This window comes from Struthio camelus, chromosome 3, assembly GCF_040807025.1.
Source record: "Struthio camelus isolate bStrCam1 chromosome 3, bStrCam1.hap1, whole genome shotgun sequence".
NCBI lineage: Eukaryota > Metazoa > Chordata > Aves > Struthioniformes > Struthionidae > Struthio > Struthio camelus.
Genome location: NC_090944.1, coordinates 87,735,717 through 88,280,749, shown reverse-complemented (window position 1 = coordinate 88,280,749; position 545,033 = coordinate 87,735,717). Strand labels below are relative to the sequence as shown.

The window sequence follows — 545,033 nt, the reverse complement described above, 5'->3', positions numbered from 1 at the left end:
TCAATCCTACAGTAAAGAATTAATTTTTAGTTAACTATTAGCACAGAATAGGCAAGTATTACTCTGTTTTTGGTCTTTTAGATGCTCTTCTTCACAACTGCATATACATATATCAATTTCCCATGAATGTTTGGTATTTCTGCTTTCCACAAAGAAATGGTTTCTACAAAGATTCTTTACCTCAAACAAAGCAGTTACATATTCAAATGGTAAAAAACATTTGACGTTAAAAGTCAACTTCTTCCTGCTAAACCTCCTGTACCTCATGAGAACTGGAGCAGGAAACATCACAAAATTTAAGTTTTAGATGTATGGGAAACTTAAATTACTGTAGGTCAACTTAATTTTCTTTGCAGCAGTTAGCACTATCTAAGAGAAACCAATAGTTATGAGCTGCTAAAAATAAATGCATTTAGATCAACATGACAAGATCAACAGAAGTCAGTATCTGTAGCCTTACCACATCAGTTTGAGCTTTACATTTTCATATCTAATTGTTTTTGTCCAAAGTGAATTAGGTGCCATGAGAAAGAAAAAGAAAAAAAGTCAATTGACATAACCAGAACAAAAGAAACATGTTTCTTTACATATGCTAAACGTTTCCCTCTGTGTGTTTATGTGTTGTCCCTTTGCGGGTGCAGACTAAGAGTGGATATGAATACTGAATTTATTCTAACCTGAAAGCTATACTTCTTCCATCTTCTCTCCTTCCCTGTCCTCTTTGTTCTTTCCTCTAAACAAAGAAGTTTCTCCTACCAGGCTGCTCCTCAGTTTGCTCAAACTCCTCTCCTTTGGGCTTTCATTCCCTCCTCACTCCATGGCCCCTTCCCCCACCTTCTTGCCCTTCTCTCGTCTGTTCTCGCTGACTTTCCATCCTCCCTCGCCAGTGGTGCTGCCTCTTTGTTCCCACAGTACTCCTAAGTTGTGCAGCAGGAGCCAAGCTCTCTTTTTTTCTTTTTTCTTTCTTTTTTTGTGAGTGGGGGAACCTGGAAGACTTGAAGGCCCAACTGACAGCAGACAACAAGACCACAGAGAAAAAAAGGAGCCATAACATGCCTCAGCAAAACACTATCATAAAACACAGCCATATTTTCTTTCAGGTGATGCAGAAGTGCCAAGAAAGATTCCTGGGACACATGCAGCTCGCATGCAGTTATGACACATTGGTGTTTAAGCTGTTTGTATAGAATTAAGGACTTTCCTGTCATAACATGTTTAACACATTTTTAGAGGTAATAAGCATATTTATATCTGTGCAGCAAAGCAAGCGGAAGTTAAGGTAAGTCCTGCTATGAAACAAGCTCCCTTGGGTTTCCTGGCAATGCTGTGGAAACTGAAGATGCCTACAGCTGCCTCATCCTAATATCACGGATCAAAACAGTCAAGTGTTGCTCTGCAGCACATCACGTTATGTTGACTTTATACAAGAATTCTCATGCTTCTTTAGGTGTCTGTGAAAGCTGGCAAACACTAAGAGGCACTAAGAGAATTTCTCTAAAAGTTCCATTTCTGCTCATTGTTCCTGCACCGCTCCTTCGCACAGAACTGAAATTTGCTAGGAGTATTTCCACCTGAGCACCCTCCCACCCCCCTGATTTAAAACAGTGAAATTCTACTTGAAGAGGCAATTTAAAGAGGCCGTAAGGATTCTAAAGCTGGCCCAGTCTTTTAATCACAACTGTGACAAAACGCTGTCATCCTTTCCAGCAATTCCCCAGTAATGTACAGTATATCCATATAACAGAAGAAAAACTTTATGTTGCTGAGAAAACTGCCTAGATAATCAGGCCTTCATTTTCTGATTCCCCTGCCCTTTCAGTATTAAGCGATCACCAGTTGTGCTGAAGCATGCCATTATCCTGTCATCCAGAAGCCCTGACATCATATCTGAAGTCATTTGGAAACCAAAATCAGTGCACGTTTCAATAGGACTGCATGAATGCACCCCAGCAGCCCCATTAGTCTCCAATGAAAGTGTAAAAGCTTTTACTGAGAATTTAAGTTTGTTTTACAGAGCTGAGGGACCAAACTAAAACCATATTTTTATTATTTGGACCTCATCAAGTGTAATCTAAAACAGGGTACAAGGATGATAATATAAAAAGACAAATAACGTAAAGAACGAGGAGAATATACCTCAAGAATCAATCCTGTCTTCAAAAGGTTATGTTGTTTCTAACTTCCACTCTTGTGTATCGGTAAGTGCCAGAAACAAATCATTGTTGCAAAATATGTTTCAAAACAGAACATATTAGTAATTTGAAACTCTGATAAGCACCACAAAGAAAACAAACTGCATATATTTGGGACTGATTTTTGAAATCATGTAATTCTTATAGCTTTCATAAGTTCTATCTATTTCTTCTCAATCAATCGCTGTTTTTGTCTTTACCACTGTAGTCTTACAAAGTTTGGATATGTGAATCTTAGCTTTCTCCCTGAGACACTTGAATAACTGGAAATTCTACAAAGTTTTTTTTACACAGTAGTCATCTAACAATGCTGCTGACCAAAAAGGATCCTTACTGCAGTCATCCAGCAAACAAATTACCTATAGTCCTACTACTTCCGTAGATATACATACATACATACATATATATATATATATATATATATATGCAATTTACTTCATTACTGGAAGCAACCAGTTCATAGAGAAATTTCAGAGACAAATACTGCTGCTTGAAAAACTTTAATACCAGCTGCTAGTTTTAAAAAAAGGACATTAACAAAACAAGGGGAAACAGTACACTCTCTTTGCTAGACTTTTGGGGAGTACTTACCTTTTTCTCCTTTCTTAGTGGTGCTTCCATAACGAGGCAGGCACAAAAACAGTGTGCGTCCCTTCTGCTAGCAAATTGCAGAGATTTTGCAGAGCCTCAGAAGGCTCAGAACAACTCCCAAGCTCAAGTGGAGAGAAACAAGTCTCCAAGGAGGCAAGGGATTTAGATACAGCAAGTACAATTTAAGAACGCAAGTCCGTGACTGCAGTTGTCCCTCTCCAGCTTTTTCAACATTTGAAAGGCCACGGGCGGATACAGTCCAGCCAGAGGCAGGTAACTCCCTTAACTGTCAAAAGGTCAGCTTTACTTACGTTTACTGTCTTGGCAGAGCTGACTGCCTCAAAGCCTAACATTGCTTGTACTTAAGGCTTCTGAAAGCCCTGCTCCAGTAGGTGTATTTGAGCCTACCTAAGGCAGTAACTGCACTGAGCTTATCCACGAAAGCAGCAAAATGTGTTAGTGGTAAAGGCCACCAATAGGCCACTGTCTTTGGGCACAAGCAGCCTGCAGCCGCTGCAATCCTGCGAGGTGGCAGAGCGGCTTTGCCTCCTCTCCTCAGGCTGCAGAGGGCATGCAACACATTTCTGTGAAAAATTTCCTGAAAAATACTGTAGCCGCCAGCCCTTTTGTAAAAGGCGGGAGCGGCGCCATCATTACTTTTCAGAAGGAGGAGAGAGCCAGCCGGCTTTACGTCGCTCAGAAGTCGTTTTCCTTTCTTGGCGCCCTTCGACTATACACGGGGAGAGAGAGAGGGAGAGAGGCTTTTGCACCCCGCCGAGGCAGGCCTGGCCCATGCCCCAGCGCGGACAGGCGCGGCAGCCGGCCGCTCCGCGAGCCCTGACGAGGGAGGCCAGTGCCCAGCGTCCCTCAGCGCGGCCCTGCGCCTGCCGCCCTCGCCTCGCGGCAGCCGTTCGAACGCGGCGCGCAGGATGGGCCGTTAACGGCTACCCCTGCCCCGCGGCCGCTGACTTCCCGGGCCACGTGACCAACGGGCGGGGCAGGGCGGAGCAGAGGGGCGCGACGCCCGCCCCCCCGCCCTGCGGTGCCCGACGCCGTCCCGCCTCCCCTGTGGGAGCGGGTGGGTAAGCAGAGCAGCTGCCCGGGCCAAACAGCCCCTTCTGGCCCCTGGGACAGCCTGCGTTGCGGGGCTGAAGGTAAGTTACCCCGCCGCTGAGAAGAGGATGCCTTTGGGATGAGGTACTATCTGACAGGTAACTCAGCCCTCCAGGTTTCCAGTTCTGGTCAATGACCTTCAGGCTTTCTGGACTAATGTACACCTGGTGGCCGCCAAGACTACTGTTGAACCATCAGCACGGTCACCTGAAACTGCTGAGTTACTAGGTTTTGTGGTTTAAGGTGCACATCACTTTTGCGGGTGGTTTGAGATCCTTTCCTTTAAGGGACCTGTAGCGTCGCCCAGCCAAGGTGTTGCCTTACCTTATTGAGGTGTTCAGCATCTGGATTTGATTACGTAGGTTGTGAGATGTTGCAGAGTGCCTTTAGGCTTTTGGATGGGAAAATCTGATTAAAGAGCAAATAGCAGTATACTTACAAAAGGCTGAGTTGATCTACTGTACTGCAACTTGCTTAAAACAGAGTAATTGTGTTAATTAAGGACCCACGTTATAATGTGATAGTCCCTCATCTGAAGAGTGTATGAGTTGGTTTTGCGCAGGTGGATTTGAAATCTGGTTGTTGACTGCTGTAAGGGTAGCAATCATTAAATTTAACTTCTAGTGCTGTTGAAGCCAAAAACATATTCTCCTTACATTTGTAGGAGTAGATTCTGAACTTGCACATACATATACTGAGCTTCTCCATATCATTGTCTGGTCCACGAGAAACCCTGCCAAGCAACAAACCTTGTCCCTCCAAATTGAACTCTATTCAAGCTATTATTGAAAACTAAAGCATGGGACTCACAATAAACAGGCAAAAAATAAGCAGGCTGCTTAAAACTTTTTCGCATATTATTTCACTATTCTGACGTGTGTGAAAGTGAGGCAGACGTTTACCAAATGTAAGTCAATGATTAGAAATCAAGACTGGAAATTAGGAAACCAAATGCCGTAGTGCAAACCAAGACACAGTATGCTGATTTATCTATATTTGTCTTACTCACTCCTGTTACGCTCCTGAGGAAATGACTTGGAAATGATGAGTACTGTAGTAATCATTCACAGTGAGTTTTCAATGAGGAGAAGGATATTTTTATCTAATTAGCTAAGCTGAGTAAAAAAATCTTAGTGAAGTTGAGACAGTTTATAGGATTTTTTTAGGGAATTTGCAGTCAGGTGGAAAATTATAGGGAGTCTCTAATTTAAATAATAAAATTAATGTCTATTCTTAAGATTTTACTTGGTTTTAATTAAATTAAGTTTTGAATACAGCTTCTTTAATGAAAATGACATCTATATAGAAAAATAGAGCTTAATATTCATCTGCTTCCTTTGGTAAACTAACAGAGTATATATGCTCAAAGGAGTGAAGGGAACAATGAGAAGGGGAAAAAAAAACCCAGTATTTCATTATACTGTATAGTAATTCTTTGTCTGGCTACTGATGAATGGTGATGAGAATGGACTGAACCTCTAAGTTTTAACTTAAGCCACCTAATGGGCTTTAAGCCTGAAGTTAAATCTCCCAAAAAAACAAACCAAACCAAAACATTCAGTCATTTATTAAATAAATATTTATAGCAAAGATGATGGTTTTCTTTAATCTGGACACATTTGGCAAGAGAAATACCTTCAAATGACAATAATTGTTCATGAGGCAAAGCTGTTAAGCCGTATGCTCTCACAGTCCTTGGAAGTGAAGATATTTCCAGAAAATAATTTTATATCTTTTTCCCCCCCTGTTTATGGCAGGTTGGTGGGGAAAGGAGGAAGTACTTAGGAAAAAAAACCTCCTTGCTAAATATGGTTAGTGTTCTTTAAAGGAGACTAATTGCTAAGTCAGCATTCACTTTCCAGAATAAAGTGCTCTCGATGACTGCCTTTTTATGCAAGATCTTCAGACAGTTCTGCATGAGGAGTGCAGCTTCTGGCCACCTATTTAAAAAAAAGTCTCATTTTCATACATTATCTTTTAAAGCTGACGCTCTACTTAGATTGAAGAAAGTAGTTTCAAAACAAGTATGAAATGGGCAGTTGCCTTTCCTAACCAGAAGCTTCCATGGGCATGTTCTCTTGAAGGAGACTCTCATCAAGACTGTTTTTGGAAGAGAAGGGATTCCTCAGTGCTATGTGCAAAGCTCTTTAGGCACTCATGGAAGGGAGTGCATCCACTTCAAGAGTTCTACTCTGAAGCCTAGTAATAAAATATCGCAATAAAAATAATCAGAGGTACTGGGCCTTTAGTATCATAGCCTCTCAACTGAGGCATCTCAAGTGGATCCATTGAATATGTCCTTCTGCCCTTCTTTGGGATTATTGTTCTGTCTTTCTGTTCAAATGATGCAATAGTTGGTCTAAAGCTGTTAATATTTCACTTTCAGTAGTTCAATGCTAATTCAAGAAAACATCCATCCTGTCCTATAGATAACTAATTTGTGTTGAGTAGAAGTTTACAGCACTGAACTCTGAGACAATTCCTAGAAAGCTTTTTGGTTTTGAAATATGTTTCCATAACATGAATCTTCTTGTGAATAATGATTGAAGTTTAACCCAAACTTTAAAATGTACAAACAAAAAATCCTCTCTGAGATTATTTTAAATATTCTGGGCATTACTGTTTTCCTTTGATCTTTCTCTGAAGCAGGACACTGGCAATATTAGGAAATGGTAGTTTTGTTAATGTCTTTGTCATTAGCTACTCGGTTTAGACTTTTATCCTGCATGGCTCTTTGACTTTGGCTGTTGATGTGGATTTCACATACAGAATAAAGAGGAAGGAAGTAAAGAAGAGTCTGAAAAAGTGAAAATTGTGTCAATTTCCATGATCAAGAGGACTGAATATCATTTGACAGCTTATGGTGTACGTGACCCCCAATAGAATATGAAATTAAAGAGGAGGAAAGATAATGAAGTACTAAAATTAAGCTCATTCAATAGTGGAATATGAAAAACAAGGCATTATATTATGCGTAAAAACTTTGCATAGCCTTTTGCGTTAGTTCTAGTTGTATTCCAAACACATGCTGTAACTCTTTATTGAAATAGATATTCAAAAAAATAGAATAACAGTCACATTTTTAATAGTTTAATGATTAATTATTAAACATATCTTTAACAATGTTGATTAGAATATCAAGGGTGCTTAAATTTGCAGATGGCATGGTTATAGTATGATTGAACTCTCTTGTCTTTGTCCCTTTATGATGTTTCATAGCCTATAAATATTTCAGTGGTTGGTCTATTATAATCAAAAGAAAGCTGTGTAATTCCTCTTGGTATTAAATTGAAACTATGGGTGCGGAAAAAATTGCATTGTTGCATGAGTTCAACTTTACTGATTTTGAGATATAATTGAGAAGTGTCTTGGGACCGTGTAGCAACCCAAAACTACTCCTGTTAGTTATAAAGGCATCCTTGTTAGTCAGTTTTCAGTTATGTACTTGCCTGTACAGTCAAGAAATGTGTGCATAGTTAAGAGGAAGGAGAAGAGAATCTGTATTAATTTGAATTAGGTAAGGCAAAATCCTAGTAGAGATGGTAATTTGCTATTTTCACAAGAGTTAGAAGGTTAAACTAAAAACTTTCTCATCCCTAGTGTGACATGCTGTGTTGGAGGAAAGATTTTATTCTGGTTCCATCCTTCAGATGGCTTTTGTAAGGCTCTGTGAATCATAAAGCCTGGAGATGACAGGTATGCCATACCTCTGCCTCTGATGACAACTGGATAATCCTAGGGAGAAATACTCGTAATGCTTTTTGGGGCTGTGCTTCCTACTGGAAGAAAGAGTAGGATTCTAATGTCTATGTTAGCACTATCTGCTGCCATCTCTCACTACAAGCTACTACAACAGATTAACAGCAGTTAATTATTCCCAGTAGACTTCATGGGATTCCAAATTAGTGTAGTGTAGTTGATTTCAAGAATTTGCTCTGGAGTGTTTTTTTTAAAGTATGTCTATTGGGTGAAGGCATTGGTATAATTATAGTAGAATCTTTGTGCGTCTTTTCTTCTCATTTTAATTATTTAAAAATGTTTAAGACAAAAAATAGATCAAACTTGTCCGGTTAAATTTAGATATATGAATCTAATTTAAGAACTTTCTGCAAGTGCTTTGCTGAGATAAATAGACTCAGAGAGTCCAATACAATTACTTGGGTGACTAAAGTTAAGAATATATATACCTTTCTGCGTCTAGGGGCAGGGAAGAAATGGAGGCTGGGGGCTGGAAAGGGGCTAAATATCCTAGTTTTCCTAAGTTCTTGACTTGGGTAGAAATTCTGGGTATTTAGCACCACTGATTAACAGGTGCTTACCTTTAGGTTTTCTAGAGAGATATGTCTAGGAGGAATAGAGTGAAAGGTAAGCAGAATAAACCTTGTGCAGCATACTGGGGAAAAAGATGCCTTGCAAATGAGATATATTTGTCTGTGAGACTTGTTTCCTGAGACAAGCAAAGGAAACCTCAGCACACAGACCTATAAGAGGGATCTGGCAAAAAGGAGACCTTTGGACCTTGCAGAGAAATGTTTTTCATCTGTTTTCTATGATATGCTCTCTAGATGTTTGGCCTGGTGGTTTTGCTTGAGAATACATGGGCAGCCAAAAGCTTCAAGCCATCCGTGCCTCCTGCCAGAGATCGGCTTCCATAAAACTGAATTCCTTTAAAGAAGGTGCCATACTGTCAGCACATCTGTCTTGAGAAAGGGAAGGAAGCACTGAAGGTAGAGGATTGCTGTTCATTAATTGCATCATATTGAGCTTCCAAGCAGACAAGTACTTGAGACAGCCAAAAGGTGGAGATTTCTAGGTTCCTCCCCTCCTCTTCCTTCTCCTCCCCCCTCTTCCCAAAAGAAGTGCTTTGCCAAAACTTCCATGTGGCAACACATGGTGTTTTAAAGAGAAGTCAGAAAAAACAAAGAGAAAAATTATAGAGATTTTAATTTCAATCCTATGCTTTCTGGAAGAAAGCTTTGGAATATATTCACTCTGTCATGTTGCACATGTTGTTATCTTTACACTGACATTCATGATGCAAATCAGAACATTTATATTAAAATATTACAAAAAGAAAAGTGGGGTGCAAGCTCCCGTTGTTGTTCTGAGAACAAAAAAACATAAGAATTAGGGAGGTTTTCGTTCTTTATTCAGCTTTATCCTTATATATGTTACTCATGAAATACTTCCTTTGCCTTCAACAGAAGTTTTGCCTAAGTAGAAACTATAGGATCTAACTGATGTATAGGAATTGTTCTAGCCTAAGGCTTCATTAATAAGATGAGTTGGCAGATTTTCTAATTTCTTGATCAGAAAAGTATACCCTGACTTAACCCTGTGATGTTTCAGTTTTGCACACTATGTTATTGTATTTTAGATATAAAACAGGTAGAAAACTCTTCAAAGGCAAACCTGAGTAAATCATCACAACAGTTGGTATTTGAATAGAAATCGATGTACTTAGAAGTATAGGCAATGTAATGTGTGAGAGGAGACCTCTGCCAAAAGTCAAGTCTTAAATTAAACTCTATTTTCCTGAAAGCTGTTAACAAGTTGGATTTTTTTAAGTGATTTTTTTTTTTCTGAAGGGATATAGGTAAAGTAGCCTGAGCAGCAGAAAAGAACTAATCACATAGACTGCCCCTCTCCTTATAATCTGGAAAGGCAGAATCAAAATTGAATTCCTAGAGATACAGCACATCTTCTTTCATGAGATTTCGAAAGTGATCAACACACCTTAAATTACAGACTTGGACTGTACTGAAATTTCCCTCTGGTTTCCTATAGAAAATTTTCACAAAGCCAATGTTAAACACAAATAAGCTGCCTGTGGGATCAAATCTGAAAAGGCTTCAAGTAGTGGTGTATTTTTGTAGTACAGAACAACAATCCTGGTTGAGGTTTCTTTTAATTTAACCCAAGGTTAACAACTGTTTTAAAAACAGAAGATTATTAATTTGTTTATTACATCAACAGAGATGCAAGTGGAAAGTTCATGATTGAAATGAACCCACCAGCATAAACGAGCACAGCTGGTAGCATCAGCAGACTGCAGTTATGAGGAGTTCTCAGATATCGGAGAACCTCTAGAAGAACAGAAGTGTAATACAGATTAAAATGTTTAGGATCCCTTATATGATGGATATTTTTCTCACCCATGTATCTTCGAATCCTTCAGCCTTTTGGATGTTGATACTCTGGAACACCACTGCAATTATGTCAAAAGTTTCCAGTGTTTATTTGGAGAAAATTTGCAGTTTGCAACTGCATATGTAGGTCATTGAGTCGTGCACTAAGGCTGCTGGAAGTAACTTGCAAATGCCAAAATGCCTGTTAAATTAGGAGGTATCGAAAGTACTGGTACACTTAGACATGACTGGGATCAATGTCCTTTTCTGTTCCCGTGCAGAATTTAGGCACACATATTTGTAAAGAAAATGTCAGCACGAGGCTTGAGGATTCAGTGTTGTGTTCGCTGAGAGTACGGATCCAAGTACACTAGTCGGTTATCTTGGCATAAGAAATGTATAGCACAACATTGACTAGCTAGCCACCAAAAAGTGTAAGCTTGTGCTTTCTGAGGAGAGAACAACCGTGTTATTATTGAAAGATAATATACAATTAAATTCCAAACAATAATAAAGTTAGGTACACCTGTTTTTTTTTTTTTTTTAATCTTTTAGGGATCTGGGTGAATTAGCCTATTGTTCTATCACTAACTTTTAAATAAACGACTCACCTTCTTCAATTATCTCACATCTGTAGAGAAGTGTAAGAGCCCTCATGAGATAATGAGAGGAAGCTTGGGGAAGAAGGTTCCCTCAGAACCAAGGGAGTAAAAAAAAAATAGCTGTCTCCATTAGATCTGCTGCTGTCTAATTGTTCTTATCTAAGAATCTGTTGTTAGACTTTTGAAATCAGAGTTGGAAGTAAGAAGCTTAGTGTATTGCATAATTAAAATTGTGCCTCTGTAAAGTGTTTTGGACCAGTTAACAACTAACTGAATCCACTCTAGTTTAATACAGAGATTTAGCACGGATTGTGTAGGCAAGGGACCTACACGTTATACATACAATAACCCAGAATTATAGTGATCATCTACTGATTTGAGCTAGATATAAAATAGTAGTTTCACAGAAAAGAGAAATTTTAATTAGCGTAATGGTCAGATGCAAAGTGGGTAAGAGAAACTTTTAAAATTAAATTGGCTTTCAAAAAGTACAGCACCTATAAGTCTTCTTGTTTTGAGAAGTAAATGAATCACTGGAGCCACAAAGACCTGTCTCACTGAAACATTACAAAATAACCTGCATAATCAGGAGTGAAGAATCACATCTTCCTATGTAACAACTAGCCTGTGTTACACAGGACATCAAACTATAGGGATCCTAAGTTCTAGGTCACAGCTGACATTTTCTTAGCAAGAACAGGAAATATTTTGTGGGAAAGTGTCTAACATACCCAGATTTCAGAGAGGCTAGACTGTCTGTAGTGTCTGCTAGGCATTCTTAGCACTGCCTCTAGTGGCATATGCACTGCTGATTATTACATGATGCAATCATCGCACGTTCATATCTGCTGCACATTATCATCTGTGTTGTATCTGCATATGGTGCTGACAGCTTGGATGCTAGAGAAGAAGGTATGGCTTGAGTAGTCCCTTTTTACTATGCAGAGGTTTTTTCTTAACAAATTGGAAGCGTAAAGCAAACCAGTGTCTGTAGAATGCTGAAACTGAGTGGGAATAAAACAAACAGTTTGGTAAAAGCGCAGGTGTTCTAAAAGCATCCGACAGGCAAAATACGCCCTCATTAGAGAATCAGACCAAACTTGCATTACCTGAGAACAGAGATGATGAATTTTTATTTTGATATGTAATTATCTTTTACTGTCTGTGATTAGCTTCTCTGATACTTATTTCTGTTAAAAATGCTTCCAGATAAAATATTACTAATGAAAATTTCTATGGAAAATTTTTATTATGAAATAGAAAGGCTTACCAAGATGGAGATACCGAAGACTTGCCCAAGGTGAGACAGTGAGTCAGCTCTCCTGATTTCCAGTTTCTTGTGCTATATGTTAAATAAGCAATCTTCCCAGAGCTGAACTCATTAGGTGGCACAAGGCAGAAAAAAAATGGCCAAGATCCAACTAACCTTTGAGCTCAAAACAGAGAACTGCAGGAAGCATTTCTGTTTGTCAGAGCTTGATAGGTGCATTTAATGGGGAAAGGCTGAATTTTGCCCCAGTAGGACTGACAGGTCCATTTTATACACTACTGGTCATGAAGCAGAGAGACACAAGCATGTTTGCACATCCTGGAAGCTGCGCTCCAGGTCTTAGTTCTTTAGGGCAGTAAGAAGCTGACATTAGTTTGCACTTTGGCTCCCTGCAAAGACCAGCAGGGCTTTTTTCAGGAGCTGTTGCTTCAGTAGTTTCTCCTTTCTCTGCAATTGCTGCTTTCCAGTGAGTATTGCCTATTTATTTCTTGCGCAGATTTTAAGGCTGTTGGCACTGCAGTCCTATTCTTCTGCTATGCATAATCCTTCCACTGCAAAATCTCTTACCAGACATGCCCAGGACGGTGCCTAACATATATGCTGTATATATAATGGGAAAAAAAAAAGATTTGCAGGAAGATATGATGGTGGCTTGATGAATTTGGGAGTTTTTCATGTTCTTAATAATATGAAATTATTTTTGAGATGTGGAGAAGTTGTCCTCATTGGTGAATCAAGTGTAGGTGAGATTAAGGGCTGGATATACAGAGTGGAGCTAGCTAACGCAGAGCTTGGAAGAAAGTAGAAGTTAATTTGGTTCAGAGCAGTGGAAGAGAGGAGACAACGGATGGGCCTAAAAAGGGGGTCAGCTGGTATAAAAGTATGCTGCCTGGGAGTTCAAATAATACCGATATTGAGTTAAGTTCCCGTTCTTTCTTATGAGCCAGTTTCATCAAGAAGAAGAAGAACTACAGATAGGATCAGAGTTATGCCGAGCTGTTGATATCAGTCAGTGGGGATTAGCTCAAATGAGGAATAGAAGAAAACAGTTTTCTATCAGACAGCTTCTTTGCTGTCAACACAGCACACACACACACACGCACCCACGCGCATGTGCGCACACACACACACACACACACACATATCTATATGTATATATATGTATATCTATATATCTACTATCCTGATGAGACAGGCAGAGAATTTGATTTCAGCAGCCCCTCACTGGAAAAGCTGACCAAGTGCTTTTATCCTATATGATGAGGGGGTTACCTAGAGCAAAAAAAAATCAGAAAATAGTCTTAGCAGTAAAGGGCTCAAAAGTTGCTGTAAGTCCTGAAGTCACGTTCAAGGCAATTACTGTGCCAAACCATGCGATTATGAAGATTTAGGCAGAAGTTGCCTGTTGAATACTAGAAATACTATCTTAATATTCTGTAGCAGTGAAGCACCCAGTTTGTTTTAAGTACGCCTCAAAAGGAGGAAATAGGATTCCCTACTGCCTTCAATCTTTTATTGATATTAAAAGAACTGCAAAGGCAATACAAAGTATGGCCTGTTTGATTATTAGTACTGTGTATACTTTGATAAACAGATGTAATGTTCAAGACAAGATGAATATTCCCAACAAAAGTATGTTGTTTTGTTTATTAATGAAAATATCAGAAAATTTGAGAACTTTCGCACTTGAGACTTGAACATTAGCTTTTTAACTCACCTGAAGATATCTTAGCAGGAAAAAAAAAAAATCATGTGACTTTAATAGGTTTTGGGGACAGTGTGGGTTGAAGTTCATGTTAGGGGCTCTCAAAAGGACTCCAGTTAGGATGTTTATGATAAGGCAAATAGTCTCTGACATCACACTCTGAAGTAGTCTCTGAAGCAGAATAGGTGTTTGCTCTTCTTTCCTCTTATCCTTGAGGCTAGGATAAGGCAGTAAACAATATCTTACTCTATTACTTCTCTTTGCAACCCAGTGGACTCCATTGTGCCTGTTCCTCTTTGCAATTTTTAAAGAAATGGGCTGTTAAGAGTGGTGGATGGCTGTTACTTGTGTCATCTATTTGCTCCCAGTAGCTCACTCCAGATTATTTGTTTTAGGTAGCTCTAGTCTTCTAAGCAACATCATTAAAATATTGAAAAGGATATTGTAACTAGAAATTTGGAGGTTCAGTCAAAAATACTTTGCTCTCTGCTTTGCCGATTCAATCCATCTTTTGGCCAGACTCTCACTTCAGGGCTTTTATGTGAGTTTCGGTTTATTTTGTTGTTCTTCCCCGGTTGGTGCTGTCTAATGCAGCAGGCGCTGAAGTCATTGGAAGTTTGATCATTGACTTTCATGAGGGAAATCTCAGGATCTGAGCGTTTGAGATGGAGAGGGAGAGGGTACTTAGCAGTACTCAAGCAAAGATCTGACTAAGTCGACGGGAGTTTTGCCACCTTCAAAAATGCAAGATGGCACTCTGCCTTTGCCTTGTGCTCCCAAATGCTAAAGGATGAAAGCAAACCAAACCAAAATCAACATATTTTGCTCCATTCAGACTGCTTGAGAAGCTTTGTTTTTCAAAATACTTTTTTCAAAATACTTTTTTCAAAGAAAAACAAACCTATTTTGTAAAGATTGAAAAACACTTTTAAAAACGGAGGACCTGAAAAATAATTATTCTAGAATCTTGACAGTCATAATATATGAATTTTTAATGAATAAAAACATTGTATGTTTTTGTACGCTGTCATCTTCCTATGTGGGCTATATGTTAGTACCTTGGGATTCGAAATGGTAACTTTTCTGAAGTGCTCATTTAGAAAAATCTTTAGGTTTGCTCTTGTTTAAGCCTTGTATATAAGGGAAAAGTATACTAGAACAAAATGAAATCCAGACACTTATTATGAAAATGGCATTTACATTATTATTCAGTGTCTCAGCAGTGGTATCAATAGAATATTCCTCTCAGTGTCCGAGAAAAAGCAGCTGACAAGTAGAGATATATCGAGATATAAATATTTATTATATAGTAAATATATTCATTTTTCTGGAGAGAAGAAAAAAAATGAGGCTGGTCGTGGAGAAGTAGAAGTTTATTTTTCAGGAGTGCGGTGTTTTGGCCTGTTTAACCTATGTTTTAATTTCTGCGCTTGCTAAGTGCCCCGTGTTGCTGCCGACGCTGGTTTCGTGCGGCTCCCTGGGGCAGCCGCGGAGCCGTGGGAAGCAGCGCTGGAGCCGGGGAGGATGTGGGATGTGGGAGACGGGGGGGGGGGGGGGAAGAGGGGTAGGGGGCCTGATCCAGCACAAGGGACGCTGGTAATTGCGCATCCTCCTGAACTGCAAGTTGAAAGATAATTTAACAAATACCTCCAATACCTCATCCTGCTCTCAGTTTGCATGGCATTCCCCAGGCGGGTAAAGCCTTTGTTTGGCAACGCGTTTGTTAGCTGGTGCCCAAGAGTTACCAGAGCAGACACGGACTGCTTCCCAGGTTGTGAGGGTGTCTAGGGCTTCACGCTGTCTCGGGGGGGAACAAGGTAGGGAGTGATGGACAGGTCCTGTGAACCCGAGGTAACAGCTGGAGGCTACTACTCGCCCCATGTAAGAAGGAAAGTATTGCTATAAATCGGGAGTCTTTATAGCTGTTCGGCTGGAGGAAGTTTTTTGGCTGTAAACTGTCATGCACTGCAGCTCTCGGTGAAAAGGCTATGAGAGTGGGGAGTTTTCTCTCCTGAGAACCAAAGTGCAATTAAGATCAGAAAGAGGGAGAAGGAAATAAAATAAAAAAAGAGGACAGGAATCCAAGCCAAGGGAAAAATCTTAGTATTTTGTTTTCTATTCTAACGATTATGGATTATTTCTGGAAACATTTTTATTGTGATTTAAAAATGTAAAGCTAGATAGACTTACTTTTGAACGACAAATTAAACTTGAGTACATGCATGATTTCTCTGGGATGAATGGCTCGGTCGCTTGTTGAAGTGTTAAGGACAAAGTGAAATATATCTAATTAAATTCATCCTCAACTCCCCTCCGTTTGCCCAAAGAGACTGATCGGTGCAAAAAGTAGTAATCAGATAAATAATGTTTCTGTTACTGAAGGGGTTGAGGTCGTTTCCCCTATATCATTCCTTGTATATTTTGTGTAGTAGGAATTAGCTGTTCCTTGCAGAATTAATTCGGGAGAATTAGAATAATGTTTTTAAAACTCACATCGCCTAAATACACGTTCAGGTTAGCTTTACTCCTTTTTCATCTCCTGAATCATTCGTTTTCCACTAAAAAGGCCCCGTCGCTTTCAATTCCGGTTTTCTGCTACTTTCAGCGCTTAAATATATTCATTGCTAGGTGAAGTAGATTTGAGGAAGGATTGAGACTGGGGTTTGCCCTACACTGAATCCGTAACAACAACAACAACAACTACCACTTCCACCCCCTCCCCACCCCCCGACCGTATCCTGAAAGGGAAACGAGTTTTTGCAAGGGGGGAAAAGTCCCTTCTTTCCCCTTCACCTGCACAGAATCACTCTCAGTCCGAGCCCTCTTTGGGATTCAGTTCTCATGGTGCTGGGCTTTTTCAGTATTAAGATATTTGAAATGTCATCTTCGAACTGCAAACACAAAGCAACATAGTACTGCCAACCGATCGACGTATGCCATCGTTTTTCAAAGTTTGACTTGGTTTTTGTTAGGACGTTTGTGTGTTTGTTTTTAATGGAGCACCTTAAGAGAAGTACATACCTAATAAACCTCGCCTGTCATTTCTTCAAAGTGCTGCTTTGCCTATCTAACACAAAAAGTGTTCGGTAGATATTTAGGAAAAAAAAATAAAAAAGCTTTAGGAAACTTTAAGTCAGGAATTAAACTGCAAGGAGAATATTTTCCGTGTTTTTCTGGACTGTAGTTGAAGAGCTGAGATTTGGCATTTAAAACAACGCTTTAAAGGGGGGGGGGGGGGGGAAGCCGGCTACTATGGAATCGAGTAACGCTATATTAACCCGATGGTGCTGTGTAATGAAAACAGAGCAGGCTCCTAAACCAAATAGAAACTGAAAATAATGGCGGAAGTATTCGGTTTGTTTGAAGTTAGATTAAAATAGACACTTTCAGGTTGCTGCTCCGATGTGTACAGAGTAGGAACGCAGGGGTTTATAGACAAGCTCTACGTGCTCGCAGAAAGGGTAGATGCCTGGACTGACCAGCTATCTGCATCCCGCGAAGCGGACCCCTTTAGTGTACCTTTCCATACTAAGCCTTAGTTCCAACTTGTGCTTCCAGAGAGCCTGCCAGCATACCACAGACACTTTTAGTTAAAGATGAAATCTCAAAAAATTGCAGCAGCAATGAGGCACAGTGTTTGGAGAGTGGCAATGTGCGTATTTTTAAAGAAAACCTTATTTTTACACTGCGCCGCTTCTTTTTCCTCTCCTTTGCTCCCATTTAAAGAACTTGTTATTGTTTAAAGAGACCCCATTGAACTATTTCCTGCTCATTGTCACCTCTCTCCCCCTCGCCCTCTATCCAGAGATTCTCACAGAAAGGTAATAAACTGTTTCCCTCACACCACAGACCGCCGCAGCCCCTGAGAATTCAAACTATTAAAAACATCGGCGGGAGGGAATGTTTCAAAATATCCCTTCTCTCCCTCTCTGTATCTCTCGTTTTTACGCCAAACAACTTTCGAAGAGACTCATTACATTGCAAAGTTTCATCCATAAGGCAAACTCCAGCCTTTCCAGCAGAAACTTGTTCTCCTTGGTTATACGAGATGAAGCCTCCAGGTATCAATGCAATTTTTAGAAATACTTTTTATTTAGGTAGTATGGCTCGAAACTATCGTGGTTGTGCATATCGGCCGCTTTCATAGGTGAAGGCACTGCCTAGAGTAGCAACAAGAGGCAAACTTAAGCCTCTTCTAACGGATTGGGCTCCTGTGATTACTAAAAAAAAAAAAAAATTGGGAGACGACGGCAAAAGTTCAGTGAGAATGAGCAGGCTGAGACGGGAGATATTTTTATTACGCCAGTTTTCTGGTCAGCTGCTTTATCGAGAGGTTTTAGATTGTTGCTTTTAATTTCTTGCCGAGTAATCAGCAAGGCTTGTCCTTGTTAATTTCAACCTTCATTTAAGCAGAAGTGCCACGAGTTGCGACAATATGAATGCGAGAAATTGCGGAGCGGGGGGGAGAGGGGTTGTGAACTCTCTTGCAAGTGGCATGGAAACACGCAGCGACGTTTTTCAGCAGAAGAGTGGAGAGAAGGACTTTTCATTTTTCCTAAATATTACTCCGTGGCAGGGATGTCTCCTTTTCAGGACTGGCTGGTCTAGAAACGTGTGTAAAACAGTCTCCAGGGATTGCCGTCTTGGGCTCTGTAGCGAGTGTCAATGGACCCATTAATGAGTGCTGCCGGGGAGGCAGGAGGATGCTGCACACAGGTTATGAGGCTGTTGCTGAGATGGGCCATTTCCTCCGCGGCTGCCGAAGCCTCAGCTCCGGCGGCTTTGATAGAGGTGCAAACATTTGGGGCCAGATTTACATAAAATAGCCGCGTTTAATCCCACGGGCTGCAATTAACATCACAGGCTTCCCCGGGCAGCGTTCTGATATGGCCGCAGGGAGCCAATCGGAAGGGCCGGCCGGACACATCAAAGCGGCCGCGCTCCAATCAGGGGCGCCCCCCCGCAGGCATTGTGATGTCACCACGGGGGTGTTTATGGCCGGGTATAATTGCGGACCCTTCCCGGCCGCCGCTCGCCGCGGCCGCGGAGGTCAAGTGGAGCCGGGGCAGCGCCGGCCCCGCGCTGCGGCCGCTTCCCCGCGCCGGGCAGCCGCCGCTCGGGTCGGGGCTCAGCGGGGCCGGGCGGGCGGGCGCGGGCGACGATGAGCTCCCCCGGCACGGAGGGCGCGGGCAAGCCGCCGCAGTACCGCGTGGACCACCTGCTGAGCGCCGTGGAGAGCGAGCTGCAGGCGGGCAGCGAGAAGGGCGACCCCACGGAGCGGGAGCTGCGGGTCGCCCTGGAGGACAACGACCTGTGGCTGCGCTTCAAGGAGCTCACCAACGAGATGATCGTCACCAAAAACGGCAGGTAGGGGCGCCGCGGGCCCCGCACCCGCGGGCCCCTCCGGGGGCGGCCGCCGCCGGGCCCGGTCCGTGCGGCAGCCCCGGGGGCGGGGGGGCCGGGCGGCGGGGGGCGCCCGGCTGTGCCGGGCCCGGGGCCGCCCCCCGCGGGGCGCCGCCGTGCCTCGCGCCTCCGTGTCGCCCCGCAGGAGGATGTTCCCGGTGCTGAAGGTGAGCGTGTCGGGCCTGGACCCCAACGCCATGTACTCCTTCCTGCTGGACTTCGTGGCGGCCGACGGGCACCGCTGGAAGTACGTGAACGGCGAGTGGGTGCCGGGCGGGAAGCCGGAGCCGCAGGCGCCCAGCTGCGTCTACATCCACCCCGACTCGCCCAACTTCGGCGCGCACTGGATGAAGGCGCCCGTCTCCTTCAGCAAAGTCAAGCTCACCAACAAGCTCAACGGCGGCGGGCAGGTAAGCGGCGGGGCCCGGCCCGGCCCGGCCCGCCGCCCTCGGCCTCGCCCCGCACAGCCGGGCCGGGCCGGGCGCCGCCGCCGCCCCAGGGCTGAGCCGCCGCTCACGCTCTGCTTAATGCCCCTCTCGGTGTTGCCCTTACCCAGCGCCTCGGGGGAGGGAGCGCGGCCCTTGGTCCGCTTGTTTTTCCGAGCGCTGCTTTTCTTTCCCCCGCAGGACTGCGCTTTTGGCAAAGGGTGGGCTCCTCCATGTTTTAATTTTTTTAATGTCTTTCTGGCTTGAATATGTGAGGGTGCAAATGGTGTGGACGCGTCTTTCTGGCTATTTATCGCTGTGTTTGTGGCTGTATAGGTTGCCCTGTCAAATGTACAGGATGACGATAAGGAAGCCAAAAGTTAGGGTGTCTGACTGAAATATTCTTTCCTTTTCCTTATGGCTTCAGTCTGAGGATTTTTTGGGACCTGTTGCCTCTTCCTTCTTCACTGGAAAGACGGATCACGAGTTACTTCACAAGACTGCAGTGCTTTCTGTGCCTGTTGCGATCTGCTGCCACTGCTTACCTTCTCTATCCATTTCCTCACAGATCATGTTGAACTCCCTGCACAAGTATGAGCCTAGGATTCATATAGTGAGAGTTGGTGGCCCGCAGCGGATGATCACCAGCCATTCCTTCCCGGAGACCCAGTTTATAGCTGTGACAGCGTACCAGAACGAGGAGGTATGCACGGCGGGGAAGAAACCTCCCAGTACTTGCATCCTTTCAAGTGGTAAAGTGCAAGTTGCAAAGCAAAATAATGGATCTTTTATCACAATTTTTTTTACTTCTTTCTGTGCTTCATTTGAAGTTGAATGTAAAAGTGAATTTCGAATAAGTGAAGCCATATGAACAGGTAACAACACAAAGTTCTGATCACTGTCTCAGGGTATACTGCAAACTTACTGCAGAAGAATAATTCTTAAAAGACTTTTTGGGCCAGAGAAGTATGGTGAGAAATATGATTGTCATTTTTAAATACATGGTGAAGTAGCTCGGCATGCCGTTTTCAAAACTGACTCTTCTTTCTGTTAGCCAAAGTGCTCATGTCCATGTTTAATGCATCTGTAATGTTTATTGAATCTGCATTTATTGTTGCCTGTTCTGTTCTGTCCTGAAATTTGAAGCTTTTTATAACTGTCTTTAGTGTATTACCTTTCTGAACTGTTTTTTTAGGTGATTAATAAACCCAAGCAATTCAGTCAGCTAGTGACTTTGGTTTCCTTTAAAATTTGGCAAAGAGAATAATTGCTAGCTCACTGCTAATATTTAAGAGAGATAAATGCTGTTTAAGTGATGCATATAGGTTTGTACATGCTGTGTAAGTGATGTATAGAGGTTTGTATTATGGCCCTGATCTTTGGAAATCAGTGATTTCACTGACTTCAGTGGATAGTTCTAAGTTAAATCTTAATTTCTGTATGGTGATGAATAGTGATACTTGCAAATTAAGATATTTGTTGTTGTTTTTAGATTACAGCTTTAAAAATTAAATACAATCCCTTTGCAAAGGCATTTCTTGATGCAAAAGAAAGGTGAGAGCTCCTAAATAAACTCAATTCTGAAGTTTGTGGAATTTTTTTATAGATTTGTGAAAATATACTCTTAACTAATTCAGTGTGGTTTCTTTTACAGAAGTGATCACAAAGACATGATGGAGGAAGTGGGAGACAACCAGCAGTCTGGGTATTCGCAATGTATGCTTATTTTCACTCTATATCATGTTCTAACTTTGAATTCTTCTATCTCATCAGTTGCATTAAGCAAAATTTAGAGAGGAATGCTTGCTGGCTGGCATAGCTTATACTGTAAATTATGGGAGAATAGTATTACCAATCCTTACAACTTGTGTTTGTGCAGGTTTGTGATTTGATAATATGTATTTGATTTAAATATAATGTTTTGATTTTGATCAGTAATACCTTCAAAATTCTTCGATAGAATCTTGCAGTTACCTTCATTTCCAATAAGAAAACGATGTTGTATGTGAGGATAGCGATATTCAAATGCATTTAAAGAGAAAAAAGTTTATTTCAAAATACAGCAGAAAATTTTTTGAATTATGTTTTAAGTGTTTTTAGAAAATTGGAGGCATTTGCTTAAAAAGGTACTTTTTCAGATCTACCAAAAAGCATTAGAATTTTAAAATGATTTCTGTTTTGAAGGTTTATTGCCCAGCTGTATCTGCAACTAACTTATAAATTGGGTTATTATGAGTTGCAGTAGGAATTATTTTATATTTCAGTGAAAATATTTAATCTTTAAGGATTCTTCTTAGCAGTCTGAGAAACCTCGAAGCATAGCTCTAAATGGAGACCCCAAAAGAGCCACTTAAAACTAAAGATTTACTAACCACTATTAAGCACACAAAAGGAGTATGCATTACTTACATAAGGGATGATTTAACCATTTCACTGTTTGCTTACTGTGATTGTAATTAAATAGTAATTAAAAAAAAAAAAAGCGTTGACTTGACACAGGGCTTTTTCCAAGGCCTTTTAAAATAAAATTTTCCTTTGTAAGAGCATTTCAGAAAGTTGTATGAGATCTAGACTTTTTGGATGTATTGAAACTTGGTTTTCTTCTGCAAGTGTGCATTTCCTTGATGATCAATTATGTATCTTGGCACAGCATAATTCTTTCACTGTCTGGCTGCATTGTGTACCTATCTTACAAAACTCTTGCTCTCTCACAGTAGGTAGTTGGCTTATTCCTGGGACTGGGTCTCTGTGCCCGCCTGCCAATCCTCACCCTCAGTTTGGAGCACCCCTGTCACTCTCCCCTGCTCACAGCTGTGAAAGGTACTCATCGCTGAGGAATCACCGTTCTGCCCCTTACCCCAATCCCTACACCCATAGAAACAACTCACCAAGTAAGTCTTACTTTGCAGATATCTAAAGATGGGAAATTAGCCAAGGGATCTAAGCCCTGAGCAATTATACCAGTGTGAATCTAAAGTGATGCCACAGAAGCCAAGGTTGCTATCTAGTTCGGTTTCTGCAGAGGGCTTGGGGCCGCCATTGCAAAGAAGTAACTGGAATGAGTATGTTTCCCAGGGTCATTACAGTGGAAAAACTGAGGTTGTGTAGAACTCTGTCTCCTGTTAATGGATTAGATTATACTGTGCTAGCTTTGTTGTGTGCTTTTGAATTCTAGCAACCAATGAGATTAAACTTACCTTTACGTTTTTTTAATTCAAGTTTGATAATGAAGTTTTTAATCTTTAGTTGCAGGAAGGACAATGAAATGAATTTAAGTGTTTGTCCCATTCTGTTAATAGAGTCACTTGTTATTAACACATTTAAGCAAATAACTGAGGGCCTGATTCTGTTAGTTTTACCTGCATTGATGTAAATTATTGCAATCTGTACATACTAAGATTGGCCTCAATGAGTGTGTCAGAATTGGACGCAGTAATAATATAGAGCTGAGTAAATTGTGGATTTATTTAATGTTTGTGCTCAGAAACATGCACTGTACTTCAGGAGAGGAGAGCAGGGCTATTTTAGCAGTGATTTTTTTTTTTGCTTTCCTGGCAAAGGCCTGTTAACAATTTTTGCCTATCAACCTGTAATGGATATTGAAGGCTCTCCTTTAAAAACAACATTATTTTGAACTATGAATTAATACATACACTTCCAGACACGGCCTGGTCAGTCCTGTATGTAGCTTTGTAATTCATTTTAAAGAGGAAAACTTGCTCTCTGTAGGTTTTTTTTTTTTTTTTAAATCTTGAAATTCTATGTGCGTTTTGCAACCTGAAACAAAATAAAAGAACACAGCACTTCCTGTGTTCCTCCTCTTTCCCCCGTCCTCAGCAAATAAACTCTTCTCCTCTTAAAGCCAGCTACCACAGCCCCTCTCTTCTGGCTATGGATGGCTGAATAGGATTCTCTTTATAGTTTCCTAATGTTTTTTGCTGAATTGGCCAGCCAGTTTGATCACAATCTGAGTAGTCTGATCACTCTCGATGTGCCTATCGCAGACTTTAGAGCTTGTGCTGGCATTCTCAGTTCAAAACTGGCATGGGTGATTCAAACTGCCTATTATCTAGGACTGCCAGACTGTTACTGCCAATGTAGATGATGGTTACAAAAACAGTGCCTTGGAAGAGAGATTGGGATAGTGTAATCAAGGAGCCTACCTCTCTCCACTGACCGAATAAGGAGCCATGACCTGAATTAGTAGGTGGTTTGCAGATAGCTTTTTGTCTGTAGATCCTTTAGAGAATTAAGACTGCAGTTGTAATTGAGCAAAACAGTGCATCAGCCAGGCAATGCCAGTGAAATTGCAGGCTGACAAAACTGGAAGCTGAGTTCATTTTTCTGGGCTTTTTTTTTTGCCAGGCAGAAAAATTAGTGGGGGATGTTAGCTTAAAGTTATACGTTGCATTTGAATACAAGATTATTACTTGGTCTGATTTTAACACGCTGAAGTGCTTGCTTGTTTTTGCAGCAGCCTATGCCGATAATTCCTCTGCCTGCCTTTCCATGCTCCAGTCCCATGACAACTGGTCCAGTCTAGGAGTTCCCACGCATACGACTATGCTGCCCATGAGTCACAGCACTGGCACAGCCACCAGCTCCAGGTAGGACTCCATCCCTTAGCAGCTCCCAAATCAGTATATTAATAAAACTCACCATCAAATTACAAATCCTTATTACTATATGAAAATTACTGACCATTCAGGGAAGGTACTGAAAATGGACTATACACAGGGAAAACAGGCTGGAGAAACAAACAGTTACTTTTTGATATTTTGATTTTGAAAATATAGATACTTGTGACAATGCCATCTTATAGATTAAGGAAACACAGATCACTTAGACAAATGTCCATTGAATTTGAGGATGCTCTTTTAAGTTTCATCTCATTTTGCTTTTGAGCTAAGCTGTGTTCAAAAAGGTTATTTTTAATCTGTTTCATTTTAGCTAGCTTCCACTTTCCCATCCATCTCCACAAACCGTTGCTCTGCTACAAATGGAGGGGCAGTGTGGAGAAGGAACAAGTGGCTGGAGTAGGAATTTTTTACTTGAACATTGCCAACCAAACCAGCACAGCATGTAATTACACACTTAGTGAAACGCTTACTTATTTCGTGATCATGTGAATGTATCTTTTCTCTTTTCTGTACTTACCTTAATTAACCTTTTGGCCCTTTAGCAGAGATTTAGCTTACAGTCAGTCCCTTGGAGTTAAACTTGAAAATTTGAGGGAATTGAATTAAGGTGGTAAAATTTTTGGTATGAAACACAGAGGGGAGATTTGGGCATCTTGTTTGGTAATGCAGATGCACTCCTCAGATGACAGTCTGTGGAAAGCATTCTTATGTTAATCATGTAAACAAATACTTCTAGCACTCCTTTCCATGCCTGACCCCTGGCAAAGCTGCAAAGTCCACTGAGTTTCTGTTGCTGCTGCCCTAAGAGTTAACCGGTAGATAAAGCCGGGAGAACTGGAACTGTGGACCTTAAGGAAGGCATTTCTGCCATTCCTTTTATCTAGGCTCCTATATGTGAAGTAAGAATTAGTATCTTCTTGGCTCATGAATCAGCTCTTGAACCTCTGAACTTTTCAGCCTAGCCTGATAATTCCTCAGCTTGGCCTAAAAATCGGTACACGGAGTGCTGGAACTCCTGCAAAGTGGAGCTGTTTTAGATGTGTTGGTGGGGTGGCATGAACACAGCCCACCTGCCTCAGAGTCCTTCTGCTTTGCAGTGGCTGAAATTTCACTGTCTGCATCAAATGCATCTGGCGTTTGTGTTGTGATCTGAGCAACAGCCAGCAGAAACTTGAATCAGTAATAATCTATGTTATCTTTCATTCTCTCTCTCAGTCAATATCCTAACTTATGGTCTGTGAGTAACAGCACCATCACACCGGTGTCTCAGTCAAGTGGGATGTCCAATGGCCTGAGCTCCCAGTTTTTACGTGGCTCTCCAGCACACTACACTGCCCTTCCTCATCCGGTCACTGCTGCTTCCTCCGCATCCCCGCTGTATGACGGCGGTGCACCTACAGATCTTCCTGACAGCCAGTACGATGCCTCTGCACATGCTAGGCTAGCATCCACATGGACACCTGTCACCCCACCTTCCATGTAAACGCAGACCTTTTTCTTTAAGACAAAGACTTTCTAGCTACTGAATTACTTTAAATGCTTAATCCTCAAAGAAGAGAAAAAGGAGCCGTGAACTAAATTACAAACAAGGCATCTGCACTGCTTTGCATAGAGCAACTAAGTTATACCTCTGCTAGTAAACTGTGCATCACACAGAGTTTACAGACCTGGTGAACGTGCAATTCTCAGAGCAGATTCACTGCTTTTAATCTTTTTTAGTCTGATGGAGATAGGCCTAAGTTATAAAATTTTGACTTAGATTCCAAATTTCTCAGTGTTCTGATATATTTGGATCTGAAGTTTGGCATCATTCTTGTCTAGACAACTTTGGCAAGTAAGTTCCTCCGTATTGATTTTCAGTTAATTTTTTAATGGCAAACTTAGCTGTAGTCAAGAAAAGAATTTTATTAACTGTCTAGTTAGAAGCATTCTCAAATCTGCACAAATGTAGCTGAAGAGTGAAGTTTTGGAAAATCATGTGCACTAACACGTATTTGTCTCACAAATACGTTGTGTTCTTATACTTAACTGTATGCTTATTTCCTTGCTGCTGAATTAAATGATAAGACAATCTTCCTAATAAAGGCAGTATTAACAGTTTGTCTAAATTGTTTTACCGAAAAGGCTCCTTTCTGAGGTAAGTTTTTGCTGTTTGATCATATCGTTTGCAAACACCCGTCAGTCTAGCTAAACACCTTCATTTCAAACAGCCAGTGTTAATAAGGAGCCGTATCTAAAACCTTTTCAAGTTGGTGGGAAATGTTCACTTTTTTGTGGTCTCTGGCTTAGGCCTTAGGGGCCTTCAATACCTGGAGAATCATTCTAATTTATTTTAGTTCAATATTGTACTCTGATCTATATTTATTATTTGGTAAGTTGCAACTTTGTTTTCTTCATGTTGAAATGTAAATATAATCCATCAATATAATGTATTCTTTAAGACAATCATACATGGGATATGTCACCCAATGGCACATGGAACAGCATGGATGTAAGTAGTTAACTTATTGTAAGAGGGAATACTCTAGTTATGACTAATTTGGGATAAAGTGCAGATATACTAAGCTTTAAAGTATACTGACTGCTTGACTTGCTGGAAAGATCAGGTGTTGATAAAATAATTCCTTCAGGTCTGATATTAAGTGCTATTATCTAAATTTAAAGTGCAGACTAACTCAAAAAATGGGCTCAAAGCATGCCCTTGGACGTGTCCGTTTCTCCCATTGACTCCAGCAAGTATATATCCCAAGCAAAGTGAATTGTTTTGCATAAGCCATAATAAATAACTTTTATAATAAAGTGCCTAATACTGTGAAGCAGAATTCTGAATCAGGGAATTCATTACATATCTCATCAATGTATGCTCATGTGCTACATGTGTATGTATGCTCATGTGCTACAGTGGCAGCTTTGAGATGAAAAAGCAAATATTTGCCACCACTTTGGTCTCTTTGGAGAACCATATGGGCAGGTCCCTGTACCTCGAAAGACTTTGGTAGGGCTTTTTCCCTGCGGAAGGATTTATGTAGGCATGTGCAACTGCAGGATGTGGTCTCTCAGAGGTATTCCAGCAAGAGAGAGCACCAGAAACAGATGGCTGTTTGACCGTGTCCTCTGTCAATATTGTAAATATTGATCTAAACTCTCCTATTTTATTGTGAAAGAAAAATGTGTAAATGTTATAAGTGCATTATTGTTTAGATTACTTTGTAGAGGTTAGCAAAGGTTTGTTTTTTTTTACTTGTATTTTGAAAGTATAATTTAAAATTAGTAAAGGTTCTTAAATAAACTCGATGCCTAATTTTCAGTTTTTGGGGGGCGAGCGGGAAGGGTGAAATGAGTGCACATCAGACATATTGAGCTTAGAGTATGTTGAACTTCCACAGAGTGGTTTCGCAAATGGCTCCATCCTGTTACACCGTGTAGCATCCGGCCGTGGGCGAAGGGTCAGAGAGTTCTTCATACCCAAATTGATGATTATTTAGTCATGAAGAACTAAAAGAAACGTGGAAGCGAGCACTGTAATAGAAAGGTCTCTTGAGGTGCTACATCCCCTTCATCTACTTCTCTTTTCTTTTGTCATTTCTCCCTTGCTTTGGTAAATCCCTGACTGACTAATGGTCAGGGCTGGTAGCTGCAGCTGGGGTTGGTCGAGTCTGTGCTTTTTCCTTAGGGAAAAGGAGGAGCTGCTGGAGCTGGGTGTAAGACTGGCAGGTGCTGTGGTCTGCCTCGACAACCAGACTTGCAAGTGTGTTTTGAAAGCACTCCCCCCACCCCACAGTGATCATGCATTACTTAAGGTGTGTAAAAGCCTATTTTTGGCAGATGCATGAAATGAGCAACTCCATGCTGGCGTGCCAGCTGCTCTACTCACTAGTGAAGGAGTTTACAGTGAGGGCTTGTCTGGCTCTACAGTGACTGTGCATGTAGCTGAGCATGCAGATGTCACCTCTGAGAGCTGGCACGGTCAGTAGGGGAGCCCAGCTCATGCTCTGGAGTGAGCTAGTTTTAACCTTTGTCCTTCTGGCTGACTCACCCCCTGCAAACAGGGTCCATCTGTTGCCCCTGACCTATTCCTTCAATGCAGACAATTCAAGGGAAGAGGATGATCATTTCCCCAGGCATTGAAAGGGAAGGGGACCTGCAAGGTGCAAGAGAGGCGCCCCTTTGCAGGGCCCCTGACAGCAGCCCAACTCTGGGCCATCTTTTCTCCCAAGAGGCTGATGTGGAAGACAGCCCCGGGCTGGTGCCCTGCATGGAGGTCAGTGATTTCTCATTGGGTTCTTGCAGAGCTCACGCTGGAATAACAATTACCATCTACATGGGCATAAATAGCTTTTCTGCTGACTCTTCTGGAGCTTGCCAAACTAACCTACCTGCAGATAAGTGCTGTCCGCTGTGAAGCGGAGGAGCCATGTACCCATTTCCTAAATTGATGCATGGCTTTGGAAGCTTCTGTGACCTAGGTCTGATGAGTACGTAAGGCCAGCAGGAACTTGTAGTTGCCTGGTAGATGTGATACTAATTTGGTAGTTACTCCACCCCGCCTCCCCCAAATCCCCAAAGAGTTGCATTCCTAGATGTAAGAGAGACTTTCTGTGTGGTGAACAATGAAGATCAAGCCTTATTTATTTGGAGAGAAGTACCTGGATCTGTGTATTTTAGGAACGATGACAGTGAGTTAGTATCGATCTGATTGTCATTTTTTTGCTGGAGTGAGTTTCCACTGGAAAATTTTTCATTTCAGAAAACTGTATTTTTAGCGTTTTCAAAAATCACAATTTTGGCATTTCTATGCCTTTTTTCTCCCTTTTTTTTTGGTCCTGATTCTAGACCAGCTTAATTTTCTGATCAATTTTAGCTTACATTTGTATATAGTTGAAAGGGCTGATATTATTAGATGAGGGATAATATCCCTCATCTGTGGGATATTATTAGACGAGGAGGGGCAGAGCCTGTTCAAACTAGCACACTAACACTTCCCTGGCCTAGCTGTCTTATTTGCAGTAGTGCTGACTTTTCCTTAAAAGAAAGAAGCCCCTACCTGGTGTGATTGAGAACAACGCTTCCACAGTAGGATTTATTTGGGAATTTGCCTACATGAATCTGGAAATAAAGAAAATAACAGCTGTAGGAAGTGCTTCTTTCCTCTCAGAGTACATTACCCCAGATGCACAGCTATTCATTTAGAAAACAGCAGAATCGCTACGCGCTGGCTGCGTAGTGCAAGTGGGAGAGCGTGAAACTGGGGCGCGGGGTTTGGGAATCTCCTTGAAAAAGTCTTTGGCCAGATTGTTGTCACTTTTTTTTTTTGGGGGGGGGAGGGGGTTGTTCTTTCAATAAGTAATCCAAGGGGAAAGTAGATTTCTGCCCCCCAGGACGACAGCCAAACCCTTGAAGGGTTTCAAGGTTTTGGGGGGGGGGGGGTCAAAATTCAGTGCTGGCTGCCTGTGGGAGCGCTATCTGGGTTTTGGTTTTAAGGCAGAATTTCTCTCTGGGCATGAGGGGGAATTCTGTGCTAAGGAAAAACCGGAAAGTATGGGCTTTTCATGTCGGTAGCTTCGCCTGGGTAACATCTCTGCTGTTCAAGTATTCTGAATACTTCTCTTAGTCCTTTGGCCAGGCCCTGCAGGCCTCAAGCAGGTATGGTAAGTGGTGTTACCACTAAAAGCAAATTACTATTAAAATTAATTAATTACTGTTAAAGCCTACACATACCGTAGAAGAACAACGGTGGTTTCTGAGCCTGAAGATGATAGCCGCACACAACACGTACACACACACACGCGTGCGCGCGCACAAAGAAAAGTCAGGCAGCTTGCTTTATATCGAGTTGTTATGATGTAATCTGCTTTTTTGGCTGTGGTTTTTTTTTTTTTGTTTTCCCCCTTCCTTCCCCTACCTTCAAATTAAAGAAACCAAAACCTTTCACAGCACCGAACGAAGCTACGGACCGAGCGTTTACACGTCTCACTGGCCGGGCCACCAGCCTGCCCCTGCATCGCGCTGCTTTTCTCCTCCTGGCTCCCCGGGGGCTGTCTGCTCACCAACAGCCACCCGAGGCCAGCGGCAGGTTTCCCCGGGCGAGCCCACCGAGCGGCGCAGCGGCGGCGGCACGGAGGCGGCGAGCGCGCTCGGCTCGGTCTGACTCATCCGGCGAGGGGCTATTCTCACGCGTGGGCCGGCGCCAGCAGCGCTCTCCCACCCGGGGCCGGCGGGGTGGTTGGGGGGGGGGCGGCCTCTCGCGGACACGGCCTCCGCGGCTTTCGGCGGGAGAGAGACGCGGAGGCACGAACATACGCAACGTTTCCGCGTCGTGCGGGAGGCTCGTATGACGGGGCTCGCCTCGGCCTGCCCACGGCCCGGCGGGGGCTCCGCGGTTTCGCTGCGCCAGCTCAACCGCGCGGCTGCGCCGCGCCTGTCGCACCATGCCACCCGCCAGGCAGACCCTGGGGCTGGAGACAACCGGTAGCCGAGGGGGCCCTCTAAATGCTTTGGGGCTAATCTGGCTGGAAACGGTCAAGGCTCCTGGGAAATGCGTAGGGTTTAGTTTTGGCACATTAATACTTTTTTTTTTCTGGTAAGGGATAACTGCCAGTTCCCAAAAAATCTCTGTGGACCTCTCGGTCCTTTCGCGTGGAAATGTCTTGCTAGGTCTGCGAAGGCGATGCGGATGCTCAGTTTCACACAGCAGTAAAATGGGGGACTGGGTACTCCCACTCTTCTTTCTCTACAGACTCTTTCCCATGGTTGTCAACTAGATGTGTGAGATACGTGAGTGGTAATGAAGAGCTGCGTCACAGATGTCAATAGTCCAGTGGGGGGGGGGAGGTGGAAAGCAGTAAAAAGACACACGTTTTCTTAGGCAGGTGTAAGGAAGACAACGAGCAGGGAAAAAAAAATTTTTTTAAATCACATACAGGGCCTTTATCCAGGGGCTTAGATCACTGGAGAAAATAATTTCCTGGTAAAAAGTCTGCCTCCAACTGCTTGTAGGTTTCTGTGCATTTAGAAAGTGCCCTAGTTTTCCCACATGTGAAGGTTGGCTGGCTGCAGCCTTGAGTCTGTGCAGCCAAAACTACGGGCTGGCGCGGAGCCAACAGCAGCGCATTGGCACTTACCTGCACCGTGTATCACCTGGTGTGGTTACATAGCTCACTGCAGTTACAATTTCAAGCCAGTCAAGGCTTTATTCTTTTTTTTTTTACGGATGGCACAGTAATAATAATATTAATATACGTGTGGTGTCCCATCCTTTATGTGCCTCCGAGCCGCTTCTCTGCAGGTGCTGAGTGGCCCTGAGGAGCAGGTTGGGCAGCATCCGTACTAGTGAGCGGGAGGGAGGTGAGATGCTTGTAGGAGGCACTGGGAAAGTCCTGGGGACATTGGGGCCTGGTGGCGAGGGGGCTTCTGGAGGCCAGAGGTGGCTTACGGCAGAGGGGAGGTGCAGCTATGTATGCACAAGGCAGGCTGACACAGCATGTGGATGGTGAGCGCAGAAGAAAAACGTTTGGGCTGGAGGCTGAGGAAACACCTGCGCGGTGGCAGGGAGTGCCAGAGCTGGCTGCTCCTCTTAACGTCCTATGCTTCAAATCTTTTTTAAAGGTGGGCAGAGGGGATGTGACCAGAGGAGCAATCATCGTCCTTTAGAAAGCTGTCTATACCTGCTGGGCAAGCAACTTGCAGCTTGCTATGCCTCTCTCTCTCCTCTCCCAGTCTTGCTACATTACAAAAGTAGGTTACAGTTTCTTGAGGCTGATAAGCTAATTAACTACTTCAGTCAGTCCATCAATGCTAATATTTCATCCATGATATACAGAATTAACCAAGCTGCATTGCATACGAAAGGGCCTCCTGAGTCCATTTCTTTAATTACTGACAGTCCTCTCACTGAGACCTTTCACGAAGGCACTGAGATCTGTCTTAAAACCAGTGAGTGAGATTTTGAGGAGGGTTTTCTGTGTGTATGCATGGGTGAGTGTTGGGAGTTCTGCGTGCTTCTTCTATTGGGAGATGCTTCAGACCCCTCATTTCTCAGTGCTTAGGAACCATCTTTTAATTGCCAGCTAAAATTTATATATAATCATCTGATGTCTATCTGTTCTTGAGCCAAAATGTTTCAACTCAAATAGTTCTTCTCCCTTGGTGGCATTTAAGTTGAGAAATGTTTGTAGGCCATCATTTCTCTGTGTTTTGATAGCTAATGAAAGCCTGCTCTTCTCCTCGGGCAGGCTTTCCCTCTCCTGCCATCCCTCTGTGCACCTGTTGTCTGGTTCAATGACTGAATTAGCAGGACTGTACATGGTATAATGCATGAACTTTCAAAAAAATCCGTGCAGTAGTATGATGCTTCACCATCTGTACCGAAACTAGCCCTTTTGATACCTTTGAAAAATCACGTTTTCATTTTCTAGAGTTATATCATAGTGATTGATCATTTGGTGATGGTGATCCAAGTTTTTTTTTTTAAGCTATTTTTAGCTAATGAGCTCTCATCTTTTGGCATGAAGTCTTATTATTAGTCTCTTGACTGTAATTTTACTCTTGTACCATTCGGTTTTACTCTGCTTCCATTGCTCCCAGATTGTCTAGTTTGTCCTGTATGATATTCCAGTTTTGCTCTGCATTAATGATACCTCCTAACCTCAGATTTCCAGCAGATTTCGTCAGTGATCTCTTAATTTCTGGACCAAGTCATTAAAAAAAGCACTAAAACAAGACCTCTGCTAGCAAGTCCTCTGCTAGCAGCCTTTCTGTAACTTGGCACTTCCCTAGTAGCCATGCCCTTATCTAGTCTATAATTCACCTGCTAATCCCAGTTTTACCCATCTATCTGGTACTTTCTCATGGAACACTGTATCAAATTGCTTTTTGGCCTTTTGGCTAAGATCAAGTGTAGAATATATACTTATCAGTTTAAAATTTGATACATCCTTGATGAGAGGACTTTATTTGAAAGAGGCATTGCCCATGGAAGTTGGACATGGCACTTGCTCCCTCTGCTCCATAGTTTGTCCCAGTATTGCAGTGGCTCTGGGAAGAGTGCACAGGTTTTGTTCACCAAGTCAAGGAGCTGTGGGAAGAGGTCAGCAGACTGCACAGCATCAGGGAGGATGAGAAGGAGATCAACTGAATATTCTCCAAGACTCTGAAGCTTCAGGAGCCCGAACCTCCAACTGTAGTGGAGGCGCAGGCAGAACCTGTGCCTATCACGGCGGAAAGTGGAAACTCCCAGGATGGCAAAGGCTGGAAGCTGATGACTTCTGGCACCAGGACGTGGGCTTGGGCTCCTGCTGCACTGGAAGACTTGCAGCTCTGGAATAGGTTCCCAGCCCTCATACGTGTCAAGGAACAGGGAACAGTCTCAAATGGAGCACTAGCGCCAGCTGAGCCCCAGCTGCACAGGAGCACTGGGAGGAAAAGGCCAGGGCTAGTAGTGAGAGACTCCCTGCTGCAGGGGAAAGAGGCCCCCATCTGCTGACCTGCTGTCTGGGAATATTTGCTGCTTGCCGGGGGCTCACATCTGTGATGTTGTGGAGAAGCTGCCGAGGATTGGGTGGCCGTCAAACTTTAACTCCCCGCTGCTTTTCTATGTGGGCTCCAGCGATACTGCCGGGGAGACTTGGAAAGTACTGAACGTGACTACATGGCTCTGGGGGTGATGGACAATGGCGTGGGGGCCCAGGTGGGCTTCTTCTCTATCCTGCCAGTGAGGGGAAAGGGCCGAAGGAGGATCAAATGGATCCAGCAGGTCAACAATTGGTTGTGCAGCTGGTGTTGAAAATAGGGTTTCAGTTTCTGTGACCATGGGACCTTCTTCAAGGACCAACAACTGCTAGGTAGAGATGGGATCTACCTGACAAAATGGGTAATAGTATCTTTGCCAATAGGCTGGCCAGCCTGGTAAGGAGTGCTTTAAACGAGGAATGATGAGGCAGGGGGAGAGTGACCAACGGTCAAACAGGTAAGTGGTGGATGAGGTTGGCGACCAAAGAGTCTGGGGCGATGTAAACAGAGGGGACCTCTTGATCAACAAAACTGGGCTGAAGTGGAATCACCCCGAGTGCAGGCATGTAAATAAGGAAGTGCCTACAGGATCGCATTATGGATAAAGCTCTCATGCCCTTTCTAGGAAGACAGTATTCTGGAGTGACTTTCTGAAGTGCCTGTACACTAATGCACACAGCATGGGGAGCAAACAGGAGGAATTAGAAGTCTGTGTGCCCTCACAGGGCTAAGATATCATTGGGATCATAGAAACATGGTGGGATAGCTGACACAACTGATATGCTGGGATGGAGGGATACAGGCTCTTTAGTAAGAACCATCTGGGACGGCAAGGCGGAGGAGTTGCCCTTTATGTGAGAGTGACTAGAATGCGTGGAGCTCTGCCTGGGGACGGGTGAGGGGACAGCTGAGAGCTTATGGGTCAGGATTAGCAGACAGACCAACATGGGTGACATGGCAGTGGGTTTCGGCCACAGACCACCTGATCAGAAAGAAGTAGACAAGGCCTTCCTCAGACAACTGGAAAAAGTTTTATGATCTCAGGCCCTGGTCCTCGTGGGGGACTTTAACCATCCTGATATCTGCTAGAGGGAAAACCCAGCAGGGCACAAACAATCCAGAGATTTCTGGGGTGCACTGATGACAGCTTCCTTACACAGGTGATGGAGGACCCAACAAGGAGAGGTTCTTTGCTGAACCTCTTACTTACAAGCAAGGAAGAACTAGTCAGGGATGTGAAAGTCAGGAGCAGCTTTGGCTGCAGTGACCATGAGATGGTGGAGTTCATGATCCTGTGAGGAAGGAGCAGGGCAAAAAGCAGGATCACAACCCTGATCTTCAGGAGAGCAAACTTTGGCCTCTTCAGGGACCTTCTTGGAAGAATCGCATGGGATAGGGCCCTAGAAGGAAGAGGGGTCCAAGAGAGCTGGTTAATATTTAAAGATCACCTCCTCCAAGCTCAAGAATAGTGCATCCCAAGGAGCAGGAAATCAGGCAAAGGCAGCAGAAGGCCTGCATGGATGAGCAAGGACCTCATGACTGAACAGAAACATAGAAAGGAAGCATGCAAGAGGTGAGAGCAGGGCCGGGTGACCCAGGAGGAGAGAGATACCATCTAAGCACACAGGGATAGGGTTAGGAGAGCTAAAGCCCACCTGGATTTGATACAGGCAAGGGGTGTAAGGCTTTTGTAAGTACATAAGCAGCTAAAAGGAAGGCTAGGGAAAACATAGTGCTGAATGGGGAAGGGGACCTAGTGACAAAGGACATGGAAAAGGCAGAGGTACTCAATGCCTTCTGTACCTCAGTCTTATTTGGCAAGATCGGCCTTCAGGAATCCCAGGCCCCCAAGACCAGGCACAAAGTCTGAAGCAAGGAAGACTTACCCTTGGTGGTGGAAGAGCAGGTTAAGGAACACTTAAACAACCTGGACATAGAAAGTCCGTGGTACCTGATGGGATGCACCCACAAGTGCTTAGGGAGCTGGCCAATGTCAGTGCAAGGCCATTCCCATTCATCTTTGAAAGGTCACGGTGACTGGGGGAGGTTCCAGAGGACTGGAAGAAAGCAAGCGTTCCCCTATTTTCAAGGAGGATCCAGGAAACTACAGGCTGGGCATCCTCACCTCCATCCCTGGGAGGGTGATAGAGCAGCTGATCCTCCTGAAAACCATTTCCAGGCATGTGAAGGACAGGAAGGCAACTAGGAGTAGTCAGCATGGATTTACAAAGGGGAAATTGTGCTTAACTGATCTGATAACCTTCAATGATGACTGACTTGGTGGATGAAGGGAGAGCAGTGAATGTTCTTTACCTTGATTTTAGTAAGACGTTTGACACTGTCTCTCATAGCGTCCTCACAAACAAGCTGATGAAGTACAGGCTAGATAAATAGACAATGAAGTGGACTGAAAACTGGCAGAACTGCCAGGCTCAGGGGGTTGTGACCAGCAGCACAAAGTCCAGCTGGAGGCCAATCACTAGTGATGTCCTCCAGGGATTGATACTGGGGCCAGTCCTGTTTACCTCTCCATTAATGAGCTGGATGACAGGACAGGGTGCACCCTCAGCAAGTTTGCAGATCATACAAAACTGGGAGGAGTGGCTGATACACCAGATGGTTGCGCTGCCTTTCAGAAGGACCTCAACAGCCTGAAGAAATCAGCAGAGAGTAGCCTTATTGAATTCAAGGGGAAATGCAAAGTCCTGCACCTGGGGAGGAATAACCCCATGCACCAGTACATGCTGGGGGTTGACCTGCTGGAAAGCAGGTCTGCAGAGAAGGACCTGGAGATCCTGGTGGACAAGCTGAACATGGGGCAGCAATGCAACTTTGTGGCAAAGGTCCAACAGCCTCCTGAGTTGCCTTAGGCAAAGTGTTGCCAGCAGGTCAACGAAGGTGATCCTTCCCCTCCTGCATGGGTGAGGCCACTTCTGGAGCACTGGTCCCACTTCTGGGCTCCCCAGTACAAAAAAGGCATGGACATGCAAGTCCATATGAAGCAAGGAGCAAGGAGCAAAGGGCCACAAAGGTGATTAAGGGACTGGCACATCTCTTATACAAGGAGAGACTAAGAGAGCTGGGACTGTTCAGCCTGGAGAAGAGAAGGCTCGGGTTGATCTTATCAAATGTTTATAAATATCTGATGGGAGGCTGTCAAGAAGATGGAGCCAGACTCTTCTCACTGGGGCCTAGTGACAAACTGAAACATAGGAAAATCCATTTAAACATAAGAAAACACTTTTTCACTGTGAGGATGGTTGAGCACTGGAACTGGTGGTCCAGAGAAGTTGTGGAGTCTTCATCCTTGGAGATACTCACAACCTGACTGGACATGGGCCTGAGGAACCTGTTCTCCATGACCCTGCTTGCGCAGGGGTTTGGACTAGATGATCTCCAGAGGTCCCTTCCAACTCCAACTATTCTGTGATTCTGTGAAATGCATTAAATGACATCTAGATAGAGATTTACTGCAGCTCCTTTGACCTGAAAATCTTTTCTTGAAGAAAGCTATCAGTCGACACAAAGGACCTTTGGCATGCTCTTGCTCTGATTCAAAGGAACAGACTTGGCCCCCAGTGTGGATGGGGACAATGACTGTCCCACCTGAGGTGACATGTGAGGGCCAGGGTTAGCAGGGAGAACTGGCTCTGGGGAGAGGGAGGGACTTTTATAAGGTCCCTCTACAAAGCGCTGTAGATTGTCCCTGGCCCTGTCTGTGGTGTGGGGGTTCAGATGGCTGGAGGGGAGTTGAAATCTCCTAGGGCTAGTAAATCTATATCCTATTCCATTTTTCCATTTCCATCCCTATCTTTAACTAGCCTTTATTTCAAACTTTGTTGTAAAGCCAAAACTTCATTGTTCTGGGAGATGAAACTCCCAAAGTTTGTTACATAATATTGCAGCACTGCTAGGCTTGGCGTTGCTCCAGTTGCTTCTTTCCCCTTACTTTTAAAATACACCTACTACATCTGCTGTCCTCTAAATGCGCAACGCTAAGCCTGAGTTGAGAAATTTAATAAATGTTTGCTGCTGGGTTGCGATTTTAAGTTCCAAAATTCTGGAAGACAAACAATGTGTTTATTGCCCAAGCTGAAGTTCAGTAAACTACTTGAGTTCACATTTTAGAAGTGGCCATTTCCATTTCCAAGCCTCGGTTTCCATTCGGTTTTTCTGCCTTGGCCTCCACATTATGCATCCTCTTTCTTACTGAGCAAAGACACATAAGATGTGTCCAGCTCCCCCCCATAACATCCTTAATTTTTGTCCTGCCCTAACAGCAGCACAACCCCACTTCTTTCTCTGTTCTCTTTGTTTATAGGGGCTGTAGGCTTTCCTGCAAAGGCTAAAACAAGCTGAGATTTGTCAGTTTTCACATTAGCTATAGAGCTCCTCTAAATAACATTAAGTGAGTGTGCTTTGGAATGTTATTCAAGGTCTGAGTTATGTCTGTCAGTACGGGGAAAGTTAGGCAGTTTATACAGGTAATCTGAAAAAAAAGCTCACTGAAAGGAGCTAGAAAAGTCCAACAGGACGCTCAGAAAGGAAAGGAGAATATTTAGCAGCTCATAAACTGGGTCTGCCCATTTGTTCATATTTGTTATCTAGGACTGCTTACTGTTTATGCAGGGAATGACGTGTAAACTGTATGACTATCAATCCATTACAAAAGGTTTTACAGCCCTGGTATTAGGACTGCAGAGCTGCAGCGCAAATGGCCCAGACCCCCTCCACGAGCATCGGCCTCCTTGGGGAGGAGAGAGCAGCAACCCCCTGACGGGCAGGTGAAATTGGGCTGGCACAGGTGAGCCTCTGGCACAGGCTCAGCCAGCTGATGCTGCAGGAGGCTGGTTGGTTAATGGAGAAGAGAGGGAAATGTGGATATATTTGGCTAGGCAGGTTCATAGCAACTTTGCTCTTTAACTCTGGAGCAGCCAGCCTGGAGTTTGCAGGCAGGTCTGGTATAAATCCTGGGCTAGGGCTACACTGTGTGACCAATGGTGTAGGGAAGAGGGAGCTGCCATGGATGGGTGAGGCTTTTATCCCAAAGTCACTGTCAGGTAATGCTGCTGACTTGGTCTGGCTCCTGTAGCGGAGTGGCTATGGGGAGCCCAGCTCCACGTCTGCCTGTGGCTCAGCTCATGGCTTTGTTCCACGAGGGGCAGCTTGCCATGGTGGGGGCTCGGTGATGTGCTGAGCTATGGGGTTAATGATAGTTTCCATCAAAGAACTTGAGGTGTGGAAAGGTAAAGTCTTTGTGAGCCTTGCTACAGACATCTATTGCTTCTGAGGCAGAGAAAGTAATTATTCTTCTACCTTTCCTGTTCTGAATAGAGTTGCTGAGGCTGCCAGAGCAGGAGCCCTGACCTTCCCCAGGAGAGGCAGAAGCTGGTGGAGGGCTTGTGGGAGTGACCAATGAGGTTATCAGCTGTGCTGCCCAGCAGCAAAGAGAAAGGCCATCAGCAATGAAGGGTTACTGGCAGCAAAGGGGTACCTGGAGTCCCCCCTGCCTTGAGAAAGCCAAACTTGCTCCAGCATCAGAAAACTCAGATGCCTCTTGGAGGAGGAGGTTCGACAAAGAGAGGCTGAAATAGGCCAGTAACTTGTTTTAGGTTAGGCTTGACCTGATGAATTTCAATATCTTTTAGACCGAAGGTAGTTGCTACCAATTACTCCTCATAGACACTCATCCCATTTTGTAGGTGCCTCTCCTGCCTTATTTACCAGCGCTTCAGCGCTTTTTCATTTGCAAAGCTTCTGACTTGATAAATTGGGTTATTTGAACTGTGTTGAATATTTGTTACTTCATTCTCGATGTATTTTGCCATCCTTTGTTTTAATGCAACATTAGTAATTGTGAAACTTCAATCATTTCGAGAACTTCCCACATTAAAACTTCTATTTTAATACACCAGAGCCAGTATCATATCAACATGTTTCCCCCCCCCCCCAAATTCTCTGCCTAAATTTATGCCCAAAGCATATGGCCTGCGTGAGATGCAATTTAATACCTACAACCCAGAGCAGTTGTGTGTCCTGATTGCCCCTCTCTTACTAATATATGGACAGTTCATATGAATTTCCATTGTCTGCCACTTTTTTTGCACAGATATAAAATGACTATAGTAGGTGGGAGGGAAAAGACAGAAATTTCCACTCACCCCAGCAGTAGGATTTTGCATTTCTTATAGTCATTTTATGCCTCTACAAAATGAAGTCAAATCTCAACATTGAGATGAGCAGAAACTTGTGGCATCTTCCTGCTCTTTTGGTTTGGACACATGCAAAACCATGAAGAACAATGCAAAATAGTCATAGGCTGGATTCACCTTTTCCTCCTGATGCCTTCGCTGCGATGCTTCAGCTGTCCTCCCCTGTGTAGTCACTGATGGGATATGTGCATGGTCAAAGCACGGGGCTCTGCACTGGGGCACCACAGCCAAGGCAGAGGAAGGGGGAAATCCAGTCTTAGGTTGAGACATGTAGGTGGAAGGGGAGCACTGAGTTGGAAAACTTGAGAAACCGAGTCCTATAACTTTCTGAAATGTTTTATTCACAGGGAATTTATTTATATTTCTGAATGTGGTGTTTGTAGTGAATATAGTGATCTTTCCACATAGTGTGGAAAGGGCACTAAAACGGAATGTGATGGGGGTTTTCATGGTGCAGATGTTAATTTAAAATTAACAAGAATAAGTGACTGATCATCACATAAGCTAGGGGCTGCCTTAAGCTAGGGATATTTTTCAGCGTACTAAAAATACCCAGCAATTGGACCTTAACTTGAAGGTAAGATCTAGCGATACCTTCATTCCAGGATGAGGGGAAGGGGGAGAAAAAAGATGACCTTTGGCAGCTGGACGTGCAGCAGTCTTTCCTCTATATGTTTCTTCTTATGAGCGCATTTTTCTGTGTAGGTGAGGAATGGCATTCATCGTCAAAGCACGTACTTCTAAAAAAACCCCCAGAGCAGCCATCAGGGAATGCTAGTAGGAACCTGGTTCTGCAAACGTGCTGGTTGTCGAAAAATGGTAGAAATTGAGCAGCTCTTGAAAAAATGCCTCCTGGAAAATTAAACTAGTGTTTTAAACAGACCAGCGGCAGAAAACAAAATTAATCTTTAATTTTGTTTTGCCTCCTCTTGCTAGTGAACAGATGACAGCACATTCTCAGCCTGCTAAATCATTGGAATAAGCACCTTTTTCCTCTTTCATTGATTTCTGCTGTTTGAATTCTTGTTTTATACTGCTAAGGAAGTCAAGGGGAGCTCTTCCTGTTCTGCCATTGTTTGTTCTCAGGGAATTAAATAAGATGAACTTCACCTCCAGTTCATGGAAAGCTCCAGAGCTTGGTTTCAGCTGACAGTCAAGCTCTGGAGTGCAGCTTTCTCCTTTTTCTTATGGGCATTTGCACTGGTGCTGCTCAGCTGATGCCATGCATGAAGCCCAAGGGCAGGGAGGCTGCTGGTACCATCTAGTCCAGTTTGGTGGTGAATTAGACATAAAATAGTCATTATTCCTTCACAGTTTCATTTCAACTCTAAAGTCAACATAGTGGTTCCAGTGAACGTAGGGATCAAAATTTATCACCAAAACATACATTCTCTCTAGAACTTTGCATTTCTCAAATCAGTGCAAATATAATCACACACAGTTAACACTTTTTTCTTTTTTTCTTTCTCTCTCTCTTTTTTTTTTTTTTTAAGAGAACTGCAAAGATCTGATGACAAACACTTTCTTTTTTTCTGCTTTAGATCCTGCTCTACCATTTGGGCAGCAGTTGCAGCGGTACCGCTGCTACGGCCGGGCTCTTTGTGGGCGCCCAGGCACATGCTCCCCCCAGGTTTGCCCATCTGCATCCTGCCGAGCTCCCCCATGGGCTCTGGCCTCTGCTACAGGGCACCAGGGCTGTCCCACAGGGTGAGAAACCCTCGAAAATAAAGGCATATGTGTGATGTTTTTAGAACTTTCATATTCAACGCTCCCTTGATAAATGCCCAATAGCCCTGTTGCAGCATCAGGGCTCCTGCGGGGCCACTGCAACAGCTGAGTTTCGGCAGCCGCAGTCTTGAAAGCCTTGCTTTTCACTGTCTTTCAAAATAATCTCAATTGCTTTTTGTTAGGCAAAATATCTTTTAAAACATGTTTAACGCACAGCTGGAGGTTTTGGTCCGATTCTGTATCAGCCTGCTTAGCTGATGCATTTTTGCCCAATTTCAGAAGCTTGAAATAAGTGGTTATTTATGAAAGCGCACGGCATACTTCCCTAGTGTCTTAATATGCTCTTTTTCCCTCCCTGTAAGACTCTTCCAGGTTGCGTTGTGTATGTGTGTGGTCAGAAGAGCGCCTCTCTCGCCTGGGGCTGCACCAGCAGATGGGTTTACACCTGTAGGAGAGCAGAAGACTTTCTTGCTGGTCTACTAACTCCCTCTTGTGGACACAATTATCTTTTTCCTTTGTATGATAGCCTAAAACAATAGTGGTATTATGTGTGGGTTGGCAAAGCTCACAACGGATGCAAATTAATTGCTAGGCATGCATGTTGTGTGTACTGATTATTAAAACATAACGGGTTTGCTTTATCAGGGGTGTACCTCTATTGTGCAAGCCAACCTGGAATTGGCCCCATGAATAAATGCTGCTGCATAAGCAGCCAGTCATTATATTTGTTTGCCAGAGCTGAATTTGGCAGAACAGGATGAACATTTTAAAAGCTGCCTTTCATGTTATGGCCGTCACTTGCTGCTCTCTTCTGTTGCGAAATAAGTTGCTGTGCACATAAGCAACTGAAATATTATTGATTTCTATAGTGTTTTGCAAGTTTTCTGATGTTTTAAAGCAGAGAAGAACCAAAAGAAACTTAGTTAAAAATGTGCATACACAAACGCCCCAAGAACAGTAACTTCAAATCTGTCTGCGTTGTGCCCTTGCTGTTTTCTGTCTCTGCTGCCATATACATGATAAGCCGATACAACTCCATCCCTTGGGGTTATTTTTTGTACAGCAGCTCTGGCCATTAAGCAGTACTTCCAGGATTGCCTGTCAGAAATTCTTGTCCTTTCCAATTTTGCTTTACTAGCACTTGCATTTGTTTTTCTTGCCCATTTAAGTCTTTCTTGACTGGAGTTTGAAAGACCAGAACTGAACAGAGAGCAGACAGCAGCGCTCTGCTCCGTACGACCGCACAAACGCCGCAACGTGGGGTGCCTCTTGCACTGGCGAACTCTCAGGGTTGGGTCTCGTCATATCACTCTTCAAGTCTGCTATTGCATATTAACTGTCCTGCTTGAGGTTATTTCTTTTAAATGAAGTGCACCTCCAACGTGTCCTTTCTTTTTGTATCTCTTGGCTTGTCTGAACCGCAAAGAGCCATGAGAGAGGAGACCGCCTAGCGCTCCTTTGGGCCAGGACTCTGGCCCGGCAGTGACTGATTGGGGTAAAGGCTGGAGACGAGTTGCTGCAGCTGCCCCACTGCTTCAGCCTCCCTGCTGCAGGGAAGCTTTCCGACATTACCTATTGCTGGCTATATTGGGCTTCCTGCTACCCCTGACAATGTGTTACTTCTGACACCTGAGAGTAATTCAGGAAGACGGGAATGGCATTTGCTGCTAGCAAAGATTCTGTTCATACAGGGTTTGACCCCCTAAGGCCGCTTGCGACTGTCTTCATTATTCACTGCCTATTTCTGCAGGTTTTATCTCCGTATTGGTAGGGGAAAATACAACATGGAACAAACCACTTTCTTAGTGTAAAAACTGTTTAAAAACATATTCTGAGGTTAAGCATTTACTTCTATAAAGTATTGCTAATCAACTTAATAAGATAAGGCATGCACTAGTTAAAATAATTGGCTAATAACTGCTGCAGTTTTGTGTTGGGTATGTACATGGTTAGCTCAAAAAGCTGCTTGTCTCAAAAGTGGCTCAGGTTTTCCAAAGGACCACTTGGGCAGAGGGGCAAGTCCTTTGGGAAGCCTGGAACCTGATTATTTAATTGAATATTAATTTTGTGGTTTCTGCTATTTACTGTTCAGACAAAAGATAGCTGCTTTTGCTGAAGAAATGGACCTGGGTATAACTCTGTGACCTAGTTTAGAAGGAACATTGAACCAAATGGACCTACCAGCATTTAGCTGTCAGATAACAACTACACACAGAGAATAATAATCTGAATCAATATTATTCCTTTCTTTTGTGAAATTTCCTTAAACACTAAAGCATATTATCATCACACTTGGGAACTTGTCTTACCTATTCATGCTTTCATCCTAGTTTTTTTTCTGCTTTCATTCCAGTTGTTTTCCAACTTTCTGGACCTTACAAGAAATTTTGAGAGTTGGCAATACCCTAGACAGACCACCAACCCTTAACATTGCATTTTAAATGGAAAACAGTCAGAAGGGGGCGTACTGCTACAAAAGACTTATGTGGTCCTGCAGATTCGGGCCTAGGACCAAGTTCCTTGCAGAGCATGGTCATGTTGGGCTTCATGTATGATAAACTGCAGAAACCTGTCTTTCTGGGAGAAGATGGTCTGATGCATGCCATAAGCAGATTACATTGACACCTACTTTTAGAGCTGCTCGCTTCACCTCCTGGTTGGTTGGCTAGTTCATAGGGTAACACTGGTGGTCGCTGTAGCCAGCCCAGCCCCACACCCTCCTCGCAGTACCTCCTGGCTAGTCTGTGTGAAAGAGAAAAGAGGCACGAGGAGATGCTTTTCCCCTTAATATAGATGTCTGCAGCCTATGAGGTCCTCCCCCCCCCCCCCCCCCCACTTCTTCTCAGGCCTTCCACTTTGCAGGCTGGCCGCTGTCAATGCTGCTTGGACCACGCGACCCCCCCACCTGAGGGGCCAGTCCTGCCCTGCCCTGGTGAGGGGGTGGCTGCTGCCACCGCACGTGGAGGCTCCTGCCCTGCTGACTCCCAGGGCTGTGTGTCTGGGAGCCTCCCGTGTCCTTCTCCTGGGCGGGAAGGGTCCAGGGCCTCCCCAGGTCTCCAGGAATGTGACTGGTGGCTTTGCCACCAGAGCGCGCCTTGCGCCCACGTACAAACTGCTGCTGCACAGGCAGAGCCGGCCTCCACCAAAAACGCAGCTTAGCTTTCGTTTGAGGCTGTTTTGCAGCGGCTGCAACGAATACCGCCAGCCAAGGCAACTAAATCCTTCAGCATCAGCAAGCAAACAATGGTTGGAAGGCAAAAATGTAGAACAATGTGAAGCTTTAGTGTAATCGCCTTGCCAAAGTAAAGCAAAGATGCTATTTCATTTTCAGAGCACCCACAGCATGGTACATGAACGCAAGCAGATAACTAAATGGAGTGCATGGCTCCTGCTGGACCTTACTTTTTCAATCATAGGGCAGATACTGGGGCTTACTTTTGATCCAAAAAAAATCAAATTTAACAACATGAGTTTTACAAGATTGATAATTGTTTGAGGTAAGAATTGGGGACTCTAGTTCTATAAAAAGTATAGAAAAGCTGGATTACTTGTTCTTTGCTGCTTAAGTACCAACGATGTAACAGCTGATGAGCGTATAATTTCATTTTGATATCACTTGATCAACTGTGCCGTACTTACGTTGGGTAGGCCATATGCATGGAAACATGCTCAACATGTTTCCAACAGTACAGTTGTTTCCAACCTCTGGCGGGGCAGGGGAAGCAGAAACAAGTCTGTTTGTAGTTGGTTTTGCAAGTGTGTTGCTCTTTCTCCCCTCTATGAGTTGTTAAAGATATATATTCATGTTTTACCTACTTAACAAATAACTGTCATCCAAAAAAATCCCTTTTCTATATATAATGGTAAGTATGGCTCTTCCCTATCCCTGTTCTAAGTACAAGTATGAATTTTATTTCATACTTCTATTTTGAGCCAGTGCTTTTTATAGCTCCTGTATCTAATGTATGGCAAAAGGTGCAGCATGCTGTCTTTAATATTGCTTACAGGCCATGGGAATAAAACATCAGTATCTAGAATTAAAAAAGACTTTTGAGAAGCGATGCCTACTCATATTAATTTTAGCTGCTTTAAACTGTTACAAAGTTTCCCTGAATCTAGTAGCCATTCTTACTGTACTGTTTTATTTTTGTTTGCTTTTTAGCTGTTTAAGTGGAGACTTAAAAGTTAGCAACCAAGCAGCAAGTGTTTTGATATCACTTGACTCAGTTTTTATGATGTCTGACAGGACAGGTAGCTGCCTCCAATTGCAGTTTAGGTGCCCTGCAAACTCCATCTAGCAAATGCTTATAGTACTGCCCAGCCAGGCAAAACACTTGCAACTGAGCTGTTATATGCAGAAGCTTAAATGCAATCACCATTGTGTAGCCTGCAACTCAGCCTGTAATGGGAGTCTCTGATGTACGGCTGCACAGATGTTTTGCCTTTATTAAGGGAAACCCAGAAAGTAATGAAGTGTCAACGAAATGAAGCAGTCTGACTAATGAAGTCAAATTGCTCATTGGGGTGTGTGTGTGTTTTGTGTGTTTTGCACCTCTGCTTTCCTCCATGCTTGGGGGCTGAGTGAGGGGAAGGACAAGCAGCTGGCACCTGCCTTGCACCCACAGAGGGAGTTGTTAGTGTTGGGTCACATGGTGGAGGACAGCGGGAGATGGACAACTAAACCTCTCTTCCCTAGAAAACCAGGCTAACATCGGAAAACAAAAGCAATTTCTTCAGAACTCCTTTCATCATAATTCCCAGAGCAAGCTTCCCCTTTGGAGCTGGGGGAAGAGCAGGGCGCAGTCCAGCACAAGGTATGTTAGGTCAAAATATCTCTGGAGTGAGATTTGTTTAATTGTGCAGCAAGATGACATGCATGTGTGGTTTCTCATGTTTTTTTGTTTTTATTTTTTTTAGGGCAGGAAAAGGTTTTATATCCTCCTCCTGTGAAGAATAGCCTCTCTTTCTCCAGCTTCAACTCACAATGTTTGAGTTTCCTCCCTTGAGCTTCCTCCAGGAGCCGTTTTAGCCACAGATGCTTTGCATATGTGGGAAAGGCATGTGCTTAGTAAGGAATGGCGCACCTCGGCCTTCAAAAACTTTTCTATTGGCCATGCTGCTTACGAATTTATTGCTACTCACATGATAGGGTGAAAGATACAAAAAAAAAAACAACCCCCCCCTTAAAATTAGTAAAAGAATAACTGCAAGAAGCATCTGTGTTAAACATCAAGATCAAAGAACAAAAAACAGCCTTCAAGCACATTTTTCTGCCTTCTCTCCCCCTGATGAAACTTTGAGGTTCCAGCCATTTGGCACAACCCTTTACAGTTGTTCACTCTGCTTTTTTAGGGAAACAGCACTGGGTGCCTGTCAACCTGCCAATCGGTATGATCCTAAAAACTTTTGACCCCATTGCTCAATTGAGCCATACGTGAACAGAGTGACGGACGCCTCAGAGGTGCTGAATCAATGGTCGCTACATCCCTGTTCTGGCTTGGGAATTAGGGGGACTAAATAGGTGGCTGCTGCATGCCTGCAGTAGTTACTCTCCACCCGGCACACCTTGTTGTTTATGTGCTACGTTCTTCTTGGTGAGACAAGACCTCTTAATGAGCGCTTGGAAGTTATACAGTAGTTTAACTTGAAAGTTAGTGATGTTTTAAAGTCAAGCTAAATAGTTATTCATGGGGCGGTGTTGAGGGGATGGAAACGCAAGTCAATAACAGGGCTGGGCAGGAATTCACGGATAAAACAGCTTTTGTTTGCCGGCTTGCGGAATGCTGTTTTGTGGAAATTGCAGTGTGTGGACAAACAGCAGGCATGACCCTGGTGTTGGGGGAGGGAGGGTCCTGCCTGGTGCCCTGCTGGGTGCTCAGCTACGTAGGAGGATGGTCCCGGGATAACTGCCCAGGCAGATGTTCCCACACTGGAAATGCTGAGCTCCATCCGCAGCACTGCCAGGCCCTACTCTACGGCTCCTGGTTTAGTCATCGCTTTCTACATTTGGAACGCAAATGCTCAGAATGAATTATTTCATGGATTTTTTTTCTGCACCAGTTCTACTTGTTTTCAGTCCTCCCTTCTATCCTTTTAAATGCATTCTTCTCAATCCAAAATGGAACAAAACTGTTGATTTCCATATAATTTGGTGGCTCTGTTTGGCATGTTGGGCTTGTAATCTTCCTCCAGGAGAGCTAAAGGAGCAAGGCAGGTTCACAGACACAGCTCCCCAGATGAAGGACAAACCCTGGCTATCTAATACTTTGTGGCCTTTCTTTGAAGTAACCGCTAGAAAATAATACATGATAATGGCAGAAGAAATAACAGACTTCTTAGTTTTGTTAGTATAGTATTACTATAAAAGTTAATGAAGCAACTTTTTTAATTGAACAACATCTACTGTTTATCAGTAGAGATAACTTATCAGTAGCTAGATACGTTATTCTGATAACTAGTAGCTACAGCATTTAATCTAGTAGCTAGATTATGCCTCTATATGCAAGCCATATACATGAATTGCTAAGGCTACCTGTTTAATGCTACCATAGCCCTCCTAACTCAGATTATTCTTCAAACGTTTCTTGTGAAATTACATATGAAATCGCTAAACTAATTAAACGATGCCCAGCTAAAATGCTGAGCTTCAACATAAAACGTGAAGTGTTCAATACGTCACAAGGTACCAGTGTCGCTTGCACAAGTCAATGTCCTTGTGTTGTAGAAGCATTGATTTTACTGTATGCAGCCTGGGATGTTGCAGTGGTTGCACCAAGAGATCTGGAAATTAAAGTCTATAGAACAGCAACTCAAACAAAAAAAAAAAATTCTTTTTTTTGGTATTGAACTAGCTTGAAAACACCTAAATGCAGTAGTAACAGGTCACAAAATGTGTAAGGGTCAGCTTCTAGGAGCTAGAATGTTGTTTTCTTGTAAAAATAATATACGATTTATTGCTATTCATCTGGTCGTATGCAAGCTGTTACTTGTTTAAGCAAATCCACCAGAAAGTTCAAAGCTGGAGCTTAGCCAGCCTGAGCTTCCAAAGATGAGAAGTTAAATTAAAAACAATAACAACAACAAACAACAACAACAAAACTCAAAAGAAGGAAATGTGAACTGGCATATAGCAATAAAGTATTGGTTTTAAATACAACTTCTTCAAAGTAAATGGTTATGTAATGGCCAGTGTTCAATCAGGGTTGGAATAGAGCTTTTGCAAAATTACCGAGATTTGAAAATCTCAGCGAATCCACATGTAACGAAATGTAAGCATCAAGATGTGCTTGAGATGTGTGTTTGTGATTTCAGCCAAGATCAGCTGATTATTCAGCTTCATTTGTTGTAAGCTATTTGTCAGCTAATAAAAAGGCTGTTAAAGTGTGTTCAGAATTACCTTAGGTTGCTCTCCTGAGCCAAACGGCAGCTTTTTTTCCTTTTTTCCCTGAAGGGATGAAGAAAATAACAAATATTTTGGTGGCAATAGCAATCAGTACTGCAAATGAGCATTACTTTAATCCACAGTGAGGCAGTTATGGCTTAACTAGCACATGGCTTATTTTAACCTCTTTAACGTGTACCTGTGGATGAAATGGAAGTTTTGCAATGTGTATCATCGCTTCAGGGAGAATCATAGTTTGGAGTTTCTTTCATACTTGCAGGTTAAATATAATTAGTAGGACTGAATATAGCCTTCTGTCTGTTTTATTAGGGAAGTCTGTTAACTGCATATTTTTCCTCTATTAATTGTGGGGAAGTATTGATTCCCTCTGCCTTGTAAGGGAATTACTTATTCTAGGGTTTATTTTGAAAAGATACCTGAGCTGGGTTTACTTAATGGTTTGCTTAACCGTTGGACAGTGATGTGTTCTAGTTTCTGGAGGTGGATGCCTACAGGGCATGCTGCTGTGAAGTGACTGCTGGAAGGTGGGACTCCAGCAATGCCCATGTAGGAGAGAAAGCTCTCAGCACAGTTGAGGAGGAATGGCTGGCATGAAAATATGGCGTGGTTCCCTGCATCCCACAGCACAAGATGAGCTTTTTAGGAAAATAGCCTCAAGGCTCTTTACACCTCTTCTTTAAGCCCTCATTAGAGAGACAGGCACAAGGTTTGGAAGTGCAACATGCACCAGAGAAATGCAATTTTTCCTGACTGAGCAGAAAGAAAAGTCTTAGTTGTTCCAATGTAAGCTTCTCCCATGTCATCAAAGTGACGGTGAGCCTGCAGCCCAGTTTCCCTGGGTGGATTCTCTTCCTCTCCCTCGGATAAGCCAGGGCCTCCAGCCTTTTCAGTGCAGCCAACAGCTCACACTTAATGTTGCCAGCAGTGCCTTCCTGACTGCTCCCAACTGTCATTTTTGCCATGTGGATTAGTAAGATTGGGAACATTTTCAGAGCAGAACAGTTGCATGGGGAGAAGATGGGATGAATGGGACAAAAGTTGCTGAGAGGGAGAAGCAAGGAGGGGCAGAAAAATGGCTATCTCCATACCACTTACGATTTCTCAGCCTTTACCATTTTCACTTACTCATTTCTCTTCCAAGCTGAAGACTCCCAGTCTGTTTAGCATCCTCTTATTAGGAATCTATTTCATACCTCTTATCAGTCTTGTTTCTCTGCTCTGGACTCTTCCAGCTCTATTCCCTCCGACCTGAGATGGGAATGCGTGCAGTATTTATTCAACACGCAAGTGTGCTATGGATTATATAGTGGCATAAGGATGTTTTTTGGTGTGTTCTCTGTTGATGGTGATTAATAAAGCACTATTCTTTTTGTTTTGAAAGCTACTGAACGCTGAGCTGGTGTTGCAGAAAATTATTCACAGGGATTCTGAGATCTCTTTCCTGATCTCTTTCTTGCGTAGTAGCAGCTAAATTAGAGTCCATCATTTCATATGTCTAGTTGGAGTTGTTTCCTGCTTGTACAGTATTACACATTTATCAGTGCTGAATCTCATCCGTTAATTTATTGTCTCGTCACTCAAGATCAGGAGCTCTTTCTGCATCAGGTTCAGATTTGACTACTCTGATTTTTTTATTATTATTATTTTTTAAAGCAGCAGTGGTAAACTTCGTCACATCCTACTTACTCTCTTTTCCAGGTAGCTCCTATACAGAAGTCTACAGTTGTATCTTACTCTGTATAAGATGTGGTCCAATCGGTGGGAACAGTGAAGGAGAAGGAGACTTTGCTAAAGCCTCAGAGGAATATCAACATTGCTCTGTCTATTGTCCTTGAGTTCAGGTTTGAGCTTCAGAGATGTGCTCAGGCTAATCATGCCTGTTGTAGCTGGTGGGACAGAGCTTGAGTGGGACTGTGCCCTTCTCCCTTCCTCCCTGGCCTTGTCTTCTGCTTTACTGGCTTGCAGGCTGGTTTGCAAAATGAAGTGAAAGAGGGTGAAGGAAAGCTTATTAGTTTTGGGGAGGAGGAAGCAAGGCTTCTCTATGAGAGAAAAGGGTTTTATATAAATATAAACTATTACATACATGAAGCTTTCATTAGGAAAACTTCCTGCTTCCAGCATATAGGATTAAGGCTGGTTGTCACCCAAGGCAGGATTTCTCTTTGGTGCCTCTTCCCTCCCTCTCTATGTCTGAGCAGAAATGTTCTCCTAGGCTTAAGCATGGCACTCCCCAATCAGCGGCTGTGAATCTGGCTATATGTGAGCACAACATGTGTGATAGTTTTCTCAATGTACTGAATTCAAAGCTATGCCAGTATCTGTATCTTTGAGCAGCTCCTTTAAAAGGCAGTGGTGGCAAAAGATGAAGGTGGTAGTGCATCAAGACAAGCTGTGGCAATAGCTCTGGATGCAAGTGACTTGCAGAAGTTCATCCAGGAAATCTGTGGCGGAGCTTGACGCTGTGCCCAGGTTTTCCAAACTGACGTCTGTTCTGTTGCTAAGATGTTTAAACGTTAGTACTGCTTAAATGGCAACCCGCAAGGGAGATGTGCTGAAGCTGAAATACTTGAACACCCATAACCCAAGCTGTGTGAATAAAACACTCAAACCAAAGTGCGTTCTTGTTCAGAGCTGTCTAAACTTCATCCCGAAACACTAGACCCGTTCTGCTGTGCTACTCTGCTACTTGGAGATCCTGCAGAAGTCTGTGTTTGACCATCTGCTGGTGTTGACTAACACCACTGCAGCCTGTCACCTGAAATCCTCTCAGCAGAGAAGAACCTGATACGAGCCTCTCCTCACAGCCAAGCTAAGGTATGGCTTGTGACTCATGCTCAAGACGTCGTCTTAGGAAGTGATGTATGTCCTACTGCCACCCATTTGTGCTGTGGGAGCACAGTACAGTACTGCCAACTACATACTGCTCATCATTCCTGCTGTCCTGCAGTTTTATTTGTTTATTTTTTACCAGAAATCCAGAGAGGACAGAGGACTTGTCTCATCATCCACTGGAGAAGATCACGTGGGGGTGGGTCAAGTCTCTGCATGACTGAACAGCTGTTTAGTGAGCTAACACAGTGCTCAGGGTCCTCCTGCACTGATGCTGAGACTGGGGCTCACCTCCCTTAACGTCACCCACCTGCGTCCATGCACAGGAAGGTCATCTCGGTTGATGGAGAGACGCAGGCATGTCTGGGTTCTAGTTTTTAGGAGAAACAGTCCAAACATGCCTACTTCTCTCTGTTTACATTTAAGTGACTAGCTGAGAAGTAGACATCCATGTCTGGCTACATCATCCAGTGCTGTGATCAACCCAGCTGAGTACTTTATAGACTAGACGTTGTTATATAGGTGAGGCTGTCCCAAGAGCTTTCCTATGTAAAGTTATCCAAAGTCTCATACCATGAAAGTGTATGTAAACCTTGATCTTTTGGTAGTGAGTCAGTATTAACACCCTAGTTGGTGTGAAATATTAATGGGAAAACTGTACTTGTTTCCCAGAAGAACAGGAATCTTAGAAACTTTACTTTTAGATAAAAGCTATAGTCAGCGAGTGACAAGGCACCCTGACTCAGCTGCTTGCTTTAGTTTAGTTTTGGCAGAAAGCAGTGATCTTTCATCTGCTGCAAACTCACATGGTATCGTTTCATGCTGTGCCTTGTTCACATTAGTCTTTGCACTTGTTATTTACTCATGCCAGCACATATTAAAATTTGCCTGTTTTTACTGCTGCAAAGAGACTCTTCTGTTTGTTGTAAGCCCCTAGTCTGAGTGATTTGTTAGCGTTTGTGCTTGGGGTGCTGATATCTCTCATACTTCATAGTCAGTGGCAGAGCTTAGAGCTGTGGTTGGACTCTCTCCAGTAATTCAGCTACCCATGCTTGGGGCAGGGGGAGGGGACATTCAAATGTGTGCAAGCTGGAAATAATTGTTGAAATCTTTCTTCGATGAAAAAGAAATGGATGCAGCATAAGGTTATTTGCTTGCAAAAGAAAATTGCAGCATTCAAGTGTACTATTTCTAAAGCTACCAACTCATATTATGCATTAAATATGTTCATGCTGAATAGTTTTAACTGGTTTTGAGTTTGAATTATGTCAAAATGCTTCGTATTAAAAATATGCAGGAATCCATGGCATCAGACAGATATCTTTGCATGAGACCATATGTCTGACTGAGTGCCTGTTCCAAGTTTGTAGTCTGTTTATGCTCCAGCACCTCACTGAGAAGTGTGCAGTCACCCTCTGTGCCCATGTTGAGATTTCTTCAGATAATAAAGTTTCTGGGTGGGCAGAATATCTCTGGTGCCACACACAAAATGAGGCTGGGATCTTCAACTGCTAGCTTTTGTGGGGAGAGATTTCTTCCTCTTATTTATACTTAAGGCATCTGCCAACATAAAGCGCGCTTTAAATTAATGTTTTACAAAAAGGCCCAGGTACTCAAGTCAAGACCTGAGACCTTGCGGTGCTGGATGCTGCACAAACAGTAGGAACTGATTCCCGTCCCAAGCCTTTATAATCAAAAACTAAAATGATGGAGGGAGTAAGAGGGTGTCTGCTCACGTGTGTGTTTATTTTATTACTGAAATACTAGAATAAATGCCTTCAGGAAACTTTATGATTCAACACTATCTATCTGGCATAAAGAAGCATATTAGGGAATCTGTTTTTCTGGCTATACAAATCAGCTCTGTGATTCAAAGTACTGCAGTGCCATGTCTTGTGAAACATATCTGTTCTATTAATACCTCATTTTAATAAAGTAGAAAGCACTGAAAACTGTCTAAGGGTCAGATGGGCTGGATAGCTATCATATTGTTTATTGGTATTTACTCACTTGACTCTGACATAATATATTTCTAATTGGCAGGCAGGCAAATGAATTGGCTATAATTCTTCCTGCAATGTTCTCAGCAGGATGCAAGAGCATGGGAGAGGGAAGGAGAAGCTCTAATAGTATCATGCTTAGGGGAAAATAACAGGACAGAAAACTCAGAAACTGGAACTGAAAGAATAAAGGAAACCTCACAGGAGGGAGAACAGTATCTGTAGAAAGTTCCACAGCAATGCAAGTAATTTGAGAGAAGGAATGGGAAACAACCTTTCCCGTTCCCGAAGGGATGGATTTTTGTAATCTTTTCTGTGTGGGGAGCTCTCACTGAAAGCAGTGAGGGGCTCTGTGCACTAAAAATGCACAGAGCATTTTGTTGAACCTGGGGCTATGATGGGTCCAAATTGTGAAAGGCTGGATTACGTTCTTTTTTTAAGTTGTCTTCTGTATCGTGGCAGACCTGTGCCAGCTTTAGTTTATTAGTTTGTTTTTTGTTTTTACACCTGGATTAACAGGCAGAATTAAGCTTTCTCTGAACGGACATATGGCAGAGGATGAACAGTCAGATCTTCTCTTATAGCTGTATTATATACAGCCTCCATGCCTCTTGAATCAAAATCAAACTGCTTTTGAGTTTTGAGGTTTATTCTTTGGCAATTACATAAAACTGAAGTGGATAAATGGATCATACCAGAATGCTGTCGTAGAGCTAAGATATAAAATGTTTCTTAAATTTGAACACTGCAAAACAGCAGAATTTGACAGCTGGCTACGCTGTCTTACTGAGTCTGGGAATGGGGAGAAGTTTAATGAGAGTGTGCCGAGTGCCCACTGCCCAGTGGGAGTCCCGGTCGCTCCAAAGATCGTTTCTCAGCCCTGGAAAGGCTCGGTGGGACCCTGTGCCCCTTCCTGGAAGGAAAAGCAAGGAGACCAACTAACAACAGGTTCAGCTGGCGACACTGACTCTTTTAAGGCAGAAAAGAGCACGCCGAAAGAAGCTAGATCTGCCCTTTAGGTAAGGAGAACAAGGAGCGCAAGATTGATATTTAGAGGCTTTCCAGAAATTTGAGTTAAACAACCAGTAAACAACCAGAAATCCACATGCTTATCAGAAGTGGACCCATATGCTAAGGGAAATGCTTTTTAAAAAACAGGAGAGAGAAAATGGTCCTCAAAAATAGGCTCCTCAAGCGATATCAAATGCTCAGTTTTTGGTTCCAGTATTTGAAAACGCCTGCCAAAGCCTTGTCATGCTTGTCCATTGCGATAGTTTCCATCGCTGTTAACCATTCCCTTGCTCATAACCCTTTATCTCAGAGGAGAAGAGCTGTTTCATTAGCGGAGTTTGATGCTGTTTGCTTTGGGGAAGCAGCAAGCCACGCGTGGGGAAGGAGGATGCGCCTCTTGTATCTACTGCCTACCGCACTGCCGCTTGCTTATTTCATAACTAACAGACTTCCAGAAGGGAAGCAGGCCTTAAGGAAAGAAATAACTTTTCACAGACATAACAGACCTTGGAAGATTAGCCTGCGTTACTCTAAATTTGATTAAACTCATGCCAGGATATTGCTTTCAGATATTCTATTCAAGGGGAAAGTGGTTCAAAAAGTGCAAGGAATTTGGGTCACAAATTAATAATTTTTTCCATTGTTCTCCTTCCTCTCTGGTTAATAAATTGTAGCCTGATTTGGAGAACTCATCATGTACAACAATTGCAGGAATAGCCCATATTACAATATGTTGACTCTTCCATGCAAGCCTCATGTTGTTCGCAATGTGCTTTCTGCTTTATCTCAGACGGCAGCTGTGTAACCCTTATGGGAAAGAAACTCTTACCAAACTTAACTCTACAGGTGATGTGCTTGTTTCCACTTCCGCTCTTCCCCAATTTTTCCCCTTGTGAGCATCTCTAAAATATATAACTACGTAATGTCAGCCACCATGTAAAGTCTGTATCTGCTTTGTCGAAAGTTTATTTTATTGCCCTCCTCTATTATCTTGCTTGTAAAAATCTTGGAAATTGCTTCTCAAAAATATGCTAAGCTATAGTAAGAACGCCCTTGTGATATGACGCGGCTTCAAACGTAGCTGCTCCTCAGGTATTTTTTTCTCCTAGTACCTCTGCAGAAAAATTGGATGGGAACAGGCTACACGATCCAGCTGAGGTTACACTGAATGTTTGTGGCAGAGCAGGAACTAAATTCAGGTCTCTAATAACAGAAGGAAGGAATCCTTCCTTTTTTCTAAATTTTAACCAAAGTTACAGGATTGCTTTTTGTATTTTAAAGGTGCATCTTGGATGGTTTCGATTAGGCAAAAATATAAGCTAGCGTTTTAGGGTGGGAGGAGTGTAAGAAAAGGAAGAAACAAAAGACATTTTTCACAACTACTGGAAAGCTTTCAAAAAAAAAAAGCATTTATGCACTAGGGGGAAAAGCATGAAGAAAGTACGCACAGCTGCTATCAAGGAAATTATGCAGGGCTGATCAGATGACAGAAATATTTGTATATGCTTCACGGACTATAACTGCAACTCCAGAGAAAATCTGGTAGAAGTTCCATAAGGAAGCAAGAGTTTTTGTGGATGAAAAAATGTTCTGCTGAGGTACTTTAAGTCATAAAATGATGTTCAAGCTCTCCCTGCTGATGGGTGCTCAGTTAAGGAAGTTCTTAACTGTAACTTAGAAGGCTTTCTAACATTAAAGAAAATGATTGTAACTCTAATGTGAATATTCTGGCTCACAATTTTGGTACCTATTTATGTGCAGAATCTCCAAATAGTAGGAATGTTGGAAACAAAAGTTAGGACACACTTTTATGAAGTAAAGGACTTTGTCCTGCTCAGAAAGGGTCACTTCTATCCACCTGCTAAGCTAAGGAAAGGCTGAAGAAGGAGTGGCTTATGTTGGTACACGGACAACTGCTGCTCGGAAACAGGAAGAGCCTTTCAGAGGTGGGGCTGGAGGTAGCAGTTGTATGCAGGCAGTGATAGCTCTGCAGCTGTGCCATGGGAAGGAAGGCACACGCTTCTTAAGGGATCTTGTGTTTTCTGCCATGCTGACACACAGAGCTTCTGAATGCCCTTCCAGTAGTCCGTCTTTCCCAGGCTGAGGCCCATAGGGGCATAAATAGGATCTTTTTGTTACAGGTGCAAACTTTGACTTGTTGAATTTACTTAACTCAAAGAAAATCCAGGAGTCTAGTGGGTGTGGTCAGTTCTCGGGACCTCACAGTATAAGGCCCATCTTCTGTATCGAGTGAATATGCAGGCCTAGTTGTAGTTCAAGATGTCAGTAACTGGAAATAAATAAGAATAGCTATTGCCAAAATTCCAGATGACTATATGGTGAGTTAACAGAAATGTATCCTTGACTTGAAGTCTCTCTCTCTCTAGTGATAGATGCTATAAACTGACTTCATAGGAAATGGATAAGCCCCATTAATTCGAGATACTTGGAGCAATATCCTGAATGCTCGTTCTGACACCTCAAACAGGACTCCAGTGCTATTCAGGTGTCTAGATTAAAGATAGCAAGCTAGGCAGTCCACACTCAATGGACTAAAGCTAAGGAAGTCCCTCCCTGTTTGGCTATGAGGTTCCTTGTACACGTAAAGTGAGATGTGCAAGTGTGCGCTGAAGTATCTGACCAGGGAACTGGGTCCCTCACAATAGCCTTTGTGATCCAGAGGTAAGGACGTGTTTACGCGATTGAAAGCTCGCAAGGGGCCGGATGCCCTTGGCATGCTCTGGGCGCAGCTGACACGTGCAGCATCCACTGAGTTCAGTATACAACACAGCTGCCCGTGCTGTTCATCCAAAAAGGCAGAGATGGAAGTGATGCTCATCTCTTGCATAGTGGCTTGGTGGCTATTTGCACCTCCTTACCAGGAAATTATAGCTCTGGGTTCAGCTATTTCCCCAGTCCCCAGCCTCTCACTTTCCAGAAACAGCCTTAACACCCAAGCTGGGAAACTGTCCAGGCTGGATGTGGACTCTGTTTCTGGACTAGTTGTACAGGGTGGAGTAAAAGTCATAAGATCAGACAACGACCAAAGAAAAGCAAACCTTACTCTGTAGGCTTATGTCAGTGCTGTTTTTTGCTCATTTCCTGAATTATTTCTGCAGCTTAAAATGTGTAGGCATATCCCTGGAAACTCTCAGTCTAAGGCTTTAACTATCAGAGTGTCATGCTAAAGTCAGGTTTGACTGCTCTGTTTCAACAAGACCAAGGCTTGCTAACATGAATGCTGATTGCCAGAAGAACATTCGCTGCTCTGGATCTCAGACAAGTGGACATATCTATGACTTGAGTCAAATCCAGATGTTAGATCCAGAAAGACTATAGATATATACCCTTGCATTCACTAGGGGGGAGGTCGAGTAACTTACTATTTCACATATGGAGTTTCTGGGTCATCCTTCAGAGACTTGCTCCTCTGCTGTTTCCCCGAATTACTCTGCTATGTGTAGACATCCAGCTTTTAGGGATGCATGAGGAAGAGAGACACTGAATCAGATCTCAATCTATGCTGTTTCTGTGGCTAACAGCAAATGCCTAGGAAATAAGAACAGGGCCAAAATATAGAAATAGTGCTTCGGAGTGCTCTTCTAGAACAAGGCCTGGATGTGCTTGAGTGCGCTTGTCTCTTATTGAGATATGGGATTAAAAAGTTTGCAGAGATGTTTTAGCTGGATAACTCTCGATAGCAGAGACCTAAAGCCTTTGTTATCCTAGGAATCCTTGGAGGCAAAACCTATATTCTGTGCATCACCTAGAAGCTGAATTGTCTCTCTTCATCTGTGCAAGAAGTATTGCCTTCTGTGAGTCTGTTTAAATGAACTACATTACTTTTTAGCAATCTGTTTTCAATACGCTGTATGTTTTTTTGTTGCACTGAGGTACGCTGGAAAGATTTATGGGTTTTGACAACTGACAGGGAAAGCACTGCAGGTTTTGGCCAGGAAATCATGGGCTATGGTATTGGTAACCAGAAGCAGCTGAAGCTTTTGATAGCTTTGAGATAAAAGCTCCTCTCTCCCTTTCACTCTCTTGGCTGGGGGCAAATGCAACTTGTGTGGCAAGGAGCTATGAAATTTCCACTCACTATCCCAGAAATCTTGATGGTAAGTCATCCTGCTTCTTTGTGATATTCATCTATTGATCACTTCATTTGATTAGAACAAGCACACACTTGAGCTTGATGTTTCTACTGTCCACAACTACAATTAAATAATTAAGACTGTGACTTAATGTTAATGACTAACAACCTCATAGCCAAGTTAGGGCGTTAGGAAGCAGGTCACACCATGCTATGCCATAATCTGAACTGACTGACTGCACTTTTGGTCTGTCATTGACTTTCAGCTGTTGTTTTGTGGGTTATCTATCAAAGCAATAGCTGCTGTATGTTCTTCATAGGGGTTAATAGCATCAGAGTATCATTTAGAAGGATTAAACATCTTCAGTACTTGTAAATTGCTACTAGCCTTTGGTTTGTAGGGCACCTAGCTGCCCCACAGCTGAGGCACCCATCACCCATCTGATGGGTGCCTGATCAAGGACTTAAGTTCCAGGCAGGATTGCAATGAACTCAGCAGTTCTGTGCAACTTAAGGGAGAATTTAATCATACTGGGTGATGTGGAAGGGGGTTATCCTTCTCCACTTTCCCTTAGCACAGTGATTAGTAAGTCAGTTGATGACAGAACAATGATAATCCCATCAGCAGGTGGGTAGGTTGAATTCAGTATTTCTGTACCTCTCACCCCTTTTCATTTGTAATAAAAAAAATACAGAAAAAAAACCCTGAGAAACATTCTGAAGTGCTTTTTGTAATAGCTGACATTCTTGAAGGAAGATTGATAAAGTTGTTTCTAATGAAAGGATGCCTTTTCTAGGCACAGCTTAAGGCTGCTCTGTTTACCTCCATGAAAAGTATCTAACTCAAGGTGGTCTCTTATACCCACTCTTGCTGCATTTCAGGGCTGACTTGCAGGTTCAGCAATGTACACTTCTGGATATCAGATTTGACTGGGATTTTAGGCAGCAACACAAGTAGGTATCTGCTTGAAGGCAAGAAACTGCCAGAGACTTAAAGGGATCCTGTAGCATGATACAAAATGGCATAAAAACCAACCTGCCTTGCTAAAGGCAGGAAGTCAGATCTATGGGTCATGCACTAATATCGGAAGAGCTGTGTGCTGACTTGTGCAAGAATACAGATTATAAAGTACACTACAGTTTGGGTTTTATTTTCCTGCATTGATGCTTTTCACTTCTCCCTCTGCCCCCTAGTCAGTACAGGCTTGCACTGACTGTAAAATTAGGTCAGTTGCTTTGTGGTATCCCTGGTGGAATTCACTTCACCATGCATGTTCCTCTGATGACCATGATCTTGGTTACCCACAAGGAGTGAATATAGAACCACAGAGCGAAGCATGCTAGTTTTTGCATCTTGAAGTAAGATTTAACAGGCTCATTCTTCTGTGCCGTAGGCTAATTTTTCATTCCTAATTTGCCTTTAAAAAAAAACTTTAAAAATATAACTCTCTTTTTCCTGTTGGGTTTTACGAAGATGAGTGTTTGAAAGCCCTGAGAGTGATTTGGACAGGATGTAAACATTCATGCTGCATGACATAAACCAAACACTAATTGGGGTCAAGAAGAAATCATCCAGTTAAGAGGTTACTTCATAACTGCTTATTGAAGAGTTTTTCTTGCTTCCCTTCTGCAGCTGATTGGTCTGATACAGGGAAGCAATTCTTGCATGTTTAAATCATAAATGTACCTCTTTTTATTTTATATCCCAAATGGATACCACTGACTTTGTATAATACTTATTCTGAAGAGAGAGCTAGTCAGGTTTAATTTGATTCTTCTGGAAGAATCAAAAGAAAGTGGGGATTTACAGGAAGAGTATTCTATTGTAACATCTTTGTTTGATTTTTCCTGCACAAGCATAAAAATTCTGATAGTTTTAATACCCCAAATCCAGGCACTGCTTTTCAGCTTGGTGCCTCAGAGCCTGTAAGGACTGAAGCATCAGAGCTTGGCTTCAGTCTCTGTTTGCAAATACTAAAATTTTGTGCAGAAACAGCAGGTGCTCTCTTCCTGAGGCAGATTCATTGACAATATAATACAGAAAGAAAACTGAGCTGGATAACACTGCAATTGTAACACAATAGAGTAAATCTTGCATTTCCTGAGTGCCCTTTATGTAAAATATTGCAGGAGACTTTGAAGTTTCAAATTCACCTAGAGATGGGAAAACCAAAATAAAACCGTTATGTTTTATGTTACCTGTGCGTATGCAATTTCTTTAATGAGGACTCCATAAAATTTTTTTTGTTAACATGGACTATTCAGCGTATCATCTACGAAATGCAAACAGAAAATGACAAACTTCTGCGGACTGTTTTATACTTAGTGGCAGGTTTCAGCCTGAATGATAAACTGAGGATAAGGAAGAGAATAATGTTGTTATTCTTGCATCTAGCACTATTCTGAGCGTTTTTGTGTAAGGTGCTTTATAAAAACGAGTGAGACCCTCTTTTTAGAAACAGAGAAGCTGGGCATGAAAGCTACATAATGATATGCTGCATCAGGGACAGAGCAAGGGGTGGAACTTGCACCACAATTTCGGGACCAAAGCAAGTAAAGTTCACAGTTATATCTCTACATCTTCATTTAATTCAAGGGGGCTGAAGTGTTGTAACAGAAGCGAACTCTGATTTCTTGCCCATGTGATAAAGCAGATAACAAACTATATTAGTTTGGTTAGTTTCGTTGTTAGTGAAAATAATTCAATAATTTCAAAAGAAGTAAGTATTTGGAATGAGCAAGTATTCAGTTGTTCAGGAGATCTGGCCCCATTAACATTTTTGTTATGGTGGAGGGACATTTTCATGATCATGCAGGCTGGTCACAGAATTATCTTATGAATTCATGTTGAATTTCACGAATAGCTTCTACTCTCTCTCAAAAAAGTGAGAAGTAATTCTAGGAAGGACTCTTTAATTTTGAGTTGGGATTTTTGTTTTGTTTCACTAATATAATCTAAACTAATTGGGAAAACTAAGCTTCCCTAAATTAAGAAAAGAAATGCTGGATTCAGCCTCAAACTATTTTTTTTGTTCCGATTCCAATTTAGCAACAAATCCCAGACCCACTTATTTGCCTCCTACCTCTGGGTTAGAGATTTGATGAGCCAGTAATTTATCAAAAAAGCCAAGGGCCCCAGTAGTGAATGTTGTGACATTTACACCCTTCGTGAACCAAAGCCAGACTTTTCAAGGCTCAATGCTCCAGCTGTGTTGAAGTCCTGGAAAACATTTTTCTTTGGCATTTAGCACCAGTGAAACCCCTTACAGTAGAATCGCTCCGATTAATGGCCATCCTGGTGGATTTGGAAAGCCTCCATCTGAAGGGGTGGGGGGAACAAGGGACATTTTTTGAATTGTGAGCAATTTTCTGTCGTCTTTGCTGAGGAGATTGTTCTGATTCAGATTAGATTTTTTTTTTCTCGGCACGAGGGTCATGTCAGGAAGGAATGTAACATCTCTAGTTGAATTCAGTGGGTAATGTTATTGGGTTTGCAGAGTTACTTGGAGAACTGAGAGCTTCAGTTTGTAAGATGGACTAGTGCCCAGTGTGGCTAGTAAAAGTAAGAAGACTGTTAAAGTCATTACCAGGGAAGAAAAGGCACCAGCTAACTTCAAACAAGCTGTTGGTTTCTTGAGACAGGGCCAAACTTCTTTTGATACTGAGAATATTGCCAGTTACCCACCCTATATATATGTAAATATAGAATGTTCCTTTTTAGCCTGAATTGCTAAGAAAACAAGGCAGATGTGATCTCACTGTTTATCCATCCCCATTCCCTTCCCTCTCTCTGCTTTTAACCCACTGCTCAATTTCTGACAAATTTGAAGGAAGGTTTCAAAGATCATTAAACTCCCACAAGCTGTGGGAAATCAGGAGCTGAGTGGAGGAAAGAGCTCCCGTGGCCACCCTGCTGGCAGAAGAGTGGGGACAACCCAGCACCCTGTTCAGCGGCTTGGGGCTGCCAGCAGGTCTGCACGTACCACAGCTGACCAGTCAGCCTCCTGGTCTGCTAACAGGCAACTGGACACAGCATGGGTTGCATCTTGCCTTGCAGGGTGCTGGGTGGGTGCTCGGGGGATCCTGGGTTGTTGCCATGAAAAGTGCTCCCAGCACATCTGTAGGAAACTAGGCTATCTTTGTTCTACTGCTCCTTGAACGCTTTATGGGACTTTTTATGGAAACATGTTTGTTCCCTGATTTATTCTGCTGCTTGGTGCTTTGCTACACCTGCTTCCCTTGATTTAGCCGTGCGCTGAGCTGCACTTGTGTCGCTCTTCAAGTAAGTCTTCATACGTTCAGGAAAAAAAAACTAAAATTTTAATTTTGGCCCCACTGAAGCCAATATCAACAGTCTGGTGGCTTTCCCATTATGTTTGATTTCACCTGATGGCTTCTTGCTTACTCCTTTAGGACTGCAAGCCTTTGAAATCACAGCAGACAGTATCCATCTTCCTATGATAGGGGTGACTGGATCTGTGTTTAGGGGCCTCCCTTTTCTGGTGAAGAGGTTCTGGAAGGGAAGGTTTTAGGTGGTGACAAATTGGCCAAGAGAAGCTGTTTTGGGAAGAAGTCAGCGTTCTGTTCTGGTGTTGCTCCCTCCTATTCGCTGTACGTATCTTCTGTACCCGCTTCAGTGTGTAACTTTTGATGTGTAAAAATTACAGGCTACGGGGCTTTCCTTCAAAGGCATGTAACTAATATGTCTCCATGCTTTCTGGTTGTGGCCTATTCATATTAGAAACTCCATCTCAGCAACAGAGATGCAGCCTCCAGAAACTCTCTGGAGAACAACCATTTTCTGTGAAGGGTCCTGGTCTCTGGAAGGGGTTTCTACCGCTGGTCTAGCAAATTGATGTATGATATCCAGGGCAAATAGCTAGATGATAAGATTCTGAATTTTGCATGAGGTTCCTTATCTGACTCCTTGTCTATCAAGAAGGAGAACTCATTTGGATGATACTTCTTTTCCTCCAGTTTCTGGACATATAGTTGTATGGGCCTATATTTTCTATAAATCTTTGCTGTGTTTTTTAATATATACAAACATTCTTTCATGTTCCCTGAGTGGAAGTACAACAAACCAACAAGCAATAGTCTTTTTGTCATAGACAGATTTACATGGCTTGCAGACTTACTGCTGGGATGGAAATACACGTGTTGAAGTGATTATGTATAAAGAATCTGTTCCAGCAATGTAATTCCTACACTCCTTTCATAAACAAACACTAATTCATGTGTTCTGTCTTATGGAAAGCATTGGTTAGGTTTTAACAGCATTTTGGGGGGGAAAAAGAGTGAGTGGAAATCTAAGAAGAAAACAGTAAAGGAACTAGATCACTGATGAATTAACACAAGGAAAAACAGATGGATCATGAAATGTTTACTGGAGCAACTATCTTCCTAACTAAAATGACTTAATACTTCACCTTTGCAGTCTTCACAAGGGCCCCAAATGAACCACTTTGAATTCAAGATGCACATTTACACTTTCAAACTAAGAAATCTTATTTTTCTCTATCAAACCTGCAGCTACAATATCACAAAAATAGTCTGCTGTAACTGGTGGAAATGGCTGCAAAACAGTAATTCCGTTCAGAGTGAAAACTATGTTTCAGCACTTTTTTTTTTTTCCCTCAACGTTAGATACTGTGTCTGCAGGTTGTGATGTTTCTGATGCACCAGCCCAGCCCAAGTCAGGGTAGCTAATGGTGTGGTAACTGCGAATGATGCTGGCTCAGGTTTCTGACTCAGAGCGGGAACTGAGCCTGCTGAACCACACGTGACTGCATACACCCAGTTTGGGTGACAAACTGCTCCCTAGATTTTAGGGAACTCCCACAAATGGTTTATTTTGAAATATCAGTATTTCCCCTAACAAAATGGTGTCATGGACGGCATCCAGCAATTTTCTTTTGCTGATAGGCAAGCTGCTACTACAATTGACATGATAGACACATATATTTATATATAGCACATTTGGTAATCCAACTTAATTGTCACCTCCTGTCTCCAGCACATGTGTCTCTGCTTTGGCACAGGCTGACTATACACTCTTTCTCTGTGCACAGCATGTCATACCGCAATACTGGTCCCTCTGTGGTAGATACAGTAATGGACACATAATCTAAAATGTGCTTGGGACCCATTAATTTCCCTTTCAACAGAAAATTAAAAACCATCACATGAATTTAAATATGGGTAAATACTTTCTCCAACAATAAGAGGATATTCCTAGGATGGTTACTATCTTGTAATGCATTACATGAGACGTAGTGGGATGTTCCAATAAGGTTAATTATTTTTTAAAAGTCTTGAAAGAGTCTTTCTGAGGGTATGGAGAAACTGTGTGAGTACTGTGACTGTGTCAAAGGTGAGCTGTGGAAAAAATAAGAGATTCCAGGAGTAAGTAACATCCTGGCATTTAAATTTCCAGACAGCTGTGTGAGCTGCTGTTTCTTCCTAAATCAACAGCGTCTCATGGGAAATGGCTGGGACAAGCTGCTGGGTGTTTGTACGTCACTGTAGTGAATCTGCTCTTCCTGAAAAGCTGAAACTTATTTATTTTTAACAGCTCCACTTATTTCCCAAGGGTCGACATGTTTTCACATACTGCATTTTAAAAATTTCTGAAGCAGAAATGACAACTAGACCTGTCACTCCTTTCACAATGGAAGATTTTGTTAGTTGCTGGCTCCCTCCCCTCCTTTCAGGGTGGTAAGCCATAAGGTTTTGAAATAAGAATATACTAAGCAACATATTTCCACTTTTTGACGTTCCCTCTGCTCTGCAATAATAATAATGCAGGTCTAACACCCTGTTGTTCCCTCTACTCTGGTAGTAAGTTAGACACGGCCACATACAGGATGAGTACGTAGATAGAGAGGTCTTGCAGCAGGCTCTACTTGAGTATTGATTGAAGCCTTCTGGGCTTATAATTAATCTCTTGGGTGCTAATTGATTTCTCACACACTAGGGAGCTTCAGGCCTTCTTCCAGGGGCTCCACCTGCACGGGGCTTACTGGGTCCCCTTTTGCAGATGCAGGCTGCCACGGCACATGAGGAAGGATGTAGCAGGGCCATAGGTTCTGGAAGAAAATAGGGTCAAGGGTATCCAGATCATGTTCCCATGAAACCCAGTGACAGATCAAGAGCTCAGTATTAAAATGAACAGAACGTTCTGGTTTTCTGTTAACTGTTTATTTTCACAACAGCTCTGTGATAAAATCTGAAATTGCAGTTATTTGTCTCAATACGAGACAAAAATACATATCAGATTTTTCCGTAAGAGTAGTGTTCTAGTTTCTAATGAGCTCTAGTAGAAACTCTACCACTCTATCCGCTAGGTGTTCTTGACATGCTGAGCATGGTGCTCTTACTACAGAGATGCTTACCAGCAACAGGGCTTGTCTTCTGACATGCATAGGTACTTTTGTGAAAGCATGAGATACTCACTTTTTTCCTCTGCCCAAGTCCCATGGGAACAGAGCTTTAGCAAAGCTTTGAGAACTAGTACAGTGTTTCCTAATGTCATAATGAGGTACCTGTATAAGCCTGCTATACTTCCTGCCTATGGAAGGAAATAGTCTTCATATTAACAAATGCTAGCAGATAGCTTTGCTGACTACAAAAGTCATTATTTCTCTTCTGAGAAAATCTTAATTTCAATACTGTTAAGGTGGCTTTCAAGTCTTGAGTGTAGCCTTCGTTCCTGCCCACAGAAAGAGCTCTTATATTTGGAACTGTTCTAGTAAGATGCATATTTTTTCCCCTTTTAATTAATTATTCTTAGAACTATATTCAGGACATAATCCCTCACTGTAGATATGTTAGGACATTAGATGACTATTCCAGAAGCACAAATAAAAGTGATTCTAAAGATCTATTAGCTGTTTAAAATAATTTGTAGTTTAAGTTAATTAGGAGATTAGTAGTATTAGTAGAAGTGGGAAATGTTTATATATTTAAGAGTTTATCTACTCTAACTGTCAGGCTTTTGAAAGAAGAATGAGTTGCATTGCAACCTAGATAATGGGCTGCTTTTAATTTATCACTTCAGGTACAGAGCTAACCGAAGTACCTCACTGCAGCAAATAAGTTGCAGGTTTTTTATACCATACATACATCCTGGCCGGATGTCTACATGGAATTGACAAAACACCCAAAACCTCCCATTCCAGAAGGAGCAGAGTATTGAGTAAAACCTGGGATGGATTATTTAGGCTTTGTCTTTGGTTGTTCCAAAAGCCTTTCTGGAATACAGAATTTTTGAAGAACAAACTGTGGTGAAAACAAGGATAAATTGTCCTTTTGTGTTTCTGGCTTCACTAAAACACCAAAACTATTTTAAAGACTACATCAGTGATAAGAACAAACAGGAGCTGGAGTCAAGTTCCAGCCTTTCCTCTCAGTGGCTTTTTTCCCATTAGTCAAGAACCCAAATTAAATACCTCTCTAGAATATATTGCTGATTAGACTTCCAAAAAATGGAGCTAGGTCAGAGCTGGTTTATAAAGCAATTTCATATTTGAGGTGACCAAATTACTACCATGCCATCCCAGATCTGGGGGAATGAAAGCCTAAGACACAGTTGGGACAAATTATGAGACAGACTTGTAACTCTAGCTTTGAGCTTTGCTGCCATGAAAACAGTAAAAGTGATCTTTGGAAACCTAAGATACTACGACTATAGGAGTTTAATATACAAGGCTGCATGCTATTTTCATATACAGCATGAGACAACTTCTTTTATTTAATTTCATTTTTCAGAAATATTTTAAGTGGAATCTTTTACATGGAAGCAATGGCATTTGTAATAAGCCAAGTGTCCTGCAGTCGCAAGTACTGAGACAAAGTCAAAGCAGCAGAAGACCATTATTCCAATGTTCTCCTATTACTACCGTGGGCATTATCCCTGTTACAGTACTGTGTTACACTAGTCTAAGCTTAAGTACGCTTAATTGTCTCATTGCAGTACAACAATACAGTAAAAATAGAGCTACTGTAAATTCAGTCAGGTTGAGAGGGCTCATTTACAGCACAAAAGGCTCTGATGGACCTGCACATGGGTAAGTTGTGTGATGACTTTGAGACTCTAGCAGATCTTGACTCTTTAGATCAGAATTTATGACAAAGTTGCGCTTTTCACCTCAGGAAAATGAAAGAAAGGCTAGTGCTCTTGCATCAGAAACTACCTCGCCCCAGACAGAAGAAACCATCTACCCAGTTCTTTTAGTATCCTCACTTCTTAATGAGTGAATGGGCAAGATTGTTCCAGGTGTGACTCAATCCCAATTAACTTGAGTGATCAGAGATTGTGCTTGTCCACTCAGTTTCTCTCAGGTTTGGTGGGCTGCCAAAATGAATCATGGCAACAGGAGGACTTCTCAAGTAACGCTTGACCTCAAATTCATTCACTCATGTATCTATCTTTCATTGGCAAACCCCACAGTTGCTTACATTGGCACCTGTAAACAGAAAGGCAAGAATCCTCCACAAAATGTTTCACTCCATAGCTTTCTGAAAATGTATCCCCCAATTTCTTGTTGGCCTAATAGTTAGGAGAGATGTTGAGCTCAAATTTTTCATGTAAAATTTATCCCTGTGCTCTCATTTCCCTTCCAAAATAATGACCTTCACAGTTAGCTCACTTTGTGATTTCTTTTGATGAATTTAGCCCTGGTCAAGTGTTAGGCTCCACTCATATTATAATGAATATACTTGATCAAAAAAGCTAAGCAGTCTCAACCATTGCAAGGGAGACACTTGTAAATCCCAGGAACTGAAGGCACAAGCCGGAAAGTCCTGGCCAAGCACTGGACTAGAAAGACTGAACAAGCTGGTAGATCTCATTCGGCTCTACTGCTACTTTTGGACTGATAGGGAGCATAAGGGGAGAACAGCTGCTAAGTTGACATCCCAGGAGCCTGAAGTCATCTTTCTCCAGAAAAAGCAGTGGATGCCACAGCACAAGCTTCCTTGCTTAATATGATGCCACAAGGGCACCTCAAACCTGTTCTCAAGAGAGCTTTCTAGAGGACAGAAGTACTTGCTCCTGCAACCAGCACCTGTGATCCTGCTGCTGACACTGTTGGACACACTTGCAAATACAATGGATTTTGAGATAGAGAGGCCTTCCTTAGTCAAACTGTGGACCTGATCTTGCTCCTTGTGATACTTGCTCCTGATGTGGCTACAGGGCATGCCTTGGAGCACAAGCCATCTCCTCATCTACTGAAAAAAAATAATGCTGCAGATTTTGTTCTGCTAGTACTATCTCTTTCCTGGGAAAATCAGAAACAGTTTTCTGAAGCGGCTGTTGTTTGGTATGCATTACTGTTTGGTATGTGTTAGCGTTTGAGCCAGGGCCAGTGTTCTTATTATCCCTTTTTTGTCCTGCTGTCCCAAATCTCCCTATTTCATTCTAGTTACACACTGTCATCTGAATATTGGCCTCCCCTCCACAATCACAGGGATCATTTTGCTGTGATTAGATAGCTGTAACTACTATAATCCTTGTATTTTCTTATGTAAAACCTATTTGGTGTTTCCTGGTTCTTGCCTCTCTTTAATGTTTCTCTGCACAGTTACATGGCTCTTGTTTATTGGGCGATGGTGAGGAACAGCTGGGCTCCAACTGGATTTTTGGATAGTTCCCCATCTGCAAAGTCAGAATTCACCAGTGCAGAAAGTCTGGCTGCAGCCAGAGCTCGCACGTGTGTGTAATTATGTGCTCTTGCAGCAGGCGCTGGCTTAAACTGGAAGAAGTGCAGACAAGTTGCAGGATCAGGCTGCAGCCTTGCTGTGACACCCCGCAGCCCAGGAGCCTCCAACAGCTGGCAACAGGGGCCCAGGAGGGGTCACCCAAAAGGGAGGGCACTCATGACACTTCAGAGGCCTCATGTGCAAAAGCAGCAAGTCTTTTCAGTCCTCAGTCCTCCATCCCTCAGCTGCTGTTATGTTTAAACCAGGCCAAAGCCTGATGTAGTAATCCATCAGGCTTTGGCTCATAGAGAGAGCTGCAAAGGTATGTCTGTGTGGCACGGCACAGCACGGCTCGCTTGGTCCCTGCCTGTAGGGGCTGCCAAAGGGACAAGGTGTCAAGCACCGTCCTACCTCGCTGTGGAGGCTGCGCTTTTGCTGGGCCTCTGGAGGCTAGGAGACAGGTTGGAACTAGCTCTGTATACGACACAAGGGAGAGTATACAGCAATAATGACACACTGCCCCTTTTTTAGACTTTCTAATCAGGGAGAGGGTACGGCCCATGAACAATGGCCATTAGGCTTATTCACAACATCTCCATCAGCATGCTTCAGGCCTCTGCGGTTCTGGGTAAGGAGGTATTTCTGGCATTCTTTCCTATGGTAATTTGCACATTCAAAGTGGCTTTTTAAGACCACATAACCTAAACTGCCAAAATAAAAAGCTCTCCTAAGAAATCAAACTTGAGGAATTAAAGGAAATAGGCTTTTGTTCAGGAAGGCTCCAGAGAGAACAAGAGGAAACATAAACAGTACATATAATCTCCTCTCCATCCCTGTTTTCTGTTCCCTCCTGGGCAAGGAGGGGCTTGCTCGCATTCTCCTGAAGAAGCGGGTTTCTGCAGAGCCTCTCCAGAGCCAGGATTTCCTGATTTGGATGCTGTTGGTAGGCAAAAGGCAGCTAGATGTCTCCACTCCACTGCAGTTCTAACCAGATTTTGTATGGATATTTGTTTGTTAGGTTTTAATTCATCTCTTCCTAATCCAGGAGCTGTGAAGACTGCACTGAGCTGTAGTTAAGCCCCTCCGGAATTTACGTTCTTTTCTCTCTCTTCTGCTGTAAATTTGATCCTTTGTCCAACAGCCCACAGCCTCCATCTGATACAAGAACACTGCATGTTTTGTTAGTGTTATTTTTAAGATCTAAATGCAAATCATATAAAAGTTAATGTAGGCAAAAGAGGAAACCAAACTTCGCTCAAGTGAAGCTTCCCCTACAAGCTCTCAGAGTAGACTAATCTAGGTTCACTGTTCACCAGTTATCAAGGCCTCATTTGTCCAAAGTTAGAAGTACCATTATGACGATCATCTAATTTCCTCAACAGCGTGGCCCTGGCAATCTCACCCAGAAATTTCTGCAGCAAGATTATAACCTCTGGAAAGATATTCAGCCAGTCTGGAGTTAAAAGACTCTAGGCAGGGAGTCAATTGTGTCCCAGGGAAGCAGTTGCAGTGGTTAATTAGATACTCTAAAATACAGAAGATTTTGTTTCAGTTCATTTTTCAGACACTGGATCCCAGTAGGACTATTTAATATGTGCTATACTGCTTATTTTTTATAGTTAATTTTTAAATCGGTGTTGCACAGTACTGAATCAAAAAGGCTTACCTCAAGATAGTTCTCTTTCAACGTATGCATTCATAAACTAAACAAAATCAAAACAAAAAAACCACTCTTGTTTGAGGCCTATTTCTATAAAAGTATGGTAGCTAGTACTGATCCTATTACTCTCCTTTAATTTACACAGTTACATCACAGTGAGGGATCATATTACCATATCTTAAAACCCTACAGTTGTGTGAGCTGACTTACAGTAAAAATGTGTACATGCAGGCGATGAGAAAGAAATAAGCTAAATCCAATCACTTGGCATTTGCTGTAGTCTATACCCATTCACATGACAATTACCACAACTGAGGTGGCACATAATATTCAGTGATCCTGTGTCAGCTCCTTTGCTTTTCCACTATTGTGCCTAGGATCAACATCAAACCGAATGACCAATGGTTACATCCTGTTAATCTTTTTTTTTTTTAATATTGGCACTACAGTAGCTTTTTTTCCAGTAATCTGGAACTTCCAATTGACTTTCCATTGACTTCAGTGCATTTTGGATTAGGTCTTAAAATGAACATCTGGTTGCAAATTCATTAGCCAAAGCCTAAAAGTACAGCCTCCACAAACCAAATACCTTCAGACTTTTGACTGTAATAATCTTGTATGTCCTACTGCAAAAATTTGGTGGTCTCTGGAAATGTAACACAGTGGTTCCAATAGCAGTATTAGTGTGGTGCCGATGTTGTGCTCACCTGCTGTTCTCTGATCCTGTTATTTCCTCTTCAGAAGCATAGCTCAATGTATTTCTGGCTGTATGCTGCCCAATACACAGGATTTACAGCTCAGCTGAGCTAATGTTGCTATTGGAAGCCCACCTTTTCAATTTCCCCCACCCCTTTCCCATTTAGTCAATAATTTTTACTGCAATTTTGTATAATGATTCCAGGCTCTTCACAGGTGTTGGGACTAGAATTCCCCTGCTCTCCCCCACACAAAAAGTTAGCAGCAGGCATTAGCATCTTCATTTTTATATAACAATTGAGTCCCCTTTTAGAACCTGGAAGGGATTTAAGTGGTATTTTAAGCTTTGAGGGTTCATTTCATCCGCAAAGAAGATCAGCTGTTGGCTCGTCAAAGAGAAACGGTGCTTTCTAAAATTCCAAATAAATGGAATGGTTATATTTATTAGTGTAAATACACAGGCATATAAAACTAGGGAAAGCAAAACTTGACACACTTCATCTATACTGTTTTATTTTGCTTTCAGTAGTTTACACAAGCAAGACAATACATAAGGACACAAGGGAAAATAGGTTTCCAAACAGGTTGCATTAATCTGGAAAAAAATCCCAGGGCATGTTAAGAAAGGCAAATCTGATAGTTCGTTAGCAAAGACATCGGTGTCTGTAGACACAGGATTTTTATAGCTGTGCTAGATTCCACCCTTTAAAAGTTTTTCTTGTTGTTGTTGAAACCATGTATTTATAAATGTTATTCTTTACTTTTTTTTGGACTTTCTCTATTTAATCAGTTTTAAGGATATTCAGATGATCTAGAACCCTCCTAATGTGGATTTTTCTGACTAGCAGTGCATTTATGGTTAAATAAGTGAGGCATTTGGACTGTAGTCATTTTGATTTATAGCAGCAGGAACAAAGCGAGAGAGTACAGACGTCAGTGCTGCTGCTGCTGATCTGGCAACAGAGACTTCCTAATGTACAAATTACGTCTCTCACCGCACAATTCCCTCTCTACCCTAACTAGAGACAGGGAGGCATGGTTCTTTAATGCAATGCACGTAATCTATACAGAGGTGGAAGTACAGTACTGACTGGATATTACATAGACCATCTCAGGCACAGAGTTTATATTTTACTTTGCGTTTGCATTTTAAAATCAATTTAACGGAAAACTGACAAATATGTAAGTTCTGTTTTCTTGCCTCTTCCAGATAGACCAGTCAAATATCAGTTAAAGCCAGTTTGTGGAGATGGCTGTGGTGCTTTATGGATACAGACACCTGTCCACAGGAAACTGCAATGAAACTACTGGCTCATTGTATATGGACTACCAAACCACCACGATTTGTAGTCCGCACCTGGCTTTGGAGGCATTTGAATCACAGCCCTACAGGGTGAAAGGCCCTGGATTTCATGCTCATCTCCGAAAGGCAGCGAGTGGAAGGAGAATTGTTTTAGTGATGAATACAGCACATGGGTGTGGACCAAAACAAACCTGCGGACACGATCCCCTCTCACTGATGGGTTTTCAGATCCCAGGGCTGAACCTAACTGTCTATACCTACTTCTGTTCTTTATGTAAAGATCCTGCCAGTTTTTCTTTTCAAATGGCATGAAGTATTCCACTGACCAAAAACCAGACTCTGCTCAGCTGGATAAAACAAAATCTTCTGGCAGTCATCGTGCCCAGGGACCAGGCATTACACTGCTCTGGTTAATAGGTGGCTGCATTTCATTAGTGACTGAAGTGATTTCTGTGCATATAGCACCGTAGTCTGTATATCTGTTAAGCCTCTAAAGCACTTTGGGATGAAAATAGCTCAATGCAAAATAATGGGCTCAATTTAGCACTGCAATCTGCAGCCAAAGACTTGGAGCAACTCCCAAGGCAGAGCAAAGATTGACTTGTTTCAAGCCCGCTTCTCTGAAGACAGATACAATAAGTGCAGTTCCATATTCTGGGCAAAGATATGGAGCTACCCTGCATCCATTAGACAGGCACCACTCTCCTGTATTGCACTGACAGGAAAAAGCCTATTTCTGCATAGAGAGTAGGCCAGTTCCCGCTCCAACGGGCATCGTTCCACATTCGGTATCATATGGCATATACTGGCAATGGGTACCCTGACTCCTACAAGGTCAGCTTTTATTGTGGAGAAAGAAACAGTAAAGTCACTGGTATTAATATGTACCAGAGTCTGTGATTTGTCCAGTCTCCTATTTAGCGTGCTTGCATCATTCATGACATGAAAAACATGCACAAACAAATCCTGAGGTTGGTTTTGTCGTATAAAAATAATAATAAAAAAATTATAAAGACAGCACAATGGTAGAATCTAAATGGCAGCTGCTGACCGTGGGCCATTAATCATTCCTGGGAATCTGCAGGAGCCTTTCTGAACGTCTGCCTTTCCTTCCTCACGTGTTCCATGACTCGGGCAGATTGCGGAGCCACTCGCATGCTACCATCACATCTGGTACACGGAGCCTTGGCTCGGCTCAGTCCCTGGAAACCTCTGCCCTATGTGGCTTTGTGGCCTATCCGTTAACTGCGTATTTGTTAAGGAGAATCCCCGCTGATTGATAGACTTCAATAAAATATATCTTAACAAAGAGGTATTGTAAAGGTGGGTTTAATGCAAACCTTGGGTATTAAAACATGTAAGCACGTTCCTGTTGTCATGAGGATTCCTATTGCCACGCAGCATTGGTTTTAAGATGCTAGGTTTGTTTCCCTTTTTTTTGTGTAAAAATGCAAATAACAGTAAGTTTCAAATGCACAGAAAAGCCCTTGCTTTGCACAAGTCAGTCAGTCATTAGATTTCTTTTTCTCTTCAAAATTCTAGTTTATGGTCTAATTGCTTGCCCTTTAAAAAAATTTTTTTTTTTTGCATTTTAATGCAAAATTGTTATTCAAAGTAGTCGGTGCTACAGAATAAAACTGTTGCTTTTGCAGCTACAGAAGGTAAAAAAAAAAAACAAAAAAACGCCACAGCATGATTGCTAATACCCCTGGTCCAGAGGTGGAACAGAGCAGGGGTAAGCGCAGCTCTGAGGATGTATTAAAATGGCCGCATCTCATACCGCTGGGACTTCAGTGGCACCGGGCTCACTTGCAGTCTAAATTAATGTAGTCCTTAGGCTGCTCTAATTCATCCACCCAGCCCAGGACCTGGCAGGACCTTCCCCGGCTGTGTCGGAGCCGGGAGGCGCAGGCCCGGTGCCAGCTGCTCCTCGGGCGGGCGACGCGGGGCCAGCCGTGAAAGCCGGCGCTGAGCCCCTGGGCGCTCGCAGCCGCGAGCCGGATCCAGCGACGCTTGAATTCGCTGATCCCTGTGGACTGTGATAGGACCGGGGTAGCGTCCTCCCCGCCTGGCTAAGCACAGACACGTCCTGAGCGAGGGCAAGGCCTGACCTGAGAAAAATCCAGGGAGCTTTGCTATTGCCGTTCTCCGGAGGGAAGGACAAGGGGGGAAGGAGACAATCAGGCAGAAAATGCAAAGAAATATGTTTTGGGCTTAACTGTGCCCTCAAGACTTCCCTCTGACCTTGCCGAGCAGCAGAGGAGCACAGACGCGAGGCGAAGGTTTTATGCACTCCTGAGGACAGGCACAGAGCAACCATTTTATATAAACCGCTATTCTTCAGAGCCCAGGACTTGATGATTAATGGGGTGGGGGGGAGGAGAGGGAGGGAACAGTGCCAAGGGATGGGTAGAAATGGTGGATATTCAGATAACACAAAAAATACAAAAGTAGACTATTTAAAAAAAAAATTGCTTGCTTTCTTGAGAGAGGGGGAAATCCGTTAAAACCAGCTCAGCGCGTGGTGATTGGTTTTGGCTGGGGTACGGCCTCCTGCATCCAGTCTCCCTCGGCGCCGCAGCGACAGGGAGATGCTGGCAGGCAGGTACCTGAGAAAACCCACGTACGTGCGAGATCCAGAAGCCGCACGGCTCCGCCGGGGCTTGAACAAAATAAAAAGCCAGAGGAGAGAGAAATAATTACGATCCTCACAATTATTATTATTATTATTATTATTAAAAAAAAAAAAGAGGGAAGGGGGAGGACGAAGGAATCATTAACTGCAAACGTGCCAGCACCAGCGAGTCGCCCTGACGGGCCTGATTTATAAAGCGGGATCATAAAAATCCCATTAGGCGTCTCATTGAGAGAGAAAAAAAAAAAAGGGAAAAAAAAAAAGGGAGGAGGAGGCGGGTGGGGGCGGGGGAGCGCAGGGCCCCGGTGCGTGTCACTGAGGCAGCATTGACGCAGGCAGCTCTGACGTCAGCAACCGCCGCGGCGGGGACGGCGCGAGGGTGAATGGGAGCGGCGGGGCGCGCGCGCGCGCGGCCGTTGGGTTGGGGAGGGGGGAGGGGCCGCCGCGAGGCCGAGCGCGGGCGCCTCGCGGCGGCCCCTCCCCCCGCGGCCCCCCCTCACACCCCCACAGCGCGCGCGCCTCACCCCTTCCCCCACCGTTGGCGCGCGGACCGTTGGTAGCCGTTGGCTGCGGCGCTCATCGGTGTGCCGGGCACGGAGCGGCTCCTCCGTCTCTTTTTTTTTTTTTCCCCCTTTTTTTTTTTTTTTGCAGCTGGCCGGTTCTCACCTCACCCGGCCGTGTGGCTTTCAAGGGCAAGGGAGGGGGCTGCGTCCTGCCTGCCCAGGCTGGAAAAGGACAAAAAAACAGCCGGCTCCCTTTCCCTCCCCCCCCCACCCCCCCACCGTGGGCTCGTGCGTTACCTCAGCATCTCGGTTAATGGACCGAGACGATGAAGGCTGGCTGCTGTGGACAGCAAGGGCTGCTTTTGTGTTAGTTATCTCTTTACAACTTGGAAAGCAAAGTGGTGTATGCTTTTTCTGAGAACATGCTGTCCCCTTAAGTTTATTTCTTGTAGCTCATAACGAAGTTTGGGGACTGTGGCCTTTGGGGGAGAAAAATCACCTATCCTGTGAATTTCACAAGGCTTTTCCCGTACAGCCTCTCTCACATGCAAAAGAAAGCAATGATTGTGTTGGCGGAAATACAAACACTTTGGGTTTGCTTGTCTTTGCTGCTTTTTGAGCCTTAGAGGAGAGCTTGGATCCTATTTCCAAGCTTTTCTCTGCAACTACAATGTAATCATTTGTTTTCAGGGTTTCAAGACTTTTGATAAAACTCTAAAAGGTGGCAACACTTTGCTGTGCCTCCCTGCCACTGCTGTTAAGCCACTCTGAAAATATCTCCTTGTCTGCATGACTGATGTTGTGCTGTTCCTGAACAGTAGTTAGAAAGGGACCTCACATTCTGGGGTCATTGGTCTGGTAACTTCCAGCACTGTATTCGCTACAACCTTCTTATCACAAGGACAGTACAGGAAAGAGTTGTTCCCTTCTGTCAAACAGGATGATTCCTGAGGGAAAGCAAAAAAGCAATGCACAGGCCCTGACGTAAAAATCAGAAGCAAATAAAAGTGGCAGGATCTGTTGCAGTAGCTCACTGGAAAGACGACTGCCGGTGGTTGTGTTCTATTTAGCGTTAACCCATGCAGTGCGTTTTTTTTTTCAAACGTACAGGACAATCGTAGGAGTATAAACGGTGAATGTTTAGCTCTGGCATCTTACTGTCTGCTCATGTCCACCAGTACAATTCAGGGGCATTTCTGCTCAAATCAGTAGATTAACGCTGGTGAAAGAAGATAATCCTTTCCTTCTTTTTCTCTGCACTCCCCAGAGAGTGCTGCAGTCTAGGTCCTGGTTCCATCAAATTTGCAAAAGCAAAGCTTCAACAAGCCAAATCTTATGATTTACGATTTCTCCTCTTGAAAAAATGAGGTTTGCTGAAGGGTTGTATGGCGTTTCAAATCCAAAGTGCTATGTAGAACATCTGTGAGGCTTGTGACTGTGAGTGCTGGTGTTTGTTGCTGTTCTTGCCTTACATTTTCACTTTTCCACTGATTGAAGTAGTTAAGCAGTGCGAATTGCACTGATGTAACGGTTCCTTTGGCTAGATATACTTTATTTGGACGGTCATATAAAAAAGAAGTGAAGTCATAATATTTTGATTTAAAAAGGTCAATTAAAAAAGCCCAAATCTATTCCCATTAAATTCATGGGTACAGATGCAAGAACTTATAGAATAGAATCACGCCCTCGTTAGGTGGAAAGGGACCTCAGGAGGTCTCCAGGCCAACCTCCTGCTCAAGGCAGCGTCAGCTAAGAGATCAGACCAGGTGGCTTTTCTCATGTATATTAGTTTTGGAGCATGTCTAACAGAGCTGCCTATGGTAATAGGATTAGATGGTAGGAGCCAGATTCTTCCTTCTCTTGCTTATGCCAGCTTTATACTTTTTGGGTGTGGATGCAGTTCCTGTTCTATGCTAGTGTAAGGGAAAGGAGAAACCTGTGCTTGTGAATCAAAATATACCTTAAAGGAAAAACTGTTTTCTGTGTATGATTACTGTTTTGTGGTTTTGAATGTTATAAATACTTGAATCACTTTTTAAGTAACAGTGTATTTTGATAGTATCCTACATTTAGAGTGTGCTTAATTTTTTACTTTTTTCTTTCTCTTACCAAGTATGTTCAGATGGAAAACCAAGGATTATTCTCTAAGAGCCAAAACAGACATGGTAGATGGTTTGCGGTAGACTAGAAATCACAATAGGAGTTGCGTTTGTTTCTCACAGCACTTGAGGGTGAATGCCTGGGCTCTTCTCGCAGGTTGAACGACATGGCATATCCTAGGTCATGTTACCAGGATGATGAATCCAGCCCACAGAGGACAGTGGGGCAGGACAGGGTAAAATCATAACTCCTATGAGCCACTGGAAGGTTAAGGTGATATAGCTTTAAGGCTGAATGAAAAGTAAGTGAATTTGGGGAATACTGGAATTACTTATTTATATTAACATATCCAAGGTCACAGAATCACAGAATCACAGAATCACAGGTCCTCCCATTGTTACAGTCTCAAATGAAGGTTTTTGACTGAAAACCAAGGAGAACCTGATTTTCAGTTGCATATACCTTTTCCTACAAAAAACTATACTTAATCAAACACTCTTTTTATTCTGAGATGAATTTGAAAGGAAATGTTTTACCCTAGCTCAACTCACGGCTCTCAGAGCATTTGAATTCAAAAGACACCAAGGCAGGCTCTATGCCGCAAAACATGCGGGTTGGAGGAAGCGGGGAGACAGTGCAGATAAGCCACCTTGATACTTCCCAGGTGCAATAGTGCCTGAGGTAAAGAGTAGCCCCTCACAAAAGTGGGAGTAAAGGCAGGCAGCAGGTCTGGGCTGGCCTCCCTGGCGCACTCCTCAGCCTCACGCCACGAACACCGGGCAGCAGAGTGTTGCTGCAGTGGCGACACTCCTCGCGGGGCAGCTCCCTTCGCTGCCATGGGTTCTGGTAGGGTCCCCAGGGGCCTGGGATGGGCCTCTGAACCTTGCCACAAAACAGAGACCTAGGTCCTAAGTCCTCTGGCAAGGACTCAGGCAGGCCACAAATATAAAAATAAATAAGTAAATAAATAAATAATCAGGTCTTGGATCACTGGGAGAAAGCGTCATGGAAAATGGCAGGGACAAAGCGCAGATTGGCAGAGTCTTAGCACAAGGGATCTTTGCAGGCTCTTCTCTCCTATTCCAGCCCTTTTGGTTACCCAGTGTACCACAAATTCTTTTTTGAGCGTATAGTGTCTCACATACCCCTGTCATGGAAACTCTGAGTACTGACCTTATTGTAATGCTGGGCTAGTGTTTAAGTATCTAAAAGCTTGTGAGCAGAATGATCCACTGTGTCTTTTACAAAACACATCCTAGTTACAGTCTCATTTCACACTGACATCATGGCATGGACACTGACAGGGCAGGTTCATGCTTTCTCAGCTGGGTAGGTGACAGTGGATTCTACCTCCCCGGAGCAAGGGAGTTGTGAAGTTCCTGCCATGGGAAAAGAGCAGAACAGGAAAGAACTGGAGCAGAGACGGGGAATGGGGAAAAAGTCAGAGCTGCTGCCACTAGGAGATGGAAGAAGTTTCCATATGCTCCCCCCTCTCCACCTTGAGCAGTAACTGTTGCCCAGTAGAAGCTGAACACTTTCATCCCTCCCAACAGAGGTGTGTGAACTCCAGTCAACGAATTCACAGTGCTAAAAATTGATTAAGGCTCAAACTGTGCAAAATGAGCCACCACATTTTTGCAATTAAAAACGCTACTACGCAATGATAGCTAAGGTTTGTGATGAGACATGGATCGGGACTTGGTGGGCATATGTGTGTTCTCAGAAGGCAGAAGGAAAAGTAGAAAAAATAACTTTATTCTTGAAGGTGACAACACCCAATTCCCTTGAGGTTAAAGGAGCAAATTCAACAAGGCCTCTCCACATTAAGGTACTGATCTTCACCTGTTCTATGAAAAATGAATGTTATGAAATTAGACAACATGTTCCCTCCTGGAAGAGCAATATTTTAAAAAAAACACACAAAAAAACCCAGAGGCACGGCTTTGTTTCTTGAAGCTGGCCTTCCTGGTAGGGCTGAATCTCATACTAAACTTGTAAATGTATCTTTCCCCCCTCCTTTGAATTGTTAAACTATGAGATCAAAAAGGCGGTCATTTTCCTAGCATAAGAAATTGGGAACTGCGTCAGTCCTCTGAACGCTCTTTGTGTTATGTGTCAACTTGTATTGTATGCAATGTCAGTGCAGTGGGGCTACTTGATCATTATTGCAACTGCAAATTAGCTTGTAGGGTGGAAAAATGACAGGTATGGTGATAAGTTCTGGGTTTTGTTTTTGAATTGGGAAAGTGGGTGAAACAAAAGAGCGCGAGAGAGCGAGAGGCATTTAAGTTCTACACCTTCACGAAACTCTCTCTGAGGCGTTCCTCAAATCATTTGGTAGAAGACTGTGATTCTCGGTCATATCAAACAGTATCTTGCTGTGCAAGAATTCCCACTGAAAGCAGTGGAACTAGCCAGGGATTAAGGCAATAATCAATGTGAATAAAAATGATAGAACAGACTCTTCACCTCTCTGCTGCTGTTTCCCAATTTATAAAATGAGGATAATAAAATTTACCAACTGTTCTGGGTGTTGTAAGGATACATTAGCTCATGCTAGCAAATCACTTTGAAGACAAAACCAAATGCTATATAAATGCTAAGTATTCTGTCAAGATGTGCAGGAGTGTATTCACAGTTCAGGGACACATACCAAAATAACTGCTTTGAATTGGGAGAGGGCTTTTGCAAGAATTAGGCTTTAATGATACAGATGTCTACAGTATCTGGAACACCGTGTTATAAGTCACCTCATAAAGACATATGAAGAAAAAATTACTAACTCTTTGGGAAAAGTGATAGTGTAGCACTGCCTGAAAGAGAATTGATTCTTCTCATTGTGCTGTTTGTTAAGTATTGTTAAGTATTGCTGGGTCAAATAATTCTGGACTGAGTTAGCCATGTGAAAAAAAAGTAAGAGAAAGGAAACTTGCAACATAAGACCTCTCTTATGACTTACATGCTTGGTTATTTGCTACATCTGCACAGTGTGTATTGCACAGAGAGTGTGGATTTGCCTTACCAATGCTATTTCTATCTCCTCTGAACTTTTAATTTTGTATCCTTTTAAAATATGCCGCATTCAGACTGACTAGTCACTGAAAACCACCATGAATGGTCCTTTGTGAATATGATTGACATGCTAGGCTGGTAATGCTTTAAAAAATAAAGCAAAAGGTAAAGTGTTTGCAAACGGAGCTATATTTATTGAAGGTCTTTTGCCTGATGATTTCAGTTATTGACTCATGTGAGGCAAATACCCAGTCCAAATCCACGAGTCTGAAAGCAGTTCAGGTCTATCTCTGTGTACAACTGCGTTTAGTAGGGCCTTAACTCCAGGTCACAAGGCCTAATTCTGGACTCCCAAAGTGAGGGCTTCTTTGGAGCTCACTGAAGGTGATATAAAGACTCTTATTTACTTTAACAAGCTTTAGACCAGACCTTGTTCTATTCTAATGAAAACAGTTCGGACTTGAGACCACTGGATGCATTGCTTACAAGTTTGGTGACATAAGCAGTTCTTTGCACAGTCCATGAAAAGATAGAAACAGTCCATGTAATCCTGTCAAAAAGAAGTGATCAAAGTCACTGCAAGTGGCTAGCATTTAAATGAGTAACAGCATAGAAATGAGTTACTTTTCAGAGCATTAGAAAATGAACTAATAGCAGAGCTCTCATGTACCACGTATTTTATTCCTTAAGGCCTATCTGAGTGATAGCTAATCATACTGCCAGGCAGAAATGGAAGGCCGCATTCACTTGGAGGTCAGAATGAGAAGTACCAGAATTGTTACAGAGGAAAGATAGGTAAGTAATAGTAATATGCAAAAAAATACTAGTAAATCATTTCAGACTGAAATTACCAGCAGCCCAAAAGCAATCTCTTTGCTTTTTCTCCTCTGAACCCCATGCAGTCATCCAGACACAAGACATCTCCCCCCTGGTCTTCAACTGCCCCATGGGATTGTCCCAGAGAGTTTTAAAAGTGCAGCATCAGTTCCAGACTGTGAGTAAAGAAAAGCTAATGTTGGTACAGAACATGATAGCTGGCACTGCCTTCCCTTTTTTTCTTCCTACTTCTCTCCTATTGCACAAGTCAACAAGTTAAACTATGGAGAAGATAGCTGCTTAAAATGGTCCAAGTCTTGTTCTATGTAGTGGAAAGAAATTAAGGAAAAGAGCGCTTAGGAATAACTGGATGGAAAGCTTTCCTTTGGCAAGATCTGATAGGGTAGAATAAAATCCCAAAGGGAGGTAGACTTAAAGTTTGACTTGGTAAAGTCTCTGAGATTATTGTTTATGGAATTATCCCGTTCACCCCATATCCTTCTCACAGGAGATGATCTATTCCATATTTCCATCCCTAATTTCCATGATTCTGTAATAAAAACATGATCTGTCAGCATGATAATAGTTTAGTGGAAACACTTGTGTAAAGGCAGATTTTGATGGCGACTTTCTAAAACATGAGTGTGATAATGCAAAGTCTTACATTGTCATAGATAATGACTATCTATGTGCTAGGTGAAAAAAAATTAGAAATCTAGTTTCTAAAATGAAATATAAAATAGCATAGGATTGCCTGAGAAGCTTGAAAGGCTTGCAGTCTATATTCATTTCTATTTCCTGTAAATTTTCTAGGATATCTCTCTGAAGGAAAAGGCTGTGCTACTAGGTCCTGAAAAACTGAACAGATCATTCACAAAAATAAACATCTTGCTAAATCAGACTGTGCAAGGAAGAAAGTACCTCCTGCTGAAGATTTGAAAACCTCCTTTGCTTCGCAGCCAAATCCTACCAAGACCTTGTGTGGGAGATTATCACAGCAGATATGTCAAAGGCCATCATGAATGCCAAATTTAACATCCATGCTAACAAGAATGTCTTCATGCATCCTCTCCCTGCTTGGCACTCCTGTTTGCTGTCTTTTCTTTCTTAACGAGATGATAAACTTTGAAAAGAAAAAGAACTGGGCACCTTGTGAGTGTTTTCAGCTGATTGTGAACCTGATTCAGTTTTGCAGTGATACCACTTACATCACCAATATATAAAATTGCTGCAGCAGAGAACTTGCTTAATGATTTGGGCAACTAGCCACTTACTGCATGCAATCATCTGGAGGCCAAACAAGGCATGCTCCAGACTTGGGGGTATGCAGAAGGAAAAACTGCACACCGAGTGAGAAGCTGGGGATAAAGTGATAGAGCAGAAAGCAGTACTCATGAGGAACCTCAAAAAATGGGCCTGACCCCACAAGCTAGTGACAGCCTTCTCATCCAGTGTTCAATCACAGATGCTGGCAGGACGTGACACCAACACTGAAGCTCCCTGGGGCGCCCAGCTGCTGTTCCTGCATGCAGTGTTTGGATCCTCGGTGTTGTATGGTCCTTGCTAGGGCACCAGCTCCTATTTGCACCCTCCATGGAGAGACCACAGTTAGGGCAACGCAGCCCACCTGCGCCTTTCGGGGTGCAGCGCTGGTGATAGTGGGGTGCAGGTCCACAGCAGAGTGCGGTGCAGCGCCAAGGCCAGCCTGGGCTCCCTGGAGCCATTCCCTGCTGCAGCGCATGCCTGTCCTTCGCTAGGCTCCCCCACAGCCCTCCCTACCGACATAGACCAGGCACAGACAAGTGGCTGCAGGGCTTTCTCACCCGGCTGCAGCCCTGCTGGGGCACCACAGGCCAGCAGGGAGGCCCGGTCCTCTGGGCTGCCTTGGCCCACCGCGGGAGACTGGACACGCGTGGGCTGGGGTAGCAGCGAGGGCCGCTCCCCCTGGCCACGCTTTGAGGCTGGGCTGGGCTGGACTGGCTTGAGATGGGCTGGGCTGGGTTGGGCTGAACCGGGCTGAGCTGAGCTGAGCTGAGCTGAGCTGAGCCGGGCGCGGCGCCCGCAGCGGGAGCGCAGCTGCCGGCGTGCGCGCTGCTGCCCGGGAGCGGGGGCTGCTGGCAAGCGGCTCCGGGGTTATTTAATACCCGCGCTGTCATTTCTAGGACAGCGGCTCAGGCGAGGGGCGGGGAAGGCGCCCCCGCTCGCGGCGGCACCGGCGGCCCCGCGGCGCGGTGCGGTGCAGCGCGGCCGCCCCCGCGCCCGGTGCCCCCGCGCACCCGTATGCGGTCAGACCGTGGCAGTGTGAGTGACCCCGCATGGAAAGGAGCCGACTGCTTCGCATCGGCGTCTTTTTTTTTTTTTCTTTCTTTGTAAGCACCTTCCAGTGCTGCAAAAAAAAAAAAAAAAATCGTTGCAGCCTATACGGCAAAAAATTGCTACTTAAGAAGATTTAGCCATACACCAAACACTTCAGCATGTACTCGATCCTAAATATATTTGGAAACAAGGGAGAGGGGGAGGGCACTTTTACCCGGCTTTCATCAATGCCTGCTTGAAGAGAGACAGAAATAATTAAGAAAAAAAAAAAAATCCATCCCCTCCCCCCCGCCCGAGTAATCATAATACATTGAAATTTCCCAAAGTCTAGTCAGCTGCAAAAAATAAATGTTTCTGGAGCTAGAGGATCATGTTGCAGAAGCGTGTGACTGCAAGACCTAGATTCCTTTCCCTGCTCCCCCGTCTCTTTCCTTAGGTGATTTTTAGCATTATTATTTGTTTTGGGAGGGGAAAAATCATCTTCGCTTCAGTCTCTTGCTAGAGGTCCAGACTGCTTACGTCTGAGCGCCCCTTATCATTTCAGTGAATGGCAATTGCAGCCTTGGTGCTGTTATAGCAATGAAGCTACAGACGTCATTGCCTCCTGTTGGACGTGAGATGTGTCCAAGCATCAGCCCCTTTTGCTTAAGAAAAACTCTTTAACTTCCACGCAGCCGACAGGCAGGCTTTTCTAAGATCCTATGGACCCAACATTGTATTGATAAAATTATATATTTTTATTTTTATATATATACACATACACAGGTGTGCATGTGTATATGTGTATGTATGTATGTGTGTATATATATACATATATATATATATATATGGAGACAGAAATAGATAAATTAAAGCTGCTGCTATATTGCAAGCTCCTCTAAAATTTCCTGCTCATCAGAGTAGCTCTCTGCATCGTTTTGTTAAATACAGCCAGGCGGGAAAGCCACCATCAATCAATTTCGGGTAACAAGGAAGACTTGTTGAACACCTTGTTCTCCAAACCCCGGGAAGATGCTGGGCTGCCGGAGCGTGGAAGAGCCGGGATCGTGCCCTGAACTTCACCCACTTGGCAGCCGCTTTTCTTAAACCATTTCCCCTCTCCTCCCCTGCCTCTTTGCCTCCCGGACTGAGAATCTGCTCTTTAAAGTTGCTCTGAAGGGGAAAGCAGAGACGAGCTTGTGCATAGTTTGGAGGGTAAGTTGTGTCCTCCCCCCCCCCCCACCCCGCTCCCCCCTCCGCACCGCGCATAAATCCCCGCTACCGAGCCCCGACCCCGGCCGCACCGGGGCGGGGGGAGAGAGGAGAGGGGAAGGGGCTCGCTGGGGCAGCGGCGCATTTCGCAGCCAGGGCTGAAAGGGTTACAGAGGGAGCGAGAGAGACCGACCGGCTGCGGGGGTACTGACTTCACAGCGGAGTTTGCAAGGTGCGAGTTATTCGTGAATATTCCCAGCCGGCTGCGAAGCCCCGCAGCAGCCGCTGCCGCCGCAGGTGCCGGGCGGGGCGGCCCCGGCCCCGGCCCCGGCCGCCCTGCGGGAGCCCTGCGGGCAGCCCGGGGCCCCGGCGGAGCCCCGGCTCCCAGCGCACATGACCCCTGCAGGGAATTTAGCCTCCCTGCACCTGCAGGCTCTTGTCGTCCCTCCTCCTCTGCTCCTGCTTGTGTGTGTGTTTTTTAAATCCTCTCTTCCCCCCCCCCCCATTCAGGTTTTTTTTCCTCTCTTCCCCCCCCTCCATTCAGTTTTTTTTTTTCCTCTCTTCCCCCCACCTCCATTCAGTTTTTTTTTTTTCCTCTCTTCCCCCCACCTCCATTCAGGTTTTTTTTTTTTCCTCTCTTCCCCCCACCTCCATTCAGGTTTTTTTTTTTCCTCTCTTCCCCCCCCTCCATTCAGGTTTTTTTCCTCTCTTCCCCCCACCTCCATTCAGTTTTTTTCTTCTCCTCAGCAGAAGGAATCCCAACAGGGGAAAAATAATATCAATCAATTCCCTCCTTCTTTGCCCCCCCCCCCACCTCCATTAAAAAAAAGCGCCACCCGCTAACATTTGGAAAAACAGCAGAGGACTATTGCCTCCCTCTTTTAATTTTCACTCACACACTCAGTTGAATGAGCAAGGAAGGGGGGGACCTAAACAGCCCCTTTAGACGTGGGGCTGAATTGATGGGATTGTGATTTGTAGGATTTCTCCACTTAGTCCCTGCCTCCTACTTGCTCTCCAGCCACTCCAAAGTCTCTTCCCCTCTCTTTAAGCAGCGATTTCTTTCAATCTCTCTCTCTCCCTCCCTGTGTCTCTCTCTCTCACACTCTCCCTCTCTCTCCACATACACTCATCTCCCCGGAGAGAGAGAGAGGAGAAACTCAACTCCCAAACACCGACCAGATGTCGAAGAAACGCAAAGCTCTGGAGGGTGGCGGAGCCCGGCTCCCCCCCGAGGACCCCAGAGCCCGCTTTGGGGCCGGCGAGGAGCAAGGTAGGGCAGCGGAGGCCTGCAGTGGCCAGGCGGTCGGCGGCTGGGCGCCCACCGCGGCAGCCCGGCTGGCCTCCTGCAGCCTACTGGAACTGGGGTGGCTTTGGCACCTAGGCCAGGCTGCTCCCACCAAGGGCTGGAGAGAGCAGGGCTGATCCCATTGCACCAATGTTGGACCCCTGAGAGGAGACGGGTTGGGGGGGTGAGGGAAGGGGCGAGGGGTAGAGCGAAGGGGCTGTAGAACGGTAGCTGAGGAGGGCTGCAGCTTCGAGGTCGGTCTGGGCTCCCTTCCCCAGTGCTGTTTGTCCGTGGCGTTGGTGTCTCCCCACTGCCTCATTGATTTGTAGCTTGTGTAAATCTCGGTTTGCAGGGTGCTCTTAGCTTGGGCAGCAAATGATCTATAGGTACCTAATATATATGTTGTGGCTGTGCGTGGGTCTGATTTCCTTCAGCAAGTCCCCGTCCCTGGTATGATTTTGGTTGCGTCATCTGGAAGCTTCAAATGCTGCACTTGCAGCGCACTTTGCATCCAGCTAAAGTTGGGTTTTCCACAGCCTTGGTGCTTTGCTGAATTTTTCAAGCTCCAAGTATTTGTGGTGAAAGCTGCTCTGTACTTTTTGACAAGACAATATCAATGCAGAAGCTGAGTGGTGTAAAATCAGCTATGCACACAAGTGTGAGGGAGTTCTGCAGCCGAATTTCTGGTTGCTCTTCAGCCAGCCCGGTGGGTTCCCTTCCTTTGTGTTTATTCTGACTAGGCGGGCCCAGATGAACCAAGCGAAGCTACAGTGCTTTGGGGTTGTGGCTGTAATGCAGAGAGGAGAGGAAAATACCAGTTGGACTCAGAGCAGGGCTTCAGGCTGTTGCAAAGGGCTCTGGAGGCTACGACGTCTCTACAGTGTCTGTAGTGGGTGTGTGGTGGATTCAGATGGCAATGTAAATATGTTTCCTGCTATGCTAGCAGTCAGCACTACGGTGCTTTTGTCTTGGCAGGTGTAAACCTGAACACAGCAGATAGGGATGGACTGAGTGTGCTCTCCAATATGGAGTCAGTGGCCCTTTTTGTAAAGGCTGTGGAGGATCCTAATGTCACAAGTCACCCAAATCTCGTGAAATTCACTCCCCACCATGGATGTTTCTGCTTTTTCTGCAATGAAATGTCTCCAGTACAGTGGCTGGTGTGCTCTTCTGGTTTCCTTAGAAAGGAGAACTCATAGTGTTTCACCATTTCTCTCGAAAGAGATGGTTTAGGCTTTATCTGGTTGTTCGTTTTAAATTGCTTGGCTCTCCCACAACAAAATAAAAACCATGTTTGTATTTTCTTGTTATTTGTCTGTGTAAGGGCAATCTTGACACGGGAGGAACATTTTCAAGCACTGTGAATTACTTTATTTGCATGACAGCATTCAATGTTTTTGCAGGGTGGAATTTTGCTGTTACTAACCTGGAAAATTTTACCTCTTTGTCAGCAATAGATGAGGTTAAACACAGAAAGGGTATTCAGCACAGACCTGAAAGTTGGCTATGGATTACATGTAATTTTAATTTAAATGTAAGCCAGTAGTGGGTGTAGGAGCATCTTACACACTATTGTGATGCAGTGGTGTATGTCTGGTTTTCTTTTTTTTCTTTTTCTTTCTTTCTTTTTCTTTTCTCTTCTTTTTTTCTTTCTTTCTTTTCTTTTCTTTCTTTTTTTTTTTTTTGGTAACTCCACAGTAGTATTTCCTATAACATTTCTGGTTATGTAACAAGAATCTGAAAACAAAATGTAACTTTAAAACAGGATTTTTTTCTTGATTTCAACATGCACAGAACACATAAAATAAGTGGAAAAAATATTTAGTAAAGCACTGATGTGTATATAAAGAGAGTAAATAAAGCATCCTTTTCCTGGTAAGGAGACGCACAAGATAATTTGCAAATCAAACTGATTTTAAACCTGTGTTATACCTATGTATACCTATGTGGAATCTTTGGCACAGTAAATGATGAAATTTGATTTAAAATTTAGTTTTATTTCTGAGATCAAATGTATTTTTATGAACTTATATTGTGTTTGTTTTATTTTCTCCCTTCTGTTGTACAGGAAGGAATGTTGCTTGTTAATTACATTGTCTGTAGTGACTACGTAACTGTAGAAACCATTAAGAGTGTGCAATGTATCACAATGTTGGAGTGAGTGTAATTTTGTGTGAGATGGTGGGTGTGAAGCTTTCTTAAGGTTCTGATGGCCATCTTCACGTGTATGGGTTTTTTTTTTTTTTGATTAATCTGAAGTATTTTACTATAAACCACTGTGCTCTTACAGTGGGTTTACTACCTCTGTAGACAAGGCATACTTACTAGTTTGGAGGGAGAGTGTATAATATTTGCCCAGAAGTATGGAAAAGCCATGTAACTCTTGAGTTTTAGTATTAAAACGTGTGTGCGTTGGAAGTAGGGAGGCGGGGAAGGGGAAACGGGCATTCGTAAACGAAAGGAAGAAAAATAGAGAGCTCAGATTTCTGGAGACTGCCAAATCCTGCGCTCCTGCAGAACTCGAAGGCAGGAGCTCTGCTGTCCGCGGCTCGCGAGGTGACTTCTTCCTGCCGCAGCCGTGTGACTGCGGGAGGGCCTGCGTCGCAGGCTGCCATCTTAGGGCTGTGCCTCACCTGCTAAACTGAGGGCACGCTTTGCCGACAAACAAATCGCTGCTTCTTTTGAGGGCCTGCGCTTTTGCTTTTAAGTCTTGAGTGAGTGCAGACTAATTCTTAGCTGCTCCAGGACTGCACTGGGTATTTGGGCCAACTGACGTGTGTGCTTGCGGAGTTTCATTCAGCTCTTGTTTATCCTCAGTTGGCAAAGCTGTGGGTGGACAGACACTATGTAGGCCATGGTACATATTTTCTGAACTTCCCGGGTGTGGATTCGTTTTTACCCTCTCTCAAAATATTTCATGAAGGACTCACTAATCCATACTGTGGCTTCCCCTGTTACAACTGGGCCTGACCCTATGGGTCCTATACATCTCAAGCCTCGCTGGTGTGGAGAGAAAATAAGGGACGAATGTTCAACATCTCCCAGCTTCTCGGCAGCGAGGGGCTGAGCTTGTCCCTCTAACCTGAGGCACTTCACTGTGTCACCTTACTTCGAGGTGATTTCCTAGCGCTCGTTCCTGTAGTCTGTGGAGCAGCAGTGGTATTTCCAGAGAAAATTCACATTTTAGGCAGGCTGAATTGCTTGCTTTCCATTGACTGTGCAGGGAGCCTAGGGCAACTGCGCTGTGGACTGAGATGCTTTGAGCTGGATGACGGCAATGTGAATTCACTGTGGAGATGAAGTGGGCCTGATTTAGATCACGCTTGCACCAGTCTAAGTTGCAGAAACTCCAGCAAAGCTAATAGGATCTCACCAGAGAAATAGGTGTGATCAGTAAGTGTGTTTGTGTCATCTTGTTGATGATACCCAGGGTGGAGAGGGTTGGATTCATCTGCTGAGGTGCAGCCGGCTGGACTCCTGTTTATACTCAGGGAGCAGAAAAAGTATTTCTGGGGTGCAAGCATCTCTTCCTGAAGTAGAAATCTACATTTAGTCAGCAGAATAAAACCTGGGAAGTGCTGTTTCTGACACTTGACTCTAAAGGGAGTCCAGACATCTAGCACGGATGTAGATAATTGTATTTCAGGGGGTGACTCCTGACTTTTGGCTAGATTTTTACGGCTTTGATGCAAGTCAAACGGCAAATATACTTTCTGGCTGCAGTTGAAGCAGAGGGCTTCCTGTCTCGTGATAGCCTTCTTGTTCAAAACTGTAGCACAAAAATCCTGGAAGAATCCTGTTTTCTTGTGAATCCCTGTTTTCTGTGAATGCATTGGAAGTTAGCTAGCATGGAACATCCAAAAATGGAGACTGTTGGTTTAAAAACAAACAAACAAAAGACAAGCTAAGTAAATTCAGCACTTTCAAAATGTGGACATTTCTCAGGACCAAATGCAACGTGACATTGTGCCCAAATTATCCTGTAATGCTGCTCACCATTATCCAGCAATTCCTGGATAGCACACAGTACAGTATTTTGGACATTTCCTTGCAGAGATTGTTAGTGTGATGGATTTAGGGAAGGAGGAATCTCTAAATTCTTGTTGGTTTGCTCTTTCCTAATTTGGATCATGTAGTAAATAAATGTTTCTTCTTCCACCTCCCTTGTGGTCCAGTTGCTCACAGTGCTGAATGGCCTCCATTGTCATAAATGGAAGTGATAGTTGAGGGCTTTCAGCACGTTACAAAACTGGTCTCTAAAGGAAGAACTGTTGCAAAACTCTTCGAGTTGAACTGCAGTCATACAAACACCTCTTATGCCCAAGAGTAATTTTTCAGACATGATTAGTTTCATTGAATACAATGGGACCAGTCATGTGCATAAAAGTTAATCATGTGCATAAGGAAGGTTTGCAAGATTTTGAGGGTATTGGTAATTATTATGAACTAAAGCCCTCTTGAGGGTCACTTCTACACAAAGGATACTTCCCTAGTAATTACTAGGGCCTAGCAGTTAATCTATTCTTTGACTAATACTAAATGACTTGTGTGAGTGCCTAACATTCACCTTTGTCTTTAATTATGTCTGGTATTAAAAAATTACTGATTTTTATTAAATCTTAATTTGGGATCATCAGAAACAGGAGGTGATATTCTGCATTGTTACTCAAGTTACATTGATGACATGAAATCAGAAGTAATCCCAACTTCTGCGTTACAGTTTTTCCCTCCATACTGTGTCTTCATCAATGTAATTACAGTCTTTCGTCCATTTGATGTTTTGTTATGTGACTACTGGGATTCCTTTGAGCTCTGCACGCTCCTGTTGATCTTCATGTTTTTTCTGATACAGGTGGAAAAGTAAAATAGTTCTTCCCTACTGTGTGCAATCTGAGGCTTCAGTTTCTTCTGTACTTCGTCTTCTCCATCCTCTGTGCACTGGCCACTCTTCTCACTTAGCTTCTGATCCATGGAGTATGGAAGTCTACTGTGTCTCCAGATCACACTCTGCAAGAACTTGGAGTGTACTTGGAGTTAAGGTGTTTAGTGACAGAGGCTTATGTGCGTGTGAGGGTACGGGAAAGCGTAGGAAATTACTGCTATATGTATGGCAAGGTTTTTGTGCTGGTGTTGTAATAGCACGGAAAAAAGTGACCTTTTTCTCCAGATGGAGTCAAAAAAGTTTGCGTCACAAAAAAATGGAGGAGGAAAATGTAATCCGGCAACAGCTTTTTATGGGCTCTGCTAAGGGAAAAGAAACCATGCTTTCCAAAGCTGGTTAGCTCAATGGTTACTGATATTTCTTGTGTTAGATTTTGCTTTAGGTCTTTCTCCTGAAAAGTTAAAGATCTTCCTTCCAAATGCTATGGAAAGATAGACGGTGTCTAACTTTGGTTTCAGAGGATCAAATTCAACATGCTGAAAGGGAAGACAGTTTCACTGGCCTCCTTCAAGGCACGTGAAGCTGCAAAGCAACAAGGATGGAAAGATGTAAAGCTAAGCTGAATTCAAAATGTCTGTGAAGAGAGAGGGTGGACAAGGTATATATGCTGTGAAATAGTGTTGTAAGCACTTCCTGGAAAAAAGTAATCTGAGGAAGTTACTGCTGTCTTGCCCCCCTATCCCCAGCCTCATGATGACTGTTGAGGAGCTATTCTGCAGCTATTTGTTTCAGAAAGGTATGTTAGTATGTGCCTAACTACAAGTATATGAGCCCTATTTGAAGTCAAATACAAAGGCTTGTGCTTTAGTGTTTTGCTGAGTTGGCATTTCCATGCAGGAAGGAACATGTTCTCTCCAGCAATGAGTGGTGATTCCTGAAGTGTGTTCTAAAATACAGTGCTAAAGCTAACTTAGCATTGCTGAATATGTGTGTATATGCATACTTGTGTGTGTATGTGTATTTATATGAACAATACTGTCTTCAGTACTGCTTCATCTTGAGGGGCTGTAGGCAAGATGTGAGGTCGCTCTCTGTGTTCTAGGAGAAAAAAAACTCAACTGACATCAAAAGGTAGAGCCATTAGGAAAGTGGGGATGTTTTAAGTACTTGACATAGTTGCTTTGGTTGAAAAGTGTGACTTTGGATGAATTACTGACTTGCCCTATAAAATATAAATTATATAAAAATAAATTCATCCAAACACTTTAAAAATGGAGATGACTTTTTAATTATTTGTGGGCACTTAGATATTTCAGCTATGCTGGTCAGGCAGCATGTATGGTAATGTTATAATAAGGCCTAGTGGGTCGGGAATTGCAGTTTCGGTGAAAAGCAGTGGAGAAGTCTCCTGAGTGCTTCAGTCACTTTTGGCATTGGGACTTTGGTTAAATAACCAGATTTTCCTGGGGAAGTATCTCTTAAAGTTTTGTGGTAACTGTTTGAGACCATTTTTGGGTCTCAGTGAAGCTGTAGGATAGTTAATGTGATGATAGTGCTGTAGCCTCATTTCCATCTGATTGTAAGTGCCAGATCAACTTCTTTGGTATATTTGTCCTGCCCGGCCACCAGACAGCAATACCCCAGCGTACTAGTTATTATTAACCCAAGGCAGCAACTACTGCTGTTGTACGCTTAGCTGTGTCCATACCACCTGCATATTGCTCTCTACCTACCTGGAGGGTCCATGGAGAGAGAGTGGCTCCGACCAAGGCCTTCAAGGGAGACATCCTCCTGGCTGCATGGGGGACAGGGACTAGTCTGCCGAGAGCCAGGTGGAGGGGACCTACGTAGCTCCCTTGACTTGTAGTGGTGCTGCCTGGGCGGTGGGGACCCTAGGTGACAGACAGCCAAGGTCTAGATTTAGGATGCTTTCTAAAACTTGTAGAAAGAGCTAAATAGGGAGGATGGACATAGAGGTGAGAAGATTACTTGGAAGTGAAGTGAAAATAGGTGGTTAAACTTTTAGACAAAGCAATTAAAAAAATTAGAGTTTTGTTTTCCTTTAATTTCTGCTAGAAGTAAAACCAATATGAATCTCTTGGACTTGCTGTCCTTGTACTATATTGTTTCTGTTCATTTTCCTTTACCATTCTCCTCTTTGTTTAAATAAATGAAGCTGCTTCCCTATTCCCCATCAGCAAAGGAATACACACCTGCCTCTACTATTATATGTATACGAGAAAGTCCTTGCCTCCCTGTTAAAGTGCCCAGGTCCACCTGATCGCACAACTTTGTCACAAGGCTGCATTTTATGGCTTCGTCACCATCTTGCCATGTTTTTTGAACATATCAGAGTCCTGTGCTCCTATATTGGAAGGGAGGAGTTGCACCAGCCAAATGACATGAAAATGCAGGTTTCTTTATTTTTTTTAAAGGCGGTGTGTTAATGACTAATATGCAAAACCAGAGGCTATAAACATCTCTAATGAAGCACTAGTTTATTAATAAAGGTGCTTTGCATTGTCCCCCTGTGGCCTGAAAGTGTGTGGTTTTTTTTTTTTTTTTTTTTACCATTTGGATATAATCATGTTTTCAAGTTACTAGGGATAATGCAGAAACCTTGGCAACTTGGTGAGCGACAGTTGTGGCTTTATGCTGGAGGAGGAGAAGAGGGACACTGTCTGGGTTTGATGGGCTAGAATACATGAGGTTTGTGTGTTTATCACTTCTGTCACAGTGCGATGGCTAATAATGTTGACATTTAAGGTGTGCCCACACATTGGGCAATTGAGCTCATTCTTAGTATGTCTGCTAACATGTGGAAAGTGCAGCTGTACTTTGTGTGTCAAGGTGTATTAAAGCCATCTATGCTGTATTTTAGTGATGTACTGCCTCTCAGCTGAGGGGCAGTAGGTAATAGCTTGTTAAATTGTCTTTTGGTTAATGTTGGGCCCAGGCATAGGGGAGTTAAAAATGAAAAACAGTACAGTACACATCAGAGGTGGAAGAGTCATACCTGACAGCAGTGCGAAATGAGAATTATATGAATAATAAATGAGAGAGGAAACAAAGATAATCTTCAGATTATACTTGGAAATCACTAATGGATGACCATCCTTCAAGGGAAGGCTTATTGCAGCTTAGAGATTAAGCCTCAAAGTTGTCAGAGCAAAAATGTCAGAGCATCTGGAGATGGGAACCTCTTCATGAGTTTAGGCTTAGTGTTGGAGGAATACTGTCTTCCAGAGTAGCCTTTTTTTGTAATCATTTTTACAAAACAGTCTTAATCTGTACATAACTGTTGTATTACTAGTACTTTGTTATGCTAATCTATGTAAGGTAAGCAAATTGACTGTTCTGTTTGTGATCAAGTTGGTTTTCTAAACCTTGCCATCCTGACTTATTTCTTACTTTTTAATCTTTATTCATCTGCAATGTTTTTCCCTCATCATACTTCCATTAGCATGACTACAGGCAAGATGGGCTTATGCTGTCTATAATTATTACTCAGGCTTTGAAAATCTGCTGTGTATATTGTTAATCTCTTTCTAATGTTATGTTTAATAACTAAGGTTTGCAAATGAATAGGACTAGATAATAGGTCTCCATTGTAACTGCCCATGCAAGCTCTCCAGCTGTCTTTGGAAAGAAAACTGAAGTTACATGGCTTCATCTTTTTGTGACTTTGCCCTGAATGGGACTAGGAGCACTCATGCTTAGCAGCTGCCAACAGACAGTCGAGTCAGTGGCCTTCATCCTGTTTTTCAGGTATTATTTACCACCTCCAAGCCAATACTGACCAATAAGACCACGTGAGTGCTTGTAATCTCTTTCAAGGCCAGGCAAAAAGAGGGTTCACAGTTAGTCACATCTGGGCTTATCTGGGAAGCGTCAACCTGCAGTTACATACGTCCACAGAGCATGAAGTGCGTCTTCAGTTAGATAGATGAAGCTGTGATCTGATCTCTCTGCTCTGCTACTCTTCCTCAGCTTAAGGACGACTTAGCTGCTTAGAAACTTTAGTACCTTCTTGAAATTGCACTAAATGTTGCATGGGACTACCACTGCATTAGTTAACCCTCAAGGCCCTTGCCTTCAGTATTTAGGGGATGTCAGTGGTTTGTTTTTTTTTTTTTTTGAGCCTTTTTTCCTGTTATCTTTTCTTTACAGTTAGTGAAGAACAGCAGCGTGTTCTTGCAGTGGAGGTTTTGCTTCTGGAACAGAGTGCTGTGGACCACACAGTGTTTTGAGGCAAATCTTGTATATTGCATTGGCTTCTGGTGATGGTACCTATAACAGGCTAATTCTTAAGAATCAGATACCTTTCTTCAAAAGGTCCCAAATGAGCATTTCTTATTATTATACCATTTGATCTTTCACCTATATAGCCCATTAGTGCATGCTATGCTATTTTTTTTTTTTTTCAAATTGGGTACATGCTTACCGTAGCATAAGGAAGTTTGAAACTACCTGGGATTTCAATGCCATACATAAGAACTGCATGCTGAAACTTAAGTGGGGAGTTAAAGATGCACTTGGACACAGAACGCTTGCCTAGAAGGGGAAGCTGCAACTTGGCACATCAAGAGTAGCAGCATGCAGCTCCACAAGTATAAAACTATGCAGAAAGTCAACTTTGACCTAGCTGTACGCTTTTCTCTGTTGCATCTGGGGGAAGGAGAACACCCGTTGCTGTCAGTCTTCCTAGGCAGAGAGAAAACTAGAGGGGGTCATTTTCTCCTTCTCTCCACTCTGTGAACTACAAAGCCACAATCCCAGCCAATGGTAGCAAGTATTTACAAAGAAGGGCAAGTGCACACCGCTACTAATGCTGCACGTGTAGCCTTGGAAGGGTTTTCATGAAGGTGTGAAGCTGCTCAGTCCAAGGAAGGGGTGGACTAACGCCAGGAAGGGATTGATTTAGTTATCTGGGAAGAAGTATTTATAACTGTGTTGCTATAGTGCAAGCATATACTATAAGAGATGTAGATGTATCTGTAAATTATAAACATACAAATTGGGAAAAACTGCTTACTGGTACACCCTCTCCTTTTGCTTGGATGGAAGAACCTCTGCAGGCTTTTTTGCGTCTGTTTCTAGATAGCTGAGGGAAGAGAATAAATATTTTCCATGCTGCAGGAAGAAATCTGTTTTTTCCTTCCCAAGGCCCTGTAACTCTTCAGAATAATGGTAGCAATATCACAGACAATCCTGAATTTGAAGTTGATAAGCATTTGTCCATTTAGTGTATAGGAGTAGCTTAAATGCACACAATATCCATATTCCAGTAGTAGCATTGTATGCAACGTTTTTCTTGGGTTTTGACGATCTGAAGCATCTAGATGATCCTTTATCTAGGTCTTTGCAGCTAATGATGCAAGTGCCTTCTGGTATGCAGCTTTCTATAGATGCTTTTAAGACATTCCATTCATTCTGAAACAACAGCCCAGACCCCCGGGGTCCATGTTCTTGAGCTTTTCCTTGGTAGGACTCTGTGTTCTCATCTTCTCATTGTATTGCTCCTAGGTAGATACTAATTTTTAAAGGCAAAAGATACATGACACTTTCTCTCTCTCTAACTAATGATAGCAGTCGTTCTTGGCTGGGAAATTGCAGAATAAATACTGCTAATCTAAAGCATTATACATTTTTAATTCGGGAATATAATAGGCTATGAAGAAAGGAGGAAGAAAAATGTAAAGTTTAACATGAAGGAATATTTAATTTTATTCATGGAATATGTTGGCAAAATCCCCTGGATATGCACAGCACCTACAGATTTAAGATGTCTTTGCACAGCCAGAGGCTGAGATCATGGCTATCTAACTACAATTGGATATTTTCATATCTGCCAAGTTTAGCCTTAAATAAATAAATAAAAAGGTCATGCTTCATGCTTTGTTCAAACTCTTGAAATGGCTCTTGCTTAATATTCTAGGGGATAGTGACATCCCTTTGAAGAGCCTGTCCTGCTCAAAATTCTACACAGAACCAAGAAAGTAACTGTTTAAACGAAGCCATGAAATGTCTGAAGGTACTTTCTAGAATCCCTTAAAATGACCCTGGTTCAAGAAATATGCCCTACTCGCTGCCAGGCATACAGTAAAGTCAGTCACTGGAAATCTATTGGTTGTGGGCAATTGCAAACGCATTACCCAACATTAACCCACAAAAAGGAAAATTAACGCAGTTAAGAGTAGTTCTTGCCAGAGAAAGATGAACAAATAGGAGCAGAAGCTGAGTGGGAAGCTTCGAGCAGCAGGAGGAGGGAGGGACTGTAAAGATCATCTGTTCAGACGTGCTTTTTTCCTTCTCTTCCTGCAACTCCCCAGGTATCTCTCTCACTTCTTTTTAAAGTCACACATGCAAATAGACATAATAGCTACTGTGAAATCCGTAATAAGGATCATAATAAGCCAGGAGGCAGTTTTCAAGGGCCACTGTGATTATGGGGAATGTTTTTAGGATGAGGTCATGTCCAAAGGCAGCCTGAACTGATGGTGTGCTTGTGCTCAAGTGCTGAATAAGCACCCTGACTTCCATGGTCTCTGCTCCAAAACACCTGCAATCTAATAAATCTGACATGCATATATACGACTGTATTTTTAAAAATTCCTTGTGTGTGTTTCTGGGTGTTTTTTAAGTCACTGAATTCTTCCTCCTTTGTCTTCCTCTATTTACCTATCTACCCTGTCTCAATCCTCCAGCCACCCAGTTCTGTGCAAAATATTTTTCTTTACCGTGCTACCTCACAGAAATACTATCAAGTCCTGTTGAGACAACCAGAAGACAGATGGAAGGGAAGCAGCAACATGCCAGCAAGTGTTTTTTGGTAGGCCTGTAAAGAGGGCAGGAAGGATGGACAGGAAAGCTCAGGAGAGCTCTACCGTCTTCTTTACTTGCAGTTTTCTGTTACAATTTCCCTGTTCCTCGGAAATGCCTGTTTCCATGATAGTCTGCTGCATCTGTGCTTTGTGATAATGTTTCTGTTCAAACAGCAGTATGGAATGGAGCATGTAGGTGAGAGAAAAATACCCGGTCAAACTAACTCAAGTGGGATTCAGTTAGCATGTTTTTATTCAAGGCTTCTGAGCCAGAGAAGCTCAGAAAAAAAAACTCTCTCATCTTGTTGTGCCTTATTCATGGTCACGGCAAATGGTACGGTCTCTTACATGGCGGCTTGTGGTCTTCTGATGCAGCTGACCTCTGTTTCCAAATACATGTAAACAGTTCAAGTCTTTGCAGGCTTGTCATGATTCACCTTAAATGACACAAGTTAGTTTATACAATTTAAATCATGAATAGCTCATGGTTCATTCTGTTATGGTAAGGTGGTCATTTGCACTATGTTAGCATTTGAGGATGACTCTTTCACTGAGTTTAATATCCTGTTTCAGTTTACTGGAAACAAAAGTCAGAATTTTTGATTATTTTAAACATATACCACTTCCTAGTATTTTATTGTACTCTGAAAAGTCTCTTAAAAAGAGAAGGAGGTCATTCACTCATTCAAACACCTTGCTGGGGGTATTTAGAGAGATCTTTTGTCCACAGCAAGAGAGAATTGTTTTAGGATGGTTGATGGGTTTTTTTGTTTGGGTGGTTTTGCAGCCCAGTAAATTCAGCGGTGGGCAACAAAATCCAGCTGGTGATCAGGGACAGTGGTTTACTGTGCTCCTTTTTGAGCTTTGGTGCCACACCAGGGAATTCACCAAAGAGAGTGGGCTGGAGTAAGCGTTGCTGAGGAGGACTCTGAGAAGGCTTTAGAAGTGCAACTTTAATGTGGGTTTTGTTTGGCCAGTAGAGCTTTTTGCTCTGTTAATATCAGAACGGAACTTCTTCACCTGCTAGTAGAGATACTTCCAGTTGTAGGAATTAGTAGAGCTATATGTATACTTTTTTTTTCTTCTAGCTTAAGAACATGACTTCTGTCAACCTGCCAGAACTGATTTAAAATCGGTGATTGTAGATAATATCCATATATTATCTCCATATATGGATAATATCCATATATTTAGCCTCATTTTCCAAATCTACAGTTATCCAAATCTAAGAGTAATATTTTGAATTCAAGCATATATAGGAATAGAATTTTATTTCTAGAAGCACTATTTTTCATGGTGACATGGCATAGGATATGGTACATGACATTAGGCCACATCCTTAGATAGTCAAAATTGTTAAGTTGAATGTATTGCATTGGCCAGTAGAACTGGGCTCTGCTCAACTGCTCTACAGCACCACTTTGAAGCTGCCTGTGAAAATGAGATTGGAATGAACGTGCATCCACTGTTCTCGACCTTACTTTTGCTGGTGAGGGGCCTACGGTGAGTGTTTCTGAAGTGATAGTTAAGGTGATTGAACCAAATGTGTCATATTGGAAGAAATATTCCCTTTTGAATATACCGTTTAATATATTTACTTTTAAAATGTTTGCCAAACATATTTTTCTGTACTAAACCTCTAATGCATTTGAATGTCTGCTGTTATCTCTGCATGGAAGTTTCATATTTTAAATACTGTATAGGTGTTGTGAGAGTCCTTTCATTGTAGGAGGTAAGTTATCTGGATTATCTTTATTATGAGTGGGCTTCTTTCTTTAGTAGCAGTTGCAAGCAGCCATACTGCCTATTTTGGCAGTTCCACCTTCAGATTATTCTAGAGGTCAATCACTATTGGAAAGTTCGGCTTTTGAGTTGTCCCAGACACTTCCCTGCCCCCCATCTGAGTTTCTTTTGCCACCAATAGTGGATCATTTCTCTTGTGACAGTCTGAACAGATATTTTGTGTCAAGACTTCACTTCTCTTGCTTCTTGTCTAAGTGACAGACAGTTAGCATAAACAACGTCTTTCCCCTTGGAAAATACTTTTTTTTTTTTTTGTAGTGGGTCTTTCACGCAAATCTTGTGTTGCATTAACTGGAACTATCTCCCATTACTAGGATCTATGGGAGGGGAACTACCACTGATCAAAGCACTGAGTTGTGGTTGCTTTTACTTATGAAAGGATGGCCTGTTGGTATTGATTTTGTTCTTTTCATATTTTCATATCTATGTAGCATTTATAGAGTTAGGTTCTGTCAGCTGTTCACAGCAGGGCAATGTTGGAGAAGAGTAGATGCTTCTCAGCTTAGGCTATTTAGTATTTCTTACATCCTAGGACACTAAATACAGTCCAAGAAAGTTTACGCACATCTCCTGATTTGGGGGACCTGAGTGCTAAGTAGGCGGGCTAACTTCCATGATGTTCCAACAAAAGAAAGATGAGAGCAACATTTTATTGCTGATAATTTGCAAAAGGCAAATGTTTATCCTGCTTTTTGCTAATGGTATGGCCTGCTTACGTGTAACTTTTAACTCTCAAAGCCAAAGAGCACACTCTCTCAGTATCCTTCACAAATGGTCTCTCTACCTATATCAACCTGTTCCACTGCAAATAATTCAGTTTTGGCCTTCCGTGTTGGAAAAATTTTTATAATTTGTCAATGGGACATGCTAGTAATGAAATGGTGGGACAGGATTTGGAGGTTAACTACTGGCCAGTCATTTTTCATTTGCTGGTAGCTTTCTGTGATGAAACTCTTCTGGAAGATATCTTTCCCTTCACGCTTACCCACAATTCAAAATGAATGTTCATTACCATAGCTTGATAACAAGATCCAACTAGAAGGCCTGTTCCAGCTGTTTGCTGTATTAATCAATTCAGAATAACCCTGTGTGAAAGGGATGTTAGGTGATCAGCATGTGGGCCCTGTTACCAAAACTGGAATGATATTTCTTTCATTTGCTCCTTATGGTCCTGATACAGTTTATTCCACTGACAGTTTTAATAGTGTTTGTACTTGCACAGCTTTCTTAGTCAAGTGTCTGGGCCTTGCTAGAAACCTGCTACAGTTAGCTGGGAGGTGCTGTGTAATGTGAAATATGAAAGCAGCTTGACATCAAGGAAGAAATGGGATCCCCAGTTTCACTGAGGTCAGTCAGTCAGAGGACAGACAGGTTTCTCTTCTTTGTCCGGGGTCTCCTCATGCCACTTGCTGTACATGCTGAAGAGAGGGAGTCAGTTATAGGGGCTTGGCTTTCAGCGAAGGATGATGCGGAGCTCTCTTAGATGTTGAGTTTTTGTTTGCCTAAAAAGCTGGTTGCTTTGGGGTAACATCTAAAAGATGCTTGCTAGTGCTGCTAGAAATGTAGGGTTCTCAGGCTCTTCAATGACAGTTTCCCCAATGGGCTATTTTTCTTTCACTCAGGAATAAAATGAGTTGATTGCCCAAAGAGATCCCCAGCGCTGGCCCCGTTTTCTAATGGAACAAGGTGGACTCCTTTGCCAGATGTTCTTTACAAGTCACAGCCCTGGGAGGCACTGTTACCCAAATGCTGCACCAACAGAAGTCACCAAACAGTTCCTTCTTCAAAGAGTTTCCAGCTTGAAACAAAAAGCCTGATAATAAAATGAATACTGAGGTAAAAGTAGGTTCTGGATGTATCCAGGCCTCTCTTCTTGAAGTGGTCACGAACTTAATTTTCTTGAGAGCAAAGCAACAAAATATCCACTGTGAATCGGTTCCTTTTTAGGAGTGGATGTGGCTTTGACCCACTCCTAAGATAGGCAGAAACTCTGTGGCTTAATCCTGAATTTGGAGGCTTTTCAGTATTTGAGGTGCTGAGGTCTCTGTTCTGCTTCTGTCTCCAGGTACAAATTTGCTCCAGTTCTTCATGTTTGGCTTAAGTTCTTGTATGGCAGCAGCACTACCAGTGTGATGAGGGACCGAATAACATCTTTGACACAAAGCCTAAATATGGATTTCTGTTTTGCCTCTAGTGAGAGGAAGAGAAGTGGTTTAAAGTGACGTTTAAACTGGAGAGGTCCTTCCATAGAGTTTAAACATCTTTGGGAGTAATAGCAACCTTCCGCACTGTTTGGGGGTACAGTAACGCTCCCTGAAATGCCAAAAGTACTTAAGACTTGCTTTTTATCCTGTTCTCAAATCCAGCATGCTGTCTTCAGCAGCACTTGTAAAGACACTGACGACAAGGCAACCTCTCTTTCTGCTTCAGTGTTTTGGCTGGTCTGCCTTTTACAAGCTGGAACCCAAGCTTTTAGGGCTCTTTTAGACTGCTCTGCCCTGAGGTAGGTTTTGAGGATTTTGCCCTGGGTATAAAAATGTCCTTTCTTCCTTTATTAATCTATGAAACTAAATATATCTAGCCTGAGTTTTGAACTGTAGAGCTTTTTTTAGAGCTTCTCCCCATTACTTTTTTTTTCAAGATTCTTTCTTTCTGCCTGTTTACCCAAACATTCAACAGCTGAAGAATAGTGGACTGTGAAGTTATTAACAACGTGGGAAACTTGTGGTGCCCCCTGATTTTGGTGGCTAGCGTGTGGTATACTGCACATTGCAAAACACCTCTCAATCCTGGCTGTGCTGTATGCAGGGCTGGACGGCCTTGAGGCCTGACTGCTGGAAAGAGCAGCAATATAGATCCTGCTTCTACGGTGCATATGGTAGTGAAAGGAGAAGAGACTGGGATGGAAAATAGATTAATGTTCGGTTGGGAGCAGTGAAAAGAACAGTCTATTTGTGAGGAGTGTATTGCCGTAAAGGCTGACTGGGGTGTCTGAGGCTGAGATGGGGCATACTTGGCTGACTTGGGATGGGAGATTAAATAGTGACAGATGGTTCACATGGTTTTCTAATGCAAGGAAAGGTATGAAGCACGTCTGTGTTTGTGTGAGAGCGCCAGAGCCTGGAGGATTGATTACGTGCGAGAAGCTTAACGTGTGAGTGTAGTGTTTGTGTGCAAGCATGCACAGGCTAGAGTGTTTGTGTCCAGGGATGTGTGGGAGAGAACTTGTCCAGCCGCATCTACGTGTGTGCACTAGGAGGGATTCTTATGTTGGTACTGCAGTAAGAGAGGACCTGACCATGTTTGTGTAGGCTGGTAAGTTTTGTTGTGTTCCCTCCCCACCCCGGCTGATGTAACTTCCTCACCGTAAAAGTATAAATGCTGCAAAGCTGTTCTGAAATGTTCATTCCTGCAAATATTATTAGCTTTTTAAATCTCATTAGTTTTAATAAAGCATTCTGTCGTAAGTCGTTAATTTCTCTTCTGATATTTTAAAGTATGGTGAAGCCAAGTTTTATAGTACATACCTAAGTCATAACATATAGAAGGCACTTAATTTGTGGACCATTATAACATACTTTGGGTCATGTTATGGCCAAAGGCTGTGACTTAATTTACCCAAAAAGTACTGTAATCACATTGAAATGCACTTCCTAAACTTTCTTACAATTTTTATGGGCTAAATTCTTTGCACTAAGGAATATAGTCAAGCCTGCGCATTTACTGAGCACGATGATCAAGATTGATTTTGCTGATAATCAACTGGGAGATCTTGTTTATATCCAGAATTTTTCAGTCATATTATGAAGTACAGCAAAGTGTATAATAGTATTGCATTTAGCTAGATTACTTAGCAAATAAAAAAATAAAAATCAAGAATTGGACAATACAGCTATGACTTAAAAATCATTGTGGAAAATGGTCATGGCTGTACTGGAGCTTTATGACTGCTTCATGGCTGTCCCGTTCAAGCAGAATACTTTAGAAGCGCAAAAGCAATTAGATCAGATTTGAACAGACAAAGTGTATCCTATCAAAATCAGTTTGATGTCCTGTTTTGCTGTACTCTTTCTCTTGGATTTCACCATCCTCTTCAGCCTGCTGCGTTCTTTCTCTTCACTCATGGTCAGCACCTTGAACTCATTCTGAGAAAGCTTCTATGCAGTCCCTAAATTCTTTTAGGTATAAAGTAACCCATCTTTCAGAAACTGAAAGATTGAAAGAAAATTTTCTTTTTATCACAGGACAGCCTTTGAATTTGCTCCTCTACAATCCTGGTTGGCTGCAACAAACAAGAAATCTATGCAAAATTAAAACTCTATCCTATTGGTAAGAGTCTAGTTGCAGAGATTAGTCTGGGAGCAACTCGTTGGGAGTAGGAAACCAAACATTTTTTAAGGATGGCCTCACTTTGGCTCTCAGCTTACTGAACACATTGTAAACTTTTTTTATTCTAATATATATAAAAATAGTGTGCCAAGAACAGCCAGAGAAGTGTTGAGCGTGAAGTCAGGCTATTCTTTATTTAACTTATTAGATAGTCTGACACGTTGCTGCTTATGTGTTCTGCTGCAGTTGTACGGCACTCCCATCAGCTCTGTCCTGCTAAGCAGGGAAAACAGTTCAGTGGGAAACTGCCAAGGAAGAGTGGGGCACTGTGGGGAGTTGTGTGGGGGAGACCATAAATGGCACTTGTGTCCAAGCCGGTACTGCAGAAGTGCCCTTGCGTGCTGCCTGGGAAGGTGAGCTACTGAAAATATGGTCTTGTAGCTGAGAGGTGAGAAGAAAGGCCTTGAAAATGCATGGCCCAAAGAGTTGAAGTTGGACAGCTGACGTGACCCTGCGGTGCCTGGTAGTCTCAGATGCTCCCAAAGAACAGGTGGCAAATTCTTATGTGGGTAAATAGACTTATGGGGCAGTTCCTGACACCTCTCAGTGAAGGACTGCATTGTACTCTGAAGCAGAAAGGTTGCTCCTGTCTAGCTTGAAAACATATTCTCATTGTTTGCATTTAGTAATTGCGATTGATATTAAACTCTTGATGACCTCAGTGCAACTGTGTGGGAAATAAGCTTGTTGAGTTGGTTTGCACTGGTGGGGAGAGGAGATGGAAGGGGGGAAAGGAAAAGATTAATTTAAAAAAAATTGCTGCTTGTGGTGCTATCACATGACAATGAGTTCCTCAAGATGTATTTGTCCTAAATATCAAATCTGTATTAAAAAGTTACTACCTTTTGTTCTGTCTTGATCCATCACCCTTGTATTAGGAGCAAAATAGATCAGGTGCGAGCGCCTGCTATTGCCTGCTCTGCTGGAGCATTCATCATGGGCAGGGGCAGGGGCAGGGGCAATGTGCTGTTATCTTCCTTCTTTCCTCAAGTCTTACCCCACTGTCTTCTCCTTCTCCCTCTGGTAACTTGTGTGTCTTCATGTTGACACAGGCATAGCATCTGACCTCTTGCCAGAAGGTGCAGATGATGAGAACTGGCTATTCGAGTCAACAGTTTTGTGTGGTGGGAGTGGTGGTTTTTAATTTGTTATGGTTTGGGATGTTGTTGTTTTTTTAAGTCTTAGCTCAGTTATTGCCTTCCTTTCTATTTTAAGAGTCAAGCTGTACCTTATCTAAGTCAATCATAGGGGCCAACCAAAATTTAGAAGTGTATCTACCTGGCCTTGTGTTTTAAGTCACTACAGAAAGTAACGGCACGTGCACAAAAAACATTCATACTAGATGGGAGTGTGCGAGTTCAATGGCCAATCTCTGTTTTAATTGATGAAAACTTAAAGGAGTGTTCATTCTGAAACCATTCACTGTCTGATTTCTGGTCTTCCCATTCTAAACCAAGGAGTAAAAAGATTCTTTTGTTCATTGTTATGAAAAGTGATTTGCTGTTAGCAATCTTGCTTGTAGCAACTGTCGTCCTCCTGCCTCCCCAGGCTTAAAAGGTGCAATCTCCAAAGCACAGAGGAAGTGAGTGGTTTTTTTGTGTGTATGGTTTTTTTTGCTTTTTTTTTTTTTTGCCTTGGGTGGCTACTGAAACTCATCTCTGCAGGTATTAAAAGTAAGCTCGTCTGGGAGGCAGACTCAAATCATTCATTGTGAGAAGCAGTGGGGAAACTGCATGAGCTTAGCAAGGGTGAATTTTGAAAATGCTGATCAGCTACTGAACTCTAACAAGCCCACCAAATTTAGGGGAGAACTCCTGTTGACTTCATCAGTGGGTCTTGAGTCAGAACCTGCTTGCTTTTTTTGAAAAAAGTTGGAGTGGAATATTTATATTACAGAAACCGTTATTTAAATGTGGGAAAGGTGGGAGCAGTTGAAAGGCACACTGCAATTTTTGCCAATTGTCTTGAAAAAGCCCTGGAATAATTAATGAAATATTAAACTGTTCTACTGTACACATCCCATTCCTTTTACAGCTTGCTTATATTTAAATATAAACACTTCAGGGCTATTCCATATTGAGTTATCCTCCAAGAATTATTTATATCCACTGCTATAACCTTACTTTAGGGTTTTGGATCCTACTGGTGTCTGTTAATATGGAAAGCTGCTTTGTCAGGTGGTGTCTGGGAAACCGATGGCTGCTCAGCTGAGCCACTTGCTTGTTTTGCTACATGTTTTACACTAGACTTTAATTTGCCTGAAAGTTCAGCTGAAAGCCATAAATTGATCTGAGCAACCCCAGGCTCATATATAAAATTTCACATCAATCCTAAATGAAATTTTAACTGAGGGTTTTTAAGATCATTCAAATACCAAACTTTAAAGCAACTTAAAACCCACGTGAACCTGACACAAAGATGTTTTCATATACCTATGTGAATTTTTAGTGTGTACTTGTCGTATACTGCAGGCCCTCTTAAGACATGAGAGGTGTCAAAGAGCTGCTTTCATTTTAATTTTGCAGCGTAAAGTTACTTTGACCCTTAATTGCTAAATTATTCTGCATGTGTCCGTGCTATAGGAAAGTCAAACAAAGCTGACAAGGATAAACTGGTTTTCTGTCTTCTCCCTCCTTTTTTCTTTTCATTGTGTGTCATCACTGGTATGGAAAATTTTACATTGTTTTATACCTTTTCATTTTTTTTCTCTCTTTATTTAGTTGCCACACTGATTAGTGGTGTGTAGCCTAGGAGAGTTAAGTGATACCTCATTTGCGTAACATTTATGGTTTTTTCATTAGCAGGTTTGCAACGAATTTTAATCGCTCGTGGTGGTCTGACCAGTCTCCCTTCTTCCATTTAAAGTATGTAAGTTTCTGTTCTGTAAGTTTTTAGAAGTGACTTTTTAAAAAAGAGAAATCTCAAGATTTTATGCCTGTTACTCTGTGGGATGCTCTGCTATAGCGTTGTGCCCTGTCACATGTCTGAAGATATGTTAAAGTTCTGGTGTAGATCTGAATTTCTGCAAAGTTTGAGTGGAAGAGTGGGGCCTTGGTCTGAAAATCACTGAAGCTTTTACTGAATGGCTCTGTGTCTGCTTCATTCTGTTGAATCTGTGCCTTTTGGGTTCTTTCAGTATTTTATTACTTGTATGTCAGTAGTGCTTACAAGCTGCAGTCATGAATTGTGATATCAATATTCAGTTGTACTTCATGCAGGTTGAAAGCGAAAGTTTAGTTTTGACCCTGGTTTTGAAAGGTTGGTGGCTCTCTTTTCCCTTCTACCTGTAATTCTTATTTAGCAAAATACTTAAGAATGTACTGAAGCCCTCTTGACTCAGTGTTTTTAGTACATTCTTTAGATTACTAATTTAGTAAATAATTTAGATTACTATTTACTAACCTTCCCTAAATTGAAGCTACTCTTTCTGGCTTTGTGTGTTTTTGATAAATGGCAATTATATCTACTTAGCTATTACTAAATATTGTTACCTATTTTTGATACCTCTGATAAAAATGATGGAAGTCCTCATTTATGTTCCAACCTTGATAAAACAACGTTTTCACTTTTAAATTGGGCCATTTCTTTTTGTCACGATCAGATCTGCTACAATTTACTGGAGTAAAGCAACGATGGCTTCGATTTTAAGTTATATCACAAAGTTGGATCCACTGGGGAGCAGGTACTGGAATTTTGCTTGCGTTTAGGCTTTGGAAGCTGTAAGATGGTCCTCACCTGTATTTTCTCTTGATCTGTGAGGTTATGTTGGAACAAGTTTTAAATAGCCAAGCCAGAAAAAAGGCAGCTGCATATAGGCCCCTCTTCTTTTCTCAGTTATGTTAACTAGATATTTTTTTCTTCTCCTGGGAGGGTGTAAGGGGACGGGACATGGGGACTTCTTATAGTCATAGCATGACATAATACATGATGATTTAAATGAATCAGTTAGAGCTTTCAAAACTTCAGTCATGCAAAATAGGATGGCATTTCAGCGTAAGACAGAGAATATAATAAAGCATGAGAGCTGTCAGCACACAGTACTAGAGACAATACAGGGAAAAAAATTTCCTAGAATGCAGGATTAAAGCTGACTGCCTGAACATGCTTGAGGATATTTGTAAGACTATAACTCATTCACAAATCTAAGAGCCTGCCCCTGCAGTTTTTGATCTGGCTGTGTTATGGGAAAAGCATGGGCAAATGTCTTTCAAAACTAGATGTGTTATGCAAATTCTCATGTAAGAAACAAATATTTCATAGTTCCCATTTCAGAGGAAAAATAAAATCTGACAGTAATGGGTATGTGTCAGTACAGAAATGTTAATGCTGTAAAATAAAATGCAGATTCCTAAATACTTTTGTTCATGCTGAGTAACTTCCTATTTTACGATTAGCCAACAAACTTCTCTGGAGAAAACACTGGTTACTTACTGAAAGTAAACATGGGTGTAGTGATCTCTGCTAATTGTGAACGAATAGACTTCATAGTTGGACAGTTGAGCTATTAAGAGTTCCAGTGGTGGCTCTGAAACAAGTCAAGCATCAAATCTTCGGTTTAATGGTTTTGTGTTTGGCTTCTAGGAGATCAGCTTTTCTTCTTGATCAGTGCAGACTTTTGAACCTAATGAAAGTTAAGCTTTGTTTAAATCTTGACTCAGATCGTTGTTGTCCCAGAAGCTTACAAATAGAAGATAGTTGGGAGATGCTCTTTCTTAGTGATGGCCAAGTTGCAACAAGTCACGAGCATTTGTCTTTGCACACTTTCTACTGTTGTGGTAGGGAAGTAGTTACAGAAAGAAGAAGGTTTCTAAACTACCCAAAAGGCTGACTTGAGAGGTAGTGCTTGGCTGGGCACCATGTGGACCAAGCTTTCCTGTGAAAACCTGCCTGCTTATCAGTTGTTTCTGTGTACTGATTCATTCTTCTCTTGCTCAGGGATGTGTGGAGTGACTTCCCAGCAGGCAGGCTGGGAAGGAGGACCTGTGAACTAGTTTCATAGACTTTGTCACCTGTGTGGTGAAATCAGGATTGTCTTTTCAGAATGTAAAACATGTCTAGCAAAGTCCATCACTGTTTCTGCCGCCAAACAAAGCGTACGTAGCAGATGTTTCTTGCTTCATGGGCTCTTCCTATCCTCTCCAGCCACAGCTTTCTTCGCTTGTGCTCTAATTTTAGGTTGTTCTTCGTGGCCAGGGAACCTGCTCTTCTCTGTGGGATGTACCAAACTGTTGGACACTGGATGTCTAGTTAACAAAGGGGAAGCTGGCTTGAAGGAATCTCCTTTGGAACATGCAGAAGGGAACTTTTTAGTATAAGTAGGAAAAATGTCATTTCCGTTAGGAAAAAATTACACTGAATTTATAAGATGTGTAACCAAGTGAGTTCTATAGGCATTCCTTGACAACATTAATTGCTTAATTGGAAATGTTGTTCTTTTTATGGGTTTTCCTTTAAACAAACCTAAAAGATTTTACAGTGAGGATAAAAGCTTGCAGAAGCTCTCAGCACATGGGCCTTTTCCCTTAAGCACTGTCGTTGTTCTTTCAAAATATCCTTCAGCCTTTCCATTAGAAATACCTTCTCTTCCCCTCTGGGTTAGTTCTGGCAAAACGGAAGCCCATTTAACTTTTTACTTTTTTAATAAGGTTGATGGCTAATTCAGAAGTCCTGGCAGGTTGTCAGGTGGGGAGCATATGACGTTCCTTTGCATCTTGCGGTAAGTGCTTTGGGGAAGAGGAGTGCTGGACAAAGCTGAACGCGTATCTTGCAGAACCTTACTGCAGTGATCCATCTGAGCAGAAATCCTCGCCAGCTTGCAACTATGTTTCAATTTTGGCTGCTCTTAACTTTGTCACCTTGATCATTAATTCTGACCTGAATTTTTGTCCTGGGAGACAAAATACACACCCGCACACCTCCCTGTCCGCTAGGATTTTGCAGTTTCCCCATAGGCGTTCGCAGGAGGGTGTTTTGATTAAGAGGGGCAAAGCATCTTGTTTTGCTGTGGTGGATGTGAAAAGAAGGGACACTGAGATAATTTATTCTGCCCAAGGATGATTCATGTTTTAATAATGCTATGTGAAGGGCGCTTTTTCATGTTTAGGGTAAAAACTTGAGGTAAAAATCAGCTGTAAGTTGGAGCATCCATTGATGGGGAAGCCAAATATTAATTTAAACCTTTGAGATGCCAATGGGAAAGACATGATTAAAAATGTAGCTTTTTAAATGAATGCTTGGCCCTGCACATCGGTGTCCTTTTGTGTTTATTTGTTTGCTTCTATAGCATGTACACTGGCTTTTTGTAAATTCAAGAATATCTCTTTCCTGAGAATTTTGATGCAAAGGTAAGAACTTAAATAGGCATTTGAAAGGTTTATATCTGAAAGTTTGCTTGTGAGTATGTTACGTCTAGAAGTAAAATACGTTTTAAACCTCCTTTTCCTTAATGGAAGGTTTTACAGTGGCTTCTGGGATTTCAGCTGCCTGGTAGTAAGGTTAAAATCTTATTATAAATATAAATGTGTATCATACACATCTCTTTAACTGTACACTATGTGTGTCTACGCGTATATGGCTACAGGTAACCCACATGTATCACAAGAACTTTTTTCTGTCTTTTGAGAATTAATTCTGCAGTGCTTACATTGACATTTTTTATGCTTATTTTGCATTTTTCTATGTTATCTCGTGCTTTTGTTCTACCAGAAAGACCTTCAAACCTGAATAAGGACTGAGTATGTGAAAGCTCAGCCATTTTCTAGCTTTATCAGTTAGTCTGGTACCTGCTTTCCCCACAAGCCTTGCCCTGCTTATATCCTTAGGCTAGCACAGCTACAGTTCTTACTGTTCTTATCACAGTTCTTACAAAGACTGTGTAGATACTGTCAAAAATGTTAATCTAGAAGACAATTATTTCTTGCTGCATATGGTTCCCACAAATACGTCTGACTATATTTACTAGCCTCTTCTTTCTCACTGTATCCTCTTTTGTGAGAGAGCCAACTGAGACTTGAGCATAGTATGATGCTGTGTCAGTCTAAAGGTCTAGAAGAATTGCTTGTCTGTTGGAACAGGACGTTGCTTTAGGTGTTAGGAAGGTTGTTAGTTAGATGGTTATTTTTGCTTTTTTCCAAAACCAAGAATATTTGTTTATCCTGTACCTGTATACCTCTGTCTTAGGAAATACCTGCCTTCGTTGTCACAAAACCTGCGTTATTGTTACTGCCCCGATAAGTTTTGAGTATAAATGAGGAAAATTTTACTCTTGTTTATTTATTGATGTTTACATCTGTTGAAAAGCTTGACTTAAGAAAGCTTTTTTGGGGAACAAGTTCAGGTTCAGTATGAGACAGCCTAGAGCCTTCATATCTGAGTCACCTGATGGACTGTCTAAAGACAGATATTTTGCCACTGTCTTTAGAAAGCTATGGCCTCACGTACTCATCTTCCTTTCCTTTGCTTTCGATGGGCAGCATGTCTCACCCCAGGGCAGGGCTAGCAAGGGACTTTTGCCCAGCTGTTCCTCTCTATTTCTGCTGATGGAGCTGACAAAGGTGTGAGCTAATGTCGTCTCTCAGTTGACTCCGAGCTAGACAGAAATTGGATCCATAGATGGATCAGTTCAGTTGCACTTGAAAGTACTGTAAACTCCAGATGTCTAAGTAAGTTTTAAAGTGAAAGATGTAGGTTCTTCTGGCCTCTTAACCAACATAAAGCAAGTAAAGTTGGTTTTTTATATTTGCTCCTGGGTATGCAGTGCCCAAGTTACATTTTAAATGTGAGTCCTTTTAAAAATTTCAGGGGTTCTTAGAAAGCTTTGGCATTTCAAACTGTTTATATATAAACCCAGAGAGATTTTTTCAGGTGCATCTCTCAAAAATAAAAACCCTATTGAAGAAAACCCCAGGAAATTACAAGCTGAAGTTAATAAATAATGTTAATGTTAACCTTACTTTCCAATAAATGTATATATCTCACTCTATGCACTCTGTCACTTCCCTGTCCTTTGTAAGGGAAGGACACTTAAGTCTAAATAAACAGTGCCTGTTTTAAATATTGTGATTGAATTCATACGGATGGGACCAGGACTCTCATACAATCTTGTTGCAAGGCATGAGACAAAAGAGCTGGTAAAGACAGAAGGGGGAAGATATCAACAAACTTCAGCTGACTTTTTAAATCAGTTTAATACTTCACAATTCGTTTTTTCAGATAAGACACTGGAATTGTTCTGCTGATGTTGAGGGCTGAAAGAAGTCTCCCGTATTTTTCTTTTTTTCTACCTGCTTTTTTTCTTTTTTCCTTTTGGGGGAAAAGGAGGAGAAAAATATCTTCTAGCTGAAGACTGTTTCCAGGGACAAAGAAAACCCCAGAACTCCAACCATGTTTGTATAAATTCATGTCAAATACATGGTTTATTTATTTAAAAAAAAAAAAAAAAAGAGAGAGGGGAAAGAAAAAGAAAGAAAGAAAAAAAAAGAAAACCCCAGACAGCTCTAAACTAAGTGCTTAAATCATGTACAGTCCGTAAAATAAAAATACTGTAATTGTTCTAGATAACCTGAACATTAAACTCATTTCCTCCCTTTTGCACTATGACCTTAATATATAAACATGTTGAAATAGAAATATCTTCATGCTGAGGAAAAAAGTGCTATTTGTGCTATTCTAATTAGCCAGCTGTTGTTAAAGACCAAGCCACTGTATATTATAATCTATATATCTATTCCTAAAACTGTAGCCATTGCATTACAAAGAGAACTGTTTATGTTGCAGCAAACTATTAAAGTTAAATGTGAAGATCAAATTCTAACTTGCTTTCATCTTTAATTTTTTTTGTGGTATATGGACATCTCATCCACTTTCTCCTAAAGTTAAGAGATTGATTATTGAGCAAACTGGTCATATTCTAAAATGGTAAAATATAAATGAGGCAAGAACTGTGTCTTTTTGGGGCACTAGTCACCAGTGGTGTGTCTCCTGTCTTCCAATTTACAGACATCTCACTTAAAGACATCTAATTGTAGCTGGTCATCTTAGGTTGCTGTTGTATTCAATGGAGAATGTCCTTACTGAGACATAGGCACCACCAGATGGTGATTCATCTAATCATGTATTTCAGATACCTATTTTAAGATGAGATGAATCACTCACTGAAGGGGCCTTTCTCAAAGATTTGTAGAAAAATTTAGACTAGAAGGGCCCTCTGGAAGTCTCTAGTCGAACCACCTGCTTAGCACAAGGCAAACTACAACGTAAGGATTGCTCAGGACTGTCCAGTTGAGTTTTTAAGATCTCCAAGGAGGGAGAGTTCATAACCTTTCAGGGCACCTTCTTCAGTGCCAAACAACTCTCAATGTGAATAATACTTCTCTTGTGTCTGATCAGAATTTCCTGTGTCACAACTTGGGACCACTGTCTCTTACCCTTTTGCTGTGCAGCTTTGAGAGGATGCTGATGCCACCTTCTCTATAACTCACCTTTAGTTAGTTGGAAGCCAGCAAAGAGATTCCCCTTAGCCTTCTCTTTTCCAAGCTAACCTAACCCAGTTTCTTCAGCCTCTCCTTGTGTATCACCTTGTACCTCCAGCACTGTCAGCTGCAATCTTAGTGCTGTTCTGCTGGACTCTCTCCAGTTTGTTAGCTCTGTTGTACTGAGAGGCCCAAGACTGGACACAGTGTTCCTGGTGCAGCCAATGCAGAGTAGAGGATGATAAGCACTTTCTTCTGTCTGGTGGCTATACACCACTCTAAATCCTGATTTTAGAGTGAGAATCCCACTCTAAAAGCTGATTTTTATGACTAGATTAAATGTTAAATTTGGATATGCTGCTTTAATCTTAAGTCTCAGAATTGTGCCTGCTTATAATACGCTCAGAGTTTGGATGTTCCGGGTGGATATGTTCAGTAATATGTCTTTGCTTAAATTGTGTATAACAAGGGTCTATCCTGGAACTTGTGACATTTAATGTCTTTATCAATGGTCTGGGGGGTACAACAGAATGCTTAGTCTTAAAGTTTGCAGATGACACCAAAATGAGGAGACCAGTCAATATGCTCAAGAGCATATCGAGGGCAGAGCTGCCATCCAGAGGGACTTTGACAGTCTGGAGGGATGGACCAGCAGGAACTTCATGAAATTCAACAAAGAAAAATGGCAAAGTCCTTTATCTGGGAAGGAGAAACCCCTGGTAACAATACAGGCTGGGTGCAGACTGGCTGGGGAGTAGCTCTGCAGAAAAGGACCTGGGTGTCCTGGTAGGCAGCAAACTGAACGTGAACCAGCAGCGTGCCCTGGCAGCAAAGAAGGCCGATGGCATCCTCGGCTGCGTTATCAGAAGTATGGCATATAGATAGAGAGCGGTGATCATCCCCCTCTATTCAGCACTTGCTAGACTGCACTTGGAGTACTGTGTCCAGTTTGGGGCCCCCAAAATAGAAGAAAGGCATTAATAAACTGGAGTGAGCTCAGCAGAGGCTACCAGGATGATAGGGGCTGGAGCACTTGCCCAGGGAGCAGAGGCTGAAGGACCTGGGCTTGTTCAGCTGGGAGAAGAGGAGGCTTTGAGGGAACCTAACAGCAACCCCCCAATTTGTAGAGGAGGTTATTGAGATTACTTTTGTGAATTGGTGAAAACCTCATTTGGGCATATAAGTGTACTTCAATTTCTATGTTCCTTTTTTCTGTATAGCAATAGGGCCATTAAAAAAGTCTCTTTAGAAAATTATAGCTACTAAAGGAACCTTCAGATGAACTGGTTAAGATGCTATCCATGTATTTACTAGATATAGATAGAAATATGGCTTCTTACCCTAGTGAATTCGTCCTTCATGCGGTCCAAAACACTGAGTACAGTATTTTTCCATTCCGTACTTTTTCTTAACACAAAAATACCAGTGGGCTAAATTCAGCTCTCCAGTTAGTCTGAACTCAGCTTTAGTTGGATGTGAAAAGAGAAGCAGTTGAATAGGTTCTTCAGACATTAATGGCTAAGGCTTGCAGGTTATTTCCACAAGTAAGCATTAAATACTTGAGTGTGGAATTGGGCAAGTAGCATGCTTTAAAATGAAGGTCCCGATTAATGTATTCCCATGTCTAGTCCTGTTCCAAAGATGGGCCCTTGATATCTCTGAATCTTCACTGCAACACCATCCAGCAGTATCTTACAGTTGTCCAGGGTGGGATAGAAGGAGGGGAGTAAAAGGACTATTTCTGCTCTTTCAAGCAATCTGAATCTTTTGCCTCACTCAGTGGATTGGCAAAGCTGTCGTAAAGGGCTAAACTCAGTCCCAGCAAGAATGTTTTGCACCATCTGCTGTCTGGGGGTCTTGGCTGACCTTGGTAAGCTGTGATGGTGTTGAAAGGATGCTCATGTCCCAGGCAACAAATTGCAGATGGGAAAGGAGGAAATGAGACAGTTTCTCTGCTTAGGTTCTCTCTGATCACGGTTGGTCAGTGTTGCAAGTGTTTGACTCCTTCCAAATTGGCAACCCAATTCTGGAACCCAAAAAAGGTGGTTTCCCACGTTCCCCAAAGCTGCACAGTTGATGCCACGTGACTCAACTTCCTGAGCCTGTAAGCAAGCTGGCTGAAGATCCTTCATTCTGCAAAACTGTACCAGGATATAGCCTGCTCAGTAGCTAGCATGTGTAAAGGCTACCTGCATGAGTGGTATTTGTGTCCTTTATGCCCCTGCAATGCTGTATTTTCATCATCTTCAAACAAAGGGTGTTCACATGGTTGCATCGGGGCTATGGGTTAGTTTTGTGGGTCTTCTTATTGCCCACATTGAGGATGTATCCTCAATGCTCCTTAGTGCCTGTGTTCCTGCATTTGTATCCTAGGGAAACCAGTGTGTGTGTGGGGGGGGTTATATGCCCAGATCTCACCTTGAGGTGGGGGTTGGGAGCCAGCTGAGCTGTGTACTCAGCTCCAAGAGCTGGGAAGACACCCTGTAGAGAGAGTTTAGCTAAATTTTACTTTTCGAGGGCAATTACACTAGCATATTGCTGCCCATTTGGAGTAGAAATAACTTTACCAGAGTATAAGACAAGTTTATTGTAAGGTGTGTTAATTATAGCAAAAATACCTTTGAAAAGCATATGGTTCACTGGGGTTTTGAATAGGGAAAAATGATTCTTGCTGGACCCACAGACAGTATCTCTTGGGGATTCTTCTGGCACTGCAGGAGAATGACTTTACCACATTCAGTAATTCCTGTTCAGAAACATAACACAAAATAGCTTTTCTAGGTGGTGGCTTTGACTTTTTCACCTCTACAAATGAAAGTACTACACTTGCCATGCGAGACCCTATGTGACTCTCTGCATTCCTGATATAGAATCTCTTATGCAATATGAGTTTGATGGCTGCAGACTCCATCTGTTGACCACACCTGCCCTTACCACGTGTCTGTCAGATTTCCATATGGTCATATTTGAGCTTTGGCCTGTGTAATCTTACATGAGTAGCAATGCTTTTTGTTAAAACCTATATGCTTTGAAATTCCTCCTATAACTGTTGTTCCACAGCAGATTGTACCATAATTCCACATGCGTTTCATGGCACCTACCTGTTGCAACTCATGCTAGTTGGTATCTTCTGACGGGGTCTTGCATATCACAGAAGATGTAGTTGACTTGCTGGTTTTTTTGTCTTATTAATTTGCCAAAAGCTCTCTGAGGGAGGAGCTTCATCTGTTGTGCAGTGTTTTTACAGCATCTAAGAAAAAAGGTTCCTAACCCATGAGTGAAAGGTGCAGGTGCTTCTGTGGTATAGAAATACTAAAATGTTCGCTTTGGTTACTTTGAAGGGATTTCCTTGAGTCACGCTTGAAGAAGCCAAAACGTACAGAAACCCTCTGTATGTTGACAGATATGAATTGATTGAAGTTGGATGCTGATCATCTGCTGTTTCTAGATATATGCTTTCTAGATATATCTAGTCACTTTCATTTTTTTAGATTTACATCATCAGGAAAACAAAGTGACATTATTTCATTAAAATGGAGTGTTCTCCCCCTTCAAGAGGTAGACCAATGATTATACTTACGTAGTGTTCCAGTTTGGTGTCCAGTAGCTAAATCACATTAAGGTCTGTATCTTGTAAAAATTTTAATATTTCTGGCTGTAATGGTTTAATTTTTATATTTATGTGTGTGTGTACATATACATATATACAATAGTACAAAAGATACCAATTTTTTCCTTAAAAATAGATTGATTCAGTTAGCATCTAACTTATGACAAAACAGTATCACTATGTGGTCTTGTTTTTCCGAGAACATATGAAGCAAATCCTTTTGTGAGTTTGAATTCATTTACAATTAATATTCTGTGTACGTTGGGGGTTTTCTTTTATAAAGTTTTGACTTACATTATTCCTAAAGAGTAAAATAATTCTTCTGTCTTTCCATCTAGATAAATTTTGCTTGTGCTTTGTATGTAGACTATACGCAAGGCTTTAAAACAGTTGGTACGTGCAGATAGTCATATCTGTCTTTCTCTGAAGCTCTGATCAAGCTTCAGCATCTGTTTTGATTGAAAGCAAAACACCTTTGAGGTGTCTTCATGGTGAAGAAAACATAAAAAATGTGAAGAGAAGGTAACTAGAGCAGTGACGGGTCACCATAAATCTGCAACAATAAGTCTGCAAGGTGTGAATTAAAGCAGGTTGGGGATCTTCCAAAATGCCTCTTTTGCACAAGAAAATGTGAACCGCAGAAGTGTAAGGCTATCCTAGAAATCTTTCAGTTTTGATGAACTTTGACTGAAATGCAAGTTTTTTTGCTGGTTTGCAGTCTGCACTGCAGACCTGCTTCATGGACAGGGCAGCCATGCCAGGGATGTTTCTCCTGGCTGGGAACTCCCTCGCGCTTGCAGCAGCATCAGCCCTAGGAAACCAGGAGACCATGAGATCAGCGTCTTGATACCAGGAATCTGAGGCGTCTTGCCAGCTGCCTGGGAAGCTTGGCTGCAGCCAGTGCTCTCAGGCGTTGGAGAGGCTTGTTCCTCCCTCCAAGGAAGGAATATATTTCAGGCTTTCTTTTCAAGAAATTCTGAGTCCTGACCAGCTGTCCTGTCAACTACCACATTCATCCAAGTGAGTTGGATACCCTGGGTAAACTGTTCAGATGTCAACAAGAGCCATTCATTGCCCATATGGGGAGAAAAAATCAGAAAATGAGCCTTTTTGTGTGAGTGACTTCTCATTTTGGTGCCTGCACACGCGATCTATTTCATATTGTGGTCATCACATTTTCTACCACTTGTTTTCCCCAACGTGGCTCCGGCTGCCCTTGAAGCAAAAGGGCTGCGGCTGCAGCCTCATGGCTAGACAGGGGGGAGCTGCTGCCTGTGGTGCAGGGGGGCTTCAGCATGATGCCTGTGCCCCCAGTCAGAAAAAAGCTCCTGGCCACCAGGTGCCTGCCTGTTGGAAGTGTGGGCTGCAGGCTGCAGAAGAAATTTTGGGTTATTTGTAAGCATAGTTGAGAAAATGTGCGCAAATCTTCTCTGAGAATTGTAAAAGAAACAGTTGGATTGCGGCAGCAGCTTTCCGTGTAAACATGTGTCTGACTGACACACTGATTTAAGCATGATATCTTATTTAATGGCTATGAGCATTCTTTGCAGTAGATGGGTGTGTTGCAGGAAGAAAGTGCTTTAACAGTATCCATCTGGGCCAATTCTAAGCAGAACACTAAGGCTTTTTAGCGATAAAATCTGTGTTGCTTAAGGGACAAAAACACTTCTAATGTTCGTCCTTCAGTCACATGTGAAATAAAGATGCGTTCTAATTTTATGGGAGGTTGTCCTGTTGCTGTATAGATAGCGGTCAGTTTTGCAGAAACAACTGAAAGGATTTTACTATATAATTTTGAAGTCTTTTGGGGCAATTACAGTGGAGGCAGAGTTCTGTATGTCCCTGCAGATAAATATTTTGGATAAAACTAAGGCTTAGTTATTTTTGAAAATATTCTTATACCTATAAAACATTTCATGTTGTTGTTTTTTTTTTTTTTACAAACATATATTTCAAATTTAACCTTTCTCGGGGTCGGGGGGAGGGTGTGTGTGTGTGTGTGTGTGTGAGAGCGCGCACATGTATATGTATCTATATATGTCATTGCCCTCTACTGGATAGATTTAGAATCAGCTTTTGAGCAGCGCTGCCTGCTTGCTTGGGAGTCTGTAACTGTTACTTTGGAGTAATTGGAAGAGGGATACTTTCGCAGTCCAAGTGTTAAGCAAACATATGGAAATAGCTTGATGAGGTGGGTAGGTTTGTCTTAGTATTCTGTGTGTTTGGCCAGTTATTTTCTGTTTTTAATTTGTAACAAAAACATTTTGCAAAACTATCTTTTTTTTTTTTGAGACCTTTATTTATTTATTTTGTGGAAAGTTATGCAAGGTAAGACTGCTTATCCATATTATGAGAAATCATTTATATGGAATGGTTGTGGAAAATTCTCTTGTGGCTTGGTTAAAACCTCCCAAACATTTCATAAAATAAAATGGATTCTAAAAACGACATTGGCAGGGCAAATATAGCTGTAAAGGGCAATCTGCTTGTGTTGTAATTCATGTCTAGGTCGATGTCATATATTCTAATCTTTAAAATGTTTTTAATAAACACAGTTAGAATGGGTAAACAATTAAAAACAACTATCTCAATTTTTTTGCATTGCAGCTAGGGAGCTTGATCCTGCCTTGTGGCCATGGAGCTGAAAGCAAACCCCTGTTTACAGGCAGGGTGGGCTGCTTTTTTGGATACACTTTTTTCGTTTGTTTGTAGCTCGTTTTGTGTTGTTTATTAGCTGAACTGTCCGGGGAGTTGATGTCATTTCATACTAAGCAAGGACAAGACTTGACTCACTGCTGCTCTGCAGTTTTTGTTTTGTTTTTTGTTTGTGTAATCAAAAGTAGCATCTCTCATATGGGCTGGTGAGGGGGCTGTGCTGTGCTGTGCAGCAGGTTTCCCCGCGGGGGAGGAAGAGCAGGACTGGTAAGAGAGGGAGGAAGGTGGCCGTTGTCCCTAGTGAATGGAGATTATTGGGTGACTTGTTTGGGGATATTCCTGTCTATCAGCTCGTCCAGTCCAGGGCAGTCACCTTCTGCGGCCGCACAGAGCTACGGGTGAGCTCTCAGTTAAGGGGTCTTCACCAGAAGGGCTGTGCTTTTGCCGGCGGGCAAGCAACTGGGTCTTAGCCATCCGCCCACAGCACAATAGGCCATCTGAACACACTAAGTGGAGAGGTACGTATTGCTGCTGTCTCCAAAGGCAGCAAACTAAAACTTTTAGTACAGTACCACGTGGAGAAGTTTTGATTAAACAGAAGGACATGGGAAGAAATAGAGGCATTTTATGGTACACAAATATCCAAATAAAGTTGCAAGGGCAGCAGATGGTGATGGAGACGGAGTTGCTAGGCTTGCTGAAGATTTACTCGTGGAATTCCTCGAGGCTCGGTCTCGGGACCAGTGTGTGTGATGTTTTGATATCGACCTTAAGCACAAAAATTCGAAATACACTGATGAAACTGGATGATGGCACAAAGTTGAGAAGCACTGTAAATACAGAGGAGGGTTCGGATATCGTACAGGAAAACAGTGGCCTGCCTTGAGGGCTTCAAGAACAGTAAAAATGGGATAAAATTTAATAATGCATGGTCATATTTGGAGTTTCTTTCTGATCCCTTTTCTCATCAAGTAGATGTGTAACACATACAGGTCTGCAGGCCTAGCTGTCTGAGATATGATAGTCAATGCAGTTAATTTTAAAGTGGAAATTGATTTCAGTAAATTTAGTGGAATACTGCCGCCAAACTGCCAGAATGTGGTTTGTAGCAGATTTTAGGATTGACTTTGTTCAGTGATGGTGCATCAACTTCTCAGTTGTGTTGTTTTATGCATAACCTCCCTCTTAAATTACTCTTTTACAGTTATAAGCACCAAACACAAAAATAAAGGAAGACAGAGAAACAAATTTTGTTCTTGGGACAGTATGCGCAAGAAGCGTGGCATTACTTTTAGATGGCAGGAAGCATCTTGAATGACATATAAAATAATTTAACTCTTCAGCCAAAATCTGTCATTAGCTTATTTCTCCATATTTTATACGCTTTTTCTGAAGTTTGGATTGTGTAACAGCCGAGCTGTGGATAATGGTTCAGGCCTTCAGAAAATTTCCAATGTTCCCTTTCCTTTACCTCTTAGGAGCTTGTGAAAGAATTAGATCTCGGACATTAATGAGGCTACGCAGAACGTCCCAGTGAGTCTGTGTTTGAGCGTCTGAGTGATTTAAGAGGTTTCTGGGATTGTTTCCATTTGTGTGTTTTGGCATTCATTGAAGGCCAATACAAATTAAGATCAGGAGGCAAAGAAACACGAGTTCCATGTTTGTCATCTTTGGGATCAGCAGCAAAATAAAAAGGAGGCTAAACATCTCAACTGATAGAAGAAACATACAGTTAAACGATACGCAGAGTGAAAACTTTTCCTGGACTTTGGGCAGTCCTTGCAATTTCTCTCAATGACAAGTTTGGATATTCAGTAAAATAAATAAGCATAATGGTTTGCATACAGGATATGTGGCTTTTAGACAAGACATCAGGTTAAGAATCAAACTCATCTGCATCCAGCCAGGAAGCACTATGTTTGCATATATATAGTCTGACTCACTACCAGTGCTTTAGCCCTTAATATGCTATGCTATTGAGAAGGAGAATAACGTGAAACAGACCTGACCATTCCTAAACTGTTTTTAGCTTGCATTTAGCAAGAGTTAGGGTTGAAAGGAAAGAGAAGACTAAAAGCAAGACAAAAAAAAAAAAAAAAGAGAGAGAGACTGTCTGCTTGTCTTAAGTGTTTGAGTGCTATAACGTGGTTATTCCAGGCAGCAAGAGCTAATAGGAAGTCATTTTTGCTAGAAGTCCCAATGTTACGTATAAGACAGAGTTCAGTGCTGGATTAGTGCTGGAATGTGGAAGAGATTTACTGAGCAATTTTGATTTTTAAAACCAAACATATGTTATACAAGCACTGGATACCAAAGTGAATAGGGAACCTGCAGACTAGCAGGAAGGTGTGAGTACTCTACACTTTCCAGAGCACATCAGAGAGCAAACAGAAGTGCTTTATGTGCACGGAGGTTGGAAGATGTCTCGGTAACTGGAGTGATAGTGGAGACCAGGAGAGCAGGTAAGGGCTGAAACACAACAGAACAGTGGAAGTGGTATCAGTAGGCAGTGCTGTAAAATCACAACGAACTTCTGGGTATTGTCATACAAACACAAAGTACCTCTAAGGACCTCCTTTGTCACTGACTCCCGTTGCTGCCATGGAAAACTAAACTAAATAATCCTTATTTGTCATAAATGAGAGACTAAGTCTAAGGATGCTACCAGTAGGTCAGAGCTGAGTATGAGACAGGGAGGTGTTTGAACAAATAATTTACCACCTGCACGGCTGAAAGATTTCACTGAAGATCTGAAGAATGAACCTGTGATAAAGTCCAATGTTTGTTCACTCAGTCGATGCAGTAAGAAAAAAGGTGTCCAATTTGCTGATGAAACTGGAGAATAACTTAAGGGTAAAGCTGATATGACCTCTGAAGAAGAGATGGAAGGAAAAGAATAGAGGTGCAGCATTCCTGAGGGTGTAGGGATCAATGTTCCTACCACGTCAGAGAAGCAGTCAGGAACGGAGCTGTGTCTCAGGGATCTGAAAGTGATGGCGGCTGTCCACGTTAACAGTGTCCTCCACTCTGCGAGGCTGGGCAGGAGTCAAGACAGGAAGGGAGCTGGGGGTGCTGACTGTAGTCAAAGAGAGCTTTCAGCAGTGTGGTCCTAGCGATACGGAGACTGAAATATGTGCAGGATACCATTTATGAAGGATGACTAAAGACAGAGGGCAGCTGGTTATCAAAGCACTTTGCAATTCACTGAAGGGTAGTTGCACCTTGAAATGGCAAGGATTACAAATAAACCTAAACTTTTTCTCCTTCTCAGCCAACCTCATAAGTAGGGTTTAAAAATAGAATTCTTCCATCTAAACTGTTTCACAGGCTCCCTTGGCTGCAGCCTTATTTCTTCCAGTCTAGAAAATGTAGTACTCTGCCTGTGAGGATTTGGAGGAGGAACATATGGAGTCAGTGTTTTGGGTATAAAGGAGTATAAAGTCTTCCATTTAGTATAGTGGCTGTTGACTGTGAGAAACACTTTCATGCATGTAGTGGGTAAACGTTTTTCTGTCTGTCTCCTGTTTGTTAGTGAGGAATGCCATTAGCTGTTTTGAGCATGTGTCCCTGTCCTTGTAAAATGCAGGACTATTCTGACCAGTATTACCTTGCTAGCTTGTTGTCTTCTTTTTAAAACCACTCTAGGGAAACTCAACTTTATGGCCTGTGTAAAATCTTAATGATACAGAGAAAACGTGTTCAAGTGATATGCCTATATAATCTTCATATAATCTATGTTATAAATGTCAAGAAATCAGGGTTATCTCAAATAATTTAGACTAGGATCTCTTTGAACTATGTGGCTTGTTTCAGTGCCAATATCCTGCTTTTCCTACAAGCAAGGAAATCCTGCTGATGTCAGTACAATTCCAAGCGCGTATGCCAGGATATCGGAGCAAAGACTTGTCACGCTGACTTGAGCTGGGGAATGCTACTTACCTTGCATCTGCAATTCCAGGACTCTGGAGCTTGCTCTGTTGGTTGGTTCAAAATATCTGACGAACTTGCGGGCACTGTGGGAGAGAAACTTGTTCGACAAGCTTTTGGATGGGACTAAGGGTATATACGCCACGCAGCAACAAAAGGGTGGAGTGGCAGAAACAAGCTTTTATTTTGTTTCTCTTTCTACAGGCGGCAAGTTAGCAGAATTCTTTGCAGAGCCATTATTTTAGATGTTGCTGGAATTCTGTTCAAATGTTCAAAAAGTAAAAAGACTGCCCTGAAGATTTTGTTCTTATTCTAAACTGGGGAAAACTCCCCACTTAGCTAAAGAACTGGACCTGTGGGAAAAAAAGGAGGTGAGTGTTGTTATTCCTGTTTCACAGATCAAGAAACTGAAGTGTGGGGAAGTGAACTTGATTTTCCCGATATCAGTGCAGCAAGTAGAACTGAGCGGAATGGTAGAACCAAGAGCAGAATGGTGGCTTTTTTTTACCCCCAGAGAATATCCAGTCCACCAGAGAGTAAAGCCTCTTATCAGCCCTACTTTCACCAAGTCCATTTGAAAATATGAAAACTTCCAACCCTGAAGAGTTCCTCAAATTAAACTTATTCGAAATGAAAACTTTGTTTTTCAGTTAGAATAACCTGAGAGAGAGAAAATCCAGACTTGCTGCTGCTAAATAAATATATACTAGAGTATATTTTTATTTTTTTTGAAATTGAAATGCGCTGGAAAAGACTAAAGCCACTAACAAATTTACAGTCTGTTCTTCCAAAATATTTAATGTATCAAAAATCTGAGATTTCGAAAAGAAGAAAGGGTGATGGCTGTACGTGAGCTTATTCTTTTTGCTGTTGTAATTTCTGGAATTATTTTTGCATTCAGCTTGATTGTAAGTTCAAATTTAAAGTGAAGGTACTGCATCAGTGGCAGACATGATTATGGCCCCGGCACCCAATGATGTTCTTAGTGGTTTTTTTTTTTTTTTTTTTTTTTACCTGTTTAGATTTCTGTGGCTTTAGAATCCTTATGCTCTGGATCAACAGATTGCAGATGAGGAACTGGCTGTAGTCTTTTCCAGCAAAATTTGTAATGACTATTTCTCTTGTATGGTTTTTATTTTGATAGAATGCTTACATATTCAAAAGTTAAGGTTCCCATAGCAATGTTAACATGGCCACATTGCACATATGCAGTATTTTCAATAACTGTTAATTTATGCTGTGCTCTGTATCTTAAATGTGACTGAATTATTGTTGCTGTGGGAACCTAAACTTTTGAGCCTCTTGACTTCTTTGGCTAGTTTAATGCCCAACTATAAAATTTTGCAGTGTAAAAATGGCACTAACATTGAACTCGCTTCTTAGTCTCCTGAGGTTAGGATATGTTGGAAAAGAGTGGGCAGAGTCAAAAGAGATTATGTATTTTCAAGTGAAGGCTTTTAAACTGTACTGCTACCTAAGCTAATTTCCTTAGAGCGAGTAAAATAATTGCTACACAGGCCAGGGTATGCCCCCCGCCCTTCCTTCAGAAATCAAGGGCTTGTGCGTTGCTACTGTTTGCCTTTGCATGCAGGATTTTTTATGGGGTAGACCTAGACCAGAGCTACTTAGCTTTCATACCATCCTTGGTAGCAATTTCTGTCTGTGGCTGTGTACAGGAGGAGGTATTACACAGTGTGAGTAGTATTTTCATGTCCTGTGCTGAAGTATGTCCATCAGCAGTAATACTTGTGGCATGCTTCAGAAATCCCTTGATGTAGTTGTGGTTTCCTTTAGTGACTTATGTGTAGGTGATTTAGGAGAGCTATGAGCCATAGTTCTTGTATATGAATGCTGATTCTTCTTGAAATCGGATGGTGGGGGGGGGGGGGGGTCTCCAGTTTTGCAACAGATGATCTTCTGTTCTATTCCTTCTAGCTGTGCTACGGTTTAAGGATTTGTCTATATGAAGAAAATTGATTGGCAAGACTGTGCTATTCTAGCTATTAGGGTATAATTTAGCTGTTCCAGAATAACTCCCACATGTGGATGAAATATTCCAAAATAAAAATGATTTTATTCTGTAACAATTATTTCACTTTGGAAATGGAGTAATTATCCCAGAAAAAAAATAATTACTTCACTTCCAGAGCAGAATAATTACTGCAGAATCTGAGTTGCTTATTTTGGATTAGTGCATACGAACTGAGGAGCTGTTACGGAGAAGTTATTCTACTTTATTTGCCCTGCCTAGTTTCCATGGGCAAATGAATCCTGCTGGTTGTGCTGCGTGGCCGGTGGCCTTGAAGTCCTGTTGGAAGGAGCCTGTGTGCTACAAAGAGGTGTCTTCATCAGTCAGATAACCACAGGCTTCAGCTTAAGAACCATCTTAGTGTAAAAAATCTTTGAGGTCTACAGGTGTTATTAAAGGTTGATTTGTTGGTACAGGCGATGCGGAAAGAGTTGATTTAAATAGCGTGTCCATTAGTGCCTTGACCCGAGGCTTTTCAGGGTTTTTAATCAGAAGCCCTGCTGCTGGGGCTTATCAAGGGCCAAATGGCTGGAAATTAAAGCCGTGCTCCAATGAGGATGAAAACATACTTGCATAGGAGAGCAATGAGGCAATGGAGCACACCACCGAGGGGAGAGGTGGTCTTGCTACCTATCAGGCCCTGCAAGTCAGGATTTCCAGGTGCTTAAACCTGCTTTAGCCAAAACCAAGCGGTTCATCGCTAGAGAGGAATAGCTGCGTGCAGGCCAGTGGCCGGGGTTACGAGGAGGCCGTAGCAGACAGCGGAGCAGGAGGCGCCAGCGTGAGTTCGTCCGTGCGCGTGGCTGGGCGAGAGCAGGAAGTTGCAGGATGCCGACGTCTGAAGGGAACTTGACATATTTCCAGCGCTGGTGCAGTTCGTTGGTGACGACATACGATCACTGTCACCTAGGAAATGAAACACGTTCCCATGGCAACCTCAAGGCTGCATTATTACTCAGCTTCAAAATGTTGACAGTTGGAAAAAGGCCTCTTCAGATACCAAAAACTCCCTTCAAAGGTTCCCCCCCGCCTTAATAAATGTGCTTTGCTATTTAATCTGAAACAGCCAGGGGAAAGGTATATATTTAACTCAAGATGCTTAGTGGAAATAAACCTTTGGAAAAAATGCACAATGTTTTACTAACTAAAAGACTCCACTGCCTCTTAAAATAGTTCCAGATCCTGCAAAGGTAATTTTAATGAAGTGTATGGCACTTCAGTTGGCTTAAATCATCAGACAGCTCCTGAAATTATTTTGCTGGATCCTTTTACATAGTTTGAATCACTCTGAAAGTCTCCAGTTACTAAACTGTAGCTCTGTTTTGTAACCATATAAATAACTGGAAAACGAAACCTTCATTTTATAGTAGTATGAGCAGAGACATGTTTGCTATATGCTGTCTTCAGAATTTCTTCAGTATTTATTTTCCGTGGTGTTTTTCCTCCAGTTGTCTACTTAGATCTTCTGTTGAGCCCCACTGGCAGCATCCATACGTGCACAGATTCTTACACTAGTCAATGCAATGGGTATCGATTTGTAGTGAGTAAATGCTGAAACTAGATGTTTGCGGCCAAAAAGAATCCTTCTTGCTGAGAACCTCATTGGCAGCAATGAATGTTTATGTCCCACAACAGCTGCTACTGTTTTTGTGGGGTTATGTCCCATACCTGTGTAACTTTAGTGAGGTTGTTCGCAAGGAAGGGATTTAGTTACGTCAGTTCTCAACTTGTCCTTTTCTTACTAACTCAAGCCTTGTTGGTGTTGAGGGTGCGTCTGAAATTCATCTTTTCTGCGGGTTTTTGTCAGGACTCTCCTGCTTCTTTGTATAGAGGTCTTCAGTTAGGCTATTAGGACCAGTCTATGAGGAGCACAAGTAATTTCTCTTCTGTAGATCCTTTGCTTTTCAGCACTACCCGTTGCCAGCTATTTCTTCACCTTTGTAATACCTTCAGCAGTTATTTTCTTCCATTAATGATAATTTCCTATGTGGCACTGTATCAGATACCCCTCAAGTAGACAAGAAGTACCAATTCTGCTTTTTTTTTTTTTTTTTGCCTAGAGAATCATTTTAAAAAGGTCTGTGAAGTTTGACTAGCACATTTGATCCTTATCATATATTCTGTTCAGCTCCGTATCTTCAATTATCCTTTATTTCCAGATCTGTTCTATAGCCTTGCATGTGATCCCATGATTTCTTGGATCCTTTCCCCCACCCCCCCCTTCTGAAATAAAGGTCCTGTGTCTGCTGTTCTTCAGCTGATACATCCCCATGCTGACTCAGTGGTTTCATTAGAAAGATGTAGAATTGAACAAGGAATTCTAGGCTTTGGGTCTTTCAGGTAATAATTTATCCACTAGATCTGATGTCCCTTAATACAAGTTCTCCTAATTTCTGAAAATATAATTTCCGTATTTATAACCTGGATATTTCTGACTTAGAGAGATTCCAGACCTGCTTCATTGTCAGGTCTCTGACGTCCTCAATCCATCTGATTTTACTAATATGGTTTATCAAAGCTATCTGTTTTCCCTGCAGAAATCTCTGTGGCAGAGTTACTTTCTTTGTATTTCTGCTTACTTTAAGCATGATCCTCTTGTGATCCTTCTGTCCAAGGTCTTACTCGCATCTAGATTTTCTAAAATGTCCTTACTACTCACTAAAAGCAAATTTAAATTTGCTTTTGTTATTGCAGTGGCTAGCTGAGGAGGTCAGAATAGCTGATTGGATCTGTCATATTTAGCTCCTTAATTGTATGAGGAAAAGGTTTATTACTGTTAATGTTATTACTGCTTACTAATGCTGGTGGAATAAAACCTATCATTTTACTGTGAGACTTTGTACTTGTTTCACTGTAAAATGCTGAAATTAAACTTCTAATGTAGTATGGGAGAAAGCAATCGGGACTAGCTCATGATTTTGCTTTTGGTGAAATTTTCCTGTGCTGAAGTTTGTGTAGCATCAGTCTGAATCAACTAAGAGTCAGTAATATATGCAGAACAAAAATAAATGGTGATTTACACATATTCAGAAGCTGGTGCGGACTTGTTAGTGCTTCACACTCTGTGGTAAAACTATTGCTCTCTTAACTGGGCATCAGGATTTCTACCTTGATGTTTTACGTATGTTTTTCTGGGGAATCGTTCACCTGGAAATGCAAAGGTATTTTTATACCTACTTCACTGTTAACTCTGCTCGTAAAGGTTGATCTTGATAAGGCTCCCATTGGTTGCTAATTTGGAAGGTGCTGACTAACCTTACCATGTTGGGTAGTCTCTTGGCTGTAACCTCAAGTCAATGGGGATGTTGTGAGGTTTGTAAAGAGATGAAATGACAGATTAGTCACAAGGCTCACTCAAAAGAATTAAACCTTCATCATGAAGGTAGCAAATCTTTGTCCAGACTTCAGCTGTGTTTATATAGCCTAACACTCAAGAGATGATTGGAAGTAGATGTTTCTTAGGTTTCTAACTACCTCAGGGGACAGCAGGCACCAATAGATCAGGACAAGCTTTCTCTGTTGGATACTGATCAGAACTGCGTGGGAAGGTGGAGTCATGATATAGCAAAATAAGAACTGCACAGAAGCAGAGTGTCTTCCTCCTTTGTCAGGCACTTAAGTGCAGACATGTGAGGTGCTGTTAAACACCTATCCTCAGATGCTTTTTTTCCTCCCTTAGCTCCCATTAAAAACAATAAAGGTTGAAATAGTTGAATAGAAGTCAGAAGTCTGAGGGGTGATTCAGGGACCAAGGCACAGGCATGCGTGTAATGATGTTTTAGATGCCCTTTGGCCTCTGAAACATTGGCAAGGTGAAGACAGCTATGACACAGGGTTTACGGGAGACCCACCCTCTTTTGAGGCAGAGGCTGAAAGCCAGGCTGAATGCTTTATGACTTCTAAAATGCTCCTACATACCAAAGTTTAAGCACTTGAATCCCTCTCCAAATACCTTTATGGATCTAGGCTTTACCCTTTGGTGTCCATCCGTGTTCTGTTGGACGCTCATCTGCTGAGTCTGTTCATGAAAATGACTGTGTGTGCAAAAGCTGTGCTTGCAAGTTTTCCTTTCCTTGCCATTTCCTCTGAAATAATGAACTTCTCAGGGGCTGTGAGAGCTGTGAGTCCTTGCTGTTCTGCCTGACAGTCCTGATCCTTTTGTCAAAGGAACATCCTTCACCAGAACTCACCAGGGAAAAGGAGGGACCATGACAAGGTCATTGATTCCTCTTTGCTGACCTTGACTAAAGGGAAAGGGATTAGAGATCTAATTTTTATTTTAAGCTTCCTTAAGATAGAAGACATAAGACTTTTTTTTTTTTTTTTTCCTCCAGCTTCTCCCTCTGTCCCTCATGTTTTTCATTAGCCCTTTTTTCCCCCCTGGGTCAACATCCTGTCTCTGCTTACCCTATAAGGTATATCTCCCTAAGTCTATGTAATTGTAGGAGGGCAGAATGTCCTGCAAGCTTAGCAGACAGTGCTGTTTCTGAGTAGTGAGTCATAGTTTGCAGACTGATCACTGTGAAGACCAATAAGATATTAGAGAACAGAGAGATTAAGGGGGGAAAAAAAAGGTTGCTGAGCAACAACATGACATAAGCATGGCTACAATCTATTTTTACAGCAAGGTTGCAGAAGACTATAGAAAACGTTTATTTTTTAGATCCTTATTCATATCTGTGAGATGACAGTGGCCTAAAGGGAAGAAATACTGTACTGGCATGGCTAGTAGCTGCACCCTTACAATTGCCTCACCGTATGGTCAAGAGTTAGCAGCAGATTAGAAGAGAATAGTTGCATACATACAATGGTCATCCCATAGTTTTTGAGGGAAAAGTCCATGGCCGTAACACAAGTAGATACGGCAGAGAAGCACAACTGCCAGTAACCTCCAGAAGTCTCTTCTTCCACATATATCAGTTATATAAGTAGTTTTATTTTTAGAGCATTGAAAATCCTAAATATGTTAGCATAAATTTTCTTTGGCCATCCAAGATGTCTATCATGTGAACTCTTCTGTGCTTGAAAGAAGGGGAAGTGCATCTTTACTAGCTTTTCTTTTCACATACCTTCCTGATCCCCGAGGAACAATTGTGAACCCCCTGATTTTATGTCCAGAATGGGCTAATTGTGGTCATGCTGTTTGTCACCCTTTACTATGAGGATGCTCAACAGGAGTCGGGAAGTGAGGGTCAGGTCTGGCTGATGCAGTGCAAATACCACAAGTTTTTGATTAGCAGTCCAAAAGACTGGAGTCCTGAGAGGAAACAGAGCCATGCTGGTTATGGCATTTTCAAAGCTGAGGGGAGTTGGTTGATCTTTCTGGCAAGAGGTGCATTGCAAACAATTGATATAGCTTACCACTTCAAAATATTGATGATTTACCAGCTATGCTAGAATGTCTCTTGATTAGTTTGGCATTGGACAGAGAAGCAGATATGAGGTAGGAAGAAAGCAGAAAAATTTATGAGCAGAAGCAAATGTGGCATGAATTAAAAATAAATACTTCATCTCAATCTACCATAAAATTTTTAAACTGCTTGAAAGTGAAGGCTTAGAGAGAAAAACTTTGTACAGTAGCATCATCCCTTTATAAAGCCTTTCATCATTAGAAACTTTATGAACAAGTGCCTGTGAAACTTTTTGACAACTTTCTATTAAAGGCGGCTTTGCAAAAATTACGTAAAAAAGCTATCCAATGCCATTCTAAAATGTTCTCGTTGGCCTGTATGCTTCTTTGTTTCCTTCTCTTTAATTTAATAATAATAATGATAAATACAGACTTTCAAAGCTCAGCTTCTGAAGACTGTAGCTCACGTGAAAAATTGAAAAAGTCACCATCAGATTATTTGGTTCTTTTTCCATGTATTTTGTTCTATTTTCTCTTGTCTTCTATTTGAGCCACTCACTACTGAGATGACCTTAAAAAAAAAAAGGTAAGGCACCAACTGTGCATACTCCATGCAAAATATACGCACAATTTCCTATATTTTTAAATAAGCAATGTCTTTTAGTTTGCCTGTGGCAAATGCCCTCAGTCAAACGAACCCATCTACTTAAAATATTTTGCATGAATTTTTAATGTGCCTGAAATAGGAAGAGAATTTCTCTATCAAGATGAGTTTTGAATGTTAATTTTTCTCTGGTTTAATTTTTGTGGACATCTTTTCAATAGTAATATAGTTAAGGACTATATTCCTTCTCACCTACAATTTACTGGCATTTCACACAAATTTGGTCTTCATCTTGTTTTTGCTGAATATTATTAATTTTGGATCAAATTAAACATCCTGTAAATTCCAGAGTTACTTGCTGTGATGGCATCACATATTATTGCAGTTTCCCTTTAGCAATAATTTTTTAATGCCTTTGACATGCTATGGCCTGGACTCAAGTTGCCACATTTATGTGTCTAAGGATGCGTGTCTGTGCATATGTATTTGAGAAGTTGGATTACAGTTCACAGCCTACATTCAGGAGCTAGTCTTTTTAAGTTTCAACTAACAATATATAAGAAACAATTTTAATGCTATGTTTTCTCTCTTCTCAGCTGTTTTCTTCTTTTATTTGCTAGCGTTTGCTGCCATCCTGTGGTACACATGGAGAGAGGCACACATACATAAACGTCAGCCAAAATAAATGGACAATGTTTAAATGTACAGGATGAAGAAAGCAGTAGAGGTGCTGAGAAGGGAAAACACAGGCAAGCAGAGTTCACCCATTACTATTTTGGCCGGTAAAGTTGGTATCTGTTTCTCACAGGCACCAGAAAGCAGGGTTTATGTGCTTTATATGCCAGTGCAGCAATGGAGAGAAGTTTTATGTATCTGTGCTCAAGCTGCTAAGAATATCTGAGAGTTGGCTTTTTTTTTTTTTTTAAACTAGGAACTCTTCTTAAATCTGAATACCTTCCCTCCTTACTGCTTAGCTTTTACAGTAATAAATGCTTTAAGAGCTGTCAAGCCCCAGGTGCTTGGAAGAAGAATGTTCACCGCACTACAAAGAAATGAGCTTCATGCAAAAGCTGCTGAGCAGGAAAGCCAGCTTCTTATGCTGTTTTGATGTGCAACGATGAGACAAACCTGAGGCCAATATTTGTGAAAAATTGAGAAAGAGGGTAATAATGCGTTAGATCAGCTGATATCTTACTGGCTCGTGTGTTTGCATTTGATAGTATGAGATCTGACAGATAAGTTGGAGACTCTTTTCCGTTTTGCAAGACAGTTATCTCTGGGAAGAGGATAGGGACTCTAAGAAAGATACAGGACAGAAATGTCTCCATGTTGCTCTTAACAAGGAAGTTCATCCTGAATCTGAGAAACTTGCCTGATGAATGGTTTGTGTCTTTCCTGCAGAGGCCTTCGGTTTCAACAAATTGGCAAAGTCCGATGAAAGATTTAAAAAGAAAAAAAACCCTCAGATTGGTTATGAAAGTAGTATTTGCTTTCCTTTATAAAAATGTTTCACAGTTCTATGCAGCACTTGGCACCTAAAAGATAAGAAATGCTCTAGAGGGAGACAGTGGAGGATGGCTCTCCCATTCCACCTTTGCTCACTTGTTCCCTCTCTGCACCCTCTGAGGGTCCAACTTGCTGCCTGGGATCAGCCAGGAAGCACAGGGCATCAGAGTGGACGCTTGCACAGCAGAGAGGTCAAGGATCTCTCGGCTCCTGGGTCTTCCCTTGACCCAGTCAGAGTTTCCCAGCCTTGTAGAACGTTTCAGGATTAATAGATAGATTAATATGGGCTCACACTGCGTTGAGCTCCTAAATGAGGTTAAGCAGTTTGTGCCTCTTCCGAGGCAGCTGTGCATGTGGTAGTGTGCAGGAAAGTAGAAACTCATAGAATTGGATCAAAAATGAGGGGAAACTTTGGGACTGAGTATGAGTCTAAAACTATCTGGTCCTATCTCACATATCCCTCCCCCATCTCCCAGTTTCTGTTGTTTTTGCCATTGGTGTTTCTTGGTAAGATTTGTCCCCTTATTACTGTTGGCAAGGCAAGACTGTCTGACTCTCTTTCCTTGTTGCCTTCCCAAGGAATGGGAGACTGCCAGGTCTTTGGGCAAGGCAAGAGCCATTCAGACTTCACCTTTTGCTCAGGGGTGATTTTGGGCAGAATTGGGGCACGCATCTAGGGAAAGTGTGGAAAAGATAGAGGATCTTTGAGAGAGGGGTGATCACTATCAGGGTGCTGAGGGCCCTGCACCCCCTGGGTCTCTCCCCGCCCCAGCCCTGGCCCCATCTCGGCCCAGCCTGGGGGTCGTCAGCTGCTGCCCATAGACACCCACCCGTCCTGGCCTCGGCCAGTCCTGTCCCGGGGGCTGGGGTTGCCCTGGCTGCCCCCAGGGCCCCACTCCCTCGGAGCAGTGGGGACAGGCCCTGGCGGCGAGGCTTGGTCCTGCTAGACATCTTGCATGGCTGTTCATCAGTGTTATATTCATTTAAATTAATGCCTTCCATGGGTTTCTCTGGGATCAAGCTCATGGTGAGAACTCCTAAATACCTGCTAATACCAGCTTGCTTTATAGCAGCAGAGTCCTTGGGTAAAATTTTTGTAAAATTTTGTACTTATGTTTCATTGACTTTAAAAGAGATTTTTGCTTGAGTTAAATTTGAAAATGGGATGTAGGTATCTTGAGAACTTTATTCCTTTTATTTCTGTGACAGAGTATAGATCAGCCTCACTATTAAAATAGCATAATAGATATGCATTAGGTAGTGCATTAAAAGAGAAAACAATGGGAAACTAACTTCTGAAAGGCTATAGATAGTGCACTAAATGGTGACTTTTTTTCTTGCTAACTTTGGTATCTTGTCATATGTTAATTAAATGCCTGGAAAAATCTTTAGGAGATAATAAGAAGATAATAGTGCACAGATTTTAATGTAAATTGGAAACATTACATGGTATCTCTTCAGTCTTACTTTTAAAGCTCAGTAAGAATTCTTTGTTCCAACAATTGATCTTAATGTACTAAAAGTAAGACAATTTAAAAGTAAATTAGAGAGCTGAAAAATAAGCTTTCTGAATTCAAGTGATGTGGTCTGCCTTCTTCGTTTGTACTACCTGGTTCTCGCTTGTTTATGTATCCTTTCAGGATTTATACTAAGGCTATCCTTGACTTAGCTTATATTTGCCTACTGGGAAATATCTGATCTCTTATGTATTTCCTTATCCATCTTCCTCCTCCTCCTCCTTTTTTCCTTACTTTTGGAAGTCTGCTCCCTGTGTTTCTGACCATGAGTGCAAAGCTATAGTCTATGTGCATCCGTGCAAGAGCTGTGAGAAGTTGTCAGCCATGGCTATAATGAATTCAATTCTGTTATTCTTAGCACAGAGGCTCTGAGAGGGATGCAGCTTCTTATTGTCCTCATGATTGAAGTGACTGGAATTTGTCACTGTAAAGGCTGATACTTGCCTTGCACCAGGGCTTGATCCTGTGTCCTGCACAAAGGAATTCCAGCATATATCCTTGTCTTCCTCATTGCTAATTAAAGAGAGCTCTGGGCTCTGAGGATGAATCCTAGGCAAAGCTGTGCCATTCCAATGCTATCTTGTTGTTTTCTTGTAAGACAAAGTAATTATTTACATTCAATCCAGATCACAAAAAGATGTTCAGAGTGTATGTGCAATCTGGCTAATATATTCATCCTAAAAGCTCCTGAACACCCTGCCAATCTTGCTACCTTGACATCTTGTATGGTCCACTGAAATCTTGCAGCAAGGGAATAACTATCTCAAAACACAGCCAAAAAAGAAGTTTCTTTCAGTTGCTTTCTGGGGTCCCTTCATTTCTTTTCCTCTCCCTGCCTTCACTCTCTCCTGGGAAAGGGGACTTGACACTGATTTCTGTTTTTGAGATGATTTTTCACCTCTGTTCAAAGCATTAAGTTTGAAATGGTAATCCTGGCTTTCACCTCTAGCCATGGGTGTTCTCAGTTGGAACACCACTATTTACCTCCACGATGCTTGCTTCTATGTAGTGATTCATGCAGCCTATGGAAAATGTTCAGGATTTCAAGTAGACAATTTCCACCAGCAGTTCAAGCTGCTGTCATTTAGTGTATCAAAAGTAAAGAGGTTATTTGCATGAGGTCTAGTGAGAGTTGCAGCTTGGATCGAAAGACAGGGAGCTCTCTTTTCCTGTATTAGATGACACTTATTCTCTGACACAATTTCAGTCTAATAGGTTCTGCAGTTGATGCTCTCTTCAGTTTGGAGGGTAGTATTCACAGGAGCAGCTTTAGTCTGCACTATAGCAGTGGAGACTTTAGCCCAAGAAAGACTCCAAACCATTCTAGATTCTCTCATCCACCCGCAGGTCTGTCCACAGGCACTGGTAAGACTGTCTGAGCTTTTGGGATCAGGACTTCCAGGCATGTGCAGCTCAGCAAGGGAAGTTTCTTCACCTTCATGGCTTGCAAGAAAGCCAGACAAATAGACATTCCTTACTTTTGACCATGTATATTCCCTTACCAAGGTGTTATGTTGGCAGAAAGACCTTCAATTTCTGTAAGAGAGTGTCCTTCTCATCACTGCTGTCAGCAGCTTTGATGACATACTTCTCTACCAGGTGTTTAGGCAGTTTCCAAGCATAAGTCATGTCCATTTCTCTGGAAACTGAACTTTGGGAGTTAACAGCTCTTTGTTTGGCGTACAGAGATTTTTCTCTCATTTCTAACCATTCAAATGAGGAATTAATATTTTCTTAAGTTAATCGGGGCAACATTCATCCTTTCCTTTCGGCTCAGTCATTGGCCATACTAGCATATTCTAGGCAGTCTGAGCTCCCTCAGTGTGCACATGACTGCCAACTCAGCTTTCCAGTCTTCAGTTGAGGACATCTTTGCATGCAATAGTAACTGTTTGCCTAAAAATCACTGACAGCATATATTTCTCCTTCCTTTCCTGGCTTTTGAGTGATGCTATCATAAGATTAATGGGCTCATTTTTTGAACTGTGAGTTTGTGTTGTGACTTTTGTTGTTTTCAGCCAAACAGTCTTTATGTTAGAAAGTCTATGAGAGAGAAGGGTCGGTGAGAGAAGAGTGTTAGGGACGGCACTCCCATCTGAGGTATTTCATAAAGATGAATTGCTTGTTTGGATCCTCCTTGCTGCTTTTACCTCACAGATGGAAAAAGATTACAGCTGAGATGATGTAGCTGTGTAGCACTTTTCCCTAAAAAAAAGAAAAAAAAGTCAAGAAAAGGCTAAGCTAAATTTCACAATTTAAATATTCTTTAAGAAGCTCTGTTTCTACCTTGGTTATTAAAGCTATTTAAATCTATTTTCTCCATTGCTCTTAAGTTATGGTAACAAAGTGAAAGCTCAATCCCTGTCAACACAGGTCTTTAGTGTACTAAAGATCCTGTACTAATGATAGGTGGGAATCTGAAAACAAGTCACCCATCATTACTGAAGAGATGGAAAGGACTGTGTGATAATTGTGACTGGGCTACAACATGTTCAGATACTGCACATCTGCTGTGGCACAGTGAATCAGCAGCGGCGATGTTTACATGGGGAAGCGATCTCAGTAGCACCAGCAGAAGCAGTGACTTCTGTGCCAAGAACTGATTCTTGAAGAGGTGTTGTCCATCCAAATACTGTGACTACACAACCTATAGCTACATAGACAGTTAAAATCTGAATCCTGTATTTGGAGAGAGGAACAGTTAAGTTCTCCTTACCCTTGATATTTCTTTTGAAGGTATGGACACCTGGGAGGTAGACATGATTCCCAATGGTTTAAGCAATATGAACCTGCATACCACCAATGGAAAAAAACTAGGGGAAATTCACCTTAGGAACAGTAGCAGCTGTAAGAAAAGTGATGACTTCTCCCTGGTGCCAGTACATTTCTGTTTTGGCTAGCAGATTGATCCTGAGCAGTACTGGAAAGTGTTTTGCAACATGTTCTTTTTTGAAAATGTGTTTGATGGATGCAAAGAGTTTTATGAGCTGTTTTCTGCCACAGGGGACATGAGTTCTATATCTATTTTTAGAAGTGTACATATAGATCTAATTTGGAGTTATTGCTGAATTTGAGTTTTGTTTTATTTCTGTTAATAACAGATTCTTCTAAATCCATGGAAGGTCTTATTTTTAAACTTTTTTCCTTTTAATTTGTAGCCTCACACCAACAATCCTGCTTAAATATAGTCATGATGCATGTATTTATATCTGTAGCATTAAATGACAGAACCAGTGGAAAGAACTTTGGACTTATTAAATATTTGTGTGTATGCAAAGGTCAGATGAGACTTTATTTGTTTTTATGTTGATAGCCTTTAAAGGGTACCATATGGAATTGGACTGCTGTTGTGCTAGTGATTTTAGAGCCATGAAAGTCATCTATTCTGTGTCTGTATAATGTTTTTTCTTATGTAACTTGAAAAATATTAAGCTAAAAAAATGCAAGCCTCCCCAGTATATTCAAAGCATTCCCTTTCAAAGAAGAGATATTAAAATCTTTTTATTCTCATCCTTTTATTTTACTATGGTTTACCACTTTCCTAGAATGGAATCAATCTATCTATGGAGTTATATTAAATCAGCTTTTCATAAGTGACGTCCATTCAGAATTCATAGGTAAAAATGGCAGCAGAGTCTGAGTAGATGACGATCAATATCAGCTGACAGATTATCTTATAACTAGAGAAAGAAGGTGAAGCTAGCCAGCTGTAAAAAGAATTCTGTTTCCAAAGAGTTTGCTAGGGGTTTCCTCTCTTTCTCTCCTTCTTCTTCCCTCTTTGAAAGTAAGTTTTTCTTTTCTAGAATGAGAGAAAGGAATGGATCAGAAGCACTTTGCCTTCCTGTCTCTCACTTCTAATTCAGCAGGTGAGATAATAATTTACAGGTAGTGTATCCCACAAGTGTCATGTACAAATAACTCCGATAGCTATGTTTAGTAACTCTTTTCTAAATGAGGTGCACTAACTCATGTAACAGTGAATTCAGCGTAGGATTTTTCCTGCCAATTTTTAATTCTTCCCAAATGTATTATGAGTATGTATGAACCCCTTTATGTACTCTTGGGCTGAAAGGTGTAGCTGCTTCTTTAGTCAAGACTGCCATTTGCATCAGCATTGACAGTGGAGCCTAGGAATATTCATTTTGCTACTTCATGCTGTTTTTAACCATTCTATTTTCAGAGAATCCTTTCCAGACTAACAGTGCTGTGAATTTCTTCAGAGGGAATATAGCAATTATGTTGTGGTCACTTATTTAGCTGTTTGGTTGTTCTTGCTTCCTGGACTCTTCTCCTGTACATTACTTGGAAATTGGTAAAGGGTACATTTTCTCCTTAGACTAGATTAAGAAATGGCTTTTCTAAGAAACAGTCATTTAGAATATTAGAGGATTTATTCCTGCCAAACTATGCTTAGATATGCTGGTAAACCCAGTTTATTTTGAAGTTATTTTGCTGACACAATTTTTCTAGGGCTTTTGGTTGCTGTTCTGACATTTCTCAGCATTTAAACAAGTCTCTCAAAACGTCAGCTTATCTCAAAAGCAAAGATTTGCAAGTTAGAAATAGTCTTCCTGAAAAACCTTCTCTTTTGTCATGGCTCTCCTCACTGACTGACTGAGTGGAAGTTCTTGTACGTTCACCTAGTATCTGAGGAGAAAGGAGCACCAAGAGCTGCTGGACATAATAGACAACTAACCCCTTACTAGCAGAGCAGTCAATCCTCAAAGAGCTAGGGGCATGCTAGTGAAGCACTTCAAACCTTCAGCTTTTGACCCAAAATGGTAGACGGTCCCTGTTTTTTTCTACAGCTATCTAATTCTTTGTTCCTTTCCAGCTCATCTGGCTAAAATGGGGCTACGTATACCCGTTTTGCTTTTCATTCCTTCTAGGAAGATTGGTGTTTTGCTAGTCTGGGCTGAGTATGCAAGGCAGTCTTAACTTCCTGACATGACTGCTGTTCAGGAAATGCTCTGTTTCTCAGCTGTATTCCTTTTATTCTCCAAATGAAAACTTGTTGACTCCTTTCTTACTGTTACAGACTTCAAAAATGGAAGGAAGGAAAAGAGGAACTCCAGTGCTTTCCTCATCATCCCAGTCTAATCTTCTGTCTGCTGCCAGTTCTCCATCTTCTAAGAGATTGAAAATGGCCATTGCCGTCCCCCAACCATTCTTCTGGGAGTAGTACGATATTCAGGATTGAAACATTGCCTAATACTGGGCCTAGGGAAAAAAACCAAAACTTTTCTTGGTTTTCATATATAGTATGAGAGAAAGATTTGAGATTTTGGAAAAGATGAGTGAGACAGACCCCTACATCTAACAGCCAGGCAGATTTTGCTGCTCAGACTCTCATGTCAGGCAGTGCTCAGACATGGGCAGGCAATACTGCATCAGTTGCCAATCATGTCATATCAGGAAGTATTTCTGCTTCTTCCTCCACTCAAATCAAAAAGAAATAAATATAATGGGGAGTTACACTGCATAACCCCAGCTAAGATTCTAGTTTAATGGGTAATCAGTATAAGGCTCATATTTTAGTGTTATGTATAACAGATCCCTTGGTTATGGAAGAGTGAATTATGGATGGATCTGAGTATTGTACTTCTCCCTGGTCTTGTAGCCTGATCATCCTTTTTTTAATTTTTATTTAATTTTATTGTATTGTATAGCAACCACTACAGTGATGGCTGCATAAATATTTCTTATGCTTTATTTTCATTTATTCCAATGCATAAGGAGAGAATTTTACTGGAAAATCTGAAAAAAAAAATTTAGGCATCTATGTAATAAAAAAAAATGTGTGTACATGTGTGGCGGAGAAATAATTTACTAAATATGTATATGTGGTTCTTTTCTGAGCAGCTCAATAGCTGAAGGGATGAGGAAGAGACAGTCTGATGTTTTTGTGGAAACATGCCTTTTGGAGAAGCCTCCACAAGTGTTCTAGAGGTATCTACTTTTGATTTGACTGTGTTATTTCATATTTGAACAGGACAGCTATCTCATTTCTTTCTTTAGCTCTCTTTGGAATAAAGAGAGGTTTTACAGTTAGTGGCTATGTAGCTAGCTTAAATGAAAAAAGACTGGTTCTGAGGTGAAACCAAGACTGGTTCTGAGGTGAAACCAAATAAGGTCTGCAGGACTCTTTCTGTTTACTTCAATAACCTGTTGCCTGGAACCATAATAAAGATATACAACGAAATGAGGTAAGGCTTCATAATAGTCTTATGGTCTTCATGGGATGTCCTACTATGCGTGTGATAAAAGGCAAAGGCTTCCTATCTGCGTACACTAATTTGCTAGCAAAGTAAAAGTTCTACAGTTATATAGGCATATGAAGGAGGATCTGCTGGGAAATCTATAAAGGTGAGACAAGTGATGTCTCAGTTTTATTTAGGAAAATTCTCCTAGTTCTTAAAGGTCTCTATTAGTTAATATATCCTTTAGACTTATAGGTAATTCCAGTAGAGCATAGCTCTGTTGCCTTCTTGTCCACCAGCTGATAATATTACAGAGCCAAACCCTTGAGGGCCCTCCTGACTCGGAATTGGGAACCGTTTTGTGTATCAGGAGGTGCTGGAACAGAGCTTCCTCTTCCTGTGGGCCTGATCCATCTTTTAAAGTGCGGGACTCTGCTGCTGTTTCATAGTTTTAGTTTAAAATTTTAGTTTGTGATTTCAAAGGGTAGAAGAAGCATGGACAAGTCTCTTGGAGAGCTTGGAAATGATTATGTCAGAGTTTAAGTTTTTAGCACCTGGTAATAAAGTTCCTTGTGTGGTCAGAGGGATTATAGTCCCATATTAATGTCACAGTATGGGAGCTGCCTGCGTAAAACACAATAGTGGGAAAGAGAGGATGAGGCTTGGATCTCTGTTTACCTTGAAAGGGGGGAGCAGGGACAGAGAAGAATGAAGCAAGAGAACGTAGATCCCTCTCCTACTACATATAATACTGGTTTTATTGTAATGATTGAGAGATTTCTCTGGAAGGCTGCCGATGTAGGTGTAATCACTTTGTGCTCTGAGTTACAAATTAAGCTGCAGAGTTGACCTGATTGATTCTATTTTTTATTTTATTTTTGTATCTATAGTGACAGACTAATAAACAAAATGTAATTGGAGGGAAAAGCTAATATAAAATCACTGAACACCTTTTCCTTTATTGATGATTTCTTAGTCTTGCTTGCTAGTATAGCTAATTTTTCACCACACTTCTACTTGTTTCTTGTTTATTTATGGACTAAAGTGCCTCTCTTTCAGTCATTCTTTTGCTAACGGTCTCATTAGTTTTCAGCGTAGCTTGTGCATCATATCCTCAGTAATAAGCCAGCAAGAGGGCCCTAATGGGGTGCACCCATGAGTGCTGAGGGAGCTGGCGGATGTTACTGCTAGGCCACTCTCCACCATCTTTGAAAGGTTCTGGAGAACAGGAGAGGTGCCTAAGGACTGGAAGAAAGCCAGCCTCACTCCAATCTTCAAAAAGGGCAAGAAGGAGGAGCCAGGAAACTACAGGCCTCTCAGCCTCACCTCCATCCCTGGAAAGGTGATGGAACAGCTCCTCCTGGAGGTCCTCACTAAGCAGGTGGAGGACAAGAAGGTGATCAGGAGTAGTCAGCATGGATTCACCAAAGGGAAACCATGCTTGAGCAATCTGATGGCCTTCTCTGATGGAATGACTGGCTGGGTAGATGAGGGCGGAGCAGTGGATGTTGTCTCCCTGGACTTCAGCAAGGCTTTGGACACTGCCTCCCATCACATCCTCATAGGTACGCTCAGGAAGCGTGGGTTGGATGAGTGGACAGTGAGGTGGATTGAGAACTGGCTAGATGGCTGAGCTCAGAGGGTTGTGGTGAATGACGCAGAGTCTCGGTGGAGGCCTGTAGCTAGCGGTGTCCCCCAGGGGTCAGGACTGGGTCCAGTCTTGTTCAGCGTATTCATCAACGACCTGGAGGAAGGCACAGAGTGCACCCTCAGCAGGTCTGCTGATGATACTAAACTGGGGGGAGTGGCTGACCCACCAGAAGGCTGTGTTGCCATGCAGAGGGACCTGGACAGGCTGGAGAGCTGGGCGGAGAGGAACCTCCTGAAGTTCAACAAAGGCAAGTGCAGGGTCCTGCACCTGGGGAGGACTAACCCCATGCACCAGGACAGGCTGGGGGTTGACCTGCTGGAAGGCAGCTCTGCCGAGAAGGACCTGGGAGTCCTGCTGGACAACAAGTTAAGCAGGAGCCAGCAGTGTGGCCTTGTGACCAAGAAGGCCAATGGTCTCCTGGGGTGCATTAGGCAGAGTGTTGCCAGCAGGTGGAGGGAGGTGATGCTGGCCCTCTCCTCAGCCCTGGGGAGGCCTCACCTGGAGTCCTGTGTCCCATTCTGGGCTCCCAGTACAAGAGAGACATGGCACTCCTGGAGAAAGTCCAGCAGAGGGCTACAAAGATGGTGAGGGGACTGGAGCACCTCTCCTATGAGGAAAGACTAAGAGAGCTGGGTCTGTTCAGGCTGGAGAAGAGAAAAGACTGAGAGGGGATCTGACCAATGTGTACAAGTATCTGAACGGAGGGTGTCGAGAGAATACGGCCAGTCTCTTCTCCGTGGTGCCCAGCGACAGGACAAGAGGCAACGGGCACAAACTGAACCACAGGAAGTTCAGGCTGAACGTGAGAAAAAAACTTCTTTCCTGTGAGGGTGACTGAGCACTAGCACAGGTTGCCTAAAGAGGTAGTGGAGTCTCCTTCCCTGGAGATATTCAAAACTCGTCTGGATGTGATCCTGTGCAATGTGCTCTAGAGGACCCTGCTTGTGCAGGGTGGGGTTGGACTCGATGATCTCCAGAGGTCCCTTCCAACCTTGGCCATTCTGTGATTCTGTGAAGAGAAAGATGCTCGTGCTCAGTAGCCACTGTTATGTTTTTGTGTGTCTACTGTGTGCTCTCTTCTCAGTCTCCTTGTGGGGATGGTGCCAGAAAGCAAAACTTGCCAAGATGCTTAGTATCAACTCTTCATTCTTGTCTTCTACAAAAGGGTTTGAACTTAGGTTGGCTTTACTGCTAGGAGCTGTGTCCCTATTTTAGAGTTCAGTTTTTTGAGTGCTTACGTTTGCTGCTGGGAAATTGTTCAACAGGGGTAGTCCCATTGAAGTCATCCGAGAACACTTGGATCTCAGGGAGAGACCTGCATGTTAGCCTTAAGTTACAGTGACACACTCCAAATTTAAAAGGATCAAGTTATAGTTAAGAGTTAAGCTTAATTTCTTAAGGAAACCAGGCTATGTGGCTGCATTGTCTCTGTGTCCTCCCTTTGCTCTTCCCTCCTTCCCATAACTTTTGAACGCTAAGGCTAAATTTAAAAAAGGGATAGAAGTTTCAAAAGAATCAGTTTCATTAGTTTCTGTACAATGCTGATGGAAGAGAAGGGCCCAAATTAGTGCCCTGGCTGAGAAAAAGCTGCACAAAATTCAACCATATGCTGTACCCTATTTGATAGCAGCCAGATGGCTGGTCATCTCATGGTCTGGCTGGTCACTCAACCCACATCACCCCAGACTTGGTGTTATTGTGAGAGTAAGTAAGGCTTAAAGGATGAAAGACACAAATTGACAGAAAATTAATTTTCCTTAGTTCATGGGACAACTTCTTCAGTTAGATGTAACAGAAAGATGAAACAGAAAGGTTTCTTTTCTACACAAGAAACCTTGTGTAGGCAACTGCTGTATGTTAGTAAATACAGTTTACTCCCTGGAGTAATGCAGCTTGTCTGCTTTTCCCTGCATGGCGTGGACCCTCTGTAGATGTTACCCATTTTGTGTTGCTCTGCCAGCCCAGGAGCAGCCTTGCTTGCAGGTTTCTTGGCTCTGATAGTTTGCAGATGGAGTTCTGTGGGAAGCATTTTAAAAATTTCTTGTTTAAGAGTTGAGAGTAGATTGTGCAATTTTATACCTCAGTTCAAAGCCTGTACTACAGCTTTTCTGTGTTCTGACGCAATTAATAACAGACTGTCTTGTTTTCTTACATTTCTTAATTTTCATATTTTTTATAATAAATATGTGATTATGAAACTGTATTATATACTGCCTCTTCCAGAGTCTTCCTGGAACAGATTTAGTTTGGAGTGTAACAGAAACAACTTCTGTTCAAACATAGCCAGAATGTCTGTGGATATGGAAAATCTCTTGAGCTTTGGCAGTCAGGTGATGCAGCAGTCAGTCACAAATGTGATTTGCACACTAGACAATTTTATATTTTCAGTTGACAGCATTTTTAATCATTTTAGAAAAAATATGTAATGCTATTTTGTTCATTACAAACAATGAAAAAAGAATGTAATATAGATATATTTTGTCTATATGATAAATATAGATTAGAAAAAACTATCCTGAAGAGGCATCATCACTATTAGATGCCATGTTAACAGAAATCTTTGCTTTCGTCAGTAAATATCATTTAATTACATTATCCAGTTTAATCAGTTGCAGCATTTTACAAAAATTCTATAGCATTTATAATCTGTTTATTTTATACTATTTCTGAAATGCCTTATTACAGCTCATTATATTGTACTGAATTATATAAGGTAATAAGCATTACATGCTTCTCTTGACCAGTCACACGAGTATTTGCTGTGAATGTGCTCTTTGGGTATCTCTCTATTTTCCGTGTTTCTTACAGTCCTCATCAGGAGTGCCAGAAGCAGTTTTTAGACCGGGGAAGGTTCGTAGGAACAAGGATTAAATTACCTCTGAGTCACAGAAGGTGAAGTGAAGAGTTCCTGACCAGTGGTCAGCATCGTGCTGTGTACATGTCCTCACAGCGCGAGGACTTCAGAGAGGACACGTATTTAGTCACCGATACCCAGATTTGATGTTAAAGGTCAAATAAACCGTCTGTGTTATTAAAGGATGAGCTTAAGCTTTAATGTTTTGCCAAATCTATTGTTAAAGCCTTTAAGCAAGCAGAAATAGAGGAAGAATGACAGAAGTTGTTACATACCGTCTCTCTGTCTCTGTAAATTAATTTCAGCCCGCGGGTTGCTCTTGAACCGCGCGGGGCTTGTTTGGTGTTTCCAGTCGAGTGGCTGGTCAAGGGAAGTTCCCTGTCATGTCATATTCCTGATTTGGTTTTAAAATTTCCAGAAAGACTTCATATTCTTGTATGAACAAGCAGGATAGTTGTGAATGACAGCTGAAGGGCTGAGATGAATAACCTCTTCCTACTTTGGTAGCAAGCTAGGCATCGGAAGCTGCTCTTGTGTTAGAGCAGTTACCCAGTTGCCCTGTGGAAACAAATGGGCCTTCCTTTCCCTTCCTCACAAGAAGTGTTGGTAGCAGAAAACTGTGGGAGCTTATGGGGGAAAAGGCAACAACCAAAGGTAGGATGTCACAGCATTTGTACAAAAAATGCTTTAAAAATGCTTTAAAAACAGTTCAAATTCTAAACTTTTCATGCAGCCCTGTCCTGTACCTCAGGTCTGCCCTCCAAGCATTTGGGGCATGTATGTAACGCATATGGAATATATAAAAGCTGTTTTTTAAGCTTGGTGTTTGCACCGGCTCAGCTTTGGTTAAGCCCGGGAGCTACAACCCTGCCGTACTCGCTGCACCTGTGCTCCCGTTCTGCACCAGCACGGTGTAAAGCCACAAAGGGCTGTTTCACACCACTGTTAGTGCGGCTGCTGCCAGGTTTTTGCTCGACTCCCCTCCTGATTTGTTGCTAATAGGAAACTGAGGATACTTGCAGGCCACTGTGTTGAAAGGCAGTTACCAACAACTCTGCCCATGAACGCGAGAGGGTACTCCTAAAAGCGCTCCTGGAGCGGCAGCATCTCTGCTGCTCCGTGATCCCTGCAGGGAACGTGTGCTCCAGTTTACACAAGGCACTGTTAAACTAGTTCATCGCAAGGGTAAGGCTCCCACTTTTCACGTAGGCTGACTTTACAATCCCAGATATGTCCAGCTGGAGTGGAAAAGCTAGAAACCGCTTAGGAAAGTCCCGTGGTTGTCATAACAGCTCCCAAATTCTGATCTGACCCAGAATCTTTTGTTCATGGACTGTCCAAGAAATGATGACTAATAAGTGATTGATGCTTGTTCATCATTTCCTTTCAGATGTTTTGAGGTTAAACATAATGCTGTGATTTGAAATTCATACAGGAACCAGAAGCCTTGTTGCCATACAATCCTTCTGTTGGCGTCTTAACTGCAAACAGGCCCTGCTGCCAACGCTTTTTACCAGATCGAGCTTTCCCCAGTTTTCCTTTGAAGTGTAAATTGCAAACTGGTCAAATCGGGTGAAACATGCACTCCCTTTCTCTTTTTTCCTGTGTCCCAGACTTTCAGTTTAAATCATTCTTGCTTGGCAAGAAGTCTGGGCCACAGATTATTGCACTTGTTAGACTGCAGTGTTGGAATTGTGAAAATTACCATATGATTGACAGTCATGAAAATGAATCCCACAGCACTAAAGCAAAGTCTTTCCACTTTTCTTGGCAGACTATTGATTTCAGCTGTGCTTTGCTTAAGAGACACAGAATTTCTAAGGGGCTCTGAAGCTGGTGATGACTAGTCCTGAAAGCAGTGTCTGCGTGCGTATTGCCTTAAGTCTCAGGTACAACTTTCTTGTGGAGCCATAGGAAGGGCCAGTGTTGCTGCTCTCTTCAGGCTGTGTCTGCAGGGGGTGTGGCATTTTGGGGGAAATGTTATCCATACAGACTGTGACGTATATAGAGAATAATCCCCAGCATGCTGTAATAGTGATGTTTTCAGATTTGAAATACTAAGTGATCAGAGTTCACTGCTGTGAAATTCCTTAATTAAAAACAAATCTGCTGTGTTTATAAAATGTCTAAACGTGCTGTTATGGTTAAAAGAACATACAAGGGAAGGCTTTGTTGAAATGTAAACACTTGGTGAATTATTACTGCAGTGCAGTGTCTGAATGCACTAATCTAACGACACAGTCCCCAACATGCAAGTGAATGTAACGGTAACAACGGGCTATTAGGCTCAGATTCAGTATTTAGGCTTCGAACTTTCCACAGAAGCACTTTATTGAATTCAGATTCTTTGTTAACTCTTTTTATTTTTTTTCTCCCCTTGGCATTTCTGTGAGCTTTTCTCTTCTTAGAGTTGTTCCTTACAGTGATGGGGACTGGTAACCTATTCTGTGTTGAATGTCACTGTGAGCTATTCCTTTGCTGAGAGGTTGATGTTTGTAAATGGGTTCTTTAGAACAGTCTTTAACACCCTAAGAAGAAATGGCTTTGTCAGCACAGTGGGGGAGGGTGTGGGAATTGAAGGAAAATGGTTCCCCCAAAGGATAAGTAAAAGGACCTGCCTTATTTTAGGTCTGAACTAGCTTCATTACTCACCTGCAGCTGGTGTGATGCGTGAAAGAGCTCTTATTGCCATGGGTTCATTGGTGTAGGCAGTGCAGAAGAGACTGTCTGAGAGGTCACAGGTGCAAATTTCAACTTAATTCCTTTGGAAACCTCGTCTTCAGGTGTTGGCTCTTGGCTGCCCCAGATGATAGGGGGGAAGCTTCTCTGGTTTCCCTACTGGGGTGCTGAGGTGAACAGCTCTTCCAGAACTGGAGCTCCTGAGTGATGGGGACACACCAGGTGCATAGCTTAGCTGGTGCAGTAATGGCATCTGCAGACTGGAACAGTCTGATCAGTAAAATCCTTGCAAACTACCTTAAGCTTCACTACTGTAAACAACGCTGCATCAAATTGTCATCTTGGACTGACCCACTGAAAGTGTGGATGAATTTCAGAAGGAGAATAAACTCAACTTTCTGTTCTGAAGTTCTGTGCTGAAATTTGTAATTGAGTTGTCTCTGACGAGGATTTAGCACTCTTGGGCGTAACAGAGTTAATGTTATGCCCACAAACTTGATTTCAGTTAGGATTTTGAAGCATTTATTTACAGGCATGGTAACAGGAAATGTGAACTTGCCTTACTGAAAGCCAGGCTGCTGTAAAGGTCTATAAATGATTTGGCATAGACTGTAGAAATTATCCTGGACTTTGCGATTCAGGGGATTCAGTCGATAACTGTTTTAATTTTCTAACGTTATCCATTGTACTTTTTGCTGATTTGAGCTAATATGAAAACTTAAAGGTATGCCACCTCCAGAGCTCCCCGCAGTTCCGGAAACCGCAGAGTTGCTGGGGAATTCCTGCTGTAATCATATCCAAAGTTATGAACAAAATCTTGCATATAAAGCGTGCAGATGGGCCTCAAGGAGACAATGGTCTTTGCCCAGTATTTTGCTGATAATCCTTCTACAATTAGGCAGGCCAGAGCTAAATAATTTATCCTGTAAGTGAGCTGCATTACTGGAAGCCACAGCTTGGTGATGAGAAAATGCTGGGGTAGTACAGAGAAGTGGCAGTTTCAGGGAGCCGATATCTGCCACTGAACACCAGAGGGCACAAAGTCTCTAGCAGTCGTCTCGTCTTCTGGCTTTGTGAATGCCAGCAGCGTTTAAACAAACCTGTTACAGCGACGCTTTGAAAAGCAAACACAAAACTTCACTGGAATAGCAAAGGGAAAGTAAACGTGCTAACAGTTTTAAAATGGAGAGGAAAAGAGTATCACTTGCAGGACGTGTACATTTGTGATATGTCAGCTTGAACACTGAATACAATGAGTATCGTATGGATGTACATAGTTATGTTTTTATATTTAAGTATAGGGACACGTGTTAACAGTGTGTTTTCATATTTTTGGGAGGTGCTCTGCATATGAATGAGACCATATGTTGATTAAGCAGGTCATTCTGAATGAGCAACAGTCAAAATGACTTTATAAAATGTACTTATTTATTGTTGTGTTTTGTGGAAAGTTTTTTTTTTTAGAAATATGACAGGAAAATTTGGAACTCTTTACTTGCATGACTGTCTGATTCCCTTTACCTGTAAAACTCGAATCTTGATACTTGTCATGAGACTTAACTGTACAGAGTTGCAGGAAAAAATGGTACCAAATCTGAAATCTTTTCTGAGCCCTGCATAAAATTTTTACAATGTTAGCCTCTCACAGCTAAGAATATAAGTGAGGATTCGCAAGCGGATGCTTGTGAGTTTTCAACAGATTTTTAAAATGAATCAGTTGCCAGACTGGTCTTACAGTCACTATCTTGGGACCGTCCAGGCCTCAAAGCAAGGCCCGTTACATGTCCCTCTGTCAAGCTTCTGCTCTCTGAAAGTGTAATGCTCATCTTTTGAGCTATGTGAGGCTATCAGCTTGCAAATGTTAGAATTAAATCGGGAAGAAACAGATTTCAGAGCTGGCTGCAATTTATCATGTGATACAATCTCTGTGTATTTTAATTTAAATTTGAGTCTAAAACCAGTGACTAAAGCTGTAATCATGCTGTCAGCACATGTAACTACTTTCAAAATTAGAGAGTGATCAGTCTAACTGAATAAAATCTGGTTATAATTTCAGTAATACCATTAAAATTCCAATTTCTAGAAAGCAAGGCTGGTCCAGTTGTCACAAAGCGTATCTACGATCAGGGAGATCCAGGTTTAGTTCCTAGGTATGCCACCGGCTTCCGGTCTGCCTTTAGTCCCTCAGTGCTTCAGGGTCTAAGGCCTTCAGAGAGGATTAACTTTGTCAGGAACTTGGATACCCAACTGTCTCCTAAAAGGGTTATTGAGGGGGCTCATTCTCAGGCTGGCTCTCTAAAGAAGTGATGAAGCCCATCTGAGCGTTTTTTTTGTCAGGAGGGAAATCCTTTACTAGTATTTTGTGCAGTGTTGCCTGGGTGTATACAAGTTTGTGCTAATATGAAGACCCTAAGGCTGTTTTGGCCGCATAAGTACCCTTTTCTAGAGGCATTTAGTGAGACTGGTACGTAGGGCTGCATCCCCCTGCATCAGAGAGAGCTTTTGCTTATATATCATCCATAACTTATTGCTGGAGTTGATTTATTTCTGGCAGACGCTTGCATTTAGGATGCTAGAGGTCAGAGCCGGCATGTCAGCTTCTGGCGAGGATTTCATTAGCTCAGTGCAGGTTGTAGCAGGCTGCTGACATGCTCCTTCCTCTGAGAGACCGTGAGTTTAAAATGGAGGAGCCTGCGGCTGGTCACCTCCCGCGCAGAGCGACGAAAGGTGCGGGCTCCTCCACGGCAGGCGGTGGTCAGAGCGCGAGCACTTCTGGCTTGCACTCCTGGTCTTTTTGTCTGGGGCAGTCCGAATTGGCAACGGGGGGAGCGATATGCTAGGTTGGGAAAGCCCCTTCCCTCCCTCGTCTCCCCGTGGGCTGTAACGGTGCGATGACGGTGGCAGCAAGACTTCTGGCCTCTCCATGCTGGGCAGGGATGTGGCTGGGGCTCCCACCTGGCACGGCGTTAGACCGGCAGGAGAAGACGTTTGACCCAGGGTACAGTATGTGCTCCCGGAGGAGGCGTTCCCCCCCACAAGCGTCCCACAAGCTGGCTGTGCTCCATGCGCTGCCAGTCGGACCAAGCTGCTCCGAACCGAAATCGGCTGCCCCAGATGAAGAACTGGGGTGCGAGGAGTGGCAGGCGCGCACTGCAAGTGATGGGGGCGCTCAGAGGCCGGCAGGGCTCCCCTCGGCACTAGCACCAGCCTTGCGCTGATTGATACGCTTCCTTCAGGGCGTCAGAGCTCAGTCACACCTGTTGTTGCTGAGGCTTCTTCTAGCCCGTTTTGTGCTCCCAGTCCGGTCTTTCAAAATCTGTAGCAACACTGTTAGTAAAGCTGGTGGTGAGCCATGTCTCCCAGCTCTTTTTGAAGAGGTGCCTCGGAGCGGGATGATTTAGATGGTGCAAGTAGAAACTGAAGCGTGTTGGTACAGCTGCAAAGAGTTATTTGCACTATGCCTGCCTCTAGCCTATGCAAATAGCAGGAGAAGCGATTCCTTGCTTCCCTAAGACCTGGCTTCATTCATGTACAACTGTGTGTGCACCTGTGCATTTACGGAACGTAAACAGACTCCACAGTAAAATGGAAAATCTAGTAAGAAATACAAAAGTACCTGTTGTGTTTTGCAGACTGCAACGGCACCCAGGAGAACATAGCATCTGAATGAGCCAAAGAAATAGAACTTGGAGTGTGTTACTGGACATTTGCAGGCATATCTAAAAGCAAAAACACTCCCTTATAAATAATTGTGTTTGAGCCCTGCTGCTTTAAATAGCTTCTCTGCTTTTAAAGCTAACTTTCTTCGCGCATCAGATAGTTAATCTTGTGCAAGATCAGGAAAGTGACTGCAAGCAGTGTCTTTCCCTGAATTCAGTGGTTCTTTTACGAGTATAATTATCAGGGAAGTAATGGAGAGATGCATTTAATACTGATGTTATTCTTCAGCAGTACATTGAATTTTAGTGAGTGGTTCTTAAGCTTTAAAGACCCTCCTGTTTTGTTCCCATAAAGTGCCCTGGCCGTATTCCAGCTCTGTCCCAGCCATCCAGGAGGAGCTCTCCCTGCCGTCCCGAGTTACTGGAGAGGTGTTGAGCTCCCTCGCTGGCCTTGTGGAGCTGCCTCCGTACTGTTTCAGGTTAGCACAGTGAGGTTTGCAAATACTTCAGTTAGGTTTTCAAAGCTGCTCCTTTTTATCACTTTAAGAATCAGACTCCTGCTATTTCATATACTTGTTAGTTAAAAACACACACACACACAAACAAAAGATTCTTATTTCTCATAATCTTCCAGAACTGTGCTGCTCTGAGCTCTCTAACCTCCTTTCTTGTGGGCTGCTAGCCTTCATTAATCCAGCTAAAGCAGTGACGACAGAAATACTTGAGGCAGAGACTTAGTTTCTTATACGGGCTTCATAGATGCATATTTTTAGGAAAGTAATGGTGGTGCTCTGACAAATAGTAATTCCATTTGTCAGTAAACCTAAGCATTTACTGAAAGAAGGGACTTGCAGGTAGTAGTCTGTCAGAATTAAATATTGGTTTTCTGTAGCGTTTCTCTGTAATGTAGGAGAAAGTCAACTATGGTCCCTAAAGTCTAATTCAAAATAAAGATCTAGTCTTCCATACAGTATACAACACTCTGTTATTTTAGTGCAAATGAGGGTTTAAAATTCAGCTGCATTCATAAGGATGCTTCTAGGCTTGCCTGGAGATCATAGTTTCAGTTATTCTGTAAAAGTAATAAGTTTTCTGGTGGGGGGCTTTCAGTACTTTGTTATCTGGTTTTGGCTTCTTGCCAAGGAATAGTACCACTAGAGCACTCACTGCTGTTTATATGATTTTCATTGACTTCAGTGGGCATTGAATCAGGCCTTATAAGCACAATTTCCTCATTGTTAGCAGCTGTTCATTGCTTAGCATTACTTGAGCCGCTATTCAGCTGGCCATCTGTGATCTGGGACTTCTCAGACTGCAAGAAAATCATTAGCTGTTCCATTTTGGCAGGAGAATATTGTAACTTATCTCAGGGATGTATTTGTACAAGGAGTAATAATGTTTTTCCCCAATATCTATTGCTTGTCACTTGCCCATCTGTGGTTCTAACATACAAATGTTAAATAATAAATACTGAAATAGAATCAGTGCTTCATACATTCAAAAGCATGTTTTTCACCAGGATGCTGAGAGATTAAGTCTGCTAGCCAGAGAGAGCCCATATTATCAGTACACGTGCTTATCAGTCTCTGATGCTAGTCATTCTGCAGAGAAATTAGTTTACAGAATGACAAAAGTAGGTCCTGTAGAGTCTGGATGGTGAGTTATGACACCAAATCATGACTGAGAATTTTGGATGTAGCTTGATTAAAGGGTATAAGAGATGAATTGAATGTACATTGCATTAAATGTGCGTATGTCTGAGAGCACTATAAACTGAGAGTTTATAGATGGAGGCAGTGTCCTGCAATAATTGTTCTCCAGAAGGAAGCAACTGTGGAAGCGGAGGTCTGTGCCAATAAATTAGCATTTCAACTAGCCTGTTAACTTATCCTGTATTGCTAGATTCTTTTCCGAGACCATTCCTTCATTCTGGTTCCTGGAGGAGCGACCTGTGAATTCCTGATGACAGACAGTTCCCTTAAAATTCTACATGAATTTTTTACAAGGTTTAAAGGAATGTAGTGAGAGATGGACATAAGGAACAAAACATTGTTTAGGTAAGTCTACCCCTTTCAAGGAAAGGATGTATTATCCCAGCATGGAAATGTTAAGAGATATAGTACTCAGTCTTAGACAGAAGTCCTCTGGTTGGGAGTGCTTACTAGGAGGGAAATTATCATTTTTGTTTACCCATGTTTGTAATAATACCTCGGCTAAATGTGGCTCCTCCATTCGCTTATGCAGTGAATGACAGCAACCCCCAATTTGGCCCCAATTTACCCAATTTGGTAAGTCGTCCTTTGTCCTTTATGTGCTTTCATTCATGTTAGTAGGTGTTGCAGATGCACATCTCTGGTGCTGAATGGGAGAAATCTCAGCTTTCTTTGGTTTCTGAATTGAGCTTCTTTCACTTTTAGTTTTTCATTTAAAACTGGAGAAATCAAGTTCATTGCTGATGTCAAAGCCTGACTACTCGTTTATAAAAACAGAAATACAGAAATGAGGGTGGAGGGAAGGAGATAATGGGATTTCCCTGACGTCCTGAAAACAGGATTTGACTGTGCCCAAATTTTCCATTTTTATTTCCAGAACAGAGCTTTATTGCCTGGTGATCAGAAAAATTACAATATTTCATCAAAGATTCCCAGCATATGGGAACCTACCAAGTTTCATGCATTTTTCAAAAAGTTTTGTGGATGCCAAAAGAAATGCCTGACTTCATCCTCCTCGGGGAGGACAGCCCGCTGAGCCCTCGCGCAGGCGGAGGGAGGCTCGTTGCACAGTGCTGGAGTTGATGTTGACTCTGCGAGTCCGTCAGCAAAGTTTTGGAGAGAGAGAATACACAGCACTGTACCTTGCTCTGGAAACTGCCAAGAGAAGCACAAAGACTCCATCCTATAAACAAGATGTGAGACACAAGCTCGCTCTTTCTCAGCCAGCTCAACAGCTCAGAGACCGTTCCCTCCATTAGGCGACGGGGATGGCGGTGAGGCAATGTTCTTGCTTCCTCCACAGTGCATACTAAAAAAGTTTAAAATAACCAAGTATCAGTTTTCCCCATATTCAGCCTTTGTTTAACAAAACATGAAGTCTACGTGATAAGTAAACCTTGTGAAAATGTAATAAATCTTCTATATACATAGCAGATGTTGCTGGATTTATCCACTATAGGAAGTTATATATCAAAGTGTACAGTTTAGTGCCTGTTTTGTGTACTCAGTGAATCCCAGACATGTTTAATATTTCTCCCTCTGAGGTTTAACAGCGTATAAATAACATTCAATAAACACCTTTAACTTTAAACAAATGTATTCAGATATATGATGTCTGCCCAGATCTCATGTTTTAAGAATACTTATAAATACTCGACAGGACTGATTAAATCTAGCAATATGTCCTTAATTTACATCAATTCAGTCTCCTAGCAGCAGCATTTTCCATATCTCTGTTCAGGATGCGTTACTTGTGTTATGAACTGTTGTTTCAAAGGTGGACAATTTTGCAATTGTGATTTGCAGAGAACTTAAACTTGGCATGTGATGTTCCTGCCCAAGAGCCTTTTTTTTTCTCCCTAAACATATTTGGAGGAATAGTTTATTCTTAGTGTTGTTATGGTGGAAAAACAATACCTCAGTACTTTCATATCTCTGATTTTTAAAATGCAAACTTTTGAGATGTGAGCTAGAATCTTAAGTTAATTTCAACTAGAAAACTTAAAAAAAAAAAAAAAAAGGTGGGGGAGGGGAAAGAGAAAAAGTCCCAGAACAAAAAGAAAAATGCCCCTCTACCTCCTCCAGTGATTCTGTTATTTTTGGATTAGAAACTTAAAGGCACGCAGCAATTCTTACTTCCTTAACTTTCAGGATAATTTTTTTCTGGTGGTGGCAAATGGTGATCTGAGAACAAAAGGAGGAAGACATAAGAATTGAAAGGACAAGTATATGTGACATAAGAGAAGGAGGAAAACAGATTGGCAGGTATTAAAAAGGTCAACCAAGGAGCTGAAAACTGCAAATTGTTCTCATCAGCAGACTGCTTGACGGGCTTTGTATTCTTGGAGTATCTAGTGTTGTTGCCAGGTTTTCTCTGGCTTACCCTAATGCTCCTCATAATGCGACTTAGCTGAAAAGGTCCATAGGCTCAGGAAGCTACTAAGGGTAAGGCATTATAAATAGAAAAGGCAGCCTTGGTCTCCTTTAGGCTTTTTGGTTTGGGTTACTACCCCCTGGTATGTTTTCTACTGATCCATCATTTTCAATTTGTCCTAGAATGGAGCTCTCGCTATTGTCACTTAAGATTATTTGTCAATTTTCTGGGGGTTTCAAACTCCTGCAAGCCCAGTCCTGCTAGGTATTGATCATTCTCAGCTTTCACTGACTTTGAGAGATTTGGGGTTGCTCAACAGCTGTTAACATTTGTCTTGGCATAGCATTCCTTGGTGTAAAGTGCATGCTCTAAATAAGCAGGGATGAAGGAGGGGTTGATTGACAGCTCATCCAAAACACACTCAAGCTATTGGTGATGCCAACAGCAGCTTCAGTGAATGTCAGACTGTGATTTCTTGATTGTTGTCATGTCTGGGGATTTTGCTGTTGCTCACCTCAGAATACAGATATCTTCCCGAGCATTGCTCTAATGTGCATAAAAAAAATTGTTGAGTATCTGCTGCTTATCACTTGTGTCCCTTAATGTGCAGTGTTTTTTCAGTGATTGTATGAAAAGAGACTTGTTAGGATTCTGATTAGATTATCTACAGTAAGAATCCGTAATTAAAAGAGACAAAGACATACAGTAGCTCCCAAAAGCACAGATTTATGATCCTTTTCGTAATGCAAGAGACTGTGTTTCTGCTAGTGAGGTTCCTACTGGAAGTCTAAACTCGAATGCCCAGAGGGGCAGTCTTACTTTCTGTATTCTGCTTGTTAATGGTAAAGGCAAAATGTCTATTCCATGTTCAAAACTGCACTTTAGTTGTTCATGAGAACTGTTCTCAGTTTAATTTCGTATTATCCACTGCCTGCTTTGCCCCAGAGTTGCATAGGTGACGATGTAGGGAGAAGAGATTTTTCTAGCCCTTAAATTGCCTGTTCCTTCAGCAGAAAATTGAAGGTAATAATTCTTGCTGGATCCCAGCTGGTGAGGAGTCCTTTGCCCAGACATAGTAGTGAAGTGTTACTAAGTGTTGCACTTTGTCTCTTTTGGTTGAAAACCGCAGAGGAGCTTTCTCAGACCAGCTCTCTAGAGAGGTACTAAGCAAGCGGTGTCCTAAAACAGCTTATGCTTGGATTTGAGAGCGTTTTATTGTCAGCTGCAAACATTAACACCAATATGAGTGAAACGGGTGAGTTGGCTTTCACCTCAGCACACTACTTGTCGTTCTGCTAGTCTTGTTCAAGGTGAGGTGAAATTACCCGTGGGGGAGAAGTCAACAGACCCTTTCAGTCCAAGCTAAATTCCAGCAGATGGGGTGCATAAGTTACGACGTTTCCACAACCAGTGTTGCTGGAGTTAAAAAAGGGATTTCCTGGATTAGTCGTCAAATTGAAATAACGGTACAGCGGGAGTTGTAAATGTTTTGTATAACCATAAATGAAACATTCCGGTTTCAAGCTATTTAATTTTCTTAAACTTTTTTCCTTCTTTTTAGACTTGAGTCAATTAAAAAAATTCTGTTATAGCAAAACATTGACGTGTAATAATGTGGAAATGAAACATTTCAGCATTTCTGAAATGAATAATTATATTAGAAAATGTTGAAATAAAACCTTAAATTGTTTAAAATATTTTTCCTATTTTTTCTGGCCAAAAATTTTCATTAGATGTGACCTGAAACCGGAATGGTTTCCTATTTGCCCCCTCCCTCTTTTCCTGTGAAACCGTAGGTTTTGGCTAATTTTAGCTGTTTGTGAAAAGAAAAACAGCCAAGTCTGGCTGTACTCGCCACTTAATTTTATAAACTTTGTTAAATGAAGGCAGGCTTTATAGGCTTCTTGATGTTGTCTTCCACTCTTCAGATCTTTAGAGATGAAGGAGCAGTATATAGGCATGGGAAAGCAAAACTAGTTTAAAGGAGAAAAAGTAAATGTTAATGTAGACCATTCATGGGGGTTTCGTGCTTACTGTGAAAGGGCTGAAATATTTCACCCCAGTCCTGACTAGGTTCAGATGTATCACTGAGTTACCACAGCTGGAAGAGTTATTACTCATTAGCTGAGTTGCAAAGCAATGAACTGATCTGGTAGCTTGGGGCAAGCATGAGGTGAGACAAATTTGTCTCAACTTCTTTCACTGAGGTTTATGCTAATGTGAATATACCTCCTGTTTGTGGCAAGCTGAGAGCATACTCTCAACATGCTCTTCTGACATCATCACGTCCGAGTAATCAGAGGGATCTTCCTATCTGTAAAACAAATTGTGGCCCTTTGGGATGATGTAAATAAAGGCCACTGCTAGACCCAGTCAGAAGGTTTTGAAACAGACACAAAGGGCATGTTGTTCACTCATACTTTTTCATCCCAGGCTTAAGCTAGCTCCAAATACAATCAAACCCAATTGCAGCAGTGGTGAGTGGTGCAGATCAATAAAAATCAATTAATATAAATATTAGCTTATTTTATCGCACCAAGGATGCAATTAGCATTCTCAGCTCTTTTCAAGCAGCGATCACATGCCTTCTGTGTGTTGGGAGTCTGTGTTGCTTAGCTTGAGCCCTAACAGCTGTAAGAGGCAAAGGATTGTGCAGGAGGCATCTTGATCAGCTCCCAGCTGGCTGCTGCTGTTCTCCCCATCCCCTTCCAAATTACCAGGGTTACTGCCTGACTCGGATTTATTCTGGCTTACGTACGCACACGTCACCTCTGCCACTGTAATGCAGATAAGAATTTGCTAACAGTCTTGAGAGACATCCCTGGCCTCAAGTGCTCACGGGCACGTGCTAGCAGGGTCCAGCACTGCGCTACCAGTGAGACAAACGCTTTGATGTCCAAGGGGTTATGTTGCCTTGTCAGACCCGACAAGCTGATAACATCATTGAAATATGCTTGCTTTCTGGATTCTTCAGAAGAGCGGCTGGCTGGGAAGGGTTTTATGTACAGCAAAACCTTTTTAAATGTTTCTCTAACCTCTGTGGAGATTGTCCTTTGTAGATGCAAGGGAAGAAGGAAGCTCGTGGCTCCAAATGGCAGCTTGCTGGTCATGGGCAAAATGAAGGCTGCCAGTTGAAACTGTGAAAAAGCAAAATGAGGCCCAGCTTCAGATCTGCTACATTTCCCCTAGCAAACGTGAGTGTCCCATTTATAATTGGTTCATAGTTACCTTGAAGACTGTCTGGCCACTATTTAAATAAATTCCTGGCTGTGGATTGTCACTGGCCTGTACGTAGTGAGGTTCAAGTCCTGCCTCTTCAGGGATGGGCTCTTCTCCAAAGGGCTCTCCTTAGGTGACATTCTGTTTTCTCCTGCGGCCTTTGTCTACCACCGAAAGGGATGAGACTGAAGAAGGTTAAAAAGATGTCATCAAAAAGGTGATTCTGAAGGATAGCCTGAACAGAGTTATCAACTCTGGCAAAGTGCTTAGTTATTAGAGTGGATGAACAAGGGAAATGCATGGGACCTGTGGTTAGCATGGGAAAGGACACAGAAAGGGTAAAATCATGTATCCCTGGCTTTAATAATTCATGCTCAAATACTTGGCCATGTGAGTACAGGTAGAAGAGAGGATAGTGGAGAAAACTCTGAGAAAGGGGGTAAGTCTTGGGAGGCACTGGGGCATTGCTAGCTGCCTCCCGGCTGAGGCTCCCGCATCTCTCTGGCTAAAGGAACCCACAGGATCTAAAAGGGGTGAGATCCAAGGTCTTCTTTTAAGCCACGCTGTGGAGCCTTAATCCATTTTTGTGCAGGAATGTTTTGGTTCTCCTGGTTGGTGATGCTATTCCTAAAGTAATGCAAATAAATGAATACAATATGTTTGGTGAGTGTATTACTCTAATTAAGATTCCCAGCTGGGTTTCTCATTTAAGCAGCAGGATGGTCTAGAGAATTAAATTAAGAATCAGGAACTCCTCTGTCCTAACCTTGCTCTGCGGAGTGAATCATCCTGCGAGGAGGGGCTGTTCACTCACAGCAATATTTCCAGACTTGAGTGCCTAAAGATAGGCACTTGGATTTGTATTTAGGCTCTCACATAAATGTTGTTTACTTTGCAGAGGTGCAGATCCCTGAGAAGGGAATGGGTTTATAGGCAGTTCGTTTCTCTGGAAGATGTGCCAAGCTTTAGGCACCCAAACAGAGAACAGTAACTTCAGTCTTTCGGGGGCATAGTTCACTCATGTGAAAACAGTGATAAATGTTTTCCTATATCACAGGAGTAGAATGAGGCTGAGTTGCTGAAGTTAGCATTTGAATGGCATTTTGGAAATAGCAATGCTTTTGGTGCATTTATGCTTGATGACAGAGTTCATAGGAGAGAAGGTATAAATTTATGATGGAGAAATAAAGGAGAAGGGAATGAAAGCAGGGAAAACTTAATTCTGATTTTCCTGACTTAATTGTATGTTTAAATCTCAGTCTTAATAAGGGTCTAAATCTCCATCAATTAATAAAGCTTTTCCCTTTTTCTCTTCTTTTTCTCATGCAATATGGGGAATAATGAATAGGCAAGTGTGATTTATAAGGGGGGAAAATCCACCAACTGGGTTTGCTGAATTGAGCAATTGAGTGGCATTCCTGTGGAGTGGTTTTACAGTGTCACTTGAACCCCATGGTTAAGCAGTCTCTAGGTAACTGGAGGCAGGTCTGTTTTCCATAATATATTGACTCAGTCTGGAAGTAAAACACACACAGAGAAAAATCCTCAAACCTTGCTGTATCCTTTGCTGCAAAAATAATAGAATGTTTTAAATCTTGTCCTTTTTATCCAAGTCAAGTGGCTTTTAGAGGACTTCAGAGTCATTGCTTGCTGCAAGAAGAAAAGGGAGATTGGCTTGGCAAGTTGTCCCAAATCATAGTTGCTTCTTGATATAAGGCGTTTGCAAGAGAAAATGTATGCTCTGCTAGAAGTGGAGAATTCAGAACAAGATGCGAATTTTGTTTGGCTCTGGGACAGAGCTTTGGGGGAAGTGGGCAATGAGGGAAGTGCAGTACTAATGAACATAAAGCCTTTCATGTAGGGAGCAGAAATGAGCCTCATTGTGAGAGGACAGAAAGATGGTGGGAGGCTGATGAAAGTGGGTAGAACTTGGGAAATACGAGGGAGTCATCATGGGAAAGACTGAAGGAGCTGGTGGAGGGTGGGAGAGGTATTTATCAGGAAGCAGAATTTGGTGCACAATTTGGTGAAGCTGCTGCAAGGGGCTGGAAGGAAGTCAGAGATGGCAGTGAAGCCCAGCTAGAAACAGATAGAAAACTTTCCTGAAAACAGTGCCAAATGCTTCTGGCAGTCTTACTGGCTCGTGAGTGTTGTAGTTCAGGACACTATTTGCAGTGTCTATATTATTCCTTGGATGCAGCTTAGAGGGGCAGAGCTCTGCCAAGCTGAATGACTGTTTATCCTAGACTGGTTGTAGGAGGCCGCATAGCAGGAAAGTTTACCACCCTTTTTGCCACAAAAGCTGTGATGGAAAAGTTACAGAGAGAAGGCTCCCTTGAAAACTGAATTTTGGGTTCTGTTAGAGATGTAAAAGACAAAGGCTGTGTATGTGCAGTAGTTAAAAGCGAAAGGGAAATGCAAGCATGTTTTTACTTCTAATTCAGTCACTTCTCACTGTAGGCAGGTTGACTAAATGTTGGATAGCTGCATATCCAATAAGGAGGGAGTTGACACTGTATCTGTTGTACCATCTGTTTACCAGTTACCAGTGCACTGAGAGAAGCTTCAGGGAGGAGTAGGAAAAGTGCCAGAGTTCGCAGTTGTGTTTAACTGCTTAAATGCCAGCAGTGTGAAGTCAATGATTGGCAAGCCTCTGGTCTGCAGAGTTAAAACTACTGCAGGTAGAGACTCCTTTTCAGCTAGCAGAACTTTTCTGCTCAGGTTGGTTTCCTCTGCACGCCGTCGGTGGCAGCAGAAGAAACCTAAGCCTTCCTAGCCAGGCTCTGGTGGGGGCACGTTTCCTACCTGTCATTTGATTGTTCTGTGCAGAGACTCTGCTCCAGAAAAAAAAAAAGCCTGCTAACAGTGGTGCCAGAATAAAAGCTGCAGAAGAAAATCTTTTTGCTATAGCTGTGTTGGTTGTTTCCTTCACATAGACAAAGCTTCTTCCTGCACAATGCGATGCTGTAGTAGCAGTGCGGGAAAGTCTGTCCATTGGCGAACTAGTAGTGTGAAATTACCAAATACAACTAAAAAATCCTGAGGAGTGAATTGTGGCAGCACAGGTGATCATTCCATTCCCCTCTGATCTGCGGTTTCGCTATCGGGTTGCAACGAGCAAGCAAGCTCCTGTAAGGTCCTGAAGCCCTGTTTGGACAACTTCTCTTTGTTGTCCCAGCTGCTTCCCCTCTAAAGGTGACAAAATCTGACTCCTTCAAATAGGCTTCAATTGAAGCCGCAGGCCCTCCACAGCCCTAGCGGTGAGAAGTTTCCATTTCATGGTGCCAGTGCCGAGGTCAGGATAGAATGTGAACTTTCTAAGTAAAAATTCTGACTCCATAGAAAGAATACCAAAAGTCCCTTCAAGCTGATGAGGATTTTAAGCCCAGGCGCTTAAGATGGCATTGACTACCTTTGTTTTCCAAATACTTTTATTTCCCTATTAAGTCAGTGCAGATCAGTTGATGCCTCAGAGTGTCAAAACCTGGGCAAACTGTCACAGGTAAGCTGGTAGGAAACAGTTTTCATCTCTTGCAGAACTTTTTGGACATGGAAAATCCTTATCAATTTCAGTTGAAGTTAGGGGACTAGTTTTTCTCAAGGCTTGAGACTCTGTGCCTTTTGTTCTCCTTTAGTCCAGATTTCCCTGACTTATATTTACCTTGGCTTATAGACGTAGACCCAAGCTACAGATACTTATGGATCAACTCTCTTGATCCAGTAGGTCCAGCTAGTTTCAGACATCTGCAGTTCTTCTTCCTGTGCATACAGGACCAGCAGTGAACTGGACCCATCAGTGGTGTGGTATCTTTCAGGCAGATGTGAGCTTGTTCTGCTTGAAAGCTGAGTAGTGGCAGTTAGTGAACCACTGAGCCCCTGTTAATAAACCTGTCTGAGAGGCAGGATTTATAGTTTTTGCTTGACATTACAATAACAGAGCCAAACCTCTTCTGGCAAGCTGAAGACTGAGCAAAGTGAAGTGGTGTCTGTCTGCAGAATAAATTGAACTTCAAGTGATGGCTGCGTGGTATCATTTATTTTAATACTTGAAATAACACACTGAATGTTGGAGATTTTAAAGCAAAAAGTCCATGTGAATAGCTGTTCCTGAGGCTCTCCAGTCCCACGAAGATAACCTAAGCATGCTCAGGTGCCTTGGTGTCTTTGTTTCTTCCCCAAGCAGTTATAACTCCTTTCGCCTTAAGAGAGAAAGGCCCTTTCAAAATCACTGGTGGCCTTTGATCTCAGCTCCACATGGCTGTCTTCTGGCACTGTCTTAACAACTCTCAAGTGCTTGCAGAGAAGAGGCTTTGTTCATGCCAGTGTCTTGCCTTGTTGCTTGTCTCTCCTGAAAGTAAACTCATTGAAGTAAACTAATATCCATCAAGTGAACATCCTCAGGACAAGGTTTCTTGTACTTGCTGGTTGTCACAACAACCATTTGTCTTCCAGGTGAGCATTAAGCAAAGCCCCACATTCACCCAGAGCAGTTCCCCTTCCTTCCTGACCGTTCCTGGGGTGCGTCTTCCTCACAATGAAAGTAATATTTGCCAGGCTTTGAGGTCTGTGGCTAAAAGCATTACTCAAGAGCTGTTGGTGCTTTTCCTGCTCCCAAGGCACGTTCAGTTTGAATGCCGTTCTGTGCTTTGCTGTGGCGTTTGTACAACTAGCCCCTCTGTGACAGTCAGCAAGATGGCCTGGCTTTCTTTTGCCAAGAAAGAAATGAGAGAAGAACAAAAGAAAAACCTGACTGCAATCCTTACTGAGAGCCAATTTGCTCTGTTTTGTTTGCTAGTTCTGCAGGGCATATAGGCTTTGACTACATCACCTGTCAATTTAATCCGTTTTTCCCCCTCAAGGAGTAGCTCGACTGGTTTGATTCTGAGACAGAGGCCCTTGCTCCTGCCAGCTTGGAAAGGCTGCATTTTTTGTTGCAAACTCTTGGCTTTGATTCCTGGCCTGTCCTACAATAATCAAGAAATATCTTTGTGCGAAGAACTGCATAATTGCTCTAGCACATGGGGTTGCCACATAATACACCTCACTGCCTGGCCATTGGAGTGTGGGAGTAAAGAACTTGACCAAAAAGAAAAGTAGATTATAGTTGTAGCTGTAAAAAAAACTCTTGTTTCGTTTTGGTCATATGGGTTGCTGCTTGGTATAGATATTATAGAGGCAGATGGTTTTCTTTCTCTTTCACCAACAGCTACCTACACTTCAAAATCTAGACTTAAATCTGATTATCCAAAAGGACTTAAAGCAGGTCCTTGAAAGTAGCCCCCTATCCTGTTTGTGAGTCTTCTGTTAGCTGGAGGGGAAGGGAGTTTCTGCTCCCATGTGGGGGTACCACGGTGCATAGGTTAAGATGTGCATAGTCATGCCATTCAGCATTTTTAACATGGGAAAAGCTGCTGAAACTGTCTTTAGTTCTCACTTCTCATTGCGTATCACTTTTGCTCTGCTTTTATTTATATATGTGTGTGCGAATAAATGAAATGGTGAAAGAGCCTTGGCATCGATCTCAACCCCCTCTTTGGAGCCAGGCTGGTCCCCAAACGTTCACCTTTGCAGTTCCTCCAGCTGCCCCAAGCTGCACGCCGCTCCGGCTGCGTGGTGCCGGGCTTGGCGAGCGCCGGTGCCAGTGTAAACACGAGCTGCTGCACACTACCGTGGCAGGAGGGCTGTGCAGGGGCACGGCCCTCGCGAAGCCCGTTCCACCGCTATGACATGTTTTTTCCGCAGGGCCCCTGAGCTGCTAAAGGAGTGGTGGAGCTGCTATTTTGTATGCAGGTAAGCGAGGAGGGGTGTCCGGCGGCAGGGAGAGACAGAGGCAGCTGGAGGCATCGGCTGCCCGGCTGACGCAAGCCCCGTCTTGCTCTCCTCCCCGCCGGCTGCTCCGTTTCATTACAGTGATACAGTTTGATTCATGAGCTTTTTCTCAGCTCGCCGCTGAGCCGGGTGACTCAGAAGACAGGCTCTATAAAGGCTTCATTAAGGGAGATTAACGTCAGCACGTACCTTTTGTTTGTGCGTGGTTCTTCTTCCCCCGGCACCGGCACCGGTCACCTCCCCTCCCTAAACTCCCCACCCTGTGGCATTGGTGGAGAGAGGCTTCCTTGGGTCCTTGCCCTGTCTCCTGTTGCCACGAAAGTGGCCAGGTTTCCAGAGATGGAGTTCAAGTGCCACCAGCTACCTCCGATTAAATCTGCATTGCAGGCTAGACGTAAGCCGAAACCTCATCCATCTGGAGTGGGACCGTTGCTAGCGTCAGGCTCATGGTGTAGATCTGTGATAATGTTCAGTCTTTGAGGGTAAGAGAAAATGAGTGTGGCTTGGGAAAGGTGATTTGGGGGTTTGCCCAGTTTTCAGAAGGGTGGGAATAGGGTGGCAAAGATGTCGTGATCAGCTAAGGAAAAAGCTGCAAACAGTAGCACCTTGCAATTCCAACATGCCAGGCAGTGCAAGAAGAGATCCAAAGGGACCCAGCGTATTTTCCTAACTTAGTTGCCCTGGAACAGAGCACAGGTTTCCTCCATCTGCTTGAGAGGAGAACTTTAAAAAGCTTTTAATCGTTACCCAGTTCCCTACAGTTTGCTGGTGCTGGTTCCTAGAGCTGAGGAGATGCTTCTGTAGTGATTTCGGGGCCGGAGGGAGGGAGCGTGGTTCAACTTTTATCTGCTCGAAGAGGAGGGCTCAAGGAGGAAGAGTTGGATGGTTTCTGGAGCTGATGAGGCAAAGCGAGGAGTGATCTCCAGCTCCTGGTCATAGATGGCTTGATTTTCTGAATTTGGCCTAGCACAGCTGTCACTCAAAGCTGTTACCATGCTGAGGCTCTGGCATTTTGTAGCAAAGGTGTTTCTTGTCTTAATTCAGCTCTGAGGCCTTCCTCAGTGGTAGGCGTGCTGCTACTCTTTGAGGTCTCAGGGGTGATTTTGGCTGTCTGAGCACAGTGGAGGTCTGGGGAGGGAAACCGGAGCCGTGGACACTTCATCTTCCCCCAGAGACAGTCATTCCGGACCAGCGGTGAGGCTTTTTACAAGAGCAGCCGAAGGAAAATTGTACTTTTGCTTTCTCTGAACTTCCAGCCCAACACTTCCATTAGCACTGACATTCATGTAAGAAAAAGAAAAGAAAAAAATAATAGTGGAGAAATAGAAAAATATATGCCTCTACCAAGTAAAACAAGAAATGGAATACTGCAGGAAGTAGGTGAGACATGGTACATGCTGTGAAGCGCAGCCTGTTTTAACAACCAGACAAGTGAAGTATTGCTATGTAACAGTCCAAAAGAAGCAAGGCAAGAGTACTCTGATAGCAATACTGACTGTGATTCAGCACCCATTAAAAGAAAAAAATAGGGAGAGGATAGGTCGACGGGACTGTGCAGGACGTTCAGAGATGTAGAATAACCAGATCTGCTTACAGTGCAGCAGAGGGAAATTTGGGCAGAAATGCAAGAAATGAGTAACTGAGGCGGCATGTTACACATCAAAAACCGTTTGACAGGCGTGAGTTCAGCAAGCTGCTTGACCGCAAAGTAGTCAAAATAAGCAGATAAGTTATTGAAAAACACTGAATGGGAGATATGCGTCTATATCATAGAGGAGAGAAACACAGGCCCAAAAGCTGCCTCCAAATGAAATAGCTTTAAGTGCCCCTAAAAGGAGAAAGCAAATAAACCTTTTTTCGATAAGCAAGGAGAGCAAATTTAGATAGAGTTTGGAGCAGGCTTTGAAATCACTACTGGAATGTCACAAAGTGGATGGTCTTGCCTCATTCCACGGGGCTGCAGAGCTTGCAAGCCTACAAACTGGACAGCTGGCTTTCGTGCTACACGTGGATATTTAGCAAATCACAGACATCATGAGGAGGCTGTGTTCATTCATTAATGGATGGCAAACAAACAAAATAGCTTCTTGAATCTTTTGTCCCCTAAATGCAGGGTGAGGCAGTTAAAGTACAAGGATTTCTGATAAGTGTTTATGTAGTTGCTTGGTTCTGATGCTGTGTTTCAGTTGTGGCTGTTCCTTTCTTAGCAGTTTCAAATTCTGCAATAACTAAGAATTTGCCCTTTCAGTCTGAAAATTGAAAAGGCAGGAATATGCAGAAAGAATATATGCACAAATGCCTGCTATTCCATTTATGTTTCCACTGAACTTTTCAAATGAATTTGCAAACAAATTTCAGGGTAACTTGGTGGAAATTCTAGCCTATTCTTCTGAAAAGCAACTTGGATGTAATCATGGGGATGAGCCCCAACCTGCCTGTAAGATTTCTCTGCTCCAATATTTTGCCCTCTCCTGAGATTTTTTTCTGCAAGACTCTTGACAATTGACTTTTCTGAAGACCTCCTGGAATCAAGAATTTCTATGATGTTCTTTGTCCCATCCTTAAAAAAAAAAAAAGCCCTTATAATTTTGAAAGCCCTTATGATTGTATAGAAACACATGCAAATGTGATTGTGAATGTGCTTTAAAGCCACAGAAAACATTGTAAGTGAAAAAGTAAACAGCAAGATGTATTCTAGGGATACCTGAATGGAGTAAGAGGAGTGAAATGAAAGCTGGCCACGTCTCTTCAATGCCTTTTCATGAGATCACAGAAAAAGTCAGGCTGGAAGGGTCCTCAGGAGGTGTCTAGTACAACTTATTGCTCAAAGCAGGATCAGGTATGAAATCAGACCAGGTTGCTAGGGCTTTATCCAGTTGGTCTTGAAAATCTCTAAGGATGGAAGCATGCAACCCCTCTGGGTAACCTGTTCCAGTGCCAAGGCAATGTCTGCCAATTATCTTGTTCAAAGACATCTTTTTCTTTGAGGAATATGTGTATATTTATACATTCTAGTGAAAATGTGTCATTTGCACTGGTAAAACAGCAGAGCAACACAACATGGACAGATAGAGTAGCTTATTTTAGACAAATGAGTGGCAGTGGCAGTGGCAGAGCCTGGCAACAGACTTGTTGAAACTGGTGCTGGGTGTTGGATGCCAGATCTCCGAACTATAAAAACCTGAGTGTTAGTTAGTCTCGTGGAGAAATATGTTATCTGTTACTACAGTGATAATCCTAGCTCAGTGGTTTTCAAATATTTTTGATTTTGCACTCCTAAAGATATTCGAGTGGAGCTCTGGACCCCTTTATCATGGTGTTTGAATGAGCCCTATCAGGGCTTGCTGTTGTGGACCCCTTCAAATTGGCCTGTGGATCCACGGATTACATATACCACAAGTTAAAAACTACTACTAGGAGTTTTCAGCTATTTTTACATATTTCTTTTCCTCATGTGTGACTCATTTATCTGTAAATACAGGAAAATGTTTGTACTGTTATTCTTCAGTGTTAGGGCCAAATGATCTAGGTAATTTCTTAGTCCAATTTCTGGCTTGAAGCAAACAGAATTTTCTGATTCCTGTCTCAAGTCAGTAACTTCCACTAATGCTGCAGTGACTCTGTAGAAAGACGCCTAAAACTGACTTGGAGACATCAAACGGTAGAGAATCCTCCACGTTATTGGTAAAATTTGTAGTGGAAAACTGACTGTGCTGTGAAAACTTAACTCAAACTGAGTTTTCAGTTCTGTAATGCAGCTGGTCTTCCTGGGATATTTTGTTAGTTCCAGATAGCTATTTCCTATGGAAAATAGGATGATTTTGAGAATTCAGATGAAAATGTGTCCCATTTCATGTTGGCTTGTTTGCCTCTTCATTAGCTTGTTTTGATAAAATGCTGCATGAAAGAACTTAAATATTTCATAATATTAGAAACCAAAAAGAATCAGTAATAAATTCCAACTGTTGTGTTTATTAAAATGAAGCATTTAATTTTCACAAAAGGCAAACAAAATAACTCTAAAACGTTTCAATCTTTACGCAGACATTTCCTGGTAGGAAAAGCTGTTGCAGCAATAGAATGAAATGCTGCCAAATCTTACTGGGACGTGCACAGTGACAGAAGTCTGGTAGAAGAAGCAGAGGATCTACTGAAAGGAGTTAATGATTGTAGGTTCATAGTTTTTCTACTTCTAAGCTAAAAACCCTTTCTCTGGCTCCCTAAACTTTTTTTTTTTCTTTATAGCTTAGGTATTTTCTTTCTCTCAGATGCTTATTGTGTTTTTGGAAAGCAAGCAAGAGCAGAAAACAAATGCCTGAAAATTTCTGATTAAAAGTGGATGTTAGGCAAAGAAAAGGATTTGGATAATGTGGAATTCTTTAGGAATATCCTTCCGTAGCGATTATGAAAATCAGATGGTACAGCCAATCCTAGGGCTGGGAATATGCCTAATGGAAACTCTAGCAGTTCTGCATCAGTACTTGTACTTAACCCTCCTCCACGCTTCTTGCTCATTAGAAGCAATTTGATTTCAATAAGCTTCACAGCAAATCTGTTTAAGCTTTTTTTCTGGGTTTCATACCATGATTGCGAGGACATTGACGACAAAACGGATTTTTGATCTTTAAAGTTCAGGTATCTCTGATTTAAACTCAAATTCAAGCTCAAAGTCAAAGTCAAGCTAAGTTGTGACCACCTATGCATTGAAACTCAGGTCTGGAACAAGAATTCAAAAATTGAAAATTATTTAAATCTGAGAATTTGACACCATCTATTTAATACAAAGGGATGGAGTTCTGTAACTTGGATCAAGGCTTAGATCCTTTTCCAAATGCGTTAGCTCGAATTTTGTTCAGATCTAGGACTAGAGAGCGCAAAAATTCCCTTACAAGATCTGTTTGGATGCTATTCTATGAAATGAACAGCCTGCAGTCTAGTTCCTTGGGTGAATATATGCTCCATACTAAAACCTACTCACTATTTCTTTCTGCAGTACCATCAGTTAATATCTTTACTGGCAATTTCAGCAGAGAATTTGTAAACTCTCTCATCCCCATCATTGTGAGTGGGGCACCGTGTGTGGGCAAATGAGGGTAAGTTTTGAAAATGTTTTTTTTGTTCAGCTGTTACCCAGCTTCCACCCAAGGACTGCCGTCGCCAGGGCTGTCTCTTATAATCCTCTAGTTTTTAAATGACCGCCAAATTCTTCGGAAATGCCATTTGTGGTGTGACCTTCGGTGTCCTAACCGGATCTAAACCTGCGTAGGTTTACAGTCCCCTGGCTGTTGAGCAGCTCATGGCACTGGAGCTGGGAGATTGTTAACACTGAATAGGTGTCTCGTAATGGCTCTGGTCACATATCGCTGACGGGGAATCACTGTCATGCTCTGAAGGAAGGTCAGGTTCTCGTAGAATTTATGTAGAGTGGCAGATCTGCAAAATAACCGAACCACGTGCAACAATTTTCTCGGCCTGACTTGGCTGCTCCTTGATTAAATTCTCCTCTGTTGTTTAAGAGGAATTAGAAGGATGTTTTCAAGGGTATTTCATTAACTGTCTGTATCCTCACTGTTAATTCAAATAGCTTAATGTTTTAATCATACGTGCATAGAAAGTTCAAAATTATTTGGGAAATTTGTCAGTTAATTTCCCTGAACAGTAGATTTCTCTGGAATCTGAACACTTTATTTGAGAAATGAGAAAATATGAATATATATGGCAGTGTATTGCATGAGAGCATAAGGCAGGAAGGAAATGAAAGAAAGCTGGTGGGGTCATTTAAAAAAATCGAAACCATCTTGACTTGATTTTGACTCTGGAGCAGATGTAGGTTCAGAGTACACAGTACAGTGATCTGGAAAGGAAGTGGAAGTGGGACTTTGACTTTTGGGGATTAAGAACATCAGTGAGCTGCTTTATGATGTATAAAAGCCTAAAATGCATTTTTCTTTTTGTCTTTTATTTCTGTTTTCCTGTTTTCCCCGTTTATCTCAGAAATACTAAGTTCTGTCTTTTCTGTTTTTACTAGAGGTCTACTTGAAGGGCCTGGGCAGTAGAAATCTTCTTGGAAGGGCTGATTTGAAAGGTCTGCATTGTTGAAGAAAGATATATTCAAGTTTGTCAGAGGTATAAAGAGACTGATTAAAGCACTTTTCTTCTCTGAGTTTCTAAGGTATCAGTTTTATGTGATTTCATCATGAAAAGACTTCTCAACAGAAATTGAGAGAACTGATGCATGATAGTATTCCTTACTCTGTTTTGCTTTCTAGGCATCGAAGAATTCAGATAAACTCACTTAATAAAAGATTTTGGATTTTTTTTGCTTGTCATAAAGGTGCAAAAATGGATAGTTCAGAATTCCCCTCTCTTTGCAAATATGCTTAAAAGAATGACTTTTGGAGATTTTGTGGTATTATCTCGTCACAGCTTATGTGCCATTGCCTATGTTTTGCTCAGACTTTGTTTTATAATTGTTGTTGTTAGTAGAGGGGTTTTCTAGCACCAGACTTTTTTTTTTTTTTCCTCCAGGAAGAAAATATTACTCCTGGTTAAGTAAATGTTTTTTTTTTCTTTTATTTGTTATATTTATAGAAACAACACAAAATGTACATTTCTGGCATAAAAATGCCTATGTAATACAATCTCCTGCAAGCAGTAGGTATAACTGAATATCCCAAAGTTTATTATTAAATCCACATACAATTACTGTAATAGTATGCTGAAATATATTTGTTTTGGCCTAACAAAAGGGCCAAATGTGAATTCAGGAGTTTGAAATGCATTTTATTTCTTTTTTTTCATTTTGTAAGCCGTACAGAAAAGTTTGCCGATGGTTTTAGAGTGTTATTATAGTCTGAAAATATATCTTCTCTGTGGTTCTGTTTGAATGGTATTCACAGAATACAGGATTTGGCCAATTTAGATTTTTGTCTTCATAAATTATTTGTGAATTACTTCTGATGTTTGCAAATATGTTCTTTCAAAGCTCTAAACGAGCCTCAGTTATTTGAGACATTCAGCGTTAGATACTTGCTGCTTCCCTGGAGCTTAATGTTTACATGTGCACACACAAAAATATTTTTGATTTCCTGCCCACCTTCAGTAAAAATCTGCAAATTCATTGTGTTCTTTTTGTATGTTGTATAATTGTGTAATTAGCTGATAATATTTTCAGTACAGATAGGAGGATAAATATCCAATTTAAGGTCTGTAACAAGTAGAAATTTGTTTTCTGCCAGTAAAGCAGATTGGTACGACTTTGATTATGAAGGTATGAAAGGAGAAGATGTAATTTTACACAATATTTTTACACAGTCACTTTCTGGACCATTGAACAATAAAAGCTACAAAAACTATTTGACTACATAAGAGCAAGTGGATGGGGTTGACAGATGTGAGCAAAGATCATTTATATCCTCCATTGCAGTTGAATGTATGGAGTTTCAAAAATGTTACTTTCGGTGCAGAAACCAAATTCTTTCAGTTCGGTTAATATATTAGGAACAGATTTTAAACTAAATGTTCTAAGTACTTAAGAAACGTGTTAGTGTTCTAGTTGGTACAGTACAAGAAAATCTACTTTAAAACTTGATGCTTCCTTTCATTTGTAAATATTTTCTGCAACAGAAGCCTGGTGTCTTAAATCACTTTGATTCATTTTGATTTCTTCATTTCTAAACTAGGGAATAAAATCTAATCTCCTTCAATTTCTAGTCATTGCCCATCCAAGTTACTTTTTCCAGCTTTATCTATTTTCACACAGTTTTGGTATCCCTTCCCCCCTTCCCCCACTAACTAGTGCTTATAGCTTGGATATTGTTAATTTTAACTGTATCTAGACTATAAAAAGGGACTTATCCTTTTTTTGTGGGCAAGTTTTATCAGCATTGCTAGCATCCAGTGAAAGCGTGAGATCGTACTGCTTAGAGTTAACAATCTGTGCATATTTCTTTATCTTTTTTCCTCCAGCCTCTGTCTTTTATTACTAATTTAAATACTCTGAGATCTTTCAGAAAGCTTTACAGGAGATGGAGTAATCAGTCTTAGCCTTTGAAATTCTTTCCCTGTGGATAGTAGAGTAAGGACAACTAAACAAAAGACCTCAGACTGTGATGATAGATTTATGTGATGAGTAGTTTTATGGATATTGGGGAAACTGTGAGTAATTTATTTTGAAATGTACCTCTGTTTAGCCTCTTTCATACTATTTCATAATGGGGTTCATTGGCAGCTCTGCAGAACATTCTGTAGGGGCTGCTTTACTCTACAGTAAATTTACCATTGTTAGAGAGTTTTCAAATCTGGAATTTTTTTTTTTTTAATGAATTTGGCAGATGACATCCCTCACACAGGAAAATATCTTCACAGCAGGCCCTCTGGTCTTGAGAAGTAAGAATTAGAGTCTAAGTGGTGGTTTTGGGGGACGACCAATTCTCAGATGCCCTAAGGCACTATGGTCCATGTTGCAGCCCACTGGGATTGTGTTTTTATAGCCCAAAGCTGAGGGGGGGGCTGTTGTAAGGGGGTTGCAGTCCCTGGGCTCTTCAGTCAGTACAGATGTAGATGTAAGAGCCGAACCAACATGGTAATTTCCATAGGGGCTTTGCAAATGGTCTCTGGAATAGATACTCTCTTCCCAGCTGCATGTCACTTGCATCCCTGATAGCTGGGGGGGGGGGGGGGGTTCCAGCCCTCCAACACCTGCATTTTGTTGCTTCTCAACTTTGGAAACTGCCTGGTTTTAAGGGGGAACTTAGCAGCTAATACTGAAGAGTAGATGTTCCCAGGGGCTAGCTAGAAAGAGAACGTTTTTCCCTGAGGCAGTTGGTCGTGAAGAAGAGCTGCGAAGGGGTGGAGTTATTGTCTGTTCTCAGCCTATAATTGGACTGGCATGAGGTCTGTTCCAGATTAAGCCTAGAGAGTTTCAGATTTCCTCATCTCATTATGGATTTTCTCAGCTGATTCCTGCGATTGGGAGGTGTTCTTCACTGACAATATAATTGCCAAAAAGTTAGGAAATGACCAATTAATGAAACCATCAGTGCTCAGACTCCACCCTGACTTCCTATTTTAATGACTATCCAAAAAATATGCCCAAATTCTATTCTATACACTTCCATAACATACTGCTTTCTAAAGCAAACTTGTACTCACCTGAGTGGATATATGAAAAACATCAAAATGAAATGCTTAGAACTATTTCTCACCCTGAAATAATCAATATTGTAGAAACATATTTGAGAAACTGCTTTTTACCATGTAGGTAGCACATAAGGTGTGAGGAAAAGCTTTGTGTTTTGAGTAAAATATGAGTGCCTTCTGCCATGACTGAAATTTGCTTATAAAGGTTGTGTGCTTTAGAAGGAAATTCAGTGTACTACATAGAAAAATAAAGAAGATGGAAGTGTTTCAGAGCTGGAGAGATTGAAAATTTTGTATTTCCCATTCTTAAAGGAAAATTGTTTTTAGAGGAAAGTTTCTGTATGTGGCCCAGTATTATATAACACAGCTTTTTGTTACTAAGGAATGAGTGAGGGTGTAGAAATGTAGTACAAGGGCAGATGGGTTGATTAGATGCTAATGTATCTGTAATGGGTGACTGTGTTGATGGCACATGAGCTATTTTACTAATAACTGAATCTTAGGAAAAAGTAAGAGCTATTTCTTTCTAATACTGTTTCAGGTGATTAATTTATAGACCTTAAATAAGATGAAATGAGCTTTTTCCATTAGTATCAATTTTGGATTTTTAGTGTCTTTTTTCAACTTTGATTCTGAGAATTCAGAAAATTAAATTTCTCATTCTAGAGTTATCTTGAGTTCCTGAAACTGCAGGGGCATCTTCAATTTCTGTCTTTTTACTGGTTATTTTAAATCCATACTTTCTCATATACATTTCTTTTTTATTAGCTGTAAAAAAAGACCCCTTTTAATTGTACTGCTTCATTGTGCCTCTTGCACAGGGATGATTCCATTTCCTTTGCTTCCCACCCTGCAGAGCGCAAATTTAACCTTTTCAAAACGTCTGCCCGAAGGCACGGGGCAGCGAGGTGCCAAGTTTCATGAGTGGTGAGTGAGATGGCTGCGTGTGTCACAGCTCCCGTGCTGCACTGTGCCATCTGGCCCAAGCCATAATCCCACTTTGGACTCGCTGGTGCTGCGGTGTCCCTGTGACTGTGGGCACGTGGGGATGAGCAGCGGTGGGGAGAGGCCACATCCTAAGGAGTGCCCCTGTGCCAGAATCTGAGGTGCCTGGCTGGTGGCACTTTTCCCAGCACCGGGAAAACTTCCTTGTGCCCTCATGTTATGTGGACCCGCGACTGAGGACCGAGGAGGTCTGCCTGGTGGGAGCGGGGTGAATCTTGTGGCGCTGCAATCTGCAGAGAGGGGTTTCAAGGTAACTGGGACATTAGTAAAAGGAGTTGCGTATGGAGAGAGAATTAGAGGCAGTAGCCTCTCCTTCCTTCGGGTAATGCTGGGGGTGTCTTCCTAAAGTCCCTCTGAATCTCCTTAGCGCACATACCCATGAGGATGCTTTAGGAGTTACTCATTGGCAGTGCGGCCACACTGAGTCAAGACAAGGCTTCCTCTAAGCAACTCCACCTCTCTTGCACCGCATTTCCAAAGCTCCTTGGATGGTAACTCTATTTTGATTTCTAGAATTATAATTCTTCCTCAATATATTTCACTACAGTGTCTAGAAACTAGTGAATTTATTTCAATATCTTCACAGTTAGAGAAGGGCCACTGGCCTGGACATTTTAAACGAAAAAGTCTCCCTCCCCATTTTTTCAGAAAGAAAAAATAATACTGAGGAAAAACTGAAATATCTTCAATAATGCTTTGCTTATTCAAATGAAATTGTAACTGTCAAGTGTTGTTTCCTATCTAATTTCTCTATATCATAGAATAAATCAAGTTGGGAAGAATGTCTGAAGGTCAGTTGGTCCAACCTGCACTCAATACAGGCCAAACTTTGAAGTTACATTGTGTTGCTCAGGGTTTTGAGTAACTATATTTCCACATAGAAGGTACTGTTAGATTTACTTATGAAATAATCCACTATAAATGATTAACTTTTGAATAAGTACAGATTTTTCTAGTATTAAAGGTGGAGTTCTGCTGCATCTTGAAGTTCTTCCATGCTTTGTTGCCATTTGACATACTTTGAAAATTGGGGGACATGATAATGCTGAAAATAGAGAGAATCAAAGCTGTTGACTAGTAAACAGAAAGAAATGTTGTAGCTGTAGGGCTCAAGAGTAGTATTAAAAAACAAAAAAGTATTTAAAAAAATGCGTAAATTTAGATACTTCATTAAAATGTGGTTCACAGTGTATTATTTGCCTACAGGTCCAAAGTATGTAAGAAAAGTAACAGCACAGTATCAAAACTTTTGAAATGAAATGACTTCATTTGAAATAGATATCTATTATAGAAAAAATTTTGAAAGATTGACATGTAGAAGTAATATTTTTATCTCTAAAAATATATCGCTCTTAGTTATGAAAGAGAATATTTCATTCTCCTTGAAATGTCTTTTTTTTTTTTCTTTACCAGTCCTGAAGTAAATGTTGATAGGGGAAAAATGTTTTCCTCTTACAAGTTAGTATCCCTGTTGTTTTCATAGCGTTGGCCATAGTGGCAGTCCAGGGAGGTCACCACGATGAAAGATGCTTGGACCTTGTCATGGGTTGTCACGGGTTACGAAGGCAGAAGATTTTGGTTGACGCTGTGTGTCTGGTTCCTGGACTTCTGTGGTGGCTACTACATGATGCAGGCTCTGGCCAGTTCCTTTGTGGTCTTATTTGCTGCAGTGGTCCTGCAATGGTCTCTTTACTGCTTCTTAGGGAGCATGGGAAATTAAAGCTGCTTTTAGAACTGGAGGCTTCTACAGCTCAGGATTAAAATCTTAGGGAGGAGGAGGAGGCATGCAAAAGTGATGGGGAAAGTGGACAGGTTCCTTCTTGGATGTGCAGTGCTCCTGCTGGAATAGGAGCTGTTGTCATTACTATCTGGGTTTTCTAGCAGTGTGGGAATAGAGACGAGGGCGGGCTATGGAGCAGTAGAAGAGAAAGAAAGATGAGGTCTATTAAGAAAAAAAAGATTGCTAGCAAAAGGGAAAAGGTCATTTTATTAATATTTTAGAGGTGGTACATAAATATTCACAGGTTAAGAAGCATGATCTTGTCTGGGAAAAATACAAGATTGGACTTGAAAGTCAGATTTAGCACCACAACTGCAAATTTCATCTGTGATCTTCGGTAAATCACATAATCTTGGCTGTCTTGAAGCCCCATCATAAAATGTGACAAACAGTCCCCTGGAACATGGTGTGGGTAAAGTTCATTAATGTGATAGGTTCACATGTTGGTACAGCACTGATGAAGGTGATACAAACCCATGAAAAGAGAGTCCCATTGCCTTCCAGAGGGCTAAGCTCCATGTTCTAAGCCTTGGAAAAGGAGCCCAAAAACCGCTTGAAAGATTTGCCTTACTGTAAATGGAAAGTCATTTACTGGATGATGGGAGAAGGTTAAAGAGAGCTACTTTAACTTTGTGATATTTCCAGGCTTCTTAGTAGATGATTTTCTTTAAAGCCTTGCAAGTACACTCTTCCCTTATCCTTACAACTTCGAAATAGTGGACTACATGAGAAGATAAAACCATGTCTTCCCACAGCGAGGCTTCTGTAATTAGAGCATCTGGTTTTTCACTGTCTTTCATTTCTGGAAGGTGTTGCAAAACCACTGATGCTTTTTTTTTTCCCTTTAAATCCAAGGAATCAATTGTGTAGTAATTTGAACTTTCAGCAGAACACATATTCTTGTCCATTCCTTGGAAAAGTTTTAGTCAGTGCAAGGCTCAGCAGAAGCTTGAGTCCTCTGAGTCTTTCCGAAAGCAAGCAAGGTTTCCTTTAATAAATGCTGGAGCCGTGTACTATTCTGTCCTGCTATATGTGAAAGCTGACTGTGTGGCTGGTAATACGATACGCGTGTAAGGATATGCAGTTGCTGGTGTAAGGGAGAAAAACAAGGTCAGCAGTCTTTGCCACTACTCCAGAAGGTCAACTTTATTTACAGGAACAGCAGCAAGCTTCTTCAGCTGGCTTATGTTAACCACCTTTTGCAGTCCTTTGCTGAGAGAATAAACTATTTAAAACTTCAATAGAAATCTGCATTCAAAGAAGACAACTAACTTTTTATTGCGTAACTTAAAGATATCACTGATCTGTCTCCCTCCCCCACACCGACAGAACTGTCAAATTGAAAACATTTGCAGCGTGGAGCACAAGCCTACTCTTTTCAAACCTCGTCAAAATTAACTTGAGAACACTTTTGGAGAGAGAGAGAGAAATGCTGCAGAGAAACAGCTGCAGCAAGCTTGATCCTGCTTTCTTTTGGGAGACCTGAGAAGCTGTCAAACTTTAGATCTCTAAAAGGTGGTGATTATTATAAGGTAAAGTTGAACATAGCTGATTGTGGAATAACACCTTCTTGGTTGGGCTGCTTTTTGTGGTCACTTGAAGGTGGTAGGCAGATTTGCAAGGAGGTTACAACTCCCTTGCAGAAGTTCCTAACATCTCAGGTAAGGGTTGGGAGGAATCTCAGACTGGGAAAAGAAACTAGGGAAGATTGTGTTAAGCTACAAAAAGGAGGAAATCATGACTCATTGCATCTCAGCTGACTAAGGCCTACCTCCTCCAGGGTTAGTCTTTTGCTCTGAATTGCCCTCTAGGGTGGATTTTTCTTTTAAAGGGACAACAGACAGAGTCTAATGAGGCCCTCCTTCCTATATCAGTTGTGTGTATTTGTATGGCAGCAATGCTCCTCTGCAGACACAGAGGTTAGGTGTCCAATATTAGGTGGGATGAGTCTTGGCCAAAGAGTGCTGGAACATTCCTTGTCCTCCTCCCTTCTGACCACAGAGATCTCCAGCCAGGAGAAGAGGTGCCCTTCTCATTACTTGTTTGTGATTTAGCAAAAGCGGTGTGGATGGTGTGGTGGTGCAGTTTTTCTTGCTGTTTGTGGTGATTTTCTGTACGTTATCTGATCAAGGGTGGTTGTGAATGGTGAAATCAGCAATGCTTGGCGGGGGGGGGGGAACACTGCAAGAGGCAAAGGTTTTACTTTTCAAGCTTCAGCCTCATTAATCCATGCCAAGTACTGTGTGAATGAAAAGTCTGAGTTCTTTTAAGCTCACATTAATTTTGATTTGGGCTTTAGAAGATGAAGGCAGCATGGGTTTGGATGGAGATATCCAGAAATGGGTGTTTGTCATAAAGCAGATCCCTCTTCTGTGAATTAGACTGTAGCATCTCTGAGGCATAATCTGCACTTTGGTATATCTAGTGCCTCTACGACTTTTTGTCTTTAGTAGTAACCGCTCAATTAATGTCTAAGATCTTACGGCATATTCACATGGCTGCTATCCACATGAAAACGTCAAACTCTGCCACCAACTGTGTGTGTAGTACAGCTGTTCTGCAGTTTTCAAAGCCCAAACACTTTTGCTGGGTGGAGGCTTGCCCAAGGCACATAACTACATATAAGATGGGAGGGGAGGAGCATCTCCAATGTCTCATCTACACTTTTCTCTTTCTCCTGTTATTCCCCATCCAGGCAGCCAAGTGGGGAGCCATTTTGGGAGGGGGAGGGGGGAAGTCCTGCATGAACGGTTTGGCAGCCGATAGGGCAGTCATTCATTTCAATGCAGGTTATGCGTTCAAGGACACTGGCTACAGCTTAGGCAGTGACCTGGAACAAATTCTCCAGCATGAGCAGAAAAGACTGCAGCCCGGATGCCTTCCTAATGAGAGCAACCCGGAGGGAACCCACGATAAATTCAGCACCCGAACGACAATGCCCGAGAACCAGAGGGGAAAGTGAAGCAATGAGAGCTTGGCAAGGGGCAGCAGCAACCCTTTCCCGATGGATTTGCCACACAAAGTTGTTGAAATGTTGCTCCCTCTCTAGTGCTAATGCAGCAGCCGTTACAATGATGGTTGCTGCAGATAATGTGGCAACTGTAATGAAATATAACCCAGGCAGTGAACCAGAGAGAGCTCCAGACTTGCTGGAGACTAGGAAGAAAGGGTAAGCCCCAGAAATGGGGCTGAGAGGATAAGTGGCCTGCTGAAAAGAACTGAGGAACATGCAGTAATGAGATAGGCTGAAATATGTAAAGCAAAATGGAAGTAAATAATGGGCCCAAAAACATTTTAAGAAATTGTTCCTAACAAAACTTCCAAGGTTCCAGGGAACGTTTGTGAACCAGAGTGTTCCCTGTATCATATTAATTCGGGAATAATGTAATATGTTATGACGTGAGTCACCAAAGACTTGTGAAATAATTGGCATTGTATTAATGAATGAATTGGATGTTTTAGGTGTGTGGGGTGGTGGTCTTTGCTGGAAAGGTACAAGACTGGCTGATTGTAGACTTGACTTCTGGTCTAACATCTGCTAGAAGGTCTTTCTGGCACCTTGGACAAGGTCCTCATGGCCCTTTTCCACTGCCGTCCTGACAATATCAGAGCTCCTTCCAAGGTGGAATATAGTTTTCCTCACAGTTTTCTATGGCTTCAGCCTGTTTTCTATGGCTTCAGATACGAAACTGAGGCACTAATGCATAGACAATTTGTAGCAGGGCAGGATATTGACTTGGGGGGTGCTTTAGCATCTTATTTGAATGTTCCTTCTCTTATGAGCTTTGTGCTTCAGTCATTCTTACTGTGTATAAAATAGATTGAACGCCCTCCAGCTCAGAAGGTGGCAGAGAATTTTACTAATTAATATGTATATGCAGAAGTAGTAGCACCAAACAAGTCACGGAATATGTTGTTTAGGATGTTCTGTTTGATTTGCTAAAAACTGCATTAATTTTAATATCATTAGGAACATGGGTGTAATGCGACAATATTTTTCTCCTTTATATGTAGCAAATTGTGGGTTTTGCTTCAGCTTTTCCAAGCACCTTGAAATCATGGATGTTTTACTTATTCTCAGATATACATTCAATTCACTAGTCCTGTCCTGAAACGCTTGGAGGATTGGCAGGGCTTTGAGGCAGATACGAGATGAGAATGTTTAGTGGTTCTCAGGATTGGACCTAGATTGAAAGACTATTAAAGGCAGGATATTTCCAATTATGAACAATACCGTATGACTGTTAGACTATCCAATATTTTATTATACTATTTAGAATATATCTTAACAACGTAGTCTGCATTCAAGCTGGAGGACTGACATACGGGGTTAAAGTGCAGCATTCATAACCTTTGTCTGATGAACTTCTTTGGGAGTTGCTGTGACGTTGAACGCGCCCTTCTGCTCAATCCAAATGCTAGTCATCATTTCCATAGTGTGTAAATGTTCGTCTAGATGATGACATTTCATTCCCTCCTTATCCCAGCTCACGTTACTGCTTTGGGAATATCTATTGTAACTCTTATCCTTCCGCACACTGTGCTGTCGTCACCACTGCTGTAGCTAATCCACTACTATTTGGCAAGAAAACTGTTTATCCATTCTGCTGTAGGACAGATAGCTGAACTGTAAGAGCTGGAGGAGGAGGCAACCAGGGCAGCACATCGTGTTTGTTCTGACGCGCGTTAATATTCGAGCTGAGCTAACAAGAAGAGGAGTAAGTGATTTAGTCACTAGACTAATTTTGTCGTGGGGTTTGACAACATGCTCTCAGATACACTACAAGGTTATTACAATCCACTGGAAAGCACTAAAGACTGTATCTGTGTAGATTTTTAAACTGTCCTTCTCTTTTTCTGTACCTTGGCATGTGGAGGATCACTTACCATGATTAATAACACCAAATTGCTTGAATCACTGTCTTAGAAAGTTTATGGCTCAGTGTCCCCATTTGCTACACCTTCGTTGTCTTTGTGAGTTTGGGCTTCTAATGGCTTGGCCAGCAGCCTCTTTGCTACCATGAGTCCCAGTGTTGTGTGGCAAGAGAAACAAGAGCAGGAGCTTCCGTCTGAAGGACGACTGCAAACAGTATTCACCCCACCCCCTTCCATTTTTTTCCAGTCTATTTTTTAGAATTTGTTTATTTTATTGACTGTTTATACTGGGGGGTGGGGGATGAGAAAGCACTCGCTGTACCCAGCCTCAGGAAAAGGAGAGAAAAGAAAATCAGCAAGGGAAACTTAATCCTCATCTATCTATCCAAAAGGTTATTAGCCAGTCCAAAAGAATGAGCTAAAGCTCGTATGACTGTTCACTTCTTAAAACACGTTACTTCCATTTGATTCCCCTCAGCTGACTAAGAGTTACTCACCATACTCCAGCTCCTTGAGTTCTTGCTCTGGTTTGTCCACTGACCTCTTTCAATGAGTAGCAAAGCTTGATTTGGAAATAACCTTATCCTTGTTCAGTAGGACTCATTTGTTGCCTTTTGGAACCACTTTTCCCCCTAGACTGAGCAATGTCTCTTCTCTTCAGCTCTCCCCTGTGAGGAGAAGGATTTTCCCTCTGCTGTTGTCAAAGTAGTGCCCTGGTGCTGTGCTGTACCCTTGCACCCATGCATTTCTTATTGTTGCACATAAGCAAGCAAGCAAAAAATACCCAAAAATCAAAAACAAAGACACCCCCCCCCCCCGGCAGCCTTTGCTAGTGTAAAAGCATTGTTTATATCTGAAGATTTAGGAAAGAATACCCCTGCAACTTTAAATCTATCACGTTGCCCATGTGCTTGACAGTAGTGAGTGATCACATATGTAGTTTTCCTTCTTCCTCTTGGGGTTGCCCCTGTCTCCTGCCTCGGAGGGATGCTTCAGCAGCCTTGCAGCAGCGTGGCTGCTTGTAGCAGTCCTGTGGAGTGAGCGTGGCCGAGCCAGCAGCAGCTGGCTGAGTCCAGGAGACAAGGAAAGAAGTTGAACAACAGGAAGAAACTGCATTTTAGGCAGCAGGAAAGCTTTGCTTCTGAGGGATTTTTTTTTTTTGGATCCTTAAATCTGCCAAGAAAAACTGAAACAATCATCATTTTGGGGAGAATACAGTCCTTATTTTTCCTCACAGTGGGCCATGCCTGTTTTGCCCTGTTACTGATGGGGAGTGACGCAGAGAAACATGCTTAGTCAGAGGGAATGTCTACAGATCTTAGTAAAGACTTTCATAAGCTTTGCCGAGCTTAATGTGGTCAACAGATGGTGATTTACTACAGCTCATAACGTGATCCTTTCTGAATGAACGTTCATAATGACAGCAAGTGACTCTGGACCTAACACGAGTTCCTTGCTAGATTTCGTTTTCTGTGGTGAGCATGATGGAGCTTTTTCTCTTAAAAGAAATTCACCTTTTTCAAATAATGGAAAATGTAAGGCAAGCTCAAGATAAAAAAAATTTAACATTTTAGTTCAAGAAGGTCTCAGATACTCATTAACATTAAACAAGGGTATTAGGTTAATCTCAGCTTTCAAAATTTGTGACCACAGTATGCTCTACAAGATCTTATATTTAATAATATTCTGCTTGTGAAATACAAATGTAAGGAAGGATTTAATTATTCTGTTAATTCTTTTTTTCCAATAACAAATATTTTCTCACTCTGTCACCTTCTTTATGGAACTACTTGTTCTCTTGTGGTTTTCAATCCTCCAATATATTAAAAAAAACCCTTATTGTTGGCCTTAATACTGCTAGCTATTTGTGCTTTAATATTCCTTTATGCTCGTCAAGTACCGTCGTTACGTTCCTTTTGATTTTTCTTTTTAGAAGTAACAATGCTGTAGTTTTCTGCTCCCTGTAATTTTTAGAGCTCCATTTTTACTTGCAATTAACTTAACCAACTTGTCACTCAGACTTTTATTGGTTCTGAAATTCTGTGCTTAATTTTGCATAATGGTACACACTCCCTCTGAGCCGCCTTCATCACATCTTTAAAGTTTAGCCAAATTTTAACAACTTATCAGCATATCACTAATAAGCTCTGCCAGTCTATTTCACTTGTATTTCTCAGATTACAAAGTTTGTCTTATTCCTATTTCTGGCTGAACTCCTTCCAAGAGTTGATACTAAGAACAATATTAAATGGCAAAGACTGATCCTCAAACAGTCTCTAGCCCTCGCTTGCTCTCTGTTGTTTAAAACATTTTTAAAATTTTCCTTTGCCCTCTGTTGCCTGCAATTCATCCAGCTACTTAAGCAGAGCTTCTGCAGAACGGCTCCTCAGGTCGTGTTTGAATACTCTGCTTGTTCGGAGGTAAATTCACATTGTCTCGATAACATTATTTCTAGCCACACAGCAGTCGCTAGCTCAGCAGCCACTGCTGAGGCTGGTTCCTTCCTTCAAGCAGTTTGGTAAATATTTCCTCTAAAGAAACTTGGCAGCCAAGCAGCATGAGCAGGCGACTCTGAACATGGTTGTAATAGTAATAGTTGAAACCAACCTTAGGATATGCTGTAGGGCTTGTCAGCCTAGAGCTCAACTTGCTGGCCTGAAATGGGGGGGACCCTGGGCCTCCAGTCTCTTCTGGTGATTTCCAAAATAAGTTTAGTTTATGTTTAACAAGATGGATACGGGGATTTTCTTTGCTGCTTAGGGCCTATGCAGAGTCAGCCTGCAATCTGCTTTACATGTCCTCCCTTTAGCTTAAAGAGTATTCCTCCCCCTCCAACTTGCTGCCTAATGAATATATTAAGGGACTAATCATATCCCACTTAGTTTCTGCTCTTCAGAGCTAAATAAGCCAAACTCTCCTCAGCCTCCTCTTGCAAGATAAGCTTCCCAGTCCCCTGCTTCTTCTAGCTTCCTTCTCCTGTTTGACTGGTTCTTTCTTGCATGTGAGTAAGCAACACTGCAGACAGCACTGCAGATGAGACAGACGTGTCAGATGTCCTATCCAACACATTGTTAAATCACATTTGCCTCTTTGAGAGCTGCTTCACCCGTGGTGGCTCACAGTCGTCTCTTAATCAATCCTCTGATTACATCCTACTCATTCCCTACTGGCAATGCCAACCAATAAACTTCTAGTTTGAGGTCTTAAGTTTACTACTTTATGCTCATATTATTACATATCAGCCTGTTCCTGAACCTTAAGGTCCTCTAGTTCTTCCTGTCTGTTTCAGGAATGTCTGAGACACATGCCCAAAGTTCTTCCTGGGCTACCCTACCATAATACTTCAGTTACACTGGTATTGGTGAGAGTCAGGGCTTGGTGTTTTCAGCAGCTTTCATCCTCTCATGCCAATGGGACTCCTTGAGAAGACTTTGTCCAGGCTGGAGTGTAGCTTTCATCGTATCCCATTTAGCCGTATTCCTCTGCATTATATTTTTGTATCAATCTCAATTTCAACAATTTTCCCTGGTAACATGCCACAAACTGCTTTATTACAGTCTGGCAAGATTAAATCTGCCATGTTTTCGTTCTCCAGGAAATTAGCTATCCTCTGAAAGAATAGGCTATTCTGGCACTACCTGCCTTTGATAAATGGTAGTATTATCCGTTTTCCTTTTTCTCTGTGCCTTTAATAGTATTAACCTTTTATATTTGTTTTAAAGGTCTGTATACTACTGGGAACAAACTAATGTAATCTTAGGACTGTAGTTTAATTTGCAGCTACCTCATTCACTTCTTTTTCCTTTTTAAATGCAGATACTATGCTTGCTGTTCCCCAGTGGTGTAGTGCTGCCTCTCTCTGTAGGGGGAATTCTATAGGGAACCCCGATAAAAAGAATGTATTTTATTAAAAAATTGTCTTTGTGGGTTTGTAATTTCTGGTGCAGGTGTTTTAGTGTTCTGGGATAGAGATTGTCCAGTCCCTACTTGCTGAATTGCAGTCAGTACACTTAGGTTTCTTTCCATCTCAGGTGTGGTGATTTCCATTTTCTGTTCTTTTAATTTCTATACGTAATAGTCATGTTCAGTTTAGAACTGAACTGCATTTAAGGTTCTAGCTTGTCTATGGAGTCATGTAAACAATCTTCCTTCCTAATATTTTAAATAGGGACAATCATTATTTCCCTATGAAAAAAAAAAAGAATATATGTATGTCTATTAGCCTGACTTAATGCAAAACTATCTATATTTGACCTTATGCCTTGTAATTTCCATGGAGTATCCTATTTTATTGTAAAATTTCCTTCTTGGGGGATTGATGGCAGGGAGAAACTTTGTGAGGTACTCTTCATTGCGTTATTTAACTTTTGCCTATGAGCGTATTTGGGTCTTGCCACTAATTCACTGTTGTGCATGTAAACACAGTGTGCTTATTTGGATATATTTGTAGGTGAGGAGAACTGATATGAATGAAAAATTTGCAGAAAGAGATTTGATTTCAGTGTATTTGGAATGTGGCAAGAGCTGTTGCTCATTCATTTGCCTCCTGAGGGTGAACTGTGTATCCTACACCTATTTCTGTGAAACTTTTGTTGCTTCCTTATTGGAAGAGAGTTTTCTATTTCCAGTAATTTGTAGCTGATAGACTTAGGTCTCGATTAAAAGGTGATTCCTCTGGCAGATTCTGTGAAAGTCCTTGAATATCACTACACTGACTTTGATGGGGCTAAATATTCATTAGGGAACTAATATATGTTGGAGAGCATAAAGATGATGTATTCAAGTGTTATCTGTATTGCTAAACAGGCTGTCACCTCTTGTGCCAGACGGAAGGTTTTTCAGGATGTGTTTTCACTTCCACATATGAATTACAATAATCAACTTAGCTGTGCTCTGCAAAGCTTTCCCTTTTGTTGCATAATTTTAACTTTCAGCACAGCTGTTAAGACCCTCTGTGATAATAAATATATATAGCTCTATTATAATGCAAGAATTACTACTTTGGGTGAGTGGTGTTTTGCAAGTTAGCCTTTTTTTTTTTTTAATGTGCTTCTTTTGCTGTGACAATTCTGGATGCTTAGAGACCTAGCAAGCTCCTTGTTAGTGCGCAGCACGTGGCCTTAGGCGAGTGCCATTCTCACTTGGAACATCACCATAAGAGTCAAAAATGCACATAAATTGTATTTGGATGCCACTGCTCTTGCTGACTTCTGAACTTGCATGAAACCCCCCCCAGCACTTCTGAAAAGGCCTCTCTTTGATACTGATTGCACTCATGTGTAAATGAGGGTTATGACTCAGTTTGTGTGGTAATTTTTCAGCAATACATAAATACATCTATAAAGCACACTGAAGACTGTAGCCCAGACCAGCTTTATTTAACATTTAGAGACCGAAACATATTTTACTGTCACTTTCTTTTTGCCTAATGCAGTTACTGTTCAATGAAATCATTTTTAAAATATGCAGTGACCACATTTGAGTCAAACACCAATCTTGTTGGACTTCAAATCCCTAATGGAGGGAAGCAACATCTGCTCTGTGGGTGGGAAGCTAGTACCTAAAGTAGTTCTTTCAGGAGTTCAAGGAAGTTGACAAGATGAATACATTTAATTTTCAAAGCATTCTGAAATGGGGTTTTCTTATTGCTGCGAGGAGACTGCTGCTTGACTTGCTACGAGTATGAGGACTTTTATGTCCTTTTTTTTTTCCTGCACCTTTGTATAAACAGCTTGAGGTAGGATGGGATTTACTTCTGTGCCATCTAGCTAGAGATAAATATCTCTCTCCTGTAAAGAAATTTCATTCATGTGTTGAAAAGACTCTCCTGTTGTTTGGGGGATATGCTTAGGCGGTAGGGTGAAGGCCAAGGATCAAATTGCTGTTGTCCAAGAGTTCATATTTAAGGAGAGGGAACTTCAAAATCATCCTAGAGTAACACAGTGCATATACTAATATAATTTCAGTTTTTGAATTGTTAGGGCCTCATTGAATCAGATCTTCTGGCTTTTTCCGCTACAGCTACTAGATATTAACCTTTTTATGAATGTTCAGATACTTATGCGATCACCTGACTCACCTGAGTCTGGGAGCTGGTGCTTGAACGTAAGTATAAAGTTATCAGGACAGCTGTGATAAAATTGCAGCATTGTATGGCAGTAGGTTGAGAAAGGATATTAATGCAGGGTATTTAGAACTTATTTCTAATAAGAAATTAATTAATGACAGACATACAGCTTATTGTCCCCTGCAACGGAAAATGACATTTCAGTTACAGTGCTTTCGGATCTCTTTCTCCTTTTAATCTATTTTGGCTGCTTTTACTGGCAAGGGGATGAAGGGAAGAGGAAGAAAAGTTGGTTGAAAATGCTTCAGCTTTTTTGGGGATTGATAATGTAGTAACATGGCAATGCATAGCATGGTAACATTTTCCAAGGGCTATGCGCAGCACTGCATGGTAAATTTAAAACTCATGGAAATAGGCTTGCCTTCTCCCCCATCCCCACTGGAGCTCTAAAGGTGCTCTTTAGCAATCCCATAAAAATAATCCTTCTTCCTCTGAGGGTCTGGCATCTTGGCTTCTCTTCCTGTTGCCAGCTATTCTTTTGCCTTTCCTCAGTTATTTGTGTTGTGGTTGTAGCCAGAGGCTGCAGCCGAGGATCCCAGCCCTGCTGCTCCAGGCAGAGCACACACCTGTGTGGAAAAGCTGTCTCAAAGGAAATGCTGAATTTTCTCATGAAAAAGCGGGGGACTTTTTCTCCACATTGTGCAGAAGGAACCAGTCCCTGTTGCAGGAGGCTGGTCGCGTGACCATGTTCAGAGGAGTTTGGAGATCTGTGCTGTCATTTATATTATCACTAGGCTTGAGAGCCAAGAAGCAGTTCTGGTGTCAGGGTCTTGGTGAGGAAGATGAAGGGAAATGCAGATAAATGGAGCTTACTACTTCTAATGCAGCTACCCTACCATATGCTCCTCTCTCATACCTGCCAGACCGGTACGTCTTCGCACAGCCACGGCAGGAAAGGCTGGGGGAAAGACGAAACAGGGGATCCTGCTTTTGCTGCTGAAACTGTAATCGTTCAAAAAGCTGAATTTCTAAAATAGTGGGAGGAGGTTGCCTGAATAGTTACGACCCAAAAATGGGGAACGATCCTGAGAGAGATGGGCAGGCACCGGCAGCCAAGGCTGAAAATGATTCAAACAAAGCCTGTGGTTCCCCTCCCAAGGTGTGATAGAAATCTTCTGGTTTGTGGGAAAAGAAGGAAAGCATCCAGAATTGACTGGGCTCCTTTATCTAGAACTGAGAAAAAGAGATGGCTTGTTATGTCTTATCCAATAAGAGGTCTTTGAGAAAGTGAGTCTGGATGTTACGCTTTTTTCTGCCCTACTTGTGTCTATTTTAAAAAGTTCAGGTCTCCGCCTAGAAATTAAGCATCTAGAATCGTTCTTTATGTGTTTGATGGTGGTCGTGAGTAGCTATTAACTGTTAGGAGTCCTCCTATGGATTGTTTTCTCTCTGACAGACCAGTTGTCATACTCCTGTTTTTTCCAGACCGGGAAGATGCCCTAGCACTTTACACCTTGTTTAGGCCCATTCTGAGTTCTGGTCTTCCACCATAATTTAACTAGCTAGAAATAAAAATGTCTGTGACCACTGAAACAACATCACGTGGCAACCCCGATTTCTTCCATAGGTTATAAACATCTGGGGAAGAGATGCACATTCTTTAAAAAGTTTTCTCCACTATTGGTTGTGACATATTCAAAAAAAGTCCTAACGTTTGCTTGTCTTCAACTTTTTGTAAAAAGTTCAGTCAGCATGGCTCTTTTGTTCCATTTTCTCTTGGCTACATCTTCTGCTGTGAATTAGCCTGCGTTATGCCTTGGTATGGCAGTGAGCCTTTTAAAAATGCGTAAATGAGAGATTTTAGAATTTTCCATTCCATTTGGGATTAGGAGAAAGGAAACAGGCGTTTTTGTATGTTTTTTAACATTGCAGATTTATCAAGGGCTATTATACTGCTTTCAGTTTGCAGTGGAACGCCATTGAATTATACAAAACTGTCTGAATCAATTTAGAAATAAGTCTTTAAACAAAAGAATGTACCAGTTTTGTGGATGTTCTGTTATAAAATATTGAACTATTTAGAAGGAATATATGTAGTATGTTGAACAGCTATTGTGGGTCATTACTACTTTGAAATTCTTCAACCTCTTCAAAGACAGATGTTTTCCTAACTAGTCCACTTCTTGATGTATACGATGTAGGGATATATCCCATTCTTCAAAATGTGTTTTCATAAATTTAAGAAGCCTTTTCATTCTCTTGCTTTTGTTCCCTACAATTCTTGTTATCATGAAAGAAGAGAGAGAGAATTTCAGATAAAAGTATTCCTTAAAATAAAATATGAGTTACATAAGTTATTCTGCTTTCCAAGCATGGTTCCCTCTGCCACAGATATTGGTAGCAAAACTTCCTTTGGCTTTAGAAGCATGAGTAGGTTGTTGGTGTATGCAATTACTTTGGCTTTGTAGTCTCTTAAAAGATCCAGGCTGATTTATGCATGCAACATAAAAGGTATTGATGGAGACAAGTATGATTCCTGTCCTGTTCCAGTACAGTTTACACACCTTTCATGAGGTGTGTTTTATCCTCTTCCTGAATCTTGACTTTGCCAAAAACATAATGTAAGAATATAGACTTCAGGTTGGGGTTTGGTTTTTTTCCTCCAGCCCTGGCTTGCTCTCTCTTCATCCTTCAGTCCACAGGTTGAAGCTGAAAAGCTGACTGTTTATGTAAAAAGCTCGTTAGGAAGCTTTACATCTACTTCTGCCTCAGTACAACTAAGACAGCTTTCAAAAAATTTTATCCATCCATTTCGGCAAATGAGTCTTAAAACACATGCCCAAAATTAAGTGTGAGTTTAAATGTTACTGAAATGTGAATGGTTGGATTAGGATGTCCAAATTGCATCTGGAGAACAAAATGAGAAAGATGGATGGTAGCAAGTGGGAAATCAGAGGCTTGCAGGCTCCAGTTGCCACTTCATTTAAAAATGGCAAAATTTTCAATATTTCTATTTTAAAGAAGAAAAAAAAAGCTGTTTCTTGAATTGAGGAAGGGAGATTTTCTTTCTACTCTCACACATTGACTTCTTTCTCCTTCCCTCTCCATTTCTGTGAAATGAACTTACTTTTTTCCAAGTTGTTGTCCTGAGACTCCTTGCAAATTAGGGTCAAATGCCGAATTGAGTTTTTGGTGGAAGGGAGGAGGGGAAGAAGATGGGGTAAAATGAACAGGACTAAAAAATTATCTTCTTTCTATCTCTTAGCCTAATAGGAGACTTAAATTCCCTGCTGCCAAGGTTTGAGATTTCATATTTTCTATTCGCCAAGAGAGTACTATAAGAGGTTACTAGAAGATGTTCTGGGCTAGAAATCATTCACTCTCCTCTGAGAGCAGAAGCTGACCTAGTTTGAGTGAGGGAGTCTAAAAGTGGAGGTCCCAACTCCTAGCTGAGTGCTGTAATACAGCTGTTTTCTCAAGTAATAGTTAATTTTTTTAGAACAGCTCTAGCAGGAGACATTGTAGGGAGTTTCATGGATATTCTATGGCTGAAGGCTTGGTTATTTTTCTGAAAAGGAAAAGAAATGTATTGAAATCACCTTGAGCGGTAAAGAGAATTTGGACGAGATAGTAAGATTGGGGTGGTGGAGTGAGTGCTCTGACCAGTTAGCTATTTGGTAGAAGGATGGGTGACTTCTTGCACAGTGTGATTCTAGCCCTTCCTTGTCCTCCTTCACTCTTCTAAGTGTTAAAAATGAATTCTGTTGGGTTTTGGTTTGAGTGGACTATTCTTTGTTTCAATACTAGAAGAAGGACTGGAAATGGGAAGAAAGGTTTATTCTACTGGAAACTGCCTCGTCTTCCCTCGCTTACGTATTGCTGGTCTAAAATCTTAAATGACTTTAAGAGAGAAGCCTTTTGGTGGGTAAGTAAAGTAAATGAGTCTTCATGTGCTGGGAAGGGCAATGTGATCCACATCTCTGTAAAGCAGATGGTGGAAGATAGGTTTGTCAAGTCTTTAGAATGTAGGTATGGCAAGTTTTGCATAGCAGGGTTAAAATTTGTATGAAGTTGCTGCATAGTGGATAGTTGCTGATAGTAGAAATATATGTGTAGCTTTTAACATGTAAAGTAGTTTGAAGTTTTGTAATCAATTGAAGTATAACTTTTTAGTAGCGTTATTTTATATGTAAATATAGATGACCAATTTTAAGTGAAATTGTAGAACTGAAAAAACTAATTTAGTTAAGAGTTAACTGAAAAGTTAACTAAAAACATACTTTATAAAATGTTTCTTAAAATGTAGGGTAGAAACAAAACAATGGACTAGCCATGCTCTTTCATAATGGCCTTGGAAGTTATATTCTTTACTTGTTGTATGTTTACCTATGTAGTGCTTTACAAAGGAGTAGGAAGGCATTTCTCTTTTCACAAATAACTCACAGTCCAAGATCCTGACCCTGCAAAGATACATCCACGTGATTCATAGACTCATCCAAAAAGTAAGCCCAGAAGGGACATCAGATCGCCCTGAGTGATTTGTTTTGTGATACAGGCGGTTTCGTGCTATCCATTTCCACTGTATTCCACTGAAAAACATTTGTTTGGCTAAGCGGATCTTCCAGAGAAGCGTTCAGAGGTGATTCAGAGAGCTCGAGGGGCGGACAGTCTGCTGCTTCTCCTGGTAGCTAATTTCAGTGACCGATCATCTCCTCTGTTTGAAGTTTGCACCCTATTTTCAGTTGAATCTGGCTCTGGCTTTCAGCAGCTGGGCTGGTCCTCTGTGATCTGCGCTAGCCAAATTCTGGGACTTCAGGCTTGCAGTGATTTTGGTGAAACATCTCCTGTTCTTAAAATACGTGCAAAACTTTTTGTGGGTTGTGTTTAAGCCTGTGCGTGCTTTGGGGTGGAGCAATTCTCGCTGTCCTTCAAAGCAGGGACTAAAACTGCATGTTGCTTGCAGTGGGTTAGGAGAAGGGCCTCTTGTACACTTTTTCCTATTTCCTACCTGCTGCATATCTCTGCGAAGACCAGCTGCAGCCTAGCTTTGAATGGTTTTATTGTGGAAAAAATACTTCAATAGGCTTCTCTGTAATCTCTGGTAATTAAAAGCAGCATTTGCATTTTATTTGTAGAACGATCATTAAGGGGCAACAATTCTTCTGTTTTGACTGTGAAGTGTTTCTTACATGTGCTTAGCGTAATTTGAATTTGACCCAAATGAGTGTTAATGGTGTTGCTTGTATACATTAGAAAACAAGTACAGCATGCCCGTAGCTGGGCTTTATTGCATATATAAGTTTTTGCAGTTGATATCTGTATTGACTCATCTGAAAATACATTCTTTGTTTGCTTTCCTTGTGTACACAAAGACTTTACATTTTGTATTTGCATCATGCTGTTTGTTCTTGTTTGCAGTCCTGTGTTTTCTAAATATTTTGTGTGTCAGGAAGGCATTTCCTGGATCAGTTGTTTTGCCTCCACACATTCTGCATCAGAATATGCTTTAAAATTGTAACCTGAGGGCCTGTTGAATTACAACAATTGAGTTTCATTTTCAGAAATGCTCTTACAGCCTGTGAATTTATTTTCAACTTGAGGGTATTAATCTGTCAGGGACAGCGTCACCTCTGATCTATGTCAAAGAGATGCATGGCTGCAACAGCGTCACACGACATAAAATTATCTATTGCACCCCGCAGTTCTGCTGGAGGTAGTTCAGATCTGCTTAATCCTTCTGGGAAATCTGCACTTGTCTGTACTTTGTATGAGAGAGTAAAACTATGCTTTCTTGCTAACACCTAATGGCACATGTGGTTCATAATGCGCAGCCCAAGTGAAATAGGCACTCTAAGTGCTAGATAAATCATCAGTGAGTGTTCATTATTGTGTTTAAGTATTGTTGAATCTATATTCTGGTGGGTAAAATGAGCCTCTTTTAAGAAAACATGATCATGAGATATCTTGCTTAACACGGTTTGTGCTATTTATGCGTGGATCAGAAGTTTTTAACGGTGGTCAGCGGTATCTGAGCCATGACACTGCAGCTGGCTAGAGCAGGCGTTGGCAGCAGGGAGGCAGAGCTGTGCGGGCTGGCTGCTGGTGGCCGCAGAGTTCGGGGCAGCCTTGTAGCAGTTGTACTCAGGGAGCTCATACTGGCTGTATAAAAAACAGTTTGAGCGTGTCTATCAAGGTAATGTGTTCCTGTCCCCAGCTTGAGACATGGTCAAGTGCAGGAGGTCGAAAGAGTGCCGTTCAGCAGGAGATGTTGTCCAGGGGAGTGTTTGGGGATACAAGCATCTAGGAGCAGCATAGTTGTCTCCTGTGACAACTTGTTTCCTCTCCAACTTCTGGGCTAGGTATCAGGAGGAGGCAGAACAGGCGTGCAGTGAAGTGGAGCTGCTGGCTGCCATAAGTCTGGATCCCATCCCAGGAGCAGATGTTTTAGTAGTCCCTTGCTGTTTTAATTTCTCCTGCAGCTAACCTGGCAAGGATGGGGCGCAGCAGTGAGTTCCTTTCAGCTCCATCTTGTGTCCCACTGCAGTTTGCATGTAGTGGGAATTAAGGATTGATTGTTGTGATGTGATATAAATACAGATTACGAAGGCTGTTTAGGAAATAGAATTCCTGAACAAGAGAAAAGACCTGGTCTTAAATCCTCTTGATGTTCATAATGCATATGAAGTTGCAATGCTGACCTAGACATAGTCTGTTCGAGTGTGGGAGCATAAAATATTGCCAAATCAGTGATCAGTCTGTGACTTTTATTGACAAGGCAGAACTTTTACAGAAAGGAGAAAGGAATTCAAAATTCCTTATGTCAATCTCTAACTCGTATGCCATTGTCCAAGTCACTTGAGTTCATGCTTTCTAAAGTCTTTACACTAATTTAGCCTACCTAATGTTTAAGGATGTGATGCACAACATTCAGGCCAGCTGACAATCCAAAGTATTCAGGTATGCAGCTTTTCTTCTTCAGATGTGGATCATGTGAAAATTAGGCTTATGCTTTGTAACCCCCCAAATCTGAGTATGCAGAACAATTATTATTAAAATAGCGCATTCATATGATGTTCTAGTATCTAAAAATCCAGTGCCAGGCTGAGTCCTTTTGTGCTATGAATGGCACAGAACATAATCTAAATGTCAGCTTCTTTTTCAAAGAATGTATCCTGGGGCACTTATTAACAATTTGCTCTTAACTCCGTTGTGATGGTGGCCTACGTATAAAGAGTGGTGTTATTAATCAATCATTTGTAATAAAATCAGGGATGTAGGCTGTGCCACATTAAAGCCTCTACAGAAAGGATAGGCATGTTCAAGATAATTTACTGAGAAAACTGCAGAAAGTTTTAAAGAAAGTACTAACAAAAGACAAAGAGCTTTATGTAAAATGAAATGAGACAGCTTGTCAATGTATTTAATATACTGCTTGCAGCTGGTGTTTCAGATGAGTTGAAACACTGAGAAGTATGGTACACATCAAGGCAGTTTGTGTGTAAAATAAATATTTTAAATAAATATTTGTATTTGCTCTTTCTGAAAAACAGTCTTATTGACTTTTTTCTTTTAAACTTCCCACCTTCTCTCACACACATTGGGAGTTGAAAGCTAGTAATGATCCAATGCCTTTTGTTTTCAGTACTATGTGATTGGTCTCCCAACAAAGGTATCAGACTAATGCCATTTTCTCTGTAGCAGTCTGCTGGCTTGCATTTTAGAAACATTTATTTTTCTTTTAAAAAGAAAACCTGAATATCCTGCCTGTAAATCCATGTTAGGACTGCAGAGTTGGTAAGAATGGAAGAGTAGACATTTCAAGTTTATTGTATATAGTATGGGAAAATGCAATCCTGAAGTTTGAATTAGCTGAATTTTATTGCTTCTATTTGTCTTTATGCTTTTTAAATAGAGGAATGTTATTGCTTTTTGACAATGTTTCTCCTCATAAAAGTAAACAGGATTTTAGCACAGCTAGTGCATAACAAGATGTGTACTCAGTGGTGTAGGTATTCACTAAAAGTGAAATCAGTCATCCTTCAGGAGAGCCTCTGTCTTAAGCTGCCTTAACCTCGAGGTAAAGCCTTGTGTAGCTTTACTTATGGTTTCCTTTCAGTATTGCGCTCTCGTGTGTGATACTGTTGTTAGTTGAAAAATCATTTAAGGTGCTGTGTGTAACTATTATTATTTCAGAGTTAAGCTCCACCGTAAAGCAGTAACAGCGTGGCCGAATCCAAAGCCAAGACATGCGCTGGCCTCCTAGTTTCTTGATGTAGAGAAGGCTATGGCTAGGCCTTAATTTCAGCTGAGATGTGGGCTATAGTAGGAACAACAGGAAAACTACAGAACCTGGACGCAGTTTCTAAACTGTGGCCTCCTAACGAGGAACCTGGGTGTAATGTCTGCGGAAAGGCGGTGTGGATCCTTTCCAGTGTGGCAAGAAATTGTCTCCTGTTCAGTCCTTGTGTTTCAGGAAGCAGCACTTTCCGGGGAAATTACTGGGGTTGCACCCACCTCCAGGGATCGCATCCCAGCAGCCTGCTTCCTGCCAGGTCTCCTCCTAACGGGAGCAAGCAGCCAAGCTCCAGTGAAGTTCATGGGACTGTCTGTGTCCACAGACTGCTAATGATCTCACTGAATTGTAAGGGCTGTGTCCTGCTGTCCTTTTGTCATTATGTGGGTATAAGATGGCACTCATCAGAGTAGCTGTGATACTTGACAACAGAATCACAGAATCACAGGATGGCCAAGGTTGGAAGGGACCTCTGGCGATCATCTGGTGAATCATCTAGAGATCAACCAGTGAAGCTGGAAGCTGTGCAGAACGTGCTGCTTTCTGCCCATGGAGAAGTTTCTCATCCAGCCTTGGCAGATAGCACTCTCCCTCTGTAAGGGAAACAGTTTCTGAAAGCAGGAAGCTTAAACTGGAGGTGAAGTAAGAGGGCAATCCATGCCAAAAAAAACAAACAAAAAAGGCGTTCCTGTTTGAGGTACAGGCCAGAAGGTCATATGGATTATCTGAGGCATGCCAGGACGCTGTCCGGGGAGTGATTACGTATTTCAGAGAACATGTTCTTGCTGTTGCGTTCACGGAGATACAGAAGAATGCTTATACTGCCCACTCGTTTTGCCTTTCCGGAACTGAGATGCTGAGGAGTAGCGTTGTTCTTTTTTCAGAGGTAACTGAATAACAGAGTTTGGGGACGTGGCCATTAATGAATTTTGCCTGAATTTTTGGAAATTAGCGGTAGCGTTGAACTGGTTCAAGCCATCTTCACTATTGCTATTATTAGTTTCAATTGCTGTTTTTAAGACAAAAAAGAGTGAGGAACTCAACCAATGTGGGTTTATCTTAAAACAACTTCACTGTAAAAGGAATTGCAGTTTTCTCTTTGCTGTTCATTTACCAGATCTGTATCTCAAACAATATGAGCTCATGTCTCTGCCTTTCTGTAGGCATCGTTGTAGGAGCTGTCTCGTCTGTTGTTGCTAGCCATTTGACCCAGGTTTTGAATCTTTTGGGTAGCACCATGAGTTATGTGAATGCTGTGAAACCGAAGCTGTCCACATCAAACTCACTTGAGAAATCAAGGTCTAAACCTCACTGTTCCAATATACAAAGACATTTTATGTATTTGGGGGTAAAAAAAAAGTGTGTTTTGAAAGAAAATTAAGTCTCCCACTCCTGCTGTTAATTAACAATTACCTAGGCAAAGAACGCCCTTCCATGGTAGAAAATGACTCACCGTGGGTAATGAGTTCTGTCATGCATTTCCCTATTCGATGGTCGAGCACAGACTTTTCCTGCATGGTTCTGTTAGCTGCTCCCTGCATTATCCAGAGCTCCCTTTTAATTTGATTGGGCTTTGCACACAAGCATTCAAGGAAGAACATGTTCCATCTTGAGAAACGTATTTTTTAGTCTGTAGCTATAATATGTTCTCAAATCTGGATATACCTCCCTTTTCTTTCTCTTGAGCAGGTTTTGAAAGGTTTTGGAGCTCTAAAGAAAATAAGAGCAGAACAGACAGTATAAATCTCAGAGCACCTCTGCTTTTCTGAGTACACCATTTAGTAGCAGTCAGTAATGTGTGGAGAGGATCTAGAAGTGGGGGCTTTTTGTTTGCTTTTTGCTCTAGTGCTCAGCCTAACCAAATATACTGCATTGAACTTACTTGGACTGCTGGGACTGATACCAGCAGTACTAAGTATGGATTCTAGGAGCTGTTACTGGTTGAGAAAGATAGGAAAAAGTTTCAGGTAGGATTGTTTCATTTCATTTATTCATAAAATGATTCTGGTCAGTGCATCCCACATGCTCCATCAGTGAGATCTGAGTCTTGTGTGTACTCATGTGAGGATTTAATTGTGGTATTCACAGTCTTTCCCCAGGCAGTAGACAGAGTTCCCATGTACAAAAATAATGCATCGGTTGATACTAATCTTTTGTCCTATATTTGTAGGTTAATAAGGAGAAGAAGGAGGAGAATGTGAAATTGTACCACTGCATCAGAAGCTAACCCATGAGAATGGTTGTGTCTGAACTGGGAATAAGTGATGTTTGTAAATAATGAAACAGTTTTAAGGTTTGACTTTGTTAAGGAGTGTGTTCTGTGAACAGATTAACCAAGGGAGAGTCTTCTGAAATCCAGATGTGCTCAAGGCAGGCTTCCCATCCCATTGGTAAATTAACTTAGAGGGGCTTTAAAAGACAGCAGTTGGTATTAGCACTTGAAAGAGGTTTGAGTGTCTCTCCACTGGATGTCAGTAAAAGTCAAGGAACAGCAAACAAAATCAGGTATTGCAAATATGTTGATCTCATTCACACAGAAATGTCAATTGCCTGCTGCCCACAAATCTGCAGGCAGCTGAATGACATTGCACCAGGTACTCAAATAATGGGGTACTGAACACCTTGCTCTAGTCTTTTATATGACAGACCACCCCATTTCTTAGAAAAAGCTCAAGAATTTTTCAGACCCTAGCCAAAATTGAACCAATGGAGCCATGTGTTCTCCTTCCCCTGAAAGGGTCATAGTTTGTGTAAAGCTGAACTACAAGACTTCTTTCAAAGAAGCCAAAAGAAATAGCGACCCAGCTATTTATTGTTGCAATTGATTGGGTACTTCAGCAAGATGAATTAAGTAACTAAAAAAAGAAGATTTAAGAGGGGGACATCTACACTGTTAGTACTACTAATTCATTCTGGAGAAGAATCAGGAAGTGCACGGTGCACGTCTTTGGGGATCTGAGATATTAAAGTTTTAGGGTTTAGCAATCTCTGATTGCAAGAGCTCTGAGCTGTGGGGTTTGTTGCTACTGAGGGCAGTATTCTTGCAAGTTTGTACAAGAGCAGGTTGTGACCTGTGGAGGTTTACTCTTAAAAAGCTGTTAAGCTATGTCCCTGTTAGATGCCACATGCAGTAATTTAATTTAAAAAATAACCCCTAGTCTGTGCATGTTAACAGTCTCAAGTTCCTTTCAAGGAGAGGCCTAGGGCTAGCTGAGCTGGATTTGGCACTGGATTTTGCATCTTCTCTGCCTTATGTAGTGTATGGGCTGTCCCACCGCTGTTCACAGGAAGGCTTTCAGACTGCTGGGTTAGGGGGAGAGGAGCTCTCAGCTGGCAATGCTCCATTGTAGGGTCTTCATGACTTTCTAATGCCCTCCAACCTGAAGGGAGGTTGCTGCTGCTGCTTCTTCAGACCTAGGGGTTACATTGGTAGGAGTTCATTTAGCCTGTGGGCTGAATATTAGCTTTTTGGATTCTTGGCTGAATCTCTTGTAGTTTTAAGAGTAGTGTGGGTGGCTGAATCAGTAGGTGCAGCAGTTCATAAACTGAGTAAAAGAACTTTTTGAAGGTCTTAAATTCAACTCTTGATGAGGATGACAAACTCCCAGAAGCTGATTAAATTGTCAGTGATTCATGTGATGACTTAAGACTCTTTGTGTTTTACAGTAACTTTGCTAAGGAAATTTACTGTCATAAAATTTCCTTTTTTTTTTTTTTTTTGTATTTTTAGTTTGGAAAAGATTCAAAACTTTTAACAAACTTGCCCCAGTGGAGATTAATCTGAAGTCTATTTTTACCAAGGCTAATGTGATCACACTGCTTATAACTGTCTTTCAGATCCTCCCTTTATCCTCAAATAACTTTTCTGTTTGTTTTAATCCATTTTCCACATATATCGTTGGAATGCTAGAAGTAGTAGAGATATTGATTTCGCAAAAAAAGAAAAAAATTGATGGCGATAGGGGAAACAGGTGGGGAAGGAAAGGTGCTGGCACAGGGGAAGCCCTTGGCTGCCTGAGCAGAGACATGTTCAGAGCTGTAGGATGGAAGTCCGCAGGAAGCTGTTCTGCATTAGTTGTGCTATTTGTAGACCAGCTTCTTGGGGTCACGGGTTCAGAGAGTGATGGGGTGGAGGGGGCTGCTGGAGGCTGTCTGGATCCATCTCCTTGAAGGCAGGAGATTGCTAAGTACCATGTTTCCTGATGGAGGTTTGTCTCTAATGCCTCCTATGACAACCACCCCACGACCTCCCCAGGCAGTCTACTCTGGTGTTTCACTATCTTCAGCTTTAGAATTTTTCCTAATATCTAAACTAAATCTTCCTTGCTGTCTTTTAAGCCTACTACTACTTAGCTTGTCCATTGTGAATATGGGGAGAAAGCTGATAAAAACTCTTGTTGCACCCTCTCTATCTTGTCTTCCAACATAGACTTTGTACTTACTTCAGCAGGCATTGGATCAAGCCCTGAATTAATTTCTGAAGAATTTCCGGTTAGTGTGTGATATGATGATTGTAGTAGACAACAACAACCATGATAACATATAACAAGCTTTCATGATACCAGATGAAAGGTTACAAAACAATTTAAACCATAGTCCATGCGCTGTCACCTTTTACAGCCTTCTCTTTGACCTAAGAATGTGCTGTTTGACTTCCTCATAAAAGGATGTTTTTTCTTTTGGAATATTTTAGCAAAATCCTTTAATAACTTACAATTTGGCAAGAATGAAAATGTAATTTGCATAGAAAAGCTAAATGTTATTTGCTGGTGCTGGAAATATGAATTAAAGAGCACATGAATGTGTAACAGCACTGTTATATGTTAATATTGAAATTATGTGTTAAAATGTAATAGGGAGGAGCGATGGTTAACTTATCATTTTTATTCTAGTATAAAATGTGTCTACGGTTTGAATACCTGAAATATATAGGACATGCCACATGACCAGTTTAAAAGTTGCTTTGGAGTTCACCTGAAAGATGGAATTTCCAGAGGAGATTCCAGATGTTTCATGCTGCTTTACCTTTTCTTTCCCTTTTTTTTTAACCTAACAATAAACAGTAAAGCAGTCTATGAACAAGTGACTGGATTTTTGCTAGTATATTTCAGAAAAGCACCTGACATTCGTTGTGTGTGTCCCCTGCTAGAGGTGGAAATGCGAAGCCCTGGCTGTAGAGCTCCCATAACCCTTTCCTCACGGCTTGCCTTATTATCCAAAGTGCAAACTGAAAACCCAAATAAACCAGCTCTAACTACTGGGTAGTAACCACTAGGCCTTTCTAGTATGGTCTAGCTTCAAGAGCAGTGTCTCAGCTCGCCCAGCGTTGGGAGATTTCAGTTGACGCTGGTGATCCTGAACACATCAGCTGCGTGCACTAGCAAAGTGATGCATGATGCGTGGTCTTTGAGGCACCTCTGTGATATCATTTTGGCTGCCTACGGAAAGATATCAGCTGTGTCACAAAAGATTGTGGTTAATGGATTTTGGACTCAGAGGTTTGATAAACATGCCTATAATCAGCACTTGCTATTATTTGTTTTTGTTTTGTTGATGCTGATACAGTGCCAATGGGCTTTATTAGAAGTAGGAGTACAAAACAAGTAAAGGCATAATGCCTGCTGTGAAGGGCTTTAGCTTCAGACAAGAACAGTAGGAAGAGGGAAGACGTGAAGGGAGGTTTGATAAGGGAGAATGAATCACGAAGCATGCTGTTGTTTTTGGAGGCTGCATATATTTCTTTATGATTTCAGTGTACATAGTCTGCGTTGACATGAATGACTGTACAGGCTGGAATGTGTTAAACATTTTCAAAGGTATTTAGAAGAGGTCAACCTGAATATAGGCGTCAGTGCTACCTGTATTGTATATAGGCGTCAGTGCTACCTGTATTGAAGAGTTAGTAGGATAATCTTGCTCAGTATGTTACAGCAGGGGATTGGTTATTTTAAATATGATACAAAAGTGTTTTCAGGCTCACATTGAATCATTGTAAACATTTATTGTGTTTATCAAATTTTCAAGCATAATTAAAGTGTTAAGAGATTCTTAAATGGTGATTCCTGGCATGAACAGATGTGAGAATCTGTTACTGAATACTCTAGTAAGTTTGCTATAGCCCAAACTAGAGGCAATGCCATCCTTTAATTAAAAAGCTCTGATTTTTAAAATTACTGATTATAATTAGTGCTTGGCTGCTGCTAATTTGTTGGACCTACTGCTTTTGTTAACAGAGTTCTCTGTGGCCTCCATTTGTTTCAGAGTGATGTGCTGCAGAGAGGGCTCAGTGCAGGTGCAGTTCTTATTCTCTCCAATGGAAATGTCATCTTCCTAACGCTGAATTTGATTCTGTCTGATGATGACTATGTTCTGGCAGCACCTTGCGGCTGTGTCAGGCTCCTCTGCATTATGTGCAGTGTACACATGTAACAGAAAGATGCTCCTTGTTCCATATTGCTTGAGATCTAGGTTTTAAGGAACTTGAAAAACGTGATTCTCTTGACTAGCTATTGGAGTAGTGATTTTTCTCCTTCCCCATCACCATAAATCCTGAAAGCATGTCAGTACTGTAATCTTTGATTTCAATAGAAGGGGAATATAATAGAGATATTATTGTGAAGGATGAATACCCTGGTAATTGATTTGAGATGGCATTCCTATCTGGAGAGCCTTTTGTTTGGATGCTGCTTTGGAATGCTGAGATTTTTGAACTTATAATGGAAATAAGATGGATAAAATATGAGCTATGATGGACAGAGAATGAAGGCCATCATTATGAAAAGAGCAGGAAGAAAGGAGACTTTTGAGGCTTTTGTTTGTTGTGGGAACCTTAATGAGAGAACGTGGCTAACAGATGCAAGGCCTCAAAGTCTACGGTCACAGGCACCAGTACAAAACCCTGCAATAAATAGTTCTTGCTGAGCAGGGCAGAGAAGGAGGAACTTGGAAAGCTGAGAAGATGGGCAATACTGGATTGGCAGCAGGCATCAGTCGTGTACATCAGCAGCAACAGGGGAAATTGGAAAGAAGCTGCTCCATAAAGGGAGTGGGCACATTGCAAAGGAAAACTGAGATCTTTTTTTCTCTATTTCTTTTGCCTTGGGGTGTGGGAATTTCACAACATAGAGTTTTCAGGAACTAAGAGCAACTGCTTTCAGTCCGCACCCAAAATAAGTGAAGAATAGCAATGAAATGGATGACTCAGAGAGATGACTGCCTCCAAATCCAGCCACTGATTGGGTGGAATGCTTTATTGAGTCCTAGACATCTGTATCAGACTTCTGAGCCTGTTTTGGTGCTTGCTCTTCCAAATATCTGGTAGCTGAATATTTTCCAATCCATATTTGGAAATAGTTGATTCATTCATAAGGATAATATTCGTGCTGTTCAGGAAATGCAGTAGTTTGCTCACACAGATCTAATTCAAATGATGGTGTAAAACTAGCTTGTATTTTAATTTTCTGAATAGTATCAAATCCTTTTCTGAGAAGCCTAGGTATGAGCTACCTCAGCATAACTCAGGTGAAGCAGAGGAAATGCTGTTCTTTTATTTTAAAATATTGATATTTAGTTAGCTATTCCTTGTCTTGAATTTTAAAATATTGCTAAGTGATATTTCCTTTTAACAATAAGATGGGGGTCTCAAATGCCACGTGAATTGGAATTCTTCCCAGACAAACTCTGAACAAGAAATTGGCCACCATATAGTCTGCTCTTTGCTTACTTTCCATAATGCTCAAACTTTGTTGTTGGGTTCCTTGTGGGGTTAATAAATACTCTGTGAGTGCAGATGGAATCTCAGTACTTAAGCAGGGTAGTTGAAGGAGCATCAGCTTTGAGTGCCTGAAATGAGAATATTACATGTGATCTTGTAGGTCTCTGATACAGTTTGTGTTGGGCTTCAGGTCAAAGCTGGAACAGACTTGAAGAAGAATGTCAGACCATTACATTTTGGGGTACTATGAACTGGACTTGTACTTTTGACTCGGGTATCTTCTCCACAGATACACAACTGGGGCAGAGGGATTCTTTGCCAGGTGAGGATGAAATACTGGAAAATTCTGCCTCCAAATCTCGTATTTCTAAAAACATTATACCTACTTTTTTAAAGCGATTATCCATGACCTCTTCCTGGGATTAATAAAAAAACGCTCTGAAGTGAAAGCTTTAAGGTAAAGTCCAAAGAGCTGAAAAAGAGAGACTTTTTACAGCACAAACAGTAGTGAGAGACCCAGTTCCCTCCGATGTTGCAGAGGAAGTTTATGGCAGAGCTGAAAAGAGAGTACAGGTATCCATCCCTGCCCTAGCCATGGGTATGTCCTCCCTTTGCTGAGGCTGAACTGTTAAGAATATTCAATCTGGTCCAAAGTTTACTGGTGCAGTTTTGCATGCCAATTGAATCCAAGTTACCTCTAGGAATTAAATCCTTGATATTCATATCAAAGACAATGCTATGTTAAAATGAATAGGAGGCTTTTAGCATTGCGTTTTCCAGAAAGTAAAGGGAGTGTGAGTGTGGGTGTGTGTGGGGGGGGTGTTATGGTAATTTTCTGTGTATGTGTTATTTTGCAGTTTTGATTTTTGTCTTCCTTTCCTGTTGCAGTTTTGTTGTTTTTCTCCTGATAGCTTCATGGGTTCTGCATACCACAGAAACGGTCGAGAAAAACAGCTTTTATTTGTTTTCTTGATGATCTATTAAAAAGTTTATAAACAGTAAGAATTGAGCCTGTTGCCATAATAATCAACCATATAATCAATAAAGGTAAGCTGGTTGCTAAGGAAATGGCATGTATAGTTGTGATGTAATTCTGCCTGCCGTGGCCCTTCCCGTAACGGGGAGGGGGAGAACTTTCTGGGGATGATTCCTCTGCAGGGAAGGCTGTTTAAATCTGAATTCAGCTTAGCAGTGTTGATTTAAAGTACCTTTCTTTGTTATGGCAACAGAAGGGAACTATCACATGTCTTTTGAAATATCTAATCTTACTTCCTCCATTGACCTTGTTCTTGATGAACAGGATTAAATATCCTTGCAGGAAAATTGCTTCAGTGAGTGTGCTAGAAGTATATGGAGAGGTGTGTAGTTGCAAAAGTGAAGTGCAGAGGGGAAACTGCTTGTATATTCGCACTTAATTGGCCCCCCCCACCTTTTTCCTTTCAGAGTTCAACATTTCAAAGTAATCACCCCAGATACTACAGCTTTGATGTTGCAAGAGGGAGTCCTCATCCTTGGCTGCTTTGGAGTCAGCCTCAACATCTACAGACCTCTGGTGGTCGTAAAGCTTTAAATCAGTAGCCGCCCTACTGCAGCTCCTCACTTTGGCTGCCAGGGTTGGCCTGGCCCCCCACCCCGAGCCCAGCCGCCCCCAGCAGCTCTCTGGCTTTTTGGAGCTGTGGGCAGCTGGGCAAGATGAGAGGAACTCAGTAAGTGCCTGCGAGCTCTGTGGTGGCCAGGAGATGGCCCGAGACTCCACTTTGGATGCTGGTGCTTTCCCTGGGCTTTGGGGTGTGCTTCTTGGCTGCAGCTGGGCCATCGGACCATTGTGTGTTGAACAATTGCAGAATAAAGTGGAATTTTAAAAGCACAATATGGATTGTCAGCCCAAGGTTACTGCACAATCAGAGTGGATAGTTAACTCATAATGTAAATATTTTCACCTCAGGTGTTTATAAAAGTAATATAGGGAACAGGATATCTCAGGGGTGTTTGATGAGGGAATTGGGAATGGTTCCCTCAACGGCCTCAGATCAGATCTCTCTTAAGCTCCTGAAAACTATGAATATTGAACACAGCAAATAAGTTTTTTAGTTGATTTTTTGGCTCTCATCACAAAATAATGATTACAGAAAAGTGCTAGCTACTATTCTCCTTGGAGAAATGGACAGCTACATTTCCATAGAGATTTATCCCCTTGCACTGCCATTTTCTTGAGTCAGGGTTAAGTCTTTGTGGCTGGGCTGCTTGTACTGCCAGCGTGTGTATCTGCCTTCCCTTCATAAAGAGCTTTAGACTCTGGGAAGGTTGGTCTGCCAACCTGGAGAGCAAACAAAACCTGGAGAGCAAACATCACCAGCAGTGTGTTCTTGTAATGGTAATAGATGGGCATAAGCCCTGCAGTGTTCATCATGCTTAGTCCCAGCCTGAGAAACATGCATGTAGGCAAGGAGAAACATGCTATATCTCGTGGACAGATGACCTACAGACAAGAGAGTCATATAAAATAGGGTTATGAAATTGCTTGCATAAGCAGGCTTGATTAATAGTCTTTTTTTTTACTGTTGGGATTTTAATTTTTTTTTACTAGGTTGCTGTGAGTCACTGCTGGTGACATTGCAGGAAGGGGTGTGTTTTGAAGAAGGGAATATAAAGCAGGAGAGATAAGCTGCTAGCTTTCCAGGTTCGGGGAGTATATTTTGGCTCTATGAGTGACAAGCTATAAATACAATTACAATATTTTGATATTACAGAGCCAATGGGGCTTTGCTCTCTTGATTCTGTTATCAATCAAGAGCCTCAAAGAAGTTATTTTAGAGGTTTTATGCAGCCCTATTATTTTGCTTGTTTTGCTGAGATTTTTTTTTTGTTTTGTTTTTTGGGTTTTTTAGAGTTTTCTTCAGGGCACTTTGTCAATATACTGCCCAAAAAAGAGCTTACTACGGGCTGGACTGCATTGTTCAGCACAGCTGTGAAAGGCATGCTTTGCAAGCTAGTTCGTTGTCTAAATAGGCTCTGCAGGTACAAGGCAGATCATTTACTCCACGTTTTGAAAGGCTCCTCAATTTCCCCTGCAGGTGCCGGCTGGGCTGGGGCAGAGCAGAGGCTTCTCCTTCTTCTTTCTCACTTTCTCCTTCTCCTTGATTCCTTGGCAGGGGCTGCGGCTTCTCTGTGCATGTGCTACACCGATTACCTAGCATCTGAGCAGCTCTGCTTGATCCCTGCACCTGGATGGAGGGCTCATTTCTCCTGCCTGCTCATTGCCCTATTGATGATAACAATCTAGCCTTTAGACTGCCTTCCACTTGGCAAAATCACCCACAACCAACCATTGTTTAGATTAATGCTGACCTTGTAGCTTGTGATGAACCCAAGACCTACGCAAACAGAAAGTGAATAGCCACAGTTGCAAAGTATCCTATCAGATATTTGAAAGAATAATAAACAACAGGAAGTGAATAGAAGAATGCCTTTCAGAGAGACCATATTAAAATAGAGCTTCATAGCCTGGCTTCTTTTATGATAGATAGGTCTAGGCAGAGATTGTGCTGAAGCAATGCAGTTGTACGTTCTCTGAAGTAGTCACAATACTGCACGTTGTCACCTGGCCCTGGCTCATAAATGGTGAACTTACCAGCAACTACAGATAGAAGTACTGAGAGGCTTGAGGTTTTCAAGGTCGTTAAGGTGATAAGCTGACACAAGGATGACCACATCCTAGTCCTAAGGTTATTGCCTAGCATCCCTTCATGGCCTACAGTTTGGGTAGCCTGGATGCCACAACTGGGATTTTATTACTATAAGTAATGAAGTACAAGTATAATGACATATTTGTACATGAGAGCATATTAGTTGAGAATTTCCTGTCCTTGCAGTACTTGATTTGCTTGCTTTGGGAATAATTTACCATGTCACTATAATTTCAGGAAAAGAAGGGCTTGTTCAGATGGGGATACAGAATGCACATCCCCCAAAATGGTACTGCTTCTTTCAGGATAACCTAAGGCTTGGGTTCCCCCGCACCACCCTTTTTCTTTTCTTTTATAAAAACACAATGCGTTCCTTGTGGATGGACATTTATACCATATTCATATCTGTAACTTCTCCATTCTGTTTTACATTTTTGCCTTGGAGTATGATGTTACAGCCAAGTTGCACAGTGACTAGTAAATCTCTGTGTGTTACAGATGTAGTAGCTGAAGATAGAGGCAAAATGAGATGGGCGGAGGAAGAGCCCTGGGGCAAAAAAAGCCTTTCTACCTGCTATTCCACCTATGACCATACTCTCTTATTTTTGGGTCTTGGAGTCTTCTTAGGGAGGGACCTGCAAGGATGAATAGTCTGACAGATTCTCTGTCTAATATTGCATTAAAGCCTACTGGTAGCAAGCTAGTTGTGTTACAGGGTTAGGTAGTTGTCTTGAGGACCGCGTGTGAGAAGCAAGAATAGAAGTCAGTGACAGCTCAATACAATTGAAGGAAACTGAGGAGGATAACAAACCCTGCCCTTCAAAACAGATTTGTGTTGAAACCCTCCATTGCTAAAGCCCGAGGTGCAAATGTTCCTTTTTAAATAGTGCATCTTAAGAGTGGAGCCTCTTGTAACAATTTGGCCTGGATTTGGATTCAATGCATCTTGTAGGTATATTGTTGTCAGTGGGACTACTGATAGTGAATACCCAGTTTGCATGACTGTGATCCACATACTGGATATATTATGTTGTCTTTTCCTCAAAGATTAGGCAGCTAGCCATTGGGGGTGGGGGAGGAGTCTTTTTTTTTAATCTCTCGTGCTTCCTTAGAGGAAGATGGCTGCTTACTAGAAGCAGTTATCACAGTGGGAAGTTACTGCATTCCCAGCAGCAAGAACCTTCCCAGCTTGCAATCCTGTTAGCACAACGTATTACTGCCACAGGGCTTCTTCCAGGAGCCTGCATAGAGCTGGCACTTCTGAGAGTGCTTTCGATTGTGCTCAGGGGCAGAACATTTTCTGTTTGCTTTGAGCAAAACGTTTAAGAGTATTTGCAGAAAGACTGAGGACTGAATGCGTGGGGCAGGGTTTGGTTTGTCTTACTTTTTGCCTTGTCAAGGTGTGTAAGGTGCAGAGCGAGAGCTCCAGCATCTGCAAATGCCCTGGGAATGCCATTAGCAGCCTTCCACAGTGAGTAAAGCAGTGGCAGTTCAGTTGTCTCCCCAGTGGTTCATCCTTCACCTCCTGCAGGCTTCATGTTGTTTTAAATGGTTGAAACTGCAAATGCAATCCAAGGTCTAGAATTGATCTAAATGGTTTAAACACATCTAAAGACTTAAGGCCAAATCAAACTGTAGCTATTCACGTGACTAGCTCTGTTGATGTCAGCGGGTTTTCTCGCTTAAGCATGCTCGATTTGACAGCTAGGTTAGAGTTTATCAGGATTTTAAAGCATTTGCAAAAGGAAACAAACAAGCAAGCAAAGACATTCTTGATGTCCCTATAATAATCCCAGCAATACTGGGGTGGGGCGGGGGGAGGAGGCAAGAAGCATTTAGAAGCGTAATCGGAACAATGTCTTTGCCTCCTACATATTTATTTATTAATTGGAATAATTTAGGGAGTGCACAAGGACACCAAGGTGTGGCAGCACACACTTGCACTGGAGCCTCACAGGCTTCTGGTTGCTTTTACTTGACTAGGACTTGTTAGGGTTTCAGATGCTCAGCTTGCCACTTGCAAACTGAGGAGCAGTCAAGCAAACAAAATGTCCTAGTAAATGAAATGAAGGGTGAAAGTTTTACCTGAGATTACACTGAGATTAAAAGGTGAAGCTAAAAATCTGAATTTAGCTCTCAAATCCCATTAGTACAGCCTTTAAATTCCTAAAATCTGAAAAAGGCCTCACGTGCCAGAATGCTTTTCTGTTTCTTCCAGCTTTGTCAGTTGACCTGACAGAGTATTGCTTCTTCATCCAAAATTTGCCTTGTTATACTGTTCAGTCAGCTGGGCTACAGTAACTGTTACTGTTACTGCTTTAAACTCGGAGCTGCTTACCTTTGGGACGTGCACATGCTGAGGACTGTGGAAAGAACAATGCCTGTTGTCCCTCAGCCCCCTCCCAGGTGGTACACGATGACCAGGAGCAAAGCAGAGAGAAGAGGCTGTGTATTCAAGCTGGGCTTTCCCCATCCTGACCCTTAGGTGCTTCCTTGTGCAAACCTCCTGAAGGAGTGGTGGCTCCTTCATTGAAGAGATACTTAATGTGATACACTGTGCAGAATTTCGGCATTAGGTAGGGGTTCCTTTTTACATTTAAAGGGAACATTTTGAGGTTAATCTCTCTGGCAGTTCTCCACCCTGCAAGGTGAGGCTTGTAAAGCAGGGGCTGCAGTGCTGTAAAGCAGAGCAGCTCTGGGTTTGTGCAGTGCCTAAGTAATCCCAAGAGCACTTTGCAAAATGGCAAGGTACATGTGAGCGCAGGAGAGTGTGTAGGCAGGAGATAGCAAGGAGCTGGGAGGAGAAGAATGGTTTCACTGGGGAGGAGGCGGAATAAAGTGGGAGTGGGGCTTTTCGCCCGAAACACTGAGATTGCACAGCGCTCTGAGCTGCCGCTTGGCCTGGGAGTGGGAGCCGGGAGTGAAGGCCGGCATACGGAGGTGGCAGCTGATGCAGGGAGGCTACAAACAGGCCAGGAGTTTGTTTAACCGTGCATGCCTGATTTTTTTCTGGGCTTGGTGGTATTTTATTTCCCATCATGTCTCTGCTGTACCAGTTCACAAGACATGACTGGCAGCTTTGCCTTGTAATTTATTTGATCACGGTAATTTTTTTGACAGGCTTCCTTGTGATTTTTTAATATATCAAATAGAGTTTAATAATAGCCTGCTATTAAGTCCTTTTATTTCTCCCTTGGGATTTACTTACGACTGTTGCCTCTCTTACCCATTTGAAGCTCTAAATCTGTTTTCCAACTGTGAAGAACTTAGCAATGTGAGTGCAAGTATGATATGTAAAAGCATGCAACAAAATTGTTGTTATGCTTGAGAATTAACAAATGTCGTCACTGAGGGTAACTGAAGGCTAAACCAAGCTTGCTTAATTTCTAGGAGTATTCCCATCAAATTCAGTGGGACAGGCTGTCGGGAGGATATTCTCCAGAAGATTTTTTTTCTGATTTTATTTTCACTCCTCCTGTGAAGATGAATTTTATCACTGGCTTCAGGATCAAGTGACCTCTGAAGAGAACAACCTCAGCGAGAACAAAACTTGAACAAAATAAAGAAAATTGTGCAGTGTAGCTAATAGCTTTGAAATATCAAAGATAATAAAACAAAATAGGCTATGTACATTTAATCAAAATAGGGTAAGCACATCTAAATGGCATCTAATGATAGATGATTACATTCGATAATGGGGGAGTCAAAATTCCCTTGTTTTCCTTACCCTGGCTGAGACTTTTGGTGCCATATCTTTCATTACCTGTTTTCTATCTCCACACATACTGGTTCTCATCTGTTTTTTTTCTGCTCCTTGCTTTAACTGGTACTTTCCAAGAAATTCAAAAGAAATTTGTGATCTACTCAAATTCCACTACTGATCTCACTTGAGTGACAGCAGATTGGGAACATTCTGCATTTTTATATTTGAAAAGAGTAGCAAGCCTCCTCATCTGGCACTGTCCACAGGTCTGATCCTTATGTCGGGAAAGTCTTGATAGTATTCGAAGAAGATCTGGCACTCGCTTCATATGTGATGTTGAAATGGGGATAGTGCAGAGCCTGATCTTATGGGTCAGGACTTGGGTGCGCTGTGGGACCGAGCATCGCTCATGCCTTCCCTGATGTCTTCCCATCTGCCTGGCGCAACACAAGTTGATTAGCCCCAGTCTGATTGTTCAGACTTCTCCTCCTTTTTTCCAACCCAAATTTTGCTGCGTGTCCCTGCCTATAAGGAAACCTGCCAGAGACGTGACAGTATCCTTTTCACTGAAAGCAGAGTGAGTTGGAGCTCATAGGCAAAGGCTTGCTTGTTTTAAGCCCTAATAATGCTTATAGCAGTGTGAGAATAATGAAGCACTCTGTTAAACTATGCACTCCAGTGGCAGACCCAGAACTGCATTTGTAGTATAATTCTGGGAGAAGGGCATTTCTACAGTAGTCGTACAGCTGGCAATATGAGCTGTAGCAATCCAACTCATCCAACCGATGTGTCAGATAGATAAGGGAGAACATACCCAAGTGCACCCACCCTCATCAACAGGGAAGGTCATGTAGCATTTAGATTGTTTTGTGTATGGCTTTGCTTATGGCTACAGAAGAGCTGAAAACTGTTACAGAGCAATTGCTCCTCCTTTGGTACAAAGCTGAGACCTGCCAAATTCCAGTAACTGTCCCCAAAGCCATCTGATTCAGAGGCAGATGATGCTGTGATTTGATCTCGCCACTTGAACATATATGGATTGAACAGATTTCCTGATTTGAACTTTTATTTTGATTAAATGGGGAATATTTTCCAGGATATTGGGCAGCCAAAGATTATTCCTTTGTCTGCAATGTGAAATTCCTTTAGTCTTTTTACCTTTTCTCTTTTGTCTGTCCTTTTCCTTCTTCTTTGGAATGGCATTTGTTGTGACCATTGGGAGGAAATGTTGTTCTGCTTACTAATATTTTGGTTCCTCTTACGTAGTTAGAGGACTTGTGGGGAACGCTGTGCTGAGATCTCACGCCACAGCTGCATGGTGTTGGAGGGCTACACAAGATGGGTATCTGCATGGGAACTGCCAAAGCAGAACTGCATGGCTAAGGAGATAATCCCCAGTGAAACTGAGGGCTTTTTACATTCCTTCGGAGCAGGCAAAAGTCTTTCAGGAAAGTGAATTGCACTGGGAACTAATGTTTCTACTATATAAAACACACTGAGAAAAAAATAGTTTTAAAGTTAGAAATGAAGTAGAAGGCATGGAATAGGCACAAAAGTGTAAATATATTTCTGATCACTTATATAAGGACCATGCCATAATTTAGACTCAAAATGTGGCGGTACTTGGCAAATCATGTTGAAATGATTTTTTTATGCGTTAAAAAAGCATTCATCTGGAGAATCCCCACAGTCTGCCACTTGCTTAAAGTTCCAGAAATATGTGTGCATTTTGATTTTATCTTACCTCTTTTCCCAAGCAACAGCTATTCAAGTAAAATGCAAATTATGCTCTAAGTTAGAAAGCATCTTCACTTCCCTGAATTTCCTCGAAGGCTTTCTGCAACAAATCAGACCAGCAGTAGGCTCCAAACAGTCAAATCCGAGTCAACTTTGAACTAGCTAGTTATGAACTTTTCAGAGCCCTTAGGCCCTTTCAGGGAATGCTGTGCTAGCTGTAGCTACATAGCATTTTTCCAGAAGTGCTGATGAAATGATTGAAGAGGCAAAAGCAGGGGAGTTAATAAAAACTGCCATGTGTATTTTGTAATCAATAGAAATAAGAAATAAAGAAAAAAAAGCTGCGTTGCTTGAGTGAAAGGATACGGACAGAAACTTCCCTCCCCTCCTACACCTCCTGTCCTGTTCTGTTCCCTGATGAATGAAAACAAGAGGAGGAGAGGGATCAAGATTAATTTATAACTTTGGCACCCAGGATAAAAATAAACGGCTGTAGAAGTTCTTTACAACTTTCTGGATTTCTGAATATGCAGAGAGTGAATGGAGAAACTGCTATGTACACTTTTTCTTTCCATTAGTTTGTCATTGCCAGTGGATTTTAGTGTCTGAAGTGCCTGCTTGTTGCAGGAACCAGGGGACTGAATCATTACAGGCAGCCCACAGGTCTGATGACTTCATTTCCTGGGTTATATAAAATCCAAACTTCCTAACAAATTGTCTGCAGGAAGTGTTTACCACATTGCTATAGAACAATTAGAGTGCACAGAAACCTGACCAGGTTGAAAAAACAATTACGTGAAGCATTGACGTTAATTTATAAAGACCTTTAAACACTGCAGTGGGGTTGCCAGCCAACAAACCAACCAACCTACCTACCTGGGTTCTTGGGAAGAAATATTCAATTAGACGTCAAGCCTAGATTTATTGTGAAGGGTGGAAACCAGTGTGGAAAAAAATGCTATTAAGGCCTTATGTCTGGTTTGTTACATTCTCTCTAATATGTTGTTTACCTGTGTGGAGCAACAGTTTCTGTATTCATGTTCGTTAACATAAATCTTCACTAAGCCCACTGAGGTACCTAGGGTTAGTATAGATTTAAACGTGCAATTAACAACTGGATTCATTGTTTTGTGTGGGGAGATGCCGAGCAACATGGCCCCACTGCTGCAAAAAGTTACTCTTGTTCTGGGCCATCTGGAGCCCCTGAAGATGAAGCGCTCCCTGCATTGGCCCGGGGCAAGGCAGGAAATAAGGACAGCAGAAGTCAGAAGAACCTTTAACTCTTTCTGTGTAAAGTTACCCCATGTAAAACAGTGTTTCTGTTTTACAAAAGAGCAACAGAACAAGAAGGAGCAAAAGACTGTTGGCAACTCCATAAAATATGCCACTTTCAAATTGACTGTTTTCTTTTCTGAGGACCCCAACCAGAGCAAACAACCTCTTATAGAACTGTTATTGAGGCCATCCTTGAAAGTCTCAACTCTCTAGCTAAATTCTGTTTGCTCCTTTCAGAGTTTGCACTTTTTTGTCAGGATGGCAGATTCCTGTTCATTTAATATTAGAATTTATATTTCTTGTCAAAAGCATTTTTAGTAACATTCATAAACAGAACCTTGGCCTAGAGTTGAAAATAACAAAGATGCAACTGCTGTGGTTTGATGCCCAGCACTATCTTTACGCAGAAGATGCAACAGGAAAGAAATCGGGAAAAGTACATCCTTACTTGTAACCAAAAGTGTAAAAAGCAGAAGACCTAAAGCCACCTAAATGAACTTGTATTTAGCTCTTTCAGTATAGTTATAACCTAAAATGGATATTGCATTGACTGCTATTTTATATACAGCAATAGAAAATAAGTTTCTGAATCATGGCTTCCTCAGGGGTTCTTGTTGGAAGTGCAGGATATCCACTTCTTGGGGACTCCCAGTACCATATTTTACCCCTACAGTCTTGAATCAGAAACCTCATTGGTGCCAAGCGATCCTCCATTCAAGTCAACAGGACTTGCTCACATTCAGCCACTTTGAAGACTGGTATATGCACACCAGTGTCCTCGGAAGACTGAATTTCCCAAATGAGCTGAACCAGCTCTTGGTTCACAAGTTTTCCTGTTGGAGAAGCTCCCTGTTAGGTCTGTTTGTCAGAAGGTTAAATGTTTAACTTTTGCTCTTCTCCTTTTAGATGGTAAGGATCAGACCCCTTGCTCTGAAATTGTGGAATTCTTTAGTCTTTTAAGAAAGCCTTGCATCTGTTAAGTATCTAGCTATTTTCTTGCCTAACTTCAGTGACGTGTTTGGCTAGTGATAGGTCTCCGATGTGTTATCTTTTTAGAAGCTTGCCATGCTGCAGTCTTTGCTTGTGTCCCATTTAAAGCTCTACTCTTTTTAAAGGCTACTTCCACTGAATAAGATGTCTTTCTCACTTAAGTTTTCCTGTATATGAAAAAATCTGTGAAAGGATTGTGATACTTCATTACTGTTGCAAAGTACTATGAGACCTCTGGCCAGTAGCACTTGTATGACTGGTAAATATCACGCTAAACTTAATTCTTGTGTTTGGACTCCTAAATAAAAGTAGTTTGATTTTCAGAGATGCTCAGCAAGTGCAACTGAAAGAGAAGCCAATAAATACCTAAGAAATTAAGCTACTTGCATTTTAAGGGACTGTCTGTAGAGGCTATAGGAGTCTGGATCTGGGGAAAGACTATGAATTATTACCTTGTGCTGGAACTGAAAGTATTTAAAATTATGTGTAGCCAAATACAGAACTGGGTGTCTAAGCTTTTACATCTGAATTTGGAGAGAGCTTGACATTTAGAAAATGCTGAGCGCTCATCTTCTGCAGCTTGGCATCTCCAAAGTATCTCAGAGGGGCATCTAAAATTATTAAGCACTTTGAAACTGGTGGCCTTACAATTTAAACTCTCCTAACCAGTTTCTCATTATTGGGATGCAGCCACTTTGAACACAGGCTGCAAAGATACAAATAGAAATATCTTCTGCAAGGAATTTGTTGTCAGAATTCATGTTGGTTCCTAAATCAAAGAACCCAGAATTTTTGCTGAATTTTTTTAAAGAGAGCACGTTTTGAACACATGTTTTATGTTAGAGAATGAAACAGCCTTTTTATGGTCTGACTCAGCCGTATTTGCATTGCAGGCTTTGACTATGCATGAGGACATACATGTAGACTGAGCTCTTGATGTAACTGCAAAAATGATATGCATTTGATGCATCACTTCTTACGTGAATCAACGCTTAGTAGTGTTAAACTGCTTCTGCAGAATTTTCTAAAGAGTGCTTGAACCCTGTGAGATTGAATTATCTCTGTTCCCCAAGTCTGCTTGTTTTCATTTTAAAACAAACAAATAACCCCCCTCCACTCCCATCAATCCTGAAGAATAAACTGTCAGCTTTAAAAATGCTGTAAACATAGGGACAGTAAATGGCATTTTTGTTATAATCTTGTCTTTGGTAAGGATGATCTGAATGAAGAGGTGATAATCATAAGCAGCTGGAAAATATGACTGTAAAGAAATTAATGGAAAATAGAGCACTTAAACTTCTATTGAAATAACAGAACAAAAAAATCTCAGAGTGTCTGTGTAGGAATATAATGGAAGTAAAGCCGATTGCCTACAATATGGTAATAATCCCAGGAAGAGTGTTTTCAGCTCCGGTTGTTCTCCTGCACGGCTTTTAAGCCATCTTGTCAGAGTATGTGTTATTAACTACGATCATTATAGTGAATCTGGAAAGGGTGGACGTGGTTCCTTGGGCTGGCTGGGCTTCACAGGCCAAGAGACCTGGCCAATCCTCAGGTCTCCTCTCTAAATCCCTAGGCAGATTGGGCTTCATCGGGTATTAGATCAGTCACTGAGCTGCTCTGCCTGATCCCTTGCAAGGGTTTCTCCAGTGTGTTGTGCTGGCCTTGCCTCTCCTATGCTGGAGAGGCTCGAGGCGGTGGCGCAGAGCAAGCTCTACGCTCATCTCATGTCACCGAGGCCCCCCCCCCCACACCATAAACTGGGAGAGTATATTCACACACAGATCAACTAATTCTGTTTGCTACGTGGTGCTTCATATGGACTGTATATGGTCCAGTGGGTGTGAAGTGAGTCACCCTGTGTTTGTTTGCATTTTGTTGTTTTGCAAGTAGTCCCTGGAAGTACTCCTTGCTGTGAGGTCCCTGGTTCAATGGCCTTCTTGCAAGTGACTCTTCCTAGGAACAGATGAGAAGACCTGGCTATTGGAAACCAAGGAGGTCTGGCTAAAATGTAGGGACGTTGGTGGATAAGAAATAAAGGTGTGTTAAGGAAAATGAATGTGTCAGCTACATACTGCAAGTACAGAGTCAAACTTTGTTGTCTTTAGTCACCTGCTGATGTCACAGGGATCAGCGTCAAAGAAACAGTCCTGTAGAGTAAGGCCATCATCTTTTGGCAGCTTTGTATTACGGTGGTGCTCTTGTTTACTATACCTCATTTACTATACCTCAGAGCATGGCATAGATGTTTAGTTTCATTTTTTTAGCAGTGAAAACTCCCAGCTAATAGGTGAAATATATTTCAATTATTGTGTCTATCACTTAAACAATGCAGGGTTCTGAAGCGCTCACAAAGGCTTCTGGAAGCATTTGCAAGACGTAGGTGCTGCAGCTTTGAGCCACAGCTCTGTCCCCGGTTCCCTAAAGGCAGCAGCTACCGTGGCTGAGCTGGAGCCTTCAGGGGCGAGGAGGTGGCATCCCTTGGGACCTGCTTCTTCTTCTCGCTTGCCTAATCTCTGCAGAGGGAGCCCCCTCTCAGGCCCCCTCTGGCTCTGAATGTCTACTGCATCACCAGAGTGCTGTGTCTATACCTAGACCCTGTGTTTTCTTTCAGAGCTTGGGAAGGAAATTCGGCCTCTGGGTAGTGCTGCGTAAATGTGAACACATTCCCCTTTTATTCCCTTCTACTGGTCCAAATTGGATGCTGTTATGAACCAATCAGACCCAATTAATGTGATTCTCTTTGTACCTGCCAACCCCAACTTAATTCCAAAATCATTTCAGTTTATTAAGTTACTGGTGAATATATACATGTCTTCCTCATGCTATGAGACAAAGCAACCCTGCCTGTCCTTTTAAGAATCAAATAGATTAGAGCTTCAGCAAGAGTAAAATTCCCCTTAACTCCAGTGGCCCATGGAGTTTTTGGTGGAGAAATGCTAGGCAGCACAGTTGTAGCTCTCTTCTTCTATAGTTAATAACATAAATGATGGATACTTCAGTTTGTGACTCTGTTGATACTTTCAGCCCTTTGCTCATTCAGCTATATTTAAAAAATGACTGTTTAACCAAAACTGAGCTGGAAGAAAGAAATTCAAAATATGGGAAAAATGTAGTGGAGAAGAATAATTTTCCCTCTACATCAGAAATACGTAATTCAAAATCATAAAAGCTCTTAAAACTGAATCTGAAAACAAGGGCAATAACTGGGTCATGGCACATAGTCTCCTGTTAAAAAAATCTCTCAAAAATGGCAAATATCAGTTTGCAGGTTAAGATACACATTCTTTTACAGCAGATTGTACAAGCTGGCAAATGGGATATAGTTCCTACAGGCCTGGTCTTGCAGAGACCCATCTAAACGGCCCATTTACCTCTTTGACTTTACTTAGGTACATATGCAGTAGCAAGGTCAGGTTATGAAGAAGTCAGGGCTTCTGGGCTCTGTTTTCTGTTAATTTTTTTGTGTGACTTAAGGGAAGACACTTAACTTCTGTTTTATATTTCTGCCAAATTAATATAAAACACTGAGACAAGTGTGCCCAGACGCTATAAAGATCAGCCCATCAGGAGGTTCTGTGGGCTACTCAACTAGCACATCTTTATTTTTTGAAAGAAGCAGACCTGCTTTTGACAGCGTAAATATTTTGTATATGGTGATTTTATAGATAGGCAAACACTTTTGCATTTTTGCAAAATGCAAACCAAACACTTTTGGTTTGCCAGTGCGGCTCAACTTTGTAAAAATAACATAGTTAAAATTGGGATCGGATCAGATCAAGTAATATTTTTTCTCCTAAATCCTTAAAAATGAAGATTACTAAGCTCTTCTAATGGTCTCATTTTCTAAGTGAAAACAACTGTGGGAAGATGCTGGGGAGCTGCAGGGAGGCAGGCAGTGAAAGGCATGCCAGGGCAAAAGGGGGTTCTTTTTTACCAAGGATTCAGCCCTTGGACATACGGGATGTCCTCCCAAGGTCTGTGGTGCTCTGGCATTTGCAAAACAGCAGCTGCCTGTGAGCGAGACATCGTGGGATTCCCCTGCACAGCTCCATGGAGTTGTCATTTTATCAGTTTCACTGCTGCTTCCTGTTTATGGGAAATTTGTGGTAGGAGTGGGATTGTTCTGGGTTACAGTTCAAATAAAAATGAAGGAAAAGTCCTGTGAGCCAGGACCTTGGCTTTTTTCGCCACTTAAGCAATCGAGGTCTGACACTGTAACTGAGCTATTCACCTTTGCTCTGGGGCCTTCTGGCAGAAGCAGGATTACTGTCTCATCAGACAGCAGGCAGTTTGGGAGGAGTGAATCCTGAATGCTATGCTACCCATCTTGTTGAATTTTTTGGTCAGTGAGTCACAGCTGATGTGGGCATCTTTACTTCGGTTGTGTTAAATCAGTTGGGGTGGTTCATCTCATCTGCCAAGGCTAAGCGCTAGACCCTGCAGGAGAACCTGCCTGTCGTGAGGGCTCTCTTTGGTCCTTCCCCACAGATACCTCTTTCCCTTACCTTGACCCTTTGTGTGGTCTTCCTGTCTCCATCTGCTAGCACAGGCCTTCATTTTGCTCCAAGAAAGCCTCATCTTCCTTTGACCCATACTGCCTTTGGTCCTGCTGAGCTGTTTTATGACCTCATCAGTATGAATGAGAGTTTCTTTCTCTTCTTAGCTTCCTGCTTCTGGTAGCCTCTCTCCTCTTCCCAGGTATTGCTTCAAGGGCTGAGGAATCACTGACCAAAATGCTCATTTTGGAGAGAGAGAATTAGGTCATCTACCAAAGAGTTGTATCTGCCTCTGAAGAATGCCACCCTGCTAGCAGAGATTTTCTCTTGGTCCTCTTAAATGTCTAAGTCTCTTCTGTCTTTTCATTTTAGGCACTGGAGTTAGGCATAGCCTTAAGGAGTATAGTACCCCCTTAGCTAAAACTAAGAGCGTTGCTTCACAGCCTCTTTTAGTAGAGTAGTAGTAGAGGGTAATACAGTAGAAGGTTCTCTCCAAGATCTTGCTTAATCCAAGCAGGGATATGTGTCTGCGTATGGGCTGGGATTAGGAATTAGCTCCAAAAACAAAACATCTTATGCAAAATTGATGTACAGTGAGCTACAAAACAGTTCAGCAAATAAGTGTCCATTTGTAATGTGGAATCTCTTAAAATAATTGGCCAACACAGTCTTCATCACAGGAGACAGTATAGACTCAGTGAGTAATTTTATCAGTTCAAGTACATTTAAGACAGTGTGGAGAGGCTGCCTAGTCAGTACTTTCCCTGAGCCAGAGTCTGGGAAATTAGCGGGGCCTTATAAAAAGACGCTCTTTTTCCTTTTTGAGGTAGCCCTTGAATGCAGAGGCCTGTGATCAGTCTGGAAAGTTCAAGCCCTCTGAAGGAGGGATCCAGGAAAAAAATATAAGAGCAGCTATGTGGGCATCAGAGTAGAAAGAGGTGCTGGAAGAATGACAGGCTTCCATGTCATAAAGTGAACTTCTTCCCCTACGCACGCTGGAGCGAGTGGGCGTCGAGGGGAGGTTGATTGCCTGCCTTGCTTCTGGAAATCTTCCATGTTTTTATCTGAGTGAAAAGACCATTATTTTTATTACTATTAAAAAGTGCTTTTGCAGCTGCAGCATCTCTAAGTGAGTATTACAGTGCTGCTCAGTGGAAGGTTACCTGAAAGTCAAAGGATATGTTTAGTCTGATGCCTTGGGAGGCCTCAATCTGTATCTCACCTGCATGATCGCAAAGCTGAGTACAAGGGATTAGAAGGCTCACATAGTCAGTAATGGGATACAGAAGGCCTTCACACTGGGGGGGGCGGTATTTGGTAAGCTGTGACGGGGGAAATGAAGGCCATGAGGATTGCAAGCAAGCAAGGAAGGAGACAAAAGCAAAGAACTTCAAAGGACAAATAATGGTCCTGGGGAAAGGAAGATTAAGGTGTGTTTTCAATGGCAGTGGCTCCAAGTGTAAGGAAACGGGTGAGAAAGGGGCTTTGAAGGGCAATAGGTAGAAAGGAGGGGCTTATGCATATGCTAAAGTGTCTCAGGAAACTTGCTGAGCAAAATTAAATTTTTCCAATGGAAGAGTGCTGCCAAAAATTGCATTTTATAAAGCAGGGTTTTGGGGGGTGAGAGGTTGTTGTTTGTTTGGTCAGGTTTTTTACCTACTGCTTGATGCTGTGTTAAAGCTATATGGTCACAGCAGAAAGACGCATTGACCACATCTCCTACGGCTAACTGGGCAAGATGTCTCATTAGTATTGATTTTAGCCGAAAGAGTGCAGGAAGACTGAGAATGATGAATGCTCAGTGATTGCTGAAGTATAACTTGGGTAGTTCAGCTACACCTGTGAGTAACAGGGCATGCTGAAGGCAAAGTGTGTTTGGTAGTCTATTGCTAGGAAGATGAAAAGGCCACTAGGTCTGGGATGGGCACTAATACTGTGGGAGGCTAGATCTGTCCATCCTGGGTGCCCCTCTGCTCCCCCAGTCCTCCTGACCGCAGGAGCGGGTTCAGTGTGCCTGGTGCGGTCAGAGCAGCAGGTCTGGGTTGACGTCCAGCCACAGCTGTGAGCATCACAGGCACGGCTGCCCAGGAGGTGTCCCCAGACAGCACTGACCACCTGATCAGTACCCCCAGTTATCCCTCCTTCCAATCCTTCGCCCTTCCTTTCTCCACCCTTGTACCTCCCTTTCTCCCCGCCCCAGTCTCCTCCCAAATAAACAGCTTGCTGCTAATTTACTTTTTCCACGTTGGTCCCAGTTTTGCGACTTCTGTTCCCAGATTTGATATTTCTGATACCCTTACCTTAGTAATCTCTGCTGTATGTAGTATTACTGATGTGGTTACCAAGGCCCTGCTGCCATGCAAGACTCCGGTCCCCAAAAGGGCCCGTTGCTCCCCACATTGCTGATGTTTGGCCATTTCTCACATAACTCTCCCTTAGCCACCTGAGAAATCCAGTCATCTTTCCTGGCACTGTTAACTTTTGTCAGCGTCTTACTTTGCTATCTGTCATGTGCAGCAATTTCTTATGTCGTGTCCAGTAGTTGTCCCGTCCTGCTCAGTTAGCTGAACCTGGTGAGAGGCCAGCAGCCCTAATGCTGTTGCAAGCACCCTTGTGGTACTCCCAGCTCCCTGCAGCGCGCATTGGTGCCTGCAGGTTTTCCTACAAACACTTTGTTTCATGCAGGTCCTGGCAAAAACATTCCCTTTTTTCTTTTTATTGGTGGGATATGTCACTTCCATATTGAATGTTCCTTTCTAAGATGCTTAGTCGAAGCCTGAGAAGTGAAAAAAGAGATGGGCTCAGGCAACAGATGTGGACCTGGATTTTCAGATACCTCAAAAATGGTGTGGGAGTTTGGAGTGGGGTTGAGGTGTTGGTTTTGCTTATCATAAAAATCTGGATTATTGGAAGAATTTGAGTCCTACATGGCTTTTCAAACCTTTCTGAAACTTGGGAGACCTTATACACAGTTTTCATTTAGGTTCATTGCTCCCTTGAAGTCTTCTGCGCACCAGTTCAAAGCCTTGCAGACACTCTGAATGCTTTGATTAAGTGGTTGTGCCTGAGTTTTGGCTGTTGTATTATACCTAGGACTGAGAGACGAGGGCAGTGGTCTCCCAAAGCTGTCCACAGCATTCTGTCTGTGCAGCACCTTGTGCAAGGATCCTCATTTCAAGCTCCTATATCCTATTACCATAGAGAAGCAAATAACAGGACCTCTTCTCTCCCTTCTAGCTGAGTTAAATTATTAGCCCGAATATTTTACTAGGTGTGACATTATGCTTCCAGTTTTTTCATGTGCTCACAGCAGCATTGCTGTCCTTAAAAAGGAATGGTGCTGTAAGCAGCCGGTAGAGAGTGGCTGGTTTGTGAAAGGTGGGACTAAGCAGCCAAAAAGTTTGCTCTGCAATTAACTGCAACCTAGCACTCAAAGCCTTGGGCCACAGACCAGCAAAGGGGAGAAATGCGTGTTGTTTTTAACTGAAATGAAAACTGTTGCGTTTCCTGCCCCGCTTCCCTCCTCCCCAGGCATCCACTGGCTATATGAGGGAGTGGGTACATGGTGTCAGATCCTTCAGCTGTGGCAGGCCATGGGCTCAGTGCCTTCCTCACCAGTTGAACATAGCCAATGTCAACAAAGGAGGTAAAATGAAAGAACTGTTTGGGGCACCTGTGACCATTACCATGTGGAGTAATTAATAGTAAAGTTAACACTGCGATACTGGCTGTTGCTGAATTTTATGAGCACATTTTAAACGCAGAATGAAAGATGAAGCAAAGCTTGCTAGAACAGAGCCGAATCAGTAGAGTCTGCACTTCCTCCGTGCTTGTGGCCCAGGCTCAGGGTGCAGGGCAGAGCTGGAGTCCCTGGCCTCCTCCCATCTGAGAAACATGGCACCAGGTGCATGAAGGAGAGATGGTTTAATGCCTACAAAAATGTACCTTCTTTAAGGCTTGGAGCTGAACTGATGCTCTGGCAGCGAGTGACATGAAGAAAGTCGTGTGAATGTCTACTAGGGGGACAAACAGTGTGAAATTCATGTTATGACAGCAGTGAATAGGCATCCTGCTCCCCTGCCCTTCCATCTTCCTGCCCTGAGCTCCTTCAGTGTATTTTTGGTGCACACATCACTCCTGTGACATAGTAGTCCCCCTCCCTTACTGTTTTTCTACCCTAATTCATCTTTCTCCACAGTGTCAAGCAGGTCTAGCAGTAAAATAAAGCAATGATTTATTAATCAAAGCCCACTATAAAGGTATGAGCATTTAGAGGACTGATGACTATAAGCAGAGCAAACTGTGTGTGGTTATAGTCTTTTTTTAAAACTAGAGTGTCCCTAGTTTCAGTGCGTCTTACTTAAAGGTCTTGTAGCACATATTAACTTGAGGGTGGATGACCTGATCATCCTACGTCAGATACATTCTTCAAGTTCTGGGGGAATTCTGGGGAAATACTCTTTCTCTCAGAGTGTTTCTGGGCTTCTTTTTAATAACAGACCAGTAGCAAAATGCTTTGCCAGGACCCACTGCTGCTCTCCTATGGTCAGCCCCTGGGTTGTTCTCTCCCCAGCACTAGGCAAGATTTGAGGAGAGGGTATTGGTAGCCCCGTGCTGTGCTCCTGCACGCACATTGGCACAAATTTTGTCACCACTACTCTTCTGGGGAAGAACAGCATCACTTCTGTGTGCTCCTCTCAGGGCGAGAGGACTGTGTGGGCTTCCCTGAGAGATGTGACCATAGTGATGGTGGAGGCTGAGGCGTGCGGTGGGATAGCTCCTCCGAGGAAGGAGCAGCTAGGTCAGTCCTTGTCTTCCTCCCCTCTGACTCACCACCAGCTGCAGGAAACTTGCTTTCCCCACCCAGTACTAGCGAGGGGATACTCATGGGTCCCTTCCCTTCCACCCGGAAGGGTTGAGCACCTTGGAGAGATGAAGGTGGAGCATTTCTCCATCTCAGCTGGCCACCAGAGGAGGGCCAGGAGCCACCCACCATACCCCATCAGATCTTGCAGTGCCACCAGCTGCCAGCCCCCTTACTGTTGCTGCTGCCCTGCAGGGTGCCGTCTGGAGAACTGCTGTGTGGGGATGTGTGTGATGCAGGTGGAAGAGGATGATTTGCTAGATATGGTGGGGAAAGAGCACACAATGGGCACCTGTTTTAGAAGGGGATGAGTGTTTTAGTTCCATGTGTTGCCAGCAGACATAAGAAATGTTAAGGTCGTCACTATGGCCTGCTATAACCATCAGTAGTGACATCCTAGAATCTGGCTAGAAACTTTTTCAGAAGAACATGATCAAAACCTGAGGTTGCTTAACATGAGCAAGTCTCCAAGTACTATCAGTAGCTGGTCCTGCTTAATATAAGGAGAGGAAAGTGACTTTTGTAAATACAATTTTTAACCTATCTGTGTTCCTTTAACAGAGACAGAAGTGTCTAAGAAGGAGGATGTAGAGCCTCTTGAGAACCTGAAGTTCAGTAAATTAGCAGGACTAAAAGGTACTAAAAAGTATGCATCTAAGGGTTTTGGAATAAATAGTGTGGAATCATAAAAATACTCAACTGTGAGCTTCATCCCAATCCTGGTGAAGTCCAGGGGAGTCTCAGCATGCTTCTTTAGGTGAAGGAAGAACTCCCAAGTGCGTAATAGAGTTGCAGGTTTCTTTAAAGGACCAGGCAGTTTTATGAATAACATTTGTATTTCAGCAAGTTATGAGTAGTTGTTTATGGAGAGTGGAAGTTGTTAATGTAGTGCCTGTTATTGACTGCTTGCTCAGGCGCTTCAGGGTGTAATTAGAGAGAGAGGAAAGGCCAGTATAGCAGCCTGGATAACCAATTCCTGGCCAAGTGTCTCCATTTTTCATGACCTTTTTGGTGTAGCCTTTTGTAAGAAACTTTGAAAGAAAATGCACAGCTCCTAGGCAAGGAGCGTTTATTCTGAGCTGATGAGGCAAGATCTGGAAGCGTAGGTATTTGTTATGCCAAACAAGGGCCATGCTCTGAGACCGTAGAATAAACAGATGTGAATGGAAGCAACTCAGAGCAGAGCAAAGTTAGGAGGGGCTTTGTAGTTAGGAGAAGTTGGTACTTGAACAAGAATACTGTAAGGATTTGAAGGATTTAGAGGACGGAAGGAATGTAAATTGGGAACTGGCCTGAGGCCCTATGAAATCAGTGGAAATGCTTCCCTTGGGCTTTCGGCTCAAGCCATTAGCGTAGGGGACGAATAGCCCCTGAAGGACTGCAGACATCGGCGCAGCTGGCAGATGGGGAAAGGAGGAGGAGGAAGGTCACAGGATGTAAAGGGAGAAGTAGGAGAGATTCATGTTAGCAGAACCCCCCTAAAGGTCTAGGACCCCCCATGAATTCGCACAGGCTTCCTCCTCCCAAACGCACGGGCCTCTTTGTGGCCAACCTGGTGGGGGTATTAGGGGAGCCTGCCATAACCACAGGAGTTGCTGGGATACTCAGTTGTATAAAAAGAGGGGATAAAAATTCAACTCGAAAGTATAAACCAGCATGGCATAGAATTGAGGGTGGGCTGGGATATCATATGAAAGGTTGCCATCTCCTTAAATTGTAGCAGTTGGAAAAGATGTGATGAAAGTGGTCACAGGAGGAGGCAGGATTACTGTTTAAGAGGCTTTAAAGAAGAAAGGTTACAGGAGAGAGGCCTGAAGCTTTTTGAGCTGTGAGGGAGAACAGTACCTAAAAATATTAGGGAAAAACAACAACAAAATTGTGTAGGGAATAGGGAACCGTGTTCATTTCCTTCTGTTTTTCCTGTTAAATGAAGCCAAAAAAGAAAAAAAGACACATTTACTACATGTTGGTGTAGTAAATGTAGAGCTAATCAAAGGATATGCTTCCTTTCCCAACACCTAGCCAGCTTCTGCAGTCTGCCATCACAAGCAATGGAAGAATATGAGATAAACGCTGTAGATGCATTTATTTTTGAAAGACTGGGAATTTTACGGCAGAATGTAACATTTGGGCTGCAGCAAGTGAAGAAATAGTATTGCTCACAAGCAGGTATTGGGCAGTAGTTCCTGTACAGCCTATGTAGAGCACTGCACAATTAATTAGTTGGCTACTTAACTATTCTCCTTTGTCACTCCTGGTCACACGCATCATTTCTTTCACGCTTTCTGAGACAACCACTGCAGTGCTGGCACGCCAGCCCCAGTGGACCACTCATCTAATCCGCTGTGGCAGTTCCTCTTCTATGTAGGCCGCTGCAAAGCAAATTGAATTTTTAGTTTCTTCATCCTATTCTGCAAATGGCTTCTTCCTTTCGTCCTACTTTAATTTATATTACCAGCTGCCTTTTTTGATCACGTGGGACGTTCCCTCGTCTTTGGCCTTGCGGTGAGTGCAGTAGCTGTTTTCCTGCAAATGGCAAGTGTATTTTCAAGGCCTAGCCTTTAAATTGCTGTTCTGGCAAAAAAAAAAAAAAAAAATCCTCTCACGCCCTTGACATGAAAACAACAATGTGAACAATGGGAGCTGGCTGGAGCCAGCGTGACGCTGGAGTGCACTGCATGTAAGGAGTCTGGCTAGGAAAAAAACCCACATGCAGTGGAGGGAGGATGTTCGGCAGACTATTTGCATCAGAGTTTCAGAACCCACACAATAAAAATGAAAGTGCAGAATGCAGGCCAACTGCCTGCGATAAGATCACATTGTTGGAAAGGGGGGAAACCTACCATCTCAACACTATCTGGGCAGGGAGCAAAAGTACCTCGGGAAACAAACAGTGAAATCACGCATTTTGCCTTTCTGCTTTGGGCACTGCTGAATCAAGCAGTTTTGATTGATTTTTGTATGGCATGACAAAGCCAACCTGGGAAAATTACAGCAGATGGTATAGCGTACAGGGGAATTGCAAGGAGCATGGACAGAGTGGGGAACTGAAATCAATCATTGTTAACAAGTAAATACAACTTTGCAAAATTCCACATTCCCCCTGCAGTGGTAGGGCTGTAACTGATGCGACAGCTTTATTGCTGCTGTTTGTGGGTGCATTTGGCCTCAGACAGTGAGGGAAGAAGACTCCATTTTGGCCTGAACGTGGTTCTTGTCTGTGCTCTGTGCAGCTTCGGGATTCAATTCCTTGCAACCGTGGCAAATCATCTTATTTACCACCTCCAGTGACCAGTGCAGCTGTCTAAAAAAATTGCTGTTTCAAAATTCACAGCTATTAGGGTTAATGGGCTAGCTGGATTTTTTATCATATATTTAACACTTGCTGTGATAAGGGGATTCAAACACCCTCACCTAATGTTTAACTCTTGTTTCTTTCACTGAAAATTATGAAAAATAATTAAAAGAATTCTCTGAATTACATTTAAAATACCCACATCCCTTCCTCAATCTTTATGGAACTTTGCGGGGCTGAACTCTGTGTTCGCAGTTATTCTGATCAATGTTCCTCGGTGGCTGCCGCACCAAAATAAGCAAATATAAATATTTTAAGATGGGTCTTTATTTTAGCCAGGTGCACCACAACAAATGTCTGCTTGCCAAAAAAATGGGCCTAGTTCCTTAGTCTGTGTCCTTAATCTCAGACTGAGGGACTGAGATTTAGTAGGAGATCTGTCTGTAGGAATTGATATTAAATTTTACTATTGTTTTGTCCCTGCATATTCCATGCAATTCTGTATGGATGCAATTCCATGCGTATCAGGAGGGTTGCTAGATTCAAGTTTTCCAGGTTTCTTTTCTTCGGTCAGTAACACATTTCCTGAGTACAGGCTATCTTAAGAGGACACATGCTTTACTGTCTGACTTTGTTCTAAATGTTCATATTGAAATAATCCTTATTCTCTTGATTTAATATAACATATCTACTAATAACAAGGCCTCCTTTGCTGACATTGATGAGGAATGTGGCCATCAAACAAATGAAGAACTGTCCAGCGTCGTGTGTTGCTGGGCAGTGCTGTTGGTTTAACTTTATGCTCTGCAGGTGACTTTCTGGGCCTTTTGCACTACTTGATTCAGTAATCAAAAATGATGCCTGTCTTATTGCCAAGAAGACATGGAGGTTTTATCACAGTGCCTTACGGCCATTTCTCTCCCCCCTAATACATGCAGGTGCCAGCATGTAACGCTGCTTTCCCTTCCAGTGTTCTCATCTGCTTCATCCTCTAGGGCTCCTTCTCTCTTGCTACAAATTCTCAGACTTCGGGAGAGTTTTTAGGATGAAGTGCCAGAATACTGTGACACCATCTTTATGTCTCCTCTAATGTAAAGCAAGGACAACACCTTCTCTTTTTGCTTTCTCAGAGCTCACTTTTGGGGACAAAGAGTACCTGATTTAGGGTGAACCAGGCTAAACGGGGGCAACTGGACAACTTTATCACAGAACTTGGCTCCTCTTTACTGCTCCCTCCCAACAAAAGATTGCTAAACTAGCCCACAAAATAAGGCTTATTCTGGCTCCTTTGCAGCTGTTGTGATAGCCATGCTGGGAAAGAATACTTTCCACCAGTTTGTAACAGGGTACAGGGTTGTGCCCTGTCTTATCAGATACAGGCCGGGCCTTTGTGGACTGTGGCCTCCCAATATAAATGTCGCATGCATATCTAGAGGTAAATGCCACACACTCTGGCATGGCTTTGTTTGTCAAGTGAACCACCTTGTACACTTTGTACCAATGTGTGCATTACATCATCCTAGTGTTCTCCTCTGTGTTGTTACCTATTAAATAAAAAGGCCTGCTTCAAGAGCTTTTTTCTGGCCTTCAAAGACCTTAGTGAGGCTGGCTCTGCAGTTCAGTGCCATGGATGCAGGTGGTAGCTGTGTTCCCGTGAAGTGAAGAGGTGTGTGAACGTGGTGGGGCAGGATTATCGCGGGAGCCATATGTGCAGGTTGGGCCTCTCCCGCAGCACTGTTTAGCAATAAATGACTTTCCCATGCTCAGAGCTAAATGCAAGATACCTTTGTCTGAGTGGCGATGCTGGTCCTGTGCTCATGTTTGGTTTGATTTTGTTTCTTAATTTTTGAGAGAGTTGAGCTATCGGCACCTGCAAGTAATTACAGATCTGTGAGAGCTCCACCTGGCTTACTGAATAAGCCCACAAGTCTGGTGGTAGAAGAGAGACCATGAAATCTAGCTTTAGATTGCTACAGATTTAGTGTGGAAAGGTGAGGAAATTGTTTAACCTTCCAGTGTCTTTATAATTCCTCCTCTTTAAAATGCGAATTGCAGAATCTGGTTCTGGAAGCATATTTTGATTTTTGGATACAGGAGCACCACTTCAGCTCTGCAAGATCAGCCTTTGCCCAACCAAACTGTTTTTTTTTTTTTTTTGGTCAGTTATGTCAATGTTAGGGAGAAAATGAGATGTAGCTAGCTGTTCTGTGGGTAAGGGGTGGGGAAGATGGCCTGCAGATTAATTAGGACTTTGTTCTCTCTATTTACTGGCCCTTGAAGTGAAGTAGGTACATCCTGTAACGGAGGGCTACTGCAACCGTGTTTCCTGGTGTTTTAGGAGGTATATCCTCCTGTATCATTTGGTAGGAAGGTACACCTTCTTTTCCTACACTGCTCAACTGCATTGCTAGAAAGTTGACTTTTTATAAAGTCACATTTTATTTTTTAATTGTAGCTACATTTTTAAAAAATGGGCTTTCATGGAAGAAAGCAGACTTTTATACAAAAGTATATTTGTAAAGATGCTTCTGAGCCATGAAGAGAGTTTTGTATGGGACAAAGGTCTTGCTATTCTGTAGGATAATCTGTGAGAAAAATAGTATAATCTTGAGCCCCAAAATGCTATATGTTCTCAGTAAATTCTGTTCAATCCATTTTCTCCCTACTATACATGGATTTATTTTACATTTTTATTTTCATTAAAAGAATCATATTTTAAGAACTGCTGAATCCACAGGGCTTAAACAGGGAATTAATGTCTGAATTGTCCTCATTGTGTAATTTTTAGGCTGAAAATCCTCTGGTATGGGATGCTTGTACCCTAAAAGCTTTCTGCTATATAAGGAGAAGGATATTATTCAACTTTCTCAATGATGGTCTATACACATAAGAAAGAAGCATCCAAATTCAGACTCAGAATAAAAGCTTTCGAACCGCATTAGCGAGTTTCTACCGTAGCTCTGGAATCAGTGGTCAATAGTACGGTCTGTGCTACTCATCTCTGCTTTCACAAAGGCTAGAGGCCAGCCACAGGTATGTCTTCTATGTCATTTTAATATGCCTGGGGCTTTTTGTCTCGAAGTCCACAGTTGTAACTAGTCAGATTCGGGCTTTGTTGTGTCTCCTGCAGGCTTGCTCATCCTGCTGCGTTGGCTCTTTGAGTTCATCGCATTGGAGCTCATGGTGGTGAAGGCTTTAGTGCTGGAAGCAGTGTGCGAACCACTCAGCACTTCCCTCAGTGTACCAGCTGTCCCGTGGCTCCTGAGATCCTGCTCCTTTCTTGAGCATCATGTATTTTCTGAGGTAGAAGCCAGGTCTAGCTGCCGAAGACCAAAGCTAGCAAATAACACTTGCAGTTCAAATTCCTGGTCCTTTGTGTGTTCCTTTTCGCGTTGTGCTGTGGGCTGTGCACAGTCATACCAAAGTCAGCTCTTGAACTCCTGGGTTCAAGTAGCTGCTCTGGATGGTGGCTTTCAGCCCTCTGAGGTGAGCTCCTTCTGGAGTGGGGGCGCCATCCTTGTGTCTCCTGAGTGATGACCTTGTGTCTCTGAAGTGAGCGTGACCGTGCTACAAGGCTAAGGTACAACTTGGCAGGAGCGAGCAGGCAGCAGCTGGCCTTCGGGCTTCTGTAGCTGATGTGACTCTCAAGCCAACTCATTTACGTGGATACGAGTGGCTGTTACCTGCCTTCCCTCAGTGCTGTATCTGTAGAAGAAGTTATACTGCTATAGGGATATTTATTTAAAGGTGAAATGTTTAGCTCAGCATTTCACAGGCGCTTCAGGGCCAAGATCTCTTTCAGGGGAATGAAACCACTCGTGCCCCATATCGACCACCCATAATACCAGGCACTTCCTGTGAAACAAGGCGTAACTTCGCTTCCCCCCGGCACATCCTACCTCCTCGTCAGTTCAGAAACACTGTGTTAGTTTGTAAAATGCTGTAGTGACACAAGGCTCAACATAGCCGTGCTGTGTCATGCTGAATCGTGTGTGAGCCGATCGCTGATGCAAGACCCCTGAACCACTTTTTGCTTGCTAATGAAGCACATGGGCAGGCTTAAAAGGCTGCTTCACAGACCCAATCAATGAGATGCATTTCTTCTGCTTTCTGGGTTTTGCACTGATGCCTCTCTCTAAACATATGAGATCTGATTTGCTTTTCACTGTAAACCTTCAGCGATTCCCTTGATGTTAGATGTAAGCAGTTTCATACCCAGCACCAGCAGTAACAGGAGACTCGGACCCATAAATCCATGGTTGAGACAAACTGGGTGGTTGGGTCCATGTGCAGTTCTCTACAGCAGATGCTACCATTGCACATGAAGAAGACTTAAAAGCAAAAAAGAGCTACAAATGCTATAAACAACTTTGCCTCCCCTCCCCTCTAAAGTGTCCCACTCTGCCTGTTGGTAGGCCACTGCCCAGAGAGATTGGATGAGGAAGTTACAGGACATGAACACTCAGGACCAAAATGGCCACCCTGAGTCACTCTTGGTTTTATGTAACGTCAAGGGTTTTACACATGACCGCAGAGCTTCTCTTCCCTTCCCTGCAGAGCTGCTGGCTGCCATGAGGTGTGAGCACTGTGGTGCTGCCCTCCAGTGATTGCAGCGAGCAGCAGATCTTCCATCAGCCTTTTCCTCCCTCTTCTCCCCTGACCTGAGTGCACACCCAGAGGGATGCTGCTTTGGTTTTGGTCAAGAAGGAAAAGACATCTAATCCAGCCCTTCAAAACCTCCCCTACACTGCTGGCATGGGACAGCCTCAGAAATCTCACTTGTCATTTCTTTTCTCATGCTGTAAAATGCACAGCTGTTGAACTGCAGTAGGAAACTGTAAATGCATGGGCTGGAAATATCTCCAGAAAATTATTTTTCTTCTCATTTTATTTAATTAGGCTCATAATGGTGACATGTAGTGAGACTATAGTTGCATGTCCTCCTACATACCGTGTATCCCTCCTGTATGCAGGGAGAGCACAAAAGCTCCTCATCGTTGGCCCCACCTGCAAGGGACTCCCAGGACCTCAAGTTACAGGACTTTGGTGATACCTATAAACAGAGTTTAAATGAGGCCACAGGTGAAAGTTGGCATTGAGGATAGGCTATGTGCAATAGGATTGGAAATGTGTTCCTATTGTTTTGCTCCGGATTAGCTTGCCTCCATGACAGCAGTATTACTGAAGCTCAAGGACAAGCATGGTGCCCCATGAGTTTAACCGACTTCTGCTTCCAGCAAATACAGGTGAAGGATTTTGTTGTGTTGATGGCTTTTGGTGCTTTCTATATGTTGGGGAAGTAAAAAACACTGATGATGAGCATGTAACACTCAGGGTAAAGGCCCCTCTGCTGAAAAGTTAATTTGCTGGGAAAAAAGTTCAATTCCAATATAGTCAATTCCTTAAAATTCATTACCAGAGGAAGTGAGAGTTTGTTCATACAAGGAAATGTTGCCAGTCATGCTGGCAAGAGTTATAGCAGGATGGTTAGAAACATAATTCCTTGCATAGATACTTCTATTCTAGCATAATAGTGACTTTTGAGTTAGCTTACTTATACCTCTTCAAATGAGGAAAGTAAACTAGGAAGTGTCTTTTTATTCCAGAGGTTGCACTGTGATATCTCTACTAAGTCATCCTTCTGTTTTATGCTTGTATAATTTTTTCTGGGAGGCACCAATAGAGATGTCTGGTTATATAGTCTCCCAGATAAAATGTTATTGCTAGGAAAGACAGCATGTGACCACTAGTCTGAAAATTTAGGCTGTTTCCCCACCTCAGCTACAGCTTCTGTTCCCACCTTTGAGGGAATCATCATGTAATTCACCTGTGTGTTCATTTGCCCTCTTCTAAGAATCAGGAAAACCTCTCTTATCAAACCTCTCAGAGCACTGCCAGGTTTGAGTCATTAAACATCAGATTTGTGAAAGGAAGGCACTATTAGCATTACTGTTTGATTGTATCACTTTTATTACTGTGGTGGTTCTTTAACAGTTGCAATGCTTTATAATCACTATCCTAAGGAAATCACGTTTAGCAGAGAAAAAAACCCATACCTCGTAGTTTCAAGCGGGGTTACTATTAAACACCAGGCTGTTGCTAATTTTCTGCTGGAGTCCAAGATCTCAGAGGGATCCCCTTATTTTACTGACTGTAGCTGGGAGCAATAATAAAGATTGACTGCAACAAGAATGGTGGCTCCAACTGGGCTAATACACCATCCTATTTAAAGGGACAAATGGATCTACAGGCAGCAGAAGTGGAAGTAATAAAGACCAGATCCCTCTGGATTTGTGTCTTTGGGGAAGGTCAGGCATGGCCTGTCTCTCGGTGGATTCTCTATGTCTCTTAAGGATTGTGCCTGGCCAGCATGCTTGCTCTCAGAGGGAGAACAAGTGGGATGGTGCCCCAGCTGTCCTCCTGCTTTATTGGGCAGATACCTCCTGGATCATGAATGGAAGGGGGAGTTAATAAAACCAATATTTCATGCTCCATGTCCCAGTGTTGAAGAGCCCCTTTGATTTCAGCATGAGTACAATTTATACAGTCAGGAGTGATGTGAAGCCATTTTACATTCTCTTTCACTTATATTGGTGTGACTTCATGGTCTTCCATGGAGTCCCTTATCATTTACACTGATATAAACGAGAGATGAATCAGTCCCTGTGTGCCTTGCTGACTGGGAGGAGACAAAATTAAACACAATGTTAGTGTTGCTGCTTCCTTCCTATCTCCATTTCCCTGTGGTTATCCTGTTAAGCTATTCTGAGTACCTTCTTTTCTTTGACTCTGTCTTTCACTTTATTCTATGCTCTTTGTATTGCATCTTTTTAATAGTCTAGATACCATTGTGAAGGGCCTATTAGAAAGACCTAAGCGACATCATTTGAACTTACCTGGGCTTCTATTTAAACTCTGTTTATGGTAACATGATGAAGAATAGTGCAAGAGAAAATGACGTGGATTTTATTCAGTAGTATCAATCTCTTCCATGAGTCTTTTCTCTATTATGGAATGGAACAAAGATAACAAAGTTTAGATCTTGTCTCTTTTGATTGCTTAATTCATTTTATAACTATGTATTTGTTACATAACTTTGACAGGTATATTTCTGGGGGAAACGCTGACCCAGTTTTTGTCCACATGGGCAAAATATTGAATACTCTTATTGATGCACTTCCTCTATCGTGGGATTTTTGTTCTTACAATTCATTTTTATTGTCTGTTAACTTCTTTGTGAGCAAGGTGATGTTAACAGGATCCAGAGTCAGCAGGTAAAATGAAGAGCTGTGACTATGGCTCCAGTGGGATGGGATCCACTGCAAAACAGGAAGCATGTTGCAGAGGTGCTCTGTCTTAAGGCCTGATGTTTGTTCTTCCAGTGCCTGTAATAATATCCTAGAGGAAAATGGTTTTAGTAGGCATGTTAAAATAACTTAAGTTCCTTTTCTTAGCACATTGGGAGTTATAAGACTTTTTTTTTTTAGTGAGACCTACATGTCAGACATCCAAGGCTGCCTCCTAACATTAACAGATCACTAACATGCAACATGTAACATATGTAACATGCAATGGGAATGAAACATTTTCAGTGGATTGTCATTTTCATTTTTCGCATTGCTGAACATCTTTTCTGCAGTTACCGAACAGTATCATCTGTCTCCTTGAACTCCAACAGCTGAGCAAAATTTCAAGGCAAGGCAGGCTGTATGAGCGAGGCCAAGCAAACGCTGGTGAGAGTTGTATCTCTCTGCCACTGCCCTGCATGTAGGCAAAGACTATGGCAAATCCTATTTTGCTGTGCTGGGGTGTGTGTGTATGTTTGGGGGAGGAGAGGGATATGGAGGGAATGGGACAAAGGTCCAAATAGGCTCTATTTACTTGTCAGCCAAAATACTGGTTGAGGGGGTGGGGTGCAGGAGCCCGGTGCTTAGTCATGCTGTGTGCTCCCTCTGCCCGGCTGCTCCTGGGGAGCTTGCTTTTGGTTTGTTTGGTTTTTCCTCATACACCCTCCTTACAATAATAGCCACCGAAAGGTCTTTTTCCTTTACATGTGCAGCATGTGCCTGGCTTCACGTGGCGATCTGCGCCCATGTTTAAGGTGGAGGCTGCCTTTCTTTCAGATACCTTCTTCCAGAAGTGAGGCTAATTATGTTGTTGTTGGTTTGTTTTTTTTTTAACGCCTTTCCTGCGTGCTGGATTGCTGTTAGACTCATCACATTTCAAAGAGATTTAATGCACTCCATTACAGCATTAAGTAATTACTCACCTATTGTTGCAATAAGTAAACTTATCGTAATCCTGCTTAAAGAGCTTACGTTGGTAATGTAGGAAAAATGGAAATGTCACAAATATTGCTTCACACTGCTTTTCTCACTATTTTTTTAATGGATGGTATGACAGCGAGTCTGTCCTCATTTGTAGCCTCCATTGATCTTTGCATATTTTTCTGTTAATGCATCCGTAACTTCCTTACTAGGGGTCTGTTTATGCTAGTAAGCCTATATTATGGTTATTTCCATTGTTTGCTGGTATCCTCTGTAGATATTACTGCACAGATTTTCCTATGGTGTCGAGATATTAATGCTGGGTGGTCTTTTGGACCATTGTGTATGGTAAAGCTATCAGTGAAGAAGTCATTTCACGCTTTCCATTTATACAAGTTACATGGTAGCAGATGGAAACATTTGAAATAGCTTAATCTTTATGTATTTAATTTTTAAATACGCTCTCTGTTCAGACGGAAGAAGCATCAAGAAAGTAACATCAAACTGAATGTTAGAGAGTCACAAAGCAGCATATCGCTAACATTACAGCATGCTTTTTCCCCCCCATACTGTCGTGGAGAAAAGTGTTAAATGGCTCTTTCGCCCTGTGCAGTGAGTGCTGGCCTCTTTGATCCTAAACACAGGCTTTCTATTTGTCTGTCTTGAACCAGACACTAACCAGATGTGGACTATCACTGTTTCAGCAAGCTGTAAAACGAAGGGAAAGAAAAAAGATGTCTATGGAAGTGTAGAAGTTTCACTGCTCGTATTAAACTCATTGTCAACACTTACCAATATCATACTATAGCTCTGTATACACCTTTTCCTCTCTACTCAGTCTAGATGAGCTTTAAAAAAAGGAAGGGGGGTGTAGTTTTGTCCCCCTATTACAGATGTGATCACTGAAACATAAAGTGAAACGACTTGTCCAAAATCTGTGTTGGGAACAGAGTACGGCGTGGTTTGACCTTACAAATATCATGCTTTCTGAAGGACATTCTTCCTAAGAAGAGGAAGTTTCTTTTATTGTTGATGCATTGGTTGCCATTTTGCTTGGCTTATCCAAGATCAAGATTTTTAAACATCATAACAAGCATCAGCATAAGGTTGGGGAAAAAAATTTGATTGTGCTGACACAAATGAGATTTTTGCCATTGACTTTAGAGGGGCTTGAAATTTCACTGCTGAATTCTGCATATGCTTTGCTGCTGTTCAAACTAGACTCAAGACAATTTATTTTCAATGAAACTGTGGCCTATTTCACAAGTTTTATTTTTCACAGTGGTGATCCTAAGCAGACCTACGGTCACAATACTGACACTGTGCAGGAGTGAACCATTCACAAAGTAATTTGGTGTATTTGTTTAATGTTTCAGTCACTGTGAATGTGTAATTAGTGGATTTTTTTTTGTATTTATTTTCTTTGGTTTTTATTGTCTTGGTGATGGGTTTTGGGCTGAGTATGTAGGTTTGCCAGAGTATTTCTTTTGCTGTTTACACCTGTTGCATAAATCCTTGGCATTAAGCTGTTTTTCTCAGCTGTGCAGACATTGGTTTGGAATTCACTAGCAACAAATGTAATGGCAATAATAGCAATTTTTAACACCATCTATCCAAGGGCCTTCCAAACTCTGAGACTTTAACAGACTGGGGCTCACAGCCGCAGTATTCAGTGCCACTGATCGGTGTTTTTTTCTAAGGCTATTGTTGAAAAATGAAGTGTTAGATTATTTTGTTTTTTTTAAATAAAACTCAAGATTATCTGAGACTGGGGAATCTCCACATCGGGGAGAAATGGATGGGCTCAAGTTCTGCAGGCCTCCGAGACTTTCTTTTTAGTCTAAATATTATGTAGTAGCGCATATCCCTTTGAGAGTAGCGGCTCTGAAAATGGACAGCAGAAATATTTCTGAATCGAGGTTCCTAAACGCTCTCTCCCATGGCTTTTTGGCTCTCCCATGGTAAGATCAAGTAATTTTTCTTTTTCAACAACTTGGATTTTTCCTTTTTTTTGTTTTGAATTCTTTTTTCTTTACATTCATTATGGGGACTCAGCCTGCATTTCCTGTAACAGAAGAGAAATATCCTACTACCTCTCCTACTTTAGAGAGATGTAAGGGGTTGGGAAAGGCAGCACAGGTGGGGCAATTTTCTATTTACCTGGTTGCTCACCAGCAGCACATTGGTGGCAGCGTTGCAATCACTCGTAGCTTTATTTGTAGTACTGCTGGTCTGCTGGAAATAAAAGACATGAGAGATTCTGGGAAGGAAGCTTCAATGTCTCTTCTGTCATCTTGTCCGTTCTTGTCTGTGTGTAAATCATGTCATATACAGTTGTTAAACTTATTCAAAGGTGTCTAAACAAGCCCAGAAACAGAAATCTAGTCCTACTGGATGTACGTAGCTCCCTGAGGACACTAGTGGCCATTAGCCAATAGGATGTAGACAGTAAAGGTCCTAAATTCCACGTAGAGACTGCAGTGTATTCCAACCTGAAGTTACCAGCTGGAGGGATCTGAGCTGAAGTCGGTATTCAGGGATGCTTAAAATCAGAGTTGGTCTTTACTTGATGGAGCCATAGGAAAGGTCTGTGCATAAGCTGGGAAACAACGTGAGTCTTTCCCTTTGTGCAACATATTTACATAACTTCTGGCATGGCTGTTGGGAGAACCTGAAATACTCAGGCTTGTAACAGTGTTCACTTTGAGTGATGTGATATGGCCTGCCACAGAGATGTTTGCTCACCGTCAGAAAAGTAAACTTTTCTGTGATACAATTAGCTTAAACGCAGAGGTAATGGGCAGGAGTTTAGTTACGCTGCGATAAGAGGGTACGCACAAGTACAGCCAACTTCTCCTCTCCGGAGGCCTTTTACCTCAGGAGCCCTGGTGTTACTGGCGCCCGGACTGCCAGAGGCTGAGACCAAGTGCGCGGTACCTTCTGCTCTGTGATTTTTGCAGAGAAACAAAAATTCTCCTTCTCACTTGCAAGTCAGTTGGTGCACCAACCATCAGCCGATTTGTTCCCTGCACTGTCTAACAAAGGTCGGTGCAGGGTTGGTTAGGGTTGTGTCTGCAATGTCAGTGCCAAAGACTTTTTGAATTGCTTCAGTGATGATATGATCGATGCGTCTATCACAGGGTGGTGGTAAGGGATTTAGGGATTTACAGTGTTTATGTGGTGTCTGGAGATGAATTCGGCAGGGCTGGTCTTTCCAGATCTGAGAAGTATTTCAAAAGTGTAGGAGTAGCCTTTCAGGTGCCACTGTTCAGTGCTCGCTGGCTCTTCTGGCTGTACTACATATAAAAAAGTTTAAAGCAGCCCTTACTCTGTAGAATAGAGCCCAGATCAAGAAGAGGTAGAGCATTCGCAATCCCATCCTCCAGCCAGAATTGTGTGTTCTCTCAAGGAACTATTACTTATTTTGTTCGTTGACTTGATTCCACTTGAGAAGGGTACAACACAATGTTCCTCTAAGTAGGTTTATTTGGGCTGGCATACCTGCAAGTCAGAATGCATGGATGGTGGCCATTAGCTCTGTTCGAAGAGGAGAACTGAAGCCCAGCATGTTTGTGTGTTCAGCAAAGTTAGATCTGATCACTTCAGATGGTGTTTCGTCCACACAAGCTTCTTGCCGTATTGTATAAATATTTTAAAGAAGCAGTTACAATGGGAAAACTTGGGAGGGAATGAAGGAGTTGCTGGTGAGTGAACAACAGCACATCTGTAACGTTGCTCTCCTGAGTCACCTCCACCGATCTGACCTTTGAGGGATCTGGGCTGACGTCTTTGTCTGAAGATACATGCTAAAAAAAAAAGTGTTTGTCCACAGCTGGCATTAAGCTGTATTTTCAGACAACCTAGGACATACCGATGTGCTTTGTCATGATCTTTTGGCATGAAGTTCCAAAGGCAGGAATGTCACTGAGCAGTTGTATTCCTGCTACCTTGTTTTCCTTTGCTATTTCAGCTGACCAAGGTAGTCTCACTTCCTGCTGTAGGGTGCTGTGTCGTGCTCCTCGCCGTTGTTCAATAGATATCTGGTCTCCACCAAGTGGGAAGATTCCCGAGTATACAGAACTCTTTCTGACATAACATAATTTATACCCAAGATATAAATGTTCAGATGTTAATGTTCTTCTGTGTATAACTACTGTTTAATTTTTTTCATTATGCACTGCCTCAGTATATAATTACCCTTGACTGGTTGGCTGTGACAAGCAAGGTGAAATCTAAGAAGACGCTATAGCTTCAAAATGAACGTACTTATCTTGAAATTGGAAATAATTGAATGATCTGGATCTTAATTGTTTGTGTAGTACAGACAATTGTATGACATTTTTAAAAAACATAGGCTCATCCTTTTTTTCAGTATACCTTCTGGTCTTTAAATCTGAAGAATTCAACTGTTGCACATTTTAAGTAAACTCCCCATGATCAAAAAGCTAACGTACCTTTATTTAAATTTGCATAAATGAAACGTGAGTGTCTTATGCTGTTTCTTCCGAACAAGGATCTAGTGGTTTTGTGCAAAAGGCTAAATATCATGAGAAAAAGAGAATGGGAGAAGTGGGGGAATTTAGCAATGCCCTAGTTATTGTTTAATTCAAAGCTACACTGAAATAAAACAAGCCTTTCCAGACTTCAGGGGGAATTTGATCTAGCCCATATGAAGATAACAAATACATAAATGATGTTAAAATTGTTTCTTATACTGAAAATGCAACCTGTCATATTGTAAGATCATCTAATGCTCTAATTTTATGGGAATCTAATTTTATATTATTTCTTGTGTAAATTAACACTGTATAATTAATATCTCACTTATAAATTGCCAGAATGATCTTGAGTGCAAGTAGATTTTGGTGGTTTAGTCTTGAAAACGTGTTATGCAGAAATTGGTAAGGATCAAAAGGCAGTTTAGAAGAGACTGTAATTCCTGTCTCTGCTTTTTTTTTTGTTTATGTTTTGCTTTCAAAGGGTAAGCATGTTTGATGAGTTCAGACATCAGGACAAAAGACTCTGCTAATCTCGAGTTAGGAGAAAAATCACCAGGGTTGGTTTTGATTCTGCTTTTAATAAACACGAGCGGCGATGACAGCTTTGTTTGGTTTTTAAGACTGTCTGTCTGTTCCCGATGCTTTTCCTACTTCGGCTGAAGCTTTGGGAGCTTTGCTGCGGTGGGCTCGGAGCGCTCCGCAGCCGGCGGGGGCTGGAACACCCTGTTTTCAATTTTGCCTGCAGTGCAGTGAACTCGGGAGCTCCTGCAGTCCCTTCAGGAAGAGCTTACGTAACTTTGGACATGCCAGCAATATGCTACGCGGTGAAATAGTCCCTTGCTTGCTCGCCCCCCCCCCCTCCCCTTCTTTCCCTCGGAGGGATTGCATCATCTGCCTGTATTTCACAGCTTGGGCAGCAGGGGAAAGGAATGGAATAAATCAACATGTTGCTTTTATCAAATAAACCTTTGTGATGTGGCCTGGTCAGAAGAAATTTATATTATTTCTATCCAAGCCATCTTTAAAGAATGTTGCACCTCCTTTTTCCTTTCAAGGATTTTTTTTTTTAAGCTTTCCAAATCAGTTTATCAGAATGTGCGATAACTTAAAAGGCGGCGTTTTCAACAGTTTGCAAGACTTAAAAACCCTCCTCTCAAAGCTGAGACCGTCTGATAGCCAAAATGAAGTAATTTTAGAATCTCCTCATTCTAAAATCAAAGTGGGCGGTCCAGCGTTTCACCGATATCTGTTTCCTCTGTGACTGATACCCATCCAGAAGGCTTCCCTTGATTTCAGTGCTGTTAGTGTGGATTTGCAGGAAGAGAAGAGAGATGAGACTCTGTCTCGGTACTGCCCAAGACGATGGGGAGTGAAAAGAGTGTAAGGGTGATCTGCTATTCCTGGTAGCAATGGCAACTGTAACAGAAAAAAATGGGGGTTACGATGTCAGGTTTTAGCAGGCAAAAATATTTTCAGCTCTTCTAACGTCAAAAAGCATGGAGCAATGACTACAGTCACAATTCCAGTTTCACCAAGGATTACCTCATTCCACTTTTTTGTTACTGCTGTTTTTCCATGTTTTCCCGTGTCTCTTCAAATTTTTATGTGTTGGGTTTTTTTTCTCAAAGGGAAAAAAGTCCTCCGAAAAAGAACGTTCTGCTTAGATTGCTGGATCACCCTGACTGTTGTCAGAGTGCGTGCTGTGTATTAAATATAGTTGGGTCCTTCTTACAATTTTACACTGAAATCTCTCATTGGCTTTCATGATGACAAGATCAAGGATAAGATTTGCTGTTGGTTTTTATTTTCCCCAGGGCAGATGATACATATTAGCTGAAAAACCTAAAGCAAAAAGCAAAACACTTCCTGACTGTCCTTTAAGGTCCAAAATAAGTTTCTGTATTGGAGGATGAGTAGGTACAGAACTGCTTAATCTCTTAAAGCTTCTTCTGGATCAACATATTCCTTGTATAGCCCTTAAATCAAGAACTGTAGTTTGGAGGGAGTTTGCTTGAGTGCTTTTGCCTTCCACAAAGCCACTGCTGAAGCCCAGCAGGGTCAGGTGGCTGGGGTGAAATCTCTGGGGAGCTGACCGTTTGCAAACAGGGATTACAGCCATGAGCCCCCTGTCCTGCGACATAGGGAGACCTGCTGCTGCTCCTAAAGCCTCCACGTGCCTGTGTGTCTGTGCTAGTGGGCTTTCATGGAAAGAGACTGGCTGTCCAAATGGTCAGAAACTTTTTTCTTTTTCCATTTTTGCCCAGGAGCTCTGAAAGGGCACTGAAAATGGAGCTACTCTTGCTATACAACAAGAAGAGATAGATAGTCAAAAGCAGCATCTATGGAGAAGCCATTCTTTGAATATCCTAGGTATTGAAGGTGTTGGAGGTTGTGTGTGTGTTTTTTTTTTTCTTTTTTTCTTGTTCAGGTAAGCCCAAGTGTGATACACTGTTCTTGTCTCCAGGCCAGGGGCTGGGGGTGTCTCTTTTGTTTTTATTTTTGACTTATTTTTACTAAGGAAATTGCAGTGCATTCCAGTTGAAGTCTCTTGTTTGAAGTGTTTCTGAAAACCACATTTTCATTTACGGTTAATACTTATACATCTTTTAAAAGTCCTTGTCTGTGCTATAAATAATGTTAGAGATTAAAACAAATGGTTTAACACAATGAATTATCTTTGTAGTTTTTGTGGTTATATTCATTTTGCTTTCTTACCTCTCAGCCTGGCTAATAAAAAGTAAGTTAGTTTCTCTTTTATTGGCAATCAATGTCATGTTCCTTGTTAGGGACAAAAATCCCATGCTTCAAAAGTTGAATTACTTTTTTTTATAAAGACCAGTATTTTTATTTTACTCGTGCTCATTGCAAAATGTATTCTAGGGGGCCAATTTAACTTGTCAGTGTTACTTTAGATGTAGACTTTGTTAAATAGCTACAAGCAAATTAAAGTCACTCATATAAGTGAGATGTTTTCTGAAGCATTTGGCTTTCAACAACAAAAATACAAGGAAAGGGTGCCAGAGGCTTTACTGTGTTGGAAGGAGAACACTTAAGTGCCAGTGAAGTATAAGATACCTTTATATAAAATAAACATGCTAGAAAAAGCATGAGCAGTATCCTTTGCATTTGGTTCACTTTGCTGAGAAAGGAAGTGTTTACTTGAGAAAGCATCTGGATTTTATTGTTTTTTAATTCTTTGTGGACAGCCTGATGGAGTCTGGAACCACTTAGAGTGTCACAACCTTTCATTGTCACATGCAATGTGGAAATGAAATAAAAAGAGATCCAAATCTCAGACTATGTAGCCCGAGCTGCTAAGTTTACTATGGTCTTCCTTCCGCAAGAGAGCCCTTCTGGAAAAATAAAAATTTAGAGTGACAATCCTTAAAATGATACTTTGTTCATCTGATTACTTCCCCAGTGAGCTTGAGTCAGGTTTCTCTGGACTAGGGAAACATGACCAAACCTGAATAAAAGACGAGTGGAGCAGAATCCAGTGTGTCCAACATCCCTTTTAGCATAAAGACAAATGCAAAGCGATAACCACCTACAGGGCATGTGACTGTGTTCACTCCCTGTCCCGCCACCCCGCAGCCCCCCCAAGGAGGTTCTGGTCACTTCTGTCTACTCCAAGAATTGACATCCCAGGGAAGTTAACTCATCTGCAAAATCAGCCCTGTTTTGCAGACAGATTCTGAATTATTTAAATTACACTTTATACTTTTTAGAATCACATCTACATTTTCTGAATTTCCACAGAATGAACCTTCCCATTTCTAATGATTCTTTATAAGAAGATGAGATTAACGTAGACAAGGTGATCTGGAGTTAGCTGAATCCAAAAATTTCAGGCTTTATATTTCTAATTCATAGTTTTAAAGGTAACTTGCCCACCTACGTGAATATGGTGAACAGATGATACATTTAAAGAGCACATAGTTTCATCCTGACTCCTCCACTGAAGCCTATGAAGTTAGAAAATAGTTTGGACAGTACATCTGATCAGTGCTGTTGTTTAATAAGTATCTGCAAGTTGTTCAGAATTTAGTACTCCCTTTCTCCTCATGTTCCCATTCTTTATTCTCTTTGTTTGTTTGGTTGTTTTTTTTTGAATAACATTTCTTTGTATCAGTTTGTTTTTGGAACTGGCGTTTTTGTCTTCAGTAACACTTGCTGATGGCAAACCCTCGGCAGTATTAATGGACAAAAATCTATGTTGTGAAACAGCTATGTTGTATGTTTGTGTGTATATAGCAACCCTAATGGCCCTAAGCCACAAAAGCATAGAAATCAAAAGCTGATGTACATGGAGCGTTGCTGACACAAAACCAAAGAAAAGGGAGAATGTGGAAAATGAAGGCTATGCATACCTTCCACCTACGTGTCTATCCCTTACTGTTCCTGCAATGCCTGTGCGCTCAATTAGTAGATAGAAAGCTTGCCCTTCTGCACTCTCTTCACTAGCTCCTTTTCCTTCCCTCCACCAGCCACAGGCGGTGGCAGATATCAGCTCCGGTATTTAGCTGTTTCAGCAAAGGCTGGTGCGCAAGGGCAATCGGTAATTGGAGTGGAGGAAGGCTGGTACTGCTGTGCAGCAGAATTAAGACCAAGATTCATGGTCCGTGATTCATGATGCTTGTGTTCGTAGTAAAATATCCACTTGTAGGTAGAAGATTAGAAAGTCTGTATTGTTTAGGAGGTTATGTTAGCAATACTAAAGGCACAGTGCTTGCTGTTGTTTCGCAGTGCATGATAATTTCCTGGTTTTATTGAAAGGCTGACTAGTGATGAGGGTTCAGTCAGAAAAGATTTGCCACCTGCAGATGCAGAGGTGGGAGGAGACCCTTATCCCCCTTGTTAGCACTGGCTGGGGTGAGGGAGACCCTAATGCGATGTGCTCCCATGTGGCACCATCAGTTCCCTCCCTTGCCGCTGTGGCTCCTACTAAGATGGGTGCAGGATCTGCCCCGGGTCTAGTTAGGGGGTGGGGGGAGAAGTAGAGTTACTAATAATGCAGCTTTGCATGAGTCTTCCTTTGTTAAAAGATAAAACTGGACAAAGAAAAAGCACGTACATGAATTATAATAAAAAACTGCTTGTAGTTCCAACTTTCTTCAGAAGCCCTTTTTGTAGAAAGTCTGCTCTGTCAGGATCTATGCAGTTTCTGTCTTTCTGTGAGGTTTTTCCTGGGGCAGAATGGTAGACAGACTATAGTTTTTGTGGGTTTTTTTATTGGCTTTTGGGGGGGAAGAGGATAATGAACAATTAAGTGTAGGTTTGCAAAGGAAGAACAGCATCTCGAGACCAAATGGGAAGGCGTCATGTGAAAAAATATGAATAAAAGAGAACAAAAAGAATTGCTAAATCCAGCAGCCTAGTCATATCTTAATGGAAAATATATGCTGCATCCATGTGTGGAAAGCATATGTATTTTGGCAGTTGTATGATGCATGGAAGATGGCTATGTAAAAGCTCGTTATAGTATTACGGCTCCAGGTCCTAATTCAGCATGGTTCTTAGGCAAATATCCAGCTTTCAGCATGTGAATAGTCCCTGCGGACTTTATGGCTCCCTGTGTGCAGATAGGGTGAACGTGACTTTGGCTGCTTTGTGGGGTATCAGTCCAGTTTATTGTACAAAGGGCACGTCATGCTCCCCTGCGGCTAAAATATAATATCATCCTATCACTTATGGGTGATTCATAGATGATGAAGGCCAAGAGACTTGTGTGCTTGTCTAATTTGGCTTCCTACAGAGGAGATTGAACCACGTTTTCAAATCATGATACAACCTTTAAACTCCAAAACTACAGCGAAAATCTACAGCATAATTGAAATGTTTTGGTTCTGTCTATGGAGGGAGGACTGAGCAACGTGGCTGTATATGTGGTGTTTGTAGAATTGCATACAGCTGCAGATCACTGCCATTGTACGTTTGTATATTTTCTTATGAAAACGCAGTTCCTGTGCAGTGAGAAATTGGCCTTTTTAATTGTAAACTCCTGTTTACTATTGCCGTGGGTGTTTTTCCTATTTGAACCATAACTTAATGGTTCAGGAATATCTCTCTTGCAGGTTACAATCTGCTTTCTTTCTATTGAATTAAAGAAACTTGAGTCTGCTTCTTTCCCTCTGGTATGACACTAATGCAGCCTCTGTCAGTGAGGTCTGCTCTCCCATGTGACAGTCTGGTGATTCCAAGGCTAGATTTTTTTTTTTTGGTTCCGTCAGTGGAAAAAAGTAATCATATTTTTAACTGTCTTCATAAATAATTTATTCCTTTCTCACGTAATTCTTTTGCTTAGAAGTTTTTAGTGCGAATTTTGGATAATACTGGAGAAGTAACTCAATATGTAAACAGATTAGTATTTTGGAAGCAAAGCTTTTCATTGTTTTTGTTCTTAATTTTTTGTTGGAAAAATATTCTGTTTTATGAGCGTATAAAATTGATTAGCTGGCTACCACTGTTGTAGTGTAACTTATGGGTAGAATTATGAACTATAGCTCATTGGTAACTCTGATACTAGGTAGTTAATAAGTATGAAGTAGACTTAATTATGGTAATAAGCAAGTGCTAGAGGAAGTTGAGTTTCATTCTACTCTTCTAAATTTTTAGTGACATGTTATTGACGTTCTGTGTCCTGTTTGAAAGAAAAGGTCATTTCTGTGAAGTGCAGACCCAATATTGTTTGGAGCAAAAGTAGTGAAAATTATTCTGGGAAATTTCTTGGAAACTAAAAGAAAAAGTAGCAAGTGATTTAAAAAGATCTTTGCTGAATTGACAGAGATAGGGTTTTTTCAGATTCTTCTATGCAGCCCCCTTCCCATACTGATGGCATGATATCAACTGATACTATATTTGACTAGTCTAACCCTTCGTTATTTGTTGGTTATGATTTGTTGTGTGAGGGGGCTTTAGTGAAGGATTGGCATCTGTTGAGTGAGATGCTGTACAAAGACAGTCCCAAAATATGCTCTTTGCCTTACAGTTTATGTATGAAACAAGAGATGGATCCACACTGTGGGTGGAACACGGGACCCAGCAAGATGTTACTGGTCAACCTGGCAGGCACTGGTGGACACCAGGAGCCTCTCTGCTCGCCAGGTTATCTTTAGGCCCCATGGCAGGAGAAGGTTGTAGAGGGATTTAGAAGTTGGGTCTGACAAAAGTGCGTGGATACTTACCAGAAGTTCCTACCCAACTACCAGGAGCAGCACAAGAATATTGTTCAAATATGTAAGGTGCGAGTAATGCAGGTTGTCATCTAAAGCCAGCTGGGCATCCTAATAGTCGATGGGAAGCAGTAGGTAGGGAGGAGGTATAAAAATTTGTTCAGGGGATTTGCTTGTTTCCCCCATCTTCAAACGAGGACAGTCTTTCCCTCCCTGCCTCCTGGGATGTTTATGAATTTCTGTATTTTGGATGCAGCAGCATTACTAATACTGCATTTCTCGATGCTGACTGAAATTCCCAGTGGCAAATACCATGCTGCTAGAGCTGCAGCACTTGCTTTTGTCCAAGTGGGCTCTGCAGTACTGTGCACATCGAGAGCTATCTCAACAGTCGGTGCCAGGCAGCGATGTTAGGAGGAAGGCACCTAGGCAGGCTATTTCAAAGGGAGCTCAGCTAGGTCTGCACAAGTCGCTGTCACGTGTATGGGCTGTAGTGTGGAGACCCCCTCCTCACCTCAGAGATACCCAGCTGCAGGCATTGACCTTCAGAAACTTGAATTGCTTCAGATCCATGTAATAACATGACAGTGTTTTTAAAAAAGAAAAGGAGGAAATGATGTTCCTTCTTTTTTTTTTTTTAACCTTTTCTGTCATTTGAGCCATGTACTCTGAAGACTTACTGATTTCAAGAAACTCTGGAAAATCCATTCTTAAGGAATTTTTCCTTTCCTGTGGAACGTGCATTTAAAAAAAAAAAAAAACCATGCTAAAGCTTCATTTGGGGGTAGGTACTGCTCACTTAGCTTTCAAACCAAGGAGGCAGCAAAAAACTATCCAACCCAAACAGTTGTTGAAACTTATTTTCTTTGTTGTTATTTGTAGTTAAAATTTTTACTTGTAGAAAAATTCTTTGTTTAAGAAAGCATTCATTTTGAACCCCCTTTCTAGGTGCAAAATGGACAAATCAAACTGCCCTGTGAATGTCAGACATTTTGCAGTAAATGTCATCCCAGGCCACTTTGGGTTTGGTTTGCTGCATTTGGAGGTTTGGTTTGAAGTTGTTCTATTAAGTTGGAGAAAATGACCAAACAAATTGTTGCTAATGCTCCTGCCTTTCTGAATCCTCAGCAGAAGATTTGAACATGCTTAAAAATGTTTCTGCACATTCAGTATCCAGAAGTTAAGTGTGTGCCTTGGACTAGCCACAGTTTAACTTTCTTCTTTTTTTAACTGGAAGCCTGGGACACAAAACTCTTTCAGTGTTTTCACTTTTTTTCTTTGCAGAATGGCCCTATGAGGTAGTGAGTCACTCTATATAGAAATTCTCACTTTTATGGAGCTGTTTGGAAAATGTGCCAGTACATTACCAGAAATACTTACTTGTCTCAAGAAACAAAAACAACCCAACCTCCCAAAACGAGCTATTCTACTGAACCAGACAATAAGCAAATGAAAAGAGTTGCCTATGAGAGGAAGCTCGCAGAGTAAAAGAAGTAGCAGAGATGAAAAAGGCACACACTGGATTTCGTGAAGGGACCCTGCCTTCCAGCCGCAGAGCTGCTGTTGTTGGCTCCTTCCAAGCAGTGCCTCAGGGAAGGTGTCTCGGTGCAGGCAGGAGGTTGCTCTGCACCGGCTGCATCCCTTGTGTGCCCAGGAGCAGGGAACTTCTGAGAACTGGGGTGTACAGCCCCATTTGCCACACACCCTTTGTGCTCCTCTCAACATAGGTGATGTGAAATAACCGTTCGCATGGTTTCATGAGAGATGCCACAAGGATCGCCATCCAAGTACCGTGAGCCAAGGTGAAACAGCATTCGAGGTTGAGTTGCTCCTGTGCGGACAATAGTCAGGTCACTTGCAATTTAATCCACTATGGAAAGGGAGAACATCCTTAAACTTTGGAACCTGAAGTCCAGAGGCGTCCAGACTGGAAGGTTTTCTGCCATTGTTGTGGGCAAGCTCTGATTTCTGAGGTATTTTGCTTTTTTTCATTCTCTGGTACAACATGCGCTGCTGGCGTTTAATGACAATACTTTTATCCACACTAAACTGAATGAAATCTGTTCAGGCTCTTTGTGTTGAAAGTATAGAAATTCAGAATCAGCCATTTAGGCTTCAGAACTGATATAGAGGGATTGCTGTTTTGGTTCGTTTTTGTTTTGTGTGTATGTGTGTGGTTTTTTAATATCATACCTGTAAAGAGATAGGCGCAGGTACTCTATTATCAATTGTCCCTCATTATGGATGTCCTTTAAGTTCCGCATCGTCACAAAATCTGAGGATCTCTAATGCTGAAAACCTAGTCCTGACATCATCCTCACAAAGTTGAGAAGTATCATCAGCCTTGTTGTAAAAGGTGGCAAAAGAGGGATTAAGTCATATAGGAAGTCTTTTGCAGAGCCAGGGATTGAATCCAGTTTTCCTGGATCCACTCTGAGGCCTTAGGTATCAAACCCATCCTCTCCTTAGTGCTTTGCCTCTTCAGCCCCTTTCAGCTGAACTGCTTACGAAAAACTTAAATACTTTCCATTTTTAGTGATATGATCTTTCTGCCTAATGAGAAGTTGGCGGAATCATCTAATGGCGATGCAGGTGAAATGGAAGTATTAACCAGCTAAATACATGTGGGAAAAAAGCAGGAAAATGTTCTTCCGCCGGGTTTTGAGTGGGCAATCAGAACAAGGAGATACATACGTGCTGTTCCCATCTGAACCATATCTGAGCTGCAGAGCTCCTGCAGGGGTGGAAGTCTGCCATATATGACCATTCCTCGCTGCTGTCCATCCCTGTGTTGCCTGCATTTAGGAAGGTATTACTATGGGCTTCGGCACACAGTTATGTTACTATGTATTGACGGAGACAGGGTAACCCCTTGGGCCTCTGCAAATTCAGAGCACATTGCCTTCACCTGAACTTCTTTTGCTGTTTCACCTGTAAGCACGTGATGAATTAGCCTGGGTCAGGTAGAGGGTAGTAACTTCTGCCATGACTGCAATGGGACAGTACGTATGAGCCCTAACAAAAGTTCAGAGAGCGTGAAGAAAGTTTTACATGTCTCACTGGGAACATCGTCTTTAGATGTGCTTGTCTGCTACAGCCTGAACTAGAATATACATCTTTTAATTCATTTCACTGGGACAAAAATATTCAGAAGAATTGAACGCATAGAACACAGTCTCCCTACAGCTCTTTATTAAACACTGGGGTCTCAAGTGATTTGTTTTAATTTGTTTAATAGTTTTGAGACAATTCTGGTATCTTCTGCTGATTGCATATGCAAATGCCTTAGGGATTCTTTCTGGAAGCTGCTTTTGAATGGTGTTGGCATAGTAATGTGTGGGGGTTTAACTACTTTCTAGTCTGAGAATATTGCTTATAACTTTCTCATGCTTTTGAGAGCAGTGATTACAAAGACTTAATAAAAGACAGTGTTAGCTTTGTTGGGGGCCTAGCTTTTAGTTGTTGATTTCAGCTGAGGACCTTGGTTTACAAAACTGGTCTGAAGCAAACTGTTCTCAAGTCTTCATTTTTCAGGGAATGGGGGAAGGGTTGGAAAATAGATTTAAAAATTTAGAAATGTTCCCTTTAATCCTGTTAAGCCAAATGATGCATCATAGCCAGAGAATAAAACAAGCCATCAACAAAGTCAAATTGTCTAGAGCATCTTTGGAAGAAGGATCGCAGAAACCCTGCCATGTAAAATATCCCAGAGGCCAGTGTGGGCTGCATGGTAGAACAGAAGGAAAGCTGGTAAACCCACAAGGCAGGTTTTCTGCCTGTATGCTTCCAGCAAACGTCTTCTTGCTCTATACCATATCGTCCTTCAGTTTTTGTATAAAAACTTGTTACTATTTCTCTAGGGATGTCAGCTTCAATTATTCACAGCTTTGTGTAAAATAATAGCATTTTCATTTTTTTCTGGTACAGTTTCATTCAGTTTATGTCCCCAAATCCCTGTCTTCTGCTCTGAACAACTTCCTTGGGATCACTAACTTTAACATGATTTTAAAACTTTACTAATTTGTTTTCAGACTGCAGCTTAAGCACTACACCCTGACTTTAAAACAGCAAAACATTTTTAGAGAAATTTTTTTGTCTGTGTTAATGGTCAAAAGGGAACAAGAAGAATACACAAACGTATAGCAAGTACTGCCAACTGCATTAAATGAAGAAAGCGAACAATTAAAGAATTTTTAGAGGACTTCATTCTGAGTTGCTATACTCAATGTAAAAGTTTCAAGTGGAAACATGTAAAAAGCTGAAATAGCCCTTGCCTTGTTTAGATATTTTATATACCTCCATTTTTTATATCAGAGAACCACAGCACAAGGTGATTAACATCATGGTAATGAGTTGAAAAACTTGATATTGAATATTTAGAAACAAAGTGTACAACTTGAATGAGGTGACCACAATTTGGTTCTACTTCAGTTTTACTCTTTTAAGCACTTGGATTTATAAAACATGCTCTCCCTGTTGCAAACAAATACCTGCTAGCCTTCCTTAATATTGTTCTACTCTGAACAGAGAAATGGAAGGTGGAATCTGCCAGAATACTCAGGTCAAGGATTGGCGACAGGGGAAGACGGGAGCAGAGAAGTATTTTTGAAGATAAGAGCAAGACAACATGATTTTTTTCACATCGAGAGGCAAGTGGAAACAGGAGGGATTTGTGGAAGAAATTCTGCTGCTGCAGTAGTAATAGAGATGCTAGCAACAGCACTGAGCATGAACTTGATAAAAGCTTGTAACACCCACCGTTGAAAAGTGCTGTGAGGGTCTTGCCTGTCTAGTACAGAGCAAGGGGCCAGGAAAGTTCTTCTAGCTGCTATGCGTGGTCAATGACAGACCAGGATAAAGCGCCATGAGCGCTCCAGTCCTCACCAGTTTCAAGGCAGAATACAAAACCTCCACCCTTAGATCTTGCCTCCTTGCTCACATTCTTTAAATAGGAAACTTTCCCATTGGCAATTATTGATGGGAGCTTTAACATGCCAACTACGGAATCAGGTTCATTTCTTAAAATTGCTGTTAATGAATGAAGTGGATCATTCAGCAATCCAGTCTGCATGGAACCTGATTAAAAAGCAAATATCTCTGAATATCCGTTAGGCTGAATCCATTGGTTCCTCGCCTGAATCAAGACTAACAGTTAATGCATAAAAATGAATTTGACCTGATTTACACTTCATAATTCTGTAGTGACTCACTAATTAAATTTCACATTTCCAAGTGTACCCCCCTGGCTACTCATAAATATCTCAAAGAGTTTAAAAAAACTGTGGGTGTTAGTCTTTTGGGAAGATAATGTCAGCCTATCTTCTAGAATCTTTATTTGCTAAATGTTGGAACTATAGTATCTGTTTCCAAATACTTGGAAAATACTTCTACAAATAGTAAATGAGTCATGTTTTTCATCTTTCATCTCTGGGTAACTCATCCTGACACAGTGCTTCATCTCCCTATCCAATAAAATATGCCTCCCTACCCCTCTTTCACTACAGGTCTTCTGACCGTTGCCCTCAGTATTTCACCAGAGAATTTTGTCAGCATTGTTAATATTTATTTCCTCACTGTGGAATAAACTGGTTTATTCGTCCTCACTTTCAAATTAGTGCTTACATTGTTATTTCTCAAGAAGCCTAGCCTGCTCTCTTATTTTTCAGTATTTTGTTATGTTTATTTCTCATGTTACTATCATCTCAGTGGGCTTAATTTGCTTTTTTTTTAAACTTCTTTGTTAGAAGTCCCTTCTGCTGCTGCTTTTAGAATGTTGGATAGAGCTAGAAAAAGAGAAAAAGAGATTGAGAGTTTATAATATGATTTTTCCCAAGTGTGATCTTTCTTTGAAAATATCTACTCTGTACATCTCCTGTCTAGTGTACTGGAGTCAGAAGGTAGCAGATTTACTTGGAGTTGAGACAGTGCTGTATTTTTGTGTTTCATCTTTCCATCCTGTTGTCCTCCTCCATTTCCTTTCTGGAAGACATCCTGGTGTTAAAATGAAGTCTCATGCTCCAGGGCTTCAGTTGGCTGGCCACAGGGGTTAGGAAGGATATTCTCTGATGCACGATTAGCAAGGTACGTTCTGGGGGTGGTTTTTTGCACCTTTTTTTGACTCCTCAAAAACAGGCTACAGGTCTTGATGGAGACAAGATAGGGTAGATAGTACAAAGAGTTCTCATTTTAATATACCTGTCTAGCACCTCATGGTCTTATACCTCATGAGAAACTGCTGATCAGTTTTGGATCAGCCAGGGGAAAAATGATCCTGCTGGTCACGCACCTGAGACCTGAGGCTTGTTTTGATTTCCTCTCAGAGAGGTATGTGGATCACCTGCAAGGCATATGTGGTCATACCACAGCAGTCATTGCAAGGATTGGAGCTCCTTCGTCCCCTCCTGCTTGTGGTCTTCAGCACACAGATAGCTTAGTTGACCAAAGAACTAAATGCTTTATTATAACCAGAGTCAGTACTCTCAATAGAAAGGGCAGTAGTGAAATTAATAGCCCATGATAAGCAGGAGGTCACAGTAGATGAACTTGTGGTCTCTTCTGGCTTTAAACACTATGAAATCTCCCTCCAAAACTGATGCCATTATTACTCCATAGGTTAGCTGGCAAGGAGAGGATTTCAAGGCAAGCATCCAGCACCCACCCACAGATTGTGTTGGCTCTGTGCCTGGCAGCTTGAGTCCCTTCCAAAATGTATCCAGGATCTTCCAGTTAGGAATGCAGCATATTGCTGGTTGTGACACAGATACAGCTGAGTTTACTCCGTGTCTTATCTGTAACCTTTTAACGTTTTCACATGGTTTACTCATTTGCAGAAGCTTTTGTAAACCTGAAAACAGAAAACAGCGTGAGCTTTATACAGCTACTGCTGTTTTCTCCGATTTAAGATGTTCCCGGTCTTGCCTCTGGGTATCCTTCATGTTAGTTTCAAACCTCCAAGGGTCTGCTGCTGTTGCTTTCTGGCCCGCGCCCTTCGTTTTTCTGGGCAAACCTCCCTCCAGCCTGTTGATGTCTTTCCTAATTGCCCAAAGGAATCATTGCCGAGCAATGCAAGGCATTTCCTTCCCTCTTATTAAAAAGCACCAAAAAGAAACTTAGTACTTTTTCAGCAGTGCCTAAACATCTTAAATTTGTGTTATGGCTACAGCATTTTGGACTATTACTGTGAGGTAATAAGGTGTTTTAAATCAGGTTCTCATTAATCTTTCCTGCCCCCTGACACGCACACACACTGCATACATGCATGGAGGCTCAGTACAGTCTTCTTCCGTGCCACCATCCCACTGGCCAAAAAATGGCTAGCGCCAAGGTCTCGTGAATGAGGCATTGTGAGCGCTAGGAGAAGACCACTGTCGTGCTCTACGCATTTCAGTGACGGATGTTGTTCCCGTACGGCAGTGAAGAAAAATATTTCTAAGGTACTCTGTGTCTCCTGTACTGAGCACTTACTATTTTTTTTCCAGATTTATCTTAGACTAACCCAGATCAGAGGTATGTCATGTTGGTTTGTCATACTACTTGAATGCAAAACAGTCCCTGCTTCAAAGCCCTGATGAGCTGTTGGTAAATACAGTCTAAATTAAGTCTAAAAAAACCATCCAAAGCTAGATGCAGGCAAGCGCTGCTAGAAAGCCCTACAACTCAAGCCTCTTCTTAATGAAAAAGAAAAAAGGTTGCAGTAAAATGGTGGTGAAGTTTTAAAGAAAGGTATTGCAGCTATTGCAGCTACTGAACATGACCTGTTCTTATTTACTCTGCTGAACTCCAGGACTGTCCCTGGGGTTCTGCTGGTGTAACAGAGATAAAAACTCAGGCATGAATTGTTGGACTATTACTATAGATTTCTCTAGTATCGTTAAAAAGGTGCACAAGGCTTAAAAGTCCTTGAAAATTAGCTTTTGTGGGTGTTAGCGCTTTCCTGCAGTCAGATGCATTGATTAATTACACCCTCTCATAAATCTTCCCCCTGAAAAAAATCCACTTCTTCTTGACAACCAGTTAATAACTTAAGATCAATAAACTGGGAGGAGGAGTTTTAAATTCCTCTCATGGTTAATGATGATCTCCCAAAAGTTAAGGTTATGCTGCAGAAGGTAGATTGGGATTGTTATTTGTAATAGAAATTCTAGCCCATGAAAACACTATCAAGGCGTTGAAGTCGTCCCAGCCATGGAAACTCCAGTTGCTCCTTACTGTTGGTTGTAGGGGTGGCAGGCCTGGACTGAGATTTAGGGATGAAGGCAGTGCCGTTGCCCTGTTTTTTTCCACTCCAAGTGGAAGGACTCTCATAAAGGGATGAAGGGATTGAAGTCTACACGCCAATCCATCCCCTGGTTGCTTCCACTGAAACCACTGAGAAGGCTTGCTAATAGGTTTTCATTCCAGAGATGTGTTTTTGAAGTGTGCTTGCCCTCCCTTCTGTAGAAATGAATTGGAACCATTAACACCCTGTAGGCGACCAGAAAGCCATTAGTGTAGAAGGTTTCAGCTGCAGATGACAGATGCATCGCTATGCAAATGGCAAGACCCTTTACATAATGGGTGAGGGCTGCTTTGTGGAGTCTTGGGACATGAATGACAGAATTACTAGTCTGGTCAGCCTGAAGGTGAAATGCTGCTACTAGTGCCAGTCCCCTGAGGTACCCATTCCCCTCCAGTTTTGTACCATTGCACCAATGTTGATATCTTGCCCTGCAAAGCAAGTTGTTTTGGTATCTTTTTCCTCTTCCATCGTTGTTACTGAAAATATTAGTTAAGCAATGCATTGCCAACACAAAAAAAAAAGTGCTGCTTTTTATGCTTGATGCTTAACTGCTATGTCAATGCAGCCCATTATGAATTAATTGTATGATTTCAAATTGCCATTGGGGACTGCTCAAGGAAGAGGCTGAGGAGTGAGTTATGCTTCTGTCATGGTAGTCTTGGTTTCTTTCCATTTCATGGCAAGTCAGGAGCTGTCCTTGCCTCTCCTTCCTCTCTCTAGAGTCCATGCCTCCACTGCCTAGTTACCTCAATTGCTTTTCCCAGTAGTGTAATTGCCCCCATTGGGAACTTCCAGAGAGGATTTGGATGACAGACTCACTGTAGTAGGGGCACAGTGCCTTCTGTGATGGGGCCCCCATGGATCCTCCTGAGCATTGCCATCATACAAGTAACTGAGTGACACGCATCTTTACTCTTTTCTGCAAGTAAGGAGGGAAGAATTAGTCTTCACAGCCCATTTTGTGGTATATATATATATATGCGTTATTTCCAGTACAAAATGGAGAAGCTAGGGCAGACAGATATGGTTACTTACCTGCAAAACTTGGGCAGCACAGTGCTTGTTGCTGTTGAGCTAGCAGTGAAATTCAGGGGTTGGTCTTTGTGGGAGAGGAAGGCTAGATCTGAGGTGGTGATGTAAAACCTGATCATCTTGCATTTTAGAAAGGGTCGTTCATGGCAGGTCTGGCGACACCAGGGAGCTTTACTTCACGACCTGGGAGTTTTGCTGTGTGCCGTTCCCATTTGCTGAAAGGCAGCGAGACGTTCCTAGGTGGGTTCTTTCACCTTGGGTAGGGAAGGCAGAGCACCAGGTGTCATGAAAGAAGGGGCTGCTAGACTTTACCTCAAGAAATCATTTCTTGACATGGGCAAAATCTCTGATTATCATCATTTTTCATCTCTTCCTTTCTGGGTGGTATTTACTGAGGAGACTCAGATGTAGCATCTCCAGCAGTATCTGGAGTTAGCAGGACGTTTTGATTCCGTTCAACTCAATCCTCTCTTTCATCAATATGCACAGCACTTCCCGATCAAGATAAAGATGCCCTGAAAAGTTTCCAGTCCAAGTTAAAAGGAGAACAAACAGGAGGGAAGGGTGACAGGAAGGGGGAGGGGGATGAGAAGAAAGACGGGAGAAAATGAATGAAGGCGAGACCAGTCTGATTACTGGGAAAACTAATTCAGATGACTGGCCAGTGAGTTTTCCAGAATAATATGAATATGTTTGAAGGCATTTTTGAATGTGTAAGAGGCCACTGTTTAAGTCTCACTGAAGTTAATTTTGTGAAGGGCTATAAGGTGGGAGGAAAAGGGAGAATGCATGCCAGATGGGGTTTAAGAGTAATCTAGGCATAGAGACAGCATGAAAAGAGGTTGGGAGCAGGCATGTGAGGAGAGCACAAAAGAGCTGGAGGGAGGGGGTGAGTGGGGACGGAGGGGTCCCAGGCAGAGCAGATGGAGGCAGCGAGAGGAGGAGGGTGGGAGGGGGGCTGCTGGTAAAGAGACCCTGAAAAGCAAAAATCTGGAGTCTGGCATTTGCTAAGAGTTGGGGGAAGCGAGCGCATGGGGAGCCACTGGAAAGCATGTCAGCAGGTGATGGTGCAGAGCTCAGCATCCTTGGCCCTGCGTTTGGGTGGGTCTGGAGGGGAGTGAAATGAAATTCGGTGACCAGAGACCGCTCGGCACCCCAGGAGACGAGGCCTCTTGCTGGAGTTGTAGTGGGCGCGGGGAGAGAAAGGATAGAGGTGTTTAGGGGTGAAAATTGCAGGATGCATCAAAGCCCTTTCTGAGGTGTCTTTCATTGCACTGCTCATCATTGTAACCATGATTCAAGCGCGTTCATAAAGATGTTAGGATGAAGCAAAACATCAGCTTCTAGAAATTCAAACATGCAAGAACTGTCAAGGCGACTGCTTTAGAAAGAGGAAAGGAAAACAGTCCATGTACAGGGAGTTGAAAGAGAAGGAGATAATAAACTAGCTCAGTAATGCTCATGCCTACAGCAACAGAGAGCAGGCATGCCTCACTCCCTATTAAAAAATAGGGAGTGAGGAACTTGCAGCACTATTGCTGAGGAAGAGCTTCTGTGTCCTGGTAGTGGTGATGTCTACCTGGCTGTCACACGCCACACAAATTAAAAACAGCTTCCTGACAGGGTTGTCAGTTTTGCCTCATCATTTGAACCTGTAATTGAAAGTGGGGGGGAAGCAGCAAAACTGTTATCGGTTTTGATGTGACGCTAAAATTAACAATCTCCCTGTCAACAGAGAGCTAGAGGGGAGGGCATGCTACTGATGGGCTGTCCCTCCAAAGGACTGAACGAGGAGGACTGGCAGTGACATGAAATCCCCGTCTATAGGGTGGCAGAAGATGGGCTGTAGGAGGAAGTGCTAATTCAGGAGCAGAGTACTATCTGCAACCTAGGAATGCTTTCTCGGCCCCCTAATTATGCTTTCTTAGCCCATCGACCTTCACGAGGCCCATCCTCCTCTACTTGGAGAACGAGTTGAAAACTGATTTATTTTCATTTTAAACCTATTTTCATTTGTGAAACCACAATCAGAAAAATTGATATCTATGTCAAGGATGCATCTAGTTGTCGTAAAAATCTCTCCCAGCATGATTATGAAGTGCGGGATCTTGAACACGAAGACAGGTTATTAAAAGCTAAAATTTCAAGAGAGTTATGGAATCTCTGTGTGCCCATATCCATGTGTCCCTTTCAGTCTTTTGTTTACATTTTCCTATTCCAAATGGCTTTAAAAATAACTTTTTTGGTAATTGGATTCATTTTAGGGAAGAAATCGAGAAGGAAAAATAGTTGAACTTCCTGAAAGGTGGAGTATTTTTCGCCAGTGAGGTCAGCTGGTCTTGGTGGCCAAAATTGTCTGGTACTAACAGACAGCTCCTTGCACGTCAGCCATGTATATGTTGTTTGTGATCACCACATCAAGCAAATAGTTGCTTGGGGAATTACCTTTTGGATGAGCGTTGGGGTGATTCAGAGTGCACTCGGTTTTGTGATTCATAGAGCTCAAAAGGCGAACTGATTAATTGGAGGGGGAAGGAGGGAGACAGTGAGGCAGGAAATTCGTGTCCAGAAGGCGTTAGCAAACAGTCACATTGCAAAGTTCTGTAACAATATGGGACGGAGACATTTGGCAACCACTACATTTATATTGCATGCTTTAATCCCTACTTTCTCACAATATTTTACTGTTTTACAAAAACACTATTCCTAACATATGAACACTAATATTTTTAGATCTCTTCCTACTCTTAGGTACCGTTATATCACACAAGTTAAACCAACTGTTCCAACCAGGTACCGTTTTGGAGCGCAGTCTGTTCCTAGGGCTATATTCTGAAGTCCTTATTCAACTTTACTCAGCCCAATTTGTTTTTCATGGTTAAGTGTTCCATTGCTATAACTAAACCCCATGCCCTCCTCTTCCCCAGTGTTTTTTTTTTTTTTTTTCCCCAGAAATTAGGTTTGTTAGGAAGGTAACAGAAGCCATTGCAGATTGCACTGTCTAATGGTCTTGCCCTATTCTGAGAAGGTCTACTTTCAGAAACTTGGGTAGAAGCTGCAAGAAATCTCAGTGAGGGCGGCTGTGGAGTGAACTGTCCATAGGAGACTTTTCCTAGCCTCATTCGCTGAATGGCTGGCCTAGAGTCTCAAATTTTGTTTTACTTCTTTGCTAATTTCTACTCTACCTCATCAGCTATATATAAGCATCCAGTTTTTAGACTAATAATGATTCCCACAACATGGTTACATATTGTATATTCTGAACATTTTTAACCAGTTGTACAGTTTTAGCCTTCTGGGAAAGAAGCAAACCCTTTTGTTATTAACTGTACTACACTAGCCTGACTCTGCTCAAGTTTCTGGGGAAAAAACAGGCACAATCACCATGCACAAGTGCTAGGTTATACATTAGTATTTAGTGCTAACTGAAGAAATCCCTTTCATTCAGCAGTTAACACAGAGCTTGAAAGATTTACCTTGCATCTAAATAGCCAGCAAAGTCTGAGTCTGCAAATGTGGGTAGTTTATTTTGGTCTTATGTGTGAAAAGCCCGGTTGTAATTTTGCTTTCCCTGGCTTTCTGAGGATTTTGTTTTGAAACATGCTTGGAAGGCACATGTTGGAGAATCAGCAAAATATGACAGTCTTGTTAGCTTTTAAAGTAATTTTCCATCTGGTAGATTCTTCTAATTGGAGTGGTGGGCTTGACATTGTTCATTGCTGCTAATTTCACACAATGCTAACACTGTTACCTTCATGGGGTTTCCCAAGCTTCCCTCCCCTTCCGATGTTTGTGGAGAAATGTGTCTATTCCTCTTTCCATGTAACTGCAGCAAGCACTCACTTGCACCATAATATGTAGGTAACTTTCAGTATTTTTTGCCCTGGAAAGAGAGAAGCAGAACCTCATTTCAGCCGGCTCCCTGTGAGACACAGCTGGAGGAGGTTTGAAACGGAAGACAAGAAGCAGTGGTTGCTTTGTTACAAAGACTGAAAAAGGCAGGCCAGCAAGGGAAGGGCTGGAAGGAAAGGCCAAAAACATGTGGTCTGACTCTTCTTTTATCACAGTATAAATCACCGAATCCATTGAAGTCCATGGCATTACGCTGGCATAAAGCAGAAAAGAATCAGGCATAGGGTTTCAGACATAGTGGGGACAGTCTTTCTCGTGGATAAATGTGTGAATTATCACCAGTTAGCTTGAGCTTCTCATTCAGGAAGACTGTTTTATGGGTTAGCTAGTAAGAACGTGAAGGGTCCATTAGACAATCATACTTCTGATTGTTTGCCTGAGTCTAATGCAAGGGTGTGGTAGGATTTACAGTAACCGTTAGCTAAACAGCTAGAAAAATTGTTCTGCTTTTTAAATAATGATGATGTGTCCTTTCCCAGGGCTCCCCGAAAGCTCTGTGATGCTGACTCCACTTCCTTTTCAATTACCTTTCTCCACATTCCCCTTCCTTCTGAATTTTAACTTGCTGTCTGATAATACAGCTGTTCTTCCCTTCCCGTTTGTATACTTTCATACATCAGATTTTACATCTTTTACTTTCATTTCTACATTTATTCTTGTATTTCCTTAAACTACTATCGGGTTTAGGAATTAGTATTGGCTATACATTGAGATCTCTTTCCTATAGAGAAATATCTGCTGCAACATAGTTATGCTGATTTCATGGAAGAGTTTGAATGAACTTTTTTTTTTTGACTCAAAACAACAGCCATTTCAAAATGTCATGTGAAAAATCGAATCTGACACACAGCGTACAGAGAAGTAGCAGCTGTAATAAATCCTGCTGTGACCAGGTCATCTGTGTCCCAAAAAGGAGCACAGGTCAGTTCAAGGATAGTAGCTGCTGCCATGTCAGTTACGTTCATGTTGCTGCCTTAAAACCAAATATTGGAAAAGTCTAAGAAAAACTTCAGAAGCACATCAGACAGGGTGCTGTGCTTCATCACAGGTCGTGTGGATTAAATATTTTCACTTGGCAGCATAATATAGTCATCTCGTGAAAGCTGCTAATATTGACAATGCGCTAATCTCTAGGTGGGAATCTTCCTTTTGTGCTCAGGACAGGACAGATACTTGATTAGAGGGAACAAGTTCTCACATAAGAGAAGGGATACCCACGGAGGTGAGGCTGCTTTATATCTTGCTGTGAACAAACAAAGTGAGAGTTCTTTACCAAACCACAGTTCAGTTAATGAATGTTGCTTGGAATTTCTAAATTTCTTCTCAGGTTAAATGGAATAATTGATGTATGTTGTAATTTAATGTTCTGTGGAGAGCTCCTGCATACGAGCCTGGTAGTTCACGGGAGAGAAGGGATACTTTTATCTCAACACCGTGTGTTTTTGAAAAATTGTGCTTCTCCTGAATCTGTTCCTTGGGCAGCTCCCCTGCTTGAAGAGCTGGTCTGCTTGCCCTCCTGGCAGGGTATGGCAGAGCAGGGCAGAGCAGGCAGCTGGGTGCCTCTGCTTCTCAGGGTCTGCTTACTTTGCCTCTGCCTAAAGCCAGCCCTATCCTCGAATCCCTGCTCACACCTGCGCTGGATGAGAAAACACAGAAGGGTGATACGGTAGGTAAAGGAATAGAAAGGGCACAAGAATAGTTATGTTTCGTTCTTTCAGCTCTCTTACAAATTTCCTGCATAACTTTAGGGAAAATCTTTAAACTTCTGTGTCTCTTCCCCTATAAAACAGAATTAGTAATACTTTGCTATTTTGCAAGGGCATTAGGCAAATTCTTCAGCTGTTGTGAAGTCTGCAGACACTTTGGGTGCTGTAGACCACCTATGAGTAAGCACAATGCTTATAACGAAAGGGAGGACAATTGCTACACAGGAGGAAGGAAGGTTACAAGGCTAGTTTACCAAGAATTTGGAGACTGAGCTGGTTTCTTTTTCTTTCTTGCATGCAAGGAAGGGTGTGTTAACAGAATTTATTGATTATAAAATTTGAGAGGCTATTGTCTGCACAGAGGGGGACTGGAGTAGATTACGGAATGAATCAGAGAACTTTAAAGTCTGTATTAATAGAAATGGGATGAAATGTAGCAGTACAAAGTGCAAAATCATTCAGTTAGGGACTAATAAGAATTTTATCTTTGAGCTCATCAGCTGGAAACAACTGAGAGGGAACAATATCCTGATGGCTGTATTAATCACAGGATGACTTGCTTAACAGTGACCCCCCACAGTATTGCAACTATGATATATCAGGCAAAGTTTTCCCGGTACAACTGAGGAAGTGTTTGTGCCATTTGTAAAACCTTTGCGAGAGCTCATCTGTAACGTGTGTAGTTGTAGCAGCCGGTAAGATAACTTCTAAGTGGTAGAGGTGCACAGAAGGGCTAGGAAGATGATCAGGAGACTGGAGTTCCTGTTATACCAAGGAAATACAAGAGATATTGCCTTGATTAGCCAAGGAAAATGAAGTCTGAGGAAGATACTACTGCTCCTTTTAAATACCTTGGGGAGCTAATGTGAAGAAAGCAGAAGAGCTATTTAAAGCTAGAGGAAAAAGCTGGTCCAAAAGAAATGGTCGTACCCTTATTTTGGCTGGAAATTAGGAGGAGGAGGAGTGAGATTCGGAATGACCTTTTGGTCGCCTGGAGTGCTGGAGTAGCGGAGGCAGTGTAACTGAGTTTTGGATGTGCAGTCAGACTATGCTAGTAGGGACTGACGTGAGGGATCAGGGGATCCCTCGCCGATGCCAGTGCTGATCTCCGCTGACCTGCAACAGTGACGGGTTACCAGCGGTAAAGCCACCAGGTCCTTGTCTAGAAGCTGGTCCCATACTGTTTCTTAAGCTTCCCTTCACCCTAAAATGGTGCCTGATAGGCCCTGTCTTTTTTTTTCCCCCCTCATTTAAAGGGTCCTGTGGCTTCCTTTCCCCCTTATTTAAAGACATGTGCCAGTGATCAATTAAAACTTTATTAATGATAGCCTATTATTTTGGAGATCCAAGGGGCTGAAATAGCAAAACAAAACAAACCGAGCTCTGTGAAGTTAGAAGTTCAACTCTTCACTAGTTTTGTAGGTGAGAAAAATAGCCTCCGGTTTTGAGTCTGTACTGTGATAAGCTGTATGCAGGAAAAGGACTGACAGGCAAGCTATTGGCAGCAAATATTCTGCTCTTCTAATAAAATCCTTTAGATTTTATGTAGTGAAGCCACATCCAGTTAAACCATAACTTAGGTTAGAGTAACCACGGTTGAAAAGCCTCACATAGAGCTTTAGGTTAAATGGGAGGTTTACGGTCTCACAAAGGAACCCTTTCTGCAGAAATAAAGCTAGAGTTGCTCCTGCATTAAAGGCTTGTTCAGTCTGGATGTCAATCTGTATTAAAAAAAAAAAAGGTAATGATACATAATTATATCTGTGTGCTTGAGCCAGATCAGATGGGGAGACAATCCGATGTAACTTGGGTGTTGGGACTACCGTATGATTTCCTTTCTCTGCTCCTAGAAACTGCAGTCTAGGGGGATTGCCAAAAGCTTTCTCAGTTTAGGGATTCTGAGTTATGTAATTAGGTGTGAGCTACATTGCTGCTTTGTCTGGAAAATAGTCCGATCCACAGGTGCAGCACTGACATCCTTGCTGACTGTGTCCAGCAAGGGAAAGCTGATCTAAGGATAGTGCACAGATTGCTTCCAGCGGGTTACACTGAAATTGTGCTTTCTTTTCTGCTTTCATCTTGGAGGTGCAAGGTATGCACCTAAGAAAAGAAAAAGAAAAGAAAAAAAATTACATAATCAGTTCGAATAAACTATTTGTGAAAATCTGCTATATACCTAGGTCTCCTGTTTACAAATGTGGCTGCAATATTTTCCAGTATACTGCTACTGTGTTTATTTTATATGTAATGAAACAGTCAGTCTTTCAAAATCCCAATCCTTTTTGGCTACCATGAATAACAAACTTCCTGGCCTGAACAGGACTCATGTCAGTACTACCTATTGAATGTAACTTTACTTTCTTTTTAAGGAAAGCTCATGAAGAGATTGTTATTTTTGCTCCTGCTCTTTCTGGGCTGTTTTGGAGTAGCTGTTGATGCTTATTTTCAGGTGTGTAGGATGTGTCCCATGTATTCCGCCTGACCTCCGTGGTCTCCTTTTGGTCTCCCAATCAATCATTCAGGAAACCCATGTCAAGCCAAAGAGATGAGCGGACTCCCAGTCTCTGTGGCAGGCCATCGGAAATAACGCTGGCTCTTTTTTTCCAGTTTGTAGCCTCCTCCATACGCAGCCACAAGCTTCTGGTGGAGCACAGGCAGTCTCTGGCCCATCCTCTCCTCCGCATAGGTCCGCGAACCCTGTCCTGCTTGGAGCAAGGCTTGAGGAGCTTCCCAGGCCTGCCGGCAGTGGGACAGGTCCAAACTGCTCCTGGGAAAGGCCTTGATGGCAGCAGGGGGAAAGTGGATGAAGAACTTGCTGCAGCTGGGACAGCAGTGATGCTGGCAGCATGTTTGCTGAGACATGGTACATATGGTGGTGTGGGGAAAAACGGTAACCTGGAGGGAAGGATTGATGGGTCCTGCATGACGGATAGAAGCTGGGCAGTGTGATGGGGCTGCTGGATGATGGCGAAGGAGATAATGGTGAAGAAGTAGACTGGGAGATACAAGAGAGTGAATAATGAAGTGCATGGCAGGCGTGTCTGCTTCTGGAGGAGGAGAGTAATATTGAATCAGATAAGCTTGTCGGCAACGGCCTAGGTTTGCACATGTGAGAGCGTATTTGTTCAGGGATGATGACAGTAATACCCCAGCCTTCTACATGGTGTTTTGCACATGTTGATATTAAAGTATTTTACAAAGGAAATCAGTATCGTTATCTTAATTTTGCAGCTGGAGAAATACTGCCTCTATGCACGTGTGTGAGAGATGAAAGAGAAAGAGAAAAGAGCAAGCAAGCAAGCCTCCATGTATAAAAACAGGCCAAAAAAAAAAAAAGGTATGTCCGAGGGTAGGCTATACAGAGGCCACATGTGTGTTCACAGTACACGCAAGTGTACTGCTGTAAGGAGATGAGAAGTGGGGCTCAAATTTTTGGTGTTTAAAGTGAGGATAGGACAGAGAAAAGTTACTTAGCGATGAAATTTTCCTCAGTTTTACCAGCCTGAGTACAGAGTTGGCTGAATGGATGTTACAGTGGTGTCAGCGTGAGAGTCCGCGCAGGATAGCTGCGGGCTGCATGACGTTTCCTTGCACAGAGGAGTGTTCTAGTCTTCAGGATGGCAAAGGTATGTTTCTAAATAAAAACTGGGCATGACTGAAACAGGACTGTCTTGGAAGATGTATAAATGGACAGTGGTTGCTAAAGGTAGGCATTTCCTTATACTCTTTGTCGCATCAGGATGTTAACTCTGAAGGCTAACAATTGCAATTCATTATCAGGTGGTTTCAGGACTGACCTTTTTAACAGATAGGGTGAGAATAAAAGTCCTGTTCTTCCCAGAGGGGAATTTTGTAGTTACAAAAGTTTTGTAGTTTGTAGCAAGTGAGAGAAATGGGTTAAGAAGAAATAGAGATTTGCAGGAAAGTGCAAACAGGAGGAATTAAAGTGAAGAGGCAGAATCGTTGTTCTAAGAAGATAAGCTTGTTTTCCGCTGAGTGATGCTCAGAAGTCACAACAAGGCACTTGAGTTCCTTTTTTTTTTTTTTGTTTCCTATAAGTTTATTTCTAAAGGCTGGACTCTGGACTCTGGAAGAACTGTGCAGAGTGTGCTAGGGAGAAGTCTACTTATTTTTAGTGGTTGGGAAGTTTAGGAAAGGGAAGAAGGGAGTTGCAAGAGAGGATTATGTTGAAAAGTTGGCATCCCTAGTATGGCAGTGGCAGTGTATTGTCTGTGTTACATGCTAGCAGGACGCACATCTGAAGGTGAAGGAGTAAAAGGTCAATATTAGCTTTTTATTTCCTTTGTCTCTAGCAGATAGCAAATTATAACTGCATGCTTTTCAGTCATAAATTAACTCTAGGGGATTTTTTAATATGAAAATGGAAAGATAAGATAACAAAATACCGATAACCGTAGTTATTTTCCTTGCAATAAAAATGGCTGTTCTAACAGCAGTAGGTAACAACAGTGCTGTTGTCCACCTTGCCAACTGTTATGCTGCTTGCTGTTTGTATTTCATTACTACCTAAGAGGCCCTGGTCCCAAGCCAGGATCCTGTTGTGCTAGACAAGACTCCAAAGAAAGTCCTTATACTAACGAGAATGCAGTGTTTGTGGTGCTTTTGGCTTATAATATAGCATCTCTCTGTAAAGACAGCAACTGTTGAAATTTTGATTTATATGGATAACAGTCTTCTCTGGTGGTTTTTATTTTCTTGTTTTGACAAAAGTAACTTAAATTTAAACAACTGTTTCCTCCTCTGAACACTCCTTAAATAAAAAACAATAAATATCTTTGCGCTGCACAGGACTGCACAAAATGGTAGATGGCATCATTATGTTTTTCTTAGCTCCTTGCATAGTCTTCTATAGGAAACAAACCCAAGGACATTGGTAGGAAGGTGAAATGTAAACAGTTCCCTCTGTAGGCTGGCACTAATTCTTTTCTTTTAAAATTAAAAAGTATTTTGCTTTTTCTTACAACCTAATGTGTAGCACTGTGCCTCCATGAACGTTTTCTCATTAAAAAACCCATCCTTGGGCATGATGTATCTTCCTTCCGTAAAGAATTGCAATTTTCCCCTGGAAAATAATACTGAAAAATTTTGCAAGGTTTTTCTGTGGGTTTCTAAAAGGAAAAAAAAAAGGTCTGCCACCAGCTTTATTAAATGCATTAGCAATTCATATATCTAATAGTATGTCACTTCTACAGAAGCTTTATTATTATATAGGTCCAGCCATATAACCTTTCACATGTCACCTTGCAGAGTAGAAAGCAGTGACATGAGCAGAGCTGAGCAAACTATGAAAGCAAACAATACATTTATTTACTTATTTCTTTTTCGATATGTCAGTTATCTCTGAACAGAGCCTTAGAAATGTGTTGTTTTGATTTGCTGAATGAATTGCAGTTCATTTCGGATCACACAGTATTTCTTCTGCATCCAGACTAGGTAATTCCCAGAGCCACAAAACATTGTCAAGATGGTTGCTAGCATGAACAGCAGTGCAAGCTCACGTTTGCATGCTGTGAACACTCTCGCTTGCAGTTAATAGTCCTGTGGAAAAGAGGCTGCTGGTATGAATGTTTGCAGGAATCAGAGAAAACGGTTGAGCCGTACTCTTTAAACAAATTTACTCATTGCATGTGCTCAGTGTTGGTGAATAATCCCTTGCAAAAACAATCTCTCGTGAAATAGGATTCCATATAAATCACTGTAAAGATTTACAGAATAAGACTTTAGTGAACAATATCCTGCCTGCAGGTTTCTACATTGTGATAGCGACTGAGTAGCTGGGTAATAATTACTGTATTCTGTAAGATCACTTAGCAGAAAATCCTTATAAAAATGCAATTATTTTTATTAACTTACACAGGACCTTTCCATAGGGGATTTAATTTGGGGTGTATTTACTCAGCTCTAGAGGCTGGGGTTCAGCTGCCTTTTTCCTTTTGCTCCCTGCAATCCTCAGTGCACTGGTTACAGCCCCACTTTTGCAGCAGGCTGCGTACTACGCATTTCATTGCAGCTCCTCCTGCCTCACCCACACTCAAGTGGTTGTTTCAGCTCCTATGCCACCATTATCCTAGTTTTTTCTAAACTCCCTTTCCCCATCATCTGTCTGTCTTTCCCTATTTTTCAAGGAATTGATCATACTTGCATAGAGGAGACTCTTAGGAGATAAGGGTGTTGAGTGGGATGAGATAATTTACCAGGCAAAGGAGTGGGGCCAAATGAAAGGTGAGCCACTGTCGTTCTTGAGCAGTAGTAGACAGAATAGGGAAAGAAAAGGTGTTTGTTTTTAAGCTGCATTTAATACCAAACAAATCATTGTTATAATTCAATTTGATCTTTTTCATGATGTTTTCCTTTATGTATTATGATGAGCATTACCAAATTATTGCTGAAAAGGCATTTTTGCTGCTTTCAAGACAGGCCTTTTCCTTTAAGTACGATGCATGCTACAGCTCCTGATGACTTCACTGGGAACTCCGACTGGGGAGCTCTTGTGAAATTGTATTTATACATGCAAATACAACCAAAGCTTTTTTTTTTTGCCCATTGTTCCACTGACATTATATAGTCATAATAGAACCCTTGCATCTAATGCAAGTGGATGCATAAAAGTGTTTTAATTTGCATTTATTTGTGTTTCAGAGTTTTTTAAAGTCCATTTTTGGATTTGAGGTATCAAAGCACATCAAAAATTCCTCTTGGAGTTGGTGAGAATTTTCTGGTAAATGAAGTTGGATATATGGTTAGTACCACAGTTGCATCAGTGGCATCACCGCACTAGGGCAATGGAAACTGTGTTATGCTGACTGAATAATGAAAACTTAGATTTACAAATATATTGGGCAAAATGCAAATATGATTCACTGCTAGTTTATTCCCTAATATTTAGATGGCCACCAAGCATATTTGACTGTTTGCAAATCAATATATTTTTACAAATATGTATCTTTAAAATTATTTTTCATTGTTATCTAAGGTTTCTTCCATAATTGTTTTTGCCTTCCTACTCAAGAAGCAGATGACCAATCATGAATTGCCAGTGGCTAATGAATAATATAGAAAATAATCATGTAAACAGCCAGCTTTCAGGTTAAAGGTTATTAACAAACTATTCATCTGGTATATCTGGCAATTTCTTACAAATCAAGATGTATTTTGTCTAGTTTGTTGAATATATACATACATATTTATGTAGGCGCAATTCACATTTCCTATATAAATGTACTAACGTACAGTTTGAGGCAGTGATATTTTAACAGTTATAGTTTAGATGAACAGCAATAGAGGAATTTCGCATAGCCAAACAAGATCTTTTTCAAATATAAATAGCCAATGCAAAGTTTCAGTAATTTACTCTGATATTGACAGAAAGAATTTGGGACTAATCTGTATAAAGTACCATCTTCCATTTTTGTCAGGTGAGTAGCTTTTGCTATTGTCAATCTTATTTCAATGGATTTTTTCTCAATTTAAACATTTTAGTATTAGAGATTTTCTAATAGTAACTATGTGTGGCTTGTTAATTGCTAAGCAAACAGACTGCAACAAGAAAACACAGTTCTCTAAAGTTTTGTTTCCATTGGGCTAAGTATGTTCTAAGGGAATTTAAATATTTGCTGGATCTCTTCATTCATTCTTCAGCAGTTATGAGAGAAAAGCATTGTATGTAGAGTTGGATTTAAGGAAAGAAAAGTATAGAATTGTCTCACATATATGAAATTGAAGTTATTAAATTGTATTGATAAGGTTAAATGGATTATAAGAAAATGGAACACAGAAGCAGATGCAGTTTTCTGTTATTTCAGTTCAGGATTTTCAGGTGAAAACATGCTTTAAGAATCAGGCAGAGGAAAGCAGTTTACCAAGACCTGCCTCTCCGAGGTTTTTGTTTGTTTGTTTGTTTTGCTCTTCTTTAAAATGGGCGTCTTTAATCTGTTTTGGCATTTCAAACCTCGTGCACACAGCGCGGGTTGTTTCCCACTGTTGCAGAACACTCCGCTGGCTGAAAACACGCTTTGATTTGAGAGCTTTACGCTTTCAGGGCAACGTCGCCTTCTGCAGCCTTCCAGATTCACAGCGCGACTCTGAACTTCCACTGGGAACGAGCGTTTCTCCTAACTTTCAAAGAAGCCCTGAAATACTCTATCTAAAATACTCGAGCAACTTAAAAGCTAAAAGTATGTTAGTGTTGTTGTTGTTGTTGTTGTTGTTTTTTTTAAAGCAGGAGTAAACCGGAAGGGAAAAGAGTTTAATTTTGGACGGCGGTAGCGGCTCCGCCGTAGCTGGGCGCGGACTCCGGCTCTGGGCAGGCACCTGGGACGGCAGGTGCACACGCCGCTCCTGCCGGGCGGCGAGTGAAACCGGACCAGGCAGAGGGCATTTGATCTTCCGGAAGATGCAGAGGCGCAAGACGGAAAGCTGAGCCGCCCGGCTTGCGGCTGCTGGGCTTAACGGCAGCAACAAAACCGTTTGCACGGCGTTTTGGCAGCGGCACCCGCCCCGGCCCGGCCCCTGAGCGCGGCAGCCTCGGCGGGGGGCCGTCGGCGCCGCCGCCGTTTGGGGGAGCGGAGCGGGGCCGCGGCCAGGTGAGCGCCGCGGCCCGCCCGGCCTGGGGCCAGGGCAGGAGCAGCCCGGTTGTGCTAACGGAAGAGCCGTGCCGGCCGGGGCTGGCAGGGCTGCGAGCCGCGGGCACTGGTTACTACTCGGCGTGCGAGCGGGCAGGCTCGGGCCGCGCGCCCGCCCGCCCGCTGCGGCCGTTGGGTTCCGTTAGGCTGAGCGGCACGGCGCGGGGCAACGGCTCCTCAACGGCCGAGTTCAACTGCGGCGCAGGCGGGTCCCGGGATTCCCCCCCCCCCCCCCCCCCACCTCCCCGCGCCGGCAGCTCGGCTCGGTGCGAGGGAAGCGCTGCGGCCAGGAGCGGAGGGGCGGCGGCCGGGAGGGCCAGGCTGTCCGCAGCCCCCCGCTGGCTGGCCATGCTGGCGACCTTCTCCTTTTCCAGAGGTAGGCTGCGGCGGGACGTGCCTCGCCCTGCCCGCCCACCTCTCGGCGGCGGCGGCGGGCGCCGAGGGCAGAGCGAGTTCAGGGCGAAAACGAAATCAGGGGCGTGGGGGCTTCTGGCGAAGTCCTGGGCCCCGCTGCGTTTCCAGCTTCCTCCCGGCGTTGCCCTGGGCGGGCGTTTCCTCAGGGGGAGCCCCGCTGAGGCCCGCCGTGGCCCTGGGCCACCGGCACCGGCGGGCTGTGGCCGGGCTGGCGGGCGGCCGCTGCCTGAACGCTGGTGGCGGTTGGTGGGTGTTGGCGGTGGCGGGACGTTCAAGAGGGCAGCGCGAGCCTGGCGGCTCGGCGGCCCAGCCGGAGCCCGCACGCCTTCGGACCCCGCCGCTCACGCGGGATGGCGGCCCGTCGGCGCGCCCCGCTGCGCCTGTCAGCGGCGCCGCCTGTCAGCGCGGAGGGGGGCCGGTGCCGGACACGGAGTCCCCGCAGGTGTGACACAGCCCGCCGCCGCACCTGAGGCCGGCGCCCCCCCCCCCCCCCCGCCTCAGGGGGCTGCGCACGGCTTGGCGGGCTGGTGCTCGGGGGTGAAAGGTAGGTCGGTGCACGCCTAGTAAAAAGGGGTGTGGGGGGGGCGGGGGGAGCGCGTGTCAAACAAACACGTGCGATGCGGGGCGCTATCTGTGAAGGACCGTCTGCATGTTGGTGTAGCAAGGGGTGTGTGGTGCCTCACTGAAAGTGAGGGGCGGCTCCTTAGCGTCTTCATGCCAGCCGCCGCAAGGCGCTTGCCTTTTGATCTCAGAGGCTGGAAATAGCTGTTTAAAATAACGAGGCCGCATAGCGAGGATCTTTTTCCTCTTGTGTCGCTCGCGCTCTCCGCGTTCCCTTTAGGTAACCGCTGTGCTGTAGCTCCTGTGCGTGTGGTTGGTAATGAGGGGAAGGGAGGCAGCTTGGGAAGTGATTGCTCCGCCAGTGGGCGTTTTCTGGCGGCTGGGGTTGGTATTGGAAGCAGCATTGCAGTGATTTTATCTGCCTCTTTGCAGACGCGCACGCACATAACAGGGCAATATTTGCATTGCATAGAAGAAAATACAGATTTGTTGCCGTTTTCTTGTTTTGAATGCGAAATGGGAGCATGAGGAAAAGCGGACTTTAAAAGGGGATCGGAACCGCTTCGCGGTCAGTAGCGCCGCGTCCCCCTCCAGCCTAAAGGGGGAACGGAAATGTGAAGACTTTGTGAGGGAGGGGAGCCGGGGTGCAGAGGAAATACTGTCCGGGAGTTGCCGGAGGGAACGAAGGACCGAGCCGCGGTTGCTTCTCGTTTTGCTCCTTCCTTTCTCGGCTTTCCCTTTCTCTTTACTCCGGTAGCTCTCCTAGGCGTCCTGCCTTAAACTACCGCGAAAGGGAGGGAAGAGCGGAAGCATGTCCAACCCGGAGAAGCGGATCTTATCCCGCCCCCCGGCCCCCCTGGCTGCAGCACCAGGGGAAAAGCCCGGCTCCGGCAGCCTCCCGCTCCACTCCCATGGCCAGAGCGGCGGAGGTGGAGGCAGCGGCGGGTCTCCTCCTCCTCCCCCCGCTCCTGGAGGCGGCTCGGCTGTTCGCAGCTCCCTCTCTCTCTTCCTAACAACCACCAGCAGCAGGAGCCGCGCTGCAGGGACAGCCTCCTCCGCCGCCTCCGCCAGCATCGTCCCCAGAGCGGTAGCGGCTCCTTTCCTCGCTCCAATCCCCTCCTTTTCCTCCGCTTCTCCATCTTCTTTTTACTTCTTGCCGCCGCCTCCTCGTTTCCCCTCCTCGTTTTCCTTTAACCTCACAAGTCTCCAAGGGAGGGAAGGAGGAGGAGAGGCAGCGAGAGCGGCAGGAGGAGGAGGAGGAAGAGATGTTGGCGGAGCAGCAGCAGCAGCTCACTTGATCGCCCATCCAGGCGGCAGCGGCAGGAGGAGACTGTTCTGTTCTTCCTCCATCCAGGGCTTGCTGCTCCGTTCCGCAGCCGGCGGCCCCCGGCAGCACCAGTCTCGGCTCCTCCTTTCCCCGGCCGCCTCTCGCCTGTGGTCCTGCAATTCCCTCGGTGCTGCAGCAGCAGCAGCCCGCGGCGACGGGATCCGAGGAGGCGACGGACCCGGCAGGAGCAGGACTCCTAGGCGGCAGCAGCGGCAGAGAGGCGCCTTCTTCTCCTTCTCGTCTCCCCTGCTCCTAGGGCCAGACATGGAAGATGGATCTAATTCTGCAAGCTGCTTTAGGAGGTTTACAGACTGTTTCTTGAGCACAAGTAGGTACCGGAACGCTGTGCCCGGCGGCGGGGCGCGCGTGTCTCGGGGGCGGTGAAGGGCTGTGTCCGAGGCCGGGTGCATGCCCATTTCTTTGTGAGTGGGGGGAGGCGAAGACACAAAGGGGTTGTGTGTGGGGGGCGTGCGTGGACGCATGGAGGAGCGGCCGGGTGTGTGTTGAGGATGCACGGACAAAGGGGATGCTGGATGTAGCCGAGTGCTCTTTGTGGGAGCTGCCTGTTAATGCATCGGGGATTTCTGCATCATTTCGGGATCACACGTAACTCGGTGTATGTGTGTATTAGCTTTTTACTTGGTGCATGCTTGATTTGATCGGGAATGATATGTAGGGGAATGGAGACTTTTCCCTCTACTTACTTGAAGTAACAATAAGGAAGCATTATGATACCGGCAGTTAACAGAAAAGAAGCGGATGAGGACGGAAAAGGGTGACATGTATTGCTGCTTTCTGCATCTCCTGTCATATCTGCCGCACGCATTCAAATTCAGTGGTTTTGACCGGCTTTGGCATTGAGTGCGTCTTTCTTCTGGCCGGCCGTGGCTTCATTGCAAAGCGGACGACAAGCCGGAGAGGAAGCATGTGCTTCTTGCTATTGAGGGCTGGTGCTGTAATGGGAATAAGTGACCGACTGGCAGGGAAGCCGGGATAAATGGGGCATTGACACGTTCAATAATGGGCACTTAGCAGCGAGCGTCTTCCGCTGCCGGCGAAACCCTCGCAAACTCGCACCAAGTCTGAGGGCGGGGGTGTGCGTTGACCCGGTGTCAGGAGGTGGTGGGGAGGCGAGAACAACCAGCTCTGCGTCTCCGGGGACGGCTCGGTAAGTGCCTATGCGGGGTCTTTTTTTCCTCCCCGCGGTGAACGAAGGGAGCCGCCGGCCGGCCTGAGCCGCTGAGGCGGCAGCTGTGAAAGGGAGGAGGGTTTCGCATTGCAGAAACTCCACGTTCGTAGCGGTTCGGCACGGCTCCCCTTCGGGGCTCGCCCCGAGCCAGCCTTGTTCCTGCCTGCGCCGCTGCCTCGCCTCGCCGAGCCCAGCCGCCGGCGTTCACGTTTCCGAGGCGTTTCACTGGTAAATTGCTCCTCGGCGAGCCGGCGGGTGGGCGCCCTGCGGCGCCGGGGCCGCCTCTGGGCAGCGCGGCCGTGTCCGCGGAGCAGCCGAGGCTTCGGGCCGAAACCCCCTCGGGGCCGGGCTGGCCGTGCCCTGCTGTGAGCCCCTCGTCGCCAGCACTCCACCGCCTGCACCAGAGAACTTGCTGGTACCCGGTTTAGTCTTGGCATTAATGAATTTCAAAGCGGTGAACGTGTTTGGGAAACAGCTCTAACTAATCAGGAACTTCTTTTTTTTTTTTTTTTTTTTTTGTCTAATGTTTTGATGCTTAGGATGACTTTGATCAACTGTGATTGGCTGGGGTTTTTTGTGTGTGATATTTTCTTAAATTAGGTTTATCCCTTAAAGTGTCTCTAAACTTGCATTTTAATCTCTTGGCATAGCTTCACTTTTATGGCTTTTTGGAACAGGTAAATAGCATTTAAGTAATGCATGTCTGTATTTTGGGGGGACATAATTGTAGAAACGTCAGCTGAAACCTCATTGTTTGTCTTAATGCCTTATGGCTCTCTTAAGTGTAATAGCCTACAAGTGTGGTCATATTCTGTTATATGGGAGAGATGTAGAAAGATAACTTTATATTTACTGCATTGTCTTTTTGAAACTTTCTTTAATAGTTGATTATGCAACACGGCTACATACATGTTTAGTTTTAAGGCCTCAAGGGATTCTTAAGCTCTTGCAGTTTTTATTTTTTCTGCATTTGAGAGGTGTAGAACGCTAGTCATGGATGTAGTACAACTCTGATGTTTTAAAGTAAGCAGATGTGGGAGTAAGGGACAGAGCCAGAGAATGTGTCATGTAGGGCAATCTAGACCAAGAAAAAGAATGCATGGAAAATATCAGCTCTGTACACACACTGTTTTAAAATAAGCCGTGGCTTCAACTTGAGCAATTTTATGAATGCTTGAACAGAAGAAACTTGCTCATATTTGACTGATAGTGACCTCTGACTGAAGATTTTCCTGCAGGCAGGAAAGGGGCAAAACAGCTCTTTTGCCTCTGAGCTTATTGACATCTCTAATAAGACATGCAGCCTCTCTCTCTCTGTGGAGGCACTTTTCTGTCCTCTGCTGCCTGTTCTCATGAAGCTTTCAAGAACCTAAATGTCTGAAGATCTCTAATCCTGTACTGAGTGTGATTGAAACTGGCCAAGGGTCTCAAGAGGTATTAGTAAGGTCAGATGGACAGAGCACATGCATACATACACACATATGTATGTGTACACCCTTGAAGTGATTGCCTAAGTCTAATTTCCTTAGGAAACCAGGCTGAAAAAAGAGGTGGAGTGGAGGGAAGTCAAACAAGATACTGTTCAGTTGCAGTGCAACAATTGCAAAGAGCACTTATTGGACAGTGTTTGGAGTACTGTACACAATACTGGTTACAGTACAACAGGAAGACTATTACTGCTTTGAAGAGGGTGAGTTCATGTAGAATAATGCAGATAATGCACTGCATCTCGTACCTCTTACTGCTTCTGGAATTGTATTTCAGATTCTAAATCATATACATATCTGTACGTATGCTGTTAGACTTTGGGGACAAAAAAGTCTAAATATTTTTACAGGGGAAGTCACGAGTTCTGCAGGGAAGAGGAGCGAGATGATTTTTTTGAAGGGTAGACTTAAAAGTTACCTAACAGAATCTTCAAGATTGGGAAGCAATAAAATTGTTGGAGATGTATTACTCCTTCTCTGAACGTTTTTCCACTTGCATGCAGTCCAATCAGGCTCTCCAAGTTTTCTTAAAAGATTCTTGTTGTTACTAAAATTTCAGATTCTGCAATATTCAGTTTGTGCTATATCTGACTATTTTTGATTTTTCTTATGATTCTGCATAAAGCACTGAACTGGACTGCAGAAGTCTGCATAGACTTTGTGTGTGTGGTTGTTCCTAATTTTTTTTAAATCTGTAGTTTGGTGCAAAATAATGTGTTGAGGAAACATATCTGCAGTCCTAGATCAATTCTCCAGTGGATTTCTACCATATTTAGGATGCGGCAAGTTGCCAGGCATTCCAGGTTTTTGTGAGATGTCTTATCTTCATGAGAGCATCCCACGGTTGTTCTACAAGCAAGGTCTTTAAAGCTGCAGGTGTGTAGCATGTTTCATCTGTGTCCCTTGAGTCTACTCACAGGTATGAGTATTTTACAGGATGGGGGCTTGTACTTCTGGGAATATTATTGGCATATTGATAATTTTACATAAAATAATGTTTTACCTGCTTTTCTTTGTTTATCTTATTTCTTTACCTTGCTTATCTGATCAGCAAGTTTATCTTGCACTTAAGCGTGACAGACTTTTAAGACTGCATAAAACTCTAAGGAAGAGTATGTGTAGGGAGGATCTGTAGTTGTAGGGAAAAATGGTAATTTTAAGTTTAAATAAAGCTAAAAGTGTTCCTGTTACCTGGGCTAACTGAAAAGTTGATCTTGACCTAACTCTCTTATTCCTGGCTTGTGTGTTCATTGCCTGTAGTCAGGATTTTGTAAACCAAGTACTGATCTTCAGCAGTGAATCCCATGCCTAAAGGTAGGCAGAATTTGATTTTGTAATTAAAATTTAGTTGCTGATGTGGAAAACGGAGTAGTCCCTGGATTTCACCCCCAGGGATTCTCACTCCGCACTGATTAGAGAAGCAAAACTGTCCCTAAAGCAGTGTATAGTTGCAGTGGTACATGATGTCATTCAGTGGCCCCCATCAGGACTGGCACTTTGTAATACTCAGCTTTGCACAAACATACAGAAGCAGCATGTAACTTGCTCTGAAGCACTGCTGTTTTAATTAGGAAGAAAATGGACAGATAAACACAACTGAAAGCCAGGGGAGTGGAAACTGTGGATGTGAGAAGTTAACATTGAAAGAGTATGCATTTATCAAAGTTAGGCGTTTTTGCAAACTGTAGTCGAAAGCATGCAGTTTACATTTGAAATAATTAGCATGCAGTTTACATTTGAAATAATTAGCATGCAGTTTACATTTGAAATAATTAATCCTCTGTCCCTTTGACTTCTCAGCTCTGTTGTCCATGTTTGCCTGAAGTCTTGGGGGTACATAGTACTCGCAGGCCTTGAGAAAGGAGGTAAATCCTTCAGAGTTAACTCTCAGGATGCTTGTTCCATGTTTAAGATGCACTGTGGAAGAAATGGTTATGCCCAAGGCATGCAGCTAATGCAGTGGGATAACATAGCTGAGTTGGGTGATGGTCTTCATCACTCCTTGGAGTAGGATGGCTGTTCATTTAAGGTTTTTGGAACAAAGCTGAAGTCTCAAATCACTTCTGTTCATGTCCTTCCTCCTTTTGTTGGCATTTAAGCCGCTCTTATCAGTTGGATCTGGTGAAAACGCCCATCTTCACTCTTTCAAGTTTATTTCTGAATGTACATGACTTAGTGGCTTGATTTTGAAATGGTCATACGGACACGCATCTGCACTAAGGATCTAGTAAATACTTGGCTTAATCACTTTTAAATCTTATATTGTACAGATCATTGCTACCTTTTGTTCAGTTTTAAAATCTTGTATCATAGTCTCATACAAGTAGATGATACGTACCATTCTTGAAGATTGAATTTAGTTTTATATTCATAAAATAAGCATGAGACTGTGTGCGTGTTGTGTGGAGGGGTGAGGGTTTGTAACTTGGAAATGTCTTATGCAGCTTGTTGATCAATGTTAGTCTTCACTATGATTAAAATCATGGGATTTCAAATTGGGGCTCATATGAGGTGAATTCACTAATGCTACTTTAAAAAGTATTACAGTTTCTAGTCATATTTAATACTTTAAAATTAAATGGATTTTTTTTTCGTGTTTTGGAATTTGCACTTTTGCACTGTTATATTCATTTTAAAGGGAAGTAAAGATCATAAGAAAAAAAATTAGAAGGAGAAAGGACTGTTTGGGGTTTTTATGTTTTGTTTTTATACTCCCTCTGCTGGTTGCTTTAATTGCAAGTACCTGTAATCAAACTCTTCTACTAAATCTCTTCTTGCTTTCTGTTTTGTCAGTTTGGCAGCAACTTGTATTGATTTGAATCTTTAAAATACAGAAGAGTTTGTATTGGTTAAATGAGAAAACACTATCTGCAGGAATAGATAATTTTACACCTGTTCTATGGAATGATGTTTTCATTTTTGTAATATCTTGTATTGATTTGAACTCTAAAAGCAGTTAATGAATCTTTCCGTATATAGGCTGCCTCTTTACCACATAATATCACAGAAGTAGCGATTCGTATATTGTTCCAAAATATGTAGCCGTATATTCCATTTATTGTAACAAATTTGCCATCCAGCTTTGAGCAATGACTATGACAAAATCTGTCATACCTTTGTTTTGTTAAAATAATACCTTTTCATCAGTCACCAGATGGTGAGTGCAGCCTTATGGTTAATTATGAAAACTCAAGTCAAAGTATGCTCTGCAGGTGTAACAGTTTCACAAGATACTGGTTTTAGTATGCCAGTATACAGTAATGTCCATCCTAAATGTTTATATCACTCAATAACTATAATTCTTAGGAACTTTAGAGATTAGATACAAGGATTGCTTTATGTACAATTGAAATGCAGCCATTGCATTCCCTCATGGGTGTCAGTTACAGCTAAAATCATTCAATATTGCTTTTTGATATCTCTCCCCCAAATCCATTCTTCACTGTATAATGCATCTTCACTTGTGCTCATACTTGATTTCTTCCTGTCAGAACTTGAAGAGTGCCACCTACTGATTGACAGTCAGCTCCTTGTAGAACTTTGCTGTTCATTCACCATCTGCAGGTTCTCCCAGCTCAGTCTTGCTTATCTCGTGGGATGTGACAAGCTGATGTGGTTGAGTGTGGAAACTGAAGTTGAATCAAGCCTCAGCTTTGACCTCTTCCATTAATGAAGTTTTCTTTTCTTTCTAATTTATTTCAAGATGAGGAAACAGGATTTTCATCCTGGGCGGTTTTTGTTTTGGTTTGATTTTGTTTTTTTAAGTCTCTTTGTCTCCTCCCCCCCTCTATTTTTAAAAGCGTTTGAGAAAGTGGCATAGTTCCCTTGTTTCATCATCACTTTTTGTCAGGCTGTTATAATTACTATGGGAAGAACAAGCTTTACTAACATTTATGGGAGAGTTTGGCTTCTGCTATACCAGACACTATATTGATCTGTTCCATGCTTGAATAGACAGTAGGAGTTCAAAAGGCAGGTATGGACTCACAATCTTGTTTTTTTTTATTAAAAATGAACAATACAAAATGCTCATGATACATTTATTTTTTAGGGAGAGAAGGACAAACTGATTAAAAAGTTCTGAATTTTTATGGCAATTTGATTAATCTTTATTTTCTGTGTGCACTGAGAACACTTTTTCTTCAACTTAGAAGTGTGTGAATTAATTGTGTTCTTAATTAAAAAGCCTTAGAAAGTGTATGAATACTTTGCATTAGTTCAAAAAGTGGTATTTACATATTTACAGGGAACTCCTTTATTATAGAATAAAGCTTATCTTACATACCATCTTCCTGGTAATTTCTAAGCTCTTGGCCCCTGAGCCTCTTGTCATAGGTGGCATTGGGAAAATAGAAGTTATAGTATTTTTTTTTACCTTGTTTCTGAATTTCATATTCTTTGGAAAATGCATCAGTGGCAAATTTTTGTCTGAGTGGGTGGGATTTTTAACTGTAAAATGCAAAATTACTAAGAGATGCCAGATCTTACAGCCCTGTAGGACTAGAATTGGGGACTTTATATCACTTGGAGGCTTTCTAAAGTAGTTCTGGTTCAAAAATAGCAAAGGATAAGGCTTTTGGATATTATTCACTGCCTTGTTTTAGAGAACTGACACTTACTTAAAGTGATGTCTAATTAAAACAATAATAATAAAAAAGCCAACCTAGCAGCAGCAGTAGTAATCTCAACCTTCTGTGATGTTGGGACCCAAAGAAGAGATTGTCAGAATTTATGAGACCAGTTAATCCACCTTCCTGCTGGAAACTCTGAAGATTTAATGCTTTTGTCAGTGCTTATTGATCTGATTCCTTGCTTGTGCATTATCACCAGGCTCCTATGCGGTTTAGCTGTACTTAACAAAGTTTATTCAGCTGTTAATAATTCCAGCATTCTTCCTTCCTCTTACCCTTCCACTTGCGTCGAAAAAATCCCCTAATGTCAAGCCATGAATAGTTCCTAAAGGAAAGAAAACTTTTGGATCACAAGTTCTAGCGACATTGTACAAAACCTTTACATCTTTAATTATACTTCTAATCCATCTTGAATTACGTCCCTGAAACAGCAGAGACATCTGGCTACTGGCATGCCTTGCTTGGTCCCTTTAATATATAGTTTGTTTTGCTTCACCCTGTGGGGGAATTTCATAACAGACAGCGAAAATACCACTTTCTCTGTCCTAGATATTTTAGTAGCATTTCTGCAACACTGGGGTACTCTGGCTTACAGAGTAAGATGCTTGGCCTGAGTTATGATGGCTAAGTGTTTGTCCTGTTCATTCCTTTGTAGTTTTCTTCACTGTCTAAGCTTTGTTTGTGCGTTGTATTTCTCCTTGTGTCTCTTTTTTTTTTTTTAACTAGGTAAAACTACGGTTCTCTCTTCCGATTGTCTTTGACTTTTGCTGAAAAAGTTATATGCCTTAGTTTTTATTTCACTAATAATTTTTTTCCTAACACATTTCAGTTACGTTTATGATAAATCATTCTTTTGCCCTAACACTTTTTGTTATATTTATATTTTGTGTTTCTTTTGTGCATATACAGATAACTTGGAAACTTCTCCTGAGTGAATTCTTTTTTTGGAGCGTATCCCTATTGTCTGTACTTTGTCTTCACATTGCTTTCTTTCTCTCTCTGTCTTATCTATTTCTCTGCTTAGTATTATTTCCTCCTTGTCCACCCATCGGCTTATTTTAGCTGATGTTTCCTTCTTGGTTGCTGAATTCTGTATGTATTCTGTCCCTTCCCACAGTATGCCTGTCTCTTTCCCTGTCCTTTTTACAATGTTTTTATTTTTCCCAGATGTCTTGTTTGGTCTGTGTGTTGCTGTTACTCTAGTTCTGGTGTAGTTCACTTTGCCTCTCTTGTCTCTTTTTTGTAAGACCAGATTTTGCACAGCAGTTTGAAAACCCTTCCTATGTGTTCTGTGTTTGCAGTGACTCATTGTATTTCCTAATCTGCCACTGTCTGCCCAGCCCTAAGTGTGATGTCAGTAGGATCTTTTTTTTTTCTTTTAAGCAAACGTAGGACTGATGAAAGTTACTATTTGATGTAACAGGAAACTGAAGTAATCTGTTCTCAAAACAGGCACTGCCTTAGCCATTATTCTCAAGTTTCATCAGGCCAAGCTCCTATGTGGCTTGCGCTTGGGAGCAAATCAGTTTTATATGGATGTGTCTCACTGTTCCTGTTTCTTCAGACTTCAGCTTTCACTAGTAAAGACTCCTGAGACAACTACCCTTCGGAAGCTCCTTTCTCAGAAATCCTGAGTCTTGGAATGCACTTCTGTGACCTTCAGTTTATGATTATGAATGCAAGAGGCTCTTGGGGTTAGAGGTGTCCTCTTGAGAAGTGCTTTCAAAAGGCTGGAGAGTATGGGCGACTTGCAGTCTCCAGTGTTTATAGAACAGTGCATTACCCGTGTAACTTCTGGCTTGAGTTCTTGTGATACAGAGAACAGGATAATCTGGCATGTTGGAGGATCTCTCGTGGGCCATTTATGTGGGTAGGAATGTGCTTGTAGATTGCCTATTTCTTTCAAACCTTTTTTGGACTTTCATTGGAGCTATATGCTGTGTTTATACTGGTAAATTAAATACAGATAGGATGTGGACTCAAGCTCTAGCCCTGTAACTGACCGTATTGCTTAATTTTTACTGTGCTCCCTCGTCCAATTCCGACCAATGCCTGACTAATACTCTCTTAAATACTGCCTGCATGTGAGTTGGGAGAAAGGAAAGGCTGGGGACTGTTCCCAAAATGCAGAGGGGAACGATGCTCGTCTCTTCCTACTTCTTGTAAGGGGAAGAGTTTAGCTATATGGACACAGGCTGTATAATGCCACTGCATTTTGTGGCTGGAGAACAGACTCTGTTCTGTTTTATTTGCTTGTATAGGGACATAGCCATATGGACCAGCAGAGAAATCTTTATACCATTTGTGGCACGAGGGCAGACCTTGTTTCTGTGGACCAAAATCTTGTCTCCTGCAGCCTGAACCACAGGTTCTACAGATTCCTGAATGAAAGATGTGTCCAGTGAATATGGGACCATTGCTGGGAGATACGGCTTGCTGCATGGCTGTGGGCAAGTAATTAGCTTATCTGTGTTTCTTCAACTTGCTGCTCTGGAAGGCTTCTTAAAAGTTGTAGCTGGATGCTTGTGAATGAATGTTCATAGGGGAAAGAGAAGACAAAACTTGTTGACAAGTATGAATGAAGTGCCTGTGTAGATGGCATATACTTTATGTTAAAGAAAAATTATGATGGCTGATCCATCCATGGCAGTAGTATTAAAGGGGTAGAATTCAGAAATAGAAGGAAAAAGTTGAAATGGTAAGAGAAATTGAACATTTTTATTGCTGAAAGGAATGTGCTAAAAGCAGAAGAAAATGTTTATCCTTTTAGAGAAAGCTATCTATAAACTCTGAAAGGTTTCTTCTTGGGGTAGATGAGAGACTTGCTGTGTAAATATCACTCAGTAAATTGTCAAATTTTGAAGAAATTGTTCCCCTGAAGTATAAGGTTTGGGGCTTTTAGAAGTAGGAGCATTATCTGTCTTTTTAATATCACAAACCTTTTCTTTCTACTTAACTATCTTCTTTTTAAAAACAATAAAAAGGGTTCCTAGTGATTTGTATATACTATATGAAAAGGTCATCTTTAAGCACATTCATGAATTTCTTCACTTTCTGTGGCTTAGTATTATCTTTATTGACTGGCTAACTTCTATAGCATTCTCTTACATATGCCAGCTAACCCTCTCTTTTTACCATTATTTTACTAGGTCACTCTGAAAGTTTTACTGCTCTACCCAGTGTTTTATTATAAGCATGATTTGTAATTTAATAATTTGTCCACCTTGTTCCTTTTTTTTTTCCTGACCATTCATTAAAGCATAAATCTGGCTCCATATAGACTGTATGTCTCTTTTCCATGTCTATTAACATGAATTGTTTCAGATAGCTCTAGCCATGGCTGTATTGTGAATACAGCTGACAGCATTGTGTTACTTTGCTGATAATAGGCAGGATGTCCTCTTACTTGTCTATGTCAAGTCTTGATTCTTGTTGACAAGGTGATGTTGCAGGTGGTAGCTTCTGATTTGGCTGCAAGACTAGCTTTTTATTTGTTTTGGTTCATTCAGCTATGTATACCTTCTTTTTGAAATGTTGAATCACTCTCTCAGCACTTTGCAACATCTTGTTTTAACAACCTTGTGCTTGAAGCAAAGCAACTTGCTATTCTGCAGTGCCAAGAAACATTTTTTTCCAAGCACTTGTAAAAGGAGGTTTTTGTTTTTCTTATTTGAAAACAGTTCTATTAATGCTTATGGAGCTGAAGGGAGGCATGATAAGGAGGTTAAAATCTGCTATCTTTATCATATTTGATAAGAAAATGTGAGAACAGTTACCCAATTATTTTGGGCAATGCTGAGAATAAATCCTTTTGCTAAAAAATAAACTGTTAAGTGCAAAGTGGCATAAGAATTGTTTAAATATGGAACTGTCTTGTGCTAAACTTCAATTTGGAACTTGGAACTGAGTTGTCAAACTGATCTGAAAGTCTATTTAAAAACTTACATGTTGGTTTAAACCAATATGGTTTTGGTAGGCTTTAGACCTCTGAGACATGAGCTCTAGCAGGTTTACCAGTGGCAGCTGAGTTGCCTAACCTACAATTCTGTGCTCAAAGTCATTACCGGCTTAGCAGAGGTAACAAAAGAAAGGCTGAAGAACATTGTCTGGCTTCCTAACATGTGATGCGTGTGGAGGTGAGTTTCTGCTGGTATATTGAGTTGTAGACTGCCGTGATTGATGAACAGACTGCTCCTAGCAGGCTCTTGTAACCTGCTTCAAGCTTACCAGCTCAAGAACAGGACCCAAAGTCAGTTTTGCAATGAGAGCTTGAACTGCTGCAACTACTTGCTTCTTTCACCTTTCTCTCTGTTAGTGCTGAAACATGTCTGACCCTAAAGCAAGCTGGTTCAGGGAGCTGAGATGGTAGAAAACCTGATGACTTTTTGGTGTAGGGTAAGTTTTCTGCTGCTTAACTCCCTGACCAAGTTTGCTGTGAGGTCGGCTGAGCACCAATGCTGACAGAAGACAAGCAACATGAGCGCGTTACTGGGAGCCGATGAGAGGATAACCCTTATCACCAGCAGCTTGTCTTAGATCACTTCAGCTGTGCCTTGATACAGTTATACTGTAGTTTCATGGTCACTTTAAGTTGACATAAACTAACACTCCAAATAAATGGCCTCATTCTTCTTCCCTAAGGCTGCTCTTTCCTATACACGTGCCCTCCTCCCTTGTGCAGGCACGTTCTTGGCCTCATGGTGAACTAGATTGAGAACCTGGTCTGAATTAAAGCAGAGCAGGCTTAAGAAGCTAGAGGATGTGTACCTTCAAGTGTCGATAAGCTTCAGAAAATAATTTGGAAGTGTATGTTTAAAACATTTAAGGTGGAAGTCTTAAGAGACAGGAAATAGCATTACTTATGTAACTTAGCTTTTGCCATCTTGGATGCCAGCATTATGAAAGTCTCTAACTGGATGTTCAGTTAATGTTTGTTTGTTTGTTTTTCTTATGGAACTTTTTCTTCATTTGTCCAGTACTTTACCTAGTATAGAACATGCCAGTTGTTGATGGTAAGAAATGTTACTCAGTATCTTTTTTTTTTTCCCCTCTAACAAGACCTGAGTCTTTCAATTCTGCAGTGTAGACCCTCCATAGAACTTGAAATTACTAGTTGTTTTATGGACTGTTCTATTTTATTTATTTCCTATTTTTGCATTTAGCTTTTGCGGGCATTAATTTTTACTGGACTCTGGGGCAGTAGCAGACTCGGCATATTATTGAAGAATGTGAAGGGGATTAGACAGAAGTGCAAGAATAGTCACTAATTTTGGGTATGTCAGTGACGGGAGGTAAGCTGAAACTCATTAAAACCTTCCCCCCCCGGCCCCCCCCCCCGGAAAGTATTGGATGGGCACTGACCAATCCTCTAAACAGACCTGGAAGTTGATCAGGTTACCCTAACATCCAAACAATTTCAGACCTCTGTCATCTTTGTTTTTCATTTGGGGAAACAATTGGAATTAGAAAAGTGGCTACTAAGTACATCAACAGCAGAACCAGACTTGGAATTCAAGACCTGACTTCTCAACCTGGGATCCCTCTACCAGAGCACATTGCCTTAATGATTCAAAGAGAAATGTTTCCATAGCTTCCAGCGACTTCATTTACTGTTGTGTTTATCGTTTTCTATAATCGGGTCCCAGACTCTGGGAACCTAGCAGCTTTGAATGAAAAACGTGCACTACATTGTTCTGTTGAAGGCCAATGGTGAAACCAGTTTAAATGTGCTTGTATTAAAGCTGTGAAGTGAGGTAGTGATCAATTTTGATTAGGCCTACTTCTACTGTTTTTCTTAGATAAACAAATTTTCATTGACAGAAAGAATCGCTGTTTTAGTAAATAGCATTGTATTTGTTGAGAAATAGCAGGAACAATAAAGGTAATAAACTTATTTCAGCAGTAACAGTAAGACTGGGGGGAGAAAAAAGATGAAAAACAGGGGAAAACAAGGATATCCATCAAATGTTTCTAGACTGTATCTGCACTTCATAGTTTTCTGGGCAGTTACCATTTTCTGCCACGCCTACACTGAGCGTTAGAATTTGCAGCAGAGTAGTCTTCAAGTTTTTTCTGTTTGCTTCATTTTTTAATATGAATTCAGCTACAAAAGCAACATTACCATGTGCTTTAAATTTTAGACCATAGACCCTTTCTCCTGTATGTTTGCTGGTATGTTCTGGCCATGGGAAGTTGTGCTGCAGTCAGTGCTGTTGCTTAAGGAGTGAAGTGTTAAGCTTTACTGGGGGAGAATTTGAATAGGATTTTTTTTTTTTTAGTGGATGTTTTCTTAATTCAGTCCTACATCTTTGCCTGAGTTTGGAAATCTTTGTGAAACTATTCAAGAAACTTAAGAGCTCTTGAATGTTAAAATGATTACTTCTTTTTTTTTCTTTTTTTTTTTTTTTGGGGAGTATCAGGAAAGGGGGGAGTAAGGAGAAATGAATGAGCCTGTTTAAAATTGAACAGTGATTATGAAGAAAGTAATATATCTTCAATCTATATGATGGATATTGTTCCTATGTTCCTTTTAAGCAAATGCACTGACATTTATATTATGAATAACAGTCACTTTGTATTTTACTGCTAACAGTTATATGTAGTTCTTTACTTAGTGATATTTACCTTTTATATTGTTTGGTTGTGAAATTTTGTTTGTGAAGGTTACAGCTTTCAGTTTCATCACCTCAAATATCAGCTGATGCACAGATCAGTGAACCTTTTAAATTCAGTTTCATTTTTTTATTTTTTTATAGTTTATTTCTATCCCATTTGTTTGGTAATAATGCTGTTCTGAAAGAAAACAATTACATGTGTATTCTATGAATTGTTTGAGTAAAATACTGAAGTACAAATACTGTTATCTTTTTGCCATAATGCTTTCTTTTTTGAAGCGATGACGTAATCTGGGCAGCCCCTAAGCACTTCTGTCTTTCTGTGTTATACATCTTCATATTTTCGGCTACTTAGCTTGCATGCTTTTTCTGTTGAAACCCTGGGAAACTGCTCATCTCTGCACTTGTGATAGAGCAGTACAGGTTAAGTAAGACAAAGACCAATAACCTGCAAAACCCAAGCAATTCAGTGCACATTGGATCTTTGAAGTCTGGATGTTCCTGGAGTTTTTCCTTCTCTCTTCGCTGCCTCCACGCTTTTCTTTCTGCCCAGCCTTTGTATTCTGTGGAGTCTCTGCACTCTGTGGAGTCTCTGCTATCTAATAATACGGGTGGGACATCGTCTTCTGTTCTTTTTCTGCAGCCATTCATTTATAATGTCTCCCCTCTTCCTAGTTGCTGATTTTCATGAAGTTACTTGATACATTTATTGTTTACTCAGGTTTGATCAAGATTAGTCATTAGTTCAAAATATATTTGTAGGGGCAAATTTTGCAGCTGGCAAGCCAATAAGACAATTAAATATGTTGTCTTTAGGGCATCTGATGGAATAAAGTCCTTGGGGGGAAAAAAAGGTTCCAGTAACCTTCCAGAGTGGTGGTGGTGGGTGTGATTTTGTGTGTGTGGGGGGGGGGTGTATGTGTGTGTTGCATCTTTATTAGTTCTCTTAGTAGCATTGAGGTCACATTAATGATAGCTGTGACATCTTTGGATTCCCCAAATTTCCTTTTATGTAGGAGACAAACGTGCATGGCTTTGGAGTAAGAGATCCATGATGTTTTCAGTAGCTCCTTACTCTCAAGTATAATTTACCGAGGGACTCCTGCAATTCAGTTGCTTTGGGAAGTGCAGCTGAACTGATGTAATGCATTTGTGTTCCCTGGAAATGGAACAAAATTGCAGCTATACTCGCTTTAATGCAGGGTTTGTCACTGACTTCAGTTGCCATGATATTTGCTCCCCTCATTTGATCTTCTAGTTGTACTGACTGTTTGTGCTTTATGAATCTGATTTGCTGCCATCGGTCCCTCATAGCAGCATTGTAAGTATTTATTCGTGAGGAGGATTTTATTTTGAAGTATGATGCAGCTAAATCTGCGTTTGACAGAACTTACTAGTTTCTTATCCTTTGAAGAATTATGCTGAGAAAGGGAATCATCATAATTGATTCAACAGCAAGAGGTGCTAAATGTATAAAACTACATGAATTCAGAAAGAATCTTCTTTGAAAGAATTACATTTTTCATCTGATGCACATTATTGCTGCTATCGGTAATATGTTGTCTGATGAAGTTGCTATGTTTCCTCTCAGTCCGTCTTAGAAACTAAAATGCACTGAGATAATATCATCTTGATCCCATCTGCTGCATCAGTATGTGTTTAAGCCAAATCAATTGGATATATTTTTTTAAACTATTTTGTTCAAAAAGTCATTTAGTCTGAAGAAGGAACACACTGCACTCCATCACTTAGAGAACTGCTGTGGATTTTTCAAAGATTCAAAACAAAAATGCTCAGTGCCTTGTTTTGAATTTTGGTTTTGGCCTCTGGAAGATGATTAGTTTCCTGCTAAGTGTTTGAAATGGCTTTCTCTAAATTTGCTTCAGAAAAAGTAAGTCATGCTGACAGTTGAAAGAACATGAGCTCCATGTTATACCAGTAGTTGGTCTGAATGCTTGGGATATCCAAGTGTTTTTTCTCTGATCACAGTTGTCAGAATACAGTGCATGGAGACTTACCTTAGTGATAATTTATGGAGTGAGTAATTATGTGTAAAGAATTTGTAACCCGAAAGTGTTGAAGAAAACTCCAGAGGAAAAATTCTTCCCTTACTTATTCCTGTTTAATTTCAGTGGGGATTGTAGGAGTGAAGTAGAGGACAGGTTTGGTGCTCAGTAACATTTTTGCTGTATGTTAGACAATGGAAGGGTAGGGATAAGGAATCCATACAGCTAATAAAAAATACAGAGCAGAAAAGTCCCTTCTTCATACACACATTTTGCAAAGATGTTTTCAGAATTCAGCAAGACCTTCATGATGTTTTTCTTTGGAACTTGTTTTTTTAGGCCTTTACCTAAAGGTTTTCATTTACTTATACATGCAGATATGGGAAGAAAAATGACTCTTCTCAAAGGTCCAGTTCCCCTTCTCTTGGTCGTAATTGCTCTCCAATGATTCTCCATTATTAAAAAATAATGATAATTCTTTGTTATTGGTAATTCCTTGTGCTATTTGTATAGTCCATGATCTGAATGAAACTTCCAATAGCCTTGATGGGAAGGGAAGGGTAACTAGACAGGCAGCTGTTCTTTCTATACCGTTTAGAGTAAAAGGCTCGGTGGTCAGGTTTTCATATAGTTAACTGTGCATAAATTTTGATGGGGAAAACTTGTAAAAGTGGTTTAAAAGCAGTAGGATAAAATAGTTTTATTTTATATAGCAAATAAAGCCTGTTTTTGTAACAGCTTGAAGATGTTTATTCTGTTTATGGTCGTTTCATGCCTGTTCATTTTTCCAGGCCAAAGACATATTTGCAACTTGAATCCCATTCAAACTCTCTAAATAAGAGCTGGACATAGAGATAAGAATGGTACATTGATATTTAAATGGCCTTTTTTTTTTTTTTTTAATAAGGTGATGTCCCTCCTATTGCGTTGTAAATTAAATGAAGACTGATTTAGTTTCAGATTTCAGAAAAATGAACTGGAAAGGACAACGTCAGGAGGTCTAAACTAAAGAATAAGGCATGTTAAGCTGGTGACAATTTTGTTCTTAATCACAGCTTGTTTTCGGGTGTTGGTGTGCTCAGTTTCCAGTTCATAGCAATCTCATCCAAAACCACTGTCGTAATCTTTTTTATGGGGGGGGGGGGGGGGGGGGGATGGTCATTTAAATTATAGTAAACCACCAAGTTTTTCATGCGGCCTTTCTGTAAAATCGTAAATTGGCGCAAACTCAAGAGCATGAGCTGCGTTTCATGTTTATAGAGAAACTTGAAATCAAGGGAAAGAAGGGCATTAGAAATGGTGGTGGGTTTTTCTAGTGAAAATTTTACACAACTCTGCTCTTAATTTCTCCTTATGTATTTGTTCGATAGAATTGGAGAGTACCTCTCCATGAACTTCCCTCCCCTTGCCAAGATGAAACTTCCCTCCCTTGCCTTTCATTCCCTGCCAACCCACAGATAAGGGTGTTGGGGGGGGAGTTCATGTTTTGTTCATAACAAGGGTTGTGATGTTTTTATGGCCGTTTTTAAGAAAACAAAACATTAAGTAGCTGTTATAAAAATGGGAAGCAGTCATAAAATACATTAGAGGAGGGCATTTCTGAATCATAAGCTGTGTTTTGGACTTGAAGGAGGCTTTTTATTTTTGTGGCAAGTATTAAAAATGAGTTAAGGACAATGGTGATAGTGTAGCAGTTGGACTATTAAAGCATAGAGATGGCCCTTCTGATCTGATACTACAGACAGGCAACTCCCTACTTGCCTTTCAGCCAGTTGTGCAATGTTCAGGGCTGAAAATCTGTCAACATAATTTTTTTAGGGACATTTGTGGCAACAGACTGTTAAAGCTCCCTAACACACATGCTAAAAAGCTGCCAGGATGACAATTTGGGGAAGAGAAATCTTTCTACAAAACTTAATTTCATTTCAGGTTTAAAGGAAGTACAGTAGAACTGCCCAAAGCAGAGTATTTGATTTCTGAGTATGTTTTAGTTCATTATTTTAACTGCATTTTTCTGTCTTGAAAGTGAGAAAGCAAGAAGCAGGCACATTTCAGGAAGTGAGTATCTGGTTTACAGCATATTTAAGACTCCTTATGCTTCCAGCTCAACTCACAGTAATAGTGCTCACTCAGGTTTTGTTAAATTTGACTTGAATTCAGCTTAATTTCCCCGATTTTGTTTGTTTGCTTTTTATTCTTTTTCTCACTTGGCAGATGGACTCGTGGCACCTTTGAAAATCAGCAGGCTTGTGAAAAAAAGTGGTAGTTGATGTTTCTGAGGATATGGCAGGGAAACAGTGCTGTGGGTTATGGATGGGAGATTGGAGTCCAAAACATGACTGCAAACTAGTTTACCATCCTACGGTATCTCCTTTGTTATTACCCTGACGGCATGTAGACACCGATTGTTTTTCAGTGCAGTGGCATTTCCAACTAGAGTGCTGTGCTGGGCACATGAAGTAGCACTTCATCTGACTGATTGAACAGCCAAAAGGAGGGAGGGAAATACTGCTTTTAAATACTGTTGTTAAAACGCTGGAGCTGTTGTAGTTACCCCTTATTCATCACTTCCCTTCTGCATGCTTACATGCTAATTTTGTGTTACGCATAGCTTAGATTTGGAACTAGGGTAAATATATTTTCTTTACCAGTTTTTGTATCTTTGTCAAATATATCATTCATGTGGAAGCTGGGCAACTGGTGGAAGCTGGGAGAGGGAGTAAAGAGCGCTAGCAAGTGCTGGTAACAATATTTTAACAACATCAAGTGATCCATTCATATCATCCTAAAATACAGAGTGGGATTCCTGGCGATACGAGATCATGGCTCTGCCTCCCCTATTAGGGCTAGCTGCTGTAAGGGTGAGAGAGCTTTCAGGGTTTTTTTTTTCTGCCTTCCAAAACCTCCTGTAAGTTTTGTTAATTAATTCCTCCCACAACCTCTTGGTAGTCACAGTATCTTCAGGAAGAAGGGTCTGGTGTGGTTATTTATTTATTTTTATCCCAGCATAGCTCGACTTCAGAAGGGACTTTCTCTGAAAGACCCAACCAAGTGAAAGCAGTGAAATACAAAGTGAGGTTGATAGTTTTATAGATACCTCTAATCTTTTGAGAAATAACAAAAATGTTCATCTAGCAGTTAGAATTCCATGACTGTTACGAGTAGCTGTCTAACTATTCATTGCCTTTGACTAATGCTGGCAGCATATAGTGCTGGTAGATTGTATTGCTAGGTGTATTTTGAAAGATTAACGTACACAGAATGTGTTAATAGGAGGAAAACGGAAGAGAGCAAGAGGGCATATAAAAGAAACAAGATAGAATTTCATAGTTTCCTTGCCAATCAGAAAACAAACATAGATGAAAAGACAGTTGGGACATCAAGAAATGGAAGAGGCAGTAAGGAGTTTTCTGGCAGAAGAGCACTAAAAAAATCTCAGCAAAACAAAAATAGGTTATGACACATCAGTTCATAGTTTTCCATTGAAGAGAGATAGTCCCACCTACTCAAGTTTCTGAAAGAAATTCTGCCAATCTGACGATCAGAAATATCAACCCTTGGTAATATTCTTGTGATACTTTTTTTTTTTCTTCTGGATATATGAGGAGGACATTGGGACTGTATATATTTTTTTTTATTGTGTAAATAAGGCATGTTCTTTATTGGAGATAGCAACTAGTTTTCTGGTAGATGCCTTTTATGGTGCACTTAGGTTTTAATGCTTCCTTAATCATTTCCTTTGTTGCAGCTTAAAAAGGCAAAGAATAGCCTGCTGCTAAGTTTCTAGGCAGCTGAGCTGACTCTGTGGAAGGGGTTTCTTTGCAGGATTTCCAGTGTGAAAGAAAGACTCCATTTTTTGGTTTACCTGGGAAGTTTTACCCTGTTTGTACCTTGAATCTATTTTTGAGAGCTATTCAGAGTATAGATTCCTGCCATGGATGTTTTATTACTAAAGAAAATGAGTTCAACCACAGTTGAATGTGAAGAGGCAAAAGACCTTTATTTACAGACACCTGAACATTAAAGGGTAAAATGTTTCATACTGATATCATTCTGCAGGCTTTAGGTTTATACAGAGCTGGACTAAATTTTAGCACTGTCACAGAAATGTCTGAGGCTTATTAAGTAACAGACAAGAGATTTGGTTTCTTCTTTCAATTTTACTGGATTTATTGATGCGTCATTTCCCCCTCCACTCAGACCCAGGGGACATTGCTTTCTACCATGTAACATCAGCTGTCATCGTTAGCACTCTGTTATCTCATGTGGCTGTGTGAGGGCTTTAATCTTCTATAAAATTGGTGGTGGTGATTGCTGCTCAGGCTGTAAAGGAAAAGCATCCATTCACCTCTGTGTGAAACTGGATGATTGACAAACTCGTGAAGGTTTCCTCTCTGGGCTCTGAACACAGTAAGGAAGGCAGACTACCTCAGGCTGTCTAATTTCCTGGCTTGATAATAGACTGGGAAAAGAGCCATTTGTTGTCTTCAATGTTGTCCATATATGGACAAATCTTCTCCTGGGTTGAGTAAAAACAGTCATCTTTCAGAAAAGAATAGAATGTTACAGGATTTTGAAATGAGCCAGTTTTGTAAGCAGAGGTCTAGCTTGAAATAATGGACAGTCCTTTGCTTCAGTACATTTGAAAACAGCATGGTTTCAGGTTTGTATCCTGAATGTGTGTTGGAGAAGTGTTGAAGCTATTGATGACAAGCATGTAAGTGTGTTTACGTTTACCCTAGATATTTGGCAGCCTTGCTCTGAGAAGGACCAGTGCTGATGCTGGTATAGACCAGGCCTGTAGGCTTTCACTGCCTTTTTATTTAACTTTAATTTAAAGACCAGGAAGACATTCAAGGAGAAGTTGAAGTATAAGAGATTATTTCAGTCTTTGACCATCTGTGGCTTGTCCATCATTGTAGGAAAACCTTTAATAGTATTACTTGATGATTTGGAGGATCAAGCTAAACGTTATTACATAGGAGATCAAGAGCAGTTGGGCAAATCTTGAATTGACTGCAGAATTGTTATTTTCCAATCATTCAAAAGGTTTGTTGGGCTCTTATGTATTTTTTTCCTGTGTATTCAAAGGAGTGTGAAATAGCAAGTATGGAGGGGGAAGGAAGCCATGAAACAGCTGTCCCTCAGATGGATCCTAAAACACCACTGAATAAACTATTTTCAGCCATTGCTGGAATGCAGTTATCTCTGCATTTCATCAGCTGACAGATTTTTAGGACAGGAAGTGGGGAGGGAAAATAAGTCAAATTTGTGTTTGCAGGATTATGCTGCATCTCCTAATTTGATTTTAGCTGGTTATGATATTCTGTGTTTAATCTTTGTTCCAGATGTAGCAGTTACTGGTTTCTTGACTGCAGAGTTCTTGATTTCTGATGATAAGGAATCGTGTCTAGGATTCATCCTAATGCTTCTGTTACCAAGCTCTCAAGCAGCCTGGTTAGGACGTAGATTTAGTTCTGACTTGGGGGAGATGATACAGCGTACTGAACAGTGAAAATCCTCACTAAAACTGTTAGATTGCTTTGAAGGTGTAGTTAGAGCTGTTCTGTTGACAGTCTTGAAGGACAAGACATTTTTGGCAAATTACAGCACAGAGTAGCACTGTTTTTTGCTTCTACCTGTTGTGCTCAGAAGAAGGGGGATGTGTGTGTGTGTGTATAGATATGCATTTGAAAAAGCTAAGGTGTTTTTTTTGTTAGCTTTTTTTTCTTTAAGAGGCAGTGGGGAACAGTGCAGCTGACTCCCTTAGGCATCACTGAAAATCTCAGCTAAATGTCTTGCACAGAAATAAAATACTGTAAAGCAGATTGCTTAGATTTGGCAGATGTTTGAAATTATGATTCCTCTTTTGGACAATAGGTACTAGTTTTCCCAGAAGGGTTGACATCTTAAATATATTTTTAGAGGTTGGATCAAAAAAGTTTGACAAAATATCTTTGTCTACTGAATGTAATAAAACTTCAGGAGGGGGACGGAGCAGTGCATTTTGGAGGAAGAAAGCGTGGATCCTGTCTTTGAGACCAGGATGTTTAAGTGTTATAAAGGAGCAGTGCCTGGATTGACTGTGGCACTGGGCAAGACATCAAATAATGCAGTTGCTGTAGTTTGTATGTGAATGCATGGAGTTCTGTAAAGTTAAGTCACCTCAATCAACAGAAGATTGATATGGCTTGAACTGATCTGTGCCTAAATTTTATTTTATAATTTTTTCCCTATGCTTTGGGGAAACTGTTTTGCAGCTCTAAGTATTTTATATGTAGGTTCTGAATAACAATTATTTGTGCTTTGTTTTGTGATTTTTTTTTTTTTTTGGTAATTAAAAAGTTCATTTCTGTTTTCTTTTTTGCCTTTTAAATTTAGCATTTGGTTTCCTTGTTGCCTTACAGTGCTTTAGTCTGTACGTAACTGATTTAGAACCCTTTAACAGATCAACTGTGAAAAATATTACATTTTCTTCTCTTTTTAATTATAGCTAATTTTAAAATGTTCACATTTTTACAGTTATAGTTTTTCTGAAAGCAAAAGATAGTTAGTGCTGCAAAATAGTTTCTTATTATTACCTCCTGCTTTCAGAAATACCTAATCTGCTACTGAAAAGAAAATCCATATCTGCTCTTAGTCCCATAACAAACAATGGGCCACTTTTTCACTAAGGGAAAAGTTGATGTTAGGTTAGGTTCAGCTAACAAAGCAACGGAGCCTGATAAATTTGAATGTTTGGGGTTTTTTTTGTTTCCCTTGTTTACACAGTGAAACTTAATATTTTATTTCTTCATGTATATTTTCATATTCGTTCTCTTGGAAAAATGAACCTAAAGTGTATGTTCATTATATTTTTACATTGCGTAGTTTTTTTTAATGCATTAAGTTTATATGCTTTACTTCACACATTGCACTAATACTTCATTTATATTAGGTAACTTAATTAAGTGGTGTATTAATTGTTACTGAGCAATAGCTTAGCTACATTGCACCTACAGCCCAAAGTCTCCAGTAAGGTGGACAGCATTACACTGAGGATTTTGTCATGACTGTAAGAAGTACTTTGTTAAAGAACAGTAAAATAGAATGTTAGGTTTTTCTGATGAAAAAGTGATATAAGTGATATTAATTCTCTGCATCTGTGTTTCTTTAAAATCTGTTTTGAGGACACTCTCATGGGGTGTTAGAGTAACAGTAGACAGGTACCATCGTAGGGACTGCTCCTAGGGTACTAGGATACCTTTTGTCAAACTTTCACTCGCGTTTCTAATATGTGTTAATATCTAGCGGTTTTTTGTTACTCTTTTTGGTTCATCTTTTGTGTTATGCAATAGGTGCCTATCTGATTGCTTTCAGGTCAAATGCATGAAGTTGTATTGCTAGGATTAGCATTTCTATGGCTTTATGGTTTTCTTCTTCCCCAAAGGGTCAACTTTTCCAATTTCATGATTCTCTTGTACCAATTCTAGTAGCTATCTCTTGAAGTATGTGTTCATTCCTTGCAGTTTATAGATAAATCATGTAGTGATTTCATATTAAAGTTTAAAACTTTATTCAAATTGTCACATGTATTATCAGACTTCATATATCGGGTAGTTAAGTGAGAATGTTATTTCCCTTTTATGTGTGATTTTTATGGTGAAAGCTAAATCTAAGTGTTGCTTCCAGTTCCAGATGGAGGCCTAGTTGCTTATGTTTGCAATTCTGACTAGGTCCAGCTACCAAAACTAAGGAAATGGTGAAGAAGCTGATGATTTGCTGCCTTGCAGCGGTTTTATGGATTCTTCTTCTGAGCTCCTCACTCCTCTGACATAATAAATTGCCTCACTTTTTCTTATGTTTCCTGAGAGCTTGAGGGTCTCTGATGTCCAGATAGCTTGAGACCTGTTTCCTTTCCAGGCTACCGCAGTATGACTCCTTGTTTTCCTTCTCTGCTCTTGCCGCACCATTGCTATACTTCACAGCTCAGTATGTTCAAGTGCAGGTCTGTTGAAGCCTCAGTTTTAGATTGAAAGAATGAGGGTTAGGTGGCTATGCAATTAGGCAGGAAGCCTTCAGGAGAGATCACCATGAACTTTCTTTAGTACTTACTGCCACTGTAAGGAGAAGAGGAACAAAGTCATTGAAAAGCTTACTGAGAAAGAGAACCTCAGAGCATGTGCTGAGAAAGGCTGGAGAGCTGGGTGGAGAGGAACTTCATGAAGTGCAACAAAGGCAAGTGCAAGGTCCTGCACCTGGGGAGAAATAATCCCATTCCCCAGGACAGGCTGGGGGTTGACCTGCTGGAAAGCAGCTCTGCCGAGAAGGACCTGGGAGTCCTGGTGGACAACAAGTTGACCATGAGCCAGCAGTGTGGCCTTGTGACCAAGAAGGCCAATGGTCTCCTGGGGTGCATTAGGCAGGTGGAGGGAGGTGATGCTGCCCCTCTACTCTGCCCTGGTGAGGCCCTGGAGTACTGTGTCCCATTCTGGACTCCCCAGTACAAGAGAGACATGGCACTACTGGAGAGAGTCCAGCGGAGGGCTACAAAGATGATTAGAGGGCTGGAACACCTCTCCTATGAGGAAAGACTGCAAGAGCTGGGCCTGTTCAGCCTGGAGAAGAGAAGATTGAGAGGGGATCTCATCAACGTGTACAAGGATCTGAAGGGGGAGTGTCAAGAGGATGGGGCCAGTCTCTTCTCCGTGGTGCCCAGCAACAGGACAAGAGGCAACGGGCAGAAACTGAACCACAGGAAGTTCCATCTGAACCTGAGAAAAAACTTCTTCACTGTGAGGGTGACGGAGCATTGGACCAGGTTGCCCAGAGAGGTAGTGGAGTCTCCTTTTCTGGAGATATTCAAAAGCCGTCTGGATGTTTATCCTGGGAAATATGCTCTAGAGGTCCCTGCTTGAGCAGGGGGGTTGGACTAGATGATCTCCAGAGGTCCCTTCCAACCTAAACGATTCTGTGAAATTCTGTGAAAGGATGAGCCTTAGGCCATGGAGGAAGGGGTTTCAGTCTAGGCCTGAGTGAATGTTACAAGCAAGTAGGGAGAAGGGGAGGGATCTGGGGCAAATTTAGGTGGCTAAATTATGAAGAAGCACAGACAACTTTCTCATGTCAGAAGCTCACTTCTTCTACCTGCTTCGTGGTAGTAAGTTACTAGATTGCCTGTTGCTGAAGGCTCTATCTGCTGGATTTTTCTTCCATGGCTGACATGATGACTTAACGTTCAGTCAATAAGTGTGCATATGTAGTACGTTAGCGTGTTCAAGCCTGAGGTGACTGCTCTAATTGTTTGCATTAATTCCTGGCTCACATCACAAAGTGGTCCCACAGTGGAATTGGCATTTGGATTCTTGCTGGACAAAACAACTGGAACGTGAGCTCCAGGATTCCACCCGTGTGGCGGATTTGGTGCTTTGGTTTAGTGCATTCAGGTTAGATCTAGTCTGAAATAAAATCCACTGAAGCATTAAGAAGTATGAACCCTGGGTCCTCAAAGTCAGCTGTTTTGATCCACATGTCTGCCCCTGGCAGACTGTGCTGTGTGCTAGCATACGCATAGATCTGATTGCAGTTCACTTGGCTTTGAGAATTCAGCAGTGCAACAGGAATGCTTGGTGGTGGTGGCAGTAGTGGACTCGAGATGTATTTCGTGTGAATTGACTGACATTTAGTTTGCACGTATGTGTCTGAAAAGTAACTTCTAAAGGTCAGGGCCCACCTAAGAGTTTGGGCAAAGCCTGATGAAAATAGTCTAGAATATTGCTTGAAGAAGGTTTCATCAGCCGTTGAAAAGAAATCAAATGAATGTGGATGAAGAATCACTTTACTATGGGCCTATTTAATCTGTTCATGATTAATGTGTTTGTAAAACATACTAAGGTTTATATATTACACTGGTTTTAGATACTGTCTTGAGTTTTGGTGTTTTATTAATGTTATGAATTTGATTCTGCTGAACTGAGCCCATTTGCAAAGAAAATCAGAACTTTTATTTCTCCGAGAACAGGATTATGCACTGGGTTGGATGTAGTTATGGAAAGTTAGGATAAATGTTGTTATTAAATGCCATGATTCTGAACTTGAAAGTAAAAAATCCAATTTACTTCAAAAGCACAAATGAGAAGAATTTTACGTTCTTGCCCACACTTAGATAATGGTGCACCACTCAGAATGTCCTGTCCGGTTTCTAACTTTATTTCTAGACTGAAGTACTAATTCTTTTTTGTGCATGCTTGTTTTTTTTGTGTGTATTTATATCAACACTGATTCTCATGGAAAATAAATAAAGTCTTAATCTAAACCATGTAATGAGAATTTTCTTGACAACATTTTTGAATGTTACAGTTCTTTCTTGTCCCTCGTTATCTAGCCCAGAACACTCTTTCCTAACTTCATATGGTTAATGTATGTGCATTTGCCATCTTTTCTGGTTGTCTAGCCTAGTTAGAAATGAGATAATCTTAAGAGAAAAGGTCTGGAAAATGTAAATTTTCTTGATCTGTGTGATCCAGATTCTGTCCTGCTACTTTTCATATACAGAGTAATTCCAGTGGACTCATTTTCTGCTTCCAGTGGTATGAATCAATTTAGAATTGATCTTTTCTGTTAGTCTTCACATTGTCCTTCATCTGCATAAATATACTTTGCTTTGCAGTCTCTCCTTTCTATTTTATTATTGTTTCTGGTCAGGAAAACTAGATGAGAATCATCCAAAGCCTGACAGGTTCATAAAGCAGTCGCTAGAAGAAAGAGTGGTGTTTGAAGCATTGTGTGGCTTGATCACATTTCAGGAATTGCTGCTTTCATGTTCCCAAACGAAAAAGGAAAAGCCAATTCAGAGCTTCAAACTTTACTTCCCATTTGGCAGTGTACAGTCTCGCCAGCAAGCCATAGGAACATCCGTATTTGCAAAAATAAATAAAACTGAACATCACATCCTCTGCTGGGGGCTGTGCTAACATAATTTTCGTAAGACTGGTGTTAACACAAATAGGAATCTGAGTTGATATGTCATTAATCAGGGTAACACTATAATTCCAACAGGAATTTATATTTACTGGCAAGGAAGTGCATGTTTTGGCAACAAAGCAGAGAACCAATATTATAATAAACATGAGCTGTATCTTGCTCTCACTGAAGTTTATAGTGAAACTTTCCCTGACTACAGGAGGCTGGGATGAATCCCATAATGGCTACTTTGGGGTCTGATATAGTAGCATGGCCTTCTCTCTGCATGGCGTGGTAAGCGAGATGTTTGTAGAATGTCACCAACTCTTTTGCTGGGATTTAATAATTAGTGTTTTGATGAGAATCTTTTTTTGTTAGATTTGATGGAATGCCAAATAAGACAAAATAATAAAATTGTGCAGGTATCGTAATTGATTCTACTCCTAAATACTGTTTTTTCTCTTTTTCCATTCTCAGTAAATCACTGGTTTTACCTTCAGCAGATACAACATATTCTCCTAATGTTCATACCTCATATAACCATGGTCACAGTTATTTGCAAGGGTTTTGTTGACTGATGACAAATCACTATTCCAGCTTAGTCTCACGCATTTCATTACTAACAGTATAATCATTTTTAGTGCAAGCACTGCACTGAAAGACACATATTAAAATTTGGTATAATCCCCTTTTTTTTTTTTTTTTGGAGGTATTCAGTAGAGCATTCAGGAGGTATTGCATGCGCTGGCAGACATTTCTATTAAGCGTTTGATGATAGTGTCGTTACTGAGTTTGATTTAAAAAAAAAACAAAAAAAAACAAAAAAACCCCAAAAAACAGGACTGGTCAAGGATTGGTAATGCTGCTGTGGCAATGGTAGCAGTTATTAGTTATGTTTTTGATATCTAGAGAATCTGATGGGAAATTGCTTTAGATGTAAACTGTACAAAAAATGTTATGTGGAAAAATGCTGCACCTACACTGGTGTCATTGAAGTTATCAAAGACTGCCTTTTGACTCCAGCACTATAAGCTAAATAGCTAGATATTTTTTGAATTATATTAGTGCTTTGTAGCTTATGTAGAGGACACTGCTTGGCAATGATATTATTTTAACCCCAGATAACACTATACAGAAGAGCAATTGATTAAAAAAAACATGTTATCTGTAGTAGTACTATTGGTACTTTTTATTATAGTTCAGTCTTTCCTAGTTGCATACATAGAAAACACATTAAAAATATAGGTACAGCATTTTTCACACAATGGTTTGTACTATATTCTAAGCATTTAACTGGAAAAAATAGTGTAATGTAGTTTCTGAGAGTGCTCATGAGAAGCAATGTCATACAAAAGTATGAGAGAACATACTTGTGCAGATAACACTCACGCTTGCTCTCTCTCTCATCTTACGAGTTACTTTACGTGCCCTCTTAACATGAATTACACCGTCAAACCACTTGTTTCTGTTGTCTTTATAGACAAATGTAAGATTTGTGCATGGTAGACCTATGCTAAATCCCACCTCCAAAGTGTTGCCTTGTGAATTTTGTCTTTGGAAAATACGACACTGTAAGAATTTGTTTCTGAGAACAGCGTTCTCAATTGTAATAATTGTTGCGATTACTGTGATTTGCCTTTTTTTTTTTTTTCAGAAAAGTTACAGTAGAATCTCAGTAGGATTTGATCTGTGCTGTAAAACTTGGTGGTGGTGAATGATTCTGCCACTGGGAACATATTCTTCAATTTTTTAATTCCATGTTTGTCAACTTTGTATTTTGGGCATTGTTCCCATCCCTAGTAGATATGATCATACAAAATAAGTGGTTTTGATTTTGTTTAATGTCCATTTCTCTACCACCCACGTTTTACTCAATATTTTAAAGCTATTCCTGGGGAAAAGCAGTTCCTACTGTAAATTGCAGAAGACAACAGGTGGGCTGTACTTTAACTGTTATTATGAACATGAATTCCAACATGAAATAACCATTCTTTCTTTGTGAGCTGTCACAAATTGGGTAGTCACTGAAATGTTATTACCTAAGCCTTTTCCCACCATCAAATCTATTGGCGGAGGGGGGGCCCTAGGTTACCTAAAGATGACAGGTTACCTTAGTCAGTCTGACTTCAGGTCTTGCGTGTTTTTTAGGTACTGATTTTGAAGCAGGTTGAGTTTTCAGGAATGACAAAGGAGTAGAACTTATTGTTTTATACATTTATTTAACGTGGGTATAGCGTTGCTTGTTCCTTTAGCTCAAAACTTGGTGTACTCCTTTCGGGCTGTGAAAGCATGTGATATTCAGGAGCCTACCCTCCTAAGGAGATCTGAAAAGCTCTAACTGAGGTGGAATGCTTGCTTTTAGATGTTCATCTGGTAAAAGTTTGAAGGCTTGCAGCTATAAAACTTAAAGGCTGAAGGAGGATTGCTGTGTTCGTTACCAGTGCTGTATATAAAGTCACCATTACATGGTAAAGAAAAAACAGAAATGAAAATGGAATATGTCCATACTCTATTAGTAACACTTATCTGATAGGTTATATTTATGTTGAAATATTAACTTTTCTTTTGTTAAACGTAGTCCAAGAATATCGAGAGAAAGCAAGAACTCCCCATTCCTTGCATTGTGTAAGTAAAAAGAAGCTAGTGAAGAGTCATCTCTTTCAATAGGAAATGTATGCCTTGTGTGCTTGTTAAGACAGAGGTCCTTAGGATAATGTTGTACAGTCATGTAATTAAAGATGTGATGATATTGCATCGGTGCATAAAGAAGGGGTTAGGTTTGAATGAAGAGCGTGAAGTTGGCATAGTCTAACTTCTGTCATTGTACAAGTGAGAAAGGGTAGCATAGATGGATGAAATTTACTTTCAGCAAAAAAAAATCAGCAAAATGATTAAATCCCAACTGTAACAAATACTTTATATATAGCATTCATAAAAGGAGCCTCTTAAATTGGCAGCCTGTGGCACTGTTTATTAACAAAGGTTGTGAAGTGAAATGGTCAACCCGAAAGAGTGTGTGTGGGGAGGTAAGTAGAACGTGTAGTGTTCTAGCCCTGACCATGTTGTGAGGCTAAACAATGCGCTTATAATGTGCATGACTGCCGATTTTAGCATGTTCTCTCTGGAGCTGGGTATATTTCATGAGGGTAGGCAAGCTTTGGGAGCATATATAATGCAGGTGGAATATCAAGAAGTTTCTGGGACAAGTGTTGAAGTTGAATATCTGAGCATATTCAGTTGAAGAATTTCTGTTGGTTACTATTCAGCCATATTTGGTCAAATCTTTATGCATAGTCAACAGATCGTTCTGACCTCTGTTTTGATCCCTGTCTGTGATCAACTTCCTATTTTTAACCTCATGAGACATTAGAACTAATTGGACCTGTGTGCAAATGAACAGAATTTCCTGAACAGCAGCAAATCTGTATTTTCTATCACTGTGTTTTCTGAAATAGTTAAACTGTCCTTTACTATTTGTGTTTTTGTTTGTGTTCAGCTTACATTCTACTGAAATAGAACCGGTCAAGGAAAGCTTTACATATGCATGTTTAAAATCTGTAATTTATGAGGGCACAATTTTAAAGAGAAGTGTTGGGCAGTCTTAAATATAAAGCCAAATATTGTTATCCCAGTTGTCATCTTTGAGAATTCATTAATGGTAGAAATGTTTTTTGACTTTGATAGATTGCCTAATGACTTAGCAGTAATTATAGCAGTAATAGCTAGGTTTGGGGCATGTTTGTGTTAATTAAGCTCTATGAAGACAAGTATCAATAATAAAAGAAATAAACTAGACAGCAGTTGGACCACTGAGACATGTGCTTTGATGTTTTAGGGTATAGTCTGACAAACGTTTGAAGCCAGCTTATGTCAACAGTGCTGCCAGAAGAATCAGTGCTGCCTTTTCTGAGATCCCCTGCTTGCCAGCTTAAGAGCAAGGGCAATGCAAAACATTTTTCTGAGGAGGGTGTGTGTGTGTGTGTTTTTTTTTTTTTCTTTTGATCTGGAGCAGTGTTCCAGTCATCTAAAAACAACTGTATGAGAACAACAGGAGAGGTCTTGTGGAGAGGAGGATGAATAGCTGAAAGAAGAGGAAAGGGTGCTGGAGGTGCTGACATATGCTAGTTCACAGCATCTGTTGGAACTAGCTTTAGGCTGCGCAAAGTTAGGATTGGTCAGTTCCTGGATGAGTGATTAAAGAGTCCCCAGAGACTGTGAATAGTGGGGCTAATAAAGCTGCTTCTCTTCTGGATTTGTCTCATGGATGATCCCTCATTGTAGATGCTCTTGTGTGCCAGAAGGATTTAGCTCATGCTGCAGCCTTTTTCTCACTGTAGGCACAAATGCATCATCTCTCTTCTGCCAGGCTTATCATTAAGACAGGTGTTCTATGGTGTTCTCAATCAAATTAAATCCCTATAGGTGGTGAATATTTTTTATCTGAAAATGAGCAGAGCTTTATAAGTCATCATATGCGTGTTTGAATGCGCATGCATTGTTTGAATGCCAAATTTACTCATTCCTTTTGGAAATCATGTGAAAAAACAATTATTTCATGAGGAGCTGAATTAGAATTTGTTTCGTTCTTTTCATGTTCTGACCATAATATCTCTGTACTGTTTCCTCACGATAATGCTTTTGGCCTTCTCCTGTGTCCCAAAATACTCTCCCTTGCATGCCCCTTAAGGGCCACGTGGAGAAGATGTAGCATGTGGCATGACTGGCGGTGTGGGTTTATTGGCTGCCAGTATGCTGACTGACTAAACCCTGGCTGGGCAAGAGAGTTTGCAGCTTTTTTTTAATCCGTGGGTGCTCCAGTTTATCCAGTTGCTAGTGACTGTAGAACTTTCAGGAATGTAGTTATCCTTGAAGTCTCTGATCCTGTGTTGGTTATAGTTGGAATCGGCTAATAAGCTCAGAAGTTGATATGGAACAAAAGCAGGGAGGTTGCTGATCTGGCCTGTCAAACAGGGATTGGGTTGAAGAGGTGAACACTGTGGAGCCTGGATGTTTCTCCTCTAGATTCCTGGTGCAGCTCCGACTTGTGCAGGTGTTTTCCAGGCTCGTGGAGGTCTAATGTGGTGAATGCAAGATGGATTCTTTCTTCTTGCTTCCGCTTACACTCCCCTGTTGTGGCATTTATATACCTGGTCCCAAGTTGCAGGGCAGCACGTTATCACTACCTTTCTGCCTGAGGATGCCATATGCCAAATTCCAGTCAGCAGACTGACTGCACCTGTGATGTGGAGTGGAGGCGAGAGCATTGCCGTATAACCAGTTAAAAGCACTTCTCACCTGTTGCATGAGCCCTTGTTCTAAGTGGAGTGCCCAACGTGTTACTCTCTGGGGATTTATGTAATGTTGAGACCAAATGGATTGGGATTCTGTTAACCTGAGAGGTAAGTCAATCTGCAGTTTTGTTTCCATTCTCCATTAACACTGTTTATTTCAATGCTTTTTTCATTGAAAGCAATAAAAGCTCTTTCAGGCAAGAGCTACATCTTATCTGTGATATGTAAGGTTCCTCAATATATTGGTGAAAGAGGGCACTCACAGTATTCAGAAGCAGTGCAATCAGGTTTCTGGAATCTAGCCCTTTCCAGGATGGTGTGTGGTGATAACTGTAGAAATGAGGCAGTGGAAGATGTGTGTGTTGGAGGGAAGGACATGTGGAAAGGAAAGTGACTAATGTTAACAGGAGAAGTGGATTTGTAGGGCAAAACAGTTTGTGCTGAGGATTCCACCTCTATACTAGATGTTTTAGTGAGTTTTTACTTCAGGCTAGCTCTAATTTGGTTCTGTGCCCTATAACACCCTTGAGGCTCCTGAAGGGCGTCTTCACATATAGTTAAGTGTGAGGAGAGTCCCATTCACATGCTCTGCGACTGCCCCGTGATGTGAACTGACGTGCAGTAAGTGGGGGAAATTGGGAAATTGGCTTCAGAGGTGAACTCCTCAGCCAGCTGTTAATACTAACACAGACATGCACCCCACGGGGGGTGCCTTTGGCAGTGTTACGAGAGCTCTTCAAATAGCACTTTGGATACCTCTGGAATCCACTAGTAGCATTTTGTTTGTTCAGCGCGTGTTTATTGGAGATGCCCTGGTCAGGTATCCCCCTGCTCCAATCTGCGCCTGTGGTGGGTTGCAGGGTTTGTTGCTCTGGGGCATCCTGCTTGGGTAAACATCAGGCTCTGCAGATGTTCCAAAGGCCTGCAGCGAAAGGTTCCAGTGGGTGGATGCCCATGGCACGTGCTATGTGGTACCCTGGTGTCTCCAGGTGAGTGGCAGGACTTCTGCTGCCCCACGCTGTTGCTCAGCCCCATCTTTTGCATTTGTCGCCATCTGGGTGACCTGAGCATGGTGCTAGCACCAAGGAGGGTGTGCGGTGATTACATCCTTGACTCCTGAACCACTGGGATGGCGCAAAGCAGTGTGTCAGAGTGGACTGAAAAGTCTGGACATCCAGACCAGCAAGATGGCAGAAGGTAGCTTATGTGAGAAAAGATGCTTGGGAGTCAGGCTGGCAAGTGGGCATATGTGAGTAGCACCACTATAGTTATTTCAAATTCAAATAGGCAGGGGTGGCCTATTGGGGAAAGTGATGGAAGATGAGTGTTGTAGTGGGGAGGAAAGGAGGAGGGAGATGCTTTTACAGGTCAAAATTCAGGGCCTTTTACTTTGTGGGGATTTGTTGCCTGAATGGGCAGGCATAACCTAACTGTATTTGAAATGGTTTCTGCAGTTGTGGTTGGCTGGTTGGTTGGCTTTAAAATTAAATAAAAACATTTGTCACTGATGACAAGAGGGTACAAAAGCCCTTCTGAAATTAATGCATACTATCTCTACTGTTTCTTTCTAGAAGGCTCTCTAGGTCCTAAGTTATTTCTGTGAATTTAAAAGAAATATTTTTACTTATCTCCTTTAAATGTCATTTTTAAAAAGTAGTATTTTAAAAAAGAACTAAGTTTAATAGTTGTACAGAGGCCAAAGATTAGTGTTACTGGTGGTTAGCCTTCAGCAGCAAAATTGGTGGACCCATCCCAAACTACAAGCACTGCAGTTGATGGCAGGTTTTGGCAGATCTCCAGAAGATCCACAGGCAAAAACAAGGCAAAGTGAGGTGGGAAGGGGAGAAAGCTAATGCCAGTGAAAGAAGAAGCAGAGAGCCAGCTGGATCTTGATAGATGGAAAGGTGACCAATTTGTCTGAGAAGAGAGCTGTTACTGAGTAACTCCGTTCAAAGCTGTGGCTTCTCCTCCAGAAAGAAGTTAGCTTGCCTTCTGGGGAAGGGCAAGGGTTAGCTCCTTTGGGAGAGAAAGAGTAGTGCTGGTCAGCTGAATGGGATGAATTACCCACATTTTTAGGATTAGGAATTTTAGCAGTGCTTTTTTTAGAGACTGAGAGATAAACCTTTGCTAATACACGTTCTTCACTCTGATTCATTTGTGACTGATAGTTTTTTTTGCCAGAAGAGGTCCAGTTCTTGTTGTTTGAAGAAGTCAGTTCAATGGCTTTGGACTTTGAATCTTTCTATCTGAACTTCTACAAGGTCCATGAAAGGTGTATTTTAAAATTCCTGGTACAGGGTTTGTTTGTTCAATTTTTTCCGTTTAAGCTTCAAAAAATACGTGAAAGGCAAATAAACTTAGAAAAAAGGAAAACCTTTGAGCTTTCCCACTCTGGAAGAGATTTCTATGCCCTGCACCCTTTTCTTCCCCTTAATGGTGGATGAGGTGTGGCTTGCATACTTATTGGACTACCTTGCTGACTTGTCACTTCCCTCACCAACAGTTTTCTACTTTTTCATGGAGATTAATGAATAATTTGTTACTGCTTTGGTCAAGCATGAAAACCTTGGAGATGCAAAGGGCAATATCAGCTTCTAGTCATGTGCAACTTTTGAACAGGGAAAGCCTGGTCAACATTGAAGAGAAAAAAGACCTCCAGCTGAAATCCTGTGTTGCTTGAACTGATTTGGCCAGCTTGCTTTCTCCTGTGTCTGTAATGAAGTATTTTCGTAGTATAATATTTAAAGCTAGCGTGCTGTTGAATATGGAAATAGTTAAGATGAAAGCCGCTCTAATAAACATTTGTATGACTTTGCGTATAGGTAAGGTTTTTTGTTTGTTCTTTGTTTTTGGTTTTGGTGGTTTTTTTTTTTTTTTTTGAACAATTTGATTGTACTCTGCTAACCTGTGCTCACTACCCTTGCCCCGTGGGAGGAGATGTTCTTCACATGTATGCAGAGAAAGTTGAATTTCATTTGTGGGGTGGTCCCTAGCCTATCTTATGTACAGTACATATATGAGTATCTTTGGAACCACAGGGAAAATACAAATTTATGTTGTCTCGGTGGATAAACTACTTTTGTGTTCAGTGAGTTTGAAGAGGCTGCTTTGGTGATTCCTCTGATAGAGAAAGCAGACATAGTAGTAGAGATAGTTGCTTACTACCTTGCACAGCAGCTTAGTGTACTCTGGAATTCAGCAATGGTAGAAAAAGGCAAGGAGAGTGTTATTCTGAAAGTTAAACCCAGAATAACATCTCTACGAAACATCAGGAAAGAAAATACGGAGGACAAGGAGCGTAGAGGGTTGCAGAGCTCTGGGAGCAGGATAGTATGGTTTTGGAAAGAAACTTGTTGAAAAGAAAGGAAGAAATTAGGATGTGTGATGTTGGTAATCCAAACAAAAACAATTAATAGGAGTCAGAGGAGTGGAAAGTTAGGGTTTCTTTGGCAAGGACTCCCATCTTAAACTAATATGAGAATAAAAACAGCAATAAATATCAATGAAATGTTCAACATTAAATAGTCATTTCCCATAAGTTCTGGGGCTCTGTTGAAGGTACTACATGTGACACTATTTGTTAAACAAAAATAATTCCAGTTTGGGGTACTTAAATCAGACAGTACTTTGGCTGTTAGCCCGTCAAAATGCAATATTTTGTAATGTTTATGGTTGCACCTGTTCCATGCAGCTGGCAGATACATAGTATAGAAATACTTAAGAATTTCATTTGTTTTAAGTAAAGATAATTGAAATAATACTTTCTTGGTTTTGAGTTTTTGGCAGTGACAGAATGATAGATGGAAGTAGTAATTTGGTGGATATCTTTAGTTGTAATCTTTTTTTCCCTCAAAAGCTAATTAATATAGACTACCAATAGAAAGTAGGCCTTGCCAGATCGTATTCACAAGTTTAGACCAGAATTATGGATAACTTTTTAAAAGCTAAATGAGAAATCCTGTTTTTATGAAGACAAAAAAAAAAAAAAAAACCCTTTTAACTTGTATATCCCAAATCTCAGGCAGGCCTGACCCTGCCTTTTGGCCAAAGAAGTCTGATCAGGGCAGGACCAGATGAGTAATGTTTGTGGTGGTTCAAATCCCTAGCGAACCATTCTGAGCAGCTGTAATTCCTAGTTATTGGAAAACTCAGGTTTTGACTAAGACAACAGCTGGAGTCTGGCAGGTTAGTAATAATAAAACAAATTACCATCATCAGCTTGACAATGGCAACAGCTTTACATGTTGACTAAGAAGATTTTAGGTCCTTATTCCAGGTCTGCCTCCCTGCTAAAGGAAAAATTGGCAGTAAAAGAAATCCTCTGGATATAATTCACCATTCATTGTGTGGTGTTCGGGAGCAGCACTGTAGAATTAATTGATATTTTTGTAGTACAGCAAAGAAGAGATTTATTTTATTTATTCATTGTCTGTCCAATCCACAGTTTTGTGCAGGGCTCCTTTTGAAAATCTTACCTGCAAACTTAAGTTAAACACTTTATAGAAAAGCCTTTTAGGGTGTTCCTCTGCAACTTCTGAGGTAGATGATTAATAAAAGGCAAATCCAGAGAGAAGCTGGGAGAAGCAGCTCACCCTCACTATTTTAAAACTGCTCTTATCCAAAGCTTCTGAACTGAGGAGATTATATAACGTTTTTTTCACCAAGTTATTGATTGCAAATACTGTTCTGGTTATAAATGAACAATACTGCTGCTTTAAATTAACACGCTATATTTCTTAAATTTCTGATAACAGTATCAAATTACAAGAAGGCAAATGATAGATACAGGAAAGTGGGGAAGCAAGGTGGTATTTCACAGGTCACGTGAAAAAATGAATGTTGATACTTTTACTTGGATGTTATGCCTGAAGTGTCCTAATATTTTTATTTGCTCACTTTTTGTACCCACATATGCAAAAGCAGAAGGGAAAGCTTATTTTAAAAAAAAGTCTTGAGGAAACATTTCCAAGTCATTTTTTGTTTATTTGCTTGTTTTAAATAAACAACAAATTAATTCCTGCCTGCAGAATACGTAAAATTCTAGCTGTTACTGGGACACTGGAAGGACTGCCACAGCTTATCCTTGAGACCAGATTTCCCATTTCAGTACTTCACCTACTGCTAAGAATGGTGGTGACTGGCTGGAAGGATGAGCAGGAATGTATGCGTCTCATCTTAGAGCCTTCTGCTGGGGAATAATACACTGTTTGTGTTGCATGTTTTCATGTTACTTCTCTGCCATGGTCATGCCTCCCTCTTTGTTAGGCGCTCAGAAGCCATCTGAGCAGTATAATGACTCTGCTGCTACACTACCGCAACATGTGTCATAATGACTCCTAAAAGCATAGCGGGCATCATCTAGTTGTGAGAGGAGAAAATGAGCTGTCTAGCATGCATTGAAAATGCAGTGCTAAGAGGAGGATAGCTTGTACTGTTTTAAATTAAGGGGTAGAGGTTAGTTGCCCTTCACACCTGTTTTTAGCTCTTCTGGTTGTACTGTGATAATTGTATAAATGTTTCTCGACATTGCCATTAAGATTACACGCCAAATGACATGCTCTGTGGCAGCTTGCTGCCACTGCAGGGTCACTTCTGCATGCCTGATCTGATGCCAGGTTACAGGTAGTGCTTCTTACACCACAAGACTCATCTGTAGAAGTTTTTGCACCTTTAGCACTTTACGTTCAGCAGTTTACAACAAAAATTAGTGGTGCATAAAAGGTTGAATGAAGGACTTTATTTTGCCATATTAAAGAGTATTTTCCTAAGTCTCAGTAATAACAGTAATTATATATGCTATTTGTGAGCCTAAGTTTTACCTGGAGCACGTTTAGTGTTGTTGAGTCTACTACTGGAGAGAAATGACTGCGAGTGGCAAGTATTTATAAGTGGGCTCTCTTGATTATGCATAGTTACTGTAGTAGATGTACATAAGGAAGTATCTTCTTGTTGTCTGTGTGTTTTTTTTTCCTTGTTGGGTTATTTGTATGTGATTCTAGCTTTCTGTGACATTTTGGAGAGAATCTTATCCCATTTTCCACCGAAAACTGCTTTAAAGCTTAATTGATGTGTGTGCAAATGTTCAGTGAAAATTAAATCAATGTACTTAATTTAATGCTTGGAAGAGAGGAGGACCGATCTGCTAGTTAGAGCCCCGTCCCTTTCTTAGCTTTGGTATTTCTCAGGTTTCCTAATTTGATTTGTTCCTGTGCTTTTGGACTGTCTTGATATGGGCTTCTGTGATCCAATGACACTTTCAGTGAGCACTTACAGTTGCACGGTAGCACCTGTGTGACCATGTATTACCTTACTTTATTTTCCTTTATGTTTTTCAGCCTCTGTTTCAGGGATGCTTCCATGCAAAAAGAGTTAATTGAGGGACTAACGCCATGCTTCGCTCCCCCAGCCATTGCATCATGAAACTAATTACAGCTGACCACAGATGAAGTACTGTCCAAAAACTAACCATAATGTAATAGTAATCCCACAGAGGCAGACACTGCATCTCCAGAGAGCCAGAATCGACTACAAATTCATACTTGGATCATTCATAGGGAGCTTATTGCAAGATGACTTGTAAACTGTGATTATGTGACACTTTCAGTTTACTCACTAATATAGCTGTAGACCAAGGAGCAGGGAAAGAAAAAAAAATTCTTAATGTTTACCTTGTGAAGCTGAGATTTATGTAGATGCTTTCACTTGAATCTGTTGAATATATTGTTATTTTATGGAGAGTATGTAGCAATTAATAGCAGTATATACTGTTAAGCTTAAAGAAAGTAGAAACAATGAAAGAGTTTCAGCTGTTGGAAGAACATTCTTTAGGACAAAAAAAATTAAGTAAAATATAAATCCAGTCGATTCTCAGTTCAGTTATGTATTAGTCTTGAGTTTATAACAGATGGTGTCATATAAGACAAATGTTGCCTCTTTTCAGTCACCAAATGTACAAATTAGCAAATTAGGAACAGGCTTTGGTATTTGTTTTTTTTTTTTTTTAAAGCAGCTATTTAGCTAGACAATTAGAGTTTCTCAAAATAAAAACTATACCGATATTATAAACTCCCTAAACCATATAACTAGCTAAAAGGACAAGCACTTCCTATATTTTTATTAACATAAGTATTTTTAAATGTAACATTTTTGGGAAATTGGACAGTTTGGATTCCTGCATTTCATTATTGTCCATAACTATTAAATATTTTGGTGCAGTTATTTTTTAAAAAGCATATGAGAAGATAACCTTAAATAAGGTTACAATGTGTATTTAATAAGTTGTTGTCTGTTTAGGAAGTCAGGCTTAAGCATGCAGCTTTTATGCCATAGTTCATCTGTGCTGTACCACAGAGGCAGTTGATCATTGCTTACTTATCAGAATACTCTAGGTCCAAAGGGTGTGTGGGTTTTTTTTTTTTTTTAAGTAAAGAGAGAGAGAGAGAGAGAGAGAAGGAGAGCTAGTTCCTGGCAATAATCAACTATTAAACCTTGAAACCTATAAATATCATGATAGGAATTTTGCATCCTGACTCAGTAACAGCTTATTTGGTATTCTAACTGAAAAAACAAAACTCAGTCTATTTTGTTTTTATATTCTTACTTGGTTGATTGATTAATGGGATTATTCACCATAGATTAATCACTGTATCCAACAGCTACTCCTCCATGTAAAAGAGTCCTAGGAAGAAAAATGCTAAAAATAAGTGAATGGCAGTTAAAGATCATAACTTTCCTTGGTTTGTTAGATACATGTTTTTCTGGTGAAGGTTATTATTGTAGCCTTTTGCACAATGGCCGTTTTACAGGTGGGAAACTGAGGTATTTAAACACACATTTTGAAATGTAGCCACAAATTTTACATTACCCTGTGTAAAAGTATCCATCCTGAAAATTCTGGGCTTCATTTTTTTCAGATGTTTTCACTTCCATAACACAGTGAACCTAAATGGAAAACAATTTAGCCCTGTGACAAGGAGGCTGAAGAACGCTCCAGCTGGGTACCAGAACGTGACATCTGGAGTTGCTGGTTCCTACTGAGTGTTTTGGCCTTTTTAACTTCCTCAAGGTCTCATGGGGAATCGATGTCAGAAGTGGAAACGGAATTTCTTTCTCCAGAACAAATCTATTTTTATTACCAAAAATGTTATAATTAAGGCTTCATCATGGTTTCCACTCAAGTTTCCTAATTTAGATGCTCATTGCCCTCTAAAACTTTGAGCTTTTTAGGTAGCAATTCCCAGGCTTTGCTTCTGCATGAGGAGGATTATTTTTGGAATTTGCATTAACATGGTTATCAAAGCAGGAGGAGAGTCAAGGAATGATGACAGTAACTTATTCTGTTTAACTCTAGTAGCAAAAATTTTGGAGTTGAGTGTTGAAACTCATACTTGCTGAGGAGATACCTATTGAAATATTTCAGATTTTGATTTGACTGCAGTACAAGCTTTGAAATAACATATATGCAGGATTCTCTTTGAATCAGTAGCGTATAAAGTGAGCAGTGCTTATACGTGTTCACTAACTTTATGCTTTACCGATGTGCCTTTTCTGGTGGGATAAGCTCTTTAGGGGGATACAGCAATTGTATAGAAATGTCATAGGGTTTTGAACTTTGGTTTCACATCTCAGGATCAGGCATTGAAAAAGTATAGCATTGTGCTAGTATGGTTGAAAACTCTATTGCATTTTGACAGTGTTAGTTAAGGAATTACTAATGGAAAAAATAGTGATTCTGATTTTTGAAAGCCTTTCAGTTTAACTAAATGAAAAAAACTGTGGAGACCTATCCTTCAGAGCAGAATTCAATTTGTCATTCCTTCAGTTGAAGTCCTCATTCTGTTTTATAAATGCTTCTGTTTTTACCTGATGCCATGAGAAGGATGAGTGCAATCTAAGGTCACTTACTATTTCATGGAGTAGACTTCAACAAACTGTAGCCAGAGTGCGGCTAAATAGCCACATTAATTTAATAATGCTGCAGCTTTTAATTTTAAATGTTAATTGAAAGTATTTTTCCTCACCTGAGCAAAGCTCAGGCTCAAAGGGTTACTACTGCTTTTCTCCTCTAACAGCTGCTGACACTGCTAACACCTAAATTGCAGAGAGCTGCATTACTTCTACTGCTTTAGGTTTTAGTCATGCTGCCCAGAACACACTGGAATCTGGAGAACTGAATGCAGGTATTGGTAGCATTTGATTGCAAAAGTTAATTTTAACTGTGTTTTTTATACATTTCTTTGTAATATAGTTTCCCTCTTTGCATTAATAAATGGAAACCTGGACTGGGATCTTGTTTTATTTTGTTAATAGTTATTTAAAGAGTATTCCTGCTGAACTTTGTACTCTTTTGCAAAAGCATTGTCCCCGGTTGGTTGTACAGTGCAAGGAAAATGTGGTGTCAAGATTAGAGGAACAGAATTTGATAGGGAAAGTGGTGTTGTCTTCTAGAGAACTGACAGTGAGTTGGGAAAAGCAAAATCTATCAATAATGAAAGAAAAAGGGATTTTTTCTTTCTGAAGATCTCAGATTTGATAGTGAAATTTGTTTGATCTAAGCCATAGGTGTTAACTTTTTATACATGCTGTCTTTGAATATGCTGCAGAGCAACAGGTGACTGTAGAATCACGTACCAGTGTTACCAGTGTTTGAGACACTTTAAACCTTCATATCTCTTCTGCAGTGTCTTTTTTTTATATAAAATTGAAGGTTGCTATACTTTTTATTCAGGCCCATTTTAAATGAAAATGAAATATAAGTTAAGTACATGCAAGTTAAGATCATAAATAATAATTATATATAAAAATGAGTGAAAGAAATAATGGGCATATTAAAAATGTGGCTTTTGTGGCATTCTTTCCACGCTAATTTTTTCCAGGCATTTGGACAGCTCTGCTGTAAAGGTGGGCTCCAACTTTAAATTTGTTAAAGCTGTTTAATTATCCTGTTGAAGACATAACTCCCAAAATGCATATCCACAAAATAGCAATAACTAGTTAGAAACATACTTTTTACTATTTTGTGCTAATGATCATTTTACTTCCCCCAAAATTATTTTTATTCTTTTTGTGTAAGCATCCACAGTAACGTTCACAGGACTGATTAATATGAAGCCTTAAGAATGCAAGCTGAAGCAGAATGAGTGTCAAGTATCGACTAGGTCAAAGTATAAATGATGTACTTCTTAGTGTTGAAACAGTCTCGTTTTGAATTATTAAAATACATAAAACCAAACATACAGTTCTATTTAGGAACAATCTTTGTCTGTTAATATGCTGTAGGTGATAATTTTTTTGTATGCAAGTGGGAACATTTGTTAATCATATGTACTTATTACCTAGTAGCTTTAACAAGCAGCTTTTCATTCCTTGCCTGAGGGTGGGGTCAGCCTAGACTTGGCATTGAAAGTTGTTACTTATATTGCATAGTTTAAATTGAGCTATTTTGAATAAAATACAGTGTTTGCAGTACATGAGTTGTGTTAACATGTTGTGCTTTGGTAAGCGAGGAGCAAACAGCTTGGCAAAGGTTAAAAGTTTACATCAATTTTTGCTGGTTCTAGGTTCTACTTGCCCCTTAAAATTCTTGCATTTGCTATGTTCACTCTTGTATTGATGTAGTTGTCAAGGCAGGATGGAGAGATGGCCTTCTTGTAGCCTCTTAAATAATGTAGTAATAAGGGTGATAAGATAAATCTCAAAATAATCAAGGTGATCATATTGTAATCTTTAGAATTTTTAGGTCACATAGCAAACACGTTTTATAATAAATTTTATAATAAATGATTGAGCTATATTTTTAAATCTATATATTTTTAAAGCTATGTTTTAAAGCTATATTTTTAAATCTAGTTATCTGTGGGTTTCGTTTGCAGATTATGGAGAACACACTGACACAGGGGGTTGGCTCTGTGCAGACCCAGCACGAATGTGTTTGGACTGAATAGCTTGGACACAATTTGAAACTGGACTATACTTGTAGGGCTAACTTAGGTCTATCCCTCTAGCATAATGTGCAGTGAGACATTACTAACACACCTGGTTACTACAGAAAGGATGGGATGTCTCTTCTAGTTCCTCAGTGTTCTATGAAGTGTCACCTATGCCAGCAGACCTGCGCTGGCTTCACCTGGAGCTATTCAGCTGTATTTGCAGTTTGCTTCCCCCTCCCTATCGGGTGCCTCTGCTATCCACGTTTTTCCATTTTCCCAAGTATCCAAACTCTGTCTTCCTTATATAATTGTTAACTGTAATAGATGTGTATCTTTTAAGGAGGGAGAGGGGGAAATGGTGGGTTGGGGTGGGGAGAAGTGACAAAAAGAACACATACAGAAAAGGAGAGAGAAAACATGCAGTTCGGTTTAGGAACAGGTAATGGACGTAACCTGTAAAGGACAAGATGGTATCAAGAATGCAATTAGCCAGGATTTCAGTGTTTCAAGAGTTAAAATTCCATCTGTTGTGTAACAGGCCATTGTAGCATTTATCAATTAGTGGAAAAGCTTGGCTCTTCGTGTTTGAAGTACATCGTTGACCTGAATCAAGCGCAGGTCCTATAGTTATCACACTCTAAGCATTCTTTTTATTCTTGGTGTTAAATTCAAAAAGGGGTAAGCTTTAAACTTTTAGGTTATCTCCTGTGTAAAATTCTGGATGTTTGAAGTTGAATCTTATTGTCATTTTATAAGCATATTTTCCACTGATACGTATGGAATTGCTGAGTTTGTTTCTATTGCAGAACGTGACCTGAGTTCAACCGATTATTCAGATGAAAATATTGATGTCTAAAATTTAAAAAAAAATCCTTTGTTAAGACGTAGGACCATCATTTTTCTTTTTCGTGTCATAAACCTTTGTCAGTGTAGGATTTCTTAGTCCAGTGTGCTTTCTGCTGTAGAAAGGGCTATGACCTTAAAATGGATGAATAGTTGGCATGTGAAATGAAGGATATGACCAGCCTGAAGCATCTGTTAAAAGTCTCTCTGAACCTTTGGGGGGCTCCTTGGGTCTTGCTGCTTGCATGAATATTCTTACAGAGAGGTCCAAGCAGTTACTGGCATTTGTCTCCCAAAACGGTTCTGTAAGCATTTACCTTCACCAGACCTGTAACTTGAGTCATTATGTGCTACTTTCTCAAGGTTGTCAACACGTTTGAAAGGCTCATTTGGACACTCTTCAAACGTTTATTCCAAACTAGAAACATTTGTATGGCTTACCTTAGAATCTTTTTAGGATAAACCACGAACATTTGAGCCTGGGATAACTACTTGAAACACTCATGAGAAATATGTTGACCATTTCTACCTACTTGTCACTCAACTTAAAAAACAAACAAACAAACAAACCAAAAACCAAAAAACCCTCAAAAAATAAAAAAGTTTTTTAGGGTTTTGTTTTTTTTTAAATCTGAAATGCTAAGGTGTTAGTTTGATTGTTCTGTTGAGAATGGAAGGCTGACGCTTTCCAAAGCATGTTGTGGACAAGGCCTTATTGTCTATACAGAGAAACAAAAAGTGAGATAGTACAGCAATGCAAATGAATGCATGTGCGTCTGAGGAAATTCTTAAAGGACATCCTTTAGCCCAGTTTAGGATTATCTGCTCTGATTCAGGAAGAAGGGCAAAGTCTCTAAAACCTAAGCCAAATAGAGGTGTAAGTGCTGGTCTTCTCTAAGAGCATTTCTCCTCTACAAACAAATGGGGCGGAGGGGGAACCCCGATCACCATATTACTGCAAAGCTACAGGAGTACAGCTTTATGTGTCAAGGTTTCCAGATTTCACTAGGTGAATTTTTTTTATTTTTTAATTAAAAATTGCTTAAAATTTTGCAGGCTTTTTCAGAATTTAGGAAAAGTCATCTTTGTACAATGTGGATCCCTTTAGCAATTCCAGTACCCCCACAGGCATTTGTGTGTGGGAGTCGCTTAAAACTTCTTAGGTATTACTGACTTCGGTAGGTATACTCACATGCTTAAAATTGAACACATGCTGATATATTTGCAAGCTTTGAGTTTTAAACTTCAGCATAGAAGGTGAATTAATGAAATTTTTATTCTGTAAGCATAATCTTATGTTTCTCCCCACTGAAGTTTTAGTCCCCTGACAAAACTGTTAGCTGTTGCTGGCAAATTTATACTGATTTCATGAGCAACAGAAGCCCTTTACTAGTGTACTGGCACTGCGTTCAAGTGCCTGTGTCAGTAAAAACACTTTGGCCGGGGATGAACATGCAGTGTAGTACCCCTGTAAAAACGAGTATTCTGGATAGTGCTGCTGAACACGGCTAACAGAAGCAGCCAACAAATGCAGCAGTTGGCACAGCAGTTCGTGCAGAAGGGCGCCAGGAAGTGGCCCTCATCTCCAGCCTTAGTAGCATACACTTCCTCAGATATGGTTTTGACATTCTGCAGAGTGCGTTCCCCAGTAGCTGCTGGCGTCACTGCATCTGCCATATCAGAGGCTTCTACTCAGACCTTCTGATGGTGGATGCAGCTCTGCAGGTCCCAGGCTGCAGGGAGTGCCTGGGTCCTCTCCATGAGGCTGGGGCCGACAGTCAACTTTTTTGCAGAAGGTGTGGTGTTGTTGATGAGTTATGTTGCCAGGTAAACAAGTTATGGGAGGAAGTAAACAGGCTGCGTAGCATCCAAGATGATGAGTGTGAGATAGAAAGGATACTCTCAGAGACCTACAGCCTAGCCCCCAAGCTCCACAGCACTGGTGATGCGGACAGGCTCTGTGCCATGTGGAAGTCATAGCTCTGTAGAGGCTGAACCCTGGAAACTGGTCACTTCTTGTATGAGGAGGAATGCTCTTGCACCTCCCGAAGACTTGCAGTTGATGAACACGCTCAGTGCCCTCCAAGCTGAGGAGCTGGGCATAACTTCACCTGGGCCAGTGGACCCTGTGCCACGCAGGAACACCTGGAAGAAGCAGCGAGTGAAACTCCCTGCTCCAGGGGGCAGAGGCACCTGTGGTGGTCAGATGTGCTGACCTCATCTCTTGTCTCAAGAAGTTTGCTGCCTGCTGGGGCCTCAGATCCGAGATTTCATGGAAAGGTTGCTGAAGCTTGTCCACCCCTCTGACTACTACCCCCTGCTGCTCTTCCATGTAGGCACCAATGATACTGCCAAGGGCAACTTGGAAAGTATCAGATGGGATTACAGAGCTCTGGAGATGGTGTTGGGGTGTGGGGGCCCTGGTCACTTTCTCCTTGATCCTGCCAATGAGAAGGAAGGATGGGAGGAGTAGATGGATATTCCAAGTAAACAAGTGGCAGTGGAGCAACAGAATTTTGGTTTCTATGACTGTGGGACCCTCTTTGAAGATTGATTGGCAACTGATTGGGAGAGGTAGGATCCACCTCACTAGATGGGGAACATCTTTGCCAACAGGCTGGCTAACCTCGTGAGGAGGGCTTTAAACTAAGAAATAGTGTGGAAGGGGAGGGTTATATAGAGACCAGGCAGTCAGCAAAACATGGCTCAAGTGGCGATACCTTCGGCAACTGAATATCGCTAAGGAGGTACGTACAAGACGTAATTATGGGGAAACCTCTTGTACCCATCCTGGGAAATCAGCATGCTCGAATACCTCTCTTAAGTGCCTGTACACTAACACATGCAGCGTGGGGAGTAAACAGGAGGAATTAGAGATCTGTGTGCAGTCGCAAGGCTATGATCTTCTTGTGATTACAGAGACCTGGTGGGATAGCTTGCATGACTGGAATGCTGCTGTGAATGGCTACACACACTTTAGGAAGGACAGGCCAGGCAGGCAAGGAGGGGGAGTTGCCCTTTATGTGAGAGAGCAACTGGAGTCTATTGAGCTCTGTCTAGGGGTGGATGACGAGCAGGTCAAGAGCTTATGGATAAGGATTAAAGGGCAGACTAACATGGGTGATGCTGTTGTGAGTATTTGCTACAAGCCACCCGATCAGGAGGAGGAAGTCGATGAGGCTGCCTACAGACAGCTGGAAGTAGCCTCATGGTCACAGGCCTTGCTTGTCATGGGAGACTTAAACCGCCCTGATGTCTGCTGGAGGAGCAACACAGCAAGGAACAAGCAATCCAGGAGGATACTGGAGAGCACTGGTGGTAACTTTCTGACACAGGTGATGCAGGAGCCAAAGAGGAGAGGTGTGCTGCTGGACTTTGTACTAGCAAACAAGGGAGGACCGGTTGGAGAGGTGAAGGTTGGGGGCAGCCTTGGCTGCAGTGACCATGAGATGGTGGAGTTCAGGATCCTGTGAGGAGGAAGCAGGGCATTAAGTAGGATCGCAACCCTGGGCTTCAGGAGAGCTAACTTTGGCCTCTTCAGGGACTTGCTTGGAGGAATCTCATGGGGTAGGGCCCTAGAAGGAGGGATGGGTCCAAGAGAGCTGGTTTATATTCAGGCATCACTTCCTCCAAGCTCAAGAGCAGTGCATCCCCATAAGCAAGAAGTTGAGCAAAAGACGCAGAAGACCTGCATGGATGGACAAGGAGCTCCTGACAAAACTCAGAAGAAGGAAGTGTACAGAAGATGGAAGCAGGGACAGGCCACTTGGGAGGAATATGGAAATGTCGTCTGAGTGTGCAGGGATGGGACCAGGAAGGCCAAGGCCTATTGGGAGTTAAATCTGGCAAGGGATGTCAAAGACAACAAGAAGGGCTTCTACAAATACATCAGCAGCAAAAGGAAGATTAGGGAAAATGTGGGCCTGCTACTGAATGGGGCAGGGGTCCTGCTGATGAAGAATAAAGAGAAGGCAGAGACACTGAATTCCTTCTTTGCTTCAGTCTTCGCTGCTAAGACCAGCCCTCAGGAATTCCAGACCCTAGAGACCAGGAAGAAATTCTGGAGCAAGAAAGACTTTCCCTTGTTGGAGGAAGATTGGGTTAGAGATCGTTCGTGTAAACTTGCCACCCACAAGTTCATAGGCCCTGATGGGAACGACGTGCAGAACAGGAGAAGTGCTTGAGGACTGGAAGAAAGCCAGTGTCACCCCAGTCTTCAAAAAGGGCAAGAAGGAGGAGCCAGGAAACTACAGGCCAGTCCGCTTCACCTCCATCTCTGGAAAGGTGATGGAACAGCTCATCCTGGAGGTCCTCACTAAGCAGGTGGAGGACAAGAAGGTGATCAGGAGTAGTCACCGTGGATGGGGAAATCATGCTTAACCAATCTGATAGCCTTCTCTGATGAGGTAGATGGCTGGGTAGATGAGGGCAGAGCAGTGGATGTTGTCTCCCTGGACTTCAGCAAGGTTTTTAACACTGTCTCCTATCACATCCTCATAGGTAAGCTCAGAAAGTGGGGGTTGGCTGAGTGGATAGTGAGGTGGATTGAGAACTGGCTGGATGGCCGAGCTCAGAGGGCTCTGTGGTCAGTGGCACAGAGTCTCGGTGGAGGCCTGTAGCTAGCGGTGTCCCCCAGGGGTCAGGACTGGGTCCAGTCTTGTTCAATGTATTCATCAGTGACCTGGATGAAGGGACAGAGTGCACCCTCAGCAAGTTTGCTGATGATACGAAACTGGGGGGAGGAGTGGCTGACCCACCAGAAGGCTGTGCTGCCATGCAGAGGGACCTGGACAGGCTGGAGAGCTGGGCAGAGAGGAACCTCCTGAGGTTCCACAAAGGCAAGTGCAGGGTCCTGCACCTGGGGAGAAATAACCCCATTCCCCAGGACAGGCTGGGGGTTGACCTGCTGGAAAGTAGCTCTGCCGAGAAGGACCTGGGAGTGCTGGTGGACAAGTTCAGCATGAGGCAGCAGTGTGGCCTTGTGGCCAAGAAGGCCAGTGGTCTCCTGGGTTGCATTAGGCAGAGTGTTGCCAGCAGGTGGAGGGAGGTGATGCTGCCCCTCTACTCTGCCCTGGTGAGGCCCTGGAGTACTGTGTCCCATTCTGGACTCCCCAGTACAAGAGAGACATGGCACTACTGGAGAGAGTCCAGCGGAGGGCTACAAAGATGATTAGAGGGCTGGAACACCTCTCCTATGAGGAAAGACTGCAAGAGCTGGGCCTGTTCAGCCTGGAGAAGAGAAGATTGAGAGGGGATCTCATCAACGTGTACAAGGATCTGAAGGGGGAGTGTCAAGAGGATGGGGCCAGTCTCTTCTTCGTGGTGCCCAGCAACAGGACAAGAGGCAACGGGCAGAAACTGAACCACAGGAAGTTCCATCTGAACCTGAGAAAAAACTTCTTCACTGTGAGGGTGACAGAGCATTGGACCAGGTTGCCCAGAGAGGTAGTGGAGTCTCCTTTTCTGGAGATATTCAAAAGCCGTCTGGATGTTTATCCTGGGAAATATGCTCTAGAGGTCCCTGCTTGAGCAGGGGGGTTGGACTAGATGATCTCCGGAGATCACGGATCACCATTCTGTGATTCTGTGACAAACATTAAACTCTGCAGGCCAGAGATCACTGTGATCAGTGCAGTCCGTATTATATTTTGGAAACATCTTTTTCTGTCTCACTCTCCAAGTATGATTTTAGCTTGACTTTGTGTTTCTGGCTGGTGTAGGAAGGAGGGCTTGGGTTCGACTAGCATGAAAGGAAAGGAGTATGCGTAGATAGAGCTGAAGCTGATGCTAACTCAGAATGGCAGGGGTAATAACCAGGGACAAAGGCTGATGTACTTATAGGTGAAGCAGTTCTGGGCAGCCTTTCAAAAAGGTGAAGGAGTACATTTTAAAATTGCACTTTACCCCTGAAATGAACAGCTCAGTGTCATTTTGAATTGTGATGCCATTATCACTGCAGGTCTCCAGTTGATTATCTGATACACTGTAATGTAAGTTAGCCAGGAGGTGCTGGGCAAAAACCTGTAAATAAAAATGGCATTAAAATTGTACCAGATCGGCCAGATATCAAGAACTCTTAAGAATCAGCCAGAGCCATTGGCCCTGAAGAATGGGGCTATGTTCGATGCAATTGATAGCGTTTCTTTACTAATGCAGACCGCTTTGTTTGTTGTTCTCTGTCTGTGTAGTGAATGTTTATATCTTGAGGCTTTTCTTTGAGAGTTTATGGTTTTGTAAATATTTAAGTACCACTTGCTTTACTGTTAAAATGGACAAAAATGCCTAGCTTATGTGTATATCATTGTGTTTTCTCTTTGAGGTAAGATGAGCTGAAAACTCTCTACGGGCTGAAATTGAGCTTTGTGGAATTTGACTGTAATCCCCTTCAGTTCCATGGGAGGCTATAATAGCATCCTGCAGCGTGCTGTATCCGCTGTAGGTGTCCTGGGAAAGCCTCCCCCAAAGGGGATGTTAGCTAGCAGTATACTGGCTGAAAGAGTGCTCACAAACAAGGCCAGACCTCTTAAGCTAAGCTAACTTGATGCTGTGGAGACTGCTCTAGCAAAGGCAGCCCACTATGCACACTCTACTGAAATACTTTGGTTGCTAGTAGCCCTTTCTAGGGTGCACAGGACCTGAATTTCCAAAAGGGAATGATTTGGATGTGCAATGTAAAGTCACGTAATATAATGTGCAAGTCTGGAACTGTATCTGCTACTTAACAGTGTTAGTAAAGACGACATGGTTTGTGTTAGGAGAACTTTTGTTAAGATGGAAAAAATGTGTTACAGAACACTTAACTGCTAATGTTTTTGGTATGAATGCTGTTTTAGCCTTTTTAAAAATTGTCTTGAAACAAGATTTTTAGTTTGTACTTTTAAAGTCACAAACTTATTTCCTTGTGAGAAAATAGGAATGGATGTTTAGACAGTTCATAATTTCATATTAAAAGTAAAAATGGTCGTAACTCTGAGTATATCCCTGATGTTTTTTACATCAGGGATAAAGATTTAGATAGTTATAGATTTAAAGTTATAGATTTAGATAGCTTTACTCAATTTTGTGGGGAAACAAACAGTTTGCCTAAATAACAGTAAATAGAAGGTTCTCTGTTTCTAAATACACTATATAATGTACTTATTTTCTCATACTGTTGTCTTATGGGACCATTTTATAGTTCAGTGAAGATACAATCTAAAAATAGAATTATGGAGATATTACTGAGTTTGTATAATACACTTTTTATATTACTTTATTTAAAGTTTATTTTTCTGTAGAATTTCATGCTGTTAGATTTTTAAATTAATGATAATTTAATAGTGTAGTAGATTTTTTTCTGCTAATTCTGTAGTATTTCCCATAATGGAATGCAAGAGGAGCAGAACAGTCAGTAATTCCATAACTGTAGGTGATTTTCATAATTCGTATTTTAAAAACAAGTACAACTCTCATAATAGATTCAAAATTCCTTTTATGCACAAAGTGCTTTGTCATTTTTTTGTACATCACTACAGCTATTTGTCTTGCCAAAGCTGACAAAGATCTCCATGGGTAAAATAAGAAAAGTGTAAAAAGAAACAAAAAACCCCTGAAGTGTGATTTTAAAGAGGGCACATGTTTATACTTTGATTTCTTATGTTGTTTTCTTAATATATTTTAAGCACATTTTGGGTTTTTTTGAGATTTATTTGTCTGAATGCATATCTTTTGTACTATCATTTGCAAGAGTATTTTAAGAAATTTGATGTGGTTAAGTAAATTTTCCTTCAGTCCCTGCTGAATCGTTCTTCTAGCAGTAGAGGTGTCTTCTCTTTAGATAAGATAGCAACCCCATATAGCATGAATTATTAACTTTCTCATGGCACTTCATTACCTAAGATATGCTAATCCTTTGTTTTGGCCAATGTTAGCTCATATAGTTCTTTTCCTTCTAACTTAAATTCTTTGTGCAATTTTTGTTGACTAATGCGTTCCTATTTATGTATATCAGGCTGTTGAATAGAATTATCACAAGGTGTCAAAAAAGCAATGTTGCCTCAAAGTCCGATGCAGTTTTGTTGTCGAGGTAGGAAGGTTTTGGGATTGCTTCATCCCTCTGATTAGGGGTGTTGGGAGTCTTAATTTCAGCCACTGTTTGCATGGGAGTTTGAAGCTCTCTGGAGAAAACAGCTATGAAGGATTAAGGAATCAGTATAAGTGCTTATAAAGGAATGATTAATGACAAGTTTTTTTATTTATTTATAGTATTTTAGAGGATCTGGTTAAGATGAATGCCTTACCATGCTAAATAGAACGTTTGAACTGTGGAGAGTACAAACAAAAGTCCTTCTTTTTGCTGGCCACAGAAGTAATCATCTTTAAGAATATGAAGATATCCTATTGACTTCACTATACTAAATACAGAAATAGAACTAGCATGTAAACATTGGTTTGTTACCCTAAGAGAAGAGACAAGATTTGAATGAAAAGAATTATTTCCGTTTTACATATACAGAAATAAGGCATATAGACTACAGCAACGTTCAGTGGTCACACACAAGAATTGGAAAATTAAACTTAAATTTCTTTTGGTTCTCAGGTCATTGTTTGCCACAGCACTGTTCCTCTTTTTCCTTTTGGAATTTGACTTTTTGCATAAACCATTCACTAGCTGAATAAATAACTTTTTTTTTTCCTGCCGTTTCCCCTCCCTCCCATTGTAGTTTGTCATGTGAATGGAAGAATGAGTTAGCCTATTTACTCATTTATAACTCTTACTTGATTCCACTTACAGGGAATATAAAATATCCTTGTTAATTTTTGGTCTCTTTAAAATGTCAGAGAATATTTAACGTCTTTTTACAGTTTCATGTTAAAATTAGAAAGAAAATGAATTTTTGTTCCTCTAAAAAAACCAACCAAACAAGAACACCCACTCAAACTTCCTGCCCTAGTTTATGCTACTTTCAGAAAAGTATTTTGAAATTGTTTAATTTAAAATCACATATTTTAATCAAGAATTGCCACCTCCTTGTTACATTTAGTACTCTGACTTCAAGGATTGCAGCTACAAGTACGTGTGTTGAAAGCCTGACCATGTTTGAACAAGCTTAGTGGTTATACTGTGGCTCTATCTCCGCTAATCTCGTTATGTGTGGTTCTGGCAGGTCACACACTCTACCAGAGGGCCAGACTTTTTTATTCTTTCTGGTGTTTAGGCCAATGTGTCATCAGAATTTCTTCCTCTAGGATAGGATTATGGTTGGCAGAAGTACATTTGTGCTGTTGACAGGGAAGCTAGCCACAGTAAGAAACATCTGACGCAACCTCCTCTGGAGGAATGCATTGTTTCAAAGGTGTGTATTCTGGTATCTGAACCAGAGTTCCAATCCTAAACTGTCCTGAAAAACAACATACCTAGATTTTGTTTCTTTTTCCCAGGATATAAATGAGAGTTTTATTTGTTTTAGGAATTCATCTAAAAACATCAGAGTGGGAAGTTGACTATTTCAGTATTCTTCCGAATAGGCGTAGAATTGTTCCCTAGAATTCTTGTTACAGGAAAGCCACTTAATTGGCCATACTCAGCGTGACTATAGCACTTCCTGGTAAATAACTTGAATTCTAGTTGTTTTCTATTATTTTATATAAAAAAAATCCTTTATTTTCTTCCCATTTTCCTTATTTTCTCCTCTCTTCCTTCTCCCTACAAAAACAAAAAGCCTCCCCCTCCCCCAAAAAAAGCACAGCACAAGCTTAAAATAAGCAGTAAAACACCAACAGAATTCCTAAACCAACTTATTTCTGTCTGACAGTAAATTAAAATCTGAAGTTGAAAATCAACCTGGGATCCTTCTTTTTTGTATGTCTTCCACATTGAGATGAGAATGTGTCTTTTGTGACATCAGATCTTTGGTAGCCATAACAACATTGTCATTAATTTGAATTTAAATACAGTCTAAATGAAAACTGAGGAGAACATGCAAGGAGTGTAGTCTGTAGACTTGGGGGTGGAGGAGAGTTACCTAAAACATACCTTGGTCACTGCATAATTGGAAGTAGTTTTCAACATTCGGTGTTGTACATCTGCAGTGAAAGATGGGTTATAAAAACAGATAAGATTTCATGCTTGAAAAAAGGCACACTTGAACAGTATGTAGAATATATACTCACTGTGTAGAGTCTGTGATGTTATTTAATCATGTAAAAAAATCACTTCATTTGTGTTAACAGTAGCTGGCAAAGCATTGGTGTCTGACTCTAAGTTTAGCATTTGATCTTTTGACTGTCATGTAAAATGAATTGATATTCTCTATTTGTTTTGAGATCTTGATGATTGTCTTGCTCAAAAAAACGTGGGAGTTGCAAAATGCGGAATACAAGGTAGGCCCTTTTTTGTGCTCAAGCAGCCAAGTGATATGACAGAGACATGATCTTAAAGGATGATGGTGCACATTAACCTTTCATGTGTGTCTTCTTTTTCTTGGCTAATGAAGCTGTCTCATGCAGTGCTTATGTATCTGTGGGTCACAGATCTGTAGCTGTACTTAAAATTCATTTTGTCAGTTGTATTTGCTATTAAAGTATGGATATTATTGTTTCTTGAAAAAAAACCTAAAGTCTAAAAAACCTCACCTTCTCCTTTAAGTCTCAGACACATGATTCTAAATGAAGTGATGCTTCAGTCTCCCAATAGCTTCTTTATCTAAGCTGCACCATTTTAAGTGGAAGGGAATCCCCATCCTTTGCCAGCTTTCAATTCTGTATCCTGTCTGTGTGCACAGACCTTTGTGATGAGCAGAACAGTTACTTTATCCAGCTGCAGACATCTGCCTGTAAGGGTTAGATTGCAAATTATGATCTAAAGAAGATGTTTCCTTTCAGATTTCCAAAGGTGTTTTTCCCTCTTTATCTCCTGAGGTAGATAACATTTTTCTTTCTTGTCAAACATGTTGCTATTTTAAGTAGGTAATTTTTCTTTCAGTCAGAAAAAGTCACATAATTGTGGTAATTTCATAGATTTTTTTTATAGCAAAATAGTGGATAGATAGTACTTAACTTGATAGCGGTGTTTTATATGTCAGGATCTTTGATAGAAATTTCTGTTTTGTGTTTTATATAAAAATGCATTATTGATATTTATCTAATAAATAGTCAGGTCATATTTGGAGAGAGGGGAGTGTACTCCTTGTACTGGAAAATTTCCCAAAATACACTAAACTCACAGTACTGATTTTATTCTCCTAATGGCAATGTTGACAAAGGCTTAGGATGTGTTTTCATTTAATTCTTCATTTCTCCTAGGGCATTTTGACCATAAAAGCATACTGCCTCTTCAGATGAACGATTGTCCCACAAACAATACAGGATTATTATGATTTAGGAAGCTGACATAACAAGAATGAAACTTAAAATCTAGGATAACTGTATGCAACAAAACATAATTTTGACTGTATTCTTTATGAAAACTGTTTTGAAATAACAAAACTAGAACCTTCACTAAAGTGACTAGAAGGTTCATAATATACAGCATAGTGCTAGGAACTATGGCAAGGAAGCATTAAAGTTCTAGGAGCTCTTCTGTAATCTATAATAAATAAGGTTTCTGTGTAAGTGTTGGGCAATTCTGCTGTATTGTGTAGTGGTGTTAGTCTGGCTCACTGCTGTATAAGATGAAAAATCTTTACAGGGAAATATCTGAAAAGAATTGTAAAAATTGGTCAGGGGTACAAAGCCACTAATTCCCACGGATACTTTACCAACTTCTCATTTTTTTTTCTTGTGATTTGTACCTTGTGATGCAGTTTTAGAATGTATGGGATAACTTCACTCTGCTTTGAAATAGAATAGTGCTTACTTTAATCTGAAGGCGGTGACTTTTTGTTTTACCATCTGATTCATATACATTGTGTAGGAAGGGGAGAGTAAGACAAAAATCATTTTTCTGAGTAATAATACTAATTTTTGAGTTGGAATAAATCTTGGAAAGCAGATGTTATCTTTGATGGTTACCTTCCTGGGTGAATGTTTTTCTAATTACTGAATACAAATATTCTTTGTTCAATCAATTTTTAAGCTTGGACTTATATTTAAGCAAGACTTACAATACAATATGGTCCCAATAATAATTTGCTTTAGCAATAAATCATGCTGAAGCTGTGCATTTGAAGAAATAAACTGAACCATTTCAATGTAGTTTGCAGAAAGAAATTGCACCAGTTCAGAGATTTGCTAGAGGGTGTAATTTATCCTGGTAAGCTTTGTCATGAGTGTATCTGATTCCCCGTATCTCTGACAACTCCTTCTGGCAGGTGTATATGAAAGGGGGCACTGTCCCCAGATATATACATTGCCCTACTCTCTCAGGAACTAAATGGGAGGTAGTAGCTCTTCTCCCCTACGAGTGTATGGGGACAGTGGGAGAAGTCTCCGTTACTGTTTGCCGCAACAGTGCGCCCCACAGTAGGCAAAAGTGTAAGCTGGGCGCTGGTTATTCTGCAGCACAACCTGGCTTGCAAGTCTCCTTTCACCTCCTCCCTCCCATTTACGCACACCTTCCCCCCTCCCCACCTTTCTTCCCCCCTCCCCTCCCCCCCCCTTTTCACACTGCAGTGGTTGAAGTGCCAGACCCTATGAGCTGATAAGATAAGAACCACATGGTGCATTGCCATAAGCCAAGGGTCCCTACTGGGTCCACTGACGCACACAGTCCTCCCCTGATGTCAGACAGCTGATAAGTAGCACCTTGGCTCTGTTCCCAAACTTCTGTGCCAAAAGGGAGAAAAAAGGCTCTTTGTCTGAAAAAGGCAGCTCTGTTGAGGTATTTTTTTAACATCTTGCTGCTTTTCTTGAATTGAGGCCAGGGCTCTGTCTGTTTAAACTATTTAGTATTATTTCTAAATTGTTTGGCAAGAATAAATGTCCACTCAAAAAATGTGTTTCATTCCTCGTGCAAGATGTATATTTGACTGTACTTGCAGCATCAGACACAGAGTACCGCATGTATTGTTCGTAAAACATAAAGATGAAGCTCAATTTATGGTGCTGTTTAAAGCTGTATGGGGTATGCTTTTCAAGAGCCCAATATCTTACCAAGGAGCAGATGTAAAAGTTACGAATTTAAGGCTATAAATTTATGATAAAAAATAAATTAGCTTTCAAAATGATTCCACAGTAAATATACAAGAATTACATAATATTCTGCATAATAATAAAGTCCTCTGTTTCCTTTATTGTTTCTTTTGAGCTTGTAGTTTTTGTGTGGTTTTTGTAATACATTGCAGTTGTAGTACTTCTGATTATGAAGGAAGTAAATGTGCTTTAATAATATATGTTCTCCTGTTAACTTTCTCTTAATAAAAAAGTATTTTTGCTGAATATTTCAGAATATTAGAAAAGTTAGAAGCAAGATGGGGCCATTAGCTTACAAGACTTAAAAGAGTTAAGTTTTGTAGTGCTTTTTGAACTGTGAAACTGGATATATTTCATAATCGTATGCTTAATGTTGTGTATATTTGCTTGAAAACTGTACATTCATCTATGTAGAAGTGATTCCAAATCTGCATTATGCAACTTAAAATTTTGGTGTACGTTTTCTAACTCCAAAGCAGATTTGCTGAGATGGCCATGTTAATGACAGATATCAAGGGCATTTGTGAGCATGCGTTTACACTGCATTGGCTGCTATTGGTGAAACTTTTGTAAACCTGCTAGAGCTAGCTTTAAAGTGCTGCTACTGCTAGGAGTGAGGCTGTGACAGAAAGAAGCACAGCACGGACTAACAATTCTGATCTTGATCCCAAAGCTTTTTGGGAGGCTTTGCAGCCTACGGGCATATCCGAGCAAGTGTTGAAGCTCTTTTAGTGGTACTTGAACTTATTTGTCATCCATTTGTAAAACCTCATCCATGTATCATAGATCAAATATTATCTCAGAAGTAGTGTGTGTGTTGCATTTTGGGTGTGTTTGTATATGTTTAAAACCCCAAACATGGAACTCTGATACAAAACAGTTTTTGAGAACTGCAGGATAATGCCAGATGTCAGTACTATTCACTTGGATTGTTGAATTGGCAATCACTGAAATACCTTTTTTGGTATCTCAGAATACAACTTGCCTTGGTGCTCGTGTTGCACTGGCTAGGTAGGCAACGCTTGCAAGACTCGGCTGAAATTCCAATCAAGGAGAGCTCACCGGATTAGTATCTTGGGGACCGTGTGTTGGACTGGACGCACAGCATTTAAGACTAAGACACAGAAGTGCTTTATTTCCATTGAGATCAGTAGGGAATGGATGCATAAGCATTTTAAAAAAGCCCTGAGTCTTCATATCATTGGTAGATTATGCAGTCTCATACTGCAGTAGGAATATTAGGTACAATATTATTTTATTCATTGTGAAAGACCATGTTCTAAAGTGAATAGTCGTCTTAAGAGATATCTAAGTGATCCTGAAATGAAATTTGGTATCAAATAATTGATTATGTATTTTCTTGGCTGTATAAGAAGTCAAAATCAAAAGAATATGGTTTTAATTATGTGTAACTCTGTTAACTCATTTGTGAATTGTTATTTAGAAATGAATTATACAATGAATTTCATTAAGAAATAGTGGTTTCCTCCCACCTTTTCTGTCCTCTTCCATATCACAGTGGGCATTATTTTCTGCTTATTTGGGAGGGTTTCTTTTAGCTCTCTTCCCCTTCCCAATTCTGTCATATGGTGTTGTACACTTTCTTCTCAAGTTAGGACAACATCTAGGAAAATAATGTTTTTGTGGAGCCTCTTTAGGAGTAGGGAGAGAGAGGTTTTCCCTTAATCCTCTACTGCTTCTGGTTTCTAGGGACTGAATCTCCTATAAAACGTCATTGAAGAAAATGTATTTTGACGATAACTGAAAAGGTTAGTATTGAGTTAAATATTCACAACAGAAATGGTATAAGAGGAGCTACCAAAAGATTGCATGCATACAATCATAATTGCCATATTTAGAGATGATCTGTATCTGACTGATCTGCTCTCCTGCTTAAACATCCCAGCAGGAAGTACAGGTTGATATTGCAGCTAATTGAGCTCATATTTCACCATCCAACTTCAGTCAATGAAGACTCACCCTGTAGATTCAAGAATGGTTATCCACAGATAATTTTTGATGAAATAATGATTAGGATTTGAAGTCAAAAACATTTTCACGGTGGGAAGCTATCATACGTAATATTAATTTTCTCTGTAATGTGACTCTAAATAGTTTTTACCCACAAAATACTAAGGCTTATAAAATATGGAATACCTTTTAAAATCTCATTTTATCTGTGAGCATCATTTTAATAATAGGCTGAAAAGATAATTGTGTTTTATTGTAAATAATTACGTAATTTTGGTCATTTAGCAACTTAGAGGCTGAAGTGGCTTTCGTTGAAGTCAGCAGCATGCCCTCTGTCTTTAAGGGAAACACCGTGCTCCATGCTCTTCTCTTGGTTTTGATGTATGATTTTTATATTGTTTACATTACTTAAAAATCATGACACTTTTTTTTTCTTCCCCTAAGTAAAAGCTGCTTGAAATGAAAACTACTGAATCTCACTGATCAAACCTTTTGGGTAACTCCATTATTCTAAATAACAGGTTTTTGTGTGAATGAGCTGCTTAATAATGTTTTTGTAACACATTTTAAATCTTTTATAATGTTAATACAGAGCATATAACTTTTTCTCCTTCTTTTAAGTCAGGTTGTGTTATGAAAAGTAACTGGAAAAATGATACCACTCTTGACAAAATCAGAAATGGTGAGAGTTAAATGAGTTATAGCTAATGTGATACACAAAAGCCAAGATGTCCTGAAGAAAAGAGAAATGAGAGCCAGAAAAAGTTGCAACTGAAGTGAATATTGAAGGCTGAAGTAATGACTGTAAAAAGGTTAACTGTGGCAAAATATTTTATACGTTTCTATTAACAGAGCATAGTAGGAGCAGAACAGGTCAAAGAGTATTTAATGGAAGTTAGGCGCAGCCTAGTCAGTAGGATTTAGTGAAATTCATCTTGAACTCTTTGTTCCAGACCCAGATTCTGCATGGGTTGCCCTTTGTTCGCCCCTGTGCGGGTCAGTACTGAGTTTTGGTGGCTTGCTTCCTCTTCTTCATCCCACAGCGAGAGCGCCGAGAGCCCCGTGCCTGCAACTTCACCTTGATGTCTTCTATTGCCACCTCAGGCCATGGGAGGAGTTGGTGTGAGGCAGTGAGATAGCAGGAGGGGAGGCTGCTGGGGCAGGTGACGTATCTTTTCTCTCCATGCCCTTGGGTGCTTTCCCTACCTCAGAAAGGCATTCCCAAATTGTCATGCCTCAGGCCTTCAAAAATAGTAGCTGTCCGTCACTGCTGTGACTTCTGTGTGTGATCAACTTAGCACTTTCTGTGCCTTTTTTTTTTCTCCTCTTTCTCTTCCTCCCATACCGTTTCAGGCTTGCCTGCTTCTCAGTTTGAGAACTGCTATGGTGGCTTGCAGAAATTTATCTCAACTTTCATGCAGTTCAGTGTGTTATCATTATTGCAAGTAAAATTGGGAACTCTCATTGAATTTGTTATAATGGGATTACTTTACTAGTTGAGCAGTTGCAGTAAAAGAACATTATTAGTAGCTTGCTATGTTCAGAGCATGAACAGAGCTTTTCTGGTGCTATATATATTTAATATTTCTCTTAGAATAAGGAATACATGCCCAAAAATCTGTGGATTCCATCAAGGAAGGAGAAGTTGCAAAGATGATTTGTCCTTCAAAAATCTTGTCGATCAATTGGAGTAATGATTTGTAATGAACAAAATGAAATATGATAAATAATGCTAAAAACAGCATGTGCAAATGCAAAATCAGAAATAGCTAGATAGAGGTACTGCAGAATCAGGCATGGGAGTAGTAATGAATTGCAAAAACCGTCAACAAAGTAAAGTATTGCAAAAGTTCTATTAACAGAATTATCCTAAGTAAAATAGCTGTTCTACTCTACTCACTGCTGGTGAGAGGGTATAGCTTAAGAAACGTGCATGCATTAGGACACCAAGTTTTGCAGATGTAAACAAATTAGAATCCAAAGGAAAGCAACGAAAGTTGTTAGAGGTTTGGAAAACATAACGAATTTTGTTCAGTCTAGAAAAGAGAAGATAAAGTAAGAGAGGGATAATAGAGTATGGCAGTCTGTCAGTTTGTGCAAGAATTGTTACACGGAGCAGGGCAGTTGTTTTCTATTGGAGGAGGTGATGGCACAAGAGAAAACTGGTAGGATTTTCAGCAGGAAGATACAGATTAAATAGTAAGAAACGTATGAACAGTATCAAGTGGAGTATCTGCTGCTGTAAATCTTCAGGAACAGGCTTTGAATAATAACCTGAGAAGGGATGTGCTTAGGAGTACTTATCTGATCCTACTTCTAGAGATTCTCTCATATTTCTGTGTTTTTGTGCTACTTACTGTGTATTTGAGTCTTTTTTATCAGCTCAGTTGTAACTTTGAATCTATAAAACTAATGAATTAAGTCCAGAAGCTTTGTAATAGTGAACATTGAAATTGCAACTTTGTATTCTGAGTAGTAATGATAATAAAAAAAAAATATAGACAATTAGAGACTGACCTAAATTTTAGGCCTTTAGTCCCTTGTCTGAATCTTGGCAGAAAATGAGAAAATGCAAGAATTACAAGGCTTGGAAATTTTATCCTCTTTTTTTCTTCTACAGAAAACAATAGTTTAAACTCTTTTCACAGCTTTCTTACTTCATCCAAAACAGAATTTGGTATTGTGAATGTTATGCTCTTGTTAATTTGATGTGACTGAGCAGCTTCATTTGTTTTTTCTTTTTGCTCTTAATATAATGTCTTCCAAAATGCCATGGATTGGAAGTCATTTGTAATCTAGGAGAAGGAAAGATTTTTGGGTGGTATTTACAGACATGCTACCTCAAATAGGTACTTACTGCTTACAGAGGGGAGAAAATATTCCTGACCTGTGCGTCAAGACTAAAGACAGCTGAAACTTTGATATCTCCATCCCCATTTGTAGAAAATCTCAAGATGAAGGAAGAAAAGGAGCCAGGGTGGAAGAAACAAAATGAGCAGGCAAAGAGCTTAGGTGAATATAGGAACTTCAGAAAGCGAGAATTAAACTGGGAAAAGTCTGGACACCAGGACGTCATTCTGAAATTGTCGCTCTGGCCATGGCTGTGGGGAGGCTGTGGTGGAGGGAGGAGAGAGAGGTGGTAAAAGCATAGTAACTAGTGTGACATTAGAATATAGCCACAGTATTCAAACTTCTTCAATTTAGTATTGTGTGTGGGGAGCTGCAGGAATGTGGACAGGAGATGATTTAGGTGTGGATACAGTTATCAAGGAGGCATGATGCGAGGCATACTGCAGTGCACATCTGTGGTGTGTTGTTATTGGTTGTGCACTGGCATACACAATGATGAATGTAAAGGCCAAACATGAGCTTTGGAGAAAATAGGTATATTCTTGCATATGATCTTGGTGGGCATAGTAGACAGACCTCCGATGCCTATATAATGCGACCCTTCAAAATAGCATTCGGCATGGTGGGTGACAATTTCAGATGGTTAGTGCTCTGTAGAGAGCTTAGGCCAAACTGCAGCACCTGAATGAGCAGTCAGCTCCCCCTCCGCCCCCTGTAGTTGGAAAAACATATTCTCTCTTCCTTTACCAAGTACTGAAGAAACTACCTTGAAACAAAAACAAAAGAGCTAATAGGAGGTTTCACTTCAAAAGGAGTTAAAAGGATATTAAAGCATCCAGGCAAGCTCAGAGTTGTGAACTGAAGGAATGCAGTGCATGGATTAGAGGCAAGCAGTGATGGGACAGTTTTTGCCTTAGACCCTCTAGCTATTGTTTTGCCCTGCCAGCACATCAAAAAGAAAAGGAGAGCTGTCAGTTTAAATTAATTTAAATCATGGGTGGCCAAAACTTTTATCACTTGCGAGCCAGGATGTTATTACAGCACTGTTTTATAACTGGGTATGAATTATCCAAATACATACAATGCTTTCTCTCCACCAGACAGTAGGAGTTACAAAAGTACTGAAGCAGGTTGGATGACTGTCCTAGAAATAAATGGTTCTCAGACTTTTGAAGGGCTATACTCCGTTAAAAAGCTTACTAAAGCGTTCATCATCTTTAGGTGAGGATTTAATCTCTACAAATATGATTATCTTTAAAAGTACTATTTTCAAGTTCCAAATTAAATTCTGTTATTGTCATGCTTTGCTATGTTTGCTCAGAGTATCAGGATGCTTTTGTTTGGATGTGATGTTTGTGGGAACAATTCAATCTTTCCAGAAACGGAGAGATTTCCCTTTAGCATAACATTTTTGATTTCTCTTCCTTATTTCATCAATGATGATGTTTTGTTGGGCAGTTGTAACTTTCTGCAGGTGTAAAGATCAATAATATGTCTTATAAGTGAATTTACAATCTAGGCATGCGTAAGATTTGTTTCAGACCTCTGTTTCATACAGTACTGCTGTAGAATCATTACTGTGTGTCAGACTTCATTGCTTTTGCTAGATATATGTCTATGTTTTTTGGAGAATCAGGAAGTGAGAAAACTAGCTGCTGCTCTCAGCGTTTAGAGGTGATCTGAAAAATCTTTAGGCCCTGAACTTTTTTATTTTTTTTTTACTACATGATTTTCAGTTATGTAAGGTGAATATTGTTCATTTTGATTTTTTTCAGCTGACAGGGAAAAATCATTTTGCCATGTTTTTTAGCATGCAAATTTGCAAAGAAAGCAGTTGCTCCGATCAAGTTCATGGGAACAAGAGTAAATAGAAGTGTACCTTTTTCTTCTCCAAAAAATGGGTGTGCTATGATTCTTTCTGAATCATAACATAAAATAAATCAACAGCTGCTGCTGAGCTTTCCCATACAATATTGTGCTGTGAAAACATTAGACACTATAGAATCTCTGTCAAGATTTCTCTAGAGTTCCTATATTTAGTCAAGTGGGCCGATTTTTGGCGACATTACACAGTCAGCCTCTATTGAGTTAAGTGCGAGTTAATGGGGATGCTTTGCACGTCTAAAAATAAGATTACTTCAGTGAAGTAATCTTGGTTAGGATCCTAAATATAAGTCCTCCCCCTCGCCTCTCTTTTTAAATTATGTCCCTCCTACGTGTAAGATATGTATTTTCATGTGATTCTGTACATCGATGGAAATTGATTCACCCTCCCCCCCCCCGATAACCTAACTGATGTTGAGCCCCTGAGATAGATTAGCGTGTGTGTAATAATGTGAAAAGTAGAAGAAAATCTCAGATAGAAATGATGGTCTTCTATGAAGATTTATAGTGAGTTAATTAGACTGGGGGAATTGGTGAAGTCTTGACTCTGCCTCATGGATATACTTGCTAGCAAGGCAAAGTAAGGCTAAAGATTGGAAGTTTAAGTCTGCCATGCAGAGTGCTATTTCAGGCTCTTCTCCTGCTGAAGTGAGAGAGTGAATTTTACTCAGCCTTTGTCTACTCTTAGACCAAAATCAGCCCCTATCCTTTCTTCCTCAGGACTGACTACTTTCTTACAACTTCATAATCCAGCTGGTCGCTGAATGCAAAATCACTTTTTTCTTTCTGGTGTCAATAAAAGAGCAGTTCATTAATTTAATGGAGATTAGTATTTACGTGCAGCCAGTATTTTAGCTATACTAACTTTTTGTTTGAGAGTATGGAAGAGAGACAGTACTTCAGATGATTAAAAGGACCTGACAAAGAATTGTATTTGAAAGTGCTCGTGCAGGGTACGTTCAGCAAGGTCATTGTGTGTACAAGTATAAATACTGTTAGACGTTGTCCTAGGGATTGTGAATAATATGCAAGGTTCCTGGTAAGAGACATGTTAATGTTGAAATATTTATTGTTTTATGTGAGTGTACAACTATAACATTAAGACTAATGTGCTGTCTTGAGTTTGTCTTTCAGTGTCAGGAATGTCATAAGCTTTTAAAGCTGGCAGAGTTCATGATTTCACAGAATGAAGAAGCACTCTTTGGACTCCTCCAAACTTATATGAAAACAAAGTGCGGAAATCATTTAACCTGTCTTTCTTTTGCCCTCTCATAAAATTGTCTATGGGTTTAATTAATTACTATTTCTAGTATGTCAGGGTGATATTTAAAGGAAAATAAACTATTTTGTAGCCAAAGACAGAAATTCCACGTTTCCAATATTTTAAGAGACATCTATGCTTTATTTTGCGATTTGCTCGGCAAAGACTATGGGCACTAAAAATTACAATTTACGCAGTGCTTTTGCAACTTGATTTAATAAAATAATGGGAAACGCAAAACTAATTATAGTTTATGGCAAGATCCATGTCATTTAAAAAAGGAGTGACATAAAAGAGTCTATAGACATCTGTAACACCTTTTTTTGTCTCAGAGTTGCCAGAGTTGCCTGGGACATTTTAATTTATGTTTTGCAAACAAAAGCCAAGTAAGTTTTGAAAATGCTGCTTCTAATAAGTCAGTCTTATGAGCCAATTGGTATGCAGGGAAGTTACTTCTCTTAATGTTCTGAAGCACAGAATGACTTTCAGCATCAAGACATCATGGCATGGGCCAATTTTTTGTGAACGCATACATTTCTGCTGTAGTTTCCATTCCAGTTAAATAACACATTCTCTCATGATGCAGTTTGAAAGAAGCTGAGGCATTTAAAAACCAAGCAAAACCAGTGCAGTAACTGATGTAAGAGTAGTGTGTGTATTAGCTGCTTTTCCTTTGCTGTTATGTCTGGTTTGACAGAAAAAAATTTCGCTCTTAGTGTTCCAGCAAAAGTGCTGCTGTTGTGTTGAGGTTTCTCTGTGTTCAAAACAGTAAGAATCAGATTTTATTATACTGAATTCTGCTGTTTAACTGCTTCCTGATACTTCACAAAGTGAGCTATCTGTGCTTCTACTACCTCATCTCAAATCCATATCTCTCTGGCATAGGAGCTGCCTTACTTGTTTTATGTACAGCAGCTACCAACTTGATGTTATCTGTGGTAAAGGCTTCCTGTTATGCTAATGCTAATAATCATAGTTCTGATCTTTCACTCCCCAGGATTTAATCATCACACTGGACCACAAAATTCCTTTTTAGTGGCTTTTTTTCTTTGACTAGAAGGACAGGTGCATGTCACGCATGTTTGTTGTATTCATATTTGTAACGTTGTAGTAAGTATTTGTACTTAAAATGAAGTAAGCTTTATGCATTTTTAATAACAAAACAAACATAAATCTGTGAAAGTATTAAACACTGTGTTAGTTTGACAAGGATAAGAATGTATCCTTAGCAACAGGGCCAAGTTAATCCTGGGTAGATTTCTATTAATTACAATGAAGCTCCACTGAAGGAGTATAGTGTGTGTATAATGTTTGCACACCAGATATTTGCGTAGTAACTTCATAGAAATTGTGGCCTCATAGAGTGAAAAGTTTGAATTTCTTATTTTTATTTGTGGGGTATATGTGTGAAAAGGGAGCAGTAAATACTGAGAAGAAAGTAATAGTATTTATCTCTGGATTTGACATGCTTATTTTCATTGTAACTATAGAACATCTTTCCAGTCTATGCATTACGTCTGTGGTAGGAAAGTGTAAAGTATAGTCCTTAACGATGTGGGCAGTTTAATCACTTCTGTTATATCTTAAAATAAAGGCCTGATAAAAATATGTGTGTGTGCAGTATGGATATGTGATGTTACAAGGGGTTTATTTAAAAAAAAAAAAAAAAGAAAAGAGAGGGGGAAAGGGGGAATTACTTTTTTTTGTATGTATTTTACAGTGAAAAATCATTTTATGAAAACCAAAAATCATTTTAGGAGCACAAAACAGGACCCCAGGATACCTCTGCTGCCTGCTGAGTGCTCTAGTCACTGTACTGGAATGCTGCTGCTTACACTCCTCCTTGCTTCTGTGACTTGTGAATTTGGGGAAGCTCAGTGATCTCCTCAAAAACGTACCACCCTCCTTCTCCTGCCTCCAATTAGAGCTCCTCACTGCATGCCAGTGAGGGCAGACTCCAGGTATTTAAGAGTTGGTTCAAATAGCTTCAGTGGGGAAGGCTGAAGAGTCTACACATCCTACCTTCTCAGCAAGTGTTCTGACTATTCTAGTGTTACAGAAAAAAATGGTTTTGATTGCCCCTCCTGGCCCGTATTAGCAATATATTGTGCATATCTACTGTGTCAGACACTCTCAGTTGTTCAGGTATCCCTCTGCTACCCTCCAGTCACAGAATCAGCAGGAGAGCAGGCAACAGTGTCCTCTGCAATTTTTTAAGCTGTGTCTATTTGGTTTAGAGGCAACTGAGATAGCATAGCTTCTGACCACATCCTCTGTACACCTGCAATGAGCACGAGGAAAGGAAAGCGCCACCATGATCTTTCTTGATACTGTAGAAGGAAATTATTCTCTAGGTTTGGGTAACAGGACAAATGCTTGTCCCATTTAAATGTATTCCTGGATACATCTCAAGGAATTCCTTTGGAGTTAACCTCTTAGTTTTTCCACTGTCATAATCATCTTCCCAAATGAATATAACCTGTACTAGCACTCTTTCTGGACTGTGTGAGGATAAGGTGTTCTGCTGGCCTGCTCATACCAACTTGGTGGTTGTGCCCTCCTATGTTCTCAACTGTTAGAGTTTCACTGGTAAAACTTTGGAATGGAGATCTTGATTCATTCAGCATTTTGGACCTATTTTCAGGCCATGATAAAGGGATAGATAGAGAGATGACATCATCATTCTTTGAGAACATCTCCTCAGTGTTTTTCAATATAGTACTTGGCACAAGGGATGGAATAGTTTTGCTGCATGCCTTGCTTCTAATGGATACTTTGTCCATGACTGCATAAATGGAGTAACTTAAGAAATCCAGCTGCCACAGGTGGAAATAGTGTCATAGCCATGCAATGAGTCTCCTTGCAGTGAAGAAAATCTGTCCTAACCTGGCATATAAGTGTGGTTCTAGTACAGAATAATTTCTTCCCAGGGTAGTGAGATTTCTTCCTTGGCAAGGAAGAACATTGCTTTGTTCTGAGGTTTGAAGCAGTCTGTCTCTTCTGGGTTTTACTGTGAAACTTTCCTCTGTGTGGCAGTCTGATGCAGTAGGGCGTTTCTTAGCTCTTTCTTTTTGCCTTATCTTAGCTATCGTTCAGAAAGAGGTTCTGGGAAAGAATAATACAATCAGAAGAAAAATGTAGGTTGGTGAACAACTAAGGTTTGTTTTGCTGAGTGCATTTGCAGACCTAGTGTTTTATATTTCAAAGACGAGTTCTTGCTCTCTTTGGAGGTCTGTTTTAATTGATTTTTGTGTTGCTAGATATCTTACAATTAAATTAGAGAACAGCATTTGATTGAAATTTTGTGTGTTGACATCTCCAAACAAAGCAAATGAGTTCTAAGTTTATTTTATGTTTGGACCTTTGTTAGCAGATGACTGATAAACAGTTATTATTTGAATATTAAATAAAAAATGACTTTGAATACAAGATTTTCTGTTGTTTTAATGGACTTGGGTTTGATCTCAGTGGTAATGTTACCTCCGGGTTTTCCAAGGGCTGTTTTGAACTTATGGTACATTAAATCTTACCTTTGTATTTTTCAATCCACTTATGTAATAAATAATTTCTGGAAAATAAATCAAGTAAATAATCTTGTCTAATAGAGAAAAATACAGCTGTAGTTGTAAGGATAGTAAAGGAAGTTCTACAGCATATTTTATTTTGGAAAAGTGCAACGTACAATGCAAGATGAAGGGAAAATTTTAGTTATGCTGTTGACAGATTCTCAAAATCCAGGCTCTAGATAGGAGTTCTCAGTGCCCTGTTTGACACAAAAAGTATCTTCAGTCTAGAGATTTTTCTTTTTTTGGATTACTGAATTTGAAGATTAACAATACTGAAAAAGCATACTCAGTATGACAAGTGTTTCTCAGTCCGTATGTACATCAGCTTTAACAAAGCTTAGGGTAAATGCTCATTTACAACACTGGGTAAATATGTATTTTTAGTGTTGACTTGGTTTAATTGCACAAAAACAGCACCTAGCAAAACATGAATTCTTGTGTGTGCGGGGGGAAATGTGAATCTAATTAATATTTATTTTCAAGTACAAGCAGAAATAAAAGGTAATGGTTATATTCTAAAAGGAAAACTCACTATTTTCTTCTTCCCTTTTTTTTTTTTTTGACTAGGTACTTCAGTTCTGTTTGTAAAGTTTTACTGTAATGTTTTCCCAGACTCTAACGCTACGATTAGAAAAGAGACAAACTTGGGACAGGGAGGTATTTTTATTTGTTCCTATAGAAGGGCATATGTACCTGAAAGCTTGTCATCTCTCCATCCCTCATCTATATCACTTGGTCTAAGAAAAGATTAATTTCCTCTACAGATGTTGGCTCTCTTATCCTGTGTGTGCCACAGCTGTGACATAGCTAATATTAACAGTTACGGTTAAGGAACTGCAGTATTTGTGTATTCAGATAACGTTGTGCTGAATTTTATAACCTCATTCTTAATCTCTGTCCCAGTCCTCTTACTAGAGGAGAAATACAGTTTGGATTTCTTTATTTGCATTTCAATACCTAATTTTTTTCTTTATTTTGTCCTTTTCTTTGAGGGAGGAATTTTAGCTCTGAGTTTTGGGGGATTTACAAAACTTGATTTTTGCCTGTAATATAGTTTCCCCAATCTTACCAAAGCATATCTCCTGCTGTTACTCTGACTTGTGTGATTTGCCTTAGAATTCCCTTGGGTTTTTAGTTAAAGGTGACCACTAACTAGAAATCCAGGAAGTTATGTACTATTGACGAGAACTTGAAATAGCAGAATAGTGGCCATTAATTTAATAACATATCTTTTAAATTCAAAGACATGCCATATCAGATCAGCAGCAAGCAGGCATATCACAATGCTTTAGGCTTGCAGCTATTGCAGATCAGCAACCCTATTCAGAGCGTCTGTAATGCACATGTAAAACCGATGTTTAATTTGTAGCTGACTGTGAGACAGAGGATTGTGTTCCTGAGGCTGATGCTATGTTAAGCAGGTTATAAGGTACTGTGTCTCAGGGTTTTCCGTCTATTTGTTTGCTTTTTAATGGTTGTGCTTTTGTCTTTCTTTCCTTATGGTATTTCTAATATGCTCAAATTAGTCAAGAAAGCAGTCTATGGGTAGCCTTTCAAGCTGGGGCCAAGCTATCAGGCAGTCATAGAAACCTCTATTTGATCTAGCAGTCGCTTCAAGTTAATAACCCCTCTGAACTCCCTGCATGTATGGTCCATCTCCTTTGTTCCATTGAGGAAATATCGGCATTACAGAGCAGTAGAGAGATTTCTAAGCTGGCTTGGCAGGAGTTGACTTGGGCACGGGAAGCAGCGTAGCTGTGGTAGCATGGAGGTCTGTGCTGCCTTGCCTGCTAGAGCAGGTTGGCTTCTCTCATTGCGGAGGCCAGGCTACTTGGGCACACGAGCAGGTGCTTTCCAAACCACCCCTGTACTGCCCTGGTCTTTGCAGCAGATGCACAGCCTGTGCCATTGTGACCAAGAGTTGCAATTAGCTGTTAAGATGACTGCTGATTAATTGGTTTATATTTGATATAGAGAAGCTATTTGAAAATAACCTGAGGCATAGAGACAGTTGTACCTATATAAACTGCAAACATAATTATCTGACATATCATTGTTACTAGCTTTGCTCAGTTAAAACTTGAAATTTTTTTGCAGTGGCTTCTTATCATTTCAGGTGATTTTTCTTTCTGTGGAAAATTTGTAGTATATAAAGTATGTTAATTTAAAGTACTTAAGTACTTTAGGATAAAGAAAATGTTAATGTACACAGAAGATTTCCAAAGAAGACATTTTAAATTTGTCTTAATACAAAATGATGACCGTCTAGCATAAAAGGAAAAAGTCAGACAACTTGTTATCAATTCACAATAATTGTAAGTTTGGGAAGTATGCACTGTTTTTTTTTTTTTTGTGACTGACAAGGTTGATACTCTGCTTTAAATTCAACACAAATTTGAAATTAAGCGGAGAGCTCCAACAAGACAAAAATTTGCTCACTTTCCAATAATCTTAAACTAAAAATGTGTTACAAGAAAGATACTCTGGGTTTTTCACTGCTATGCTTAATTGCAAACCTGAAGCAAATAAGGACTGATTTAACCCAGCAGGATGTTGGAATATATGAAAAATGATGTTGTTGTTTGAATTAGTATATTATTCTTTTCATAAGTAAAAGCACTCATTGGTGATCTGTCATGTGGGTCAATATTTGGGTCTTGTTTTTCAGCCAAAGTATTTCTTATGAGTATTTTTGTTTGTTTGTTTGTTTTTTGATATTAGAGTGTTCATATCCTGGAGAAAAGCCTCAAATGCTTATTCACACATAACTACTAGCAAACCTGTTACTGGACAGGGAGACGTGGCTTAAGTTTTAGTCTTTCCATTTTAAGATGATAATTTTGACTAATAGACTGGGTAAAGTTTTTAAAATTTGTGAATAAATAGATAAGCGCTCAGTGAGGGAGAGTTGTGCGCAAAACAGTTTTTGAGTGAAAGTTTTGATTCCAGTGTGTCTTTGTCTCTTGGATGGCATCTTCAGCTTGACTAGGTAACGTAGCCTGATTTGAGATTTACTTTTTCTTTATCTGATTCTAAAGAAGCTTCTAGAGCGTTTATTTGAAAGACTTCACTTTTTAGTTTGCCAAGTAAATTGATTACCAAGGTTCAGCTCGTTCCAGTGCTTCTGTTAAAGGCAAGTTAATAAAACAAGCACATGACTGACTGCATGCTTCATAAGAGAACAATTTTGAATGGCATGAGGAGGTGGGCTTTCACCACTCGGTCGCGGTTTTTAGAAAATGCAACTTTGTTGAAATAAACATATTAACATATCAGTTTTATTAGAAAATGTATAGTGAATAATTCAGCTTACAGAATTCTAAGCCAAATAATGTAAGTATTAAATAGTATATGATTTTGATGTGAGCAGTTTGGTGTGCTGTATTAAAAAACACTTTTTTCCTTCTGGAAACAGCATAATATTACTTTTTCATACTAATTGAGAATGAAAACAAATTTCAGAATTTTGGAATGTTTTAATTTCTTGGGAAATTCTACTTTCCAATGACTTCTAAAGACTAATTGATTAAATCAGGGTATTTCTTAAGGATCTTACACATCCTGGAAACACTGGTACAAATACTTATCTTGACAGAGAAGAGAACTTGATGTTAGGAGGCACTGAGTCTAGTCTTAAAAATTTGGATGTAGCTCTGGATTATCCCAAGTTTGAAGAGAGATGGTATGTAGGATTCTGATACATATTTGATTGTAATACATTCTTTTCACAGACTAGGTCAAAAAGTTCAGTTACTTTAGTGGAAGACTGCTAATGCTATGTGTACTGGACTCTGGGAACAGAATAAAATAAAACAAAAGAATGCTACAAATAAAGCACAGTTATAGAAACATGACTGTCGTGTCCATTCAATGGGACAGGAATAACAGAGGCTGCAGTAAAAAACAAAAAACAAAAAAACCTTTGGCAGTTAAATGGTTCTGAATGGGGTTTTCCTGAGGAGATATCTGTAAGAAATGTCACCTTCATACCTACATCCCATTTTCTTTCATGAAAGTATTGCATCTCTTTTATACCTATTTAGCATGGTTCTCCCTTCACTTTTGTTTTAATTTCAGTGCTGGAGCCATGTTAATGTGAGTAGACATCAGGGGAAGCTTACCTTAGCTCCCTCTTGCACACAAAAATTTTGATTTGAAATGCTGTCCCTTTCCTGCTTTTTTATCATCCCACTCCCAGTTCGGTGTTTCTGCTGAGCAGATGATTAGTCAGTAGTTTGGATTTGCCCTCACTTGGCAATAAGAGGCAGCAAAAATACTTTATGTGCAGTTATGATTCAAAAATATACCTTCTTGGAAGCTAGATAGTGAATTTGACTGGACTATAGAAGGAACATAAGAGTTGGAAGGAGCTCAAGGAAGTCAGAGCTGGTTCTCCAGACATCTTTTACTAGTGATGGTGAAAAAATGATTCCCCCAGGAGCTAGCCTGCTTACTTCCCATAGCCAGAGGAACCTTCCTGTTTGTTGTTGGTAGGTCATAACATGGCATTCATGTGTTATCAGGTTTTTTAGTGAACTTCATGTAACTGTGATGTGTGCTGTATGACATACTCTGATATTTGCAGTCCTTTATGCCTTGGAGCAGTGCTACACTGCAAGTCAGTCATATGGATAGCTTTATTTTGTGTTCTAGCTTAAAGGCTGCTTTCTGAGTAGCTGTATTCTTGTTGGAGTATTCCAAATAGTGGCTAAACATCTAATAGCTAGAAGATCTTTTTCAGCGATATATTAGCTAAATGAGAACAGGAGACAATGAGGTTCAAGAGCAAATGTCATGTTGAAGTCCCACGCTTTCCCTCTGTCTTAAAGTTCTATGTAGAAAAGGAGTAAAATACCTGCTAGAAAGCTGTTCTCAGGCCCTCTCAGCCCAACTCGCTGTGGGTTACCTTCAAAAGGGTCAGCAGGGCAAATACAATAATCCAGGTAATCAGTTGCTGCACGGTTCTGAGATGAAGAAACAAAGCAATGGCTTTTCATCCAGTATGATACTCTGCAAAGATGATAATCCAATCGCATTTGGAAGATTAGCTGATGAGGAGAGCAGAGCATAGCACAGATGCCTCCAAAGGCATAACTTTGTCATACACCTTTGCAGAAAAATAACAACTCCATATTCAATTACTTTGCTGTCTCTCAGAACTCTCATGGTTGTCATAAACTTGCTGAGAAGCACAGCACCTCAAAGCTTTTTTCCAAAGTGAAGTTTAATAGATAGTAATGCAAGGACAGGATGCTATCAAATGGGATGTCCTCCCTGCAATTGAGAAGAGTAGTGAAGAGACTTAGTGAAATCAGTCCTTTTTCTGCATCAGTTTTCAGCCAAATGCATTTCCCATGCAGTTTGCCACACAATCACTCAAAAGCTTGTGAGGATGCAAAGGAGGCATCAGGAACATGCAGCTGGGGGTGGAAGATGAAGTAGCAATGGCTGCTTTGGTGGTTAGATGAGTTTAAACTGATCATAGGAAAGGATTAGGAAAAACTATGAACAGAAGAGTATAGAAGAATTGTTTATGATTGCCTCCCTTTGCCTTCTAACCTTCTCAAAAAAAAAACCCCAAAAACCCCCACTAACCTCCCCCCTACCAAAGTTTCATGAAGAACAGGGCAATGGATATCTTTCCAGAGAAGCAGAAAGGGAGGCAGAGAGAGGATAGGTCTCATAAATTCAGACCTTAGACTAGCCAAAATGTCATCAGGCAAACAGAGGCTCTCAAAAGAGTTTAAAGATACTGATCACTGGCAAATAGTTTCAGGCCTTGCTCTCACACCTGGAAGTGGCCCTTTTAAGTCACGTGATTTTAAAGGCAATTGCATTGTCCTCTTGTTCTTGTGTTGTAGCTGACTGGAAAGGTTCCAAGGCAGTTAAAGCAATTCCTTGCATAGTTTACTTCAATGTTTTAAAACTCGTGTTTCTTGCATTTAAAAACTTGGGATTATATATAGCGTCTTCAAATCAGACTTTCAAGGTTAGGCGACATCTCTTTTTGTCAAAAAGGTCATTCTTCAAAGAAGCTTAGCTACATAGAGCAAAATAACTTACTGTTATAATTGTTGACATCGGAACAATATGCAATGGGCAAGAGAACATATATTGTTCACATTATCAGAAAAACTTCTTTCCTGCGTAGGCTTGTTTTTTGCGTGCCAGAAAGGCTGAGTGGCCCCAATTTGTTTGTGCAGGAGACATCTAAGTAGTCTTTGGCATTCTAGTTATGTCTATACAACGGATTCATACTATGCCAAATGAGTTGTAGTGTCGTGTGGTCTTGTATTCAAGAAGTAAGTGCTTTAGTTGACCTTTTCTGTATCTTTTATATTTGCGAGCTGAAGTGTAGCTACCTGACCTCTTAAGTCAGCGTGCTTTCATTCTTCCATGTTTTAGTCGGTAGTTTCACCATCGCTGTAAACAATATAGATGGGCACTGTTACTGTAAGAAGAGGTCCTGCCTTCTCTCAACTCTGACTGCTTATTCCTACCCTTGTATTAGGGTCCGAGTCCAATACTCTCTGACCATGTTCTTTTAGATATTCCACACATGATGAGTGCAGTGTTTTATATTAAAGTTTACTTTGAGGAGGTTTGATATTACACAGGATTTTTGATTTAGCAGAGTGAAACAGCAATATACTGAAATCACAATACAAGTGTATACACTTAGCAAAATATAGCAATTGTGATATGCAGTTCAGCAAAATATAGCAATTGCGATATACAGTTCAGTCATAATACCAGTGTGATTCCCGTTACTGGTCTCTACAATACGCTCACTGTCGCGACGCTGAGCATCCCCAGTTGCCAGGAAGGAATACGTGGGTTGAAGCCAGCTCAAGCCCACTGCTGTCCTCAAAATTCCTTTGGTAGTTGTTCAAGTTTTATACTCTCTCTTGGGCTGAGCCACATATACGCCTCCCCCATGTTGGTCTGGCTGTCTTCAGGAAGAGACATTTACACCTGGTCCAATTAACGGATATGGCTGCTTATCTAAAACAAAGGTCACCCGGCAGGTCCCCTTTGTGTTGAGATAAAGTCAGTCCTCCGTGCAAAAGCTGTGGTTAATGAGCCGCATCCTACAATATCCCTGAACCTTCATGAGGCACCTGGCCCTCTGAGCCTTCTCCCATTGTAGGGGTTATTGGCTGGAGCTGTGACATTTTTCTGCTGCTGATGTATCCAGTATTTCTCGTGCCTGCCTACCAAAAGAGAAGGCAACTGTGCCCAAGAACTTTGAGTCAATGCATTTCTCATTAGCCCTTTGCCTGCCTATCTCATTCTGCCATTCTTTTCACTGCTGTCTTCCCTCTCACAATTAAAAATGTATGCATATTAAGATTTCTTCAGCTGCTGTCATGCTGAGTGCATTTGAATTATTTATGAAAATATTTTGTATTTAATATACTTACAGAATTCAGTATTTGTATGTTTGAGTATCTTGCAATGAAGTTACAATTTTTGTGTCGCTGTCATTTGAACATGTTATGTGTTATGCAATTGCTTGTGGCCTAGAAAGACATGCCAGGAGATTTGAGTTTGAACCTCGAGTGTCTCTGTTAGCCCATGAAGTAACATAACCAAAGTGCCAGTGGTATTAAGTCCCCAAACGTGTGGTTTATAAAAATTATTAAGCTGTTACTCTGTATATTAGTACAACTGTGATATTAAAGGAGAAACAGTAAAGTAGTGACATTAATGACTGCTTTTTATCATTGACACTATATCCTTGAGAGACCTTCTGGGGCCATTTTTCTTGCACTACAACACAAGATCACTTTTTAGTTATTGGTGTACTGAGTCTTTCTCCAGATCATTCATGTCACTCAAAGTTAAATTGAATAGTCTTAAAATTTATATTCTCCAGCCTACAAAAGTTGCAGTCTTGGAGGCTTTCCCTGGGTGAACAAAAGGAGTTAAAAAATGTTGAGAAGGTAACTTCTTGTAAATTTCTTTATTTTCACTGATTTAAAATTTTTGAAATTTTGATTTTATTGTTATTCACTTCTCCTATTGGACGTTTTATGATACAGCTTTTAACTGACTAGTTTTAACAGAAGATCAGTCTGTTTATATGCTATCAATGTGATTTTTAGGTATCTTTTAAAAAAATTTTGTTTTGTCATTATTTGACATTGTAATGGGCCTATTACAGTCTAAGAGAACACTAGAACACTTTACAGTTGGTAGAGAGAAATCAGCCGCCAGGACCTTAACACAGTAAAGTGAAAATTTATGGCCCATACTGTAGAAATACTCCTTAATTTCCTGTATTAGACTTTCAATCTTATATGGACATCTTTGTAGTTTGTAAGTGTTATCTGAATGTGGGAGATGGCCTTGTTCAAATAGACGTTAGATAAAATCAGATTATTATAAAGCTGCATAGCACAGAAGGATGAAGTGATTCCAGTCATATGTTTTTTTTGCATTGAGTACTTTATCATCCTTCCCTGTGAAAGGTGTTTATGTAAATTATTATAGCAAAGGCATGATGCAGAGCAGACATACAATGAATGCAGGAAGGTAGACTAAAATGTCATTATTTTTAGGTGTTTTCTGAGTCCGGTACAAGCACGAGTTCTCAATTTCTATCTATTCCATTTTTTTTTCTTTTCACTTCTGCTCTTTCCAACTTCTCGCTCTTTCTCTTGCTCTTTCGCACTTGCTCTCTCGCTTTCCCTTTTTTTTTTTTTCTTTTTTTCCTTCTGAAGATGCTTTTTGGAGGTGAACACATGGTAGTGAGCTACACTGTCTCCAAAACAAACAAAAGAGGGTGCGGAAATGATGAGGGGGAGGAGGAGAGAGGAAAAGATGCAGCTGCTCATGTTTAATTTTTGAAGCTAGCTTCAAGTTCTGTGGCATTTGCTTAAGCTTGATAGCATACTAGGGGCCTGACTGAAATACTGTAACTATTTTACAGTGATTGCCAATAAGAGAACGTTAAAATAGTAGCAAATGGATTATTTGAATTCTTATCTAAAATAGTATTGATTGAAAATGCTTTGCCAAATGAGATCTCATGAGTAGAAGATTGCCCTACCTATGGAAACTTCTGGAAAAGCAGCTATCCCCATAGTGATGATTATTTATTTGTTTAATTCTGTCGTGCGGCCATCCAAATCAGTGGAAGATATTTCATGTATTTCACCTGTGATAGGATTGGATTCTACAATTCCTAGCCGGCCATTGAGCAGTTCTGAAGTTGTTTCTTTTGAACATGAGCCAGCAATGTGCTGTGGCGGTAGGGAAGGTCTCCTGGGCTGCGTTAGGCAGAGCATCGCCAGCAGTTGAGGGAGGTGATCCTACCCCTGTACTCAGCACTGTGAGGCAACGTGTAGAGCGCTGGGTCTAGCTGTGGACTCCCCAGTGCAAGAGAGACATGGACACACTGGAGCGCGTCCAGCGAAGGGCCATAAAGTTGATGAAGGAACTAGAGCATCTCTCATATGAGGAGAGGCTAAGAGAGCTGGGACTGGAGAAGAGCCTAGAGAAGAGAAGGCTCAGGGGGATCTTATCAATGTATATTTAATGAGGGGAAATGGGAGAGAGTAATGAAGATGGAGCCAGATTCTTCTCATTGGTGCCCAGTGACAGCACAAGAGGCAGCGAACACAAATGGAAGCACAAGAAATTCCATCTGAACATAAGAAGACGCTTTTTCACTGTGAGAGTGGTTGAACACTGGAGCAGGTTGCCCAGAGAGGTTATGGAGTATTTAACTGAAACAGTTGGCGATAGCAGATACTGAACAAATTGCATGTTTCCATATATTTTTCTGAACAATAGCATTAATGAAAATAATAATATTAGTGCTATTAAGCAAAAATTTGTGGTTAAGGAATAAAGCTTGAAACAATGCGTGGAATGAAACATGTTCGGGGCTTTATTGCACAACTCTACATATTAGTGAGTGCTTACCCGCATAAGTAGTCTCACTGACGTCAATGGGAATACTCCTATAAGTAAGTGTTCATCAGTGCAAGTAAGTGTTGCAAAATCTGTCCTTGTTTCTAATGTAAAAGCATATGTAACACAGTATTTAATTATGACTTCAAACTTCCTTTACTTCAGCTAGCATATTCATTTAAATATTTAAAATTGCACTCCCTTTTCCTAGGCCATATTTTGCTGACATGGAGGTATCATTACCTCCATCACCATAAAATTGAGCAGAATTAGCATCTTGAAAAATCATCTTTTATTCCCTTCATTTGTACAGCTGAAAAAGGAGGGGTGGCAGAAAAGGAAAATACTTCTCTTCCTTTGTTACGTTTTAAATAAATTGGAGTTTCTGACTTTTTTTCTGACAGTTTGATGGAGTCAGTGCTTAACTTTCAATGCTTAATTAGTCTGAAGGTGGGCTTTCTTTCCCCCACAAAAGAATTAACTAGGTATTTTTTTATGTCAAATGTCAGTCAAAGTTTAATTTTGTATAGAGAAATATCTTGTATCTGTATTTTGTAGCAATCCTGAGGGTAGTTAGAAAGCAGTTTCCCACATTAATGATGTGATACTAACTTTTCATATGTGAACTTTATTGTTAGTATGATGTAGCATTTTTGATGGGGAAAAGCTACATCATACTGCCTAACATCAAAGTGGTAAGGCCAGAAACTCTGTCATAAAAATTGATTTTTGAGACTTTTGGAAACTTTATTTTAAAAATTTGCTTTCTAGTTGCAAGTATTGGAATTTGGTCATTTGAATTAGCTCAGGGACCCTTCTGAAATGACTGAGACAGTGGATATGAATGACTGAAGTTAAATTTCTTCAGAACTGCGAAATGCCCTGAGAATATAGTGTTACAAATTAGAAAAATGAGCCTATTTCACTTAATAAAGAGGTTAGATATTACTTATTCACACTAGTGGTACCTGCACAAAGAGGAGATATCTAATGCTGAAAAGACTTTTTAGCTAATAGCAAAAGTATCAAAAAAGCCTGGTAGCTGGAAACTGAAATAAGAAAAGTTCGTAATGGAATTAGAATGCAACTTTTTAAATGGGTACGCCCATTTTGTACCCATTAGTACCTTGAAGAGATTAACTGGGAAATGTGCTTAACTCTTCTACAGCTTGACTGTTTTATTTAAGATCAGATGTCTTTTAAAAAGATATGCACCAGCTCAGCCTTCAGATTATTAAGCTTCATGTACAGTGAACAGATGATGCACTTTGTGTCAGTCAGGAGGTCAGGATCTTAATGGTACTTCATCTTGAAACAAATGAGCCCATGAACATCATGATTGAGCATTTGATCAGGTAAGAATACCACCTTCTAGGCTGTTGCATGCAGAGGAAGGAGGTTTTCTCTTTGAGGTCTTTCATTCAAGTACTGAGCAAGCCTCTTAATACTAGAGTTTCAAAATCTATGAAATAACATGATTAAAAGTAACAGATCCATATCTTCTCAAGCGTTTTTTAGAGCAAAATCCTTTGTGTTTCATTTTCGCCATGATGACTAGGAAGATAATGTAGTTAGACTTACGCAACTTGATTTTGAAGAGGTAGATTCTCCTGAACTGTATGAAACCTTTCCTGATGCAGGAAAGCTGGGCTTCTTTCTAATAGAGCTTTTTAATAACAGATTTCTCTGGGTTTTGTATCTTCTCATATTGTAAAGGATGTTGACTGTATTTTTCTTTAAGCCTTATGAAACAGTAAGGTTGGAGGGAATTAAAAAGAAAGACAATCCTGATCTGTGCTGCTGCAAATGTGGACCCAGTACCACCAAAGTAGAGAACAGTCAGGTGCCTAGGCTTGTTAGTATGCAGTGCATTATTTGAATGTGTGCACACTGCTAATTGAAACATAAGAAGAGGCCTATGCTCTGGGAAACTGTCCCAACAGGTCTGTTAATGTAAGTGTTGAGATGAAATAGGCTGTTCCTTTCGTAAGGAAATATATGCTCTATATCCTACTTATTCAGTACAATAACAGAATGAGACTTGGCATAAGCATATAGTATCCTTCAAAGGAGCTTTCGTCGTATTGAGTCTTGTTTGTGGACTAAGTTAAACAGCATTTTGTTCTCAGTGTTTTAATTTTATATTGGTGAGCATATTGTAAATGATGTACAGAGCTTTATTCATGGGAGTTTTCTTAAAAAACAAATCAGCAGCAGAAGTTTCTTAATAAAGACAATGAGACTATTCAGCCAGAAGAGTTTACTCAGTTATGAAACTATTTCAGGATCAGGTGTCAGGTGGGAGAAATACATTACATCAGCTGGAAGGTGGTGTTGTTGAAGTCATAAATTAAGAACTTTGTCCCAAGACTTGTGCTGAAGGGAAGACTTAAGGCATACTAACCTTGTGTAATTATTGTTTTTAAAGTCGTTTAATTTACAGATGTATATAATGTTTCTAGAGATAAGGTAGGTGCACATCCTGAGTGTCTTGATGCTTTTCATTTTTCATGAATGAAGGAATTGCTTGCATTTCTGCAATTGCCAGTGTTGAGTTGAGTGTTACGAGTCTGGTATATTTTGGGTAGGAGACCCCACGGTACCCTGGCCTTGTCTTTTGCACAAGAGAAGAAAAAAGGGTAAATAGTTAAAGCAAGATGCAAGCAAGATGTTCATTATTTATTTATAAATCTTTTTTCATTTACTCTGCAGTGTAATGCATTATTTTTAAAGTAGTTGATAATTAGTAACCTTAAGAGGATGCATAGCTTCTTCCTCAAGCAAACCTTTGAAATTGATTTAAATTTGTAACTGCTAAAGCATGTCTATATTCATTTTGTTAGCTTTTGTGGAGTGCTAATTAAATCCCAAAGTTCGGTCCCATCATGCACCTGGAAGGAGAATAAAGCTTGTCACAGATCTCTCAGAATTATTCCAAGGTGCTAATTAGAACTGTAGAGAAGCTACTCTCAAGCCAGGAAGGTAATACGCACAATTTTGAAAAGCCCCATACATCAAATAATGGATGGTGTTACAATGTAACGCTATAGATGCTCTGCAGTGTTATGCCACTCATACAATTTGAAGTGTGTATTGATCCTATGAAAAATGATCATGCAAATTAGGAACACTTACTCACCCCATTTAGCCTATATATAATTCCCATGGAAAGATTATAGGCCTTTTAACTCTGGCTAATGAAAACTAATTTCATAAACATTCTTAGATGGCTTTTTGCTCTTTAACTTAATGCTGAATCAGTGCACAGAGCTGCCAATACTTCGCAGTTCTGGAGTGCAGAACTTTGGGACCCGTAACCAGATAAGCTTCTGTACATGTCTAGGGCTCGAGCTTGCGAGATCCTGGGTAGTATCTGTAAATGCCTCGTGAGCAATCACTGTGGAAGTCGGTGGGAATTACAGGTGCTTGTTACGTTCACAAATGGTGCGGCACCTGGCATGTTCAGGTACCTGTACTTACATCTCTGACTTTTTCATCAGGAGGATTTGAATTATGGAACACTGGACGAAATGGTTATTAATGTTCTTCCTGTGTAAAAGTGTTATAGCTCAGCTGGTCTGAGCTGCTCTTTATTTTCTTTCTCTAGAACTTAAGCAGTGCTGCTTGTGTCCTAACTGAAAAGTAGTATAGCATGGTGCTGGTGGTTGTAGGCCGCTGCACAAGTGGCTGCATTTGATTGTGAATGCGATTGCGATCTAAACATACCTAGAGCTTGCGGTTTTATACAGTCACTGGTGGCTGACATAATTAAATGTTCACGTTTCTAGAATGTTTTGAAATGTTTAAGGATAAAATGTACTATACGTGAAGCAACTTTGTAACCTTTTTATGCACTAAAATATAGTATAGTGTTATACTATACTAAAATATGGTATAGTGTTTTTGTGCGTACTGCATTATTGTTTTATACTGTTAATACTGGTTTTCCTGATTGGTCAACAAAGGAACTCTGTATTTTTTCTTTTTTTTCCTACAAACGTGGGTGTGGGTTGGAGAGTGAGGGCAAAAGATTGAATGGAGCTGTTCACAGGTAAATTTATGAATTGATTTTCAGAAAAAGAATGGAAAAGAGATTTGACCATTTTAGGTGCTTCTAGTTAGTGATTATACCTTTTGCCAAACCACTAATGTCAGATTTCACAGAGTCTGGGCACTTGCTTGCGTTACATTCCTGTATACTTAAATGGATTAAGATAAAAACTCTGACTTGAAAAGGGTATTCCAAAACTGACTGTGCCTGTGGTTTTGAATCCTGATGCTTTGAACAAAGAAGGGATTGATTTAATGGGATTAGTGCTTAATCCAAGGGAAGCAGTGTACACACATGCCTTGAATGCTTTTAAGAACGACTACCAACATTATTTATAAGATTCTGTAGAAAGATACTCACAGGTGGTTTTTGTGCAAGAAGGAGATGGGGCAAGACTGTTTAAACTCCAGGAGAATATAGAGGCAAAGTTGTGTTCGAGTTTCCTTTTCTGGATTACTTTCAGATTTTTGTAAAGAATTTTTTATTTTGGTACAGCTATGATATTTGTTTTTCAAGTGTTGATTTTTAAGAGGAAGTGATTTACATCTCTAGTCCTCATTTTGACATACCAGACGAAAAGATTTATTTTAACATTACACATTTTGTACTTGTGTTTGTGTTTTCTATTTCAGGTGTTACCTTATCTGAAAAGTCTTATCATCATGATTTTTTATGGCTTGCGGATTTTTTTTGTGGCATAACATGTTACATAACAGAAAAATGACTTTACCTGTATTTGGTATGCCTTGGTGGCCCCTCTAAGTACAGGAAAAGATATTTATTAAACAGAACCAGTCAACTTTTTTTTTAAGTTGCAAAGTTTAAAGTTATTTCTTACTATCTGTTTTCATAAAATCTTCCTCCATACATGAAATCAATTATTTCTATAGACCAGTATATACTTTCGGAATGTGTTTTCAAAGCATTGGCTCTTATCTAACTGAGCAAAAGTGTGTTTCAGATGCGCCAAACAACGTTGAAGGGGTTTGAGGAAAGCAATGACTGCAGTCTTTCTGCATGTAGCTGTTCTGGGATAAAATCCCGGGCCTGAATAAATATTAGACTGGCTGAACAACTGTTGCCCCTATGTCTGTCCCCCTGTCCCCCTTGGGGATCTTTTTGTTTGCATTTTTGTTTTATTCTTAAGTATTGCTGTTCTCAGTTTTCCTCTGCAGTCAGGGCCAGAAACTTTAGGTGAAAAGCTAAAATTCTTGCCTAATCACGTGGTTTGATTAAGCTTGTGGTTTTAGAAAAACACCAAATCACAACACTAATGATAAAATTGCAGAAATTGCTAATGCTGTGACTGACTCATGCTGCGAAATGGAGCAAATTTTTAAACATAGCTCTAGGCTTCAATTCTTTCAGCTTATTCACAGTCAATTCTGCTTTATACTGAGCTCCGTGAAGCTATTCTCAGAGGAGAGTGCTGTACAAGAGTTCATGGCAGAGAGTAAGAGTCAGAGACTAGAGCCATTAATTGATTCAGTAGTACTCAGGCTATCTTGTATCTAAGAAATCTTCTAAATATTTTACACATCAGACAAAAAGCTGAGAGCAGAAATATGATTTTCAGGTGAATCTGGTTTAACTAAAATTTCAAAAAAGGGAAGGCTTTTGGAGACTGGCTCGAAGACAACAAGTAATTACTAATATTTTATATTTGAAGGAAATCTTGTTTCTTACTATATTTTTGAATCCAATTGGACTACATCTGGGATAGTAAGCAAACAATGTTGAGGAGTGTTCTCCTGTACTGGATTTTTTTTTTTTTTTTGTCTGTGCTGTTGAATTGTTATAGTGGTTCCTGGTGCTGCGTTGATCAGAGCCAAGCAGTGGTGTCCCAGACAGTTCTTGGGGCTTGCTCTGAAGGAGGGTCAGGCTAGGGAGTTTGCATGCATCCCCTTTTCAGTTTTCCCTCATCTGCATTGTTGGAGGTGAAGAATGTTTAATAATAAGGGTGTAGGATGCCCTATGCTACTTGGTTTCAGCTCAGTGAGCAGCCCTAGGCGTGTTCAGTTTACTGGTATAGACAAACCTATAATGTTGCCTTGGAGTACCATTGGAATTCCAGCCTGTAAAGTGAGTTTTTAAGATACTGACTCAGCTACACTGTGTCACACCTGCGCAAAAAACAGTTTCTCTTTTCAGCTAGAAGTAATTGTCTTTTGTAGTAGATTTAAAACAAAAAACAAAGCCGATATCCAGTTATTTTCCAAAGAGTATTTCACTGGCGTTTTGAGGACTGCAATATATAAGTCCATGACAATATTTACAGTGTCTATCATTCCTAAACCCTAATATAGAAATTATGAACATTGTGTTTATCAACAGGAAGAATATGGATACATTTATTACATTAATCTTCCTATTCCATAAGGTGTCCGGCTTTATTCTTTATTAGTCATTCAAACTTGGAGTAGTACACGTTTCATTTGGAAGCTGTCTTCATGCACTTTAGACTTCTCAAAAATGTTTGTGCTAATACCTGTACTTTTAGCTCTGCAATAGGAGAGAGTTTTGCTCTCTCTTTCCAGGTTCTGGACTCGTTATGAAATACGGACTTCAAGTTACCCCAGAAAATATTTGGTGCCCGATTTATTCGGAGAGATTATGAGGATCCACGTTTCAGGTTGTGGAAAAGTAAAAAGCTAAAGTTAGCGTTGTGGCTGACACTTGCAGTAACGTTGTTTTCATGTCCAAAGCAGGGGCAAACTGTTACTTGGATCCTTACGACTTGAGCATTTGCTCACTGTCACTGTATCAAATTTAGTTTGTTACTTTGGAAAGCCAGATTACATTAGAAAAGTTCGTTGGTGTAGTAAAGTCGGTAGAGGTGAGAGATGACCACATTTTTTGTATTGGAAGAGGACCCTGCTGTGCACACGTTCTTACTGACAAATAAGTCCTATGGCTAATGTAGTTAATTCATTTTGGGAATTATTATAATGTAGGTAAGTGTCTCTCTTGATTGATTGATTTAAAGAGAGAGCAATTTTGAAAAGAGTTGTACTGAGCAGAAGACCTGGTAACCTTGCAATGAAATGATCCACTGCTGGGCTGCAACACAAGTTCCCTCTCATCATTATTGGCAGTATGTATAGCATTACAGATTTTCTTTATGATTATGAAACTGTTGGCTTACTTATACTGGACAATGGGACATTCCACTGAGAATTCATTTAATGTATTTTAGGTTCCGCCTGCCATTATCACCAATGAAATGCTGGCATTAATAAAACATAAGCTGGGAGGTGAAAAGAAGAATCCAGGCTCTAGAAGACTGGCTTTTCACTGAACCCAGCAGTTTACAGTGCTCCTAATGGCTTTGTATGAGATGCAAAATACAGAAATGCAGATGTATTAGAAGTTGTTAGTGGCAACTGAGGAGGTTGTGTTCATTTGGCTTTTAGTATAAATATTAGCAAAAAGAGCCAAATCCTAGTTATACTATTGAAATCTAAATGCTTTAGTTCTGGTAGCCTGATAGAATAAAGAAACAACGTTTTCATGTGGCAGTTCAGAATCTATATGGAAAGCTATTCCTCTTTCAATAGCTCTACTGAACTCACCAATTATCCTCAGATAAAGGGTTCTTTATTCCATTTTTCTTAATGAAACGGAAGCCATGTTTTTTAAGTAATAGTCAGAGGGCCACTACAGAGAGTCTGGTTCAACAACTAGTTAATCACAAATGTTTGGCTCTGTTTTATCTTGAATTACTGGACTGCAATATTCAGTAGCAATATTAGCATATTCTATAGTCAGTTTACAAAAATAAAAAGGGGAAGAAATCCACACACCATTCTGCCTTCAAGTATACATGTTTCTGACATTAAATTTAGTGAAAAAGAAATGATTTCTCTCTATGAATTATGAATTATAATTTATAAGGAGATGATAAGGCTTACAAATTTAAAAAAACCTCCCATACCTGCCTTATCTAAGGCCAAATAAGTTATTAAAAAAAAATTCAAAAAAACCCTCAACGATTTGATAGATTGGCATGAAGCGTGCCAAATTAGAGGAACTGCTTAAGCCTCAGGCATGTGGAAAATGGAAGAATATATGTGACTACTGCTTATTTGGTAGAATGCACCTAAACCTCTGACTAAGACAAATCAGTTTATAACAACATTAGCAGTAAGTTTAATTATTTCTTTTTTGTCATTTGATTCTCGCTTACCACTCCTAACATCACAGAATGAATCTCTTGGGAGAAAGATTATCCTGTTTAGCAATAAAAATATCTTTTGCTGATCAAGGTGTTGCCTCTTGGGTGGTGTTAGAAAGGGGCAGGCTGTCTTCTACCCTCTCTGCTTTGTACAGAGTTTTGCCAATTTTGTATCATCCTGCCCTAACTGAAACAAGTTATGCTAAATGATATATAAAGCACAGTAATGAGAAGCACTTGCATAAAACTTGTCATTTGTAGACAAGCTGTATTCGCAGTTACTGTTAAGACAGAGGCAGCCAAGAAATGGAAAAAAACAAGTGAAGCAAACCTTGATTAATGTTTTCCGTGCATATGAATTAGCTTTATAAACTAGATGGCATGGCCAAAGAGAACATTTCGAGTTGAGCTCTACAAAAAGGGAACCCAAACAAATGCGCTGGGCAGGAAGCTGGGAGCTGCTGACCTAGCACAAGCGCAGGGCAGTCGGAGCAGTTGGTTTGCCTACAGTTTGTTCTGAGGGAAATGAAAAAAGGAAGTGCTTATCTGATACGCATGTATCCTTTTGTATTATATTTTTATTACAATTTTCGTTATTTAATCCCAAGTCCAGAACAAATAGGTAACGTATGTGTAGCAGTGCAAGTTATGCCAAAAAGATATCAGCGTTGAAACCTGGGTTTATCACTAAAAAATAAGAATATGAGGGAGAAGGGTTGTTGTGTATGCGTGTGTCTGTGTGCACACACGTATGCTTTTTTTTTTTTTTTTTAATTAAACAGGATATGTATGAATCAGGAAAGCAAACTCTGATACACAAATGGAATGAATGGTGAGGCAACCAAAAGGCAAGATTCCTCCTTTAATTCCCAGAAGAATGAAAGTCATTCCAGTCTCTGTGCGTTTGCTGGCCCTGGTGCATGCGAAGCTGTTGGCCAGAGTTCAGCCCTGCTGAGTGATAGTCTCTCTTGATCCTACCACAGCTCTGTTAGAGGACAGGTTTGTTTCCAGGAAAGGAGAATTGTTCTTCTGGCGAAAATACTGAGCAATGCACTAGGGCCTTGAAGGAAACAAGGTTATGAATCTTTGCTACCTCACCCGATACAAGAGGAAATGCTTTCTGAAGTTACATTAAAGGAAAGGAGGGGAGCTTTTCTTTGGACTACTTGTGAGAAGATGTATAAACTGACACACTTTTGAATGTATTAATTGCTACCCTTTTTCATATTAGGTAGTGTTGATATGTATACTTTGTGCTCCTTGCAAGAACTGATTAACAAAACAAGAGAAGGCCTGGCATCGCTGAAGTCAGCGGGAGGCTTCCCATTGTGTAGAGGCAGTTGGTGTTTTGTGCGTGAGGTCTTCCCGGAGAGCAGGAAGTGACATTTTTGGCCAATAAATTGTTAATTTAATATCCGTGTTATGCATTTTGGGCATTTGCGTTGTGTGGCTGTAGTATGTATTTTTCTATAAAGTAGACCAATGATGAAGAGGATAGATAAATCTGCTTCATTCTGTATAGAATACTGCATTATTCATTTTAGCTCTGCAAGTGTAGTTTTAAATCTTGTTCTGCTTGCTCCTGTCTAAAAACAGGAGATTGAAAAAGCACATCTGCTTTTACTTAAATAAAGGAGGGTGCTTTAAAGATTATTGTAGGATTGCTTTTATCAGTTCAATGAATCACTTTTCCATATAAGGTTAAAGCAGAACTTTCACCTTCAGGTTGCTGAAATTGCTGGACATCTGGGACAGAAATTATACTGGTGACATATAGTCTGAAGTTTTAGATCCAAAATTGACCTTTTACTGAATTTTGCTGTGTATGTTACAAAAAGCATACCCCATAAAAGTTTGAATCAAATAAATACTTGCATTGAAGTCAAGGCAAAAAGACTGCATCCATAAGAAAATTATATTCCCTTAAAACACAACTCAAACCTTGTAGAATTTCAGTTGCTAATTTTACAAGCTTTTTCAGTTCCTATATTTTTACTAGAAGCAAGAAATTTTTTTTTTTACCCTTTCTTTGCAGTCTAAAGGTAATCTTCGTGACAAACCTGTGTTAGTCATTTTTCATCCAAAACTTAAAAATCAGATAAGTTCTGATAACTTCCTGATGCTTAACTCGTAAATTTACAAAACTTTACATAGTCATATGAATGATTCTCTAAGCATGTTTTTTTTAAATGTTATTGTTATTAAATTAGAAAAATTTAATATGTCAAAATATTATATTTTTCTTAGTCTAGCAAATCACAAGATTGTATTAGTCTACTTTTTCCCTATATGGGATGATATCTGTGTTGGCAGAAAGTGTGTTTTTTCATTCATACGGAATGTGTACTTTATAGATGTATTATGATCTGCCTTTAAAAACTGTTGTCTAACATTAGACCCTCAAAGTAGTTTGATTCCCCCTCCCACCCCCCCCGACTTGGTGATCATCCCCTACTCTTACTGATTTGGAAAAGACCCTTTCTTATTCACTAATGAAAATCAGGATACTCAATTAGTTCTGTAATTCAAATGATCGAGATCTGGAAATTTTTGTCTGAACGTGGGAAAGTCAATAACAGACTATGATGTCCACCTGGAGCTGCAACCTACTTCAGTTAAGAGGACTATATTTAAAACTGATTTGGCCTGGTGAGGGCTGCTGGTGATGGTGGGGATGTGAATGAGATGGGGTAGTCTGCGGGGGGCAAGTGCTGTGCAGGCCGTAGTCTTAGGTTTGTGTTTTGGTACTACTACCTCAATGTTTTCATACTGAAACTTGTAAGACAGCTTAAAGGTTGCAATTTCTTACTAGCATTTAAATACACTACAGTTATTTACAGTATATTCTGATAACGTGCTAAGCATAAAATAGGAAAATTGATGTTATTTTATAGCACAAACGTTCTCCAAAAGAGCTCGGTGCTGTCTGGGGGAAAGTTTCTGTGCTACTGAATCCTGATCTGCTTTCTGTGGTGAATTTAGAGCTGACTGAAACAATTATGTATATATGCACACAACTCTGGAGGAGAAGGAGTATTTAGGGTCGCTACGGCAATTGTTACTCGTGTTCCCCTCAGAATTAATGAACACTTTTGTATTCAGTGTATGCTCCCTTTGTGGAAATGTGAATCTCATTCCCTCAGGACAGCTGCGCTTGTTTCCTATTCTCCCTTGAAAAACGTATGTGCGGTTACTTGAATATTCCTGAAGCTAGTGATTGTGGTTCAGTAGATTTTTGAATCAGTTTGTAATTTTGTGAATTTGAGGATTTATTTCTGATTATATCGGGGATTTGAGAACTTTGAATTTTAGAATTTTGCTTCATTTTCTGAAGCATGTACTAGAGTTTTCTTCTTATTGCAGATACTGTAAAGACCTTTAAGATTAATTTTATTTTGATAACTGAATTACTAGATAATGGAAGCTTGCATGTTTAGAAACACTGTTTCTGTTTCTAAAGTGACATAAATCCAGTACTTTTAAAATTTGCACCTGATTTTCGTGTTATGGAATATTTTTTTATTGCTTTTGCTGCTTTTTGCAGTGAAAATATTGAATTTGCTGCTTTACAAGAAATACCTGCTTACTTTCTTCTATCTCCTTCCACCCAGTCTTGCTCTGTCAACTCTCTCTGATACATCTTGCATATCTTGCAAATAAATAAGTTCAGAACAGCCAAAACTGGAGTACTGGCTATTTTTTCATTACAAGCATGTAACAGTGCAAATACTTGTGTTACTCATTCTCTGTTACTGCTGTATCCAGCCTGAGCCCCCAGCTAGTTGCTTCCTTCTTTAGCTTATTTAAAATGTGTTCAGATTTCACTGAAAAAAAATTCCTAGTAGCTCTTTATTTCCTATTTGTTGCAATCTCAAGCCACTTACTCAATACAAAAAATGGAAGTGGAGACCTTTTTGTTTGCTGCTTATTTTAGGCACATTGCTGTTTTTTGGAATTGCTTCTGCGTTCTCTGTTTCCTGTCAAAGCTACTTACCCATTTTCTGTTTTACTCACTTGCCCCAGTCACATCATCCTGGTTTAAACCATAAATTCTTACTGTCCGTCTCTCCCAGGAGAAAGTTGTGTACTCGCACAGGAGACTTTCTGTGCGCAGTATCTTGCATGGATATGTATTGTCTCTGCTACTTCTTGTATGACATCTCATTTTTTTTTGATTGGGTACTGTTCTGCCTGGGGAGTTTAAGCAGACATATATTCAATCAGCATCTTAGACAGTAGGACAGTGATAAACCCTGGGGTCTCTATATTACTTCATATGGGGAATTTTATACCAATAGCATAATTAATTAATATTCTCTTTTGCAGGTTTAACCGATGAGAAAGTGAAGGCCTATCTTTCTCTCCACCCCCAGGTACTGGATGAATTTGTGTCAGAAAGTGTAAGTGCAGAAACTGTGGAAAAATGGCTAAAACGGAAAAATAACAGGCAGGAAGGTAAGCTATTACTGTTTGTAATTAAATATTTGACTTCGAACAGCTCATTTCTTAACTTTAAATTTTAGAAGTTTTTTGCTTTTTTGTTTTTGTTTTTGTTTTTTTTTTTGTAAAACTTGCCTGCTGTAGTTTGTCTGTCATGGTTCCATCATCTTTTTTGAAAGGCAAAAGAGGTTAACAATTTTTGTATTTTCAGCCTTTAGGCATTTAGAGTTTGAACATGCTGGTATTTGTTTTGGGAGGTTCAGTCTAGTATTTGCAACTCAAAATGAGTATCCACCCAAACTGTAATGTCTGTTATGTTAATGTGTTTTTGAGAAGGTAATTTGGGCTCCTTGCCTCTAAAATTGGCAAGTTCAGAATGAAAATTATGTAGTAAATGCAGCTGTAAATGCACTCAGTAAGATATTGGATGCTTCATCTCACAAGATCCTATTTACAACATATGCTAAATCCGTTCTAGATCTGAACATTGCCACACAGGTTATAAACAGTGTATTGAATTCTAAAGGTGTTTCTGTTGGGTTACTGCAGGTTTAAACCCTCATTTGCTGGACCATGAAAACTGTTTCTTATAAGGAGGTCTGTGGATTAACAATAATCTTAAATTATATGTGATAGTGTGCAAACAAAAGTTTTCATGCAATCCTAAAAATTATTTGGAATGTTCTAGGTAAAATATAAGAGAAAGTTACTGGGAACATTGGGTAAGAAACACTGATTATACTCTGTGAGTGCGTTGCTCTGTAATTGGCTTTTAAGAAGTTTGAGTTTTAACTTCTGGTGATAACTCTAATTTCAAATAAAGAGGCTATTGCTGTTTCTCAGAAGATAGCTGAGTGTTTTCTGCAGACTTACAGGAAAAAAAAGTAGTGGACAAGGGACAGAAGAGGATGTAATGAACTAGATTTTCAGTGGTGATGAGTACACATGTGGTATTAAGGTTGTAGTACGCTTTCTTTGGTGTAAAGAGGTTACCTAATGGTAGAGTATAAACACACAGCAATAGGCTGTCTGTTTACTTGTTTGTTTCTGGCGTACAGTGCAAACTTAGTAGGAATACTGCATAACGACTGTGTTTATAATCCACATATGCAATCAGAAAAACACTGTTATGGATTAAGTGAATGAATCATGGTAAAGCATTTTACAGATGCAAGTGAAAATACTTTGTATTTTCACTCAGAAAAATATTACTCATTTTGCAGATAGCTATTCCAGTGAAAATGATGATTTTTCTATAAGCTGCTCAAAATTACTACACGAAATCATTGCTAGTTTGAAATACACTTTATAGTTTAGATCAAAGATCTTGGTCCAAAACCTGAATGATTTGAATAGTATTTCAAGTTCAAGAATCTTGCATTAAATGGAATTTACTTCCAGTTGTTCAAAGTTTGTTCTGTCTTTTTTTCTTATGATGGTTATTCAGAGAGGGAGAAATGACCTAGAATACAGATCTATGAAGGTGCTCACGAAGGTTTTTCAGCCAACTGCTTGACTAATGCAAAGTAGCTATTGAAAGGTGTCTTACCAAGGTTTTTATCATAAGTAGCCACAAAGATATGTTTTGTCCATTATCTTCTCTAAATTTAAATCCTCTCTTTTATGACTATCTCTTGTAAAGCTGTTGAATTAAGAGTGCCTAGCAATAGTTAGGCCATTACTTAAATTTAGCTTTACATGTCTGTTACCATCAAGGTGGTCTTCCTGCCTTCCCTGCTACTTTCGTTGTGCTGGCAGTAATGGTTAGGGTGGCCATATTTATTACACTAAAGGCACTTGGGTAGGTGTGACTTTCTTAGTGTCAGATTTTTAAGAAGAGAGTAGACAGAACTGGATTTATAACTACACTTGCTGAGTTAAAAAAGAGTAATTTCAATGTGTTTCCTTTGCAGATTGAAACAGATAACTGATTAACCTCATCTTCGATTTTCTTTTAGAAAAGAGTGGGCTATAGCCACATAAAGTATCACACATAACAAAACATTTTAGTTAGACACAATGCAACGTTTATAGAAAAGAAACTTGCTAGATCATTTACACAGTTCACTTTGTGTCTGCCCAAATCCTAATGCCAGCCTAATGGTGGCAGTATGAATGAGCAAGAGGAGATGATGGAGGTGATTGTTTTGGTCAGCACGGATCTGTGGTGGATTAAATTGAATATGTAGCTATAAGCTTAAGTCATTGTAGATCAATAGAGATACAGTTTTTCCGCTATCCCTCTTGCTTTAGTGCAGTCTATTTTGTTAATCTCCGCATCATGTAATGTGATACAGAAAAATAAGCTCTGTTTTTATTAGAAGGTTGCCAGTCAGGCAAAATGCTGTTTTGAGATCTTTGGCTCAGTGTCTGTACTCTTATATGTTGATGACGCAGAATAGTCATTAACCTATATGCAGAAATTCTGTCCTGTGCAATTTACAGGCATCCAGCTGTGTGTACTCTTCAGCCAGAAGTCAGTGGGCCTGCAGCCAGAGTAGTTTGTCTGAATTTCAATAGCATGAACATAAACTGGAATGTCGGATTTGAACTTAAATGAACTAAAATTTTTCTGTGACTGAAATTCACTGGAGTAGACTTACTTTAGATTGATTTTTCTTTTTTTTTCTAAAATCCAAAGTACTGAAAAGATAGGCGATTAGTAAATGCTGCAATGTTCAAGATAAAGCAGCAGTTTATATCCCAAAATACCACGGGGACACGTCCGAGTGTATCAGATAAATTTTATATCTAGCACGACAAACATAGCTTGAAAGTGACCCATGGCAGGCTGATGGTGATCTGGGATTTTAGGATTTTATTTATTTATTTTGTATAGTGGAGAAAAGCTGAGAAGTTAGCACTGGGAGAGAGCACTGCTGGTATTGGGTATTCACTGAAAACTTTTTGAACCCTGACTATTATCTACTAATAAAATGCATACATAAATAAAAACGTAGCCAGGCCTTGTATTGTTGCTCACAGCATTTCCGAGCAGCTCTGTTTATTATAAACTGCCAGTTGAGTTTTAAATTTTGTATGTCCAGATCACAGTCTGCTTAGGCAGGACTCCTGCTAAAATTGGTGGAGCGCAAATTGGGCTACTACTACTCATGCAAAGTGTTTTTACTTGGTTTTTGTAAGCAGAATTTAACCAAGTAAGAGGGTTTCTGAACTGACTAAAGATTTCAGGATTCATTTTAACTCTTCTTCACTGTTGTTTACACATTAACTATGAAAGCAACTTGTTTATAGGTAAAGCCTGCTATTTCTAATCTGAGGCCTAGTTCATACTTAATGAATTATAGACTTATGGGATGTTTTATGAAGTTTATAGAACAGAAAAACATCTTCATATAGACACAGTGATAGCAGTAAAAAGTGCCTTTGCTTGTTTTATCTCATTTTATTTGGGGTACTGGTATAAGTTATACCAACAAGCTACGTGATCTTGCCATTTTAAGCTGTGCTTTGAAGATTCATTAACAGGTCGTCTTAGTAGAAGGAGATTTTTTTCAATGGACTTGAGAGTTTATCTGCCAGATAAAGATCCTTTCTTTTCCAGATGGTTAGCTAGAGTACTAATAGAACTGACAAGACTTCCATTTGTCCTCTTCCAGATCATTCAGCTAAAAGTAACTGAGCCAAGAGCAAGAACCGTAAGATTATCGAAGTTTTAGGCTCTGCTAGATATAGCCTCATTCCCCTACAACAAATTCCTCACAAAAATGTTTCCTACCTTAAATCTTAATTACACTGTTTGAAGCTTCACTCCCACAACAATAGAAAGAGGCTGCGTTTACTGATTGTGAGCCAAATGCATACCTTTTACCTTAAAAATACTGAATTTTACAGTTGTCTTTACTGTTTTTATTATGACATGTGTATAGAGTGAAAGGACAAACTGTTCTGACATGGAGAATTTCAATGTAGAGAACTGCATATATGACCTCTTGGTCTGTGAGAGCCAAGGTATCCCTTCCTTCAGAGGTGGCTTTAATGTTTTTCAGGTGGTGGGGATTTCCCTTCTCCTCCAGCTCCTTCCCCCCAAGGGCTACATGAAGACGTAATCTACTTCCAGTGTGTCCCTCGTGTTCTCATGTATGCTTCTTCCTCTGGGGTTTTGTGGGGCCGAACTCGGTGCTGCGGTGTGTGATGTGTGTTTAGCACAGGGGAGAGAGACTGCTCAGGAAGATTTTTCCTACAGTTATAAAGTGCTTTTGGGGATAGACTCCATAATCCCCTAGGAAAAAGCTGCACCAGCTTCCTAGAGGTATTTGTCTTGCTCTATGGGAACTGGAAAAGGAATTTAGCAAAGTTTTACAACTGAAAGGGCTGACTACAAGGATAGTCATGCTTTGCCGTGACAGGAAAGTTGGAGTGGACTAGCTCTAGTATAGGAGTTGCATCTAGGCACAGAAGAAAAAGTGACACTGATATGTGCATGATGTAGCTGAAGGGACACAGTTTCAGTACCTGCAGCCTCCCAACTCCCTCTCTTGCAGCAAGCACAAATAGTTTTGAGCATCTCTGCATAAATCACATCATTTGGAATTGGTTTCTTGGATGTTGGTCTACATAAGGAAGATATTCAGTTCGTTGATTAAATTTGGCATTTCCTTGGCTAAGTTTAAGAATGTTCTGTATTTTTAGCCATAGACTTAATTGTTTTGAAAAACTGGAAATAATAAATACGCTATTTAATTTTTGCAAAGGTAGGGCAGCAGGCAGGAGAAACACAAATTTAAAATAAAATTATTGCACTGCTTTTTACCCTGCAGATTAGCAATTCAGAAATGACTAGCAATGATACCTTGTCACAGATGTTTGAAATAATGTAAAGAAATGATTTTTAAAAATCATGCAAGAGGACAATTCGTGAATATTTGCTCTCCATGTTGGAAGAGCCTAATAAGCTCAAGGACCCTTTTGACTCAGCGTGGTCTGTGTTATGCTGGCCAAGCCTGATAAGGGATCGGGCAAGTATGGGCAGTGTTCCCAGTGACTTGATTCTGAAGACTTTGTAAATATTTACTGCACATATAACACGAGTTTTCCTTAGCAATCGTATTTATTAATAAATCAATTAGTCATAAATTTCAAAAATTATTAGTAAGCCCCACAATTTGAATGACAATAGTAAAGCATTTCCACTGTACTGGGAGGAAGAATTACATTTGCTTGCTTGTCTTTCTATGATGTCACTTAATTTTACATTTCTAATCTTTTTAATGAATATATTCTAAGAAAAGCATAATGATCTCCAGATATTCTCCTCTTGATAGGACATTAAGCCATGATGCAGACATAATTTTCCTTGTAATTTATTTGGATTTCTAAAATTACTGATTGTACTTGATTTGCTTAGTTACTGATATTGCATAGGAATCTGTGTACCTGGATTTGCCTTTCTAAGATACTCTGCAAGTGTCGCAGGGTTTTTCTCCTTGAGCCTAAATGAAGGCTTGCCATAGCTCTGTGTCTTTTGCCTAAATGGCCGCTTCTCTATCAGGAGGAGTTAGCCTGTGGAGGAGAAACATGGAAACTCTGTTTGGGGAGTAGCCTCTTGGAAATGTCTTTCTCATTTTTACTTTTCTTGCACTCGTGTGTCTGTCTCCATCCCTTGCTGTCCCTCTTCTTTCCTCATGTTTCCACGCAGCAATCTCCACAGGATTTTGTTCTACCAGTTCTAAACCTTTCTTTCTGATCCATACGTATGTTTCCTTGGCTACTTTTCCCTCTCCCTAGCCTAGAGCCCCTGGGCCTAGTTCATCACAGTGCATGATCATGTGCTTGTTATTGCTGAATCTGCACACATCAACAACAACTTTATACATTATTTTCTTTCAACAGTACTTGCCAAAACTTTGTGAAGCTATATGTGGTGGGAACTTAGGTGCTTTGGTACCATACAGATGCTGTTATTATGTTATTCCTAAATACAACCTTGGGCTTTCTTTAATGGAAAATACATATATAAAACAGTACATTCAGTACAATGTATGGCCCTGGTTACACACAATCATGTTACTGTGTGTTAAGTTCAGTGGGACTGTGCTAACAGGACATCTAGCGTTTACGGAAACCCAAAATTTCAGAATTATCATGTAAAAAAGTAAGTCGACTAGAAAATTAAATGCTTAGTTTAATGTTAGTATATTATTAGTATAATATTTATTCAGGATGAATAGTCCTAAAGAAGATGTCGTGTAATTTTTTGGGGCTTTGAAAAACAGTATAATTGATTGTCTTAAGCTGAGTCCAGGGTATTGCCACCCTACTATTAATCTTGCCATTTACATAATTTGTAATGTAATAGGCATACTTCATTGTGTCAGTCACATTTCATTGCAAAGTATACTGTAATCTGGTCTGCATTCAAGCAAGAAGAGAAAATACTATTTCACATGGCCAATGAATACTACTTTAGAAATCCTAGCATTAGCATTTCTTGATGTTTTCTTACATGAATTATTTAAACAAAAACATGCAGTGACTCTTTAAACAATTTTACATATTTTATGAACTCTGATTTTTTCCTTTATGCTTTTCTGTTTTTATTTTCTGTAATTCTCAGTGTTAAGTGCTATTAAATAGATATGCTTTTGTTAATATGCTGCAAATGAGAAATCAGTGTATTTGGTTGTTTCAGTTAAAAGGCATTTGTGAACATGCACAATTTTTTTGTTCTTTTTTTATATACCATTACACAATGAGTCAGAGCATATTCATTGCGGCTTCTGTGTAATTACTATCAGCGATCGGGCTGACTGCATTATAAAATGTGATTCTTCATTAGGCTTTAAATGCATGATTTTATCATGAATATCTCATTCTTGTGTTGTTTTCTTTCCTGTGAGTCAAATAGGACAACTCTACTTGGGTTCAGAATTTAGAGTAAGCTCCAGTTCCATTCTTTTTTTAGGTCAGTCGTTTAACTGTTCACCCTTTTACTTCTCCTTTCTACTCTTTGTCCTAAGAGTGGGCAAAGATTGCAGTCAGATTTGATGCTTTAAGTTTGGCTGGAGGCTGGAGAAACTGTCATGTGTGGATAAGCTCATTTTAATAGTTTTGAAAATTACTGTAGCTACCACTTGGTAGAAAATTTAGCAGGCTTCTGGAAGAAAGATGTCTGCATAAAAATTCTTACCCACAAGTTCCTTTGGGTCTACCCAGGAGACCATAGTATACTAGAGCAATACTTTTGAAAGCCTGAAGTGATATAATTGAGAATAGAGAGAACAGAGCTCTATGTGGGTTAGTTAAACCTATTTCTTATCGTATAGTCTGTGCTAAGCTGCAGGTTTCAGTGGCTAAAATAGTCTTGTGCCTGAGCTAGTTCATTTAAGCCTGGTAATTTTTTTATGTAGTCTTTAGACATCCCCTTTTTCTATTCCTAGAGAAGGAATAGGATCTGTGACAAAAGACTGCATGAGATCCAGACTCTGAGACAGTCTTCTATGCAGAGGGAGAATTTGTGTGACTAGTCCTTTAAGGCTGGCTAATACTAGAAGAAAAACTGTCCTAAGCTGCATTATGAAAAAAATAAAAAATTCTGTGATGTAACGTGGAATGGGAATTGTTTCTTTTCTGATGCTGTGCTTTAAGGTATTAAGCTAGGAGTACAATGTGCTTTGAAGTTTGTTAGAGTAATCTCTCTATTCCTGTGAGAAAGCAAGGAGTTTTGGAGAGCCGTTGGTGGGTGGCTCTATCTGGGAAGCAGGTCTGTACTTAGTGCGTTAAAATTATATTCAGCTTTGTGTGACTATTTTAATTGTAGCGATCCAGAGCAACTAATACTGAGGTACACCTTTCTACAATAAGTCATAGTTATTCCTTTATTTGCTCTATTAAATAATGTATTTTCTTTCCGATATAAGTGGTGCAGTGTGGAGCTATGCAATTTGCAGTTTGGCTGTAGATGTTAAATGTGTGAAAGGATGGCTAATTGTTACATGTTTCTGTTAGCAGGGATAGATTATATGGAAGGAAGAAAGTTAGCGGGAAGAATATATGTATGCTAAAAATATGTCAGCTTCTTGCTCTCAGAATTTAAAAATGGGAAGATAAAGCCTATGTTGGATTTATTAATTTTTGAAAGTAGAGTCATTCCACACTAACTAATAGGAAATTGTTCTGTAGCGTAGTGCAACGCTTCCCAAGTCAAGTAGAAAAAGGATATTCAGAGGCTGGGCAGTATGGCTCTAGTGGCAGTGCCCTACAGCTTGCTGTGATTCTGACGTCTTCCCAACCTAGGCAAAAGGAAATGACATGGCAACATGTTTAATGATCTTCATAGTTTATAATTAGTCTGTCTTAATGTTTCATTGATGCCTCAAGCATGCTTCTTCATCCTGACGCAGCCCTGCTGTGCTTATGTTACTGTGATATCCAAGCAAGCATGAATACTTGCCAAAATGCAAGAGCAAACGTGGGAATGATTAGGATAGTGTGTTGCTTGCCACATTGACACTAGAGTAGTAGTTCTTAATGGTTCTTATTACCAAAGCCTACTGTTTACATACTTTGATGCATCTCTTGAAGTTTCTTCTCTAAATATGCTATTTCAGACACTTAAGGACGAATTTTCCAGTCCCATTCCCCTCAATGGAGGTGGCATAATTATTTTCCCTGTTCTTACTCTTCCTACAGTGTCTGCTCATGGTCAGTGTGGGAGATAGATATCAGGCTAGATGGTCTTTTGGTCTGAACCAGTGTGGCTGTTCCCATGCTCAAAGGCACTACTTTTCTGGGAGAATATCGAACTTGATAGAATTGTCCTTAGCTTTGTAGAGTTGGATGTTGTGAATGTTTTTCTCAGAAAACTTCCAATAATGTCGGAGGGCTTGACTGCATAGATCCTATATTTTGTGTAATTCCTACTTCTGTGGAGATAAAATGTCAGTCTCTAGGTATGTAGTAGCTCATAGGTTGCCGTTTTTCATGTTGATGATAGTGTCTAGAAAAGTTTATGTTAGCATACTAGCATTTCAGAGGCAGACAGAAGAAGCGATGGCTTATGGTAGCAATCTATATGGACATGCAGTTTTAAGTTCAGATGATGAAAATGTCATACATCTGTCACAGATACAGAATAGTTTTGGAGCTGATTCCTGAGAAGACTGTTATATTGAGAAGACTGCCATTAGTTTTAAAAATTATTTTATCAATGAGTCTGTTCCCGAAACAGTCAGTATAATTGTGGAAATTGAAGTCATATGTGTCTTTCCTGTTCTTGTGTCAAGTTCAGTGGATTTTTTCATTTTTTTCCTTGAATTGATGAAAAGAGAGTTAGGATAGAAGTGGGTTCATCTTGATTGTGAAAATACTGCGATGGAATTAGTGGAAACAATTTCTCTGATTCTCTGTTGTGTTGTCAGGTTGTTTTTTAGGGGGGCAGAAAAGGTTACTGGAAAGGATATATAGGTCAGATAGGTCAGAAGTGGTGTGGATATGTTAATAGAACAGAAACGCTGGGCAGTGTTGTCTTGGATAATACTGAAGTCTTGAGTGATGATAAGCCTAGCTCATTAATTGAGTATGTTTCTGGATTATTTTCTTCTAATTTGGTGAAGTACATGATAGGTGTTCTTTTGTTTTTTTGTTTTGTTTTGTTTTAGTTTCTTGAGTGGATCAGGTGAAGGAGATGATTTTTCTGTGTTTCTGGAGGTCTCTTGCATATTTAGAATTGTTTGGATGGTCATAGATTTGCAGAGAATAAATCCTCTGGTGATGAAATGCTTGGGCTTAGGAAGTAGATATCACTGCTTGGTCTGAGTTCTCTCTCAACTGTCTAATTATGTTAATCAGGTTATATCTAGAGCAATTATTCTCAACGTGTACTTAACCTGATGTTTATTGTGTCTATGTCAGACTTGAATAAGAGGTTTTATGCCAGAAAATAGTTCATTTTTTTTCTATCTACTCAAAAATATTGGTTCTTCTTACAAACTTTGCTTCACTGAGTCATTTTCTGCTTGTATCTGCTAGCTATATTAGAAACCATGCAGACTGTGATTTTTGTCATGTCTCAATTTTTCAGGTGAATTAGGGCATGGAGGTTCTTTTAGCGTCTTACTTAGAAACAGGTTTCCCAGATTTCTCATCGTTTAAGTTCACTTTTTAAACCTTTCTAGTTTATTAATATCTTTTATAAAATGTGGGAAGTGTAAGAAAAATGATTTTCCAATAGTAGGTTCATTAATATTGTATTGCAGTGTAAAAACATTTTCCTCCTGTTCAGGACAGTATTCCCTAAACATAGTCTAGCCCTGCAACTTTGTTTTCAGATTGCTTCCCTCCTTTACACAGGATCTTCTTTGGCTTTAGAGTTAAAACTAAGCAAGCAGAAAAAAAATCTCTCACTGATTGATAGAGAAGCTCCATTCTGATCGCATGGGTGGAGACTGTATTCCCACATAGCCAACATTTTTTACTGATGGTGATATATAGTGATGTAAGCTAACCTGTTTTACCTTCATTCAAATGGAATAGGAACATTCCCATGGATTGTAAGCTGAGAAAGCAATAAATTAGAGCAAAGGAGTAGTCATTAAGTTTTATGGGACAGTAACTTTTTAATCCCTATGTACAAGTATTAATTCAGAAAACGTTGGGATAGACAAGGCCTGCAGTCACGCGTCAACCAGTAAGGATAAAACAAAATGTAAAACAACTTACATATTAGCATTCTCTTTTCTATCTATTAAATAAGTCTGGCATCTTTAATCAAAAGACGATACGTGATTTAACAATCTTTGGCACTACATGCACACAAAGAAAGGATGAGTAACTTATTTCATGGATGTTCTGTATACCAAGAGTGAAAAGTCAGTTCAGCAAAGTTCTGGATAATTTTCCCATAGATACTAGATATATAAAATTTCTGCTGTCCCCTTTATCTCCTAGGAAGCACAGAAGGGCCTGAGGATGAGTGAAAACTCATCTTTTTTTGTGGAAGTAGAATAATGGATATAGATGATAATGCCATGCTCTGTGAATGGATGATTTTGTTTCTGAGAGTGGAGGTGAATAATGGTATTTGTCTTAACGTCTTACTGGCTGTTAATGAAGCTTGTCAGCAGAGAGTTTTTCTAAAGCTGCTCTATTGTCCTAAGACTTTGCATTCAGATTGTCAAGCATACAGAAGAGTAAAACACATACATCAGTCTATCTGTATACATCGAGATAGACTATTATTGGCTTAAGCAAGACTGTCAGTTTTCCGTTTATCATCCTAAAGTGATTCAGCTTGATAAAGATGGTAATTCTGTTACTTTATCCTTGTAAGACTGGTTAGGTAAAGTTTTAGACTAGTTATCCTGTGCTTGTCAGATTTATACAGTTACTTCAAAGAATGTGGTTTTCATGATGAGCCATAGATATTCACCTTATTTGTCCTAGTGGTCATGTGTTCTGAAGAGATAACTTTGTCCAAAACTAACTTCTTCATTCTACAAATAGTGAAATAAATCCTGTCAATGGACTTTAAATTAGGCTATAATAAACTACTTTTTTTGTGGTATGTTTTATGAATGTGTCTCATTCCCATTGGTTTGCCACTATCTGTTCCCTAACTCATTTCTTCAGATAATGACACTTGGCTAAATATGTTATAGGGAGGAGACATATTTATTGTACATAAGTGAACACTGCTGCTTCCTCTGTTTATCTGCTGTAGACTCCTGCAATTGAAAGATTCGTATCACAAACATTTAAATACTTTGAAGATATAATTGAGCTTGTGGATGGAAGTTATTTGGTTCAAAGTATGTCTTCAAGTTTCAAAATTTCTTTTTTTTTTTTTTTAAATAAAGCTTTGAGAAGATCTTTCAAAGATTAAAGTATTTAGAGAAGAAGTGCTCCTATGGATTGCTAAATTGCTAAAAATAGGGAACAAAGTGTATGAATGCCTAGACAGTTTTCACAATGGAGGAAGTCATCAGTAGTCCGAGAGGGATTTTCATATTCATAAATTATCTGGAAAAGTGGATGAATAGTGCGATTGTCTAACTGAATAAAATAATTAAACTCAGTGTGCTGTTATCCAAGTACATTCTCCACTGGCATAGTCAAGTAAAGTGATTCCTACAGTCCTCACATCCTGCTGCTGAAACAGTTCGTTGCCCTCCTTGGGTGTTCTGGCAGCCTGTTAGCTTGTTGTATCAATTAAAGGATCTAAGTTAAAAAATACTCACTTATTTTTCTGACCTTTTCATAACTACAGATTATAGAGTTCTATACAGCTGGTTATCTTTCCTCTTCTGTGTATCTTGAGAAGGCGACAATACCTGTACAGAGCATCTGAAATTCAAATTCACCATAAATTTCCACAGTGACTTAATGATGTTTCCTGTTTGGTTCTCTTTGGCTGAACTATCTATCTGTTGCTAAGCACTAATGACTGATTTTTCCCCAGCCCCTCTTTTTGAGTTGCATTAGTTAATTTAGGCTAGGCCTAAAGTAAGAGAGAAATAAGAGCTGGAGACTGGGCTTGAACAACTACTAGTCCCTAGTTAACTGTTTGCAGCCTCTGCATGGTTTTGACCATGCCCATTTGCACTCTCCCAAAACAATATTTAGGCTCAGTTGGAGGACTAGCACTTGCTTGGGACTATTCATAAGAAATAGTTTGAATGCAACATCCTGTTTGGAGGGAAGGGGGGAAGAGTTTAGCTTTGCAGATGTGACTTGTGCCAGGTGACTTGGTTTCAGAGGCAAAGATCACTCAAAACTGATTTTTCATCCACTGTTTTCTTCTTCAGTCACTCAGTTTTATGAGATCCTTTGGAGACACTACATCTGGTTTTAATTCTCACTATACCTGCAATATACTGAAAAATAAATTGTCTTTTATATTATAACATTCTGGTTTTTTGATCTTTTTTAGATAAGCTGCAAGTGGACATTCAGTTGTAACACTAAGGCATCTTTCAGATCTTTGGAAATAGCACCTTACCTGGAATCATGTTGCTTAGCTGCGGTACTGAGCAAAATTATTTTATTCTCCCTTCCAAACTGCATTATGCAGAGAGATTCAGAAGTGAAGTTTGTGACTCTTATTTTGTTTGCAAAAGAAGAGAACAGTTATCTTTATCCAGTTGAAATTCCTGAGTAACACAGAGCTATAGAATCGCTTTCTTACTTTTCTAATGCCAAGTCAGAATGTTTTGTGTGCTTATTTCGTTGTTTGGCTAACAGAAGTGAGCTGTTTTACAAGATGCATGGTCTTCATGCCAGCGTGCTACAGTCCCCTTTGATTTACCATGAAATAGGTATGGGGAATGAAAGGGAAAGAGGTAACTGAGTTGATGGGGAACTAATGTCAGGAGAATGATAACACCACAATTCAGTAACAGATGTCGGAGGAGGAACGTGTGCGAGTTCTTGAAGGCTTTATAGTAATTGATTGGTCAGCAGGCATTAGATTTGGGTGAGTGGAGGGGGAAAAGGGGCATGGTTTGGCTTTTGACTGTAGTATTACAGAAATTCAGTTCAAGTGGATTCATTGTCAACACTTTGAAATATCTTCATGTAGAACACCATATATTCCTATAGTAATATGAGAGAGAGATGGTTTTTCCTAGGGACTTGCAGAGCAGTGACTTTTAGATTTACTGCAGAACATTTGTGGAGGTTTATCAGAACAACTGTTAAAGCTAGTAACTACACAGTGACCCATATTTTTCAATTATTTTATTTTTCAATCAGAGTTGTCACGACCCACACAGTGAGTTCCTATTTAGGATAGGAGGTTACTTCATTTGAAGTTTTTAAATTATATGGAATGTGTTCTTTTTGCTTTGAATGACCTAGGAAGCCACGTCACTGTGACACTTTCTGACTTGTCATCATGTATGTATTCCATGCTGTGTCATATAAATATCATGTAAATGTGCATTAGGAATGAACTGCACTTTGCGTATTGCCTGTTACTTTTCTTAAAACAAATTTAGTTCTACAAGTGGTAGTATATTTTTACAGGCATGCACTATTATCAGATTGCCTTTTCCAACAGTCCTTCAGCCAAAAACATTTTTATAGAACAATAACTGTTATCATCTCTTCTGCCAATATGCTTGTCTTCTTCAAAAAGCTTTGCTATGAATAATCATAAGTGACAGTAAATCTCTGATATATTTGAATGTTCAGAGCACTCACTGTAGCAGCCAACTGTACACCAAGTGCAATGAAAATGACAGCATATAATCTAGCAAAAAGCTCTTACAAGCCTTTTCCCGAATTATGCTTTCTCCATCAAAATTCATAGTTGCACTCATAAATAGCAATTATCATATTATGAATCAACACAGTCTGACCAGGTCTAAAAAAACAGTTCAGTCTATAAAATATTTGGCATTTCCATTGAACATAGATGACACAGTACTGGAAATGAGTTGAGTGTCAAAAATACTGTTTTCTGGCATAGTCCTGTCTAGCATCTTTTACTGGCTGTTTTCAGAGCTGTGTACTGAAGAATGGACCAACAGCCCATGATGACAATTATTCCACAGTTAAGTCCTTAAGGTTAGAAAAAAGGTAAACTGGAGTTTTGGAATACATATTACAACTGTGTATTTTCTCATAGACGAGTTCTTTCATATGCCGCTAAGAGTGGCCCTTCTGATACAGGGACAGAAATCGGATGTTTTTAAACACTTAGAAAAAACTCACCAAACCTATGCTTTTTCTGGATAGTATACATCATTTGAATTTCTCTTTTGCAACACTAATGCAACAGTGAAGACTGAGTTCCCTATTATAGGAACTCAGATAGGAATGGTTTATCATCATTCTAAACCTTTCATTTTGTAGGTTAAGAAATAGTAGATTTCTGTCAGGAATCTACATGTGCATCTGAAGTGAGCCGAAAACAAATTAATCATCGGGGAAGTTTCTAATTTTAGTTGAGCCAATTTTTTGGAAAGAGGCAAAGCCGTGCACAAAATCCTCAGGAATCAGTGTCAGGTTTGAATGTTCAACATTTTTTCTTGTGAATGTAATTAAAGGGTAAGAAGGTATTTGGCTTAGCTTTTCTTCATTCTTTGTAGATGTGTGTACATAAAATCTTGAATAAATGTATGTTGCTAGTTGCATTATTACACGTGTTCTTTTGTACCTTTGTGATGCATCTTAAAATATAAAGGAGCAGCTCAATTAAAATAATACAGTGTTTTCTCTGGAAGCTTTCTCAACTTGAGTTTCTCCATTCAGTTTTTATCTAGCTCTCTCTTTTACAAACTGTTTAAAAATGCTTGTTTTTTTTTTTTTCTCTGAGTGATAGCCTATATGTACACTTAACTCTTCAGCTAGTAGCATCAGTAACTGGTCATATTTGTACCTAATTTGCCCTTTGACAGCATGAGCAGAATAAAGCCCGGTGTTCCTTAATTTCCTCTCACCACTTCCCAGTCTTATCTTATGAATTTGGGTAGGCTTGTCTGTTTAGTTTTTCAAAATATATGTATTAGTATACTTACGTATTTCTGGGACTGTTGGGTGACATGCAAATTTTACTAGGTTATATGAGCATCTTTCATCTCTTTTTATGTGTCACAATTATGGAACAAATTCCCTTAGTTTTTAAGGTTCTTCCTCTTCTGATATGTCCAAATCCCTAAGACATGGTTTGATATGTGACTACCAATGCTCATTCTGAAGATGGGTTTTCTTAAAGGGTGGAGAAGGTCAGAGACACTGAAGCCTTTTTTTGCACAGCAGTTAGATTTGCTTCGTCTCAGATCCAGGCAGTCAGGGGCCTTCTGGTTCATGGCAAGCTTTCTTTGATAGTGCTTTGGTGAATTCTGACTCCGCTTTTACCTCTTAAAAATTTTAATCTCTTAGAATCTTTAATAAGGACTCCTGTTGTTACTGTTTCCTGTCCTTGAGGCTTCATCTGTAGTTCTCAAAGGGATAAGGAAAACCACTGCTGTGGGAAGTGACAAGGACACGCATTTCCATAAGGAGAATCGAGTTAAAAGAGGGCAGAAGTCTCTTCGTTGTGCCAGTGCCCCACAGAGCTGCATCTTTCTCTTTTGGGGTTTTTGCCTAACTCAGACAGTGCTCTGTTTTTGAAAATGTTCGTGGATTATGTCCAGGATCAAAACTTAGAGTAAGAATCAGTGAAAACTGTCTTCGTAACTCTTGCATTTCTTCAAGGAAACAGCTCAGAATCTGGAGAACAATACTGAGTTTCAGTTCTGACCTCCCAGTAATCTTATTTATCTCAGCCTGACCTCTGCTTTGAAAATACGTCTGATTTGTTGTAAGAGAGATCATATTTACCTAAGTGTTCTTTCACTTGGCATCGTTAATCTTCAAAATTTTCCCTTTTAGTGTTTGCACAAAACATATGTTCTGTTCCAAATACTGACATCCATATAGACTGAAAGGAATTACACAGCTCCAGTCCAGTTTATCAATTCTACTAGAAAAACCTCGATTTATGCAAAAGTAGAACTTTCCCAGAGAAAAGATATGTGGACTTTCTTATGGCAAATAGAAATGCTGCAGGAGAATACATGCTGAACAGTGATATTTTTCATCAAACTGATGATACAAAGACTTTGTTTTGCTCCTAAAGCACATCTGAAGATGAGGCCTCTATACCTCTGGCTAAAAAGATACTGCATATGAAGAATAGTTTTTTTTCAAGAAACTGACAGTACCTAAGCACGTACTCCTGTCTGTCATAATGAACTTGCATTTGAAGAATCCTCCTAACTTGTTTGCAAGTCCTCACCTTTGATATATCCTAAGTGTGCAGATTCAGAATCTTCGAAACTATCCATTACTAGGTAGAAAAATGACTGTTCTCAAGATTAGTTTGTGAACAGGCTGGTTTCAAAGGTATTTTAGTGTCTTAACAGACTGAGTACTCTGTCAGAAGAGAAAGGTTAGAAAACAGCTTAAGTGCTGTTTACAGTGGTTGGTAAAGATAAGAGTATCAAGTGGTTTTATCAAGTGGTTTCTTTAAGGATTCCTTGATTTATCAGAAATTGAATCCTTTGGGGTAACACAGGACTAACAGAAGTGGACAGAAAAAAAGGGGAGTGGATGTTACATTTGGGCTAGGAAGAGGTGGAGTGGCTTGTATAACTTACTGTTGATCTTGGACTGAGGCACTCATCGCTTTCAACTATTAACACCTATTAGGACATTCCAACATAAGACATATGAAAAGATCGCTGGGAAGTTCAGATTTGGGTCAGCACTATTTCTCTGAATCCTGATGAGAATCTTCTTTTGGCTAAAACTAATTCCATTTCCTCATTTATGTGTATGTTTAACAGGTATGGTATACTCTATACCATATATACTGTACCATAATATGTACCATACCCACTGAAACTGTTTGTTCTTTTTCACTTTCTTGATGATTTTCATTTCTGTGTAGTATGATACAGAGGGTGGGTTTCTTTGGGCTTGAGGAAAACATTCAATTTTCAGATTGTAACCTGTGCCTATATGCAATTCAAATAATAAGTATATTTTTTGTACTAATATTAGCTATCAACTTAAACAGAATACCCAGAGTTTCTGAAAGAGTGCATTTTCTTGTGCCTGCAGTCATGTACTTAACTTGAAAATCCGTGTTCATTTGCAATAATTGATTAGCACATTACACTTTTTAAATCTGAAATATATTTACAAAATCAAAAATGTTTGATGTTTTGAAAAGTTTTTTTGTAAATTTATGAGTAATCCTTCTATATTTCAAATTAAAGGATACTGTCTTGCTAAGTGATCTATAGAAAAGAAATAATTCTTGTGACTGATCATATTTTAAAATGAAACTGAAGTACTTGATAAATTTTTTAATGGATATTTTGATGATGACAAAATGATGCTTAGTAGCAGAACACAATTATATCATTGAAATCATTCTTTTTAAGTATTTGTTGTGTTTTCTTTGGACTAAATTGTGTACAATATGGTTATGACTAGCACTGACTAGGTGATAGATTAAAATGAAAGATTATTCTTCTTATTCTTTAGACTCTAAACAACCTCCCAATGTGTTGCCAACATGAATGTGTCTTTGGGGACAGAACCCGGTCTGTATCACATGGCTGCCTGCCAAGTCTTTCTACTAAAAAGCTGGCTATTGTTTTCTACTTCCTACTGCACAGTAGGGTGCATCCACCTCTTTACAGTATTCCTCCATAGCTTTTTATTTTATAGTAATTTTTTGTATTGAATGTTCACAGGAATATGTTTCCTCTACTCACCTAGGTCGTATTTCTCCTAAGCCAAAGTTGAAATAAAACGGACTCATTTCATACCTAAAGAGAATTAGAAATTCTCTTTCTAATTCTCTTAGAATTTCTACCTTTAGAAATTCGTAGTCTCTAACCAGGATTTTTCTGCTTTTCTCTTGGAAATAGACACATACTTCTCCCGTCACTGACATGTTAGGCATAGTCTGCCCAATTGCCTTGCCATACTATGGCAAGCAAGAAATAAAAAAATCGAGCAGTAGTTTCGTGTTTGTTCAGCATGCCTGTAAGTGCATTGTGGAAAAATAAAGATGTGAAAGTCACAAAATAGTGTAAATAAGTCATTAGAATCACAGACATCTTTCAGAGCAAAGTTAAGGAATCTGTCATTTTGCTGTCAAAGCGCGTTTATCTCCATGTTTGTTTTCTTTTAGAGGTTTGTCTAAGTAATTCAAAACCGGGAAGCTAATGATAATCTAGATCTAAATTCCTTCCCTCCTTTGCCTTCATAAGATCTTCTAATCTAAAATATCAGTGCAAAATCATTTGAATGTAGGATTTGCCTACCGAAGCTGCTTGGTGATATGACTTAGCTGTGTCTGTCTTGAATCTTAAAACATTGTTATTGTAATAGTCTGAATTCTTTTGCAAGCCTTTCTCTATATGCTTCATACCTAAAAGATACTAAGGCTTCTTATTCTTTCTAGTAATTTCTAGAGGAATTTACTAAGTGGAAATGAATGGTGACGTATATCATCATATGCTCTAAACGGTTAAATCCAAACATCTCTGCAACTGCTAAATTTCACTAAAGAGAATGCATCTGTTTGTCTCTTCTGCATGAAGGAGCCATAACTACATCTTCTTTTATTAAATATGATGCTATTATAAATGAAGGAGAAGTTTCTCACTCCCTCCTCACGAAAGTAATCTTGGCAAAGACAGCTTTTAATGCCTTCTTAGCAGTCCTCAGGATCTTGGGCTCTTTCCTTAGGCACCAGCTTGACTTGAATAGCCCAAACATGAAGAAATCAAATTGCCAGTGAGCTCTGTCTGTTCAAGTAGTATTCATAGCCAGCTCTTGATTTCCAAGAAACATTTCTGTGGTTGATCTGAGGCTGTGCTGCCTGCTCACAGCTTCCAGCCCTCGGTGTGTATTTCCCTCCTTCCCCTTGCGTTGGTCTTCATGCCTGCGTAATTGCAGAGTAAATCAGTTCACTGAGCTACTGCAGCTGAAAACACATCATGCAAAAAAAGTGGCCAGACTGTGGCTGTGCTGGCTCCCGGAGCCATTCCCTTGCCCTCCGTGGTCACACCAATGCTAGTGTTGGCCAAAAGCAGGAAGCTGGAATGCACAGTCAGGAGATGGTGGCGAAAGCACAACTGAGGCAGCTTGGGCTTAAATTGGTTTCCGCTGGTGTGGGACCTACACCCTGGAATTCCTTGCTAGAGAGGTTCTGCTTTTCAGGAAAAATCGTAGTTTCAAATACTCTAATTGGATAGATTGCATGAGTTGTAACTGATTACATATTAGGCACACGTTATGTAACAAAACATTGAATAAGACTTGGATAATAGAGTCTTCAGAAGAGAACAAAGATGCCATTCAATTCTTTAAAGTCTGGAAAAAATACACATTGCGAAATCAAATAGAGCTCCCTCAGAATCATTTTCCAGGTGGACATCAAAGAGAGAAGTTTCCAAGATGATGTGGTAGACTGAATGGAGGAAATATGCTCAGGGAGGATAGAATGCTTGAAGATTGCACTAATGAAAATTGCAGAGAGAGAAGTGATGTACATCTGAATAAATCAGCACATACGGAAACTGGGTGTGTATTAGTTTGAAATAAAAGCTCAGTTTTTTGGAGTGCTAGCTATCTCTCTTTTTTATGAACCCATTTTGTCACATTTTGTAGATGAAAAGAATTTGAATCTTTTCAAGTAAGATTAGAATACTAATTCTAGTGCCTATTAGAATACTTTTACTGAGTCAAGACATTGCTGTGGCTGGAAGAAAGACAATACAAAGTAAGACAAGTCATTAGAAGTCATATGATTCCTAAGTGAATCCCGTGCTGGATAATAATTCAGGATGGTGACAAAAACAGCAAATAACACATTTTGGATATCAAATAAGCCAGTCTGGCAAACATTTAATAAAAGCATTGACAAATGCATGTTAGACACGTTTGGCTGATCTTTTCTTTATTTGCTGGGAACATCACCCCAGAGAATAAGACTGAAATTTCTATGGAGATTGTTTTTAGAGCAATTTCATAATTATTTTATTCCATAGTATTTATTTTACCTGAATAGTTAAAGGAAAGTAAATTAAAGAAAGCAACAGATAGACCTTTTCCCCCTCTCAGTTGTCTGATAGACTATCTAACTTCAAAGTCCTGTCTATAGAGTTCAGGCTCAAAATATCCAGGGTGACTTGGAAGTAACCCTAGAAAAGAAATTACTGTTTCGTAGACTTTTTCAGGTATTTCTTGCATGCTTTTGTTTTTATGTACTAACTCATAAATTTGGTTTTTATAACCATTATTTGTACTTTTATGCTATTTTAAATCTGCAGCTTTATTTGCAATATTGCTTTCTTTTTTACAGTTAGTGTTTTCTAATGAACTTATAAATACTTCATTCTACTAGAATTTTAATAATGCCATCTGTTCACTTTATGGAAAGTGACATAGTACATTGAAGCAACTGACTTTCTGACAGCTGGATTTTTAAAGCTTCAGATTTAAATTTCTATTTTTTTTTCTTTAACAGTTGACGGTGAACAATATTGTAAACAAAAGGATGTAATTTTCCTCAAATCCTACTTTCTATATTACATGTACTATTTTATTTTTGATGCAGTCAGATTATTTGATCAGTAAAATACAGTATTCTTACTGCTAAAACCTTTTATTTTCTTTTTACTATGGCAGAAAATAAAGTACTCCTGGAAAAATCAGTAAAGCAGATCATTACCAGTAGCATCAATGTTTGAGATTCTTACTCATCTATCTCAAGACCTCTATCCGTCTTTCTTTCTATCCTCTTTTTGGCACTCTGTCTAGAAGCTCTCTTCTTTGTCTCTTATTTCCCGTTTTCAGTCCTGGTTTGTATCTTTATTTTAATGTTTGTCTTTTGAGCCACTAGTTGTAGTTATTAGGCTGTTCTCTTTGTAGTTGCTACGCCATTCTCTTCGGTGAACTGTTTTGCAGCTCAATCTCGCTCCTGTAATTTGATGTCAAAACAAGTGGCCCGATGTCTAGAAATGGTCAAATGCCTAAAGTTCCTTAATGAAGTAATGCTTCTAATCTTTTACAGCATGTGAAAATCAGATGATCCATAAAGGTGCTTCCATGGATGTGAGGCCCTAACATTAGCTGAAGCAACTCTGGTGTTCTTCAGTCAGGTTGATGCAGGATAAAAATAAAGAAAGAGTCTATAGGATCAGTTGCATCACTGGGATGTTTTTCCAAATTCCTGTTTCAGTGAGTCATGTGGTGCTTACTTATGTAAGAAGCTCATTTTGGTGTTGACAGAGCTATGGAGCAGAGCTGCTGAAGGAAGTTGGGAAGAATGATGTTGTAACAGACAAATATGAGGTTCCTGTATCATGACTGCTGCAAAACTCTTTTGAAAGCATGGGGAACAGGGATTTAGATTATGAATTACCCTTTTCATACTTGCAGGAATAGATTTCTCACTTGGTTGCCTGCTCTCAGTGTGTGATCATTAGTAGTTCTTGTAGATTGACAATTTGGGAGATAGATACAGCTCCTTATCCCAGCAGGTGGTAACTTCAACCATGCTGAAGAGGTACAGTTAGCTCTCCTTCTCTTTCTTCCACCGATAGAAGTGATACTTCCACTCTCTGTTACTGCTGTGTTAGATATAGTTTATTAGCTTCCCAGCTAATTTCTTTATATATTTCCTGAGTGCTTATTAGTATTTCAATTAATTTGCCATCTGCATTGGATTTTATTAGTTAAAAAAGCACAGGGAAAGTAATTTTGTATTGCATGAATGCACCTAGTCCTTCGTTTGTCTAAGCTTGCTCATTCTTCTCAAACTGCCGATGGATTCTGTTCTCTGGAGGTGTGTTAGAGGATTTTTTTGCCTCACAAACTCTAAAAAATTGGGTGCGTTCTAAACCAGGTCTTTTTCGTATTCCTGACTGCAGAGATACTGATTTATCTGGCAGATTTCAGTGAGGGCCAGGGAGCAGTGGCCTTTGCCTTAAAGTGCAGCCAATCCTGAGTTTCAAACCTGTGTCGAAGTGTCTGTGCTTGAAGTTGATTTGCAGTAGATTAGCTGAAATACTGCAGCCTGAGTGAGTGCTGATGGGTATATTCAGAAATGAGGAAATCGTCAGTCCAGCAAGAATTGGGTTCCATCTGTCAGATTGTGTGGAATTGCTTGCCAAACTGTCATGGGTAAACACGCTGAATAGGTTAGATGCTGGGGTGCCGGTGTATTTAATGAGCATCGTTCTTGATGTGTACTCAGTATTAAGTGCTGTGACTTTGTAATGTGTTCTGGCGCTAAAGAGTCTGGTGTTGGGTGCCACAGTGTGTCCTCTCTGAGGTTTGTAGGGAACTGCCCTGAGGCACACAAAGAGTTGCGGTTGGAGTGCTCTTGATTTCAGCCAGGAGCAGCTGATGTGCGTCACATTTTTATGTTGCTTTTTGGTAAGCTCACTGCCTAACGCTATAAATTCATCAGTGATTTCGGGCATTAAGCTAGAGATTCATTACACAGTGCAGAGCCTTAAGGTCGTGCTGTATGGTCACATGTGGCTTAGTCCCCCCAGTTTAGTGAATTATCACTGTCACTTGAGCTGTAGTAAATGATCTTGTCTGCTCATGGTTGGAGTATTTTATTTCCTTTCATTTCAAGGAATTGGGTGCCTGATTGTTTAGGGAAGTACATATCTGTGTATATATCCTAGTGTGTATATCTATCTAAATACTTTTCTAAATCTGGCCTAGTGTCTTTAATACAGTACCTGCTGTATTGGGGAGAGTTAAAATTTTGCATTTATTAAAAAGTTAGTATAAAAATGATTAATAAAGATACTGAACTCCGCGAGACTGGTTTTGGACTTTTCTTTGTACCACAGCCAAAAAGATTTTTTTTTGTTCTTGCATAATTCCTGTGGATTATCATTATCTCTCATTATAAGTCTTTCTATAGTAAAACTGTCTAGTATAGAAATTCAGATGCTACTGGCTTTACTTTTCATAGAGAACTGTCTGCAGTTTTGCGGTTATATATGCTATTCCTTTATGCTTACTGAAGTTATAATTATTTTTTATTCTAACAGTCTCACTTTTGCAAGCAAAATGTTTCACTCCCAGTAGTGGTACTGACAGGAGAAGTTGTAAATGGTTCAATCTTCTCTTAGTTCCTATCAATTGTCTTGTTAGTTTAACATACTATTTTTCAAAGACTCCAAAATCCTGAATTATCTGCATATCATTATTCTGTGGCACTCAACACACGTCCACTGCGGACTTGATTATGTTTTCAAACAGATCAGCTGAAATATCCTAAAACCAAAACGGCTTAGTTTGTAAATTTTATTCTGTTGTCTTTTTGCTTCTTCTTCAGTGTTATCCAGATTGATTTGAACATTTTCTCAGTTTCTCAGTTTTCAGTCCCCAGGGTAAAATAAATAAAATACATCTTTAATATAAACGTACGTATGTTGTAGTTACAGTAGGGTTTCTTCAGAGGGATTGAAATGATTCCCTTGACGTAAATATGTTCCACACCGGATCACTACACCCTCCCATGTGGTAACCTATCATCTCAAGCACTAATGATCCCTTTACCCTTGTTGACGTTAGCAAGCTTTTCCTCTGGGGCATTTTCTTTTGTTTCTTCTGTCAGCTGGTCTAAAGAGAAGAGAACTGCGCAGTCTTGAGTTTTCTGCAGATGTTGAGGATTTTACTGCAAAGTTCAGTAATGCTGTATTTGTTTTTGGAGTGATCAGAGACACAGAAACAAGAAAATGAGACGGGCTGCAAAGCTGCTGGGTCTACATTAGATTCTCTATAGCCGATAAACAATTGAATCTGAAAATCCGAAACAACTTCTTAAGAGTGTGATACCTGACACTCCCTTTATATGGAAATGTTTTTTTTTCCAAAAAAAAAAAAAAAAAGCCCTGTACACTTCTAAACAGAAATAGCTGAAAATACAGAAAACAAAAAGGCAGAGGTTAGAGCAAAATAGAAGGAAATAAAGAAAAATGAATCTGACTCTTTTTTTCCCCCCAAGGTTTACATAACGTGCTGATAACAAGTATAAGATTATTGTATTTTCTTGCTGTTACTGAGTCATATACAGTATTTCCTGCTCCAGAAGCCGAGAACCTGCTGAAATGTCCTGGCCTGTTTGGGCTCTGAACCTTTGAAGCACCGCTTCACGCCAGGAATGGGAAGAACAAGCTAAACCCAAGAGGCCTAGCAAGGTCCAGAGAGCATGCATAATAATGCATGTTTTTAAAATTAATGACTCTCTTGCAGTGAACAGGATCTAATGGGGCTTTCACAGGTGGTTCGAGCTGTGTAGGAACTGTTTAGAGTAGTGTTACTTCTCTTTTTCCTGATCCCCTTCAACCCTGGATTACTATACATAAAATAGAATGCCAAGACATTTAATAAATAAAGCATTGCTGCTTTCCAGTGTGTGCTGTAGCAGTCCTATTGATTTCAATGGAATTGCTTAAAGTATATATCTGAGTAGTTTTCGAGCTAACTGCTATGTAATTTTTCTTTCTCATTGAAAACACCTGCTGAACATAATCAGCTTCAACCTATGTGCTGTGTATTTGAAATACATGCAAAAGTGAAGAAACAGCTCTATTCAGTAGTGGGAGTACAGCTCAGCAGTGATATTGGTGCTTCTGAAATACAGAAATTGCAGTAAACTTTAGGGATACCTTATACTCGGCAACCAGCAGGGTTATGGGCCAAAATATTTGAAAAATTTAAGATTGATTTAACAAGAATGATACTAAAATTGCATGACTACTGAGTAAGAGACATCTTTCACCAAACATGGTTGTGGGACCTCTAATCAGTTTTAAAGAAAGCTGCCTCAAACAGCTAGAGCAGTGAATGCCAAACTAAATTGAGTATCAGGCAAGAGAAGTGGTGGATATAGCCTAGAAAATGTGGTTGCAAACTGATAAACATGGTGAGCATGAAAAGAATTTATAAGAAGAATTTATATTCTGTAGCCCATTGTCTAGTGGCTGTATTCCAGTAATAAACAATGATTGCACCTTGTTGACTCATAAGATAGGTAAGCTAATCTATTCAACAATCTCTTCATTCAACAGTCATATTGAGTAAGATCTGAAGTCATAGGCTAATTATCGTAAAACCCTATCGTGGACTCTCCTGGTGAAGAACGTTCCCTGCTGGAAACAATTAAATTTCTGGGGATCACACACCAGGTTTCAGCATGATTTTTGCTCAGGTGCATTCAACTTGAGGGATTTTTACAAAATTTTATGAAACTATTTTAGGTAACGTGGAGAAGAAATCAGCTCACAAGTTCAGAGGTACAGCCATAATCCAATTATTTAAATACAATGGGAAAGCTAAATCTGTGGTAACTATAAAGCAATTTTCCTACTCTTCATTTTGCAGAAATTCTGTGCTTAGATTAGCTTAAATTGTCACATCGGATACACGGCTGAGAATTTTTTGCCAGTGGACATAGAAAATGCAGAGCTTCTATCAGTATGTATTCTACTGGCAAGCAACTCCAGAAGCAAGAGTGAAATCGGAATCTTCCCTCTGCCTTTCTGTTCTCAAAAGGGCTTGTGATACATTCGGAAGACAGCCTCTTTGGAAATTGCTGGCCAGAATAGGTTGTCCTGCAAAATTGTTCCTCGTGATTCATCAGTTCCGTGAGGGCTAAAGTCGCGGAAAACAGTGAGCTTCCAAACATTTTGTTGTGTCTAATGAAGTCAGATGTACTGTGTTCTAGCTCCTACTTTGTGCAGTACACTATTTGCTTACGTGCAAAAGGGTGTATAAATATTCTAGGACACCTCATAGATAATAGCTTTCTCTGCCTACCATCTGCAGCAAAGTCCTGGTTCACAGCTTTTTATTTTCTGAGGCATGTTACTTTACTCTTTAAAAAAAGGAGAAGCTGAGTATCCTTTTGGGCCGTTTTCCAGCAATTTTTAAACATTTTGATCTTACTGCTGATGTCAGAAAGACAGAATTCATGTTTCATCGTAGTTTAAGGAAAGCCCTTACTGTGCTGTCAGGGATCAATATTCGTGAATATTCTCTTTCTGTGTCTTAGTCTATGTCTAAATGAACTAAGTTAGTTTGCCTATGAAGGTACATCACACATGCTTCTGAATTATCACATAAACCCAAAAAGTTGAAAGTCTGGAGAGTTGTTCAGGTGCTCTAGATGAGATGGTGAGTTAAAAGGCAAGAACATTTTTAGATGATGGTTATAGCATTTCTGTTGTGTGTGTGATGGTTGTCACTTCAGGTAATTCAGTCACCTTCATCGCAGTTGTGTTGTAAATATCTTGAGTTCAGTGGCGGTATCAGATGCCAGATTCAAAGTGGCTAAATAAGGATGCAAATTGCAATTAGAACAGATTGACCAACTAATCCAATTGATTGATGCCCTTCTATTTAAAAAAAAGAGATAAACTGGTAGTTGCAGATTGATAAATACAGTGATTAGATAAAGACTAATGTGGAATTTCCATTGGCATGTGGGTGTATGATGCTTCTCATGGAAAAAAGTAGCTAAGATTTTTGTGATGGTTTAATTGCATTCAAAACAAATTGTGTCTTATTAACCGAAGGAAAAGGAACCTAAAGGAAATTTTACACAAAATAATTATTAGGTCAGTCTGACATCTGTTGTGTGGGAAACCATTCCTTGGGAGAATGTGACTGTATAGCTGTTTGAGTTCTCCTGAACAGAATTAATGTTAAGTAGTTTGTTGTCATCATCAACAATGGTGGACAAGCGCTAGTATTTAACCGCATAGAACAGCGAGTGCATAAGACTTGGGAGAACGTACAGTACTGTTCTTCTGGAAGAGTTCTTGTGTTATAACTAACTAGGCATTCAAATTATTATTTCCTTAATAAATGCCTTAGAATATCATACCTGAGATGTTGAAAGCCTGCTTTACGTTAAAGTCTTCTTTGTGACTACCATGGCTTAGCACCTTGCAAATGTCAAAAATGAAAATAACTCACCTTTATAAAATACGTTTGTTTTTTGTAGAAATACATGTATAAGATGAGATTTTGTATGTGCTAAATCAAAAGTTGAACTTTTCTCCATTGTGTGAACTGTTACACAGTTTTCCCCAAGCCCCTGAATTCTAGCCTTGTGTGTTGTGCCAAATGCCAGACTTCTGGGGAGTTTTCCCTCTCTTTTCTTTCCCTGTTTGCTGCTTCTTCCTATCTTACTTTTTTCAGTTTAGTTTGGAGGCTTTCCTGGCAGGACGTTATCTTTAATTACCCTACCAAATACTATGCATATATGTAGTGTGCTGTGCAGATGTCAATTGTAATTGTACATGTGGTAAAGCTGAGGTATTCGAGTCTGTTAAGCTGTGAGCTTGGTCTTAACACGCAAATCTTGTCATAGAACTCTTTTTTCTTCCACGCACTCCTCCTGATGTCACTAATACCTGGAGAGCTTTTTGAATAGGAATGTTTACTAAGGTGTGGAGATAAAGAAAGTGTAACTTGTTTTTGTGGGTGTAGCGTAGTTGCATGGTTCTTAAATCTGGGAAAGTATTTATTTTCTACAAATTCAGTGAACTGAGCCAGCTTGTTTTGGGGCTAGATGAACAGCAGTGCTGGCACAGAATTTAGGTCTGCATACTTGGGGTAGAGAAAAGGGGAAAGAGGAGCTGGACTTCCCATTTTGGAGGCTGTTAGCCATCATACTGGCTTTGCTGTATCATGAAACTGCTAAGTACCTTCTAAATTTAGTTCTGTTCCCCTCCCAGTTTCCTGTCTTTCCAGTTGTGAGTTTTTATGCTCAAATTAAGAAGACATAAAGATAATACAGTTCATAATACCAACCAAACCAGAGCGTTCTGCTAGATGACTGACACCTGCCGAGCATTTCCAGATGATGAGCCTACCTCTTGCTCTGGTTGTGTGCTCTTCTGAGCAGCGCCCATCACCCAGCTGCTCAGTGACTCACATGTGCATTAAGCCACATGGTGAATCAGTGTTAAAAATCCAGCTTGCAACGTAAGGGGCTGCCTCAGCTGAGCCGTATGGCCAAGATAATGAGGAAGCCTTTTGAGAGCTGGCATTGTTTTCTGGTAGTTACTATTTACACACACTTTAGGTTGTAATAGGAATGATTAGCTGGCTAAACTGCTCAAATAACAAAACAAAGCTGTGTGTGTGTGTGTGTTTCTTTTCAAGAGGTCATCAATTTATTGTTAAAACTGTTTAAATCTTGGCATGGTCAGAGGTTCAGAGCGCAAGAACTAAATACGCTAGATTTCTTATACAACTCTTAGTGTTAATAATGATGTCAAGTATCACAAAAAAGTAACACGATCCTCTTAAATTCTGCGAACTGCAATACTGTTGACAAATGTGAGGGAGAGGAGGGCACTTACTTGTGTATCAAGGTAGACTGAATTTGATGCCTGAGAAAAGTGAACTTCAATTGAAAAATTTCTAGTGGCTGGAGCATTTGTATGGTCTCTTGCACGATTGCTTACTTTCTCCCAGGGTGATTTTTCCCTCAGTACAGACACTAGTAAGATCTTTTTGCTTTGTCTGGATATTGTTCACACAATTTTTGTAATAAATGGGGACCTTTATATTCAAGTGTAGAATTTTTCTGCAAGATTTAACTCCATAGCAAGCTGCTCCTTAGTGAATATCCTTAAGGTAAATGTCTCTGAGTGTATTTTAATAGATAATGTGTTACTTTGAAAGCTTCCGCTCTTGCAGGAATGGAACTTGATTTACAAACAAGAGATTGGTGCTTTTATACCTTTTAAACAGAATTTATGGCATTTTAAATAGAAGTATGCAAATCTAGAGTATTTTTCTTCAGCCCCCTTCAGCCATGTTACTTTCATATATTAACGAAATCCACATTTTGACAGATTTAATTCGAGGAGAAGTTATTGTTCCAATCATTTCCCTTTGTAGTCAGGTCACAGAAACTAACCATAAAGAAGTGTTGCACACTGTGGTATATAGTCGTTGTACAGTGGAGATACAAACACAGCAGCCTGGTATCAGCACTTACTGTAGATGGGTCCTGTCCCTGCATGTCCCTGGGCCTTACATCCTGCAACTTGAGGAAAGCAAGTCCAGATATTGCAGGTTCATGGGGTCACATTTCTTGCTTTACTCCTGTTAATAAAATAAATAAACAAATAAATCCCTTGGGCCTTGAGGCTTTTTTTTTTTTTTAATGTGGCAAATGATTTGCCATTTCATTGTATAGAAATTGGGTTTACTTCTAAATGTATTAATGGAATATTTCATGCTGCTTTTCCCTGTTTCCTCTCTTTTGCTTTTCTTCTTCCTTCCTTGAAATATTTTTCTTTTCTCACTATCAGGTCATAATCTCTGAAGTGAAAGCTTCATCTGTGGCATTCAGATACTTTTTATTTTATTTATTTTCAGAAATTCCACACAATGTTTTAGCTTGTGCTATGTATTACATACTTAAAACTAGAAAAAAATGCATGAAAATATATGTGCATTTAAAAGGACAAAACATACTAGGATATATATACCCCTGTAATTTTTGTGTTTTTACTGTGCTGTACCAGATGATATCAGCAATGTTTTTATAGTCTAAGGGTCACAAGGGCTTTTTTGCACTTCTGAAGAAGTCAACAGGAATAGCATCTTTGATCTTCAGAAAGGAAAGTCAAAGTCCAGTATCTTGCTTGTGTATGTAGGAAGTTGGTGGCATGTCTTTGGAAGGGCCTTTACTTCTCAAAGTGTGAAATTCTAACAATTTTCTTACGAAACTGGAATATAAATACATAAGCATGGTATGGGGCTTACTGGTTTAGTCAACCTGTGAACTGAGTTAGGAAATGCAAGAAATACTGTATTGTTTTTAATACAGGACAAACTTCTTGACTACTTTATCTTAATTGTAAACTGCCTCTAGTTGGATATTTCAATTACTTTACTGAACTGTGTTAGAAAAGTTTTGTACAACAGCGCAGAAGTTGTTTGAAGTACAGTATCTTGTTCTTCATTCAGTTTAGAAGCTTTCTGGAGTGCCTAATTGTTTGTTTTGTTTCCTCATAGATGAATCGACTCCTAAAGAAGTCAGCAGGGTAAGTGCTCCTTAGTTTTCTCTCCATCCCCACTAGAAACAAGTGTAAAGTCTCTGAGGCTCACTGTTGAGATGATTTTCTTGTAGTCTCTGATCAAGGTTTTACTCTGTTCCCTTTGCATACTGGATCTCCAGAGAAATAGTTGGTGTGCTGACTGATTACCGAGCAGTTAATAAAGAAGGAAATACTGAGAACACTTCTTTGGCTGTAAATAAATTGAAGGGTATTGTTCATTAACAAATTCAGAGTTCTCACAGTGTGATTTTCATGATCCAGTTTTAAAAAGGTACTTATAGAAACCAGGAAAATCATGGGAACTTTGAGTTTAGGAGTAACTCTGGACTATTACAATCAGTGTTACTACCTTGAGAGATGACGAGCATAACAAGAGGAAGCAGGGGAAGAAGTATGTCTTATCTAATTACTCCCTTTGAGATACGTTATGGTACAGATGAGCTAAATTCTTTAATTTGAAGTATTTGGTGATGTACTGTATGAAATCTAACATAAAATGTTATTGGAAAACATACTCAGTAATAAGGTCCTGACTCTCACCTTATATCTGATTGACGTGTCCTGCACAATATCATTCTGTGGTTGAGGACTGACTAGGGGGATCTATTAGAAGCTAGTATCTTTGCTAGTGAATGATAATCACTGCAGGACAATCTGTTGCCCTCTGATGTGTCCAGTCAGCCTGAGAGGCCCAAATATTATTTCATGTAAGTTCAGGGAGCCAGTTATAGCATTCTGAGGTGTAATCACAGTTCTGTGTTGTTTCCCTTCTTGAACTTTATGCATAACCTATCTCACGTTCCTGGGAGAAACACAACATTGTCAGACGAGGATTGAAAATAAGGCTTGTTGAATGTCTGCAAAAGCAGACTGGGTTTCTTGCTCTCAGTGAAAGTCCTTTGGAAAATACTAAGATGTGGAAGGAGTGGAAGCAGGCTGGTAATAGAAACCTTGGCTTGACAAGCCTGAAAGCAGAGGGCTAGGATATGAGGGAACTAAGGTCTGCCTCTTACAGTGTCACCAAACAGAGATTGAGTGATGCCTAAAATGAGTTTATGCAAGCAGATAGTCTCCATATCTGTGATATGCTATGGATGTTTAAGGGATTTGAGATTTTAGGTGAAAGTTAGTATGTTTTAGTAGTTTATTCCTTTGTAATGCCTTTTTGATCACCCTCGCCAGTTCCTTAGTATTCAGCAGTTATGGCAGGTGATTAAATGCCTATTGTTGCAATCAAAGTTTATAATATATTTGTATACACTGTTTTGGTTCAAAAAAATAAAGATCTGCCTAAAAAAAAAATCTCACAAGCAGTAATTATTTCTGTGGAAGAAAGTTCCTTTTAATATTTTCATAAATCTGGTAAATAGATTCACATTTCTACCTAAAACTCTGTAAAAGGGAGTTGTGAAACATATCCATGTTGTGCAACCTGAGCTGTTTAAGGCCAAGCAAGGAAAAAGCAGCAAGTTCTGGAACCCTGAAACTCCCAGAGAATGCCCTGCTAGTCACCTCCTCTGTCCTTCAGACACACTGGTCCCAGCTATCTCAGCCTTTCAAAATCATAAATGGTAGCTTAGACATTTCGTGGAGACAGATTGGCTTTCACTTCAAATCCTGAAGGTAGTGGGATGCAAAACCGTCTTACATGTAAATGGATGTCATATGCAAAAGTGAAGTGACTTTTTAAGTAAAATAAAGATGTTCTCAAGTAAACTTTTTCTATTTTTTTATAGCTATCAGTCATTGTGTACTTGGTGTGTATATCTTGTTTCGTTACTCTTTTTTTCCCTAAGTGCAATACTTGAGGCCACTCAGTAATGCATGCTACTGTAAATGCGCATGCGTTTGTTAGTTTATTGATTTTTCTGATACAATAGTACAATACAATGATACAATATACAGTCATGTAGACTATTGTAGTACATTCTCTGTCTTCAGCAGCAGCTCAACCAGATGCAAATTTAATTGAAATCTGAATGTAAATTAGAATTTAAATTAGGAAAATTCTCTACTTGAATAGTGTTTTTTACACAAAAAACATGTTCATGCTGACTTAAAGACTATACGTTTTAAAGTCATTAAGTACTGTATTTTAAAGTTGTTAAGTACTGTATTTTTAATTCCAGAAAATGTTTCCAAAAAGAGACTCTTATCTGTATCATAGACAATCAAAATTAAAAGGTTAGTGAAAGCAAATTTTGTTGCTGAATTAAGTCACCAGTTAGTTTTAAAAGTCGTGTTAGGTAAGTAGCAAGGCAGAAATTTGCTTAACACATAAGTAAGTATGTGTTTTTCGTAGCTGGACCTTTTTTTCTTCCATCTTTCAATCCTGGGCAAAGTAAAAACTCGCATTAAAATGAAACATTCATAGGCCTATGATCTGACATCAATTGCTTCAGTACTCTTGTTCTGCTGTGCTTAGAGCTAATTAAATTTGGGGGGATATTTTTCATTAAATTTACCCACTAGCACTACCTCCCTCAATCTTCCTCCTTTGTTTGTTTGTTTTTCAAACATACGGCATTCTGGTATTGTTCTAGATGCTCTACATGTTGAGCTTCTGTCATTAGTTTGCCTTTTTTCTTTTTATCAGCAAAGTGCAGTGTGTTGAATGGTGTCTAGCACTTTATTTTAAAATCCTCTTAAATTATTAGAATGAATTTTCAGTATTTTCAAGGGTTTTTATTGCTGCTCACATTTAAAAAATTGAGGAAGTTCTGAAGAATGCTATAGTACAAGAATTGCATTTTTAATCTTTGGCCATTTTTCAGAAGCTTAGGAGCAAAAAGAGAAGTGAGGATAAAATGGAAATAAAAGGAACAATCTTGGACATTAGCATTGTACTTTTTTTTGAAAAAAGAAGGAAGAGAAACCGTCAGATTTCTTTCATTTTGAGATTTGCAGAATAGAAATTTTTCAAAATCTATTTTTAATTTTTCAGTCAAGTTTACCATTGGCAATGTTGGTAGTATTTCAGAAGTTACGTGCAAAGATATCCTAGATTGACGTGACATATTTGCTGACCCAGGGAAAAAACAAATTCCCTGATTGCTGTAGGCTGCGTTTGGCATAGAGAGCGCCCTGGTTACAAAATATCTCATGAGCATCTGTGACCGGATGAACAGCGAACCTATGAACTTTTTTCTGTATGCTAGACTATAATATTTATGAAATAGATGTAACTGGGGAGAGACTCGCCTTTTCACGTGATGAAGTAGCATTGGGAACTTCCTTGGAAATGCTGAATATCTCCTCTTACTTATTGTGCAGATGTGGGTTGGCATATCCCATCCTAGCTACAGAAGTGGTTTCCTGGGCAGAGGGATTTCAGAAAGAGTATCAAATATTAGCCTGTTTTAATGCAGAAGACTGGAATTGCATTTTATACTCTATCATTATTTTATCTGCTAAAGGGAAAAAATAGAGAAGGGTGGCTTTGAGCACTAAGTGCTTGTGGATTCATGTATATCTGGAGTAAGACATTTCTTTCGCGGTATTAGTGAAATGCTGTGCACTGGAGACATGTTATTCTTTTTCAGTTGGCAAAAGTAACTCCATTCCTACATGAACTATAGCCAGGATTTTGTTCTACATGCTGTTAAGTTTCCTATTATCACTATGTGCTCTTTTGTACCTCAGATTCTGAAGTTTAAACAAAAATACTCAATGTTCCTGATATGATCGCGGTGAAATTAGCTGTTGTTCATTTCCCTTGATGACTTTCCATTCCATGTTTGCTTGAACAATACCTCTAGCGAAGCTGCATTTTGGCAAGTACTTTTGCTTTGTAAACTCTGGTGATGCCAACAGTAATTCACTTTGCAGAAATTTACCATATAAACACCAGATGATTATTACCTAGTGAGTGCCTAGCACATTTACAGTACTTTATTCTTGGAAACAGCAATAATACTTTAATCCTCTTCTTTCCCCTTTTTGGACTTGGAGCTTTTGGCAGCTCCCTTGGCACCAGCTAGCACCCAGCACCGTATGTCACTGACAGTTACAGAATTAGCAAGTATGTTTTCAGTAAATAGTTGCAATAATTGCGTGTCTATTCACTGTGTGACTGACAATAACAGTTTGGGTTTTTTTAATGACATAATAGGAAAGGAAGTTCATTCTTTGTACTGTTTCTTTATTAAAGATGGGATTTCAACATTTTCATACTGTCCCAGAAACAAATATTGCAATGAATTAATCAAAAAGTTAAAAGGATGCAATAAACGTCTGCATTCAGTCTTTAGAAATGGTTTAGAAATAACATTATATCTCTTGTCATCAGGAGATGATGCTTGTGTGAGGTGATTTCTGGTAAAGTAAGTCTTTTTGATATGTGGAAGTGATGGGCAATAGCGGTGGGTAAATGGGAAAGTTTAATTTTAATTTTTTACACGATATTTTTAGAGTGCTTGCAAGTCAAGCATTAGGAGGCAATGTGATATTTACAAAAAGCTTTTAAAAAAGAAGAGCGCTATTCAGCCCTGCCAAGTTAAAATGAAGCTGTTAATTGACGTTATCCTTTTTTATTACATAATCTGGAGAGGTGGCATAATTGAGATATTCATGCAGTTTTATGACCCTTACAGTTAATAACAGCTTATATGGTTCCTTCTGTGTAATCATAATGTTCTGTTCTTGTAAGCCAAGCCTCTGCCTTGTATTATGTATTTTTCCTGTTACTAGTGAAGCAATTTATTTCAGCGTTACTGTTTGATAAGGGGGAAGGAGTTGACTGAAAGATTAGAAGTGGAGGCCTGCGAATGTGGCAAGGAGTTTCTGCTAGAAAGGTGTTCTCCCTCTCTCCAAGGCTGGAAAATCAGCTACGGAAACAGGCTGGGGAACATACGCCTTCAAAATTTGTGAACTCTTTCTGTGTAGGATGAGAGCTGTTTTGCATCCTTTAACATAACAACAGAGCCTGTCCTGCCAACTGTCATCTCGTATTTCCCCCTGCTTTGGTTTTGTCATGAACAGCGTTTGATGTGGGAACAAACAATTCATAAATACCTGTGTATGGTGCTGCAATGCTAAACTTTATTTACTGAGCAAGTTATAACCCATGTCCTCTCCAGTCAAAACAAGAAGAATAGACGTCAGACAAACGCGTGTAGAAGCAGTTTTCTCTGAGGCTATGTACAAGCATTAAAATTAATCACCTCAGCAAAGTCTGCTCTTTATAGCCTCTTGCTTTCCAGTGTCCAAGTTTAAACAAAACTGCTTAAACAAGCCAGCCCTCGTTACTTCTTCTGAATTTTGGATCAAGGAGATTTTTCTGAGCTTCCAGTCCAAGCTCACTGCTCTTTTGAAAGCCAGCTCTGTGCTGTAAGCTTACTTACCACGTTCTCTCTACTTTTATTTTTCGGTCTTGAGGATTTGACATCCCTCCACTAAGTATTTCCACCCTGAAGAAAGCAAGCAAGTTTACTCCCTTTCTGTAGTTTTCTTTTTTTTTTTTTTTTAAATGAAGTCCTGACCCATACTTCAGTTCCTCACATGTGCAGTTTAGATGCCTTAACTATTACTGGGACATGGTTATGTCTTTGTTTCCCCCTTTGGGCATGGATAACGTTAGTTTCTACATGAGATGTCAACAGCTATCAGTGCAGTCAAACAATGCAAAAATCTTGCCGTTTGTGAAAATACCAGGCCTGGAGAAGGTAGCTGTACATGTACACGTACATGTGCACACATATGTGCTACCTAGCTTACATACACATAAGCAGTGTATATTACACAAGTTTGTATCTTCTCCCCAGTTTCTTTGGCTTAATTAAATATTTTGGCTCTTCCTGTAAACATTGCCTTCTTGATATCCTGTGGCCCTCCGAGGCGCAATAAACACCACTACGCCTAAAATACAATCAATATTACCATTTAAAAAAACTAGGTGACTCTTGTGATGCTTGCAGTTCTAGGCTTTTCTGTTTCTAAATTAGATGTCTGAAGCTTGTTACTTGGTATGAGAAAGTGTAGTTACACATGGAATAAATATTCTAGGTAATCTTTTAAACACTCTTTTAAACAAGACATCCATTATGAGGCTGCCTGTGCCTGCAAGGAATTGGATTTGGTGACCAATATGTTCCTCTCTAATCCTGTGTTCTTTTGGAGGAGGGGGGAAGAGACAAGAATATACTTCAGTTTAAAGTCTGTTTATATTATGTGGACAAATAAACATCCCCAAATTGTTTTACTGATACATTATAGTTCTTTAAAAAAAAAGGTAGAGTAGGCTAGCATTAACGATCTTCCCTGAAGAAAGCTAATGGTCTAAGTTAGGAAGGTAACTGAAAAGTCATATAAAGAGAGTTTAACACCAGGCTGGTAGCTGTGGATCTATTGTATTTTTTTCATTATGCTACCTGAAAGGAAGGGGAAACGAACGCATTTCAACAAAAGGCATCAAACGGTTTGGTTTATGCATTCATTTTTGTAATTGCAATGATTATTTTTAAAAAGTGCAAAAGTGCTGCTGCTGGTTTGTTTGTTTGTTTAATCAAATATCGATGGCATGGAGAACTTTCATATGCAAGACTGGCATTTTCATACTTCTGTTGTAGTATGAACGTATCTAGCCTGAAATAATTTAGATTAACATCTCAATAAAATGTCATGCAAAAGTTCTATTTTCCAGATATTTAAAACTGCAAATGAATTCCTCCCCTTTTTTTTGGTGTTGGAAAGTTTTTTAGTTGATCTTTAAATTCATGGCTTGGTTACCTGGTGACTCTTTTATGTGCTGAGACTATATTTTTATAGGAAAGAAAACTTGTGTTGGCTGGAAGCTCATTGTGAGATTTTGGTAGTTGTGGGCTTAGCAGCTGTTTAGTTGCTGTATTCTTCAGAGAGAAGAGATGAGCTGACAGTTTTAAAGAGAAGATTAAAGGAGTGTGGGTACAAGTTCTTGTCACATATCAGATCTCATGACTTAGGTTTTTGAAATGAAATTCTGTTCCATCTTCAGGACATTATTTCATGTAAAGCAATGTGTAGAACTAATTGGATTCAGTACCTGCAGGTCTTGAAGCTGCCATTGACAGATAAACACAGGTGATTTGATGAAGTATTAGCTGGTTATCAGAAGTAACCAACCTGTGTAACCTAAGAGAGAATAAGCATTTTAAACTCCCAAAAGGCCTCTATACAGTTTTTGTTTGTAATGATTTACTGCCTTTCAACAGTTGAGGGTCTTAACAAAAGCCTCCATTTGTTCCAGTGTTACAGTAGTTCCCAACAGCTATTTTCTTCTTTTTTGAAGAACGTCATTTTGATCTCGTAAAGCTCTTTTGTCATTAGCTTTTTGAGCTTTTTTTTGCCCGTTTACATGCCTCTCAGATTCCATTTATGGACTCATTTATGGTCTCAGTTTCAAGTGCCCTAGGACAGAGTACACTATAAATATCTGCAGGTCCTTAGGCACCTCTAGAATGCCTTGCCAAATGGGTAGGATGACCCTAGACAGACAGTGTATAACATTAGCTCTTCCAGCACTGCTGATGTTCTCGTTGCACGCTCCATGTCCAGCTGGCATGCATAACGGTGGGAACCAGGGCAGTACCTCCTATCTGCCAACTGCTCTTGCATAACGAGTAAAATGAATGGAGGAGATCTGGGGTGGCACCAGGGGCTGGAGCTGAAACACTGGTTATCAGCATCCACGCTACATTCCCAGGACCTGTCTGCACTTCAAGATGACAACACTCCAAAGGGTGGGCAAGGAGTCTTGAAAATTTTCAGGAAAATGCTTAAAAGGAGAAGAATAGGCCCCTGTTTTCCAGAAGTCTGGTTCCAAGGCACACTGGTATGGTAGATGGCCACCTTCTGCCGTTTCCTGGGCAAAACAGCTTTGCTGTCTTTACCCACTGAGTCTGTAACAAAGAACAGGACTTTACAGCCCTGTCCTAGAAGGTGGCACTTGTCTGGCTCCTTGTAGCCCTGTGGTTAGCTAGAGGTCTCCTACCTACATCAATTGACACAGAGCTCTGCCTCCTTCTTCTCTCTGAAATACCTTTAAATCAGCCTAAGTTGCCCAAATCACAGATGAAAAATACACAACATACGAGGAATCTCTCTGGAAGTGGCCACTTCCCCCTATATTTTGCAGCTTTCTCATGTTTTTTCCAGTAAAATTCTGCATACCCAAAGTACACGTGGCAATGCCTTTCCATGTTAAATGGAGACTACAATTCTAGGCTATTTGTTCTGCTCGCCTGTGGATAATATCGGGTACTATGAAGTCTGTAAAAGGATATGTTTGTATTGCAGAGCCTGGCAATTGCTGATTTGGAGAAAGAGTTCTGTAAGAGGAATAGGTATCACATAGGAACTTACTATTCTTATTGCTGCTTAGAAAACATTGTAGGAAGTTACAGGAAAACAGATAAACTTCTGAACTGTAATTGTGCTTATTAACTCTGTTAATGAAATCTTTTTGTTGCACCAGCAGGACTTTATCTTTTCTGCAACAGCATAAAATGTGCCTGACACAGTTACCTTATAAGCATGAAAGTGTGCAGATTAGTCTTTCATTTCAGTTTGTCATATATGACATTTATTTAGATATAAAATTGAGTGCTTTGATTTTTTTATGACTTAATTCTTCAGAGTGAATGCATTGAATACATCTCACTTTCTGATATTTCAGTGTCTCCTGTAATGGAATAAAATATTTGTGATTCTCAGTCTTTTTGTTTCGATCCAAGATATAGCACTATTCTTAAATTACCTGTCACTGTTGGTTGCTGTCTTCTGCTGCAACATTATGTTCTAAAGAAAATAACTCTAAAAATACTTTTATGCAAATCCTGCAGAAACTTTCTTTTCATCAATATTTATAAAGGTTTTTCCTTCTAAATTATTAAGGTCTTTTAAAACATTATGATGTATGTAAAAATAGGATATGGGTAGGGTAAATTTAGACTTCGGCATATGGTAATACTAAAACAGTTTTAGTCTACTTGAAATTATTTTAATGTAATGTCATTGAAATTGAGAATTGTAGAATAAACATGACGAAATACTTGCAGACACTGAATCTTAAACAGAAGGAATCAGCAATGGGAAGAATGGATTAACTAAAAGGACTTCAGTGTTAGTAAGATTTAAACTGCCATGTTAACTGCCATGACTAATCAAGAAACAGTATTTGTGCTATATCTGATGACAAATAAGTATACTTTTCCACATAGTATGTTGATAATTTTGAGGAACTACTTTCCTAAAGTAAGTTTGATATCAAATACATGCTGGTCTGTGTTAGCAAGTGTATTGGGTAGTGCTTGTATCAGGTTTGTTCATCACGTTTGGTATTTAAATGTAGATTTCATAAAATATATTGTGACATTTCAACCAAAAATATTGTGGTTATTCAATCTAAAATACCTAAAAACAAGTAAACAAACCTCTTTCAATTCGTTGTAGTAAAAACAAAGAACATTTTTCAACATGACAGAATAATTGCCTGTTCTTTGCTGGTGATTGATCTAACTCATAGAATTAGTTAATCTGGCCAGCTGTAAATTCAGAGACTGTCAGTATAGAAATCTACCATATCACAAATTTACAGATACATATATTTTACAGCTAGCTTTTTTTTTTTTTTTTCGGTAACGTGAATGTGTGCAATGATTTGCCCTGCTTATAAAATGTTTACATACGTTTACATAGCTTATAAAATGTTGCATACGTTACAGAGGTGAGGGTAAAGGACGCATAGCTTATTGTGCAATTACTATGCACACAGAATTGCTTCTTGATTATGGTGAAAATTATTATTATGCCACTGCTGTTGTGTCTGTGGACTCTTTTTTGCTAATGTGCTCTGTTATTGTATTAGCTTCAGCCTTTGAAGATTTAACTTAAATCCTGAATGTACACCGCAGGTAAAGAGAAAGATATTCACTTCCAAGCCAGGAGAAGGCGTTTTTCCACATAGTAAAGGCCTTGTGCATTAGTTCTTGATTAGTTTTAGGATATGTAGCTAAATATACTTTTGCAGATCTGGGTTAATAGGCATGTACAATATAGACTCTCATTAATCATCTTCCTGTTACATAGCTTCCTATGGCTATGTTATAGTAAGTATAAAGCCTTTCATAAAAATCCCACTTTTCTGAAATGGTATGATTGTTTTCTCCCTTTGAAAACCTATACAATAGTAAATATGAGGCACGACAGAGGACAGTCAATTGCAAATAGAAGCTCTCCAGGTACCATGTTGTAGTAATAATGGTAATGATATTGTGTGTTATAAGCTCAAGACTTAACCAAGTAGTAACCATGTAAGTACTGTGACCTTATATAGCTGTCAAAGATATTAATAATGCCAGTTTTTAGAAAGAATTATTAAGTGTTATGTTTGTTCTCCAAGGAGAACACGTTGGATATGCTAGATCTTGAGAGCACTCTGGACATCTTAGGTCTCATACAGTTCTAAACGTCTGTCTGGAGCAATAGATTAATACAGCATCATATGTTAAGAAGGGATTGTGCTAGAGACTGCATATTCTCCAATAACCATTTTTAGGCCATGATTAAGGTTGCATAATTTGAAGGATTCACAAATTGGTATTATTTGGAAAGCACTTGCTTTTTTTTTTTTTGAAATGAAGAAACCAAATGTATCGTAAGTATATGGCCTGTATTCGTGACATAGCGGTTACATGCAGAAATGCGTGGAAGTATTAGTGGGAATAACGAAAATTTTATCATCGGATATACTGTGCAAGTTTTGTGCCTAATGCATCAGTAAGTGTTTGTCAAATGCACGTGTATACCCAAAGATACAGTCAGAAAAGACCTACAGAGAAGTGAAGCAGTTACAGTACGTGCACGTAAAAGTGGGAATGGAGGTACTTAAAACTTATGTGGCATTTTCCACAGTATTACTCACATCAGTCTGGTCTATATTACATTTTGCTCTAAAGTATGAATTAGCGAGAGAATAAGATTTACTCTTTCAAGCAACATTAATCCATCTAAATATCACCAGCTTCCTTTTTAGTTTAAGGGACATAATTTACTGCATCACTGAGTTCAGTAAATAATTGACCATACTGTTTTATTCAGTTACCACATTACCATTTTTGGGCAGGGTAATGAATCTGTGCTTATTGCCAAGGTGATGCTGTCATGCTACACATGCACATTTACTGACAGTTGTATCTGCTGCTCAGGACCTGGTTTCAGGACTGAGGAACTGGTTAACCAAAGGGGAACTGCGCTCTTTATGAGCAGATGCATCTCCTTTCCTATGCTATTTCGTGATACCTGCAACCAGCACCCCATTGCTCCCATCTATATCCTAGCTGTTTTGTAATCTCTTTCTTGCTCTATGTTGGCTATTTTCATTTGAAACAAATGCCTGTTGTGCCACAACATGCAGCGTGGTTTTGGCTCATGTGATTTCTGTCCTAGAGTCTGCTGGTTGCTGCTGTATTTCAAAGACTGAGATACTTGAGCTACCACCTCAAAGCTCTGGTGCTTCACACAGTTCCATCATTCCAGTTCCCTAATTCCAGGTGGAAGATGCTGGCAAAGGTAGCTAGCTGTCTTTTCCTGGTGGAGTAGGAGCTTAGAAGGTGGGAGCTGAAGTTTTCTTGCCTTCTGATTGTTACATCTCTGTTTCTTCTTGAGATATTGTCGTGTGATCTTGGCCAAGTTTAGGCGATTACTAGTTGTGCGGTGCTTTATTCAGTGCATTTTGAACCAATGACTAATGGAGAGAGTGGAACGCTGTGCCTCTTACTCGGCAGTGACCCGATATTGCAGGCAGATGAATGAGGACAGTAAGATTGACTCAGTTTTGGAATCTCAATGTATTATTATTATTTTAAGTAAACTTATATGTTAAAAACAGCAAAGCACAGCTGAGTTATTCTAAAATGTTTTTGTCTTTTTTGCTTCAATAGTATCAGGACACGAATATGCAAGGCGTAGTGTATGAATTGAACAGCTACATAGAACAGCGCCTGGATACAGGAGGAGATAACCAACTACTTCTGTATGAACTGAGCAGCATCATTAAAATAGGTAAGAAAGAGGATCAGATGTCTCTGAGCTGTTACTCAGCACATTTCTGACATAGTTTGATTAATAAAGACAGGCATTGAGGGGTACCTGTGTATTCTTTGGATGATATCTCAGTATAAACTTACTCCAGCTTGGCTTATACTTGTATGTCAGTGAATCCCTGACTGCCTTTAAGTGAATTTTTTCTTGGCAGCTGTATATCCAATTGCAAAATTAGAGCCTCCTATAAAATGAACCACTAAACAGATTATTCTGATTATGATGATGTTGCAGTCAATACTGAAAGTAAAAAAAAAAAAAATCATCCTTCAGTAATATCGCTGCATACTTTAATCTCTTTTCAACAAAACAAAGATCTTATTGTGAGAGGGCATATCTTTTTCATGATCTCAAATTGCATGTAGTAGTTTAAGCATTTTTTTTTTCTGTCTGTAAGTACCAATTTTAGTAAGGAAATACTACTATACATCATTAAAATTTAAGAAAATATTCCTAATAACAATATAAGTATAAATGGTAGGGTTTTTTAGCCACAGTGGATGTATTCAGACTTAATAGGTAGAATCAGTAGCTTTGTTCAGTGTAGCTTTTAAGCAGCCTTTAGAAACGTTTTCTGTATCCCTGCTGCTTTGTCATTTTGTAATGACAAAAAATTGTCTTGTTTATATATATGCGATATTTCAAAAGGACATTTCTGTTCACTGATTTCCCTCAAGTGGCTATTTGGATATTGATGTACAACTTGCAGCAAATCGGAAGTGGGTTTTGTTAGTTCACAGCAAATGAGAAGCTAGAAGGGTCAGGGTCTGCTTATCTTTTACAAAAGTTTTTCTTTTGTAAAGTAGGTAAGATTTTAAAATTTCTTTTGTTGTGTTCTTCTACCTCCTAGCTCAATGTGCTTATATACTACAGCTGAAGGATTTGAATTTGGGTGCAAAATACCATGCGCTGAACTCCCATTGATGTGACACAGTTGACAATAAGCGAGTAACTAGATAGGAGGATTTATTTTTTTTCCCTCTGTTAAACAAATGCAGAAAGCCAATTGATTTGATCACACAAAAGTAGAAACACTCCCATGAAATGTACTGAGTAGATTCTTGTGTTTATTCATAAAAATAAGACATCAGATATGTGTTATTGCTGGTCATAACATTTATTAACTGTTGGAAAGAAAGATGTACTTACACTCAAAATATCAATCATACTGTGTAAAGCAGGGTAAAAATCATTGACCTGCTATCTGCTATTCTGATTCCGAGAGTTTTCATTTTAGCAATGAAGTTTATTAATTGTAAGTTTTGAAAGTTTAAAGCACTTTGTTTTATGAAATAGGATAAAGCTATCTGAATCTGGCAAAAATCACTGAGAGGTGCCAACTTCCTGGTGTATCAATGTTTTTAATACAGGACAGGTACAGAAAATAGAACTGGTTTGTTTTGAAACACGTTTTTATGATAATGTTTGCAACATTTTATTTTCCCATACTTTTCTGTCCTAAGACAAGGACAAGTATATCTTGCCATCTATAAATAGAACTCTTTTGCTCATGGAAATTATAATGTTATCTGCCTGCTTATGTTGTAGATACATGTTCTTATATTATTTCTGTACTGTCATACGAACTAATTTGAAATTACAGTCATTAGGCCTAGGAATAAGAATATGATGCATAAGGATGTAACTTGTAATTAGTTTTTAGAATGCATTACATGACAAAGGTAAAAATAAGTATTATCCTGTACTTTTAATTTTATAGAGCCTGGGAAGTTTCAAGGGACACAGCAATAGACTTTCACTTTTAGAATTTTAGATGTTTGTCCTAAGTGGAATTGAATCTGTGGTTTCACCTCAGAGAACTTGATAAGTTCGATTCTCCCTCTGAGTACAATTATTTCTTTTATTATTGCTTTGGCAGCTACAAAAGCTGATGGATTTGCACTATATTTCCTGGGAGAATGCAATAATGTAAGTATTCTGGATTTAGATGCTGCTTTTCTTTACAGTTACAAGTGCATTTTCCCCTTTTACCATGACATTTTAATTTTATTTTTTACCTCATTTAGCAGGAAATACTATCTAAGTGCTGAATATTAACATTATATTATTTTTATTTCTGTAAAGTGGAAGTTTGTTGAACATCGTGGTAATCAAAAAAGTTTTGTGCAGGTATAGTGCTGTTCTTTCTCTGACTAGCAATTTAACTTTGGATTTGGCCCCATTATTAATTGTTTTTAACAAAAAGAAAACTTAATTAAAATTTACTCTCAGCATAACAGATTCTTTTCTTCTGGTTACCAGGTGCAAGTTGATAATGGGATAATTTAAATTTCAGAAATAGATTTTGGTTAACATGAAGAAATAAATGGTACTTTTAATGAATCATAATAATTTCTGATATAAATTAATGATCCAGAAAAATTTGAATAGCAGTGAGTCCAGTACATTATTTTTAGGAGCATACTTGCTGTTTTGTTATTCGGCATTTAAAATTCATTAAGTTTTTTGTATCCAGATAAATTTATACAGGTAGCATTATGCAGATTTTGTAGTTAGTTTGAATGTCTGCAAAGAAGAAAGCATAGTTTATATTTCATCAGAATTCCATCAGATTAGAAGTCACAATTTATCCAAAATTGTAGGTCTTCCTTTGGTTCAAGAAGCAAATAAAACTCTTCTAACTGAGGATGACTAGAGAGGAAAATATTTTTCTCATTGTTTTTGTTTTCTTACTTTACACACCCAGTTTTAATAGTTTATTTTTGTATAGTCCATTAGCCAATTTCCTCTACTCTTTGTGAAGTAGTAGCGTTCAGAAAAAGGGAAAAGTACTATTTGTGAAATAATGGAAAACAGGATTGAAGTTGTGTGGACTAGCAGGTGACTTGCGCACTGTCTTAGAATATTTGTTACTTGTTCAAAAAGATGATGTATCGTTCAAAGAAAGTAGAAGAAGACCCATACAGAAACTTCCACGAAATTAGAAATGGATGAGTTTTGTATTTTTTTATCTAATAAATACTTCGTCTTACAAACCATTTTAGTATTCAGAAATTGGTCCTGTTCTAAACGCGTTATGTAAGTATGTACATTTTACAGGTATTTTAGTCCCTTTTCACTAAGGGTAGTAAGTGCAGTTTAAATGACACGTTGGTTCGTCCTCTGTGCATAGCAGCTTTGGTTCTCATTGGTAGATGGTAGCGTTCACTTCCATGGGTGAGGGATGAAGCAGACATTCCCTGAGCAGGTTCCTCGTGTTGCAAGAGGCAGGCGCTTGCAGGTTTAGCCATCAGTTCTGAGTGCGTAGCGCTGGCCAGCTTTGATGGCAGTAATCGCATGCCAGCTGAACAATAAGTTCGTCTCTTCCTATTGTAAATGCTCAGTAAAAGCTTACAGCAAAATTAACTCTACAGCTGGAGAACTCTTACTGTCATTAGTTTCTGCATTTTAGAATAGTGTGGCATAATAAGGGAATGGGCACTTGCTGACCTTCTGTGTTTTTTTTTTTTCTTTTTTTCCTTTGCTTTTTTTTTTAATAGACTTTTTGGGCAGTTAAGCCTATTTGCTTCCCAGTATAACTCTTCCCTAAGAAAGTTCCACCCACTAAAAACACACATTGACTTTCTTAACCACTGCTGTGTAGCTGCATCTCCCAAAATGGAATGTTCTTCATGTAGTTATTATAGGGACTGATCCCAAGTCCTTTGAAGCTAGTGTGAGATTTTCCATTCACATTAGTGGGCTTTGGGCCAGACCCATGTTTATTTTCTTGTAACTAGATGGTAATGCATTAGCCTACTTCTTGTAAGAAATTGTCACTGAAAATTAATTTTGGTATCTTTGAGTCTTAAATATTAAATTTAAAGCATGTGTCCAAATTATATTAACCACTGGCCAGCAAATACTAGCAGTGTATTTTTATTAAATGTGTCTTTGTTAAGTGGGTTGAACAAAAAGATTCTATATAGCCTAAGTGGCAGACTGGGGCTCATTCTTTAAGTTGATGTTAATTATTTTACTTTAGAAGTGATAAAAAGCCTATTAATTAAAGGTAGATGAGTTGCTGAGCATCTGTGACCACATGTTGAAAAATGGCTTTTATTTTTTGATGGGTCAGTTTTTAGAAGCTTAATTTGAGATTTAAGTTTCCCAAGTTCAGCAAAGTGTATCTTTTTTTTTTTTTTTAATTTTAGCATCTTACTTTTTGTTTGTTAGCTTTAAAAAGATGCATAAATCCACCTGTATCTATCCAGACAGCAGCCTCAGGTTTCAGAACTAGTCTTAATATAAGTTATTTCCACCATACTTTCAAAGAAACAATCTGTACCTGAATGCTGCTTTTCCTGTGTGTGCATCTGTCTTTGTGCGAATCAGGTAGTGGGAGGAGATTGTGTAAGAATGAGGAAAGCTTGATCGTCCTGTCTCACAAAGGGTTTTCTAACCTTCAGTAATGTGTATTGCAACTGCATCTAGGGAGCTCAAGATCAAAATGGAAGGCGAGGGCATCAAGTCTGTTGCAGCTCCCGCTGTAAATTTGTATAGGTACACCTGTGCCTGTTTAAAGCAACAACAAAACTAAACCTGAGAATCTTGATGTGCATTAAACTAAGTTAAGGAGCGTTTTTAGAATATGAGATTTCCGTAACTACCTTTGGCCTAGATTAAATTAGTAGTCTCTCGTTAGGATAGAAAATGGCTTCCTTTTATAGAAATTCTAGGTATTTACAAACTGAGAAGCTACAAAAGATTACTGCATACCATGTGCTATTATTTCTTAGCACTGAAGGAAGAAAACTGCTCTATGATTGCAATTTTTAAGTGGGTTACCTACAGTTCAGTGCCAGTCTTTCTTCAATTCTATTTTTAATATGGACAACGCTTCCCTTACTTGAAAATTATGTTAGAATATTGTTAAAACATTTGTTTTAAAGAACTGAAAACATGTTTGTTTAGTGAGAAGAAAAGCTCTAGATTAGCTTATCCTTTGGCTTTTATAGGAGCACTGGTTCTTATAGGAGCACCTCGTGTTTGAAAGCAGTCTGCTAGGATGTACTAGAACAGGGTATCCTATTGCAGACAGCTTAAGCACACTGTAGAATTGAAGAGGAAAATATGTCATTGCTTTTGGCTTTCATGAGTTTGTTAAAATACTGGTCCATATGTAAAGTTTCTTTATAGCCTGGTTTGCTTTTTCTCTGTGGAAATCCACAAAATTACAACTTAACCTGCATTAGAGTTAGGGTAACAGGGTAAGGACAAGGAAGTTTCTGGCTGATGGGGCAGAATGCCTTCAGGGACTTTGGTTGAGTGAATTTACTTGAAATGGAAACTGCCCCACCAATTACAGGTAACAGTGTGTTTCCTTATGCAACCATTACTCACAGTTGGTGCCAGAATGAGTGTGGCTAATTCAATTATTTTAGTGACCTGGTTGTTTAGATTGCTTGGGAGTGCTTGCACTCCATGCTAAGGGTATTCTGATACCATGATTCTACTTTTTAAATGATTGCCCACAAGCAGGTCAGTGCCTTTGCATGTCCAACTCCTTGCTTCCCCATAAAGTCACCCTGTGCATCGAATCCGGTTTTTGTATATTCTATACATATGGTACAATGCAATGCAAAATATGCATGCCCTAGGAACAATATAGCTTTCTGATCATGTAACATGGTCTGAACAGAACTGTGCCAATTCTGCATGTGGTTCTTGAACTGTCTGTGTATTTACATTCTGCAGTGTAGATGTACTTTAAGAAATCATCTTTGTCCAGGGATTAGTGCAGTTATGCAAATAAAATGGTTTATTCTAAAAGTACATAACATCCATTTTGCAAATACCATATTATACTCAGAAGCTGGAAACACTTCCAAATGATACAGGAGTGTTTCGTAACTCTCAAGGAGAGGATTGGACTTTGTTTCAGTTTTCTGTTGTATTCCTTGTGGGGATGAAAATACAATTCAAACTTCTCATGTTATGACCTTAATTGAATATCATCTTTAAACAAGACTTAAAGGATTTACTGAAATCCTAGTATTTGATTGTGTGTATATGCAAATCAATCTATCTAAGTACCATGCTAGCTAGGCATGGATTTAAGCCTATAAGCAGACATCTTTGCAAGGGAATATTTCCAAAATACTTACCAAAGCTACAGAGTTTCTAATATGTTATTATATTAACTGATTCTTCATCTGCTTCTTCTGTGAAGTCCTTATTTGTGTGAGTAATTCACACATGGTTACATTGTGATTCCTACATAAAGATGTATGAGTTGGAATTTAATAGGCATACACTTAAAGTAGCTTTTATTAAATGTTGTGAGCGTTACTTATTTCCTGAAACTGTAAATTGCATTGACAAACAGACCATCCTTGCTTCAGATAGGGGTTTACAATAGCTTTACTGTAGGACATAATTGTGTGAGGCCACAAATATGTGCACTTACTCTGTGCTTCAGGGTATACGTAATTAAGCTGTTCTAGAATATCTGGTCATACAGAAATTGTTGCAGCTTGATATGCAGTGCCACCTAGTGAATTTATGGAGTGACTTGAATTACTAAGCACCAAGGAGAGGCATCTCATCATTGCAAGCTGCCGGTTTTTTTGTGCCAACCTGAGATGCATGATTTTCAGGTAGGCATCATCTCTGAAACGTAAGTCTTTTAACCATGTTTCCACGTGAACACTCTTCTAGTTGCAAGACACTTCAGAAAATGTTGATGTTTATCACGGAATTAATTCTACCTTTACGTACTCTTTTTTTTTTTCTATGAAGTGGAAGAAATCTTGCTTTCTTACTTGCCAGTGAGTAGTGATACTCAGCAGAGAGGGAAGGCTGGAGAGGTGGAAGTGTTTAATGCTGTTTTTCCTCACTTTTCAGTAAACAGATCAAAGGTGATCATGTGGCTATCATAATACCTGAGACAAAAAGGAAGACCTCAGGTTTGAATAGGGAAAGAACAAATTAGAAAGTATTTAGCGAAGTTAGGTGTTTATCACTTGGCCGGGCCTTTACCACGTGAAGCTAAACAGCTGTCTGACAGATCTCTGAGTTGCCATCTGAAAAATCATAAAGGATATGTGAGGAACAAGAAAACTGGATTTGGGAAAATCTGAAGTTTAACCTTGAAGAAGGGAGTGGAAAGGAGAATGAAAGAATATGATGTCTCAGTTCAGCTTTGAATAAATGCATTATCAAAATGAGAGAAAATGAGTAACTGTCAAGATACTTTTTAGTGAAATTTTGATCCTGTTATCATTTGCTATTCAGATAGACTGACTAGGATGAAAATACAACAGGTAGAGCACAGAACTGTTTGGAAAATTACTCGGAGACTAGTTATTTGTGGCTCAGTATCAGGATGGAAAAGTATATTGCATACATTCCCAAGGATTTTATCCTGGATCCTGGTTTTACTCAGTATTTTCATTAGTCAGATGATGGAAGAGAATAGTCATATTACATTTGCATAGGACGTGAAATTGATCTGAAGAAGCTGGACTCAGTGAGGACAAATGCAGGGCTCTGTACATAGATTGTATCTTTCTGTGGAGGGCAGTGGATATCTTTGAGAAAGATTGTGGTGGTTATAGTGAACATAGAGGTAAATATGAGTCAGGAGTATCATTGCTGTTGCAAAAAAAGACACTGTGCTATGTGGTGGAAGCAGAAACTAATCTTCATGCAAAGTGAATTTCCCATTCCTTTCTACACTGGCAAGGCCTCAGGTGGAACAATATGTTTAGTTTAAGCACTACACTGGAAGAAAAATTTGGAGGATTTGAAGAGAGTCCAAGCCTAATGAAAAGAAAGTTGAGGGGTGAAGGTACGTCTGGATAAGGCAGAGTAGGGGAGTATCATTTCTTTTTCTATACCTGTAATGGATAGGACAAAAAATAGTGGGCTTAGATTGATGTTAGGAAAGCCTCCTCAGTTGTGGCTGTAAAGAAGCACGGCAGCATGTAGCCTGTGAGAGCTTGAGGCATCCTCATCACTGGAGGTCTCTGAGAATTGTCCGAACAGACATATTTCAGAAGAAGCTTCATTGATCATGCCTTAAAACAGAGCGAGTGGGAGAGAGCTGTCTCACCTTAGTTTTCTGTATCAGTGAACTGGTGTAACCGTTGAGGTGTTTTTCAGTTACGTGAGTCGATCAGAAAGTTTTCAGGCATGAAATGCACTTCGAAATTGATGTCATTTAAAAAAAAAACTATATAAACATAACCCCCCCCCCCCACTAGTTGTTGTACAGCATAGAAGTGCATTGTCTTTATTTCACAGTTATCCAACATTTGTCTCTTTTACCAACATACTTACACACAATGTAATTTAAAAATGCAAATTTCTCAAGTATGTGGTCAGTTACCAAGGTTTCCATTTAAAAACAAACAAACAAAAACAGGTAGCTGCTGGGTTTTTTTATTCTTTAGTCCTTGTCTGCTTCCTATAATAGAATTGCTGCACTTGTGTTTAAACTCAGGACACAGTTGGCTGTAGCTCTTCCAAATTTTAGTGTGGTAGCACTGGACTACTACTTCAGCCGAGACAAACTACAAATCCAAGCTTCTTGCCTGGGGATACTTTCCAAATCACTTTTGATTAGTTTTGTTGGTCATCATTGCTTATTGTGATAAGTTTTATTCATGCAAAAAACCTGGCCTTATGGCACGGTCTTTGTACATAATCTGCAAATAATTTTATTGTTCAGCTCTGTGGTTTTAGGTGTAGGTTGTCAATCCTTTACCAAGAGTAAAAACTGGCCACTCTTACTGAACAGAAAAGGAGATCAGGAGCAAATACCATAAAGCCCACTTGATATCAACTTGCTTAATTGCCATTTCTCTTTAATGTTTTCTTTTTTTCCCAAGCATCAAGTCATACAGCAATGCTATAGTATTAAAGCTTCCATTTAATGTCGCTTGAATGTTAAATCATTTTCCATTAAGTGTTTTCAGGGCCAGTTTTATCTGCAAAACTGGAGCAGGATCCAGTCACCCTTACCATGAAAAACAGTTTGTTAATGGAACGCTTATCATGTGTATACTTCAACCCTCATTCTAATCATAAAACCAGGCTCTTATCTTTATTTAAAAAAAAAAAAGTTTATGGTTGGTATTTGCCTAGTTATAAGAAGTATTATTAAAAAAGAAGACACAATTGAGCAGCTTGTGAAACAGCAAACAATACATATTTGTGGCTCAAATCTAGTCCCAGGAAACTTACAGTTAGTTGAACGGTTCCTAGCCTTTGTGGACCAGGATTTGGTGTTCTGCTGGATTCCCATGGCCTAATTCATACATAGTATGAATTATACCTGTAGTTGACCTTCTCATCTGAATAGCCCAAGACTGAAAGCACGTGAAAACTGCAGATAGTCTCTGACTATGAAAGAGTATATTTCAGGAGAAGTTGATGATATAGGTTAGGAGACTTGGGTTGCTACTCTTTATCTTTTCTTCTACTGTGATTGTGATCCGTTGCCTCTGTCAAGAATTAGATTTTCAGTAGAAAACCCAAGTGTGGGGCCCTGTTACCTCAGCATAACAAGGTGAATATCAGTAGTTCTACTTGTGCATGCTCTTAGTTGTTACAAACGAGGGTTTTTTCAGCCACAATAAGAGAAGTTTGAGGTAAGTTACTTCATATTTCCCGCAGACAAAGTGCATGGCACCAAGAGGAGAGCATCAAGAGCCATAGTGCTGTGGCTTACTTACAGACTAATTTGGCTATGGATCTGAAAGCCATTTGCTGTGTTTAACTGGTAATCGAGGATGCTCTCTTGTTAATACCCTTCAAGAACTGGTTAGAGTGTGCATCATACCTTGTTCCTGCAAATTGGAAGACTTCTTAATGTATTAGCATTTAAACAAGACATTTGAGTTTACAATAGGTTGCATATACCTAAAGTGCGTGTGAAAAGGTGAATTTTATTACATTTGGATTTTGTATTTTAGTTCAATTTTGTTGTTGTTGTTGTTGTTGTTTTTTAAGCACCTCTTTCTTCACATGATCATGATAATGGTCATTAGTGGATTCCAAGCCAGAATTTTAATATTCAGGTGATAAATTACTATCTTGATAAAACTAGTTTAAGTTGGTCACTGTGAATTTCAAGATAGACAGGAAAAAAAAAGCAAGAAGAAAACTAAAATCCCAAACCCATCAATTGTGTGGTTAGTAATTGAATGATTGTGCTTTTTTCTTTCTTAGCCCTGTAACTAAAAATACATTTAATTTTGATTAGAAAGTTGTTTCCAGCCGAAATCAGTGATATGTAATGCTTTGAAACAGTTACAGAAATCACAAATAATGGCTGAGCTACTTGCATTAGAAAAATAGTCATTTTTTATTCAGCATAACATACAGTAGGCCAAATTCATAGCAATTTTTTTGTTGAAGACTTTATCAAAGTGAATTAAGAACTTAAACTAGGAAGTTTCACTAACTTCAAGATTTTTGAGTCCAGTTAGAACAATCTGCCATGTCACAGAAAGTGAGAAAGAAAGGATCCTTTGGGCTCTGAGTTTTGAATAATGTATCGGAGGCTTCTGCTCTCAGACTTCAGAGCTCTGCTGAGCAAGTACATTTAAAGGGAGAACTCCATCACCACATGGAACTGGTTGAAAAAAGACTAATAGCAGGGTTTCTGGGTTTGCCCTTTCCTGTATGTGCAAAAAGATTCAGCTTGTGTCTGGAATAAAGGGTAACAGATCAAAATACAACTATTTTGATTGGTTACTCTCTTTGCAGACACATTTTGGAGTCCCATAGGCTGCAGGGTGTCAGAAAGTGAGTCCCAGCTCCTGAAGGACTGGCTCTCCAAGCCAGTACCTGCTCTTTTGGTTGTTTATCAAACCCAAAGTGACTCTCCCATCTTATTTAACTTCTCCTTCATTAGTAGTGGAGATATCTAATGTTCTGTCTACACTAGATATTTTTATTGCTTACCTTCTGCTAGTAGACAGGCAATGGTATGGCAGTGTCGGTAAAGCGTTATTCATGTTTAGCTGTTTCTGATACTAACTTATATTCTCACTGCAGGTGGTTTTGGCAGCAAAAGATACTGTAGGCTGTGTATAGGCATCCCACTGTCTTCTTAACCTCTTCCCTTTACTGCATCATGGATTATCTGTATTGTATTAGGGAAATTACAGGTTTTTATATATTCATTTATATTCCCAAATTTATTTCACCATTGTTTTAACTTGCTATTGAAAATTGCCTGGTTCCTTTCTTTGATTGTCAGTTGCTTTTCAGTGTCATTACCAGAAATGCAGACTTCTCATGTCTATTTTTATTTTTGAAATAAAGTATTAAAACTACTAAAAAAGTGCAAGCGTTACAAAGGGTCCCAGTCTATCCATTGCTTCGTTTACTTCTGAAACTATATACCATGTAACTGATACCTGCATGGGAACTTGTCTAATTCCCCTTTGAGCTGGTGCAGGATAATTTGCACGTGCATTTGTAAATTGAAAGGATACTGGAGTGTTCCATGGCTAGGAGAGATTAGATGAACCCCAAATTTTCCTATTGGTGCAGTACTTTATACGTACTTTGTGACGATAAAGGAAAAATATGCAGCATGAGCTGGATAGGTGATGTGAAAAACCTGATGCTTTTGGATGTCTCTTCACAGTGGTAATTAAAGTGAATCCCTTAAAGCCATTGATGGTTTCTAGGATTCAAAAGCTACGTTTAGAAAAAAGCAAAGCAAAACAACAAAATTCAAAAAATCTGCACATTTTTTATTGGCGATAAATGTTTAAACTCATTCAAATTGATCGTACATGGAACATACTAACAACTTTATTAGATGTATTTAAATAGTAAGAGTGTGGAATGATAGAAGCTTATGGGCTAATTGCAGTTTATATATGGTTATGACAGAATTTATCTGTCTTTTTAGTAGTGCTATGTGGTCAGAAAAAGATTATCGATGATTTTCTTACTTTGGAGATCAAAGGTTGATCAGGTTTAGCTGGTTCTGTCCTTGCACAGAACTGTGCTTTTCTACATATACAGAGGGAGAGTGAGGAAGAATACTTATTTTTATCACTAGAAGTAAGAGAGCGTCCTCCTGCTTTTGCCAATAGAAGAGTGCCTACTCACAACAATAATTTACAGTAGTAACAACGGAGGGGTTTACCAGCCAAACTCATGTTTACACAAGGACACGTGAAAGAATAGGCTGACAAAAGCAACTTTTGCTAGCAAAACTTTGTAGTGTGAACAAGGACACAGTATATTGGCCATTGAAGATCCGTTGAAGGCCCCTTCTGGAGAAGAATGGGCGTACCTGGAAGCAAGTTCTTTGTTTTCTAATGATAATGGCTGATTGTTGGGGTTTTTTGTTTTGTTTTGTTTTGAGATGCAGTTTCTAAGAAGAGAAAGATTTGCATTTTGTTTTATATTTAATTATGGGCATGAATCAGAAAAGCAGTGTGGAAAAGCTATTTTATACACGTAATTTAAATAACGCAGTTACTTTACTGAGCATCACACACAGTTACTTTGGCATAAAGGACCAATTACGTTTTAAGAAGAAGTAAAAAGAATGGTGTGAATAAAAGTGTTAATCTTCAAAGTATAGGAGGTATCAGCTTTGGTCTCAGCTTAGTGTCCTGTTAATTTAATTTGATTTACTCTACTACTCAGACTCCATAATTCGAACTTTAAGCATTATATGTTTCAGCTCCAGCATTATGCAATACTGCACAATATGAACCACCTTTTTGGTACTGAACACATTATAGCTTTACTGTTCCTACTATAAAAGTACTTTTTTCATAGTAAATCTTTCTTTTTTCTAGAAGCATATAGTTTAGCAGGTCAAATAGTTTGTGAATCATTTTAAAAATAGTTTTTATATCAGAACATTTATTAAATTATGAACTGTGGTTTCTTGAGTTTTATTAAAGTAATTTTTTTGGCTCATGAGATGCTTTTCTTGCATCTGTTATGTAGATTTTTTTTATTCTATGATGTGTGTTATGTCATGAAACTTGTTTTACGCTTATAAGGACAAGTAACTGTGAAACATTGTTTTCAGTTAAATATTATTTGTATATTATTATATTATTATTGTTATTATTATTGTTTGGATATTATTAGTAGCATATGGATAATGTAAAATAAGCATTCTAGCTTGTCCAGTGTCTTTGTACCTTAAAGACCACTCTTAAAAGAAGTTGTGAATGTAAATGGGAGTGTGGGGATTTGGAGAATAGGGTTGAAGTTTACATCAGAATAAACAGAAATCTTCAAGATTTCATGTCCTCACACCGTAACGCAAGACGTAAAAATGGATATATCTGGTTCGTGTTCAGTAGAGCTACTCCACGAAGAAAATATCTTTCTTTCCACTTGCGTGAGAAGTATAAAATAAAGCATACAGAAATGTCTTGTCAGAGCTAAAACACTATTTGACTGCTTTATCTTAATTTCTAAGGTAGTTTAATTTTCATCCACATCATGCTATTAGCAGAAGAAGAACTGAGTGCAAAATTGTTTTTCTTGTCTTGTTGAACTTTTTTAAGACTTCAGAATGTTCCCTATTTTATGTCTGGATGATGCCAAGGTCTTCCTGAGTTTCTCCTAAAAAACAAGACAGAAACGCTCTTACAAGTTTGATCGGAATCTTGAGTGTTTTTTCCTTTTGAACCCAACACATGCCCTAGCCCCTGGACTGCTGTCTCTTCTGAGATAAATTTCACTCCTGTTTTGGCTAGGATTTCCGTAATAGGATACTACGTAGGGAGGAATACAATTTGTATAATTCATACTATCTATGCTAAAATACTGCAGTACCCCTTCCCCGCCGCCATACCAACATCAAACACAGCAAGTGTAACAGGGGAGTCTGCAGGTCATATACAGCTTCTCTATGTGGTCCTAACTGTATATCTCAAATCTGATCTACTAGCAGCTACAGCGGTGCACCCTATTGAGTAGCTTGCTTCTCTTCTAAAAGTGTTTTGGGTGATCTGCATGTGAGAATACAGACCCTGGACATGCAGGAAGGCATGAAAGAACTAGCCAGATGGTATTGTTTTTTTTTTTTTTTCTTACTTCCAATCTGTATTTTTTTTTCTTACTCTCAGTCTGTAATTTACTGATGAAAGGCATTTCACATCTCTTCAGTTTCCTTCTTTCTTGTTCCCTTGTCACTGTTTGATACTTTTTTCTGTCTTCTGAGTTGACTATCATTCATTTGACTATTTCTTTATTCCTCAGCATAAAGTCCAACTCTCCTTCAAAAAGCTGCTAATCTATTACAGCTAAGGTGCATTCATCACTGCAAGGGTACCTACGTGGTTCTTTATATTGCAACTCCTTTGTTTCTGAACATTTCAGTGCGTGACCTGTCTTTTGGAATTGTTTAATATATTTTATGACATGCCTACTACATTTGCAAAACAAAGAAAAGATAATTATGAAAGGATACATCTCACATCATTTCCCACAACTGACAGTAGATGCAAAACTTTCCCATGCGAATGACACCTTTAATAGTCTGTGCTGGAGAATATGACCTGCTTGGTAATGTGCCCCCATCCCCTAGGGCCCAAGATGGTAACTGTTAACCTCTGAAGTCTGTCTCTTTCCCTTCGCACCAGTTTTCTGTGGTCCGTTTGGTTGCTCTAGTCGTGAGCCATAATGGCAAGGCATTATATAGGCTGTGTAGTGAGCTGTGGAATTTGCACTTGAACGGTGGTTGGAGCCTCAGCTGAAATAACCATATGATACAATTTTTTTTAATCTTAGTTCCCATCTGTAAAATGAAGATAATGTTGCTGCCTGACAGGGAAGTTGTAATAATGCGTAGTTAGAGACTGGGAGGCACTCAGGCATGTTAGCAGTGATGACCTCACAAGTATCTAAAAGTATATAGAGGAGAGTGAAATAAGAGGAATTACATTGATTTAACAGTGCCCAGAATTCACGTAATTTCTTTAAAGAATCAGGCCCATCGATTTTATAGGATTTCCTGTTGTTTTTTCTGCAGAGAATTGTGCATACGTATAATACTTGATACTTAAGAATACTTAATTATTAACAAGTCCAGTGTGAAGTTCCCTACTTATTGCTATGCCTAAGTTGAAATCTTCTTTAAAACAAAATAGAATTACTTTGTTCCATCTTTCAAGGCAATGTTACGTTCTGAGCTACTGGAGTCTCTCATAGCCGAAGAATACTTGTGGCCATCCGCTTTCATCTGCCATTACAGAAAACTTTGGGAATGATGCATGTAGCAGATAGGTGAAATGTAATTAATATTAATTACAGTTACTGGTGATGCTATAGAATGTCAGGAAATTGATACCTGTAACAGTCCTAAAGAAAGCAAAGTCTGACAGTAAAATTGATGAGTACGCAAGAGTGGCAGAACATGTTATTCTTGCTGGGAAAGTTAGTAATACATTCTCTTGGTGGTACTGCCACCTGTGCTTTATGCATATTTTTTATTTTATGTTTTCCTGTCAAGGGTGTTTGCTTGAAATATTTCATCTTTACTTCATGTGCTGGCTGATCTTAATCTGAAATCATGAATTTATTTACAAGTAGAGTTAGTATGGAAGTTCTCCATATACTCCCCCGGTCAAGCAATTTTACCAGTTAAATAAATTGGATCATTGATTTCAGAGAATAAGAAAACACAATTTGCCAGTAGAAGGTTGATCTCTGAAGCCGTGCTTTAGTTATGTGATTATGAGGAATATGTAAGGAGGGTTGGCTCAAGAGGACAGGACGTTAAGCTGAAGTCTTGGAAATACACCCTGCACCCTAATGGATCCCTACATTCTCACATTTTATGTGACAGTGAAAAAGTCTTGTATTCTTCATGTGCCTATCTTCAATTTGTGTATAAAGGGGTAATAGCCCTGCTCAGCTGATAGGGTGTGACAATGATAAACGCTTTAAAAGTTTGAGAATCTCTGGGATTCTGTACAGTTAGTAGCCATATAAGTTGATGGATGTAAGGAGATGGACGCAGATAAAGGAAACAGAAGATGAAACTTTTTGCTTGTATGAAGGTATATTTCTACTGCTGCTCTTGGAAATGGGCTTTCATTGCAGTTTTGTGACTATTTAATACCTGCCGTCACTTACAGGCTGTTTCGTTTTGGGTTGTCTGAGGGAAAGAAGAATTGTTTTAGAGAGGATGTTATAGGGACATTGTTTTGCGGCACATGACTTTCCTTAAAGTATATGATTCATGAACTAGCTAGCTTTGAAGGGTGTTTGGCATATGGAAGGGCTTGCAGCTTCAGCCTTTGTAAGTGTTTATTTTCTTTTTGTAATACAATATTTGTAGTTTCATTCATTCTGGTGATGATAACTTGTTTAATATTTTAGTTGTATAAACCAATTATGATATGTTTCTGGATGACTTTCATGATGTGAATGTTGTCATAATTGTATCTAACTTTTCAACAAGTGAGACAGTTTTGGCTAGGCAGCAAGTAAGATGCTTCTTCTAGCAAAGGGGATGAATACAGTCACTTGGGTTTCAGGAGATATAGTTGCAAGATAATTTTGAAATAACCTTTTCCTTGGGGTGAGATAAAGAAGAAGTTTAAACATCATCTCTACTTTTTGAGCATTTTATACTAAAGTAAGTGAATGAATGCATCCTAGGAGGAAAAAAAAAACCCACTATCTTTATTTTACAAGATGATATTTTCCTCTGTGACTCTGTATGTGATACATTATGTTTTCAAGAAAAACACAATCTGACCCTGATATAAGTGTCTTAAGCAGAAGAGTTATCTGCTGTGTCAATGATCAATTTAGAACAGAATTTCCTAAAATTTGGCAGAACTGAGCAGAGTTTATCCAAACACTTCTCATTGTCATAAGCGCAAAAGCTGCATTTCTTGCATTATTTCCTGTATTCAATCTTTTGCACTATATATGTAGCGCAGTAACTCTGTGAACATAGCCAAACTTTCTAATACCTTTTTTTTTTCTTTTTTTCCTTCTAACTAGAGTCTGTGTGTATTCACACCACCAGGAGCTAAAGAAGGACAACCACGGCTCATTCCTGCAGGGCCCATTGCACTTGGCACTACAGTATCTGCTTACGTAGCCAAATCCAGAAAAACGTTGTTAGTAGAAGATATTCTGGGGGTAAAAAACTTTCTCTTTTTAATGAGATGAATACAACATGTTCCTAGAATATTTTGGTGCTGAAATATTTATCGAGCTGGATGTATAATGATATAATTTTCAACTGCTCTGCTGAGGTAATAAATTTGAGTTCGGTTTGGATTAGTTTGATGGAATAATTTTAGAACATCTCATTCATTTTTAAACTTAAAAAAATGTTTTGTCTTCAGATGTTTTTTGTTGTCAAAGAATGGAACTAATGGTACCACAGCCGCTTAGAAAGAAAAACATTATTAGTCAAAACTCTTACCCTCCTGACCTTAAAATATTCTGTATGCTAGTCCCAAACATAAGATTTCTATATAGCCAACCAAAGTCTGATTTAATTATAACACTTGGCTCATAGTGACAAGAATGTCAGTCGGAATTCTGATAATTAGACAAGATTTTGATCTCTGCTTACACTAATGTTATCGAACTGGTAAACTGTACTTTCTGAGAACTCAAAGCAAGTATGAATGCTGTCTTAATTATTTTCTACTTTTCTTGAGCTGTGTTCAGAGTAAGAATCTTTGGATACTGTGACCAAGATTGGCCATCGTCATGTGCAGTTTAAGAAGTACTTGTTCAAAAAATATATGAACTTTACTGGGTAAATGCAGGCTATAAGCAAATACACTAAATGCTTAATGTGAGCACGCTTACAAGAAAAATCCCACAGAACACTGTTTCTCTGCAGTAACAGTTGGTACTCGTTATACACCATGGGCTATAAAACTTTTACGCGGCCTTCGTCTTTGCTATTAGTAACATATAGGGCTTAAAGTTTCACTAGTAATTTCCAATTAATATCTTACAAGGATTTCGTGAGTCGATTTTATGTTCATAAAAAAATAAGGGAGATACAGTGGGGAGGAATTTTGAACTCTTTCGTGATTTACAGTATCGGCATACTGTTGACTGAACTTGAGACTAATTTTCTCTTCTTAAGTGATTTTTGCATGAGCACATTAAACATCTCTGTACATGCACAGTGCAGATGCTAACATGCATGAGTATGTGGTGCCAAAGAGAAACCTAATGTATTAACGTATTTTCATTGTAGAATTGAAATTGTGAACCTCTGCAGAGGCTATGCAGTGTGGTAGGTAGTTCTCTGTACCAGGGCACTGGGTAGTCTGCTTGTCCTGTGATTTTAGGAGTGTCTCAGCAATAAAAGCGCTTGTACATAGACTTGCCAGCCTTTTTCTCTGCAAGCCGGAATTAAAAAGTGAAAGCAGGAGGTTCATATTGCAAAATTCTTCTCACTTTCTTTTTCCTTAGAGTTTGTGAGAGGCTGTCATATGTTCCCTAGCCATTCAGGTTGGTTGTCATTTTAGCAATTAAGGTGCAGATGACTTGGTGGTTTTTTGAGAATGGAAAGCTTCCTGCCGCCCCCCCCCCCCCCCCCCCCCCAAGTGTGTTCATCAGCAGGGGATGCTTACCTTTCCTTAGCACAGCCTGTAGGGATCATCTGGTAGGAACAAAGTATTGCGGGACTGCCTTGCAACAAAGTGGGTCTAGCATATGAATAGGCTAGTTAGCACCTGACTGCTAATGATATACAGATAGTCTCTCTCTTCTTAAATTTTAATTTGTGGGGAACTGAAGCTATAAAGCCTTGGACATTCCCTATTTAGATCAGAAATTACAAAATTAAGCCTTCTATGGTAGCAGTTGATAGATTATTTTAACCTTTATTCCTGTAACTTTTGTGCAGGCTTGTTCAGGATGCATAAGCAAGGGAAGTAGAAAGTGTTCCCATAAAATTATGCATGAGAGTAAGAATCTGTTTCCTCCGCAGGAGCTGTTGGTTAGGGTTATAACTCTGTATAACCAAAAGCCTTAGCCTCAAGTTTTGATTTTTATCCTCTTGCAAGGGCTTCTGGCTGCTTGGTAACGCTGAAATCTGAGCGGTCCGCTTCATAATTACAGATGCCTTTTGTTTTCTTTGTGCATCATCCAGACTGGCGTTAGCATTGAAGTGCTGCTTTTGCTACCTGTGAGATTAAAGAAAATGTATTAAAAACAAACTGAAAATTGGAAGTCATACTGCAACCAATTCTAACTTTGCATTAATAAGATTATTTGTATATGGAAATTATGCTGAGAGATATTTTTAATGATTTTTTTCAGTAAATGTCTTAATACTTTGTGCTGATTTGGTCAGCCGGGAGAAGGAGAAAAATGTCAATGTATCTTTTATATTAATATTATTATATTTATGTTTTATCAAACTCTGTTTACATTTTCTAGGATGAACGATTTCCCAAAGGTACTGGACTGGAATCAGGGACTCGTATCCAATCTGTTCTTTGTTTACCAATTGTCACTGCAATTGGTGATCTGATTGGTATCCTGGAGCTTTATCGTCACTGGGGCAAAGAAGCCTTCCATCTTAGTCACCAAGAGGTAAGGCCTAGCCTTCTGTAGTTTGTTTTAAAATTTCCCACTTCAAGGCAATGTTCAGCACTTCAACCCCCCAAACTTCCTTCTTTCAACTCTTCTCGTATGTGTTTTTCACTTTTTTCACATTTGAGGTCATTATTATTGAATGTTACTTATTGAAGAAATAGTGAATGATTTGTATTTTCAGTAACAGGAGGTAGAATTTACATACACAATTACAGGGATATGTCAAGCATTTAATTTGTTTTGTGGAATAATAGTTTTGGGGATTTAATTTGTTTATTGATTATAAACTCAAAAAGCTAGTCACTGTAGAGCAGGTGAATGAAAATGTATCTATGCAAGTATCAATCAAATGTAACAGAATGAAATTACTTTATGTAAAATGACACTGCCGAGTTACCTTGGGTCACAATATTAACTTTCCAATAAAGGTTTTTTTTACAGTATGGAAAGACTGTTTTTTTCTTTTAGTAGCTTTTATGGTGTGATTTCTTAAGTAAACGAGCCCTATTGTGGGACATAATGTTGCAAAATTGAAGCAGCAGTATAGCAAGTCTTAATCGTAGATCTCACAGGAGGGGAAAGTGATTTTATTTTAAAACAAAACTGAAGCAAAAGAGATTTCACTCATTCACATTCACATTCTCATATCGATGCACTCACAGACACCAAAATGTGTGTATCCAGGTGGTCTTTTCCAAGAGTCGAGCACCGAGATGTGTATCCAGGTAGTCTCTCCAGGATTCCTTGCAATGACAAAGAGGACAAGGGATGCCAGCTGTAGAGTCCTCATGTCTCCTATTTTCTTCTTAGGTTGGCAAACGTGCTGCTTTTGGGTCTGCTTTTTTTCACTCTTTAGGAGCTGACAGTGATTGTGGTCTTTTGCATCTCCAGCCTGTCACACCTCTCTGAGTCATCAGGATTTACTCACTATCCTTTATCTCCTGACCTGGTGTCCTCGGAGGTTTTGTGTAGATGTGCTGGTATCTGGATGACCTGCTAATCTAGGTGCCATCACTACGTGCCATTCTTAAAGCCCTCTTCTGCTATTTACTCTTTCTGATGCTTCCACCTCCATTATTCCCATTCATACCCATCTTCACATTTCTGTGACAGTTCTCTACACTATGTGATTTATTGTATAAGGCCTGTGGAATTATGCTGTCCATATGTGTCCTTCTCTCAAGCTTATGTTACAAGTTGTTAGCCAAGTACAAACAAATCTGAAAATGAAAGGTTTATTAAAGGTTTCAGAAGCGTATCTTACTCTAAGATGTAGGTGTGGATCCATGTTATATCCCATCTCCATATAAGATGACTCAGAAATGCACTATTTCTGTCTGTACCCTTTTTTCCAAGGGAAGGGAACTTGAACACAAAGGCTAGGAGGAAATGGGGTGAGTTCTAGCCAGGTGTATTGTCTGGACAATGGTACAAGATGCACTGTGGAGTATGTATGCTCTTTAATTTAGCTGTAGTGAAGAGTAATTATTTTGGGGGAAAAAACAGAAACTGTGTAGACGAGAGATAGCAGAACTAGTCCTCCCAAGGAAGGAAAAAAACAGCAGAATTTGTCCCTTATGTGTTCTGGTTATCAGTAACCTAAGTGGCCTAATCTGATGCACATGCTTGTATGTTAGCTGGTCGGTCAGCACATGTGTGGCTTCAGCCTCAGTGTGGCACCTGGTATCTTCTCTCCAGCAGACAGAGGTTATGGTAGAGGGCTTAGAATATTATGGTGGTGCTAGTGTTCATGGTCACAGAGCAAAGAACAGGGATTGATACAGAAGGAAGCTTTATTACTTCTGCTGCTTACACAGAATTTATTTATTTGTTAATATTTTCCTATTAAATAATAACCATTACTCAGTCTGAAATTCATATAGGTCTTAGACATGCATTGTTCAGTGCAAAGCAGCTATATATCTTTTATGTTTTATTAAATACCTTCCTTAAATGAAGTTCATTGATGCTGTATTTGTAAAAGGCTGACTGCTGAATAAAAATATTTTATCATTATATTATAAATATTTAAAGGTCACTTTGGGAGTTTTCTAAAATGTTCTTTTCATTTTCAGATTTTAGAAAGGCTTTGGATACCATTAGCAATTTTTGCAAAATGTGCACCATGTGTTCTGTAGAAAAAAACGTTCATTAGGAGGATACGCAGCAGCAGACCTCTTGCACTTCTGTCCTCCCTGTTCCTATAAAGCTCATGTGTTTCAAGGACAGGAGATTATGCATGGTCGCACATCTTAGTTAGCCGCAGTTTACCTGACATTTGCTTGAAATGTTGCCTGGAAACTGACATACTTAAAACACTTGTGCTGAGTGATCAGGTCTGTTTTTTCTGTAACCAAAATGGTAGTGAAAGGAACAGTGCCTGTTTATAGCTGGAAGCATTTGTGACTGAAAAGGTGAAGCCCCAGGAAGATGTCATGGGATATTTTGTTCTATGGCAGATTCCTTTCATCGGTGTATATAATATAATTCTTAAAGCCCCTTAAATTATGGGAGAGTTGTTTTTATTTTTTGTTCCCGAGCTGATGAATCCCCCATACTGCTTCTGAAGAACGTTGATAAGCATCCTTGTGACACAAAAAATGAGGATTATTCTCCTGTGACTGCATGTACCTTACTGAAATTGAAATATTTGCAAGTATACTGCAACTTGCATGAAATAAATGTCTTCCCACAAATTGTTACCACTAGTCTTTGTCTGAAACAGTTTCCTCAATTCATTGAGCAGCTGGATAGAGAAAACTGTGATGTAACTGATGTGAAATTTTCAGTTTCTTCAGAGTTAGTTTTTTCTCTTTTGTTTCAGGTTGCAACAGCAAATCTTGCATGGGCTTCAGTAGCAATACATCAAGTACAAGTGAGTGCGGGTTGTTTTTCTGTTTTCATTGTTTAGAAACATGGGTTATGTTCAACTTTAAATAGCAGTCTCTACTACAACATTGATGTTAAGCCCCTTCCGGGAAGCTGGGAAAAACATGGTAACATTTCTGGTGTTCATTGAGCTAGTCTTCCTCACTTGCAACTCTGAATCAAATAATTTAACAAACTATAATTGTATTAAATAAACTTTAATGAAGTAGATAATTGTTGAAGTAGAATTATAACAATTTTACAGTCTTTCCTTGTCAAGGAGGCAACTGCTAGGCCAACTAGTTGCTTTTCTCCTCCTACAGTAACTCAGTTTGAGATTACTAGGATTTGCTGGGTACCAAAGCCTGTTTTAAGCCATCCCTGCTAGCTGCTTCTTGTGCACTAACTACTCCCACTAAGGATATCTCATGCTGTCCCTAGTTGTGCATCTCATGCTGCTACCTGCTCTAGCAAACCCCAGCGCATGATTCTTATGTCGCCACAGGTTTTCATATTTCAGGTAGTAGAAGTCAGTAACACTGAAAACTGAACATATTCCATCATCTCAGAGAAAACACAGAAATAGATTCTTGCCTCGACTCACAGGGAGAAGATTGTTACATTCCTCTCTTTTTCAAAATGTTTTTCTTACACCTTTCAGAAGACTTGCACGGTTTCCTGCTCTCCTTTTCTAGAATCTAATCTTTTTCACCCCAGTGCTGCAAACTATTGAGTTTGTTTAGGCTGATCATTCACGATGGCACATTTAGACAGAATTAGCTGGCTTAAACTGTTGTACAGTATCAGAATTGCCGTTGTGTACAGTTGTAACTTCCTTTCACTTTATGATAATGACTATGTCTTTAACTGAGAAGTCTTTCGCACATAGGAAAACAACACACGGAAAACATAATTTAAGCCTGTCCATTGATCTTTTTCATTTCTCTCCCTTTGGTTCCTCTGGACTTAAACAGAGCACTCTCCTCTCTGAAGTTCTTGTTGGGAAGAATGGGTAGAGTTTGATCTGTTGTTAGGCCTTGCCTATCAGGCTTACGGTTATATTTTAGGAAACTATGTATCTAGAAATTGTACCTAGTTACTTTATTATATGCAAGAGTCAGACTTGTGGATAAAGCTTGTCGTATTTTGCAGTTATTTATATCTGCATTGCACAGATGCAAGATATTACCAGATATAAATGGTATTTTATTGTGTAACAGATAAAATGAAGGCTTGTTTTCTTTTTTTAACCTCCATGTTTGCTTTAGTAATGTACAGATGTACAATTGTACTTTTGATACTGAATATGAAATTAGATGAAGTAAAAGTACAGGTCAGAGCTTTGTTTTGTCTAACACTTTGTTTTTAGAATATAGTATGTATACGTTATTTTTAGTGTTCATGTTCCAATTGATTTCTCCAAAAGATGAGCATACATTATTTGTCTTTATTGGGCAAAAAGTTTAGGTAAGCTTGTCTGATTTCCTTCTTTATTTGTGCCTACGTGCTCCTTTACAACCTAGAAAAAAGTGGCAAAAGAATAAGGGTTAGGAAGAAAGCAAATAAGATATTTGACGTTCTCAGCAGAGTTGAGGATCTGGATGAGGAAGTAGAGTTAAGTTGATTTTGTAACCACATTCAGGGGCAGTCTGTGAGAAAGCACATACAAACGTCACAACCAACATCTTTCAAAGAGAATTAAGAAAGGTGTTAATCACGTTTGACGTTTGTAACTCAGCAGTTAGATAGGCAAGGTTGAAGCCCAGCACACAAAGCCAACTTTGTAATAGATTTTATGTAGTGCTGTAACATGTATATACGCTGAGTAGTATTTTTTTAATACATATTAAACAAGTAGACTATATGATTTCAGTTTCCCTCTCACTTCTGTGTTCTCTTGGAACAAACGATAACATGATTTGTGCTTCCAGGTGTGCAGGGGCCTTGCCAAGCAGACTGAGCTGAATGACTTCTTGCTTGATGTATCGAAGTAAGTGTGATTTGTACTGTAATCTCATCAATTTATTTTCTTTAACTTGTCTAACTCAGCTCTTCTAATTCATCAGATTTACAGTGTAGCCCACAAACACACGCAACACACACCTTAAAAGGCAGACAGACTTTAGCACAAGGACCGGAACGAATGATGTGGGTAGCAGTGGTGCATACCTGTTAAAATGTTTTCTGTTTCTGTGTATGGAGAAAATGGAACATCCAATTACACCTTGCTCAGTTTATTTGCTGTTGTTTGTTTTTTATGCATTACTTATTTTCTCTTGTGTCGGAGTTAAAGGTAGCCCTCTATAGAAGGGTAACAAATAGGCTTCCCGAGTCCTCTGTTTGTTGTTAATTTTAGAAGACTTGCATGGATTTTGCAAAAAGGTAGTTAGCTTGCTTCAGCTCTCTTCTATTTATTTTGACACGTATGTTTGCGCGTGTGTGCGCGCACACACACACACACACACACACGTACGTGTATACACATTTCAAGGATATAGCCTTGAAGTATCAGAGCTGCCACACAATTGTTTTTCCCCTGCATTTTCTGTAGGCTCTGTTTTCATTTTGAAAGAACTGTCACTGTGTGGTATGTTTTCTTCTAATTTCTCATCATGATAAAGGCAAGCTTAAACTGAAAACCCAGTAAAAGTATGAAAGATTGCTTTTAGACCTGTAAAGTCAGCTTAAAGGGATTTAGGTAGTCTACTCTTTCTTTGTTCCTGCTATCGATGTCTTAAACAGTAGAGGTGGCCAATAAATTAAAACACAAAACAAATGAAGTTGTAGCTTTAATAAATCAGTGTCTGGTGTACAGTACTGGTTGACAGTATTTTATCAAACTATTCAGTTACACTGAAGAATTTCTATATGCATCATAAAGGATTGATGACACTGTGGAATGGTGAAGTGTTTTGGATGTGTGCTGTTGCAAACACTTGCTGTGGGACTTGATCAACAGTTCTCAGACAGATGAGATTAGAGAATGTCCAGGTTTCCTTTGCTGCGGTTCAGGAAGGCAGGTGGCTGAATGACCTCTGCTGGAATGGAGGGGAATAATTTACCCTTTGCAAGGAGGGCAAGCTGGCTGTACCTATCTGGGGATGTTTTCCCCAGAGTTTCTCCCAAGAGGTGACTTTTTTAATTTACTTTAGTTAGTTAATTATTTCAGCTAAGGTTCAGAGCTTGTCTCCTAAAGAGTGCTTCTGTCTTTCTTTTGCCAAAGCTACCCATTTCTGCACTCAAAAGGGCTGCGGTGTCTTGCACTGTTATATTCCTTTTTATAGTGCTTTTATGTTGCTAAGTCTGGACTGAGCTAGTTTACCTCTGTCTGCCCAAACTTAGAGGCTGGCAATTTACTCTTGCTGTATTGCACTGAGATTGATTTAAAGAATCTTGATTCTAATTGTTTTCAGGTTTTAAATAAAAATTGCAATAAATATTGCACATATTTATTAAGTATGTTATCAGAGGTAAATACCTCTGATACATCATTATCACCTGCTAGAATGTTTACTTTTAACAAGAAAAGAAATCCTATGTTTTGAGCCACAAAACTGGGGTATCATTTAATAACTTTATGAACAGATGTAGGTGAAGACATGCACTAGCAAGAAAATAATTTGCTTCTTAAAATGAATTGTACTTTTCTTACATGGAAAGAAGGTTTCCTATTCAGTGAGGAAATTGTTGGCATACAATGTCACTGGGACATTTTCTGTAACATTTTAGAAAGGGCATAGTATACAGTGCTCCACATCTTTGTGTCCCTGAAAATGTAAGACTAATGTACTATATATTTCCTTTTCACTGCACCCCAACAGAAGTGTGCTGTATATATGTTCAAGGCCATGGGACAATGCCTTTCTGTCTGCTGGGAACATTGTAATCCGAGGGTTATTAAGACTTGGCATGTGGAAGATTTAGACTTCTTTTACTAATAAGTTTGACCTTTATCTTTCAATGTTCTTGACTGTCCTTGGACAGTTACCACTTCACTGTGAAACTGAGATACCACTTTTTTTTTTCAGTCACAAGGTCATTCTTTTTCTGCAACTTCAACATGCTACACCTGGGTAAACAGAGAATACTCGTTAAGAGTTTTATAGATTATTGTCTTTTAAATACTATTAAAGGTTAGATAATGTGACATTAATTTAGATACAGTATATAGTTTGCAGTAGTTCTCAGTACATAGTTCTCAATACGTAACCCAAATGAGATATTTTGAGAGCACATAGATCAAAAATGTCTACGATCATTTCAGCCGAGGAGGAAAGAACTTTTTTCTCTTCTAGATTCCTTTTCTTTTCCTTTTTTCTTCTCCTTTTAAAATCAGTATATGCTTGGTGGTCACTAAGGTAGGGGCCTGTTCAGTCTACAGCAGGTGACATTTAGTAACCTTTTTCTTTTACTTTTCTATAGAGTTCTGTCATTGTAAAATAATGGCTTAACGAAAGAGAGCTAGGGCCATTTCTGAGTTCCCTTGGGTATAGCAAGCCAGTCAGCACTTTTCAAGGTGCAGGGTTTGTTTTCACCAGTTTGAGCCCCACTGTTGGGTGGTTGTGAAACAGGCCCATGAATGCCACTTGAAGTATTTGACTAAGTATGATCATTTACTGACCTACCTCTTTTCCTGCAGAACATATTTTGATAATATAGTTGCAATAGATTCTCTACTTGAACATATAATGGTAAGTTGTCTTTTCCACTTCTATATTCATTAATCTTCATTATTAAAGTGCTTACTTTGTTCTCCTTTCCTTGAAGTAAGACGTTATATCATTGAAATGTATGAGCTTTTTGTAATTAATGTGTAATACAAACAGTATGAACAGATCTCAATACGGAAAAAGATGGTGAGGGTCAACTTGATTTTGTTTGTCGCAGCAACTTTGTTTCACAGCTTTCATAAGTGATGAAACACGAGGGTCTCTGAACTAAATAGTTACTATTGTGTTTTAAGGAAGGTTTGAAAACTGTATAGTTAAAGGCTTCTGCTTTTCTTTCCATTTCAACATGTTTTATTGATTTCCTTTTTTCTAAATCCAGTTTGCTAGTTGCTGCAAACTACTTTTCAAGAAGGTGTTGTCTGCAGGAAGGACTAAAGGTCCACCATTACTCCTAGAATATTTGCAGATGAGATGCGCAAAGGACGTTACAGCCCCTTTGCTTCACAAAGTGATTTATGCCCCTAACTGGAATGACAGTGTCAGTCAATTTTGTATAGAAAACGTAAAACCGTAGTGCATTGATATAACTAACAATCTATGGTTTAATCAGTGAATTAAAGTATAGTTCAGAAAGAGATTGTAATTTTTTTGAATCAAGTTCCAGTTCAGAATTACTTCCTGAACAATGTCAACAAATATCTGTGCATTGGTTGCTCATGGCAATTTTCAGTGTTTGGTGTATGAATTATGCTGTTTAGCTTTAGCACGCTCATTACATACTGCAGTTCTTTCCCTGATTGTGAATCTTAATCAGTTCTCTGATACTGGTACTTCAATCTGCATATTCAAAATTTGCTCTCCAGTGATACTCTGATACTAGCCCTAATCTTCGCAGTGATAACATATTCAAAGACAACAAACTAAGAATGCAAACAATATGCAAGTGGATTTATTTAGAAACTTGAAATAATTATGGAAAATATTCTACAGTATTTGCATATCTTAGTATACAGTCAAGAATCCTACACATAGGAAATATTTCTGAATGTTGACCATTCCAATTTAAATGAATTACTTAAAAATTATTCAGCATTGAAAAGCAGTGGTGTAATATAACATATGACATTAATAACAAATATTGATATTCTCCTCCATGAATAATAGTCTGGTAGAAAAAGCAATTGGCAACAAATTGTGCTAACTCTTTCATCTTATTTACCAACACTTGCTGCTTGAGGATTCTGCTTTATAACCTGCATGGATACTTCCTACTCAGCTTCCTTTATAATGTGTTCTAGTTAGCTGTTTCGAGGCCAGTTAATTGAATTACTTGTTTGCACGTTTATTGCCATTTTACTGGAGCGTGATTTTATCATTAGGTGGCTCATTCTGGGTCTCACAGTGAGAAAAGAGTGAGAATCAATTTCACCTTCCTACTTTACGTTTTGGTCATTGCACTTAAAATTTGACTGAAAAAAACAGTTCACTTAATACTAAAATCCCTCTCCTTTTTTTTTCCTTTTCATTTTCATTAAAACGCCTCAGTGAAGTTAGTACTATGAGAGAAAATGCCTTATCAAAAATGCTTACAGATAAAGCTGTTTTTGAATACAGATGAGATGCAGAGAGGGGAGCAGAAGCTCAAGTTGCCTTGCAAATTTTCTCATCGATATGTCTCAATACAGTTAAAAGCACCACACGTGAAAGGTGGTCACCTTCACTGCCTGGTGTTCCTATTAACAGTGTTAAGAGTACCTTTTGTATTGATATACCCCTTCAGTCGTTGGCCTGGATTTGAGCAAGGGCTTTAGAGAAGAAAGAATTTATCATCCCATTAATCATTTCTCTCAATTAGTAGTCATTAAGCAATCATTTTTAAAAAACATGAGCTGTGACCAACGTAAGTTCTTGAGTCATATCCATTAGAACACAAAACTTTTCTAATTTGTTTAGTGTTGTTGATCTATACGAAAATCTGATAGAGTTTCAGAACAGGTGCAAAGAAGCATTTCCTAAGTCTTTTGGCACAGTTCATATTCAGTCCTCTGTTTAAGCAGAGAAAGAAATAGTGTGAATGGCTGTGATCTTTAAACTTTTTAATCCTTAAAATGGGAAATATTTCATGAAAGTTACCTTTTCAGCTGGCAATCTCCCTGACTTTCCCCTGTTCTAATGGAGCAAATTAGAAAGCAAAGGAATCTTTCTAACTACAGCATCTTTCAGTACTGAAGGCCTCTCCAGGTTTTATAAACTCGTCTAGATGGTTTCTGTGCAGCTTGTGTTACGTAGCTCATATGACATAGGATAAGTGATTCACAACTAATGATTTACCGTCTCATAGGTTCTTCCTGCGAACATCTAACGTTTTTCCATCTACATTAATTTAAAATGATTTATGTGTGCATGTGTGTGTGAAAGATGAGAAAGAGGAGGAAAAAAACAGTGAGTTACTTCATTCTTATGGAAGGCTCGAGAAGTCTTAGATATCCCACGTGCATGCCCTGCGCACTGAGTTGTAGTTAGTTTCTTTCTTTGGCTGAATGAGCGGATAGGTATTATATACAATTGGAACAATGCATACAGAATTGAAATGGAGAGAGATCCGCCTCGGACCATCCTGTACCATGCAATTGTTATAGCTTCTGAGCAGTTAAGAGAGTGATACTAGGAGGCTCTGTCTGAATGGAGCAGGGAGGTTCATGAACCTGATTATATGGCTTTGCAAGTTGATCACAATGATCATTGATTGACTTTGTTTCACTCATGCCCATTCTCAGAAACTCCATCCTAAACTGAGAAACGTTCCTGTGAAAAGCTGCTCTGTTCCAGGGACAAGATTCTGTTCTGACAAATCAAAATCAGTTTTACTGAAAGAAAACCTAGCTAGTTCATGGTCTGATAGAGAGCATGCAAGTATGCTCTACTGTGATGGTTCCTTGACTGTGAATGATGCCTTTTGGAGTATGGTTAGTTCATGTAGAACCAGCTGGGTTTCGACTTCTGTGCGGAACTTTCTTGCGACATCAGGAGGTCATCATCAATTCCTGCACCACTGCATATGACAATCCATCATGCTACTTCTATTTTTCTTCTATTTGTTTATTGTTGTGTATCTCGGAAATGCATGTTTTGCTTTTTTAGAAGCTAACGTTGGCCTCTCTGTTATTTCAATGAGAAAAGCACTTAAATTTACAGAAAATACTAAATAAAAACCCCACTTCCTTTTTGAATTGTATCCTAAAAGATTGCTGTAAGGGTGGATACTACTTCAAAGAGATTTTCATACTGGATAAGTTCTTGAAGCTTTTAACTTCTAAGGCCTTATGTTTTTATCAGATAAATGACTAAAGGTAATCTAACCCATGATGGTTAATTCTAGTTTTGTTTTTTGTCTGTAGATATATGCAAAAAACCTGGTGAATGCAGACAGGTGTGCACTCTTCCAGGTTGACCACAAGAATAAGGAACTGTATTCAGACCTTTTTGATATTGGAGAAGAAAATGATGGGAAACCTGTCTTCAAGAAGACCAAAGAAATAAGGTAAGAGTAGTTAAGAGAAGAATACAGTTTTATGATAACTATGGATGTGCAGGCATTTTATTACCCAGTCTCTGTGCCTATCTGCAGGTACCCTGACAATACTTGTCATACTGTGATATCATTCCCACCAGGACCCGCCTCCAGAAGGTAGTACTTCTGGGAATGACATTGCAGTGCCATCGAAACAACGTCTCTGAAGCTATAACGTCACTCCTGGAAATGCCGTCTTCCGGAGGCGGTCCTTTTGGAAATCATGTTGGGAAAAAAACAGAGGTGTTCCGAGGTAGGTAAAGGTGCAGGTAAAGGTGCACCTAATCCATAGTTCTGCCAATATGGGACATTTTTTGGAGTTCCCAAAAGGAGTTGAAATTTGTGCTCTTCAGGCACATCCAAAACAAGGAAATTGCAATTCATACCTCTTACAGATGGATTAAGCATACATAGGATCTAGTACGGACTGAATATTGGTTTTGAAGACTTTAGATCCAGTAGTTTCATTTTACCTTTACTCACCTGAATTTAGAATATTTTCAAACTTGTAAATAGTTGTGATTCTGGAGTATGCTTGAAATGGTTCATTTGAAAATGTATGCAGGCTTGAGGAGATAGAATTCTCTGCCCAAAATTGTTGCATATTTCTGGTTCGTGTCTGGTTCATAGTTTTTTACTTGTGTGTATATTTTTAATGAAAGAGTCAAAACAACAAAATAAATTTAACATTTTTCACCTTTCAAAAGTGCTGAATCTGTATCGGTGTGTCTGTTGATACAAGTTGAGATTTTCAGATATACAGGATTTAACCCTGCAACTTCTTAAAGAGAAAGAAATGTATGACTAAGTCTCCTACATTAACATTTCTGATAAAATACGCAGTCAGCAACAAAGTTCTCAGACTTTTTTTCAGTTCCTCCATATATCTTTAAAGTTCTCAGCCAATATGAGATATGATTCATGTCTTCACTTAGACTTCTTTAGACGAACTTACTCCCACTTACTACATTGTATAAGAGTGGAAAGAGTCAAAATTGGTGCAGTTACATACTGACAAGCAAGGAGGTGGTGTAAATTAAAGAAGCCAGTGGCCTGCTTTAACATGTACATTCTTACTCCTTCTTGATAATTATTTTTCTTGCTTATGTTTTACTGTTGTTTTGGTATGAAAATTATTGAAATGTTAACTCTGAGTGCAAGGGTGTGAGCCATTTCAAGGGTAATGTATACTGAAAGAGAAACATAAATGTCTGTTAGAAAGTGACACTGAGTCATGCGTCGGAAAGAAGTCTAAATTGATGTGATATACGTATCATGAGAAGAAGCAGAAGAAACTGTAACTTAAAACCAGTTGTATGGGGTGAAATCACGTCACTTTTGTCAGTGACTTCAGTGGGAACAGGATACTACCCAGGTACATTTAGATTTGAATGTGTTCTGCGTGAGATTCTTCTTGCTTATTCTTCTCTGCAAATCCTTTTGTACTTGTATGTTGTAACTGTTTTATGTTGAAGACAAAATTACTTCCTAGCAGTACTGGCTTGTACGTGAATTTTTCTGATTCAATTCCTGAATATGTTTGCTGTTTTTCATTTTCTTCTGGTGAGATTAAAAGATGTAGTTGGTACCACTGCATTTTTGGCACGTCATGAGATGCAACATGCCAGTTATTCTGAAGTGTACGTAGGTAATGCATATATACGATGTCCAGCTTTGAAATACCCACTAGTATTTTTCCAAACTTTATTTTACCAAATCCACCTGTCCCCCCAAGTACCCCTAACTCCATATTGTATATGATATGTAAAAGTGATGATGAAATCAATAGTATATAAGGGTAAACGTAAGTCATAGATTTTGTAATGTGTATTAGGTATAACGTCCAAAGTTAGGAAAACTGAATTTTTGTCACTAAAATGTTCGTATTATGACATCTTTTGTTTTCAGCTCTATAGTTATGTAAAATGTTTTAAGGAAGTGTCTATTTAAATATGTGCTTTTTATTTTAGTATTTACTACTAGTTGTTGTTTCATAAGATTTTTCTCCCATGAGCATCTAAATAACGTTGATCTGGAACAAATATCCATTACTGTGCCTGAGACCGACTCCAGTGGAAAAAAATTTTCCAGACTCTTCATATTGTGACTAACACACGTTTTTATTTTATGCAGATTTTCTATAGAAAAAGGAATAGCTGGTCAAGTGGCAAGAACAGGGGAAGTCCTTAACATCCCTGATGCCTATGCAGATCCTCGCTTTAACAGGTAGGAAGTTATGCAGGGAGGGGAGAAGAAGAGAGGTCACCAAAGTTTTTACTTAATTTAGTGTTCCAATTTCAAATTAGGATGCATTTATGGAACTATGACCTTCTGATGAGGAGACAACCTATAGATATCTATCTAAAAGTTTGGCCATTGGAGATATTTTTAAGATAGAAAAAAAAAAGCATTGTCTGTGTCTTATATAAAAATCACAAAGAAAGATTTATTTTTTCCTGTCCTAGAAGCACAGTTAGGCAGACTGTTGCTGATTTTCTTTATTAGCCTCCCTGCTATCTGACTGAGATGGGGGTGGGGGGAACTTGTATTCTGTAATTTTTATCAGTGAACTATTTTTTGATTTGAGGAAGTTTTAGTTTTTTATCTTGCAAATGGCGATTACAGAATTAAAATTATTTCTAATCTGACACAATAGATGCAAATATGTAAGAGTTACGGAGGTTAACTTCTTGCAGGTAGTCGTTATGTCTACATTAAAAATACTTAGTTTATTGTACATCAGCATTATTAGGAAACAAGAAATAGATACTAATTAATAATATTAACTCCTTTTTTCTCTCTTCCCCCTCCCCCCTTTTCTCTTTCCTGGCTCTCCAGAGAAGTAGACCTCTATACAGGCTACACAACCAGAAATATCCTGTGCATGCCTATTGTAAGCCGAGGAAGTGTAATAGGTGTTGTGCAGATGGTGAACAAAATAAGTGGAAGTGCCTTCTCTAAAACTGATGAGAATAACTTTAAAATGTTTGCAGTCTTTTGCGCTTTAGCCTTACACTGTGCTAATGTAAGTTTTATCTGTGGTTTTGTAAGCTGTTGGTTATAATGTGAAGACTCAGAATCCTAGTTAAGGATTTAATCTATTGTTTCATCTTCCAGACCATTAAAGTGATTTATAAGTCTGTTTTGTTGAATTGACAAGGAAACCACAATCATTGAATTCTTTGCTGAATAACTGTATTTTAAGAGGATGATAGGGATTCATTTGATGCCTTCTGAAATAATTGTACTCCGGATACATCCATTTCATGTAGCTAAACTGAGAGAGCATACTCTGAAATGTGAATGGTATCTGTATACTCTTCTGCATTAGGCAATATGATTCCTACTTATTTTTACAAATTCAGATCATGTATGTTACAATGTTAACTTAGAGGATGGAGATGGTATATATTCTCTCAACTCACAGAATCACAGAACGGTTGAGGTTGGAAGGGACTTCTGGAGATCATCTAGTCCAACCGCCCTGCTCAAGCCTCAGGCAGGGTCCTCTGGAGCATATTTCCCAGGATCGCATCCAGACGGGTTTTGAATATCTCCAGGGAAGGAGACTCCACAACCTCTCTGGGCAACCTGTGCTCCATATGCTTACTATTCAAAATATTAATTTAAACATTTATGTTTATATAGTGTGCTATATACTCATAATTATCCATTCTTCTAGTCAAGGGTTAGTACAGTTTTTGTGTTCAAAGCCTTTATTTCACAAAAATAACTATTAATTTAGGAAGTGTAGACAAAATAATGACCATTAGTACCTAAGTGTAAAAATCTAACACTAATCTTTGCAGAAGAAATTCATCGTATTCATGGGAGGTAAGATACAAACGCGATGGCAGTTAAGCTTGGTGATTTGCGTTAAGCCATTTCACATCATGCTGACAGAATACTGGAGCAGTAAATCTTTCTTACGCTCACTTAAGCTTGTGTCACATGACTCAAGGCAAGTAGACACCTGCATATAAATGAAACTTAGGACTATACAGTCACTGTTGTACGTGAGTTCCCTCTGTTTAGATGATAAATCTTACCATTCAGGGCATACTGCTCCAGAGATTTTTTTTACTAAAAAAAAAAATGGTGTGTCTTTACATGTTTATAAACCATGCTGCATCTACAATAGCTGTTTCAACCTCTAAATAATTCATTTGACTTATTTTTCGCCATTATTGCATAGTAATCTAGGTATGATAAACTTCTCATGTGCGTTTTCTGCATGTAAGTATCAGTTATTTGGACCAGTTAGTAGCTGAACTCATGCAGTGGCACAAAATGTGAATTGTGCCCCATTACCAGTTTTCTTTTTGTTACTCATATTACAAGGGATGAAATAGACTCTATTACCTGAATTCTGATTTTTTTTCTTGGGAGACATCAGGGCATAATGAAAAATCAGCAGAGCCCTAGATTTGTACCCCAGTGAGTAGATGCAGAAAGGTGTGATATTCTTGAAAGTTTATGGCCCTTATTGAGAAATGTAAAAGGCCCAGTTTTCCAGAAGTACCAAATTTCTGTAATCTGTCACTTTTCAGATGTGAAATTGGGCAACCAAAATCACTGACATTTTTGCAGATGTGTATTTTAAGAATAAGTACTTGATTACAGGGAAGAAATATTATCTGCCTTACTAAAATCTCACATTAATGAGCAGCTCCCCTTTTTCAGATGTACCACAGAATTCGCCATTCAGAGTGTATTTACCGTGTAACGATGGAGAAGCTATCCTACCACAGTGTTTGTACAGCAGAAGAGTGGCAAAATCTCATGCACTGTACACTGCCTCCACACATCTGTAAAGAAATTGAACTGTAAGTATTTTTTCATTATAGCAATAGCTACAACTAATATCTGTCTTTTAAAAAGTTGATTTTTTTTCCCTAGGTCTAGTGCAGGGTTTGTAGGAAGCATTGTTATTATAGAACTATCCCAAATCAGAGGTTTATCTCTGGTTGTCTTATACATAGGTACACTTTATGTGACCATTGAACAAACTGTATCTATCACAGGTGTAAAATAATACCTAGTCAGAATGGTAGAACTTTCCACAGAGATAAATAACTACAGCAGCTACATTAAACGTCAAGTTAGAGCTAAGGAGTGTAGCGATGAGGGATTTTTTCTGATTGGCTCAAGTTACCAATACCTACAGCCAGAGGGTAGGCTGAGTTGGAACTTCAGTAGTTAAGACCAAATGGATGATATCATCCTTTTTTACATGTTTTAAAATAAAAGATTCAGCTCCCTCTTGTTTGTTTGATTATTTGTTTTTGTTTTTTTGGCTTTATGTGCATGTATATGTGTCTTGCAGAAGGGGCAAATGGATACAGCTCTCTAAATCTTGAAGATAACTCAGAATTATCAATCTTAGATGTCAGGATTTAAGAGTTAGGGCCTGAATTTGGAGGAGGACTTCCAATCCTTTAGTTTACGGTATCTAAATAGTCTTAATCTTTCTCTAAAATAATTCAGTTGCTGTCAGCTCTCACAGGTCTGCTGTGCTATGCTGTGTGCTTAAGATGTACCTTTATCTGTATTTTATAGCTAGTCTCTCCCTCAGAATACTAACATTGGGAGTCATCTCAGTTTTTAAGCCACTGTTCCTGGCTCAGAACAATGAATTCTACTGTAGTGGCCCAGTGCCTAAAATCAAAACTGACTGAGTCACAAAGCCTAAATGATCTACTCTCCACATTTCACTCGCTCGTGTTGAGCGCTGAGCATTGTTGCTCTGATCAAGCAAAGCATGCAAGCATATGTTTCAGTTTAACAGTGACTACTTATGCTTAACGTTTATGATGTGCTTAAGTGATTTGCTTGAAAGCCGGGGTATTAGCAGGTTGCAGGATTACACCCTAATATAAGCTTATTCTTTGCAATATAATTTCTTGTCCTTTGTTAGATATTATATAACCCACCTCCTCAGCAAAATGACTTGCACTTGTAAAGATGACAGGTTTCATTCTAAACTGTATTAACATCCTTTAGTTTGAGAAATCTGAATGTATTTAACTATTTTCCAAGTAGTTCAGCTACCTTCAGCTCTGTTGCACCTGCTGGCTTGTTCCATGTGTTGCGTACGCTCTAGCATTTAGCTGGGTTCAGTGGAAAGTAAATAGAAGACTTGCAGCACAGCAGGTGCAAGGAAAGGGGTTAATTAATAATCGAAAGACAAACAGTTCTGCTGAGCTGGTCCCTAACATTAGGCCCAAATGTTGATATTGGGAGAGAGGAGAAGGCATGGACTAATGAAATATAAAAAAAAAAAAAAACCAATATGAAATGTTTGGTTTTTTATGTTTATGCTTAATTTCTGTTAACTAATAAAAGTTTATTTTTTTCTTATAAAAGTGAGTCTTACCCAGTTCTTGATTAGAAACTATTGGGGAAAAAAAAGCCTGTAAACGGGTTACCAAGCACACCACCCTTTCAATTTTTGGGAGAAAAGTCTAGAATGTTGTTGGAGTGCCTGTAAAGCTCTGATCATCCGCGTTGAACAAAGATTTTGGTACATAACTTAAACAATGCATTCTTAGAGAAAGGTTTGTGTTTCTGTTGGTTAAGCAGAACCAAAGGCTAACCATCAAAGTTCCATTGACCTCAGTGGAAATATGTGGACTTACATAGCTGGAAGATTAAGCCTCTACAGTCAGGTTTTTGTTTATATTCAGAAACAAGTGAATGCTGTCAGAGACATGTTACCTAGTACTTTTTAGTTTAGAATGAGAGAGTGCTTATATTTACTAAGCTGAAAATTTCTTCTTAGATACCACTTTGACATCAGTCCCTATGAGGATGTCTGGCCTGCCATTTTTGTCTACATGGTCCACCAGTCCTGTGGGACAGCCTGGTACAGTTTATTCCTTTAATTCAATTATTTATGTATGTATTAGGAAATGTTGGGATCATTATATTCTAACACATGGTATTATTTTATTTGGAGTTTATTTACAATGCTTGGTCTGCACAGGGCTGTAAGAAGTGGATTGAGTTTCTTGTCCTAGTTTCTTGGTCTCCAGTTCATGAAATTTGGGAATAGCCAGATGGAAGAGCTCACAGGATCATCTAAGCAGCTGTCCTTAGAATAAATAGAAGTATTGTTTGGTTCTGATGTCATATTGCTTTTCGGTCAGAACATGGTGATGTTAAAGGCACTCTTGTCAAAAAGAAGGGCAGGTCCATGAATACTGATTTTTTTCAAATGCATGGTTGCTGAAATTAATCTAATATGCAGTTAAAAATCCAAGACTAGGATCTTATCTTCCAAAATAAATCACTTATCAGCATCATCATCCATTAATTATAGAAATGAGTGCTTTTCAAATGAAATGTCATTTCACTTATTGCCTTTTCTCTTAGTGTGCATTATCACTGCCAAGATCAGTAGTCTCTTGACTAAGTATGCTCCCACTGCTGAAATAAAAGAGCGACTCCAAATTATGGAGAAGTGTACAGATGGGCAACTGAAAGGAGAAGAACCCCCCTCCAAAACTGAGGAACAGTTGGAAAGATTTGTTGGTGGCTGTTTCATCTAAATAACTGGACCAATCTCCATTCCCTCAAAGCATAAATACAGTCAAGTCTGAGGGTCTTGGCTCTGGCATGGCTGGTTTCCCCCTTCTTCAGTATACTGCAAAGTGGATAACTATTCTAAATGCAGTTCCTCACTGCTTAGCAAAATTAGGGTATTTCTGTTGCTGAATGAATAGCTGTGGTTGCAGGATTTGAGGCCAAATTTTCAGCTAAGTGCTATTCTCTTTCTTTTTTCCTTCTTTCCTCCTCCTTTTCCTCCTTTCCTTTTCCTTCTTTCCTTCCTTCCTCCTTTCCTCTTTCCTAGGTATTCAGTAGAAATTGGATCTAGGTGGAAGTGACTGTTACGATGTTCTGACTAAGGATGTACTATTTTAAACAGTAGTTTTACCAATTGTTCTAGAATTGTCTGACTAAAATCTCTAGAATTAAAAAAGAAACCCTAAAGCTTTTTTGAAAGACAAGATGCCTCCATTTTTACTAATGTAAGACTAAGGCTAGAGGAGAATAATAATTACCTTGTTCAACGTGCAACCATCAAAATATGTTTTCCTATCTAAATGGCCCCATCTAATAAATATGTTTACATGGTAGCTCAGAGACATTCAATTTTGTTTTCTCAGCCCACATACAAGCAAGATGAGGACATTAGTACTGCATCTGTGTGATACTTAAGAAATGATCAGAACATGGAACTTTAAAAAAAAAAAAAAAAAAGAAAAGTTATGGAACTTAAAGATCATGGAAATTAAAAAAAAAGTCAAATTACAGTAACAAAAAAAATGTGGTAATAAAGGAAACGATCAGTTTATGTGGGGAAAAAGTCAGGGTGTTAGAATTCTGGCAGCTTTGGTTCAGTTCTAGGCTTGAAGGTGATACTCCTTCTCCTTGGGCAATTTCTTTTAGGTACGTTAGAAAATTTCATGTTACATCTAATATGTACCTGAATTTCCCATTTGTAAACAAAAAAAATATTCTGCTTTCCTTTCAAAGCATCATGGGTAGATAAAATCTATTAAAAATTGTGCAGAGCTCTGATACTACAGGATAAGAAAGCTTTTGGAGGTATTGTTAATGAGCACATAAGCTAAACATAACAATTATTTTATTACTGCTATTTATTATTACCTTTGTCAAAATTCTTTTGACCATAAATTCACTTCACATGTACATATTAATAAGCAAGAAGATATCAAAACTCATTAGATTTTTGTTTTTTTGTCTGTTTGCTTTAAAAAAATGTTTTTGTTTTAATCATAAATGATATTTTCAAGTTGTTTATTAGGCATAAACTTTCAGTCTTCAGCAAGTTCGCTAAATAGTGCTTTACAGAACAACACTTTAGGTTTCTGGGAATGGAGCGGTTATGTAATCATATTGCATGAACTCGGTAGGTTGACTTACATTCCAGAATTTTACAGATGAAACTAAGCGCGTTGTCAGGTACTCACACTCTTCTGTCCTTGCTGAAACTTGAATGACTCTCCTGATCAATGAGCCATACACATTGAGAGTCAATCCTAGCAAGAAAAGTAAACCAAAGAACCTTTTTCTCCTCTGTAGGTTATTTTATCTATTCTCATTTCTTATCTCACCAAATTCTTTCCTTTCAAGCTTTGAACTTGAAAAGCTGTGTCGATTTACTATGTCTGTGAAGAAGAACTATCGCCGTGTGCCCTACCACAACTGGAAGCACGCAGTCACCGTTGCACATTGCATGTATGCCATACTTCAGAACAACCAGGGGCTTTTCACTGATCTGGAGGTAAGTGAGGGGACTGTATCAGTTACTAGGTCTCATTAGAGATATCAGCCATCACTGACGTGCATTTCCTCTGCTAGAATTTTGATACCAGCTTGGGCAGAGTATGTAAACCATAAAATGAATCTCATAATCCTTGCTGTGGAATGAGTATGAGTAGAAAGCTTGAGGAAGGAGAATTTTTTGAATTCCTCCTCGTAGTGTTTCCTTCACGTTTTTCAGGTGTGCTCACTGAAGAAGTAGCAACAAATTTGCTATAAGACTGTTTTGACGTTCTCCCTGCCCACTTATAACCGCACCCTTTATTTTAAATGTTTAAGAAAACGGCAGATCTGTACTGAGGGGAGGGAAACCCCCCTGAATGTTGGACATTGTGAGATCTGGGAGATGCAGAGTAGGACAAGGGAGAACGGCTTTGGTGTTGCAGAGACAGTTGACATGTGAGTAAAGGAGAATAGAAAGGATGGAAGGAGAGCAGTTGACCAGACGTGTTTGTTGCCTGATGAACTTTTGTTATGCAGCAGCTGTCCTTACCATGCATATATATTTTTCTAAGACAGCTGCATAGAGGTTGGAAAAATCATACTTCTAACAGATCAGTAACTGAAAAAGTTACAATAATAAAACGGAAGGTTTAGATGGTTTAATGTTCATGTACACTATGAAGAGCTACCACTTTTTTTTTTTTTTTTTTAATTACTGTAGGTGCAACTGGGAGTGCTGTTATTTACCTGAAACTTCCCACTGGGAGAACCCGTTTTTAATTGTACATCACTTTGCCAAATGCTAGCCATTTAGGTTGTAATTTTCCAAGCTCACTGGCTTCTTCAGGCTGATTTATTTGGGGAAATTTCAGACAAAATTCTTTGGCCCTTTTAGAGAAGCATGTTATGAAAAATTGTGTTTCTGTCCAGTTTATAAGAACAAAATTTGGTGACCTTTCATTAGAAAAGGTCTAGTGCATTCTGTTTTAAAGCTGGGACATGAAAGTTGGCACTTCTGCCAGCCATATGTTGAAAGTTGGTCAGGTTACACGTTTGGAAAAAATCAATGTTCCTTCATAACAAAAAATCTGTAGGTTGCATGCTTGGGAAATATTTAGAGCTTTCATGACTTTCAGTACTAACCAAATAGTAAGTCCCTTCTCTCTGAAACAATTGAGACGTGGGGTGAGAAATACTGGGAGAGCAAAAGAGGCAGCTGTTGAGAGAGATGGAAGCAGTCATTGTTCCCTGTCAAACCTCATTCAGCCTTCACCCACTTGAACACTTTATCCCAGCCTGCATTCAAGCTCTTGCTAGCAGTCTCGTCATCCTTACACTGGAGATGTATCTGACAAGAATACAGGCAGCTGCTGAAAGAAAAAGGCTGGGGAACTTGCGCAGGCTGGTCTTAGGAGAGGGAATGATGATATGTGCCTAGGTAGGCAGAGTGGTGGGAACACTATCAGAGAGATTCTCATCTAGACAAATAGATCCAACAATTGGGAGTGATTAAAGACCAGGGACTTAAGCAGGGACACTAGGTACAAGCTCAAGAGCACAGGGACTAGGCATTATAATTCTGAGGGACTGAGACAAGAACGAGTTCCTGGGAAATAGAGACTGGAAGAAGCCAGGCAAAGAGAACTATCTGGTATAAGGAGCCAGACAGACAGAAAATAGGACTGGGAAAACCACAGGTTGGAAAGGATGCTATGGGAGAATTAAACTTGTGGAGCAAGGACAAGAAAGCTTGTGCCCTCTAGATGTAATATACAGCACAAAAGATCCTGAGACTCATATTTCCTTTGCTGTCAGAGAGCATTTTTGAAATCCATTGGCAAAATGTCTTGCCCCTCCTGATAACAGTGAAAAGGGGATGCCAGCTTTCTACAGCTATTAGTTATTTCATGGCTTAGAGATCTCTGTTATGTCCCTAAGGGTTCCACTTCTGCTGAAGATCTGTGCGGATGTGTGCTGCTGTATGGTCAGTTTTATACTGTTTGCTTTTTAAAAACACACTTCACAAAAATGTAGTAGTGAAAGGACATCATTAAAAATAAAAGTGAATGATTAAAAATAAAGGTGAAGGTCTGAAAATCAGAAATACAAGAATTAGGAGTGCTACAACCTTAATTGAGCACATTATATTCTATAACATATTTAATTATATGATCACATGTGATTTTTCCACAGAATCACAGAACTCTCCATACAGTACGCAGGATGGATGTTGCTCATTTAATAAGTGGCTATTGAGAATTATTTTTCTCCTTCACTTCAGTACTTTCCTTATCTGTTGAACACTCATCAGAACCTACTGTTAGATAGAGTGTTAATTTCATAAACACTTTTTGTGATGTTCATGCCTACAGCAACTGCTTCACAAACATTAATGAATGTGTTTTTTGAAACACATCTGTTATGCGAAGAAATTTCACAAGTGTCCACTGTCTTTGTGTGTTGAAAGAGAGATTTTAGGCACGTCTGTAGATCACGTTAATGAGTACTTGGAAAAGTTTGGTCATTAAGAGGCTTAGTCAGCGTCTTGTAGGAACTATGTTGCAGAGGCACTGTTAGCGCTGGTCTTTAGGACAGCAGTCTTGACCAGGAGCTCATACTTCCTGTATATTTCCCCTCGCTCAGTAGGTCTGTATTTTCTGGTTTTTTTAAATAAACAATGATAAGGAGCCAGCAGACAGCAAGACTATCTGTACAAAATTCTGATCTCTTCCCAAAGCAGAATCCCTCCAATAGCACGTGATTGTGAAACAGTGTGTTATAATTCATAATATAAAAATACTTGAATTACAATTGGACAGAGAATTTTAATTCTACATTTCTTACTTTTTGCATTTTTTGCAATTTTAAGGACATTTTTCAGTGTATTTTCTGAATATATTGTAGTCCTAGTGCAACACTTAGGTAGGTATTTTGAGAGACAAGGGTGACATCTAGAGGCAGGAAATATATTTCACTTTTCTTATTTATCTCGAATTTCTTGTAGCGGAAAGGTCTTTTAGTTGCATGCTTGTGTCATGACCTGGATCACAGAGGTTACAGCAACAGCTATCTTCAGAAATTTGACCATCCTTTAGCTGCTCTCTATTCCACATCAACAATGGAACAGCACCACTTCTCGCAGACTGTGTCCATCCTGCAGGTAGGATTATCAAAATTGTACCGTCTGTGCAGTAGAGTCCGATTGTGGAAATAGGAGTCACCTCATTACCCCATAGATCTTCTGAAGCATGCTTAATTTAATTTCTGGATTGTAGTGCTCATCTAGAAAAGAAGTGTGGGAGAAGTACTTGCCTTGGTTTATTACAGCGAGTCTGGCTCCAGAATTGGCAACCCAGCTGTCCAAAAATAATGCGTATGTCTTGAAAATCAAAGCATCTTTCTAAAAATCTAGATATTATGAAAAAATGATAATTGCTTATTTGATAGTGTACTGTTTATGGCCTTCCTATGGAGCTGTTAGCTTCTGGGTCAACTCACAGGATTTTTTCCTACAACCATACAGCATAGGAACTTTTTTGAGAAAGAAAACTCAGTTTCTCCTTTAGTTACATATTTCCAGTAGAACGTGTTTCAAAAGAGTCTTTAATTATCCTGAAATTCTGAAGAAAAACTCAAGAACTGCCAAAAGTTTCTATGAGAAGCTCTAAAAACTGCTGTAATAAATTCCCTGAGCATTAAATGTGTGGCATGAAGTGTGCATAAATTATTTACCTAGGACCAAATGTTAATTTTGCATGCATGAGAAGTTTAAGCTGGTTTGGTTATGTTGTTACGTGCTTTTTTTTGTTCTTCAGTAAACTGAAATAAATAAATTTGACTATGGTAATATTCTGTGATAGACTAGAGATATGAAGTAATATCTCTGTATGTTTAATTAATACAAAACTACTAGAAAGCATGCAGTCACATTTAAAGCTAAATATGTTCAGTGACAAACAGATATTTTCTCATTAGCTAAAAATTGTTCATGCTGAATTAGAAAAGAAGAGTGAGAACTCTCACCTATGAAAATGATTGCCAGTCCATAACATACTTGTGCTCACTATTTTTATGGATTTTTTGCAAATGCCTGACACACCGCCTTACCATCCTACTGTGGCACTAATTCCTTGTTAACTTTTCTTTCTTTCTGGTCTTTCAGGGGGAAGAGATTTATTTTCTTGAATATCTCATTAGCTTTTAGGAAAATATATATTCTGTATTATATTCAGAAACATCTTATGATTATGGTTTTAGGTATCATATACATTTCTTCAGAGAATGGAAGCTTTGTCTCTGAGTATTCCTCCGTGTAGGAGGGTGTAATTGAGTCCTTCAGTGGTGATATGGCACTAGATTTTTAGTATTCAGTGGTTGTATGGACTAGATTTTTAGTATTCATTCTTCATGTGAATTGGTACACAGTGAGCAAGTTCATTAATACTTCTCTGTCCCACTATGCTATGCGAAGCAGACTTCTGTCATTCTTTTATAATCATTTTGAATTTTTCCTACAGAAATGGTGTAATTGGTGAAAGCCCCATTTGCAGAAAAGGCAGAGAAGCTGTTTGCCTCCCTGCCACCTCCTAGCCATGGCTGTGAGAGTGAGTGAGGAAAGGGAGATGGTCAAGGCTGCTGAGTGGATTCAAACACTGGCTGCCCAAGTACCCATGGGTGGTAGCTGGCAGCACAGACGGATCACAGCAGCCTTTTGGGCTTGCTGTTCTTCATTTGAATCAAAAAACCTTTCTGCACGCTTTCTGGACTGTTATCAAAAGAACCTTTAGGATTTATCTCAATGAGTGTTAATTTTGTTATTAAACTGTAGTGCTTTCCATCTTTTGAAACTTTATAGCTGCTTTTCTCATCCTCTGACAGTTCTCATCCTCTGACAGTTCACATGTACACCATTCACTAGCTTTAGCACAGCAGGAAGGAGTAAAATCTTAGCAGTCATGTGTTGTACATAATACTTAAAAGCCTAAAAGATATGCTCAGAAATTGCAGCTTCAGGCAGTACTTCGCTAAAACAAATTAGTTGATTTCTAGTAGTGAGAAGGGAAACTGTCACAGCCACTGTGGTCTTCCTGATATTGCAGCTTCTAAAGCCTAAAAGTGACAGCTCCAAATCTAGCGTAATTTAAATACTAAGACAAACAGTATCCTTTTGTTGATTGGGGAGTTAGGGGAGAGAACTCTCTCAAAAAAAACAAATTCTGAAAACTAATAGTAGTCATTTCCTAGTCCCAGAGTGTTGATGATGGGTTAAAATGTTCTGAATCTTTTTTTTGAACGTTATGTATTGTGACTTAAGAGGCTGCCAAATGAACACTGAGACATGGATGGATTGTATTTTCTATTCATTATTCACAATAAATCTACTTGTCCAAGTAAAAATGTTGGAAAATGACATTTGCGTTCCGGATGATGAGAGAAGCCAAGCCTGTTCGTACCACGGAGGAATTCTTTTGAAGAAATTATGTAAATGCTTGACAAAAGTCAGGGAAACTTTTGATGAGCTTCAACCCAAATGCCAATTAAATGTCAAAACACATCTGCATTTTATATATTTTAATAATATTTTCTGTTTGTGAATATGCACACCTTGACATGGCTGGCTGGCTCATCCTTTTTTGTTTTTTCCCTGTTTCCTCTCAACAGTACAAAGACTTTTGACAAGTTGCTTGCAAAAGCTTAGAGTCAGTGAATAGCGTTGACTTTTTGAAAAGTGATACAGTTTCATGGGCGATCACAGTACATAGATATTGTCAGTTAAATGCACAATAATACATAGTGGAAATTGAAAGGGGATGCTAGTGGCATGTTGCCAGAGCCTCCATAGTGGAAAGCATAGTTTATGAGTCAGTCAACTCGTGGTTGAACAAAGCTACTTTTTCCTCTAAATGTTCATATACATGAGTAATTAAGTTTATTTCTAAAAAGAAAATTATATCAGATAGTGCAGCAACTGCAGAAGCGTTTCATTTGGAGCACTGTATCCAAACATAATTATTTTAGTACTGTAACTTGGATATTTCTTTATCTGTGTTACATGTTATACAATATCAAAAATTATTCTTACAGAGTGAATCAAACACTCAGTTTACTAGCTTGGCAGGGCAGTACTCTGGATCAGGATTAAATCACAAATTTCCAAGCTAATACTATCTGAAAGTGCTGTGTAAGTAGTGCTTATAAATTGTAATGGGAAAAGCTAGCATTTTTCTCTAGTAATACTTTCAGGCTTCAGAAAGAGCAAACTCTAAAGGAAGCAGTCCCTCAAACAAACCAGTGGTTTAATCACAACAGTTTCATGACAATATTTAAAAAGGAAGGATAAAAAAGTGCATTTTGGGCTGTCTGCATTTGAATTTGTGACAAAAATTGTCAGTGGGTTGTAAAACTGTTGTAACCTGTCTGGTAAAGTAAAGACTGAAATCATCTCAGAATTAGAGCTTTTGCTTTTTATTGGTTTTTTACTTTTTCATAGCTGGAAGGGCACAATGTCTTCTCCAATCTGAGCTCCAGTGAATATGAGCAAGTCCTTGAGATCATCCGCAAAGCCATCATTGCCACAGACCTTGCCCTGTATTTTGGAAATAGAAAACAGCTTGAAGAGCTGCATCAAACGGGAGCGTTAAACCTTAAGAACCAAGCACATAGGTAAAGCAGCAAACTACTATTAGTTCTTGAGGTTATTAGTCCTAGAGAAGAAAAAAACAAAAGCCAGCAAACTTATTTTTGCACAAGACAACAAAGAATTGAAATAAAATTAAAATCTTCTGTGTACATAGTAATTTTGTTACATGCAGAGTTTCTAAGACTAGTTATATATAAAATGCCAGGTATATAGTAGTAATTGACAGTGTTTTGTATTTGCATGCCATTGCCTTGAGATTTCACTTGCACAATTCACTAGCAGTGTATTGGTGCAGGACAGTTAGATGGTGGGGGAAATAAAATGTAAAATGTAGTAATTCATTTTATTTTTTATTTCAATATTTTTATAATTCTCTAAACACACTTTTCTGAAATGTTAATACTGACTGGAAGTCACTTCCACATCATCTAGAGAAGTAGTTATTTCTAATTTCTGTGTAGGACAGAATTCTGGTTAGATCTCAACCTTTGTGTGTTAAGATAGCTCCTAGTTTAAAAACTATGCTACATATGCATATATTCATGCATACATGTCTTTGTCCATGTGCACCCTGGATGAGAGGTGTCTCGTAACAGTGTTCATTAGAGTGCTCATACAGCCCTATCATACTCCTCGTAGAGCTTCTTAACTGGAAAGTGGATCCTGTCTTTGCAATAATGCAGATAAAAAATCGGAGAAGTAGGAAAGTATTAAGTCATAATTCTGATTTCTCCAAACAGAGCTTTGGTACTAGGATCTTCTTTACTTTTCTGAGGAGTTTTATGGTTTCTGCTGATGGTATTGAATAATTTATCACAACCCTGTACAAAGGGCTGTTATTAGAAGCTTATTTCACAGTATGGAGCTGAAGAAATTTATTAGACTTGAATAAACCTTAAAATCTTAAAGACACAGAATTACAGTAGGTTCTGTTAATCCTAGAATGAAATTAACCAGAAAATCTTAAATTTAGACTTTATAAACATTGTGTAGGATATGCAGTAGTACACAGCTATTTAGTGTATGACTGAATGTTTTCATCTGTTTACCCTCAGGATATTTTCAGTGCAAAACCGTGTGCCTCATGATTGGAAATCAGTTTGTAATGTAGTTAAAGAATCCAAGACTTAAAGAATCCAAGACTTAAAATTGATACGTATACAACAATTTAATGTTATTTCTTTTCTAGAGATCGAGTTATTGGTCTGATGATGACCGCTTGTGATTTGTGTTCTGTAACAAAGTTGTGGCCAGTTACCAGACTGACAGCCAATGATATATATGCAGAGTTTTGGGCTGAGGTATGTGCGTTTCTTTTATTTACTCTGTTTTTACAAATGGAAGTATCCAGCAAGAGGAAAACAGCAATAGAACAATTTGCAATAGGGATCTTAACATGTTTGTTTTAAAGACTGTTCATTGGTGCATGCACGAACTGTTTTGTTAATTGCTTTGAAATCCTTCAAAGAGCCAGGTTAGCTTCCTGATTTGCAGGCAGTGTTTTTTCTGCATATTAAAGACAGATTTAGAAAGCATGTCCTAATATAAAGTGACTAAGCAGCAGAACATGTAAGAATCTGTAGGATTTTTTGGGTCGGTAACAGTAATTTTATGAAGGTTCTATTTGTATTCTAGAAATGCAAAACATGAAACCAGCTTCCAGGCAATTGCCTTAAAATGCACACTTCTAAAGCTTCAGTACGCGTTCAGGAAATGCTAAAGCAAATATGACAAATCTTAACATTGTTCCGATCCTGGCTTTTAAATCTTCTTTGTGAGCCAGCTGAACAACTGGGTCCTAAAGAGAGAGAGCTGACCATTTATCTGTGGAATAACTCTCAGTTTAAGATTACTGAGAATCCAAACATGGCGTTGAGATGTGCTGTGTGATCATGTCCATACATAAAGATGCAATCTCTGGTATGTCCTGTGCTGAGGAATAAATGATCTGTTTATTTGATTGTGAAGATGAAAGAAAGACCGCTTTGTGGACATAAGGAATAAATTCTAAGGGTGTTGTCTGGGGTTGAATTCTGCAGTTTCGGAACATATGTAGTATTTTCAGAACTGGTATTGCACATGGGTATGTAGGCTGTGATTCTTTTCTGTTATGTGCCCAGTGGAAGTCTGCAGAATTCAGTGGACTTATTTCTGGTTTATATAGGTACAAAATTGAAATCAGGCCTACAGAGTTGATGTAACATGCATATAACATGGAGATTTGTCCTACCTGTTGCATGTTTTTTATTAAATTTAAAATATGTATGGCTTACTTTTTTTGTTGTTGTTGTTGCATTTAAATGATCTTACATGCTTAATTATGAACAGCTCAGACCACAATAAAATGTTTGAAAATTGCAAACTTTATGAACTCAAAGATCTAGTTCAGTAGTTGTTTTATAAAAATGTCAGCACTGAAAAGTGAGTGTTCTTACAAGTGATGTAATGGCGATATGTTAATGTGCCTCACTGATTGCATACTCAATTTGTTGTAAAAAGACCTTTTTTTTTTTTTTTTTTTTAACTGCCAGTCTTGTGAACTCAGTGTAGAAGGAAGGATCAAGCTGATTTTTTTTTCCTTCTCAACAACAGCAAAGATAGAATTATGGGCAGAATTGAGCATGCCAAATTTTAACTTGTTTTGTAATCCAAGGATGAGTTAATAATATTGGTTCTTATAAAACATTAATACTTAATGGCACAAATTTACATTAGAAATTATTGACTGAAATTGAAATCTGTAACTGATATTTTACTGAATCCCTTTTAAGAAGAGGTTATCTGACAGATGTGAGGAGTTGGATTTGTTTGCAGTGCAGTCAAAATAGCTCACAGATCTAACTGCAGGTCTAAATGTTTCTCTAAAATAGAAGACTGGGGACAGATACAGAGAAAATCCTAGGAAGGCTAAATAGAAAGCTATGTAGAAAGTTTAGATTGCATGTCACTGTAGAAATTGTTAACTAATTGGGGGAAAAAAGTAAACTCTGGAAAAGTTGTAACTTTGATTAGATTGAATGACTGTATTACAGTTTAAATACAGGGAAAAAAGTTGCTTCCATTTTCTACTTGAGTTCATAATCTTAATATGCTGAGTAAGTTACTAGAGGATTTTTGTAATAAGTTTTCAATATATAATTATTAAAACAATAAACGACTATAGAGCAATTTGCAGCAATTTCGCACTACATCAATGTTGACTTTTTTTTTTATTGAATGAAGCGTAATGTTTTCAGCAAAGTTGTACCTCTTGGTATGACTTCATCATAAACCTTTCCCACAGTGCTACAACTTGAGCAAAATAATGCCTTTGCTGATCGATTATATAGGATTGCAGCCTTGTAAAAGATTTATCTGTTGTAATTTTTTGTGAGATATGAGAAACTAGATATTTGTTAAAACGCTTTATGCAGTATTTTTTGAAGAGACTTACAATAAGCCGCTCTATTTCTGTATCTGTACTCTTAAGTACGATACAAACTTCTTGATTTAGAATTTCCACTTTCAGTTTGTTTTTGATCACAGTCATCAACTATGGAGATAAATACACTATTTTTTACAGTATACCTTATCTAGTAATGCATCACGTGCATGTTGCCACATACCTTCTTCTTTCAAAGTAGAATGATGAACATAATTCTGAGTTTTATTCCAAGACACTTCATACTACGTTAAGCAGAGAACTTAAAATTATATGAATTAAATGTGCATTAAATGGTGCAATGGTGAGGGTTTGATCACTGAGACTGGCTGTAGACAGTCTTGACCAATCAACAGCAGTACTTCAAGCAAGTGGGAAAAAAATAAATTTTACTTGCAGGAGGCACATAAAAATTGGTCACAGTTCCTAAATAAGAATCCGCTGAATTTCTGTGCTGAGAGTTCTTACAGGTTTCTTTTTTATCAGTTGGGGAAGGAGGCCAATCCTCTTGCTTCTTTTGAAGATAAAACGTCTGACAAGCTAGACAGTGAAAAGATGCAGTGATTCTAACCTCTCTAACTACGTGATGAGGCAAATATGGAGCATGAGAACAAAGCACAAACAGATATTAATTCAGAAGTAACTTTGTGATTGCATCTCTTGTTGATTAGCCACAGCAGCGCCATAGTAATAGGTGATGTTGAGGCCAAATATGCAGGAGGGAATTAACTTCAGGAAGCCTTCATATTTTCTGAGCCCGAGGTATTTTTGAAGCTGACGAGTAGAAAGACCGTTGTTAACTACTCAGCTCACACCAGGATTAATTTATTATATTGTAAACTTAAGGTGGCAAAACCCTTCCGTGGAAGAGAATATTGGCACTTGGAATTTGACTTGACACGATCTCATAAGAAAGGTGTGATAAATTATCTTCTGGAGGTGCCTTTGCTGACTGTAGAGGAAACCTAGAAAACTAACTTAGACAACTCTCCTCCTCCTTTTCCCCAGGGTGATGAAATGAAGAAAACGGGTATTCAGCCTATTCCTATGATGGACAGAGACAAGAAGGATGAAGTCCCTCAGGGTCAAGTATGAACTCTCTTTGTAAAATGATACATGTTTTATAGTGTTAATAAAACATGTATATAAAAACTTTTGTATATATTATATATATTATTGACTATTGCATTTGATGTTAGGATTTGTGTGTGCCCTGCTGAATTCTAGGCTCTGCATGCAAATTAGAGCTGATCTTCTTAGGCAGCAGTGGAAAACTTTTTTTCTAAGACATTACTGAAACAACAACATGCTATTTGCTGCTGCCCTGAAATACTGTATAACATAGCTCTGCTTCCTGTAACAGAACAACACTGTGATTCTGTGAAGACTTCAGGAATGGTTTAAATATGATAAAATGTTCCCAATGTGAAAGCATCATGCAGTTTCAATAAGAAAAGCGAAATCTGTCTTCTGGTTAGACTTAATGCTGATCATATATTAGTGCTTTTACAGCTATTTATATCTTATTACCATTCTTATTTCCTTCCTCCTAAGCAAATATTCTGTGAGTGGTGACAGGCCTCTGGCAAAGTTGTATTTTTTTGAAAACCCACGTGTCTTTTGGAAACAGTCTGTTCCCTCTTGTATGATAAATGGTTGGATAAGGTGATATAAATACTTAGTAATGGCAGTCTCTCCTTTCATCCATACAATCAAATAAAATATTGAAGAAGTATTGAGAAAACAAATGACTAAATTTCTGAAAAGTTGTGGAGTCGTGAATACCAAGCACAGATTTGAAAAGACAGATGTCACTCATCTGGCGTATGGTCAAGTATTTAATATGTCATGACATTATAATGTGCAAATTAATTCAGGTGAGCTTTGGCATTGGGTGCTAGCATGTGGGTTAAAGACTACATGTAAGATAAATCCACAGCAAAAGATTAAATGCGGTTTCTGGTTAGGTAACAAAGGATGTGAAGTCTTTTGTCAAATATTTTTAAAGCAGTTTTGCTGTGGGTTTGGTCTGGGTGGTTGTTGAAGTAATCTGCAAAGGGATCTTTGCAGTGATTCTCAATGATCATTTTATGAAGGATGGAGAGCTGCCAAGGACAACTTTTGTTCGCATATTAAGGACTCCAGTGCAAAACGTAAAGCTGGCATGGTACTCATGCTCCTCCTCTTTTCCCAGATAACATGAAGTAGTTTGGGGGACACTGCTATCAGATGACTTGTCTGGCAGACACATCTGCCACATGACTGAAAAACTGTCGTGAGCAGCTGGGGGTGAACAGGTCCTTCAAACCTTTTCTGAAAATGGGATCAAGGATCAGCCTGCCTTGGAGACAGGCCATAGGATAACACAGGAGACTAGCTGCCCGTGGTCAAATTCAGACCTCAGTGCTGGCCATTGACTTTCTCTGCAGCCCTTTACAGGCTGTGTGGTCTTGATAAGGTGTTGTGTAAAGGAGCGTTATTGTGGAATGTAGATGTCTTGGGAAAGTTTTAAGGCATTGCTAAAATAATAGTGTTAGTAAAGTACTGTGGAAGAATGCAAAAAACAGCAACTCAGCACTGTAGCAGCATGGAGAACCTCACAGATCCCTGGCTCTCTCCTGTATTCACAGGCCTCTGAACTGTGATTCACAGGTTTTTCTGCAGGTCTCATGAAGGAGATCTAGCAGGAATAATATCTAGTGTGTCCTAATAGAAGTGCAATGAAAGTCACCTATTTCATTCTTCATACTTGTAACTCTAGCTAAACCCAGTCATGTGCAATTCTGAGGAGTGTCATCAACACTTTTTCTACTTAGCAAGGGACTACTTGCACTCCTAGATGCAAGTTTTCACTGTTTTGTCCTGAATGCAAATTGAACTGCCTCACCTGTTCCTGGCTAAAATATTTACATGCAGATTTTGAAATATTTGTGTTTTTAGGCCAGTACTACTTCATTAGTATTTTGGGTAACTACAGCCATTGCTTTTTCATATTCCCGAAGATAGTAATGTGAAGAGATATAAGCATTAAAGAGTAAATTTCTAAAAGCCTCAATTGTCTGTTTTAGAAACTTTTTAAAACTGTTTGTGTATTGATTTTCCTTTGCAAAACCGTGCAGCAAAATATGCAGCAATTAGTGCTGTTTTCTGCTTTTCCTAGGGAAAAATGATTTATAAACATAAATTCAAGAAGAAAAAGGTCTTTGAATTAACTGTTCTGAATAAACATGCTAACTAGTTCTTCTTCTGACTAGCAGGACAAAGAAAAAAGTAAATTCCATTTTCTACTTATATACATACATACATATATTTATATATAAGATTTTTTTTTTTTTTGCTTTCAGTGACCTCTGAAACCTAACATGGCGGTAGCTAGCAAAAAGCACTTAATGAGCTCTGAAATAAAAGGCAGTATTTAAAAACATAGGAAGTACCAAAAATGTTTGTAGATTAAGCATTCTATTTAAGAGGGACTATAGAAATTTTTATATTCTGAAACATATTAATCACAGTATGCTATATCACATTTTTAGCATAAAATTCATCATTCTTGTAAGGAATTAGCAGTGAAATTATTGCATGCAAATATCTAGTATGAGCCTAACAAGAGGAGAAACATTTTTCTGCACTTGTTTTATTTTTCCACAGGCTGTTTTAGTTATCTTTGAACATCTTCAAAAGTACACAGTATTACAGTTCGTATTGTTCTTAGCATATGTGAAAGAATTGTTAATGGGGTGAAAGTACAGATCTAAGAAATATGCTTTCCTCCCCTTTAAACCTTACTGAGCATTGTTTGAAGTACTGCCCTCATCAGGTTCTCTTTCACTTTGTTCTCTGTTCTGTGCTTCTTAATACTATTACAGTAAGATAGTAAGCAAAGTAGAAGGGGAAGAAACTAACTTCAGGAGTCTAGTTTTAGCTGTGATATCTCACAACAATGTTACGGCAAAATGTAAGATTTAGGACATACATAGTTCTGTATATATATTTAGGATGTATGTAGTTCTGTCTTTCCTGTATAGACGTGGAATAATTCAATGAAGTATTATCATACATTTCCTTAGGCTCAAAAAAAACGTATTAATGGGCTTGGGATCCTGTATTTTTATGTGGATTTTAGTTATAGCATTAATACCTTAAATGACAGTGGTGCTTAGGAAATGAGGATATGCATAAAAATGTAACATCTGGGAAAAAAGTCCTGCTTCAGTTATTATCTTTGATAATAGTTTGCGCTTAGGTCTTCCTCTGACTTGGGTAGCTGGATCAGTTGGTCTCTGTAGTGATTTGCAGCCTTTGTAGCCCAGCTCATTTAAGTGTCTTAATTTGTCTCTTCCTGCTGTGGAGTCTGTGCTGAGGATTTATTCTAACTCAGTCGAGATCCCATCAGCCTCTTTTCTGCCTCTCTTTGGAGAAGTTAAGCAGGTGCCCTGAGAAAGGAGGCAGTGCTGCAAAGGTGTTTTCTGCCTTACCTTCCACTGGACCTGTGAATGCCTCTCACCCTCAACAGACAACTGAGAAAAGTTGTGAATGACTGGAACGTGTGAACTGTTTCTCCTCTCTCCCTTCATTACTCAGGCTGGCTTGACTTGCTTATCAAATGGGCTTTCAGGTCACTGCATGATTTTGGTACTTGTACTTTCTTCATAAGTTCTAAAATTCTTACTTCTGAAAGAAATTGCTGCCATCTTTTCAACTGTGCATCCTAAACACTAATTACGTTTGAGAGGTGGATCTTTAACTTTCAGACAGAAACAATTTAAATAAGAAATCACTCGTAACGTTGCAGTCCTTGCTGCCCGAGAGAAACTTTTTTATTTTCAGTCTAAGCATTTTAACTTAGAAGTTTTCAAGGCCTGAAGGAACACATTTTATTGTAAATACTGGGCAGGATATTTGGAATATGTTTTAAGTGAGTTTAATTTCGTCAAAATCTTTCGTGTTTTACCGTACATCACACTTTCAGACTAAGCAGGAACGTCTACAATGTGACTGTGCCTAACATCTCCTTTATAATTTATGATAGGAATGCAGCAATCTGCTGTTTTACAGTGAAATAAAATAGCCCCCTTAAAAAAAACAAACAACACATAGGATGAAAACAAAACACACTGTGCAAAATAGCAAACTTTTTTGTGGTGGACAAATACCCCTCCTGTTTGCTGCCTTGCCTCATGGCCAGCTGTTGTTCCTTGCTGTTAGTTGCCTCATATATACTTTAACTCAGATTGCTGGTTTCTCAGGTCAGAAACTTTGACTTACATTTTTAAAGTACAAAATGAACCTCTTTACAGAGCAATATGAGAGCAGTATTGATAAGGGTGAGAGCAACAGTTGCTCTCTGATTTCTGAATAAGTGCCAGCGTTCAAATAGTTAAAAAGACTTTTATTAAATCCTTTTATCATGGTGCAACAGACGGGATTTCAATAAGATGCATTTAAAACCATCTGAAGAAAAAGAGACCATGATGCGCTTGTATGGTTATCATGAGAGTCTGGCATAAATGGACAATGTTATAACAGGTCTGAATTTAACCTGTCATCCTTGGTTATATATAAGTGACATTTTCCAAAAATTCCATCTTGTGTCATGACAGTTCAGCTGTTAACATGGTAGCTGTCATAGAACCCTTAGCCTAGATTAATCAGACATCATTAACAAAGTGTTGATTTTACTTTTCTGAATAGATTTGTATGATAATGTTAAATATATGTCACTGCCACTTACATGAGAAGAAATAGCAAAAACAAGTATTGGTCACAGTGAACACTTTTTTGAAATTTTCCAAAGGTGCAAAGCCCTTAGCGTCTCAAGTAGTTGAGCTGTTCCAGAAGACATCAGGCAAATCCAGAATCTGACCATCTTTTGCAAATGCTGCAGAACCATCCTTTTTTTTTTTTTTTTTTCCTGAAATGTCTTTTCTATCAAAGAGTGATGGAAATGTTGGTAAAAGTGGCTCTGCCATCTCACCTAACTTCCCACTAGTAGTGCTACCAAAAATCCAGATGGATCCCAAGCCAAGCAAATCAACTGAATTATAAAAGGCCCTGTAGTAAGTCTTACCTGAAGCAGACGTGTTCAATCATAAGAGAGAGACACTTAAGCAACTTGTAATTGGCAGAGATTTTGCTGTTGCACTTTGTTTTGAAGTTTTCAGATATTAGGATGATGTGCAGAAGTACAAGGTACTAAAATAAGTAGTAATTAAATAAGTAGTCAAGTAGCTTTTAGCTAGTAAGCTATCAGCTTTCAGCACTGTATTTTGGCTCTACGTAACTACTTTCTTTCATTGCTGTTTTTCATAGGTTGGGTTCTACAATGCTGTAGCCATTCCATGTTATACTACACTTGCACAGATCTTTCCTCCAACTGGGCCACTACTCCGAGCATGCAGGTGAGTAAATGGACAGAGTCTTGGGTAATGCGTGCTAGGTGGCCCTGCTTGAGCAGGCGGGTTGGACTAGATGATCTCCAGGGGTCCCTTCCGATCTCAACCATTCTGATTCTGTGAAGTGTATGGGTTTTTGCATAGCACATAGCTTGGTTAAGGAAAAGAAACCTGCTTCACAAGTCTGTCTGGAAATATAGACCTTTAATTTTAGAAATTGCATGTAGATAAACAGGTATACATCTCATTGTTAATCTATCGAGAAACCCAGAGGCAATAACTACGGGCTGGGATTGTCCGACACAGCTCTCCAGACACATCTGATTAAGTTGTGTTTAATGCCAAAAGCGTTTAGAGAGAAACAGGCACAGTTATTAGGTATTCCTACCTAGGCTAGTTCAGTGCAATTTCCCTTTGTATCCGTTTACCTCAATATTGTTCTCACAACTAAGATTGGCTAGAAAGCAAGAATTCTGTTCCATTAAAAATGCTGTGGTTTTGGCATGTGGTTTTATTTCATGTCAGAACATTTGTATTAAAAAGCAGAGAAAGAGCGAGCCCCCGTTTAGAATAGTCAGTAACTGGGCACACAAGAGTAGTACTACTAGGATATGTGCAAGACAGATTTAATTTTGTCCTTCCAATCACTAAGAGTTTAGCTTGGGATCTTCTGCGGGAGAGAAGTGTCCTTAACCAATTGGCTACTTCTGCGCTGGAATGATGGTGGAGCTGGAGCTCTTTCTAGGTAGCTCTGGCCAATAATTATATCCTGTAGCTTAGTGATCTTCCCTGGCAAAACATCTGTTGAAAACAGTAGGGTTCGGTAAAATGCTGGCAATCTTCAGTCATATCCAGGGAATAGTTAAGAGACCTGTTTTTCCATGCTCTTACTAAGTTCAATCTCTCTCTCTAAGATCTCTCTTTCTCTCCCTCCTTCCCTCCCTCCCTCCCTCTCTCTCTCTCTCCCTCCCTCTCTCTCTCTCTCTCTCTCTCTCTCTCTCTCTCTCTCTCTCTCTGTTGTGGCCCTAAATTTTGTCTTACACTGCGATTTTTCTTTATCTTGTATGGCAGCTCCACTTACTCTGTCACTTTCCTGACCTTTTGGGCTAAAGGATCTGTGTGAAATAGCAGAAGGATGTCCACTGTATACAAACATTGTGAAATTTTCAACTTCCTTTAGTTTCTGGATAGTACTGGGACAGACTTGTCCTCACACATAAAAACTCACAGTTCATCCCTACCTCCACCTTAATCTGTTCTCTTTTTCCTCCTGCCTAAACAAGAAAACATTCTGTCCCTCTCAGAATTTTTAAATTCTCAGAAATCCAGCGTGTCCTTGTCGTCTGCTCCTCTGCATATTGAGGTGAGGCCATCAATCACTTGATTGTTAATCCAGCAGCTAACCCTACTTCACTTTCACCAGGTGGCCTTATCTCTTAACATATTTTAGCATTTGGAGTAATTGCCACTTGAAGATCTTAAATCAAGGCTGAATATACAGCTATAAGAACTGTGATAGGTAAAAGAGATACGGGTTCAATGCATAGTTAGTGTGGTGAAATTCCCAATGCCAGTCTTTTTCCAGGCAGTCAGGCTAGATGATCCTTGCAGTAGTGTCTTTTGTTCTTAGAAGTTTTGAAAATAACAACTTTCGGTAAATAATGGGCAATAATTTATTATCCTAAATTACATAATATAGAAGTATTCATAAGGGCATATGTTAGTAGTTCCATCAGTTACAATACAGCATTAAACTCTTCTTTAGTTTTAAAATGCTGCAGAGTATTATCATAATGATATCAAAGTCCAAATCCTGTTTTGGAATTCAGAGTTACAGTACTGGGTAGGAATGTGTACTCCCTTGAGCAATGCTGACTTAATACATACTTGTTGATAGTTTGATCATAAGTATTTGAATAATGTGTACTCTGACAAATAAAGAAGAGTTGCTTTCAGTGCAAATTCAGAGAACATGAAGTAAACTCTAGAACTATGTGTAAACCTTTTGATCTTTACAAGGCCAGGAGTCATACAACTGCTTAGCGGAGAGGTAGTCTGAGATCTTGAAAGTTCTCTAACTGCTGTATTTGTAATTCTTGCTTGAAGGCATGGTGCTGGACGGTTTATCAGGTGTAGTGATGGCTGAAAGCGAAATGTTGGTTATTTGGTCCATGTAACTGGAACACAGGTTGTGCGTTGCCTAACCACGTTTTCATTCAGAAAGAGTTTCATGCTATTTATATAGACTATAACATCATCTGTAATACCAAGCATTAGAAGTGCAGTAATGTTCATCATGAGTGTTTCCAGTTGCTTGTTTCTATGTAAGCTAATGAATTTTATCAAAAAACTTTAAGTATGTGACAATTCTGAATCTTTTCGTATTAAGTATTTGTCAACATCTGGATGCAGTTTTGTTCCCAAAATTGGTATCTGTATGATTTTAATATGAAAATGTCTTGCAGAGTCAGTATGATTAGTGATCTCATTGTGTATGTCAGGAAAGTGGTATTACTAGTACCATCAAATGAGAGGTCTTAAAAATGGTTTTGCACTTAACTTTAGAAGTGTTTGCATAAGCGTGCCAGTATCTTTGGTAGGAAGTTTAGCATCGTTATTCCCCTTAACGGGGACTGAGGCTTGGAGAGGCTGGGCTGAGTGCTTAAGGCTGCATAACATCTCTTTCAGGAGCAGGGTTCTGGGAAGTCCTGTATCTTTTGATTTCTAGCCACCTATCCAAATGAGGCTTATTTCAAAAGTAGCTTGTAATACTTGATGTCCCATTTTTCAGTACTCAACTAAGGAGATTGAAAGTTGATTTGTAGGGAACCGAGCACCCACATACATGCACACTCTTGATGGAGGGTGCATCATAATTCTGACGAGCAAGCACAAGCATCTTTTCAAGAGGGGCTTTCTCTGCAAAGGGTGGGATGTCTGAAGTAATATCAGTCAGGCTCCTACCAAAGATCATATGAGTGTTTTCTGTTCTGTGAATTATGGTTAGTGTTTGGAATTGCAGATATTATACTTCTGAAAGCTGCACCAGCATAATCTCCAAACTAGGCACAACTCTGTACATCTCCCTACCCTGCTCTTCTGCGTCGTTGCAATCTAAATTTAGGGAATGCGCAACTGGTGCATGCATGTGTGAATGGAAGTTTAAGATCTCCATAACTCTGAAGAGCTTCCTGAAAAACTATACCCTCATGAAAGGTCCTCTGATGTGCAGTTTGATAGTTTCAGAGCTTAGCAGCTCTACCTTGAAATTACCCTTTGCAGACTCACCTGAAACTGTCTGTTAGACCAAGTTGAGGAGGAAGCGTTGCGAGATGTGTTCAGATTTGGAGATGCTGACTACAGAACACAGATCTAACTTCAACTCCCTAATTATCAAAATATGCATGTTTTTGCAGGGTTTGAGTTACTCCAGAGTGTTTTAAATGGTTGAGCTACATGGGTTTTTTGAGCGGTAAATGGTGTTCAATGTGATGAGAGGCATGAAGCCTCATTCTTACTCAGTATTGGCTCAACTGTTGACTGAACTGATTTTGATATCACCCCCTACACCAGTAGTGCTCGTTCTTGGAACGCAGTGTTTAAGCTGCTGTGTCCTTGAGCTGTTTGGAACACAGACACCAGCTGCAAATAATAGCAACAGAAGCAGCCAAGGCAGCATGTCAGCATCAAGTCTTTTATTTTGAGAACTTCCGGATATTTCTTCCAGTCAGTTAGGAGCCAGGGCCTCTTTGGGAGCACAAAGGCAAATGAATCATATGATCTGCACCTTAAAGAAAAGGTGAAGAGTATCAGTCACTAATTTCCCTGAAGTAAGGTAGTAATTTATTCCACATTTTTAAATGCTCTCTTACCTACAATGTGTTTATTTTCTTATTGAGAAAATCTTTCAATATGTTACATATTCTCTGTAGACCAAAACTACCATCCACCTGTGCAATAGTGTCTAGGATAAGTTCGATGGGTGTTTTGTAGCCTCCTTACTCAGGAGGCATGCCAAAGTGGCAGATCTGTTCTGAGAGTAAAAAAAATCTTTTTTTTTCTTTTAGTTCAGACCAAATATTCTTAAACAATTTTCCGTGTACTTTCAGGTCTCTGAATTCTTGCTGAAATGGATACAATTTAAGAATATTTTGGCTGCGTTTCTCCTGTTATTTTCCCAGTTTCTGGAAAGGGACCTAGAAATAGTAACAGTTCATTTTTTCTCATCCTCTGTGCCTGGTTGTACTAGCTGAGATTCAGCACCATGTTAACTCTGGCTACATGACTCTAGTTGGCCCTGAGCACTGCCAGAACAAGTTTCTATCTGCCTTCAAAAAACGATGTAGATGTTCCCCTAGAGGGCACCAGCTTCCTTTGGTAGACTCCATCAAATCCATCCTTACCCCATCCCTAGAAATTGCAACGTTTTCTCGTCTTACCTGTTTTCTGTGCTTCCAGCTCATTTATTTGCTGGTTTTATCAACTGTTTCAGCAAAGCTGTGACACACAAATCAGGGGAGCTCTGCCACATAAATTCAGATGTAATGCGACACATAGCATGTAAGACCATAGTAGTTTTACCATCTGTTTTGTTTTAAGACATCTAAGAATCATTGTGTTAGTGACTAGGTATTTGATTGTATGAAGTTAACTGTTGAGCTTGCTTGCTTTCTCTCTGTGTTTGAAAACTGAATGCTAGATTTGGGCCATATGTTGTTGTATGGCCCTCAACTGGATATCATCAACATAGATGTCCAAGTCACTGGAGGGATATGAGTATACACCAAGTCAGATTATGGGTCTGTATTCCCTTCATTCAAATCATTATAATGTTACCAGCTTAATATCTCAACATTTTCTGATTTATGAACCAAAATTTGGACTTGAGTGTTGACCAGACTGAGAGACAATGAAAAAATTTTATATTCAGGAAGAGATAATCTTTTGCTGTAGTAGACTGATCATGCGATCACCACATGAGTTGATGCTATGATGTTGGCATGCAGCATTTTATTTATATTTTATATGTCAGGCAGCCCATGTGCAGAAGTTTCAGGAGGATTTACGCACTTCTGTGGTTTCCAGTGAAGGAAGTTTCCTGCAAAAGTACTGGTCTCTGTGGTGATTTTGTAAAGGGCCAAATAACGCTATTGTAAAATCCTTGATATCCTAAGTGAGGAAGGCTGCTTCTCTCCAGACTGCTGTTTCATATTCTCTGCAGACGTGGCTCTTGGGTCATGATAGGGTTTTCTCTGCAACCATGAGGGCTAGAAATATTTTAAATGGAAGCAGGTTCTAGACTCTTGCTCCAGCAGTGGCTAATTCTGAGACATGTGCCATATGCCATAGGCATATGCCATATGCGCATATACCATAGGCTTATTTATATATAGCCAGCATGTGTACTAGCCAACAAGAATTACAAAATGTGTCAACTGCAAGGTAAAAGATGAAATAATACAATGAGAATAAAAACTTGACTGCATACCCAGTGTTTATATACAGCATAAAGCTACATCTCTAGAAGTCTAATACAGCAGACAATATTATTAGAAGCGGTCTCAGTAAACTTATGAATAGTGCTTTACCTCTTGACTCTTTTGCATCACCAGGGACAATCTCAGCCAATGGGAGAAGGTGACAAGAGGAGAAGAGGCCTCTATATGGATTTCCTCACAGTCCCTTGCTCCCGGGACCTCCGATTCACTTCCTGTGAAGATTGATGACTGAACAGCAGCAACAGTTTGTTTTAACCCTAAAAGCATCCCTTCTTTGTTTTGGGGGTTGTTTAGTTTTGTTCCGTTTTATTTTTATTTGAAGAAGGAAAAAGAAGAGCTACAAATGCTAACTAGGAAGCAGATCTGCCTAGGAAGGTAACACCCATGGGGTTACCTCAGCTCATGACTCTGGCAGCCAATCTCCTGACCTAACCAGTGACACAACATGAACAGAGGGAAAATGACAACCCGGATGGTTTGGAATCAGCTAGCGAAAGAGAACTTCTGACTTGTGAATATGAAGGACTGGCCTTCTCTCATGGGCTACAATGCTGAGGCCTTAATTTAAAACTGATGGGGGGAAAAAATCTTAGGGGGTACTTCTAAATTGTATCTTTCTAGTAAGGGTTTCAATGGTACTTTTATTATACTGTACTGTGGCTGGCTTTAACACCAGTGTCACTTGGGAGTTCTTGGCTATAAATAGAACAATATACCCATTGCTGTTGTGAATGTTTGTGTGATCTACTTGTAATCAGTTTGAACTCTAGCAGAATCCCTGGAAACTATAATTCTTGTTTGGATTACAGCGAATTCTCTTGCTGTAAACTAAAGGAAAACCAATATTCAAGTTCTTCATTAAGCTCCATGGTGCGAATTGTCACTTGCAAGATAAATGTTGAAAGAACTAGTTATGGGGCTTTGTTCTTCAGAACTATTTAGAAACCCAGACAACTCTTCCCTTTAAACACTGAAAGTGCTGGATATTTATCTCCGATAAGGAGAGATGTAGGCATAGTTTCAGGTTGGAGTTTTTGTATCCATAGTGGCAGAAGTATCGGACTAAAATTTGAATGTGACAGCAAAGATTTCCTTGCCTAGCTCACCAGTAAGTAAAGTCATTGTGCTTATTTCTACCTGCTGAGTTGTATTTTAAAAGGTATTAAGAGACATACATAAAGTATGTTATCTGCTGGGAACAGGAGCCGTGTCAGAAAAGTTAGGTCTAATAAGAGGGACTCTGGAACTATCACAATAAATCAAAAATGTTTTTGCGCTGACTAGCTTTTGTGTTGCACAGTAACACTGCATGCCTTCTACTGCTCTTCTCCTCATCCCGAGACAAGTAAAATTAAAGAACTTCTCCCTTTTTCCTTTTGTTTTTTTTCCCCATATTTGAGAAAAATGTTCAGACTTAGAACTATCTTTTTCAATGAAAGAATAACTGACTAAGAGAAAAAAGTACTCTAAAATACTGTGTTTACAGTTCTGTGCTGGCTTAGCCATCAGTCTTACAAATTTACGCACAGAATTTAAGACCTTACATTTAATGCCACTCTTTTGACTTTAGTGCAATTGTACAGAGTACGTTTCAACAACACTTAATTTGCCTTTCTCTAAAAATACTGAAAAAAAATTCATACTGATCTGAACAATAGTTGAAAACACACTGTCTTTGCATAACTTTTCACATACCGCCTATACTGCATTATATACTTTTTCACAGATAGTAGCCTTAGTGGTTCCGTGATAACATGGCCATTTGTGTAACTGCAACCAATAATAGTGGTGACTTAAAGACAGAATCCAGGTTCTATTTTTCCATGTCACATCTTGTTCAGCTGTATTGCTCTAATAAGCATACCATCTTGTGGTTTCATTTAAATGACTTGAACTCTTGAGTTTTGCCTTCTGTTATGGTCGAGCACATACCAATATCTGTTTGTACGTATGTACAGTATGTGATATATAATCACATAATGTATAAATGCACCTAAGCCTTTGCAATACATAGAATCTCAAAGGTTGAGAGTTCAATATTAAGTTACCTTATTTGTGTCGTACAGCTTACCCAACAGCAGCCCCACAATTCTTTTCAGTTTGCTTTGCTACTTCTAAGTGCAGAAATTCATCGTTAGCCATAATAAGCTATTTTGGAATGAAAAAAATTATAAGAAAACAATTACACCAAAGTAGGTGGAACAGTATCTCATCCTGTGTCCTCTGCTTTGCTCCTGAGCAGGTCAGATTTAGTTCAGGTGCAACCTTTCAGCTGCAAACTATTTAAGACACAGTCCATAGTGTCCTCCGTGTACTTGGAAAGTATCCAAATCTATGGTGACTACAAAAATAAGCTTTGGAATTCAGATACCAACAGAAAACTTTTCCTTCATGGCTTGAGTATATTTGTTGTTATTCTCCATCCTCCTAGAATACTGATCTTACCAGGGTTGCAAAAATATTTCTTGTTACGCTGTATCTGTGTTACGGAAAATGTTTAATTAATCCTTTAGTCATTGACAGTTCTGATAAGTACTAACACAGAACAGATTTCCCTAACCCTTACCAAATTGTCAATAAGATGTTCTGTTAATTTCTGAAGACAATCAGGTATTGTTCCTGATACAGAACTATCCCAACCATTTAAAATGTATAGTTGCTATAGTATGGTGTCCATTAGAAGTAAAAACTGAAGTTCCAGTGATTGAGTTTGGTTTGTTTTTCTGGTGTATAAAAGGAGAAAAGTCATAATAAAAAGTTACTACCTTTTAGTTGCCAGCTAAACCAACAAAAATAGCCATAACAGGCTATATTTTTTAAGTAAATTCAGTCTGTCTTGCCACTTACAGAGTGATAAGACACTGTAAATTTTTTGGCAGAAACAAACTTAAATGAGCACTTCCATAGTCGAAACCACCAAACATTAAAACTTTGAAGCCACATTTGAATTTCATGACTCAAGATATGCTGAGATTTAATTGTCCAGAGTTCTGGACTTGTACTCACCAAGTAGAGCAGTAAGACATCTGGCTTATCAAGTTACACTGCCAAATGCTATTCCTCCTTTTGTTTTTATCCTGCTAAAATTGATGTTGCAGAGAATGCATAAGAATGCATAAAAAAACCTAACAGACCTTTTTTTCCTTGAAGAACTAGACTTTAGACTTTAGACTTCTAGGACAACATTATTTTTATTGGAATTCCAATTGCTTTTCCCTTCTAAGCCCAGTAAAGAAAAAAGCCATTTGAAGCCATATCTGAGAGTTTCTAATGTATTATGAAACAATACCTGAAAGATATGCATTGAGAAAAATAGGTGACATAGCCTCTGAGATGTTGCATATGTTATAGTAGCACTGACAGAAGCTCCATTGTTCACTATGAATTCTTTAAGGTAGTACAACATTCTTCTGTAATGATTCCACTTGTGGCAGTACTATTTTTATAAATCATCAGTTAATTATTTCATTAGAGAAATGCAATAGTTTTTTTTAAGGTTTTTTAGTGGGAGTGTATGCTAAAACATATTTACATTGGAGGGGACATGCAGTGTGAAATTTATCTTTTTGTGTGGCACAGACTTCTTTCAAAATGTGTTTAAACTTAGGGCAATGTGATCAATTGCTTTACATTTAGACCACTTAGTGTTAAAATTATAGGGATAGCATATAGCACTATTCATGTTAAAGAAAAAAATGCAGAGGTTGTTAGACACTCAAAATAATTTTGACCCGCTTGAAATAATGCATTTGCCTAAAACACTGTGATATATTAACAGTTCTGTGAAGTGGTACAACCCTTGTCATCTAAACAGAGGAAGTGACTTTCTGCACACTATTGCAATGAAGTTCATGTTCAAACTTTAGGTTATATATCCCAATCTAGCAAAGGCACATCACAGCTATTCTATTCTGCTTTCTGACCAAAAACTGTGCTCGATTGTAATACGGGTGTATACTCTGTCAAAAAACCTGAAATAGTGGACTGCTTTCTAGAGTAGATCAAACTGATTTGTGGAGTAGATTCATATATATTCCAAATTCAGGTTGGGCTGTTATGTGAAGAAGAAAGAACTTCAAGGTAACAACATTCAACTTTACTACATTTAGTGAGCTGAAAAAATTGTTTTATATATATATATATTTACATATATATATATATGATACATAAACTATCTTTGTAAAAAAAAAAACAAATATGCAAGTGCAATAATTTAAAGAGGTCTTAACTTTGCATTTATAAATTATAAATACTGTACATGGTGTGTAATTTTTTTCATGTATTCATTTGCAGTCTTTGTATTTAAAAAACAAACCTAAACCTTTACTATTACGTTTGTACAATAGAACAGTAAGCATTTATTATGAAATAGTTAAGTTGTAAATAAATTCACAAACCAAACAGCCAGTACATATGCATATATGGGTGTCCTATTGTGAAACCTGTTTTTGCTTTTACTGCTGGCTTAAGCACAGCAAGACTACTTCTGTGGATATGTAATTATACATATAAATATATGTATGATACATAAAATATATTTAGAAATGTTCATAATTTTAATGGATATATATACATATACTTTGGTGTGAATATTACTGAATACAGAGTTTTTTTAATATTATTTTTCATGTTTATTTTTGCTGTTATTGGGCGTGAAAGTGAGGGATGGGAAATTAGTGTGTATGTATGTGTGCGCGTATGTGTTTGTATACCACAAGTAAACCACAGGAGAATGGAATCAAAATGTAATGGAGTCCTTTAAAAAGGTGGTGCCTGTTTTTCTCTGTAATTGCAGTTTACCACTTACGGTGCATTTTCCCAACATAAATTCTTTTTGTCTGTCTGTCTGTGTGTCTTTCTGTCCGTCTGACTTTGTCTGTCTCTCTGTCTGCTGTCTTCTTTTTTTAACAATGTATTTTATCATCTGTAGCAAGTTCACTTGTCATGAATTCCGAACGGATCCACTTTCCCATTTGCCCTCCTGCTATCGGAGTCCTTACCTTTTTGGTGACAAATACTTTCACACAGATCCCTGCTTTACCACTGCCAAACTGGCATGTAGCTAATGTAGGATCAGTTTGTTACCTTTTGAGAATTACTGAGCAGCATACTCAGATGCTGTACTGTACAAAAATAATCCTGCACTGATTTTTTTTTTTTTTTAACTTTTTCCACTCCAAAGGGATATAGGGCTATGACTGTTGCCAATACCCTGAAAATACAAGCTAGGTTTAGATATCTGTAAAGCAAACTTCTGAACAACTAGCAGATATTTGTAAAACAGGTGAAAAAAAAAATGAAAGAAAAACCCCTAGCACATAGGTTTGCTCCAAAGATCCCTTGCACCCTGCAAGCTCAGGAAACAGATTATTTGCTCTTTATAGCCCTCATGGTCTTCAGTGGCCCTGTGTCTTTATGGCCCTGCATGACTTGCCATTTTCAGCTGAGGCTGTGGAGCTGGGGAGCCGGGGCTGAACCCTGGCTAGGGCTGGCCTTGGCTCATGGCATTCCTAGCCCCCTACTTGTGCAAGGAACTTGGAGCACCACTAACACAGCTTGGCCATAAAGATGCTTCCAGGGCAACCCTTGAGCAAGATTTGTTAACTACTGCCTGCGATAGTCAAAAAAAGGTTTTACGAAGCGTTCCTGGTGTTGTGCTATTGTGGCCCACACTTCCGTGAAGCTCCAGTTGCTGCAATGCATCCGTTGTGTACTGCTAATGCAGACTTTCGGGATGAAACTGCAACTGCATTGAGATTTAATGCATTTGTTGGACAGGAATTATTCATTTTAGTTAAAGCTTCCCAAACGCTTTTGAGGGAGGAAAATACAAGAGGTGTGTTTTTATGAGTGCTATTAATTTGGTCCTTTCTACCTGTTAATATATTGTTGGTAAGAAACTGTAGTCTGAAGTTAATTAATGAGCAAATAATGAATTACTTTTTGGTGAGGCTTCTCAAATTGATGGCAGTAGCCTGCATGTCTTCTCATATTTTTCTGCTTGTCATGCAGCCATAGCTCTTGTAGCAGGGCATGATGTTTTGCCGTTGATGGTCACCCTCCAGTCAATATGCTTTTCTTTAATATTTTTATCCCTTTGTTACTGAAAAACATCACTAGGAACTTAAAAAAGCAGCTCCATAATGTATATTCCCTTGTAGATATTTGAAAATACAAATATCAGAGCGCCTTAATTTCTGCTGCTTTCAATGAACTTTGAATCCAAGCACTTTTTAAGATCCTGTGCTCATCTGAGTTGATTGTAACCAGCCTTTGACTTCAGTGGATTTCACCTGCTCAACCAGTGTTGGAAATTACTTCACTGTATTTGCTTTGTTGAAGACCAATTACCAGAGCCAATTTCCTCTTCCTCGATTTAGTCCCTCTTCCTCAGATTAGAGATAAAGATTTTTTCAATATGTTTCAGTTCATACAGTTCTTGCAAAAACTGCCTGTATCTTGAATGTTGCTTTACAAAGGTGAAGATCTTTGTAGGTCAGGAAGGAGTTACAGATACATGTTTCAGAAGGTACTTGGCACGTGCACAAGATCTGTTGGGTAAAAGTCTTCTAAGAGAAAGGGAAAACATGAGACTCAGGAGCATGCATCTAATTGAATGGCATCTTTGAAAAGAATAAATTATACCAGGTAAAATTTTCCTTTCATGTTTTTTGGTTTGTAATATTACTAGAAGGGCTGAATGATTTTCACTGTGTGGTTTGTTAAGCAGCTGGCCTTAATTATTTTTTCCTTTTTTACAGCAATGTAAACCCTGTGAATGTAGGGGAGAATGATGTTTGTAGAGCTACTTCTGTTTTTTGTGCTGTTTCTGTGCTGTTTATAGAAGCAACGTAAGTTGTTAATAAACAATATTTTGAAAGTGTATAGAAATGGAAAAGAGATCTTATAAAATCCATACTGTTGAAACCACAACGTTAAACTTTCAGATGCACCTAAAAGAGTCCATGTCTGTCAGGAGCCCTGGAAATATTACCATCACTGTTGGTAATAGTGGTGAACGTGGTTCAGCATTGAATACAGGCAGTCTAGAACTAATGCAAGCTGACTGGCTCATCATAATGGAAATGAAGAGAAAGCTAAGTATGCTGATTTTAGTTTCTAAGTAGTGAAGTCCAAGTTGCTTTCTGCTGCTGACTTGTAGAGAGAAAGCACATGTCTGATACTGGGTATATTTTAAACCTTGCAACAAAATACCACCTGGCTGAAAAAAATTTAGTTTCCCATATGACTAGCCTAGGAAAGAGGCCGGTGACATGTTATGCATGAAAGATATTTGACATGAAAACATACAGAAAGCTTGCAGAGAAGACTATTTGCAGTACATTTGGAAAGATGAGGGACATCAGTTAAGATTCTGTTTATGGACTGAAGGAACTGAGTTGAACTCTCTGCTCCATGACAGTTTTCTATTATGACCTCAGGCAAGTTGCCCAGCACTGATGGTTTTGTTCTTTCTTATGTTATTTAGGTACCTAAACTTTTTTCAATTCTATGTATGTTTGCAAATATCCCTGGTTATCCAGGCTTCAAAATATTTGTAGACGCAAAACGGTGATCACCTTATAGAGCAGATGATATTTCCTTCCCTCCCAGGTGAGAAGAAACACGACATAGGTGTGATACACTCAGATGCGCTGCTGATAAGCACTGTAGATAAGTACCCCCTTTTCTGTCTTCCACGGGCACAAAGTGAGGCTTTAGAAATTTCAGTGCATACTTTCAAGCTGGCATATGTTGTTTCATATTTAATGAAAACTTTTCAGCTGTTGCGATGGCCTGTCATCCATAAAATTTCAGACTCCATTAATTAAACATGGTGTTGAATTGTCTTGTAAGCCAATACTGACTTCTATGCAAGGGCCAATGACAAATGTTTTCGCATACTGCATCCCTAGTGCCTATTCCATAGCTATTTGTATGGTCCTATGCCGGGGCCCCCGGGAGTGGTGTGATTAATTCACCTGTGCCCTCAACTCTGAACCATCTGCATCTGCTCTAGCTGTTGGTTAACATCCTGTTTTGGGGCTCAGTTGCTATCCAGGGAATCGGACCTGTCTGTTACACAGTTTTTCCTGGTTTTCATTGTGAGCTACCAAATACGTTAAGACATGATATAGCTTAATGCAGAGCTTCGTGTGCAATATATTGACTTCCTTTCAAAGTTTCTTAAATAGGCACAGCCCTAGGAAATACTTTAGATGCTCTAGAATCACAAGCATGGTAGAACTCAAGCAATTCCAAGCAAGAAACATCTTTTTTTTTTCATGTGGTGTGTTAGAATGTGTGTAAAATAACACATAAAATAAGCAAACCTCAGAAAGGGCTTCCATGTGACTGGGGACTTGGAACAAATCCAGAATATCTCCTAATATAGTTTTGCCTCCTGAATGTACCAGGACAGCAGCCTTCATTGACTTGGTTCTAAACTTTTGCGGTGCCAAAAGATCAGAGGGAGCTCTCTGAGTGTTTACAGGTAGTTGCAAATCTAGCTGGTGAGGTAGCAGTGAAAGCCTCTTTCTGTGCTACACGGCAAGGCGTGTGAACCCCAAGACCACCAATTTCAGAAAAGCAAAGCAAAGTGCTGTTCTGACAACTTAAAAGAAAACTTTCTGCTTTATACAGGAAAAATAACATCCTGTGAAAGACTTAAATGGCTGCTGTCTGAAACCTTCCAGATCAATTCCTTGAAATCATTAAAGCAGAATTTGTCTGTAAGATTGGCAGGTTCCTCGTTTGCTCCCTGTTTCCTTACTGCTCTTCAGTTGTACGTATTTGCTTTCCTTGTGGAGCATTTTCTTTTTATTTTACATCTGAGGACTCCATGAGTAAAACAGACTGCCATCTCTACAGCCGCCTCTAATCTCTGTACTTCCATGGCGTGAATTAATTCCCAGTGATGAGACACAAAGTTATTGTAAAAATAACTGTCTTGAGATTAAAGGTGTAAAACTACACTTCAGGGATCTATTTCCAAGGTTTATATAAAGCACTGAGAGCAGGGTGCATACCAAGCACCAAGTTAATGGGCTAGAATCAGGGAAAGGGACCCTACTGCACTCAGGGTAAGCACATTAGGGTAAGGTGAGGGTAGAAATAAATGGAAAAACTGCTCTCTATATAGTGAAAGCTTCTTTCATTCATAAAGTAGCCTAAAATCAGGAGGCTGAATTGAAGTCCTGGCTCCCCAGTCTTATCGCACGGTCAGTTTTGCCCTGGATTGCATAAAGGCCTTGCATAGAATCACGCTCTGCATTGTAGCAGGGTCATGTAACACTCGCCATGCGGAGGAAATTTTCGAAGTGCTGTGGGCAATATCTCTACACAAAGGTGCTCTATGTATAGATGAAATAAATCTGGTTGGTGATCCTGGTGATTTTCATTCGGAGCTGAATCTATATTATAGACCCGATTAAGAAGTTACAAAAAAAGACTTCAGAGTGAAACAAGAGGCTTTTTCATTTGAAAGATCTGTTATCAGTTTCCTAAAATTAGTTGATCCTGCATAGCCTACATCACAGATGATGCCACTTCCTGAGCTTCGTGCCCATCTTACTTCTTTTGCTCAATAGCTTATAGTGGCAGTAAAACAGAACAGAATTTGCACAGGTTTTCTTGAGCATCCATTTCTGTTTGATAGTAACCTTAGTGTGGCAAAACACTTTTGATATCCCGCAGCAGTAGGTCACTGATACAGAATATTATCACCACCCTCACCACGCTAAATAGTGATGCTACAGGAAATGCCACCGTAGAAATGCATGAGGTAGACAAGAAATACCTCTTCGTAACCTTTTAACTGGAACATGAATCAAGAAAGGATACTCATCTTCTTTTTAGTCAGTCCATATCAACCATACCTCCAGGGGAAGACTGGAACAGAACATTATTGCTCTTGCAGTAGAGGGAAGATTTTTGTTTTAACGACTGGTCACGGTGACAGTTTTATTGTGCTTTAGCAACAACTGTGCAATTTTAAACAAGCGATGCCTGTGGCAGAGGATGGCATATCTTAATGTTTATGCTGCCCCAGTCAAGGATAATGAGGTTGATAGAGCCTGGAAGTGTCTGTTTTATGATCTTTAGAGGATAGGTGGCTATAGCCCAGTTTCTCATGGGTGCTTCTCTGCTTCCATAAGTGAAATAACTGCCACGCTGCCCTGAACTGAACTGAGGAGGAGGATACTGGTCAGCACAGAGAGAGAGAGGGCAGGCAGGGGCAAACTGACTTCTCTTCCTCTCTAGAGCCTTTTTCATGAAGTTATCCCAGAGATACGCTGGTTGAGAAAGGCAGTTTCCTAGCGTTACTTTCACCCTGAGGGGGGAAAAAGAAAAGAAACAGGCCATGGCACATTCTACAGTAAGATTAGAGGCCATATTCTATGCTGTTTAATTCAATACGTTGCCCTGAAGGGTTGGTTCAAATCTTTCACACAATTTTTCATGTGTATGTTCATAGAAAGCATGCATCTTTAAAACTCACAGTTATCCCATAGCCTGTATGGTTCTCCAGACATATCCCTACATTGCATTCAGAGTCTGTTTCAAACAGACACAAGTGGCCTCAGGGAAAAATACAGCGTACTATAATTTCTCCATTCCAATAAATGTTAACGAGGAAGTGCTTGTGAAAAACCCCGTTAAAAACAGTGATATATATATTTTTAATTTATTTACCCTGAGGACAGTTACATTTGATTTGACAATCAACCACCTGGTTATTATTTTCCAAGGTTGTGTTGACTTTGAATAGCCAATACGATTATAGGAAATAATGCAATCTCAACACTTACGGTAACAACAAGCGGGGAACATGCAGAAACAAAAACATAATAAGAAAACTAAGAAAAAATAAACTAAAAAAAATCCCCGGTTTTAAAATGGTGAGATGTTTTAAAATGCTGAGGGTTATAGCTTTCTCAACCAGTTTTAGCATGTGGCAGATCCCTAGCTTGTTGGAGGTGGGGTTTTGGCAGGGAGGGGAAACTTCTAGAAAGTAGCAATCACTTTTCTCATGTAGTCATGCATGCTGATGTGGTGCTGTACCTCATTTAGCACTGGCTATTTAGAGTGATTCAATCCTTCCCTTGCTTTTATAATCCAGAAAATGTCTGTATATCGCTGTCATTGAGTTAGTAGGATCAGAGGGTGCTCAGTGTGACTGGAGAGAGTCCTCTGTACTTGAGAAGGAAGGGGTCAGCACCGCTTTTCAGGCAATCTCTGCCAGTCACCAAAATAATAAACATTAGATGCAGGCGTAACCTCCTTGTGCAGAAAAGAATTTGGGGCAGTGGTCCATGCTGTTGCTCACAGCAATATTAACTGGTGCCATCCACAGGGGCAGAGTTGACTGAAATCCTACTCAGGGGATCTGACCTGGCCCAGATCTTGTGGGATCAGTGAAGAACAGCCAGTACTCCCAAAGAGGTCATTCTCAGAGCCATGCGGGTAATGGAGCTGGGGCTCCTATGGATTTGCCCTAGTATTTTGGGGTTAAAAAAGTTACGTAAGGTTTTTCTGCTATAGTTATGTATACCTTTGAAATTCTCCTCCGTTTCCCGTTACAATCCATCTCTTGCAGCATTGTGGCTGTGATACACAGACTGCCATATTCTGTAGAAACTGACCAGCACAATAAGATATTATGGGCTGGACCCCCATCCTCTATCTAAGCAGCCACTAATTTTATACAATATGGAACGTCAGTATTTTTGAGATTGTTTCCGTCTGCTGAGTTTGGATGAAATCAGCCAATAAATTCAAAAGCTTTATGGGAGGAGAACAAGGGCACCAGGAAGTGATAGAGAGAGGTCTGAGCTTGGCATTGCTGGAAAACCACCTAGGAGATCAGACTGTACTCTTCAGTTTAAACTCTGGCTTTACAACTATGGAAAAAGAATCAGATGTATTATTTCAGTCACACACACCTTATGTACATCAGCAAATTTTTTTTTTTGGCATTCCTAATAAATGAAGTAAACAGTGTAACTTGCTTGCAGTATCTCAGGACAAGTCTTAGTTTTTCTGTTAGAGATGCAGTATGTAAGAGATACTTTACTGCTATCTGTAGGAGGGAAAAATGCTTCCTAGCAGATGATGTCTGCGTTTCGGGACTGGGCTGCAATACTGTGTCCATGCTGGGATAAAAGCATGGTTATGAAACTGGGAAGAGACAAACAGCTGAGTTAACGTATTTAAAAAAATTCTCTTGATTTTGACTTGTTATGGACTTCTGGTTTTGTTTAAGGACCAAAGGTTAGAAATTCTCTTAAATCTAAACCTGAAGTCTGTGGATGTTAACATCAGCCTTCCCAGTGGTATCGATGAGTCTGAACTGTGTGACTGGTGAATAGCTGGACTGCGATGCTGTCCCCAGATCTTGTAAACGCTTGCTGATGCATGGGCCCTATGTGAGGGCTGTGTTTGACCCTTCATATAAAGCCCTGCATAGCAGACTGGCGGGAATCTTCCCAGCCCTGTGGTAAGCCTCTGTTGGCCTCCTGCTGCTCCCCTGCTACAGCCTGCAGCCCCGTCCCAGTCCCAGTCCACCCAAAAATGGGGTCCGGATCTGTTTCTGTGGAGGCTTTCCACAAAGAGATGTTGCTGACTCCTTTTGTAAGGACCAGACTTGGAGAGGAGTTTGGAACAGGCACAAATGCCTAAATCACCGTCAACCCCCAAAGTACAATGTGCCATTAGCCTCTGAAAATAGCAGCCTAATTAGTGATGGCTAATAGTGACCTCTGAAGACCCAGCCTGGTAACCTAGACCCTGTTGGCCCTCATGCCCCAGCTTTTGAAGTTGCCTTTGACACAGGTATGTCGCTGCGCCTATCTGCGCCGGTACACAGGGGTTGTGCATGTCTGGCTCAACATGGCATCCGGCATGTCTGGCCTGGTCCTGCCTCTTCCTTACGCTGCTCCTGCAAGGAGCCGCAATGGGCCTGTGCAGCCTTTGCTGAGCTGCTCTGTTGATCTGAGCACAACTTTCCTCCTCCTGCAGTAGTCAGTTACTCAGACTAGGCTTGGGCTCTCCCCCTTGACTTGCAGAATGATACAACCAGACCCCTCACATGGGCTCCCTGTCCCCTGGTTAATTGCTTCCTTTTATGTAATAACTATGATATTATAGTAGCTGGAACACTCGGCTGTAATGAAACATGTAACACTCAGCCACCAGATACTCTCATTTGAGGGCATTTGAGGGGAAAGATAATATCCATAAAACTTGTAGTGGTAGATCTCATTTCTTGGCAACCTTTTCTGTTGCTTGGTGCGAACAAAAGTCCCACTGTCGTACCAACAGGAATGGAAAGAATGCTTCAGCTTCTTTCCCTCTTACACAAACAGAGTTTGAGTAGCAGGAGCAATAGCTCAGAGGTAAGAGAGGTTTTGCAGCTTGGTGCCTACATATATCACTAGTAACAAAGCAATATTGACTTAGCTAGGTTTGTGGTCACTGTGCATAGGAATGCCAGCTGGAAATAAGCACTGCTGGGCACAGATGGGAGGTTTCACATTTATTCTAAAACATAATGGGATCCAACTGCTGTGTATGTGACTCGTGTGTGTAAAACAGAGATTTTTTTAAAAGTGGACTTGGGCTACAGTGTGCCAATCGCCAGAACGGCTATTGGCACTAAGGACTACCTGTTGAGTCAGGTGGAGATGGTGACCAGTGCTGTGTTTGATTTTTCCTGAAGTGCCTGTCATCTAGTTTGCCAGGAATCAGACATGCAGAAATTGAAATAAACTGTAAGAAGCCCTCAGAGCAGTATGATATTGCTCAGGCTTCTGGATAAATGGTCTTCATTATGTATATGATTAACATAAGGCATCAAGATTCTTTGTAGTTCTTTCTTCCTGCCTGTACTGGGGACAAAGTATGGGATTTTTCAAGCTAATAACTGTGTGGTGGGACAAGAGAGTCTTGTATGTGATTCTAAAGGCTGTCAGCTATGTGGCTGTTGTTATCTGTCAGGGAAAAGCTACCTATCTTGCACCCTCTCTCTCATGTACTCTCATTACATCACCAGCTAGTCTAAATTTTGATTCAATGGCTTTGTGTAAGTTCAAAACATTTGACATTCATGGATGCTGTTTGGCTGTGGTTTTGCTAGCTATTGTGTTCTTAAGTTTTTTTTTTTTTTGTCATATGTTTTCCTTCACATCTTCCACTAGTCATTTACTGTTTGGTTTTACCACTCTTTGATTCAGGTGCACAGACTATGAATCTTAGTACAGCTTCACCTGTGGCGGGTTTCCTATGTGATAGATCCGTCTGGTACACAGTCTACCTCATATCAGCTCAAATACCCAGAGAGGCCAGTGCCCTTTTTGCTTTGACTTCATTCTGGTTCTTAGTCTCTCACAAGATACTTGTGTGACTGTGGGAGGGTATGGGAATTCAGCTCTTCGGGATTAGGTGTGGTTTTGGTTCTCTGCCTCCCAGCTATCCAAAAGCTCAGCTCAACCCAAAGCTAAAAACCTTCAGTCACTGAATGCTGACAGCAAAGTGAAGCAGGAAGCCCTCTTTCCTTAAATGTTGAATTGTATTTGATATGTGATGAAAAGGTGTAGTGCTCTGTGGATAAAAGACAACACCTCAGACAAGAGTACTATGTTTCTGGAAATTAGGCAATATGGGGACAAAGTGACAGTTGTCCCAGGATTAGCTGTAAGGTCTGGTCCTTGAGCTGCCTTATGTTTCCACTACCCAAGACACACAGTCTCTTTATAAACAGCTCAAGTTTCATCCTGCAAGGGGGTGAGCGTGGTAGCTGAGGTCCTGTGTCCTGCTCTGCTGACAGGAAGGCCATTCTGGAGCTTGGGAGGGAAATTGCACCAGGGCAAAGTGTCTGCAGGCATGTGAAAAACTAAAGGGAAGAACAGAATTAATGTCATAGATATGCAGAAACCCCAAAACTAAGCATATATTTTTGTGTAGGACTTCTTCCTTGCTCCCCATGGTTGGCCTGGGACCTTCACAGCCACTCCTATAACAAGCAGAAGGAGAATGCCAAATGTCTCGGGAGATGGGGATTTCTTCAGAAATGGATGCTTTTATCTCAAATTTGCTGCTGCTCTTCTACTGAGAGGCCTTGAGCTGAGCCTGCTTTGTCACAGCCCTTTTTAAATGAGGAGGTGGAGAGAGGCAAATGAGGGAAAGTAGAGCGGGAGGAAGGCAGGAGGAAAAGGGATAGAGAACAAGTCAGAAGAGAAGGAGCAGCTGTGTTTGAACAAGAACCATAATTGTTCAACCGTGCTCAGATCATGTCTGGGGAGTCTAGATGGTTGCTGTGGGAGGGTATGGAGAGGACTCATGTTTGGTATTATGACTTTAGTAGCTTTTTAAAGTTTTTTTTTTTTTAATAATCTATCAAATGAAGGGCAGTATCATCTAACTGGAAACCTACTATTTATTTTTAAGAATAGAAGGGGGAGAAAGGAAGAAGTGATCTTAGATACTGAGTCCAAACTAATTGACTTTAGTTCCATGAGGAACGTATAAAATCAGGACCAATTTTGAAAGTAAATCTAATTAAAGACATAGTGGGAACACAACATGAGAAAAAATAAGTTTACCAAAGATGGAATGTGCCAGAGCAAATGCTTTTTTTTCTCTCTCCTGGCAGTTTTAGACAGCGGAAGCACAGTGGAGGTAGTCTGCCGGGATTTGAAATAGTGTCAGTTGGGCCATGCTTAGACAAAACCAGAGACGTTAGTAACTGGTACGAGCAGTTGGTAAGGAATCGGGCACAGGGGCAGTATGGACATATGCAAGTGTGGCTAGATATTGCGTGTGGTATTTCCACCCCTCGTCCCCAAGGGAGATGCAGGCCAGCTCCAGCAGGGCAACAGGAGCTACCGGGGTGGGGGGGCGGGGGGCAGGAAAACCGCTTTACGAGCGAGGACTAAATGGGTTCAGCTTGCTTAGCCCCACAAAGTGAAGCTGGGTGGCCGATGACTGCTCTCTAGGAGTACACGGGGCAAGCCCCACCATGGGGAGCGGGTATTTCGTTGGAGGGTTTAGGGTGCATCTGGGAGCCACCGGAGAGGCAAGGACTGGCGCAGCCCGGGGCGGGGGGGTGGTGGGGCCAGGGCGAGGGACCTGGCCACTCTCGGTGCCCACCATGAGTCTGGGCTGGGCCAAAGCACCGCCCGGACTGACGCTCGGGCCGGGGAGGCCCAGCCCCCTGCGTTGGCAGGCACCAGGGCTCCCCCCGCTCCCCTTTCGGAGGTGTCAGGGTGGCCGAGCCGGGAAGGCCCCCCCCCGGGGCACGGGGACACCCGGCGGGGGGCGCGGGGCCGGGTCTGTGGCCGGGGGTGATGGCCCGGGGGAGCATTGTGGTCATCAGCCGGGCGGCGCTCCGTGCCGAAACACAGGTTTGGCGTAAGGCGAAGGGCACTGCGGGGCCTTACCCTCACCTCGCGGTGTAAATACAGGGCATCTCCAAATACTGCTCTGACGTCGCTGTGAAGAAACACAGAGTTTAGCCTGCATCCTCCATGGGGAATCTGCGTAGCACCATGTATTTTTTTTTTTCCTGTGCGTGCCTGCTCCAGGCTCCCAGGACGTAGAGGTCATTCCCCTGTTCTGTGTCTTTATCCTAGCCCTGACACCAGGCTCAGGTACATACGTGTGTATGTGTATCTATACACATATATCTCACCATAACCAGCACGAGCTCCCCCAGCTCCCAGGAAGCCATGCTCAACTCTACTTAACTACTTTGTCTTGCTTTTGAATCTCTTTTCCACCCTCACGCTCTCTAGGCAAAAATATCCCTCTGGCTCTCTCAGGAGGCATCAAGAGGAGAGAAGAAAATGTGAACATCTCTTCCACTTCACAAGTGCCAATTACGTGTTTTTTTTTTCCTCAGATGGTCTACTTGATAAATATAGCGGGCTACATTCAGAGTAACTGTTTTCAACCTGCATTTAGCTTTGAAGTGGGCTGTTTCTATTTTAGGGCGGGAGAAGGATTTGCGTGCCTGAAATCTGGTCCACATTTTTCTGACTATATCTAACTACAATAAAAGAGTTTACCTCTTCCTACAGACCTTGCCATCCTTGCATCATTTAGATTCTGACTACAGGAACATGACCGCTGCTTTTCCATTGCATCTCTGCCACCTGCAGTGCACAGCTTGAACGCACAAGGCAAAGGAGGAAGAGAAGCATATCGGCGTATTTCCTAACTTTTCTATGTTTTATTTGCAAGCTAAAAATGTTTCTAGGAATACAGAAAAAGTTAGGTTGGAAGGGACCTCTGGAGGTCCTCCATTTCATCCCCTGCTCCAAGCTAGGCTAACACAGTTCAGTCAGACTCTCTGGGCCTTATCTAGTAGAGTTGTATTTCCGAGGGTGGAGACTTCACAGCTTCTCTGGACACATGCTCCAGTGCTGAACCATTCACACTGTGAAGAATTTTTTCCGTATGTCCAACCTGATTTTTCCTTGTTGCAATATGTGGCTGTCACCCCTTGCCCTTTCACTGTGTGCTTCTCTTACTTCTCTACCATGCGAGGTCGTAGAAGACTTTGACTGGTTTCCTGCTCCCCCTTTCGTGGTCTCATCTCTGGACTGCCCCAAACCTAGCTTTTCCTGGGGTGCCCTGTGCTCCAGCCCCTTGGCAACCTCAGTGCTTCCCTGCTGGACTCTCTCCCATTTGTTGACATCTCCCTTGCACTGGAGGGCCCATGACTCGACACAGTTCCTAGTGCAGCTTGTGTGGAGTAGTGGGGAATAAGCACTTTCCTGTGCTGGCTGCACACTTGCTTATACAGCCCAGTGTGTGATCAGCTTTCATCATGACAAGGATGTACTACTGACTCAGTGCAACTTTCCCACAAGGACCTCCACATCCTTTTCTGCAAAGCCGCTCTCTATCCAGTCAGCCCCCCCCTCCCACCCCCCCACTGCTGTGTGGGATTAGTCCATCGCAGATGCAGACTTTGCATATGTCCTTGTTGACCTTAAAGAGGCTTCTGTTGGCCCATTTGTCCAGCCTATCAAAGTCTTCCTGAATGTTTTTTCTAGCCCCACTTTTTGTTAAGTATGTAGTTCCCCAGTCTCTTATGTTTGTGCTATACAAACATGTCTGAAGACCTACTTCATCCTCAGAGCAATATAATTTCTCTTTTTTGTAGATTGTAGAGGCAGGCGGTGGCAGACACTTAGTGGGATGAGCTTTGAGAAGCAGCCTGCCCTTCCTAGCGGTGGCAGCCGTCTTGGAAGGAGAAAGGCCTGTCCTCCCTGGTCTGCTGCCCAGCTCCTGTGGGCACTTCCACACCACTCGTCCTGTCAACCTCCCACCTACCACCAGAAATGACAGGTGCCACAGCACAGATCTGTCCCCTGGGAGGGAATGCAGGTCCTGAGGTGTTCACCTGTGCTACCAGCTTGTTGAAGTAGCCAGTAAGGATACAGATCACAGAATGCCTACTCCTGGACAGCTCAAGGAAACCTTAGATAACATACAGCTGGCTTGCTTTTACTTCATGCCTTACCATGCCTTGCCTCATCCCCTGTCTACTTAGATCTTAAAGCTTCAGCTTAAGTGAGGACTCAACTCAAGGCTACTTCTGTGTTGATATTTTGAAGCTACTGTGAGGTGCCCAGAGGGGAAGTGAAACAGCAGCATCTGAGGAAGAATTTATCCCAGCCTGGCTCTAGACTTCAGGGCTTTCCCAGGCTATATTCTGGTTGAGCAAACACCATTAGTCTCCTTTTTCTGCCCTAAACCTAGTCAATGTAGCGCTACATTTCTAGAATAAATAACAACAACTTCCAAAAGCCGATTTTTGGGTTCATTTAAAGAAGGAAAAGAGGGGCAAATATAATTAGTTAGGTAGATCCTCCTCACTAACAGCTGCCGCTGGTTCTCCCCTGCTTGACACCCTGCAACATGTTCTTTTTTTTCTCAGATTTCTATGAAAAAATCACAACCTTATTGGTTTTTTTTTTCATTTCCATTCCTCCAGCACGTCAGTCACAGTAACAATTAAACCATTCTGGAATTAGAAGTAACAATTAAAAAAGAAGAAAGGCTAGGAATACGGTGGCAGGGAGGAAGAACTGAATGATTTCTTTTCTCCCCCCTCGTCCCCTGTATCATAGTGTTGAAGAAATAACATGATATTGCCTGATTAGATCTTTTTATGAGATGTACTCTGACACCTAGCCACATCCCCAAGCTCTCTTCTACTTTCCCCCAAAGCTCCCTCCTCCAGAAAGCCAATTCCACTTAAATTTATTAGTCTTCACTGTGTAAACCAAGGCTTTGATTGCATCACGTTTCAATGTGGTCTTCAAATTTGGTGTAACAACTAAGGAAGCCAGGTCAATTCTGTGTGTTTCTGTCATGTTGTCTGGGCTGGTAAGTCAGGATTGACTTTCTGCATGTCTGTATGGGTTCCTAGCTTGTTTCCCGGCAGCACGAGCAGCTAGGATTTGCTCTTGGTCCTCTCAGGCTGCTCATTCCCACTCGTTTGGAAACTGAGGAAAGCAAGGCATGCTCTCTAACACTGGTCACATTGTTTTTGTATCTGAACTGCTAAAACCTTTGCAGCCATACTGAAAGCATGTTGTTTTACTAAATCTCCCTTCAGTCTCTTCTGAAGGCTAAACTGAATTTCCTTGCACACCCACTTTTTCTTTTTAGTCATGGTTCTGACTCACTCTTCTCTGGAATCCTCCAGTTGTCCTAAATTTTTCCTGAAGAGCAATGCCTGAAACTGAGCACAATATTTGGCTGAAGCCACTTCTGTTCTGGGCACAATTAAAGGAGTCTTCCCACTTTCTACACACTGAGCACCTATCTGTAGATCCCAGTATGATGTTTGTCTTATTGACTGCACTGATACTGTTGATTTGTGTTGGTCTTATGAGTCAATACGGTCCCCTGATATTTTCTAAATAATTTCCTACTGAGGCAGCTGTTGCTGACCTCTGGGCAGCTGATTGTTTCTGCACATATTAAGGCTCATCCAGCTGTTTTCAGAATTTCTCCAACTTATCAAGAGCATTTTGAATTCTAGTCTTGTCCATGAGAATATCTGTATCCCCTTTCCATTTCATGTCATCTGTGAATTTAATAGCACATTGTGTATTCTGTCATCCATGGCATAAATACAAATGCCGATAAAATCAGATCCAGATCCAGGACGGATCTCATATTATAGCGCTTGATACCTCCTTCGCTTGGACAGGGAACCTTTCTAACTCCTTTTCGAATACAGTTTTCCAGTTGATTTCCATCTAGAATTTTTATTTGTTTGCTCATAAGAATGCTTCATGAGATAGCTAGTACCAAAAGTTTCAGTAAAGTCAAGATATGTGACAGCAACTGTTTCTCCCCTTCACTAGCACTCTTCTGCCATCATGCTGGATGTTATTCAGCTACTTGTTTATCATGCAGATGCTTAGAGCAAGTTTTGTTTTTTCATAGGATTTTTTTTTTTTTTGGAAAGTTGAAGGTAAAGTTACTGAGCTCCTTTGCTTTTCTCCCCCCTCTCCTCTTCCTTCAAAGACAGACCCTGTACTTAAGCTGTTCCCATCATTGATGGCTCACCTGTCCCCAGCTGTCCTTCTCAAAAATAACTGTTAACGGTTCTGAGACTGTTTCAGCCAGTTTTTCCACATATGCCAGACAGATGTTTATCAGGTTCAGCCAAATTAGTAATATATTACTCCAAGTACTGCCTAATCTGCTTTCTCTCTCTATATTTTTTAAAAGCATTTATTTACCCTTCTCTCACTGAGGTCACCTGTGCTAGTCACCTGCTCACCTTTTCAGTGGTAAGTGAAGGAAAAGCTTACTTTGGCGTTTTTGCTCTTTTCCATCCCTTTCCCCACGGAGCAGAGTAGCAATGTTTCTTTGCACTTTAACTTAACATTTATGTACTTAACTGGTGATGTCTTATAATGTTTGAAAAAAAGAGTGGTTCTTCCACAAGTCTTTGTGCAGGGACTGTGACCCTTTGTGAAAATAAACTTCTCCCTCATTTCAGAACGACTGTGCTGAGGTTGTCACTGAAACAGTACCACCGGCTCACTGGGTTGCAGGCTTACCTTGCTGCAAGGGCTGATACCAAGCTCTTTGTGTTTTCCCCTGCATGGCAGGGTCAGCTCACCAGGAAAAGCACTGGAGCACTGGTAATATAGTGGAGAAATGCAAACTAACTTGACTGGGGAGATAGGATAGGAAAAAAGGGACCTATGTTGGCCACATTAGCTTGTCACCGTCTCGAGAAGGTGAGAAAGGCTGCACTGGGGGGAAGTGACTTGGAAAAACGAGCTCACTGAAGCTGGCCTTGCTGGTCACCAGCAGTGAGAACAAGTGCCACCTGGGCATCCTGTCACATGCTAAAAATTAATGCAAACATACTCTTGCCTTTCTCATTTGTTTTCTCATGGGCTGCCAGTGGGTTAGGGAAGCAGATGCGGAGGTCGGGCTGTGCCGCTGCCCTTCTCGTATGGCTTCCTGCAGGCTCCAGTGTTTTTTGTATGTATGTTGTGTGGGTGTCTGCCAGAGTATGCAGCTGTTTTAAGATCTTCTCCAGCTTTCTGAGGTATGAGGAGCTGGCCTAAGCACCAGCTGGCCTCTCTGTTGCCTCCTGGTCCTTTTTCTCATTGTAGCACTGAAAGGAGTTGCACTGTTATCCTCCAAACTGGCATCCCTGTGGAGATAGCCTCACAGACCTCTTGTCTCCCAAACTCCACTACTGTGGGCTTTGTACCCCTCCAAGGCAACACAGTCCTACAAGACCAGAGTATATGCATATTTAAACCTAAATACTTCTAAGTACACCAGAGCACTACAGTGACTCATTTATTAGGTCACTCTGAGCCAGAGCACAGCAATATCATGAGCTGTAAAAAAGTTTTCAATTTTTAACGGCTACCTCACTCCTCAAAAAAAAAGCAACCAGTGATCCACATTCCAACAAACGTTAGGAAAAATCAACCTGCTATTTTCCTCAAGTGTTTCACATTCCAAAGCTTGTAGCTTTCAGGATGTTACCTGTCTGAGTTTAAGATTACAAAATGCTGAGTGAGTAAAAGGATGACAAAGCCATTACCACCACAGCTATCATCAGCTGCAATATTTGTGGGCTGAGTCGTGAGTGACACAAAATGGGCTATAAGGTCTTCATCTCAAAGCAGCTACAGTGTAAGGCTGAGGCACATTAGTGGGAGGTATTGGCATCCTTTCTTGATCAATAGAAGAAATGCTATATGCCTTTGTTGTTCTGGCAGTGTCAAATCCCTGCTAATGCAATGTGTCAGTCCAAGCACTAAAAGACAGTTTGGCAGAAAACGCTACACCTAGAAAATTTTAAATTTTTTTTAGAATAAGTAAATTCCATTTTGAACCAAAAGTACTTTTTGAATTACAAATATTCAAAATGGCTCAAAACGTCTTAAAATGGGAACACGAGTTAATGCTGTGTATGTTTCTGTCATTCACGTTCTGGGCAGAATAACTCAAACTTCCTTTATGCCGTTGCATCAAAGATGACGAACAGCCTCCTGGGCTGTGTTAGGAGGAGTGTTGCCTGTGGACTGATGGAGGTCATCCTTCCCCTCTGTCACTGGAGAGGCCAGATCTGGAGTGCTGAGTCCAGTGCTGGGTGCTCTAGTGTAAGAGAGAGATGGCCATACAGCAGTGAGTCCAGTGAAGTGCCACAAAGATGTTTAATGAACTGGAGCATTTCTTACATGAGAAGAGGCTGAGATAGCTGGGACTGTTCAGCCTCGAGAAGAGAAAGCTCAGGGGGATCTGATCAGTGTGCATAAATATCTGATGGAGGGGAGTAAAGAAGATAAAACCAGACTTTTATCACCAGTGCCCAGTGACGGGATGAGAGGCAGTGGGCACAAACTGAAATACAAGAAATTCCACTTACTTAAACATGCAATAAAACTTTTCACTGAGAGGATAATTGAACACTGGAGCAGGTTGCGCAGAGAGGTTGTGGAGCGTGCATCTTCAGAGACACTTAAAACGTGACTGGACATGGCCCTGAGCAATGTGGTCTAGCTGACCCTGCTTGAGCAGGAGGCTTGGGCCTACATCAGTGATTTTTGTGAAACTCTGAGAGGAGCAGAGCATAATTATTAAGGTGATCAGAGGAATGCAGAGCCTACCTTACAAAAAGACATTTATAGATAAACAAGGCAATATATGCTGAGCTTGCTTTCATTGGGCAAAAGCAAGGCTGAAAGGAGCCATGATCCCTCTCTGTAAAATACATATTGAGGAGCAGTTGACAGGGAAAGAACTACTGAAACTAAAGAACTACACTGGTGCAAGATTAACATGTAACAAAGTATAACCTGACAAGGAACAAAGTTAAACTTAAAATTAGGAGGACTGAGTTTCTAAAGCAATGCCCCGGTAAGAATAGTAAGAGTTTCTGAAAGGGGTTTTTTGACAAACAGTAGAAAAGGAACAGTCTCAGGCCTGGTTATTAATTAACAGGCAGAGCAGACTGCTGTCTGAAGCAGAAAAATTCATGGGAAGGCCTGGGGAAGAAAATCAGAGTCTTGGTACCAGGAAGTGTGCGCAGAGGCTGAGCTTAGCAGGAACTTACTGGCCGGTTGAGCTCTGTCTCATTATCTGCACACTGCCATGTACAGAAGGAAGATGGCACATTTTCTTAGGTCAGCTCTTTAAAAACATGCTCTGTTATAGAACCAGAAGAGTTTTGATCTTTGTTGCCATCTAAATCTCTCCTTTTTTTTTTTTTTTTAAACGTAGATTTTGTCTTTCCCCTTTCTTTTAAGCTACAGCAGTCCATTTCACCACGGAGAGAAAATGGCAAAGGAGGAACCTGACGCGTCTGACTAGATAGCCTGGAAATAGCCCATAGAAACGATATTAAACTTTACACCTCGGGACACTTAAACCATAGCAAGCTTTATTAACCCTCAGAGAAAATAAAACAGGGACAGCAGGATTCTGCCAGGAAAGAAATCAGCTTCATGAGAGAAAGAGATAAAACATTCCCAGCTCAAAATGAGAGAGCCAGGAAGATCAAAAATTTTTCAAGTAACTTTTATTCCAGCATCCCTCCGCTTCCAGCACACACTGACTCTTCCTTCCCTACCAACAGATATCCACAACCATCTGTGACCAGGGTTAGTCCCCCAGCAGATAAATCATTAACTCCACTGGTACCTTTAAACTTGAAAGCACCTAAAAAGAAAGTAGAGGAGGGAATTGACAGATTCAGTATGTGTCTCAAAAGACATGAGTTGGATGTGTCAGAGATTATGGTGCTGAGAAACAAACCAGTTAAGAACAGCTGACTCTGTGTTGCTGAACCTGCCAAGGAAGAATACCAGTTTATACCTAAATACTTGTCTGGTCTAACTAAAACTGATCAGTTTAAGAAGTGCCTACATTTCCATAGGGAGTTCATAGTAAAACATGAATTACTACAGAATGATTTCACAGGGAGCAAAGTATTAGAGCAGCGTGAAAGGAAACCAGCTAAGGAAAGAAAAAGTCTGAAAATTGATGGAAAGGTAAATTTTGCAAAATCTTTCTGGAAGAATGTATTGGTCTAGGTCTGGTTATGTGAGTTCCAGGAAAAAGGAATGGGTATGAGCAAATTCACCTCTCTTCTCCTTGTCAGAGAGCTGATCCCATTGCTCAGTCACCCACTTGCAAGATGCATGTACTCCAGCACCTGAAGCCCAGAACTGTGCTCCACCATGTCCCCTTCCATGTCTTCATGTGGAGGTGTGGGTTAGGTATACAGTAAAGCAGGATCTGGGCCAGCAGCTCCACAGGAACCAGCCTCTTGCCCAGCAGCAGCAAAAAAAAGGAAGCTACCTTCTTTATGTGTGCTGTGGAGTATGTCTTTGAACACAGACAGTTGCCAATTGATGGGATGCAAGGGTAATTTTGATGAGTCAAGCACATGCACCTGACAGAAGCTGTTGAGGCTGCTTGAGGTGAGGCTGCCTGGGGAAGCAGTAGCAATCTCATCAGTCCCCTGAAAGACAGCTGTGGGATCCAAGAAGCAAGACTAGGATACTGAATTCATAGAAGTTAGGGATGGAGTTTAATGAGAGCTGTTGAGCATAGGTAACCTAACAAATGGCTAATGCTAGTGTGAGCAGGGAATGAACTGGCATTTCATGTAGATAAGAGTAGTTTTTGAAAGAGGCACCTCGTCCCTTGCTGTGGTACTTATGGCCAGGTCTTCCTCATTTGTGAGATGCCAGGTAATTTATTAGTGAATCAGAGAAGTAAGTAGTGGTATTTACAGGACCAGGGGAGGAGCGGCTGCTGATAGAGAAAACAGAGATCAGGCTTGACTGAAGCAACCTTCCCACTAGTGGTGCTGAGTACAGCAGAAACTGGCAAAGAAATGAGCAAGGGAATAAGCAGAGCTCTTCCTTGGATGCTTCCAGCATACTACCTAAACTTTTCAAGAAAAGTTAGAAAGGTTGTGCGAAATGAGGGAAACGAGGGGACAAATTCATCCAATCTACTTGAGCAAGTAGCATAAACCATGTTCCACTAGTTCCTAGGAGGCATCACCTGCTCTGCTGTTAACTCACTTGCCAAAAAGTTGGTTACTTCTCACCTCAGTAAATATTCCCAGGCAGCCTGTGTGCTGAGAGGCAGAAGAAAAAGGAAGAAGGGATGAGAGGGGAAAAAACATTAAAGACAAAGAAGTGCTATATTATGACAGGATAACAACTTTATCTTGCAATTTTTAAAGCAATTTTTTCCCAGAAAACATTTTCCCCAGAGCAAATCTGAATCAGTACAATTTTTGTGGGTTAGTGCAACACCAGTAAAGTTTAGCAGAAAGCTGTACTAACTAGCAGCAATGGCAGTCTGTGGCCTTTGATTAAATGGACAAATTCTCTTCCAACCTGGGTTTGAAACATGGATATTCACAAAGTGAAAAACTCCCTTAGTCCATTATGTATCTAAAAAGCTTGTTGTGAAAAAGGCAATCTTAGGAACGGAGCATTTTGAAATGCAGCCAGCAACTCCAGAGAAAATGTTCCTATGACGGAGGAAATAACATAGGTTGCCTACGAGACATTTTCTTTCTCTGTCTCAGGTTTGTTACTCACAGCTGATACACATAATTACAAAATTATAAAGTATTATTTTAACTGTTGCATTCCTTAGCTAGGGTCTCTTGGGTTATTTATTTATTTGTTTACTAATGTTGTCTCTCTGAGCTACCAATTGCTTTAAGAGTTGCAACATGTTTCAAGGGCTGCTTCTCCCAGCCCTGGAGATGATCTGCTGAAGTTGGTAGAGACAGACTGATTTGTTCTTTTGGAAGGATTGACTGTAAACACATAAGCAAGACTTTCAACAATAAGTGCAAGTCTAATGTAATAATTCCTTTCTGCCCGCCAAATCTGAGTCTTTGTTTTCTCCTCATCTTTTGATGGTCAGTACATCCTATCTCGTTCAATGTGAACCGTCTTCTTATTGATGGTCAAAATCGAGAAGTCAAGTTGAGACCATGGACTTGATCTCCTAACAATCTTCAGTTGCTGTGTTCTCATGACACTTTTTACTGCGCGCTATCAGAATGAATGGCATGATGAACCAAGTAACACATTCTGATAGTAGCTGTTTTAGAGCACCTTCCTCACATGCACTTGTACAGTTGTTCATGCTGATGATTGTACAGGAGCTCCAGAAAATCTGGGACTGTGATCCCCTCCATTTCAAACAACCGCAGGTTGCTGAGAAAGTGTTTGAAGATATTTGTGACAGCTCTCTGATATTTGGTGATATTCTGAAGGAAATTAAAGTCAGTTTTTCCTAAGTTTAGCATGACATAAGCTAAACGCACATTAACTACTGTTTCTTGTGCTACTTCCCAGTAGCCTTTACCATTTTTCTTAGTGCGTCTGGCACATCTATGCACTCTTAGCTACAATGAGAAAATGACAATGCTGGGAATTTATATTCTTCAGGAGACTTTTATCTGACCCCTTGCTTACATGTTGAAATCAAACATACCCAACAAACATGGGCTCAGAAAATCATTTCTATCACTAATGCTCTCAAAGGAGCTGATTCTTTCCTCATTTGAGCTCCTTCTCCTACTGTATGTAGGTAAGCAAACAAGAGCAGAGACTAAAAGTTTTAACAGATATGCCACTACAGCAATTCAGTTTACCAATCTGCCCAGCAACTTGAGGTGACACCACTTCCTTCTCTAAGCATCATCATGTTAATACACAACGGAGAAATCAGAAGCAATGGCATACCTCTTTAGATCATTCAAGTCCCAGAGATGTGTTGTGTATGTGAGGCAGGAGCTTTTGGGAACAGAGCTGGGGAGCTGACAGGAATTGTCCTTTCCCTACCACGTGCAAGAGGTATGGACTTCCAAATCTAACCCCCAGTTGTGACGGGGGAAGACACCTATTGAACCGAGTAGATGGAGTGGCTGCTGGGTAAGGGGGCAGAAGCCGAAGGGAACAAGGCACACAGATGCAAGACTGGAAGCAGTAACACTGGGGACCAAGGAGCACTGGAAACTTGACATATTAAGTGGTTCAGGAGCTGGCTATGATTTTAATCACTTCTTTGATTCATTCTAATTAGGGCTACAACAATGTGTGTCTGTTAAGTGCTACCTTCACTTTTTTATACTGATCAGGAAACTAAACTCTATGCCTATAAAACAGGTGTGATTTTGTGCTTCATATGTTCCAAGTTCTGTTTCTGGTGCTACTGGTGAGATGACAAACCCTTCCATGTATCCCAGTATTTCTACTGTGACTTTAGGCCATTTAATTAGCAACAGAGGGGCAAACCATAGCTCTCTCCTCCTGTGGATGTTATTGCTATGCCACTCTCCACCGTCTTTGAAAGGTCCTGGAGAACAGGAGAGGTGCCTGAGGACTGGAAGAAAGCCAGTGTCACTCCAGTCTTCAAAAAGGGCAAGAAGGAGGACCGAGGAAAGTATAGGTCTGTCAGCCTCACCTCCATCTCTGGAAAGGTGATGGAAGGGTTCATCCTGGAGGCCATCTCTAAGCATGTGGAGGAAAGGAAGGTGATCAGGAGTAGTCTTGGATTCACCAAGAGGAAGTTGTGCTTAGCCAATCTGATAGCCTTCTCTGATGGAATGACTGGCTGGGTAGAGGAGGGCAGAACAGTGGATGTTGTCTCCCGGGACCTCAGCAAGACTTTTGACACTGTCTCCCATCACATCCTCCTAGGTAAACTCAGGAAGTGTGGGTTAGATGAGTGGACAATGGAATGGATTGAGAACCGGCTGGATGGCAGAGCTCAGAGGGTTGTGGTCAGTGGTGCAGAGTCAAGACGGAGGCCTGTAGCTAACGGTGTCCCCCAGGGGTCAGTCCTGGGTCCAGTCTTGTTCAATGCATTTATCGATGACCTGGAGGAAGGGACAGAGTGCACCCTCAGCAAGTCTGCTGATCATACGAAACTGGGGGGAAGAGTGGCTGATACCCCAGAGGGCTATGCTGCCATTCAGAGGGACCTGGACAGGCTGGAGAGATGGGTGGAGAGGAACCTCCTGAAATTCAACATAGGCAAGTGCGGGGTCCTGCACCTGGGGAGAAATAACCCCATTCCCCAGGACAGGCTGGGGGGTTGACCTGCTGGAAAGTAGCTCTGCCGAGAAGGACCTGGGAGTGCTGGTGGACAACAAGTTGACCATGAGCCAGCAGCGTGCCCTTGAGGCCAAGGAGGCCAATGGTCTCCTGGGGTGCATTAGGCAGAGTGTTGCCAGCAGGTGGAGGGAGGTGATGCTGCCTCTCTACTCTGCCCTGGTGAGGCCTCATCTGGAGTACTGTGTCCCATTCTGGACTCCCCAGTACAAGAGAGACATGGAGCTACTGGAGAGAGTCCAGCAGAGGGCGACAAAGATGACGAGGGGACTGGAGCATCTCTCCTCTGAAGAAAGGCTGGGAGAGCTGGGCTTGTTCAGTCTAGAGAAGAGAAGACTGAGGGAGGATCTCATCAATGTCTACAAGTATCTGAAGGGGGAGGGTGTCAAGAGGATGGGGCCAGACTCTTCTCTGTGGTGCCCAGTGACAGAACAAGAGGCAACGGGCACCAACTGAACCACAGGCAGTTCCATCTGAACCTGAGGAAAAACTTCTTTCCTGGGAGGGTGACATGGCACTGGACCAGGTTGCCCAGAGAGGTAGTGGAGTCTCCTTCGCTGGAGATATTCAAAACCCATCTGGAGGCAATCCTGGGAAATATGCTCTAGAGGTCCCTGCCTGAGCAGGGGGGTTGGACTAGATGATCTCCAGAGGTCCCTTCTATCCTCAACCATTTTGTGTGATTCTGTGCAGTGTGCCACAGGCTACAGGACAGCATTGTTACATGCAATCCTTACATTCACACTGACTTTAACAACTCTTTATGGTCAGGTGGGAAGGGCAGTCAGTTACTCTGAAAGATGTATGAGTTCTTTTCCAAGCTTTCTGCTGGTGCACTGTGTGAGTTATGTAAATAGATACCAAATATTTGGCTACCACTTAAGCACTTTGGTAAAAGCACCAGCCAAAAAAAAAAAATCTTCAACTTTTTTTCTGGAACTCTAGCCTTAATTCTGAAGTGCTGAAAAGGCTTTGGAAAGAGTCAAACCATAACCTACTAGTACATTAGTTTTCTATCTCTCTCTTTGACAGCTATGTGTGAACAGTGTTAATTCTTATCTGACTTACTAGGCAGTGTTGCCTATTCTTATCTTTTGATTTCTTGCTGTGCTGAAGAATGACTCTTGAAACCTCTTTATGCGGGGATTAAATCTGTTTGTTTGTTTCTTGATGACGCTCCCGGACTCCCTGCCTACTGAATGATATGAGGTAGTATTTGCTTGTCACTATTAGTTTCTAATTAAGCCATAAAGTCTCTCAGACTCAGTTTTTTTGAGAATAGGTGTTTTAAGATGCACAAACAGACATGAGTCTTTTCTTGGTGAAGCTATGGAGAAATTAAGTTATTCAAATCAGATACGGACACTTCCTGGACTTCTCTTTGACTTGGGAGAGCTAGTGCTTGCCCTTTACTTTGCTGCTTACAACAGTTCCTGCAGGAAAAACCTAGAGCAGAGAAATCTGAGACAGCAGCTGCTCCAGGATGAGCAGACATTTGGCTGAGTAGCCTGTGCTGGATTTGTTTTCTCCTCATTTTTTCAGGAACCTTAGTCCTTGGATCAAACTAATTAGTGCGTGTTTGGATGTGTCTCCCATTGGTAGTAATGCAAAATGAGCACCATCTGAGCACTGTGTTAGCAATCTCTTATGAAATGAATAAGATTCACTCTCATCCCTAGAAGAGTTGTGTTCGACCATAGAAAAAGTCGCCCAGTTCTCCACCATCACAGATCCTGTGCTTTATGGCTATGGGTCAGACAGCTCTAACCTGCTAAGAGGCTTATTTACCTTTTTCTTCATTGATCTGAGTCCATTTTCTGCTTCCCTATTTGATCCTTTTGCATTCCTCCTTTTCACTTTCCATGCTCCAAAACAACCCCCCCCCCCGCCACCTCCCCTTCTAACTCTGTAGGTGAGTGCTCTCCATTGACCCTGAGCTCATCCTTTGGATGTACTCTGTGAATCTCACCACAGGTATCCACTCCCTTTGGCGCTGAGCCAGCTGAATTCTGTGGGATATTGACAATCTGTTGAAACCACAATGAAAGGTAATGATGAACCTGGCACTGCTGTCAGCCTATGTGCTTTGTCTAGCATAAGTAACATGTGCTGCTAAGCTGCAAAACACCCAAAAGGATTGTCTGAAAGCAAGGGTTTTGGATGACTCTGAGTCTTTGTTATTGTCTGGCTGTGATACACAAAAGCAACTGTCAGTGCTTGTTTTATTTTTAACAATCCTTTAATCTATTTACCAATTTCAAGGATTTCTTTGAGTTGCTCTAAAACCCACCATAGGTTTTTGGTTCATGCTTGGCCATGTTATCTCTTATTCCTCATGACCAGCTCATTTAGAAGTCTGCATGAGAACTGAATCATCCCATCTACATCCATCAACTACCATCTGCATAGCAGTCATTAGAGGGGTCAACAGTGTGCAGGTCTCCATTGCTAGGAACGCTTACTCTTGGTTTCTTTCCAGGACAGTTTCTTCATAAGAACCTGCACGTCTTTCTTGACTGCCTGTACTTCTTGGGCCTTTGAGAGTCTTGTTTCCATTCCTTTGACCTTTACCTTCTAAAGGTAAAAATCTTTCTGCTTTGGTTAATATATGGTTCATTTTTTCACCTTTTCTGTATCAATCACATCAGGAGACATGGTTTAGCTCTGAGCAGGGGAAAGGCTTTTTTATTTTGCCATTCCTGATTGATCTCTCCTAAAGAGCTTATGTGGTCAGAGAGAAGTCTCCTGACCACAAGAACCGCAGCCTGCATCATCAGACTTCAGAGCCATGTCGCTTTTGCTGGGACCTTGGCTTCGTTCCTTACCATGGAGGCAGCGTAGCCTGTGCTTGTGCTTGTTGTGTCCTATTCCAAGACAGAACTTGGTCTGAGTTCCTTATTTTGTCTGTTTTAGTCTCAGAGACTCTGCCTTCTTTGGCCTGACCCAGCATTTCCCTTTCCCTGTGTTTTGCTTGTCCCGGATATTTTATACTGCAGCTTCTGAATCTTCTTCTCCCTGCTCCAAGCTCTGATCTTACTTGCTACCTACAATGTCTGAGCTTGTTGCTGTTAAATTCTAGAGCTATAATCTTTAGGCTTGAGAGCTGTCCTGGTAGGAGATCTTGCATACAGACTTTCTTGTTTTCTTCTCCCGTCCACTATCTTTCAGCAACCTGAAGAATTAAGAAATCAGTCTGTAACTGCTGATGGTTCCCCCTTCTTTTCTATCCCTTTTTCCTGTAAATGTTACTCTAACTAGACTAGATGACTTAAGAGGATTTTTATGTCTAGTTTGCAATTGTTTTCGTTGCATTTAGTGTGTACACATTGCAATATTTACACTGCACTTTCAAAATGTACTGCCTGTGATTCTGCAGTTGAGATACTGGAGTGTGAAAGAGACTCATGTTCACCAGTTTCTGCTAGTGTAAACAGTCAGGATGCCAATTAACAGGGGCCCAGTACTCTAACATGTGTAGGCATATCTACAGAGAGAGAATTCATGATGTGGTAGTGTGGGATAAAGTCAAACTGCCACGAATTTAAGATGGATCAGAGACATGGTGTGGAATATTTACAGAGCATGCATATGCAAATTTTATCTAGGCTACAGAGATTGAATTTTGTGTAAGCTTTTATAAATATTTTAGAAGTAAAGGGGAAAAAATACAGCATTTTATCTTCTGCCAAAGGGCTGAAAGGGAATAATGATAAACACCCTAGAATGATCTGAAGGAATTCTTGAAAGATTTGACAACTATAGGTATAAAAATCCTATACTCTTTAAGACCTTTGGGTCTGAACAGTAATTTATTTCCAGAAAAGTCTAGGAAGTTGCACTATCCTAATGATAGCTTTCCAGTTTTGCAGTAAAGGTAACAATCAAAATCTGACGTTTCATGCATTCTTTGCTACTAGGAGCCTAACGCTGCTTTTTAACTCTCTTTTTTTTGCCATGGGTCATGTGTAATTCTTTGTTTATATAGGGAAGCTATCCTTGACTGGTGGGCAAGGGAAAACATTTTCACACAAGACTGATGTCTTTTTTTAAAATAACATTGGTTAGTAAAGTTAGAGCATCTAGTAGTAGGATTTTGGAGCTCTGATGAGGAGAAGGGAAATAAGAATGTTGAAGTACATGCAAAAAACTAAACTGTTCACTTATGTTATTGTGCTACCTATATGACTCACTATGTGTGTAAGTAAGTAAAGTGTAATTGCTTCAGTATTTCTACTCAGTGAACAAGAAGTTTTCCCTCTCAGGAAAAGAAGCTGACATTTTTATGAAGCAGAAGGTAACTGAATCCTGTTAGCTTCTCACACACAGTCAGTTCTTTGCTCCTTTGCATCACTGAGCACTCAGATCACCTGGAGTCACTTGACTGTGTTTCAGTGAGCTTAAATTTGCTCTATGTCATATTAGAGCAGAATTTTGCCTCTAGACATCAGTAATAATCTTCATTACATATAAGAACTGTGGGGTCATCTACATTTATTTGTGGTCATGCTTAGCTCATTGTATGGTCTTAAAAACACATCTGTGATCCACCCTGAAGTGTTCTCTTTTGTTCTATTCTAGACTGCAGAATGAATTAGAAATGATGTGGGTGAGCCAGACCTCTGAGGATCAAACAGGTGAGTGATGTGACACTTCTGACTCAAATAAAAATGAAATGGTCCAAATTAGGGTACTAAGGTGTCCTAAATGATTTGAAAGAAAGCCAAACCAAAAATTATCTCAGATGCTGATTTTTTTTTTCTAGTAGTATGATAAAAATGTGCTGGCACCTAATGAAGTCAGGCGTATAACATATTTCTTTCATTCCTGGTCTCATCTAAAACCTGTGGATGTCAATGGGAGACTTTCTAATGCTTAAGGAACCTAGACAGCTGCCAGATTGTCTCTAGGAGTCTGTGACTGATTCTGTCACCGTCAGAGTCACAACACTGGTGAGCTAAAGATGTCTCAGAGACTGTATGCAAAACCCTTCAGCTGGCAGAAGTGTGATAACTGGATTTCATGCTTATCACGGGTAGGTTAAGCCCTGAATCACGTGATTTTATAGGCCTTCCTAAGCTTCTTTTCAGCATTCACTCTATCAGTTCTGGATGCTCTAACTGGCCATACAAAGCTCCAGATCTTCTTGGGTGCTCACTAGGTTCCTTGGTTTAATAACAACAGTGAAGTATACAGTCTGCTTATGTATTGCTTGAGAAAGCAGTGTCCTTTGATAAGGCCTTTGATCAGTGGAATCTGGATTAGGACCTTTGAATTATCCATAGTAAGGTAACATATGTAAATCTAGAAAGTTGGGAAAGGGAAAAAAGAAAAACTGAGCGTTTCATGAACTGGTTAAAATCTGGTAAACACCATCAGGGTAGAAAATAGTATGACTGGTCTAATCACATATTACATCTGCATTTTATTACTTTATTGAAAAACTATATTCAAAGTGGTTTTCTTCCAGAGCATGAGAACATACTGGTTTGCAAGTTATAATGTAGTAAATAAGGAAATAGGTGTTTAAGTCGTGATATGAAATGCCTGATGTCTGATAGCACAGCTTTGATGAAAGAGGAAGATCTAAACCTGCTTTTTCTACAATGTCTCAGCAGCCCAGTGTCGTACTGTAGGCTGCATGGAGTTGTTGGCTTCACCATGTGTTTCTTACTACCGTTATCTAGCTTTTGTTTATAAACATTTTCAGTAGGAACAGTGCTGCACAATCAAGCCAAATTCTGCTTTTTCTTTTTTCCTCTGAAATTAAACTGGCCCCAATTCCTCCCCAGTGTAACTGTCTTCATGTCAATGCATGTATGCCTGGATGCAGCTGCCACGATTGTGTTTATTTCTACAGCATGGTAAAAGTTTTGAATTCCAAAGCTTTGCAGCTTAACCGTTAAAAAAGCCATAAAATCAGTCATTGGCTCTAGCTCTCCTGCAGGACTAATGAATAAAACAATCAGAAGTTTCTAGGCCAAGGCATTTCTGAGAAATGATTTTGCATAAAATGAGCTAAAAGACATTTAAGCAATGGGAGAAGGTTTCTCCCTCTTCCCCTCCCCATCAGGTACTGATTTCAAAAATACTTGTTCAGTTAACCTCACATTTCCCCTCTCCACCTTCCTCAATTATGCACTAAAGAATCAAAACCAGCCATGTCATAAAGACGTAAATGTTGTTGTTCTTCCTTTTGTATTATAGCTGTATTTAGAAGCCCCAGCCATGAATGTGGGGGTCTAAATGCGCTAACAAGTGCTGCCACTTCAGAAATCAAGGCTGTGCAAAATACTTGTTTTTTGTTTTGGGAGGTGGGATGCTAAGCAATCAAAAATATTTTCTCTAAGTTAATTTCAAATGAGAACTTTGTGGTTTTCCCAAGGGAAAAGAATGGAGATTTGATTTTTTTTTGAGTTAAATAAAATGTTTTCCTAATCCTTTCTAAATAAAAAGACACTACCTGATTCTCTCCAAGTAGCATTTCTGTAAACCTCTACCAGGCCCGGTAGCCATCCTGACCCACAGAAGGGACACACTTGCTATCATTTTCATCGGCTTATGCAAAAGGAAAGGAGTTGTGCAAGGCTGGTGGCAGTTGGCCCTTGGGGCAAGGGGAGAGGCAGGAAGCACAGTTAGGTACTTTCACCATGCAAGGCGGCACACAACTCAAGTCAGGCTCATGCTCTCTTTCTCCAGTCTGCCTCATTTTTCACCAAAGCTGTCAGCCCTTACTGAACTATTGACTGCATGTAGATAGATACTGCACTGCAGACCAGAGGGAGGCAGAGAGGGGCTTGCTGCCTATCAACAGGCTGCTCAGCAAGTAGGAAATCTGGGATCACAATAGTCAGCCTTCAATCGTTAAAACATCCTTATTACCCAGCACAGTGGCCTTGTCCTGAATCTGACAACAGTGCTCAAAGCCGCTATATTGCAAAAGTGGCTAACGAACTACCATGGGCTTTGAAAGGCCTTCGAGCTCCAGGGCAGCGCCTGAGCCACCAGGATTTTCTTGCGCTGCTCACTGCTCTGGTTAGCCAAGGAGAGCTGGACCACTGGCAGCTGCCCCTTGCATGGGGGAGACAGACAGCTTCTTCCTCTCCCTCTTCCCTTTCTCTTTGCCACTGCCTTCCCTCCCTCCCAGCTTTCCGCTCTCTGAGCACTCAGGAGCAGCAGAGCCCGGGAGGTGTAGCCCTGTACCTTGACACCTCTCCTGGCTGCCCCACTTTCCGCAGCCCCCCCCTTTCAGAGGAGCACGAAGAAATGAACCCACATGCGAGAGCACAATGCAACCTGGAGGTGCAGTGCTGCCAGGGGAGAAAGCAGTTTGTTTGTAAAAGCCCAGACTCGATGGCTGATGGGAGGCTGGGTGGAGGCAAGGACACAGCTCCCGCCATAGTGAATCAGGTACCACCAGCAGGCTGTGGGTAAGCTCACTGAAAAGCTGTAAGAAACCAAAGAGATTTTGACTCAAACGAGACCCTGGCTGGGCAGGAGGGTGAGCTGCCCTTTAGGGTCTTGAGGGCTGGACATGGACCAGGTAGAAGAGGCAGAGCCACTGTGGCAGCTCCTCCTGCGGAGGTGGCACTGAGCAGGTAGCACCTCAGGGAGCCTAGCCCGGGCTTGCTCCCCACCAGCGCTGTCAGCAGTTTGGACAGAACCAGTGCCTGCTGTTGCTGAGATAAATACTCTGCTCCATTTGTCCTCGTGGCATTTCATACTGTTCCCAAGTCTGCTGCTCTGCCCTAGACCACATTTAGTGTTTATACCCTCTGTCTGATAAAAGGGGTGCTAGTGTAGGGATGTGCTGAGGGAACAACAGACCTTACAGTCTTGTGGGCAGATTTTTTTTCCTGTTGGACATTTTAGCTTTGAGCTGGGATTACTGGAGGAAGGATTTGGTATTTTTTTTTGAGCAGCCATTTAATGTGACATGGCCCTCACACATTTACCTTAAGATGCTATCTGTTTAAAGCTCAGATGCTCACATTATTGACTTGCTTTAGTGTGGGTGACAGTGAAGTTGGCCCAGAGAAAGCTTAAGTGCATTTTCTGTACTCCTAAGGGAGTATGGCATGTATGCTCTTCTTACATGCTGTCACCAGTTCTCCACGCTGGTGGGGGATGCAGCATGGATTTCCTTCTTGGTTGTGTCCCCACTGTATCCAGAACCTGTCATATTTTTGAATGAAGTGTTTAAACGGCCTCGGCTGGGGTGCCTGTGAAAGGTGAGTAGCACAGCTGGTGTGGGCCAGAGGTCAGTCTGGCTGAAATGAAGTGTGGGTGCTGCAAGTATGAGCACCAGCTGAACTGGGGGCAATGTTGTGGGTGCCTCCGGCCTGTACAACTTGGCTTGGCTAACTCAAGCTTGTCCTTGGGTACGGCTACTGCAAGCACTAGAGCCGCAGCTGTAGAGACCAGGGAGCTTTCACCACCACCTCTGCGTGTGCGTGTTTTAATGCTTCCAGAAAGCTGTGGTGACCATGAGACAAAGGAGGTAGTAGGAAAAACTCCCTCTGTTGCTGAACAGCTTGAATCAATGAGGTGTAAATTCTCACTACATGGGAGGAAATGATGATACTGGAGACTGAGAAGAAAAAAATCATGTCTTGTGCTGGGATGGTAGATATGGCAAACACTCTCAGAAATGTAGAGGCAAGAAATCATTAATTCTAAACACTTCCTAGCAAGGATTCTTGAGGAGTACTGATGTCCAGGTGCTAGCAGGACAGACTCTTTAGAACTGAGATTGGCACCCAGCAGTCTTTATTTTCTCCTCTGAGAACATAACATATACCTAGTCCCGGTCCTCCTCCGGCTCCAGTCACCACAGTGTCCAGCCTCTCACCCTATAATAGGGTGCTTGGTGGTTGACCCTTACTGTGGTCTACAGACATAGGGGTTATTTCAGCATTCCTGTTACAAGCTGAGGTTTGTAACCACATAATTGTTAAACAACTAGAGCATCAGATTTTTAACCTGTTTATTTCTCAGCCAGTAAGGTGGTAATGATGCCCACCAATGCAATGGTTCTGGGTAGGATTTTCAAGTATCCTGAGCTGGCTAACTCATCCACTCTTGAAATCAATGCTGAAAGGTCTAATGACTTCAACAGGGACAGTGATACCACAGTGCTGATGATAGTCTGTGAAATCCCATTTCTAGGCGCTTAAATACCTGCATGTGACTGCAGAGCTTTCACTTGGGGTGTAAATGACCATATGTGAACACATTTTAGACACATAAATGATGGTTAGGTTTTAAATCTAGACTGAGAAAAGGAGGTCTGTGATGGATTGTTGAGATTAACTAATTGACTTTTAATAAAAGAGAAAGAATACAAATATTAACATGCATACTTGTTACAGAGTAGTGTTATTGCTTCTTTTTTTCTAGTACAGTAAGCACCATCGTTATTACTTGAGCTCTCATTGTGACTGGTGCTGTACAAAGCAAACAGTGGGGGACAGGCCTGTACTGAATACTATACAATCCAAGGTACAGAACTTGCAGAGGTGTATTTATGTGCTAAAAACTGCATACTGAGAGTGGCCTGTGTGAGGCCCACTTACACTATAAAAGTTAAACACTTGCAAATTTCTGCAGCAATGGCACATTCAGCATTACAACCAGTATTCCTTTCCTACTGGCAGTTATGCAGTTAGAAACAGTGCAGGATCTCAATAAAGCCACTTTTAACCTGTCCCTGTCACTGGTTACGCTAATAAGAGTTCCAGCTGTGTTAAGTGAGGAGGTAATTTCATGCAGCTAAATAGAAGCTAAAAAGTACAGTCAGCGTGAACTGGGAATAACATGTCACTGTTAACGGTGGGCAAACAGCAGAATGTTTATGCAGAGCTCGGTTTTGGATAAGCATCTGGAAGGTCAAACATTTCTCCAAACTTTCTGTCCCCTGAAGCAGGATTATAGCTGCTGACAGGACATCTAATCCATTTAATTATTTGAACTGAGAGTAAAACAGAGCAGCCAAAAAGTCACAGGAAAGCTGAGAAAAACTGTAAAAACACTCAACGCAAAAACTGCCCAAACTCCTTGTTTTTGTCTTTACCAGTTCAGGCAGAGAGACTGCCATTGTGTTCCTGTGTCATGCCTTTAAATTGAAAGATATGTTCAAAGTCGCTGTTTTGCCAGCCAGCTTTTTCAACAACTCCTTGTGCTGCCACCTGAGAGCACAAGACAGAAAAGTCTGTCACTTGTTTCTAAAATAATCAGCAGGTCTCCAAGCATCAGTGGGGGTTCGGGGAGGAGGTGAAACTCTTGATTAATTTAGACAAATGTACTTAGTATCGAGATGTTAAAACAACGAATAACAGCAATTGCTCATGACAATTCCCATGCTTTGATGGCAAACAGGAGATCTTAGGCTCTATGCACCTTCAGTACAGTGCGTGAGGGGTGCTCCTGCAGCGACATAAGAAATGTGTATACGAACTCTGGTCCTCTAAACAACTAGTTACTCTGAAAAGTTCCTCTCCTTGCTTTTTTTAAACTAGTTTCAGAGGGTCTTTAAATATAAATTGCTAACTCTGTTGGGTGGGGCTTTTTTTGGACTGGGCTTTGTCTGTACTGTAATGAAAAGGGACAGTCAGCAGATGGCAATGTTGTATAGTTGTTGCATCAGGAGACAGCCACCTCATCAAGGGAGGGAAACCTCTGATACTCCATAAGTAAGCCAGGAAGGGAAGTGGAGGGGCCCCTGACTGAAGAGTTAGCCCTCCACGGATATTTTGGCTGAATGTTTGTGTAAGCTTACTGGGTTTTTGTTACTATTTGTAAGAATAATTCACCATTTAAATCATCTCTCCTTTGAAAGGGCAAGCACATTACCATTTAAGAAGAGCAATCTAATTAAACTAGTGCTTTTCCATATTCTTTTAAAAACATGATTTCATAATGCTGCATAAGTACAACGTGTACTTCCCCACACAGATTGCATTTTTTAAAATAGATAAGTGAGTTTGATGCATTTGCTTTTGCTGAAACGTTGTATGACAATTTAACTGATCTATGATATTGCCTTTTCAGACTGAAACTATGAAAATCAACTCATCAAACATATTTCTTCAATACCAAATAAAAGTAAGTTATTTCCTTAGAACACAGGGCGATTCGGGCATAGTGCAAACTAACTTCTACATGCATTACCTTCACTAGGTCTCATCCCAAAACACTGGAAAGCTTCTCTTTGGCTTCAGCAAGTTCCAGATTAGGACTGCTGAGAACTGCCAGCTAGAAAGCAGAAAGGTACTGGATATGTATTCACCTCATTTTTTACTGCTGAGGTAGAGCTATCAGTGTACTTTGATCCGAATATGTAAACTAAAGCTGCAAAAGCTCCCATTTTCCAACTGTAGTGAAGGCACTGGAATGAGGTAAGAGAGCCTGTGATAGAGAGCTCCAGCTTATAAAATCCATGGAATAGCTCAGCAAGAAAAACTTGGAAAGACTTCTGTAAAACACAGGAACTGACAGATGCGTGAAGAGAGAAGAAAAGTGAGTAATAGCTTGAATAAAACAGTCTTTGGTTCAGAAGATAGTTCACTGAACACTCTGAAGCCTGATGCTCTGTGTTAGTACCCAAAAGAGCAGGTTTCGTTTCAGATGTTAGTAATGTTAAATACAAAGCTAGTTACACCCAAACAGAGTTTTGTCTAGCAGTTGCCTCTAAAAACCACGAATGGACATGTATGCTGAAAGATAAAAATCAAATATTTGTATAGAAGTAATTGGTTTAAGAAAACCAATGCTATAAACACCCTTCCATGTTTATACATTAAGACCAGGTTCTGCTGTCTGTAGGGTTTTCCTCATGGTATGAGAGTTGGCAAGAAGTGAGATGTTATGTCACACTCAAAGACATGCATAACTTCAGATGTAGTGCTAAATTAAAACTCCTGTCGCACAGGATCTACTTACTATAATTTATGTCAAGGTTAATGGAGTAAAAAGTATTGCAATATTTTAAATGCTGATCAGACACATTACCAATTAATATCACTGCAGATTTGTTCTTAGCCACTGAAGGATATTTCAATATTTCTCAAAATTTATGTCTTTCTTTTTTACAGGAAGTTGAAGGCAGTATCACAGAAATTTTAGATAAACTGCGTAGCACTCAGGAAAATCAAAAGTGAGTTTGTAATGTTCAAGTGTCTTATGTCATTGTGATTACACAGAAAGTGTTAGAGTGATGGAAACTCCTGTTACAATAACTTGCTAGACCAAAGTAAGAAAGATTAGTTATTAAAGCAGATGCATTCAAGTGCTACTTGCATAGCACATACAGTAGCAGGTGGGAGTCGTATTCAGATAGTATAGATTTGACTTCAGTACGGCCCAGAGTGTTAAACTAAGAAAAAATAGTAGTGGGAATTATGCTTAATTGATTGTTTCAGTTACTTGTTTAGATACAGAACAGACAAATTACTTGTGAAAACCTTTTAAGCTTTCCCGCAGTGTCCTGCCAATGTTTTCTCACACTTCACCTGGAGGAATTCTACCCCTAGTGTGTTCTGACATTGCCCACCAGGGCCAATTTTGGTAACTTTTTTGTGATATGCATTTTTTTGTATTGGGAACTGGCTTGAAATTCCTAGACTTATTTCACATAACTGTTTCTTCTTTTTCTTTTTTCTATGGGTTTACAGAGTCAGTCTCAAGCAATTGAGTTAGCTTACTCTACAAAGTTAAAGCATGTGCCTCTGGTTATTAGCGTCACCAATTAGTAGCAAACAACGAATTTATTTGTTGCTGTGGTGCTTGCAGTATTTAGTTCTATCCTAAGACTCTATTTATTCCTGCCATGTTTTGAATATTCAGAAGCCTTGGATGAGGAGTCATCCAAGGTGAAACAGCAAGGAAGAGAGGCTCTCTGCTTAGACAGCCACCGTTAATGCCATGAAATGCACATACTCAGATAGGTACAAGCTTTAACGTACACAAACAGGATATATGGCATATTTTTTATGGTATCAGATTGGTGTGTTTTAAGTGCTGCTCACAGGTTTACTTTTCAGACCTGCAATGCAGTTTTACGAAAACTGAACAAACTTCAGCCATAGCTAAAGCTCAATATGAACTGAGAAATTAGATCTATAAAATAGCTGAAAGTCCAGTTTATTGTTAGAATTTAAGGCAGTTTTCAATATTTCGGAGTTATCTCCTGTTATTGTAATACTCTGCTAAGTGAGTGGTTTCTCAAATTTAGATGTCAGGACTTGTGTTTTGTGCCATAGGGCACAAAACCCCCTGTTGTGTTTGTCTGTGAGTACAAATCTGTGAGCTGTACACTTCCGTACACAGTTATGAGATTGGTGGTAAAAATCCAAAATGATACTTACAGACTCAAAAGAAATTGATGCATTAATATAGAAAAGAATGATTCTATTCTCATCTTGTTGGCAACGCTTGGGGTTACAGGGGGTCTGTTTTGCTGACACAGCAGATTTTTTAACCTTTGAATTGTGCAAGGAAAGTAAAAAATCCTTAATGTTTGTTTCAAAAGTCGTGAGTCTTAGCAAAACAGAACCCTAAACTCAGACGTTATGAAGATTTTCAACTCACTTCTAACTTAAAACAAAAAATGCTAGATTCTAGGAGTCTATGCAATCTTAAAATTAAGGTTAAGCTTCAATTAATTAATTTACTGTTTATGGTTGTTAATTAAGTTAGAACTGCCAACGTAAGAGTTCACAAGGTGGTCAGTCTCTGCAGTCGCAGCGCTTTTGGAGGATGGCAGTGCGAGTTAGCTCTCAGTTCATGAGCTGCTACGGAATGATCTAAGGCCACTAATATATGATAATTTCGTGAACATGGAAAGTGACCTGCTTTATGATATGAAGCTACGGTATATTATGTTGTTAAAATTTCCTAGATGGATGCATTCATTAAGCTTAATGAGGGGAAGGGGAGGAATTGGAAGAGAATAACAGTAAAGCAACGCATGAGATCTAAATAAACAATCTCCCCACAAACGATGTGGAAAGCAGCTCCTAGACAGTAGCATGTTTCTGGCCTCCTGCTTAAAGTTGCAAGACTTGCTTTGCCAGAGTCGACTGCTAGTAGGTCTAGAGCTTATGGACAATTACAAAATTACACGCTCCCTAGGTAGAGAAAAGTAGAAGTGTGATTTGTAGGCTATGCAAGATTTAAAGTGTCAGTCTTTGGAGCAGGTGGAAATAAAATAAGGCTGTGATATAGAGAGAAATTGTCACTGCCATGTTAGAGGTCAGAAGAATTTAAGGTGCAGTTGCATAGACATCTGATAAGATAGATATAATCTGTTGTTTTAAAGCCTATTCTACCTGAAATGCTTTAATTTTAAATACGCAGTGCTTGCTTGAGGAAGGTATGTTGGTTACTGACGGTTACATTCGCTTCATGTACTGAATGTAAGTCAGGTCAGCTGAGGTAGTAATTAGTGAACATACCGGACCTGTATGAGTGGGAGAGTCCTTTGATCCTTCTCTTCAGAAAGACAGTGATGGTCCATGGTCTGAGAAAGTGTACAACAGGAAAGATCTAAAGTCTAGGCCCATAAGGCCCGTAAAACAGGATCCCGGTTGCATCTGCTTAGAAATTACAGGACAGTGCATTTACCTACTTTTTAGTATTTCTTTGATTTTGAAAGGCAGGATAACATTTTTAATTGGAAGGGGAACAGAACTGCATAGACCAAAATCAGTGTCGTTTGATAGAGAAAACTTGGAAGAAAATGGAATGCAATTCTATCCAAAGGGATAAGAGCAAGTATTTTGTGAAAAGTTAAAATTTGGGAACATCATTAAAATAGAACCATCGGTCAGCCGAAAGGTTATTAGAAATAAAACATTGAGGTAATTAGTAGTAGATATAGTTGAATACAAGGTTAATTAGTCTCATTTGTATGATGTTAATTATTAAAAGTAATTAGCCCTGAGATACTTAAGGAAGTGTTCTCACTAAATGTTTTAAAAAATGTAATAGAAAGAATCTAACATTTTGCTTCCAGCAGAGCTTATGTATAAATCCTTTCAAGATGCACACTGCCTTGGGATATTTGCATAATAAGTTGCTTTATAAAATAGATGTCCAAAATTCTGCCCTCCTAATGTTACAAATCACATTTCTAGAGCTGACATTATTCTCTTTCTCCAGGACAAATCTGGGATACTGAAACAGTAATAGTAGCATGAGATTTCGAAATCAAAGCCTGTCTTGAGGCATAATTGAAGTAGGTTGTCTAATTGTCTGAAGTTAAAACTGTATCATCCTTTGCCCTTAATGCACATAAGATAATTTAGATGACATTTAATTAGAGGCAAAGCATAGATTAATACTTACTTAATATCTACAGCAGAAGCTTCCCTGAGCTGCTCAGAGATTGTCCAGTGCATTGGGGGCAAGTATTTAGCCTGTGTCTACAGCTAAATAAAATGCTTGCAGCAAACAATTTACTCAGCCAAGTTTCTTCTCTCCTTCTGCTGCAGGAATGCGATTTCTTCAGGCTTGGTTGCTATTTGATGAAAAATCCTTTATTTTGTAGTGCTTATTTGCTAAATTAAAAATACTCAAAATACAAAAGCTCAAATGCTCTTGTATTTCTGTAAATGGATAAGTTAGGTCATGTAGTTTTATTTGTTTTCCTGGTGGGATGGTTCTGCCCACACCTCTACTGCAAATAATGAAATTCCTTTTGGGTTTAGCTTTCTGTTCTCGTTTGTATTAGTCAACTGTCTCACTCAGGTCTTTTTAGAAAGTGACCAGAACAAAGCTACAAAATTAGGTGAAACACTTTCATTTTAATGTGAGTAAATGTTTATAAGGAAAAAAGGCCATGTATTTATTGTCAAGTCTTAATGCTTGCGTGGATCGCTGCTTGATCCAGGCCCGCGTCATTGTAGGGACGGAAGGCAACAGGAAAGCAAGCTGTGCTGTGAATAAAAAGAGGTCCACACTTAGCAGTAGAAAACCATACGGACCAGTGTCGTGAATGTGAACCATCTTTACTCTCAGAGAATAATGCCAGGTCTAGAAAATATCTCTCTTGGTATTTGTTCTTTGGAAAGATCGGGAGGAGAAGAGCACATCTTTACATTCCAGAGCTGCTGCATCTAATCAAGAAGAGCATGCAGGGCAATGGTAGCAAAAAGGGTTTCCTCAGTTCTCCGCCTAGATCCATTCCAACAAATTTCAGTCATCTAAGGTAGCGAGATGTTAGTGAGGATGAATCATCACTGGTGATGAATCTTTCTGTCTCTATAAGTAACCTCAAGTGCCTGAAGTTAGCTGAGCTTGGTCTTAGTTCCTTTTGTATGGCTCATAATGGGAAGACTCCCTGACACTGCCTGTGCTGGCACCCAGGTGTTGTCTGTCACTAACGTTAAGTTTTATTTTCTGCCCACTGATTGTGTTCTTGTATATTGTGTTTTTTTAGGAAGGTATGGGAATTGATAGAGATATTCTTGTTACTTGAAGAAGAAGAACAAGCTTCTGAGAATCCAGAAGAAAATAAAGGCAATGACGTGTAGGAAGATAAATACCTTCTACCTCAAATGTATTTTTAACATCTTGAAACTGTGCAAGTGGAACCCAGGCTTGAAAAACTACTATTGGATCTTAAAATCAAATATTATAATGTAACTTCAAAATCAGAAATGTGATTCCATTTTTGCATACTTTATTGTGGATAGCTATACTGTCTGCATAAAGAGATATTTCCCTCTACCATTTTTAGAAAATGTCTTGTGCTAGTAACTTTTATTAAATAGCTATGTTTTTCTGTACAGTTTTCAGTAGGCACTGCCCTCATTTATTCATGGATCCTTTATTTATGGAAACATCAGTGGGCATTAATTAAACTCCCAGGATGGAGCGCACAACTGCAAGTTTAAGTAAATTGGAGCTTCATCTTTGAAATAAGGCTCATGTCACTTTAAGTAGATTCTCGGTTGCTACTCTTGAATCAGGCCTTGAACTATGCTGGAACACAACAGCATATAAACATCCCTTCTAGGAGCTTTTTCATGGTCCCCAAATTTTGACTTTTATCTTATGAAATATAAGCCACATTTAAATCAGGTGGTAGCATCTGCCTGACTATGCAGAGCGCCTGAAAAAACAGACCAGAGAAAAGAATTTTTACTGTTGACTGAAAGGATTGCTGTGAATTCATTCTTGCGAATGCCAGCAATAAACTTCTGCCATGAGGTTTGTTTCTGTTTATTATTATGAACGAGTGTGAAGAAAAAGCAGGAAAAAGAAGGATTGTACCTGCTACATAGCTGTATACTTGCTAAAGGAACATCATACTTTGGCCCATGCATAAATGAAGCTGGGCACAATGGACTCGTCTTTCTTTCAATTTAATAAGTTATCAAATGGAAGGGAGGCATTGGCACGTTCACACTTAGCAGCTAACAAGACAAATCCAGAGCTCCTAATGTGACTAATAGGTATATCTGAATTCATTGGAGGGACAATCAGTCTAAAAGGCTCATAAACTGTACATCGCAGTCTGACCAAGGTGCATTGTCGCCCGCTGGCAATCTGAGAGAACTCCTTTTTTAAAAAAAACAAAAAAAGCAAACCAAATTCAACTTTTTCCAAAAAAGGGTGTCTTGAGGTTCCTTCTTTTATTTGGCAAAACTGAAAGGCTATTAAGGTTTTTTAAATCTTTTTTTGAATATTTTATTTTTTCAAACTTAATGAATAGACTGTCACTAGCAGGTGGCAAAAAAAAAAAAAAAAGTGGGCAAGACATCAAGTTGAAGAATTTGTTTTGTGGAGCTGACTTGTTACGTTTTTGCCTGGTTTTAGGGGCAGACACATAAAAACCTGTAGGTGCCAGAAGCAAAAAAGCCTTAGGTTTCTTCCTCTCCATCTGGTTTGAGCTGCTGTCTAAGCCTATAGACACACAAAGTACACGTTTAGTAGTGCCTGAGTCCTCGCAGCAGTTCAGTACCTCACTGACATTGGACTGTCACAGGATCCACCCACAAGGCATTACTGTTCCTTCTTTACATACAGACATCCTAGAGCATGAGTCCAGCTTGTCCTAAAAATGTATTATTTATTATTTTTGTATCATTATTCTTTTTAGAGCTGTAGCCCCTTTATCCTGTCTTCTGAGGAAGAGTACGAGCAGGGGCAGTTAGGGGAAGGTTATCTCCAGCTTCCAGTCGTAGTAGTTGTCTCCAGCTTCTAGCCACAGCTCAGGTACTTTCTGAGCCAAAGGTGTAACTTTGTGACTAGTAGCCCAAGGTGGTTCTCTTCTTCTATGAATTTGTCTTTTGGATTTGTTTTTTATTAGTTTTGTTTTCTGAATCCATTTGAACTCTTTGCATCTACAAGCTCTGCAGCAGAGTTCATGTAATACGTGATTAATCTATGAAGGAAACACCAATTTTTAGTCTGAATCTGCCATCTTGCAACCATGCTAGAGAGCAGGAAGGAATCCAGGCTGTGTAGTCTGTAAGCTAAACAAGCCAAGATGAAAAAGCAAGACAGAAAAGCAGTAGTATTATCCTCATGATTTGCTGCTCAAGGCTTAATTTGGCAGTGGAAATATGCCACAGGATGGCACCGGCACCAAGAAGTGAGCGTGATGGGTTTTTCTAAGGGAAACAAGAGTAGTCAGAATTATAACAGATAATGTTTAAAATAGAAAAAGAGTTGGAAGAAAGCCAGAATTCCTTGCTAATATCTAATCTATGGAGTAGGAAGGGAAGCGTGCATAGCAACATATGGTGCTGCTCACTGCTGGAGACAGCATTCTGTGGAAAATACTTTCTGAATTTGGGCCCGTGGTGCTGGTTCCCATGTCCTGTTTTAGAGGTGGGAAATCGAGAGCTGCAATGGTTGCCCAGGGTGCACAGTAACAGGGTAAAGTAAAATGCCATAGCCACAAAGTGACAAATTCCAAATTTAATTTTTTTTTGGGGGTGGTTTGAAGCCTTTCTGATCATTTCAGTGAAATTAGGGCAGGAAAAAGGGTGGGAATGTGATGTAAACTGTCTTCCTGGGAGGATGTATGTATTCATCTTACAAAACAAAACAGCCATTAAACCAAGTCTGATCTCTATTCATGTATGAGTACTTATTGGTATTCTGTGAACTAGAATGTGCTTTTTAAACTCAGTAATTATTACAGGAGATTTTTAATAATTCTCTCCTTGTGACCGTCCCTTTATTTTTATTGCATTTATGAAATAAATATAGGAGCTCCCAGAAGGTGAATGTAATATTATTTTGTGCTCACCTTTCATTTGGGACTCTATGAGAAGTTTATAAACATCAATTAAGTTTCACCATGCTGCCATGTGGGAAATAAATTTTCTTACACCCATGTTACAGATGGATAAACAAATAGTAGCTAAATAACTTGGCCAGGATCATGTAGCAAATTGGGAATAGAGTTCTTGCACTGTCTCCCAGTCCTTCGCTTGGTGCTAACCAGTAAGCATGCTGCCACATAGTTTATTTACATTTTGAAGCTGTTTTTAATGGACAAAGTTGCCAATTCTTTTTCTTCTGAATCATCAAAAACTTGCCAACATTTTATTTTAATAAAGCTTTCACTTACTCAGGCTGGTATTTATAGCTAATGTTTATCCTCACCTTTGGTTGCTTCCAACATTTGTGTTTGCTGTTAGCACAGGATGCTAGCAAGCAAAGCGCAAATATTTTTTGTGGTTCCTTTTAAGGCGTGTTCCCACTGACAACAGTAGCTTTTGGATCAGTTCCTCAGTCTCCCTCCAGTGCCTCAATTAGTTTCGTTTTTCCTTGCACAATGTCCTTTCAATTTTTTAACATTTTTATGGTGATGGTTGATAAGGCATGCCCAAGAGGACATAGTGAGGAGCTTTTTTTTTTCTATTGTGGATTCATAATCACTCAGGTTGAGCTGACTACCGAATTTTTTTTTTTTTTGAATTTGCCATCATAACCTTTTTTTTCCCCTGTGTTGTGTGTAGCCACTTTCAGCCCAGGAATAAAATTGTGGGTGGAAATGGAAAGCTTGTTGTTGTTTTCATTACCCCCTGCTTCCATTTCACGATATGGCAGCATTGGGTAATGAAAACTTGGCCATGGAGGTTCTTTAAAGGTAATCTCGGTGCTCCTTTGTGCATGATATTGATTATGAAGGTAGAACGACTACTGTTGTAGTTACTCTATGACACTGGAGGATTTCTTCTTCCATGTGAAAAACTCGTCATTTTTGTTACTGTAATGGAAGTTCCTGGAATTATTTCTCCTGGAAGCAAGGTTGGGCCAAAGAAAACTGGACTGGTATTAATGTCCTGATGACTTCCAAATTTTAGGGACAGTCTCCCAGAAGAAAGCTATCCTTACTAACATATGAGATTTAGAAATGCCAACTGGTTCTCTCTCACTTTGGCACTGAAACAGACACTCATTAGAACAGATGGGTAGGTATGCTATGACAATTTTCTTTGTAATAACCAACATTATTATTTAAAAATATGTCACACTGTACCTCAAATATTGGTTTAGGGAGCAGTTAGCTGAAGTCCATTATTACCATGAAGAGACTGGTCACGGTTAAGTCTGATTCCAGACAAAATCCAGTCATATGATGCATACATTAATCCCCGCAGGGTGACTGTGAAAGTATGGTTAACAAGTTACCTGTGTATAAAGGAATATGTGAAGAAGATGCACATAAGCATTTGAAGCTGCCCAGACAGGTATTTTGCCTCACAAGGGGCTAGCAGCCTGTTTAGGCATTAGTCAAGCACCGCAGCAGCCACTAGCTGACTGCTTACCATTCGGGCAAGTGATAATCACACTAACCACGTTCAGGGGACAGTATTTCGAAACAGAAGGGAATAGCCGGGGGTGGGGGGGGTGGAGTGGGAGATCAAAGGACAACTTTGAAGGAAGAACTGACAGGCAAAAAGAGAAGATTTGAAAGAGAGGATTTTGACAGGGGGAGGGGAGAGAAGCAGAGAGGAAAGATCCCCAAATCAAATCCTCTTCTGTTTAAAAATCCTATTTCCTTGGATTGTGCTAAGCAACTAGATGCTTGGACTTGAGCTCTGAATGTGTTACAGTGGGTCAGCTGCATCTTGAAAGTTCAGATGAACCTTTGGAGCTGAGTGAAGCAGAAAGCTTCCCTTTAATCTTTTATTAAATTTTTCTATAAATTTTGATACTCTATTATCTCTTTAGCTTTGGTCAATAAATAGTTGTTGTTGTTGATGTTACTATTATTATTATTATTATTTTAACATTTAACTTAATTTGGCTTGTGTTCAGCTTGATTTCAGGGTGCTGGCAAATGCCAAGATAAATTATGTCTTCTCAGCAAGCATCCTTAAGCATGGCTGGCCCCCCCCCCCCCCCTTTTTTTTTTTTTGGAATGTCTAGCAAATCTATTGCTCTAATTTTCCAAAAGGAATCTCACCACCTGCACAGGTCATAATCCCTTCAGCCACATGGACCACTTTATGAGCCAATAACACAGCGATCTATGCAGAAGGAGCATGTGGAAAAAGTACAGAATAGCCTAACCCTCAAGCAAGTGTGTGGTGGTATTCCACATTTAGTTTACAAGCTGTTTTACAAAATTGAGTAGGTGATATTTACTCCGTTCCCTGAAAAAGAGATATTCTAAGCCTTCTTGGAAAACGTAAGACAAGACTCATGACTTCAGTTAGATAGCATGAACTGAGGAAGGGATTTTTGATAAAGGTAAGAATGGAAGTAGAAATAATCTGAAGTGGAGGATATTAAGTGAAACATCAGAAGATGAAAGACACTGTTCTGATGAATGCTGCAAGAAGAGAGGAAATCTGTTCCAGACCTGGAAGCAGCTTAGCAAAAGAGAGCCTGAAGCCAAGTGATTAAGGAACTAAGAAATCGCATGCATGTTCCGAAGCAGAACTTTTGCAGTAACCACAGCTGATACAGTCCCTGGAGAACTAAGTGTCATCTAAGATAGGAGCACTTAGTAAATCCCATGTATTAATTGCATTAATGATAAGTCTTACCTTAATTTTTTTTTTTTTACCTTAGTGATAGGTCTTAACCTTAATGATAAGTCAAGGAACTAACTTAAACCACCTTGGATATGGATCTGGTACTCTCCTTTCCTACTGTACTCACGGTATTGATGGTAGTACTTGCAGTATACATGCTATTTTAGGATACTGACTAGTTGCGAAATAGAAACTTGAGGCTTTTCTTCTTCTGCATGTGCTTTTACCTCTCATGAAGTGTCTTTTATTAGGTCCCCTATTGCCCATATGATTAATGTTTTCTATTAGTGCACCTTCCAGGTCTTGGTAGAAGTTTCCATAGGGCCCCTAAAATAGAACATTGCTCTCATTAGGTCCAAGGAGAGCAGGCCTCTTAATTAGATTCAAAAAAATACTGTTGGAGCTTTTGTTAAATAGAGATAATTCTGTTTAATAGCAAAATTGTCTTTTTCTTCTCAGATATATTGTTCTCCTGCACTCTGAAAATCAATTATAAGTGCCATTTGAATATTATTTTCTTCTTGATTCTATTTATAAAATGAGAAATTATACTTAAAAGAAAAATGATCTTTAAAGCTAACGTTATTTGCACAGCGATGACACAGCCTCACATGGTTACTTCCTCCTTCCCCCATTCTGTTCTGACACAACAAATTGTCCTTAGCCAGAAAGGCTCAAACTCACAAGGTTATTTGTTCAAAATAGTGAGTTGGGTGCCTGAATCATAGAAATAAAGAGCTGGAAGAGTGCGTATGAAACTTGACGGAGTCCCACCACCTGAACTGAATCTAATATTTGCCTAACCTGTTCTTAAAATCTTCAGTGAAACAGATGCTCACCCTCCATAGCTTACCTGATCATGTGTTTCACCTGCCTGACAGTTAGACAGCCAGAACAGTTTTCTAAAATGCAACTTCAAGTCTTCTTAGCAGCCCATTTCTTCCTTGTTCTTTTTGAAAGGAAAATTACCTTTTAACTAGGTTTCCATCATGCACTTTGATGGAGAGAAGACTGTGAAGCGAGACATCATTTAAATCATAAAAAGGCCCAAGGCTTCTAAATATTCACCAGAACACAAAAGTGACAGTAGCCAGTTTGCCTTACATAAAAGCAAAACTCTTTCTGTGGCAAAACCTTCACTGCCATGCCTGTGGTGCTAGGATTTCATTCTCAAATTCAGTATTACGGGCCAAATGGTGCAGAGAGAAGACTGGTTATTGCCAGACTGTGCATTATACCAGCTAAATATAGAGGAATGTGAAGAACATCTGCTTCAAAAAGGATGAACCCCACAGTCCCTGATGGTCAGACTGCTGCCCAGGGCCCTTTTGAGGCAATCATCCAGCTTTGCAAACAGCTTTCCCTTCCCACAGCAATAGGAGGACTACACACAGGCTTTTCTGAATAATAATGTCTCCTCCTGCTGGGGATTGTGGATAATTGACTGTGGGAACCACAAACCAAAAGCAAGGGAACCATCTGGTGCATAGCCCCATGGGTAGTCTTTTTAGGACTGATACAAGCTGCTTCTACCGGAGAGAGCTTGGGAATGAGAAAGACTGTTTTTGGCAGTAGTCATTAGAAAAGGGAGAAAGTGTTCTTTATCTGAAGACTCATTCTGTAGGACTTTCAACTCATATCCATTCTGAATACGTCCAGGAAGGATATTTCTTTTCCCTTTCTTGTTAGGTAGTGCTTATCTTCATACAGTGCCACGGATGGTTTTCCAGTTCCACAGTTACTTTCTCTTGAGATTTTGTTTTGACTCATTTGTCTCAAGAAATCTGTTTCCCACTCAGGGGAAGTAAAGGAAACTTTCAGGATGGCAAATTACCACCAATGGGCAAAAAGGCTTACTCCTTTTAACCGCTTTAGAGCAAAAGAGCAGCTCAACCCCTTAGATCCTTGCGATGTCAATCTGTCCCATGCTAGGCATCTACTGTATCAAAGCAAGACTCTAGCACCATGTTGTCCCTATAGCAGCAAATAATTCCTCATTATTAGTTGCCAGGAACAGGATATTTAAATCATTACAAATCTAGACATGGTACAGAATCAAAGCATGACATGCATTTCTTCCATGTTGTTTTTCTAGTTATCTAAGCCATTATCCAAAGTGATTAAATTATTTAACCTAGAACAGTTGGTTCATTCCATCTCTTTTATTTTTTACATCAAACCAAGTGCAAGAAGTGGATAGTAGTAAAATTTTGTAATTAGCACCTAGTCTTATTAACGGGAAAAAACCCAATAACAAATATATGATGAAAACAGTCACAATTAACTAAGTGAATTTAAAACAGAGCATGTAAAGCTTGTATGCCGTGAAAACCTAGGTATTAGGTTATCACTAGGTATTTGCCGATGTGAACAAAGTGATGGTCTTGTTAATGTGGATATAATTACACTAATAGGTCTTAAGCATTTCCTTATATGGGCTGAGGATGAGATTTTAAGAAAGCTTCTGGTTCACTGACTTCTAATGGTGCTTAGTATCTCTGTCATTTGGGTTTTATGAAAACTGAACTGTATGAGTGCGAATTTTAAGCTTGCCTGCTGCTTTTACTATTGAGGTTTCCATATGTTTTCTCTCTCCAACTTGTTGCTTAGGACCTTATCTTGTAAATCTTGGAAGACCTTTACAATATAACCTCTTCTAACAAGCACTTTTGCAATATTGGCCCCCACTCTGCCAACTATTTGTCTTTGATTGCCAAAATCTAGTTATTTTCACACTAGGTTCTTCAAATCTACCACATCTTCCGCTGGCTAAGAAAGCCAATGCTATTTGATGTTTCCAATGAATCCTCCGGCTCATTAGGAGCAGTTTGAAGGATCTAAAATCTCTGTCATCCTATCTGTTTGCTTGCCTTCTTAAAGTCTAGCGTTTTAGGCCAACAGCTTGAGAAAGCAGGACTAAGAAATACTGCACTATTCGACATTCTTCAGGATCCTGTAGAGTAGAGCCAGTTCAAGATATCCTGGCATCAGGATGACAGCTGGGAGCAGTCAGTGAATGTTTCAGGACTTACAGATGGGTCATGAAAGCATTGGCATAGTACCAGCAGGCTGGCTAGGGGTGCAGTTAGTTTTGTTTTAGGAAAGGCTGAGTAGTTGCAAGGAGGCCATACGGGTATTAGGAAAGTGTAAATAGAAATCATAGGGTTTCATGAGACTTTTGAGGGCTGTGAGCTGAGTCTCCCTTCCTCTCTTATCCTAGCTTTTCTCCCTCCTTTTCTTCCCTCTCCAACTATTTGAGGTTTAAATCCTTCACTCTGCAGCCCCCTCAAATAGCCACAGACCAGGCTTTCTCCACACTTGCTCCCACATGCTTCTGGCAGTATTGCTGCTTGCTCTACTGCTGGCTGAGTCCTGTTGCAGGGGTTGCACAGATAGCCTCCTACACATCCCGACTGCTTGCACTGGCTGTGCCTTCACCAGGCCCCGAGGGCTGGTCCTGCACCGCAAGGCTTGCCGTCAGAGAAGCTGCAGCTGTGTCTGATAAAAGGGCACCGGCACCTGGGGAAGATGGTGACTTAAATAAGGGGCTGTGTGATCCCCTTCAATATTTCCTAGTTTTAGGCCTGCCTAGTATGTGTTTAAGGTTGTAATGATGCTTTCCCTTGAAGTAGGTCTAGCAGGCATGTTCTTTTTATAAGACAGAACTGAACTGGAGAGCAACTTTGTTTGGGAGGTGTGCTAATCCCACAAAAATATAATGAGGAAAATGTGCAGTTGTCAAGAGCAAGATGTGCTAATGAGAGCATCCGTGCCTTGCTGAAAGCTGAAGCTATGTAAATCCAAGGTAGAAAGCTGCTTTCCTAGGGAGATGTAGGCTTTTATATAGAATAGGCATACTTGTATGCTGCTCTGGCTTAAAAAGAATATTCATACGCAACTCTGCCTCTCATTTCTCTTAAAAGAAGATGGGAGGGAGAGACAAATTCACATCTAAATAGGCATCCAAAAATGTTCTTAAGTTTTTAAGAGCGAGCTATTATTTGGGTGCCAAAGAACTACTGTGTTTTTAATTAGACATCTTATGAAGGTAACAGGGTCTGGAAGAAATAAGTTTAAAAAAAAGAAAACCAAATAAGTAAAGCACAATGTGCTTCAGTTTGCATAAAGGGAAGAAGGGTGGCAGCAAGTGCTGTAGGTAGAGCAGTAAATGAGAAGCCTTGGTCTCAGAGGGATGTCAGAGGCTGCTTACAAAAAGCAGACGAACCTGTTTTCTCTCCTTGGGATCTGTATTTCAGTGCATGTTTTGCTTTGGTGGGTTCCTGTGAACCTTTCTAGTAACAGCATAGGGAAAGTGGAGCAGCACCATTTTGTGCCAATGCATCAGTTGGACGTGCCAGGGTTCAAAACCACCTGGGCTGAATTTCAGCCCCGTACTGGTGTTCTGTGAGGGTATGGGTTTCATGAAGAGGTGTTTCCCATGTATCCCCTTTTTATTTTGTATTGAAAAAAAATCAGCTTCTAGGCTCTTTTGATTCTACCTGAGTGTGTGGAAAAACTCCTTTACTGGCCACAATGTATCACTTTTGGACTGTTTACAGTGTTGCTGGAGGGCAGCATTTGTGAAGATTTGTGTATGTGCCTACCTTGTTTGGTCTGGTTTATAGGCTTGTTTGGTTTTGTCTTCTGCCCTGAGCTGTTTGCATCCTTCAGCTTTTGGCAGCTGCTGCAGGGCCCTCTGGGCGGCCACGTGGCTCCCTGCTGGCTGCCAGGCAGCCCAGAGCCTCCTGGGGGGGTCCCGGGACCGCTCCGTGGGGTAGAGCAGAGCAGGTAGTGCCTTTTTTTAGTACGTGTTTCCAGGTGAAGTGATGAATAGTACTGAGTGGAACCAGAGCTTTGGCAGGAATAACCTCTTTTTTCCAAGTTATTGCATGGTCTGAGTAGTTGTCTCAGACCTGTAAGTGACCCTGATTTGAATCTCTTGTCTGCAGGCGTGTTCAGGAGAGCTCTCCTGGGAGAGGGGTTGGTGCTGAGGGCTGGTTTTCTGCCAGTGTGTGTTTGGGGAGGGGGAATTAGGGAAATCCTGACTGCTGCTACCACAGAGGCAACAGCGATTTGGGTAAGCCATGACTGTACCAGTAGTTTACCGAAATGGAAAGGTTAGTTTGTGGTGATGGAGCAAAACCTTTGCCTATATGCTACTGCTAACATTACCACTAGATGGAGAAGTGCAGATGCTGCTTTATTCACTGTTTTTACAATTTTTAAGTTAACACCTGACTTCTGCACTACGCAAGTATGCATGAAGTGTAATGCTACCATCTGTATCTATTTCTCCACATCATCTTAATGTAATAACAAAAGCATTTTAGTAGATTCTCTTCATCACTGCTGCAAGTCCCTCTGTCTTTGCAGTCACTCTTGCTAAATGTTGCCTTTTGTTGATATTCCTTGAGTGAAGTGAGGAAGTGCAGGCCTTCTAACCACTAATGTATTTTATTTTTGAATCCTAGCTCTCTGCTGAGTAAGGTATTGGGGACCCCAAACTCTTTTTTTTTTTTTTTCCCCCTGCAGGAAAATCCACCCTGGATTTTGGTGTGCTCTGCCCTGGTTCCTCACAGTCTTTCTTTTTTGGAGCTGTTCCGCTTGGGGTTTAATGCTGACACATTTTTGGATGCAAAGGCTGAAACCTAAGCGTCCCAGTTCCCAGCTGAGCATCCCAGTGATAAGTTCCTTTTTCTTTTTTTTTTCTTCTCCCAAACTCAGTGACTGTTTCAGCATCTCAGTCAAAGAGGAGCAGCACCAACAGGGGAGAAGAGCCCCCCCTAGGTGCTGCAGCTCTGCCTGGCTGAGGATGGGGAGACACGGGGCCTCCAGCTTCCTTGCCTCAGCCTGTAGCTATCAAGCTCCTGTTAGCCACAATGTAGCTGCTTCCACAGGTGTTTCTAGGTGTGCTACATACACCTGTTGGGTTGTGTTTCTCAGGAGAATTAAGTGCATGAACTCCTGTTGCCCTACATGACTAGAAAGCTGCTACACAGAATGGTGGTGCACTCAACTTGCCCAGTACGGCAGCTCATGCTTTTCCTCCAACTTAGAAAAAATGTCCTAGGTACCAAAGGAAAATTAAAGAAAGACACATGTTAAAATAGAATTTGGGTAATAGCGATGTGATGAAATACATTTTTCTAACCAACTTTTAAAGTGCAAGGCCCAACAGGGTCCTTAGATCATCTTGTTTATCATTCTGTGCATTCCAGGCTATTGAACTAGATTGATCCTAGCAATTAAGGTTAAGCTAAACTGTTTCAGGCCTCAGAAGACTAAAATACTAGTGTGGCACAGGCCTAGGCAGGAGCTGTCAAGATACTTCATCCCAAGATCACTTTGACATAATGAGGTTGCTTAGCACCATGTGGACCTAACTAACTCAGATAATTTCTATCTCTGTACAACTCAAAAAAGTAGAAAAAGGCCATGTTCCCTACTGACCTTGGCTTTTTGGAGGTGTCATCATTGCTATTTTAATCTATTTTATTTTGCACCAAAACAGACTTGAGAACATGTACCTCATCAGCTATAAGATTGCTACTATAATAGCTTTCTGATCTGCTCTAGCTGGGTTAGCAAGGGCATGTCTATCTGTGCCCTAAGAAAGTGGATTTTTCTGTAAGCATTCCCCTGTTGCTTCAGACTTCTTACCTATGAAAGCTGTTTATTATGGTGGTATGAAGTTTGATATTGTGCATGCGAAGTAGGTCAATTAGCATCATCGGGAGACAAAAACATGGGCAGGTTTCTGTATATTTGTCTGAAGTGTGTGCATGCACAGGGGAAACAGTTATTAAACCATATACTACCATTGTTAAGTATGCGAAATAACTTATTAGCTTTGTATTGTGTGTGTGTGTTGGGGGGGAGGGTTGCTTTACCATAATTCTGTGCAGACTTGAAAGACGCATGACATAGTTTGAAAAAGATCATAAATGTTATCTTAACAAATGTTGCTATTTGCTGGAAAGTCAAAGTATATTTGAGCATGAGGCATTGGCAACATATTTATGTCATCTTGGGGCAGCCTCTGGGAGAATTTCTAAGGCTACAAAGTCTAAGCAGCCAACCATCATCCATAATTGCAAACTTTCTTTATTAACCCCTGTGACCAGAGTTCTGCTGGATGCAGAATGAGACGCATTAAGTATTTATTGAGAAATAATAAAAATACATTCCCCAAACAGAAGTTTCACCTGCAGTCTTACAGGCTGGCTCTGTGAAATAAAGGAATTGGAAGATCAGTGTGCTGGAAACTACTAGCCACGGAAAGAGAAAGACAATAAACCTACAGCTGAAGAGGACTGTCAGAAAAAGGCATTTAGTTTAACAACTTGCCTAAATCTGTGTAAGGCAGTTTAAGCAAAATAATCACTCTCTCTCCTTGAACTTCTGCTGACTTCCACCAGAACCGAAGCCTGGGACTAGGATGAAACCATTTTGTTAAGGTAACTTTAATATATTTCTGTTTTAACCAATTGTAATTTTTCTATTGTATAGATGGCTGAACAAAACCTGCTGTTATGTCTAGAGATATACAAAGTAATTGCATATGAAACTAGTCAAAACTCTGTTTCTGGCATTTTGAAAATAGGCCTCCAATGCAGTTAATTAGAATAAACATCCCTGCCACCTGATACTAAATTGTATGATGAGGTCACAGAGCAGTGGGGGAAAGGAAAATGATAGTGTTATAACCATGAGAGATAATACAGACACAGATGTTTTGACTGGGTATTGACTTAATGGAGGGTAATGTTCACCCATCTGGAGAGAACCACTATACACCCGAAACTGAAGCTGATATTTTAAGTCAGACTTCAGTGGTGTCCGAGTACTATGCAGGCACTCTGCACTACAATTTTTTTTTATTATTATTTTTTTAGCTGACCTGAAAACCAGTTTACGGGGTTCTGAGTGAAGCTAAATCATTTCTTCCCTTCCCCCTCTCCCTAATGTTATTACAAAACCCGAGGATGTTCTCTAGGAGAGACTAATTTTATTTTGTGTGTATGTGCATCAGAGCTAAGGAAATGTTTTTTATGTCTGAACTTTTTTGTCGGAAAATTTTTTTGACTCCATTACTTTTTGTGTGTGTGAAAAGTGCCTTCTCTCAGGAGAAAACATGCATTTTGGAGAGTATTTTATTTTTTGCAGTTCAAGTTATCAGCTGAAATGTTCTATTTGACTTTTCAGCAATGGTGTGCCAGGAAGCTGTAATTTTGTTTCTCATTAACTTATGCTCCAATATGGACCTTCCCAACAGGAGCAGGATCCCACGATTCATGAAGGTCAGAAACTTCTTAAGTGCAAAAATGGTGGGACGCTCTGGGAAATGAGGCAGTCTGGCCAAGAAGCCCAGTATTTCTGCTGAGAATAACCCCTAAGGCACTTAATTAAAACTCCCAGCAGTCAACATCTGCATACAATCAGTTTCATTTTTGGTGCACACTAGAAATTCCAGCTTTCTAATAGCTTTTTCCCCTTCCCTTGGTAAAAGTCTATTCTCTAGTGTATATGTAAACATACCCCATGGTTTCCATTAAAAACTTAGAAATTTCCTTTATAATAATTCTACTGCAGTATTCCCAACAATTCTAGCATGAAGAAAAATGTCAGAATTGTAATGGTGGTCACTTATGTATGCATGCATGCTTTAGCAGCCTGAGGGCGAATAACATATGCCTTTCAATGTCACTGAAATAAGTAGCATGTAGTTGAACCGGCCTAGTCCTTGAGTGGCAGTGCTGCACGATGTTCATTCAGTTGTTGGTGTAAAGGAATTATGAAGAAGGGGAGGGGGGGAAAGAAATGAAGCTCCATAGACAGAACAATTACTAAATAGTAGTTTGACTGTTTTACTCCAGTCCAGCAGGTCTGTGGTATTGTGCAAAAGTTTTTTTTTTTTTGAATTTTTTATTTTTTTAACTTATTTCCTAATATATTTGTTATTGACATGGGAGTGAGCACAGTTAAAATCCTTTTAAGCTCTTCCCTATAGTAATCTTCAAACTTGATGGGCATTTTTAACATTGAAATTGCAAGTCAGAGAAGTTAATCTTTCAAAGCCTGGGGCAGATGATTATATTTGCTGAAAATGAAGCCCAAAATGAAAGGAAAGACTAATTTAAGTAGCAGTAGTGATTTTGGTGTCTCCATTTCATATTAACGGTAGCATAGCCTACTACTGGAGGTCCCAAAACCCAGCTCTCATACTGATTGCAATAAATCACATTCATATAGTTAGTTATTGTCAATGAAGAAAGAAGGAAAGATTAGTGAGGTCACTTAAGGAGGAAGAGCACAAAAGCCTGAAAGAGAATGCAATGTGATTGATGTTGAGTCCCTAAGGGAAGAAATATGGGAATTTTATTTACTTCTTACTACCATGTGGTGAGACAGACAAAAATGAGTATGGCTGAAAGTATTTTTAATCGGGTAAAAAAAAAAAAAAACAAAACCACAACTGTGGAGCAAGGAGACCCTGACAGAAGGTATGAAAGGATCCTTTGCAGTTCCTATAAGCAATTTTTAAGGGACAGAACAGTTGAATTAAATGGAAGGAGCATGCTGTTGGGCATGCAAGACCTTAGCAAAGCTCAAATAGTCCCTGGGGATCTGCATGCCCAATGCTAGGAATGATCAGTGTGTTGGAGAAATGTGTTTACTTATATGCGCAGATATTTCTTTGGTCTGTTGTTTGTGCTGAGAAAAACTTGGCTCTGGCAATTTCAGTAGGTGATCAGCACCGACATTGCAGATACTCAGAATGTATAATTAAATAAAACACTGATCAGGGCTGATTGCCTACCTCCTTCCTCACATGAATAGTGCTTTTTTTTTTTTTATTAAGGCTATCCACATAGCTGAGACTTGAAGACTCAGGCTTTGCGTTGGTTGAAAATGTGAAGCAGAAAACTCTCCTTCCAATACTTGTGTGCATGTGTCTGGAAAAACAAGTGAAGCATAAGAACGAGAAGGTGATACTTCACTTTAATACAATCCGAAATACCTGTTTGTTTTCTGAAGTGCTTGATGTCTCCACAAATGATTCCATAACAGTGTTGCACCACACCTAAGATCTGGTTAGTCTGGAAAAATACTGTAGTATTATTATTTTTGTCTCTTTTGTGAAATTGTTTCTTTGGTGCAGGGAGCTGGTGGTGGAGATGGCATGGGAGGGTCTGGCAGGGCCCCACACTTCAGCTCAGTGGTCTGAGCTATCCCATCTAGGTGAAGCCAAGGCTTCTTGCAGGATATGCTCTCCATGTGGTTGCTGAGAATAGGAGGTGTTATCTTATTTTTCCCGCATACAACATGCAATTGCAACTGTTGGCTTGTGTTATGAGCTAGAGACCTTCCTGTGAAGCAGTGTACTGAGAATCAGAAAAGTTGATGTTTGTTTTCCAAATTTTGAACAAAGATTTTTTTTTTTTGTAAGGGTCAAAGACTCATCAGTCTTTGTTTTTTTCTTTTTTCTTATTTATCTCTTACATACAAAAACTTTGTTTTGATTTCCTGACCTTTTTTTTTTTAATGTAACAGTTTCTTTATAGCTTGAAGGACATTATTAGCTCATATTTTAGTAAAGGGAGAAAAGCCTTCAGTGGAGGTACTGGGGAGTCCAAGAAATATCCATGCTATGGCTTACCACCTGATTAATTAACTAGGTGCCTTTATTCCCTTGTATTTTTCAGTATCTTGTTAACAGTTATTTAGTCTTAATTGAATGAGTACCAATTACAAAGGCAATAATGCTGTCCTTTAGATGCAAGGCAAATTAGTGAGAATCTGGGCTGAGGGACCAGCTGTGGCAGTGAATCCTTAGGGAACAACAGAGTATATCTGTGCTGAATAATGTAATATCTTGGAGGTCAGGTGAAAGGCTATGCTCGTGGAGGAAGAGTCCCTTGTGGGCTGTTAAGGGTGTGGACACCATGTGGGATGGAGGAGCCTCTGACCATGAGTGTCAAGAGGACGCTGAGCACCCTTGCTGCTTCCTCTGGTCTTAACCTCTTCCCTGGCATCTGCTCATGGCTGCAGTCAGAGGCAAGGTACCACTGGGGCTGGCTGGAGTTTTGATTAACTGAAGGTGACTGTATTTATGATCCCAGACGTGGCAAAGCTTAGTTTGGGTCCAGGCCTCTGGTAGCTGTTTTGTATGATATTATGCCTAAGCTAGGTAGCCTCACCTGGGAGTGAAAACAAGTGCTGAATATCATGCACGCGTAACTGTCCTGCTAGAAGGGCCTGAGCTGGCCTGGATTTTTCCACACACGTGATCTACACGAACTGTTAAAGATACCTGAAGAACATGGGGGAGAGGAGAGTGCTCATGCTTTTAGATCTATTAGATGCTTAGTTTTACTCTAGCATCACTCTAGTATCCTGCAGGGGATTTTTTTTTTTTGCGTAGGCAGAAATCAGATTTGCTGCTGAACCTCTATCATCAGCGAAATGGTCTGGTTTTGTGGGAGTTTCTCTGCTAAGGCTTGCAGCTTGCCCTTGGACTTGGTGTAAAATGATGCTACATCTGTTTGAGGGTTTTGATTAGATCTGGGCTAGTCTGAAGTCCTAGAAATTTCATGTTCCTACCCTGGCAAGTTTGGCTGTGATAGCAATATTTCAGTGAAATTACTTCTGAGGTTTAATTGTATTTCAGGACTTTTTAACTCTCAGGAGGTGTAATTCAGATATTAAAATACTAGCTTGAATAATTAAGGAGGCTAGTTCATAGGAATGAATGGAGTACCTTCCTCTTCAGGTTTCCTCCTGTTTGTAATGGAACAGTCAAATGCATTTTGTCAAAACATTTCATGACAATAGAGGTAGAAAATGTTGATCCAGAAGAAGTAGATGTTTCAATCCACATCGAAGGAGAATTTTAGCTTTTGTATTAAATTAACCTGTCATTGATAGCTGTGGTAAAATCTACAGTGTATCACCACAGACTTGTCATGAAATGTATAATTTGTTTAGAATGTTTTACAATATTAAATGTTGAAAATTCAAGATGTTTTATCACTGAAAATAGGAAATACTTGTCTTCACCTCTGAATTGTTGATGTTTCAGGATATGTTTTCACCACAATTCTCACAAAATATGAATTCTGAGTTTGCTACCTCTGCTACTGACGGTAGGAGTGTTCCTGCGTAGCTTTTTTTTGTAATGTTTTAAGCTAACAATCTACAGAGACCAACTTTTCAAAGACTAGGCTCAGGATGAAATGATGTAGTTCAGGACTTTGTTTTAGGGAGCAGCATTTGCAATGAATTGTATCAATGCTCAGATCAATTTGAATCTGCTCAGAATATAAAACCTCTATTTCATGCTCAACAAGCTCAAAATTTTACTTCTTGCAATGGCAAACTCCCTTCTGATATTTCACTTGTCATCTCTTTCATACTCTTAACTTGACGGTATTTAGCTTGCCATGTCCATATGTCATACAAAGTGTCTTTCAGAAAGTGTAGACTAAACAGGCTCATCAGACCTGAACTATGCATTTCTAAAGGTAACATTTAATTTTTAAATGCTGTGTTTAAATGTCCCTTCGTAGGAAGAGTTTCATGAGTTTTATTCGCTGTTGGGTGCTTATGAGGAATAAATGCAAAATAAAACTAACCAAATATCTGCAATTCTACTTGTGAGGCTTTTTCTTCTCACATTTTGGTGGGCCTAAATAAAAAATTAAAAAAGATCTCTGAATTTCCAGATTCTGGCTTTACTGCGGCAAATTCCACTGTAAATGCTTCTGGATCAATATTTTGGTATTTGATTTTTGCCATATCAAAATTCCTTCTCTTACTATTCCTCTTGTCTGGTGTAGCAGTCTCCTTCTCTGCTGATTGCTTGCACCTACATCTGGCCAATATGGGTACTGGGGAGAAACTCCTTTTTTTTTTTTTTTTTTTTCCCTGCAAATAAAGTTTATTTTCAGTGTTCTGCCTGTTGCGAACCCTTCTGTGATGTCAGGTGAATTTTGTCCTGAACTTGCATAACCCAGGAAGCCTTTTTCAAGACTTCCTGGCAGTTTTGTAGTAACTTTTTTTTTTTCTTCCCTCCCTTCAGTATAGCTTATGGTGAGGAATGCCTTAAACCTCTTTCAAAAGAGGGCTTTTAACTATGTTACACTTCTCAGTTATGAGGCTGAGGGAGGCATTTTACAGCATCTGTTATCAGCGATTCATGTAGTATGTGGTTATGGAAGTATAAGATAGATCCTCAGTAGCAAAACAGTATTTGTAAACCACATATTTCAGATGATTCAGATGGAACTGCCTGTTTAATAGTTTGTATTCAGTAACTAATGCTGTACAGTTTTGTGGATAAAATAATTTTGCTACTCATACTAAGATTATTGTTACTGTTATTCTATAGTACGGTTACTATCCCGTTAGGCTTTATCTAAAGCTGCTACACTCCTTAGTCTACTAATTGTTCCCAGGAAGAAGTCCTCACCTCTGGCATCAGTCTCTGGGGCAGCCCATATAACCGTGCATGTCGAGCGCATTTCAGTGTGTTTAGAGGTTGTTAGGCATTCTGTGCTTGCCACACGTTGGGGGGACTTTCCTCCCCTCCTCCCCCCAAAATCCCCTGAGACGGGGGCGCCAGCTCAAGCGTGGGGAGCCATGGGCCAGGAGCGTTGGGGCAGAGCCAGCTGCCGGGGCAAGTTCTGCCGGCCGGGAACCAGAGCAGCAGAGCGCCAGGGCTGCCCTCTGCAAACGCTGTCCTGCCAAGTAGGCTACATCAAGCTAGTAGGAGAACCGTTTCAGGGCAGCAAAATGCAGTCCTTCCTGTTATAAGTTGTTGCCTCTGGTGTTTATCAGGAGAGTGAAGGCAACAGGATGCTGCTTTCAGTGGAACAAGTCGCGTGCTTTTGGTTGATGTAGTGCTACAATTATTTTGGGTTAATTATTTTGAGTTAAACTTTCTCGGTTAGCTGTTTCGGAGTCATTCAGAAAACGGTTCACAAAACTCTGTGCTTTGAACAGAATATTTGTATACATTTTTGGAACCTGCTCATGTCATGACACACTCCCTGAAGCATAGCATCTCAATTTTATATCCAGATAGTGCAATGTATGTAAAAATGTCTTTAAGAGAGGAAATTCCAGTCTGCTTCTATACAGAGACCATTATTTTCTCTAAAACACATTGCCCCACAGTCCATATTCGCTTATTTACCAAACTTCAAAGAAATGAATTGCTGCTGATTGCATTATTCAGCTATCAGCTTGTTTTGTTTCTTTGGGGGAGGAAGGGAGGGGGAAGGAAGCCCCAGAAAAGCCTACTGTAGAACAGCAGTGCTCCTGCTGTATTTAATCAAGCTCAGGCTGGTTCTTATTGAGCTCCCATGAAACGGTGGTGCTCTGATACTTTGAAGGGCAAGGAAAAAGGAGAATCGGCTTTTACCCTGGGGTAAGAAAGTTACTGAAGAATGGCATTTTGTGTCTCTGGCCCTTTTCATCCTGAAACCTCTACTCCTGGGTGTAGAGCCATTTAGTTTGAACCTTCTTTTCCTAGAAAAAACCTGCCTACTTCTCTTGCCCCTCAATTGCTCCCTTTTCCATTTTAAATTGCTTCCGAGAATCCAGTTCTTCCATCCCATTTAGGGCACAATCAGTGTATTGCTGCTGCAGTCATCTGTGTTGCACATTATTTTTCGCCACTCTGCTCTTGTCTCTGTGTCACATCAAACATAAGCTGTAGCTTTCCTGTTAAGGCCTACTATCCTTTCTCCCAGCATTGCAAGCTTGACTTCCACCTCCAGTGCGAGCATCTGGTCCTGGCAGTGCCAGACTTTCAGCCTAATTTTTTGTATTCAGGCAAGTACTTCTGTGCTACTTCCCATTAGTGCAGGTGCTCGTGAGCAATTCCAGTGCTCTCCTCCAACACTGCAAAGTGACTTCATCGCTCTCTTTCAAATGTCTGCTTGTAATTCTCCTTGAAACTTCCCTAATGCTTACCAGAAATTTGATGGAGCTGGGCTGCCGATAGGCCGATATCATTAGCTGCAAAGGCGAACAATAGTTTCTCCTTGCTTCCGATGCTGCTCCGTGCGTCCCTTCGCCTGCGCTCAGACCTTAAAGCTTGGAGTTTGGTACTCGTGTTTGCTCAGCTACCTGCGCTGTGGGCCATTACCTGAGACAAGGCAAGATGAGGAGTAGGTACCACAGCTGTTGGGGGGCATCTGTCCACTGCCCTGCTTTTGTGCTTTCAGTTTAATTTCTGTTCAGAACAGACAATGTCACACCAGTGATATTATAAAATTAATTATATGCATACATACGCATTTAAAGTAAACATGTGCCAAGGCACGATAGTACTAGGTTTGTTCTAGCTCTGGGATGCAAGCAACAGTGGTACTCAGCTTTGCGGGTGGTATTTGCCCTGCAAAGAGGAGATTTCCTCACCCCTTGGGTGCTGAGTGTCCTGGATCCTCTCGTACTTTCTGTAGAAATAGGCAGCTCCGCTCTGGGTTGCCTTGCCAGCATTGCAGGTTTGTGTGATCTTTGTCTAATCACTTAATTACCTTATGTTTGATTATCTGTATACAGGTTATACTTAAAAAAATTTACAGAACAATAATCATTTTATGAACCGAAACCCGTGGGTGAAAAGCGCTAACTACTTATTACTAGAAACATATATATATTTTTTGCTGGTAACACATATGAAGACAGCATAAGCATAAAAATTCCAATTATTTTACAAGTTAGTTTCTCATTTATGTAGCTATTCCTTGTACCTAGTTTGTCAGTGCAAGAAAAGAATACTTTACAGTTACATATTCAAGAATTAGAAAAAATAGAAGCCTTCCCCATATATCAGACTTCACAAGGACCTAAAGAGACTGGTATGTGCTATTTTAAAATAAATTTTAATAAAAAAGCCTTAATAGAAATGACTTCTCTCAGTTGTGTTCTTCATGAAAATGTTAGGCTTTTCCAAAGGACTTTTGTACTTTTACCATCTAAATGTTAGTCAAACTATTTAATTATTAAATATCAATGGCTAGAAAAAATACATTAATTATGCATTTCCTAGGTCACAGAAAGAAGCCATTTTAACAGGCTACAAAGTGATTTAGTATGCATAAAACTTAGCATTTAATAATACCACCAAGAACATTTTTTTAAATGTTTCCATGTTGCAGTCCTGTCTAATATTTAAGTGTTAGTGCACTAGTTATGCTTTTTTGTTTCTTCTCCAAGCAGCTGAAGTTTTTGTTTAGCAACCCTTGGTTGAAGCTTCAACATACCTCTTGGGAGTAAAGAGACTGCTTGGTGTAGATGCTCTAGGATCCCAGGCTACCTCAGAAGCAAGGTGCAAAAATGATTTTGAGGGCTGTTTTCTGTTACACATGAACTTGACCTATAGTTTTTCACCAGAAAATATACAGAATAGGGTGTAGGAGGTAGTGTCTGGGTCAAAAAAGGTTGTGTTCCTCAGTCCTGCATTTGAATACTTAACTAAAGCAATGAAGATGGTTTTGGCTTGAATGGAACTTAAAGATGTTCCTTGGATCCAACCTTCTACTGCCTTCTAAAATTCGGTTCCAGAAAGACATGTTGCACTTGATTGCACGCTAAGCTATTCAAGAGCAAAGCCTAAGGCGAATGCTTTGACGTAGGGAACATGCGCTCTATTAAAGTCTAGAAATACTGGTTTTAAGGTAGGCAACATGTAAATGAAATATAGAATGAACTAGGTGAATTGATCTAGTAGTCCCATTTTTGAGTCTTGTCATTGCCAAAGCAAGAGCTGTATCTTTGGGTGAAAGGATATTTGAAGTGCAAAACAGTGATGTTTGAATCAAATAGAAGCTCTGTCTAGGGAACACTTACCTTCCTCCTTGGTGGGGGGTGGGAGTGGTGAGATGCACAAGCACTGGGATATTCTTTCACTGATAAACTCTGATGTCAAATACTGATACCACCAAGGAGTGTAAATATCCCAAAGCAGCGTCAAGATACCTGAAACCCTTAATTATTTTCCGAAACTTTTGTACAGCCTTTCTCTTTCTTCCCCTGCTTGTTAGCAGGAGGAATTAAGGTCATTTGTTTCTCCTTTCCACCCCTGCTGACTTCTTGGAAGTGCAGGAAGAAGTCCTAGATGGTGCCTTGCCAATTCATGTGATTCCTTCCTTCAGGTGAAGAAAAATGCTCTTTTGATAAATAATCTGCTTGGAGTGGATTCTCCTCTGAGATATCACCTTTATGGAAAATATGTACTGGTTAAAGGAATATAGATTAAAAACTTGTTCTGTGCCAGCTACAAAATGGCAACCTCACATAAGTGAAAGAATGCCAAAGGCAAGGTCTGTCAGTATTGGGGATAAGAATTTGCTGAGTAAGTAGGCTAATTCATCTGCACCATATGCACGTTCGGTTGCTCTTAGCAGTATTTTGTGTCAGGAGGCGGAGGGTTTTGAAACTCTAGCCTGAGTGAAGCTGGTGTACGTGATCAGTTGGTGCTTTGAAATGTGGAGTGAGCGGGTCACTGCCAGTATTTCCTACCTCCTTTGGTCACAGAACCAGAGGATATCTGAGAAGATGACTTAGTATCTCCAAAGCTCCCTATAAGCCATATACATCTGTAGCATCACTCACCTTGCCAGGCCAGCGAGGACTTGCTGAGGACTGTGAGACTGTGCTGGCATGCCGAGGTGTGACACCAGGGCAGCAGAGGCCCTTCTGCTCGTCCTGCTCTGCTGCCATGGGGCTGGTGATTCAGCAGAGGAACAGCTGGGGTAGTCACTGCCTCTAGACTCTTTAGGATATTCATTCCTCTTTCTTGGCTAAGCAAAGCCATAAGGAGAGAGGCCGAAAGCACTGCCTAAAGGTGTGGGGTAGCAGCTGAGATGAACTGCTATGTTACCAGACCTGTTGCTGTATTGTTAGCGGAGCATGTGGTCTCTGAAGGAGAGGGACACAGCAGAGTTTCACACAGTGTGTAAATTAGTGCAACTTTGTTGTAATACATGGATAGTGAAATAACATAACAGTCATTTTGGCAGGAGTCGTTCCCTGGCATCAGTGGGAACCTACACAAAAGAGTGTAAGATCTGGAAGGGTATCTCCTTGTCAACACAATCTTGATGCGAGGTACTGTGTTTTATTTGTAACCTGCTTTTCAGTGGAGGTGGAAGCTTGATCATATGTCTTAATGACATAAATTCAATTTTTTAACATATAGCTTGTGCTGGAGGTGGGTCCAGGGGGAGTGTGGTTCTTTGTCTTGTGTGATGCCAATTTAACAGGCAGGAATATTCTTGTGGTCAGAGGAGGAAAATAACTGAAATACTGATCAAGGAAATGCATCATTCTAGTTTTCACATGCTGCTTGGTTTTTGTCGGCTAATGTGCTGGTACCCTTATGGAAACAGTCTCTGGAATTAAAGCAGTGCTGTGAAGTTGGGGCTAAACGAGGCCTAGAGCTGGCAAGAAGCTGAAAGGGGGATTTGGGGAGAAGAAGAAAGTGCTGTTGCTAAGGAGTGAATAAGCTGTGTGCTTTGTAGATCCAACTGCAGCTCAGAGTTGCCAGCCTCTGAGTCAGTTTTAGACATGCTTGGGATTAGTGAGTTTGCAGTTTGTGTTAGGCACAGCTGTGCCCTTGAGGTAATGGATACCACTTCTAAGCTTGACCCCCCCACACCCCTTCTTTCTGCTGGTCACTGAAACTTCTGTGATAAGAAGTGTTGCGCTTCTCTGTGCTCTGGTGGGGAAAGAAATAATCAGAAGGAAGGCATCCCTTACACTTGAAATGTTTCCTCTTGCAGTTCAGCTCTAAATCCAGTATTATTCTCATGTTTTTTGCAGAGCACTAAAAAACATGACTGGTAAGATTTATCTACAGGTAAACTTCCCCCTTTTCCATAAGATAATGAAACTTGGGGACCTATGAAGAAACCACTTCCTTTTCATCTGCACAGATTTGAGGTTTTTAGTAAGAAAGTGATGGTGACAAGGGAGTTGGGGAAGAGGGGTAAAGAGACAGCATCTACCTAACTGCAAACACAAAATGCATTTAGATTTAATAAAGGCAGTGAGCCAAGGGATGGGACTTGAGCAAGTGGAAAGCCTTGATAGCTCTGACAAGCCTTTTCTTTATTCTCTTGAGCTAATTGTGTCACTTGACAGGCCGGCATCAGGGTACAGTGAAATCCTGACAGGCTAATTTGAGCTTGTGGTTCCAATGAAACATACATACAGCACTCGTTATATATAGTGACAATCAGTGTCATTTTCTGCTTAAATGCAGGCGGCTCAATACGTTTATTCAGCTGCCTATCTATAAATGAAGCAAGCAGCCCTTTGATGAAGGGGAAGCGAAAGAGTTAGGTCAGAGGGTCTATTTGTGCTCTTCACAATGCCTGGGGTCCAGAAAGAGGGTGGGAGGTTGAATATTAAGCTGGTCTGAGTGAGAAAGGGAGAAGAGGAGATAGAAGGGTAATTGCCATAATCTGCCATTTAATGTGGTACAGTGAGAGGACTTTTCCCTTCCACAATAATTGAGTTAGGGATTGAAAGGACTGGTGACAAAATCATCCCTACTTAGCAGAAGCTTCCCGCTGGACTCTGAGTGAGTGCAAAACCACTCTTCGTTGCCTGATCTTAACAAAGCTGCATCCTGCAATGGATTAAGGTATGTAAAGTGAAAAGGATTATTTGTTTAAAGGGCAACCAGAAACATACACGGTATGACGCCGCTGTGGTAGGGCAGAGGACTGACAGAGAAGATGCCCACCAGGATTTACCGAAATGCTTGGCACACTGAGAATACTTGGCTATGAGGCAGCATTTAAAATTGATTTTACCAATGTAATGGCCACAGGATCTCTGGCATCCTCCTCTGTCTGCAAGCATTTCAGAAGTACAGTAGGTGATGTGACAAACATCCATCATATCCGTCTGTGAGATTCCTTGTACCAGTGTATAAAAGGATACCGCGTGGAGGGTGAAATCCCCTCCTGAGATGGAGGGAAGTGAGGAGAAAGGTTATTTAGTTCCATAGGCAATACCATGAACCAGTGGAGATTAAAGACCCTTTGTTTTAAAACTATGCTGCAAGACTGCTTGAATTTGAGTTTGCTCAGTACATGAGTTAAATCTGGTTCTGACTACCAAAGAAGATAAGTCTGTTGATTCTTCCTAGTTTCCTCCTAAGTTTCCTCCCCCACAGGGTTGTTGGGACACTTCGTCTGGTTTTCGGGCAAATATCATTCAGAAAAACGCACAGCATGCATCTTTCACCTTGTATCTGCAATGACTTTTATAATGACATCTGAAGCCAGATCTGAAGATTTGTTCCCTCTACAGCTAAAGCTATACATCTTATTGTAGTTTGCTTTAAAGATCAGACTTCTGGTCTAATATAAGGGGAGGTGGGGAGAAAGCACACGCTCATGCCCAAAGCGTGAACCAACAGCACAGTGCAATTGGTGCTTCTGCTTGTACCCAGTGGGTAGGCTAAAAACAGGTGTGTCCAGATGCAGGCTGTGAAGAACTAATAAAGAAATGATTTCTGGCTAATGCTGGCTGGCTGGGTAAGGGTGAAGGAGGCAGCACTGCCTGTTGTGGGAGGATGGTATGGGGCAAGGCAGCCACCTGTGCTATGCACTATTGCGAGATGGCACTGTGAGTCATGAGCTGCCATTCAAACCCGAGGAAGTCAGACTGCACGCAGGCTGTCACCCTAGAAAAAATAATCATTAGTATTAAAATTCTCCAATTAGAAAGTGAAGTGATAAATAATTAAAAAGGAAATCTCCTGAAATTCAGTTCATCTTTTTCTTTTTAGTTCTTTCTGCTTAATTGCCACCTCTGTGCAGATGCTCTCTAGCAAGTTTGGTTTGAGGCCAAAACTGCCAGGTAAATGTCTGATGAGAACCTATTGAAAAAGGAATACAATTTTTCAGAGTAGGCACATGTTGCTTGTTAAATGTATATAATTTCCAGTAACTCCGGGTTAGGATGTGATCCTCCACTTTGTTATATCATCTTTATCTTGCTTAATGTTATATTTTTGCACTATTGGGCTATAAATCTAATCGAATAGGGATTCCATGATATTCCCCCCTTTTGCTTCCAATTTTTAAATTCTTCTGTCACTAGAAATGAAATTTATCTCTTCGGGCAGACACAGCTATTCAGTGAGACTGCAGAACACCCAAAGTATATACTGATGATATCCTTATTACACCAAAGGAAAAAAATATGTATTTGTAATGTAACATAAAATTGTTTTCCGTGACCACTGCTAAGTTTGTTGTCATTAATATTCTGCTATAGTTCTTCAAAGCAGAAGATGCAGATGGGTAAGACCTATCCTTCTTGGGGTCCTGTCTTTCTGTTTATGTGGCATAGCTCTCAATGGTAAATTCAGGCAGGAGATCCGACAAATGGTTAGCAAGGATGCAAGAAGTCTGCATTTAGCCACGTAATGACAGATTCGTGTAGAGTGACAGTCTTTAACTTCCAGGGTACTATTAGTTTCTAGGTTTGACAATTCAAAAATTCATTTGTCTCTTTGGGGGGAAAAAACCCCAACCAAACAGGAAAAAAAAACCCTTACATTGCAAAGCTTGTAACCTGATTTCACTGAAGCTCAGTAGTATTCGGATTAGGAGTCTGGCTTTGAACTGCTCTTCTTACAGGGGGCAGGACTTTTTTTGTTTCCTAAAAGCCATCCCTTTAAAGAGAGGCTATGCTATAGAATATAAAGAAAATGTAACTCGTATCTCATCTGGTGAATTTGGTATTTTTCTGTAGGCTTCATTTAGTGTTAAAGTATAAAAACACTTCCTCAAGATGATTCTCTATCTTGCATCAACACAATCTTACACTTCTCTATAAGGTTATGTTGATTATGCGCTAATGCGATGATGCTGTCACTCAGCATGAAGATCCACATTTTAATGCTAATTCACTGATTTCAACTTTGGGAAGAAACCAGTGCTTAGCTCCATCAAGGCAACTTTGTGTGACATATGTCACATTTTGGAATTGATCCAACAAGGTGTTGTGCTGTAAACACCTTGTTTCTCCTCCAGTGTTCAGAGGCTGAGATGTAATTTATTCCAATCAGGATGTACTTTGACAAGCCAGCTGAATGGGATGCAGCTGCTGTTGTTAAATATTTCCATCTCCCCCTGCTTTTCAGGTTTTCCCAGATGTTATCATCTTCAGAGCTCTCTCCATGCTAGAGTTGCAGGCAGCTCTGCCAAGAATTAGACGGAAGTGGGAGTGGGGTAAGCTGGAAGGAAAAGCAGCCCATTATGCTCATTATAGAGAGAGACGGACAAAGGGTTTTGATTGGAAAAGCCTTCTCCACTGATGAATAACTAATTCGCCCAGATCCTAAATCCGACACTCACTGTGCATTTGATGAACACTTTGAAAATTCTATATGAGGAAAGACATTTCATAATTATATGAGTACTCAGAAATAGTGAAGCAATACACCTTTCAAAACCAGAGGTGCTACCTGAGCTTAAATCTGTTTCTTTTTCTTTCAAAGTACAGAAATTTTAAATGTCAATGTATTTCCCTCTACTGCACAATCCTAGCAGGTAATGAGCATTGCAACAGACTTCATATATCGAAAGAAATGCCTTCCTCCTAAACTAGTCCTTCCAAGCCAGTCAGATTTTTGCTGGATAAATTTTTAAGGAAGTTTTATATAGTTTGTCATTGTCATTTTGCACTGGAACAGTATAAAAAATATTTTCTCTTTGACAATATTAATTCAGAAGTGTATGATTGCACTGAAAAATATGTATACGTTCAGCCAATTAACAATTGTCAGCTTTTGGAAAGGGTCTTTACGTTACAGCAAATTTCAAAACAGGTTCATTCGTGAACTATCACAGTTTATGACAAAGAGAAATCAGAATTATTCCCTGGGATCTGAAATAATATCAGTGTGAAAATGATTGTGTGAAACTGTACTTGTTCTTTTCTTTTGAAATGGAATCATAAACCCTCAAGGATTGAGAAAAGAAAAGTGAAACTTATGTGTGTATATTTTGTTTAGTCCGTGCAAACTTGTTATTCTATCCTTGGCCAAATGTGTATGCTTGGGATCTTCTACGCTATGGATTATCTGACTATCCAGTTGACTTTAGAGGGGCTCTCTGACTTTCTCACTCATTTAAAATGACAGCAAAAATCATTCCTTGATTGTTTATTTTCACTTACATTGGCTACTCTTGTTTACAATCTCTCCCTATAAATTTTTCTGCAATCAATATTTCTACTCCAACCCTGATGTAAATTGTGAGAAGGAGAGACAAAGAGTTATAACTCTGTCAAAGTGGGGCAAACAAAATTAGAACTGGGTCTTGAGCTTTATTGACTCCTGCAACCTTTGTCCTGATTGCTAGGGCTAGGAAATAAACCTCAGTCTCTGAACTACAGGTCCTGCATCAACTATCTTTAGAGTGGAAACAGTTCTTCCAGTGTACTTCTCATTTTCTTTAGTTGGAGGGGAAAGTGAAGATCGTCGTCAGGGAATGAATTCATTTCCTGTTAGATAACCAAGTTGTGAAGAGAAAACATAGCCCACAGGGAAAGATGGTATTTAAGGTGCCTTTAAGTCATTCCTTGGATTCCAGTATGCCCCTGAGCAAACTTTGGAGTAGATAAGATTACACTTACAAAAGCCTTTTTAGGAATGCTCCACCAACACAGAAGGGTTTTCTCACTCCAGTACATGCTACGTGCTGGTTTGGATCCACTCTGTAAAAATCTTCCGCGGATAGCTTTTGGCCATTTACAATCCCCATCGTATAGGGCAGTGGGAGAGGAGAGTAACCTCTCTGTTTGTGTTAGCAAAAATACTGGATTTAAAAAGTTTGGGTTTGAGCTGTCTTGACCTCAGAACAGATACAGCACAATGAACTGCCTGGAAAGTTCTTCAGGATGCCCTGTTCATCACACCTGAAGGGGCCTGCTACTAAAGTTAAAAGAGCATATAATTATGCCCATTTGGATGAAGGCCAACTGGCTTGCCAAATTGCCAATTAATGTTGCTTGTAATAGTGACTTCTGTGATGCAGACTCCAGTTTGCTGCTGATTTGGGCCACCTGTTCATTTCACACAACA

General features: G+C 40.5%; 2 protein-coding genes, 2 long non-coding RNA genes and 1 other non-coding gene across 8 annotated transcripts; all 5 read left to right on the top strand.

Moving 5' to 3' along the window:
- Positions 1–18,639: 18,639 nt before the first annotated feature.
- TBXT (T-box transcription factor T) lies at positions 18,640–27,362 on the top strand. Its single transcript, XM_068938932.1, has 8 exons — positions 18,640–18,968; positions 19,150–19,414; positions 19,998–20,132; positions 20,922–20,983; positions 21,084–21,145; positions 22,144–22,320; positions 23,904–24,036; positions 25,285–27,362. Exons 1-8 carry the CDS (start codon positions 18,763–18,765, stop codon positions 25,550–25,552), a joined length of 1,308 nt encoding a protein of 435 aa, XP_068795033.1. The 5' UTR covers positions 18,640–18,762; the 3' UTR covers positions 25,553–27,362.
- Positions 27,363–32,932: 5,570 nt separating this feature from the next.
- Positions 32,933–33,122, top strand: LOC138066955 (U2 spliceosomal RNA). Its single transcript, XR_011140664.1, has one exon. It is a non-coding gene; the product is annotated as a U2 spliceosomal RNA (small nuclear RNA).
- A 43,041-nt stretch (positions 33,123–76,163) lies between these two features.
- On the top strand, positions 76,164–83,517 carry LOC138066578 (uncharacterized). Its single transcript, XR_011139890.1, has 4 exons — positions 76,164–76,228; positions 82,155–82,259; positions 82,367–82,458; positions 83,094–83,517. It is a non-coding gene; the product is annotated as an uncharacterized lncRNA (long non-coding RNA).
- Positions 83,518–86,816: 3,299 nt separating this feature from the next.
- PDE10A (phosphodiesterase 10A) lies at positions 86,817–474,874 on the top strand. 3 transcript variants are annotated; one of them, XM_068938931.1, is made up of 23 exons: positions 273,608–273,793; positions 274,580–274,880; positions 365,597–365,725; positions 396,251–396,279; positions 408,210–408,330; positions 410,249–410,298; positions 425,329–425,469; positions 427,744–427,899; positions 430,727–430,777; positions 432,702–432,760; positions 435,410–435,461; positions 438,839–438,981; positions 441,145–441,237; positions 441,850–442,036; positions 443,695–443,837; positions 445,793–445,876; positions 448,171–448,321; positions 451,307–451,462; positions 454,793–454,965; positions 456,132–456,243; positions 459,372–459,452; positions 464,673–464,761; positions 470,368–474,874. In XM_068938931.1, the coding sequence occupies exons 2-23, from the start codon at positions 274,817–274,819 to the stop codon at positions 470,483–470,485; spliced, it is 2,382 nt and encodes a 793-aa protein (XP_068795032.1). In that variant the 5' UTR covers positions 273,608–273,793; positions 274,580–274,816; the 3' UTR covers positions 470,486–474,874. The 3 variants fall into 3 exon arrangements, with proteins under 3 accessions (XP_068795030.1, XP_068795032.1, XP_009679216.2); XM_068938929.1 differs by lacking the exons at positions 273,608–273,793; positions 274,580–274,880 and adding an exon at positions 86,817–87,060; XM_009680921.2 differs by lacking the exon at positions 273,608–273,793 and having other exon boundaries at positions 274,037–274,880.
- LOC104147972 (uncharacterized) lies at positions 124,748–174,154 on the top strand. Of its 2 annotated transcripts, XR_695014.2 has the most exons (6): positions 141,520–141,590; positions 154,587–154,741; positions 155,274–155,670; positions 169,863–169,987; positions 170,812–170,911; positions 171,847–174,154. It is a non-coding gene; the product is annotated as an uncharacterized lncRNA (long non-coding RNA). The 2 variants fall into 2 exon arrangements; XR_011140285.1 differs by lacking the exons at positions 141,520–141,590; positions 169,863–169,987; positions 170,812–170,911; positions 171,847–174,154 and adding an exon at positions 124,748–125,006 and having other exon boundaries at positions 155,274–156,108.
- Positions 474,875–545,033: the final 70,159 nt, after the last annotated feature.

Bases quoted from the DNA above. Each gene is read 5' to 3' on its own strand.
- TBXT (XM_068938932.1), top strand. From the start codon at position 18,763: ATGAGCTCCCCCGGCACGGAGGGCGCGGGCAAGCCGCCGCAGTACCGC. The intron at 22,321-23,903 runs GTAAGTCTTACT...TTGTTTTTGCAG, and splicing joins CCATAGAAACAACTCACCAA to CAGCCTATGCCGATAATTCC. The intron at 24,037-25,284 runs GTAGGACTCCAT...TCTCTCTCTCAG, and splicing joins GGCACAGCCACCAGCTCCAG to TCAATATCCTAACTTATGGT.
- PDE10A (XM_009680921.2), top strand. From the start codon at position 274,037: ATGTCCAACCCGGAGAAGCGGATCTTATCCCGCCCCCCGGCCCCCCTG. The intron at 435,462-438,838 runs GTAAGTTGTCTT...TTTTGTCTGTAG, and splicing joins CTCTACTTGAACATATAATG to ATATATGCAAAAAACCTGGT. The intron at 442,037-443,694 runs GTAAGTTTTATC...CCCCTTTTTCAG, and splicing joins TAGCCTTACACTGTGCTAAT to ATGTACCACAGAATTCGCCA.